The sequence below is a fragment of the Drosophila arizonae genome, chromosome 2 (assembly GCF_054131065.1).
Source record: "Drosophila arizonae isolate 15081-1271.41 chromosome 2, UAZ_ARI_1.0, whole genome shotgun sequence".
Lineage (NCBI taxonomy): Eukaryota > Metazoa > Arthropoda > Insecta > Diptera > Drosophilidae > Drosophila > Drosophila arizonae.
Genome location: NC_142922.1, coordinates 32364279 through 32937413, shown reverse-complemented (window position 1 = coordinate 32937413; position 573135 = coordinate 32364279). Strand labels below are relative to the sequence as shown.

At 38.7% G+C, this 573135-nt stretch overlaps 57 protein-coding genes and 5 long non-coding RNA genes across 150 annotated transcripts in view; 31 read left to right on the top strand and 31 right to left on the bottom strand.

The window, feature by feature from the left end:
- Positions 1 to 4976: 4976 nt before the first annotated feature.
- Positions 4977 to 30664, bottom strand: abd-A (abdominal A). Of its 4 annotated transcripts, none has more exons than XM_018019047.2 (6): positions 30573 to 30664; positions 28886 to 29525; positions 27051 to 27301; positions 23247 to 23294; positions 7956 to 8179; positions 4977 to 7847 (listed from the first exon to the last, which is right to left on the bottom strand). In XM_018019047.2, the coding sequence occupies exons 2-6, from the start codon at positions 28972 to 28974 to the stop codon at positions 7461 to 7463; spliced, it is 999 nt and encodes a 332-aa protein (XP_017874536.1). In that variant the 5' UTR covers positions 28975 to 29525; positions 30573 to 30664; the 3' UTR covers positions 4977 to 7460. The 4 variants fall into 4 exon arrangements, with proteins under 4 accessions (XP_017874536.1, XP_089318857.1, XP_089318856.1 ...); XM_089462731.1 differs by having other exon boundaries at positions 28886 to 29501; XM_089462730.1 differs by having other exon boundaries at positions 28886 to 29504; positions 30573 to 30663.
- A 754-nt stretch (positions 30665 to 31418) lies between these two features.
- LOC108621635 (uncharacterized) lies at positions 31419 to 143969 on the bottom strand. Of its 5 annotated transcripts, XM_089462732.1 has the most exons (7): positions 143831 to 143969; positions 142636 to 142712; positions 116183 to 116645; positions 106218 to 106275; positions 67798 to 67830; positions 37038 to 37076; positions 31419 to 33160 (listed from the first exon to the last, which is right to left on the bottom strand). In XM_089462732.1, exons 3-7 carry the CDS (start codon positions 116438 to 116440, stop codon positions 33123 to 33125), a joined length of 426 nt encoding a protein of 141 aa, XP_089318858.1. In that variant the 5' UTR covers positions 116441 to 116645; positions 142636 to 142712; positions 143831 to 143969; the 3' UTR covers positions 31419 to 33122. The 5 variants fall into 5 exon arrangements, with proteins under 5 accessions (XP_089318858.1, XP_089318860.1, XP_089318859.1 ...); XM_089462734.1 differs by lacking the exons at positions 142636 to 142712; positions 143831 to 143969 and adding an exon at positions 54469 to 54526 and having other exon boundaries at positions 116183 to 116358; XM_089462733.1 differs by lacking the exons at positions 67798 to 67830; positions 106218 to 106275; positions 116183 to 116645; positions 142636 to 142712; positions 143831 to 143969 and adding exons at positions 54469 to 54526; positions 54995 to 58534.
- LOC149270923 (uncharacterized) lies at positions 120309 to 121213 on the top strand. Its single transcript, XR_016268469.1, has 2 exons — positions 120309 to 120372; positions 120433 to 121213. It is a non-coding gene; the product is annotated as an uncharacterized LOC149270923 (long non-coding RNA).
- LOC149270922 (uncharacterized) lies at positions 137542 to 138798 on the top strand. The gene is made up of 2 exons (XR_016271659.1): positions 137542 to 138290; positions 138366 to 138798. It is a non-coding gene; the product is annotated as an uncharacterized LOC149270922 (long non-coding RNA).
- Positions 143970 to 144718: 749 nt separating the features above from the next.
- LOC149270921 (uncharacterized) lies at positions 144719 to 148038 on the top strand. The gene is made up of 2 exons (XR_016268648.1): positions 144719 to 144886; positions 145987 to 148038. It is a non-coding gene; the product is annotated as an uncharacterized LOC149270921 (long non-coding RNA).
- Positions 148039 to 153661: 5623 nt separating this feature from the next.
- Abd-B (Homeobox protein abdominal B) lies at positions 153662 to 161789 on the bottom strand. Its single transcript, XM_018000426.2, has 5 exons — positions 157893 to 161789; positions 156102 to 156298; positions 155746 to 155953; positions 155100 to 155314; positions 153662 to 155024 (listed from the first exon to the last, which is right to left on the bottom strand). Exons 1-5 carry the CDS (start codon positions 158293 to 158295, stop codon positions 154833 to 154835), a joined length of 1215 nt encoding a protein of 404 aa, XP_017855915.2. The 5' UTR covers positions 158296 to 161789; the 3' UTR covers positions 153662 to 154832.
- A 49251-nt stretch (positions 161790 to 211040) lies between these two features.
- On the top strand, positions 211041 to 233497 carry MESK4 (Misexpression suppressor of KSR 4). 7 transcript variants are annotated; one of them, XM_089462631.1, is made up of 4 exons: positions 211041 to 211282; positions 231802 to 231925; positions 231992 to 232258; positions 232321 to 233497. In XM_089462631.1, the coding sequence occupies exons 1-4, from the start codon at positions 211246 to 211248 to the stop codon at positions 232754 to 232756; spliced, it is 864 nt and encodes a 287-aa protein (XP_089318757.1). In that variant the 5' UTR covers positions 211041 to 211245; the 3' UTR covers positions 232757 to 233497. The 7 variants fall into 7 exon arrangements, with proteins under 7 accessions (XP_089318757.1, XP_089318756.1, XP_089318758.1 ...); XM_089462632.1 differs by lacking the exon at positions 211041 to 211282 and adding an exon at positions 231471 to 231754 and having other exon boundaries at positions 231824 to 231925; XM_089462630.1 differs by having other exon boundaries at positions 211045 to 211282; positions 231802 to 232258.
- On the top strand, positions 215707 to 216178 carry VhaM9.7-d (Vacuolar H[+] ATPase M9.7 subunit d). Its single transcript, XM_018000427.2, has one exon. It carries the CDS (start codon positions 215780 to 215782, stop codon positions 216044 to 216046), a length of 267 nt encoding a protein of 88 aa, XP_017855916.1. The 5' UTR covers positions 215707 to 215779; the 3' UTR covers positions 216047 to 216178.
- On the bottom strand, positions 217021 to 220504 carry AhcyL2 (Adenosylhomocysteinase like 2). Of its 2 annotated transcripts, none has more exons than XM_018000424.2 (8): positions 220154 to 220504; positions 219774 to 219841; positions 218822 to 218891; positions 218206 to 218765; positions 218032 to 218138; positions 217417 to 217979; positions 217230 to 217350; positions 217021 to 217172 (listed from the first exon to the last, which is right to left on the bottom strand). In XM_018000424.2, the coding sequence occupies exons 2-8, from the start codon at positions 219822 to 219824 to the stop codon at positions 217166 to 217168; spliced, it is 1479 nt and encodes a 492-aa protein (XP_017855913.1). In that variant the 5' UTR covers positions 219825 to 219841; positions 220154 to 220504; the 3' UTR covers positions 217021 to 217165. The 2 variants fall into 2 exon arrangements, with proteins under 2 accessions (XP_017855913.1, XP_089328980.1); XM_089472854.1 differs by lacking the exon at positions 220154 to 220504 and adding an exon at positions 219989 to 220137.
- Positions 224565 to 229940, bottom strand: LOC108609266 (uncharacterized). 5 transcript variants are annotated; one of them, XM_089462637.1, is made up of 4 exons: positions 229663 to 229940; positions 228629 to 228895; positions 225216 to 225261; positions 224565 to 225053 (listed from the first exon to the last, which is right to left on the bottom strand). In XM_089462637.1, exons 3-4 carry the CDS (start codon positions 225226 to 225228, stop codon positions 224782 to 224784), a joined length of 285 nt encoding a protein of 94 aa, XP_089318763.1. In that variant the 5' UTR covers positions 225229 to 225261; positions 228629 to 228895; positions 229663 to 229940; the 3' UTR covers positions 224565 to 224781. The 5 variants fall into 5 exon arrangements, with proteins under 5 accessions (XP_089318763.1, XP_017856512.1, XP_089318764.1 ...); XM_018001023.2 differs by lacking the exon at positions 228629 to 228895; XM_089462638.1 differs by lacking the exons at positions 228629 to 228895; positions 229663 to 229940 and adding an exon at positions 225855 to 228570.
- On the bottom strand, positions 233482 to 235135 carry EMC2A (ER membrane protein complex subunit 2A). Its single transcript, XM_018017813.2, has 4 exons — positions 234882 to 235135; positions 234322 to 234730; positions 234106 to 234262; positions 233482 to 234044 (listed from the first exon to the last, which is right to left on the bottom strand). The coding sequence occupies exons 1-4, from the start codon at positions 234913 to 234915 to the stop codon at positions 233763 to 233765; spliced, it is 882 nt and encodes a 293-aa protein (XP_017873302.1). The 5' UTR covers positions 234916 to 235135; the 3' UTR covers positions 233482 to 233762.
- A 200-nt stretch (positions 235136 to 235335) lies between these two features.
- LOC108620833 (xylulose kinase) lies at positions 235336 to 238124 on the top strand. The gene is made up of 6 exons (XM_018017809.2): positions 235336 to 235622; positions 236023 to 236144; positions 236208 to 237035; positions 237116 to 237337; positions 237401 to 237590; positions 237650 to 238124. Exons 1-6 carry the CDS (start codon positions 235560 to 235562, stop codon positions 237884 to 237886), a joined length of 1662 nt encoding a protein of 553 aa, XP_017873298.1. The 5' UTR covers positions 235336 to 235559; the 3' UTR covers positions 237887 to 238124.
- On the bottom strand, positions 237115 to 241044 carry Sf3a1 (splicing factor 3a subunit 1). Its single transcript, XM_018017815.2, has 7 exons — positions 240813 to 241044; positions 240544 to 240708; positions 240312 to 240483; positions 238787 to 240255; positions 238549 to 238727; positions 238318 to 238488; positions 237115 to 238249 (listed from the first exon to the last, which is right to left on the bottom strand). The coding sequence occupies exons 1-7, from the start codon at positions 240919 to 240921 to the stop codon at positions 238148 to 238150; spliced, it is 2367 nt and encodes a 788-aa protein (XP_017873304.1). The 5' UTR covers positions 240922 to 241044; the 3' UTR covers positions 237115 to 238147.
- A 1600-nt stretch (positions 241045 to 242644) lies between these two features.
- Irc (Immune-regulated catalase) lies at positions 242645 to 247301 on the top strand. The gene is made up of 12 exons (XM_018017802.2): positions 242645 to 242794; positions 242874 to 243032; positions 243693 to 243801; positions 243974 to 244304; positions 244374 to 244569; positions 244641 to 244819; positions 244885 to 245453; positions 245776 to 245923; positions 246068 to 246235; positions 246555 to 246672; positions 246741 to 246903; positions 247119 to 247301. Exons 2-12 carry the CDS (start codon positions 242933 to 242935, stop codon positions 247150 to 247152), a joined length of 2115 nt encoding a protein of 704 aa, XP_017873291.1. The 5' UTR covers positions 242645 to 242794; positions 242874 to 242932; the 3' UTR covers positions 247153 to 247301.
- Positions 247302 to 248723: 1422 nt separating this feature from the next.
- Positions 248724 to 253756, top strand: LOC108620826 (epidermal growth factor receptor kinase substrate 8). 6 transcript variants are annotated; one of them, XM_018017800.2, is made up of 7 exons: positions 248724 to 248883; positions 250873 to 251275; positions 251331 to 251569; positions 251824 to 252511; positions 252580 to 252964; positions 253033 to 253373; positions 253434 to 253756. In XM_018017800.2, the coding sequence occupies exons 2-7, from the start codon at positions 250877 to 250879 to the stop codon at positions 253527 to 253529; spliced, it is 2148 nt and encodes a 715-aa protein (XP_017873289.1). In that variant the 5' UTR covers positions 248724 to 248883; positions 250873 to 250876; the 3' UTR covers positions 253530 to 253756. The 6 variants fall into 6 exon arrangements, with proteins under 6 accessions (XP_017873289.1, XP_089331702.1, XP_089331691.1 ...); XM_089475576.1 differs by having other exon boundaries at positions 248736 to 248883; positions 250876 to 251275; XM_089475565.1 differs by lacking the exon at positions 248724 to 248883 and adding an exon at positions 248913 to 249341.
- A 2333-nt stretch (positions 253757 to 256089) lies between these two features.
- On the top strand, positions 256090 to 258995 carry LOC149270920 (epidermal growth factor receptor kinase substrate 8-like). Its single transcript, XM_089476302.1, has 6 exons — positions 256090 to 256514; positions 256570 to 256808; positions 257063 to 257750; positions 257819 to 258203; positions 258272 to 258612; positions 258673 to 258995. Exons 1-6 carry the CDS (start codon positions 256116 to 256118, stop codon positions 258766 to 258768), a joined length of 2148 nt encoding a protein of 715 aa, XP_089332428.1. The 5' UTR covers positions 256090 to 256115; the 3' UTR covers positions 258769 to 258995.
- Positions 258996 to 262828: 3833 nt separating this feature from the next.
- Positions 262829 to 274437, top strand: Pxd (Peroxidase). Of its 2 annotated transcripts, none has more exons than XM_089468698.1 (9): positions 262829 to 263259; positions 271736 to 271899; positions 271962 to 272168; positions 272236 to 272447; positions 272509 to 273253; positions 273365 to 273521; positions 273577 to 273946; positions 274011 to 274116; positions 274173 to 274437. In XM_089468698.1, the coding sequence occupies exons 1-9, from the start codon at positions 263257 to 263259 to the stop codon at positions 274279 to 274281; spliced, it is 2073 nt and encodes a 690-aa protein (XP_089324824.1). In that variant the 5' UTR covers positions 262829 to 263256; the 3' UTR covers positions 274282 to 274437. The 2 variants fall into 2 exon arrangements, with proteins under 2 accessions (XP_089324824.1, XP_017873292.1); XM_018017803.2 differs by having other exon boundaries at positions 271724 to 271899.
- A 1466-nt stretch (positions 274438 to 275903) lies between these two features.
- On the bottom strand, positions 275904 to 278854 carry LOC108617534 (uncharacterized). Its single transcript, XM_089474699.1, has 3 exons — positions 277790 to 278854; positions 277496 to 277720; positions 275904 to 277438 (listed from the first exon to the last, which is right to left on the bottom strand). The coding sequence occupies exons 1-3, from the start codon at positions 277821 to 277823 to the stop codon at positions 276180 to 276182; spliced, it is 1518 nt and encodes a 505-aa protein (XP_089330825.1). The 5' UTR covers positions 277824 to 278854; the 3' UTR covers positions 275904 to 276179.
- A 146-nt stretch (positions 278855 to 279000) lies between these two features.
- On the bottom strand, positions 279001 to 281452 carry LOC108620830 (peroxidase). The gene is made up of 5 exons (XM_018017804.2): positions 280122 to 281452; positions 279723 to 280062; positions 279463 to 279661; positions 279295 to 279400; positions 279001 to 279229 (listed from the first exon to the last, which is right to left on the bottom strand). Exons 1-5 carry the CDS (start codon positions 281411 to 281413, stop codon positions 279148 to 279150), a joined length of 2019 nt encoding a protein of 672 aa, XP_017873293.1. The 5' UTR covers positions 281414 to 281452; the 3' UTR covers positions 279001 to 279147.
- Positions 281453 to 283344: 1892 nt separating this feature from the next.
- On the top strand, positions 283345 to 284810 carry bdwf (bedwarfed). 2 transcript variants are annotated; one of them, XM_089462264.1, is made up of 3 exons: positions 283345 to 283898; positions 283966 to 284364; positions 284431 to 284810. In XM_089462264.1, exons 1-3 carry the CDS (start codon positions 283506 to 283508, stop codon positions 284542 to 284544), a joined length of 906 nt encoding a protein of 301 aa, XP_089318390.1. In that variant the 5' UTR covers positions 283345 to 283505; the 3' UTR covers positions 284545 to 284810. The 2 variants fall into 2 exon arrangements, with proteins under 2 accessions (XP_089318390.1, XP_017873299.1); XM_018017810.2 differs by having other exon boundaries at positions 283347 to 283898; positions 283966 to 284810.
- Positions 284811 to 284960: 150 nt separating this feature from the next.
- Patr-1 (Protein associated with topo II related - 1) lies at positions 284961 to 290137 on the top strand. Its single transcript, XM_018017797.2, has 5 exons — positions 284961 to 285117; positions 285304 to 286057; positions 286490 to 288003; positions 288072 to 288317; positions 288405 to 290137. The coding sequence occupies exons 1-5, from the start codon at positions 285073 to 285075 to the stop codon at positions 288681 to 288683; spliced, it is 2838 nt and encodes a 945-aa protein (XP_017873286.1). The 5' UTR covers positions 284961 to 285072; the 3' UTR covers positions 288684 to 290137.
- Positions 290138 to 290253: 116 nt separating this feature from the next.
- On the bottom strand, positions 290254 to 299578 carry LOC149270919 (uncharacterized). Of its 2 annotated transcripts, XR_016268588.1 has the most exons (6): positions 298638 to 299578; positions 298461 to 298560; positions 296447 to 297797; positions 294886 to 295169; positions 294664 to 294823; positions 290254 to 293148 (listed from the first exon to the last, which is right to left on the bottom strand). It is a non-coding gene; the product is annotated as an uncharacterized LOC149270919 (long non-coding RNA). The 2 variants fall into 2 exon arrangements; XR_016268587.1 differs by having other exon boundaries at positions 290254 to 294823.
- Dad (Daughters against dpp) lies at positions 296860 to 316165 on the top strand. 7 transcript variants are annotated; one of them, XM_089462260.1, is made up of 8 exons: positions 296860 to 297001; positions 297897 to 298170; positions 302310 to 303770; positions 308473 to 308526; positions 308591 to 308746; positions 314057 to 314269; positions 314335 to 314485; positions 314550 to 316165. In XM_089462260.1, the coding sequence occupies exons 3-8, from the start codon at positions 302657 to 302659 to the stop codon at positions 314713 to 314715; spliced, it is 1854 nt and encodes a 617-aa protein (XP_089318386.1). In that variant the 5' UTR covers positions 296860 to 297001; positions 297897 to 298170; positions 302310 to 302656; the 3' UTR covers positions 314716 to 316165. The 7 variants fall into 7 exon arrangements, with proteins under 7 accessions (XP_089318386.1, XP_089318387.1, XP_089318388.1 ...); XM_089462261.1 differs by having other exon boundaries at positions 296862 to 297001; positions 297985 to 298170; XM_089462262.1 differs by having other exon boundaries at positions 296913 to 297050; positions 297985 to 298170.
- LOC149270918 (uncharacterized) lies at positions 306069 to 308550 on the bottom strand. The gene is made up of 2 exons (XR_016268589.1): positions 308454 to 308550; positions 306069 to 307668 (listed from the first exon to the last, which is right to left on the bottom strand). It is a non-coding gene; the product is annotated as an uncharacterized LOC149270918 (long non-coding RNA).
- A 1862-nt stretch (positions 316166 to 318027) lies between the features above and the next one.
- On the bottom strand, positions 318028 to 320252 carry Ns1 (Nucleostemin 1). Its single transcript, XM_018017808.2, has 5 exons — positions 320113 to 320252; positions 319161 to 320052; positions 318824 to 319086; positions 318361 to 318759; positions 318028 to 318296 (listed from the first exon to the last, which is right to left on the bottom strand). Exons 1-5 carry the CDS (start codon positions 320132 to 320134, stop codon positions 318121 to 318123), a joined length of 1752 nt encoding a protein of 583 aa, XP_017873297.1. The 5' UTR covers positions 320135 to 320252; the 3' UTR covers positions 318028 to 318120.
- Positions 320253 to 320333: 81 nt separating this feature from the next.
- Positions 320334 to 321290, top strand: mRpS11 (mitochondrial ribosomal protein S11). Its single transcript, XM_018017814.2, has 5 exons — positions 320334 to 320530; positions 320602 to 320732; positions 320801 to 320901; positions 320964 to 321029; positions 321108 to 321290. Exons 1-5 carry the CDS (start codon positions 320334 to 320336, stop codon positions 321213 to 321215), a joined length of 603 nt encoding a protein of 200 aa, XP_017873303.1. The 3' UTR covers positions 321216 to 321290.
- Positions 321291 to 321927: 637 nt separating this feature from the next.
- Positions 321928 to 328879, bottom strand: Keap1 (kelch like ECH associated protein 1). 6 transcript variants are annotated; one of them, XM_018000459.2, is made up of 6 exons: positions 328789 to 328879; positions 324647 to 324963; positions 324318 to 324575; positions 323567 to 324249; positions 323303 to 323508; positions 321928 to 323222 (listed from the first exon to the last, which is right to left on the bottom strand). In XM_018000459.2, exons 2-6 carry the CDS (start codon positions 324953 to 324955, stop codon positions 322456 to 322458), a joined length of 2223 nt encoding a protein of 740 aa, XP_017855948.1. In that variant the 5' UTR covers positions 324956 to 324963; positions 328789 to 328879; the 3' UTR covers positions 321928 to 322455. The 6 variants fall into 6 exon arrangements, with proteins under 6 accessions (XP_017855948.1, XP_017855949.1, XP_089318380.1 ...); XM_018000460.2 differs by having other exon boundaries at positions 328766 to 328874; XM_089462254.1 differs by lacking the exon at positions 328789 to 328879 and adding an exon at positions 327915 to 328143.
- Positions 328880 to 329097: 218 nt separating this feature from the next.
- LOC108608864 (lysophospholipase-like protein 1) lies at positions 329098 to 329973 on the top strand. The gene has a single exon (XM_018000465.2). The coding sequence runs from the start codon at positions 329229 to 329231 to the stop codon at positions 329922 to 329924; it is 696 nt and encodes a 231-aa protein (XP_017855954.1). The 5' UTR covers positions 329098 to 329228; the 3' UTR covers positions 329925 to 329973.
- Positions 329279 to 330955, bottom strand: LOC108608863 (histone-lysine N-methyltransferase SETMAR). Its single transcript, XM_018000462.2, has 2 exons — positions 330194 to 330955; positions 329279 to 330135 (listed from the first exon to the last, which is right to left on the bottom strand). The coding sequence occupies exons 1-2, from the start codon at positions 330861 to 330863 to the stop codon at positions 329987 to 329989; spliced, it is 819 nt and encodes a 272-aa protein (XP_017855951.1). The 5' UTR covers positions 330864 to 330955; the 3' UTR covers positions 329279 to 329986.
- A 1788-nt stretch (positions 330956 to 332743) lies between these two features.
- Positions 332744 to 337803, top strand: LOC108608866 (uncharacterized). 6 transcript variants are annotated; one of them, XM_089462267.1, is made up of 3 exons: positions 332744 to 332959; positions 337212 to 337415; positions 337486 to 337803. In XM_089462267.1, the coding sequence occupies exons 1-2, from the start codon at positions 332925 to 332927 to the stop codon at positions 337402 to 337404; spliced, it is 228 nt and encodes a 75-aa protein (XP_089318393.1). In that variant the 5' UTR covers positions 332744 to 332924; the 3' UTR covers positions 337405 to 337415; positions 337486 to 337803. The 6 variants fall into 6 exon arrangements, with proteins under 6 accessions (XP_089318393.1, XP_089318394.1, XP_017855955.1 ...); XM_089462268.1 differs by having other exon boundaries at positions 337212 to 337427; positions 337525 to 337803; XM_018000466.2 differs by having other exon boundaries at positions 337212 to 337427; positions 337506 to 337803.
- Positions 337804 to 339467: 1664 nt separating this feature from the next.
- Cad86C (Cadherin 86C) lies at positions 339468 to 364238 on the bottom strand. 7 transcript variants are annotated; one of them, XM_089462249.1, is made up of 12 exons: positions 363943 to 364238; positions 348729 to 349441; positions 348478 to 348561; positions 348299 to 348424; positions 348086 to 348235; positions 347914 to 348028; positions 345732 to 345924; positions 343883 to 345209; positions 343668 to 343816; positions 342936 to 343026; positions 342460 to 342662; positions 339468 to 342395 (listed from the first exon to the last, which is right to left on the bottom strand). In XM_089462249.1, the coding sequence occupies exons 2-12, from the start codon at positions 349437 to 349439 to the stop codon at positions 339752 to 339754; spliced, it is 5793 nt and encodes a 1930-aa protein (XP_089318375.1). In that variant the 5' UTR covers positions 349440 to 349441; positions 363943 to 364238; the 3' UTR covers positions 339468 to 339751. The 7 variants fall into 7 exon arrangements, 6 of the variants coding, with proteins under 6 accessions (XP_089318375.1, XP_089318373.1, XP_089318374.1 ...); XM_089462247.1 differs by lacking the exon at positions 363943 to 364238 and adding an exon at positions 361580 to 361728; XM_089462248.1 differs by lacking the exon at positions 363943 to 364238 and adding an exon at positions 361265 to 361440.
- Positions 364239 to 367326: 3088 nt separating this feature from the next.
- Positions 367327 to 369730, bottom strand: TTLL15 (tubulin tyrosine ligase-like 15). 3 transcript variants are annotated; one of them, XM_089476619.1, is made up of 5 exons: positions 369553 to 369730; positions 368305 to 369479; positions 368043 to 368247; positions 367837 to 367970; positions 367327 to 367682 (listed from the first exon to the last, which is right to left on the bottom strand). In XM_089476619.1, exons 1-4 carry the CDS (start codon positions 369604 to 369606, stop codon positions 367854 to 367856), a joined length of 1551 nt encoding a protein of 516 aa, XP_089332745.1. In that variant the 5' UTR covers positions 369607 to 369730; the 3' UTR covers positions 367327 to 367682; positions 367837 to 367853. The 3 variants fall into 3 exon arrangements, with proteins under 3 accessions (XP_089332745.1, XP_089332746.1, XP_017855999.1); XM_089476620.1 differs by having other exon boundaries at positions 367848 to 367970; XM_018000510.2 differs by having other exon boundaries at positions 367327 to 367970.
- Positions 369731 to 369896: 166 nt separating this feature from the next.
- Positions 369897 to 375542, top strand: LOC108608895 (uncharacterized). 2 transcript variants are annotated; one of them, XM_089476614.1, is made up of 9 exons: positions 369897 to 370100; positions 370854 to 370958; positions 371017 to 371160; positions 371212 to 371305; positions 372957 to 373090; positions 373157 to 373297; positions 373363 to 373521; positions 374553 to 374825; positions 374938 to 375542. In XM_089476614.1, exons 1-9 carry the CDS (start codon positions 370026 to 370028, stop codon positions 375304 to 375306), a joined length of 1494 nt encoding a protein of 497 aa, XP_089332740.1. In that variant the 5' UTR covers positions 369897 to 370025; the 3' UTR covers positions 375307 to 375542. The 2 variants fall into 2 exon arrangements, with proteins under 2 accessions (XP_089332740.1, XP_017855997.1); XM_018000508.2 differs by having other exon boundaries at positions 369898 to 370232.
- A 568-nt stretch (positions 375543 to 376110) lies between these two features.
- On the top strand, positions 376111 to 392968 carry LOC108619227 (uncharacterized). Of its 8 annotated transcripts, none has more exons than XM_089476599.1 (15): positions 376111 to 376409; positions 377610 to 377774; positions 378951 to 379255; positions 379318 to 379387; positions 379567 to 380078; positions 380138 to 380207; positions 380464 to 381152; positions 381218 to 381269; positions 381368 to 381532; positions 382291 to 383250; positions 383344 to 383379; positions 383899 to 383945; positions 384004 to 385492; positions 385549 to 386814; positions 387376 to 392968. In XM_089476599.1, exons 2-15 carry the CDS (start codon positions 377714 to 377716, stop codon positions 387420 to 387422), a joined length of 5769 nt encoding a protein of 1922 aa, XP_089332725.1. In that variant the 5' UTR covers positions 376111 to 376409; positions 377610 to 377713; the 3' UTR covers positions 387423 to 392968. The 8 variants fall into 8 exon arrangements, with proteins under 8 accessions (XP_089332725.1, XP_089332723.1, XP_089332722.1 ...); XM_089476601.1 differs by lacking the exon at positions 376111 to 376409 and adding an exon at positions 376481 to 376579; XM_089476600.1 differs by lacking the exon at positions 376111 to 376409 and adding an exon at positions 376546 to 376687.
- Positions 388256 to 388895, bottom strand: LOC108609312 (uncharacterized). The gene has a single exon (XM_018001074.2). The coding sequence runs from the start codon at positions 388893 to 388895 to the stop codon at positions 388443 to 388445; it is 453 nt and encodes a 150-aa protein (XP_017856563.1). The 3' UTR covers positions 388256 to 388442.
- On the bottom strand, positions 390750 to 393237 carry Mcm5 (Minichromosome maintenance 5). Its single transcript, XM_018000454.2, has 4 exons — positions 393083 to 393237; positions 391911 to 393021; positions 391021 to 391842; positions 390750 to 390953 (listed from the first exon to the last, which is right to left on the bottom strand). The coding sequence occupies exons 1-4, from the start codon at positions 393235 to 393237 to the stop codon at positions 390837 to 390839; spliced, it is 2205 nt and encodes a 734-aa protein (XP_017855943.1). The 3' UTR covers positions 390750 to 390836.
- Positions 393238 to 393266: 29 nt separating this feature from the next.
- Positions 393267 to 395725, top strand: Art1 (arginine methyltransferase 1). Its single transcript, XM_018000455.2, has 5 exons — positions 393267 to 393406; positions 393480 to 393904; positions 393967 to 394296; positions 394524 to 394753; positions 394815 to 395725. Exons 2-5 carry the CDS (start codon positions 393902 to 393904, stop codon positions 395434 to 395436), a joined length of 1185 nt encoding a protein of 394 aa, XP_017855944.1. The 5' UTR covers positions 393267 to 393406; positions 393480 to 393901; the 3' UTR covers positions 395437 to 395725.
- A 536-nt stretch (positions 395726 to 396261) lies between these two features.
- On the bottom strand, positions 396262 to 399200 carry Rbp1 (RNA-binding protein 1). Of its 6 annotated transcripts, none has more exons than XM_018018480.2 (3): positions 399040 to 399200; positions 398160 to 398492; positions 396613 to 397503 (listed from the first exon to the last, which is right to left on the bottom strand). In XM_018018480.2, the coding sequence occupies exons 2-3, from the start codon at positions 398486 to 398488 to the stop codon at positions 397413 to 397415; spliced, it is 420 nt and encodes a 139-aa protein (XP_017873969.1). In that variant the 5' UTR covers positions 398489 to 398492; positions 399040 to 399200; the 3' UTR covers positions 396613 to 397412. The 6 variants fall into 6 exon arrangements, with proteins under 6 accessions (XP_089332750.1, XP_017873969.1, XP_017873968.1 ...); XM_018018479.2 differs by having other exon boundaries at positions 399005 to 399194; XM_089476626.1 differs by lacking the exon at positions 399040 to 399200 and adding an exon at positions 398945 to 398968.
- Positions 399201 to 399276: 76 nt separating this feature from the next.
- mRpL37 (mitochondrial ribosomal protein L37) lies at positions 399277 to 401238 on the top strand. The gene is made up of 4 exons (XM_018018470.2): positions 399277 to 399553; positions 399613 to 399960; positions 400413 to 400693; positions 400755 to 401238. Exons 1-4 carry the CDS (start codon positions 399378 to 399380, stop codon positions 401177 to 401179), a joined length of 1230 nt encoding a protein of 409 aa, XP_017873959.1. The 5' UTR covers positions 399277 to 399377; the 3' UTR covers positions 401180 to 401238.
- Positions 401239 to 401390: 152 nt separating this feature from the next.
- LOC108621265 (uncharacterized) lies at positions 401391 to 404411 on the top strand. Its single transcript, XM_089476621.1, has 4 exons — positions 401391 to 401837; positions 402109 to 402264; positions 402333 to 402499; positions 402564 to 404411. Exons 1-4 carry the CDS (start codon positions 401704 to 401706, stop codon positions 403136 to 403138), a joined length of 1032 nt encoding a protein of 343 aa, XP_089332747.1. The 5' UTR covers positions 401391 to 401703; the 3' UTR covers positions 403139 to 404411.
- Positions 404379 to 407732, bottom strand: Desi (DM4/DM12 domain-containing protein Desiccate). Its single transcript, XM_089476622.1, has 5 exons — positions 407071 to 407732; positions 406555 to 406690; positions 406276 to 406429; positions 406017 to 406206; positions 404379 to 404705 (listed from the first exon to the last, which is right to left on the bottom strand). Exons 1-5 carry the CDS (start codon positions 407163 to 407165, stop codon positions 404498 to 404500), a joined length of 783 nt encoding a protein of 260 aa, XP_089332748.1. The 5' UTR covers positions 407166 to 407732; the 3' UTR covers positions 404379 to 404497.
- An 805-nt stretch (positions 407733 to 408537) lies between these two features.
- On the top strand, positions 408538 to 410944 carry LOC108621258 (uncharacterized). Of its 2 annotated transcripts, none has more exons than XM_018018460.2 (4): positions 408538 to 408697; positions 409072 to 409301; positions 409357 to 410575; positions 410635 to 410944. In XM_018018460.2, exons 1-4 carry the CDS (start codon positions 408654 to 408656, stop codon positions 410690 to 410692), a joined length of 1551 nt encoding a protein of 516 aa, XP_017873949.1. In that variant the 5' UTR covers positions 408538 to 408653; the 3' UTR covers positions 410693 to 410944. The 2 variants fall into 2 exon arrangements, with proteins under 2 accessions (XP_017873949.1, XP_017873948.1); XM_018018459.2 differs by having other exon boundaries at positions 409069 to 409301.
- Positions 410945 to 412140: 1196 nt separating this feature from the next.
- On the top strand, positions 412141 to 422222 carry LOC108621263 (protein anoxia up-regulated). Of its 4 annotated transcripts, none has more exons than XM_018018475.2 (7): positions 412141 to 412374; positions 416351 to 416377; positions 417182 to 417652; positions 417773 to 417885; positions 418375 to 418505; positions 420843 to 421047; positions 421118 to 422222. In XM_018018475.2, exons 1-7 carry the CDS (start codon positions 412300 to 412302, stop codon positions 421923 to 421925), a joined length of 1830 nt encoding a protein of 609 aa, XP_017873964.1. In that variant the 5' UTR covers positions 412141 to 412299; the 3' UTR covers positions 421926 to 422222. The 4 variants fall into 4 exon arrangements, with proteins under 4 accessions (XP_017873964.1, XP_017873960.1, XP_017873962.1 ...); XM_018018471.2 differs by lacking the exons at positions 420843 to 421047; positions 421118 to 422222 and adding exons at positions 418677 to 418844; positions 419232 to 419338 and having other exon boundaries at positions 412151 to 412374; XM_018018473.2 differs by lacking the exons at positions 416351 to 416377; positions 417182 to 417652; positions 417773 to 417885; ... (1 more) ...; positions 420843 to 421047; positions 421118 to 422222 and adding an exon at positions 414374 to 415043 and having other exon boundaries at positions 412152 to 412374.
- Positions 422223 to 422610: 388 nt separating this feature from the next.
- LOC108621261 (synaptic vesicle glycoprotein 2C) lies at positions 422611 to 426989 on the bottom strand. Its single transcript, XM_018018469.2, has 9 exons — positions 426820 to 426989; positions 426597 to 426758; positions 426200 to 426362; positions 425914 to 426035; positions 424956 to 425373; positions 424558 to 424690; positions 424221 to 424504; positions 423822 to 423949; positions 422611 to 422808 (listed from the first exon to the last, which is right to left on the bottom strand). The coding sequence occupies exons 1-9, from the start codon at positions 426887 to 426889 to the stop codon at positions 422762 to 422764; spliced, it is 1527 nt and encodes a 508-aa protein (XP_017873958.1). The 5' UTR covers positions 426890 to 426989; the 3' UTR covers positions 422611 to 422761.
- Positions 426990 to 428238: 1249 nt separating this feature from the next.
- Positions 428239 to 440304, bottom strand: LOC108621259 (synaptic vesicle glycoprotein 2C). Of its 5 annotated transcripts, none has more exons than XM_089476616.1 (10): positions 440140 to 440304; positions 437049 to 437454; positions 436815 to 436976; positions 434552 to 434714; positions 434283 to 434404; positions 433922 to 434228; positions 433754 to 433861; positions 433569 to 433701; positions 433097 to 433508; positions 428239 to 428558 (listed from the first exon to the last, which is right to left on the bottom strand). In XM_089476616.1, the coding sequence occupies exons 2-10, from the start codon at positions 437140 to 437142 to the stop codon at positions 428524 to 428526; spliced, it is 1536 nt and encodes a 511-aa protein (XP_089332742.1). In that variant the 5' UTR covers positions 437143 to 437454; positions 440140 to 440304; the 3' UTR covers positions 428239 to 428523. The 5 variants fall into 5 exon arrangements, with proteins under 5 accessions (XP_089332742.1, XP_089332741.1, XP_089332743.1 ...); XM_089476615.1 differs by having other exon boundaries at positions 437049 to 437150; positions 440140 to 440300; XM_089476617.1 differs by having other exon boundaries at positions 437049 to 437284; positions 440140 to 440255.
- A 31-nt stretch (positions 440305 to 440335) lies between these two features.
- On the top strand, positions 440336 to 441175 carry Saysd1 (SAYSVFN motif domain containing 1). The gene is made up of 2 exons (XM_018018476.2): positions 440336 to 440656; positions 440722 to 441175. The coding sequence occupies exons 1-2, from the start codon at positions 440501 to 440503 to the stop codon at positions 441100 to 441102; spliced, it is 537 nt and encodes a 178-aa protein (XP_017873965.1). The 5' UTR covers positions 440336 to 440500; the 3' UTR covers positions 441103 to 441175.
- A 574-nt stretch (positions 441176 to 441749) lies between these two features.
- Positions 441750 to 457478, bottom strand: LOC108621256 (uncharacterized). 9 transcript variants are annotated; one of them, XM_018018455.2, is made up of 7 exons: positions 457129 to 457478; positions 448955 to 449122; positions 446489 to 446864; positions 446314 to 446425; positions 445619 to 445758; positions 444102 to 445491; positions 441750 to 444004 (listed from the first exon to the last, which is right to left on the bottom strand). In XM_018018455.2, the coding sequence occupies exons 3-7, from the start codon at positions 446799 to 446801 to the stop codon at positions 442891 to 442893; spliced, it is 3069 nt and encodes a 1022-aa protein (XP_017873944.1). In that variant the 5' UTR covers positions 446802 to 446864; positions 448955 to 449122; positions 457129 to 457478; the 3' UTR covers positions 441750 to 442890. The 9 variants fall into 9 exon arrangements, with proteins under 9 accessions (XP_017873944.1, XP_089332736.1, XP_089332733.1 ...); XM_089476610.1 differs by having other exon boundaries at positions 448992 to 449122; XM_089476607.1 differs by lacking the exon at positions 457129 to 457478 and adding an exon at positions 456977 to 457115.
- Cad96Ca (tyrosine kinase receptor Cad96Ca) lies at positions 451190 to 459482 on the top strand. Of its 2 annotated transcripts, none has more exons than XM_018018457.2 (11): positions 451190 to 451344; positions 452194 to 452348; positions 454522 to 454784; positions 454990 to 455823; positions 455909 to 456155; positions 456383 to 456471; positions 457853 to 457992; positions 458088 to 458193; positions 458304 to 458443; positions 458810 to 458951; positions 459018 to 459482. In XM_018018457.2, the coding sequence occupies exons 1-11, from the start codon at positions 451262 to 451264 to the stop codon at positions 459240 to 459242; spliced, it is 2424 nt and encodes an 807-aa protein (XP_017873946.1). In that variant the 5' UTR covers positions 451190 to 451261; the 3' UTR covers positions 459243 to 459482. The 2 variants fall into 2 exon arrangements, with proteins under 2 accessions (XP_017873946.1, XP_089332739.1); XM_089476613.1 differs by lacking the exon at positions 451190 to 451344 and adding an exon at positions 451353 to 451937.
- A 1976-nt stretch (positions 459483 to 461458) lies between these two features.
- Positions 461459 to 462751, top strand: LOC108620048 (uncharacterized). The gene is made up of 2 exons (XM_018017275.2): positions 461459 to 461796; positions 461871 to 462751. The coding sequence occupies exons 1-2, from the start codon at positions 461622 to 461624 to the stop codon at positions 462506 to 462508; spliced, it is 813 nt and encodes a 270-aa protein (XP_017872764.1). The 5' UTR covers positions 461459 to 461621; the 3' UTR covers positions 462509 to 462751.
- A 1141-nt stretch (positions 462752 to 463892) lies between these two features.
- On the top strand, positions 463893 to 495645 carry lobo (coiled-coil domain-containing protein lost boys). Its single transcript, XM_018000767.2, has 9 exons — positions 463893 to 464508; positions 464589 to 464717; positions 492980 to 493339; positions 493404 to 494118; positions 494203 to 494384; positions 494444 to 494659; positions 494753 to 494974; positions 495032 to 495226; positions 495288 to 495645. Exons 1-9 carry the CDS (start codon positions 464095 to 464097, stop codon positions 495531 to 495533), a joined length of 2679 nt encoding a protein of 892 aa, XP_017856256.1. The 5' UTR covers positions 463893 to 464094; the 3' UTR covers positions 495534 to 495645.
- dan (protein distal antenna) lies at positions 469651 to 478274 on the bottom strand. Its single transcript, XM_089470963.1, has 2 exons — positions 477360 to 478274; positions 469651 to 472829 (listed from the first exon to the last, which is right to left on the bottom strand). The coding sequence occupies exon 2, from the start codon at positions 472774 to 472776 to the stop codon at positions 470638 to 470640; it is 2139 nt and encodes a 712-aa protein (XP_089327089.1). The 5' UTR covers positions 472777 to 472829; positions 477360 to 478274; the 3' UTR covers positions 469651 to 470637.
- A 42905-nt stretch (positions 495646 to 538550) lies between the features above and the next one.
- Positions 538551 to 540535, bottom strand: danr (distal antenna-related). Its single transcript, XM_018019266.2, has one exon. It carries the CDS (start codon positions 540327 to 540329, stop codon positions 539031 to 539033), a length of 1299 nt encoding a protein of 432 aa, XP_017874755.1. The 5' UTR covers positions 540330 to 540535; the 3' UTR covers positions 538551 to 539030.
- Positions 540536 to 542497: 1962 nt separating this feature from the next.
- Positions 542498 to 543857, top strand: LOC108621770 (U6 snRNA methylphosphate capping enzyme Amus). 3 transcript variants are annotated; one of them, XM_089462173.1, is made up of 3 exons: positions 542498 to 542618; positions 542677 to 543566; positions 543638 to 543857. In XM_089462173.1, the coding sequence occupies exons 2-3, from the start codon at positions 542784 to 542786 to the stop codon at positions 543800 to 543802; spliced, it is 948 nt and encodes a 315-aa protein (XP_089318299.1). In that variant the 5' UTR covers positions 542498 to 542618; positions 542677 to 542783; the 3' UTR covers positions 543803 to 543857. The 3 variants fall into 3 exon arrangements, with proteins under 3 accessions (XP_089318299.1, XP_089318300.1, XP_017874756.1); XM_089462174.1 differs by having other exon boundaries at positions 542526 to 542618; positions 542691 to 543566; XM_018019267.2 differs by having other exon boundaries at positions 542549 to 543566.
- On the bottom strand, positions 543854 to 545494 carry LOC108621766 (CCA tRNA nucleotidyltransferase 1, mitochondrial). The gene is made up of 2 exons (XM_018019264.2): positions 544251 to 545494; positions 543854 to 544193 (listed from the first exon to the last, which is right to left on the bottom strand). The coding sequence occupies exons 1-2, from the start codon at positions 545379 to 545381 to the stop codon at positions 543861 to 543863; spliced, it is 1464 nt and encodes a 487-aa protein (XP_017874753.1). The 5' UTR covers positions 545382 to 545494; the 3' UTR covers positions 543854 to 543860.
- Positions 545495 to 546287: 793 nt separating this feature from the next.
- slmb (beta-transducin repeat containing E3 ubiquitin protein ligase slmb) lies at positions 546288 to 556794 on the bottom strand. 2 transcript variants are annotated; one of them, XM_018019262.2, is made up of 8 exons: positions 556063 to 556794; positions 551556 to 551778; positions 548689 to 548960; positions 548455 to 548634; positions 547938 to 548392; positions 547679 to 547868; positions 547479 to 547614; positions 546288 to 547408 (listed from the first exon to the last, which is right to left on the bottom strand). In XM_018019262.2, the coding sequence occupies exons 1-8, from the start codon at positions 556117 to 556119 to the stop codon at positions 547389 to 547391; spliced, it is 1533 nt and encodes a 510-aa protein (XP_017874751.1). In that variant the 5' UTR covers positions 556120 to 556794; the 3' UTR covers positions 546288 to 547388. The 2 variants fall into 2 exon arrangements, with proteins under 2 accessions (XP_017874751.1, XP_089318297.1); XM_089462171.1 differs by lacking the exon at positions 556063 to 556794 and adding an exon at positions 551864 to 552111.
- Positions 556795 to 557072: 278 nt separating this feature from the next.
- On the top strand, positions 557073 to 558397 carry LOC108621772 (oxaloacetate tautomerase FAHD1, mitochondrial). Of its 3 annotated transcripts, none has more exons than XM_018019269.2 (4): positions 557073 to 557232; positions 557419 to 557521; positions 557576 to 557672; positions 557733 to 558397. In XM_018019269.2, coding segments are annotated over exons 1-4 (696 nt in total). In that variant the 5' UTR covers positions 557073 to 557231; the 3' UTR covers positions 558228 to 558397. The 3 variants fall into 3 exon arrangements, with proteins under 3 accessions (XP_017874758.1, XP_089318301.1, XP_089318302.1); XM_089462175.1 differs by having other exon boundaries at positions 557085 to 557236; XM_089462176.1 differs by lacking the exon at positions 557073 to 557232 and adding an exon at positions 557294 to 557324.
- Obp93a (Odorant-binding protein 93a) lies at positions 558297 to 559580 on the bottom strand. The gene is made up of 4 exons (XM_018019272.2): positions 559122 to 559580; positions 558923 to 559060; positions 558649 to 558805; positions 558297 to 558591 (listed from the first exon to the last, which is right to left on the bottom strand). The coding sequence occupies exons 1-4, from the start codon at positions 559230 to 559232 to the stop codon at positions 558395 to 558397; spliced, it is 603 nt and encodes a 200-aa protein (XP_017874761.2). The 5' UTR covers positions 559233 to 559580; the 3' UTR covers positions 558297 to 558394.
- A 201-nt stretch (positions 559581 to 559781) lies between these two features.
- On the top strand, positions 559782 to 562505 carry Ice2 (interactor of little elongation complex ELL subunit 2). Its single transcript, XM_018019260.2, has one exon. The coding sequence runs from the start codon at positions 559973 to 559975 to the stop codon at positions 561980 to 561982; it is 2010 nt and encodes a 669-aa protein (XP_017874749.1). The 5' UTR covers positions 559782 to 559972; the 3' UTR covers positions 561983 to 562505.
- On the bottom strand, positions 562000 to 563436 carry LOC108621771 (SRR1-like protein). Its single transcript, XM_018019268.2, has 2 exons — positions 563259 to 563436; positions 562000 to 563197 (listed from the first exon to the last, which is right to left on the bottom strand). The coding sequence occupies exons 1-2, from the start codon at positions 563399 to 563401 to the stop codon at positions 562495 to 562497; spliced, it is 846 nt and encodes a 281-aa protein (XP_017874757.1). The 5' UTR covers positions 563402 to 563436; the 3' UTR covers positions 562000 to 562494.
- Positions 563437 to 563587: 151 nt separating this feature from the next.
- Positions 563588 to 565465, top strand: LOC108621764 (coiled-coil domain-containing protein 174). Its single transcript, XM_018019261.2, has one exon. It carries the CDS (start codon positions 563588 to 563590, stop codon positions 565340 to 565342), a length of 1755 nt encoding a protein of 584 aa, XP_017874750.1. The 3' UTR covers positions 565343 to 565465.
- Positions 565466 to 565859: 394 nt separating this feature from the next.
- LOC108621767 (uncharacterized) lies at positions 565860 to 567793 on the bottom strand. Its single transcript, XM_018019265.2, has 5 exons — positions 567383 to 567793; positions 567147 to 567325; positions 566930 to 567063; positions 566214 to 566859; positions 565860 to 566160 (listed from the first exon to the last, which is right to left on the bottom strand). The coding sequence occupies exons 1-5, from the start codon at positions 567539 to 567541 to the stop codon at positions 565932 to 565934; spliced, it is 1347 nt and encodes a 448-aa protein (XP_017874754.1). The 5' UTR covers positions 567542 to 567793; the 3' UTR covers positions 565860 to 565931.
- A 149-nt stretch (positions 567794 to 567942) lies between these two features.
- The window catches only part of LOC108609144 (hexosaminidase D), a 38566-nt gene continuing 33373 nt past the window's right edge, over positions 567943 to 573135 (bottom strand). For all 4 annotated transcript variants that reach the window (XM_018000858.2, XM_089462168.1, XM_089462167.1 and 1 more), the window contains exons 2-3: positions 569855 to 570589; positions 567943 to 569609 (exon numbers count right to left, since the gene is read on the bottom strand). In XM_018000858.2, the coding sequence (XP_017856347.1) occupies positions 568233 to 569609; positions 569855 to 570589 (2112 nt within the window). In that variant the 3' untranslated portion in view covers positions 567943 to 568232. The remainder of the gene's footprint in view (positions 569610 to 569854; positions 570590 to 573135) is intronic.

The following is a 573135-nucleotide window of genomic DNA, read 5'->3' as shown; positions in this document are numbered from 1 at the left end:
ACCATACTAAAATTTCCTTTAAATAGGGATAATGAAGGATCTTCAAATGCTGGAATGAGCCACATCCATTAATTGTCTCTGCTGTTTCTCAGTTTCCCATTTTGTCAGCTCTCAGACATATTGAAAAGTGAAAAGTGGGCGCCTTGGGCTTTCAATGCGCGCGCCTCGAAATCCAAAAATTCATTTCATTGTGTTAATAAATTATGATATAGACATGTTTGTGCAATTTCGCAATATATATATATATATATATATATATATATATATATATATATATATATATATATATATATATTATTTGTTTGTATGTATATGTACGTGTAGCAGGGAAATCGGCCTTCCCCTGGACGTTACACATGCTCTAACGAAACATGAAAAAGTGCCAGGGGATAAAATCAACCTGTGCATTCGCAATGAGCTGTGAGATACATGCGACGCATCGTCGCAGCAAGAGCAGGGGCAGGAGCAGGAGCACCAACAGCAGCAACAGCAGGAGCGCTGGGCACAGGTTGTCATTTGCTAAAAATGGGTGACTGCGACAAGGTTTGGGACTCTTTTTATACTCGTTCACAAAGCTTTCAGGCGGGTATATCACCTCACTCAGTCAGTATGCCGTCAAATTAAAGTCCTTATTAATTATATTGTTTGTTTGTAGAACATCTCTATCTCTATATATTTTATAATATAAATGACATATGATAGTAGTATTGTTGTATTTTTGTCAATATCTCTTTTAAAATAAACAAATAAAATATATGAAGGATCCTGTGCAGGTCTGTGCAGTTATGTATCTTTTTAGACATAGATATAGATATAGATATAGATAAATTGTATAAATAAACATTCGCAGTCTTACAGTCAGTGCATTCAGTCTAGATAAACGTCTGTCATTAACTTATCAACTAAAGTTAATTGGAGTACTAAGTTAAGTTGTTACAGAATTACCCACATAAATTACATTATCCTAGGTACTTAGGGATTATTAGCGTGTATTAGGCAGTCGTTCGCACCCGACTATGACGTACATACATGCTCGTTTTTGCAAATATTGCACATGGAATTGAGCTGGGGAACAAGAGACGAGGAAATGGAGGGCCGACAAAGAGAGACAGAGATAGAGATAGAGATAGAGAGAGAGAGAGAGAGAGAGAGAGAGAGGCAGGGAAAAGGCACAGCCATGGCATGGGGCGTGTTTGTTTGCATTTTTAAAACACCCTTTGTGCGTTAATGGTGGCCACGTTGAGGGCGTCGACTGAGAATCAGGGTAGGGGCGCCATTGGAACAGGGTGTTTTATGCCCGGTTTTATTTATGCAAAATAATGTTTCAATTAAACGGAACGCGCTCTGTAATTGCCAAGTATTACATTTCGCCGAGCGCCGAGCGCCAAGCGTCGAACGCCGAACGCAGAGCGCCGCGGCCATTTCGCACTGCTGTTGCCACTCCCCGGCGGAACGGAGAGGGGAAGGGAGCTTCGCGGCAAAGCGAACATCTGTGGCACGCTGTAATTAGGCCGTGCATATGCCGCAGCAACGTCCCGGCGTCTAAACCATACCTGAATTTAAAGTAGGATCAACGTTCGGCTTTCGCGGCTTTGTAACCGATGTCAAAATATTGTAATTCGGGAACGAATTCAAATACGATAAATTATGATGCACTGATGTGGTTGGGTAGGTATATAGGATACATACATATGTAAGAGTATATATTTCTTGAAATTTGCTCAACAGGACGAAGCCTGGTTGAGCCCATAATGCGTGTATATCCTTCAGCAGGAACAGCAATAGAGTCTCTCTGACTCCGTCCGGCTGTCTACATGGTCGTTTATTCTGCCAGTCCATACATATGCGGACATCGACCTTGAAATTTATGGAGTCAAGAGACTTGACAGGCTATTTTAATTTCTCAAGTACAATTCATTTTTATGATATGTGAAGAGCTGAAAGTATCTGTAGATGCAAGCCAGGCAGGATGCTTGAATACTCACGTGTTGGCCGTGGTTAAGAGTATCTCCTAGTGGGACACTACCTATTCGATTATGGTTATTTTACGACTGATTTGTTTTATCATTTGCGAAAAACACATTTTCAGCATTATGACCTCGGAAGCTGTAAATATTCATAGCACACGTTTTCATCAAAGACGACAGCCCCACTGCAGTAAATCAGATGATTTAGCTAGCCGATAAGTTTTCATCTTGAACTTTGCTTAGTATCCCAAAGTAAATCCGTATATCTCATAAGCATTTCAGTTTATAAAGTGTGTTTTGCATTCGACTGGTCAATTGGGTTCGAAATCATTGCCGTAGGTGCAGCCAAATTCCAAATAGGTAATCAGAAATAATTTCCAGATATTCACATCTGCTGGAGCCCGCCATGCATATAGTATATGCACGTCCGCTTTAATAGCAGTCCTCGTGCTTTGTTTCTGCACTCATATTTACTATGAATGTTATGCTCGGAATGGTGCCTTATCGCATCGATGATCGTCTTTGGGGCCAGTTTAGCGCCGAAACTTTTCTAATAACAGCATCCAAATGTGAACTTATGCCGAGCTACGTGCCTGGCATGCCAACATTTGCGCCCAGCTAAGGAATGGACTCCTGCAGTCCCGCTCTCTGCGCTCCGCCGCCTCCACTCCACTCATCATCAATGGGGCAATCTTTGAAACGCCATTTTGGTATTTTCGAAACTTTCTTTTATTGCATACATGAGCCATTATGCGTGCTTGTGTTTCCGTTTCCGTTTCCGTTTCGTTTGCGCCAAAGACGCAGCTCGTTGACGCAGCCATTACGCTGTCGTTGCTCCACGCGGGACAACGTCTGGCATCTTTACCCCCCGCTCTCTCTCTCTCTCTCCCTCTCTCTTAGTCATTGCCTAGCTACTACTTTGGTCCTTTCAGGACACTTGCACACACACACACACACATCTGCGGCTGTTTGCCGTAAATGGCCTCGTTATATGAAGTCTTATTATCATAATCCGTTGAGTTGTTGCCGCATTAATTAAATTTAATTAAAGACGTTTTGCAAAATTTATCTCGTACGTGGTAAACGTGGCAAATTGGATAGCATAAGCCAAAACATATACATAAATATACGCCGTACCGAGTCCTCGCTGCATACCTCGTTCCGGGCTTATTTCTTTCCCTATTTTCGCACAGGCAGCAGCCAAATCAATTGCCGCAATAAGCCACGCCTTAATTAATATTCGCAGCATCCAAATGGGGCGATGGGAATTGCAATTTGTGCGCAACGTGAAACATAAATTAGCCATTAGCCATTAGACCTAGAGTCCACTGCCTGGCGGCAATATGGGATTTCCGAACTATGCAATCAATGGCAGTCATTTGTTAACCTGGGTGTCGAGTTCTCCAGAAGCTGACGAGCTGCTAATTACAGCGTGATGTCGAGTATAACATAATGATTGGTATTTTGCACAAAACGCCTAAAATACACCATTTACTTGATCATCAAGTGACTTGGTAAACAAGTTAATTGTGGGCTCAATTTTAAATTTCGTCGACTGCATAAGTCCAATCGATCCTACCATAGAGGCGTTACGTTAAGTAGCTACTAAATGCTTTTTTAATTCAAACGACAAACTTAATGATGTTTGTCATCATTCAATTTGGTTCTGTTCATCTCTCCGAATCTATGGAAGACGCCAATCTCTCTCAATTTTTTGTTGTATATCGATGTTTTGTATGATGATGTTGTATTCTCTTATTTTTTCAAATATATATTTTGAGTAACATCTCCAAAATTAGCGATTTTTCCTAAATTAACAAATAGGTCCTATTCTGCTCAAAGTGGAAATATCTGGAAATGGGAAATCAGAGTCTAATGATTTTGTCCATATGCATGTAACAGGCAGAAGGAGGCGTGGTGAACCCAATTCGTTTTCAGAAGAGCAGTCCCTATATATGTACCAAGCCCATTTTGACTTTGTTTCCAGAAATCGACAGCTACTCCCGTTATGGTATCGATTGATGGCCTTATAAAAATTGGTTAGAGAATTACATTTCCTACATTTTAAGAGTTAGAATCTCTAAATGTGCAAGTGGCTCTTGTGTAAGCCAAAAAGAAGCACAGAATTATTGAATTATCAGTTCCTCGGAATATCCAAAGTCTCGTTGTCGAGCAGTCTCGACTAGAGCTTTCTTGCTTGTTTAACAACATAGAGTGCAACTCTATAAACCCCTTACAGTCTAAGATTGTATTATAGGCCTAATAGAACATTATAGTCGCTTTGAATTTCTAGTATTATACAGACCTTTGTAACTAGGAATTTGATGATGATCATGATGAAGTAGAGATGATGCCGAATAACAGACTGTTTTTGTATATGGTTTTATTTGTTATTTATTTTTGGTAATTTTCATTGTTGTTTACTTAAGACTAGATTTGTCATACAGCGTCGTTTATGCTTTGCTTTCAATAGTTCATAAACTCTCATATATGTATGTATGATGCTTGCGTACTTCGAATGACTAAACTCTTTAAAGCGAGCAAAAGCCCATTGAAATGCGATCGTCTCTTATAACATATGCATTGCACTGCCTTTTATTTACAAGAGGTGCTAAATGTCTTGCTGTTGTTGTTGTTGTTTAATAATATTCCTCTGTAATACATATTTGTAAGTCCCTCATTAGGTTTGAATATCATTCAATTACGTATATGTCGGGGTGTCGACATTTTTACCGATGTCGACTTCAAGTTCTCGCTGAGTGAGTAAATTTTGTTTATTTAATTAATATATTTGTTTTTGTGTATGTGTGTGTTTTTTTGTTTAGCTTATTTAGTTGTTTATAACTACGTTTGTTGTTGTTTCTACGTATATAAGTTCTTAGTGTTTTTGTTAGACTAATTGATTCTTGTAAAATTTTGTGACTCTGACAGGTCGGTGTCAATGTCTTGGATGGGCTTTTGTTATTGTTGTTGTTAATTGTCAGATACGTGCGAAATAAGTGAAACAAGTTTTCCAAGGTTTTGTTTTTAATTATTTTCGTATTCATTTGAAATCGCATAAAATCATATAATACACAATTTGTCACAACTAAACTTAAGCTAGAACTAACAGAAATATATCTTAGCATTAAAATTCAAATTCAAACAAAAATATATATATGCAATAGCGTGTGTTAAACAAAATGCGCAACATTTTCTAGGCCATTTAACTAAACAATTACAATGTAGACTTTTATCGAAATCTTCCGAAATTATTTCAAAACAAAAAGTGCGTGGCAAACAAAGTCAATCGAACCCAAAAGATCTCCATTCATCCAGAATGCGAGAGTTGAGAGTTGTCGCAGTGCATAACAAAATTCAATAAGAAATTAACATGTCTATGAAATAGTATAATAATATCACTTGAACCAATTAAGGGGGCGGGGGCGTTGCTACGAAGGCCAAGAAGAAAGAAACTATAAAGTGAAATGAAATTCGAGTGAAGATAGACGTGTGTGCAAAATGTGAATGCAATACTACATACGTATGAATATATACATCATATATATATATGTATGTATATGCATATACATCGTGTACATATATATGATGCATACATATGGCTATATATATGTATAAGTATATATAAGGTAATATTTGTAATATATTTTCGTCGTTAATTTACTTTGCTTTATTTTGTATTTGTAAATATGCGTGTGTGTAAGATTTTCTTCACATCAAGTATGATAAATAAATATATATACTTTTTCGATTACTTTTAACTTGCATTACATTTAATCAACTTGTTTATTATTCTCTTATTGTTTACGCTACGTAAATTTAATTTTGGGAAGTTAAAACTCTACGTATATTGGATTCTGCATCTCTCACTTGGCCTACTCAGTGTTCTCTTTTCGTTTCTTATTTCCTTTTTTTTAATTTTGTTGTATTTTAGATTCATTAGTTAAACTGCAATTATTTTGTAGTAGATGTTGTTGTTGTTGTTGTTGCAACCTTAAGCTAATACGTATTTCAGAATTATTTGTAGTTTAATTATTTAGCGTTCATCACTCAACGCCTTTCACACACCTACAATAAAATTTCAGTTTTTTTTGTATTTTTTTTTTTTTTTTTTTTTTTTTTACATCTTAGTCACTGGCAAAAGGACATCTCTTTTGTTTTGTTTTCTGTTTGTAGTTATTATCGTATTAATATTTTACGTATTTGAAATCATGATATTATGCTTTTGGGTATGTTGCATACCATTCATTACACATTACAGTACAGTACACTTAGTTCTTTCTTTCATATGGGGGAATTGTTTGCGCTTCTTTAGTAATTTTACTTTAGATCTAGTTTAGTTTTGTTCACTTTCTCGTTTTCAAATTCCTAAGCTTACTTGTTATTATAATTAATATTAATATGGCATTGACGGAACTATTGTATTTCGTCTTAGCAAAGTTGAAAAGCATTAAAAGCATACACAACAAATACAGCAAAAACATGCAACACAATCAAACGAATATTGGAAGAGTTTTTCACTTGAAGAACGGAAAGATAAAAAACAAACACAATTTCCAATAAATATTATGTGAGTACAAAAATGTACGTACGTATCTATAAACGCCCGTAAGTACGACGGGCTACTATAATGTAAATATATCTGTAAATTCATACATGTATTTGTAAACATGGCTAAACGTTTCTTTACCATACTATGTAATCCTACAGCAGTCGTAAATAGTTTTACAGTTAAACTCGCTCGCTAAACTCCCTCCAGTGGGCCGACGCCAACGACTGTCTGACCCTTTGACTATAAATATCGCTCATTGCTTGCGCGCTCCTGTGAGCCTGTACGATTCAGCGCTTCCGCCCTCGTCAGCGTTACCTAATAATTTTACTGTTACTTTACTATAGATCAATGGGTTCATTAATATGAAGATGATGTGCACAGTGGAGCAGGGGTGGTAGGAAATTAATCGGATATCTCTGTATAATCTGCAATCGACTGATTGGGATACCAGTCAGACCAGATACGGACAGCAGACGGACATTGCATAAAGCCTATATACTCTATCACAAGGTAAACGTCTACGAATTAGGGAAACTGTGTGAATGGAAATTTTTCTGATATATAAAATGGGGAAAGACTTCAAGTTGCATAGACCAAACTCCTGGAGCAAATCGTCTGCGACCCACTGTGCACATCATTGATCATGCGTGTGTTCTGTATAGATTTACATATGTACTTGGCTTTAAGATTATATACTTCTATGCGCTATATGTAGACTTAGACGACTATTTACTATGTAAAACTTTACGTATTTGAGTTATCAACTTTGTTTTGCTTTGCTTTTCGCATTACACAGAAGAGACGAAAAACGCCAAACTCAAGGCATCAAGCGACGACGACGATGGCGACGATGGCGACGATGGCGATGGCGATGACATAGGTTGTTAGGGGTGGTAATGACGGTAGCGGTAATGATTGTTGAAGGGCGCTCCAGTTGCCGTTTAGGAGTTGACCTTACTGACCGCCTTGAGAAGATCGTGATTGCTCTTGTCAAGGGCGCTCATCATTCCCAGATTTCCGCCAAGGCCGGCTCCCAGTCCCGGCCCGAGGCCAGATCCAACGCCAACGCCAACTCCGACGCCCATGCCCAAGCCAAGTTTGAGATCGTTCTGACCGACAACGGAGTGGTGCAAGTGCCCCGGATTGTGTGAAATGATCGAGTGATGATCCTGCTGCTGTTGCTGCTGCTGCTGGTGCTGCTGTTGCTGCTGCTGCTGCTGCTGTTGCTGCTGCTGTTGCTGTTGCTGCTGCACTTGCTTGTTCTGCTGGGCGGATTTCATAGTTTCCTGAGCCTTCATTTTCTCCTGCTCCTCGCGATCACGGCGTGCCTGCAATGTGGAGAGGACAGTGAGGCGCATTAAAGGATATGCTCTATCATTATAATAGGAGCCAATATGGCGATGGTCGATCAAGTCGACTTGCTCCGGTCAACTTACCTGCTCGTTAATCTCTTTGACAGCGCGCAGCTCCTTCTTCAATTTCATGCGCCGATTCTGAAACCAGATCTTGATCTGGCGCTCGGTCAGGCAAAGCGCGTGCGCAATCTCAATGCGTCGTCGCCGCGTCAAGTAGTGGTTGAAGTGGAACTCTTTCTCCAGCTCCAGCGTCTGGAAGCGTGTGTAAGTCTGGCGGCCTCGGCGTCGGGGGCAACCGTTGGGGCCTGTTCCAATCAGAACAAAAGAACAAAGAACAAAGAAAGTCGCGTTAGTCACGATTGTCAAATGTTGTGCTGTTCGAATACACCAAGACAGTGAGACACGTGTGAGCGAGGCGTGGCTCGGTGGGGCTGGCGATGCGGGGAACAGCAGATTTATCTGCTGATTTGGATATTGCTCGCTTCGCGCCAAGAAGTCGCGAAAGGGTGGTGGGAGCGAGAACAGGAGGCATGGCCATGCGGACGGAAATGTGAGTACACAGCGAATATCTCTGCTGTAAATGACGAGCACAAACAAAATAAATAATTTGTGCTATCCAGGCCAGCTCTGACGTCAGTCCACTGCGAATCGCGGCAGGACATCAGCTCCCTTGGGGGTCGGCTGACGGCTAGCCGGGGTCTGGTTCTGATTCGGATTCTCTGATTCCGATTCCAGTGGCGATTGCACGGCATGTAAAGGGTGAAGCGGCAGCAGAACCAGAAGCAGCTTTTGTAGCACCGACTCCTGCTGGGTTGAGCGAAACGTTTTCCATGGATTTCTGTCTCGATTTTCTTTGTTGCTCTGTATATGACTTTTTTTTTTGTGCTGTGCTGCACGCTACCTGTGCGAATTTTTTACGCGATAGTGCGTGGATGATGCAGCAAAGGGAGATGCAATAGAAAAGCAGAAATGGGAATGCGTTTCGTGTTTATGTTTCGCAAATCAAAAATTTAGCTATCTGCAAATTGCATGCTCAGGCATCACTTTTCCCGCTTGCTGTTTTACGACAGCACCTTTCGATCTGTTGTTTTCGTTTCTTTTTTATAAAAGGTTTTTACGTCAGCGGCATATTTTTTATGGTTGGGCAAGTTGAGAAGTGCCGGCTACAATGCAAGGGACAGATTTTGCGTAATATTTTGAAAGGTGCATTTGTGCAGAGTTCCGCTGCAGTTGTAGGCCATAAATCATAACTCAAACATTTTTTAGCTATTCTAAGGATTGTTTTTATTAACTACAGCAGCATAAGGAACGACGCAAGTAAGCCCAGTCCCAAATCCGAATGCAAAACATCATATATTATAGCCTACTTAAGAAGTTAAGAAGTATTTTTGTGAATTCTTGCGGTGTTTTGTCAATTCAATTGCTTTAATTGCACGTGGAATTCTGAGGAATCAAAATGGGCATAAAACATTCAAGCTTCAATGACAGCAGCACAAACTCAGTCCCCCTCCCCCTCTAAACAACTTGAGCTCTAATCAACCCCCGGCTAGCGGCAGACAGAGCTCGCAAATGGTAAACTAATCTAAATTATTTACACGCTACAGTGAGCAGCTACAATTCGTCCCATAAATCACGACTCCCAGGACACACGCGCCCCTAAAAGAGATTTACGACGCTCGCAGTGGTGGCGCGCAGGTGCGAGCGGGATGGCACCAGTGCGCAAAGGAGTGCTGGAATCCAATATGGCCGCCGCATTGTCTGTGTAGGACAGGTAGACACACGCACACACACACACACACACACACACACACACACACACACACACACACACACACACACACAAACAGACAGAGAGAAACATGAAGAATGCGGGAGCGTCGTCATGGCAACGGCAGTTGTTGTTGTTGTTGGCAGAGAGACGTCGACTTCGGCGCCGCAGTTCAGTGGTGAGTCGGCGCACAGCTGAGCGAGCCAAGCGAAACCGGTATTTGAGAGAGAGAAAGAGAGAGCGGAGTTTGCATCGAGTCGAATGGCAGCCGCATCGATAGAGAGCGCAGGACCAGAAATCTATCTCTTCAAATGTGTGAGACATATTGATTTTTCATTGAAGCTTACGGTACATTTTTGTAATGGCCGTCAATGGGCGACTCGACTCGTCTGCCCCGCAATTTGCACTCAAAGCACTCGTAAAGCAAAACGATCACAATCTTCGCTTAACTGAGTTATCGGTACAAATTGCATAATAATATTTGTGGATTTATTATTTTTGTATTCAAGTCAGTAATTTTGTAAATATTTGGTTCAGTCTTATTAATCTTAAATATCGTTTTACACGTATCTGATAGTTAAAATAAATATTCCCACAATTGTTTTATTAGTTGTAATAACTTTCCACATTAGCAAATATTAATAAAATTTATTTTCTGCCAAATTGTACTTTTTCCCATATATTGAATATCGTTTTAAAGAGACATATTTTTTATATAACTCCGATATTAAATTTATTTTAAATATATTTGTATATATATAAAATCAATTATAAATATTCCCATGATTAATTTAATATTTTGCTGATCATATTTTAAAATAGTTAGCACTAGTTGCAATTTCCAGATTAGAGTTATTGAAATATGCATTCTGCAGGTTTGTCTCTCTCACAGTTTAGTTTAATTGAAACTCGTTTTGATTTAATTGATTTTATTTCATCCGCGGCTTCGAATGACTTACGGCTCAGATGCACAGATAAAAGTCAATGAATTTACAGTGTATTCAATTAGCGGTAACTGGAAAACCAGTTGACGCTTTGCACAGCTAATCCAACTGAACCGGTTCATTGCACAATTCCGTGAAAATCAATTTTCATTTTACAATTGAAAATTAATGGACACAACTCGACGCTGATATTGATTAACGATTCGACGATTCTGTGAGGCGGATTCGAGCTAATCGGAGATTTGCCAATTGCGAATCTGGGAATTGTCATCGGAATCAGAGAATGCAGCCAATAAGTGAGCTAATGCAGGCAGGATGAGAAGATATAGAGTGATTGAGACTGAGATGGAATCATCAAAGACAAAGAAGGACAGCGTTAATAGGTGATAAGATTCCTTAATGGAAAGGCGTCCCAAGACACAGCTGTCTTGCCTCATTTTACTGGGTCGGTCTATAACAATGACATTAACAATTAACAATTAAAAATATTCATAATAATAAAGGTAATTGTTCAATAAACAGAGGCGCTTATTAATAAGCTTCAGCCACATAAAAAAGCTGTCTGAAACTTATGATGACATTAAAATCATAAAAACAATTCAACGCGTACAATAAAGATTCAAGCACACACGCACATGCACATGAACAAACACACACACACATACATACATACATTCATGTGTATATTTATATATGTATGTAGATATATAAACTATAGAGAGAGAGGTAGGTAGACTAAAAGGCGGGCGAGCTGAGCGAATAAGACGCTTATTTGAATGTGTTAGATTTATAAATATGCATGTGAGTGTGTCTATTCATAAAGCAGTGTACAGTGTACACTCAGTATACTCAGTGTGCATATGTATTTATCATGTGTGCCTATATCTGTGCTAGAGTATGTATGTGTGTGTGCAGTGCTGTCCGTGGGGACGGCGACATCAACGAAAGCATTTTTTTGTTTATCAAGCGACACGAAATTGTTTTAAGTATAAACAAACATTTTGTTTCTATTTTCTGTGGTTTGCTTATTGTTTCGATAAATAATAAACATATTTACATATCGTTTGACAAGAACGTTTGAAACATTGTGCTTTGTGTTTCTGTCCGTTTCTGCTGTTGACATTTCTGCTTTCATGCTCATTCGCGCAACTAAAGCGAGTATATTGGCTTTTCTGTCGCATGTCACTTGACACGAATGTAAAGCAGTCGAATTACTGTATTTGTAGCCGCAGGGGGCGTGGCAAATCGAAAGTAACATTATGTTTAAGTAGAGAAGAAGCTAGAGACTTGAACTGAGTATTGTGCAGTCGATCGCCCCATTCAGTGCTTGTTGCGGTTGTTTAGTGTTCATGTTTGATTCGCATATATTTTATATATTTTTTCGCAATTAAGTCGAATGGCTTCCATATTTAGAGACACATTTTCCATAAATTCCCTGACTTTGCGGTTTTGCGGCGGAATTTCCGACAGTCGGAGAAGAATTCTATCAATTTGTTTGTTGTCTTTGCATGAGCCATATTTATGGCAGTTCCCATATTTGTTTTCATTAGACAACAATTTCAGCACCCTGTGTGTTTCAGACTGCTGCTGGCTTTCAGGGCAACCAAAGAGTATCTGTTATATAGAATTAATAGATCTATTAGCTGGAATCGTAGTAGCACTGATATCAATGTTTTCTACTTGACTATATAAGTCTCAAAATGATCTCTTCCCAGTCACATCAGAATTTACGTAGACTAGGGAACTGTTCCATCTACTTTCCAGCTAAAGCATGTATTTGTGTCGGGCTTCGCATGTTTTATGCTGATTTGTTTATATTTGTTATGCATTTTGAAAACGAACTTCCCGGATGGAATGTCGACAGATATATAAACAAACAGCAGGCATTTAACAAGAATTACACACACGCACACATACACACATATATATATATATATATGTATAAAAAAAAAAAAAAATTAACAATGCGCCTTCCAAATTTTGATTTTGATTCCTCAACAATATTCCCCGGTTCCATTGTGCTGCCATGGCAGGGTTCATTGTTTCCACGAGTGTTGAGACGATCTCTTAGGCATTTAGCACAAATTGCTGTGTTTTTTCGTTGAATACGACACAAAATGGTCTCTCCAGAGACTAAATATTTAGCTTTATATTTGTGTATGTGTGTATGTGTGTATATCAGGATATGCAAATACTAATTAAACTTTCAAAGAAGAGCTGCTTAGAGCCTGGCTGGCGCCCTGATGAGGCTGGCGCTGCTACACCTTGGCAACATCTGGCGCCTTTTGTGGCGGCTTTTAGCAGACAGAAAGGACCAAGATGTTGTTGAGTGTGGGCGGGGCAGGTGAGCGACGCCATTTACTTGCCAGTCAAAAGAGGGTGGCAGCAACTGCGGCTGCTGCTGCTGCTACTGCAAATAATTTATGTTTATTAAATTTATTTAAGTTTAATCAGAGCCGTGGCATTCTCGGCTGTAAGCTGCGTCAGGGGGTAGATCGGATGGGCTGTTGCTCCCGAGGGGTGGCAAGGCTGCCAGCGCCGTAATGCTGGAGTCGGGGATGCTTTCTGTGCAATTTATGTGCAACGCGTTGCTAATGTTGTTGTTTTCGTAAGCATTGCCATGGGCTTGTCCCGCCTTCTTCAGTGTCCCCCATCCACATCGCTGGGACCCCCACTCCAGCAGCAGCAGCAGCAGGAGCAGGAACACACAGTGTCTGCATAAATTGCTAATTGTGTACTTAATCTTGGAAAATATATCGCCATCTCTTTAGTTGCGTCTGTGTGCGGAGCAGGAGTCGCTCCTGTTGCAAATATTATCAAGCATTAAGTGCTCCATCCTCGGGGATTAATATATTCTCATCAAATATTTCGCGCCATTATTGCAATTGCTTCTTCGCTGGCGGCCTAATTCAACTGCCAGTTTAAGACAAATAATTCCGGGCGAGTTCTGTACCTCGGAAGATATTCTCAAAGACAAGAACTAAGGGGCAAGTGTGCGGGAAGTGTGTGGGGAAGAGTCTGCTTAGCTCCTGTTTGAATGGTGATTTGAAATGAATTCATTTCATGCTATGTTTCCCACTATAGGGCAGCCAAACTATTACACAATTTTAATGGTATTTCATTGCGGTAAACGAGTCTAAAGTCAAAATATTTATAAGTATCACAGGGGTGTTTTGCAGAATAAAAGGCACGATCATTCAGCGCCATTTGAGTTGATCTAACTCAGGAATAGCTGCATTTGGTTATAGGAATACAATTTCAATGCTGGGAATATTGTTTGTCAGTCGCCTTTTCAGATAATTAGGCATTCAATGTTTGATTATCATAATCTTTGGAGCCTGCCCGCAATATCAGTTTTTAGTTTACAGTTACACTACTAATTCCAATTATCTGGGAGTCTATCGTTTCTTCACATATGGTTGTTCTTTGACTATCTTGGCAGAGATGCTGATAAGAAGTCACACAAGTATGCGTTCATCATTTTCAACGTCAACGGAAATTTCTACTTTCCGGCGGGTTCTGCTGTCTGCCTGAGATGGCTGCGATTGTTTATAAGTGTGCAAATATGCGAATATGGACATGACTGTAAAATTGGCGAGTCATCTGAGAGGGGAAGGTAGCAAGGATGCCGACAACACCAACAACAAAAACAACAACAACAACAACAGCAACGAAAAGAACGTCGCTATGTCTGCCATTAGAGCCATTCACCCTTACTGTCTTTATGGCATTTTTAATCTCGTGGGTGGTTGGCCCAGCTGCCCCAGCAGCCCCAGCAGTAGCAGCAGCACCACCACCACCACCCACCCAGAATGGTCGCCCAATCCACATCACTTGCAAGCCTCGGCGTGCATAAGATGAACAGGAAAGAAGAAGAGGGAAAGGAGCGGGCGGATAACAAGGACGAAGACGAAATATTTTTGCACGCACTGCAAACACGGGGGTGTGATAAGACAAAATACCCGCCATAAATGTGAAAAATATATGGCCAGGAGTCGGAAGGGAAAACGGAAGAAAAGCGTTGCAAAGCAACCACCAAAGAACACTACTCAATGCTGAACGACTATCAGATGCCCTGTAATGCAAGCTTATAAATTTGAGCTCATTTATTTAATACAAATCCTCTAAATGTGAATGAATAGCAAAGCTTTGCATGTGTGTATGATATAAATATATATTGATATCTCTAAGAAAAAAACGATTGTTTAGCATAAACATTATTCCCTTTTCGGCGAATAGAGTACAGGGTATAGGAAAAAAACGTTGCAAAACCTTGGCTAAAGAAGGCGAACAGAAGCAGACTGCGAACCCTTGAAAGTTTCGATAAATTTGTTTTGGCCTGCCCGGGGGGAGTGCGAACTAATTTGGGACAGAGGATGCGGGAGGCAAGGCGGGGAGGTCTGGCCTGGGCCTGTGCCTGGGCCAGGCAATCGGCCAGCTGGAACATTTGTAACGATGGCCAATAAATGGCATTAGGCGTCTAGAATTGGTAATCCGCAAGATTTTTGCCAATGACAGCCTCAGCTTGACAACTGCCGTTACTAGTGTTGTTGTGGTTGTTGTTGTTGTAGCTGTTGTTGTTGCTATTCCTCCAGCTTTCGACCACGCGACGCCAACTGACCGCAAGTTGAACACAATCGTCGACTGTAGTGTGTGTGTGTGTGTGTGTGTGTATGTTTGCAGCAATTTAATTGCAAATGAAAGGCGTTTAATGCGCATCAGCTGCGATTCAAATCGCTGCGAATCGACATGGCAATCAACTGACATTCAATGATGACAGCAAAGTTTTGTCTGTCTATCTGTGTGTGCGTGTGTATGTGTGTGCGTGTGTAGGTGTGGCCGGGTCATCAACACTTTTTGGCGCCTTTGTCTGGCTGTCACAGCCGCAGCAGCATCGACACAAAATCAAAGAAGAAGAATCAGAAGAAGAAGAAGAAGAAGAAGAAGAAGAATACCAATACAATAGGAGCCGAACGACACCGAAAAAAGGTTCAGCAGCAACTGCTGCAATTGGCCTCGTCTCTTGCCCTTTGAACGCCTCATTGGCTTTCGGCAAAGGCGAAGAAATTGAATTGAAATTGATTGCCTTCATTGGGTAGCAGCTCGCAGCCGTTGCCAAGTTCATTTGTGCGCTCTGCGAACCTTGGCAACATTATATCGGCTTTTATTGAAAACACATATCAATTTCGAGTGAGAAAAAAGTGCGCTGCCTCGAGTACTCCCAGTGCGTTTATGGCTCACTGCACACAATGACATCCACATCCACATCCACATCCACACCGACGACGACAATGTCTCCCTATTTGGTAAAAACAAACACGAATTACAAATTTCTATTCCAACGAGCGACAACTCCACAGCCAACAGCAGATGTCGGTCGTAACTTAAGTTGCGTGGGCTGTGCAGTGCCAGCTCGGCATTGGCTTCATGACGATGACGTATTAAAATACTATTTTCAGAGGTTAGCAGGGAGCGGGGGCCTCGCTGCTGTCCCGCGTCTGTCGCTCCCCAGGCCCTGCGATATCGTGACATTTAAATTCATATAAAAAGCATCGATCGGTCGATGCATTTGCTGCGGGTTCTATATTTACCTAGCCGTGCACATAACTCATGCTTAGCCTCTATTCTTATGCCCACTTACACACATTCCAGGATCCACATCCACATCCTCTGCCCCGTTCCCCCTTCCCCGTTACATTGAATTTGCTGCCGTCCCGTGGCGCACAATACTCGTAACTTCATATTGCCGGGGCTTTTCTCCGTCGTAATGCCGAGCATTGGGTTTGAGGTGTGGTCCTTCGGTTGCACACACACACACACACACACACACAGACACATACTCACTCATACACATACACACACCTCTACTCACACACTCTGAGACGCTGTGGCAAAGGCTACGAAATTGATATCTAGCTGATTGGTCTTTAGTTTCTCTCTCCCTCCAGTTCACGCTTTACCTCTTTCTCCTTTTTTACCTCTAGCTCTTTGTGTACTCGTTCAGGAAATGGGATGAGTATATTAGTTTCCTGCGCTCATTTGTCGCTAGTGTCTTCTGATAAAGTTTTAATATTCGTTGTTAATTCAATTACATATTTCATCTCATACAGTCCTTAGATGATATTGATTAAAACCTTATCTGTGTCAGGTGGACAAAACGCCCGATTGTAATATTTCTCCTGGTTTCAGTTTCTTTAGAATCAATCCATCATTGTCTTTGAGATGGCCATTACTATACGTGTGTGTGTGCGTGTTTGTGTTTATGTGAGATCGTATGCATTCTTCTATAAATGGCTGCTTTCGTTTATAAAATGGAGTTGCAACCCTCTAAACCTTTTGTTATGTCGCTCGTAAGGCTATCGTCTCAGTGTCTGGGAGATTAAATGTCATAAATCAGTATGGAACAAGTTATATCGTTGCAATCAGGTACTCCCGATTGCCTAATACACGTTCACGATTAAAAGAAAAATTTATTTAAAATTGGGGCAAGAGTAAAAATATTTTGGAAAATTGAATTCGGACATAGCAAAAAAAAAAAAAAAATACTCCTTTGGCTGGGCTAGCGGGTTTATACATTAATTCAGATATATATATAAAAAAAAATGATTAAAATGACTTCATTACACAAAATTTCGTTAAAAGCAGAAGAAAAGCTGTCGCTCCTTTTTTTTTTTTGTTTTCGGCAATAATCGATTTTCATAATTGGGATACAAAATAAAACAAGCTTGAAGGAGACGTTAAAAAAAAGCACGATGAAACATCGTCAGTTATTTATTTTTAATTCCTGTTGACACTTCTCAAGTGCTTCCTCAATAATTATGCGATCTAACTACGTCTTGCTTATTGACATCATGAAAAATACAAAAATATGTGATGATTCTGGAGAAAAGGATTTTTATCTAAATGGCCAATGGAACGGAACAGTCATCCCTATTTTTAAATTTTTATTAAGAGCGGTAGCACTGCATTTAAAATCGTTTAGATATAAGCCTTGATTCAAAAATAGTGTTGCGAGTGCTCTGCACCGAAGATACATCGTTTTATTATAATCGCTCACAAAGTGAAGAGAGTATATTAGTTTTTATTGTGTTGTTGTTATTGTTTGTCAGTCAGCTTGTTATTGTGGGTGAGTCTGTCTGCCTGTTCACTATTTTCTGATGACATCACAAAGGGCGTGGCGGATCAGGAAATACTCCAATATATATTTTGCTGACCTCCTCTGTCGATGCAGAAAAAAATATAACTGTTATCATATCGAGAATATAGTCTTGGAGCTCTGGTTTAACCCCAAAATATGACAAATATGATATATTTATACTTTTCGGGGTCTATAGAACTATAGCTTCCAAGTTGATTGAACTTTTGGTCGAAAATTGGACAGTAAAGTCAAGAGGAGTACCTGAGGCTACTAAATGTGATTAAACGAGCGAGTATTAAGTAGCCGGTAGGGTCCACTTGACACAATCTTTACTTGTGGAGAAATGTATTCACTTGAACATAAATATACAAGTATAAATATATATATTTTTGTTTATATATTTGTTCACATACAATTCACTTTACATACATATATTGATGCACAAATTATATGTATATATATATAAATAAAAGTGTTTGTGTTTATGTGGCCCATATCGCTAACGATAATGGCATGCAATGCGCGTCTCAGGCACGCATAATAACAATTAATTTCTCAGATTAATGTCGGACAACTAAAACAATTGGCGAGTGCATTGGCCGACGTGCATAATTCTGCAATGATGTTTATACTAACGACTCTTTGCACTATTTAATGTCTGCTCGAAGAGGCCCAACAGCGATTACAAACGCGTTCGAGCGAGGGAAGCGAGTTGAAATGGAGACCGTCACGCAGAGTGCGAATGCGGCAAATGGAAAATGGAAAATGGCAAATGGGAAATGGGAAAAGGGAAATGCCAAATGGCTGGGAAATGCAGTGCAGCACGCAGCACGCGAGGCGTAAAAAACGACTTGAAACAACTAGCACCTAAAACAAATAACTAACTAACAAACAACAACACCAATAACAATAACAAAATAGAGAGGCTTAAGTATATAAAACTTGATAAGATTTAACTAAATTCCAATTATAATTTAAATTAATTAAATCGCAAAAGTTCGCATCGAGGATTTGTGACATGCACGAGAACTCGAATAAATTTCAAATGTGTGCGTGTATGTGTGTGTGTGTGTGTGTGTTTGAGTGTGTAATGTCTGTGGAACGTGTGCGCTTTTAATTTGATTTCGTCTGCAAATTTACATGTCTGCCAGTCTCAAATTGAGCAGAGAGCATCTCTCCAGCATCCAGCATGCAGCATCCAGCATGTAGCATCCCGCATTCCGCCTCCTGGCAGCAGTCTGCGTCAATTTGTCTGTCTGGCGCTCATTTGACACTCTCTGCTGCCCATGGACCACTTAGCCGGGCGGGGAGCGCGGCTCTCGAGCCCGTGCCCTGCCACGCAGCATGTAATTCGAACCCTTTCGCCAATTTGCGCCACTTGGGCATTAAAACCGCAGATTAACAGCCACACGGGGTAGTTAAAACTTTATGTTGGCACAGGGTGTTGCGGGGGGCTTGGCCATTTGCCTTTGACTGGGCTTTAGCTCTGCGTTTGGCTTTGGCTTGGGCTTTGCCTTTGCATCGCACTCGCAAACGTGTCATTTCAAATTTTCTGTAGCTGTGGAGATGGGAAAAAAATACGCCACGAAACGTGCCGATAACACGGTGTCGCACATTTACCCCGTCCTCCGCTTGCGACACGCCCTCCAGCAGTTAAAATGCGAGCGACAGAGAGAGCGCACGCGAGAGACAGAGAGGCAATGATTCAGAGTGTGAGATAGAAAACGTCAAAAGAAAACAAAATTAAACGAGAAAAAACAACAACAGAAAATCGGAAATTAAACAAAACCGAAACGAAATGGAATTCGCTTATCGCGCCTCATAAATTAACCCTTGCACCGTCCGAGCAGACCATGGGTGAACCGCTTTTCCCCACCCGCTCTGCAGGCACTCCACCCACTCGACAAGCAGGCAAGCATGGATAGATGCAGAGACACACAGAGAGAGAGAGAGAGAGAGAGAGAGAGAGCGAGAAAGAGAGATACTGAGGAGCCGACTAAGCGTTAAGTGGTCGACTGGGTCGTGTAGGCCGCGGCCTGAAGCGGCATTTATCTGGCGATGTCGATGCCGATGCCGATGCTGTAGACCCGGAGACGCGTTCGATCCAGTGCTAATGACATTGGCATGGCTAGATCGAAATCCTATTCGTAATCGCAATTGAAAATAAAATTGAAGCAAACGCATTGTGCTGATGCTGTTGCTGTTGCTGTTGCTTGGTCCGCTTTGACAGAGTTACGATTCGAGCCGGGACTTTGTGAGTGAACTGCGGCGATTGTCAGATTGATTCAATGCCGCCTCAGCGCGAGCCCAACCCTGGTGCGAGCTCGTATCATGAGTTATGATTATGGCATGTTTTAATTAATAAAATGAAATTAATGAATATTATTGTTTAGCGCGCTGTTATTCATGTTATCGGCCCAAAGGTGATAAGCCACGCCAAGTGAATCGCTGGGTGTATTCGCAGCAGCACATCATCTCAATCAGCATCACCAACAATCAATCAAGATTTATGTATGTATCTCTTATGGTCAATAGCTATATATAGAGTTATTATAAAGACTTTTCTTGTTTGCATCGAGTTTGTAATTTCAAATTGATGTGATATGTTATACATATACACTTTTGTTTTATACGAAGAGATATGCATAGCAGATAGAAAGAAAGGGAGGGAGAGGGAGAGGGAGATATATATGGGGAGTTTAGGAGAAAAGGCGTATTTAAATGATCTCAATATATATTTATATAATATTTTCTTTTGCTAAGTATTTTTTAGCATTACTAAAATGAAATAAAATTGTTTTCTCCCTCTCTCTTTCTCTCTTCAAAGTAAATGGAATGCTTCATTGGAATGATTCATTGTATCTACAACAAATTAATGAACTGTGTTTTCCCTTCATTTGAATAAAGTAAAAATTAATACGGAAACACTTAATAAATTCGATGTTGATATAGCGAAAACATTCTTCTCATTCCACTTGCCTAATCCCTAAAATAAAACAGTACAAATATTTTTCTCATGCCATTTACGTAATTCAGAATTAAATTAAACCTTAATGAGATTCCTTTTAACTGATTTGTTATTTATCATTTTGATATTTATTTATACCCAGTTAATCAAAAATGTTGATGAAAAATGTATATACATCATTCTCTGTAAGCCATGAATAGAGTTTTTATATCAAATATTTTAGTTTTTTCTTCTTATTACGTCAAGCAACCAGTTTGAGCCACATGAAATCCAAATAGATTATTATCATACTACTATGTAAAACTGGTTTGTTTGAATATCTATGTTTTGGGGGGAACGGAAAATTAACCCATGACGATATAAAATTACTTCCCTTTATGTGGGGTTTGAGAAACTAAGAAAGTGAGACACATTTATGGGACACACTATGAGATACCCTTACATTAATATTCTTGTTTTTGGGGTACTCTGAATTTCATATTACCCTGCTTTCATCCGGCTGATATGCCGACTTTCCAGCAGGCTGCAGGGTATGCGAAAGCGAAACAGTGAAAAGTAATTTAGGCCAAACGCCCAGCAAGAAACGTCTGCGGGCAAATTGGAAGGAGAGCGAGTTAATTACTTGTCAAACGGCCGCTGTTAGTGTTGTAAATTGCGCAAATGACTCCGACAACACTCCCAAAGCACTCGCAGTGATTTATTTACAGAGCAAACAAACGACACCAGCCACGATGGGCGATGGGCGATCGGCGATCGGCAATGGGCGATCCCAAGAGCGTGGATCTGGGGACAGGGCTGGGCAAGTCGAATATCAAACGATCTGTGAAGCTGAAAGCGAAGCTTCGGCACGTACTCAGCGCACTGGGACCGTGGACAGCTTCTTCCTCACGATGCCCCGTCAAAATGAACTTTAAATTGTTCGCAATTCAATTATCATGAAATTGCCATTGCCATGCAGGTAGATGAGCCCAGAGTACGATGGAAGTGATCCACTCTGCGTATACGTAATATGCAATCGACTAGGCACTCGATGATTCCCAATCGAATTAAATACCAATCTAATCTGCTGTCATTGACTGATTGGGAAAAGTGAAGAATGAGCAGGTCGACAGCGTGGAACATAACCTTGAGTGGCTCAAGTAAAATGCCTCTAATTCGAATCGATTCCCGAATTGAAGCTGCTCCACATAGCCCAATTATGGGCTAATTGATGCAATCGGGGCAACAAAACTGTTACGTGTCACATATAAAGCAAATCGAATGGCCGACGCAGTCGTTAATCTTTTTATGACTCCCATTGTGCGCGAACCTGAGCCGGGCTACTCGTGTTCCTCGGCGGTTGATCACGCTCTTTTCTGCCTCTGCCTCCGCTTCTGGTGCATTGAGATACTCGCATTTTTATGGCCAATGTCGTTGAACTAAGTAATTAAGGCGCACGGCAGAGGTAAGCGCTGAATAAAGCCTGGAAGTGGCCGAGATTGCGCCCAGCTCAACATCGGGCAGCATAAGCAACGCCATTATCGGGCATATTAAGTGGCGATCGGGATCGACTCGGTGCTGGTAGTGCGGATCAGAGCCGTAAACGTTGCGGTAGTCAACATCGGCGATCATCGCTATGCGTGGCGCAAGACCATCCGTAAAATCGTAAATAGATCATAAAACGCTCGTAAAATCAATTTAACGACAACAACAACAGCAGCAACAACTGCCGTAACAGAGAACGCAACACGATCCACGTCGACAATTAAATTGATCAATCGCAATAAACGGTGTTCACTCTAGCTCAAGCTCGATTCGATTCGACTTGGCTCGACTTGGCTCGGCTTGAGTTACACTCTTCACTCTTCGCCGAGTGGCTCAGTATTTAGCGCCTGGAGCTTCGTGAATTTGGTTACGTGCCCAATTCAGAGGCGTCCATTATTATGGGCATCACACACGGACTGGGCTGGACTGGCTGGTGCTCTGGGGGGCCTGGGTGGCACCATTTTAATAAGCGGAGAGCGCCGAGCAGTCTATCAAAGTGATTTACGATCTTGCCCGACACTTGACTCGCATGCCATATTGGCACTCGAATTTCTGTATCTGTTTCTGTTTCTGTTTCTGTGTCTGCTGCTGTTTCTGTTTCGATTCCAGCAACTTTCACGATGTCGAAATGGAATGCATTGCCAGTTGCCAAATGCTGGTTGCCGGATGTTTCCATTGTCAGTGAGGGAGAGAAAGATGCTAGCCGGAAAATGACTTCAATAAACAAACGGTCGCCGCATTCAATGGGAGTGAAAAGATTGAGCTCGAGGATTTATGACAGGTCGCTGCAAGAGTCACGGCCAGCAGGAGGCGAGAAGGGTTCAGCTGGCCGCTGGTCACGCAGCAGGTAAGGATATGGATTTCAAGGACGTTTCAGCGTAAAAAAAATGGAAATTATGAAATTATGAAAGGCGATATTCCATACTTTGCAATTACAGAGTATTTAAGCGCCTAACCCATTGCGAATGCCAATGCCAATGCCATTTGCTCAAGGGTTTCGCTCACTTAGGGGTTTACTAGCGGTACTTACCATTAAAATCGCCGCAAACGACGCGTTCAAAGGGACTTCCCATCCAATCTGCAAAAAAAGAAACAAAATAAATGAATGTTTTTTACATTTTATTTTCCTTCAGTATTTTCAAGCATGTTTGCAATTGTGAGCTGCATATGTCGAATTGCGCGTTCAGCCTTGAGCTTAATAAATGACTTTTAGCTACACATGGTTAATGCAGAGAGCGAAAGAGCGGGTGAGGGAGAGGGAGAGGGAGAGAGATGGACAGCCATACAGTAGTTTTTCCTTTCCCTTTTTACATTCCGATGACCTCGCTAATTATGTGCCACTCTTCTTCCGAGCCCCATCTTGCATAACTCGCGCTTGTGCTCTCTTCCATTAGCTGCTGGGGCTTTTTACTCTGGCCCAAGCCACTCAATCAAGCCACTTTAAGCCAAGTTGTCAGCTTCGTTTGCAGAGGGCTGACTGCAGCGCCTCTTCCTGCTCCCAGGCCCAGACCACCAACAAAGTGGCCAATGACCACTGAGCAGTTGCACCGACTCCATCCAAAGTGGACCACAACGACAACGACAACGACAACGACAACGACGACAACGACGACAACGACGACGACGACGTGACGCCTAATTAATAAGCAGATGAAGCTGCTCTGCGTCTAGCCTGGCGCGTTTTTAATTAAAATACACAAATTTCAGTACAGTTGCCCTGTCGCTGTTGGCATTTTATGATGCGAGCAGACAATCTCAAATACATGCACACACATGCATGTATGTACATTCGTCTGTATGTCTGTAATAAATGTGCAGAGTGTTCCGTGTTCTGTTCTCTTCTATTCTGTTGCTTCGTGATTTCTCAATTTATATGTATATTAATTAATTAAAGTAACCAGTTCTCTCTCCCTCTTACTCTCTCTCTCTCTCTCTGTCGCTCTCTGTCTCTCTGCTTTTTGATTCCTTTTACTTGAATGCACATAGTGCACTTGCAAATTCCAATATTCCTAAGACGTCCATTTCTACGCTCTTGTCTTGCTGAGTTCTCTTTTTGCGCTCGCCTCGCTTTTCCAGATAATTAAGAAAAGTTAACCTCTTTCTGCTTTCTTATCGACATAATCAGGCACAACAACAACTTCGCGTACTGCCTGCAATCTGCAACATTGTGGTTCTTGTTGTTGTTGTTATCTGACTGGCTGCTTGCTTGCTTGGTTGGTGCAACGATGTGAAAATGAAAATTCATTCAGACGCCTTGGCGTAAAATATTAAAATTCATTAGTTAAATTGCATTTGGCAAACTATTCTGTAGCTGCGTCCGGGTCTGACTGGCTCTGCTCTGTGTGTGTTATGAGAGAGAAAGAGATATATAGAGAGAGAGGCAGAGACAGAGGGAGAGAAAGTTAATGTGTACGGAGTACGAGTTGGTAAAGAGCCAAGAATGGCAGCCAACATTGCCCATCTCTTGACTGCGCTCTCTCTCTCTCTCTCCCTCTCCCTCTTCAAAATGCAACTGAATCGTTGCTTCCATGTTCGTTGTATCTGTGTGTCTATGTGTGTGTTTGTGTGTGTGACTGCGACGATGTGTCGCGCTGCTGGCTGCCATAATGGCGTCATGCTCATATTTACTTTCATCGCAGCCAGTCTATGATCTCGTTGACAATTTTATGCGCTTGTACTGTGAGCCGAAGATATGCAAAATATTTCAGTGTGCGAAACAGAGTTTATCTCTAAGTCGCAGCCTTTCTCACAGAGTGTTTTCGAATACTCGCTGTGAGTGTCTCGCTTCTGCAAGTGGTTTATAAATGGGATATAATTCTCACTTGATTCGGCTTTGAACTGAGCTATGCCACATTATAAATACTCGGCATTTAATAATGTATAATGAATCGAGTACGATCCGCATTCGATTTGCATTTGAATTCTCTTATTATTCATTATAAATTTTATTATATTATATTCCACATTTATTTTGAGCAAAATGTTTTAAGATATTTTAAGGAAGATTTATAGCTCGGGAATATGTCATCCCAGTGTTTGCTGTTCATATTTTCCCATACAAATTAATTTGCCTAGAATTTTAATAGACTATTTTTGCTCCCCGGATAAATCAGATTAATTATCAGTTTATTCTTCATCTTGTGCACTCACAAGTCATTCAACCACAGCCGTGGCGGGGGAAACTGGCCGGAGGAAATTGTGCTGATACAAATATCAATCAGCCAAGTAACAAATTCGCTGCACAAAGCGAGGCGCGCGTAAATTAAACTGACCCACATAAATTGCGCGCGAATATTGTACGACGTTTAGCGCATAAAAACATTCTCGACAACATTGAACAAAAAAAAAAAGAGAGAAAGAGAGGGAGAGAGAGAGAGAGAGAGAAACAACAACTATAGATGAAAAGCCAAGCATTGACAGGGCAACATCAACAAATTGTATCTGTATCTCTTGCCGAGTATCTGACGCTGAGTGATTGCAAGTTTTGTATGCGCGGGGGCACATCTGAGCATATAAATATCTATGTGTATGTGTGTGTGTGTCTGGCAACCTTGAAGCTATTTAAATTACAAATCGACGAGTCGCTTCACAAAAAAAGAAACAGCAACAACAACAACAGCAGCAACAATAACAAACACCACACACATTTTTCAACTATTTTCATTTTTATTTACTGCCGCCACTTTTTAGCTCTCTGTTCGCTTGCTGGCCGTCCGTCTGTGTGGCCGTCTGTCCGTTAGCCAGTTTGCAGCGTCATTTCATCTATGCGTCCGACAAGCCGTCCGAACTTATTTTGTATACCTCATTTGTTGGACTGAAGACTGATGCGAATCGAACGACTTGCCAATGCCCGCTAAGTGTTTATTATGAATTTTGAATTGGCCCAGAACGAGCGCGTTTATCTATTGTTTATAAGCCCGAATGGCCATAAAGGTATTCATTAAATGGCCGGACTCGAGAGCCAGCTATTCGGCCCCCTCCCAGCGCGCTCAAGCTGCGCCACCTTGATTTATGCGCACTCTAATAGAGCTTTATATCTACACCTATGCTAAATAGATTGCTTTCTAGCAGGCCAACACCCACTGTTCGTTCGCAAAGCATTCGCGTTCTTATTCTTCGCACTGTCATTCCATCTCTGTCTCTCTCTTTCTCTTTGGGCTTGTTGCTGAATCTAGTCAACTCTGTAGCTATCCGTGTCTTCTCCTCTCTGCACAGCTCTCATGGTTCTTCGTCTCTCATTATATCTATGCTTTCTCCCTCCGTTTCTCTGTAGTTCCAAGTTCGTTGCTATCTCTCTGTCTTTCTCTCTAATTGAACATTTTTTTTACCTTCTTTCTCACTCACTCTCACGCGCCCTGTTCTTTTCCCTCTCTCTCTTTCTGCGTTGATCTTTCCCCTTTTCTTCTCTTTTTCTCTGTGTTTGTTCAATCTATTCTTGGTTCTTGTCTCTTTAACCAGTACCTTTATTGTTCGTTTTCCTTTTCTCTCTTTTTTTCATTCAAGAGGGTTTTCTCTCACGCTCCCCCCTAGTCTCCTTCTCACTCACTCTCTCTTTCTCTCAGTTTCTCTCTCTCTCTCTGGTTAGATTTATAACGGGTATTGCTCACTTTCCTCTCCTCTCTCTTTATAAATTTGTTTTCCGCAATTTCGTCCACAACTCTTTTTCCCCTTTTCTTTTTTCCCTTTATTGTTCACTTTCCTCGTCTTTTTCTATATATCTCGCTTTCTGAATTTGTCCACAATTCTTTTTATTCTTTCCATTCTCTCTCTCTCTCTCTATCTCTCTCTCTCTCATTATTTATATTTATTTTTCCCTGTGAACGTAGTGACTCACCTGTGAGCGTCATCCAGGGATAGCGTGGCAGATCCGCTATGCTCTGGCCAGCGCCACCGGCTCCAGGTACGACGCCGGACGAGGGCTGCGTGCAAGCGTTGCCCAGCGAGTCGACGCCGATGGCTCCTGCGCTGGCCGCGGACACCGCCGAGGCTGCCGCCGCGTGCTGGTAGAACTGTGCGAAGCTGGCGGAGGCCGAGGCGGGCACGCTCATCGATTGGTAGCTGTTCATCACGGTGTCTGTGTACCTGCTGGAAGAGCAGAGGAAAAAGCAGCGATAGACGATTAGCATATGCGTGTGTACGTGTGCCCCGGAGTGGGAAACCTCATCTCGCCCATAAAACTCACGTAGCCCGATGCTAATGAGCCACACACACACAAACACATCCAGTAGTCCCATGTTCCGCCTACCAACTGTCAGCTGTGAACTGTCAACTGTGATTTCATCTCATTTTGCACTAATTCCTTAAACGTTACACCCGCGGCGTCGACCCGACTCCTGCTTGCAAGCAAATATGCAAATGGCCCTGCTGGAAGGTCAATGTGCGTGCGAATCTTGTGGCTAGCGACAAATTGCTAGCAGGCACTGTGGCAGCACCACAGCACCACAGCACCGCAGCGCCGTTCTAATTTTCCCAGTGGTCATTCGCACACAAAGGCCCTGAATAGACGCCCTATGAATGGCCAATGGACTTGTCGATAATTAGAGCGCATTTCAAATGGATTTGCGGCTGGCCAATGGGCATTATGGTCTGGCTTCTGGGTCAAGCCGAAGGCTTTCACGTCTAACGACCTGACACCTCATTAATGAAGTCAATATGCCTCGGCAGATGCGTGATGTGATCTCAATTGACAGACCTGAGTGTTTTGTTTCAGTTCCGGACAAGTGACCACGGACAGTGGATTACGGCTGGTAATCCGCAGATAACACGGAAGATGATAACTTCAATTAGAAATATATTCTCAAATTTGGCGATGTCTCGCCTCGAATGTTGTCTAACTGGAAAACCTAGCGAGGTAAATAAATGTGAAATGAAGGCCGAGATGCACTTTCCAATATTATATCTTCAGATTTCGAATGCGTTGCTAACTTAGTATTATGAATATCAAAGAAGAAAACCTGTTGTTTCATTTAAATTGGTTGTAGCTCTTGAAATTATGATATTGCACATCTATTGTGTTGTCCAGATACCAAATGTGAATGGCACGGAATACGAATTAATAATAAATATGTTTTAAAAGCAAATCATACTGCAAAAATACATCTCTGTCAGCAGCGGCAGCAGCTCGTCATCAAATATATTCAGCTGGCGAACTCAGCAGCTTCAACTGATTGAGTGGGTATCAAAATCTATAGGAATTTCTATATAGAAAATCAATAATTACGTCGTTTATATACTAACTCTATTTTTACAAGATGTGAATCAAGTTACTATATTAAGTGTAATATAGTATACTGTATATATGTGTCTGCTATAAAACTAGAGATAATCCCAATTAAGAAAATTAGCTCAAAGCATATGGGTGATTAGATGGCATTTTAATTCATAAGGTCTATGATAATCTGACTTTATGCAATAAATATTTGTATTTTTATACACAATAAACACACGAAGATCATAATAATATATAAGATATCAATGTGTATATACTTATACAGCCATTTGAGAGATATTATAATAAAGTATATATACTGAAACATAATACTTGAAAATACAACTATTTACTTATATAGTATATGTATATATAAGTAGAATAGAACATACGGCGTGTGTGTGTGTGTGAATGGTTTTACAGAGAAGTTACCGTTAGGCTTGAGTTTAAATTGAGCTCACCTGCATGATTTATCTTCGAGTCCAGAGAAGCCCGGCATGCCGGAGAGGCCGCCGTGGCTGGTCGGGTGGTTAGAGACGTATGGGTACATCTTGCTGGTGGGTATGGCAAAGGAGGAGCCGGCCGCAGGAGACGGCGATGAGCTGCTGTCGCCGGTCTGGGAGTTGCCCGCCGAGGGGGGAGTCAGCAGCAGCTGCTGATGGGCGTGGCTCAGCGACTGGTGGCCGCCGAGACTAGAGACGGATCCCTGGGAGCTGACCGCAGCTGCAGCGGCGGCTAACTTGTTGATGTGCTGCTGTTGCTGGAGCTGCAGAGCGGCCGACAGAGACGAGTACTGCGACTGCTGTTGCTGCTGCTGATGCTGCTGCTGCTGTTGCTGCTGCTGTTGCTGCTGCTGTTGCTGCTGCGCAGTCGACGAGGGCGACGACGAGGAGACCGGCGAGTTGGAGGACTGGCTCAAGTGCTGCTGGCTTAGCTGGCTGGCGAGCTGCAGTCCACTGGAGCTGGGCGACAGCGAGGACGACTGCAAATGGCTGCTGCTGGCGCTGCCCGAGTGGATGCCAGGTGAGGAGACGTTCGATGCGGACGCGGCGGCTGCGGCGAGGGCGGCGGCAACTGCTGCTGATGACGAATTTGTGGATGCTGTAGTTAAGTGCGAACTGATAAATGGCTGAAACTGTGGGTACTTTGGCAGCATACTATCGAAAACAAATTTTGACATTGCACATATCTTTTGCTCAGCTCGGGAACTTGTCAAATTTGTCAAGCTTGCCGAATCGCGTCGGGTCGGTTGAGTTGTTATTGCTTTAATGCGCTTAGCGGATGCTGCCTGACTAGCTGGCGATCTGAATCAATGGATGAAAGCTTATTGTTCTTCTCTTCTTACTCTTCTTCTTTGTCCTTTCGCATGTGTTTGTTCTTTGTGTGTTCTTTAACAAATTTTGTTCGAATTCAGCCTACAAATGGTATTCGTCCAACATAACTTTTTGCGAGCTACTGCGTGAATAGCAATATCTGACTTTGTATTACATTTCGAAACATAAACAGGCAATTTAAATTCTATTCTCGCAGTGGAGGGGAAATCGAAATCGATAATATTTAGATCCCAGAAGTCTGAATACCTTTGAAAATAAATTGCAAATATTCATACAGTGGAATATCAAAGTGTAAAGGGGGTTCCCCATCAAAAGAAAAATTACTTATGGTGAAACAATTTCGCAAATCATTCAAAAGCTTTTCAATCAATTTAAATTGATAATTAATTTAGTTAAAATCCACTAAATTATGGGAAAACTAAGGCATATTTCAACTACGTAAATCATGACACAAAAAGCTCTTGAGAATATACTGACTAACATAAAAGACAAACGAAAATTCCTCTAAGAATAACAAAGAAGAAAGAAAAGTGGGAAGCAAAAATATTCAGATGGAAAATAATTGTATTTTTCCTCTCCGATTGGCTGAGTGGGTTTGACAAATCCGAAGCCGACTCTTCAGAAATGGTGCGAGAGGTTAGTAGATTTCTGGCTCTAGAGCTGGGGCAACATTAGTAAGAAGTTAGTAGGGATAGTTAGACTACATATGTAAGTAGATAGTATGCCAGGAGTCAGCGTTGCCATTCGCTCCAATATTTGTAATTCTAGTTCATTTCGGTTAGAAGGGAGAAAAATGGTGAAAACGATTTTTTACCTTTTGATCGAGCCGCTCTCTCTGGCTTTGATTTGTCTAACAGTACTGCGTGCTTTCTGTTTTATCTGCTTTATTTCATTATCAGTTATCTGTTATCTGTTTAGTAATCAGTTTGGCGAATAATTTGTGTGCAACGCGTTTCAATTGAAAATGCTGCAAAGCGAATTCGCAACGAAATTTGTTAAATTTTGTAATGACAGCTCTTCCAATGTATGCATGTGTGTGCGTGTGTGTATGCGTGTGTGTGTGAGCGACGTTTATTTGTTGTAAAAGTAATTAAACTGCGGCCATCAATTACACGGAAAATGCTCGAGGCGCGGTCTGCCGTCGCTTGATTTATAGGCGCGCGATTTTTAATGGCTGCGACGGCACTTGGCACTTGGCACTTGGCACTTGGCTGGTGTCTTGGTCGGGATATTCGGGGGATTGGATCAACTGGGGCGTTATATTTTTATGGCCTTTGGATTTTTCTTGCGATGATTCACAGTCACAGTCAGGCACGGGCACCGGCACGGGAACGGTCACAGTTTTCGGAGCGTGGGTAGAAAGTCCCGACGCGTTTTCTTTCTGGATTTACGACCTTTCGAGTGCGTGTGGCAAGCCGGAGTCGATGGATAGTTGAAGGGGAATCGGATTTTAATTGCTTTGTTTAAAATGGCATAAAACACTTTCCCGGCTCACAGGTAGGTTGAGAACTTTACGACTTTTTAATATTTATGCGCACTCATTGTTGTGACAGTGTTTTTGTTGTATTTTCACGCAGCGATTACGGCCGATTACCACAAGCCGGAGTTGAAGTCAAAGTATGAAGTTTTCTCGATTGATTGCTGTGTGATTGGATTTAATGAGAGTGTGCGTGTATGTGTGCAAATATACTTATGATTCCTGGTCTGGGCTGCTGCCGTGAGTTTTACGCGCGCTTCGTGCTCACTATTAACCGCACTCGAATGCCCGTAGTAAGCGGCAACAGTTTAACACAATAAGAATGCCACAAAATAATAAACAGAGCGATTGCAATGCGAATGTAAACGCGGGGCGAATCGAATCGAGACGAATCGAATCGGAACAGATCGGATCGGATCGTATCGGAGATCGGCCAAGTCAAGCTGAGCTGAGCTGAGTTGAGTTGAGCTGCGAGCGCTGTTCCGCAGACACTACTGCGCGCCACGATAATAAATATTATAATAAAACGAAATTTTTAAAAGAGTATAAAAATTTCGTGTAATTGGTAATTTTTGCTGCCAGCGCTGGCAGAGGCGCGAGCAGCGCAGCAGTTGGCGACTGCGGCGATAGTGGAGACTTGGGTTTGAGTTTGTCTGTCTGCCTGGCTGCCTGGCTGCTTGGCTGCTTGGCTGCGGCTGTGGCTGTCGACGTTTGACTGGGGCTTTGCTGCGTCCGTGTCGTTGGATCGCTGTCTCGGTTTCGTTGCCGGGCACGGGTAGACGAGTAGTCGAGTAGTCGAGTAGCCGAGTAGACGGGCGACGGGTAAGGTTGCGGGCACAAGTGGGTGCGGGTCTTTGCTGCTGGCGCTGTGTCCGCGTCGGCCGTTGTGGCGTTACGAGCAGCGAAACGTTTATGGCGCAATACAAAAGCCATGCGAGGCTGAGGCCGCAGCTTTGGCCACGCAGAGGCAGTGTCGCCGTCGCCCAGTCAGCAGCAATTCATTTCAAGCGCTGCGCTTAGACTCGCACACACACACACACACACACTCAAACACAGGCACACACACACGCACACTTATGCAGGCGCGCATTTACACGCAAATATGCAGTCAATAGTCTCATGTCTCTGCCGACGCCAACGGCACTGCGCGCTGGCAATAAGAAATACAGACTTCATATCTGTTTGTCTCGCTCGCTCTCAGCGAATCGCAATAAACGGCAATAGCAACAGCAACAGCAGCGGCAGCAATAGCGACGGCAGCGCCAGCAGCAGCAGCAGCAGCAGCAGTTGCTCTTCTTTGTCGTGTATACGCTCGCTGTATGTGTGCGTGTACGTGATGTGTGTGTGTGTGTGCGTGCGCTGAGGCATGATGGCCGTTCGTTCGGTTTGAGTCGGAGCGGAGGCAGCCGATTGAGTGAAAGAGCGAGTTTGAGTGATATTTCTGAGTTGTTTCGTGTGGAATTTTCTTATACGATTTCTGGTTTTTTAGTGCGCAGCCAATGGATGCTTAATTTTGATGTTTATAACGTGAGAATGCGAATGCGTATGCGCTGAGCGCCCACATCAGCCAGACACACACACACATACACATGCACTCAGAGCAATAGCAATTGCTACAACAACAACAAATGATGAGCAAAACTATCGCTTGGAGTGCAAGTGCTTAAGCTCAACCCTGGAGAGTGTGCGTGAGGGAGAGAGAGAGAGAGAGAGAACGAGTGAAACGCCTTCTTAAGTGTTTTATGCTTTGTTTGGCAAAATGTTATTGTTGCTTAAATTATTTTGTATTATTCAGGTTGTTTATACCTACAATTATTTGTTGGCTTGCCTCTTGTGTGCGGTGCGCCACATGCGACAAAAGCGCGCCAAAAAGTGTCTTTGAGACATTTAGACAGGCTTTGTCGACGGAAGGTTTAGTGATTTAACTACAACAGATAAAGAGAGAGAGCGTGATTTACATGTACACAAATTAAACTTATGCTGTGCCTGGTATTTTAATATAAATTAGTTCAAATTTTAGACACTACAAATTTTTATAGCAATCTTTTATTATGCTCATAAAAAATCGAATGCCCCTAAGACTCTCTCTTTCCCTCTCTTTCTATCATCGTCTGTAGCTATCTTTCTCTAGTGCTCTCTCTCGCTTATCCTATAGCTCATGATGGAGAGTGTGTGCGTGTGCGGTTTTTACCCTTAAGCGAATATTTGAAAAAATCCATAAATTCGAGTCAAAGTCTGTTTTCATTTTGTTTTGTAGTTGTTATCGTGTTATTACTGTATTCTGTATTCTGTATTCAGCCATTGTTATGACATTTTTATGAAAAACTTCAAATTTACGATCGGACAAGAGAATATAATTTTTGTTGTTGTTGCTTGTTTCTTTTTTTTTTTTTTTTTTTGGCACTTTTGCGGAAATGTAACGAATTCGCAATTTATGAACTTGGCCACTTGCTCGATGTTTCGTATTTTCTATAATCGCAGTTCGCAGCCCGAAGAGAAAGACGGACGGGCAGAGAGACGGATATCACAAAAAGTGAAGTCGAAGAAGAAGAAAGCAAAATATCCTAATTAAAAGTCAATCTAGTCTTTACTTAATCTATTTTCGGAAATTTAAAAATTTGAATGTCCATATCTGATACCGTATTATATTATGCGAGCTGTCAAGAGAATGCTTTAACTATTTCCAAATAAATACGAATATACCATAAAATGGAAATGATGAACAAATATTTCCACAACAATAGAGCTCTTTCTGTATTTACCATTTATAATCAATGGAACTTGATAGCCAAAGAATTGATGCATTTTATTATGATAAGACACTTCTATTTTTATACATATTTATTAATCAGTGCTGATAATTGAGCCTTGCCCCTGTTCTGAAATTCCATAAACTTTTAGCTTGCTTGAGTATTCGTCGAAAGCACTTTAATATTATAATTTTGTTGCCAGAATTATAAACCTGTGTAACCGTTATGTGTGACATCTATAGTAATGCCTCGGATCAAGGGGACGACCTGATATATGAGGCAAAAGCCTATAATGTTAACTAATTTTAATAAATAATAAAGATATTTTCATATATTTTACGTTTGTCTTTTTGTTTTTATTAGTTATCATCTGTGCCACAATTTTATAACAATTTTATAAATAATGCAATATGTTAAAATAATATAAACAACCGCAAATTAACGAGATATATAACACAAAAAGGTACTAGACGTAATATTATAAAATTATATTGTCAGGAGGTAATATTTACTAAATTTATTATTAATATTTAATCTCACAAGAATTATACAATGTGTATGTATAGAATGTAATTTGATATTTCCATCAAAAAAATTATATTAAAATTATATAAGTAATATTCATTTTCTATATTTTACGTCGTCAAGAGAAAGATCATTCTGAGATTCTTTTGGTGTAATTGGGGGATTCAATTACATTAATTAGGGACGGCAATACATAAATCTCGTAGAAGATTGTTTTGAGCTGATTCCAAGACATGCAATGAATTAGCTCTTTGACTCTTTATGAATCGAGTTCCCACCTAGTTGAGAAGTATTAATTAGGGTTTATTGTAAATACGTATAATTGCCAAACACTTTATTGAATTAAGAAATCAGATTTTATTGCAAACTGTTTTTTATTTTTATTTGTTTTTTGTGTTGGCGGCAACAGTTAAATAATTGATCAATCCTTTAGCAATATTCCATGCACTTAACGCCCTGCCAAATTACGTTTTTATGGCTGCCCAGCCAGTTGAATCTGCTGGGGGTCTATACTCAATGCTGTATACTCTATACTCTATGCTCAACAGTTTATAGTTGGCAGTGCTTAAAATTAATTGCTTTATTGGTCATACAAGTCAGTCAGAAGTCGCGCTGCTGCTGCGGGCTCGAATGAGTGCGAGTGAGTGCGGATGAGTGCGAGTGTCGGTTCGGGCTCTATTTTGAGTGGCATTTTGAGTGCAGTGGATTGGTCCGGCATGCCGTGATTTACGGCACCTGCATGAAGCACCGGAACGTGAATGGATCAGCGAGGGCATGGTGAGCAGGGCGAGGGCGAGGGCGAGGGCGAGAGCGAGGGGCGGCCAACGACCGGAAAATGCAAACCGGCAATTTTGATAATCAAAACAAATAATAAAACAACTTCACACGTTATTGCTAAATAACTGGGCATGAAAACAACAACAAAGAGCAAGAGGGACACACACACACGCACTCACACATGTGTATGTAAACTACTCGAGTGTGATATAAAATGAACAACAACAATGCGAGCGGCGAGCGGCGAGCGGCGAGTGGCGGCGCTCGCGCTTCCCATTAAAAGATAATAACCGTAATAAACTAATAAAATTGAAACTGGGTGAGAGAGCACAGCAGCAAATAATAATAAAAAATGAACGAAATCACAATAAAACACTATTCGACGCCTCGACTGGGCCAGAGGCGGCGGCTCACGGCGCATTTTACTAGGATCGTAAACCCCCTTAGGCAAAGTGGAGCAATGTCGTTTGCCTAGTCGGGGATCTGACGATTGTGAATGAATTTCCTTACTTTTAGGGTCTAGAGGACATAACCTCTAACAGATCAGGGTACTTTTATCCATTGAAATACATTTATCTTACAAGATGTCGGAGAGGAAAGGAATGATTGCAAGAGAATGAATAATAGAATGATTTTAAGGGATTTATGGGATTTATGGGATTTATCCATGGACATACATAAATGTATATGTTATACGTATTTGATATATATAACTTATATATTATTGATGAACCAAAAGTATAATTTGAGTTGTATGAAAATACTTTTAATATGCTGGACATTCTGAAATATTGTTCCCATTGTTATATTTCATATTGAGTTCTTTCTGAGTCGGAATCTAACGATGGTATTAGCAGTAAAAGTCTCTCAATCTTTCGTAGTATAAGCAATCAGCCAAATAGAAGCCATAAATGAGCTAAGTGCCGTCGAGCCACCAAAAACTGTGTTCGATTGAGTGAGAATGCGGCAAAGTCGAGTGTTGAGTGTTGAGGGTTGAGGGGCAGGCACTCGCAATCTATTGAGTGAAATGCTGCTCAAGTTAGACTCGACGGCAGCTGAAGCACTCGGAGTCACAGTTGTAAAAAGAAGAACGCGCTGCTGTTGCTGATGCACATGAAATTTATTCCTTAATTTGATACATTTTTATTGCGGCGGTTTATGGCTTGTTTTGGCCCTTGCGGTTCGCCCGAGCCCAAATACGGATCGCTTCACGGCTTCACGGCGGGTCTGAACTCCGACATCGAGTCAGCGGTGGCGGCGATGAATGTGTTTTTAAGTGAATCAGATGACGATTATAAAATGCTTTGTCACGCAGTCATTTTTTAATCCTTCGACGCTGTCGCCCATAGCCGTGTTTTATGACTCCAGTTCCAGTTCCTGGTCCGCTCCCCTCCGCGTAGTTAACATACAGAGCAGGCGAGAGGGCAGCCCCCGCCAGAAATGTGGGTTTATGGGCCAGCCCTCAGCCTTCATGCAGCACTCGACTCGGCTCGACTCGACTCGCCTCGGCGGTGCATTCCCCAGAACGACTTAATAAAAATTATACGAGAGCCAGCCAAGTGGCAGAACGTCTTGTTCTCTCCGTCGTCCGTCCGCGTCCACGTTTACTGCAGTTTAATTGCACCAATGATGTACCGCTTTGTAAATTGCGCAAATGAAAAATATAAATCACAAATCTAATTAAAAGCTGAGCAAAACACTCGTTAAACCGGGGAGCATCTCCGGTGCGAGTCCCGGCATTCCCACTTACCGCAGACGGAGCTTAAATACATCCAATAATCATGTGTGCCTGTAAATAGAACACATTATAAAATATATATTAGGAATATTTGAATAATTTTCATTTGTTCTATTTGCACTTTACGACTGTAATTATGCATTTCAGCAATTATTCTATGAACACGTTTTACTTTGTCGCTGACAGGCGAAAACGATAATTAAAAATTAAGAGACCATTCGCTAATTATTTGTGCTCCTATATGCCCGCAATATTTTATTTACTGTAATATATTGTTATTCATGACCTAATGGAACAATCAGCAAAACTTCCTGCTTATATGCATGCCCAGCCAGAAATGTCAGTTAAATGAACTTGAATATTAGCCAAGCGATTTTCACTTAAGTGAACTATTCACTATTATCTAAGCGATAGGAGTACTTTCTGTACTCCGAATCTCAGAAGGAGTTGGTAGCTCTCATACGGGCTATCCTCTTATCATTTGCTTTTGAAATCAGCGAAGGAATAGGAATAATCTGCTTACTCATAAGGAACATTTGTAATTTCTTGGCAGAGCTACCTGAGAGGCCGGTGTGCCTAACACGTTAGTCTATATGAAAATATTTCAAATATTTGGAATCCAAATTTAACGAATAATCTTACAGACCTTCCTATGTCTTATTATACTTATTCTTATCTATTAGGGACAACCCCTCAAGTTATTCACGCTGACGCTAGTCAATATCAACTCTTTCACAACAATTTTGTCACATTAAGATAGAAAAAATATATATTTGAAATTTCTGACGGCAATCATATAATTAAGTCAGAAGAGGCTACGTGCGAGGTTGACTTATGGACGAACAGCAAGACAGACATTGGACATGGTTAAAATAATATTTTCGTATCGCTTACAAGTTATAAGAATATGAAGAGGCTTAAAAATCTCATATATCATGCAACGTCTCAGAGAGAATACATTAATACATTAACATTGACGTCAAGTTGGGCATTGGAATTTAGCAGGATTATATACATAGTTAAACTGAGTAATATAATTTTTGTCGAATATATATAAAATAGATTTGATATAATATGAATACGGGTTTGTCATTAGCTGCCCAAGACATTGAATAATGTATTAATTGCTCTTTATATTTACTAACTCTGAATTGAGACTCTATATAGTCCATAAATTATAAATAATTTGTCTTTTACAGCGTACTTTGCTGATTGTCTGATTCAACTAGCGTCGAGTTTGTAAAAGTTATTCAATATTTTTCGCTGGAGACTCGCCCCTCGGAGAGCTTGTTTTAGCTCCAACATAAACATCGTTTGGGCAGCGTGGTGACGGAGCGTGTTTTATATGCCTCGACAAGACATTAAAATGCGCACACGCCCCCTTTAGCGTGTGAATGTAACGAAGTGGACTGGAATTCGGGGGGCTAGAGGCGGCTGCCAGCGCGGTACCTGAAGCGGGTTTTTCAGCTTTCCTTTGCCTGCGGTTGGGAAAGCGAATTTCAGCAAAGTGCATGGCGAGCAAAGTCAGGCGAAGCTGCTGGGCCGCAGATGCTCGCCGGCTGCCTCGAGGCATAGTCGATGATGATGGGCTGGCTGCGAAAGGAGATTTCAATATCATAAAAAACCGTATTAAGAGAATCTCATATTGAGAATCGTAAAGTTTTTACGAGCGTTTAATGGACTCTTGCAGTAAGCGTGAGTATTTACGCGCTGCTTAAAAGCGGTAAAATATGGCCAAGTGGTGTCGGGAGACAAACACGGCCCTCTAATACTCCAGCCGACAGCCAACACGTTTCCTGCTCTGCCAAGGGGCAGCCGCCCGAGTTGGACTGCGATCCGAATAAGTGCACCGGAGACAATTTATAAATAATAATGTCAATTCGTACATTGTTCAGCCTCGTCCCTTGAGCATTGGCGGCGACTGCATCGCCATCTGGCGGCGATGTGCCGTACCACAGGTAGCCAGCCATTTGATTGCCTGCAGTCGGTCAAGCAGTGCCCGCAAGCAGTGCAAATGCGTCCTTGCTATCATCTAATGCAGAGTGCGCAGTCAGCGAAGGTGTTTACCGTTTGCCGTTGCAGTGAAATTGATTTTGGCAATGGATAAGCGAGACAGCAATAAACAGCTAAAAGGCCGTGGCTGCGCCTGTGGGAGGGTCTATGGCTGCATTGCTGATTGGTGCATGAGCCGAGCTACCTGCGCTCCTTAATCTCTATCGCAAGGCGCAATGCATCTGAACATAATTTGCACAAATATCCTTGACCCACGCAAAAATGGGCGGACTTTATTGTTGTTGCATTATTATATTCTTTTTAAACGAATGGGTAAATGCTTTCCCAAAGATGCATTTAAGTCAAAGGAAGCATATCCTAATTTATTATTTTATAACTAATACTTAGTAGAATCAAACGGCGGGTAAGCACTGTCAGCGTATCTGTCGGCATGACCTGAATTATAGACTTTCGATAAGTATAATTGTATACATAGCTTGTATTTATCATATTTCTCATATTCAAACTAATTTGTATCTATAAGACAGTAGTATGTCTATTATCTAACTTGTTTTTAGGCATTCTCGCATATGGTACTGCGTTCAGAATATCGAATATTTAAAGAACTCGCTTGGACTGTCAACATTTTTGAACAGCCTATAGTTTATAAGAATACTTAAGGATATAACAAAATATATAATTTACTAAAGCTCTACAGATCTCCAAATTCGGTGCCCCGAGCAAAATTATATATTTTTATGGCATCTGCCACGCCTGTACCTTGAATGACTACCTTCAATGACTTCAGCGTATAACAATAATTGAATTTGAGTGCTGGGTGAGTTGAATCTAAGTAAACATGGACGGATCCCATTCTTAATTTAATCATTTTTTGATTTTTTCTGTCATACAATTTGTACAATATTAAAAGTATGGCATTTAATGTTTGATCATTTTTATAGCATACTCTTTAGAAATTAATTATCATTCATACCAGGGAATCTTTGACTCCCGTAAGAAACGAAAAGACTTCAAATTATTAAATAATCTTATCGAAACCTTCCTTATTTTCAAATGTTTTATAGACATTTTAGTATAGAAAGACATTGAACGTAAGCTTTAAAGTTAACTTAATTAATTATAAATAAATAAATTCGCTTACTACTACCATTTCGAAACAAACGCTAGAGTTCTTCTCTATATACTGGGAGGGACTGTGCTAAATGCGAAGACGAAGGAAAAGCGTGAGTGTCTGCCTGACTTGAGGTAAGAGAGAAATAGCTGCTGGCAGCTAGTTGGCTCAAGACAGTGAAATGGGAAGTGAAACGAGTATATTAGCTTTGTAATACAATATATTCTTGAGTTAAATGACATTTGAAGAAACACAGAGACGAGTCCAAGTCGTAAGAATTCAAGTTCAATTGCTGATCGGTCAAAAGAGAGTGAGCTGCATGGGTAAATACTCCATTTGCTGTTGACAAGCAATTGTACATAATAAATTGTGCATATATAAATTGGTAAGTGCAGGAATGGGTGCTTCAATGGTTGTTTACCTGGAAATCGAGCTATAATGATAATGATTGCTCCTTATAATTTAGCTACAGACTTTGGCATCGACTACCGTGCCGTGCTTCGCTTTGGTACACATTTGGCCCTTGCTCAATTAACACCTTGGCCATTTGGTATTCCGCAGTAGGCGCGCAATGGGCATAGACGTAGAGCCATTATGGGCACTTGGACGCACTTCTCATTGGATGCAATTCGTAGGGAGAGTCACGTAGAACGACAGTTTTCAATCCGGACAAATGGCATATGTCTGGTGACAACGACCTGACGGCTTCATTAGACGCGGACATATATCAGAAATGTGTCGGACTAACGACTCGGCAGAGTTATGTGAGTTGTCAAAAGGATTTCCTATAATTTGAATGCTTCCCAATGTCGTGTTCTCGGTTAAATCGCCGTCTCGAGATGACTTTGTAGACGTGCCTTTGAAATGTGTTGGGCTTGGCGACCCCGGGGCCCCTTGCCCGGCATCTGCTGCCTGCCCGTGGGCAAATAAATCAAAGTCGGAGTCAAGTGAAGACGGCACCAGCAGCTCGTAAAACAAATTTCGCCGATTCGACGAATGTTTGTTAATTATGGTTTTGCGTAACATTCTTATTGCCAATGCACATCCATTCTCTGGCCCGCCACTGGCCCGGCCACAGCCCAGCCACAGGCCCAGCCACTCGTGAGTAATTTGTGTTTGAACTCGTTAAACTGTCGAACGATAATGGGCGAATGCGCAGATACTTGTTGCCCCATATGCAGCGGCACGACCACGTGCCTGCTTCCCGGCTCCGCTTTCACTGCCCCTTCCCCTGCCCCTGCCCCTGCCTCTGCCCCTGCCGCGAGTCGAGTTGGGCGCATCTTCTGAAATGGCACGTCCGGCCGAGAGCTCCAATCGTTCGAATGCAATTTGCAACAATTTAAGATTTCTGTTGCCGTAGCGCCCCATTGAAGCCAAACGCCAGCTCGCATTGCCCAACAGAAGCACACATCGAATCCGCTTCGCACAAATTCCTGCGTTGCACGCTGGAAAGCTGAAAATGCTGCCAGCATCGCAATAGATGGGTTCACAGCCCCACGTCTATGGCGCAGAACACTCGTCTGGCGTCAGCCATATAGTCTTTCCGCCCATCCAAGGGAATGTGGGGAATAGAATAGGGCCGGGATGGTCAGGGTTCGACAGGGCTGGCCTGGGGTTGCCTGTAGAACGATATGGGCTCACGCCGGCGCTTAAATCGAGGTATCCAGTTCGGATGGGTCAGACCTATTCGAAATGGGCCGTTCCTCTATATACATATATGCACATTGTTGGCGCGTGCGAGCGCTACATGAGATATTTCCGTGGCTTCGAATGGAACCAATTATATTTTTGAGCGAAGGAATGCCATCGAATAGAAATTATATCTCCTTGAGCATATAAATCCGTTATAAATCTGCTTATGTGTATAGACTTAGTTGAGCAAATCCAAAAATATAATATATATAAAACTTCAAAAGCTTCAAGCTGCGAACCTAAAAATCCTTTCTTGTATGGAATCCTTTCTTGAATGATATATGAGATGAAAATAGATTCTAGTGAAAATATGGAAGCAAATTAAAGTACGTTTCTTTTTAAAATTCAACTTGAATCAATAGAAACAAAAGTTTAATCTGTGACTCCAAGCCCCTACTTCATAAGAGTAACACATTGAAAAATATGAGTATATTATCATAAGTATATTTGTAGGCTCATTCAATGGGTATAAAGTGCGAGAGACTTGAAATTTTAAATAGAGATCAAAACATAGAGAATTTCTTGATAAGGAAGAAATTTGAACGCATAGATTCTAGAGCTTACAAGAGCTAGGGGCTTAAACAAATTGTTTTCATGCTAAATCACGCGCACGCAGAATCAGTTTTTTTTTTTTTTTTTGAAAAAAGTCGATAAATAACTAGTTGTTTTTTTTTCTTATCTCTTAAAAGTCTTATAAAATAACAAGTAAGAAAGCTCCAGTCGAGACTGCTCGACTAGGAGATACCCTGAACCCTCCAAGCTGATATTCTAATCATTCTGCACTTCTTTTATGCACACATACATACACATGCATCCACACGCACGCATAAGCCTGCGCTCTGCTAACTGCGCAGTAAGCAGCGACTGCGCTTGGGCTGCGCTGCAGTGTGGGCAATATTATGAGAATTTATTTGTTAAATAATTTCTTTTGTAGACATACGATCGTAATGAAACTTTTAGAGCGTAATCATATGGTGAATATGTGTGTATATTCCAAAGCCCAAATCTCTAGTATTTGAAATACGCTTTTTACAAAAGTGAGGGTGAGGGGGTGAATTTAAGGGTGAGGGGTAAATTTTAACAAAATCCGAAATTGTATAAATTGCATATAAGCATACATTAAAAATTTGGAGACTCTAGCAATAAAGGTGTAGAAGATATAATTTTATAACTGGTTTTCGATAAGGTTTTTTATCGATAAAAAAAGATCGGGATGAGTTAGCGATTTTTAATGATAAACTTGATATGCGCGCTGTAATTACGGACATTTTAAAAAAAATTTGAAGTCTCTAGCTCTTATATCTTCTGAAATCGACGCGTTCATACATACGGACGGACGGACGGACGGACGGACAGACAGACGGACAGGGCCAAATCGACTCAGCTCGTCGTCCTGATCAAGAATATATATACTTTGTGGGGTCTGCCACGCCTCCTTCTGCCTGTTACATACTTTTAACAAAACCATTATACCCTGATTTCCCATTTTCAATGGGTTCAGGGTATAATAAAAACAAAAATTATAAAATTATAAATTCAGCTATATAAATTTATCTCGTACGCCATTGGAGGTACAGTCTTATAATTTTGCATATATATTTATGTATGTATTTGATACCTTTTTTATATTGGTTAAATTTTGGCTTCTGGCCCCAAACCCACTCACTTCCTTAGGCATTTGCAAATATATACACAAAACACTAAAAATTTGATAATAATGTGCATATCGGATATATCCACAAGTGGCACTTATAAAGTTGATTAGAAGGTTAAAAGCTCACGAACAAATCTCAATAGATTGTATGTATCTCTCAAACAGAGAGAGATTATCTGTTGCTCCTGATCAAGAATACATATAAATTTGACTCATATATACGGCATATGTATATTTTGGTATTGGTAAGGCTTTTCCTTTGTGTTAAATGCATATTAGCAAATCAAATTGCTATGGACTTGAATTTTATTGGGTTCATGGTATTTAAATGTAGTTCCACAAAAGTAACAAATTGTTGGTACGTATACAGTTTCTAATTGCTGAATAAAGTGTGAGCTAATTGAAATTGTCGATTGAAATTGATTTGCATTTGCATTGGCTATCCGGCGGAGTCAAAGCTGTCAACGCGACAGAACTAAGTGTGCATGCATAATCGGAAAATGTCACTTGGATCAGCGGCACAATTTGTATTCATTGATTTCGATATGCTGGGAGTATTGGGCGAGCGGCTCAGGTGACTTGGGAGCATTTCTTAGCCTGGCCGGAAGCCGCCAGGTGACCCCACATACTCTGACTGCGAATGGAGCCTTCAAGATTCCCCAACGGGCAGTTTCGAGCGCAATGAGTCAAGCATCCAAGCACCGCACAAACTACCGGTCAGGGCACCATAAACCGGATCAACCACTTTGAGTGCGGCGGTATGGCGGCGGCAACAATGGCAGTCACCGCAGTCGCAGTCGCAGTCGCAGCCGCAGCCACAGCCACAGCAGCAGCGGCGACTCGAAATGGCTGTGATAAGAGAGACCGCAGTGGAATGGCTGGCTCTGACGGCCATGCTCTAGTTTGGCACTTTCAGTGTTCATAAATAGATTCAAACGAGAGTTGGCCAAACTGAATTCATCCCCCTTAAATCTGTGCGCTCATCTCTGCGCTCGGCTCGTCGGGCCGAGTCGAGTTGGTCTCAGAGCAACGACTTTTCTTGTTGCCTGCCTTGACTTCCCTGCGGTTGAGCCAGGGCTAGGGGTGAATTTGTGTCTTTAACTCAGAGCCTGCTCAAAATGGGTAAAGGGTATATTGGCTTTTCGCAAATGTATGTAGCACATCATTTGCCCTTTGATCGAAGTGATTCGCTACAGATTGATGAAAGTTTAGATATAAATACAGAAGAATCCGGTTATACAGACTACGCTTATAGCGTCAATCGGTACAGCGACTAAAATTTTACAAGCTGATATTTACAAGCTGATATGCGTAAACTTATGTGGTTATAGCATCCCGGGCATAATCGGATTTTACTGTATATTTTCGTGCATAATTATTCTCGATACTGCATCCGATTTTTCTATAAACGATTTAAATCGATATCTTCCCTGTTTTCTTTAAGCATAATTTGGGAAGTGTTCAGGCTTAATATATAATGTAACTACAACTCTACTATAGATATTTAGATACGTCTTTCTATCATCGTACTCTGCATGTTTCTGCTACTGCATATTTACAAGAGTTGGGGTATTTCCTAGTCGCCTTTTCTTTCATGGCAGTCCTGTCAACGTCGCTTTGGCTGGAGGGAATCGTTTGACTCTTCGTGTGGTCATCCGGGGCAAACTCCTTTCGGTTTGTAGTCGAGCGGAATGAATTGCTTTTGCACTCGCCGAGACACAAAACATTAGATACAAGCTCAGCCATAGCCCTGGGGTCAGGCTCGTCAATTTATCGATTGGCCGAATTATGGTTTGTTAAGGTAGAATGCAAATAATTTAAATAAATCATACTTAAGTACTGTACAGCCAGTAGATTCCCCATAATTTCAGTCATTGAAACTCTACAATTAAACTTTCAATATCCATTCCCTTTATATAATCTTAATCAGGAGGCACTCAAACTTGGTAGATAACAAGTTATAGTGATGATCTTATCGAGGATGTTGGGCTATTAAAAATGAGGTTTAGCACCGGATTAAGTGTTCCGGGTCCATTCTGCGTTCCGCACTGCGCACTTCGCGAACTACACCTGTCTATGCTCGGGCGGACATTGCGTGCTCTGAGTTCGCGTCGCGTCTGCAAGCTGCGGAGGCAGAGCTGCAGCTATGACTTACGATTTCTACGAAAGCAATTGCGAGTAGCGACCACAGCGGTCTGTGGCAGAGTCTGGAGGTGGGCGTGAGCGCACCACTTCAGCACTTCTCTGCATCACAGCGACTCGTAATTATGCGGTGGATAAGCATAACAAAATAAATTGCACTCGCTGCACCATCATTTTGTGCAAATAAAAAGAAGTCTGCCTGCACATTAGACTGTTCCTCCCGCCGACGAGGGGCGGTGCCTTTGGTGAGTGTAGTCGAGTGTAGGCTGCTGAATATTCGTGAGACGAGTGCCTGGGTGGGATGAATCTCAAATAGTTGAGCATGAGAATATAAATGGAGGCAATTGCTTAGAATTATGTTTATCGCAACATTTATCAGGGAGAACAGAGAGCTTTAAACGAGTTATGTACGATTCAGTTTGTCGAATGGTAAGAAGAAGTTAACTCGTATTTCTGCTGCTCGCGCTTGGGTTCCGGTTATTTGGGCTCATAAATCAAAAACGAAGAAAAAGAGTTTTCACTTTTCAGAACACACGACTGTGAAATGTGTTCAGAGATGTTTTGCCTCTTTTTATTCTCGACTTTCAAAAACAACAGACGACCAGATGGACTGGACTGCAGTTGCTGCCGAGAAAACAGACGTTTCCAGTTTTCAGTTTTCAGGCAACTCGAGCGACATCGTCCATTGAAGGGTTAAACTGACCAATTGTTATGCAGGGCCATAAAATGTAGGATTCTGTTTTAAAATGCTTTTGGAAATCCTTTGGCGTAACAATAAAATGGCAAACATAAGTCACGGCGAGGCAGCCGAAGCGTCCATATTGACAACTCACACCCAGCTCTCGCCTTGCCCTCGCCCAAAATATGGATGCAGTGACATCGACAGCAGTAACACTCAATGATATAGGTACACACGTGTTTGTGTGTGTGTGTAGGTACATATGTATATCTACGGAAAAATGTCACACCATGTTGCCGCGTTTTACGACAGCCGCTCACCTTTTGTTTGGCGAGTTTATGGCCGAACGAGGTTCACTCCTGTTTAGCGCTGGGCAGAGCTCCCTGGCAGCCCTTTAAGCTGTGCCTTCCACTTCCTTTCACAAACTGGCTGGCAGAGCAGCGAGTAACCGAGTGTCGAATGGGCCTTGCGAATCGCAGCTCAAAGTTAATCTTTGTTGCTCTTACGTTATCGAATTGAACGGCTTCTCCGTGTGAGTGCAACAAGTTCTTCACCTTGATGGCCATTACTTCTATGAAATTCGCTAAAGGCTGCTTAATTGCCGAGTCGAGTCGCGCCAAGGACGTCGCGCACAAAAAACTCTGTCGGGGAAAGGATGTTCTCTGGAACAGGCGAAAGGTGGAAAGCGAAAGGCTAATCTACCTGTCTTTCAGCTGCTGTAAAAAACGTAATTGCGCAATTCAAGGACTCGACTGGCTACGCCACAGGACTTGTCTCACACCCATAACCCTTAATGCACCTAGTGCCGCATCCTGGCAACGTCCTTGAGTGAAATCCATTTCATTTAACTGTGAATTCCCCGGCAATGAGATATGACAAATTGAAACTTGTTTCTATCAAAATGGCGGAAGGGCAAGAAAAAGAGCTTCAACTTTAGTTTAAAGCTGATCGATTTAAGTTTCACTCACTTTCAATATCTGCCAGACGATTACACAGTTTGATTACCCGAACGGCATTTCATCATTTCCTGTGAATGTGGGCGCGCCCTTATAAGTAAAACCCATTCTATGCACAAAAGAACTTCATAATTCGCATTCCAAAAATAGCTAAGGTGGTTCTACTTTGGCATATTTTACTAAGAAATATTCTGAGCATCGATCAATGTGCGTTTTAAAAGTACTCTTTGTATATATGTATAGCGAAAATCTTCTGCCGGTATCTTAGGAGGCAACTGTAGAACTGAAGGAGAAGCTGAGCACTCCAACTGCGACTTTCCGAATGGATGTACGATTGCAAATATATAGCAAAATCAAACCGAAAGGCCAGTTAGGTTTACTTTTATATTAAGTCTAATGAATATGTATAGCAATATTGAGTATGCTTGGCGTTGCTTGCGTCTTACTTAATATTAAGATTTACTTAACGAAATTCAATGAAATCTTCATCAGATGCTCTAGATATTCCATTAAATATTTATCAATTTAGTAAACCTGCAAACTCGCTCGCATATTAAAAACTTTTGCAACTGAACTACAGTTTTAAGAATTTGCTACAATGTTAAACCAATATCATCTACAATATATAGCAAAAGTTTGAAGTGATGAAAAATTTGGAGACTTTATCATATTAAATATATAATATTCTATTGGGATTTAAATGCATTTCGACTAAGCATTATACGCTGACTTCCCATGAGTTCGCGGTATAAACATCAACATGAAATCGAACATGATAATAATATAATTATTGTAATTATATAGAAATGGCAATAATAATGATAATAACAATAACTAATTATTATAATAAGAAACTAATGAGACCGCGTGAATTCTTCCATAATGTATTTTGAATGTTTCATTTGCATCAATGAAGCGAAATTAAATTAGCATCAAACATATTTGTCGTGACGTTTTGGACTTGACTTAGTGCCAATTTGTTTGTCGTTAACTCGGCATATTTTTTGCTATTCCCATTTAGCGGAAATCCGATGACAACAAGCACTCAATTATTATTTTTTATAGATTTATAAACATATATTTTAACACAGTTTATTTCTCAAATTGCCGCTTAAAATTTTGTTGTGAATATCAAAATTGCAAATGACATATTTTATAGTAATTCTGGTACTTAAAAGCTATTCTATAATCCAGTTATTTAACATTAATTATTCCATAAATGCTCAGCTCTATCTATCTACGATCGTATTTTAATTATCCATATGCCCACAATTTCAGCTCGTTAGGGATATTTTTTTGTTTAGTTTCAAATTAGCTTCAATCTCTCAAACGAAGCCATTTCTAATTAAAAAGGCATGTAGAACTGCGTCTGCAGGTAATTGTAAATATGGAGGCCAATTGAATAATGATTCGTGATACGACAACTGCGTAGTGCATACGAATACACAATTAATTTCATGCCCAAGTGCATGTGGCATTAGTTTGGGTGGGCAAGCATGAGGGCGTGGGTCTGTGGGGGCGTGCGCCGCATACCTACGGCTAGGCGAGCAGCACCACTTGAGCCAGTTGCTCATTACACTTGGCTGAATAATTATTTCAATAAACAACAATCGAGTTCTTGAACTTGGCTCGGGGCTCGATTATGAACTGTGCTTCAACGGCGCGCACATAATACCATATTTCAAATTTCAATTAAGCCCAAGTGCTGAGAGAGCTGCCCCAACCGCCGCCACTTGCCCACTCGCCCCATTTCCATTTCCAGCTGCCAATGGCAGCGTTCTTTGGGGGTTCTGCCAGAGTCGAATAGTACATATTTGACTTTTGACTCTTCGAAGCACAAGACTCTAAAAGGAACTCAAGTGCGGAGCCTTGATCACTTTTCGAATCGATTGGCTCGAGTGTGGAAAGCAACACGATGTTGACCCGGGCGAGTTTTAAATTAAGAACTAGTTTATTCTGAGTCGCTCGATTCAGTCATGGCTAATGATGGAGCAACAATCCATTGCCGGTCGTTGCATATTCATATTATAATGCTAATAAACATTCTTAAAGTGTTGCGCTCAGAGCTTAGCTTGTCACATAAACGTCCGTGCTTGAGCCATGCTCGGCCGATTGGGATCTGGCGAGCGAAAGACAATATGAGACACCAGCTGGCTGCACTGAGTGCTTGGAACGGGTGCTCTGAGATTCCCAAATGCAGATAGCCCTACTACAATATTAGTTTTCAAACGGGAAAGCCAAAAGCGATCTCTGCATTTGCATTTCATTTTAGTTAACCAAAAACGAAACAAAGAAAATGTCAGCTTCAAATTAACATTCACTTGGCCATCCGAAAGAGTTGAGGCCCCGAGAGGATTCTTAATTCGTTGTTGTTTTCGTTGCTGCTATCTGTTGGGTTAGGCGAATCCCATTAGCTATCCGAAACTGAAATTAAAACTGAGACTAAGGCTGTGGTGGAGGTGGAGGTCGAGGTAGAGGCGGAGGTAGAGGCGACGGTAGAGGCGGAGGTAGAGGCTGCGACTGTTGCTGGCTAAATATCCAAACAATATTTTGCATATTCCATCGATTGTCGACTACAAACTAAGTTTGTGCATAATCAATGCGAGAGCGAGACAGGCAATGCCAGTCCGCATTAGAAAGAGAGAGAGAGGGAGAGAAGGAGAGCTCGCTTGGGATGACTGCGAGTTTTCTTTTCTGGGTGTGGCTGCAGGCGCGGAGGAAACGTGTCGCCAAAGAGTCTAATTTATTATCGATTTGCTATCTCGTGGGCCATGCGCCTTCATTATGTTCCATGAGCTCTGATGACGACGGCTCCACAGCCACTGCCACCCACTCCTGTCTGCGGCCCGTTCTGGTGGTTTTCTAGCGAAATCTAAGCGCAGCGGCCGTCGCATAAATCTCGCTAATTTATGTCGGATGCGCGCGAACTGCTAACAAAGAACTAAGTCGCGAGTCGCCGAGGCCTCCATTCGACTCCTGCTTCTCCTTTGGCTGCCATCCAAATAACTGTTGTGCATATCAAATTCACAACATGCAAATGCGAATGCGAATGCGAATGCGAATGGGAGTGCGAGTGCAGGTTGAAGTTGCTCACACAAAAATCGTTGTTGTCGCTCAGCAATTGCAGTTGGAGTCGTTGTCGTTGTTGTCGTTGTCGTTGTCGTTGTCGCTGTCATTGTGACATCTCTCGATTTATTTAATTGTCACTTAAACTAACGATTTTCTAACCAAGTTCGTGTTTCGCTGCCAATTTATGGGACATTAGCCAGCCATATGCCACGCCAAGCCATGCCATGCCATGCCAGAGTGGAGTGAAGTGGAGTGCATTGGCATATTAATATTGTTAAATGGAAATATTGCCAATATCTACTTTAGCTTTAATTGCTCTGCACTTAATTAGTTTCGATTGCTCGATTGCCCAACGCCCGTTCGCCTCAAGAAAACTCAGCAGGGCGAGTATTTTTGGTCTACTCAAGTAACATCGAACCCGTTCGTTGCCAGCATTATTATAATATTGTATCAGACATTTCCTTTGTACTTGGCTCACGAATTTAAAGGAGTATATTGGGCTAGTGCAATTTTCTTATTATATCTTTAAGTCCGTCGGTCCATAAACTCTTTGCGTGGACTTATGTGATTCGATAGAGACTTGAGCTGATTTATATATTTAATTATTTAATAATACTCTATTCAGTACTATTGTATGTTATTATGGATAGGTAGATCGATAGAGACTTGGACTGATTTATAAATAATTTTAATAATATGAATTTATAATTTAATTTTATTATTTTAAACACTATTGTATATTGAGTATTATTAACTTTAATTATAAATATATGCATCTATAGAGACTTGGTCTGATTTACATATAATTATTTTGTATTTCTCTCCTATTCTATTCTATTCTCTTCTATTATTAGTTTGTATTGTTTAATATTATTTGCATCTTAAAAACAACTTTAGTTTCTTCTTCAGATCTTGGAAAGGAAGTCTCGATGTTTACATATAAAAAACTCCCATAATCCATACTCAATATCAACTTTATCTTTATAGATCTGCTCGTTTGTAAAATATGTTTAATTTACATGTTGATTCGGAGTTCTATCATTAATAGAGTGTGATTCCCCTCTCAGATAAAGGAAATAAATATTTTATACACAAAAATCATGGTTTTATATTTCGTTCTACTTGCTTAAGAAGTAAAACGAGAATATTGGTTATATATATAGCACGCCCATTCTGTATTTTCTTCTGCCCTTCTGTTTGCATGCAAAACATTTTGTTATTGATACAAAACAAGTGGATCTTAAAAAATATACGAATTATACACTCGCCTGATAAAGTTTTTTTTTTTTTTTTTTTTTTTTTTTTATTAAGCTTATATAAATTATTCTCACAGTTTCTTCATATCCTTCAATCTTTACCATTTTTCAGACTGATATCTCCAATGCAAATTCAAGTAATGCCTATTACTAGGTTGAAATTGGAGTTGAAATTCAGCATAAATCTGTGTTGCCCTTTGTTGCATCGATAATTTTTTTCTGTTTGATGCTTTTGCATTCCTTTTCTCGTGTACGCTAATGGCGTTTTAATTTCTAAGTATTATCATTTTATTAGATCCCAAGTGAATGATGCCTTGCTATTACCTAATTCTTTTACGTCTACAACGGGTTTTCTTCAAAGTGTTAATGCAGTCCATTTTGATTCGATTCTTGATTCAATTTAGATTAAAATCGAAGATATTTTGATTTGAATGTTAATTTCAATATTAATTTATTTCCAACAGAGAAAACACGTTACAGTTCTTTCTATACGTTAAATATTGCTCATGTCATGGGAACCCATTCATACTTTGTTATATACAGAAATGGAATGAAAAATCATATCGAAAGCACCACAGCTGAATAAACTGAATTTCTTTTATCTGTGTTCGGTATTTAAATATATATATTTAAAATTATCGATTTATGGTTAATTTTGACTATATTTGAGTGTGAGTCATTAAAAGGGAATGAATACATTTTTAAGCAGCAATGGATTCCAATAAGAGGATGTTTGCAGCTCTAGCCGAAACAATTTCAGATGAGCTGGAACATATATGGTATACCTAATGTAAGCCAATCGAGTCTTGCTCCATAATAAGCGATTATTTTATAATTATGGGACTTCATAGGCATCGAGCGAGTGCAAAAGCCGTTGATTGCACATTATTAAATTTTAATGGATTCTTCTTTATTATAATAATTTATTATACATTTTTACTTAGTATTTGTTCATTTTGTTTCGCCTTTACAGAGCTTTTGCCTTTTGCTCTCCGTGGCTGGGTGCTGGGAGAGGAAGGTGAGGGGAAAAGCTGATAATGCAGAGAGCACGAGCTGATCGCAAGGTGTCCCCTAGCGACTGTCAGACGGACATCAGACGGGGGAGAATCAAATTGAAATGAATTGAATTAATAAAGTCATTAAATCTGTATTTAAGTGACAGTAAAAATCATTAGCTGGCGATAAGCGGCTACTGCGAATGCCTGATAATTAGCACCGACTCGGGTCGGACTCGAACTCGGAATCGGACTCGGACTCGGAGATGATAACTATATTTACGATTGCGCCCAGCAATTACAAATTTACAATTGCTGTTTCATTCGAATATTACCCAAAATGGCAGTCGAATATTTCAAGACACTTGCCTCCTGCCAGCAGGGGTACTCAATAATCGGGAAAATAATATTTTCGCAGATGCTGCGCTCTGTCGGCTGGACAGTGGGGAAAGGTGCATCGGCGCATTTAAGTGCTCTCAAACATATTATTGATCTCTTGTTGCATAATAAAAACACCTTATTATGAGGGCATTAAGTGCATCGTATTAATTGCCCTGCCCTGCCCGGCCAGCATCCCTGCCCGCATTCCGCAGCAGATTTAAAACTGGAATAACGTCTCTGTCAGCGACGTCAGCCATGCCACTTGGACTCGGATTCGGATTCGGATTCGGATTGGCATCGGCTCAGCCAATGACGCGCCTCAGCTGCCGGATAAGGCTGCAGGAGAGGGAGAGGGAGAGGGAGAGGGAGAGCGGCCGGGCCGACATTGTGTCACATTTATTCGCCAATTTACGGTCACTAATAGCAATAATGAATGCATTTTATCGGCCCATTCATAATGTGCTGAGACAATCGAAACACGGCGAGAATTACACAAATCGGGTAATTTCTGTGCGGCATCGAGTCAAGCAAAAACAAAAAACAAACTGAAAAACAAAAGCTCAGAGCGTTGCACTCGACCGTAGCCGACTGTGCAATACTCGTTAGCTGCCCACCCAATTATATTACACAAATTTATAGAGAGTCGAGCTGCAAATCCGATCTTGGCTCAAGGGATGTGACAAGATCTTACCAAACTCCAATTGGATAACTACGAGTATATAAATGTAGTTTATATGTTCTAGGGGACTCATGAGTAGGCATACAAAGCTAGTGGCCAGATATTCCCCTTTTGCTGCACGCACGAGCATCAGAACGAAATAAAACCTTCACTTTGAATCGCCTAAATGGACTGTAGCCCCCAGGCTAAAATGGAGCCGCGTCGACCATCTTTGCCGTTGATTACTTAAATGAAATTAGAAATGGTTGCAGCTGCCAAGTGAGCTCATGAAATTGAGAAACTGAGCACGCGGAGCGACTTATGAAAAGCTGGAGCCGAGATGAAATTTGAATAATACTTTTAATGCCTCTTCAAAATCATATTGATCACTCTAAGACGACGAAACTGAACCGCAGACTATAAGAGCGAGAGGGAGAGAGAGAGAGGGAGAGAGACAGAGCAGACCCGACGGAACGTTCGGTCCATTGCTTGTTTTACGGCCATGTTAATGGGGGCTTTAAAGCGGGATATTATTCGAGGATAAGCAAGAGCCCCAAGTCGCATAATTATGATCGATTCATGCGCAAAATGCCGTCGGACGGGATTAAATCATTATCGAATTATGTTTTACTCGCGTTTTTATTGGAGTAGACAAAGGGGTTTATGGGCTTTGGTAACTTGACTTTACACGGCCGTAAACAATGTTCATTTGAAATGCATCAAGGCTTTTATTTCCATCTTTTTGTCAGCAATCGCCCACAGATTTAATGCTAATATTTATGCTAATAAAAGTGTATGCATATATCTTTTATATAGTTAATAAATTTGTGTACCAACCCTGCGTGCTGTGAAGTGTATTTTTATAGTTATAATCCACAAGTTTCATGGGCTTGATCTGCAAACATTATAAAGCACAACACCAAGAAAAATAAAATTATAAATTGATTTAAAAATAGTTTTTCAAATGAAAAGCTGAAACGAGAAGAATGTTTACACTTTAATTAGTCATAGATGAAAGTAAATAAAATTGTTTAGTGCAATAATGCAATGTAAATAATGAGTTTTGTGTACTACAATATACTACACGATTAATAATAAATACTTTGTAAATTTACAATATCGAGGCAAAAGAAAAATCAATTTTTATTCCAAGTACCAATTTGTTTATGGAAGCTCAAGTCGGGAGAACGAGTGAGAGCCTCTGGAATTCATCTCTGGCCACTTGCCATTCTTTCACTCAAAAGTTTTCGCTCAGGCTTCGCGCATACACAGACAGGAACACAGACACAGCCAGAGGCAGCGGATTCTCTAGAGTCGCAGACGTCGAATTCCATTGCTCAGAGTCTTGCTCAGTCGTACGTACGCTTCGAAGTTGCGGCAAGTCTCCAAAGACTGGGCCGCTGACCAGCTGCAGTGGCGAGCGCAGTTGCGGTCGACGGCGACGCTGGCGCTGCCGCTGCCGTCGCGAGGGCGATGGTTGCGTCTTTGTTGTTGTTGCCATTGACTATAGCGGGCCTGCTCCCACCAAAATGGCCGCAGCAGTCGCATCTGTCTCCCTCGCACTCACGCGACGTCGCATCGCGCCGGCTCGCTCGCCTCGCCCGGCTATGGATTTTCAGTGCGGTACGACTAGCTGAGCAACGGCATTTGCTGCCGCACTGCCGTTGGCGCAACAGGGTGCACTATAGTTCTGCTGCTGCTGCTGCTGCTGCCACGCCCACGCTAGACGCTGGCCGACCCACCGGCTGGCTCCAGCTTGTGCAGTCGAGAATCGCGAAGCCGTGGGCCGCGTGCCGCATGCCGCAAGCCGCGAGCCGCTTGCGTCGCTTATCGCCCTTCATTGTTGTTTTTGCTAGCCATTGTTGTTGCTGTAATTGTTGTTGCTGTTGTTTCGCTGAATCTGTTATCAATTCAGCTGCGCACTGAGTCTGTGCTGCTGCTGCTGCTGCTGGGCACTTAACTCGACGCTTGGTAATTTCCAGTTGATTGGGTGCAGTTCTCGAGATTTTCGATATCATGTGCGAGCGAAATTTGCATCTTGACAGTGCCACAAAACGCAGGACGCATCTGACGCCAGGCGGGAGGCGCGAGGCGGGACGCAGGACACTCATTGTATGCACACATAACGGATAACGGCCAACTGGCAGCAGACAGAAACAGATGCTACTTCAGCTTCCATCAACTTGGCCCGATCCCCACTGCCATCTCGCCATCCAGTGCAAATCGTGTTCATTTCTCTGTGGCAAAAGTGAAAATGCAGTTCCGCATAATTTGATGCCGTTGGGGTGTGCACTTCTTCTTCTTCATCTCCTAGTGCTGCTTCTGCGGCTAATGTCTAATCCTTGCAGTCCTGCTGACTGGTGCCTGGTGCCTGGCGGTTCCGGCTCTTCTCTTGCCAGCAATTTCTCCTCTCTCTTGTCGCTCTGAGAGCTCTACTCATTCGTTGTCCTTTGTTTAAATTGCAGTTTTTTATGGCACTGCAATTAGGGGTTAGCCCTGCGAAGTATGCACACTCACACACACGTACACATGCGAGTAGGTAACATTTACTTACACAGTTGCAGTTGCAAGCTGTAAGGGTGGTCCGCACATTTACTTCGGGGTAGTTTATTATTATTATCTCTGCAATACAATTATCTCGAGGATATTATTGAAATGCATGTTCCCCTGCACACATCTATCTATGTATGTAGTTTAAAACAAAATCTTAAAGGAGTTTTTCATTTATTTTTGCTCTTCTATGTACTAAATTCTTAGAAGATACTTTGAAATGAGCATTATTAATAATATAACATATTGTTTAGTAAATAAGATTATAATTATATCTAATATTAATGATCTATCAATCATATACATATGTCCATAAGATATAGCAATCCTTCTTGTCAACCCAATAACAATTTTACAAGCGCCTTATTTTTTAGTATTTTTCTTATTACTATTATTATTATTACTATTATTATTAGTGCTAGAGTCAAGAAGCTCCTCTATTTGGGCACTATTTTCTAGAAATTTAATAAGAGGCTATTGCAAAATTTTATTATTTACAAACGATTTATGAAATTAGAAAGCCTATAATAAAATACCCAATTCTTTTAGCCCGGGCCCGGGCCAACGGTAAATAATTTCACGTTCTGACCGGTTCCCAGGCCGTGGCTGGGTCGGGCTGTTGGTTGGCTGGTTTGTTGGGTGCCTCTGTCCGGGTTTGGGTCTGGGTCTGGGTCTGGGTCTGGGTCCGGGTCAGAATGCTGCTGCGGATGAGCGTTGGGCGTTGCTCCATTGTGAAAGTATTTGCGCATTGTACAGAAAAGTCGTAAAAATTTGTGCTGTCTACGTACAAAGTGAATGGGAAAACTGGATTCTGTGGAAGAGGCTCCATTGGGGAGAGGATGAGTGCCAGGCAAATGCCAGCAAACAATTCTTGTAAATTTTACGAGCACAAATATAATTCAAATGGTCATTAATTGCAACAACTACAACAACAGAAGTCTGTATACATGTGTGCGTGTGTGTGGGAGAGGCCGAGGCATAAGGCAATAAGAGAAACGAAAATCTAAATGGGTCGCAGACGGCCTGAAAGTGCTCCATAAATGAATTGAAGACGCGCCGGCGATTGGCAACAACAACAACAATAAGAAGAACCAGAACAAAATCAACAGTGTCCGCGATGGGGGCAAGGTTATGTTATGTACTAGAGCAGAGCAAAAGCAAAAGCAAAAGGCAAACGAAAACGCAAAGCTGAAAGCTCCACTGCGAAAAAGCACAAAGCCAACGGACCAGCGGGCCAACAACAATAACAACAAAGTCTATGCAATAACAATGCGAGCAAGCACGTGGCCGGGAAATTTCTCAGCAGTTGCCGGCACACAGCAAGGGAAATTTCCCAATTTCGAATTTGCAATGCACGCAAAGTACCAGTTAGAGTAAACGGTTGTTAGTCGTCTAACTGTCATGCAGTTGACTCGAAAAGTACCAAACGTGGGACATTTGCCGAGGCGCTGCGCGCATGGATAGCATAGATACTCGCACACACGCATACACAAACACACGCAGCACGCTCACTACAAACACACATACACACACACATGAGGCGAGGCGGTCTACTACTAGGCACACAGATACACACAGATACTCCGTGCGGCCGTGGGGTAATATCTGTGAGATACGCACAGATACAGAAACGGGCGAAACCTCGGAGTTCGCGTGCGCGTCGCAGCCGGCGATGTCGACGTCGACGTCGTTGGCCGAGGCCGAGACAGAGGCCGTGGCAGAGCCAGAGGCAGAGGCAGAGGCAGAGCGACCAAGCGGCGCACAAGAAATCGTCGGGCGACGGCTTCAAATGAACGCAAAACGTTGAAAAGCAAACATCCGCCAAAAAAATAAACGTCCCAAAATTGCGGCAGCCAAGCATCAACTTCAAGTACTTTCCACTCACAGCTTGCTATATACATACCTACCTACATATATCTATCAATTTAATTGCTATAATGTTTTTCATAAGTAATATGTGTGCATCGAGAATCGAGTTCCCGTTCTGAAACATGTGCTATCTGTGCTGAGTTATTGTGAACTATTGAGTTATTGAGTTGAGAGGTTTGTGCTTTTGTTTACCGTTAAAGGCGTCGCGCAAAAACGAGTTTGCATTGCCAGCTGCAGCGGGAGTGAGAGTGTAAGAGAGCGAATGTGAATGTGTGTATGAGTGTGTATATATACGTATGTGTGTGAGCTTAAATAAGGCAGACATAAGTTACTGGTTCTATGGCGTGGCTTAATATTGCAGCTAATGAGAGTTTTGCTTATCATATATCCGCATTATTATCGATTGTAAATTGTGAATTCTGATTTTTGCACTTTTTCTCTTGCAGATCGAAGCACTTCAAGCGCCGCCCGTAATCATCGCATTGTCAGCTCGTCAGGTGAACGTCGCATGTCAAGGCCCTTTAAAAAATGGAAGCTCTGTTAAAGCACTGCCCCAAAAAAGTTGCGTGCGCTGCGTTGGTGTGTGTGTGAGTGTGTATGCGGGGTCTCGTTTGTCTGTCTGCGTGCCATTGACATTGACTTATGGCTCTCGCTGGGCTGGAGCGGGAGCGGGAGTGGGAGCGGGAGCGGGAAAGCCGGACAGCTGACGACTGGAGACTGACGGCAGACGATGGATGAGGGAAGCGGGACGACGGAGGAAGTACTGGGGTTTCATGTCGACCCTTTGACGAAAACTGTGGTTGAATTTTTTGCTTTATGCTTCGTTTAGTTTCTTGTTTTTCGGTTTCGCTTTCGCCTTCGCATTCGCATTCGCATTCTGGCTGGCTACGCACGTTTATGGTTTGTTTTGCTTCTGTCCGTCAGTTTGCAGCGACGACGTCACGCACACACATATACAAACAGCAAAGCTTCCAAAGTGCCTACGTGTAGCACACAAGAGCGAGGGAGAGCGAGAGAGAGTGCGAGATGGCAAAGACGAAGAAGAGAGAAGCAGAAAGAGAGATAAAAACATAGAGATGTTGATGCCATTTGTTTTCTATGGTAGCTAAGCGCTTTAGGCATTGCGAGCGAACAGAATGAATGTCTATGCGATGTGGGCTGTCGCGAGGAAGGGGAGAGGAGAGAGAGGAGCGTCTGTCTCCAACCGAGAATAGTATGATAATAACAATTATTTTTCATTTCTCTTTACCATTATTTATCTCTGCCTTTTTTCGTTGCGTATTTTATGCATTATTAGATAAGTCTATTTTTTGACATTGGGGCAGGTTAGGTTCTTTCATTGAAGACTGGGTTATTCTGTGGGCCCCTCGCAGATGGTGGAGAGAAACTGTTGATGTAAGCAGATGCCATAATTGGTGAGTTATACCTTGAGATGTCAAAAATCTTAATTAACATTCATAAATTGACTTGACCTACATTATTATATATGAACTCATATATATAGATATATCACTTCATTTCAATCTTACTTCAATAATATTTCATCAACTAGTAGCTCAAGTATTAGCATATAGAGAAATTCATACTTGAGAGGGTGCACCCTCAGCCTTTCCCCCTCCCCTTCCCCCTACGCCTTTTTGAAAACATGTTCGACGGCCAATGGGGCGTATGCGCGCCAAAATATGCGCGTGGCACGTCTACGAGTTGTGGTCTGCCGCCTGGATGCTGGATGCTGGATAATTGATGCTGCGATGTACGCTATGAAATCGCATTCAGCTGTGAGACAACTGGCCATTTGGCCATTCGGGCTGCCGGCAGAGATCGGCGGGTTTTCACACACGCATAAATCAATCGAATGGCAGCGGGTAGAGCGGACAGGGCGGTCAGAGGCAGCGGGACGAGGTCTAATCATGAGGTGCAGCCAGACGTACTTGCCACGGCGGCCATAAAGTTCAGTTTTACGACTGCGAACGCATAATTACGCACTCTCACACCTACGAGAGCGAGCAGGGCGGGTTTGAGCTGGGAAGGTGGATGCTTGGCAGATTTCTGATTTCCGCTTTTTGCAATTTGATTCGTTTCCCCAACCCCTGGGCCAGCGACAGATGCAGGCGTGAAATGTCATACGTGTGTGTCTGTGTGTGTGTATGTATCTCACATACATATGCGCGTAATATGTATATATGTGTATTTATGTATGTCGCCTGCTTCGCAATATGGCGGTGTCTGTCCGTCCCATTTTTCGCAAATTATCAAACGATAGTTCTGCTGCCTTCGGCGTGATTTTTGATGTGGATGGGAGCCGTGAGACTGCTGCCGATGGTGGTTTAGCCATCAGTAGGCAAGCCACAGAATTTGCATTTATGAGCAGCTGCCTGCCCCACGGTGCATTAAACTTAATAGCACGCGCTCGACAGAGCACAATGGGACTTCCAGACGGATGCAAATCTGACTGAATGAATAAATGAGTGGGCAAGTGGGCGAGTGGGCGAGCTAGCCTCTCCTCCCTCCTCCTGCTCTCCCACCCTCGCCCTCACTCACTCGTATGCATTGTTCTGCGAATGTTGCCCACGCGCTGCTTCAAATGGAAAATTGCTCAAAGACGGAGCAGAGACAGGTACGAGGAGGGCGATGTGGGCGTGCCAATGGCAATTCTAATTTGGCCATTCAAATTGCGAGGCAGACAAGACACAACACATTATGCACAAGACACAAGCAGGACAATCATGTCATTGTCTGCTGTCGCTGCTTCTTCTTCTACTTCAGCTGCTGCTGCTGCCGCTTCATGGCGCATAAATTGCACACTAATTGCGTCCATTTCTAAGTTTGCACTTGAAGTTTGCCACAGCTGTCGCTCACAGAGAGTGTCGAGCGACGTCCCCGTCTAACCCATTAAACTGAAATACAAATGCGGTGGCAATGCTCTGGGCACAAGTGTCGACTGCTGTCTCAGATTTAGCCCCAGCTTCGGCTTCTTGAGCTTGGATCGCCTGGCTCCCCCGTTGCCTGCAGTTAGACGCCTCAGTCTCGGCCCGCCCTATGTTTAGTTTGGGTGTGAAATCTAATTTGAAAAGTTTGTGTAGTCATTTTGATGCCGGCGCACACTCAGCAGCATATGCTACCCACCGCTTGCTTGGGTTTTCTTTTCTAATTTTGTTTGCAAGTCGTTGACGCAATATTGGCCAGCATCCGCCCGAATCCCGAATCCCGAATCCCGACTATGGCATCTGCAGCCACTCCCTCTACACACGCAGAGAACCGCAAACACATTCGCCTTGTACCCACTGAAGGCTCCAAAATTTAAATTACTTTGATAGCAAACGAACGAATTTGGACTGCGGTGCAGCTGTACTCGGTTATGAGTGCCACTCAGTGCGGTCCATTGGATTAGATTGGAGGTTGGCGAAATTAAATGACAGATCCTTGGCATGAAATATAAATGTTTCTCCTCTCAATTAAATGGAGCTCAGTTTGAGGCAACGCAAGTTCGGTGAACGCAGTTTGGCATTCGCCATTTGCCGTTTGCCATTTGCCATTTGCCATTTGCATCCAAAGTCAGTCGGAGGTGAAACTAATTTAAAAACTAAATTTAACTTCAATCATCAAGACATAATCCCCAATGAGTGATAAAAAAAGAGAGAAATAAAAAATGTACGCGCAGTCTCCTCGCCCGGGAGGAAGAAGGCGAAATCCAAATGCAGAAAATAATTGAGAGGAGAGAGAAAAAAAAAAGAAAGAAACTCATTTGGAAACTACGCCCCAAAGACAGGAAGACAGCCACAGAGGTAAAAAGTGCAGAATCAAGCAGCAGCGTGACTCTGAGAGGGGCGGGGAGACTTTTGAATCGATTCGAATCGGGCGCAGGGTGTGGCTGCGGTTAAACTGCTCGCCCAGCGAGGAAACAATCAACTGAAAAGCGCTGATGGCCTCCATGGGGTAGCAGGTGGCAAGGGAAGGGCGAGCCAGTTTAATAGAAGCTGGTGCTGGGGGTGGGGTGGTTGGGGTTGGTTGGATGCCCTGTGGTATGCGGCTGCTGCCAACAATGGCGCAATGGCGTCTGTAATTTCGAGCAATTGTTTCCCCCGTTTATGTCGTCTTTGTCTGTCCTCTGTCGTTTGGCATTTGGCGTCTCAGTTTCAGTTTTGCGCACTGGCTGAGCGAAGCGTGCAAATTTCAAAAGCTGTTGCAGCTCCAACACCTCCCAGCGGTTGGCCATAAGTAGCGTTTAGCACACCTTGGCAAGCGTGCCCAGCCATTGCCATAAAGTCACGTTCCATTATGCCGTGCGATTTCCAAGGCAAAAGATTTTCATACAGTGGCCAAAAGATTCCGTTTCTATCTCTATCTCCATTTCCATCTCCTGCTCCAGCTCCTGCTTCGGCTGGGTTATGCTGGGAAGCGTATCCGTGCACGGCTCGTTGCGTTTACAAATTGTCGCACATTCTTAAAGGTGGGCAACGCCAGCCGCAGCCCCACGCCCCAATTCCTTACATTCAGGGATAAAACCGCCCTTGACGCTCATTATGCGGATCCCGCCTGACTATATGTCCATTTGTCAGTCCGTTCCCACAGACATTTTTGGTTTTCGTTTTGTTCCTGCATCGCTTAGACGAGCGTTTTTGCATTGGAATTTGCTTTGCCAAATGCCGCCATTTAGGGTTGTGCCAATAAAAAAATGATATTTATGGCTGTAACGGCCGTTTTGTGTGTGTACGCCTGCCCCACCCTTGCGAGCGACCACCCCTATTATATAGGGGGCGAAAGAAGTCGTGCACACAGACATCCTTACATAGGCCTGGCTACGATGGCTCGAGCTCCTGCTGATGCTAGCAAAAATTACTCCACTTCTCTATTCACCATTACTTGAATTCAGCTATATAGAAGCAGATATAGTGATAGGTGGAAATAATTCATCTACATGGTAAAGCCTGACAGTTAGTCGATTAATATCTAGCGATAGCTGGAATTTATAGCGATGGAATGGGACAGAAATGTGAGCAAAAAAGATCTGTTGCTGTAACTACGAAAGGTGAACCGATTAATAGTGTGGTAAACAATGGATTTATTTAATGAGTTTTCATATTCGTTACGTACTAAGATCTTCCAATAAAACATAGGAATTGTTTAACCGAATTCATCAACAAGAACAAATCTATTTTTATTGAAGAACATTCAAATAGATTTAATACAACAAAAGTAGTCAACAATAAAATTAAAATAAGCTGATATTAAGAAATTAAAATAAATGAAAATAAATAAATAATAAATCAAAATAATAAATTAAAGAATAATACAAATAAATAAAATACATATTAAATATAAATACAGATTAAAATAAAATAGATTTCAAATAATCTTATAATGTGTGTCCCAATAATCCTAATAATCCATTTATATTAGATCCCACTAAAATGAAAAATTAATTAATTTAATACATGTAAATGTCGGGAAAATGGAATAAATTGTACATCGTAGCTCCACACTGAACACTTTCCGTATACATATATATTTATATATGATATTTTTGTAAAATCACTTCACACTCAAACACTCGCAGCGGGTATCTTCTAGTTGTCCTAGCTTTATAGGGAAAGGGAATCGGATCCTATTGTTGGCATTTATAGAACATCTGCGTATCATTCGCCTTTTTTCAGTTGCGCCTTCCTTGCTTTCGCCCACTGTACCTGGGGGTTGGACCTTGTTGCTGAACACACAAATGAAATCTCACAAGCATAACGAGCTCGTGACTCCAAGCCAGCAAGGGTTGGGAGTTAGAAGTGGCTTGCTCTGCTACACACACATACATATGTATACATATATATGTATGTAGAGAAAATATGGCACGTACTCCTCGAGAGCCATAAGTTTACGTTTTATATCGGGCAAACTGTGCAATATTATAAATTTTGAATTTTATCTTAGGCATTAGATTGCCAGAGAGTTTGGCTGGCTGGCTGGCTGGCTGACTGGCTGCTGGCTGGGACACTTGTATCGTCTACATTGGGTGTGTGTTTGCCATCTTGGATTAAATGGAAGGACGTGCGGGCTGCTGGGCATGGCCTCCTCGACTCGGGGCTGTGTGTTGTTTAGTGCCAGTTCCAACAAAGGGTGATTATCGCGATTGGCAAAATAGTTGCGTGGGCGTTAGCTGGGAGTCGAAGCTTACCGCAAGGCAGGCGGCAGTAACTTGCTTAATTTATAGTGTTTAATCTGGAGCTCTCTCGAGTCTCCTTCTGTCTGTGCTGTCTTCTCATTCGCAGGATCCAGGTGAGGCAGTGAGCTGCATATGCAAAGCGATGTCCGCAAGACCGACAAGTGGTAGACGGGTCTTATCTAAATCATATGCTAGACTCTCGCCGGGTGCTTATCAGCAACCACCAAACTGCATCGAAGGACATGTGACGACAGCGACAACAGGCCGGAAACGTTGTCTCTCTTCTATCTTTAATTTAGCTGAGTTCAAGGGGAAAACAGACAGCGATGCACGACACGGCACGACACGGCACGACACGCGAACACGAGGACACGAGCCGGGTACGAAGTAGGAAACGACAATTGCGGAAACTCAACGCTTAGTTTTTCCTGCCGGCAACTCAGTTGCGGCCGTGCAATCGTCGGGTCAACAACGTCGGTAGCTGCCCATGCAGACGGCGATTCGAGATTTTACACTTTTCAGGAGCGATTTGTTGAGCCTGTGCAACTTCGTATACGTATACTGAATGTATCCTGAGTGTATCCTATCCGGTATACCTTCAGTATACGTAACACGAGGAAACACCAGCAACGCGGGATGTGTGAAAACTTCAATAGCCATTTAATCGAAAAGCGACTTTCTTATCATTCACGTGAACTACTTATATTAGTTATATTAATTTTATACACGCTATGACTATTGCACGCTAAATAAATACAACTCTTTTCACTCAAGTGACTTCCAAATGTGTTTTCATTTATTCATTCCCTCTCATCTTGGAGTCGTGGAGCACTTTTCCGGCACTCTTGAGCAACCTGTTGATGGACGCGTCACTTTGATGGCCGAACACAGATGACAAAGCCGGAACAGCTGATTGGAAGCACTGACGGGTACTCGGATGTCGACGCGGATTATAAAATTTGATTGAAGCTGTTATCATAGTCAATTAACATTATGAATGCTTATACCAAAAAGAATAATGTAATATTAGTTAAATTAAAAATATTTGTATTTTCATTTGTTGTAATAAAATTGTAGAAACTGAAAAAAAAACGCAATATAGTTAATATAATAATAAATGAAACATATACGGCCAAAAAAATTCAATTTTATTAATTATCATACAGATGGGTGTAGGTACAGATGGGTGTATGGCTTTAGATAGACTGATAGATATGGATATATGTATGTATGTATACTCTCTATATGTATATATACATACAACAACCCTTCTTAACAACTCGTACGAATGTAACATAAGGAACAGTCCTACCTATTATTTTGAAAATACTTTTATTTTGAAAATACTTTTATCATCGTGAATATGCTGCAATATGGAATGAAATGCCTAGTCCAATTAGATAGAATAGCATAAACGAGGAGCCAATCTGAACTAAGTTGATACTAGAGCTCAGTGTATATGTATATAGATAAAATAAAATAATGCATAAGCCGTAAAAGGCGATCTCGTATCATCTCTATATAGAGATCCCTACAAGTATTACACCAGAATCGTAAACGAATTCTATTTTGTATAGAGGGTAAACTGAAAATGCACCACAGCGCTGTAGGCGACAGTTTCTGTAACATGCATAGCGCCATCTGTTGCGTAAGACGCGTACTTCGGTTTTGTGTGCGTTTTCAGCGTATACGCAAAATCTAATATACGTAAATAGGGGATGGAAACGATTCTTATCAGACCGAATCGAGTAAGGATGATAAATAAAATTGGAAAACTCAATTCTTCGATCGAAGTCAATGGACATGAAACTCTTCAATATCAAAAGATGCATTAACATATGTATATTCATTTTAGAAATTCAACTTCATCCAAATGGCAGGCTGATCGTGCTCAGAAGCCATTGAACTGCAGCAGGGAAGGCACTGGGCAAGGGGGGAGCGCGGTATGAGGAGAACCAAAACCAGCAACCAGGCAGAGACCAGAGATATCGAAAGGCAAACCTACTTGACAACGCCTAAGGCAACAACATCAACAAAGACAACTACAACAACCACAACAAGAACCACAGCAACAACAGCAACAGCAAAAACGCCAAATGAATTTATGAACATGCGGCGTTTCTGTATCGCTCGCCCGGCCCGTCAACTTCCCTATCTCCGTCCTCTTCCCCCTGCCCGACGAAATGCAGTCGGTTGCCATGGCAACAATGGCCGCGGCGAAGGAGCGCACAAAGAGCACGCAAAGAACATTTAATTCGGCCATATTTGATTTTGGAAATGCTCAAATTGTTGTTGCTGTCACTGCCACAGCTACGGCATCTCGTTCCCGTTCACGCTCTCTCGTTCTCTCTCGCTCTGGCCCTCCTTGCTGTGGCTCGGCTCTGCTCAGGGTGGGTTTTTCGACCGGGCATTCACAGTGCGATTGCTCGGCACTTGCTGCTGGGATCTTTCGATTTGGTATCTGTTTTCCATATTCCATTATTGGCGTTGGGCTGGAGCTGCTTTTGTCCGATTGTGCTATACACACAGCACATGATTCGGAAAGTATAAATAGTATGCTTTCCTACAACAAATAATATGCACAAATACATTTTCCACATTTTCTTGAAATGCCTGGGCAGTCTCTTGGCACACAGCTCCCACAGTGCCACAGCCAAACAAACAGCCAAACAAGAGAAACTTCGAGGCGAGTTTTATGATGGTTTAACGATTTGGCAATTAAGAAACTGTGCGCTAAACACGTCTTTAAAAACAAATAAATCACCTCTCTATTGTCCGCTAACCTTTTCAGATTCATATCTTATACGCATAGAATCTGATATGCTTACTCGGGCGGGGGTAATTAATATTCATCGGAGGCTTATGCTCATAAACTGCTATCGATTAACTATTAAATGGACGATTTACAATCGCTGATAATAATATCGTGGTTCCTCAAATTAGAATTCGCACTGGGTTGGGCCAGTCAACAATATGTTCAAACCATGTGCTTGATTGCGTATCCGACCATTGCATACCCTACACATTATGCTATGGTATTGTATTTGTTCAAGTATAAAACATCTAAATTTTAAAACTTGAATCTATTATAATGCTAGACCTCCACTAAAAATTGACAATAATTTTAAAAAGTTATGACGGATATGATAGACTAAAGTGAGCGCGATCAAAGAATGGATATGAAATGTGACTAGCAAGCTTAAACAAGACTATTTAATAACTATTTATGAATTATGTTCATAGATCCAATTGTATTATGGATACTGCCAGACCTGCTTTGGCACATTAAAGCATATTATTATGAATATTTTTTTGGCTATACAATAAACAGCAGAAGCTACTTTACTCAATGAGCCACACTGGGAATCCCTATGAGATTGTTGTACGTTTTTATTCAATTTTATTTGCCATGGCATAGAATAGTTTGTATAATTGTATAATTGTAAAAATAACAAACCTAAAAAAATACAAATTAAGGCAGTTATTTCGGAGTCTGAAACTTGACAGCATACTAAAGCATTCTGAATCAAAACTTCTTTCTATATCTAATATAATCCATAGAATATTTAATCTAAGATTTGAACTTATCTTACTTTTGTTTTTGTTATCCATATGCAAATCCAAATCTGTAAAAAGAGAGAAAAGACATTAAAAATGTTTGGTAAAGAATTGAAAGAGTTTTAATATGATATAATCTCTGTATAATTTGGCTTCTTCAACTTCCACTCAGAATTGAATAAACGCATTACATAAAAAAGCTGAGATATCTCCTTGTATCAAAAGCAAAACATAATATTCAGTCGCGGTAAATTATAAATTAATTTATGTTCGTATACATACATATTTATATATGTGTATATTTGTTTGTCTTATATATTATATTATTTGCTAAATATATATATATGTCGTAAACATAATAATATATTTTATGCTAAACGTGCAGGCAAACGATCAATTGCTCAAGCTCGAGTCTGGGAGACATGGCATCGAGCTGGCCAGCTTTGCAATTGAGTTTTGTTGAATACATTTGTCGACTGCAAATGGGATTTGGTCTCCGGCGCGGGCGCGAGAGAGCCGAGGGCGGAGGCGAGGGTAAGTCAGTGGTCAGATAGCCCCGTCAATCAATTCCCCAGCCCGAAGGCGGAATCGTGTGTGCAACTGCAATAAATTACAGGCCAACTTGACAGGCAACATTTTAAATTCCTGTGGACGACCTCCTGTCAGAAGACATCAGCAGCAAGTGTCTGGATGCGTCACGAATGATATACGATGAATGTATGTGCACGAATATGAAATGTATATTCATTCATACAAATGCACGCATGTGTGTCTGTGTGTGTGTGTGTGCTCGAGTGGGCAAGTATGTGTGTGTGCTACATGTGTGCGACATTCCCGAGTCTCGTCGAAATAGCTTTGTGGGCACAGCCAGAAAAATCTATGTGGCCCATTTGGCGACCTCGAAACCGTAATGCGCCGTTTAATGTTCCCTTAAAGACTATTAAGTCAACTCCTCGGGCAACTATGTGTCTCCTGCGCAGAGGCAGGGGCAGGGGTAGGGGCAGGGCCAGGGACAGCCATTCAATGTGCAATTAAAGCGCACAATTCCAACTCTTTGACGAACGGCGCGCCGAGAGGAAACGAGTGAGCACAAAGCAGCCCAGGATGGTTTTTTATTTTTTAGATTTCAAATATATTTGTCGGACTGCCGCAAAAACAACAACAGCTGACGTAAAACGCGGAACGGCAAGCGGCCATTAAAACTACTTTATGATCTCTCGAAAAGCGAAAGCGAGAGTCGCGCCTACGTCTCCAGAGCAGACAGACAGAACGAAGGCAGTTCATTCTAGAGTCAGGCTGAGTTGCAGCCAACTGCACAATACTTGCTCACGATTGAGAAACAGTTAAGGCCAATTACCAATGCTAGTTCTTAGCCAAATAGTAGAAGAGCGCGAGAGCCTTTAGAGGACTCTAACTGGGATACACACTCGCAGCTGCGGGAATTAATCGGCCTACTTCTCTAGAAGCATTCAGATTGCATGACACTAATATACTCCTTTCACATCGTGAGCAAGTATTCGAAGCAGAAGGATTAATATTTTTATAGGGCACTTTTCTGGTCGATAGCTGAAATTTGCAACAAATTGTTTTACGATCGGACAAGCCCGTAAAATCTGCAGCAGAAGATGTGCGTTTCACTAGAAATGACGTAGACTTCATCAGGAACATGAATAAAGTGTGGTGCACAAGCATGAAGTGAATTTGCAAAGATTTTTATTTTGATTTGAGGCAGTTTGAAGTGAACTATAAACAGCAAACCAATGGAATAAATATTTAGTTTAAATAATATTATTTACAGCAAAACAATAATCAATTTGTCTCAATAAATTTGCATTTAATTAAATAAATTCAGTTAAAACTCGATTTTGTTACACTTTTGCAAAAGAGATCCTCTACAATTGCTTACGAAATAAGAAGAGTATATTGATGCAATGATGGTGAAGTGCATCTGTCTTTTCGTTGGGATTTGAAATTTAAAATCTTTTCTCATGTATTTTTACATCGTATGAGGCGTTTCCATGCTTCGTTTAATAATCTCTACAGTTTAAAGACTTTCATAGATCATAGATCGAAGCTCTGTTTATAGTATCCCCATAAATGCAGATTGACCAGAGTTCGGGTTGATTCCCAGTCGGATACTCTAAACTAGCCTCTTTTTATTAGTATTTGTCGCAGCTTAAGTTTCTTCTTAACATCTTAGATAGATTTACACAGTATGTTGTGTGCTATATTCTGTATATTCAATACGCATAACAGTTTCATAATTTAATTGGAGATTTGCGAAATTTGATCAAAACTTTAAATATTTAACTTGTTGACTTATCAATCAAACGAAATGCATTTTTTATTTAAATATTGTCTGAGCTTGGGAGAGAGAGAGAGAGAGAGAAAGAGAGAGAGAGAGAGAGAAAGAGAGAGAGAGAGAGAAAGAGAGAGAATTGCGACAGTATGTGTGTGTGAAGGAGAGAGAAATCAAATTTATAATTCACTCATTGAAACTTCATACATATTTCCTTATTGCTTAGAATTCGTAAGACAAATTTGAATGGCATTTTTGTTGGTTCACACTAAGACAGGTTCTATTCAATATTAACAATGCCATATTGAATAATAACAATATTAATAATATCATAATATTGAGCGAAGTTCGTCTTATTGTTACCCAACAATTATAAGATCTATAAAACTGCCTTTAGCAGCAATCGACGCCTTTATTGGTTATTCTACTCAAATGTATCTTAGTATATACTATATACATGTACACATATGTATAATATATTGTGTCATATTATATATCCATATATGTTAATTATTAGTAGCTAGTATCTCTGTGTGTTTGTGCATTGAATAGACTTGAAATGTTTCAGGTGAGGCAGGTGTGCACAGGATATCTGTTAGTCAGGCTCGTTTACTCGTGTGGGTATTTTAAAAGCATATGAATATAAAATTAATTATCTTCTGGGCTTGGAGAGCAGACTGGTTTTACAGGTTTAACCAGAAAGAAAAAAAAAGAGAGGACTATAAAAGCTGAAGGCGCGCACCTGATTTACGGCGCCAATGCGCCAATGGGAGCTAGCGAAAGGTGTCAAATGTCCCAAATATGATGCATAAGCATGTTCTATCCATTGTCAAATCGGGTGAATGCATATTAGCGCTAACGCCGATAATAATGCGCTATAACGAATGGGCGTATTCGAGTGGACTCAAGCTGAGATGAGTACGTGCAAAAAACTAATTTCGCATGATTTGTATGCAAAGTGTGGAGCTATCGAAACAAAGGCCTTCAGTGGAGTATATGTGACATAAATGCGAATCGGGTAATGGCCAGATATGTATATACACCTGGCCCAGACTCTGCCGCCTCTGTAGGTGAGTGTTCTTGATGATGTTCTGTGTTCTCAGCTTCAGGCCTTGATCTGGCCCGAAAATCAAACAGCAACAAGTACAAACATAAGTACACGTACGCACACATGTACGCATGCAACTGCAGCTAGACATACTGTGATAAGAGCAGGAGACTTCCCCAGCTCCCATGTGGTAAGTGATCTCCCCCTGCTGGCTGGCAGCCATTTATGAGCGGGCTGCAAGCGTCTAAAGTAAACATTTAATTGCGCCATTAATTGTGCGGTAAGTATGCCAGATGCACATGTGGGGAAAGGAGACAGACCGAGAGGCCGAGAGAGAGAGAGGGAGAGAGAGAGAGGCAGAGAGGAGCAAAGGTGCAACGGACGGGGGACTGGGGAACTGTCTTCGGCTCAGCACTGCCAGCGGGCTGGGCTGTGCTGGGCTGGGCAAAAACAAACAAATTCCATTATTTAAGTGCTCAGCGGTGCATTTAGCAGTTAGCCACAGTCTCGATTCCCATTCCCATTCGCATTCGCATTCCCATTCCCGCTTTGCGCTGCCCTTACCCACTGGCTTTTACGACCATTCATTCGAGTCCTCCATTAAGAAGCGCCGGGCCGGAGCTCTGCCTAGTGCAACTTCCCCGTTGCGCTCGTGGCCGGCGCTTGCGCGGACGACTCCCGAGGCCAAGCCGAGGCCGAGTCCTCCTTGCTCAAGTCCATCCCGTTTCCAGTTTCCAGATGCAACTGCAGCGCTTTGGGCGCATTAACTTTGTGTGGTTTTACGCTCAAGATGATTGCCAATACAATCGACGTTTTACGATACTTTGGTTGACAGTTTTCAGCTGAATTTATTTTGTTGTTGTCGCACTTCTTCTGGCCTCTCTCTCTCCCTGTGTGGGCATAGGGGAATCTAAGTCTGCGTACAGGTGGAATAGAGTTTATTTTCGAATACAGCTAGAACTATTTTAAGAAGTACATCCCGAGCAGCTGGCTATCTTTCTGAGTTTTATCTCGATCAAGGGCTTACGATAAGTGAAAGAGAATCATTTTTCATACGTTCGTCAATTTATTGAATTTATTTATATTGCTCGTCATAATCAAAGTAAATATTATAAAATTAAGAAAACGAAACCTTTTCTATAATTTGCAATTCAATTTTGAGTTAATAGTAATACGATATCATATCGAACAATATAATATGATAAAGTATTCAAGTTTTCCAATTATTATTTATTTACTAATAATAATTTTAGTTTTTAGTTCAATTGTTGTGATTATAGGATCTCTCTTTTCATAAACTAACTTTGATGTGTAGATTTATTGTTTTTAAATGCAAAACAGTTTCCTTTCTCCTTTTTCCCATTTCGTATTGTCTTCTATTAATGCCGTTCCTTGTAAATAATTGATCAAAAGGAAACCCTTACAAAGGCCTTAATTATATTAAACTCTTTGCGAGAGCGTTTCGGGGCGGAGGTCGAATATCTGAGTCTGACCCTCGCTGCTGAGCAGGAGTTGGGCACTCAACGAGCAGCAGAACAAGAGCAACAATAACAAGGAATGGAAGCATGTTGCTTTAATTTAAACACGCTCTCGCACTCGCATTCGCAGTCGCACTCGCATTCGTAGCCGTCTCCCAGAGCTAGAGCCGCATTAAATTTTGCAAAACACAAAATGCCTTTTTCATGCTGGCTGCTGGTTGCTGGTTGGCAAACAGTTTCACATACAATTGCAGTGAAGGGGGCGTCGGGCCAGCTGATGTGCAGGCGGAGGAGTTGGGCCTGAAGTGCCACACCCTCGCCCACGCCCACGCCCACGCCCACACCCACACACACACCCACACCCACAAGCGTAGCCACAGCCACAGTCAAAAAAGTTTTGCTTAGCTCCCATTTCGTTTTGGCAAACACAAAAATGTATTCCAGACACGCATCGGGCCATTTTGCAAACGTGCCACGGAATGAGTCTCGAACTAGGGACAAACTAAAGCATGGGGACGTTTCGCAAATAACAGGATTTCGCATCCGCCCATCCATTCAGGGTTGAGAATTGGTCTGTCAGATGAAATGTTCTGCTGGCAAATCACACGGCAACAGGAAGAGGGCACAGAGCAGAGGGCAGAGGGCAGCAGGGCAAGGCAAACTTTCTGCAAAAAAATAAGTAAAGTTTGAATTTGGCAAACATAAATTATTTGGTTATATTGCGAGGCTCCCATCCACGAGGAGCGAACAGCGAACAGCGAACGACGAATGGAGAACAGCAAATGGTTCCCCACGGCCTCAGGCAGGCTCCTGGCATATTTTCTCTGGCACACTTTATAATCGCTGACAAAAAATATATGAAATAAATAAATAAAAAACACTTGGAGCTTGGGAACTACGCCGTTATTAGTCCCGCTGCCGGCCTACTACAGTCTATCTCTCTCTCACTCTCTCGCCGTGCATCCTTGAGGCCAGCCATTTGGCAGCCTCCTCCCCCCTCCTGCTTGGCCTCACTTGACGTACGCCGGCTTCAATTTTCCTCGTGCTGAAAATGGGGCGAACTTTTGCTGTTATTGCATTTGTTGCTCCTGCGACTGACTCGAGGTACTTTGCGCTTGTAACTTATGGATACGACGGCCGGAGCAGTCGTGCTAGAAGCACCACCAAGGTGTGCAAATTGCCAGAGCAGCAGAACACAGCGCAGGGGACGGGGAGGACGAGGAGGACGGGGAGGACGTCCACCTTGAAAGTTGTGGTGTAATTTGTATCTAATCTAGCCTCATGTTTATATAAAAGCAACGACGACTCGAAGGAAAAACTTCAACAGTAGCACGCCCACCCATACACACACACACACACACACACATACACGCACACAGACACGTGTAGAGGCTATTTGTGCAATATGGCACTGTGAAGTGTGCGCTCATCCTTCCAGTCAAAGTTTCGTCCTGTTTCGTGCTCAACTTGGAACTACATACATATGTATGCATGTATGTAGCTAGTAATAGTAGTAGTATCTATACATATATACATACAATATATACGAGAGAGATATGTATCGTATATTTATGGGCCCTGCTGCGATGCTGCGACTAGTTGGGGTCCCTTCGCCGGCTTTGGAATTTTAATAAAATTGCACCGTTCCTAACTAAAGATAGATATTTCTCGTGTAATTTATGATGATGACAAATGGCACAGTGGGGCAAAAACAGCGAGGAAAGCCCGCAGAATGCAAGGGCAATCAAATCAGAACAGTTTGAGAATGCTATCGGTTCAATTTTGATTAAATTATAAAATGAAATTAGATTTGAAACTACAATTTTATTATACACAATTTGAGATAGCAGGCAAATAGTTGATGCCAGAAGGAAGGCGAAAAGATCGACTAAAATAAATCTCAAACCTCAATAACAGTTCCTCAACATCTAACTATATGCCCAGTAGAGTATAATAATAACCTTTGGTAGGCAGATCTGGGCACTCTTTGCTCACTGTCGCGTATTTTTTTTTCTGTTGGCAATCGCCATCTTTGATGATTAGCCCCTGCCCCGAAATTGGAGCCAGAGGCCAGAGATGGCACTTCAGCAGGACGCAGGACACAGGACATGTCCTGCATGCGCCGGCTTATTTATTGATGAAGTCAACTGCGAGTTGACACGCAACTCCCAGGTTGTGTCATCGAGCAAATGGCGAAGAGTGCCGGCCTAATTTTACCCAATTGATCAATTTGGCGTCATGGGCTACTGCTCGAGCCCACTTCGATTGCATATGCAGATGGAGGAGGCTCTCGTTGATTGGGCCATACAGCGAGGGCTATCAGCCACATATAGACATTCGTATATATTGGCCATTGCGATAATCAGGCAAGTGAAAGTCAGCAGGAGCCGGTGGGACTTAATGTAATTACAAAATGTCTTGCCTCAGCCCCGGGCCGTTAATTGGGAATGGACCGCCCGCATTTCCAATTACGAACTAAATAAATTGTCGATCGCATTGCAGGCGCCCTGAAAGTTTCCTGAGTGTTTTCTGACTAGTTTAATCAAAAATAAATAAAAAGTGAAACTGCATTTTTTACCTACTTTGGCTCGGCTTGAGCTGCGGTCAAAGGGAAAGTTCCTGCGCCGTTCTGCCCGATTACCTGTGCCGCCTCGAGTTGCCGGAAAGGATGCGGCATCAGGTGCCCAGCCGCGAAGGGGTTACGGCTCGCAGGCCCGACCGTAAGATTGTTGTAGCAAAACACGCACAATTTTCACGGCTCAGCAAAAAATTTCATCTTTTTTACGATATGCGGCATAAATGGATTTCTGCTGCTGTCAAACAAGCAGCTGAGGCCCATTGTCTGCGCGTTGACTCGGAGCCCAGGGCCCATAGCTATGGCTATGGCTATGGCTATGCCTGTGCCGATTCCTTCAGTGGCTATCTCAACGATTTCTGCGGAATTGAAACTGCGCGGCAGTCTCCGTTCTTGTCGCGCTTGCCTCTTGTCAGGTTGCAGCGTTTCACAAAGGGTTGCAGGATGTCTCGACGACAATTGTTGCAATTCCATTGCCGACGATCGTAAAACACACACACACACACACACATGCACACCGAGACGGCTGCAAAGCGACAAGGACACGGCAATAAATCAAAGGTGGAAAAAGTGAAAGTGAAGTTACAAACGTTAAGTCTTCTTCTTTTAATTTTTTACTATCTATCGTCCCGCCCAGATTTATTTGAATTTTCATTTTGTTTGCCTCGTCATGAATGTGAATGGAGGCTATAATGTTTTAGCTATTGCATAAGCAGCAGTCGGCAGGAGGCGTATCCAACCCCATTCTCTATATAGGCTCTGTATCTGAGTCTCAGGGTATTTGCAAATCGGGAAGCTCTTGCCTCCGCTTTGTTTGTATTTAATGGCAGCCATGCTGAAATTGCAAAGAGGCGAACCCCATTGCTCAGGTGCAAAGTTTACGAAGGGTTGATTTTGTCTTCTGGCTCTGCTGCTCTGCTGCGCTAAGAGGGGATATACAAATGTCCGCTTTAATTTATTTAATGGCAACATTTGCCCAAACTCAAAGGGAAATTGCTTAGCTCCTCCTCCTGCTGCTGTCCTTCAGGATAAACCACAACTCGAGTTACAATCGCAATGAATTGTTTTCCTTCTCTCCTCCTGCTCGTCTATTTTGAATTGCGTATTATTTCATTATTTCAAGACTGATGGGCGCAGAGCATATTTTATTTTGACAGCCATACTACAATTTCTCAGTCTGTCAAAAGGGGTTCAACGAAAAACAAAAGCAAAAAATACCCCAATCTCGGAAATATCTTATACCTAGAGTGGTATCAACTGGTTGATGGAAATGAGAATACTTTGTAAACTTGAGTAGTTTATAGTTTTAATTGATACATGATATTAAGATTATTAATAAGCTGAACTTCAACAAAATAGTTAACCAAGAGTTAACCAGATTGCCTATGCTTCACTTATATTTTACCCATACATATTCAAGGCCCATTTGATATGGTTAAATAGTTTGAAGTACTACAGCTCTTATGTAGTACATTTTAGCACAATCGACAAATTCAAGTTCTGTCTGTCTGTCTGCGTCAATATTTGTCCGCCTCGATTTCTGGACTAGCAACCTCTTTGAAAGTGCCTTCATTTTAAAAGTTTATGTAGGTTTGTCGGAATTAGTCATCTTCTAATTACACGTTAGAAAGAGCTACAATGAGCAGACTTCCATAAAGTTTTCATTTAAAATTTACAATAAATAATTTCATATTTATTTCCCGAAATATTTGATTTTTAGCATTTCATATTATTGAAATTAAAATTTGTTAAAATTGATTAACAAAATGAATTTCAATATTACACTACTCCAACAACAACATGACTATTAAAAAAAAAAAATCTATAATTCAAAGAATAATATGATATAATATTACAGGGTAAAGAAATAAAAGAATTTTGCTGGGCATTTAATAAAATCACATTTATGGAAAGAGAGTAGAAAAATAAATACAACTATTGTAAATAAATGTTGTTTACTAAATGTTTCATCCAATCGATTGACTTTTAATCCCGATTATCAATCAAACTCTCGATTTTAGAAATGTTTCTCTTTAATTGACCCACCATCCAATCATTGCACTTTAGATCAATAAACCCTAACAATATGGTCAACAAAGAGATTATTTAATCATCATATTTATAAAATTTGAATATGAATGGATTAAATGAAATGGGAAAACAAAGGCAGATCCACTTTTTATTTAACTTATTTGCTTTACCAATAAATTAGTTTTTAGCGGCGGGCGATAACTGAGCTCAATCGATTAATATTAATGGATACAATTCTAAGATACGAGAAGGCATGAGAAGTGTTTCAGATGGCTCCCAAGTGATCTCCCCGAAATGGAGCAGCAAATCTGTTAACGTTAACGGAACATGTGTTAATTTAGCGTCGTAAAAACTGAAATTCAAGCGAGTTGAGTGAACGAAATATTTACCGCATTCTAAATTATGTAAAAATAAAACAAAACAAAACAAAACACCCAAAAGAAGGAGAAAATGTGCAGGACAAGTCGATACCAACTGCATAATACTCGCTCACTTGCAAACACTTGAAATTACACAAAATGATCCATAGATAATACTATAATAATAATATAATAGATTTAACTTTTACTAACATCGTTGGTTGTTTTACCTAATTGTGGATATTTAAAATTGCAAGTCAGAATATGACAGATATTTTTCTAAGCTCTATACAGTCGGCCGGTCGGTCTGTAACTCTCCTAGTGAGGTGAAATTAAAGGATATCGTAGAGCTGAGAGTGTCACGGAATGTCTTGAATCTGCACACACAGACAAACAGAGAGCAATGTTTGAATTATTTGAAGACAGTCAGAAATGAATATACTCAGTTTACATCGTGGACGAGTATGAAAAGGCTCAACTTCAATGGCTAGTCGCTGCACCAACCAGAGATGGGCACAAAACATGATTATTTATTGACATTTTCGGGTTTTTCACCGCTTTCGAATGTAGAAATGGGAAAGATAAGACGTGGGTCAGGCGAAGCGCTGGGACTACGATTTGGGACTGGTGACTGATGTGTCAAGCGACGGTATGGCATTTTGTTGATAAAATACGAGCTGGAAATATGAAAACAAGCAAAGAGACATGGACATGACAGCGAATAGAGAAAGAAAGAAGGAAGGAAAGAAAGAAAGACTGAAAGAAAGAGAAGGAAGAAGCATTTTAAAATATTGAAAACTGGTTTTCGACCGAAATTCCTCCTCTAGGCTTTGGCCGGGCCATTGAAACGGGCATTCCGACGACCGGCACTTGAGTGTCAAGTGCCAAGAGCTGGGATGGGGCTTGGCAATGGATGGGCCAATGGCAATTAGATCAGAGACATTGCTCACTCTGAAGTGGCTCTAACGCGCGCAGGGAAAACATAAATAAAACTGTTTTGAAAGCTATTGAAACATGAAAGAAGACTTGTCCACGACTCACCGATGGCCACATACTCTGACATGATTGAGTTGATATTAATATAGCTTAGTATGTTAGCTATCCTCTATAGAGGAGGTAAACATCGATAGCTCCGCAGCAGAGGCAGAGTAAATGCTAATCCCACTTGATGCGTTGCACACTCCATGGGAAACTCGTGGTATCCGCTGCAAGGGTATTCAGATTGTGGCTATATGAGCCGCATGCACAAGTATCTGTATCTGCATGTGTATCAGTATCAGATTCGACGCCTGTCAAGCAGACAAAGGAGAGCTGCTCCAGCGTGATAAATGCAGCAAATTTGCGCTTTGAATTTCAATGGCGGCCTCATCTCGCTCTAACCAATCTGGCAAGGGGTGCCGAGAGACGTCGGGTCCCATTTCGATTCCACATCGTTCTGTATGATGTACTTATAACTAGAGTCAAGTGCGGGAATATGGATATTCGGAAAATGGATGGAGGTGCAGTTGGGCTGGATATGAGAATGGGCATGGGCATGACGATAGGGATGGGGATGGGGGCACTCTGTCGATAGCCGCAGCGAGTCGCCCATTTTAATGCGTTTCTTCGACAGGCCATGAAAATATGCCTGGTGATTTTTAAAATGCTTTAATTGAAGCCCGACGCTCGTGGCTCTGGGCCCGGGGCCCGGGGCCTCAACTCGAATCTGGGCAGCAGACAAAATGTCTGTTTTCTGCTGTTCTTGAGCAGCCAAAGTGGACGGCCCAATTGAAATTCTGAATGCATTCACTTTGGCTGAAAACTCATTCAACTGCCTCTTCGCAGCAAAATTGTGTCTTATAAAAAATCGTTTCGATTCGGTTACAGAAAATTCACAAAAAAGCAAGCGACGGCAATCCGTAGGAATCTCTTAGGCATTTCCTACGACGATTGAAGCTGGACTAGATACTCGAAACCCCAGCTATCCATGAGAGAAAATGGAACTTGAACTTTTGTTGACAAACATCGTTCCGAAAGAATTGCTGGGCCAATAGAAAAGTCGTAAAGTCCAAGGCAATAAAAACTCAAACGATTTGTTTTCTGCATCTGCTGGAATATTGAACATGAGAAATGGTATAATAAGCCGTAACTATTGCGTATGCCTAAGACGGCCTTAAAGGTCCACTAGGCGCTGCCTCCGCTCCCGAATCTCAAACTCTGCAGTTGCCTAATCGGATTATTATAAAATTTTATAATCGGCTACATGTAAAAAAGAACTTTTGGTTAAACAATAAATTAAAATTAAACTAATATGCGCGTCTATTCTTTGATAATAATTCATGTTCTTTAATATATTCATACAATATCGATTATTACTGTTCCGCATGGAAATAAGAAAATGAATTTTTGTCTTTTTCATTGAATTTATATTATTTACGATTTGTCAACATATTGAACTTGTGATTTCATGCAATGTTTGGCCGCTCCTATAAAGGTTAGAGGCTTGAATCATTAACTGTATATCTGTCTATAAAATCATCCTAAGTTGGTCAATTAGTATCCTCAGGTGGACAGTTTTTCAACATCTAGAAAATTTAGCATTTGTTTTCATTTGAATTATTAACAGTCGGTCATAACGGCAAATTTAAACATTTTATTATTATTTGATCAATCTATTATTAAGTTCTTCCTTTTCAGATTAAAATGTGATTAATAATATTTCATGATTTGATTTTTATCGGTTATAAAATGTATTTTTTTTTTAATATACAATAACAAACAAATATAAAGTGTAAGAAATATTGGTCTTGAATGTGTTAAAATTATAAATGACGCACTTCAACCAATTGAACTTTAAAGTACATTTTAAAATTTACAAATATCCGAATTAAAGCAGTTTATTGGACATTTTGAACTTTGATTCAGACTTTCCTGAGGATAAGTGTCGCCTTAGCCATTTAGCCGAAAGTTTACGACTTGAATGGGCGACCAAAAATAAATATGCGATAATGCAAGGTGCAGTTATCAAGAGACTCCTCCGATTTTCCTGCACTCTATATAGGGCTGACCGTTGGCGTAAAGAGTGCGACTTAAGAAGGCTAATGAGCAAAATGATAAAGGAAAAGATAATAAAAAGGAAACGAGCAGATTGCATTTATTTATACCAGCTGGGCGTGGCAGCTGAAATGCTCAGAAAGAGTGGACTTAAATTGATTTAAAGTTCTGCTCAGGGCGCAGGGCTCTTTGCTCTGGGTTCAGTTGGTATGCAAATTGGAGCTGTGGTCGCGCGTTTCTCGTTTCTCGTTTTATTGCGAATATTAAATGAAATTAATGAAATTTTCTGCACCATAATCCTTTGCAAAACGCATAAATTTGCTCATTAAGTATGGGTCTGAGGGTATGGGTGTGTGTGTGTGCGAATTTCGTGTGTATTCAATTCTAGTATGTACGCACACACAGCGAACGTCAACTCCCTTGCCTACACCGGGGTATGCCAGTATATATCTATTGATTTTTATCTTGCCGGCATCGTGTGGGGGATGTTGGTTTTGTTTGGTCCATGGCAGGACCTGGACCAGTCCCCAAGTGTTGTACATAAGCAAGGTTTTGCCTCATGTTGCTCTCGTCATACCTTCAAAATGCTCGAATCACGCATTATACATAAGATGATTATATATAGAAGCAGTTGAAGCTTTTTGTAGACGTACGACGCCCTAAACGTAAAGCTTTGTGTTTACTTTTTCGAAATTAAGCAGAAAGCGGCTCGAAATTCTGAAGTGCGAACAATAGAAACAGGGAAATTTTGCGAATATTTTACAGCGTAATTTTTATTTATTTCCGTTTTATATACATTAAATATTTACTTATTATTTATCATTTATGCATGCCCACATATTATATGCCGTATTCGTGCTTAATAAATTATATTAAAAATCAATTCTGTTTACATTTGCCTTTCGATTCTCTTGAGAAAAATACCCAAAATGGAACACTTTAGCCAATACTCGAACCATTGAGGCAGTCGCCATCTACTGAAATGTGTGCGCACATACAGCTTCGCACACTTGCCGACAGAGGGCGTTTGGTAGGTGTGCCCCATGCACGCACACATGCAGAGCAGAATGTGTGAATGTGTTGGTCTGGCAGCAGGCAGCGTGTGAGCGAGACTGTAAGAGGGAGACGGCTGCACTGCGCGCAAAACCAACATGGCTGCCACACATTGTCAACGCTTGGAAGTGCGTGTGTGTACGTGCGTGCGTGTGTCGACTTTTGCGTCTGTGTGCCTTTCATCCCTTCTTTGCATGAATACTTTTAAGTCCATGCGCCAACTCACACAAGCCGAAGCCGTTTGGCAGCAGCTGCTTATCTGCCTTCTGCCCAGCACGCGGGGATTATTCGAGTGCAGTTAAAAACTTGGCTGCATAGTTGGAATGCAATTCTTAGCTAAGAGCTCATGCAGGACTCTAGCCTGGCAATAAGCCTCCCTGAAGCCCCTAAACTTTGCTATAGCAGCGGATTAGCTCAATTTCCACACAGAGCACACCTGGCAGATACAAATGCGTGGAGGTGAGCGAGCGCTCACTCACTATTACCTGGCCGAAACAACTTCATCTGGAATGCGTGGCGCGTTCGCATAAATGCTGTCGAAAATTGTCAAATAAATCACTCATATTTATACAAATGCCCCTGATATCCGAGCCAGAGTCTCTAGTCCCCAGTCTCTAGTCTAGCAGCCACTACTCGTCGCATGGAAATATGCAAATTAATAAACCACCGCCGCGCCGTCTACTCTTTGTCCGCGACGGCCAGATAAGCGTCCGCGTAAGCGTGTTTCCGCATAAATTATTTATCGCCCGTCGAGGCGGGCGGTGCACAGCCAAAGGTGGAAGCAGCACCTCAGCTAGCTCAACATGGCCGGCACCACGACAACTATGGTGTCTGTGGTATGCGTCACTTGTGTGCTTCATTTGCCCAGTTGGCAAGCAGTGCGATTAAGCCAGCCTCAACAGAGCGACGAAGGCCCCTGATCGCCTCTGCTGCTGGCAAACGATCGTCGACCGCCAATAGGAAATATTATGTCAGATTGCTCATTCAGCGAGTTGCTATTCAGTTTGCAAATGTTTGAGGGAGCTAAAACAATTAAAAAGTTGAGGCTAATGTCATTGAAGACTAAAATGCCGCTGATGTATTGGCTCAGATTAACAGAAAATTCAATTAAATAGTCTTAATTGATACTACATCCGAAAGGACATGCCTCACCTCTGCCTGACACAAGCCGCTGTAACATAGCACTCAAGACTCATAAAATGAAGAACTGGCACAGTTGCACAGCAAAAGCAATGCCAAGGGCATCGCAGCTTCATTCATGAAAGAAGAACGCACAGCCTCAAGACGCTGTCTACGAACATGAAGTTAACATGTGCATGGCGTGGCATGGGCTGTGCAGCTCACGCTTGTCTAAGTCGCGCACTGCTCCAGCGGACGCCGGACGGAGTCTTCCCACAGCTTCCGACAACGTCTGCCTGAGCACCACTTAACGCTGTCTTCGGTTATCGGTCGCCGCTTAATGGCTGCCATAATAATGCTTAATTTTACTATCGCATGTGGGTTTCGCTCTCACTCTCTCACTCTGCATCTCTTTGTCTCTTTCTGCCTCCCGCTGTACTATTGTACACAGTTGTGGCGTCTGGCGAGCGTCTGCCGTTGACCGTAAAATTTTAATAACCCCTCGTTTCGGTGCGTGCTCGCCTCCGCCCGCGACCAGGAACGGATTCAATTGCCAGCCAATCTGCAACACCTTTATGACCATTTTATGTGTAACATTTTTCACCTTGACATTGACAATTTGACTGAGTGCCAGCAGCGGCAGTGGCGGAGGCAGAGGCGCAGAGGCGGCTGCCTTAATGACCATGTCCACAAGCCGAAGTACGGGCCACAACCTGCCTCAACGTGTCCCACATCGAAAGTGCCATAAAGCACACCAAGTGGATGCGTCTTTTGGAAGGGAGGGGGAGTGAGGGAGAGGGCAGCGGGGAGCGGGAGCGGGGAGCGAGCATAATCCATCATAAACATTTTTATGGTCGCTCGCATTTGGCCCACTGCTCCTCCATCTGCCGCGCCATGCGCCGGCCGGCTTTGTTATTCTTGTTACTGGTGGCAGTAAAATTCGTTAAACGCTAAACAAATTGTTTATTATGGCAATTTGGCAATAAATGCGGCCATTAGCGCATTTTAGGTGTTGCTACCGTACTTCTCTCCTCTTTTTTCCACTTCCCCTCATTTTTATGGCCCCAGCCCCAGCCGAAGAAAGCGGACAAAAGTGCTGCCATCATTGACGGAATTGGCGGAATTTACGGAATTGGCGCTGCTGCTGACACTTCTGGCATATAGTAAGGATTTTAATTTGCTATAGTAATGTGTGGCTAGTGTGGAATGAGCTTTCCTTAAAGCCCTCACATGTTTTTTTTTTTTTTTTTAATTTTATTAGAGGAGAAACAATATAATAAACGTATATCATTATATCATCAGTAAATAGTGACACTAGCAAGCTGCTTCACATAGCTAACATACCCTGTTAAGCTCATTTTCAATACTACGTTTATTGGTTCATTTGCTGGTTTAAGATAATGTATTCAGCCATTTGATAGAAAAATACCTTAAGGCCAGAACTCCACAGATTTAAAGCTCTGCTGCTCCGATAAAAAGCATGTTATTGACATGCATATGTATGTGAATGTGTCAGTTTTTAGACGGAGAACAAAGACGATAAATTCATACGATTCATACTACAAATTAATTGTTTGCATTTGGGAACTTGAAATCGTGAATAATTTACTCTGGAGTATACTCTCATCTGACAAGGTTCTCATATATATTTAAAGTTTGTCGGTGTATATATATAGGTAGTTCTTCAGGGCGGTTCACACTTGGAGGAGGGATCACCTCGCCCACTATCGACACCCACGCCGTCAGAGCTGTAAATGATATGACACCATCGATGGGGTGTGGGCAATCAGAAAAGATAGATTTTGTAATAAATTTCGCTGTTTTCAGTCCATGAGAGAACATTATTACATCTCTTGGTTGCGCCCGAGTGCAACATTCCTTCTTCTTCTTCTTCTTCTTCCATTCCTTCTTTGTCTTGTTTTTTTTTTTTTTTTTGAACTTGCAAGAGATTGGAGAAATTGGATTGGATGAACGACTTTCGCACACGCTACCATGTTCGCATTAAGGGACGCAGTGATTGTCACGAGTAAATGGCCTCAGTCTGTGTCCGCTGGGCGCTGGAAATGTGTGCGAGTTGAGGGCAGGGCAGAGCACGGAGGCCAGCGCAAAGCAGAAAGTTTGAATAGGGCCATTCATATATGGATTCCATAAATGAAGTCGCATGCGTGCGACTCATGTGGCATAAAGATACAAACAATTTGACCTGTGTGTCTCCAAATGAGATGGGCCGACACACACCAGCACATCTCACGGAATGCGAATGCGAAGCTATTTATAAGTAAGTATCTGCTCCGTGCGATGTGTCACAGCGAGCAGGCTGCCTTGCGGCTCACAGCGTGCACAGCTACTCCATTCAATCTGAATCCGAGCACTGACTACGCTTCCAGCCAGCTACCCAGCTTCCATGTCGGACCAAATGTCTTTGACCTACTTCTGTGTGTGGCCGTGTGGATAAATAGATGTACGAGCTGTAGCTGCGTATCAACTTGTTTATGAAGCAGAACAGAAATATAATTGCGTCGTCTAAATTGTCGAACATAATTTCGTAATTAATTCGGCTTTGATTAGACTTAATTAAAACGATCTGTGCAGTCACGTCAGCATCCCAAGCCAAGCCAAGCCAAGCCAACTGAAGTCAAGCCGAGCAACTCAAGGCAGCGGCAGAATATATGATATTGCAGCAATGCCTTAAAAAGACACAAAGCTTGTAATATATGAAGTTATTTACCTGTCAGTAAGCGGTATACAAAAAAAGAAAAAATATTATATTAAAAAAAAAATTTATAAAAATAATGAAATTATACATGTATAAATGAATAAAAATTAATATATAATTTAGTTTTAAAAAATCCTAATCCTTAATTCTTATAATATAATTAAAGGCGGTTGAATTAAAAACAAAAATAAAATAAAATAAATAAAGAGACGTATCTTAAAATTATACATGTTTTTAAAACTATACTTAGTATGTAGTAATACCTATCTTCGGTGTTCCTATAAATAGAAATGATTTAATACCACATTTGCTAAAAATAAAGCTTAGTCCAATGGCTGGCTTTATATATACATATTAATCATTTAAATCAAGCTAATTTGAATGAAAGCTGAATGTTTAATCATTTCTGTTGGCAAATATAAAAAATGTTTGCTTAAACATTTATTGGATCTTAAATTCCATGCTAAAATACCTTTCTTAGATATGCATGTCATAAAACTTTAAGAAGCGATATAAACTAATATATATATATGTCGGGTCTTCGTTCCGACATATACATATATGCACACGTTTATATATAAGTATATATATTCATGCATATATCTGCGTGCATATTCAGTCCAGTTGACGTCAAAATCTCAGCTTGCGTCACTATCTAGAAGGTCTGATAGCATGCGGATGGTTCAGATGTTTCAGGTTTCTCAGACTCTGCAGACTGTGAACCGTCCCGGTGTCCCTTGTCTTCGGCAACGTTAAATATCGAAAAGTCATTTAAATTCAATTCGAATCTGACATTTCTGTGTTATTCTTATTTCCATTTCATTTCAAACCTTTGAGCTGGTGCATATTTGGGTTTGTGATACACACACACACACACACACACACACACGCACACATACACTTGCACAACAAAACAACGTCCCTGTCATTGAACGTTTAATTCGATTTCGGGTTGGATACGAATTTTACCTCAAGATGCTTCTGTTGTTGTTGTTTTTGTTGTTGTTGCTTCTGTTGTTGTTGTTGTGAGTTTTGTTAGGTTCCATTCGTAGCCAAAATGGCTGCATTATTTGTACACACATTTTTTTGTTTTGTATTTTCCCTAAGTTGTTTTTCTTTCAGCTTTCTTTTGTGGGCTTTCCATTGTTGTTGTTGTTGCTGTTGTTGCTGTAGTTGGTGTTCGAGTTGTCGTTGTTTTCTTGAGCTCCAGCTGAAAGTCGAAACGTGATTCATGCGAGTGTTGTAGCCATGGCTTTTGTTGTTGCCATTGCCATTTATATTGATAGGGTGTATTTTATTTTATTATGTTGGGTGTGTGCGACTTCATATGTATTTGTAAACGTACATATGCGCACATACATATGTATGTATGTATGTGTGCTGCTTTGTTTTACAGCAGCCGGCATTGTGCAAAGGCAGCCGTCTTCAATTGCATTCGCCGATTATGGTTTCTGTCTGATTGTTGCCATTTTCATAAACACACTGAATGAAATTGATAGGGCTTTCGCTTATTGTCTACCTTCGGTATTCTGCTCAATATGCAGCACATCGAATCATGATGAATGAAACGCCGCTTTAAACGTTCTCAATGACTGTTTAGACTTACTCAAAGTGGATATTAATTCATGTCAGCTCAGCTTCTTCTAAGTACTAGAAGACAATAAAGACTTGCCTCTTGACCTGCTTCAATTCGATTCAATTCACAGTTGACATTAAGCAGTCCAAATTGTTTTTTTTACGCACAATTATACTGCGAAAATTATAATCAAATGCAAATGCAGTTGCTGCTGTACTCCATGAAGTCCATAAAAAGTCCCGAATGGGAGCTGACGCACCCTTGCCTCGAAAATGTCGCAATTGTAATCATTTTCCACTTTCTTTACCGAATTAAATTCAATAAAAATTACAAAAAATTAAACAAGTTTTCATAATCCGGGCAAATTGAGTTCGCAGCTGCACAGCAATCAAATTTTGAGTCCCAAGCGCAAAATGTGGCCAAGCGTAAAATATCTTCCACTCAGCTCAGTGAAGCAAGGTAAACAAGGAACATTCAGATTCATGCGCTGGGTTAACCGAGTAGGAGTAATTGCAAAATGCTGTTTGCGAGTCAAATGAAATGAATATTATGTAAACTATATTTATAAATCACATGATTAACATATTTATTGTGATAATTCTGAGAGTCACGAAGGTATTTAGCCCCACTTGGTATAAATACTTGCCTCACTGTGCGTATAAGCCTATGAAAATATAGCAATGGGATTGATATATGTAGCTTTTGATCATTCAGGAATATTTGAAATCTCTCCTCATTCGAATTGAAATGTGTGTTTACATTTTAAAATCTTGGTATTTATTTCTATTAATACTTTAAAATAGATCTTTTGGAGTAAAGTGTTGAATCACTGTGGATACACTAAATAAACTAAACTAACTTGTTCTGGCTAAATACAACTTGTACTATTTAATCTTTAAGCCGAGTCAAGGTTCCATTGCTCTTTGCTTAATTTGGAGTAATAATCCTTTGCCAACTGTAGCCCATTAGCTGGACAGTTTAAGGATAATGTGATTCGTTGCACCTTCTGATTAGGAGAAGCACACCAATGGCCAATGACAATGAAAATCAGACATGTGAATGAGTCGAATTAAAATGGCAACAAATTTGCGAGCAAGCACACAAAAGCAACTAAGATGCAAGGAGAAGCAAAAAACTGAGGAGAGAAATAGACAAGAGAAGCCAGACACATTTTATATAAATAATTCATTGTTGTAACGTGCAAAGCTCGCCGAGACCATTTCAGTTAATTAATGAAACGCAGCCCAAACCCAAACTCAGGCCAAAACCAAAACCAACAACATAGACAAAATCCAAAGACGCAATTGGCTCTAAACGGTCTAGAACAAAACGAAGCTAGAATGGATGGATGGATGGATGGATGGATGGACGGTCGGATGGACGGTCGGATGGATGGATGCTAGCGAAAAGAACGAGATGATATTCTAACGTAGCTGTGCGAAAATTAATAAGAGACGCACAGCTCCGCAGGCAGCGCTTCAAATTTGAACAAATGACGCTTTGTTGGGGGCACGATGCTGGGAGCCGGCAAAGAGTTTGGCTCCATCTCCGTCTGGGTGGATGCAGGGCAAAGTGCAAATAATGACGACGCGTCGTCAACGTGTGCTGCGAGCTTGACTCGGGGTGTTGGTGGTGGTGGTGGTTGCAGCGCTTGTTTCCACCACCAAAAGACACACAGACACACACACACGAAGAGATTACGGCGAAGGGTGTACGTGGGCATGACTCCCAGATGAGCTCGGGCGAGTGCTAGGTAGGCGGACTTTGCTCGAATGGCAAGCCAACCTAACAATATTCAAATTTTCTGCACAAAGCTCATGAAGCGCATCGCCAGATGGATGGGGATGGGAGGTGGGATGGGAGTGAGAATGCCGAAGGGGACTGGCATGGGAATGGGGAGTGTGGGCATGGCATTAGCCAAGTTTTTGACTAAAATAAAAGTCGCCCAACTCCAGAATGTGATGCTCATTACACCGAATTTGCATTTAGTGGGAAGCAGCGCGGGGCGAGCAGCAGAGTCGACAGCGAAAAAAGTGCACTTAACCATAACTCGCGCTCGTGACATCGCATCGTCTTGCCTCGGCAAGGTCTTCCATTAGTTGCTGCCACGAAAATCTTGAGCTCCGAGCATATCGGCTGCATACAAAATATGCCATCGAGTAATAATCGCTTTGGCATCAGCAGCGAGTCATGAGTCGCCCATTATCGTCATCATCATCAGCATCGATAAACGGGAATGCCGTTGAACGCGAATGTGGATGCGGAAGGGGGAGGGGCAGGGAGATGGGAATTTAAGTGCTTGTTGCCCGCTAGCCAGCGAATATTCCGCTGCGATGCTTATTTACGAGCCAATCCAACACAGCGCGGCACTGGTGGCTGCGGGGGGCCAATGCATTGCCCGTCGACTAATAAACTCATCGGTGGCCACAATTTATTGCTTGTCAACATTCTGCTTGAGCTTGTACGAGCTCTGCTTGGCAAATGAGATGCAGCCGCAACCTGTGGATCGCTAAGCACAGCCACATCGTGCTCTAATTTCTTACTCCGAATGAATATATCCTACAACAATGACAGTGAAACAATGGTGAATAGATGCATGCAATAATAAACATTTAAAATGTATTAGTTTCTTCTTTCGAATCTCTATTTAGCCTGCCGGCTGGCTCGAGCAGCGGCGCATAAATAAAAGCAAACATTCCTCAATTTCGAGCAACTTTATTTATAATTTTCGCCCATCAAAAAGTATTGCGCTCCAGTGGTGGCGGCAAGAGTCAACCCCGAAACAGCTGCGATTGCAAGAGAAACGGCTCGCACAGGCAGCCAAAGAGAATGCTCGCGTTCTCTTCGGCCTTTGGCTATATTGGATTTTCGTTGCCGGCACAGGGTGACTCTGGCACGGAACTACTGTTTACGCTCTGTTTACAAAGTCAACAATTAGTAAGGCTGCTGTCGAACAGACTCTACTCTAGCTACTGTAGTTTTCAAATGTTTATTTTCGACTGCATCAATTTTAATATTTTATTTGTTGTGTCATTTGCACAATTGGAAACAAAATGTTATATGGAGAGTATCAAAACTAGAGTCTCATGAACTACAATAATTATTAGGGTTTATGTTACACTATCTCTAGAAATTCAACTAGTGTAGGAAGTTGTGTTTGTCCCCTTAAATTTGCGACAAATTGAAAAATCAATAGCTTACATAATTCTTTAAGTGAACGAATAACTAATATGAAGGAGTATTACAGAGTCGGATACAATGGAACGAAGTGCTATATATATCTATAGACATTTCTCTATTTCAAGCTTTACTTTTCCATTTAAATTAAAAAATGTGAGACTGTAACCCCTGCATGATTATTGATTATGCTACGGTTTGCTCAGCTTCCCCCTCTTTGGCAGACAATAATTCCAGACTTGTATAAACATAAAATAAATAATATACATTAAGAGATTAAGTAATTTGTTCATACAAAATACATATATTTTAATGTCCATGAGGTCAACTTTCGCTCAGTTCTTAGTTTGCTAATTTGCGTACTGCACGCCAAACTTTGAGTTTGAGTTAGACTCCAAGCCATTTTATAGTTCAAAGCAATTTTTCGTTTCGATTGCTCCCAATGGCTGTCAGTGCAAAATAAAGAAACGAATATCAAAATTACCAAAAATTCAAAATGCGCAAGTTGGGCGAATCCAGACACATGCTTGATCTCTACACCCGCATAGACATGCCGCGCCCTCGCTTCGCTCTGCTCGCGTTTCACTGTGGAGGTCTCCCATTCTTCGACACGATAAATTGGCCAAGGAATTTGTGAGCTTTGGCCCCCCTTCTTGCTGTTTCACATATTTTATTATTTTATACCCTGCAGCCAATTAGAGCAGAATGAAAGGGTAGACTGATTTCATTCGCATTTATGTGGGGAGATAATCAAAATATGTTTACATGAAATTTAACAAGAGAATCATCTAATTGATGATATGATATATTTCTTATAGTTTTGTAGTCGGATATGAAACTGACTACAGGGTATAGTCTAGTCTTGCACTTTCAGTTGCCTTCGTTTCGATAGACGATGCCAGTTGTCTAGCAACAAAATGTCTGAAACGCTAAATCTATGTAATCACAATGCTTGAACTGGCCGGCATTCGCTCTCTCCGAGAGAAAGGTGTAAAAATATCTCCGAGATGCAGTGCGAGCTACGTGAGCGAAGTTCTTGTCGAGTGCGTTGGCCCCTGCTGGACCCATCCAAGCAGACCTTAATTGCAGTCCGCTTCGCAACGCCCCAGTGTCCCTTCCCATCCCACACCGTCCCTTCCGCCATCCTCCAGAGAAACTAAGCTCAATTGAACGTAATTCGACTCAATCGAGCTGAGACTGCAGCCGAGCGCAGACCAAGTCCACTGAAGTTGCTGTTGCTGACTCTGACTCTGACTCTGACTCTGAGACGTGTTCAATTTGGACTCATGAATGTTTCAGCGTGTTTGTTATGCCAGCTATTGGACTTCGTTTCGGCACTTGCGTCTTACATATTTTTGATGCGATTCGAAGCGTGCACAAAATTGGCAAATAAGCTGAGCAGACCTTCATAATGTAAATGTAGTTTTCAAAATTGACTCTGCCAACTACTGTGAATCCAGAACCTTATCAGGGGACCTTATCAGAGTTTGTATCCGGCTAAAAGAGAAACCAATACGAGAGCAATTTATGCTGATTACAAGTATTTTATTGCATATTCGTATTAGAAGAGCAACAACCTCTTGGCTCACATGCAATGTTTACATATTTGTTCTTTAAGCTGATCAGCAGGTTTAATGTGCAATATAAGAGCCAGAGAATGGTCCATCCAGCTGACACTACACACATTATTAGGACGACATCAATGAAGTGCTGAAGTGCTCAGAGTGTCACTTAAACAAATTGGGTCAGTCGAGAACCTGACAGCAATTGTTGACAGCCGTCTCGGCGATGTCTTGGTGACAAGAGCGCTATAAAAGTGAAATAAAATCCACGCAGACGACCTTGAGAGGCAGTAAAATTTTTAATGACTTTTACTTTTTTACGGCCACCTCTCGTAGACCGTAAAAAGTTGAGCTGGCAAGCGGCACTGCAGAGGCGTGCAAACCAGACCAATGCAGACTCACGCGAGAGAGTCGGGCTCACCTACCGAGCTGATCGGCCACTAGCCGCAAGTAGTGAATGGGCCGACTGTGCGGCTATAATGCGTAGACTTGAACTGGTATCTGGTATATGGTAAGGCATGGCATCTCTTGCATATGGTCTTCAAAAGTAAACAACAACAACAACAACAACCCTTTCCTTACTCGACGTCCTTGTTCGCCTTTCACTTTCGCTCGCTTCGAGCCCTTCTGGTTGTTATTCCCATTTTATTTTTTTACGATGGCCGACTCAGTTAGGAGGACTGCTGCACTGGCATTGAGCTCATCACCAACAATAACATCGGGCCACATTAGGGCGCTCTTATAGCCACGGCCGCGTCGCCTTGAGCCTGAACTCAACCCTTTGCGATACATTGCGGAAACTAACGATAATTGCGCGCAGGTTGTGCCTAATTTGCTTTCAAGGTCTGTTGTTCTTGCAACGACGTGGAACTCGTAAATAATAACCGACCCACTCCCAAACTCATATTTTCCCGAAAAACAAACAACCAACGAAAAATGTGCCAGACAGCAAACTCTTACGGCTATCATTTTAGGAAAGTGTAAATAATTGTAAAATGTGAAATGCAAAATGTAATTAGCCTAATGCTGGCTCAAGGGTTGAACAGAAGAGGCCATCTTTTGTGTACTGGATATATTTAAAACATTATGTGGACTATCATGGAAAATCCAGTAATATAAAAAATATTTTATAAATAATATTATATTAATATTTTGCTCACTCGCCTCTCAAATGAAAACTAGATGAAATGATTTCGAATAAGATATACACAGCTTCCAGTGCTACGTTCAAGTTCTACTTGTCTACTAAAAGATCATTTTGATAATCAAAAATCTCTAGATTGTATATATAACACATTTATATATTTAATATAGTATAATTTATTATTTCTTATAAGTTCTGAATATGCACTAGATATATTTGAATTACATAGGAAGTATAGAATTCGAGCATACTACAGTAGAATCCAATGGATGGTCTATAGTCATATACGTCTAAGAAGCAGAACTTTCTTCGCAATAATCGTACGCACGAATCAATAAATGCGTATATATTTATAGGAATTTCCACAAATACATTGCTTTGATTTGTTTGCTCTCGCTGAATAACATGCCCAATTTTCAATCCGCATCTCAGTGCATTGACACCTGTTTATGTTATAAATGCAGCAATCATTTCCACTACCCTAAATGCGGACCCACTTCTCTCTCTCTCTCTCTCTCTCTCTCTCTCTCTCTTGCTCTTTGGGGCTATTATTAGGATGGCTTTCGTCTGCTGATAAGGATGCTTGTTGGCGACAAGAAACAGCAGAACCTTTTACGAGAAACGTTGCCTGCTGCATGCGGTTCCAATTTTCTCATCGCATTTGCTATGGAATTCGTCGTTGTTCTTATTTTTGTTGTTGTTGTATCCCAACGGCGCTTGGCAAAGTCGACAATTTTCGTTACGAGCGAGCATCTTGCCGAAATGAGAAAACTTCTGGCAGCTGCAAACGTGTCGATGTCGACGGTAGCAGCATTCCGAGACAGAGCCAGACTCGGAGTCAGAGTCGAGGCAGGATTGTTGGCCATAACGCTTGCGAGGCAGGGGCCATAAGTTGCCGAAAGTAAATCTGTTTCAAGTGGCAGTCACTCGGCGAATTGGCTGCCGGCTGTTGTTGGCTCTCCGCTCCCGGTGGACGTGGCCAACGCCATGGACGGCTCTATGCGGTCGCCTTTCATCCAAGGGATTGGAGTGAAGCGCTCATGCCTTCTGTCTGGACAGCGCCAAGCGCTTTCCCTGCAATTATTTGCACAGCAGTTGCAACCATTTGATTGCAGGAGGCGAGCGAGCAGGGAGCCAATGCTCTCTGACTGAGCTGACTGACTGGCTGTCCACCCACGTCCATGCTAGGTTGGCTTTTCTTTTATTTCAGCAAAAGTAACGATGCAGAAGAATGCCTCCGTTCCAGTTTACAAATGCACATATCCTATAAATCCTCGGCTGGCTTTTCTGGTTGGCATACCTGGCATTTGCGACAACTCGAAATGCAGACGAGTTTTAAAAGCGTTACACTGAGAAAAGTCTCAGGCCAACTGGGAGCTCAGTGACAGCTCAAACGACTAAAAGTATATTTTACGAACCAAAATCTGACTCAGTTTACTGCTTAGTTTATATAAAAATATATACTTTTAAATACTTTACACTGCTGCTTACTTGCTTTTCAGCTGTGTAAAATGTAGATTTTTTCGGGCTTAAATTCTCTTAAATAAAGCATTGATACAATTTGTAAATTTTTTAGACTATATGCAATAGAAAGAAGAAGATTCGACAGAGCCCTTGAATGAATATATGGACTTTGAACACATTGAATTTTGGCTATCTGCTAAGCGATAAGGATTCGCTAATAAAAACCTATTCATTACCTGCGTCGTGATTTTATCAACATGCAAGTCGACGTATAAAAGTTATTTACCAATCAAGAACGTATCAAAGAACTTTAGTTTAGGATATCTCATAGTCGGACAGTTCCAGCATTAGCACTAGCATACGAAAATTACTGGAGATCTATGTCTATTTCCTAGTCTAAGCTTCAATAGCCGAAAACAGAACAAAAAGAGAAGAGATAGACCGACATAACTAAATCAGACATTGAACAGATTATTTATGTATAGTAATCTGATTATGTTAACTCATCACCATCAGCATATCTTATTGCATAGTTATTCATTTATGTATACTATACGGATGTATTGAAGAAGTTTACATCTGAATAACAGCTGAAAACCTGTGACTAAGCTTTTTCGTGCAGTGCATAGATAAGCTAATACACTTGTGCACATCTATCTGAGAGCTGGGAATACGTGGCTAGCTCTGCGCTCTCCAGCTCTGCTCATGTTTACGTCTTGTGGTCATAGATGTCGCTGAAATCCCTTGAAGGGAGGCTCACGTTACGCGGGGTAAAGCGCACGGCCCATGGCGCTCTTGGTAGTTGGGGGGGAACACACCTAGATGTACTTATGAAGTAGAGGCAAATAAAACAAGCAGCTAGATATTAGAGAAAACACGGCCAAGTGAATTTTCTTCTACTTCGTTTCAATGTTGATTTTCCCAATTTCATATTTCGATGAATGTCGCAGCGACTGAACCAAAAATATTAATTGAGCCTATGCCTGTTCCGGGTACAAAGCGAAAGCAAATAAACGGCTGTTGACTTGGCTTTTTATACCCTTGTACGGACCCACTAGAACATTGACACAAAATGCGTGTGTATTAGATAAATACTCCTCTATAGAGATATATAGCTGTTACCGGGTTCGTCTGTCTACTTGTCTGTTTCTGCGACAACGCCTATCTCAGTCGGCGAAGGCGATCTGCCCCATATATATACATATATACATATATAATTTATGCAGATATGTTAATACGCTCACATTCACAAGCTGTAGTAGACTGGCGAGATATGTACAAAGGCAACGACGACTAATTAATATTGCAGTGCTGTAGTAGCCCTATTCGGCCAAGTTGACATCGCATTCCATGCTAATATTGGCGGACAAATGGTCTGGTCTCTTCTTCTTTTCAGTTTGGTCACCCAAAGTGCCGGACGAAATATGTTGTCAAAGTTTTTATAGCAACAACAGATTTCTCGCTCGTTGTCAGTGACATTGCGTCAATCTCCTCCGGCTGGGCATCTAATGAAATTTGCCGGCTTCCCCCATGCATCTGCTTACCTCTTGTCACGACAGCTGCACGTCCCTGCTTAATTGTTTCGGCCAATGGAGCTGAGTCTTTAGCAGCTGGTTGCAAAAGATGGGAAAACTTAGATTCATCAGGCCGTCAATCTAGGGGACGTACGTCTACCTTACGCTGGCGCCTTCCCCGAGTTTTTCTCCTCTCTGGTTGCCACAGTTGCGACTAGAACATTCCCATTTGCGATTCCAGCCTGGGCATCATTATAAATCGAACGCTTTATGGATTTACACAAGTCGGCGTCGACCAAGTCGGATAGTTGCGTGCCTCGTGGGCACAAAATAAGTTAAGAACTTTATTCCTGAACTCAACTTAAAATGAATGAATTAACGTGACTAAAATATTAATCTTAGCCCACAGGACTCGCAGTCGCAGCATTTGCATAAACAGTTTCTACGACTCGAACTCCTCGATTCTATATGAGTACTCCGCAAAAGGAAATACATAGTCGAAATAGCTTTCGCTTCACTCTTCTCTCTTCTCGCTTCTCTCATTTCGCTTTTCAGTTTTTGTGTTTTGCTGGCTTCCGTCCAACTTTGAGAAATGGGAAATACGCATGCATATAAAAAGGTGAATTTTATGCAGTGCATGTATTAAAATAATTTCTGCATTCCAGTTATGCAAATTCAGCGCTGCGTCTCTTAAATGGTTTCACAATATATGGCTGTATCTTGGAAACTGACGTTCCAACCGGCATATGGACTTGGCGTAAAAGGGCGTGGGCTTGTGCTTGTGCTTGTGTGTGTATTGATGGAGTGAATCTATCCTTTTCTAAAACTTTATTATTCATAAATACATAATCATAAATTGTGAGACCTTATAGAAAGTGATAGTAAATTTGACAAAAATGACAACAGAGCTATAGCTTTATAATTTGCAATGGAGCATGAGGAGAGCTGTAGTAGTAAGACTGTAGTAAGGCGGGCCTAGTTGATATATATTCCTCAACAATACTATACATAATTACTACATATGAAAAATATGATAAATGAATAGAGTGCATTCCATATATATATTTTTTTTTTTGTTTAAATTCCTTGGAAAAATATATATGAATCTGCAGTCCAAAAAGAAAAGTTTCTGATTCTAATAAGGGATTGCACGATCGGATCTTTGCTTTGCCTCCTTCTGCCAGTTACATACCAGAGCAGTATACCCTGTGCTTTGGATCACGAGGTCAATTGACTGATCAACTGAAACAATTGCCTCAATTAGGCAGCTGTTCAAGAATTCAGTTCATTCAGAGCAGAAAATTGATTCGGACTTTCAAGCCAAAGATCCCATAAGTTACAATTTGCATTCGAACGTTAATTGCTCATTTATTTAAAGATTACTATACTGTAGTCAGAAAAAAAAGAGATATTTCTGATAATTTAACTAATGCTTTTTTTCATTTAAATAAAAACTCGGCTAGAAATGTAGGTCTGAGCGTGTTGAAATGCCGGCGGTAAATGAAAATAGTTAAACGAAGCCAAATGAAACTGGAAACTAGTTTCCTGTCTTACGTGGAAAAGTTAGAAGAAAAAAAAACAAATACTAAATTAATTATAAGCAATTTCATTATTTATGAATGTACAAAATTAATTAACTCAAATTAAGTTTCTATAACATATATAGTTTTTATTGAGATGGTTATTATATTTTGGTAAACTTCGGCTGCTGCTCGAGCAAATATTGATGAAAATCGAGACTGACTTCGATTGAAAATAGAAAACTGTGCTCGGGTGGCTATCCGGGTAACCGTTCCCGGGCCATTGCGCACAGTTTCCATGGCGACGGAGACTCAATAATGGAAGTCACGCGCTTTGGTCAATGGACGCGGCAGCGACAAAGGGGAGGATTCGCTGCCGAGGCAGAGAGAGAAAGAGAGGGAGAGAGAGAGAGAAAAAAAGAGAGAGAGCGAGAGCTGGTTTAGCTGAGACGTGTGCTTGTATTTGTGCGTGCATTGGTCTGAGTGTACCGCTGCTGTTGCTGCTGCCTCTGTCGCTGTCGCTGCCGCTGCCGACGTCGCTGCGATGGCGATGGCACAAACTGGCTGAGCGGGTGAGTTTTTGCCACGCCTGAAGCCGAAGCGAGTCGAGCGCATGTGCGAGAAAAGGACGCACTATGCTTCGTATGAGATACATTCAGTTGGCAGATAAATTCAACATGGCCGAAAGCCAGATAAACTCGACTAGCAGCTCGCCCTCTCAGCGACGGCGCAACAGCGACCTCTAGCGGCGATAAACGCAGCAGCTTATGGACTATATTTATCTATCATTCATGAGACTCTAGAGGCCCAGCCAGAGCTGGTACTGCGCTAGAAGGATGCCAATGCCCAGAACTCATGGCAGAGTTTCCAAATTTCGCCGCTAGGATGATAATCATGCAGATAGGCAAGCAAGATAAGATGAAAAAAAATTGCAAAGAATATACAATTTGTTTGCTGATCTATTTGCATTAACGTAGCTTGCAAAAGATTAAAAAGTACCTTTTAATAGGTCGACTTACTATTGATATTAACATAAATAATAATTATTATATGTAATTAATTACAGCTTTATACCCCTTTATGTAACGATATTATACTGCACATATTTTTCATTCGCAGTTTTGTATTCTAAAAATAAAACGAAAATATACAACAATTTATTATTGCTATAAAAAATAATTACTTTTGTTCAGCATACTCGACTAGCGTATACCCTGTACTACCGCTGTTCGGTATCAATTCTCTTTTTTATGAATATGAGATGGGTGTACTTATGAAGTTGAATTTGCAGGGTATTATTAATTCAATAATTTGGTTTTTAATATACATATATATATATATTTTATGGCTTATATATGTGAACGTTGCTCATATTCACTTGAAAATATACTTGAAAAAAAAAAATTTGTAATTAACATTGGTATTTTATTATAATATAAATAGCTATGGGCGTGAAGATTAGAAAGAACTAGTTTCATAAGTAAGGGTATTCAAATGCTTTGAGTCGTCATTCATATGTATATAAATTGCTTACATAGTTATGTGAGATTTGATTTATGTGAACATTAACTCGAAATCGATCACACATGTTGGTATATGTGTCAAGCTATTCATGAATAACGAATAGACCAAAATTAATATGCATAGCCCAAAACGAGTTAGAAGAATCCAGTCGGGAGTGCTCAAGTATTACACACTCTGAACCTCAACAGATCTCTTCGAACAGAATAGCTTGTCGTATCTATGCATTTACACACGACCGTACAAAGATTACGCACCTAACTACGTCTGTAGCATCCCTGAGAGCTGAGTAAATTATGGCGAAAGTAAATAATTAAGAAGTATAGAGTTGGAAGTTTAGCCACAATTCCGTCATAATTCAGATTTTGTTGAAAAATTAATCTTTGCTTGTAAATATTCATGGAGAAAGTAATTTCAGTGGATTTTGAAGCTAGTAAATCATAAACTCGCAATTGTAAATTGAATAAACTGAGAATAATTCCACATATTTGGTAGACATTGCATTGTTATATTTCGCGCAGCTTTGTTTGAACTTAAAAATATAAAGTGAATGAAAAATTGTAATACATACATAAAACTTGATGATGGAATATGTAAAACGAAGCTATATAAATACTTTTTGTGGTAGGCTAAGCAACCAACTGTCTTTGATATATTTTTACCGTATCAATGCAATATTCCACATTTGCCATAAATTATATAAAATTAGTCTTAGATATAATTGGAGAATAAAAAAAACTTATGCATTCTTACATGCTTACGGAAAATCTCAAGCTTCTGTATAATAAAATTATACATAGCAATATTAATCTTGGTAATCCATTATGCAACTAAATTATTATTATTTTTTCATTAATTTTGAGCATAATTGCTGAAATTCTTTTAAGATGACATATAGATTAGGACAATAATTAATCAATTTTTTTCAATTCGGTTGAATTCATGTCGTTAAAATTACATATGAAGCCAACGAGTTTTTAATTATTTTTTAAATTTTATCAAACCTTTACACATTAGATGAAGTATACGAGATATTTTTTTTTTAAGTAGAAACTTTTAACTACTGTATTTATTTTTGTTCTTCCCTTCGAAACAACCATAATTTGAATAACACATTCGAATAATTCTTATTGCCTTGAAAGTTCAGCCAAACCAATCGGATATCGCGCACGGGTTCGTGTCCTTGTGTCGTGCAGACTTAAGGGCACGGACAATTTGTAATCAGTGCCGTTAACAAAGGGACCCATCAATTTGTATTGACCTATACCCTATACAGGGGATGTCAGAGTGTGTCCAATTGTCTGCTTATGCCCCAACTGAAGTACCCCGTCCGTCTCCGCCCGCCCCAGAAAACCCCGCCACGCAGTGAGTGAATTATGCAAGTGAGGCGATAAAAGCAAAGCCCAGGCAAACTAAATTTATTGATGCCATGCACTCATTAGCATTCAAATTCGAAGACCGCCAACTTGAAGACAGCCCGAGAACGCGAACGAACTCATTAAGAGCCCCAGGCGAAGCCCCAACCATGCCCACAGCTGACAGCCCGGTCAATGGGCGGGCCATGGCGCTGAATAAATAACAAAGTGACAACCACAAAAAACAACCGCGCCGGTGATGGCATAAGGCTACTCGCCAACTGCCAACAGAGCCTGATGAAGAGCCAGCAGCAGCAACAGCAGCAGCATCAACATGGAGAAGAGCAGCCGTAACAACAGCAAGAAAAGCAAGAAAAAGTCAAATAATTGAGCTCACAAATCACACAGGACGGTGGAGCAGGAGGCGCATGGTGTATGGAGCCAGAGGTAAAGCAGCGGCGCACCAATGAACACGAACCAAGTACATTCAGATTCTTTAAATTTATGCACATATATATATATATGTATATATATGTATGTATTTTTCATCCCAACGGCAGCCAGAGACTGTCGAACTCGAATGTTCGTGGAGCCACTTAAGCTCCTCGCTGCCTTGGCCCCATATTCACGTCTGTCTGTGCCCCGAGTCGAGAAACGGCTGGAGCAGAAATCTGCAATCCAACCGACTGACGACTGCCGACAGCCAGCAGTTGCTTAGCTCTGCCTGGTTTGGCCATTTGGGTTTGTTAGCCAGCTGGATGGCAATGCCAATGCCGATGTGGATGTGAATGTGGATGTGGATGTGTGTATGGCACAGCATATTGATGGACCGCAGCAAATTGGCTCCACGGTGCTCATGACCGTGGAACGAACGTGACAAAGGCACTGAGATATATTCTGCAATGGAATCTATATTTATTATTTATGTAGAAGGACTCCGATTGAGAATATTTCTATATAATATTTATAATTATATACATTTTAAATTTTGTTTTGAATAATATGACAAATATTATCCTTAATAAAGAGTTTCTATTTATATATAATGGTATGCATATAGTTGAGCTAGAAAATATATCAATTCACAATAGAATGAATTGAATATTATATATATATATATATATATATATATATATATATATATATATATATATATATATATATATATATATATGTATATTGATGAAGTCAACAACAATAAGTTAATAATTTGTAACATAAACATTCTATACACAAGTTCTTTCGATTTGAAAACCTTTCATTTTTATTCCCCCAACTTATCAATCGTTCAAAGAAAACCATTTGGCAATTTCTGAAGTTTGCATAAATATTTTTCTGGCAACAGCTTTCGAGACATTTCAAGTATATTGAGCAACGTTTCATCACTTGATATCCACTGTGCAACGTTGTTTATAGCTCGCTCAACTTTTTCTATCCGTTATACTCGACAACGAATTGTAAAAAAACAGCATACAAGAAAATGAGAGAAAATAAAACAAATAAAAAACAGCAGCCAGCCAGCACCCAGCCAGTCCGCATACACCAAGAATCATGCTGGATGTCCTGGCTACATCTGAATCTGCCCCAACTGTAGTAGTTGTGGTCGAAGTTGTAGTAGTAGTAGTAGTTGCAGCTTGGCAATCTGCCATCATATGACATAAATCCCCCAATGATAAAACACACGATTGCTCCCCAAAGTTCGTGCCGTTCTCTAAGCTAAGCAATTTTCAGTTACGTCAGGACGAGCGCCAGGAGATCATCTGGGTCTGGGCAGGGCGGTGCGCGCTAGTATTTGCTGAAGTATCCTCTTCAAGTCCCCCAACTAGAAATATTCATTAGGCACATTAAAAAAAGAAAAATATGACGCTGCCCTGACGAGCCACGAAGTTTCGGCCATAAGAAACATCAATCTGGCTTCTTCCGCAAATGCCAATTCCTATGCCAACTGAATGCACATCACCTCAGGACTCGCCGTCAGTTCCTATTCGAATGCGGGTTCAATGCACGCAGCGCCCTTTGACATTCGTCCTTCCCAGCTCCCCTTCGTGGGCTGCCCTTCTGCAATTGCTGTAACTTAATTGGCCCCTTAACACGGACCGCCATTCACTTTTAACTGTCAACTCTAAAGTTGTGTCTTGATCTGGATAAGCATAATCCATGAATAGTGCGGGACTGTGCTTTTAGTTCTATCTGTTGTCAGGCAATATATTGTAGTGGATGTAACAAATTGTTTCAATTTACATTTTTGCTCATCCAAAAATAAATTTTCTTGTTTGTTTCTATTTTTGGGGTGCATTAAAAAATGTTGCTTGTTGGAATAGTCACACACAGACTCACCCATACACCCACACATACGCACACCCAAAAGCAAATGCAAACAAAGTTTTATTTTGCTGTTATGCGGCCGCAGCATTCTCGACCTAGAATACAAATTAAATTCCACAACATCATCAAAAGAATATGGTACAATAACAAGAATTCATCACTGTCCGAATGTCTGCCTGTCTGGCTGTCCATCTGTCCGTCTGTCCGTCTCTCTCTGTCTGTCTGCCACTGATTTGCCCAAATTGTGCTCTGCTCTAATATGAGCCGTTATTTTCTATTGAAATGGGGGTGGGTTTGTGCACGCGGCTAGGCCGGCCGCCTATGCCATATCAATGGCCGCCGCGAGCGAGAGTTGTGCTCTCTCGCTCGCACCCACGGCGAGAGCGAAAAGGATGCACAGAGTGTTACATACACGCAGAGGCCGCAGCGCAGGACAGTGGTTGCTATCACTTCAATTGCAGTCAGTTGAGGTAGCTGCTCGCGATCCATGGCTGCCGCAGAGACATTCGCAGTTCTGGCCACTGTGCATGGTGCAGTGCTCTATTGGTGTACTGTTGTTGGGATTGTTGTAATTTCGGAGGATTCTAAATTAAATGGGTGGGAGCTTTAAGGCGAACAGCTGGAAATTCTTTATTCGACCCTTGTCTGGGGCCAATTAATATTTCATTTTTACGACTGCGCTTCTAAAAATCCACAGCTCGGCCATTCGAAGTTCGAAGCAGAGCAAAAAGCCGAGAGCGGCGAAAGGGTCGAGAACAGGCGCGAATGGCGAATACCTTCTGCTGCTTAATAAGCCAGAGCTCATTCGAGTTTGGAGTTAAGGTGCGCCTTGCCAGCCCCAGATGAAATTTGTTGGTCTTCTAATCTAATTAGGCATCCAATCGGCCTCCAGAGGCTTCTTCAGCATCAACTACTCATGCAAATTTGGCTGCGAAATTAGTAAAATTTAATCAATTTCAAGCAGCCATTCGCAATCCGAGATGTTGATTAAAAACTTTGACTTGCTCATGAGCAAAGAAAGAGATACGCAAAGCAATTAGTGAAATATAAAAACTGAATGTTCTCAAGCCGAATTTCCATTTAACATTTACATACATGTCAACAATTTAATTTTTTAATTACTATACAAATAGTTGACCAAAATGCAATGCAATAAAGTTCCTGATGGCTGAGAAACGTACGGCTATTAGAAGCATATATATGTATATATATATGTATATATAAACTGTGCTCACACTTAGAGCTATATTCACTGCAGACGTAATTTCATTATTTATTCAAAAGATCATCGACATGACAAGCCAAAGCACAACTCCTCCTGCACATGAGAGCTCTGCCAAGTCGTTTCGCCAGCTACCAGAGATGCAGAAACATGTGTTCATATATATATATATATATATATATATTTAAATATATTCCCAAAAATATGTACGTAATTTTTGTTGTTGATCCGAATTTCATCAGCATATTGTGCTCATCATATAAACAAGACGAATTAGGAAACTTGTAAACAAAAATCGATTTGATTAAATTGAGGTGCCTTTGAACTGGATTTGAAAATATTTGTAAAAATAATTGAATCATAGGATTCCGCGATATGAGGCAACAGTAATCACAATAGATTCATAAAAAAAATATCAATATGCATAAAAGCGAAAAGTTTAGACACAATGTAAGTCATTTCGATATATAGGTGGGAATATTGAATGCATAATTGCTTTAAGCTGTAATTAATGTAAAGTTGAGCAATGGCAGAAAGCAGTTTCATTTGTTAGTTGAGCAGTCAAAGAGCTGTGGTAGTAAGATATATAATTTAAGTATTATCTGCAAAGAAATACAATGGCAGAGTGTTTTAATTAAAGGCAAAAGCACTGGCAAATTGCGACCACAAATTAAGCAACCAATTGAAGCGGGTGTGGAAAGAGCTTAATGAAAGAACGAGCGGAAAGAACTCGCAAGTTCAAACCGCACGCAAGCCCAGGCAAGCAAATAAACGAGGTATTTATTTATGTGGTTTCTAAAGACGTCAACCACATACCTGCCAGAGCAAGAGCTAACTGACTTCCTGCCCCTCTGCCCGCCTGCCCGCTAGCACGCCTGCACGCCTTCCTGCCTGCCTGTCTGCCCCCAAGACTCGGCGTAGTTGAGAGCAGCTTACATAATTGACTGTCGGGATAATTTACTTCCGTGCACTTGCGTGTTTATTAAATTTCTGGGGTTGTCTACGGGCATCGATTCAGAAAACGAATACACAGCCTTCCAGTGGAAGAGGGCTGGGGTACGATGGAGCGACAATAGCATTGGCAATACGATAAACGGATCATACGTTGATATTTCGTATCCACGTCTAGTTACACATATTGCTCATTAGTTGCCCCAGTTTGAGCTTGTCACTGACTTAATGAAATGGAAAGGTACAATGGCACAAAATGACAAAATGGCGATGTCTTACCTACTTTACATAGATACTGTGTTTCATTGTGACTGAAATATATGATTAGAATATACTTATACTATATATTGTATATCTTTATTTGAAGTACTTATATATATACATAATTATGACTGAGGTATGTATTTAGAATATACGCAGTATATGTATGTACAATATACACATACATATTCATTATATATTGTATATGTATCTGTATGTAGACTCGATATATTTCTACTAAAATATATACATATATATATATATATATATATATATATGTATATATATATATATATATCAATCAGGATCCCCACACCATTTAGTTTAATTTAAAAAAGAACAGAAATTGAATGAGAATAGATTCCTGTTGGGTTCATTTGTTCGCTTTGTGCTGAGTGGAGGCCATTGTTCGGCTTAAATTGCTCCAATTCTTACCTGGCGAACGAAGCAGGAGCTTGGCGAGGCGCTTTCGAGTCAAAGGCGCTGCAAGTCACGTCTGCAGCCAACCCATTTACTTAGCTAAACGATGGGGGTTGTACCTGCCGCCATCGTAATCCCCACTACTCCCCGCACCGCCCCGCCCCGTCCTAATGGCATCGGCAGGACACCAGCTTGCGCAAGGCTCGCTGAGCAACCACCCCGAACTAGAGTTTCGCACAAGTTGAGACGTGGCCGGTGCTTGATGGGAGGAGATTCGCAGTGGATAGGTGTACCCAATTGATGAAAATCTTTCAGCCGGGCTACATATGAAAACACGTTTCTGGGCTTATCGCCGGGATATGGAAATTTCGCCATTTATTTGATCAACTTTTGCCTTTTTTCATATCGAGACGGCATTTGCCCAAAAATAAATGGCAAAAGGTACAACAGCTTTGGCCGAACTATTTCATATGCCGCACACACGCATTGCCACCGCCTCGAGGATTGTAATTTAGCAAAAATCATGTTGGCAAATAAAAATGGGAAACATCTTAAGCAAGTTGCGAGCCTTAAGGGATGTAGTCCGCCCGCCTCTGCTCTCGTGCTCTCGTGCTCTCGTGCTAGTTGCACCTGTGCCACAGTTTAAATCGAAAGTTCGTTTGCTGCCATTTATGACTACCTCCATTTCAGATATCTACTATATACATATATTCGCATGTGGCATAGACTCACCCGTAGCAGCTGTCGTCGCACATGTTCGCTCCTCAGGAGGGCCGCGCACGATATCCAACTGAAATTCCATGGAGTTATAGTTAATTAAAATATTTACGCAAGCTTATTGAATTTTTTTTTTTTAGTTTTATATTATTTCAATCGAAATGTCCGTCAATAAATTCCGAGAATAATATTATATTCATATAATCCGATAAAGAATCCTTTAATTATAGAATATAAGTTGATTAGTTTTTCTGTTTTTTACAATTTGAAAATTCACAGTTTTTAATATTGGGCAGCTATCTTTGAGGTAGAGAATGTAAATTTGCAGATTCAAAATGAAATATTGAGATATTGTTGGCAATTTCCACTGATACAGACAAGAGTCTTGCAGATATACTCCGACAGATATACTCCGCAGATTAAAAGTTCCCCAATAAGAGAGCTAAATACGGAATTCGGAAAATTGTGAAAAGTTCAATGAGACGAAAAGTCCATGGCAAAAGTAACAACAAAAAGAAATAATATTGACAAATTAAATGTTCAGATTGAAGTCATTAAATACAATGAAATCTGGTAATATCTTCTATTATATTATTTATATATATTTGATTTATTTACATATATTTTATATTTTATTTTTTACGCATCTAAAATGACGGACTTGAACTCAAATTTCAGCTGCATGTGAATACATAATACACAACATTGCGGGACACAGAAATTTACGAGAACGGATCTTTCACATCATTACCTTACGCATGAGCATCTCATTGAATTGTGAGTGTGAGATATATTTTCATAACAGGCTGTTACACAAGGGACTCAAATTGTTGTTTCCATGCGCATATAGGAGAAGAGGAATAGTTATTCCTGCCATTCGCATTCGCTGACAGAAATGCTGTACACTCTCACTATGGAACTGAGACTCTCCCTAAAGAAAAAGTGGGAGATGGGATGCGAACGGAATAAGAAACTTTGAGCTATGCATCAGTATATAGAGGTGTTTTGAAATAGGATGAACGATGAACACCTACCTACAACATACAACAAAAGACATACATAGAATAGAATATGTAAATGGATAACTTCGTATTCGTATATACCCTCTGCAAGGGTATGCATAACCTCAGAATCATCATTGAATTTAAATGTTTGTATATTTGACGCACATGGGCGAGACCCAAGCAGATTTATGCCACAACACGCTCCTCATTATTATTTCACGCTTATCATTTTATTTCAATGTTTCGGAAGCAGGCGCCGTCTTGTGTGCGAAAGCAAGCAGAAAATACATGGAATGCAATAAATTTATAGTTGGTTCTGTGGATGGGTTAGAGGCCGGAGAGATACAAGGAAAAGTTTTTACTTCGATGTGGACCAACAAGGAGCAGCATCAGGGCAGGGCAGGGCAGAGTGCGTCCTCGCTGATGCATTCATATCCCATTGGGCCCAGTTTTGCGCACATGTACTCATGTCCCTGTACTCGCCCTGATGTGCGCTCCATTACTCCACGGTTATTTGATTACGTCTCCGCGACGCAGCGCGCTGCGATGGCCACACTTATCACACCCCCGCCAAACGAGACTCTCAACATGCTTGCGTTACTTTTATAGGTCTTGTGGTATGCCCTCCTCTCCGACTCTCGGCCTCTCTCTCGCAGCTCCCTGCAGCTCTTCAGCCGTTCACCCGTTCCCGACTTACTCTGCCATCTCAGTAGCCCTTGCCGTCGCCCCTGTCGAGTGGCCGCTTGTTTGTCTATTTGCTTGTTTACCACTCGCTGACATAGCCAGCCCACCCGTAAATTCGGTGTTCGCCCATTGACCAGCCCGGGCTTGCCACAGCCTTCGTCTATATGCCACCCACTCCACTTCAGTGGCGTTCAACGACGTCATCATTTTTTTCACCAACGCGCCTGCATATTTTAGACAGGCTTTTCAGTTGTGTTGTTGGCACTAGTCTGCTTATTAGTCAACTACAGAGTATCCCCAATGGAATATGCTCGTGTGCATAAATTCGTGCCGAGTCCATCTACAAGGAGCACTTATCCCATATTACTCCAGCAATTGCAAAAATGAGTCGAATGGCGAAGGCCAAAGTCCGCGCAGATCTCCTTCTACTGCTCCTGCCTCATCTCTCTATATTCATTGCTTTGCTTCACGTCTCTATCTGGCCTCCAAATTGGTTACATTTTCATAATGAGACGGAGCCATCTTCGTATCGAACTCGAGACCGATGGGAACATCATAAAAGCTCTTCAAACGGCATCGCCCCAAGCCGCCAAACTTTTTCTCATTAATATTTTCCGTTTTCAGAAGATTAGCAGCCAAAGAAAAAGTTTCCGAATCGCTGCTTTCCTCGGCGTTGATTTGTTGAATTCACTCTTGTTCAGACATATTTATGAACGTTGCTATCGAAATGGGGGTCACGACTGCGGATAGTATTTGGAATTCCGACGAGTGATGAGCCGAAGAACTATTGGGAGATGCCAATAAACTACGAGATTCAATTACTGCGCCGTTCTTTCTCTTCCCACGATAATTAGTCTTATACATGTATATATATTCTTATAGCTGATCTGGCCAGGATCAGAGAGAAAAGTATCGATACGTACAAATGCTACTCATTATTCTGCGCCTCTACCTAAGGTAGTTTTTTTCGGCACCCGCTGTGGAAGTAGAACTTCGCTGTCGTGCTCAGCTGGGAAAGGGTTCTGTGTGTCTGCGACGCTCCAAATACAATTACCCAAAAGAGGAAAACCGAGAATTTTTCTACAAAAAATGAAGCATGTCTAATGTTCCAGGAACCACGACACCGACACCGACACCGACATTGACATCGGCGTCGGCGTCGTCGTCGTCGTCGGCTTCGCTGCCTCTTTTATTCTCCTGATAGAAAAGTGAAAGTCTCAACCGCGCGATGCCGCTGTTTATGACAACCATAAAAAGTGCAATTTTCTAGCTGCAGTTTTCCCGTTTGCTGTTGCTCGTCTCAATTGGTTTTCAGTGAACGAACGGGTTCAAACTGTGACCTGCGTTCCGCCTGCTTCTGCTGCTGTCTGTCCGCTGCTCTAACTGCGGCTCCGAATATGGACCATGCACCCATGGGCCACATGCTGTCGGACAGCGCAAATATTTGCCATCGACAGCTGCTGCTGTCTCCCAGTGTTTCAGCGAGACGCTTTGTTATGACAATTGACTGCAGTCTATCTGCGAAATGAGTTTTATTGCCCAATCGCCTAAGAGCTCTTGAGCCATGCATGTTGTTTAGTTATTTCGCTCCGTGACTAGCTAGAAGTCTTACATTGCGACGCCCTCCGCTGGATCAACGAACCCAAGAAGACGATGCTGATGCTGATGGCGTTGCCGATGCCGATGCCATTGCAGGAAATATCCAATATTTTCACAATAAGATCGCTAAATATTAAAAAAGCAAAATGAAAATACTTAATACCAAATGGCTCACTGCTGGACGCTGATGGCCCCTGCAATACTTAAATGCATAAATTGCAACTTTTGCAAATCCGATTAAATGGCCGGCCGAGAAGAAACGGGTTTTCTGTTTGAAATTAAAATATGTATTCAACTCGTATAGCCACACCCGTCGCCTGCCCACAGATTCGCACATCCGCATATATACTGGGGCCTGTAACTTAAGACCCTTAAGTATATATTTTATTGGAAGTGTGTGGCCGTAAGAAGCATCTCTGAGTAATGACTTTATTTTATGTATAGGATGTGTATATAGTCGAATCGATAGACATGGCATGCATAAACCATATATTTATTCTCTTCTCGTTGGATAAGTATATAAATATAAATTGTGTATTTATTAAGCAAATAAGTAGGGGAATATGTTAAGCATGTACCCTCCCCTCGGCAGATCTATGTATGCTTCAAGCCTACTACATAACTTTTGTCTCGCACTTGTTTATAAAAATTCATTAACTCTTGCTTATTGAAAATGCTCTGTATTAGTGTGGTATCAGTGTGGTAAATGAAGTCAGAAGTACTTGTAAGCAAATAATAATTAAATTAAATAAAATATAAACGTGATTATTTCCATACCTTAGGTAGTATATCTATAATATTATATCATCATTTATATACAAGTTCTTATTTCCTCAACAATGTTTAATTGACAGTGCAACTAGGCAGAAAAGCGAATAGGATGTAGAAATAAATAATAAATTTAATTAAAACAATAAAAATCAATCAAGTTGAGCTGAAATTCGTTTATAATTTCATATTTATTGAGTAGGACTGCAATCGTTTCGCAAAAGGGTTCGTTTCGTCACACAGCGTTATTCAACTTGCATTGCGCATGGTCGAGCTTTAAAAGATTGTGCTACACACATACACACACACAAACACGCATTTTGGTGGCTGTGTGTGTAACTGTTAAGGTTAAAGTGTAGTTGAACGAAATGGCCACCATATTGTAGCGAAATACTGATGCATCTGCATGGAAAATGAACGAAACATATGTATGTGTGCGCTCATGTGCATGTGTATGTGCATGTACGTGCTGACACGTTGGCCACCGATACAGGAATAAATCCATATGCTGCCCCGTTATGGCATTATGGCAGGCTGCCGCCGTTCGCATGCACATATACATAGGCTAGCGGGCGAGGGAGCGAGACGACGATAGTAATGGCCGATGCAGCGCTGTTGCTGCCTCACTTGCTTTAATGCACTGCTCACTCCACTTCAGATAAGCAGCAGCAACGGCAACGGCAGCAGCAGTAGCAGTTGCTTAGCACTTGGGCCATTAGGACACTCGTTAATTTTATGGTTGTTTGATAGAGCGGCTGGATCCAGCTCAAATCAGTGGCTTTAAATTTTGATAATTTTTAGAAATCAATGGGTCACATATAATTATTAATAATAATGCACTGAGGTAGATCAAGTTGAACTATTGCTTCAAAATTTGATTGTAGTAAATTATACTCTTTGATTCAAATCAATCATCAATGATATTTCAGAATAGAAAAGGGATATATGTATGGACAACAAAGACTGATTCTGATCAGGTACATTAAATATATTTGAAACATTCATTTAAACTTGATTGTATTTAGTCAGTCTGCGCTCCTTAGCAGATTTCCCATTCGTTGCCCTCGTCTGCCCTTTTCAATTCGGCGCGTGCTTTGTTTACAGTACATTTCGGAAATGTGGTAACGGTCCAAACTTAGAATCAACTGCGTGGGAGTTCTGTCAGGGGAGGGGGGTCGGATGGGGTAAGACTGGTAACTGGTAGATGTGAAGCGAGTGGGCCTGGCTAGGAGTCGTTCGGTATTCAGCATTATTATTTATTTTTTGCTTTGTCCCAAGTGAATTCCTTGGAACGTGATTTTCGGCGTTGTTGCTTTTGTTGTCGCTGCACGCAAAAATTATGATGCGAAACGAAAATGCGAGCAAGTCAAGTACGAGCTAAGAATGACTGAGAAGTTCAAGTGTATATAAATACATATATATATAGTATATATATAGTAAATTGCAAGGTGTAGAGGCATACATACATACATAAGCGAGTGTACGTGTCTCATACTTGAACAATAGGATTGGATAGGATAGCTGGGAAGGGGGCGGGCAGGGCTCGGCCAAAATGGAAACAACAACAGAAATTGGCAACCGAAACAACGGACAACAATATCAACAACAATGGAGCATGCCCATGATGATAATGGAATGGTAATGATAGTTTTGCTTTCGTTGCTCTTGTTGTTGTTTCCGCTGGCAATGAACGAAATGGAAACCCAACGAAAGACGAAAATAAAATCGAAATAGAAATGGAAAAATAACAAGAGCAGTAGCAGCAGCAGAAGCAGCAGCAGTTGAGCATAGTACACCGACTCTGTGTCTACCCTGCAGAAGAGAAGCTTTCCTTTGCACTGCCAGAACCTTCAGTTGGGGAATAATTATTGGCCAGCATTTTTTAAATTCTTTTACACCGTTATTATTATCATTTTGGCTAGTTAGTTCTATACCATTATAACTTAACTATCAATATATTTATTTACAGGGTATACAAACTGGACCAGCAACCGAAATGGAAGCTAGCGTAAATCGCTTTTCAACATATCACAAATACATACACACATATACACATATATATACACATGGCACACACACTCACAGACAATCCCAATTCACTTAACAAACATACATATCTGTGTGTGAGTTTTGTGTGTGTATCTGCTGCGGGTCGCATCAAATATATTTTAAGTTTTCCTCTTCTTGTTGGCTCCTTCTTCTTTTTGCTTTTTCTCTTTTCATTCTTCAAAATGTTTAATTTTATCATAGCAAACAAGTAAAAGGAGAACCAAAGAAAAAACATACAAAAAAAAAAAAAAAAAAAAAAAAAAAGCAGAGGAAAAATCATCAGAGAAATTCAAAAGCTTTTAAGTAAATGAAATATTTTTGGCATTTGTTCTTTTCGGTTGGAAAATACGAGAATAGATTCGAGGAAAATGCAGCAGAATTCAGAGAAAAATTGAATCTTAATTTCTTTCTTTAGCTTTCTATCAAACGCATCGAATTGAAGGAAATGAGCAATATGAGCAAGGTTCGCATGGCTAAAGTTGGACCTGGCCTTGGGCACTACGGCGGAATTCTGATTAGAGACAACGGCGACCGCACATACTAAATGGCTGCAGCTCATGTTGACAGCTCGAATGAAATATGGCTGCAGCGGAAATGCCAAATGGAAATCCATTCTCGATTACCATTCTGTCTGTGTGTGTGTGTTCGCTGTGTGTGTGTGCCACCGGATAATATCAATCAGCGGACATTCTTCATTTTTGTTTACTCACTTCACCTGACGCGACCTGCACGTCTTTTGGCGTGGCCAACGGCTGCGCCTCCAATCAGCTCGCTCCTTTAGCTCTGTTTATTTATATTCGACTCGGCTGCACAGTCCAAGTTGAAGTGAAGTCAGAGTTGCTCAAGAGCCCAGCACTCACTGCCACACGCTCCAGACCCAAATACGTTCACAAACAAACATTTCATCCGACTTTGCCTTGGCAATTAGTGGAGCCCATGTCGCCAATCGATTGCGATTGCGATTGCGATTGCGACTGCACTTCGAATCGAGCCCAAGTGCAGCCTGCAAATTGCAATTCGTCTCGTTTCCAGGCAGAAACTAACTTGCGTAGGCTGATTGATTCGCATTGCCTCGAGATAGCAAAGGTCCGATAGAGATAAGTCTACTCTGACAATGTTTTATTAAGATTTGTTTCGTATGCACTCATCGATTGTCCATCAAATATTTTGAAAGCCCTTCAATCACTTTGCACCCACTGTGCTTTGACGGACATAACTCACAAGTCGTTCCAGCATTTGACATTGTGCTTCATAGCAATAAAATTATTCAAGAACGCAGCCATATTGAAGAGGGGCATATTTGCTTGCTTGCCCGCTCACCTGCACGCACCTGCAACGCGGAGACCGCAGGCCGCGACGCCGCGTCTCTTTGCCATAAAAAATAAAAAATTACGAAATTGTCAGCAGTTTTATGGCTCGCCGCTGTTCTCCACATCGGGCAGAGGAACTATGATTGGGATTGCTTGCGTGTCGAGCATTAGGCAGCACCTGTTCGCAGGCCTGCTCCATGCATCTATCAAAACCCAAAAACAAAATGAAGCTACTGGAATTGGAATTGTAATTGGGAGTGGGTGTGGCAGCGGGAGTGGGGGTGGCAGTGGGAGTGAGCCTGAATAATTTGAATGGGCTGTCAAAATGATCATAAAGCAATTAAATGCACCTCGCACTTGCCACTGCCTCTCATCCCTAGACAAGAGTTGAATCGACAACCTGAGTATTAATGTACATAAGTCCCGTTTCACTGCCCCCACCTCTTTGCTTGTACCAATCAAAATGCATTGCCATTGGGCAGCCGCTCTCCGCTCTCCACGCTCGTCTTCGGTTTTTGTCTTCTCCACTGACACTAATTGGCTGCTTTATAGCCCAGTTAAATCGTAAAACTGAAATTTTATGCATTGTCACTGAAACGATTATGACGTCCGTTCGCAACAGTCGGAGAACGGAGAACAGTTCGAAGCCCGCTCTGCTCAAGGGGGAAGTGGATCCATTGGGCTTACGGTAGCTTAACGCTGCTCAGATTTATGTCTTTGCCCACAATATTGTTTGTGTTGCTTGTCAATTTACAATTTGATTTCGGCTTTAAGTTCTCTCGTTCTCTTTATTGATCGCATTTCGCACGCACTTCAGATGCTTATCCGCAGGTAAGCGAAATATGCTTCAATCTTATTTCTATACAGGTATGCTAATAGATATATTTCAATTTCTGAAAATACTTTTACATTTAAATTATTAATTATTCACAGCATTGTATCTGGTTGAAATCGTTATTCGTTGAGTCATTGATAGAAATAAATAAATATATATATATTTATATACATATATAATAGACGCATCGACTATTCAAATTGAGTTTGGCGAAGCCGTGACAAAACGTTCATTTCGCTCGCCTTATCATGAATTATGAATGTTCCATTATGACGTTTTTGCTCTGCTCGCCCCCTATCGATTACATGGTATTGTGTGAAATCGATTATCGATATACAACAAGGTCAAGAGCAGAATGTTTCAGATAATTATAATTTTTTTTGCATGTTTTTTTGATTTTCCAATTTACGATTGGGCATTAGTCGAGACTCAAACCATCAAGCAGATTGAATCTAGTTAGCATTTGCTGCTGCGATGATGGAATGATGGAATGATGGAATGGAGAATGAACTGGTATTGTTCGCTGCTGATGAATTCTCCTTGCTGACGCTATCCTTACTGCAATTGCAGCAATCATTCTTATCCGAATCCACAGTGGCCAGCAGTCAGCAGTCAGAAGAGGCGGATGTGGAGTATTGTTATTAGGATACACAGCCAATCACCCACACAGCAGCGAGTTGCATTGCTAAATTGCATCGACAGCCAAGATTGTTGCCAAATGGGGAAGAGCGCATTATATTTTCCTGCGCAACAAAATCCCTCTACGGGATGCGATAGACAAAGAAGAAGACGGAGACGGGGACGGAGGCGAAAAGTTGTGAAAGCGAACCGAACCGAAAAGAATGCAATGAATGCGGGCAAATCGTAAAAAAAGGAAATTGCATCTACCCAAAGCGCAGAAACTTGCGCAGGACTTTGAGATTCTCATAAATTCTAACAAGATTTCAAGCTGCGCCACGCCATCCCATCGGAATAGGAGTTGCATTGGCTAACTATTCCACGCGGGGGTGGGTTTGTGCAGTGGCAGTCCAAACAACGACGTCCAGTAGGCAAATAGCGCCAGCACTCTCAAAAGAGCGCGGAGCAAAGAGCGCCAGCACGGACCAAAACAATGCGATATTCAAGAGAGCCATACAAGCTTGAACAGGTGCAGCACGTGAAGAGAACTCGTTTAAGAGAGCGACAGAGCCGATGAAGAGCGCAGCACCAATACTAATGCACGCAACCGGTCTTAAGAGCGGATTGCTGCAAAGAGCGCGCACGCACACAAGCGCATCTGAGGGAGAGCAAAGAGCGCGTACACTAACACAAGCGCACTGATAGCTGGGGCTGTATTGGTGAGCGAGCGCCAGCTCTGTTTCATATCAAAAATATTCAACAATGTTTATGAATATTAAACATTTGAAAAATCATACAATTTAATTATGCATTTGCTTTGTACCAATCCATACGAAAAACAAAAAATATTTAATTCTTGTTTGCGTATTCAAAGGGAATAAATCCAACTGGCTATAGTGAATCCCATTGGCATTTATCCAGCCAACGTTGTACTTAGCAAAGACAACATCAAAATGGTTCATGTATTCGATAGCAACCCCCTGAGCAGGACGCAATACAGATGTCTCCTTCCCTCTCATGTGCATGCCCATCACTCGCATCATTTCAACCCCAGCAAATAGCAGCGCAGCATTCGTGTGCGGCCAAACTGTTCCATTTCGTTCCTTTACTTACCTCGAAAACGTCGCTGCCGTCGTCTCTGTTTCCGTCTCCATTCCGTCCTATGTCAGACGAGGTCGCGGTCCGGGCACAACGCAGGCGCACTTGCTTAGCGCTAGCCGCGAGTGTCGCAGCTGCGGCAACGCGGCCTGGCAGAGCCTCAAAAGCACCGCACAAGCAAAAACAACATTTTTCTGGTACCGATATTTCAGTCACGTTACAGAACTTCACAATAGCCGCCGCCGCAGGTGAGTGCCGGTGGCTCGCCAGCATGGCCGCTCCATGGCGGTTCCCTCTCACATCCAAGATGGCTGCCACTGCCTCTGCCTCTGCCGTTGCCGTTGCCGTTGCTATGACAACGCGTTCTCTTCATTCCATTTGATTGCGTCGGCGCTCCATGGCCGTCTGCTCTCACATTCTAAGCAGGTTCTTGGCTCGTCGCCATTGGTTTTATCCGACGGCATTTTGTAGTCTTCAGCTGGAACATGAATTAATATGGAAAAATATCAGAACAAGTATAACAATTTAATATTTTATTCAATCAGAATAATGAAATTGGCAGCTGACAACATTTAAAAACAAACAAAAATAATTGAATTCATTTAATACCTTGTTCAAAACTGAACAATTCCTAATGTGAAGAAAAAAAAATTTATGAGCTCAGTGTCTCATGAATAATACACAAAACTCCAATTGATTTTAAGACTTTTTAAATATTATTTAAAAATTTTATTAAACTATATTCATATTTATAAACTAGCGTAAATATCATTGACTTGAAGACTTTTTAAATATTATTTAAAAAACATATCAAACCTCAATCTTTTTTAAATAAATCATTTATTTATTTATGAGTAATATTTCGCATATTTGTTAAAATGTTTGATCCTTACTTATTATATATTCATACATACATACATATTGGCTTTATTGTTTTCTAAATATGATTTACATAATATATTTATTTTAATATTTATTTATTATAAGTGGTTCGTAAATTTAGTGATCTGTTTGATCTCTACTTATTATATACCCAACATAAATTATAAAACTATATATAAACCACATAAATGTTGACTTTAAGGATTTTTAGATATTATTTTAAAATAATATTCTTCTTCAATTATTTACATTTAATTATTTTTACTATTATATTTATATAGCCAATAAATTTCGCATTCATTAACAAAGTGACTTATTTGGTTTGGTCTACACAAAGTTTTCAAAAATGTTTAATATCAAATGAATGAGATTTTATCATATTTCGTGTCCAATGCTGAAGTACCAATCTTTTAAAGAATATCTTCTGAAATAATCTTTGAAAGAATATCAAGAATATGAAATGTACTCCAGTGTCTTGTTGATGAAGATGAGCTTTGATTGGTGTTAGCAAACTAAATAATAATAGAGTCGGATTTCCATTTGCCGCGCGAATACAAAAAAAGGCAGAGGCAGGTTCAATGCCTGAAACCTATTTTAGCAACGCCTTGTTGACATTTTCCAATAAAAATAAATAAAACAACGTTTGCTCTGGAAACACCTACTGAAGGGAGCTGCCTGAATAAATGCCGACGCTTTAGCTGGCTGCGAAGGCTGCGTTGCCTGTCGCCTGGGAGCATTAGAGACAAGTCTCGGGCGAGGGCGAGGGCGAGGGCAGGGGTAGGGGCGGGTGCTTGTGTGTGTGCGTTACGCATTTTAATACAATTTAATGTCCCATCGAGCTCCATCATCACCGTCCGCTGCCGACTCGCAGGAGCAGCAACAATTGAACTAGATAACATCGCCGCTGCCCAAAAATTCACAAGATTTGCAGGAAGGCAAACAATGGCAATGCTTAGACCGAGGCTAGGGCTAAGGTTAAGCCTAAAGCTAAGGCTACGGCTAAAACTGAAACACTATTTCCGGCGTACGGGCAGTGCCGTATTTTTATTGGAAATCGTTTATCTCAGCTTCAAACGCCTGGCCCAGTGCGAAAACGTGCCCACAGCCAAGAAGCTCCTGCACTGTGGAGAATTGCGTATATATTTTTGTAGTAATCCTAGCCAGCTAAATAAAGGTGAAGTAGATAGAGAATATACTATATTTAATATATATATTTACGATAAGAAAAATAACCTGAACTATATAGATAATATTTATTATATCTGTTTTGCATATTTGATTGATTATCTTTAATAAACTAAAACTGTATACAAACTGTTACACATTTAATATATCAGTTTATATTTCTTTTTCGCTTTAACTAAAATAGTCAAATTATCAAGTTCCATTTATTATTATGAATTATGTGAATAGGCAAATTTACAATTTATAAAATAATGAAATTATATATATTTATTTATTACATTATAAACTCCAACTGCTAAATGTGTATAAAATGTTTGAAAATGGCAACATATTCTATAAGTAATTTGTAATATATTATAAATAAAATTGGAAATATATTTTGTAGTGCATATAATCTAAAAAAAATACATTCTGCCCATGTGCCTCAACCTGACTCATCCACTGTGTGCCCCAGCCTCAACCTCATCCGTAGCCTCAGTTGGCTGTGTTTGCTATTTAACTGACAAACGACGGAATTAGTTGTACGTTTCGTTGGCATTTCAGTTGCCTGGGCATTAATCTGAGCCCAACCTCGCATATCAATGTGACAGTCGCCCCCGCCCCTCGCGGGGCATTAGGAGGCGATGCCTGAGGCGATACGGCTTAGAGCTTTTTAGGGATTTTCTGCTTCATTGCTATGTATTATCGGTGGCCCGCATTGCTCGATGGTAGATGGTAGATGGTAGATGGGGTTAGCTCGTGTTGAATTGCACTAATTTAGTTGGGCTCAAATGCCGCTGCTCCAGCGTTGCGACGCCCTGTGCCATGTTTTATGATGATGAGTTCGAAGTTCAAGCATGTTCAGCATAAATACATGCGTAGATTATCTGAGCAGGGCCCGGGCGAGGACAATCCATTTAGAGCAGCGAGCAGCTCGGATTGCATTGTAAACTAGCGAATGGAAACGTATTTTTATTTTGTTTTCGTAGACTTGTAGATGGCAACAGTAATTATGCTTCATATTTCTTCTCAAGGTTTCATAATCTTTTCTGGCTGTGCAGCACAAATAGAAAAAACACACACAAAAAAAAAGGGATAATGTCGATGTGTTTCACGGAAAAACGAGAGCAGTTTGATAAAAATGTAGTGCAGGCGAATGACCTTCGAGCGATTGTAGGATTCAAATTAAATATTTCATGCGCATATCCATAACTGGAGCGACCTCTAAATACTGAAAGGATTCATCGGCTCCGACAATAAAACTATAAAGACCAGAACAAATGGTCTTTGTGCCGCTGCGGCTGCTTCTTTCTCTCTGCCTCTCCCTCTCCCTCTTCCTCGCACTCGCACTCGCACTCGCCTTGTCCCTATCTGTCCCTCTCTCGCCCGAGGCCATTCCCGCTGCGTATTTAGTCCGCCGACTTTCAGACTTTCAGTTTCCAGTCGACACCAACAAAACAAGCCCATTAGCCGGCCGCATGTGTTCGTGCCTTTTTTATGCCATCGCCTCAATTTCTGTCTTTGGCTCTACGCATTATCGCAGCAGTTGTTGTTGTTGTTGCTGCTGTTGTTGTTGTTTTGAAAGAGGTGACAGCCTATTTGCTTGTTTATCTTTTGAACGGTATCTGCAAATGTATCTATATTTGTGACTTGACATCGCTGAATTATGTATACATCGCCGTTGGCCGCTCTGGCTCTGGTTCTAGCTCTGGAATGGCGCGCCTCAAGACTGCCCCAAGGCTCCCACTTAAGCCCTTCTAATGTAGCAAACAGAAATTCGTTAAGCTAGCCGTATCCATTGGCTCTGGCACAAGCAGCATTCTCGCCACGCCCATTACATGCTCCAAGGATGGTTAGAAATTTTATGCTTAGCTTGCCAGCGCCAACGCCAACGCCAACGCCCTGACCCCATCGCCATTCAGCTGAATAGCGATGACAACTTGCCATGCAACGTGGCCCCAGATCCGAGGCAAAGGCGTGAATTCCTCTTCGGCTCCTTCTAAGTTTTCTTACTGTTGATTTTATACATGCACTGCACTAAACGAAATTCTTCAAAATAATTTTGATTTCAATATTATTCCAGATATATTTTCAATATTATTCCAGATATATTTTCATATGTACCGTATAAAAAAAAAAATTATATCAACATCGATTGAGTAAGAAATAGTTTTAGGTTTTAATATTTTTTCCCCAAAAATCTCCCCGTTTTCGCTCAGTGCAATTGTAATTTGAGCCAAAAGCAAAATGTGAAAACTGAAAAAAAGAAGGAAAAATGTGCGAGGCAAAAATAAAAGCTTCTGCTGCTGCTGCTGCTCGTCAACATAAAACTTGCAAAATAAGTTTCGCATGTTTCAACAAACTCAGGTACGAGGATTTTTGGCACTGGGATACGTCGTGAGTGGGGAAGGAGGGGGCCGCTTGAATATGCAGCAAGTATTCGTCTTCTTCTGCTCTGCTCTCAGCTCTCTGTTTTATATGCTGAAATCGGGGCCCGCCCACCTGAACGACAGCCACGCCAGCCAGAACGAGGGACTGGATGGCAGTCAGCATTGTGCCTCGTAAGCCGCGTGGAGGGGGAAGCACGAAATGTACCCCAATTTAATCAAGAATTCTATTCTGCAAATGACTGGCATGACTGACGAATGCGAGGCACGGCGGCGTGAAGCATGTAAAGGAAGGGGCAGTAGAGGGCAGCACACAGACTGTACGCCAAGAATTTTTATTTCGCGTGTCAAAAAATTGCATGCCAAAACTCAAAGGCTTGAAGGGCGGGAATCTGAGAACTGAGAGCTGCGAAGTGAGAGCTGAGAACTGAGAACTGAGAACTGAAGGCAGCATTTTTGCAATAGCATTCTGGATACATCCCCAAATACAATTTGCTACTATGAACTTGGAAAGACTTGTGTGAGAATGAAGTTGTTCAATTATGGTCGAAATTCGCATGTCACACTAGACCGAAAAATATTTTATAAATTTTATGTTTGGAAAAGAGAAAAACTCGCATTTTCGCTGTATTACGAACATGGCAGAGAAAAGCAAAAGAAAAACATATTATTTTGCTTTTTCAGATTCTTCTGGCTGAAGCATTCTTCGGGTATAACGACGTCGGTCCCTTGGGCGTCGATATAATCGGATTCCACTGTAGTTTCCAAAGGCCAACGAGCCAATGGGATCGTCTATTCCCTTTGGAATACGTACAATGTACGTATGACTGCTCTGCCGGAGACTTTTATTTTCGAAACCCGCTTTTTCTCATTCTGAATTAGATCTGGAAGGAACACACATACATATATGTTATCAGACACTTTTCCTTTATTTATAGAAACAAAATACCCTGTTAAAGCTTTCCCTTGTGTAGAGGGTATACAAATTCATTGTCTGCAAGCATTTTAGGCTTTGTCGCTGCTCAACTGGAGAGAAAAGTCGAATCTCGCTTTTTCCCATTATAGAAACGCATAAATTGATATTCGACTATTTATGCAGTCCCCGGGTGAACAAAGAAACTGTACAAATATTTGAAATGCCATTTGAAGTGGGGGAACGAGAGAAACTGAATAGCGCCGCGATACTTGAGCAAGGGGAAACTGGAGCTAAGTGGAGAGTGGAGTGTGGAGTGTGGAGTGGAGTGGAGCGTTCGACTGGGGCAGCAGCCGGACGGAGCAAAATGGCTGGCGTTGTTATTGAAATAAATTATTGTAAATAAATACGAAAAGCGAATTTATGAAGTCGTTGGTTATGATGGCATGTTATGTTGCTTGTGCCCGTCGACCAAGCCGGCATCCACATTTGCTTGGGCTGTGCCATTATTTGTGTTTGGGTACGTCCAGAAACGAGCGCCGTTAAAACAAACAGCTTATTATGCCAATGACATTTGCGATGGCACAGCCATCAATGCACGTAGGCTTGTCTGTAGGCCTAGAGCATGGAGCTGGATGTGGATGTGGACGCGGACGTGGACGTGGACGTGGATGTGAGTGAGGGGCGCCAGCGATAACTGGGAGAAGCTGGCGACTGGCCTCGCCGGTCGACGAGTCGTCGCGACGTCTGCCAAGTGAAGTCGAAGGTTGCCGCAGCTGAGGAGCGGGCCTCGAAGACTTTTGAATTTGTTTATTTGTTATTTGTTTGTTATTTGTTATTTGTTATTTGTTGTGTGCTGTTTGTTGTTTGTCATGTGCCGGACTCCCTGTCTTCTGCGCGATGGCGTTTGCCAGTTTGTTTGTCTTTGGCTTCGTTTCCTCATTGCTCTTGTAAACATTCCGCTGCCAATTGAATTCGTTTCAATTTATTTACTGCACACGTCGTGCCAGGGGGGATGGGGGCAGCGGAGAGGTTGTTTGCGCGATACGCGGCCAATAACAGCATCGAGGTATATTTTACGACAGTCGCATCTACAGCCGGGCCGTGGCTCTGCCAGCAGAGCCCATTGAGGGTTCAATTGGAAAACGAAATCGTTTTCTCGGCATTTCCAATTGAAATTTTGGACTTTTTACGTTTTCTATCCTCCATTTGAATTTATGAAACGAATGCAGCACGTGCTGCAGGATAGACAAGGGGAAAGGTAGAGTTCTATAAGCCTTAATTATGAGCAGACGCTGGACTCTTTGGCTGATTCAGCTGATTTCTGCGGCGCAGTTGGCTGAAATAGTTTGGACTGTTTCTGCTTTTGTGGCGCTGGCGTTTGTTTTATTTTATTGCAAATTCAAATAGTTTTGAACTTTCTGCTGGCTTAACGCGCGCTGGCATTCAGCTCAAAGGATTCTCGGTGTTCAGCACAAAACTAGAAACTCTCATAAGAAAGTTTACGATACGAGTGCCCTGGCAATGGCACGCACTTGCAGATACACCGGGACAAACGAATGAATACCTCTGCCCACTTCCTTCGGCAGCTTGCGATAAAACAAAGCAATTAAAAAGGCCTTAAGTGCGAGCAGCTCCCAACAGACAGACATCCAGCTCACGACCCAGAGACAGTTTAAACAGCAATTAGAAAGTTCGCTCGGGCCCTTGGCCGAGGACTAAAGTGGAGTTGGTTGCTCCACTCATCGCATGCCACGGTTCAGTTCTTTTATAATTTATTTGCTTTACACAAATAACATGCCTGAGAAACTCGCATTAGAATCACCCATATCATATTTCCCCCGACTCCTAAGCACAATTTCTTGCAGTGCAGCTTCCTGGGGTCGCCTCCTTTGGTTTTCGCTTGTGTATTTCGCTATGGTTTCTTGGCACCCGGAATGAGTTTGCCCAATAACGCGAAACGAAGCGAAATTTCGCTTGGCTCCAGCGCGGACAGCGATCTTTACTTTTTACGACAGCCAGTTTCCTCGCCCTTCTCGTCCTCGTCCTCGTCCTCGTCATCGTCCTCGTCGCAGCTTCAAAAAACTTGAAATGCAACCAGCGAGAAATTGCAGCAGCAGCAGGAGCCGAGCTGAGCTGAGCTGGCTGAGCAGGAGCAGAGGCTGGGCAGAAGGCAAAAGGCAAAAGGCGCCAGTTGGCTAAGCGCATATAAAAAAGTTTTAGATAAATTAAGGTGGAGCCTGTACGAAATCATTTTCGGCTGCATTAAGCGCTATTCAGAAAAACGTAAGCAAAAACTGTGCTCGATTTATATAAAATTCGAGAAACGTAGTACAAGTTTATTTTCGAAAATTCAACTTTGTTTTTACTGTCTTCTGTAAAATCTGTTGAATTTGTTTTATACAAGAGGCAAATGGAATGCAGAGATACGCAGAGGACTCACGGAGAGGAGAGGAGCCTAAGAACGTGGTCGTGGTGTACTCGGTGACTTATTACATCTGCGCTGCTCCTCCTCCCTCCACGCTCATTCGCATTCCCAGCTCTGTCAACCACCAAATGCCAACTGGCAAATGAAGTCGTAAAAAGATTGGCCAAAAGTTTTTGTGTGCTGCGCACAGAAGTACACACATATAAAAATAGCGAAGTTGGGATTAGTTTCATCAAGGATAAGCCAAGTGCTGGACACGCTGCTGGCTGATTCGCATATAAACGAGGCGAGCAATGCAGGACTAGTGCCTTCGGATCTGGCTTCGCTGCCATTTCGCAATTTGAGCCAACAAACTTTTTATGCAGTTGCCTCTGCCTGGCTCTACTCCAGCTAAATAACATTATATGTCCACATATACAACACATATATGTATATGTTTATATATATATATGCCTTGATATAGACAGGGTAAACTTTTTGAATTCATTTTACATGTTACACGTATCACAAGCAATCACACACATACATATGTACGTACATAACATTTATATGCACGTGTGCATGTGCTGTGCGTGTGTGTGTATTTATTTTCGAGCATTCAGCAACGTACGAAGATGTAGAGTATGTTACCTTTATGGTCGCTCCATCTCGAGGAAAATACATCTAAGCACGTATGCAGGATCTGCATAATTTATGCTTTCAGGTGGGCAGAACAAGCTCACAGCATCCCCGCAGCATCCCCACAGCACGGCGCACACATTGGCCTTTTCGCTGCCAAGGATTACCCTAGAAAATTAGGTTTCCATTTTCATGGACCCGGACGCAGTAGCTCGTATAAAAACGGCACGACCTGGCCGCCATCTTCATAACTGAGCGACTGAGGGATACAGACAGCGCAGCGAGTACTTGGGGCGTGGGCGACAGCAGATGGATGAGAGGGAGAGAGAGGGAGCGGGAGCGGGAGAGCTGCATGCTCAAACGAATTTATATATTTGTGTGCTCGTTTTATGACTAATATCTCGGAATATCTCTGGGCATGGCAAATGTCAGTGACGCTCGACAGCCGCACTATCAATCCCCCCCTCCCGTCCCCCTCGGATTCCCACTCACAGTCCCCGCAGCAGCGTACCGCGCACAGTCGCATATTTTGCAGCGCTGTGAAAAATAAAACACAAATATAAACCCGGGCAAAAACAAGTATAAAAATTTGTTTTTCCAACATTTGCCAACGACCAGAAAGACATGATGCCCTTGTTGTTGTTGTTGTTGCTGTTGTTGTTGTCAAATTGGCATTGACGTCGCCTGTGCCGTTGCCGTTGACACGAGATGGAGCTTTGGTCATAGATGTCTCAGGCAACAGGAGCTCCAAGCAATAGCAGTTCCGACGAATTAGAGTCTCCCCTCCCTTATGAGGCATGTAATTTATGTTGTTTGTGTCTCTCGCCTGCTGTTTGGCTTGCTCCACGCGCTCCCTTCATCCCCGAACAGTTGGATTCTAATATTAAGATCATTAATATTCACTTAACAAATAAGAACTGTGATATTCTCTTAGTTGAGGTATATATTTATAGCTTGGCTCAAATCTTATCTTCGCTCGTGGCTCTACGACTACGACTTCTCTATGTTGCTTAATTAATTTTTTGACAAACTGTTTCTGTGGAACTGAAAATATATAAAATAATCCCCCGTTAAACTTTTCCACAAAGAGATAGTCTTTAATATATTGCCTACTTCTTGATCTTTGTCTTCATCTGAAATCCCAATAAATCGAAACCCGACAAATGTAAATGTATAATAAATATATTTTCGCAGCCGAGGGCTCCAGTTGCAAGAGCTTAAGTTTCAGATTAGGCTTAATTTGATATTCATTACAGTCTCTAATTAATTAATTAATATAATTTCCCAATACTCAATAAATCGAATCAAAAGTAATCTGTATTCCAACCATTTTGGAACGAACAGCATTTCCATGTTTTTATCGCATCTAAGGGGCGTATATATGTATATATAAATATATGTATAGTATTTTGAAACTTGATATTTGGGATGAACAATTACTCAGCATAATTTTTGGAAACATATCGCCATAAAAATGTAGATGGGTTTAGTTTTTACAATTTATTGTCCCCCCATAGGCTATAATATAAGTATATACATTACATAAATACTTACGCGCATAACTGAAACTATTGAAGATTTAGTCTTGCCACGCCCCTGTTGATATATATATGATGTATACATTCATAATTACGGTCGGAACAATATAATAAATTAAGTCCGTAGATTTTAGTTAGTTTAGCTTAAGATTTAATCATCTAATAGATATTTTCCTATACAAATCTTCCCGGAAAACAATACTTATAGTCTTTAGTCTTCTGCAGAAAACTGTGCAATAAGCCATGCCCCAAACTATATACATACTCAAGTATGCTAACAATTTCATTTCCTCAAAAGTTTACTTCACTTTTTAGCCTTAGCTCAAGTAGCATATCAAATCGAGTCCGTACTCAAATCGCTGCGATTCAAATCGGTATAAGACTTCTGTTATAGTACAGAAGCAGCCGGAGATCCAAGAGTGCATTTAAAATAGATTTCGGTTGAGCATAAGCAAAGAATGAGTAAACACAGAATACAAATGTATGTATGTGTATAATAGATAGGTGTATATAATTTCTGTGCCTCTGCCAGAGTAGAAACAAACAAATGAGGCAGAAGTTCATAGCTGGATGCCATGTGCCTCAGAGAATCTTTCTCAAGTGTGATACAAAGTTTTCAGAACTTAAATTGAAATTTTCCATCTTCGCGTCAAGCCAGACGAATAGCAGAAGGAGAAAGAGAGAGGCAGATAGTGACTGAGTGAGAAAGAGAGATTCGTCATTAAAGCTTCTGCTTACTTCTTATGCATGTCGCATGGGCAATAACAATAACATATATCTAGCAGTGCAAGTGCTTATTCCTTCGATTCGCTTATTCATTTTGTTTTACGTCTGGCCATTTGCCAGTTCCATCAGTCGCTGGGAGCAGTGGGAAGTTATTGCAAAAAATATAAATATTCCCAGAGAAATGCACGAGAAATCGAGGGACAAAACTCAAAATTTATGCTGAGACTAAGTATACATACATCTCGATTCATATTGCTGCATGTGTGGGAAACATGTTTTATCTAGGCTGGGCGCTTTCGTGCTTTATGCATCCATAACTTCCAGTTGGGCTCTGCTTTCCGTAAATAAAATGCGCGAGACACGTTTCCGCTCGACATTCGACATTCGACATTCGATGTGCGGCGTTGTCTGACACTGCCAATTGCAAATAACTGAAAATCCGCACATATTGAAACTTCGCGCTGTGCCTTGAATATGAAATTGATTTCTCCGCAACGCCCACAATATTATAGACAACACTCAGAGATGTTCCAAAATGGAGCGCGCCCCTTGAGAGCTGTAAAGATTCCTTTGTTTCACGCAAAACGGCACTGGAAGCAACGTCTGCGTTGTACTATAAAATTGAATCCATTCAGAAGACGGCGAATCTCTTTGTGTCCCATTTATTTAAATAAATTAGCAATATCATATATTTAAATTAACTAATTTTATATATTTTTAAAGGCTTTTCGCGTGTAGCAAGAGGTTGAGGTTGTTCCTCAGTATCGTTGGGAACAACCTAACTGCACTACCCTAGCATCTAATGGGCTCAATGCATAATAAACAAAACAAACACAAATAAATTATCGACTTGTATTTACATGAATTTAATAATAAATAAGATATGTCTTATATATATTCCATTATCTGCTTAACTAACTAACGCGATAGAGACTTTTAGTTTACCTAAAAGATATCTTATATATTCCGTGTGATTCCTGGCCACGGTTTGCTTGCAGTTGGAATGAATAAGCTCTGGGACTGACATGGAACCATTTAGGAGCAAGTGCTTTCATAATAGAGCGCTTAAGGCCAATCGCTTTGACGATTGCATTAAGCCTCCATTAAGAGCGTCGACTGGGCAGACGAGCCAGTTGAGCCGCAGTCGGGCATTCGAATTAAAATTAAATCATTATTGAAATTTGTGTAGTATCGCTCGATTCCGTCCGATGACTGGCTCATTAAAATGGATGGCAATAGCATTAAGGCGACAGCATGGAAGCTACGTCCGTCCGTCCGTCCGTCCGTCTGTCAGTCTGACTGAGTGTGCATTTGCATTTGGCAAATTGTAAAATTTTAATTCGCATATCATGCGCGATAATCAGCGGCGTACATTATAAAGCCATAAAAATCGCAAAACGCGGCCATAAACCCAGCGACTCAGGCAGCTGAGTTCAGCAATGGCCGGAACGGGCGACGGGACGGACAATTGTCGCATGCAGTGCCAATAAATATCCGTTTATATGGTAATTGTGTATATGCATATACATTCCCATATGCGCTCCTGTATGTGTGTGGCTGTGTGTGTGTGTGTGTGTGCGAGCTGTGCGGTCGATTAGTTAGCTTTGCTTGTGGGCAGAGGAGGCAGTCGACCGCCCTCTGAGTGAAATTTGCATTCGCATTTGCCTGCGCGAGGATTTCTGCACAGCTGCGAATCGGAAATGGCAGAGAGTGGATATTCAATGAGATCTTAAATAATCATTTAAATACATTCACAGCAAGTCGAGTCCCTTTCACTGCACGGACTCCAAAACAAAATGGCGGCGTCTAAAAGGGGCTTAATTTTCATGTCCATTAACCAAGCAAAATGAATATGGGCATGCGACGCGCGAAAGGATAAGCAACTCCATGGAAGGAGCTGAGTGCCGCCTAGCATTTGAAATTGGAGATGAAGCACAAAATTCGAGCACAAATTCAAATAAAGTTTAACGAAGCCAATCTGTCGAGGGGACCCAGATTGATGCTGGCGGCCATGGGAATGAAAACGAGGCCATGGAGCAGGAGCGGGGGCCGGGGCAGGGGCCGGGACAGGAATTGGGATCAGGAGCGTGCAATAGGCGGCCGGCTATGAGCCATGAAAGTTATCAAAGCGTGTTATTACGAGCAACGATGCGAAACGCCGAGCACCGAGCTGAGCTGAATCGGTTTTTGGTTTTTGTTTTTGGAAGCATTCTCGGTTTTGGTATTCTGGTGCGCTGCGCCGCACGCAGGGCAAGTAATCAAATGAAACGCATCAAATACGTGAAAGGGATAAAACGTAACAAAATGGCTGGCGATTTTAAAAACACAAACTCGACTGTTCGCAGTCGGCCCAGCGATTGCGATTCGCCTCCTTTCCGATTTCGTTGACTCAGCTCCTTTCGACGGAGCGCCAGGCTTCCAATCACAATAGCCGAGCCCAGCTAGTTGATCAGGTTATTTATATTTGTGGCGGCAAATGGCAATTCAATAAATTTAAAATCAATGACGACTGCCACAGTGGAGCACCAAGCAAACATGCTGCACAAAATATGAAAAGTGCAGAGCTCACCTAAATAAGTTTATTTATTATTATTTACTTAGTCACTACTATTTAAATTTCATATTAGTTTACATATTCACTAAAGCTGATGAGGATACATTCCTATATCTGTATATCTGTATATGAAAATAAAAAATAAATTTTATTATAATTATTGTATTTTTTATTGCACAGTAAACAATGAGATAATTTTTCAACTAATATGTTACACTAATTATTTATTATTTATATTACATATATAAATAAATATATGTAAATTGAACTACAAAATATTAAATATATACAAAAATGTTACAACTTTTGAATTCCATATTCCATGTTTACTTTTAAGCCTAATCGTAATAGTAAATTTCACCAACAAAATGTGAACTGGTATTTGTTTAAGTAAAGATTTTTATTGTAGTACAGTGCATAATAATAATCTGTTTGTGAACAATGTTTCTCAGTCAATTTCGCCCACAGTATTCGAACAATGTTGAGCTGAACTTCAACTCCGACTTGGATTCTGGATATTTATAGTTATGTGGATTTCACTTAAAATGCACGCCCATTAATGGGGCAGAACAGAAGTCAGCAGCGTGCAGGATTAACCCTTATCCGTATCCGTATCAGGTTCGTCGACGGCCAACCACATTTTGCCCAAAGGGCCAAAGGGCGGGCCCGTAAGGCGGTCTACGGGCTTCTTGCACTTCGAATTTGCTTGCGTGCGAAATTCGAGCACCTGACGTGAGTGAGGGGCTTGGCTTGGGTTTCAATTTATAGCGCAGAGGCGCACGTGAAATCCAGAGAGCGATTTTTACGGATTTTTAAAAAATAAAATTTACGGATTAAGTTATTGTGCGACGCATGCATTGAGGATTTTCCGCCGGGCTAGACCGGGCAGGCGACCAGCTCAGGCCAGGGAGGAGGTGGGAGCGTTCTCTCAGGTCGATTACGTTTTACAACGCAAGCATAAAAGTTGATTGAAAATGCTTATTAGATGCAAGATTAGATGCGATATGCAGCAAGAGACGGACCATTTTGGAATCAAAGCCAGGAGTCGCAGCATAAAATTTCAACGACGCTGAGACGTGGCCAAATTTGGCTCAGCGCTCGTACCCTGGAGACTGAGGCTGAAGCTGAAGCTGAAGCTGAAACTTAAACCGGGAATGAGACTGTGACTGAGACTGAGGCGAACTTAATTGAAATATCCTACCAGACACCGCAGCGCTTTAAATATTTAAGCCAGGGCCAGCGCAGTGGGAAAATGGGAAGATGGGAAAGCGAAAATGGTATAGGTGCGAACGCGAAAATTAAGACCACAGCAATTTACTGCTGGCAGGTAGTCCCATTTAGTACGGATAATATTGCCACTTGGCGTCTGGTCGGCTGCAAATTGGATTTTTTTGGTCGTTTTCGGGTAGCAGCGCGAACAAAATATTCCTCAGCCCGCTGAGAGAGTCAACAACAAAAAAGTTTTCTTGATAAGAGAGCTCATCAAAACTTCTGTTACAAGAAAAAACTTTTAGGCAAGATTCCAGTTTCAGTTCCGAGAGCCACACACAGAGCACGCGAGCCCAAAGAAACCCCAAACCTAATGTTCATAATTTAAAGTTGGGAAGAATTTTCAGAGCCCATCTAAGATTCATGCTGCCCTTTATATAATAAGTTTGTCTACGAGAGCAGATAAGAATTATTTTGGAAAATATTTTAACCAAGTTTTAATTAATTTCTAAGCCGTATATTTTAGTAATCCCAGTCGAAGTGTGTTTTGCTAATTCCAGGAATTTTCTGCCATCCGACAAAGTTCTATGAGCTACCGAATCTAACGACATTCCAAATGAAACAAAAGCAACTCAGCTGGGATTGCCAGACTTTAAAATACCCTGGACTCTACGCAGAGCGACGGTTTTACCTCGATATTTATCGATATATGATAAGCACACACAACAGCATTCTTATTCACTCATATATTTCGACGATCTTAAAATTTTTTTGAACAGAAATGAGATCTTCATGAGCCTCTACTCACTGAGACAATTTTTTCTTTCTGTGAAACAGTGCACAAGACCAATATACTCCTGATCAAGTGTTAAAAGGAAACAAATGACACTTTTATATTAGATATTTTTGGACCACCGCGTGGAGTCAAAAGTTTAATGAGAAAAGTTCGAGCAAAGTTCGGCATTCCGGCCGACATTGCTGAGAGTGCGTGTTTATTAACCCCGAGTAATTCAAGTCTGTCTGCCAACACTCTGAATCGTTATTCGAGTGCTTTATTTATAACTCTTATAAAGCCAAATCCCTCATGAACTCATAATTTGAAAACTAAAATATTTTATGACAATATATTTAACGTAATTGCAATAAATAATAATTTAATGTAAATAAATAAGTTAAATAACGAATGGAACGGTATTTTATAATTATGATTTGCATGTATTATTCCCATTGCTAACTAACAGTAAATCGTTATACACTTAAAAAATAAACTAAATGAATAAATGAACTCCCCAGATAGATACAAATATAGTAACATAAGGAAGGCCCCTTTTATATATGACATAAATATGTCAACTGTTAAGTTTTTGAAATTTCTGCTATGGCTATGAGCGTTACACTCTAAACAATTTTGGCAACCTACTTCATACCTGATTATACGAATAGATATATATTTACTATACTATTTGTTTTCTTAGAGTATTTCTAAGCTCTAAATTCTACATCCGAAAAATACTAACACAAATTAGAGAATGGATAAACATAGAATATATTATATATAAACTCTTACGCTATTTTCTCAAAGTGTATTTCGTAGCAGAACTGTTTTCACTGTACAAAATTGGGAGCAACTTTACAATAGCAAACTACCCATATGTGATGGGTCTATTTATAAATATGCATCTCGTATAAGCATCGAACGTGTTACTATTTCTTTTTTCCAAGTGTGCGGCATAGCTGCAAAAGCCACCCCTAAAAATTACCACTAGAACCGACTGTGTGTGTGTAGCGATAGAGGCGCATGCATTGGTGTTGGTGGCCCTGGACGTTGTCTTCGTTGTTGCTGTCGTGGCGTGGCAGAGCTCTCTCCCCTCGCGCGTTGCAGCGACCATTGATTCGATGGCTGGCGGTGGTGGCACCACCGTGCGCAGCGGCCATGCGGCCATGCGGCCATGCCTGGACTCGACTGGCAGGCAGCGCGATGCCGGCGGCATTTTCGTTAGACTTGCGGATAGATACACAGACACAGCCCACGCATGCGACGACGAGCGGCTTGGGCGTGGCTCGCATCCAGGGAATATTGTGTGGTATATAAGAAGTGGTATACATGCTCTACGTGCTTGGGCGACGATTGATGATGCGTTTCGGAAGTATCAATCGGAGATATTTTTAATTTCCGACAAACAAATTCAACTATTCAGGGCATTGATTTGTTACAGCCCGAGACTAGGAACGCAACTAAAAGAACAGCAATTAGTGCGAGATCGATGGCACGGCGGCCCACGAGCTGCAGTTCACTATTTGGCTGTAATACGTATCCTGGTCTAATTTATGAGCAGTCCGCCGTATGTTGCGCTGCGAAGAGATTTATGATCGCATCATAAAACAATTAACAAGCCGAAACTCGTGCCACATAAATCGCTGCAGTCTCTCTCACTCTCCCTCTCTCATTCTCTCTCTCCTTTGCTCTCTCTCTTTCTCTGTCTTACTACTCGATTCACAAGTCTCGTCTGGTTATTTCATGTCGCTGTTGTGTTATATTTCACGGCGTTTTATTATTACATACTCTGGGTAAATGGGGATTTGGCTCTGAGCGCGGACTTGACACCAAAATTGTCTCCCAGCTGTGTATCTATGCGTGTGCGTGTGTGTGTGTGTGTGTGTGTATTTTTTTAATTAACCACACAAGATTTCTACTCATTTTCATATCGTAAACGTTTATCCAACTTAATAAGTCGTAAACGCCTCAGCTACGACGACTGCTTCTAACAAAGTTTCATGGCCCTTCCACAACAGCTCTTGCCTCTGGCCTCGCATTCGCATTTGCTGACGGCGCAGGTGAAAGTGTCCACAAGCCCGAGTGCATATACTTGTGCATAAATTCATACCTACTCCAATACAAGTTATGTAACACGCATATGACTGCTCGAACGACTGCTCCCAGTTACCGCCGACAGCATTAATGGAACCTTAAACGTTGAATTACATACAGGGGTCGCTATAAGTATGTGTATTTGGCTGACACAGTAAAACCGAGCAACACATGATACGCATATATCAAAAAAATTATAAATATCGCTTTGATTACCTCAGGACAGGACTAAGATATCTAAATATTATAGAGTTTAGACACTAATAATAAGAGTTTATGAGCGATTTCTGAATTCATATCTCCGATTTATAGTTGAACTCTTCAAATGTGTTTCAATATGTCTTCCAATATATAATAATAAACAATAACCATATATAATAATAGTACTCCCTACTAATGAATTATGGAATCAAGTATAGGTAAACTTGTATCTAGGGGTGATCACAATACGCACAGGAATTGCATGATTGAGCCACTGTGCAGCATCAACTGGTATTCATTTAATTTTGTAACTCTCAAACCGCTAAAAAAAAGGAAAGAAGAAGATGGAGCTCAGGTCCTCAGCTCGCACAGTGCTGACACAGAGTCATTTATCCGACAGGTGCTCCGGCAGCCCTTTTTGTTTCAGCGCCCGACAATATTCTTTTAATGATGGCGATTAACACTGTCAGCCATGTGCAGGCAGCCGAGCCCTGTCGCGCTCCCATTCCCATTCCCCTTCCCCTTCTCATTCTCATTCTCATTCCGTTTCTGGTTCTCGTTTGCCGATTTAATTAAGTCGTCGTCGTCGCTGCTGCCACGCCCCAGCGTGCACCCGAATGGCGGAGCTAAGCTGAACTCTTTGCTAACATTTTTTGCTGATTCCATTGTTTGGTCTAATCTCTGTTTGCGGAGCGACCCCCATAACGGCGTGCTCCGAGCGCCGTCAGCAGCAACGGAAGCAGCACTCGCAGGACCTCAATGGATCTGGGGTCGAGCACACATGCCTGCGGAATGCCATAAAGCTACCCACACACATCTCTGGAAGATACTGTCAACATGTTTGTTAATGTCGTTTTGAAATTTACAAGTTTTGCAGATAAACTTTGCATTTAATTTCAGCGCAGGCTCCCCTCGAAGGGGGACAGCACCTTTGGCGACTCTTCGACTCCCAGCCCCCCTTTATCAGTTCCATAAAGAGCCTAAGTTATGCGGCATTCAGCTTAGGCCTCTCCACTCGAAAATGCTTATATGGAGATCCCGTATACTGCATGAATTTATTTATATTTACATTTATTCCAAGCCCTATTTAAATTTTGAGATCAATGAGAACCCATCGCTGCTTTGATATTGCCTCGATCTTACCCTATCGTTGCTTTTATTTTCTCTTCATTCTTCTTTCTTCTTTCATTTCTCTTTTCTGTTTTATCTTTCGATTTTCGTTTTCATTTGTGTTTGCGCTTCGAGTTAAAAGCCATAAATTTGTTTATGGGCCCATTAAATCATCATGATTGTCTCTGTGACCTTGAGCCATTAGTTGGCCAGCATTGAAGCGCTCCCATTTTTGGGAGACATTCGCTTTCCTTTGCATTTGTTTCGCTCGCCATTTTATTGCGCCCTGCCTTTTAATGCAGCGTTCGCTTTTAAACCGTTTACTCTGCCGCCAGCCTATTCGCATATGGGCAAACGGGCCAAAGATTTATGCATATATATTCATGATCAGCAGCAACTATCGCATCTATATAACCACAACTACCTGACGTGCGTGACTCTACACACATGACTGATCGAGGCATTCATTCAGTTATAACTGTAACTAACGACATTTGATCCTACATATATGATCTCACAAGCGAACTAACCTGGTAAAAGAGTCTGACGTGCCTTAATTTATAAAATCTTGACTGCTAGTAACTAATAAGTTAATAATATTAATAATAATTAGAATAGGAATAATAGCACTATCCCTATTGGCATATGTAGCCAATTAATAAATTAATAATTTATAGTTCATAATTTGTATTTTTTATTTAATCATACAATATTACAGTTTAATAATTCATATCAGCTCTTGTTATCACATTTAAATTAAACAAATGCCATTCTTACTTGATTCCATGTGTTTAATTATATACAGCTCTCTAAATGCATTGCACAGATTTACATTAATCATTAAAATGTTTTGTACAAATGTAAATCATTTAAAATATGAAACTATCAACGGCTTATTGGGGTACTGAACCCGAACTATGACCTGATAATATATATTTTATTTTATATAAAACTAAGGGTAATAATATAACAAATAGTTCTTACACATACCCAAAAGAGAGATATATTTTTCTGCTCGCCGTCGGCACATCTTTTAGATACAACAGTTTTCGTCCTATTCAATTGAAACTGGGACTCTATATAATGCTGTATGCCTTTCCCATGCCCATGCTGTATGCCTTTGCATAATCCATTAGTTAATAGTAATGAGAAATTATGAAATGAATTGTGCTCAAAGAACTCTGCATACTAGAAATATAATATCAGGAAACATCAGTTACAATTCCACTGCCCCAATGTTAATTAATAAATTGCTTGGGACTCGCCGTTAAGTCTACCGGAAGGAGGCATTTAATTTTCATTGCAATTGCGCGAGTTCTTCCGCTAAATGGAGTAGGCCTTGCTTCTCCCGAAGTAAGGGCGGTCGGTGTCTTGTGGCTCGTTTGGTTTTAGTGCGACTCGATTTGTGCGAAATTTCTGGCTGATAAAGCAATGGAATGAATGGCAATGAATGACGCGCACGAGTAAATTTTCGGTTTCTTTATTCTGCCTTGGCATGTTTCCATTTGTCTTCGCTGTGTTTGTGTAAGTTTTCCATTTGGATAATGGAAAAAGACCATTTGAGGCCATTACATGGCTCTGCTCGCCAGCCGGGGGCAATTCGAGCCGCACTATTGTAACAGACCCATCGCGGCATAAGTGGAACTGGGCTCGGCGCCATTGGAGCCACCAGCTCCAAGTGACTGCCACACACATACACAGACACACACACACACAGACAAAGAGACTTTGCTAGTTGTGCGCAATTTTGCTTTTAGCTTATTTCAAGTTTTCCTCTCAACATTTGCAAAATGAATTGTAATGCAATGGGGGAGTGGGGTATGCCAGCAGCGACTGGCGTTGGGCCACGCCCCGACCTAAGACCCTGGATCGACCCTAGAGCAATGGCCTCGGCAATAAAATCATATTCGCCGGGCGCCAGTCAGCTCTCAAATATAATTTTTGTGCCAAAAGTCGTTTACAGTGTCTTTTCTTTAAGTAGGAAAACGGGGAGCGGAGAGTGGGGATGGGAGATGCTCTATGGAGAAGCTACTTCTTTGTTTGGATCTGTGCTTTTATTGGTGTTATTAGGCTGAAAGCACTGAAATTATGGGCGACTTCTGAAGCCCCGGATGTGGGACACTTAATGCTAAATGGGTTTAAGGTCAGCAATCGAATAATGCGAATCACAGCAACAACACATCAAACGGGATTGCCACACGCAAGACTAAGTTCATATTTATATCAAATGGGTCTAGTGGGAAGAGACTGCGGTCTGTTGAGTCGATCATCTTGATCTGTTATTTATTAATAGTTTGTTACTAAGATAAAGTGTCAATTGATGAATTACTGAGTTTCATTATAATCAGACAAATATTATTATGGCTATTTGATTGAGAAAATAATCAGGAGAACTCTCTGAGAGTTCACTGATCACATCAAGCATCCAGCATCCAGTTTGAAGAACAACCGATATTCTCACTCTACACATCAATGATTTTGGAGATGGGGTTTTAATACGATTCTATAAATATATTGACAGCCGAATATGTCAGTATTAACTTGGTTTTCGATGATATCACATAAGCCTGCCTAACACATTTGAGACTCTAAAGTGAATTTAATAAAATATACAAAACTGTTCTTTTGTTTATTCATCATTCGTCGTAAATGAATTCCAGTGTGCTGAGCGGCATGCGTGTGGATTTATAATTATTTGATAGCCCGAGAAATATATTCATTAACGCATCGTTGCTCGAGAGAGCCATTAATTCAAAATTACTTAATTTGGCAGTACGAAGCCTACAAATATTCCCAATATATTCCAACCGATTCTCGTTATGGCACAAGATTTTAAATGTTTTTAGCTGCTCAATCAAGTGCCTGACAATTTCCAATTCACGAAGTTAGTTATGACTTCCCTTTCAACCATATTTTGACAGACGCATAATGGAGGTCTTGATTGTGTATGCATCCTTCTTGTCCTTCCATAAAAGAGCACTTAGGATCTGAGCAATCATTTGTCAAATAATTCTCTCCAGCTATCCACTTGTCAGGCTGCATTGGATTTTGGTTATGATAAGTATTTCCATTTTGTTTTTTTACATTTTCATTAATTTCCCCCACCTTTCAGTTGATATGAAATTCTACTTATCCCTCGCTCAGCACTTGAGATTCATCGGGCATTTTCATTTGTAATCTGCTGGTTTTTGTTTTAAAATTCTAGACTTGTTGCTGCTGCAATTTATGGACTACTTGACTTTTGGGCAGGGCCTATCGGGGCTCAGTCAGAGTTCGTAAATAGTTTCCCATGTCAATTGAAGTTTCTCTATTTTTATTCTGCGATTGAACAAACAAATTTTATTTTAAATTCATTTGTTTCATAGCACGTGTTCGTTGTTCTTGACAGCTTTCAAAATTAGTTTATTGAACATAGCTCGTAATTCATAATCGTAATTCATTCGACAGAGAAAGGAAATAGAAAGACGCTTAATAAATTATGTCAAGTTAAAAGGAAGAGCTAATTGGATACACGATTTTCTAATGTGAAATTTAACAGGCCATACCTACGAAAACATTTTACATATTGTAAAATCTTTCTCATATCAAATCCCATTCAGATTCTGCTCTGTCTATTAGACGTTTTTCTGGAATGTTTCGGAATGCGATCCGGAAAATGGCTCTGCTCAGAATCCCATAGAGACGACTACGACACCACCACAATCGAATCAGAGACACCAACACAGCTGCATTTCAGAATGTTTGCTTGTGTGCGTGAGCCGAAGAGAGTGCAAGAGAGAAGAGAGCGACTGCTAACCGAAAACATGCGCTTGTATTTGTTCTATTGACAGCGACGCCATCTACAGCTCATCGTACCGTGTACAGCGCCAGGCCAACAACACCAGAGGTCGCTCCGCACGGGGGTGTGTGACCTGGCTACTGAACTGTGCTGAACTCCGATAGGACATCGAATTCTTACAGTTACATATATTATCTTGCACATTCGTTGATCAGAACATTTTCATTAAACAATTTGTTGATTTTCTTAACGTAGTTTTGAGCATTAATATTTCTTTCAACCGTCTTTAAATTATATTCGACTGATCGCTTACCCATAATAATTCCAAAAAATATGTATTAATAAGCTTTAATAAGCTGGGTCGGAAATATTTAACTGTCATTGTAAAACGAATCGAAAAAAATTAATGTTGCAGTCAGGGCCTACCGACTACAGAATACTCATTATCAGTCGAAAAATAGCTGAAACTCGTTTGTCTAAGCACTCAGGAAGAAGTCTGCCGTAACTGGACTGTTCCTTTCACTATTTCAATGTTGAATATGCTGTTTCCGTGCTTTAAACAGGTGTGACTATATAATCTTCTGCACCAATTCTTAGAAGGTATCTAAAGTAGCGTTATTTAAGCGTCGGGGTTGATCTAAGGCGTAAACAGACCGAACTGTGCCAGATATTCATTTTCACATTTTCTACGCATTTCATATTTCTGGAAGTAAGAAACGACATATTTTTAGGTGAGCGTTGTATTCTGGATTTATGAATTCCGCATTTCCGTGTTTGGCACTCTAATATATAGATACATAATTCTTTTGTCAACCTATGATGAATTTGTACGTTTGAAAATTAAAAGGTTCAAGCGTGGAAAATATAGTTTATATAAGCATATGGGCATATGAGATACAAGATATATGTACATAAGTGTTTCATCTCGGGCTGTCATGTATATATTTCGGCTAGATATACATGGTAAAATCAGATTTGCTTTACCCATAAATTAGAGTTCTGTAAAAATCATTAAACTGGGTTAACGTATATATACCAAATCGTAACTCTTGAAACTAGAGACTGTGAGTTGGTTTAAATTGTGACGGAAAGGCGGACAGAAAGATGGTCACTGCTTAAAAGTAATTGTCATATTCACTTCGAAAATGAGTATTTACAGCTATGTGTGATTGTCTGATGCTTCCGATTTTACGCTAAAATAATATATTGTAAGGTATTTCTATTGTTTTATTTATTTATATAGAATTTGGCGCACATTTTCACAGCTCTTGAAAATTAATGAATTTAGAAAGCAATTAATATGTATTAATTAATATATAATTTTATTTATTTAGATAACCATATGGAGTTAATTAGACTTTTTTTATCGATTATTTATTACTATTTATTTATTATTTATAGTAGTCGTCCTACTAATTTTTATTATCAGTACTGAAATCAGCAATGCGACTGTGAATCTGTGTGTGCAAACTGTAAATCAGCTGATTATAGAAACGTGTGATTTTCAGAATAATTGTAAATAGAAATCGTAACAACCCGCTAAATTCGCAGCTTTATCAACGCTCCTTGGCGACTATACTCTCAGAGTCACCAGAAAACAAAGGAAAGTGAACTCCGACAGTTTCAATGGTTAAGAACAAACATTAAGATTTTAAAATGTTAGTTATGATTAATATTTACAAAAATTTTTTTTTGTGAAATCGATTGAACATATCTTCCAGTTTTATGTAATTATTTGATAGGTATTATTCTTATTGATTAATAATGAATGGTAATGAACAGAATATAAAACTATAATTTAGTGTCTGATTTTGCCAATACGAGAATCAGAAAATAATTGAATGACTTTACCTACAAATGATTTTATTTCTCCCGTATATTGATTGATCGATGATTGCTTTGAGTAATCAGCTTATGAATCATTCCAGAGTAAACCTAAGGATTATTCTGCAGGAATTCAATATCTTAAAATGAAAACATCTGCTTTGCTCTATGCTTTATATATAATATAATCAAGTGATATATTATTACGATATGAATTAAATAATTTTGCTAAATAGCGAAGAGTTTTCTATTTTATTACAGCTGCTACAATTTAAAAATCTTGTCAGCTCTATAAATTTACAGAGCATACGCAGTCCACTCAGAATATGCACACCTACATATTTATACTCGAATTGATGATGGGAATTGATGTACGTATGTATGTATGAATTTGTACATACATAGATATGCAAGTCCAGCACGTTCCATATTCACCATTGCTCGGCGGACAAGTCTCTGAGGTCGAGACAACCGAATTTTACCACGGCGTCTGTGCGTTGAACCCTTGACTATGGCGACCTTAGCTCCGCCCATTTTTTAATGGCCTCTGCCGCATCGCCAGAGCGACGCATGCGCCTTGCCGGCGAATATGGAAGACAAAGCGCAAGTGGAAAGAAAGCAAGGGACGAGAGGCAAGCAGAGAGCGAGATGGAAATTGTGAATAAAATGAAGTTAGAATGGAGTGGGGCAGCTGCGTGGGTTGGGTTGGGTTTTGGGACTTGCGGCTTGGGTTGGCTCCAGTGGGTTTTCCCGTCGCTGATTAACATTTTTATAAATTTATTCAAATGAGCAGCGCTCAATATGGAAATGACTCTTGGGGCCGACGCTCTAGCAAGGCAATTAAAACTCGAATGGCTTTATGATTTTTCTTGGTGCCGCCAACAACGACGGCGACAGCGCCCTCAGATCGAGATGTCTGGATGTTTTTATGTCGCGGTGCACTGCCAGCGGCCGCTCCCCTTTCGCCCCCTCTCTCCCCCGCCCACACTTTCAACACTCCGCGCCGCGCCGAGTTGCAACATGTGGCATTAATTATGCGGCGATAATGTCTTGCTTTGTTGCCAAGAGTTGGGATTCGTTTTATGAAAGTGTCAGAATAAATTACATGATTCCAAGCCAACTGATACCTACGCCCCGACACCAGCTTGAGCACTGTCCGCGACTCTCAAGGAGGAGCCTCAGCGTATGCCCATGTCGCGCATTAGGATTTCAGCGTCTCACTCTCATCGCCTCTGCCTCAGCCCCAGCCCTGCCCAAGGAGGGGGCACATGTACGCGAGACACGCCCGAAGGGAAGCTCGGCGGCGTATGGGCTCACCCTAAGTCACCCTGCTTGGCTTTTCGTTGAATATTAAGCTTATACACACACTCACGCATTTCAAATGCTGAACTCTCATTTATGACGATTAAGTCTGTGGCCGAGGAGCGGCTGTCTTGGAATGGGAATGGGAATGGGAATGGAAATAAAACTATGGCAGGGACATGATGTTCTACACGCCAGTCAATTGGTTTTTGCTTTTGCATTCAATGGGTGTTCAATTAGTTAGAGAGCGTGACAAATGCATATACGTACGTATGTATGTATATACAATATGTGGCAGTGTTGCATAACCTCCTTCCCTTCTATTTGCATTTTGGCATTTCTCGAATCCTTTTTCCCAAATTCGATGTCCAGCTGTGTGTTTTCTGTGGTTTCTGCTCGGCCTTTGTCCAAATCAAAATATTTGGAAACCGGAGCTGCTGAGGCGGGTGCTTTATGACGTGCCCATAAAAGAGCCCGTCTTCACGCTTTCGCCGGACCACACCGGTCCGAAGAAATCTCGGACCGTCATTAGCCGAAAATATGCCACAACCAAATGCAGTGCCCCGGATCGCATTTTGCGTCATTCGTTCGCTTGAATGCAACGCGAAAGGTCGTTCCTCAGCTCGTAGGATCATAAATCATTCAAAGTGCAACCGAGCTAACCCTTTCCTCACTCTCTGCTACCTGTCTCACATTGAACGGTTCCTGTTTTCCCTATGGAGAGCAGTCACTGCGCGCCTCAACATTTTGCAGCCAGGCCTCAACCTCTGTCATTTTATGAGTTAGCATATGTTAATTTTTCTCTGTAATTTATATACTTATATCTGTTCGTAATTGAATAGGTTCATAGCTCATGGGCAACATAACAGCAAACAGTATTACAAGGGAAACAGAAATGTAAGTAAGTATTTAAATAGTTTTACACTAAATATTCAGTCAAATATTTATTAATGAATACAACTTACCTCATCAGAAATTTGGTTTTTATAGAGCATATTTATCTTCTCGACAAGACGTTGGGAACTTCGTCGAAGATCTACAACTACAAAGAAAATGGTTGACGATTAATCGCAAAACTAGATTATACTCATATCAAATATGTTTTAATGGAATGATAATTCAATTATTCTATATGCAACTCTGTGGAACGAATTGGCCCAAACTTTTCAACATGTACCATTTGTGGAATATGTCTTGACTAACTTATTTCGCAGCAGGATTAGAATAATAATTTGCTATTTTCTCCGACGGCATAGCTTATGTTGATAAATTAAGCAAATATTCGCTCACATCATTTTCTGACTTATTTTTATAATCAGCAACTAAATATTATTTTAATATCAGCAGTTGCAATTTTTTCTAGATTTATATATATTTTGGGGAAGTAAAAAGTCTACATATACTCATGGATATATACATATCTTATGTATATTATATAAAAATAAAATTCAGAAATGACTGAGCAATGCTCAGTGAGTATATAAGATAGGAGAAAAGTGTTGATGAAATGGATTGAATATATAAAAAAAAGCTCTTACTGTAAAAGAAAAATCAATGTACACTGTCATTGGGATTGAAGATGAAAGTTACGTATAACATTCATATTACACTTTTTTTCTAGTTTTCATATAACCATCAATGACGGCTCGCAACTTATCAATTGTACGACTTATTAATGCTCTTTTTTACATTTATTTAATTTAATTCTATCTAAAATGAATGTATCGCAGCTAAGTAATATCTGTATGTTAGTACGTTTACTACAATTGTTCCCGAAATGTCAGATTTACTATCCGTACGTCCGTCCGTCCGTCCATTCATCTGTTACTCTGCTTTGCCATGTATCAAAGTTGAGTGAATATTGTGTGGCATTTGCATGGTTTTATTGGTGTTATTACTGACGGACCATTTATTAGATATGATTAGCTTGTTGTAAAGGCTCTATGACTACAATTGTTTCGGAAATGTCAGCCTTTCTATCCGTCCGTCCGTCCGTCCATTCATCTCTTTCTTTGATTTGCCCTGTGTCAAGAGCCGTGTAGTATTAGAGTAGAATTATTGGGAATGTGCCTAATTCTCATTTTTAAATATCTACAGCCTCACTCAAGTATATATATACCACTACTCTATACATTTACTTACGCACATATTTATAGTCACCTGGAGGAGTCAGCCGAGGCAGTTGGATAGAAGTTACTTGCACGAGAAGCATTGTACGATAAATCAGATCCACTATTAATGTCCGAAATGTCAAAAATGGCGGCAACAAATCAGTATAATTGAATCCACGCCCAGCGCACCAGAGAAACCGACGAACGCGACTCGCTGGACGGACGCAGGTTGGGAGAAGCACAAAGTACGGATGGTCCCGGGAGCCAGCCCAAGAGCAGCGACCGCGAAGCATTACAGAATCGGAAAGCAAAGCACAAACAAGGCAAGCAAACGGCACTTCGAGCCGACCCGAAAGTATTGTTAACGTCAACTTTTAGCTTGGCTTGGAAATCACACGCGAAATTGTAATCCACATTTAGATATGCATGTATGAGTGTGCGGATGTGTATGTGTGTGCGGACACAGTTGGGCGAAGGGCGCTGGAGCAGAGCGTTCCTTTTCTTTCATTGTCGAAATTATAATTAATTCTGTTATTTTGGACAGCACACGAACCGGCTCGAGTTGATTTACAGCGCGTTTTTATTTGCATTTGCGTTTCCATTTTCATTCTCATTTTCTTGTTTTGTTTCATTTTTCTTTCAATTTGCACAATTGGAAGCACAGATAATGGACAATGGCAGCCGTGCAGGCTCCGGGCTACGGGCTCCGGGCTTTGCCTTCTACTGTCTGACTGCGAATGCGACACCTCAGGAAAATTGGAAACCTCGACCCCGATTTGGCTATCGAGCATTCTTGTCCGCTTCTCGAAGCCCGCTTGCTAAGCAGCTATCAATTGTCGGATGGTGTGTGGAGCAGGACGTCTGCTTTACGCGGCGTCGACCTGAGAGCAAAGTGTCCAAAAAATAATATTTGCTGTTCAGTTTGACAGTTCAGTCAATGGCTGCCGCAGCCGCAGCCGCAGCCGCAGCCACTGCCACTGCCGATGTCGATGTCGATGTTGATGCCGAGGCGAAGGCGAAGGCGAAGGTTGTGGAAGCGCAGTCGGCGCACGAAGTGGCGTCGAGACATGAACGAAGCAAAAAGCAACAGCAACGGCAAATGAGAGTGAGTATACGGGGAGACAGAGCCGCCAGTAACAGTAACAGCAGCAACAGCAACAGCCTCAGACAGAGCCACTGCCGCAGCCACGGCACAACGTCAACAGCCAGAGCAATCAGATACTGAGACAGACGAACGGACGCGTTCCGCGAAGGGGAAAAGGTGTCGCTTGACGGTGGTTGAGAGCCAGAGTGAATGCTTCACTTGCCTCACTTGCCAGGGCTGGCCCATGCAGGCATGTATATATGCATGTGTGTGTGCGATATGGATGGGGATGTGGATGATGATGACAGCGTTGCGTTGCTTAGTTAGACAAAAAAAAATGAAAAAGGTCATAAACCCACAGCAGAAGCAGCGGCCGCAACACTTACGCTTGCCAGAACGCCAAAGGACAGAGGACAGAGGACAGAGGACAGAAGACAGAGAGATAGAGTACGAAAACGAAATGAAAATGGAAATAAGAATGAGAACGAACACGAACAGAAAGCTGAGAGCAACCACATGCCAGCAGCAAGCACCACTGCCGTCGCCGGCTGGCGGTGAAAAGATGAAAAGCCAGAGAAGCAGCAGTTCAAGCAAAAAGGCACAGCGATGGGCAATAAAATGCGTTGGCAGCTGCCCTCTTCTTCTGTTGCGCGCACTCGGCTCGCTCCGTCTCGCTCGCGCGCGCACTCACACGCACACACAGCCGCACATGAAAACAACCACCGGAGCACTCACGCTCGCACTCGCACTCGCACGAAGCGACTGACACTCACACACACAGACGCAGGCCCAATCATTTTATATACGCCATTTGCTGTCTGCTGTAGATACATTTGTATCTTTATGTGCGAAACGAGTCAGCGACGCGTCGGCGACGGAGATCTGTATATACTTTGCCTTTCCATGTGTGCGACTATATGTATGTGCATGTGACTGTGTGTGTGTGCGTCTGTAAACTCGCTGCTGACGACATCGGCATCAGCGACGAGTCAATTTTGAGTTTCAGTTTCGCATAGAAGTGGTTGTTGCTGTTTCTGTTGCTGTTGCTGTTGTTTTTTCTCTTCCTGAATTAATTTGATTGTTATTCCTTCGGCATTCCGTTCTGTACCCGAAATTAGCAGAAACGAAAGCAATCTGTCTAGATTCCACCACCACTAGCTCTTATCTTGAATCGGAATTGGGGTTCAGTTCCCAGTGCGCATCCATCACCCGTTTATCTTTTGATTACCACATCGAATCGTATTGAATTTGGGGGGCAAGGCAAACACACACACACACAAATATATAATAAAAACACAAATGAAAATAATAAAATAACATTGACAAGATGGTCGCCTAAAAACATTTTATTTTAACGCCTTCCATGGCTAAAATCGGTTGGATGTAGATAAGCCGAGAACAAATTAGCTCGATATCAATGGCTTTTTAGCCGACACCAAAATTATATATTCAAATGATACACTTTGATGTGAAACATGAACTCCATCGAACATATTTATTGTTATACCCTTCACCTATTCTAAACTCAAGCTTAAGCTGAATATAAGAAACACGAATCGAATCGAATCGAATATCAAATTCATTTTATTATATCAAATGTGTTTCAGGAAAGCGAATAGACTATAGACAATTAATACCACATTTAAACAGGTAAGAAAGCTTCAAGAGCGGCTTCGCGAATAGAAGATATCATAGATATTAGAAACATTTTCGAGCCTGCACTTTCACAATCATATTTGTCAAAAATCAATGTACACTTGATAAAATATCAGAACTCAAGGAGCAGCTGGAAATGAGCAGTTAGGAAAAATGTGACTGCTTGGTCAATTGTCTATTCCTTAAGGAATTTAATCAAATTTTCAATATTTTTTGGAAATTTCAAATGTTTATATGCTGCCTGCCTACATTTGCAAGTGAATTTCTTTTTTTTTTTTTTTTAATTGATCTGCGTCCAGTATATTAAGACTTGTAATAGGTTGGACAGACTCACAGAACTCGGGGCTAAGTCCACTCAGTTGGTCGCTGATGAAGAATATATCCTCTCTCTCTCTCTCTCTCTCTCTCTGACTCCCTCTCTGCATTTCTCCCTCTCTCCCTCCGTATGTATGCACAGAACGAAAAGATTCAATCCGGTTACCTCTTCTCAATAAGTAAAGTGTAAAATTAAAACAGATTTAGAGATATCGATTGAAAGGATAGGGTAGACAGCGTATAGTCCATAACTGTATACTGTCATCGGTTTCCAGGAAGGTGAACCAAAAGTAATAGACACTGAAATGAATTGTGCAAAGAATAATCTGCTTCGAATGCTGGCAGTCAAATATTGGAGGAAAGTGCACAATTGACCTTCCAATAAATATGGATTCCTTCATAATGATGACTAATGGAATAAAGTCGTCTTCTGGCAATGCCGAGCGCAGATAGAATCAAATCAAATCAATGATAACGATAATTTAATGATAACGAAGTCGTAAATCGGTTACACAAATAAGTAACTCAGGTCCAGTCAAGAATAACCGATCAGGAGATACCGCAAACCCTGCAAAGAGCGCTGCTTACTTCGAAGTGGCTCAAGGGAAATTAATGGCTGAATACATTTTTTTTTTACTTAAACTTACTTTTTAACTTAAATTATCCGAACGTAATAATGGCAGCCCAAGCCTCTGGGCTTTGAAATTCGTTTTATTTAAATTGGACGAGAAAAAGGATAAAAAATCCAAGTAATAAAAAATCTGTAAGATCAATACAAAATTCGTTATTTCGAAAGCTTTATGCATTAACTATCCATCCATATATATATTTCTCCTAAATATATACATATATATTTATTAAATTAAATTCATTAAATTAAAATTTTAAGATTTTCAGCTTTTCTGATTTAGTAAGTACAAACGGACAAAGAATGACCATCCGAATCCGGATATATTCAGATATACTTAATAGTGCGAAATGCGCCTTCCTCCTCCATGCCTGTAATATACATGTTTTTGTCCTATTTCCAATTTTCAATGCTCAGTGCAGGGCTAAACAATTGAAGAATCTTTATTAAAATATTTTCTACAGCGCTAAAGGAAGAAACAACGTAGCGGAAGGAAATACCCAGAAACTGAAAAGAATGAAATTGTGGATCATAAGCACTAAAGTAGGTCCAAGTATATTCCAAACTGTTTATTTTTTTTTTAAGCTACTGAAAGGTAGAAATAAAATCCTTACTAATTTATTTAATCCTTTAGTAAGATTAGATATTATCTTTTATTTATCAATAATAATAGGTAAATTTCATTTTTTTTAAATTATTTTATGTATTCATATTTATTTCACAGGACATTAACGCACTTATTTTTTCGGCTTTTTATTTTACATTATACGTTGTATTCAAAACGTTAGTCTATCAAAATAATGCACTCTAAGTGATTAAATAAAATTCCTCATCACAAAAATTTGTTTATATCTGATATGTGCAAAGCTTTAAAACAATATTCATGAGTTTCTTGTTTCCTTTTAAAAATAAATGAAAGCACAACTGCCAATAGTATCCAAATTTTTCTAGCTTGTAAGAAATTGACTATTCCTTATTCCCATTTGAGAATTTGGCGTCTGTACAATGTTTTTCTGAAAGTGAATGGAGTAGGCAGAATAAAGTTATTTGATAACTCCAATCACAGAACGAGTCCACTGCCCCTTGACGATAATAATGTAATTACTTCGGATATTGAAATGGTAAAGATATATGTTCTCTATATACATCCATACAAGTCAGAAAGCATTTATGACCGTTTGTCTGTTCATCTAGGTATATTGGTTAAAGACTTTAATTTATCTCATTTAGATATCACGCATAAATTTAAATTTACCTCAAATAATCGATATCTATCTCATTCGGTCAATTGACTAGTCACATATTGATTAATCGCTATGATTACGCATTGTCTCTTTACATTCACCTAAGCAGATTGTTGTTTTTGTCACACCTAAAAAGCTGCATAATGTTTGCTCTAGCTCTAAAAGTGTAGGAGATATAATTAAATAAGTAGCTTTCGATAAGGTTTTTAATCGATATTTAGAGAAAAGCTCGATATGCGCGTGATATACACGAACCTAGGAAAAATATTAAGTTCTCTAGTTCTTATATCTTCTGAGATCGACGCGACATACGGGCGGACGAACGGTCGGACAGATAGACGGGCAGGGCTAAATCGACTCAGCTCGTCGCCCTGATCAAGAATATATATACTTTGTGGGGTCTGTCACGGTCTGTTACATACTTTTAACAAAACCATTATACCCTGATTTCCCATTGAAAATGGGTTCAGGGTAAAATATCGTCAATTTGAAAAAATGCAACTGAAAATGCCAGCTTGATAAAGTTTCATCGAGCGTACCGGATTGACCTCCGGCCCAGATGGTAGAATACACATTAATAGAATACCGCCAGCTGAAAAACTTTTCAGGATACATATTTTTCGACTTGCCTCATCTCTAAATTGTGACTATAAATAATTTTTGGTAAATCACTAAAGGTCATTATGAATATGGTCGTTAAATTTTGAGCTCTTTAACTGTAACTATAGAGACTACTGTTCTCCTGCATTGCCACGCTCATACCTTTCACTTTCACTTCATGAATGAGTATACAAATATAAATTTAAACACTCCTGCCTACAAAGAAGCAAAGGACATTTTAAGGATACTATGTATACACGTTCACTTTCATTTCAGCATGAGTTGGGGATGGTTGAATGATTTTTGATTTGTATGACATTATAGGATTACAGACTTATGTCCATCTCATGCATATCCATACGATTTCATTATGTCCGACAGCAAGTAAAGAATATCTTGCATATGAAATGTGCGAATTGCTCTCCGCCTGCAATATGTGAAGATAGATAGATTCACATCCAATTGAGGCGGGCCAAAATCAAGTACAAGTTAGAATAGAAATGTAAGATGTTTTTTGGTCGAAAGGTTTTGAAAACTAAAAGTCGATTGGGTTTGTTACATCGGCAAACAAGTCAAGTGGTCGCATTGCTAAAAACAACCCAGAAGTAAATTTCGGCTAGGGGTGCGATAATTGCATTCGACTTCAAAGCAAATATCTGTCATGCGCCACCCTATGAAACCGAATAGAGTTCGATAGACACGCATACGCGCTCCTTGTACATAACATAAAAAACGCATTAAGTCGCAGGGAAACACTTTACTTCACCATCTTTCAAGCTTCACAGAGGGGAATTCCAATGTTTACATAACGGGGTGCATTTTATGGCATTTCCTTTGTGCGCATATTTTGCATCCCTTCAATGCCGATTACTATAACATAATAGTAACATATAACCAAGTGCAAGTATATAAGGCAGAATATGTTTCCTACCCTCAGGCCCTATGAATATAATTGAAGTTCAAATCTTATCATAAGTTAACATTTCATTTTTGAGCCCGTGCATATGTGTTATACGTAGACCTTGCCTTTCTTTCCGGTCTGCTACTCATTCTGTCTCATCTTTTATTAAAGGATAACATATTTTGATGTCACGGGCTCTCATCAAAGCCGAATTCCATAGGCAAAAGTCATACACATCTTGTTTCGTCTCTTTGAAACTAATGCAACGTACGTGTGCCTTCCTTATATTTAGTATATATTTTAAGTATAAAATTTACCATACTGAACAGTAATTTTCACATATTGAATTTCATAGTCCATATATTTATCTTCGTTTAAGAAAAAGCTGAGCTTTTTATGGTGTGCTTAAAACAAGTTAAAGTACTTTAGTCGGCATTTAGCGACATTTCGCCCTGAACCCTGCGGACAACATTCCAAGCATACTTTATACATATATACCATAAAAACACATATACATGCACACCGGCGCATACACGCATAAGCACGCCTTTTGCCCACTGCACAGCGAATGCTTTCGTTTATTGTTGAATAACTCTTGTTTTAAATGGACATTTAATAACATCTAAACACATAACAAAAGAAGTATCGATTTTTATCGATAATAAGAGAATGCGTTTAATTAGTATACAGAAATATACACATTGTAAGCCTCTCGCTGAGCAATTCAAACAATCGATTCAACATATGGAAGGAGTGGCTCAATTCATCGCATTGACTGTTATTAATATTATTTAAGTTTACATGATATTTAATAATTCCATAACTGCATCTATCTTAAAATCAAGTTTAATCGGAATAAAAAGTATCTTCCAGGGGAAATTTTTCATTGTTTACATTTCAGAATATTTTGCATACTCACCGGGCCTCGACTATCGGGAAAAGGTATAAATTTACAATTGGAATCCTAGAACATTGGCTTTAATAACATTTTCATAATTGCACTTACTTTAATTTGTTTGGTCAACTGGTGATGAATTAAAAGGTACGATGAGCTATAATGTATTAACTGCTAAGGTCATTATAATATTATGCTATAAAAGAAATAGCCAATAGGGAGTCCACTGCCTCGATACCTCAAATACTACTTGCTTGCTTTAATGTTTTATGTTAACTTTTATTTCTATTCTATTCTACATAAATATCACTCTAGTAGCAAATTAGATTCTTAAATTACATTTATCAGTGGATGCTCCTCCATAGGTAGGAACTCTCTCTTGCACGGAGACCTCAATATTCCTTACGAGGAAGACTCAGCAGACGGTATCTCCAGGGGCTAGATAACCATGTAAGAGTGCTAGCAATAAATCTACTTGACAATGCACAAACCAGACGTATAAAGAGAAGGCACTCACTGGACTATGGGCCTGACGACTGTCAGTCTCTCTCTATGTAATACAAATTATTTATTGTCTAGTCAAGAGATTATAAGTAAATAAATAAGCGAAAAAGATTTCGTTTGTCTGATGCTGAAGCATATATCCAATAAGCCAAAAGCCATACAGAACAAATTTAAGTGAACCTCTACTATATATATTTAGAATATTAAAACTCTGTCGGGCAGTCAGAGAAACAGGGATGGATTACCAATAACCCTAATTAATATGCATACATTTCATGAAATCAAACATGCGTTGTGTCAGACATCTCTTTTCAGAAGTCACTTGCTGTGTTTCATTTTATGGAAGGAGCTGGTGTGTCTATAATATAGAATCTATCCGCTAAAAATGGATCCGATCTCTAACTTTAATTTGTGACTAGCTGTGTTATCATTATCATTATTATCAGTAGACTATATCTGCATAACTTACAACGGATCGATAGATAGATCATATAAAATTTTACTTTGTGCACATTAGATTAAAAACAACGTGAATGAGTGAATATCCCATGGTTAATTTATTATGTTAGGGGAAAAAATTGTATCGACGCCTTTCACATTTGTAAATAAAACTTCAGACATCACAGTTACGTAATAATTTATTTAACCTTATGACATATTTCAAAACAAGACTATTTCGATCTAGATTTCATTTGTAGAAGCGCTGCATTTTATCTTATATGAAAATATAAACGTTAACGCTAACTCAGAATAGAAATGTAACTCTTAAAAGAAATGTATGCAAATAAATAAACAAAGGAAATAATAATTGACTTGAATTATCTGAACTTGGAGGTAGTAAAAATTAATATTAGCTTTTGTATTTCAAATAGATTGCAAATTTATGTTGTATATGTTTATTTATTCTTTGTATTAGTAACTTCTATGGATGCTTATGAATAAATTCGATGCTGAGAGGTCGTCCTTGAATCGCTTCGATAACCTCTGCGACAAGAGCCTTAATAGTGGCCAGAAGTACTTACCAAAATAAAAATCGAACTCAAAGGAATAAAGAAAGGATATTAAAACTAAGATTGGATAAACCGAACATTAATAGACGAACCAAGAGGGTTTTTGACCGAATTCTCAAGATATTTTGGTAACTCAGTAATGAAATGCAAAGTGACGAATTAGCTAAATGAGTTACATTTGCGTTAGTTTGGAAATTGTGTATATTTGTTGGATTTAATTTTTGCAATTTGTTTATTTTATTCACAATAATTAACTTTTTAAAAAAGAGAATTGCTAATGCTATGTAAAAATTTTCTAAACAAACTATAATCGAACATAAGCATAAACATAACCGACTTTAGACTACAACTTATGCAAAAGGTGTGAAAGAATAATAATACAAGAACTAGGATAAAGCAATTGGCGAAATAATTTCATTAATAATTAAGTATGTATGTATAGTATATATGTGTATGTATACATACTTATATATACATATGTATATAGGCATACGACAATCATGTATGTAGGCATACTTGTACACAATATATTATATAATGTATGAAGCAAAACATTAACAAAAATTCGATAATTACACAACATAACTGAACTTAGATGTAATATCAGGATTAAGCTGAGTTGATATACATAATACATATATAAACATATATATATATATATATGTGTGTGCCTTACTATGTATATATATATGTAGTCTATATATAATTGTAATGTAAGTAACTTTAAGGTATGTATTGTAAATTAATTGTTGCTCAACTCCCTTCGATTCGATTCCACGTGTATTTCTTAAATGTTATTAGTTAAATGAATTTCCTTCTTTAGGGTTTCTTTCATTTGTTTTTAGTTTTAGTTTTAATTTATGTTTTTACGTTAGCGTTCGCTATTTTCTTGTGTCAGATCAAAAGCGCCATTAACTATGAAGTAAATATGCACAGACATCAAATAAATTTCAATAAAATTAATTCGACTTTTGTATTCGAAAATTCTACATTCATAATATTCTTTGTTTTACTTATTTATTTGTGTTTTTACTAATTTCTCGTTTTTCTTTGTTTTTTTTTACTGACAAACCACAAATTGATTTCAGACGGTTCCATTTAAGTTTCAGAGTGCATCCGCTTTTCGTTTGATGCGCTTTATGTCTTAGTTTATATACAGGAACTTAATATTTACCTAAGAAACACGACACAACGAACAATATATGTAATGACAAAATTTATGCTAAAAGTCCGGCTCTGTTTAACTGAATTGCATATTGTGTGGTGTGATCAGATACATATATATATATATATATATTGGGGCTCATATGTGTGTGTGTGTGAATATATATTTTGTGCTGTCTGTAAAAATTGTTAAACAATTTATTTGTTTCGCTTGAAGAACTTGCTGTGGACCTACACTTGGATTTAACCTGCGCTTACATTAAAATCTACTACTTCAATTGTATTTGTATTCATAATTAATATGGATATTATTTCGTATATGCATATAATATTTATAGTTCAAAATTAATTATTAATGCGCTTTAATTTATGAGAGATAGAGCGAGAGAAAGATAGACAGTGGGAGGGAGAGAGATGGAGAGAAAGAAAGCTGAAGGATATATTTAATATACACAAAGTATTTTCAAATATTCAATGTGCATCATTCTACTGCTCCTTCGGCCTCTTCTTCTTCTTCTTCTCCCAGTTTTCATATATTGTTTACATTAAGGTTTCATGCAGCTAACTCTGCAACTGCACGCATCTACTGCACCAAGCCATAATAAACTGGGTGATTTACATTTGTTTGCCTATGACTTTGCTTTTGCTTTTGCTTTTATATAGGGTTACTTCAAGAACGGACTTATCAACTAACTGTACTTCATTAAAGAACATTTCGACACTCTTGTTGGGGTGAGCCAACGGTTTAAACTTTGAATAAAACAGCAACGCCAGCTCTTAGGCTCCTAGCTGCCTCCCTCCTCGTCGTCCGCCACATTCCTGCCCTCAAAATGCTCTCTGGAGTCCGATGTGTTTGGCATACAGGGTTCGGTTGTGGATCTCGTCTCTCAGCTAGCACGTAAAGTCGAGCATCATCTCGTTCTTGACCGGGTTCAACATTGCATTCGAACTGAGATGGGGCTCGAAATGTGGCTGCGACGTCGGATGGGGATTGGCTAAATGCTAGTAGGTGGCAAAGCCCATGGCGCCGGCGTTGCTGTTGTCCAAAGGTCACTGGTGCATCTTCGTAGCATGATGACCCATGCTCAGGCCCAGGTTGAGATGGTGGTTGTTGTGGTGCTGCTGTGCGGCCTGAGCATGATTGTGGTTGCTGCTGGAGTTGTTGTTGTTGTTCTGCTGCGTGGCCTGTCGCTGCGAGTTCTTCTTGTTCTTCATGCGTCGATTTTGAAACCAGATTTTTACCTAAACACACACACCACAGAGTCATGCGAACCAATTACAATCGTTGCACTCATTATCAATCCCATCTCCACTCACCTGACGCTCCGTCAGCTGTAGATTACGCGCCAACTCCCAACGCTTCTGCTTCGAGACGTACGCATTGAAAAGAAACTCCTTCTCCAGCTCCAACGTCTGGAACTTTGAGTACGGCTTGCGCTTTTTTCGCACCGACACCTGTCCGGTCCACTCATGCATCGCATTCGTTGGCGTACAAGGCCCGACAGCGCCTACCGAGAGGCCACCAGAGGTGCCTGGCGACACAAGACAAATATTAAAATATTCACATATTAAATGAATCATACATAATTTACTAATTAATATCAGATACTAACATCAAACCCTGATTGAAACCTGTCTGTCCAATAACATAAAATTTAAAACTATCTATCTATCCCTCATTTCAAATCCTACTTATATTATATGCATTCTTAAATATTAAGTACATATTAAAACTGTTTGTAATCATCTTCCTATACTCTGCTATTTATATCGGAGGGTTGTTTGGGAGTGGCTACTCGAAGGTGGTGTCGGGGTAAATACACATGCATATACATATATGCCTATCGAACAGATATTTTCAATACGCTAATTAAACGGCAAACTCTCTAGTTGCGTCGTTTTCGCTATGGGCAAAATCAAAGTGGAACAGCGATAAAGCGAGTGGAAGGCTGTTGCGACTTACCTGTGCTCGAGTAGGCTTCGGGGAAGGCGCGCAGCCCACCAGGTGAGGAGTAGGTGGGCGTCTCGTAGCTGGACTGCGAGGTGCCCTCCACTGACTGCCGCGCCGCTGCCGCCGCACTAACTGAAGCATGGCGCTCGTCGGTGGCGCTCATGTAGGCTGCCGCTGCAGCGGAGGTTGGCTGATCGCGATAGTTGGGCCAATATGCAGGCTACAGCGAGGGAGGCGCGGGGAAAGGTGGAAAAGCAAAGGTGAGGTTGACATTGAGTTGTTTACGAGACGGCCGAGTCGACTGTGCGGCACGATTTGAGCCGGAGAGCAAGTCAGTGTAGCTGCTGCTGCTGGCCTCGAGCACTCACCTGAAACTGGGTCTCGGGGTAGCCGTAGAACATAGGCTTGCGATCCCTATCGAGATAGTACGGTGAGGCATGGTACTGGTTGAACTCATTCTCGTACGGCCACGGATGCGCGTGCCGCTTAACTGGCGTCGTTGCGTCCGTTTCAAAGCCAGGCCTGATCGCGGGTATATGTATTGGTGCTAATGAGATGGACATGTCTGTAAAATACAATACATCGGGGTTATTGATGACCTGTCATATAACACAGCTCAACGAACATTGTTCGTTCTTAATTAAGCACTTAAATCTAAACACACATATATATACATATATATATACATATATACATACATTAAAGTCTAGAAATAGCGTTGTAATAGAACTGCATTAGTTAAAGCAGTTCTATGAGTAAGCCCATATTATTTTTGAAAATATTAAAATATATAAACATTATAAGTATAATAATAATATAAATATTATATTAAAATATATAAATTGAAATTTTCTTAAATTTGAGTATAGTTACTGTATAGGGAAATAATAAGGGAATTATTATTATAACATTAGTTATAGCTGCGTATTTTTTCAACAAATTTTAAATTTAATATAAACTAAATTTTGATATAATATTTTTTTTCTTTTTTTTTAGGAATTCATTTATTGCGGCTTTTGTCTTTGACTCTATAGCGCAGTCATTATTATATTATTATATTTACTAATTAATAATAATAAAACAAAAAAACCCTACTAGTCTTAAAAAAATACCTGAGCATTAAATATTTATTTATAAAATACATGTAGTATAAAAATAAATAAATAAAAGAATATTTACATTTGGACTATGTACATTTGGATTATCTAAAAATTCTAAACTAATTCATGTGATCAAACTACTTTTATTCAGAAAACAAAACATTATATTTCTATGAAGAGTTTATTGCATGCTAACCAGATAATCTAGTAATTCCTCTTTTCATACCATATATACAGACAACTACCACCTCGAAATTGTAGTTCTACAGAAATAATTATTAATTTATTTTAAATATATGTATTTTATTTTTATAAATTGTATTTATATTTATTTTATTTATTATGTATTTATATTTATATTTTATATTTTTATATATTTCTTTTATTTAATTTGTTATTTTATTATATTGTTTTTCTATTTATTTTGAAATTGTTTTTATGGCCTTATAATTATTGTAAATTAATCAGCATTTTATAAGATTATATAGTTGGTTTTTTTTTTTTTTTTCTTTTTGTATATTTTATTATTGTTGACTACAGCTTCTAGAATTCGGTTAAATTGAGCACCAACGTTTTTAATCACTCTTATTTGGGAACGTTTTATAAAGATTCATAGGCTTATAAATAATATTTCTTATTATTTAGCCATTAGTATTCTAATTGCTATTTCTATTCATATTCCTATTTCATCTTCAATTTATATTATGTAATTTACATATTATACCCAGTAAGACTATTAATGAGAAACTATATTAAATTATAATTAACAATATCTTAAAAAAAAAAAAAAGATTAATCATTATCTAATCGTATGCAATTGTACAAATTGATTTAAAAAAAAAAAAATCGATTGTAAGTGGAATATAAATATAAATTCTTAGAGATCCCAAACAGAATAAAAAATTTCACGTGTTGTGAATAGATCATATATTAAAGAGTCTTTGAATAAGGGAATATAGAATGACTATTTGCATGAGAATTTCAAGCCCAATTGGATTTTCGATTTGCTTGTCTCTGCCGCATTGACAACTCCAATTGGAAGATGCTTTGGGGGCTTACCTGCTTGCTGAGAACTGACACTGGAGGGAGAGACACTCGCTGTTGTTGGCGCAACAATTTGGCTCTGGCCAGATGCCACAACAGAGCTTTGTTGCTGGAGACTTGAGGTGGCGCCACTAGGGGCGCTGTTTGGCGTCTGTTGTTGTTGCTGCTGCTGCTGTTGTTGTTGTTGTTGTTGTTGTTGCTGCTGATGATGAGGTGATGTGAGATGCTGAGTCTGCTGTGGGGCAGTTCCAGTAGGCGTCTGGGCGGGACTAAGGGCACTGCCAACAGGAGTTGTTGTAAGTTGTTGCTGCTGCTGCTGTTGCTGTTGCTGCTGTGGCGGGGGCAGGTGCTGGAGAGGCGGCTGTTGTTGCTGCTGCTGCACGGGCACGATTGGCACAGGTGGGGGATCCTCATACATAGCAGCATGCGTAGGTGTGGAATGTGTTGTAGGCGTCGTCTGCTGCTGCTGCTGCTGCTGCTGCTGCAGCACAGAAGTTGGCGTGGACAATGCAACCGAGGCGGAGGAGACAACCGTATGCTGCAGATGATGATGCAGTGGCTGGGTCTGAGGCAGGTGGTGGTGATGGTGCGGATGGTGATGCAGTTGCTGCAAATGCTGCGCGGACTGTTGCAATTGTTGCTGTTGCTGCTGCTGTTGTTGCTGCTGCAGTTGTTGTTGCTGCTGCTGCTGTTGTTGCTGCTGCTGCTGCTGCTGCTGCTGTTGCTGGTGGTGTTGGAGCACGGCGGACGTCGAGGAGGGGTGGGGATGTGGATGTGGATGAGGATGTGTATGATGCGGCCCCCACCAAGCCCCGGCAGTGGCGTGCGACCCGACTGCCGAGACATCGTGGGGGTCGTAGAGAGCGCACGCCAGCGGGATGGTTGGGGTTTGGGGGAGGGGTGGAATATTTACGGTTATTTTGAATGCGGTTCAGTCAGTCGGCGGGAACAAAAGGATCACTCTCAACACACCAAACACACCAATCGGGACACAGCCCTGGCCCACAGATCAGAGTGATTCGCACTATTCCTTGGTCTTTGTTTCAATTTCGTTTTTGTTTTCCAATTGTTTTCAACAATTTTTACGTTCAGCTGAAACGTATTGCATTCAATTCAAGATTTTCCCAATATTTTCGCTTTGATTTGAATGGATTCGCAGTCATATGAAAACAGTTTCTTACGGTTATTCTAGTCGATTCAGTCGTTGTTTCACTCACGCACACACACACGTACACGTAGACGACACGCACACACGCACACGCCACAAACGCAGGCACCCTGAGCTGAGCTGAGCTGAATGAGATACGCCGTTGCGTGTGAGGGAGAGCGGCAGAGTGAAGAGCGGTTCTGGACGGGCGAAGAGAGCGCGAATTACATAAAACCACCCACAGTTGTTGCTGTCGCTGCTGGGCCGACCTATTCGATCGAAAGCGAGTCAAAGAGAAGAACGAGCACAGGGTGACTACAGTGTTCAGAGCTGGCACAAATGTTTTCAAATTGGGCTTTTCAATTGGCCATCAACCTGATTTAATATTGTTTTTTGGTCAACTTGTTTTATTTATTTATTTATTTATTTTTATTTTTTTTTTTGCTACAACGAGTGTTACTTCTTTTCTTTTTATTTGATTTATTTTTATTTTGTTTAATTTTTTGTACTTTGTATTCACTGTTGAAGTTTAGTAAACATTATAGTTATAGTTTCGTTTGGGGAATTGTGATATTGTTGTTGTTTGTGTTATTATTATTATTATTCTTGTTTTTATTGTTTTTATTGGCCGGCACAATTGGCGCGAGAAAATTCCAATGCGTGAGAGGGAGTATAAAAGTTGTTTGCTTGATTTTTTATTTGCTGTTGCTTTTTTTTTTTTACTGGTCATAAAATTTGATTTTACGATGAAAACAAACAATTAAACTCGGCGCTCGAGCAGTTAACAGATATACTACTAGCACATTATTTGACGCCTTTTCAGTTGTTTTATTCTTGTATATTTTGAAAATTTGTGACTAAATGAAATATTTGAACCGAACGGCCGCAACACTCCAAGCAGAGTGTAATCCGACAACGAATTTGCCTCAAATTTGACTCAAAGTTCTCGACGTAGTGGCTGTCGCTGCTTGGATACCCAAGTCGGTAATGCTGCTGCCGTCGCACGTCTTCAACCGCGCAGAGCGAAGCACAAATTTACACTGACAACAGCAGCGAAAACGACAACAATCAGCAGAGGCAAAGGCAGCAGCGGCAGCAACAGCAACAGCAATAGCACAGCACAAGCGGTGGGGAGTCGTGGTGTCGGACTCTCACTCTCACAAAGCCAACGACTGTCGACAGACGACGGGGACGGTCGACAGACGGCGATGGTGGGAAGAGTCAGGCAGAGTCAGAGTCAAGATGTGAACAAAAGGCATTCGATACGTGTGCCTGACAGCGCGGCGCCTTGTGTCCGTGTGCCCAAGAGAGCCTCGCGCATGCGCATGCTCAGCACAGCGAGCTCGGTCGTCGTCTCACCAGAGCCGAGCGAGCCGAGCGGCGTGTGTGTGTGACGCTGCATCGGTGGTGGGTATTGTTGTCGCGGCTCTCTTCGCGGCGCGCGTTATGCACACGCACAGTGTGTGTGTGTGAATATGAATACGCAGCTCGCTGGTGTGCGTGCACACGTTTACCCATACGCGTACTCACTTGATTGACTTGAAGAGAGAGTTTGGGCGCCAACTCAGAAACTGAACGCTCCATCAGATTTTTTAGTTTTCTGCTTCCTTTTTTTCGTAAAACAGAAAAATAAATATCTACGATCATTTTCTACTACTCAGCAGGTGCACTTACTATATATACTATATATACATTCGTACTAAGAATTCTTGGCATGCCAGTAGACAACATAGCACACTGCATGTAGACACACACATATGCAGCCACATGCCTACACACATACTGTACATGTGCATAGTTAGCCTTTGTTTGCTCTTTTCGTTTTGTTTAGCGTTCTCCTTCTCTATCTCACTGTTTGTATACCTCTCTCTCTGTCCCACTCTCTCTCTTCCACATAACTCTCTCTCTCTCTCCCTCTCTCTCAGTCACACTTTGGCATGCACTCTTTCTGGTGCGTGCCGCAGCAATAACAAAGTCTTTTCTATATGTTTGTTTGGGGCTGATTTAAATATATATTTGTCTGCCGCACCAGAGCGCCATCTATGGCCGAGATTTCAATGCAAAGGGACTGAGCTGACCACCTCGGCATTGACATGGAAGGCATGCGATGTTTTCGGTTTCCTTCTGATTTTCTCTCTTTTCGAAGTCCTGTAAAATAATAAACAGCAAATACAACTAAGCACTGGCATTTGAGGCGCCTTCGTATCGCACTTTATTATGACCCACAGCAAAAGAAAATATATTAAAAGCACCCCTTTCAGGGCGCTAATTAATCAAAATGAGCTGAGTAAATATATACATATATGCACTTATACATACATAAATAGAATAATTTACGACAGACAAATTGATACAATTGCCAGGCCCTAGAAACAATATCTACGGGCCCCTGTACGAACTGTCTCGTTTCCTTCCGCCATGAACCGACCCCGTCCGACCCGAGCCATGCGACAATTGCCGAATTTAACTCGGCGATGGACAATTATGAGCGTTTTACGACAATTTCTATTGGAAGAAAACGGTCCAGGACAAGGGCGGAGAAATGTTGACAATGATTGGAACACGAATTTCCCATACTCTCAGACACACACACACAACCGCGCACACGTTCGCATATTGCATAGTATGTGAGCTGAGGATAGGAATCCTTCAAGGCTGCTATTTATAATATTTGTGTATAATTATTTCAACTTATCCAAATGAATGATACATCGAATAACTTCGATAACATGTAATTTCTTAGAAATAGTTTCTTATAGTAAGCACATAAATTTAATATATGAATATACTTACACTTATACATATATGGAAAAGGAATGTTATTCCTTGCTTACTCTAAGAATTTTTTTGATATATGCTTACCTGGTGGCTGGGAACTGACACTGGAGGGGGAGATACTCGCCGCTATCGGCGCAACAATATGAGTTTGGTTGGCCACTGCTGAAAATGACTCCTCAGGCGGATTAAGGGCGAGTGCAGCAATAACTACTAGAGTTGCTAGAAATAGTTAGAGAATAAGATGAGATATATAGATTATATAAAATTGAAGAGAAAGGGAGAGAGAGAGAGAAAGAGAGAGATATTCAGATATTATTAATATTTGTATCAATTAAAGTTAATTGATTTAATGAATCCAAATTGGTAACATGCTCAAACTGGTAACAATGTGGAAACTATAAATAAATGCGATTAACTGCAGACGCCGCTGTAGGCCCATATTCCCAGCACGCTTAAGGGTTAAGACGAGAACAACAAAAACAACATAGCAGTCGCTACGTTTCCGTCCTTGCGCCTGTCTGGAGAGGTCATCTTACGACTTTATGACTGGCGCAAACGTCTTGTTTGCATTTGACACCAACCAGGCAGACAGGCAGACGGACAGACAGACAGAGCGACAGACACTGAGGCAGTCAGGCAGTCAGGTAATAATGCATTCCTCGCAGACGAATTCGCTACTGCTGTATGACAGCCAACCAGTGAGCAGTGAGCAGTGAGCAGAGAGCGGTGAGCCGTAGGCAGAGGGGTGCATGCTGTCGGGACGGACTGGAGAAGGGCGGAAGTAAGCGCCGAACTAGGCAAATACACGGACAGGCGGACTGCGACAGACGCCAAGACAGAGGGTCAGGCAAACAGACAGCCGTCAAACACGTCGTAAAATTTGTTTCCTCGTTTCGCATTTGCATTGTGCAATAGTTGGCTCACACTTCAACGTCAACTTCCATTTCCCACTGCTGCTCTGCCTCTGCCTCTGCCTCTGCCACTGGCTCTGGCTCTGGCTCTGCTGCTGCCATTGCCATTGGCTTTAGCGGTGTCAGGGTCAAAGTCAAATCTATTTGTACTTTCACGCATACTTCACTTACATATGTACGTATACCCAAGCCCATGCTCATAGCCGTAGACGTAGACACCGACTCAAGGCAAATAAGAATGCCAATGCATAAGTATCAAATTGACATTTACAATTCGGCATTCAAATTGTTAATGAAAACAATAACTGAATAAACAACGGTTTAATATGCCCAGAGTTATTACCCTGAGTAGAACTTGTATAACATATTTCTAGTGATTAATCCTATCTCTGAAAGTAAGTTTCTTAAAAACTTGATAAGCTCTAATTTCATTGTTTTTATCCTTTAAGGATATTTTTCCAAATTCAAATACGTTTAAGGAGTTTTCTAATTCTAAATATTTTTTAAGATTAAGAAATTTATAAATACCGATTATTTTTCAGATTAAGGATTCATAAATAAATAAATTAAATTAAATTAAAACAAATTATTAATATTTTATTTCATTATTTTATATCGTATATTGTATGTTTTATATTTTATATTTTATATTTTATATTTTATATTTTATATTTTATATTATATATTTTATATTTTATATTTTATATTTTATAATTTATATTTTATATTTTATATTTTATATTTTATATTTTATATTTTATATTTTATATTTTATATTTTATATTTTATATTGTAAATTTTAGATCTTATATTTCTAATTCCTTTTCGTATATGATTATTTAAATAAAATATTTGACTATCGTTGGTTCAGCTGTTACAATGCAATATTCCAATTACCAATAGCTACAATACTTTTCAAAAAAAGAGAACAGCTCAGAAAATGGAAAACGAATCGAAAAGGAAAGAATGAAGGAAAAACAATAAAAAGTGTTTCTTTCCATATTTAACGATGCCTCTATTTGAATAAGTTAATTAACAAAATTAATATTCAAATGGGTTTATGGCCGCAATGGCGGCTTATGGCTTCATTATGTGAGCCGTGCTAGCTGGCTCTGGACCCGGTCCATCTGACAAAATTCAAATTCAGACAACTATAAAACGGCGAGTATGATGATCATGATCATTTCGAATTAATTCTCATGCAATATGACGAAAGAGCCTGCAGTTACAGAATTCCCGTGGCTGAAGAAGAAGCGGACGGCAGCCAATAGTTGGGCAGAGACGAGATTTATATTGTGAGAGAAAAGTTCATTGGCTTGGCTACCATAAAAAATATACAAAAAACTGAAGAAGAAGACGAAGGAAAACAGACAGATAGACAGACCGACAAAACTAAAATCAGGTTTTTTTCTTTGGTCGTGTCTAAGATGCTGGCAACGAATTAAATTAGATTTGTGTTATCCAATTAGACACACCTCTAGCTAAGGAGACCCCCTTCATATCGTATCGCTAGACTCGACGATCTTTCTCCCAGCTAATTATGAGACTTTGTCTCTTTGTCTGCCTCAACTGCCCAATGGCAGGCGATGCGTTTTAATTGCTTTAAATTTCTTTATTCCCAGAACTCTTTTCTGGCCCCAAATTATTTTCCATGTAAAAAGAGTTGCCGCATGGAAACCGGAGAATCTAGATAAGCTCCAGGCTATGCAAACACAGCCAAGATCTAGCTGATCAACTCAGGCCGTGGATGAAAAATCTTGTGGTCTTTCCAGTTTCCACTCTAGCCGAGAGCGAAGTCCCAGCTGAATGCACAGTATGAAAAGCAGTCTTAGATTCCGCTGAGCAAGTTTCTGGTATGCGTTTCCATTCCTGTTTTCTTATAAAAATGAAAACTTGTTCGAACCAGGTCTGGGCAATTTGTAGTCGCATGGACGCAGCGAGCATCTTGCCCAACGAAATATTCGACTTCGAGTCAAGAAGTAAATGAAAAGAAAAAATTGAAAAACAGATACACGCATTCCAAATATAAACAAAGCAAAGAACGCACCAAGGCAAAGGGATGGCCCAGAAGATCGAGAGGAATATAAGGAATGTCGTGCTGACAGCCACGACGCCAGGCATTTTGTAAAAAATAAAATATTGTATGCACATACATATGCATACACACATACATATGCAGAGTCGGGGGCACCTTTGAAATGCACAAGATACAATTGAGCATGTGTTGCTACAACTCAGATTCGAATGTTTGACAAGATGCTTTCGAACATGGAAACAGCCCCTAAACAATGCCTCGTCTCTCATTTTCACTTCTCACTTTTCAATGGCGATGTTTCCCTGTCCAATATATTACAATGCATTCGAATCAGTAAACACACTTAGCTCAATAGCTCAATAGCTCAATAGCAATGCATTTCCAGATAATTTTGAAGGCATCTTTGGCTCACCCTCAAAATACACATGGATATCCACAGAGATATACGAGATATATCGGGTGTGTTAAATAAATATTGTTAAGAAAATATTGTATGACATTCTCTATATCTCATATTATAAGTAAAACTATTAAGAACTATATTTATATTTATCTTATAAGGAATGTGAAATATTTTTACATAAATATTTAGATAAATATATATACTACAAATTGTACCCCATTATAATTTACTTATATTCCCAACTACATAATTATCTACGTTTTATGTCAACCCACCTTTAATTTTATTTTTTATGGTGAAGCTAAACTTGGGATCGCTTTAGGCTCAACCTCAGTACATATGATTTTAGAGTGAATAAATAACACAGTGAATAGAATAGAATACTAAATAAATAAGACTGCATATATAATTAGAATATTTGATTTCTTTACCTAGTGTAGTTCCAAAACTAAAATTCAGAAAATGATATATATCTATAAGCAAAGTTTTGCCAAATAATATTTAATATATGTATATATATATATATATATATGTATATTGACACATCTCTCAGTGTGGGTAATCCTGGGTAGGCGAAGGTGGGATACATCCCACTGAGGTGAACTACAGTTAGATATCGCAATAAAAACATTTATGATTACAATTTGACAAAGATTGAGCTACGCTATAAAAGGTGTTCATCGTTATCAAAATATTTATGAATAGAAAAATATTTATATCATTATTATATCAGAATATTTATACAGTCAAATTTCTTTCATAAATTGTTGGCAATGGCAAATGGTTTATCAGTAAACGAAATCAAATAGTAAAATTATGTTTATTTTATGAGGTGTATATATAGTCTTTATTATGTGTTACAATAAAAACAAAGTTGTTAACGTCTATTTATGCAGCATAGCGAACGGCAATTGAGCAATTAGAAAGCCGAGCGAAGCACCTACAAAAGAAGAGTGTGTCCGTCCGTGTCTATCTATTCCTGACTAACTATACCTGGTAGTAATTGCTGAAGTAGCTGTTGCTCTTGTTTACTGTGCACTTAAACAATATTTTAGTACAATAAATCTAGCTAGTTAACTGCTTTTATTGCCAGCAAAGCGTTTTACGACAACCAAACCGACAAAGGGCAAGGAAAGCCTTCCAGACAGCCAGCCAGCCAGCCAGCCAGCCAGAGAGTCAGAGAGTTAGTCAAACTCTTTGAGTGAGTCGCATGCGACAAGTAATTGTATGTAGATTGTATTACACATACACACACACGTATTCGTGTATATTGCAATAAAAATGAAAATACAAATAAAAATAAACAAGCCTTAAATTAAAAGAACACTTTAGCGCTTTATGGCTCAGCAGCAGTTGGCTGATCTGAATGAAATGGTAATAGAAACGGAGTCAAATGTGAGCCAAGGCTCGAGGCTCTAGGCGGAACAGTTCTGAAGCACTCATGGCATAGATCTCTTCCAATTGAATCGCCGCCACGGCTAGTGCCACTCATAGTCACTCGTCTCTCGAACGACCTTCAGGCGTATAAACCGTTTTATTATGGGCCACACGAAGCGGGGGCAGACAGTTATAAAAATGGACGCACTTGTGGCCAATCGCGTTGCTGGGCTCATTTCAATTTCAGTATCAATTTTCGATCGCTCCGCGAAGAATTCCAATTCCACGTACTGTCTCCTCTGTAAGGGGCAAGCGCCATTAATATGCGAGGTCTGTTGAGCTGGATTTACGAGCGATTTTTTAGCACCTATTGGCAAACAAATCTCTATCGAGGTGTGCAGACGGTTCCCACGCTTTTATTAAGTAACGCGCCGCGAATTGCGTAAGTAAATATTATAAAACAATTAGCGGCACAATAAATACAGTTTTACACTTTTACACAAATAGCTAATGGAGCCAACATGAATCCAAATTGACTTCAGACGGACGGACGGAATGATTATTATTGCAATAAGCGGGAACTGCTTTGTAGCTATTTGATTTACAATTTGGGCTGCTGTTAATGCTTTGTTTGTTTCTGCGTTTATGGCCACTGGCTGGCCCGAAGGTGTTAATTACTCTGTGTTCCAAACTAACAAGATGGTAATTTCACCTTTATGGGCATTAAATTGGTCACCAGTTAGGCCCATCATCATCTCGCATCTCGCATCTCGCATCTGCACTCGTATTAATGTGTGATAAATAATGGGAGAGCCAAGTGTGCTAGGCGAAAAAGATGTCATTCAGATTTTATGGCAAATTAATTGCCCTTCAAGCGAGGAGCAGCCTATAAAACGAGTTTATCTTTATATTCGGCGGGCATTGTGCGGTAGTCTGGATCCATATGGAAATCGCTAGATAAATTATCGATTGTTTTTTTTTTTTAGTTAAATTTAATTTAATTTCAAACCAAATGCCCGGGACTTAAATCAAAAATCCTCAGTGAGCCGGAATGGAAACTAAGCAGGAGTCGGCGGAAGACATAAAACTCATTTTGCCAAAATAAGTGAAATCATCAATTTTGTTTTCTTATTTTTTTGCTGTTGTTCTTCCACTTCTCATTTTCTTCTTCTTCAGCTTGTTGTCTATTCTATCTGCCAACTTTCTTTGCATTCTCTTATCTCGCACAGCGGGAGGGGTCGATTGAAACTTTGTTGCTTTAACTTTGTTCTGTACGCTTGGTTTGCTCTGGAAAAGGGAGCCCCAAGGGGAATCTGTTAGCTTCTCTTTTTCCTGTTCCCTTTTCCCTTTTCCCTTTTTAAAGGGAACAGCCAGCACAAAGCGACTAGCTCATTTACATAAGCATAATTTACACATAAAGTAGTTACATAGCCAAAAAGCTTTGAAAGATATACACCCACGCACACGCACACACACAGACACACATCTAGCGAGGCCAACTTGCTCGTTTAGACACGCACAAACACACATACACATAGCCAATATGGCTGCCCCGTTTCGTCAGCAAGAGTAGAATCAACAACAGCAGCCAAAGTCAGCAAAATATTTATTCAAATAACGTGCGTCTCCCTTTTAGCGCTTCCATCCCGGGCTCGTCTCCCTAAAGGTTAATTTCAGCTGTGCTATATCAACGTGGAGGCCACTGCCAAACCGGCCCCTCCCCCAAACTTGTGATGACGCCAACGACGACGACGGCAACGACGGCGACGGCAGCCGCTGCTGGATACTAGCTGAACTGAACAACCCCCAGAAGCGACGGGTAGCCGCGATAAGCAAAGTCAAAAGCATTCAAAGATTTCAGCAAAATGGAAAACGGAAAATGAGGGAAACACACAAAAACGGCATGGCATGGCCGCTGAAATTCAGCCGAGCAGTCCGAACTGAACCGAACCGAGCCAAACCAAACCAAGAACCAAGAGCAACCAACCCCCAGTAGAAAAAAAAGAAGCAAAACCTGTCGAGCTGCCAAACAGCCGACGGTATTCAGCCGAGCTCGAAAACACTTTTTGCTGACGCTGTCGCTTCATGCTTCAGCATACACACACAAACAGATACATACCCGACACAACCCCAATACGACAGATGTTAGAGGGTGGAGGTTGGCGGGTGGAGAGTGGAGAGCGGAGAGCGGAGGATGGAGAATGGAGGGTGGCGCTATTTTGAACGCGTGTGCTGCTAGCCATAATATCGATCCCTCTTGGGTCGTTGCCTTCACTCAATGAGTCCTCAATTTACTGTGGCCTTCCCTCGCCACCCGGCTGCCCCCACTCAGTCCTGGTCCGAGGCCCGCAGCCCGTGGTTCGTGTATAGATTTCGTATCTACAGCTACACGCAAACTTCCACACACACACACTCGTTACAGTTATCGAGATTCGCATATAGTTAGCTTACATATATGTACATATATACAAAGTATACCATACACAGATATGTCTGGATGTATCTGATAACAAATGCATATACTTATAATATGTATTCCTTTTAAGAGGCCAGACAGAAATGCATTCCTGCATGGCGAAAAAATACGAAAGAGTCTTCGATTCTTTCGATTCTTCTTTAAGAGTCAGCGCGTATTTTACGGTGACATTATTAATTGAATTATAAATTTAACATTTTAATATGGTATCTGCCGGCAGTGCTGTTCTTTTCTCTGAATGCGTTGTCCCCTTGCTACGTGATGTGCCTCTAAACGGACAGAAACACCCTTGAGCCCCATCCCAAATATCGTCAGTTCATGGAATTTCAGCTGAGTATGGCGATGAGAGCCTCAAGCTAATTTTAATTTCGACCCTTGTGGAGTTGATAGTATTGAAGAAGTGAAGTACAGTGGAATGAATTGACAGATTTTAAAACTCATTTGCTAACCGTAATCAAAATATGAAAATTGTGAATCTTGATATATACAATAAATTGATTCCAACCAAATAGAATTATATTTTTTTTTTTCAGGATGGTTGATTCATGGTAGGCCATTCAATTCGAATAAACTATGAATATTGTGAATAATAGTAGTATTTCTTGTATTATACAATATTATTTTTTAAAATACGTTAATATTGAAGAAGTGAAGCACAAATATGAGTATGATGTATCTTTATATATCAAATCCACATCACCAGAATTTAATCTATCGAGTGATAAATACAAATATATTTTATGGTCGGTTGCTTTATTTTGATGCCTTCAATTTCAACCAACTGTGATTATTCCGATTGTAATTTTTGACCAAAATTTCTTTAATGTCAGCCACTGTTGCTCCGACGGTCGCCGCTGGAGTGGGGAAACATAGAGAGCCCAGGGTTCTACACCCGAGCCAGTGGTTGTTCGATTAGCCAGCTGAGCGACGAGGCGGGCTGGAGATAACAAGTCGAACCGGTCCGTCGGTCCGTCCGTCCATCGGTTGGTTGGTCCGATGGAGACATGCGAGTAGAAAGCCACAATCAGAAATTTAATAATGGCTGCACAAAAGGCAGCACGAAGCGCGTTGACGTGCACATATTTTACGAGTTTTATACACAGCCAGCGGATTCGTGTTTGTATCTGGCGGATGCACATGTAACCGTCAGAGAGGGTCAACATGTGCCCGGACCAGGGACCAGACGGACGGACAGCGCGGGCAAGCAGCACTCGAGTGGTGCATTCCACTTGCTGCTGCCAAGAGAAAGGCAACGAGAAACGAATGAAGTCATCAAACACAAAAAACAACAAAAAGAAAAGAAGACAAAATGGCCACGTATCGCAGGCTGCTGAGATGAGAGGAGTGAAAGCGTCGACGCTCTCACCTGCCACGTTTGCGTTCGGCTGCACTCAGGACCTACCCCTGAGTGGGTCGATCAACAATTTTGATCGTCAGCTGCGATGGCGGCAGCAGCAGGAGCAGCAGGAGCAGCACCATCACCAGCAGGAGCAGCAGCAGCAGCAGCGAGTGCTGCCCTCGATTTAAGCGACCGATAAAGAACTAGTGGGTCGTTGGCTGCTGCCTGTTATATTTTATTTTTTGTGTGTCCGTTTTATGGCTTCATAAGTGGAACTTGGTTGCGTTTCTTGTTCTTTTTTTCTGTTACTTGCTGTCGCGCATGATTTTCCCTTTGTTCTGGCGAAAGTCGTAAACAATTTCGGCCAGCCACACGCCGAGCGAACGAGCAGGTTCCTCGGCCAGTCGTAGCAGTCTATAATTCTACGTAGTTAATTTACCAAAAAAAAAAAAAAAAAAAAAAAAAAAAAAAAAATAGAGAAAGAAAAACAATGCTCAGACAGTAGTAAATGTCAAGACTTTGAAATTCATCGCTTAATCGAAAGGAGCGGCTGCTGCCGACGCTGTTGCACCTGACCCGAAGCTGAAGTTGGCTCAAGTATTTAGATCGGCTGCCCTTTGAACTTGGAGCGGGCAATCAGGAGTCGACAGTCGACGGTCGACGGTCAACGGTCGGCAATTGGCAATTAGCTCAGTTGTCCAATTTCTCACGGCCGTAAAAATTCACTTAATATATTTTTGAAATGAATTCATGATTGGGCAGCAGCCGAGGGGCGTTCGGCGATATAAATCCACTCATCGGCGACTTTTTCAGCGATTTTGTGATTTTTGGCAATTGATTTAATGTGTCATTCATAGATTTTTATTGCGTCATTTTATTGCCATCTTTAACTTCCGATTTACCACAATTGGACCCGCTTGGACACTGTCCCCAGCCACGCCCCACATCATTGTGATTCGCACTCGCGCGTCGCCTCGTTCTCGTCCTCCTTCTCGTCCTGGGTGGCATCTTAACAGGGAAATCATGTACTCGCCGTACTTTACTTTATTTATTGCCATTTTTAATACCGCCCCGACTCGCCTGCTGGACATTTTAACGCCCTGCACACTGACTGCCATTGCCGTTGCCGTTGCCGTTGCTGTTGGCCGAGTGGATTGCAGAGTGGAGCACGAAGCATGGCCACTTTATGTTACAATAATGTTCCCTGGGCACTGTCGCTGCCTGCAATCGAATTGTTTGGGTCATAAAATCAAAAAGGTAATTCGAGCAGCGCGGCTAGGCCCAAGTCAAGATCTCGCCCAGTTACTATTGCATACGCCCTGCCTTGCCCTGTCCCGCCCTACCCTCTCTATGCCATATAATTTCTATTTCCGTCATTATAGATTCAATTATGACAGAATCACTCGCAATCAATCAAACAAATATCTGGACTCACCGAATCAAATTTTAGACCTCAACTGCTCTTATCTGTGTGCTGGGAACTGTAAGAAAAGAATAGAATATTTGATTTAATAATTCAAATACAGGAGACAATTGACTAATGCAAGTTAAGCAAAGTATTTTAAAGCTTAAAATAAAATGCTTTAAGATTATTCCAGTATGTCATTCGTTCGCCATTTTGGTTCAAGCAGAAGACATACTTTCCTCTCATAAGTCAAAATAGATGAGACATTTCTCTCATTAGGATTCATATTACCCAACCAATCAACAAAATCTAGCAAAATACTAATTCATTGCGTAAATATTTGCATATATTCAAAATATGGATTGTGGATAGATTAAACTGAATGAACTGTTGTCAATGCTTCGTGCTGAAAAGTATTTCAAAATCTTCTTGTAAATTTACATTTAATTGAATTTAGATATACAGAGAAATTATTTATTCATTTTTAAATGCATTTCTCTATTTATTTATCGATTAAAAATTAAATTTTTCTCTGTGTATCTATGTATGTATATGTATAGTATATAATGTATATTATATTATATATATTATATTATATATTATGATCATAAATTATTTCTTTATTTATATCCAATTCTTTTTCATTAATTTTATTTAGGTTATCAAATCATCATTAAAATATAAATAGACATTTTAATAGACAGATTAAAATATAAATCGATTGTACTAAGTGAATACAATCAAACCTAACCACAAAAAAGGAAAATATGATGTTGTGTAATTAAGAGAGCAAAGATTTTATGAGAACTTGAAACGATTTGAATATGCATTGAACTCACCGACTCGGGGCGATGATAAGGTTCCACTATAATTTATACAAATCAATACAAATTATGAGCTGCCAACAGCAACAAAATGTTTATTGAGTTTTTGGGCACTCGTTAAATTGAAAAGAAAACACAGAGAACGTATTTAAAGTCGTAAACTTGTGGTTCAATTAATGCAGTTAATGTTATTGTATTATATGATTAAGTATTAAACATCATAATGCTTGAAGCACTGGCTTTTATTGCCATTAGTCGCACCACCGACCCGGCCAGCGATAATACCTCCGACTGCCGATATCGAGTTGTACGACATTATTTACGAGTCTTTGGCTAGATCACGCACGAGAAGCTCTAGGAGTAATAGCAGCTCAAAGAATGTCCGATCGAAGGTATATGTGTGCGTGTGTGTGCTTGTGTGTAAGGGCGATCGGTTGGATTCGCTGGGACTTCAAATTTGGGATTAATACTGGCGCTCACGCACACATAGACACCAAGTGGCAAGGGCCAACAGAAGACGTGAAACTGAAATTCGAAATCCGCGCGACGCGCATGCGAGATAACGACTCCGAAATTGTTAGAGAGCAACTAACACTAAAAAAATTAAATTCAATATTTTTTTCTGTTTAGACAAAAACTGAACTGAAACGAAAACCGAAAACTGGCGAACCGAATGCGAACGCGAATGCCGCGAGAGCGAGCGCTGAGCGTCGAGCGTCGAGCGTCGAACGTCGAGAGCCAGACCAGAGACGGCCGAGCTCTCACGTCGAGTTATGGCAAAGATCTCACCGGGACGGGCGTAAGGCGGAAGGGGAGGGGAGGCACACAAAACATTTTTACATAGTGTTATTTTGGTTTTTATTGCCCCGCTGATGGACGAGCGAGCGGCAGGGCCATGGGGGCTACAGCAGAGACTGGAACTGGGCCGGGGGCTGGGGCTGGAGCTGTTGCTGTTGCTGTTGCTGTTGCTGTTGCTGGGGCGGAGAGCGACTGAATGACGAGCGAACAAGTGTACATTCAAATGCGAGCGCGCGATCTTGCGATCTCTGCTCTAGACATGCGGGCGGAGTGCCAAGGGATGCCGAATTCGGTTCGTTTTAAGTTAAAGCTCGCCGACAAAGTACACGAAATATACACATACAAGTACACACATACACACAGATATATACATATATACATATATATTTTATATATATACATATATTTTTTTTTCTTCATTTTATTTTATTTAAATTAAAACATTTCACGCATATGTGTTAGCTCGGTGTGCCAATTTTGTGTGTGTGTGTGCAGTAATTCAAAAATACATATAATTTAAGGTCTATATATAATAGAAGTGCTTACTTTTTAAAAATACTACTAAATACACATATATGTGTGTACATATATATATATATATATATATATTTGAATATATGTATATTCCATGTACTCTGCTCCTTCGTAAAAGATCGAGACAACTTCGCATGCCTCAAAACAAACTTTACGGTCGGTTGCTCCGTCCCAGTCGCCATTTTACAAACTGTCGCAAAGCGTAAAATAAAAGTAAAACGAAATTCAAAGAAAATGGTGGAAACATTGCTTGAAATAGTCGCATTCTGGGTCACAGATAAATATCATTGAAAGTGCTCCTGTCAAGCACACTCTCTGATTGTTTGTAATCCATATAGAACAAAAATAAATGTTGCGCAGTTGAGCAGACAAAAGTAGCAAAATTATTATTTTAATTACGATTCAAATATATCCCCATATGTAACTATACTTGACATAATCAAATATGTCTCATTGGAGCTCTACTCTGATACACCGTCTCGAGTATCTATACGACCATCCGATAGTCCTACAATTACATTATAATTAAATACAACCACAATATCGAATAAAGTCAAGTATTACCATTTCGACTTTGCGAACGGGTATCATAAGTCTTATCCAACCAAGAGAGCAATACTGTACAACTCCCTCAAAAGTCTGGAAAATAAACAGCACATGTATCACAATCATTATTTTAATGCATTTCAATTCGTATAAAAAAAAAATATTTTAATGTAAATTAGTTCATTTATTATATATGAATTTGATATTATATATGAATTTGATAGCTGTTTGTTTCAGATATAGGAATACATATCTGAAACAAACAGCTATCAAATTCATATATAATTCATTACCATATTTTTGGTATGCTGCTAATAATATTTATATATTCATCACTTTTAGTTATTTATTATGTTAATTATGCTATAATGTCTATTAATATCATCCGTTGACTGATATTAGCCATAAATAACCGGATAGTTTAAGCTCCAATGAACTGCATATATTTACATACTCTATTAAATTCCAGGACTTGGAATCTCTTTAGGCGCCTTCGCTCAACATTTTCTAGTAGCCCAAACACATTTTCGTGGATATGTTTCTTATTTATGCAGATAGTCGGATCTTATTGAAGAGAAATATAGATATATATTTTGAAATTGGAAAAATCAGGTAAACTACCCAAAAGTGTTGTATTATCCTATCATATTTAAAAGATTTTTCGACTCTCTTAATAACACCGTAATATCGTTACCAAGTCTTTGTTAATTATTTTCAATGGAACACACATATCTAATTTTAGTTGGATTGTAGAAAGCGGACTTCTTCATAAACGGCCTTAAACCAAATTAAAGTTATTTTTATAAGAAACACAAGCTCTGGCTCTGTCTGCGACTCCGGCTCTGGCAATTTTAATCTCAGCAGAAGCCATTAAAAAGCAGCAAATTGTCGTTGTCGTTGTTGTTGTTGCTGTTGGGTTTGTTGTTGTCGTCATTGGCATCCCTATTTGTTTGGAAACCCGTTTAGACTGACACCGCTTTGCTTGCCAATCAAACCTGTTCAGCGTCAAGTGCAAAAAAGTAGCTCTAAAATTGCAACTTAACTGAAAATCAAGTTAAGCTTTAATTAAAAACCTGGAAAACACAATTAAAAGCCAGCCAGGCAGCCAGCCAACAGCAACAACAGCACTTGCAATTAACAGCGACCGAGGCGAGAGAAAAAAATTAAGTTTAGAAAAATCTTGCCAAAGTGTTTGTGAGTAATTGGCCGAAGGGGCAAAGCAGCAAAGCATCAAAGCAGCAAAACAGCAAAGAGGGCAACGAGGAACGGCTGGCTGACTGTTTGCTAATGCTATTGCCGTGGCTAGCGACGGCTGCTGGCCATGAACGAACAAATATATATATATATGCATGTTGGTATGTGTGTGTGTGTGTGCGTGTATGTGTGTATGTGTGCATGTACATACGTTGATCAGCGTTGCGCACATCAACTGCGCCGCCCCGATCCTCGAAGCTCGGCCTTGGGGCTCGATTGCGGCTGCTTTGTTACCTGACGCAAGCAAACGAGTCGAGAGAGACTGGCCCGAGCGTACGTACCCCACCCGCCGTCCTCATTTATTCACTGGGAGGGGAGGCGGAGACTCGAGGCAGGTCGTGGTAAGTAATAAGCGTGTTTCATAAATTGAAAGCTGCCGTGGCGGCAAAAGTTATGAAAAACGAAGGAAAGCAAAAAAAAAAAAACACCATTTAGATGGCAATCTGACGGCCAAACCGGCGAAACGAGCAGTGACCGTCCACTGAACAAACAGCGAACTGGCCACCGGCGAGTGGGAAAAGCGCTCGATTTGAAAAATGGCTGCCAGCAGCAGCAGCAGTAGGGGGCAGCAGGGGGCAGCGGGCGGGCAGTTGGAAATGGTGGGCAAATGTACAAACACGAAACGAAACGAAACGCGGTCATAAAACGCTTCAAATTTGCGGCTTTCGGTAGCAAAACAAAGCAAGAGCAAACGCAAAAGGCAAAGCAGCAGAGCAACAACAAAGAAATCGGGCAATTATTATTATTAAAGAAACAGCAACAAATACAGCGAAACTTAAGCACACGCACAGACACACACTCACATTAAAGTCAGCGCCCTTTACGGCCAAGGCAGAGCAGACCAGCCACGTTTATAAGTGAGTCGAGAATCGACATCCAAACTGTACAAAAATTATCTAAAGTCTCAACTAAAACAATTGTCGGAGAGATATTGCAGAGTTCATTCCGCAAATCATCATCTACTTGAATAATTAAATTTAAAATAAATTAAGTTTAAATAAAAAATAAGATAAATTCACAATATAAATAATGATATAAGCTCAATCAAAAAAAAAAAAAAAACTTATTTATTCAACTGAAAATTCTATACATTTTCGCAATGTTCAGCTGCAAGCTTTCCCAACAATCAACATTAGACCATGTGTTAACTATTCGATTCATTTCGCAGCTCCAGAGATCGATGCCATCCATAGAGCATCCATTAATCCTCGAGATAAACGAAAAGTCATGTTGCTTGAAGTAACAGAATCAATAGCAATTAAGCAAAGGCAGCTAACCACCAATAGCAATGGTGTTGCTCTAATAGAATTGTCAACATTTAATGGCCGAAGAGATTGCAAACTGGTTAACTAAACAACAATAACACCAATAGTATTTGTGTGTGTGTCCGTCAGCGGAAGGAAATTTTTGAAATACACAACTGCGGCAACTGAAAAAGGAAGTTGAAAAGAAAAGAGAGCAAAATAGTAATTTTCCATCGTTCATAAATAATGTTAAGCGCCACGGCTGACGGAAAAACATGCACGGTCCATTAACTTTTTGCAGAGTGCGGAGCAGGAGGAACGCAACGCAACAGCGACGCCAACATCAAGGCGGCCTCGACACAAGACCCACACATGTAAATCTCAAGTCAGCATGAGCGTGTGTGTGTGTGTGTGTGTGTGCGAGACAGATATTTCAAAAGCTGTACATTGAGTCGTGTACCACAGCGAAATACATGATGGAAAAGCAACAAAATCATAGTTGAAAGAAACTTGGCTTGTTAAATGCGATTTGCTGCTCACTTTGCCAGCCTTGTCATGTGTCCATGTGTGCTCGTGTGTGTGTGTGTGTGTGTGTGTGTGTATGTGTGTGTGCATGTGTGTGTGTGCCCGTAGAGGTTAACTTAAAGTTCGGCACTTAATGTTTCTGCTCTGTCGGAGGCTGCTGAGTAATTGCCTTAATTGTTAATAATATTTTAATTTTAATTCTTATTTTATTTATATATATATATATTTTTTTTTCTTGACTGGCACACTCAGATGTCATGCTGAGCTTCACATTTAATTCCTAAGAGCTAATAAATTTAACTGTGCGGCGATTAAGTCGGCGGGAAAATGCATTCAGCTACTAAAGCGCAGCGTCGTTAAAACACACCTCAATCTCTGTTGTGACTCAGTTGGATGCTGATTGAAAGAGCCAAAAATATTAACACGATGCCATACCTTTCAGATGTATGCTGTGGCAGTAAATGCGATTATTTTACTATATCAGAGACATTTTGACTTCCAATTAAAGTTGTAAAACAAATATTTGATAACCCATTATAAATCATCCCTATGAATATGAATAATAACATACATATTGGCTTTTACATTGATTATCATAAATGCATTCGTATACATACACATCTACCTACACACGCATGCATAATTGCTGCATCAGCTGTATCAGCGGCACCAAATACATACGGAAAAACTCATTCCATTGGCTGCGTCTCTGTTGCCGACGCAGTGACAAACTCAACACGACAAGCAAAACTCACCATAGCCGCAGCCGAGAAGCACGCAGGCATGCTGTTGCTGCTCTGCTCTGTTGCGACTGAAAACATTGGTAAGAGCGAGGCGACGATCGTTTGATCGCAACTTCTGTCGGCCATTGAAAAGAGAGAGATGCAAGACTAATGGCTGACGCAGCATGGACTGCCCACTTGAAATGGAAGTGTAAGTGGATGTGGAGGAATAAAAACAGCTGCAGAGAGGCTGCAAAGCAAATGTAGAAAACAAAAAGCAAAATACATTCAGATTGAGCAAATCTTAAAAAATCCATATGCACTACGCAAAGTAAACCAAAACAAAAAACAAAACAAAAAACAAAACAAAAAAAAAACAAACAAACTAGATAGTAAAAATAATCGTTTTTTAATTATTTGGCATGCTTTTGTTGTTTGCCGGCGATGAATCAGTAATAAAATGTCAAAGCAACGCAAGCGACGCTTAAAATGTACAACAAATCAAAGCCACTTTTGTTGCTTTTGTTTGCGCACATTAAGTGGCACGCACCAATCGCCCCACCCCCTCCCTAGCTGTACAATCCCATCCGTGTGTCTAGTGAAATTATTGCTAATATAAAAATATTTTGTAGGCTCATAAAAGGCGGCCACGGCGGCACAGACACCAAAAGTGACGGATAGGAGAGTGGGGCACAGGAACGTTAAGTACCCCAGTCGTGGCTGTGGAAGAGTGCGCGAGCGGGGGGGGTATAGGAGTGAGGCAGTGTAGAGCTGTGGGAGTGGGTCCTGCTGTGCATGTGGTGTTGCTTGCGTTGTGTGTGTGTGGTATCTAGCGCGTGGGCGGGTGGTGTCTATTGATGGAGGCCTGCTTCAGCGCGTCGCCAGCAATCGCCAAACGCAAATCATACAATATTTTAAGGCCTAATTTTTTGACGAGTTTTTAAACGATTGTAAAACTCTTTTCTCGCTCGCCCGTTTTTACGATTGCCGAGGCTATTCAAGTGTTTGAGCGAGTGAATTATGGGCCAGGCCCAAGATACCAAAGCCCGCCGTCATTCTTGTCTCCGTTGTTGCTGTTGTTGTCGCTGCGGTTTATGGGCTGGTACAGTGGGCCATGATTGGTGTGTGACAAAGCCGAGTCAACTGCCAAGCGTTTATTACTTGAGTTATGACACCTTCCATGTGAGCGCCCAACAAGCAATGCACACAAATATTTACAATAGTTAATTAATTCCATAACAATAAAAATCGAATAATTAATAAATTGGATTGATCAATCCAGCGCTAGCGCCCTCGTTAATGTGTTCAGCGTGCAAAAATCACAATTGATCGTAAAACATCTTTAATGGGTCTCAGTTGGCGGCAGCGCTTCTTGTGGCTTCTGTCTAATGGCCCAAATAATAGTATTAATATTCAAATTATTATATATTTAAGTTTTATTGGTGTCCATTCCTATTCGCATCTAGACAACATTATCATTCAAGTCGCAGTCGAGCAGGTAATTTGCCATTTCACTAATAATATGAACGATTGCTTGGCTCTGAATTTTTATACACTTATTAATACACTCTGATAGCATGCCGGCACACACTCGCAGCCACGCATACACATATTGTAAAACAATTATCACTTGTTGCAAATTATTCCGATTTTATGACCGGCGCGTAATATAGGTGGCTGTTCTACCTCGGCTAACACGCGCCGCCTCGTCCCCCGCTCTAGCCGGGCTCATAGCACTCATAAATGCTGCAGAGACATCATAAAAATGTTTGAAGCACCGCCAACACACACACACACACACACTCACCACACCAACCATACAACAACATCATGAACAACATTAACAACAGAAGCAACACCAAACAGCAACAACAACAAAAGCATCCATAAATCCCGATTATGGTTTCTGGATTTATTGCAAACTGCGCCAGAAACACCGACACGCTGACTGTGCGGTCTACTGTCCAAAAATCACGAGTCACGACTCACGGCTCACGAATCACGAGTTCGATGCAGCAGTAAACTGGAGCACAAAGATTTCTTAAGCTGTCAAAAGTCTTGAGATCATTAAATATTCTTAAATAATCTATGCCAAAGTGAATCTATTTACGATCAGCGTAGTTGCCATCATAGAGAATAAATATGAGAATTGTAAGCTCACACTACTTTTGATTGTTATTCACGGCTCTAGTTTAATTCAGAAGTTGACTTGCTATTGTACATGTTTTCCTGATAGACAAACGTAAAATATATAACAAAGTTTATGTTTCCTATCAATTTGGTTGCCCCATATTTAAGGAATATTCGTGATTCAATATATAATTTTGTAACTACCCTAACTGATTATGGAACATGAATTAACTTGTCTTGGTGGAAATGGTACGAAATACACAAAATATCCAAAATATATGTTAAATTAAATAAGTGAAACTATAATAATATAAGAAATGAATTCTAAATTTCTAATTTAATTTTTTTACACCACAAATAAAAATATTGCGAAATTCCCAACGAAGTATATACATATATACAAAAATTATATTATTTAAAAGAAGTCAAACTACATATAACTAATATATGATAGATTGATAATTATTTTTAACTCTCTAGAATTAATATTAAATATTTATTTTTTACTTCAGAAATAATATAAAATAGACTGAATTGTAGGCTGTCAACATACAAAATTAAGAATATTTGTATACGCCAGCAATGCAGTATTTATTGAAGCAAATTCTACATAAATAAACATTTACGAGCCAAACAAAGTCGAACAGAAATGCAAACGATATTTATGGGTTGCGTTGCTTTGGCTGGAGGAGCGAGTTCGTTCGTTCACCTCTGCAATTGGCCAAGCAGTTTGTATAAATAATTAAAGACATGCATCCGCATCTTGGCATGTGGGGAATGTTGCTCCTCCACCTGGGATAGGACAATGGGCGAGTGCTGGGCGAGTATATCTGGCGCACTAATCAGAGGCTGACCATAATGCCAACTCCCTGCTGACCATATAAAATGTGACACTTTTATAGGGCACTTTGAATGGACTCTGTAAGTTCTCGACAATGCCCGAACATGGCCCGCTGATGGCTGGGGAGAAGACAACTGCGACAACGGCCAATGCTGCTGCTGCTGATGCCCATTTGCATACATTCGATTTACATATGCAACAGACACAGCTAAAGACCCAAGCCCCAAGCCCCTTGCGCCATGGCCCATTCTCCATGCCTCATGCCCCATGCTTCTGGCTATACCAGCATCCATTAGCCGAGAAGTGGATCTGCGGACCTCATCGGATCTGCCTGGGCTGCCCGGACTGGAATGCAAATGCGTTTTACGAGTCTCTGACTCCACGCAATCAGGCGAAGGTATCTCTGTACGCTGCCGTATCTCTATTTGTATGCGTATCTTTATCTGCGACTGCATCTGTGCCCGCCAGCTGCCCAGAGTCTAAGAGGGCATGACCTGCACGCGCATCAAATCAAAATATGTACATATAACAAATATGCTACAGTACTCAGTTTTAGTCCACGTCTCACTGTGAGTCTCAGTCTCAGTCTCAGTCTCAGTTGATGTGCCAGAATCAGGAATCAAGAATCAGGCTTGCTCCCGTTTAAGCGGAGTTTCCGCAGTGCCTGTCACTCCTGTCGAGAGTTCTATTTGTGTCCAGTTAACGCAATGGGCCATAAAAGGCAATCAGCCGTTCAGGCGGAGACCTCATACAGTCACAGATTCAAATTTTCTGTTTGTCTTGCCTCGTCCTACTTTGCCTTACACAATTCATTTTATGATTTTATTGCATTTACGCATATTGCCATGCGATGCAATGCGATGCGATGTAGATGTCGATGCCCAACTGATTTATGGATGCGACGGTTAGACGAACCCTTTCCCTCTTTTCCCTTTTCCCTTTCCCCTTTGCCCTTAGCTCTTTGCCGTCATATTTCCTTTCCTGCTTATATACATATACAAATATAGAACTCGGCGTATTCAAAACTCAAACAAAGGGCGAAGAGACCGTGAAGAATGAAATTAGAGCAGAGCGCGTTGAGGGAGGGATGTCGATTTCAGAGTCTGGGATTACTGGCTAAAAGGCCAAAGGGTGAGTCCACAGCGCGTACATATATACACACAAAAGGATTGTTTATGCCCGCTTTCGCTTATGTAACTTCTTGGTGTTAGGCTCGACATCCCTCGGCTCGAACTGATTCGCCACCCAACATTTGACAACTTTTAAAAGCCATGACTTGGAGTGGAAGGACAGAAAAGTCAAAACAAAACGAGGCATTAAAGAGAGACAGATAGATCTGATTGAAGACAGCAAAACTTATTCAAGAATCTCGAATTTTATATCATTTACAAATTATTAATGAAAGAAATAAAGAACTCAAAGTGAAATGAGATTCTTCAACTATTCAGTACTTTGAATGGCTTATCACAATTCATATAGCAATGCTTTGCCACATATCTAATTCACAGCTAAGACACCATCAAAGAGAAACTACTAAGCAATTCATGAAAATATACAAGCAATATGTTAAATAAACCTGCCTGCATGGTAAACAGCTCTTTAAGGTATTAGCGGTCTAAAGGGAGCTCTACCTACCTAGCTACACATGCCCATAGATCCGTCGATATAATGGATCTGATTAGAGGCGTCAATTCAGCTGGGCAGGTGCCTCCACAGAGAAGGGATTCCCGCTTAGATTCATCTGGAATGCGAATCTGAGCAACTGCAGCTGAGGCAGCGCCAAGGCAAGAAACCGCCAACACCGTCGGCAATGGCAGTGGCAGAAAAGTAGTCAACGAATACGGCTGCTGAGCCACTGTAGCCGCACCACCGAAAATCTGTTACCCATGCCCAACTTCAGAGTCACTCCCAATGTAATGGTCGCTGCTGTCGTGGGCTGATCAAAAATTCTATATGCGTTTCAAATTTAATATGTGCATTTAACCCCCCTTACCAGCACGTGTTTGTATGTGTCTGTATGTGTGTGTGGGTGTGTGTTTATTCACGTAATAGTCGCACATGTGAGCACAGCCCAAAAGCTCCACTGATTGTGGCGCGAGCGAAAGGGATGCACTGAATCAGGCAGCAGTTTGATATTTCCTTTATGGGACTTAAATATGTATAAGCCCTGACTTGTTTACGGGCATGTCCCCATGTCCATGTGAATGTGTGCATGTGTATATATATATGTGTGTGTGTGTGTGTGTGTGTGTAATAATTCGACTAAAAATGCCCTGTGTTATTCTATCAACACCTCAGCATTGTCGCTGTGTTCGACCCCGAACCCCCGCCCCCTATCTCAGCCACGCCCTGCTCAAAATGCCAGACGCTGCATACGAAATGAGACTCGGGCCAAGTTAGGATTTTTGTAAAGGGAATCACCTCACACCACCTCGAAGAGAGAGGGTAAGGCAAAAGGCTGTCGTAAACACACACTTTTACCGAAGCTAAGCCGCAGATCGGCTTTTGGTGACTGTACGCCATGACACATTCGTCGGGCCTCTACCCAATGCAGGTGGAGATGCACAGGTGCTCGGGCTGTAAATAATGATTATCTGATTGATCTGATCATTGTTCCTGTTTGCTACTTTTGATCTTTAATCACTAATGCAACATGGCCAGAGTTGTTAACTGAAAATATATTCAGGAGTCTGTCTAAAAATATTTTCATTAATTATCAAAAATTATTTAAGTGCACTATTGAATATTTAGTTTAACTACAAATATTACTTCATCGCATCGTTATTATAGACTACTTGCACTGGCTATTTATATATTTCTCAATTGTATATCTTTTGCCTTATCGAATTTACGATTTAGAAAACCATTCAATATTAATTTAAAAACAATTATTGCTACTAAATTATTTATTAAACTTCTTGCAATATATTAGTATGTTTTTGTTACAAACTCGACCAAATGTATTCTCTTTATTTACTCAGTTCAAGTTCCATTATCTCTTTAGCTGACTCAGTTTGATAAAACTGAAATGCAATGCAACTCAATTAGAGTAACAATTACTTAACAACTCTGCCTAAATCAATAAATATATTACATTCACATCTAAGCAGGATTTCTGCTGAAACACAATTGGCTGATGCCCCATTATCTTCTTGCTGATAAAGAAAACGATGCTGGCTGAATGTAAGAAACATATATTCAAGTGAAAAAATGAATTATATATATATTTTTAAATAAACTCATTGATTAGATCTTCATCAGCATGAGTATATAACATATAACATGAGTATATAGCATATAACATTATATATTACAGTATAAATATAGATATGCATTTTATTATATTCTTAATATTATCTTCTGCTTTCTCTGAATGAACTTTGTTTCACCAATTGCTTTCAGTTATCATGAGGTCGACTTATCCCGCTTCTTTCTGTTGCAGGTAGTCCCAAATTCCAAACTCGAACTTTTGACAACTAGATTCTTATATGCGATTCGAATATCACTGAAATCGACTCGAGAAACTCTGCGTGGGAGCAGAATCTGGAACACGTATATAAATATTTCTTTGTGTTTCGGCATTTGAATATTCTTTTGTTAGGTTTTTTGTATTTCGTTGGTTTTTGGGCAATGGCAGCGCGGAGTTGACATTTGAGTGCCGCGTGTGGTTGGCTTTGTTTTTCTTTCCACAAAATTATAGTTTGTGTAATGAAGTTATTACGAATCTTAATGCTGAAATTTATGCGCGGCCATTAAAAATCGAAAGACACGTTTTTTGAATATTTTAGCTTTTGCCGTCGAATAAATTAGGCGACGTGACTTGCTTGAGCCCGAAGATAACGAGCCGCACTTACAGAGGCTAGTGGCCACTGCCGAAGTAGGGGAGTGGTAGTGGAAGGGGAAGGGGAAGGGGAAGGACTGCCGGCATCGAGCTCCGTTCAGCGGCCAACGCCTATTATCGGGCATTATATCGCAGAATTTACAATGCAAATCGCCAAGCTCTGGCTTAATCGAACTGTGCAAAATGGAGTCGGAAACAAAAAAGAGTCGCCGCTGCACCGCTCGCCTGTGACAGCGCGTATCATGACAATCGCAGTTGCTCTGTTGTTGTTGTTGTTGTTGTTGCTCTTGTTGTTATTCTGCAGCACTGCATGTCGCCTCAGTTGCCTCGCTTAGCTCTGTTTGCTGCGTTTGCCAATCATCGTGAAGTGGTTTGTGCGAGCTTCTCGGCAGAATCGAGAACTTTGTTGCAGGTTGGCGGAACATATTAATTGCATTTTATTGGCCTAGCCCGGCGAATTGGCAGAGAGCAGGCAGGGGCAATGGGACGATGGGGAGATGGCGAGATGGGGCGATGGGGCGATGTGGCCGCAACTGCTTGCAGTTTAATAACGCGCATTAAAATCACAAATTTATAGCTACACGCAATCTGACTTCACGACTACTATTGCCATATTGCCTTAAAAGCAAAAACCGCATTTGCCAGCGGACTGCCACGGGCGTGCATGTATGTGTGTGTGCTGCCTGGTAAAAAAAATAAGCATGGATTGAAATCTTGTGGTCGAACGCATATGAATGAGGCCGTGAATACAAGCTTGGGGCCAAAGGCTTCCTTGGCTGAACGGCCATTGCGATTGCCGTGAAACCCAGCAGTGGAGACAGACGGACGCAGATGGGTGAGGGGCAAAGAGAGAGGTACAGGGAGAAGGAGAGGCAGAGGGAGAGAGAGAGACGGACCGTAAAACCAACGCCAAAATAATTAAAATATCTCCAAGCCTTTCGGAGCAGCGAGCAAGCAAACATTTTGCTAAATTTCATTAAAAACATTTTAATTGCTACCGTTTTGTGACGGGACTTTAGTCACCAAAAATTATTGCATTCCTATTCGGGCCCAAATTAAATACAATTTCATTTGCGCTGCTCAAAAATGTGCACCCACACACACACACACACACACACACACACACACGCTCAGACATACTGAAAGGCCAACCCCAGTCCCATCTCCCTGGGCCTGCGGACTTTGGCACGCAACAGACCCGAGGCTAGAGTCTTCGGCAACCTCACCGCACGCAATTTTAAAACAACAAGCATCATGCGTCACCCGTGCACCCCTTTCACCCTCCAGCTGTCGCCCGACCACGCAACCACACCCTCCTGCGGGAGTGGGCTGAAGTGCGAAATGGCCCAAGGACCCAAAAGGACCTCCATTCGCCATCGCATTCTGATTTCGCGCTGCCTTATTCGATTGCGTAACTTGTGCTGCGTCGCTGCGGCGCTGAGCCGCTGCAAGGGGGTGCGGGCAATTCCTCCCCTAAAGTTCTTGTTTCTGTTCTTCTTCTACTCCATGTAAATACATCCAATTTCCTGCTGAGCTGCCATTGCAGGCTGCCATTGCTGCCATTGCTGCCTAGCCCCAGGCATTCCGTGGCCACAACAGCCGTCGCACTCTAAATTTAGTTAATGAACGTTGCCGTTGCCATTGCCGCCGTCGTTGTCGTTGTCGTTGCCGTTGCCGTTGTCATTCTTGCTGCGAGGCAGCAACCCGGAGAGAGCTGGCGTGCCACTGAGCATTCACATACAGTCACCCACGCGTGTACGCATACCAGCATGCACACACACACCCACACACTTATGTATTTTTGAAAGTAAACAAAATTAGACATGATTATGTTTGTGCCTCAGGACATAAAATAAATTGGCTCCCAACTAATCCCAGTGTACACGTCGAGTTTCGGGTATGCCTCTCCATAACTAAAGGAAGCTTTCCTTGCGCCCCGCCCCATCCACGTTTATTGACTGGCGTCGAAAGCGAGATTCCACATTGCAAATTGCATTTCCAGCTATGGCCCAAATATCTGCTGAAAAGACTTAACAAGCTACTAAATACATATACTTCTGACCCACATAGAAACAATAAACTATAGATAAACAAACTATATGTAACATATTGATAAACTATGATAAATATGATTTATTTGATAAGCCTCAATCTATATTGATCATACTATGATATTATATAATTATTTATTGATTTATTGAACGTATTCATTCATAATAATTTATACCAAAGATACTTAAGCTTAAAACTTCTGATACTTAAAGGGAATATTATACACATATATGTAAATAAAATATTTACTTGTCTGTAAATTTTTATGAAAATATTATATTATTTATTTAAACCTCTATTTGTATTTGATATATTATTATAAATTTTATATGGGATATTATATTATAATATTAGTATTATTTCATTATTTATTGATTTCCTGAAATTATTCGCACATAGTAATTCATATAAAAACACTTTAGCCTAAGAGGTCGCATCTCAAAAGGGAATAATATTATTTATTTAAATATCCATAAAATTATGATATTATGATATGTATTTATAGACAGATATTCAAGCTCAAATGCTCTGATATCAGAAGCAAATAATAAATATATATTTGTATACATAATGTTATTCATTTCAATAAAATCATCTCTAAACTCAAAAATTAATTAATATTCGACGCTAAGCTGACAAGTTCAAGGCAAGACAATCTGCAATATATGCAAAATCATTTAATTATGGCTCTCGGCAAACATTTATTCGAATTCGTTTGCAAACATTTTATTCGAATGACAAATGTGCCGACGGACTTCAGATGAGCCCACACAAGCGTACAAATCTAGAAACAATAAAGAGCGCAGCTGATGCTGTCAAGCATCCAGAGCAATCGCCGTCATCTGTGCGCGCAGCCAGCGGAGCTGCTGCCATGTGTGACCTCGGCGGAAGTCAGCGGCAGCCTCGCCTGGCGAATGTGGAGCACTATTCCACGAAACTGACAGCGGACATTTGAGCATTTCTGTTTCCCTGGGAATCCCATATGCACTGAAAATGTTCGCGACGCTAGCGCAACGTTCTCGGAAGCAAATGCTCATGTGTTGCCAACGCCAACGGCAACGCCAACACCGTGTTCTGTCTCCGCCTCAATGCCCCCACGCTACGAGCAGTATCAGCTGTCTTCAAAGACCACTCGGAGCTCAACTTGGCCATATCGCATCAGCAAGGGCGGACTCTAACTCAACTTCCATTATATATGTGCCCCATGAGAGGTGGAAGCATTCAATCGTCCCGCAGCCTCATATATAGGAGCTTCGTCCCTTTATTTGTTATCTTTACAGTTTTTCGTTTTTATTAATTTTTCGTAACTGCTCAAATTACTTTATTGATTAGCTATTATAATTACAGCCAATCGATATCAATTGAGAGAGAGATAGAGAGAGAGAGGGAGAGAGTTAATCAAATCATTAATTTTATAATATTAATTAGTTTTTGGAATCAAAATCTATTTGTAATTGTGCGAAAATCAATGAAAATCCAGCCACAACGTTTGCTTTGCGAGAACTTACAGTTTCTCATAATCACACAACGTGATAAATAAATATGATTTTAGTACAATTTCTCTTATATTAGCCATAAAGCTAATAACTATTATATCATTAACTTTACAATATCTTAATTGATTTAGAGAGATTTGACTCTTCCACTTGACTGCTTTTACGAAGTTCTTTAGAGCGCGCTCTGTCGTCGAGTCTGCGCACTAAACTCGAAGCGCAGCCTATACACAAACCCATAAGATAGCGTCTCTAGCGGTGAAGAATTGAACTATATAACATTAATTTGTGAGTTAAACTGGAAAATGAGGAGTTAAAAGAGACAGACGCCTAACAGATTTCTGTAAAATGCGTTCAAGCAAATGTTATTTGTGAGCTGGGAACACTCTCAACTTCTGTTTGCGGGCATACTCAAATGAAAAATTATATCAGATACAAACGATGTTCCGTTTAAAATGAATAAAAATTAATCACCACATGACGGGCTTCAGGCAAGTTGATTTTCACGTATTTGAGATTTGAACATAGACAAGTTTTAGCTGAAGAATTCATTAAATTAGCCAAATCGAATTCCAAATTTTATAGTTGTTATAGGAATAATTAGTTAATTAATTGCCACTTATGATCCACAACTGTTATTTATGGGACAAGTCTCATTAATTGTTGAGTAATATGAGGAACTAAAGTTAACTTTGTGAATTTAATGGGTTTATTAATAATAAATTGATTTGTATACGTTCTAACTACCCACCGTATTTCTCTCAGTGTACGCACGCACAGTCGCAATGGCGGCTGAATTATCATGGCTGCCGCAAAAGAGGGCTTGGCCAATGACTCGCTTATGCTGCTAATACGCATGTCGCATACGCATACATACAAGCACTCATTCTCTCACACACACGAGCAATGACACGCACACCCTCACACATATACACATATATATACTTGAGCCCTGCCCCTTTTCAGTCAGCTGCAGGTACCGCAGGAGAAAAACCTTTGCCGGGGAAGGCGCTAAAAAGTTTTCATTTGATTGCGCTTTAATCATGTCGTCCAAGTGCAATCAAAGTTTATGGAGCCAGTGGCTCCAGCTAGCAGCTCTAGCTAAACTGTAAACCGAGCGTATAACGATTAAGAACATTTATGAAATTATTGCCTCAATTGACGCCGCCGAGGTGCAAGCGCAGGTGCGAGTGACCAAGCGCGACACGCAATAGACTGGAAGTGCGACTACAGTAAGAGAGTGGGAGAAAGAGAGAGAGAGAGAATGCGAGCATAACTGGTGCTAATGGTTTTAGTGGGGCCAATAAATCCATTGAAGCGCACTAACTGAGACTCAGCAACGACTGACCGCGTCCTATTACGAGCGACATCAGCGGTCAATTAAGGCGAGAGTCCATCATAAAAGGGAGCACAGGACGCGCCCGGAGTTGTTTACTTCACACCTGATCGTTAATTAACTGACGTGATCTGCAGATCTTGATAATTAATCAGACGACAATGATCCACAATCATTCTTCAGCGTGCCATTATATTGTATATAGTATGTTCCCATTTTAACACACGGATAATATGTAAGTTAGGAGAGAGTGGATGTAAACGAAACTTGACTGGACCAACGATTAAGCTTAGCATTAAAAGTGAATACAGTTGACTGAGGCTTGAGGTATGCAGGAGAACTAACAAGATCAGTCAATAAATTAGTTAGCTGTCTAATCAGCATGCCTTTCGTTTAATTGAAAATAATCTGATAGCACTCAAAAAATGTTTGAAGTCTGTGGACTGAGTTGGAATCATTTAAGCAGCTATTTTAAATTCGATTTCGTTTTCTCGTTCAGCCCATTTGCTTGCAGCTGATAGCGGTTGAGTGTGCGTGTGTGTGTGTCGATCGTCGTGGTGCACAGGTATCCCATTTCACACCTAATTAATGTGCAGTTACGGCAATTGCATAATACAACTCATGCATAAGCATCCCACAGCCGGCATTTGCTGTTGGCAATTGAAATGCCAAATGGCTGCGACGTGAACCCATTAAACGAGAGCAACCTTGAAGTAGGCATTGATGCAGTAGCCTTGTCGCAGCAAGGACCAGGCCCGAACGAGGATGCCATTTTCAGCACGCACTCACTAATTGGCATCTGTTTCTTTTACACCTTAATACTTATTTTACCCACGCCTATTGGGAGTTTACTTACGTAACGTAAGCTTGGTGGGCGCCTGCGGAAATCTCTGCGCCTAGTTAGCTGTCCGTTGGCACTCGGAGGGGGAGCTGCAGTTGCTGCCAGATGCTAGATGCTAGATGCTGATGCCAGATGAGTGCAGCAGCCACGGACTGCACTTTTATTCACTTTGACAACTTTATTTCATTTTCACGCGCGGCACCACACTACTTTACTGCACAATCACGATTTAGGCACTAATTCGCGTAGTTAAAGGTGATAAGCACTCTAAAGTTTGCATTCTAATTGTGCGGATGGCTATTCCTATTCTTATTCTTATTCTTATTCTTATTCTTATTCTTATTGTTTGTGTTTGCCGTTCGCAGTTCGCTTTTGCCGCCTGGACTTTTGATTGTTTTTCTCTGTTTTCCTGCTTTTTTGCTTCGTTTGCTTTCGGTTCGCTGTGCTCGGTTCTCACGCGCTGCGATCCGCTCTACACTAACAAGAAGTTTATGACCAAATGCCATAAAATTCGTTGTAAAAAGTCGACGAGGCTGGAAAATGTTTTTTCCGTTTGCTGCTGCCGCTGCTGCTGCTTCTGCTTCTGCTGCTGCTGCTGCTGCTGCTGCTGCTGGTGCTGGTGCTGCTCCTCTTCGCGCTCTTTGCGTTCTTCGCCTTCTTCCCTTCTTTCCTTCTGCGCCTCTCTGCGTACGTCTTACTCTCGTATTTTGCTCTCGCCTCTGTGTTAGTTTTTAAGTTTGTTTTGCGTTTTGGTTTGCATTCGCCTTTTTCGTATGGCCTCTCCGCAGTCGTTTCGCGCCGCGTCGCGTCGCGTCGTGCTGCATTGCGTTGCGCTGCGTCGCTGCCTCCGTTGAGTCTTTGTGGTCTCGTTGCCAGTTCGTTTTCGGCGCTCTGCCCGCCCCTCACTTGCGCTCTCACTCACTCTCCCACAGTTGGTATCTCACTCGTACACGTGCGCAGGTCCACTTGCTGTCGCACACGCACGCACACTCACTCACACATTCACTCACTCACTCACTCACTTTTGGCCATGTATGTATCATTATATGTATCTATCTGTCAGCGCGCCTGGCATCCCTATCTCGTGACTCTCGGTATCACAACAGAATAAAGACAGAGCGGCCCCTGTGCTGGTTCAGCCGTTGTTCTTCGTCGTCGTTTCTCATTCTCATTCTCATTCGTGGCCATTTTATTGCTCCCTCGTTTGGTGTGCGCGCCTTTGTCTTGTATCCATTTTCTCGGTATTTGTTTGCCTCCGCCGTAAGGCAGTTCCGTTCATTCGCTATCTCAGCGAGTTTCTAATCAGTTGTGAGCAATCCGTTTTAAAACTTTAAGTAAACCTATTCAACGGATATATGTATTTAATGTTTCTATATGTAAATTCCTACTTAATGTCGCTTGAAATGCATACTCTCTTCTACTTACAAGTACATATAAATCATAAATATATAAATATATTTACCAACAAAATTATTTACGACTGCAAGTCGTCTGTTTTCAATATTCAAGCATATTCACATATTCATATGTGTTTTATTTAATGTTTCATTTTAATATTGATTTTTGTATTCCCTCTAGAAAATAATATTGTGTTGATTTAAACACTGTCCACACATATCTTATATTTGAGAATATTTGTAATTATTTTAAGGCCTTAAAACAAGACCAATAATGGAGAACGTAAAGAAAAATATATTCATAAATGCTATTTAATTTTTTGTCTTGTTTCGATAAGACTTCAAAACCTCCTAAAATATAAAATTGACAATGATAACATCATAATGTAATATATATTTATAGTAGTTATTTTGTTTTGTAATTTATATTGTAATATATTATGTTAGTCATATTTTGCAGCTACACTATTATATGTAATTATTATATTAGAAAATGTTTATCAGAATTGTTTAATGTTTTCTGATAATATACTTTTACTACATCAGGAATTGAAAAGCCAAAATGCAATGAAATACAATACTGTTTCCTAATCAAATTGATGAAGGCATATTTAGCCATGGGGAACATAGAATGGAGTCGTAATAAAAAATGTTGCTGATAACCTGACAACCCACGCAGGGCTTCATATATATATATATATATATATATATATATATATATATATATATATATATATATATTTAATCTATATATGTACATATATACTAAAGTGGGCCTGTTGATGGGCAACTTAATTTTGGAAGCATGCTAATGCAGATTCTGTCTACATCCCCTCTGATTCACACACACACACACACACACATACAGGTTGTTGGTGTTGATATTGTTACCGCAATTTTTGGGGGTTGCAAACTTAATGTATTTCCCCCTTTTTACGAGCTCTCCTTCTGGAGGCTTGAGCTCGGCACACGGAAGCACAGGGAAAAGCGGAAGCCTATGTTTGAGCATTTTACGACCTTAATTCCTTTTGCAAGTGGGGCCCAAGGGTAAAAGACGCCATTTGCAAAAGCAAGAGAATATCCATACAAAACGCACAAAATCCCACCCGGACGGATACCGCATCCATTATAATTTTACAAAATCCGAAAGTTAATCCTACGAAATAGCGGCAGGCATGCCGCGTCTCAGGTTCGGTTTCGTTTTCGGGCTTGGGTTCGGTTTCGAATTTGAGCTCGGAGCAGGGCGAAGGCTACACATGTTTTGCACTCGTTAAAAGCATCCACAGCTGCTGACTCCGACTTACATTTCGGTAAGGAAACAACAGATCGCCGAAACTGCCTCTTGTTGCTAAACTTCCAGAACATGTTGCACTTTACTTCCCCTTGTCCAGCTACTGGACTCCAATATTTGGGTGTGAAGCGGTGAGTGGTTCCATGGCCGTCATTATTGTTTATTTTTATCTTTTTATCAATTTGTACGTTTGCTCGCTGATTCAATGCTTCGATTAATTCCGTTTCGATTTCCTTTAACGAGTCCTTAATTTGAGCAAGTGTTTGCTTGGCTGTAAATATTTATTGCAATTGCCAGTTGGCTGTGGTGCCACAGCCTCTGCCACTCGCTCTCTGCCCCTGCCACCGCTGTCATAATTTTTGTCTGTTATTGCTGTAATTATGCATTAATTTTATTGAGATAGTCGTAAATGGCAGCACACAGATCAACAGCACCAAAAATGCCTGCCACAGAAGCCATTTAGGCCATTTGCAATGAGCTTACTTCAGCTTTTCCTCGCTAATTAGCCGCAGCAAGAGCAGAGCAGCGGGTTCCCTATATATCTAATTGGAATTGCTGGTCAGTCCTCTGGGTCAATGATTATGAGAGACAAAGGATCGAGGTCCACTCATCAAAACGATTAATTTCGACGGGCTTAACAGTTAATTGCGAATACTATGGGGACCTAAACTAATATTATTATTTTCCGTTTACCTAAGTATTCCTTCACATTGTTATAATTCATTCTAAAAACGAATAATAATAATTTGCGGCAATTTCAAACCAAATTCTTTAAAATTTAGTCATAATATATATTATTATATTATAATAATATATTAATTGCAAGAAAAACATTGGATGTATTTATAGTTCTGTCATAACTGAAGAATCTGAACAAATCGAAACCGAAAACACTTTGTAGGTCAACGTCCATAATGATACTTAGTAAAATTAAATTAATTATTTTAAACATAACACACAGATTATAAGATCCATAGACTATTCAATGTATGTAAATCTTTCATTTTCAATGCTCACTATTTTAAAATCAATCGGGTGTCCTGCGTACAGGTGCAAATAGAAAAGAGATATCTATATCATTCTAGAACACCAGTCACTTGTGCTGATGCCATATAAATTAAAAACCTAATAAGAACAAAGCTACTCACAATGTAATGAGGCAGATGACGATATATAACTTTATTTACTATCCACTTCTCCTACATACACATATGCATTTTAAAGAATTTCCGATTTGGTTTATTCAATTTATCTTTTATCATCCATCTTACATATTGTCGGAATCTAAACCAAATCGGAAATTATATATATATATATTAACGGATTAATATTAATATTTTAAAAACAAGTAAGAACGTTGCAGTCGGGCGTTACCGACTGCGGAATACTCATTCACATCCCATCAACAATTTAGTAGTTAAGTTTCGTTCTAATACTGTAGAATATACAGGTTTTTCCGATTTGCCACGCCCCAACTGGGCGTAGACACCTCATTTTTGGTCAGTTTTTAGAAAGAGATAACGTTACCCTAACTGCAAAGTTTGAATGCTTACCCTAAAAAAATGTGAAAATTACAGGGTATTTTTCGATATGCCACGCCCCTAAAGAGGCGTAAAAATTATTTTTGGGGAATCGATAGAGGAGGCTACCAGTAACTCAACTATCCAAATTTGAAGCTTCTAGCTATTATACTTTAGGAGATATAAACTTTTGCGGTTTGCCACGCCCCCTGTGGGCGGACATATATCCGACAAAACTTTTTGGTCTTGGGTGATCAGTCCGAGTATATGTACAAAATTTGAGGTCTCTGCCATCAATAGTGTCCAAAATATAGGAGATTTTAAAAAATCACCATATCTTCATGTCCGATTTGCCACGCCCCCAACGGGCGTAGACTTATAATTTATCTTCAGACTTTATAGAATCATACCATTAGCTGACGTGCAAAATTTCAGCATTCTAGGTTTACAGCTTTAGGAGATACAGTTTTATCCGATTTGCCACGCCCCCAATGGGCGTAGATATATCCGCCATAGCTCGTGATCTTGGGTGGTCAACGCGGACCTACATACCAAGTTTCAGCTTTCTAGCTCTTCAACAAACATGATTTCTGGTATATCGGAAAATGCATTTTCCGATTTGCCACGCCCCTAGTGGGCGGATCGGGAAAATTTTAACACTTTATAAATCGGAGATATACACGAGTATGTGTTCCAAATTTCAAGTCTCTAGCTTCAATAGCGCCGAAATAGATTGCGTTCATACGGACAGACGGACAGACGGACGGACGGACAGACGGACAGACGGACGGACGGACAGACGGACAGACGGACGGACAGCAAGACGGACATTGCACAAAACCAATATACTGATTCACTTTCGTGAATGAGTATAATAATATATAAAGAGAATCCTCTTATATTGATTCATTTTGGTGTCATGTCGATTTCATAGAAATAAAAGATACATATACACATTACAACGATATATTTTTAACAAAAACACGCAATAGCTGCGATTGGTCTATAGTAGGCGATTAATTGTATTCTAGATGGACTTTCCTATTCTTAGAGTATTATCATGATAAACCAAGAAGCAGTATTTAGCAATGTAAATCTTTTTAATGTGTTAAGAAGGAGTCTGAAGAAATCAAATGTGATCAATGATACTCAGTAGAAACGCTTATACATTTAGAACATGTATGTATCTCTAAAAAAATACGAAAAATATATAACCTTTACACTATTCACGGTAAATGTATCTTGTACAACACTAACAAGCTGTAAGTGTTTAAGGTTTCACAGACTTTAAATCCATTCTGAACGAGATCCCTCACATATGTTTATAATAAATCTGTATTTTCACTACAGAAATCACCACATCAAATTGGATTTTCCATCTTACATCAAGGAACAATACAAGGGATAACTATTCGAGAAAAACTTAAATATAAGCCCCAATAAGTAGGTATAAAATATGAAAAGATTTAATTTCAAATCTATAGTTTTCGAGTTTTACGAGATCGTACTCTTCGTCCTGATCAAGAATACAGTACGTCTTTCATGCCACCTTCATATATTTTCATAAAGTCGTGGAAGCTACTTGCAATGTGCTCAGAGGAGAATAGATGCCCCAAGGAGTAAATGCAATCATTACCCAGGTCAACAAAGTTATTCGGGCAAATACAAACGTCACAGGTCGTACTTAATTAATTATTGTAATTGCTGCTAATTTACATAGATTAAGTGACACAACAGTTAACAGTTCAGATACTTAGCTGCCCCGCTTACATGGATGCACTATTTGTACAATTACCCCGAACAAATACCCCATGTTTATAGATTAATTTACATCTTGCTGGATATTATTTTATTAAAACATCGCAAGTTTCATTCAGGTGTAAACTGAAGTTTGTAACATTTGTATACATTCATTTTTATATTTAACAACAAATTATATACACGATAACTGTTTGATTGATTGTTTCTATTTCATTAAATAAGATGAGCCCAATATATTTTCTAGCTAGTTATTTCGTATTGTCTTACATACATACCTCTGTGGTTTATTTCATATTATTTCATATAAGTTACTTAATTTCTGCCTGGGCTTTTCCTTCTCAGACTTGCACACTTCTCCAACGCAGCTTCTTCATTGTATCTGAGTTTCTTCTTAAGCACGCACAAACCACTCAATTATAGGCGTAAGTTTTCAATATATGTATGTATAATGTATGTCATTTATGTGTATTAAAAACGAGACGAGTGCTAGCTAGTATTGGCGATTTGGTTGATCGGTTTTTAATGCTCTGTATGGACGAGTCGAACAATTAAATTATTGAAAATGGCTGAACTGGGATTGACGCTGATTATATCGAGCTACGATTGGGTTGATTTAACTGGTTTATGGCTAACACTCCGCGCTTTTAATTTCGACTTTATGCGGCGATGATGACGACGACAATGACGACTCGTGGGTACTAAAACTCCATTGTAAAGTGGTAAATACTCGGGCGGCGCACCGTAAAAAACGCCAAGCGCCAAAACCAGAACAACACCATTAAAGAGCTACACCAACGTACCTACAAACACACTCTCGCAAACACACACGTACAGCCACAGAGAATCAGTACGTGAGTTGGTATATGTGTGTGCGTGCTTATGTGTGTAAGCCAAATACGAAATCACCACTTTGCGAGTTGAAATCTCTGGCTTTCGGTTCGTTCGACTCGCTCTCACACAGCGCTCGCCTCGCGCTCGTGATTTCCTGCAAGCGACAGCAGCTCTCTTCCTCTTCCAGCCTTACCTCTTGATACACACCACACGAAGTGGAAAATTCCAATTGGACTGAGGTCCCTTTAAAAACTGAGCTTACTCGACATTTTGGAGGGAAATTTCTAATGAATGTAATGTATGTGTATATACACATACATACAAACATATATTTACATATAGTACCTTGGCTGACTGTTCGACTGATTAACGCATGGCTCAAGCCTGAGGAGTTATATTGCCGACGAATATTTTATATGTGTATATGTGAACTAAAAATATAAATATATAAATGTAAAAAACAAAAACACAATATATTCGAATTCTGGTGCTGCTTGACCTTCCGGCTTGGAATATGAATTAATAACCAATTGATTAGTCACCTACGAATTCAAACCGTCTGTTAATATTATTAATAATTAAAATATGTTAGATTATTTTCTTGATAGTTTTATTTCCACAAATTAAAAGTTCAAAATTGAAATGAAACAAAGACGATGGAAGGTGAATGCCGTACTATTCATAGAGCTTATTCAAACATAACCAATGCTGGAATATACAAGTTTCATAAGATATTCCTAGTAAATACGTGTATGTTTATCAACTTGTCAAACCGCTAATGATTTCCATTTAGCTACTTATGGTAAATCAATATAACTCTGAGACTTAACATAGAACCAAATTATCTTTTTATTGATTTCTATGCTGCTCTATATTTGATTTACCAGAATAAAAGAAGAAAATCAAATTTGGGATTCAGTTCAATGAGCTTGAAAATATTTTGCAATTTCGTGAAATAGTCGTTTCAATTAGTTGGATATATTTTCGCAAACCAAGCAAGAATATCGGGGCAGCAACCCTTAGCAAGGGAAAGGAAGTCGGCCATCTTAAGCAGACATTTTCCATTTGCCCATTTTCCCTTATTCGCAATGGCTGGCTTGGCCTGACAGCTGTAACTGACTAATAGCGCGATGTGTCGCCACTGAGGGCGCTACTGTTTCGTGTTCTGACTACGAAATTCTGCGACGGCGGGGACGACGGGTACGACGGGGACGACGGGGACGGCGGTTGCTAATCGAATGGCAAGGCGATACATTTGGGAAATTGTCCAGAACAGTTTCGCATTCCATTCGCATTTCGTGCCGTTTTCATCGCCGGGCGCCGTCTAAGGCACAGGAGGCGAAGGAAGGCGAATTTTACGACATATAAGTTATTGTTGTTTTTCTTTTAGTTTTCCTGCTTGCCGCAGGACACACACAAGGGTGCGAGTGGCAGTCTGCTGGCATTGGATTGTGAGCAGAGACCAGAGACCAGAGACCAGCGACCGGAGGCGAGAGACCAGGGATTGGCACTCCTACCCATTGGCATCCGCTGCTAGCTGCTCGCTGCTCGCTGCTGATTGTGGCATAAATTTAGGACAGTCGCCCCATTAAGACAGTGACAGGCGAAATTTATGGCTTCTGCCTCTGGCTCTGCCCCTGCCCCTGCCCCTGCCATTGCCTCTGCCTTTGCCTCTGCTTCTACTTCTGCGGCCGCAAGGCTTGGCTCGCATTTTCTTCACTTATTTATTTGCGCACCCAGATACAAACACACATACACACACACTCATATCCAATAAGTTGGGTTTGGCTGAGCGAACGAGTGGAAAGGCGCAACTCAGCTAGTAAAATGTTTAAGGAGGCAAGGACATCCTCGTCTTGTTTCTTGTGCGCAAGCAGCTAAAAGCTTTTATAAATTCACTTAACTTAACTAACTTCCATTGAAACCGAACCACAAAATATTGGACACCTTCAAGGTATTACAAATCATAGAATGAATTGGTGCGGAGTCAACAGTTTAAACATTCCAATCTACCTGTATTTTCCTTTCGTATCACAATCAACCAGAGTCGATATTAAACCTGCTCTCGAATTTAAGTAAACGAAGCGTATTTCAAGTATACACAAAATGTGCTGACTTATAATTTTCTGCTTCACGCTCTTTTGCGTTTCAGTATTTTAGCAATGTCATTCTCAATATTATTAACAAATATTCTATAAGACTTTGATTATAATATTTGCTTGTAGAAAATACTTAAAAGCTTATACATATAGCTGTAAATTTACCTGTAAATTTATCATTTAAATTTAAAACGGATACTAAGAATCAAATTATAAAATCAACCTATCAGTTGTTGGTAATAATCAATTTTATATTAAGAATATAGAAATCACTATTCAGTCAAATGTCACAATCTCTGTATTTAGTATTTCAACTGGTTAAGGCAAGAGTACGAACATAAAGAAAATGGCGATAGGAAAGTCTGCTGGTAATATATCTGTTAATAGGATTAATTCAACGAAGAATTTACTCATATTGTGTACTGCATTAACAGTTTGATCAACAGAGGTAAACAGAGGTAGCGATGATCCAATAATAATGATAGCTAGCTATAATTGTTTACCTATAGACATTTACACTTTTTCTTTAAAGCCTGCTTTTGAAACGGTTCTATTGGTTGAGGAAATTTGCTTTAAAATTGTGAAGATGCAAAAGAAAGAGATCATAAAATAAGATATGTAAATGACATTTTCGAAAAGTCCCATAAACCCCAGAGATTTTATTATAATTTGTTTCGCCACTCCACGTGCCGGGCAGGCGCTGAGGCTCTTGGCTTTGCAAGGATATTCATCAGTGCAGGAAAAGTTCCTAAGCTCGTGCGATTCTTTTGACATCAGCTGTCTGCGCCCCGTTTTAATGTAGCCGAAAAATGTAATTTCCGTCGTCGTCTACATTTTCGCCACAGAGCCATTAAAATGATGCACACAATCCATCTCCTTCTCCTTCTCCTTCTCCATCTCCATCTCCATCTCCATCTCCATCGACTTCATCAGCGTAAAAATTGAGGCTGGCAACAATGAAGGCAAATGAAACGCAGCCAACGATGCGGAAGCAACGAAGAAGGCGGCTACTGACAACGGCCAACTGCCAACTGGATAACATTAAAATACAATGATCCTGGCATCTCCTTTCGCCCTTGGGCAATACGTATACGCACTGTGTCTTCACGCATATTTCTCTGTATGCGCAAACTTACTATCAAAGCCTTGCCAAGCTATTGATGAGCCGATACATTCAGTACATTTCAGTTTAGCGTCTGAATATGGAGCAACATGAGCGGGAGCAGAAATGCGGAAAAGGCTTTTAAAATCAGTGCAGTCATTCATTATTTTGTTTAATTGCCTATAACAAGTTTTACTATCGAAGTTGTCGTCTCTTGCACTTAAACTCGTCATCGACGCGGCTACTGCTCCAATAGCTCTGCCGTTTGCTTCGTGGTACATGAATGCCAGATGGCGAATGGCGAATGCCGAATAGTGAATACCGAATGCCGAATGCCGAATGTCGAATGTCGAATGGTTCCACCCTTTTATTACGTTTCTAGACAATCGGACTGAGTATATCGATTGGGTGTAAGTTTCACTTGGAATTGTTATGGAAATGAATAGCTGCCGCGTGGCCTGCCGTACTCTGGCCCGCCGTATTCTGGCCTGCCTACTCACGCCGCACAATTTATGATCGAAGGTACCTACTAATTGAGACATAAACCTAATTTAATAGCTGCTTTCATAATGACGCCAATAAGTCATGAAATCAGCGCAGAGCTTCGACGAAAGTGACTTACTTTGTTGCCATTAGCATTGTATATCATCAAAATGTCAATATTCATTTGCATACTCAGGTGTCGAGCGCACGGGATCAAATACACAGTCGACTCCAAATGGTTGTTGGTGTGAAAACATTGGGGAAAACGTCAATTATGTTGGTATTCCACATTACTAACGGCAATCAATGTACAAGATTTACGATTAAATAAACTGATGATTATGCATTTCTTTAATGTATTTATAAGTAGGTTAAATATATATGGGTTTGTATTTTATTTAGATATAAATATAAAAAATTAGTAGATAAAGTATTTTAAGCAATTTTAAGTGAAATTTCATAGATCAAAGTTGCTTCAAGTGTTTGACGCTTCAACCAATGAATAAATAATCGTCAATTCGACCTTTCAACTTAGCATTTTCCAAATTGGGCGAGTCTTTATTAACCAAAATTTAATTTTCCCCCAATTCATTTAAAATCTAAAATGCAACTTGTAATAGCCTCTTAAAGGAAGTATTATTAGACATATATATAGGAATATTTATACATCTCAATAGAAATTATTCAACAGACTCAAAACATTCAAAAATACATTTCGGTTGACATCGCTATGTGTTTTTGAAGTCTAGTGTCTAAAGGTCCAAAAGTTTTATGGCGAATGGCAAATAAACTTACAGAAATTTGACTTGAAAGTGAATTAACAAAGTGTGTGAAAGAGAAAGAAATATTAAATGCCGCTGCCAATGTAATTACAGAACTGGGAACTATCTTAAATGCTCGTTGCAACGACAGAGCTAGAGAATATCTGAAATTGTCCGATTCCTTGTCTGCATCTAGCATATCCCAGCGAGGTTTTATACATTTTTAGCCTAAATTCCGTACAGTAAAGTAACAACAATTGTTGAATATCTCAGGGTTACTTGAAAGCTGCTCGATCGTGGCAAGCTATAGCTGCATTGGCAGTAACTTGCTGTCAGACCCAGACCCAGACCCATGCCATGCCATGCCAGGTAGATAGCAAGGCGAGATTCCCAAAGAGGGTATAATTTATGTTAATACTGTGGTTGCGGCACCAGCATAATGCGGATCATGTGTGAGGCTCCAAGATGGCCGCGTCGGCTGCTGGGATCGGCTTAGTAATGGACCGCTGGCACAGTCGGCGGACGACGGTCTGTCAGGCTGTGGGCTGTTCAGTACACGAATTGGAGATTTGTGGTCCTCCTCTGGACTGCACAGCTCGCGGCATGCGTTCAATTACAAACACATAAATTCCCATTTCCATTTGACACATGACAACCCATAAAACTTGTTAAAAAGTACAGCAACAAAGGCCAGCAACCTCTCGGTGGTCAGAGGCTGGGAATGTGACGGAGTCTGAGACTGAGACTGAGACTTCGACTGCGACTGCGACTGCGACGATGGCCGCTCACAGCAAAAGGGTCCAGAAAACAAAACAACAACAAAAAACTGTATCCAAAATGGTAAAAATCTGCTTCACAATATCAGAGCGAGGCGCATAAAAGACGCGGGTCTCTTTTTAACGGACGCCGAATGATATCAGATTTCTTTTCAGTTGTGTGTTTCGGCTCGATCTGGTGCTGAGCTGGGTCCGGGCTTGTCTTCGGAAAAGGAAAATGGCGCAGCAGCATTAATTTTATGGAGTCCACTACGGGCTCATTATACAAATCCTATTGATCAGCCATAAAAATGTATTCTCAATGGGATCAAGAAGCGTATGCACCGCGCAGTCCCTAGCCACTTTTTATGGCAGACGTCACCTCTGACAAGCTCAGCAGCATCCATCTATGCCTAGGTGCATTTGCATTTTCAGAGCTGATCCGTATCTATTTTATTATGTCTCAGAAATACGCATATTCAAAATAAATGAATGACCGAGACTAAACAAGTTATTGACTCCAATCAAGGCTGATCCTAAACATATTTGTGTATCTATATATGCATATATGAAACAGTATATATGAATCTCGAATCAATTATACTGGAGATTAATCGTCCTGAAAGGAATCTGAGGAATGCTTAACTGGGAGCGGGAGCTATTTAAGACCGTCGACAAAGTAAACAAACTTGAAATCCACTTTGTGACAGCAATCCACATAAGCTTCTCAAACATTTGATGCCATTAAAACGAAATTGACATTTTCGAAAAGTCCGTTGTTGGCAATAAAATCGCTTCTTTTCCTTTTTCCGTCGTTTATTTCCACGCAATTGTGTGCACTTCTTTCTTTCTTTCCTCTTTTTTTTGGGAGTTCGCGCACGAGAGCAGATTCAACATTGTCAGAATTATATTTGTGTGTGTTTTAGACGCGGGGAAATGTCGTGGAGCACATTTTAGTTTAAGACAAGGGCCGAGCCGCGTCCTTTTACGAGTTCACGTAAACGAACTGACCGCCAGACGGGCGATTTGGATTTACGATGTCGGAGCCGCTCTAATTTCGCTTAGATTTCGCAATCGACCGAGCAGAAGCGAACAGTTAAACGCGAAAACCACGCGCAGTTCTTTTTATTGCTGCCATCATCTGGGAGCTGGCAACTGGGAGCTGGGAGCTGGGAGCGTTGTCCTTCGAATATCTAATAACTCTGACTGATTGCGGCAGAACTGCAGTGCGCGTAGATCCAAGCTAAACTCTCACATAATACAGCCATAGGCCGATCTAGAGCCAACACATGTCGAGCACTCCGCATGCCGAAAGTCACACTGATTTGCATCTTGGCCTCATCAGCCGCACAGCCCGAATGTGCCACGGCCACACAAAAAAGAAAGATAATAAAAGAAACTACAGCTCTCGCTGACCTTGAAGCGCCGACACCACTCATTTAATTTCCTATATCCGATAGATGAGCACCCCTTAACTCTTTTCACGTTCCAGAATGGGTTTAGAAATCGCTCCTCGCACACAGAGCCCTATCTCAAGGTCAGGCAGCGCACCTGACGACCGACAGCCGATGCGTGGCCAAATGCAGATATACGCAATATTATTATGTAATGGGTATACTCATTTCTCTCGAGCATGGGTTGGGTCAAGGTCAACAGGCCAACTACTGCAGAGTCTGTGCTCAAAGAGAATTCGTATCATTCAATAAAGAGATATCGATGCACAATTTACTTAAATTATTAACGATGAAATGCAAATCAAATTGTGACTTACCGTCGGCTAGACTCGGACATTAAACTGAATAAATATTATAGAGATCTGTAATACACGTTGAATACATTTTAAGATATCAATTTCTTCTCTTTATATATTATCTATAGGTGAAGCTGTGGATAAGTAAGGGCAAGTTTTTCAGATGTAAAATTTTAACACTTTTACTATAAAACAGTTTTCTCGCCTTGGCAATAAATATACTCCATTAAATATATATTTAAATATGTATGCTTGTATTTTGAGAGATGTTGATATTATACATGTATATATTATATGTATATGTGCACGTATTTTCAAAATTAATTTTAAAATCTTAAAAGTTTATACCGCCTTAGATATGAAAGTTTATGCTTAAATGCAAATTGTCTTTTCTGATTTGTCATATGTCCAGTTGGCGTATCAGCAAAATCTTAGTAACTTGTAAGGCAAGTTTACAAGGTGTCTGTCTTCAATTTGGAAACAAGTTTTGCTCATACAAACATACGGACAGACAACCATACCCAAAGAAACATATAATATATACCTATATTAATTTAGGGAAAGTACATCAGACTAACTTCGCTTTAATCAGTTCATACACCATTATTATTATTACTATTTTCCCTAATGTTCTTCTAATAAGACGTCTTAAGTTTGATTCCACTTCTGTCTGTTCACTAATCACCAATCTAACTATCCCCACAAGAAATCATGATTGTAATTACTTACATAACAGATTAATAGTTCGTCTCAAAAATTGCCTTCAAATCCACTCAAATTATTAAGAAAAGTACCAACTTCTTTAAGTACCTATTTTGGTACATTTGTACCCAATGTGCACACCATATTTACGACTCTTGGCGGCCATTATTGAATTTAGCTCCGCCCACCAATTTTTGTGTGTTATACTCTTATAAAATACTCTCAGCCGGTTCCATAACATAACCTCCCTAACAGTTTTACTCCACAGGCGAGCAAAAGTACTCCACACTTAACGAATTGCGTATTAAAGGCAAATACACAAGTATGAGATTTCGTTCAGAATAAAATGGCGTTCGTGTCAACAGCGCCACCTGTGGTTCATTTACTGTTCGCCACCACACATTACAGACTCTGTTATAACAATGTACATGTGCAGCGTTGTACATTTTATGTATTTTAACATCAGTTCATATTCTTTTTAGGATATTTTACGGAAATGTATTTCTTAGAAGTTAGTAATAAAAAAAAAATAAATAAAAAAAGCAATATTTTTAAGAGTTAGATCCTTTTAATTAAATTTCACATTCATGCATTTAATTGGTTGCAGAAATTATTGTAGCATGTAGAGTGCTGTTTACAATAAGGGCATGCAAATTAAGTTTGGCAAACGATTATTCAACTGAAATCAATTTGAATATGAAGCACTGGAAATATAGTACATGTGCATTTCAGACAGATTTTTTTTTTTACGTAACAAGTTAATTTGGCAGATCAAAATTTTGCATAGGAAAATCAACAAATGTATATTGAAGTAACTAAAGAAACTCTGTTATTTCCCCTTTGCGTTGTTTATTCCATTATTTCGTATTCCAAATAATACATTAATGTAATAATATAAACTACAAATGCTAATTTGTGAGCAATATTGTCAATGTATAAATTCCTGAAATTCCTTAAAGAGCATCAAATGAATATTAAATTAATGGGTATTTATGTGTGTGCTACCTATGCTTACTATGCATACCGTTTTTGCCTGTCTGGCAGCACTGCTGCCTTATCCCCGCCATTTGTCTCTCACACACACACACACGCTCACTCACTTTCCCAAACAACCAAGCCACGCCCACCAACAGTCAAAGTCGCACAAACTGTTATCTGTGCGCTGCAACATTGTTGAAACGTACATATAATGTGTGTGCGTGTGTCTGTGTATGTGTGTGTGCGCAGACAACGGTTTAACGGTGGATGGGATGGGATGGGAGAATAACTGGGAACGAGGGTTGCAATCTCGTGGCTCCATTTTGCAGAGCCGGATTAGGCAGCGGCGGGCCTTAAGTGTCGCCATTGCCTTTTACCGTAAACTGTAACAGTGTGAGAGTGAGTGTGAGTGAGTGCGTGCATGTGTGTGCGTTGCTGTTACGACTGTACGTGATCTATTTAATCATTTCCCGCTGGATACCGTGTGAATATTTATGCCGCGCAAGGCACCCGCTCGCCATTTTACGCCCGCAATAAAGCATAAAGTGAGACGGGGACAGGAAGTGTTTTGTTTCCAGTCACGAGTGGGGCAGCAGGATTGCGAGAATTGTATCACGCGCGCCTGAATAGTGCAATTGACTTAAAAAGTGATAAACAACGAAAACTTTATCTCTTTAATGGTTATGCAGCAGCAGCAGCAGCAGCATACATTCCCTCTACATATTAAACGCCACGTCCTTGCTGTAGGGCTTAAAGGGAGGCACAATCAAGAGCACTGTAGATGGGAATACTCAGACGAAGTCCTTCTGTATAAGGGTAGCGATGCATAGTCACAAGATACAACAATCAAACTGAACTAATTTAAATAGTTTGCCATTTAAGAATTCTATGGTTTATCAATGGGAGCGGGTAAATAGTTTACAAATGTTCAACGGGCGTGGGAGATCAGGTGTAAGCGATCAGTGATTAAATAATGAAAATAAACACGAGTTATTCCCCTTTCAATCTAAACAAAATGATATGGGTATTAATTAATCATATTCTGTCCCGTTTCCGCTTTGAAGGTATTATAATATTAAAGTATTATATTTCATTTCATTTCAATTTTGTTTTGTATTTCTTGAAACTCAAAATTCTTCAAATTTACTTTCAGTTGCACTTTATTAAATATGTGGACGACCGTTGCACTTTGACCGAATTGACAAATGTACAATGGAATATATCATTACAATCCGTTAAGTAGCACAGGAGTTATTGCATTTTCTCAATGCAAGTGCACAAATACATTTAAATATGTGTTTTCATTTCAATTAAGGGAATTCGAAGTTCCAATACCGACTTTACATATGTATATTTAGTTTTATGGGACTTGACAGATGTCGTGTAGGCCGTAGTATGCACATTCGTTAAGCTAACTCTCGGTTATTCCGATGTTTGATTCACTACTTGTTCTTATTGCGATAGAGACGGTGCATCGAGTTAATCAAATTGATTTCAAATTATCTAACTTCAAAGTATGCAACACTCAGCGACCACGTATCGACGGATGTATGATGAACAAAACAAATAAAAGAAATTAATTTAAGTTTACATGCGGAAAATCCTGCAACGAATAGGAAAACCCAAATGAATGAATGCATGATCATCAATATCTATCAGCACACTTAAATGAATTAATATTAATTTCAATATTTAAAAAAATATACATATACATATATCGGTCTTATACCCGTACTCAAATTATTTTCCGCTTGTAAGGAACGGAAACCTTTGAATTACGTACTTTATTAAAATATACTTGGAGTATTTACGTTACTTAACTTTTTTGTATTTAGTAAAAATTCCCTATTCATATAGAAACATTGTTAAATATAATCGTGACAACATATGAAATATCCCCCTCGTGCTGGCCATATTTTTAGATACGTTTCCCTCTGTACTTATGTATATTTGTAGTCATTTGTCAAAATATTTGAACAGTTAAATAATTTAAAATTGACTTTGATTTTTATTTTATTTCCAATAAAAATTTCTAAAGTGAATATATTTTATAATATTTTGTATTATTGTTTTAGTTTCTATTTCTAGTCCGTATCTCTAAGAGAAGCACCAGTTTAAATGTAAGCAGTTTATACCTCACCAAATTTATTTCAATCTATCCAAGTAAATTACAAAATATATGTATAATAAATTATCATAGAATTAACATAGCTGATCCTAGTCACCTTGACATACCTAATATTCTATCTATTCTATTCTATCTTCTTTTAAAAGAAGTGTACTTTCACAATACTCATTGAGCAAAAATTAAGTAATTATAAAGATGCTTACATAGTTTGTGGAATGTTGAAGCCAGTCGACATAATATATATTCAATTTTCTAACTAGCAGGCAGAGTTTTATCAGAATAGCGCAAACTCAAATTAAACCATGATAGTCGAGAGGCAGGCGAACTTTTCCAAACGCACATTTATTCTTAATTTATTTAAGATATTCATTTGTCATATTTCTAATACTTGTTTGTCTATCCTAAGTGCCTCTAGTCAGCCCTGCTCCAATCTATCGATGATATAGGTTTTAGTTGAGTTAGTGAAGTTTTCTTAAATTAAGGCAAAAGACCGAAAGGAAGTCGATCACAGCTCCAAAATATCTGTTTAACATTGCGTTAATTTTTAAATGCTTAAATTTATAGTAGCCCATACAGACAAACCGACGGACAGTGTAAAAATTAATATGCTCATATCACTTCGTCAAAAGGAAATTTTTGATAAGACTTTTATTATATAGTTAGTGCTTAATTTTAGCAAAACATGTTTAATTCTCTTAAAGAAAATGGCCGAAAAGTATCTTAAAATGTGTGTGGGAACGATGTTATGAAAGATGAGAGTATAGACTGCTATGAGATTGACGAAGGAATTGATATGAAATGAAACTATGAGCTATGAACTATAGACGAATGCAAGGATGTCGCAACGGCAGAATGCGGTCTGGCAGGTGTTTAAGTTAGTTACATTATGCACACAATGATTCTGTTTGTATATATGTACTTTCATTGCTCCAGAAAACAGTCTGTCTCATTTTCCATTTATAAATAGACTAAAGTCCAAACTTGTTGGTTAAGCTTTTTATACATTATACATAAAAATCCGTTTGGCCACATTGGAGACTCCATTTATGTAGAAAGCCTTTTTGGTCGGACTTTTATTAATATAAATGTATTATTATTATTATTAGTGGGCAGTTTCTAATTTTGAATATGCACAGAAGCAATACCCAAAGGTCAGCAAGCAATATCTTAGCTCCTCCTAAGCGAACAATATATAGTATTGGCCATCACTTACCGCTATTATTGATTGCCCAATAAGACTATTCGTGGAAATTTCCAATCCGAATGATGACTGTTGCTCTTAGTAAACACTAAATGGGTCACGACTGGTCACTTCACTCAAAGGTCACTTGCCGTCGGCGTTACTCAATATGCAAAGTCTTAGCCAACACGGTGGCATTAGCCAGACAGTTAGTTGTTTATTGGCTATTGGCCACAAACTACGGGATCGGGTTGTTTAATGTCCGCGCGATATTTGCTACCGAAGCCGGCGCAGTCCACTTGCCTCGCGGAGTCGTGCTCGGTTTACAGCTCCAGCGGCGGATGGGCACTCAGTGGCTACTGGATAAATGGCTTTTAAACTGGCGCTAAATATTTATGAGAGTTGTATAATTTGAATAGTTTTTGATTTATTTTTCGGTGCAGTATTCTGTTGGCGAGCGACAGTAAAGGCCGCCTTTATGTTTTAATTGCTGTCACTGCTGTTGCTGTTGGTTTATTATTTTAACACTTTCCACAAAGAGCGCGCCGGCGGCCAAATGCCAAGAGCCAATTGCCAGCTGGAACTGGATTTATAGTTACTGTTGTTGGTGTTGGTATTGGTATTGGTGTTGGTGTCGGTGTTGGAGCTTGGCGATGTGCAGAACGGAACGTCATCGGGAAACGCTCGAACTGTGAATGCGATGTGCGAGTTTTGTGCTGGGTGTGAATAGCTGTTAGATTCCAGGAACTGAATCACAACCACACCACCAACGAGGGAAAACAAAACGAAAACTACGCCGACGCTGACGCTGACACTGGCTCTGACTCTTACTCTGTCTCCGGCTCTGACTTTGACTCCGACGCCAAGAGTCAGCCACAGAGTGAGGGCGACACTGATACCGATACCGATGCCAATACTAATACCAATACCAATACCAATGCCGATGAGTAACAACAACAAAGCGACCGTAACGAACCGAAAGCCGAGAGCATAGCATAGGCAAAGTATTGGCAAGGCGAGTCAAACTAAGGCAGAGGCGGAGGCGGAGGCGGAGGCAGAGGAACGGCTCGAGCGAGAGTCAGACATGGCACACGGGCTCGTAAATAGTAGATAAACAAATAAATAAATGGGCAGGGAAACACGGGCAGACTGCCTAGATATACGACAGTGCTATATATCTTGCATGCCCGCTGACTTATTTACCCACTCCCGTCGGCCGCAGCGCCCCTGCTGTATTGGGCATTCGATGAGGCCGCTTCGGTTGTATATCGGCAATTTGGGGGTTGCAAAGTCGCTCCAGATAGATAAGTTCGCACTCGCGACATCCCCGAAATCCACCCCCGTTCAGGGCGTCCTGCTTCCTTGTGCCTCGCCCCGCTACTCGGCTCGGCTCCTGCGCACTGCGCCATGCTGACTCGAGGATTCGCAGCGCGCGGTGCTGGCAGCCGCTGGCCCGTTGAAAATCAATGCCGATTGATTGGTGCCCTAAACAGTGCGCAAACTCCGCTTCAGTCTGTATGTCTGTATGTGCATTTATACATATATCTATATCTACAACATACTTACTTTGTAACATATTTCTCCCCTGACAACTAAGCCTCACAGAAATAGTATCCGAAAAAAAGTTTTCCTTAAATCCAGGCGCACAAAATTAAATAAATAAGACAAATAATATATTTAATATATATTAGCAATTGGTTCACTTTCACCCCACCAGTTACGAAATGTAATCGTCTCTAAAACACTTATTACCTGTAGTGGCCGAATAATGATATGATATGATTATGAATTGTGTAATCTATTATCAAATGACAAGTAAGTAATAACTTTATCAAATATTAATTGAAGCAACAAAATTTACAATAATGAAGATTCAATGTAAAGTTAATGTTAATGACTGGAGATATTCTTTATCAGACCCAATAAAAATTCTTCTCATTTTAAACTCAATTTAAATAGCAGATTTTAATACCAGGGTCTAGAAGCTCGAAGTGCATGCATAAAACCCATCAAGCTTAATCTTAAAATATGCGTTACTCCAGTATTTTAAGTTCTACGTAACGTAAAAATCAGTTAAGATTTGAGTGCAAGGACAGAGAGTAGTATAGAGAGTATTATGGCAATGCCAGAAATATGCGGATCTGACTAATGCACCGATTGTCTGATTGTTTCATATGGAAAGCTGTATATGATTTTTTACTTAATTCACTAAATTTATACCCATACATATAATAGGTACATATTTCAACACTACTAAATATATTATTGGGAAGTACAGCGACATCATCAAACTCAATCACGAAATAAAACTACAAAAGAACCAAAACAATTATTAAACATGACTCTAATCTGATGCATATCGCTAAAACTGACTTTACTTGCAATTGAATCTAAACACTTCGAATCTGGAATACAGAAAAACGGAATGGATCATCAAAAGTTAGCTAACTTACTGGATCCTCCATTGACTTTGTAATAATTATAGCCCATAGAATTCGTATTCTTATCAGAACACATTGTAGTACATAGATTCTAGGCACATTTAATTTAAGTCGCTCCAGTGAGCATGACCGAAACTATTCCAACAAAGGCCTGGTGTCCAGAGATCTGATATTTGCCCCAGCGCCAGCTGACAGAGCTCCAACTGAGCAAGCGGCAAGGCTGGGCCGAGAGGCTTTCGCTTGACACCTTTACAGACGGCAAAGCGCCATCGACCCAAGCGCGAGCGCTGGCCCCTATTTACCTGTAATCTGTGCTGCTGCCTCTAATAGTGCCGCGCCAAGCACTTCCTTCAGTGGTGCTAACACCGCTAATTGATGTGGCAAACAACGCGTGCTGGCCCATTGTCGCACCGCTAATTCAAACACGCAAAGTCACATTGCATGTGCGCATCTCTACTGCAACAAGAAACAAGAAATGCAGTGTATTCTCCTTTTTGAAAATAATCCACAATATTTATTATCATCGTTTTCTATTAATAAATGTTCTATAAATAAAAGTCAGCGAAAAGTTATATTAATGTGTTTCTGGCGATAGTCGGAATAGAACTAATCTTTGATCTCTTAGATATATTTCAATAAATTGATAAATACACAATAGAATAAGTAGATAATATAATCTGATTAGAGAGTTTATTAATTAAAATATTTCCCAATTGGCAAAAGCACGTGAAAATACTTGTATTCTTCCAGCTGTCCTGTTCACGAATATACATATATATTGAATGTAGTTTACGACGTATCCTTCAGCCTACACTTTTACCCAGCAACCATTGAAAATGAGAATTGAGAAAACAAGTAAGACAGCTGTAGTAGAGGCTGCTCGACTACGAGATCCCCTGAACCCTTCGAGCAACTGATATTTTAATAATTCTTTGCATCTATCTTACACATGAAATACATACACACACACTCACAGACACATATAGGCACGCACGCATAAGCACGCATGGGCTGGGAACTTAATTGTATGATAACCCTTCTTGTGGATGTACTTTCTTCATGAAACTTTTATAGTCTGATTGTATCATTAAAATGCGTGCATTTGCCAAAGCTCAAGGCTCTTTGAAATACGGTTTTTACAAATTTAGTGGTGAAGGGGCGGATGGTGGTTTATAACAAAAATCGAAATTCTATCAAATACATATGAATTTACATATAAAATTTGGCGACTTTAGCTATAAAGATATTGGAGATATAATGAAATAGCTTATTTTCGAAATTGTTTTATTCGATAAAAAAAATACGGAATGAGTTATTTATTTTTAAAGATAAGCTCGATATGCACGCTATATACACGAACATTTGAAAAAAAAATTCTAATCTTTAGCTCTTATATTTTCTGAAATCGACGCGTTCAAACATAAATACAAACAGACGGACGGACAGATAGACTGACAGGACTAAATCGACTCAGCTCATCGCCCTGATGAGGAATATAAATTTGTGGGGTCTGCCACGCCTCCTTCTGCCTGTTACATACATTTCAACAAAACCATTATACATTGATTTACCATTTTCAATGGGTTCAGGATATAAAAGTTATCACAAGAAATATAATAAACTTCGTTAGTTCTGCACAACAGACATTTGGAGTCTTTCGCTATTGTGAATAACAGACAAACCGCAGATAAAGACGAAGACACACAGATCGATCAACTCATCTCGTTCTTTTGACTTAAGCAAATGGTTTTGTTTGATCCTTAATTTCAATCGCCTACCAACTTCTCCTGAGTTGTTCAGGTGTTCATGGGACCTTCAATGGATCATACATTCAGCTATGCATGATCTGTTGAAAAAGTTAAGAACTAAAACTTCAAGCTCTTGGGAAGCTATGAACGGATAAAAACGACCAAATAATAGTCAAAGTCAATTAAACCTGATGATGATACAGGGTGGAGTAAAAGTTATCGCCCGGTTAAGTTTTTCTAATCCACTTAAATTTCTTTTAAATCAAATTGAGAAAATTATGTTGATAGGGTTTAGCATTCCTGGTGAATATTCTCCTCAAGGCCTGCAATACTCGAATATACTCATTGACGAGTTCCCCATAAAAGTCGTCCGATCGAACAGGAACATCAGATTGTTTCTTCTGGATCAGTTGACCTGATTTAAACAGAATATCTGATTCTCACTTTTTAGTATGCAACTTCAATCAAATCACAATCCCCGATTTTGGCATGGTCTAAGAGTCATGGTTTGTCGATTCCTATTCCTCGTTTGTTCAACTCACATTTGCAAAAATTTGCCATAATTATACTTATTTCCACTAGTGTGATTTCTATTGTCCCACCACATATATATGTACATACATATGTCTAAAAGCCGTAGAAGTCTAGATGTGCAATATCTATCATTTTTGGAAGTTAACAAATACCAGTTCCAATAAATGAAGTTTCGCAGGTTCAAGGACCACAAGAGCCGAACTCCTAATTAGGTTAGCTAAAAAGACTTATTTCGAAAAAAGTATTTGCATAAGACTCGAAGCGTGTTTGAGAGATTAACAATAAATGTGGCAATTAGAGTCAAATATTTAGACTCTGTGCCATGTCAAACAAAAGGAGTTTCAAACCAGAACAGATGGGAGTGGCGTTGCCCTGCCTTTGCGTTTGCCTTTCCCGTTGCCGTCGGAATCGGGAGCGACGATTTCCTTTTTTGTTGCCGCCACCAACGGTAATGTTTAAGGCCGAACTCGCACTTCACGCCTGTTTTGCATTTGCTTGCGACTCGAAGAACGTGCGAGGCCTCGTCTTGGCCATGGGAACTGTGATTTATGACAGCCAATCGATCCTAGACGTCAACCCCATCGGATGCCTACAGAGACTGAACTGAGCTGGTGAACTTTAGCTTAGACTATATCGCAAGTGCTGAAAAGTGAATTTGAATTTTCCGCATTGATATTGATTGATTTCTGTGAAGATCTGAGTTGATCAAGGGAACAGCCATACTTCTACATTGAGGGCTGATCCGAAATGGCTTTTAAGATGGCTGCAGCACTTCGAGCACTCCACCATTTGCGAAATGGTTTCTGGCTTTGGGGTTGGAGAGAGGCCTGCACCGGCCGTTCCCGTACTTATGGGGAGAAAATGGAAAATTCGATGTCGCCATAAACATTTATTGCTACTTTGGAAAAACTCGATTACAGACGAAAGCGGACAGCGGACAGACGGCACAGGATAGAGGGTAGAGGGTAGCCAGCAGCCCACACTGGACCGACGGACTTCGACTCTAATGCCAATGCGCAGCCGCCATTTTATGGGCCACGCCTGGGCACTTATGGCATCATCGGAGCGGTGGCAGCACATGGCGCGGCTGGCCTGAATCCTGGACCCATGCTGGCAGCCGACTGTTCATCAGGTTCCCCTGAGCTGAAACGGATTTTGTGCTTAGTCAGGATGTGAAGATGCGAAGATGTGAGGCTGTTAGCCTGTGAGCCTGTAAGCCTGTGAGTATGCCAAAATGATACACAGACGCACACTCGAGCTCGACTGCAGTTTTATTGATGCTGCCACTTGGGAAAATGTATACAATTTTCATTTTTATAACTTTTACGCTCCAACGCACGTCTGCCGTCTTCAGCCCGTCGCGGTCGGCCATAAAACGAATAAATGCTCGCAGCCATAAAACTTTATGGGCCCAAGCACCCAAATTGGGTTTGCGCCATAGCGAAGTTTTAAGCGAATATTTTGGCATCGGAAAGGAGCATTTGATTCGCGCATTCGCTCGGGACGAGAGCGAGAGAGAAAGACAGAGAGAGGGAGAAACTTGTCAAAAACTTTCTCTACTCCAAACACAAAACTCACTCACTGTCGAAATGAACAAATACCTTAGTCTTATAATATTCACCGTATTCTGGGCCCTGTTCGCCATCATTGGGTGCATCGTCGCCATTCGCTTCAAGGAGCGCTCGATCATACGATGCTGCGTTCTGCTGACGGCCGCCTGCTGCTGGATCGTTTGGCTCGTCACCTTCGTAATGCAAATGAATCCCCTGGTCGGCCCGCGCATGCACCAACCCGTTTTAATGGCAATGATGTCCTATTGGAAGAGATCCTATATGCACGACAAGCCTGACCCCTAGTGGCCGATCTATACCCCGGCGCAAAGCTCAGCTGAAGGTGCCTCGAAATTTGTTTTTATCAGTATTATTCACTTACTTTACTTTTTAAATGTATTTGGATAATGTAATTTATAATGCTTTCCTTGCAACACATTGGTACTTTCTCTGACTGCATTGAAAATATTTACTTTAGCAAACAGCAAGTTACTAAGTCTGAGCGGAAATCAATATAAATTATACAAACCACTGTCGGTTTGCATTGTTGGTTTGCTACTACAAGGATTTTGCCTAAAGTGAATATACAATAACTTCGCATATAGTAAATCGTATTATATGGTAAAGGCTATTAGTAGCAAACAGATGGACAGATGCGTAAACCGACAGTCCGGCGTACACCAAAACATCTGTACATAAAACAATTTTTTTCTGAAAGAGTTTCAGGACATTGATGTCTTTTTCCGCATCTAAAGTTTGGATGCTAGGCGCATCAATTTTTGAAAATATGCAACTTTTGACTTCCATTAAAAACATCACATTAAGGGCACGCCGAATCGCAAAAAACTTAATTAATTCAAATAAAGATAACGAAAAATAAAAGAAATAGCATAGTTCAAATAAGTTTTTTAAGCATATAACTTAATAAACACTAGGTGCAAATTTACCTGACATGCGGAACTGTTATTTATAACCTCTTTATGGAGTAAGTTTGTTAGAAACTAAGGACTGATACACTCTGGGCGTGTTTAATTTCCATATAAAGCGCCATCTATGATGTGTTGTGCCAACTTTTACCCAGTACTTGAGCCATCGACTAGTTGCAGTCTGTTAAGAGCTGCCCGCTATGAAACTCTCAATATTGTGGTGAAAACAAAACTCAACAAACTCAAATATTTAATAAATGGCATTTTGGCTAAGCAAAAATCTTTAAACACTATCCGCACTTAAAGATTTATATTTATATATATGTACATATATATATGTTTATACATATCAAATCAAATCAAACAAATAATAACTTTTATTAACTCATAAATAGACTAAGTTGCTTATTAATAACACCAGGTCATCATAAATCCAGTTCATCCAGCAAACGTAATATAAACTTAGATTTCAACCGCCAGCAGAGCGTCAACCACTTGATCAGTATCTATGATCAAAAGAGAGAAACATTATTACAGTTTTCTGTTGTTGGATATGTGCTTACCTGTAATAGTTCGCCTTAAAGGGCCCTGCTTTGCTCAAGCCCAAGAATTTCGCCTGTGAGTCGGTTAACTCCGTCAGATGGGCATCAAAAGTCGACAAATGCAGACTAGCCACATATTCATCTGAGAATGGGCAACACCAAATAGAGATACATCAATTGTTATACAACTATCAAAAGGAATAGTTACCCATTTTTTTTGGCAGTAGGTAGACGTCCGACTTGTATCGCCCGGGCGCTGAATAAAGCTCAATAAGAGCTAATGCCTGTGTGGACGAGGCCACCGAGACGACAAAGGAGGAGATGGTGGAGCAGGACAGATTTACCAAACGTCCTTCGGCCAGGAGAATGATCATCTTGCCATCAGGCCAAATAATGTGATCCACCTGGGAGCGCACTCGCTGCCAGGTCAACTCCGGCGTGTGCAGGCTGCTCACGTCTATTTCGGAGCACGAATGGCCCATGTTGCAGACGATGCACCCGTTCTTCATGCGATTCATGTGATCCCGTGTGACAACATGCTTGTTGCCGGTTGCGGTTATCACCACATCCACCGTCCGTATGACCTCGCCCAAGCGCACCACTCGATAACCGTTCATGGCCGCTTGCAGTGCGCATATCGGATCCACCTCTGTGATGTATACCACACAGCCCTGCCCCCGAAGGGCCTCGGCGCAGCCTTTGCCCACATCCCCGTAGCCGCAGACCACAATCTGCTTTCCGCCAAACATAATGTCCGTCGTACGCTTCAAGCTAATTAGAAATGGGATGGATTAAATGATTTCACAGCCTGTCTACTATTTACCTGTCCAGTATGGAGTCGCGGCATGTGTAGTACGTATCGAACTTGTTTTTCGTTACCGAGTCATTGACATTGATCGCTGGCACAGTCAGCTTGCCCGCCTTCGACATCTGAAACACGGGGGATATCGGGTTCAATAGGTGGGCGAGTATGCGATGTATGGATGGTTACACTCACCTGGTACAGCCTGTGCACACCTGTCAAGCTCTCCTCAACAATGCCCTTGATGGACTTGAAATAGTCCGGGTACTTCTTAAGCATCAGATGCGTAGCATCGCCGCCATCGTCGAGGATCATGTTCGGCTGCCAGCCTTCTTTGTGGATGCACTTGTCCAGGCACCACCAGAACTCCTCTTCAGTCTCGCCGCGCCACGCAAAGATGGGCACCCCGACCTCCGCTAGTGCCGCTGCCACGGCATTTTGGGTCGAGAAGATGTTGCACGCTGCCCAGCGAACGGATGCACCCAGTTGAATCAGAGTCTCGATGAGAACCGCCGTTTGGGCATTGACGTGGGTGCAACCCACAATCTTTGCGTTCTTCAGCGGTTTGTCGTCGGTCGCACGTTTGCGTAATGTCATGATTCCCGGCATCTCCTGCTCAGCGATCTCGATCTCCCGGCGCCCGAAGGATGCCTTGCCAATATTTTTGACGCAGAAGTCAGAGCTGCCGCTTGAGTTACTCTGCTTGGCATCTTTCGGCGAGATCTCGTCCTCATCGGAGCTGCCAGTGAAGCAGGCTAGAAACGGGGAACCACAATTAGATCGCTTCAACCTTTCATTATCTAGAACTCACCTGAACTAAAGGAACACGTGGATACATCGGAAAATCGACGAGCTTCAATCCTCGATTTACTGACTGGTGTCTGGTGGTGGGAAGGGAATCGTTAGTGTTACGTATGCAGTCTTTAATAGGAATTTGATTAAATTTAGTGTAATCTACGGGTACCACAAAAACAAATCGCAGAAAAAGCAGAGCAACAGCTCACAGCTGGTGGTAATTGGCATCGTTTAGAGTATCGATGATAATTCGTAGCGCCAATTGACGCTGTGTAATCGCGTCTTCAAGACATCACATGCCAATATTTAAGTAAACGAACAAATTAATCAATTCAGCAAATGTGTGCTTTGCATTTGTATCCCAGCCCATTTGCTAACTAACTTGTGTACATTTCCATAGCCGACTTCAATAAACATTCGACACATTCGCACTCACATCTAGATCACATATCGACGCACACCTGCACAACTGCTTGTGTCTATAGATATACCATATGTACATACGTGTGTGTGTGCATGTGTTTGTAAATACATCATCAATCCATATACATGTAGAGCTTGTTCTTTATATCATTTAATGCCCTGTTCACAATGGGAAACCTGGCATATTGGCTTCAAGATAATATTCATCCGCACAAAGCGAAGTAAATTATTGCACAGGAAACGAAATGGTTTCTTAGTTTACATATAGAACTGATTAAAGTGTATACAAACATGCACATGCCAATTACAAGTGCCCTCATATAGCGAAAATCTATACAACAGTCTAACACTGGGTATGGTGCAGTCGGATGCACTCGCTCTCACTTGTTTTTTCTATTGCCACTCACACACACACATGCACATTTATACAAATGTGCTATTCGATAGTTTCATTTGCCAAATATTTGATTATCAGGACTTTAAATTTTGCATACTTTAATGGGTTGAGGTGAGGAACCAGCAAATTGGATAGACAATTTACTTACCTTATCGGCCAAGCTCAGGTCGGCAAATGTCGTCTCCGGCATTTTACTCATCTTGCAGACACGTTTGGCTGAAAATTATACAATAAATTCTGAATATTAACATCGCTGGGGCTATCGACCTTCGATCCAATCACACATGGCCAATGAACAAACTGGTTCTATACACAATATATTTTTCAAGTTTGTCAACAATCGCCGTTGTGTTTTGTTTTTACTTTCTGCCTATTCTCAATCAGCTGTTTAAAGCGTGAAACGTAAAGCGCAAAGCATACACGACGAAGCACGTGACCGACCACTCGCTGAGGGAATACCAGCGTCAGTAGCCATAGCGATCGAGCACTGACTAGAATGGCCTGTCACAGCTAAAGCTCTGCACTCACCAGTCCGTTCCTATGAAGATCTCGGCACAGCTGGGCCTAATGCACTACACTCTATCTGTCTCGCCTTCTTCCTAGTCGCGCTCTTCGCACTCGCCTTCACTGTAGTCTACGTCACAGTTACACGGTCTCCTTTTCCTAGTCCTTCTACCTTCTACCTTCTACCTTCGGTTACTGCGTCACAGTTACTGGATGTCCCTCTCCTTGTCAGTCTCCCTCTTCACACTCGTCTTTGTCGTTGTCTACGTCACCGTTACTGGGTCAAGTGCGAATGTGGAATGCCGAGTCTCGCGATGCCTTCGTGTGCTCTTGTCTGCCGCGAACAACAAACTGATTCACATCAACTGGTACTGCTTATGTTTATGGGGAGCAGAGCGATCGTACAGAAATAAGGCAATAATACAAACAAAGAACGCAAAGCGAATGCAGCAACTAACTGGGCAGAGAAATTGCTCATACACATGCACACACACACATGCACATACACACTCACACACAGTGGACCTACAGAAATATACATCTTATCTTACTTAAAGCTATTATCGCTCTTCAATATTGCCTCTCTCTCTCTCTCTCTATCTCTCGCTCCCTCTCCCGCCATCTCCCCTTCTCTATCTCCTCGCTCTATCACTCGGTCTCTCTAACTCTCAGATCGGTTAGATGACAGAGGAATCTTCACAGTACGAATCGCTTGAACCGCGCGCTTATCAAAAACTTGACTCATATTGTGGCTATGCCAATTATGAAAATCAATTGGGCTCTTGACGTACGTAGATATAAAACCAAAATTAACTCGGCGAAAGAGATATATTAGACCAATAGTCTTGAATTGTTCAATAAGAGCATTTAATTTTATTGCGACTACCTGAACACACCAACGTATGTGTAAGTCCTTCAGATTACTGCCAGCCTATATTATGATATTAATATTGAGTTCAATTTATATTCAACAGTATTAAAACTAATATCAGTTTAAACTAGGGGTCTTAGCTTTTTACTCTTGTTCACAAATAAAATAGTATACGGGTTTTTAATCATTTTTTCTTGGCTCTTGAATCTAATGGATTGAATGTATATTTGTGCTACAATTAAAAATTGGGAAGCAAGCATTAACTATAATATTTAAGGTGCCTTTGGAGCTAATAATAAAAAACTCTAGATCGGCATCGATCTGCAATATATATCAAAGTGTCTAGAGATATAGCAATTTATACAAATATAAATATTTTAGTGCTTTAAAACTGACTAACAATTGTATATTAAATTATAAATGCGAATCCAATGCTTTTATCACGATTAACAGTCATCAGAGCCCTAAAATGATAGTTATACGCCTTAGTATTTATATACAATATATACGTCTATTGAATCGGGACCAATCGGGAAAAACTGTATTTCTTCTTCAGTTATACTAATTTCTATTATTTGGGCTTCTACCCAAAACTTGACGTTTGCTATTGGTTTATCAAAACTTGTATATATTATGGTCTATGTCGGTTGTCCGCGTCAAACGGGAATCGGATAAGTGTTTACCTCATACACAGATAGGCAGATAAGATATATGGCCTACCCATAAGGTGTGATAATTCGGAAAATATAGATTTCAGTTATAAATACGATTGTTTTAAACAGTGAGTAGCTGTTAGGTTTTGACTTATTATTGATAGGATACCTTTCGCTTACCCTTCAGAGATATAATAACGAAGCTCAGAGTTACGTGATTTGTTTACTGGCTGCTTTTCAACATTTAATGCATAGTTACATCTATGGTTTTATAGTAAATAATTTTAAAAACACTTATTTATACTTTATATATTCAAATGTTTAATCGTAGTCCATGTTTGCATGTATCGTAATCTACTAATCTTAAATGCATGCTTGCCTCAAATTAAAAAAAAAAAAATGAAAAAAAAAAGAAAAAAACCTTATTTGTTTTTAGCGAATAGTTGTTATCCGATTATCTGGAGCTCGGATTATTTAGGGTTGCTCATTAATTTTATGAACGTCGTGCCGTTCCGCCATTTTAGCTGTTTATGCCCAATGGCTTGACTGCACAAAAATTTAATTAGACGCCCATATACCTTTTAGCATGTTCGTAAAATGGTGGGAATTCAATAAAGAGCCCGAAATGAATCATCCACCATCAAACAACGCTGCGGATGCTGCGCACAACCTATAAGACACATTCCCCCGCTGTGGGGTTGAATGCATTGCAAAATGGCCCAGTCAGTCCGAACGGTCGATCAGAGAGGGATGAAGCAGAGACCAAAAAGACCTAATAACTTATAACGTTTTATTGTGAATTTCCTCGAGAGATTCTATGCACTTTAAGGTGCTACCGTTGATTGTATTTGATAAACATTTATTATGGGAAGAATTGAATTGAATTAGTGCATAGTCGAGATTTTACAAAATAATAGGACGATTTCATAGGGGAATACCACATGGGACAAATATTATTTGATTATTTATCCATCTCTACTAGATTACGGAAAGGGTATATATATCGGTATATCGCACTATTTTCTTCCTAGGATGTTGGATGTTAAGAATCAGAAATTTCGCAATCGCTTTTTAGAGTCTGTCTCATTATTTTATTTTCTAAGTATATTAACCCACTCTCTCTCTCTCTCTCTCTCTACCTTTCTCTCTCAGGCTTTGTTAAATGTATGAAAGGGGCAGAAGGAAGAGTGGCAAGCCCCATAAAATATTTGCATACTCGTATAAATATTCTTGATCAGGGCGAACTGAGTTCATTTAGAAATGTCCGTCTATCCGCCCATGCGTATGTTTGAGTGCGACGATCTTAAAAGAGCTAGAGATTTTAAATTTTTAATAAGGTATATCACGCGCAGACCAAGTTCTTTTCCAAAAATCGAGAACTACTCTTTATCTCTTTACTAAAAGCCTTATCGAAAATCGGTTAGAAAATTCTTTCTCCTAGATCTTTAAAGCTATAGTCTTAAAATTTAAATGAAAATTTATATGTATTTTATAGAATTTCGATGTGCGTTATAACCCCCCATACCCATATCCAACCTCCTATAAAAAATTTGCAAGAGGCGTACTTCAAATATCAGAGACTTTTGCTTTATAATCACGATTTGAAAGTGTCACGAAAATAGTCAATCTACAAAAAAGTTATTAAACAATTAAGCTTCCATAATAAGCCCACACTGCAGCCCATGCTCTTACGAGATCACCACGCCTTCGAGAAATACAATGGCTCACAGCTTATTTTTTGCAGCGATATAGTACAATTTTAAAGCCGTATTCCCACTAAACCAGTAAAGTTATGAAACATATTTAGATGGGGTCATATTTATCAGTCATTTATTATGTATTAACGCACTTAATAATTTTTTCGTTCTAGCAAATAACATTTCAAACTAAAATAACTGCCCTTTTCCATGTCGCATCTTATTTCGTGCACTTCACTTTCAATGATTTTATTGCCCAAAAATTCTTTTCTACTTTTTGTTTAACCACCAGTTTTAAGCATAATACCATCGAGTTTAACAATTTTCGGGTGGCTTCGTTGGAGATTTTTGGCCATTCATCCAATAGGGCCGTTTTGAGGTCATTTTTATTGGATACACCCTTTTCTGAATGGCCCTGCCCAATTTCGACCACAAATTTACAAACAAATCGTTTAGGATCCGCCGCATTTAGACAGTTCCAGATCAACCAGAACTGGACAATACCCCTCTAGACCAAGTTCTTCGGAATTATGGACTGAATTCTCATTTGAAAAGGATAGGTAATATACTTGTTCATATTACCATCTATGGAAACTAAGTTTCCAACTCCCGAGGACGCCATGCAGGCCCAACCATTACACTGCCACCGCCATAGCTCATAGTTGGTTTTAGGTGCTGATCATGAAGCAGGGTAATTGGTGGCCGCCAAACATATTGCATCTAATCCGACCCATATATATGCAGACAGGATAAGATATACCAAAAGATAAGATATACTTAGATCAAGAATATATATATACATACGTATATATTTGACCAGACCAGACAATGCAATAACATTATAGATTGATTTCCATTTTCAATTCACTGAGCTAGATTTAAATCTAGTTGACAAATTTGCAGAGATATTAAATTTATATAGAATTACTTTTGGTTGAACATTGTGACATACGTACACATGCTTACATATATAATAAAATGACAACGAATAGTTTTAATAAATCAGTTCAGACGTCCGTCTGAATTTGCTGAGTTTCGATCAATATATCAAAAGTTTATTCTTATCTCATATACAATTTATCACAGCACCGCAATTTGGCAACAACACCAATTGCGGCGATTAAGTAGGTAAATAGTAATGCTCGACAGATGCGCTTAGTTTATTATTATTGAACATTGCTTGTTTGTACTCATGTAATTAAAAATAGAAAACCTTTTGTTTAATCGAAAACAGTCTGTTTAATTATTCGCCACTAAAGCCTTAGATTTGAGTCTATAAACATATATGCATTATTTACATTCGTATTTACAGATTGTAACATTACTTAAATCTACGCCTTTCTATGTACATAAAGCTACTTAATACCGTCGATGATTTACAATTCACATACATATGACTATGGATACGTAATATATACTAATGATCTGCTCTCAAATCGTGCCGACCTTATCCATGAGGTACCAGGGCAGGAATACGGAGGCAGCTACAACGGCAATACACGTGGCACAGAGAGCAATTGTTGTGGATAGGTTTGTGGCCGAGAAGTTATCGTCTTTGTGATCAAGGTCTTCGTTTGGATGTTTTTCAAATTCCAAAACCTCCACATCGAATCGAAATCGAACCTTTGATGATGGTGACTCCTTACGCCACACCAAATGTCCCGACGATTCGCGTCGCTCCAGGCTCCATTTAGGATCGTGGACTGCAAAAACAATTTGATAGTTGTTTAGTATAAAAGCAAACATTAGGTTCAATCCCTAATATACACAAATCCTGAAGATTAAGAATAAAAACCAAAGTCCATGTCCTGATAACCTTTTATTTATATATTTAATTTACCGTAGGCATGGTAGGGTATACTCACCTGATCCAGTCATTTCACAATTTCAAAATATTTTTGTTTGCTTAATCTGAAAGGAAACACACAATAAAAATCGATTAATACCCAGAGTTTACTATATAACCAGATTATAAACAACTTGTAATTGTTATTCAGTGAATGTATAGTGCAATAACCTTCAATGAATTTGATTTCATGAAAACACAAGTGAAAACTATATGAAGTACGACTGAATCGAATTAGTATTCTGGACTCGTACTGAATCTAATTGAAAAACATGACAACATGCACAGGTCACCTAGATCACCTAGAAATGTTTATATGTAGTGTCGTTCTATATTTAGACTGCAATTATATGTACGTGTAAAATATATAATTTACAAGTACGTGGCGCGTAGCGCGTATAAGGTCCACCCTACTTTACGTTTGGTATCCCGAATTTACATTCACGTGACGCCAGCCCACCATTGATTTTGTTTTGCTTGCTGACGGTAGTCAATAGCTGTGTCAAGGTCTAGGCAACCGTAGAATACTGACAGGTGCAATAATAGGCCAAAAACGAATAATTTATGATGACTCACACCAAAATTCCTCGACGAAAGTCAATAGCTTCCTAGTAAAATATTAAATGAGTTTTAAAGTAAAATTTAATTAATTAATCACCAATTTGTAGAGTCAGTCTAATTTCGACAAAGCGAGCGAATCAAAACTCTAAGGTCTGGCAGTACCGACTACACAATAGTCGACACAACTGGAGATTTTTATGTTACGCAGGTCTATAACAAAATAAATTTTCGTTTTGGAATTTCACTAAACGCTATTAATAATTTACCATTTTCCACACTACTTAATGAGCGTTAATTGCAGATTTGTAGCACATGCTAACAGTAAAGCACCTGCAAGTTCTATAGCTATACAGAGCTAATAGGTTTTAGTGAATTACCACGTTCAATTTTCATCTGCTGATATGTAAATATGTACTCGATGTATCTGTTTCGCTGCAGTAGTAAAATATTGTAAATAACCGCTTAGATTCTAGATAGATCCTTTGGTAGCGACAGGAGACAGCAAGCACATTTTATGTATATGCAAATAGGCCGAATCTAAAAACCAGTCAAGTCAGTAAATCCAGTTTCATTTTTTTTTATTAATGTATTTTTTAATTCAAACAAGTTTTTCTATATTTGGCTAACTGTAGGACTGCAACTCCATTAACTGATCAGCTTATTGCTTAATAGTAGCTTGATAAAGTTTGAAGAAATCCGAAATTTACTTGCTACGAACATTTAATATAGCAAGCAGTCAAACAATAGCTGAATTTCACATGTAAAACAAGTAAGAAGACTCAAGTCGAGACTGCTCGACTAGGAGATACCCTGAACCCTCTAATTTGATATTCTAATCACTGTGCACTTCTTTTCGGCACACATACATACACACGCACGTATTCGAACGCGCTCTCCTAACTGCGCAGTAAGCAGCGATTGCGCTTGGGCTGCGCTGCAGTGTGGGCAACATTATAAGAATTTATTTGTTGAATAATTTAATTTCTAGACGTACAATTTTAATGAAACTTTCAGAGCGTAATCATATGGTGAAAATGTATGTACATTCCAAAGCACAAGTCCCTAGTACTTGAAATACGCCTTTTACAAAGGTGCGGGAGAGGGGGTGGATATAGGGGTGGGGGGTAAATTACAACAAAAACAAAAATAACCAAAAATTATATCAAATTCATATAAGCCTACATTTAAAATTTTCAAGCTCTAGCTCTAAAGGTGTATATATAATATAATTAAATAACTAGCTTTTGATAAGGTTTTTAATCGATAATAAAATATCGGGAGTAGTTATCGATATATAGCGAAAAACTCGATATGCGCGTGATATATCTTATATCTTCTAAGATCGACGCGTTCATACATACGGACGGACGGACGAACAGACAGCCGGACAGGGTCAAATTGACTTAGCTTGTCGCCCTGATCAAGAATATATATACTTTGTGGGGTCTTCCACACCTCCCTCTGCCTGTTACATACATTTCAACAAAAGCAGTATACCCTGATTTCCCATTTTCAGTGGGTTTAGGGTACAATTAGGCGTAACCCTTAGACAAGTCAAGCGATCAGTGACCTGATTCTTCAAATACATTGTCATTATCGCAACAAAATGATGCAGAATGTGATGAACATTGATAATGTACCGAAATTTGATTTATATTGACGTCTAAATTGAAATTGGAACAAAGCGATCAGAAAGCAGATGCTCATTGATAGCCACAATCTCAATGATGTGCATGACGCAAGTCGATCTCAATTGTGGAAGCAAAAGCCTCTTCGTTCAAATACATTTCACAAGCAAATCACAGTGTCGCAGAAGCATTTGTATTGGTTTTAAATTTAATACCTACAGATATCGCATGACAGAACAAAATGCATTATTTTTCTGTTATACATTGACTATACATACATATATGTATATAATAAATACCCTTATATAAAATCAATATAATAGAAATGCCCTTAAGTCATCTAGCTTTAATTTGAATACAATATAACTCATTCTCCTAATAGCGCTAAATAAATAACAATTTACACACATATGTATGTGAGTATATATATTTTTGTGTATAAAATTTGTATACATTTGTATGTATGTATAAGCATGTATGCATGTGTGTGCGTATATATGTTTGTCAGTGTGTCTTTTAGCTTGTCAATGTTACATATTTTAGTCCTTCAGGAGGACATTCTAAATAAATATATATTTATTCAAAATATATACATATACGTATGTATATAACTTGTATTTCTATTTTATACACACACACGGACATACTCATATACATATGTGCATATATGTATATACGTCTCCACACATTGACTTTTGGCACTTGATTTGTTTGTGTTTTTTCTTTGTTTAGCGTAGAACAACGCCGGCTTTATTGTTGTTGTCGTTCTACTCGTTATTTTGGTTTTTGTTTTTGCTATTTTTTTTAGCACATATCGCTCAAAAAACTTTGGCTGATGACAGAACCGTATATAACGCACACATATCCACACACACGCACACACATACATACATGCATATGAGTGCTCCGCAGTTAACGACAAATAACCACGAATCAAATAGTCTCTGGACTTTGAAACGACTGCATGCTCTTGAACACTTACGAATGTGCATGCATCATACATGCATGCATACAGATATGTAAGAGTTCTTTGCACCTTTTTGCCTATTATTTATTACATATAGCAGCTAAAACAGTAACTATTGAAATAACTTTAAAATTTAATATTCCATTAATATAATATGTGCTTAGAACGGATTGTATCGATTCGTTTGCAGCAAACAAATACACACACATACAAGTAGCTATACACATCTCTGTTTGTATATTATATGCGTACATACATACATACATACATACTTACGCGTAGTCATACTTCAAATAGCTTTTGTTGATAACATTCACGAAGAAGGAAACGACGAACGGCAGCTGCAAAACTTTGCTTCAATCAATGAACGCGCTGTCCCCCTCTCCTACTTGTATCAGCTGATCGAGCGTACGGCCGAAGAGCACACAGTGAGGCCTCCAGTAAGCTAACCAAACGTGTGGCGTATTAACTGTCGCCAAAATAAAAGCACACTTCCCTATCAATAGTCACTAGTTTACTATTTTAGGGTATTCATTTAGTATGCTGTGGGTCATAAAAAAGCTGGAATTCAGCACGAAAATACATGGAAGCGAAACACGCGCCAGCCTCATCATTTGATAAGCGTACAAATACCTCTTTACGGTAATTAATCAATGTGCATGTAGTAGTATAGTTTTTTTGCATATTTACACGCGAACGTGGTTTTTGTCTTAAATTGTAGTTTTAAGTATGTTTCCCTTGCATATACATATATATGTATGTATGTATGTACAAGTATGCATGTGTGTACGATTTGCGTACATATACCAAATGTAGATATTCAATGATACATTTGATATTTCGGTCTCTAAATGCTGAGTTTTACTGTTGAACCTCAACAACTTTAGAATCAGTGTTGATATAATTACGCTTACGTATGAAAGTATGTATGTATGTATGTATGTATGTATGTATGTATGTAAGCAAAAAGTTTCTGTTCTGAACACAAGCGCTTATTGTTCCTAAATATAATACTTCGTAATTTTTTTAAGTGTATGCATGTATGTACGTGTGTTGATGTGAGATGTCGTGTATATATAAAAAAAATGGCGCGACCGTCAAATTATGTTAATCACTCTAAAGCACAACACGACATTCAAAATAATATTATTTTTCATATTGTTATTAGTTCAAATGCATTTATGATTATTTACGAGTTGTACATATTTACGTACACATGCACATACATATGTTTTGAATGCATACAAATATTCCTAAGTGCACACACACATCCGCACAAATATGAGCTGATGTTTGTTTTCAGTTATTACCGTTGTGATTTTACAACTCGAAAATCGACGAAGGCCGAAGCAGTATTCAATAATTCGTCAACAGCTGTTTCACGCACACATGCCCACTCTCTCGCCCTCACAGTCAGAGAGTGCAAGGTTTTATTGCAGTTAATTGAAGGGGGCCGAAGTCAGTCGTCGCCGATGAAGTCGATCTTGGAATTTTGTTTGTGCGACCACGTTGACATGCACTACTTGCCGCTCCCAACTATCGAGGTCTAAGCATAGACACAGACTGCCGCTGCCTCGCTCCATTGTATCTATAGCAGCCGGGCTAGAGCGGCCGAGGCCCCAGCGCTAGCTGCGAGCGGACGAGCGAGCAGACGAGCGAGCGCGAGCGAGTAAAAAGAGCGAGGCACCGAAACTAGCTGTTTGGAGGCTCGGCTCCATAATACAATTCTTTCTACGCGAGCTACCCAAACTAGCTGGCTCTGCTCACATACATACATAATTGAAGGTACACGCTTTTAAGTATGTATGCAAACACTATGGTACAATTAGTAGTGAGCTGTACCAATGCTTATATGTATTTTGTCTGCAGAAATAATAAACTATCCATTTGAGTAAATTAAAAAAAGTCTTAGATTTTGAACTTCACGTGATAATTTTGATAATATCATAACAAAAGGGAAAAGAAATGTATTTATTGTCAAAATTATAAAAGCTACTAGAAATTTTATTCCTCATATTAAATATGTTTATATCCATATAAAGCTCTTTCATTTTTTACAGATGTAAATTTCATGAACTAGTGTCATTTGAAAAAATTTCCTTTTATATATACGCCTCACAGACGTAATTAATATTAAAATCTATTAACTAACCTGAATATTTCATTAAGATCAATAAGTAAACACGCAATTAACTCATGTAAGCTATAGAGCTAACGAAAAAGAATAGTCTATGTGGGTATATGAACAGGGTTTGTGTCGCGTAGGCCGTTTTCTGCTTTAAATGTAATCTTAAGCAAATTACACTTAACTAAGGATTCCGAGTTTAAGAAATAGGACCCCAGAAGAAGATCTATTCCATAGGTATGAATGCTAGCTTACAGCCTTATCAAGCTCGAGTGAGTGTTTTTGTATCATATCACGTTTATTTATAAAGAAGACTAACCACAATCAGCCTGCCGAATTGTGGTAGTTTAAGAGTCCACAATAAGCCTAAATTGGGGATTCTAGATAAGATACACTAAATATTTGAGCCTACGCAGAAACCATATAGACAAAGACGAAATGCCCCTAATCAGGTGCTTTCCTCCTATTGCTATGGGTTGTGTTGTGTAAATATGCTTGTGGGAATGTTTTTATGATAATTGTGATTATATTTATACATATGTACATAAGCAGAGGTGTGCATAAATAGCTGCCTGTGCTGCCACCTATGGATCGTAAGACCATTACAGATATATGAATTTTTATAATTTGAAAAATATGTAAGATATATAATTATTATATTTAAGATTTAAGAATATGTTTATACATATTTCAAATTTGTAAAAAAATTTAAGTATTTGAAATTTCTATTGACTAAAATATATGTATATATTTGCGGAAGCAGCTATAAACATATAGAATAGCAGTCATAACTGGATTATACTGTATACTAAAATCCAGGCAAAATATTGGGTTACAAAATAAAAACAAAATTTTAGTTTTAGAGGAAAAAGCTATATTCTCAGCACTGATGCACACATTCGTAATAAGTTTGCATACATGTTTGATTGCGTACACACGTACACACACACACACACACACACACACACATGTTTCTGTGTATATTTACATTTGTATTCTTTCTCTGAAAGACTCGAAAATCTTTTGTCACTTGCTCCGCTATTGTTGTGTCGAGTACGAGTGGTGTGTGATTATTTTTCCAGTCAGCTGCAAGCACTGGACCTGGAGCCCAACGAACTCACAGCCAAGCGAGGCAGTTGATAAATGAGAATCAAATCAGAGGGAAAACAAGTGCCGTATATAAATATAGATTTGCTTTTAGTAATATAAGTTTCAGTTGGCTCAGTAATGTCCGAAACATCGACGTCTGGCCGCTCTCATTCCGAAGATCTTTCTAGGTAGCTATTATCACTTCCATTCGTTGAACTATAATCTCAATTTATAGGTCGTCCCATATGCTCCGCCAGTAACAACTGTCGCCTGCAAGAGATCTTGAAGGCTTGTGCCAACATTCAGTCACTGGAATCGCTGTCTCCGTGCGCTCAGCTGGACAACGACATAAACGACACGTACGCCACGGCAGAGAATATGATTACTCCCGATCCGTACTCATTCAATGGATTTATATCGAATAGCACCTGCGGTAGCGAAGATGGCTTCACCGACATCGTTCTCGAGGAGGACAATCGCGTCTCATTAGCGTACGAAAATCTGTGCACCATTCCACGAAGACTAGCCGATAAGTTTGCTGCACACGTCAAGTTCCTCGATCTCAGCTACAACAACTTCCGGAACCTAAAGTTTCTTATGTTTTTTGAGGAACTGCACACGCTCATACTGGATCGCAATAGTAATTTAGATGTGAATACCTTCCCCTATATGCTCAACTTGAAAATTTTATGGTTAGTGAAGATATTTTTATACACACAAGAATATATGTATATAGATGATATCGATATTCCAGGATAAATAACTGCGATATTTGCAACATAACAGACTGGATTCACCGAATAGAGCGACACTGCCCCGCGCTCGAGCAGCTTTCCTGCATGGGCAATCCAGGTATCCAGACGGCGTTCAAAAATCATGGCCCTGGCTCACCCACCACCTATGCTCGCGAATATATACTCCAAGTTCTACCCAATCTCAAATTCGTGGATGGTATTTCGCGTTATTCATTCAGCAGCCGAGATTCGAAAACAGAGCTTGACAAGCGATATCTTACAGCAGCAGGAGGACCCTCGTCTTCGTGTGTCTCTATGACAGGACAGGGTAACGAAGAGTCGACCAGCGCGTCTGAAAAGCCAAAGAGTACCTCACCCACGCTCAGCTTCAAGGAGCTCTTTCGACTCAAGTCTGCCAAAAAGGCGAAGAGTCCGGGTGGTTCTTCGTCCAACTGATATGCATACAAATATCCACATATATATGTATATATATATATATATATATATATATATAGCTGCTGTATGCAATTGTTGTTGTGTATGTTGTTATAGGCCAGCATTCGTAGCATATGCTTATCAGTTCTCTTATAATGTTGACATAAAAACAGATCTCATGAATCTATTTATATGCTATAATTAACTACGGGGATCTGATTTGTAAAGCAACCATTACATTACATTACATTTGTAGTCTAAGTCTAATCAAATCTAGCCATGCTTAAATTTCCTGAATGAGCTAATTTAATTCGTTTATCAATATAACGAGTTCCCAGTGCCAGTGCGTCTGCCAAGTGTTTCAGAGTCTTGAAAAGTGAATTAGAAATTTATAGATTGCTATGACATGACAGATAAATATCAAATGAAGACAAGTTCTGAAATAATTAATAAATTTCGTACGTCAACTATATATCTCCATAATTTTAGCATTTCAATCACTAAGGACATCGTTTACAGGGTACCGACACGAGATTCTCGCTTTATTTTTGATTATGCATCTCAATTGTTTAGCTAAGAAGAAACTTTGCTTATAAATATTGGCACACTTAACCCTAAATTATAGTTATCAAGTTATAAACTTATTTTTTAAAAACTTACTACACAGTTCTAAATGTATTGTTTTTATCAAATTATGTTTGTCAATATAACATCAAAGTCAGCTTCAATAAACAAATTAATTAAAATTTTATATTTCATATACATTCTTCTAGTTTTATTTACGAGCTTACAAGTTTATAAGGGATCTGTCCAGCTGGTGGGTAACACCATAAGAAAGTATAAAATGAAACTTTGATTCATATTGAACTGCAATCGTAGTATTAAGAGACATGAAAGTGTATTATTTATGTATATATGTTAGTGGTAGGTGCTTCATAAAGTATTCGTCACTTTAAAGCATATTTGGAATAATTTACGTTCTGTCGGGTATTGCACCTATGCTAATCCGATCGGCAGTAGCTATGGATTAGTTCGACTTGATCTCCAGATTGCCAAAAGCTGAATCCAATGATGCAATCCACTTGTCATTATTATCGATCGATGAATGCCTTGCGGTATGCTCCATGGCCTGCTCCAATGCCCATTGTGCCAGTTTTTGAGACTCCTTACGCTTCAAGCTAACTGCCTTAGAGTTTGCCAGATAGCTGCAGCACAAGAACAAACCATAAAGTGCTCGCAAGTTGTGCGGATTAAGCTTGATGGCCTGCGAGTAATACGTGCGAGCTATTTCAATATTTTCAACGCCACCCTGAAGATAATTATAGTGCATTGGTATAACCAGAGAGAGGCGAAAGAGTATGCTCAATTACCATGGTGTATCGGATGTCCGCAAGTCGCTGATGTATTAGATGACTGTGGGGATTATGGAGCAGAACCTCCTCCATACAAAAGGCTGCCTTGCCGAACTCACCCTCGGCCAGATACAAGTTGCAGAGCTCCTGCCACGCTTCCTGATCCGACATGAATCTATGGTAATCATAATATTCATATAAGCCTCATTCATTACAAACATATAGGTGTTATACTTTTTGAGATATGCATTAAGTTCCTTAATTGCATCTAAACGAAGTCCGCGAGCTTTCATTATAGCTATTTTCCTTTTGCGCGGCGCCGCATTTGTCTCATCCTTTTCAATTATGGCATCTAATACTTCGTTGGCGGCGTCGTACTGCTCAAGTGCTTCCAAACGCATCGCCTTGAACTTCATCACACGCAAGCTACCTGGAAACTCGGCACTCAGCTGCTTTGTGCACTTGGTGGCAATGTCAAAGCGTGCGGTGTCCAATGCAGCAACAATCACTTGCTCGAGTATCAAATGTCTTTCGTTGCCCGTTTTGTGGACTTTGTCCTCGAGCACGGCTACCCACAGTTGAACCACATCCTCGCTGTGGCGTCCAGACTCCTCACGCCATTTTCTAAACTGATCCCGCACATCTGAAAGTTCAATTCCACGTAATATTCAATTTAGCTTCGTTAATATTATTGTACATGCAAAATTTATCTTTAGCAACTGGGTCACGCATATTTAATCAATGAAAATAAAGCCAATAAGTTATCTACCAGTTCTGGTACTTGAAATATTTACCTGACCAACTCATTTCTTCATAATTTAGCGACATTTTTATTTAAACCCTTATAATTTATAAATTGTCAATTTATTAAAAAAAAAGTCGAGTCAGAAGGTAATCGATAGGCAGCGATAAGTTTAAACGATGATTTTACTGATGTTACGATAGAGTTTCAATATGCCTTAACGATGAAAATATTACATTTTCAATTTTTAAATTGAATATGTTATTCGTACATAAATATTTGTATAATAATTTCGTTGATTAAAAATAAAAATATTACTAATCTATAAGTTTGCTACACAATATTTTAAGTAGTACAATCAATGGTTATATAAAAAACGTTCAAGGTATTAAAACGCCTGCCATCTAAAAAAAAAAAAATAAATGAATATCTTTGATTTTTTTGTAAGTCTGATTAAAAGAAGACCTCTTAAATTAGTTGATAGAATATCACTAACGCAAAATATATGTGGGCTGTGTTTTTAAACACAAGGTGGCAATCCTAACAGCGAATGAATATGTTAGCTCACGTTAACGCCAGCACTTGATACGTTTGATTTGCTGCTTCAAAACGGTCAATGATAGTTTATTAGCTAAAGCGAAGGTGTTCATAACTGAACGATACAATTTAGTAAATACTAAGTGTGCTGCTGACCTTTCGACAAGTGGATCTAATAAGACACACTCCAAGAATGCCGCAAGAGGAGCAGGATGCTAAACAAACCTTTCTGGGGTTTGACTTGAGCACGCAGAAGGTAACGAGTAAACAATAGTTGATTTATAGCTTACATATTGTTTACTGGCTTGCTTGACTTTGACAAGTCCACCTCAGTTTTAAGGTGATAACGCTGTTCCGTGATGGCCCAAAGACAAAAAGGTTATTGTGAAAGGTCAAATGCCAAACTTGACATTAGTTGTTATCAATAAGAAATCAGGATGTTCTTATCGCTCAATGTGAGCATTCTTTATGCTAAAATGCGTATTTATAAAGTTATTTGCATATTTATGCCAACTCAACATTTTGCCTATATAACTGTTTTGATATGACGCAAGCATTTACAGTTAATTACCCTTCGGGTTGTCTTCTGCCAATGTTTGATCGTTAATTTTGAGGTGTGTCTGCCGCACTGACAATGACAATTTTGCTTGTTTCAGTTAAAGGCCATCCTTTTGAATTCAGAACTCAACGTTGTTGCCACAGCTGAGGTTAAATTCGATAGCGACTTACCGGAGTTTCGAACCACAGGTGGTGCCAACCCAGGCCCCAATAAATTCGAGTAAGTCAAACCCTGATGAACTCAAAGAACTCTCTGTGGCTAACGAAAGTCCAAATGGTTTAGGTACTTTGTTCAGCCGGTGATGTGGGTTAAGGCAATGGACATTGTTTTGGATCGTTTAGTGATGCAGGAGGCAGACTTAAGCACTGTCGTCGCCATTAGTGGATCTGCTCAACAGCACGGCTCTCTTTACTGGTCCAAGCACGGGATTACGGCTCTACAAAACTTAGATGCCGATAAGTTTTTGCATTCGCAAATCGACGACTCAGCGTTTGTCGTTAACCGAACGCCTATATGGATGGATGCGTCTACATTGAAGCAATGCTTTGAAATGGAGACGGCTATTGGTGGGCATACCGAAATGGTTCAGAAGACGGGCTCCAAGTGCTACGCGCGCTTCACGGGACCACAAATTCGCAAAATTTACCAGCAACGCACACATGCATATGAGGACGCACGGCGTATTTCGTTAGTCAGCAGTTTTCTGGCCTCGCTGTTTCTGGGAAAAGTGGCGTCCATTGACTACGCCGACGGCTCCGGTATGAATCTGTTGGATATTCGTAATAAGACGTGGTCAAAAACGTGTCTCAATGCTTGTGCGCCTGATCTGGAGGATCGTCTCGGGGAACCAGTCAGTGGATTTTCCATTCTTGGCAATGTGAGCGACTACTTCGTGCAGCGCTTTTGCTTTCCAGCCACATGCAAAGTGGTTGCGTGTACGGGAGACAATCCGTCTGCTCTGGCCGGAATGCTTGTCGACAAGAACTGGCTGAGTATTTCGCTGGGAACTAGTGATACGCTTATGATGACCTTAGACGAACCCCCCAATCTGGAAGAGGGACATGTCCTATGCCACCCGACTGAATCTCATGAATATATGGGTCTTTTGTGGTAGGTAAACAACAATCGTTTAAAGGCTTATATCAGCCGTACATCAGAGTTTGCACAGATCATCAAAAATTGTTTCATAGTTTTAGAAATGGATCACTCGTTCGCGAAGCGTTTAACAAATCTGAGGCTGATAACAACTGGGAAACATTCAATGAACTGCTAGACTCGACGCCACGAGGCAATTTCGGAAATATGGCACTGCACTTCAATGAGATGGAGATAATACCAAAGGCCAAAGGAACGCTGCGCTGGAACAAGGATATGAACGGCAGTTCGCACGATGCAGCAAAGGGAGTGCTCAAGTGAGTGCAAAGAAGGAAACCATTTGGGTGGCAGAATTGAAGCTTCCATTGGGTCTTTTACAGATTCAGCTCTCCGCAAATTGAAATTCGTGCCTTAGTCGAGGGTCAAATGCTGCACCATCGAGCTATTGCGGAGGATATGGGCTTCCACTTTGGCAGCCAGACTAATATCCTTGTTACTGGCGGTGCATCCGTCAACAAGTCCATATTACAAGTCATTGCCGATGTCTTTAGTGCACCAGTTTACACACAAGTAAATTATAATTCACATTGCTTGAAATCTTTATTTTAAGTTTGCTGCTTTGTTTTCAGAATGAAAGCGAGGCAGCCCTTCTAGGTGCCGCATATCGGGCAGCCTATGCGTACCATCTGCATCACAATAGCAACACGGAGTCTATAAAAAGCTATCGCGACTACATCCTGGGCCAGACCCCAAACCATTTAAAGCTTGTTTGCGAACCTAATAAGGATAGTGGAGCCATCTACACGCCCATGCTGCAGAGGTATAGGGACATGGCTCACATCCTAGAGAGCCAATTAACTCATTAAACCAATTCACAAGAGACGGCGACCACGAACTCAACAAGTGGTCGTCCCCTCTTGGTACTTTGCGTCCCACGATTTAGGTATATGTCAAGTTTCTCAAATCCACATTCCAGTCTTCATTTTTTATAACGGCATATAAGACTAAAGTGCAATTAACAAAAAAATTTCTCTGTGATTAACCATTTTTATATTGATCGATTTAGATTTCACAAAAAATAAAGTTTTACATATGCAAAATGTATTCAAGTATCGGGCGCAATCTGCTTACTTTTTCCGGCCGCCGCGTTCCTTGACCTGCAGATGCACCGTAGTGCCGCTTAGCAAATTGTAGAATGCCATGGTATTGCTATCCTTAAAGAACATACCCTGCAAGATAGAAATGCAAGCTGGGATTACGGCATTTTGTCAGATCTAAACATGCAAATCACGCTTACCTCGTAGAATATTTTTTGTTTTGCAGGTGGCATTCCCGTTTCGTCCTGCAACTTGGATTTAAGATTTGCAATGGGATCAGTAAGCGCAAGTGTAATGGCAATCATCTGCCCATTTAGCTTCCATTCCGATTTGTCCGTGTTCGGCACTTGCACCTGTATGGTCACAGGACTCTGAAAACCGCAGAATTGAAATAAATATCGATCCACAGTGATATATACGCTGTAACTAACCTTGTGCTGGGCTATGAATTCTGCTTCGGGTATTAAATTATCCTCGGAGCGCATCTTCTTAGTAGGCGGCTCCTCCTCAATGGGCATCAATTCCACTGGTGGCGCTGGGGAAATCTGCTGTGGATTGTTGCCGGGTGGCATGCCCATGTACCCACTAGAGCCACCGCCATAAGGTGTCGCTAAAACAAAAAAGGACGTTCAATTAGATTTATCGTTAAATTAAAAATGTATTACATACGTATCATAGGCGGTCTCGGCATCATCATAACTGGATTAGAGGACTGAGACATGCCATGTTGCTGCTGCTGATGGTGTTGATGGAGCGACGGCGGCTGTTGCTGCGATTGATGATGATGGTGCTGAGCGTGGTGGTGCGGCATGCCACCTTGATGATGCTGGGCCTGGCTGTGCTGATGACTGCTGCTGTGCTGGTTTTTAGTAGGTGGCTGCGGTGGTGCAGACAGTGTCGCCTTGTTGCCCACAGGCTTCGGACCGATTTTTTCCTTCTCTTCGTCATGCAGCAGACCTTTGACTTTGTGGATTTGATGTATTTGATCTTCGAGTGTTATATTCGCACGGGCTGCCCGCGTTGCCGCCTCCACACTGGACGTGTGGCCATCCCAAGTAACGCGGTCGTCCTTCTTGGTTTCCTCTTCCCCAAGCTTCTTTCCGATAACGGTTTCCTCGTCACCTACGCCGAAAATGTCGGTACGGCGCTCCGCCAATTGTTTCAAACTGGCCTCGATGGCCGTTCCCGCTGCGAATACATTGTCTTGGTTGATCTTCTCCACGGTGTGCTTGTCCCGTTGCTCGACCCAGCGTGGATCTAAGAGACCAATACGCATATGCTCTGACACCTTGGAAGCCGGAATCTTCTCGCCCGTAATCGGAGATATAAGATACTCGTCTGTCGGCGCTTGCACCGGCTTCGCCTGTGCCGCCTTTGGATCGTATTTCTTGACCACGACCTTGTCGTGGGTAGGGGGCAACATCGGCGCAACTGCCGGCTGCATTTTTGTAGTGGGCGTATCCTCATCACTAGAGGCCTCGTCCATGTCTTGAACCTGAGTGTTGTCGCGGTTTGTGCTCAATGGCTGTCCATAAGCTGTGGCGTTCTTCATTTGTATGCCTACCCGATTTTCCATTTGCGATAGCTTAACACCACTGTCCATATGACTAATCAGTGGAGAGTCTTCCTCTTCATCAGACTCGATTTGCATTTCTATGTCGCCTTCTTCTTCCATTAATCGTTCTTCCATCAGCACACGAGCACCAACTTCGTCGGGATTTGTTGGCGGTGGGAAGTTTCCGCTCTCAAAGGGCTGATAGTCTACCGTTTCCACTACGACGAAATCATGCCAGTCGATCTGCGCGTACGCGACACGTTCACGTTCTACTTTTTCCTCTTCCCGGCGCCGCTGTGCCTCCTGATGTCGCTGCCAATTGGCTCGATATTTTACCTGCTCCAGCACCTGGACCATACTTGCCCGACCGGGAGCACTCTCCGCACGCAACTTGGCCAGTAGATCTTTTGGTGGAATTAGTACTTTAGTGTACTGCTCCAATAGCTTCGTAAAATATTGAAAAAGCGAGTGCTGGGGTCGGAGGAAATCAAATTGAAAATTTCGCTGCTCCCTGCTCATTAGATTGGTGAGAAACTGTCGTCCATTTCGGGCCACAAACTGAGCTGTTAACTTGACGATGTCTCTGCAAGATTGGCATTATAGTATATATATTCAATGATGTATTAAAAATAATCTTACAAGTCTAATGCGGAAATCGATGGAGGATCAGCGATGAATTCGAACTCGGGTGGCGGCTCCTTTGGTACGAACTGCTGTTCTACCACCTGCTTTAAGAGCTCCTGCTGCCGTTGCTGCGCTGCACTCGTCACGGCCAACTGTTTTATGCCGCTTACAGCCGAGCTGCTGTTATCTATTTGAACAGAGATAAATTTACAATAAAAGTATACTTCTATTTAACTTAAATAGTTACCATTGCCCTCTCGAAATTCATTAACCTTGTGCCGGTAATACGCATGGTATGGGTCTCCTCCGTTCAAGAAATTAAATTTCGGATTGCCAAGCTCGTTTTGCCGGATGCGAGCCTCAAACTCCGGTCCATTCCGCGCAACGAAGCTAGCGGTCTTGTCAACAATATCTATTTAGTTAATTATTATTCATTGAGTCTAAAGAAAACCTATTTAAAGTTGCTAAATAATAAATAATAAAAATATATTGATTGAATGCTTTGTAAAAGGATGCTTCTAACTTCCGGCGGCGGGTATATGATGCCAATGATGGGCCCGGACATCGGCTTGGATTGCTCATTGTAGAATTGCTCATTGGCGTTATCCGATTCTAGTAGAGGCATTTTTAATTACTTTTGCCTCAAATTTATTTAATAATTGGAGTTAAAATTGATAACAAACACACAATTTTCACACTGCCGAATTTAAGTATGACCGCAGCAATATACGCCTAAATACCAAAAATGCTAAAAAAAAAAAATACTTAGGTATGAATAGAAAATACTGTTTAATTATAATTATTTTGGTATCATCTATTTATTTTTATTTACATTTAGTTTGATACAAGTTTTATGCTCTGTTTTATTTTTTTTTTATTTTTAATGCGATAGATCATACGATTAAATTACAACAACTACATTACATTACATTGAATGTAATTGATTAATTGATAGATTAATAATTCCTTAGCTCTTACTTCTCAAAGATTGAACTTTATGCGCTTTTATTACTAATGATTGATAAATGGACAAAATTTATAAATTTAAAGACGATATCTCTGTTGAATAATTTAATGATAAGACAAAATGCTCGCGCACTGATTTTGGTAACATTGTTTTATTTATTAATAAGCTGTAATTAACCCACAGTACTTAGAAAAATAAGAAATAATAATAATAATGTGAATAAGTCTACATTTATTTTTATATTGTATAAATATGACAATAAGTCTATAATATACATAATAATTCAAATTTTTAAAATGATGTTTAATATGTTATATTTTTTATTTTTACATGAAAGACTGATAAAACAGCAGTAGCTTAAGAACAAACTCAAATTGCAAATATAAAATTTTCGAAATTCAAATTACCCCGTGAGTGTTGTTACATTGGTAATATCAAAAAGCTGTAAAAAATTTTGAAAATATCAGTTTATGCACTTGATCAATTACACAATTACACAATTGCATTATGTAAATATGTACATATGTATGTATTTTATATGTACATATATGTTTACATGTACGTATATTACTACCTCATGAGTGAAGTCTTTGTTGATCTTTGTTACGCATCTTTTGAAGAAGTAATTTGCATTGCTCACTATATGTATGTATATGCATATGTATGTAAATATGTATATTCAAATGCATGTATGCACGTATACCATATGCTTTACAAGTAAAAAGATGTTCGTATTCCATTCATTTACATATGTATGTACATAGAAGTAAACATGACAGAATATATGTACACATGTATGTATGTTTAACTTTGTAATAGCATGTATGTAAATCGTATAAATATATATTATATGATTTTGATCAGAATTTTAACGTTTGAAAGTCCAAAACAAAGAAGAAGGAACAATCATAATATGAATAATACGAACATATGTATGTAAAGGCGTGTGTATGTGATGAGGAATCAAAACAAAATCGAAACCCTAATATTTTCCGCTTCGACTTATAAATACCCTATTCAGGAAAGTAGAAGATGGATCAATAGATTTCTTACGATAATTCGAAGAGCAAATTGTTAATTTATGGAAAAAGAAAAGCCTTAAATATTGTATTGACTGTATTCATGAGATTTAACATTCAAATTATCTGCTAAATCAGTGTGCTGACACCTTAAATAACCAGTATGTGCCGACCAGCATGTTACTCAGCATGCAATATTTGTTTAGAAATAAGTTTATAAAGTTGATTTATTCAAATATTGATACTTACTAGTATATAGAGTAGAGGGTATTTCAAAATTAGCTTGGAGCTAAACCGTTTTGTGCTCCTCTCCGAGAGGCCACAACACCGACGTTTCAGCTGCGCTCATTCTGATAATGACAAAGCGGAGCTCTACTCAGCTCAGCTCAGCTCAGCTCCGAAGTGTGTTGCGATTTGCATACCAATTCAGTAATGTCCGAATCGTTATAGAGCTGGCACTACTCGACTGTGTGACTACTGCGAAGATTAATAATTTCTTATCAATAACCCGTGTAATGAGTACAATTGCCTATTATATTTTGTTTGTTTGGGCATAGAAATCAATAGATCGAATCTTGTTTACGTATTCAGCTTCTGAGAACGTCGTCACATTGTGAAAACCCCAACATTAAAGCACAAAGAAATTGAAAATGAAGCGAAATGCCTACCTCTGGCTGCTCAATCTCCTAATATTAGCGGCTTCATCCCCCGGGTCCGGCTACAGCGCTAACGTGCTGGCGTTCCAACGATGTAAGTGTAATCTCTTAGCATGATGCAATGGAACATAGTTAGTCAAGTATTAAATAAGCTAAATATAGCAAATGTATTTTTATATCACAGTAAGTTCAACCTACGATTTGTTTATCCTGAGCCCAGAAAATTTTGTTTTTGAAATACCTGACTTACGCGATAAACATGACATTCAAACAGATATATGTACATATATATCTACATACACACATACACACATTGTGTACATGTATTCTTACCCTGAAAATTCCATTGCGAGTCGACGACAATAAGCAATAACAAAATTTCTATTCAGTTCGGGAAGAAGAGGAAGCGCAGTCACAAAGTGATTGCGCGTGTGATTTTCTGTATGAATGTAGATAGGAACTAGAATGTTGGGAAGGTGCTCGTCACTGGGTTGATGGGCTCACTACATATGTATAATTATCGGCTTAATTTACATTTATGTACCAATACTGTATGTAAATATTTCATTTAGCCAAATTTCACAATGAACAATAAATGAAAGGCCATTAGAAATAATATACGATATATAATATATGTGTAGATATATAAGTACAATAATTTGCATTAAAAGAGTTTACCTTACCTGTTTAATTTGCTTGTATTAATAGGACTAATCATAAAAGTAACCAAATGTTTATTTAATTTAACTTTCAGCCGATATTAGTTTACGGAAGGATGTGAGGGATTACCTCAATGCTATATCACCGGCTGAATGGACCGAATTTCTAGCCTCTGGTGTTGATTCAATAAACAGACAAAAAAGGTATTATTATATAACAATCCTTAAGGATCGAAGAAATTATCGGTTTTGTGGAAATAGGATATTTGGCTCTTGAAAGTACCTATGTATATTCATCTGCCTGCGTAGTACAGTCTTACCATTGTGACCTAAAGCTTGAATTAACTAAAGAACTTTCGAAATACATTGTATCCAGGCTGGAGGACACTCTCTTAAACTCCGACATCACAGTTAAAAATGGCACTCTCTCACACACCCAGCTGCTGGACACTCTACCGAATGAACAGTCAAAGCTCGACAGTGAAATCGCCCTTAAAATCCTAAAGGGTAGTCTGTTCATGTACAACAGCAAGTGCCTGCCCAGAGGCATCAGCGGAGACGAGTGCCGGACGTTCCTGGCGACGAAGCCACTGCCCGAAGGAAGCGCCCTGAGCGTCGAGTGCAAGCGGCTACTGAACAGCCCACGCACGGGTCACCACGCCTTTAGGCGCCTGCTCCCACGCCACTACAAGGATGGCTTCCATGAGGCGAGTATTGCAGAAATATATTAAAATGTAAACTGTTGACGATAATTGAAATGTTGTTTGCCTTTGCAGATGTTTGGAGAGGATAAGCTGCCTGGGGCCTGGGCTATAAGCATGGCGCTGTATGATCGGGATAGTGACGCTCGGCCCAGAACTGGTGCAAGAAGAGCCCCTAGCGCTGACGACAGTGAGCACTCCAATTTAGTTCTTGTCCAGTTTGCGCAGTTTGTGGAGCACGACATGAGCAAGCCCGTTTCTCAGTCGATGAGTAAGAAACCCTATTCCGGAGACCGGAGAACAGATTCGCAGTACAAATGCTTATCTCTCTTAACTCTCCAGGCAATGGCTATTCGATTGAATGCTGCAATCGAAACCAGAACAACCTACAGCCCCGCTTCCACCATCCACTGTGCGCGCCGATTCTCTACAATGACAAAAACAACTGGCCCAACTGCCTGAACTATGTGAGAAGCGCGCTTGCTGTGGGCGAGAGGTGCACCTTTGGGGCTGCCGAGCAGGTAGGCGTACTTATTCCCTTAGAGACCCGTGCCTGGACTAATCCGTATCCCCCCAATAAACATAGCTAAACCAAGCTACTGGTAACCTGGACCTGTCTCAGCTCTATGGCATCACTGACGTCGCCGAGCGCAAAATGCGAACGTTGACTAACGGCGCCCTGAAGTCCACCTCGAACGAGAACCTGTTGCCAATGTCGCCGGACGATGAGGATCACAGATTTTGCGCTTGGGACATCAGTGCCAATGCGACGACTTGCTTCATTGCGGGCGACTCACGTGTCAACAGCAGTCCCCTCTCCATTCTGATCTACACGATCTTCATGAGGAACCACAATCGCATCGCTGCGGAGCTGCTGACCCGACACAAGAACTGGAGCGATGAGCAGCTATTCCAGGCAGCCAAGGCCGTAAATATCGACATTTATCGGCGCATCGTTGTGAGGGAGTGGCTAGTCGAGGTACTGGGCAATGAGGCGGCCGCTGAGGTGCTTGCCACGCCCCCAGCATCAGCTGACGAGAGACTCTCGGAGGTGTCCAATGAGTTCGCAGTGGCTGCCATTCGATTCTATTTCTCAATGCTTCCCAATGTACTCCACAACTTGGCCGCCACGAATGAAGTTATCTCATCTAATAAGTAAGACAGTCTAATAAGTTTTGAAAATATTCCTTATAGTTTTATTGTGGTTCGCGGAGTGAATGCTGTACATTGATTTCATATAATATTCAAAAAGATATATGTATGTATATCATTGAATATCATAGAACTTGCAAAATTTTCAATTGAATTGGTACCGAGTTTTTCTTTTCTATTTAACCTTCAAGGTATACATAAGTATACCACAATCCGCAATCACATATCATTTCGAATAAGTTTTGTTTTCTTATAAACCCAATGTTTTTGTTTCGTGAATGAGTATTATCCTATTATAAAGTTCTTATTTGCAATTTTCGTTTAGCAATATTCTTCCGCTTACAAATCTTTTTGAGCTGAAAAATGAAATATACAAACCCCAACTACAATATACTTCCAAGAAACTGAACGAAATATTGCTGAGTCTGCTGCATGAGCGGGCCATGAAAATGGATCCCTTCTACGTGGGCGCTGTAAGTATATCTAACAATCAAAGGTAACGCAAGTAGGACAGTTCCACTCCATCGAAATATCTGCTCTGCAGAGTATATTTGGAGTAGTTATCTTATTTAATTTACCCTTTAACGGAGGATAAACATTATCAATCTTCATTGCAGATTGTGTGGCATGAGCCGACAAAGCCAACGCATGCCGATGTTTTAGCATTTGACATCCAAAGAGGACGGGACCATGGACTACAACCTTATTACAAGTACTTGGAAGCATGCGGCAATAAGAAAACCATTGCGGGTTGGGCAGATTTTGAAGCCGTCATCCCAAAAAAGGCGAGTGAACGACTAAGCTAAGCTAAGAATAGTCTCGGTCATATATGCATTCTCCAATGATGCTTATGGTTTAATCTTCAGGAAACACACACTTTCTCTGCATGCTTACTTTCAAATGCAGGCTTTTTGAATTCAATTAAGATAATTTGTGTTTGAATTTCTAGTTCTGATAATGGAGCAACTATCAAATAGAAGTTCATTACGAAGATACAAACTAGAATCATGTGGGAATGTTATAGATTGTTTTCAAGGGCATGTCCACTATGTTTGCTACCCTCAATAAATTTTTTCATATAAATTTGATTAACCACAATTTTAGATCGTGGATAAACTGCGGAGTGTATACCGAAGCTGGAGAGATGTGGATCTTTTAATTGGCGGAATTTCAGAGCAGACTGTTGACGGAACTGTAGGGCCAACCTTTAAGTGTATTCTGGGTAAAAAAAAGCACTGATAACGATAGCAAATGTACTTTGAAACCATTGACCGAATCCAAATCTTTTAGCTGAGCAATTCTCGAAAATACATCAGCGTCATCAGCAGCGGAAATGGCCAACTGACGACACTCTGCTGAGGGCGTACAGTTCCATAAACGGAACGAAGCTGTTGTGCCTGAACTCTGATATGGTGTCTGTGCCCCAAAATATATTTCGACTGCAGTCCAACAGGTGAGTGCTACCACATCTACAACTCTTGCACAATACCAACGCAAGTCACAACTCACATGTCGGCCAGAAACGCTATCAAAAGTGACAAGACGGAAGGCAGTGAGTCACAGTGCAGTGAAAAAGTTGATTTGCTTTTAATATAAGGTTCAGGACTCGAGCGATAAGCGGTCTATTGTAATTACATTCGTTCAATTGTTGACTACTTGTATTTGCAGCAATTCCCTGGTGAAATGTAACGATATTGTGTGACTGACTGGAGAGGTGCGAGTCCAAATATAAATCCAATTTAAACCAAAACGAATTTCGATGATGTTCCTAAGTACCAGCCATAACTCATCATACTGAACTAATTGTTAAATACTAGATATATATTCAATAAATCTTATAAATCCACAGAAGCCCTTTCGTGTTCATAATACTATATATGTACCTGTAGCTATATTTTAATATGTTATCAATGCTTACTCAAAATTTTTATCTATCTATATACTTCAATTCAAATTTCGCCGCTCGACATGTATGTATGTAAAGTATATCTCTCACATATGTAGTATATCTCTCTTTTTGATTATAATGTATATGCACAAAAAAGAATTTTGGCTTATTCACGAAGTGAAAGAGGGTATTAGTTTTTTATAACTCTGTCTGGCTATCTGTCTGCATGAATCGCTAATTCTATATTTTTAATATAATACAATTGTAAATTCTCTAAAATTATTTAGTATAACTGCATAAATAGATAGTTTGCTAAGATCCTCCATAGATAGCACCGATTTCCATATATATTTTAATCAATATTGATATTAAAATATATATTCCTGAGTGTAAAACCCATCCCAAAATAGGGCAAAGTGCAAACTGTCCGACAGCCTGTTGTTTGCAGTTATCTCAAGGTCATTAAAATAGTATTTCATGTATAGGGTATAAAAGTTAGGATATTATTGAATGAAACACATTTAAGTAAATTGAAAATGTTGTTGTTATTATATTATAATTGTAAGCTATTCAATTTACAATTCTAAGCTATTCAGCTATGCATGTTTAATTAGTAGGATCTAAAATAGCATTTTCTTACTCAAAACACTTGTCTCTTTTAATTAAAAAAATTACCATTTGGGTATCCGACGAATGGATAGCAAAACGAGTATACTCTTTTCCGTCCGCGAACGAGTATAATTGGGACTAGCAAAGAGTTAAAGTCTTATTTAAGCAGCGCTATTAGTTGATCAAATGAAAGACTTCATTGAATTATGAAAGGATTAAGTTGCTTATTCTACAGTGCACTTGAAAGTTATCAATATTTTTAGCTTTCTGACACCCCCCTTGGATATAAAATTATGATAGTTTGAAATGATGATTTATTTGAATAAATGAAATTTGCATTTCTTAAGCAAAAGTTGTCGAAATGCAAAGGGATATACAAATTTTTATACCTTTCGTTTAGCAGGAATTTAAATTGCTGATGTAAATATAAAATTTGATTTGAATAATTTCCATATTTATTTAAACCCTTCCACAACACTAAAAAATGTGTTTTATACAAGTAGTGGGAATGTAATGAGCTGATAAAGTGAGCAAATAGAGCTTTGCTGCTGGTTTTTAGCTGTTCAATGAATTGAAGCGCTCTTATTATATAAGAATATGTATCTGAATATATGTGTATGTGTGTATATACTTCTGTTGATAGCATTTGGACATTCGGCACTGAGAGTACGTAGCAGCACAAACAGAAACAATAATACATGCAATGAAAACAAAAACAAACAGGTAGATAAAAGGTTCTTCCATACAGTGAGATAAGACCCACTGAAACAATTTCGAGCAATCAATTAATAGTCGGTGTGTGTGGAGAGCCAACTGATATCGCTCCATTGGCACATTGGCCCATTGCCATTGGCAGTTAGTTCAAGTTTGATTCGCGGCGTATCGAGAGTGGAAGTTTCTACAAGAGTAGTGCAGTGTCTGAATATCTCGCATAAGGTAACCATTGCTCATCTCGCGTGCATGTAGTTGTTGCATGAGAAATTCGCTAGGCGATTGATAACAAGAAAACATGTCAGATATGCTACATAAATCAAGATCTGAATGATAAAGAAAGTGTGCAGACCACGATTGTGCCCATGATGTCACGAGAATAATCAGTTTTTGAGAAGCTCTAAAAATTAACTGATTCGTAATCAGAGACTAAAATTATATTGATTTGCGTATAATAGCTGGACTTATGTAACGGGCATTAAATAAAAGATTGCTTCATACGACAAGAATTTCCAAACGTATTGCGATAAACGGAAAATTGTGGCATTGTCAAAAAGGTGCAAAAGCAAAGGCAAAGGCAAAACCAAAAGCAAGCGCTCAATTCTGTGTTTATCTAATCAGCACAGCAGTCACCACATTCACGAGTCCGCAGGTGTATTCTGCGAACTATATTGAATGCACATGTATGTGTATTTATATACATTATGCTCACGCAGACAGTGATTTTATATATATCTATATATAATCACATTTATATATATAAGTAATGCCCCTATTGATATTTATAAACTAAAATGTACCTAATTGAAATCTCAGTCGCGCGGTCTTCAATGCACGCATTGCCAAAAAGTTAAAAATCGAATCGCCTCGCAATGGTCAAACCAAGTAACAGGACCCTCAAATATTTTCGACCCATAGTGGTGAGGCGTAGGTGAATATTCCGAAAGACCAAAAACTAACTGATCGATCGAATCGGTTATGATGAATTGCGGAATGCCCCCCTCATGTTAAAAATAAAAACTGCGTTGGACTCGATTGTTGATTTTCTCTAGAAAATTTATATTTTTAATTCTTATAATGATATATGTATGATATATCTTTTAAAATGTCCTGAAGCCTAAAAAGTTTTTAAACCCGGTGCAAAAGGAAAAGTCTACAGTTTTACCAAGAATGATATTAAACTTTAATCAGCGGATGCAAAGCTATCTGTTATTTAAAAACCATGTCTGCACGGGAAGTTAACATTAGTCTATCTATATAAAAGTGTATAAGTTGAAAAACAATGTTCTCAATTGTTTATTTATTGCACTAATTAGTGTGTAATTTAAAAGCATTTCTAAAATAATTAATTTACAACAAACAAGTCCTTTGAATGTATTTTTATACCGTGGCTAAGAATTAGGTTTTTCTAATCAAAAACATATTTTCAACTGATAAAGAAATATACATATAATATATTCAGTTGAAAGTAATCAAGATTATTTATGTCGCATTTAGATTGATTGATAAATACTCCGAGAAAGCTTCTAATTACCTTCAAAAGGTTTGCCTACCATAGGCGGCAATATTCGGCGTGTCAATGCCCTTGCCCTCACACTGCGCTCTACGGCTGTAAATACTATGCCAAATTTTGATATTCAATCAAAAACTCAGAATAGGTCTGACCGATCTGAAAATAGGCATCAGAGTAGCTCTTTGCTTTTTAAGTGTGTGTAACTGGCAGGAGAAGGCTACGATCAGGACGACGAATTAAATCGATCTAGCTATCTCATCATGAACGCCAATGTCTCGTATGTTAAAGATTTCATATTCTAGATTTATATTTATTTATTCAGACTCTATCATTTTTTCTTGATAACGTATTCTATTTCTGCATTATCAATAAGAGTCGATAAGTTAAGTTTTTTTTTTTTTTTAAACATAACTTTAAAAGATTGGAGGCTTCATTGATATGCCTAAAATTTGTATTTATATTAAGTTGGATTTTGAAATCAGTATAAAAACCTCACACCCTAGCTTAGAATATTATTGACTTCGAATGTAGTACGAGTTATGAAATGATGGGTCATATAAGCTATACATTCCTTGATATACTTATCGGAGCCCATGGTACTACATAAATAGCTGCATACCATAAGATCATTAATAGTTTTATGCTTATATGTATACATGTAGGTGTGTGCTTTACATCGCTGTTTCTTTTGCATTTATTAGTAGTATGCTGCGAAACGGGTATGAAAATGGAGCTCATTCCAGTGACAAGTTCACTGAAGGCTACGAGGACGATGATAGCAAGCCGACATATGCCTTGGATCATTTGGTGACCTTTAAATTGAAAAATGAGGCTGAGGTAAAGCAACCCAAGGAGAAAATGAAACTGTTAATTGAGCTGGATAAGACAGGGGGCATTTGGCCCCATAAGATGTACATGTGCTTCAATGGCCAATGGCTGCTGATGCTTAACAAGGACATGAAAGAGATCGAAAACTTTCCGGGCAGCTTAATAACGGAGCCGACAGCCTTCATAAGTGACGATCCACTGGAGACATACAATAATATTTTGATATTCTCAGTTCCGGGAATCTCGCTGGGCAATACTGAAATGCACATATTTCAAGTGAGTTGTCAATTCAGTGAAATAAACGTTGGCTCGATTTAACTGTAACTTGTAGGTAACTGACGTGAGTGCGGTGCACTTGGTGGAAGATCTGCGCAAGCTAAGCAGTGGCTCGCCCGTCACCGTGGACCGCAACAAGACACCAATACGCTTGCCCAAGCCCGAACGTCCCGGCAATCAACAGGCGAAGGATCAGTTCGGCATCGCAGCAGCCGTGGCAGGAATCGCCGCTGAGAAGAATGCTCAGGATCGCGAGCAAACCGATCGCGATGTCCAAGTAATCAATCACTGCTTGTATGTACTCCTGTGCTTAAAATTGGTCGGAAAGCATACAATTTGTTACTTTGCTTGTTTAGTAATAGTTACTACCCATAATCAAAAAGTAGGGCGTTAGCTGATCCTCAGCGGAGGTCATGTCTCGAAAATATCAATTCTAATCGAAAAAATCTTGTTTAGAAATTCTCTGAGTATTCAAAAACTAATATAATTTAACTTACTGAGTTCTCAAACTTGCTTCATCTACTATTTTATTTATTTCTTTAATACAGCGAAGACGTGGAGCGTTTCATAGCGAGATTGCACTATGCAGCTGAGGCACTGCATGAGTTGGAGTCTCGGAAGAATCAGCATAACCCTCATGGGGAAGGCCTGTTGGTCCTACGATCACGTCCGCCCATTGAGACCGAGTTCTATGATATTCTAGCCAAGATCAAGTTGGCACTTAATTTTTCATTCAAACTGCAGAACCATTTTAGTAAGACCGCTGATCCAATTCACAATGTTTTCACATCCCTGCAAACGATTGTGAACGTCTGCAATGATGTATACGCCGGAACTCATCTGCCGGAGAGCGTTGTCAATCCTCTGCTACGCCGAGAAACGATTGGATATTTGAATGCCACACTGGACTCAAATGAGAAGAGTCTCTGGCTTAGTCTGGGCCCGAATTGGACAGTCCCGAAAGATCAATTTAAGGATCACGTAGGGAAATACCACCCCATTTTCTATGACGACTGGTCGCCAGACTGGGTAGTGGATGAGCCAGTAGCGTATTTAGCACCTGTGCTCAAGAAAACGCCAACGTCGTCGCCCGTGGGTGTTCCTCTAAGCCCAACAAGCAATCGCACTTGGCTCAGTCGCCTTCAGAGCCGCAACGTAAATATCGCACAGGTCGCTTATAATAAGACGGCCACCAATGATAAGGAACTAAATGTTGCGAAGGGCGAGTACTTGGAGGTAAGTTGTTATCTTCTTCTATGATTAAGTGTGAAAGAATGTTAAATATTTCTATTTGGCATATGCAGGTAATCGACGACTCTAAAAACTGGTGGAAGGCACGGAACTCTTCAGGGAACATTGGCTACGTACCACACACCGTCTTAATCCCTTACAATTTTGATCCCGTACTTAATAGGAGCATGCGCGACAATGAGTCACTCGCCTCTGAACCTATGGAAAATGGTGATGGGGAGGTAAAGAATCCACTTTACCGCAACACGATGGCAATGTACGTGCCGAATGGAGACCGTGAATCACAGCAACCGGTGGGAAATGCGAAAAACATGCCGCGATCCTACTCCATGCCTAATGTGCCGATTCCTCCACCGATGCCACCGGCAAGTGATAGTCAAACACCGACTCCGAGTGGAACCCTCAAACGAAATATGGCCGCTGCTGGAACCCTTGCAGGTGTGTTCTAAAACAACTTCCCAATTCGTAACTAAATCGTTCAATATAATACCATGGTCTTCAAACAGCAATGCGTGCTCGCAACGACTGCGATGCCGATGATGAGGCCTACCTTATGCAGAGCGATGTTAACGACGAGCTGAAGGTGTTGCTCCAACAGAGACAGCAGCGCAGGGATCTTGAAATCCTGAAGACGCCCGAGATATATATTACCCAGAACTCCACGCCCAAGGAAGTGGAGGAATGGTTGCGCGGCAAAGGCTTTTCCGACAATATTGTCAAGCGACTGCACACGCTAAGCGGCGAGGAAATATTTGCGCTCTCTGCTCACACCATCGAGAGTTACTTTGGGCAGCGCGAAAGTCGTCGACTCATATCACAGATTGTGCTACAGAAGAACTTCTGCGAGGTACAGTTGCTCTCACTATATTTACATATAAACTCTATTTATAGCGCTATTTTGTTTCAGTACAAAACAATTCGATCATCCGAGTTGTCAGCAAAGCTAGCACGTGCCAGGCAAAAGGCTGACCAAGCAAACAGCGATCCTAATGAGGTCTTCTAGGCATTCCTTTGTTACTCTATGTTGACTTTTGCATTGGAGGTTGATTTGAACACTTCGAATCAAATGAACTACGATTATGTGGTACTAAAATATATTTAGTCTGCGTATTCAACAGAAACCTTTAAATTCTTTCATTATTTATAATGTTTTGTTCATTTATTTTAATATATACATACATATCTGTACATACTATACAATATGAAAATAAAAAGTGTAAATTAAATGATTGAATTTCCCGGGGATTATCTAAACGCCATACAAGACTTTATATGCATTAATAAGTAAGTTGATTGCCTATAAAGTGTGTGTGCTTATTTGCAATATTATTTATCAACTACAATTTTGTTTGGTACTTCAGATCTTTGTTGTACTTGTGTACTTTAACATGTCCAACTACATCTATTAGCGGAATCTGGCGAAACCCACATATTAATTACCCCATTGGCGAACTAAATGAGTTTTAGCACTGCTAATGGTCGCAGTTTTCAAAATGTTGTATTCAAGGCCGTATGACAAGATTTTCAAATTGTGAAAATGTGCAAGCATACAACATAAATGCGTCGATCTAACTATGTACGGTATACAGTGGCGGGCGCAGAAATTAATAGCTGGGTACATAAGGGGTACCACAAATTTCAATAACATTATATAGTAGATTAAAAACAAGCAAGAATGGAAATAGTAGAAGTAGTAGAATGGAATATGTAGAATTCCCTATATACAAGATAAACCTTTTATAACTAATACAAATTACTTAATATTAATGAAGTATATTTAATTCAATGCTATAATTCTTAGTCTCAGCCCATTTGTATGCATGAGACAATTTTCTCTTGCGCTTTGAATATAATTTAATTGCGGTACACGAATTTTTGGATGTTTAGACTGAAACCGGAGCATGAAATAAAGATATGGGTACTTCGTACTACAATATAGATAGAGATATATGTAAGATAGAAATGTTCACATGTAGATAGAGAGTTAGATCACATCGTGTATTATATGTTAAGAAACATTTGAATGTTTTAATGAGGTTTTCTAATTAATAAGAAGGGAATATTCTTCAAGATAAGACTTTTATGTAATTTAAATCTAAGGAAAATCAACTCGATTTTTGCAATTTTTGACTTTTGATACATCATCATTGTCATCATTATTATCATCATCATATCAGCTTTATAGTTCCCCACATTTTAATGATAAGAAATATTTATAGCACAGTTATATTTGGAATGTTATAAAATTTTACTTGTTAGCTTCTTCATACAAAATGGGAACATTTACTGCCTAGGCTGAAGTATAACTAATAGAGTATTATTATAAAACACAAACAAAGACATTCAATGTCAAATATATGGGGGATTAAAAGTATCAAGGGAGAGTGGAGAGCAGTCGTCCCTGTTATACTCGTTCACACAGTGGTATATTGGTTTTGTGAAATTTACCAATTTGAATATATACTCGCATTAACACCTTAAAATCAAAAATATATTTTATAAAATATCTATGGCTATTGGAGGCCTCATTAGCGTGCGTGGGTATTCACAGTAGTCCATACTTTCCACAGTTTTTCCTAGTACTATAATATACTATAGAGCGTGGAAGATCGGTATATTGTATATTCTAAAAAAAACAAGTAATAAAATTCTAGTCGAGAGTGCTCGACTAGATACTACCCTGAACCCAACAAATAAAAATGCTCATTTAGTATGGCTGAAATTTCAATTTCGATGTATTTAAAAATATAAATAAAATACCAAACTCATTTAATAAAATATAAAAATATTTTGAAACAATTAGAAAAAATTAACATCAGTTGCATCGATCGGGATTCGAACCGCGACTGCTCGATCGAGCGTCATGCTGCTAACACAAATAGATTCACTGCTGCAGCGCCATCTACCAAAACTAAACGAAACTAACTGCTGATGTGATTCTAAGAATCAGCTAGAATAACCAAGCTATTAAAAACGCACATAAAGTATAGTTCAAATTTCAATTTCGGTGTATTTATAAATATAAATTAAATAGAAAACGCATTTATGAAAATATAAAAATATTTTGAAACAATTAAAAAAAAAATTAACATCACTTGCATCGATCGGGATTCGAACCGCGACTCCTCGTATCGAGCGTCATGCTGCTAACACACTAGGCCACCTCACTCCTGCTAGTGGTGCTGGCAAAACTCAAATAGATTCACTGCTGCTGCGCCATCTACCAAAACTAAACGAAACTAACAGCTGATGTGATTCAACGAATGTTTTTGTTGTAGCTGCTGCACGTGCGTTTGTTAATTGGCCAAATATTTGATTATTTTTTATTAATTTTTGACTGAACGGAATTTAATGAAACTTTCAGCATATGATCTACATATTATATTGAATATTTGAGAAATTTAAAAAAAAGAAAAATCATTCACAATTAGCTATAGTGGCATCTGATTTGAACTTGAATGTTTATACTCGATAAAAATATAACGGGATGATTTATCGAATTTTAAAAGCAAACTCGACGTCCGCGCTGTATAAACGGTCATTTAGGTGTGTGCTTTACATCGCTGTTTCTTTTGCATTTATTAGTAGTATGCTGCGAAACGGGTATGAAAATGGAGCTCATTCCAGTGACAAGTTCACTGAAGGCTACGAGGACGATGATAGCAAGCCGACATATGCCTTGGATCATTTGGTGACCTTTAAATTGAAAAATGAGGCTGAGGTAAAGCAACCCAAGGAGAAAATGAAACTGTTAATTGAGCTGGATAAGACAGGGGGCATTTGGCCCCATAAGATGTACATGTGCTTCAATGGCCAATGGCTGCTGATGCTTAACAAGGACATGAAAGAGATCGAAAACTTTCCGGGCAGCTTAATAACGGAGCCGACAGCCTTCATAAGTGACGATCCACTTGAGACATACAATAATATTTTGATATTCTCAGTTCCGGGAATCTCGCTGGGCAATACTGAAATGCACATATTTCAAGTGAGTTGTCAATTCAGTGAAATAAACGTTGGCTCGATTTAACTGTAACTTGTAGGTAACTGACGTGAGTGCGGTGCACTTGGTGGAAGATCTGCGCAAGCTAAGCAGTGGCTCGCCCGTCACCGTGGACCGCAACAAGACACCAATACGCTTGCCCAAGCCCGAACGTCCCGGCAATCAACAGGCGAAGGATCAGTTCGGCATCGCAGCAGCCGTGGCAGGAATCGCCGCTGAGAAGAATGCTCAGGATCGCGAGCAAACCGATCGCGATGTCCAAGTAATCAATCACTGCTTGTATGTACTCCTGTGCTTAAAATTGGTCGGAAAGCATACAATTTGTTACTTTGCTTGTTTAGTAATAGTTACTACCCATAATCAAAAAGTAGGGCGTTAGCTGATCCTCAGCGGAGGTCATGTCTCGAAAATATCAATTCTAATCGAAAAAATCTTGTTTAGAAATTCTCTGAGTATTCAAAAACTAATATAATTTAACTTACTGAGTTCTCAAACTTGCTTCATCTACTATTTTATTTATTTCTTTAATACAGCGAAGACGTGGAGCGTTTCATAGCGAGATTGCACTATGCAGCTGAGGCACTGCATGAGTTGGAGTCTCGGAAGAATCAGCATAACCCTCATGGGGAAGGCCTGTTGGTCCTACGATCACGTCCGCCCATTGAGACCGAGTTCTATGATATTCTAGCCAAGATCAAGTTGGCACTTAATTTTTCATTCAAACTGCAGAACCATTTTAGTAAGACCGCTGATCCAATTCACAATGTTTTCACATCCCTGCAAACGATTGTGAACGTCTGCAATGATGTATACGCCGGAACTCATCTGCCGGAGAGCGTTGTCAATCCTCTGCTACGCCGAGAAACGATTGGATATTTGAATGCCACACTGGACTCAAATGAGAAGAGTCTCTGGCTTAGTCTGGGCCCGAATTGGACAGTCCCGAAAGATCAATTTAAGGATCACGTAGGGAAATACCACCCCATTTTCTATGACGACTGGTCGCCAGACTGGGTAGTGGATGAGCCAGTAGCGTATTTAGCACCTGTGCTCAAGAAAACGCCAACGTCGTCGCCCGTGGGTGTTCCTCTAAGCCCAACAAGCAATCGCACTTGGCTCAGTCGCCTTCAGAGCCGCAACGTAAATATCGCACAGGTCGCTTATAATAAGACGGCCACCAATGATAAGGAACTAAATGTTGCGAAGGGCGAGTACTTGGAGGTAAGTTGTTATCTTCTTCTATGATTAAGTGTGAAAGAATGTTAAATATTTCTATTTGGCATATGCAGGTAATCGACGACTCTAAAAACTGGTGGAAGGCACGGAACTCTTCAGGGAACATTGGCTACGTACCACACACCGTCTTAATCCCTTACAATTTTGATCCCGTACTTAATAGGAGCATGCGCGACAATGAGTCACTCGCCTCTGAACCTATGGAAAATGGTGATGGGGAGGTAAAGAATCCACTTTACCGCAACACGATGGCAATGTACGTGCCGAATGGAGACCGTGAATCACAGCAACCGGTGGGAAATGCGAAAAACATGCCGCGATCCTACTCCATGCCTAATGTGCCGATTCCTCCACCGATGCCACCGGCAAGTGATAGTCAAACACCGACTCCGAGTGGAACCCTCAAACGAAATATGGCCGCTGCTGGAACCCTTGCAGGTGTGTTCTAAAACAACTTCCCAATTCGTAACTAAATCGTTCAATATAATACCATGGTCTTCAAACAGCAATGCGTGCTCGCAACGACTGCGATGCCGATGATGAGGCCTACCTTATGCAGAGCGATGTTAACGACGAGCTGAAGGTGTTGCTCCAACAGAGACAGCAGCGCAGGGATCTTGAAATCCTGAAGACGCCCGAGATATATATTACCCAGAACTCCACGCCCAAGGAAGTGGAGGAATGGTTGCGCGGCAAAGGCTTTTCCGACAATATTGTCAAGCGACTGCACACGCTAAGCGGCGAGGAAATATTTGCGCTCTCTGCTCACACCATCGAGAGTTACTTTGGGCAGCGCGAAAGTCGTCGACTCATATCACAGATTGTGCTACAGAAGAACTTCTGCGAGGTACAGTTGCTCTCACTATATTTACATATAAACTCTATTTATAGCGCTATTTTGTTTCAGTACAAAACAATTCGATCATCCGAGTTGTCAGCAAAGCTAGCACGTGCCAGGCAAAAGGCTGACCAAGCAAACAGCGATCCTAATGAGGTCTTCTAGGCATTCCTTTGTTACTCTATGTTGACTTTTGCATTGGAGGTTGATTTGAACACTTCGAATCAAATGAACTACGATTATGTGGTACTAAAATATATTTAGTCTGCGTATTCAACAGAAACCTTTAAATTCTTTCATTATTTATAATGTTTTGTTCATTTATTTTAATATATACATACATATCTGTACATACTATACAATATGAAAATAAAAAGTGTAAATTAAATGATTGAATTTCCCGGGGATTATCTAAACGCCATACAAGACTTTATATGCATTAATAAGTAAGTTGATTGCCTATAAAGTGTGTGTGCTTATTTGCAATATTATTTATCAACTACAATTTTGTTTGGTACTTCAGATCTTTGTTGTACTTGTGTACTTTAACATGTCCAACTACATCTATTAGCGGAATCTGGCGAAACCCACATATTAATTACCCCATTGGCGAACTAAATGAGTTTTAGCACTGCTAATGGTCGCAGTTTTCAAAATGTTGTATTCAAGGCCGTATGACAAGATTTTCAAATTGTGAAAATGTGCAAGCATACAACATAAATGCGTCGATCTAACTATGTACGGTATACAGTGGCGGGCGCAGAAATTAATAGCTGGGTACATAAGGGGTACCACAAATTTCAATAACATTATATAGTAGATTAAAAACAAGCAAGAATGGAAATAGTAGAAGTAGTAGAATGGAATATGTAGAATTCCCTATATACAAGATAAACCTTTTATAACTAATACAAATTACTTAATATTAATGAAGTATATTTAATTCAATGCTATAATTCTTAGTCTCAGCCCATTTGTATGCATGAGACAATTTTCTCTTGCGCTTTGAATATAATTTAATTGCGGTACACGAATTTTTGGATGTTTAGACTGAAACCGGAGCATGAAATAAAGATATGGGTACTTCGTACTACAATATAGATAGAGATATATGTAAGATAGAAATGTTCACATGTAGATAGAGAGTTAGATCACATCGTGTATTATATGTTAAGAAACATTTGAATGTTTTAATGAGGTTTTCTAATTAATAAGAAGGGAATATTCTTCAAGATAAGACTTTTATGTAATTTAAATCTAAGGAAAATCAACTCGATTTTTGCAATTTTTGACTTTTGATACATCATCATTGTCATCATTATTATCATCATCATATCAGCTTTATAGTTCCCCACATTTTAATGATAAGAAATATTTATAGCACAGTTATATTTGGAATGTTATAAAATTTTACTTGTTAGCTTCTTCATACAAAATGGGAACATTTACTGCCTAGGCTGAAGTATAACTAATAGAGTATTATTATAAAACACAAACAAAGACATTCAATGTCAAATATATGGGGGATTAAAAGTATCAAGGGAGAGTGGAGAGCAGTCGTCCCTGTTATACTCGTTCACACAGTGGTATATTGGTTTTGTGAAATTTACCAATTTGAATATATACTCGCATTAACACCTTAAAATCAAAAATATATTTTATAAAATATCTATGGCTATTGGAGGCCTCATTAGCGTGCGTGGGTATTCACAGTAGTCCATACTTTCCACAGTTTTTCTCAGTACTATAATATACTATAGAGCGTGGAAGATCGGTATATTGTATATTCTAAAAAAAACCAAGTAATAAAATTCTAGTCGAGAGTGCTCGACTAGATACTACCCTGAACCCAACAAATAAAAATGCTCATTTAGTATGGCTGAAATTTCAATTTCGATGTATTTAAAAATATAAATAAAATACCAAACTCATTTAATAAAATATAAAAATATTTTGAAACAATTAGAAAAAATTAACATCAGTTGCATCGATCGGGATTCGAACCGCGACTGCTCGATCGAGCGTCATGCTGCTAACACACTATGCCACCTCACTCCTGCTAGTGGCGCTGGCAAAACTCAAATAGATTCACTGCTGCAGCGCCATCTACCAAAACTAAACGAAACTAACTGCTGATGTGATTCTAAGAATCAGCTAGAATAACCAAGCTATTAAAAACGCACATAAAGTATAGTTCAAATTTCAATTTCGGTGTATTTATAAATATAAATTAAATAGAAAACGCATTTATGAAAATATAAAAATATTTTGAAACAATTAAAAAAAAAATTAACATCACTTGCATCGATCGGGATTTGAACCGCGACTCCTCGGATCGAGCGTCATGCTGCTAACACACTAGGCCACCTCACTCCTGCTAGTGGTGCTGGCAAAACTCAAATAGATTCACTGCTGCTGCGCCATCTACCAAAACTAAACGAAACTAACAGCTGATGTGATTCAACGAATGTTTTTGTTGTAGCTGCTGCACGTGCGTTTGTTAATTGGCCAAATATTTGATTATTTTTTATTAATTTTTGACTGAACGGAATTTAATGAAACTTTCAGCATATGATCTACATATTATATTGAATATTTGAGAAATTTAAAAAAAAGAAAAATCATTCACAATTAGCTATAGTGGCATCTGATTTGAACTTAAATGTTTATACTCGATAAAAATATAACGGGATGATTTATCGAATTTTAAAAGCAAACTCGACGTCCGCGCTGTATAAACGGTCATTTTAAAAAAAAATTCAAGTCTCTAGCTCTTATATCTTCGGAAATCGACGCGTTCAAACATACGGACAGACGGACAGACGGACAGACAGACAGACGGACAGGGCCAAATCGACTCAGCTCGTCGCCCTGATCAAGAATATATATACTTTGTGGGGTCTGCCACGCCTCGTTCTGCCTGTTACATACATTTCAACAAAACCATTATACCCTGATTTCCCATTTTCAATGGGTTCAGGGTATAAAAATATATGTATATTCCTCTTGGGAAGGGGAAAATCGTAAAGCAACTATATTTTCCAATGCTTTAAGAATAACAGTTTTTTGAGTGTAATTGAATATTCTACAGTCGGTAATGCCCAACTATTCTAATTTGTTTTTTTTTTTTTTTTTTATTGATATATATTAATCTCCATAATATGTTTAGCAATATTTCCTGTATTTTTTGACTGACACGAGGCCCCTGGAGCCCCTGTGCAGTCTACCACTGATGCTGGACTAATCTGTATCGTTATGTTATTTTAAAGCGTACGATAAATTATCATAGTAATTACTAAGCAAAGCGGTAAACGTAGAGCTGCCTTTTTTTGTAAGCTGCGTTCTACTTGTAGAAATGAGATGTGAGTGCGTATACAATTTCTATATCGTCAATCATGTTTCTATACCAGTATGTAAATAATAAGACGTTGTGAAAAGTTGCAATATTATATTGTGCTGAAAATGTTTAATTAATGAAAACAATTGTCCAATCGTCAACGTCACGCAAACGCAACTCCAGTTTGCGTAACATGTTCAAAAGAAAAGCTTTCTAGGTCACAGATGGCGGTGGCGATGCCGATTCCATTCGACATTTGTCGCATTACAACAGTCGCACTCCAAAAAGGTCGATGGGGTTACGTCTGTGTATGTGTATATATGTGTGTGTGTGTGTGTATGTCCAACTTCGTATTTCATATGCGAGCATACCTTAATGCTATACAAATGGCTTTTGGCCCAGATTGTGAAGCACTGCTCTGCGGGTCCTAGCCAAAAAGTGACAACCGGCCAATGGACTGGAATTGCATAGATTGCAAGCATCAAGCATAAAAACCTACTGCTGAATGTATTAAGTAGCGCCAGCAATGTGTGTTGTTGTTCCTCCCGTCCCTGAGCCGCCATCGCCGCGATGTATGGCTATAAATTAGAGCAGAGCGAAAAAATGTGAGCAAGCTTCTTCGCAGTCGACGTCGACGTCGCCTTCTAAGCCTGCGTCTGCGTCTGCGTCTGCGCCTGCACTCGCCTCTTCCATTCAATGCGTCGCGCCTGCGCCTGCGCCTGCAGCACTACCAACTGTAAACTGGCTTTAAGCAAACGCTCAAACACAAGCTCAGGCAGCTTGGTTGGCCTAGACGCTGTGCAGCTCCGTTGCTCAGTTACTCAGTTACTCAGCTGCTGAGTTGCTGCGGCAGTCCATGCCGATTCGTTATAAAAGCCCAAAAATCAACGGCTGGCCAGTTAGTTTGCCGCCGACAGCAACTTGGGTACTTGGTTTTGGTCGAAAGACATTTACCCAACGGATCGTAATCTAATCCAGCTGTCGACTAAGAGCTTGGTGCTCACCTATGAGCAGGTGTTGAGTGGTGTTGTGTGGCCAATTAAGCTGCAAATTTGCTATATCAAATTAAACCAAATCGAATCAAATCAAAATATTTCTTGCCAATATCAATATACGATATCTAATATATGCCCAGCTGAGCGTGCAATTCACGATTCAGGTTTGGCAATTGTCGAATAGCAAATACTGTGTGCTCGTAGACCTATATTTAAGGTATTACATATCGCGAGTAATTAAAAGTGAAAGATAAATAACTGTTTCCAAAAAATAAAAACACATTGCTGAAGAGAGAGAGAGAGAGAGGAGAGAAGTTTAGCATGGTAAGTAGCAGAACTTGAGGCCATCTATACATATTTATAAATAAACAATGTTTATTTAATTTAAATGAATCAATTATCCACATGCTTCAAATATTTCTAAATAAATATAGATTGGCTATAAATTACAGAAATATCGAAATTCTAAATATATTGCAGAAAACTAATATACTCTATTAAGGTTAAGGACTTTGATATATTTTTTAATTTTGAAAAAAAAAAACCTATAATAATTATAAAATTAATTAGACGCATTTGTACTTTTATATATATGTACAATTTTTTTTTTTTTTTTTTCATTTTACTTATTTTCAATAAGCTGCGAACATGTTCCAAAGTATCCAGACTTGAGTAAACTGGCTCCTGTTCATTTTCTGGTTAATACAAAATTTGCAAATAATAAGATAAGAAGGCTTTTATGTCGCCTTGATGCTGACCACATTATGGTCGGACACGTTGCACTTTCGCAAGTGACTTGAACTGCTTTGAGTGTGTAAAATAAATGAAAAATGTGTACTCGTTTGGTGCTTATGCATGTATAATTCGAGATTATTTGTTAATCTGACTCTAACTATGCATACCACTTTATGTTGGCCGCCTTTAATGGCTTATTTAAAAACAAATTACAGACTATTGTTTATGCGATACCAGCCCAAGTCTTAGCCGTACACTAAAAAACACACACACAGCTTTGAAAGTAACATAATAATTGTTATTGTGTTGAAAATTGCATTTGTGTTTTGTTTGTGTTTTTTCCTAACATTAAAGGTAAAGTATTGTAATTAATTTAAGGTAGCAACCGAATGACCTTCATAGTTGAATTCGTTTTCTTTCTTGTGGTGCTTTTGTATGGCTGTCCTGAATTGAGGGGCATGAAACTATCACAAAATGGATCTTCAAATTCCCTTTCATGCTTACTACTGCCCACTCCCCCTGCCGCCCCTGCCCTCCTGCCAACCAGCCACCCTGCCCCTCACACCTCGCACCATCTTTATTAATAGATCAGGCGATTTGGTGCATGGCCGCAAATTGACGCCATCTGATTGAATACGCCCCATTGTTCGGCATCGGCTCTAGGCAAGCCAGTATTGTAAGTATTTTCAATACTAATCAATGCAGACAGTCAACAACTCTTAGCAGCAACCATAAATTATTCACTGCCATTATATACAGGCATATTTGAATTTTTCAAGTGGGGCCAACTGCCGGTAGTGGCCAAAGCAAAAGTTAAATGCCAGTTACACTGCCATTGTTTTGGTTTGGTGTGTGAGCTATTTGCATTGAAGGCGGCTTAATACTCAGTAGAACTCTAAACTGGCTCCAAGGCATGGGGCCTAGCCCGGCGTTAATTTCGGTGGCTGCAGGCCCTGCGGACCGCTCATACACACATACTTTCTCTTGCTCGCCACTTCTCCCTCCCTCTCTCTTTCTCTCTCGGCTGGTGGAGTCTTGGAGCCAGTTACGCAATTTACTCAATTATGACGATTTATGTATATACAAACATTATTATAGCCGTCTTAGGGTGTGTGTGTTTGTTTGTTTACTTATGCGCCAGTATAACCACAATTTGACGACTTGCCATTCACTTGCCGATTACATTCAGTTCAGTTCACTGGCTATATACATACATATATTCGAACCAGCTCCAAAACCAAAACCAAAACCCGAAACCCAGAAGTCAAATATGCAAATGCAGCATAAGCCCATGGACGTGTTAAGTCTTACATCTACACTTGCTCCGAAACTCTTTAGACTAGGTGATTAATAAACAGATGCTCCCATTAGCTACCCACACTCACATGCACCATAAATATTACATGTGATTAGGTCGTTTTTTTTTTTTTTTTTTTCATTTTTCAAATCACGTCACGTCATCTCGGGGCGTAGGAAACAATGGCATTGCTCTGCTATTGGGTAAAACTCCCACAAAGGCGAACCGAAGATTAGAGATTGCTTTCGAAAACTCAGAGTTACATTATTTCTGATGCATTGTTTTTCTGGTATTCAATAATTTGGCTATGCGGTCGGCAATAATTGTTTAAGTACATATCTGTACATATAAATATATATATATATATATATACTTTAATGCTCGCCGACATAAGCCATACGCGTACCTTTCCCATTCCGTCCCACATGTCCACTTATCTCGACATAAACCTTAAATGGATTTATTCGAACACAAATACACATTGTCTGCACAAATGTAATGGCACCGTCACATGACAAATTCGGAAAATCAAAAGTTCATAAAAACAACTAAATGCCCATGACCGACTAGGTAATGCCATAACTCTGCGATATGCAGTTAATCGTGCCAAGCACAGAAATCCATTTCTTACATATTACAATTTGTAATCTATACAGGCAACTAGATAATAAAATAAGTAAATTATGTTACTATATAATATCTATGTCTCAAAATCAAAGTTGAAGGTTAACTTATATAGTGCCTAAACTCAAACAAAAGTATTCCATTTAAGCAATAAACTATATAGTGTATACTCACGTCTACTATAGTATGACAATAGGATACAAATATTTCTTAGGGAGTTCAAATTTGGAATATATTAAAATATGTTAATATTGGCAAGCTAAGATCAAACAGATTTGCTATTTATTTCTATTTCTATTTATTTATTATAGCCGACCTACCGTTAATCTTCTCTATCGAAAATCCCAAAATTTCACTTACGTTACTCTAGAATCGCCAGCCAAAGTAATTCATAAAGTTAATATAATACAACAAATACTTATATAAATAATTTCAAAATTAATTACCCGAGCATGACGTAGAATGTGATTTTAACTATTAAATCTATTAAAAAATGTATATACATATATTTGGTTAGAGTTGAATTGAGGGTGCAAAAATGAAAAAAGAAAATATAAATACAACTTTGAAAAAAAAAATAAAATAAAATAAAATAAAATAGAATAATTTGACAAAGTGAACTCAAAGAATAGAAAAATTGGAAACAAATTTAAAGAGTGCTCAAAATTCAGATTTAAATTGAAAATAATTATAAAACAATTGAACGTTTTAGTTTAATTTTTGAGCTGGAAGAATACATGAGAAATATAAGAAAATATAAACTATTTATAGATACAAAGTAGGCTCTTCCTCTTTGACATCTCTTATCGAATAGAAACAATTATTTCATCAACTCCTTAGTAGGGAGATATTTTTATTTCCCTCTGTCGCTGCTTGAGACAAATATGGAGAAAATCACACGCAATTCGTATTGAAGTAATTATGGATGGCGACAATGACACAATGACGTGATTCAAATCAAAAAGAGTCTAGCGACCTCAAAATTGTGAACGCCGAAAGAAAGCGAGTGACACGTTAATTTAACCAGTTTCGGCTTGGCATTAGCTCTCGGTTTCATTTAAGCTGCGAATCGTTAGTTGATGCAACTACTCAAGCAACTTGTACACTTTCAAAGTCAAGGTCTATGGCAACAGTTATAACAGCAGCAGCTACAACAGCAACAATAACAACAACAACAGCGGCAGCACAGGCGCTTAAGTCAGTGGCAGACATTACGGCTAACAGCCGACGGCTAACGGTTAAAAGCAAACCGCATCTGGCCATAATTTAAGCCAATTACAACTTCATCTTTCAGACGGAGGCTTGTTGTTAGCTTCGCCCGAGGGGCGGCGAGGGGAGGGGCGATGGTGGCGATGGTGGCGGCGGTGGCAGCTGTGGCGAATCGCGTGCGACATTTGAATGGAGTTGTAGAAATTCACACATTGTTTCGCACAATCTGCACACAGACAGCGCATTGCCAGTGTAATTATGACGGTGTCGAGCATGTTGCACAGACTTCGTGCTTTACTCATCACGCAGCTGTTAGCTGTATCTTGCCAACGGGGACAATAATAATCATATCAGTCTTTTAATTCTCTAAGGCTAGAGACAGTTGCCTGTGCATAAACAAGCAACACCCTGTACTACGTTCCTTATGCTAATCGCAATCGTAAATAGTAAGGATTCCATTCCAAGGAAATTTATGGTAGAAATTAGAGCTTTAATTAGGAGAGACGCTACAAAATCAGAAATTTCTAAGTAGGAACGGACTGAATTCATCATTTGTTTTCGTGATAGTAAGGTTTATACCTCTTTCTGCAATGAAGTTCAACCGTCATACATAGGTTAAACAAATTATTTAGAGCTGATTAAACGAATTTTAGGAACGGTTTTTTTTTTATAGTTATATGAATTATCATTTTCGTTATTATATAATTCATTCATTTTCATTATAAAATATTTAATACTCCCCTTCAAAGCTGGTATATTAGACCCTAAATTGATAAATTACCAATCCTCTTGCAAACTATATTATTACTACATATAATATAAGATGAAACAAAGTTGTCTAGTCTCGGTTTCCAGAGGGTCTACACGTGACTTAATATATACCCCTCAATATAAACTGCTTGAAGTAACGGTCGTTAGCGTTTTTACATATCCGCTGACTTTAATCGTCAAACCGTGATTATTATTAAAGTTGTTTTATTTTTTTTTTTTGTTTCTCGCGTGTCTCTTGTTATTGTCGCCTGACAATTTTTTACTCTCTGTCTTCCGTTGTAAATACAACGCTGTTGGATCTGCTCTGGTTGGCATTGTCAGTGCCGTCGCAGTCGTAGGGGCCGGAACCGGGCCGGATACGGCAATTGCGTTAAGAGCATCATAATTACCTTGGTTTTAATTGCCGCTGAAACATGCTACGGCCAAAACTCAACCAAGCAGTAGCTCATGGGAAACACGATTATTATAGCCAAGCAAGGGATTGAACTATGCACCAGTTAGACTGTGTAGAGAGATTGGAACACTAAAGTGATGGGATTGTGATTGTGAAAGGAAAAAGGTTATTATGGCATTTTTGGAATATCAATGTTTAAAGTGAATGCGGCCTATAAATAACTTTCAATTAGACTTTAATAAATTAGCCCATGTGATTACTTTTGCTTTACACATTCATTTGCATATATCTCGTAACAAATAATGTACTAAGAAATATTATAATATGTTTAAGTATATACATATATATATACATATATTAACAGTGACAATCCCCCAATTTACCCAAGCAACGACAATATTGAAACCGGACCGTATTGAAACCGGCTCTTAACAAATGCTGAATACCGATGTTTGTTTATATTTTTAATTTGTTAAATATTTTCAAGTGTGTGTAGAAATTAGGGTGTCATAAAAGAAATGAACATTTTGAATACTTAAATACTTGTTGCAAAAACAAGTATAATACGGTCCAGCAGAGTTGCTGATGCGAAAGCAACTGTAAATTGAACGACAAACAAATAAAAGTATAAAGGATATGCCTAAATTTTTGCTTCCAAAATTTATAGCACCTATTCAAGTTATTAGCTGATTCAAGTGGCTCGACGCTGTCACTAATTAAAAGTGAAGCAGGCGTACTACGGGCCAGCTCTAAAGTCGAAATCGTGATATGTCACTCGGTATGGCGAAAGGCATTGCACTACCTTGGGACTGACGGTAGAACGATAGCCCCTCCATGCAAGCTGGCGATGACTTTTCAGCCAACTACTTATGGGTGGCTTATACTCTTTCTGGCCAACCTGAGAAAATAAAAAATAAATAATTACATACCAGTTTTTGGCGTCTCTGCTTAAAAGCTCTTTGCGAGTTAGCTAACACAATAAAGGAACATTATGATTGACATCAACTCAATCCAAACCTAAAACACGGATGGAAGCATAAATGCTCCATCTATATATTTGAGGCTAACGATTGCAACTGGCCGTATTTCAATTTCCTCTGCAACCAGTTACCACCAACTGCCTAAATTGGCCAAAAAACCGTTAAGAATCAATTTGTTTGCAGCATCTAAATTTACGACGACAAAGGCAACTGATAATTGCATTCGCCATTAATTAATTAATGGATTTTTCGGCCAAAATGCAACCACTCGCGCCCAAAAAGTTCATAAATTGCTAATCACCCCATCGAGTTAGTGTATTATGCTATATACATATACTGCTCGATACACTCAGTGTTTTAAGCTTATGTGACTTTTAGCCAACTGCTGCCAGAGCTCTGGCTGGGTCTGGTTGGTCACAAGACTTTTTCGATACAAAACATGCTCATGCGTGTCTATGTGAATGTAGATGAATATTTTTTGTGCACTATGCACACACACACACACACACACAGTCACAGACATGTACCACACTCACACTGAGAGTTATTATGTTTGTGTGGGCACTCGATGTGCCACTCTACTTATTGGCATCAATTATACGAAAAGCTGTCATGTTGTTGCATAAAATATGTCTGTGCCTTCGATTTCGCTTGCAGAATAGCGCAAATATTTTGTAATTATTTATCGCAGATCTCAGAAGAAGCAAAATACTTACACAACACATAAGCTGACGCTTCGAATACCAGAGCAGATCAGAGCAGAGCTGCGACCCGATCCGCGCTGCCTTAAGGTGCTGTTGGATAGTCTTGGTGCTCCACTGGCTTTGGGACACTTTCACTATAAATGGCAATTTCAATTAGTGCTTGTTACTTACATAGACGATAGACCTATCGGCATGCCTGTCGATTGGTGGGCAGAGCACGTTTACATGCCTCGGACCGCCAGAAAGATGCTGACAGATATGTACGTCTATATATCCATTATGGAGCACTGGCGAGCAGGCGCAACACTGGGGGCCGCTCTATAAGGCTGGGACCAGTCTAGGCCAGTCTGGGCCAGCCATCAATAAATCAATCATTTTGTATCGAATTTCTTTATCGTCTTGCGCTGAGCTATTTTACACTTTAATGATCACCAAATTTCTTTGGCGACGCGAACGACTCCGAGCTCGATTTTAATTAGAAGTCGTTAAAGTTGTAAAAATTTGCTCGCATTTACCCGATATGGACAGAAGTCGTCAGCTATATGTTGGCCCACTTAAAATGCATGTATTCCCAATAAAATATGCGAGAATTTCTGACCCATACACTGGGGAATGTAACTGTAACAGCCAATTCGTTCATTAAAATTCATTACTAACCAATTTGAAATACATACTCGAGTCCATCGCCTACTTACATATATATCTTTTTTTGCCCATAATCTTTTCTACTGTACAAGAAATATCTCAGATATTTATTAATCCTGCTCTAAGCATTTACAGTGGATGTCATATATTCATATGTTTTCAGATTTTAATTTATCATATTTATAAATGAGATTAGCTAGTTTCGGTACACAGCCTCTTCGATATGAACTGGAAGGGTGAGCTGTCGCTAAGCATTTGCGAAAATATCAATGATTAACCTTGAGCAACGACTGTTGCTTGGGTTGTGCTAGTCAACTGCCTTGTTAATCCAGTTTAAATTAGAATTCAAAATCGTGGGTCTACCCGTTTATGTTATTTTTCTAATTTGATATGCCCGATGTTGGAGATTGTTGGGCTACATGGACGACGGAGCGTGCATTGCTGCTGTGAATTGAGGCACGAGGCTGACCCAACTAGGAAGCCGACCCGGCCAGAGCCTGTTACCGTATCCAAGACTCATTGCAGCTTTTCATGTTGAACTGCAGCCGTCTGTTCGATCCCATTGTCTTAGCCATTGTTCTGCTTGGCATGCAATTAAAACATGCTATACTATAGTACTATCTGTTTGTGTTAGCTTTTGTCACGGAACCCGCGGCGGCGCATTGGTGGCTAATATCTGCGCATTTGCATGCAGCTGGCATTTGGCACAAATGTCTGACTTTAGGCTTTGAGTCGTGGTAGCTCGCTTGCCAGATAAATGAGTCTGTAAGCCCGAGGCTAGAGAGCTGCAAAAACAAAGTTCATTGTGATCAAGTAACTAATAGAGACCAGCGATTCAGCTTGCTTACATAAGTAGACTGCAAATTGGTCAAATGAGCATTATCATAATAAAACAATTATGAGACTTTTCACGCTAGCTCAGTTCACAGTACATAGTGGTATATTGTATATAATAAATTATTTACCCAAGTGTATTTATAAGTCCTATGAATACATTCTCGTATGCTCGCTATAAATTCGAGAAATTCACCTCGAAATGTTGGTTTGGTCTCTATGCTCAAATGTCGCAATGCAAATAAATAATACAGAGACAGAACTGAAGCCGAAAAGGTGATGAAACCAGTTCTGACCATAACAGCAGGAGTCTGTCGATCCACTTTGAATGGCTGCAGTCAACTTTTCCCTAGCTGCACTAATACTTGGCTGACATGCAAAGTAGCAGTACATGCCCCGGCTGCTAGTAGATCGAAACGGATTTCACAATGTCAATAGACTGCAGACATCCAAATCCACTAAGAGCTAAAATAAGTGATACTCAAACGAATGTTCAACATGCCCTACTTCCGTTATATATAGACATATGTAAAGTGTTATATCTATAAATTTAATTTAAATAGTTTAATAACACCAATGGTACACTTCATCTCAGCGTTGCTTTCAGCAAATTATGCTCCTACTTGGCCTTTTGGGCCTTGTCTATGAGACAGTTGGCCTAAAGGTGTCCTCTGGCTATCATATCGTACACAACGATCATCTGCAGCCTCGTGGAGGAAACTTCCATGGGTTTGGGTATCTTCAGGGCACACCAAGTCAGTTTTTACTAGGGTAAGAGCCTTGGCCTTCCAACACCCCAACTATGAACACTGACACTGTTTACTTATCTCCAGAAATGCCCTACCCACGGGACTGGCGGATACTTCACCCGCACCTCAAAATCCCTTCCTCTCAATTGTGAACACCCCACGAGCGCCTCCGATGCCAGCGCGAATCACATGCGCGAGTCCTCCAGCTGTGTGTGAGAAGTCGGCCTATCGCACGATGGATGGCTCGTGCAATCACTTGGAACGTCCAGGACTTGGCGTTCCCAATACAAAGTAGGACTTAAACTTACAATACCCTTACATCACTATCAATGCAAACATCGAATTTCTTATTTGTAAGATACGGACGTCTTTTATCGCCCAAGTACGCCGATGGAATCTCAGCACCAACTCGTTCTGTCACTGGCGATGAGCTGCCCAGTGCACGTCTGGTATCCCTGGTGGCGTTTGGCGAACAGGATGTGCCCGATCCCCAGTTCACGCTGCACAATATGCAATGGGGCCAGATAATAACTCACGACATGAGCATGCAAGCTGGTGGAACCCAATCAAGTACGAATCCATTTATATCCCATCATGCCAATTCTCCAATTACCAATGTTCACTTCCATAGAGAAACATCCGACGCGTTGCTGCACCGATGATGGACGCCTGGTTGGCTTAGACGTTGCCCATAAGACCTGCTTTGCTATAATTGTGCCGCCTCACGATCCGGCGTACTCCCAAGTGGGTACGGAATGCCTGAACTTTGTTCGCACACTGACAGACCGTGATTCCAACTGCCAATACACCGGTGGACCGGCCGAACAGCTTACAGTAGTCACTGCCTACATGGACCTGTCGCTGGTCTACGGTAACTCCATACAGCAAAACAGCGACATCCGTGAATTCCAAGGCGGTCGTATGATCGTGGAGGAGCGCAACGGAGCCAAGTGGCTGCCCTTGTCCCGCAACGTCACAGGGGACTGCGACGCTGTTGATCCCAATGAGGTCTGCTACAGAGCTGGCGACGTGCGTGTCAATCAGAACCCAGGACTTGCTATCCTACAAACCGTGCTGCTGCGTGAGCATAACCGCATTGCCGATGCTCTCGCAGCGCTGAATCCGCACTTCGATGATCGCACGCTATTCCAAGAGGCCCGCAAAATTAACATTGCCCAGTACCAACACATCAGCTACTACGAATGGCTCCCCATCTTCCTGGGTGGCGAAAATATGATAAAGAATCGCATAATCTACAAAGCACCCGGCGGTAGCTACGTGAATGACTACGATGCCAACATCGACCCCAGTGTATTAAACGAACACGCCACGGCTGCCTTCAGATATTTCCATTCCCAGATCGAGGGTAGATTAGAGTAAGTACAATTACAGTTAGTTCTACCTTAAAAGCATGAAGAGTATATTTTTGACCTGTAAGGAATTACTACGTGAAAGACTATAATTGTTATAACTGTTTATATTTGTAGTCTTCTGTCCGAGCTACGATCAGTGCTTGGCTCATTGACACTCAGTGATTGGTTTAATCGCCCTGGCATTCTCGAAGTCGGCGACAACTTCGACTCCCTCACCAGAGGTCATGCGACTCAGCCCGAAGAGCTGACGGATATCAATTTTGACAGACAGGTGTGTATAGATATGGATAATACTACCGTACAACTAAGTAATTCCTCTTTCTTAGATTAAGCATTTCTTATTTAGACGTAATATGCCTTTTGGATCCGATCTGCGATCACTGGATATTCAACGCAATCGTGATCACGGACTTGCGTCTTACAATGATATGAGAGAATTTTGTGGCCTAAAACGCGCTAGCTCATGGGAGGACTTCGGCGATCTGATCAGCCCCCAAATAATTGCTACACTCAGGTCTCTCTATGCGAGTCATGAGGACGTGGATCTGACAGTCGGGGCTTCCTTAGAGGCACATGTAGCCGGTGCATTAGCCGGTCCTACGTTCCTCTGCATTCTAACAGAACAATTCTATAGAACTCGTGTCGGCGATCGTTTCTTCTATGAAAATGGCGACAAAATTACCGGTTTTACTCCAGGTACTAAAATATTTAGCAATGATTATACTTATTACACTTATAAATCGTATACTTTTATAATTAGATCAATTAGCGGAGCTGCGCAAGGCAAGCATGGCGCGTTTACTATGCGACAACGGCAATAATATTGCTTCGATGCAACCTGAAGCATTTAAAACGGTTTCTGGATCGTGAGTATAACAAAAGTAAATTGTTAGACAATTATCTGTCATGATTATCTTAACAGAAACCCTGTTGTGCCATGCTCAAGTATCCCGCAAGTTGACCTCACAAAGTGGATCGACCAGAATGTACAGCCCCCATCAGACCATTCTATTCTGTTTGGAAAGAAATGATCACTTTCACTTTCTACAGACGAACCTATCATTAACTAGTTCAAAATATAACATATAGTTTAATCAGGTTAAAAAGTTATAAAATCAACAAACTCTATGTATTATATTTCCCCTTTTTATGTACATATATAAATAAATCATGCCAATGAACAAAAATGCTTTAGTTATAATAGATTACAAGATTTCATATGTTCTCCCAACAAGATAGTTCGTTATTTATTCCCAACGAGAATGCTGAAAATGTGTTACCTTTGTAGATGAAACTATTGTTAGTTTCATCATTCTGTTGTATTATCTGTTGCCAATTTGTATACCCTGAACCATGGGAAATCAGGGTATAATGGTTTTGTGAAAAGTATGTAACAGGCAGAAGAAATCATATTCTTGATCAGGGCGACTAGCTGAGTCGATATAGCCCTGTCCGTCTGTCCGTCTGTCCGCCCGTCGTCTGTATGAGCAAACCGATCTCAGAAGATATAAGAGCTGAGAGCTGGCTTGCATACTCCTGTATACCATAGGCAGTACAAGTTTATCTATTTTTTTCGATAACTCGTCCGATAAATTATTTATCGAGAATAATTGAAAACCCTACTTTGTTTTTTATGCTTAATTTGAACACTTTTAGACCTGGAGACTTCAAATTTGCGTTGTAGCTTTATAGCTAATAGATATAAAGATTTTGTAATTTACAGATTTTGGATTCCACGCCCCCTTCGCCCACAATTTGTAAAAAACGTATTTCAAGTACTAGAGACTTGTGCTATGGAATGTACACACATTTAAGCCATATGATCACTGCGCAGTCAGCAGAACGCGTGATATACGTGCAGTGGGTGCGTGTGTATGCATGTGTGCATAAAAGAAGTGCAGAATGAGTAGAATATCAGCTTAGACGGTTCCGGGTATCTCCCAGTCGAGCAGTCTCACATTTGCATTTGTTTTGTTCGAATTTGCTTGTTCTTTTCATTGTTTTTGTACGCTTTTGCTTACACGAATTTTACGATAACCGTATTATAAAAGGGAAATGAAATAATCAAACAATATTTGTGAGCCCATCCTTTCAACTTTCACTCAAATTTTAAGCTGGCATCTCTTTTTATGCCCTGAACCCATTTTCAATGGGAAATCTGGGTATATTGGTTTTGTTGAAATGTATGTAACAGGCAGAAGGAGGCGTGGCAGACCCCACAAAGTATATATATTCTTGATCAGGGCGACGAGCTGAGTTGATTTGGGACTGTCCGTCTGTCTGTCCGTATGTATGAACGCGTCGATTTCCGAAGATTTAAATGTCCGTAATTACAGCGCGCATATCAAGTTTATCATTAAAAATCGATAACTCATCCCGATCTTTTTTATCGATAAAAAACCTTATCGGAGTTATAAAATTATATCTTCTACACCTTTATTCCTAGAGTCTTCAAATTTTTAATGTATGCTTATATGCAATTTATACAATTTCGGTTTTTGTTAAAATTTACCCCCCACCTCTAAATTCACCCCCTCACCCTCACTTTTGTAAAAAGCGTATTTCAAATACCCACCCCTATATCCACCCCCTCACCCGCACCTTTGTAAAAGGCGTATTTCAAGTACTAGAGACTTGTGCTTTGGAATGTATACACATTTTCACCATATGATTACGCCCTGAAAGTTTCATTAAGATTGTACGTCTAGAAATTAAATTATTCAACAAATAAATTCTTATAATGTTGCCCACATTACAGCGCAGCCCAAGCGCAGTCGCTGCTTACTGCGCAGTTAGCAGAGCGCGTTCTAATACGTGCGTGTGTATGAATGTGTGTCGAAAAGAAGTGCGGACTGATTAGAATATCAGATTAGAGGGTTCAGGGTATCTCCTAGTCGAACAGTCTCGACTAGAGTCTTCTTAATTGTTTTTATTTACTTTTATCGTATGCATACATTTGGAGTGGATTTCGAGGAGTGGAAATAGATAAAATAAGTGGACCTTTCGAACTGCGTTCCTCAACATCGTTATTCTCCAAGGACTGGCTATTGATTACCGGTTGCTGGTCTTCAATACTCTGTTCATTTGTGTTGGGCTTGGTGGCTTCAGAACTGTCTTCAGTGCTCACCGGTGTACTATTCTGATAATTGCTGGATTCACCTTCGTCAAACAAAGTTTGTGTTACATACACGAGTGATTCGTTGATATCGTTGATATCGTTGATATCATTGATATCGTTGATATCGTTGATATCGTTGATATTATTGGTATCGTTGATATCGGTGATATCATTGATATCGTTGATATCGTTTTGATCAGTATGGTCATCGGCTAGACTTTCAAGTGTATCCAATACATTATCCATAGAATCGTCTGTGGGTTGATCTTGTAGGGGTCCCCGGTGGTGCCCTGGATGATGATGGCCAGGATGATGATGCCCAGGATGATGATGGCCAGGATGATGATGCCCAGGATGATGATGGTCAGGATGATGATGCCCAGGATGATGATGGTCAGGATGATGATGGCCAGGATGATGATGGTCAGGATGATGATGTCCTGGATGATGATGCCCAGGATGATGATGCCCAGGATGATGATGGTCAGGATGATGATGCCCAGGATGATGATGCCCAGGATGATGATGCCCAGGATGATGATGGTCAGGATGATGATGCCCAGGATGATGATGCCCAGGATGATGATGCCCAGGATGATGATGGTCAGGATGATGATGTCCTGGATGACCTGGATATCCTGGATGTCCTGGATGTCCTGGATGTCCGGAATGTCCTGTATTACCTGGATGTCCTGGATAACCTGGATGTCCTGGATGTCCTGGATGTCCTGGACGCCCAGGATGATGATGACCTGGGCTAGAGTGAGCTGGGTAACCTGGATAGCCAGGATACCCGGGTTGCCCCGGAAGGCCTGGAAATCCAGGAATTCCGGGAACTACTTTATGGCCATGATCTTTATGCTTTCCCTTGTTTGGCGGTGGAATAGGAATGGGTATTATTATAGGAGGTTGATGAGGATACAGAGGGGGAGGTGCAGGCCAGTGCTTGTCACCAGGATGACCTGGTGGCCCAACTGGACCGCGATGGCCTGGCAACCCAAAGTGACCTTTATCTCCCTTCGATCCTTTGTCTCCCTTTATACCGGGGTAACCTGGTCTTCCCGGCGAGCCTGCATAAAGGTAGAATAGAATAACGCAAATTAAATCACTTTAAAAGCAAAGCTCACCTGAAGGACCTGGAGGTCCCGGCACACCCGGTGGTCCTGGAGGTCCCGGCGGACAAAAACATTGATGTGGCGGATGCGGATAGTGCGGTGAAGATAGTTTGTACACTACATTTGGTTGTGAGGGTGGCGCTGGAACCGGAGACTGAATAGTGGCAACGAATCGTCCCGTTTCTTGCTCAGTATTGTTTGTAGATACCGTGCCGACAATGTTGGCAACGAATATCCCTAAAACAAGAGTTGACTCTATTAATTTTTCTTAATCGTCGTAATCGATTCCTGTTCGCTGTTGCTTACCACAGCAGAAATAGATTAATGTGATCACCGTCATGGCGAATAAACAAATGCTGTCTTTGGCCGATGAATCGAATACTTTTATATTGATCCAAAGAATGTGTGCAAACACATACAATATACAAATGCTAAAATCTTACTTTCAATCATCCAGATTCCATGGGACCGTTATTAATCACATCTACTGAGAAATCTGTCTATTATTTGGGTTTCTTTATTCTCTATATTTTGATGAAATTAATAATGGCTCGAATATAAATCTCATTGACTTTCTATGGCCAGCACCTGTCATGTTCGATATTTTTCTTTCGTCGCGCCATTACGACTACCGTAAAAACTACAAAGAATTTTACAAAACTTGGCGCGCGTCGGCATATGGTTGGTCCACATCCGTGCATATCAGTGGAATTCAAATGCTAAAGAAGCAGCAAGGTCAGAGCGAAAGTTAATAGTTCTTCGGTCTTTGTGTTCCTATTGCGCAATATTCTAATGCATATCAGCTCTTTTTTAGTCCACGCATATTGTTATGACTCTCTGGTATTAATCGGTTAAGCTATTATACTCTTCAACATTATCTCTAAAATCAATTAAACTAGGTCAATTGTTTGGCATAAAATGCCTAATGTCAACTTTCCTCATTTTAGACTCATCCATTTGCTATTAGCATGAATTAGCATCTAGTCTGTAAACAAATATGTTTTCTGGAAATATTTTAGCTAAATGGCTCATTTAGAATCGCAGATTGCTCCGCTAAATCGATAAGAAATATTGAGGTTTATTGATCACTTATGTGGTGTATAATAAATAATTCGAAAGAAAGCCACCATCAATATCTACAAAGTAATTATTTTTGTCTGGGTATATTAAATTTATGAAAATATATGCATCAGACCCTATAAAGTATATATGTATATTCTTGATCAGGGTGAAAAGCTGAGTCGACATTCAGAAGAATTCAAATTTACTGTGTAGGTCTATGTAAATAGTACTCAATTTTGTAATTTATAGATTTTGGATAACACGCCCGCTTTATATCAGGTCTTTGCAGAATTCAAGGGATCTCCCAGTTGAGCAACCTCGACATACATATCTGTCAATCTTTTCAGAAAAACAGGAATCACAGTACTTATAACAGCATTACCGCTCTTATCTCTGCCTAAATTCTGTGTTCATTTCACCTCACATCGAAAACATATTACAATGATTAGCTATAATTACGGGCAAGGCTAAGGAATTTTAACTTTTATTAAAAAAAAAAAAAAAAAAAGAACATTTATTATGAAGCTGGAATTTGATTATCTATCAGCTGGTTATTCAACAAAGTAATATTTAAAGACTTCCCACTAAATTGGCTACCCAGTTTAGTTGACCAGTTGGGGAGTTAGGTCTTGCCATTTAGTAAGATCAAGTTGAGGAATATCATTGCAGCTTATCAAAATATTGCTGAAAATGCACAAGAAATGAGTTTTATTTTCGTATTCAATAGGCATGAGCAGATTGTGACTTACCGAGTATTGGGGAAAATGAAAACATTCGGCTGGATATAATGTAAGCTTTGCACATTGTTGCAGAACAGTGAAGCCAAACTTATTTTCCGTATCTCCGCCAGTTGACCTATGCAAACATGGAATAGTATTAAGGGAGAGTCCGATTATTGCACTTATGTTTACACTCACTGCGCGAGAAGCCACTGAGATGATTTTCGCGTTCAAAGAAGAAGCGATCTCCTCGACGAGTGTTTTGGAACTGTTTTCCGACCACACACAGCAATGTGGGGCCAAACACTGAGCCTGGTACGTGGAACTCGAGAGTACCACCCACACTCAGCTCGACATCGGCTGGGGAGGCATACAGCTTACGTAACAAGTTAATTTTCTGCAAAAAAATGGTTAGGCTTTGGATGACATTAAATTATATTGGGTGCAATGTGCCCAACCTCTCTGGGTATTTCGGTGGCGAATTCCGACCATTCATGGGCTCGCCGCAGACCACAGAACTCACGAAGGTCATTGTAGGATGGAAGTCCGAAATCGCGGGCACGTTGAATATCCAACGACTTGAGGTCGGATCCGAACTCCTCGAACACTTTGCGATTAAAGAAGTGCTTGATCTCGCGATCGATATTGGAGTCGGCTCGCTTCTGCAGTTGCGTAGCCATTCCGCGAACCAAATCAGCGAAATTGTAGTTCGAGGACAGCAAACGGATAGTCTCAGGAGTCTCAAAGAAGTCGCTGAGGCGTAGAGTCTGATTTGCATAGCGATCAGACGAAACCATTCTGCAATTGAGTGGAAAGTCAATCAGTGCCACGTAAATACACAAAATATTATCACTTACGAGAACCAGCCGGATATCTGAGTGTGCGAATAACGGAAGGCAGCAGCAGAAAACTCAGCGTAGGGATTGGGGTTAACGCTCTCGTCATAGTCGTTCACATAGTCAGTTGAGTACTCTGAGTGGGGGTAAGTCAGGCCATTCATATTCGTGTAAGCGCTGCCCAGAACAGCCACCAGGTAGTCGTAGTATGTGATCTTCTGATACTGCGCAATATTGATCTTGCGGGCTTCCTGGTACAAGCGCTCATCGTTGTAGTGGGGATTCAGCAGGGCCAACTGCTCCGCCAGTCGGTTGTGCTCCCGCACCATAATCGTGTGAAGTACGGCAATCGTCGGCGTGAATCGATTGCGTAAGTCGGGCATGGTGTAGCACTCACTATTAATGCCACATTCACCCTCATGGTTCTGCGTCACGGGCAACCACTGCTGCCCGTTGGCGTACACTGTCCGGAGCTGACCGCCCTTGAAGCGGCGCACCCGTTGATTTTGCGCCGGTGAATTGCCGTAGATCGATGACAGATCCAAGTAGGCTGTGACCACAGACAGCTTTTCGCTGTAGGGCAGCCCACTCTTGGGACAGATGCCGTCCGCGTCGGATAGGGCGCGTGCAAAGCTGAGACATGACTTGCCCGTATTGTAGGCGATGGGTCCACCCGCCGCTAGTGTTATGGGCTGACACTGCGGATGGCGTGACTCAGCGCAACAGTCTCTGGGCGCGCCCCTCGTGGTCAACTGGCTGATGTCGTGGGCGACGAACTGGCCGAACTGCATGGAAGCCACCGTGCGAAACTTGTCCATCACTGTCTTCTCGCCGTACAGTGACAGCGAGAGCAGGCGGGCGTTGGGCACCGTCTGCCCATTCTGCACGTACGCAGGCCGCAGAAGACGCTTATACCGGGAGGTGGCGATGCCGAACTCGGGATACAGCAAGTTATTGCACGAGCCGTCAATGCTGCGATAGTGCAGGTTCTTGGTATCATTCAAACAGTTCAGGGGTGGAACGCCGCATTTGATGGGCTGCTGGACTGGCTTATCATGTTCGGCCGAGCTTATCCAACTGCTGAGCCCTGGACTGATGCTGTTCTTGGGCAAAACGCTCTTCAGCAGCTCGTCCAAGCCATCATACAACCCGCTGTTTCGCTTAGGTCTGCCTGCTTTTTCCAGCTCTGCCTTCGAAGAACCCAGGTCCAACGATTCCAAGGGATGAAATGGGCAACCAGCCGGTTGATCCTTCGCCATTGACGGGCTGATCACCAGCAAAAGTAACCCGGCGACCGTAGTAATTACCCTCATTGTTATCGAAGTGAGCTAACTCTGATGCACTTTCATCACTGACACCGCATATATACGCCCGCTAGCGATCAAGATTTTCTTTCTTTTCGCACGATCATTGAGCCGTGACAGTCGTGATTTGATAGAATATTATCTTCCGCATAGCGCAGCATAACACGCACGTGCCAAATTCTTAGTTTGATGCCAAAGATTAAGAAAATGCTTAGCTTTCAGATTTAAAGATAATAAGTACTTGGAAGCTCAGCAACCATTCATTTCGTGTCGCTTACGCTCTGTAATGTCAGCAAAGAAGTATTAATATTCCATAACACTATAATAATGTATATGTATGTACATCATGTATAAAATACGTACATATATATGTATGTATGTGCCTCAAGATTTGCCAACTTTTATTTACATTAATTCACAAATTCACACATACACATAATATACGATATTCAGAACCCATTGAAAGTTTGATTATCAGCGGGGCTCAAGTCGAAATAAATTTTGATAAATCGCAAATATAATTTTAAGACAATAACTAAACTGAGAGAAAGAAACAAGAGTGCTCTAGGGAATGATAAACTAAGAGATACCCTGAACCAACACGACAAACATTAAATATGTACACACATACACACACATTCACGCGCACACATACGCACTTAAAAATTTCAAATTTTAATTTTAAGCTAAAATAAAAATGTAAAGCGTAATAATTTCAGAAGAAGAATTTAATATTCATAAATTAGTGATAATATTCAATACGAATATTTAATTAACAAATTTGTTTTCCTTAGATTTTTGTTTATTATACCCTTAGCCCAATGAAAATATGATATGAGCGTATAGTTGTTCTGTTAATATATATAACAGCAGAAGGATGCGGGGCAGACTCCATAAAGTACAAATATTCCTGATCAGAGCCGTCGTTCACAGCTCGTCAGCTAAGACGGCTAAACCCTGTCTGTCTTTCCGGCGCTCAGAATCCAGAAGAGCTAGAGAATATTTTAAAGTATGTATGTATATTCCAGCGCAGATTGAGTTAGTTTCCCGAAATTAATACTACTCCCGTTTTTACTGTATTTTAAAAATCTTACCGAAAATCAGTTATAAAATTATATCTCTTAATCTTTAAATCCAGAGTTACCAAATTTTAAGTATAGAATTGAATTTCCCTTTCTTTCAAGTATTGGCTCTATAAATTACTTATTCCCCTACATATTGCCTCTAAAAATTGCCACTACATATTTCCTCTAGACATTGCCTCTACATATTGTCTCTACCTAGTACCTCTACGGATTTCTATCAAGTATTTCCTCTACGATTCCACATTTCACTTTACTGCACTGCAGCGAACAAGAAAAAATTAATGAAAATAAAAAAGTAAAATAAAGAAAAACACCCAAAAATAAAAAAATAAAACACTTCACTGCACTGCACGGCTGATCCGCACAGGGTCTGGACGACTAAAGAACTGATACATCTGCTGCCCTTGAGGCTAAATGTTGATATACTAAATAGATTATGTACATTAATATTCATATTTATTAGATGAGATAGACAAAAGTTTCTTCTACTTTACAGTTCTCTTATGGACAAGGATAGCATAGTCTTCCCTAATATCTGGCTATTCCGTCCCAGTCTCATTTTCAATAGGCTAGATCTAGCCTGAAATAGGCTAACACTCACAACACTGATTGCGGTCTCATGCTGGAATTATTGGAACATTAGTTGCTCATAAGTTTCACGAGATCTCGTAGTCGAGCAGTCGATTAGAGATAGCATTTTTCGAACCACCCCTGTCCTTAGCTTTGCATTCAATCTACGTAATTTTTTACCTTTGAAAAAAAACGCGAAGTAGTAGTAGTGTGACCAAATCAAGCGAAATAAATAAATGCCTAAATCTATACGTTTCGTTTATTTAACTCATGCATTCTGCATTGCAGTACAGTAGAGGCTCAATTTAACATCAAATTTTTTCAGAATACCCCATATATTTTCTTTGGCTGTATTGCAACACTATATCAGGTCCTTACCAGCACTGTCGCGATTAATAAAAAAAAAAAATTGTGGAAGACAGTAAATTGCATTAAACAATAACAATATGAAGAGGAAAACAAGTGAAATATGGTGCTTTTTTAGGGCAGTTGATGACACCTTCGCCTTATGTAACATATGCAAAGCCAAGCTATCGTACAAAACTACAACAACAAACTTAAGCAAACACATGAATAGAATGCATCCCAATGCAAACGTTACTGGTTCTCCACAGAATCGAAAGTATAAAATCTTGCCTCGGTCCAATGACCGCCACCGAGGTAAGCCTCGGAATCCGACACAGGAGCTAATAATACTGAAATTTATAAAGAAAAACCCCGTGTTGCTGCAAAATCCATCTTGGGAGACACGTAACTCATATGAATCGCTGTGGGAACAACTCACGTCCGAGCTGAATGCTAGTGGGCCGCCGCAAAAAGACGCCGCTACGTGGAAAAAGGTGAGGTTCCCGCTCTATCAATACGCGCATTGTCCTCTAATTGTTATATATTCTTGGTTATTGACAGGCATTGAAGGACTGGAAGAGATTCATAATCAAGAAAGTGGAGAAAAACGAAATGCATAATATACCCCTAGCCACTGGTCTGAGCTCTGCTGAGGAAACTATAGCCAGCTTATGTCGCTTGAACGACGATGTCAGTCAAATAATAATGAATGCGTCTGAGGACGATTTGCAGGATAATTCGAATGCGACATTCGAAATGGAAGATGTGGAAGATGTTGTGCCCGAAGAAGAGGACCATAGTGCACTGCAAGATGTGTCTGGACTTGCCTATGAGCCTGAAGACACAAAGGCTGAAATTGATATCGACATTGATCCGCTCTTCTTGCAGAGTGGCAAGAGCACCAAATATGGAAGTCAGGCAATTAAAAAGGAACTGGAGGCAATAAGTAAAAGAATAAGTGTAATTAATGATGTTGCTTGTAACACGCAAATTGCGCTAAATGAATTTTGCAATCTTTATAAACAGAAACTAATTGAAAATAAGAGGCACCACTCAGTCATGGAGCAATTAATGACGGAAAAAATAGAATTGAAAAAGAAACTCCTTGAAATCGAGCAACGCAAATTGTCACTTAAATAATAAGTATTATACAAATTACTACTTAACTAATTTGATTAGGATATATATAGTTAGATAAGAGTAAATGTGAATTTTATTATACGCCTTTAAATAATTAGTTTCTAATTGATAAAATTGTAATTATTCACTAAATTTAATACCCATCAATTTATTTGTGTTTTTCGCAAATTGTTCACGGATTCATTTTTTTTTTAACAAATGATGTAAATTTGTAAGATATATAAAATCTAATACATGGATGATTGTATCGTCCGAATTATTAAATACTTGTAAAGAATTTTCATTTGACTTCCCTAACATCAAAATTACAATCATTTGCAAACTCAGTTTATCATCATTGACTTAACAATGCGGAAACATTTTGAACATTCTTATCGATGTGTGTTATCGATAGTTTGAACATCGGTATTTAATGTAGATGTGGCCTGTGGATGATGTGGACTCTATTGAACTTCTTCTTCCCAACTTAGCCATTCATGGTGACTGACAAGTCATGATAATTTTTTATAAAACAAATAGTTATTCGCAATGGACGATTCGTTTTTCGGTTTTGATACAACTACAAGTATACCGGTGAGAATTTAAAGAAGAACAATGTACAATGAAGTACCTAGAAAACAGATATAAAGCGCAGGCTCATTTTTCTTACAAATGCAATCGTCTGGAAAAAGAAAAAAATGCACCTAATTTGCCACCATGCTTTTTTCGCCTAAATAAATTAAAATGTGCTAACAACAATAAATATATTTTATTGTATAGGATGATGATGGCAGCGACGGGCGAATCGCTGAGCCCCCGGAAGAAGAGTACGACGCCCTCAACGACGAGACGTTCGGCTCTGCCATAAACGGCGACTGGGAGGAAGCCCACGAAACGCTTGTGCTACTTGGCGGCAACGGCGAAAAAGCTCGCAAAGACTTTACAGATCATGACTCTAGCGGTAACGGTGCTTTGCTTAATCGGCAACAGCAATTGCCGTTGCGTGGGTTTCAGAGCGGTAGCATCGACGACTTAGACTTGGAATTAAATTTATCATCAATAAAATTAGACGATGTAGATTTAAGTACGTTCGGTGAAAGCGATGGAAGCAATCGCATTAACTTGGACTCTGGCGTTTGGACTACCCAACCCTCCTTCCCCTTGCCCAGCAATCAAAATCTTTTTCGAGACAACTTTCGCAGCGCATTTAAGCCCCAGCCGCAGGCAGACGCATCCGCAGCCGTAATGGCAATCACGCAAATAAAGCCACTGCAGGAGGCGAACGCCAATTTTGGGATACCGCCAATGCCAACAGCGGCGACAGCCAAAATCACAACACTCGAAGACATTGAACGTAATCTGATCATACAACAGGCAGTGCCCAAACAACAACAACAGCAACAACTACATCAGCAGCATTCACAGCCTCTGCCCCAACAGGATTTGAATTTAATCAATCGGCAGCACTTGGTGTCAACGGCAACGTTAGCCCAACACCAACAACAGCTACAAAAGCAACCGCCGCAGCACAAGGGTAAATCACATTTCATAAATAAATCATGCAATCATGCATGCACATATTGTTTAGATGAAGAGGAAAAATTGCACTTAGAGAACTAATATAAATTATATGTATGTATGTGTACAAATGTATTTATATACGCAGTGAGTGTAAACTTCGGCAATATTTAATTATTTTGTATTATATTTCCTGTTTTATATTCACATATTTTATTAATAACATAATGTATTGTCGAAGTTTGGATTTCATATTAGTGTAAAAGTGCAATTTTTATCATTATCAAAACAGTTCTAGGCTATAAACTAGTAAATGTATATTATATCAATATATAAACTAGCAAATGTGTATTATATCAATATTTTCCAATTACAATAACTTTATTAATCAGTTAAAAGCCAAATTGAATCTGAATTGAAATTAAAAAATATCTATTTGCTATTTCAGCACCTCCTGGATTTTTAGCCACGTCTCAAACGCCGCCGCCAAGGCCAAATATAGGTTTTCATGGTCCACATCACATGGGCGGATCCAGCGCAGGGCCGGGTCTAATGCCCACGCCGCAGCCACAGCATCAACAGCTAAATGGAATTAGTGGGAATCGTGCGCCGCCAGGATTTATGTATCCAACTGGCCTAGCTACGAACCTGCCGCAGCATCCCCTATTGCAGCAGCATGTTTTGCCGCCCAATTTTCCTCGTCCACTGCCAAATCCACATCTGCCCACGGCGCTCAACAACTTTGCCATGCATCCCAGCTTCAATGCGATGCGCGCCGTTGGCTTGCATTCAGCGGCCTACATGCCTGTGTTGCCGCCCCGCCTGCCGCCACACAATTTGCTTAATCAGCAACCCAACTCGATGTATAACATGTTTAACATGCGACTGGTTCAGGAAATTCAGCAGAACCATCCGCTGCTGCAGAACGCGGCAGCTGTTCGCCAGCAGCAGCTCAGTCGACCCGGCGATCGCCAAAAGCAGCAGCAGCTGCTTCCGCAGCAGATGCAGCAGCAGCAACAACAGCAGCAGCAGCAAATGAACCGTTACGGCGGCAACCTGCCTCAGGAGGAGTTCGACGAATATGCCAATCTGATGAGTACGCGAGACAAGCATTGGCTGATTGGCATCCAGCTGTCACAGTTGAACACGGACACTCCGTACATTGACGACTACTATTACACGGTGTACAGGGAGCGCAAGAACGGACAGGTTCGTCACAGTCAGGCACACAAGGACAACCAGCTGAATCATCCACTGACGCAGCCGCGAGGTCATGCGCAGCTCATTCTGGTTCAGTTGGGCAACAAAAATGGCTCTCGCAACGGGCAGCAGCATCGCGAAAGACGCAACTCGGACAACACGAGCAGCAGCAACACCAGCGGAATCACAAACAGTGGCAACAACAGCAACATTCTCTCTGGATATGTGTTCTCTCCCCTGAAGTTTGAAAACTCTCTGGGCAAGTTGCAGTACGGAAGTGTGACGGCGCCCCGCAAGATAATTGATGCTGAGATCATGGGCAGCGACAGCGCAACCACGGACAATACTGGGTCAGCATCGTCAGCTACTAGGCAGAGCTCCGATAAAAACAATGAGGGCCAACCCGAGGTGGTGCTTGTGCCGAGCAGCATGCGGAAGTCGCGACATATTTTGCTGCACATAGAGACCCTATATAGGTATCTGCTGAAGTTGGAGGACCTAGAGAGTCCGGAGGTAATGGCAACCATTATATTGAAGAAGAAGAAGGAGAGCGAACGCATTGCCGCCGTGGAGCAACTCGAGATGGCGAATAAAACGCCCGAAGAGCGAGCGGCTGAGGCGAATAATCCACAAAGCATGAATCCAGCGCTTAAGAACAAATTCAACTATGAAATTGAGCCGCGCGATGTTTTAGTGAGTAAGCTGAAAGCCGGCCTCACTTTCAATAAGGTTGTATCGATGATGAACGTGCGCAAGGGCAAGGTATTTGATATGCATGTTTATATTTATGTGTCGCACATTCTTATAGCTTGAATTTCTGCACTCTTCAGATACTATTACGCCGCATAATGCCATTTATTGCTGATCAGCCGATACGTTGGACAGTGTGGAGCGGAGTGTTCTGTTCACTGCAAAATGTCGTTAAGAAAGATCGAGAAGATGTAGACGGTTGTCTCTTTGCGCTTTATCCGGAATTCAAAAATCAAATACATGAAGCGAATTTAGAAACAATTATCAACATTTCAACTGCGTTTACCATGACCGATAAAAAGATGTCGGGCATTTTCTGTAGTCGCGTAAGTTTATGCAATGCTTTGTATGTTTACTGTTTACTGTCATGCAGCCATGCTCAATGATTGCTACATATTTCATCATTCTTTTAGTTTGGCATTCTGTCGCTTGTCGGATTGATACTACGCGTAGAGGCGATCTACGTTTCAAACACCGACTCAACGCTTACCGAGGAGAGCCGACAAAAGTGGCGTGAGTTTCTTGCGCAGGTTGCATCCTGTCTTAATCGCACCATTCAGAATCAAACCATCTCAGCGGCTATTGAGTCAGATGCGATTCAACCAATGATGAATCACTTTGCGCGTTTCAAAGACTTGAAACTAGATGCGCTTCTAGCTTTAATTACGCAAGCTAAACATCAAATTAATTAAACGCAGGCATTATTCCTTTTTTTTAAAACTAATTTTGGGATGAGAAAGTCATAATAGAAAATAAAAAAAACTCCCATGTATGAGGTCTGACATTAATGTCTTATTCAGCAGTTAATATATATGTTTAAAAAATGCATTGTGCTGTATTGTTTGATTTTACACATACATTATGAGAAACGCGCACAATTTGTAAAAGAAATTCATTCACACACACACATACATGTACATATATCACCAGCAGAGCTCATATATATAATGAAACGCGAAACAAAATATAAAAGTACTCGTAAAAATTAGTTAACCATGTAAGCAACTGCAAAAACAACAACAAACACAATTTACGTTCTTTTCATCAAACGTATTTGTTCACTTCAAGAATCCAAATACTTTGTTATGGCATTAAAGATTTTGCTCATTGTATATATGCCATTCTGTATTTAATAGTGAATGATTGTCGACATCTATATTTTATTGAGACCTGTTAAATTGTTTACTTGGCTGATTTGCATAGGTTACATTTGTGAGTAATTCAAAATTGCCTATAATTAAACTATTTCAAATTTAAAATATATATATAAATATACTTATTGTACTTTTGACAATTTAATGAATTCATTTTAATTTGTTCCACTCTTTCATTATTTATGTCAAATTTTTATTAGTAACTTTTTATCTAATTTTGGTACTTTGTAAATAATCAGACTTGAATTGCATTGGAAGATGTATTTTTTTGTTTTTTATTTTATTTTTTTTATGAATTAAATTAAGGTAAAAAACCCCTTTAAACACAATGCAACGTTGTCTCACATGCATACAATTTTATATATATATAATATATACATAAAAGTTTCTATTACAACAAATATTCAAAATTGTGATACATTTTGTGTATTTAAAAGAGCCTAAAATGTAAGCAGAATTGTAACAGCATATAATTGCTCATTTCTGTTTTTTTAGAAATATATACAAAAAGAAAAGCAACAAAAAAAACACGGACTAAATTTGTTTTCAACCTCCGTCATTCTCTTAACTGACAAATCTTTTTATATGATTTATATTTGAATCTATTTCAATAATTTACACAACACGAGTATCGATTTGTATGTGTTTTTCGTGTCATACTTTAAGTTTCATCTACTTTAATTACGTGCTTCTTTATTCATTTTTATAACTCGATATGTTTTTAGAAGAAAGAAAGAAAGAAACCCTTATAGGTCGGCTTTTCACAATTAAATTACAGATTAAGTGGATGATATATTACATATGATACAATAGGTATGATGCATGTTTGCGTATACTGATGTATTTATAGCACCATGATGTTTAAGGAATACATTTTTTAATCTTTATAAAAACAGATCAAAGCAAATAATGTACTTGGCGTGAAATATTATTAAGAAAACAAAAATCTTATCATTTGTCACATTCAATAAATAAATATTTCTAATAAATAATTTCATTACTATTTTGATGGCACAACGAGCATTGAGAAAATTTTATAAATTGTCTTTACAAATACACAATGAATACGTTTGTTATTCTATATTTCAACATTGCTCTGAATTTTAAAGAAGAACTGTACAAAATTAAATGAAATTTGCTATGAAATCCGAAAAGTATTTAGTGGGTATCAACGTATTTTTTGGTTAACAATTTGTGATTTTGTGATTTTTGTTAATAGCATGTGAATTACGCATGCCAAAACAGATTTGTTAAGTGCCATAATTCTGTAATTAATGAGACGTTTTCTTTGGACCGACTGCAACGTTTTTAACTGTAAAAAAGTCATTGTGCTAATCCCCCTACTGTTAGACAGCAGCTATCTACTGTTAATCTGCTTTGTTAGGCGTCGCATCATTCGAAGAGTATCAAGTCTTCTCCACCTTCATCACCCCAAAAATTGAACTCAACTCGTCATCATCGACGCCGCAACTATTTTCGCCTCTAATTGGAGATAACAGCGGCATTTGTCGCGACAATGGTGGCAATAATGGCGCCCAATTCGCGCGCGCCCTGCCGCCAGTTGCTGCTTGGAAATCAAAGTTGTGCATATGAGCATCCGTGTCTGTTTTGCCCTGCTCGTCCTTATAAGTGCGCACACACATACACAGTGTATGTCTCTGGATACTTGGCCAAGCTCTAGGTCGCACTAGTCACTGGCACCCACTGTCGCGCCAGCCGTACAGTGGGACGGGGTGAATCGTCGCCACAAGTGCTAGCCGTATCTAGCTGTGGCTGCTGTATGCTCAGTCTGAGTGTGTCTGTGTATCGTTATGATTCTGTGTGTGTGTGTGGGTATATGTGTGTGCGTGTGTGGCTCACTTCATTGAGAAAAAAGAATATGCCGACAAGTTGTCGTCGCTATGGTCGTCGCTGGCGCTAGCGCTGACGCTTTCGCAGCGGTCCGCAGTCAGCGTCGTCGCGGCGACGTCGTCGATTCCGAGCTTTGAAACAACTTCCGAAGCTGTCGACACTTGTTACGCACTCTGGCGTCTTATAAACCATAAACCGTTAGCAGGACTCCAAATTCGAATCATTGCAAATTGTGGATTGATTTTGGAAATTTGCGATAATCATATCACTCATCAAAATGCTATTTCAGATGAATTTACAATCTCAAAAGCTTAATAGGTCAGGTCACATTCAGACGAATCATTTCCTTACTCCTTTTACTTTGTGAATACATTGGAAAATTACATATGTTTTTAGCCTTGTCATTTTTATGAGATTCCAGCATAATCAGCCCTACAATACTAGGCCATCATTATAAAAGTAGATTAAATTAATGAGCTTAAGGCTAACGAGGCGAGACGCACTTTCACGACGGCTCTTACATTACGGCTATTACATTACGTACAAATAATTTGTTCGATTTGCTAAGTGTGATTTTGTGATCGGTTATTGTTTTGAAATGTTTCCAAAAGTAAGGCGACTATTTGTGGCATGATTAAGTCCCTGACGCGGCGACATTCTTCTTTGTCGCGTCTCACCGAATTGTCGAGCACAGTGGTACGAAGAGGCAAAGGATGATGACCAAACTATCCCTGCATAAGGCATAGAGACTAGCCGTATTTAAGCAGATGGCCGCTTCAATTATACTAGTACATGTATTAGGCAACAACAGCTAATTAGCTTAAAATATGTCCGAGGCTCGGGTCAAGCATCTTAGCACGCACTGCTCCACGGTTAGCAGTTGACACATGGAGCTGCTGGAAGGGCTCTTTGCCAATGCGACGCCAAGGATGGACGCGGGCATTTCTCTCTTTAGGGGGTTTGTCGTTATGACTGTGTTATTGTTGCTGTTATTATGCCCCGAACCCATTAAAAATCCGATGACAGGGTATATTGTTTCTATTAAAATGCACGCAACAGGGACAAAGTGCATATAAATTCTGGATGAGAGAAACAAGTCTGCCTGGATGTTTGTCTGGCCCCCTCAATCTCGGAAAGGTGTTGCTTATATATATTATTAAATACACATCTTATTAGATTGATACTTTTAGTATCCTTGAAGTGGATTGGAAAATGTATGGACATTTGTTATAAACATAGATATGCCTGGGCTATACTGAGATACATATTTCCTTCCACTCGCTATTAAATATGTGCTTTGGCTCATATATATAAATGCATAGGCATGTTCATATTTTTAACATTCAATAAAGTTGGAAATCTTGTATGTAAGTCAATTAATAACGCATTTGTCAAATGGATCCCTGGAATATCTTAAGGGGTGTAAGTATCGTGTGTATGCCAGCCACAATATTTTGAATGACAGCAGTGAGGGTATCTCCGAGTCGGGCAGTCGCGGACACGGCGCTCTTGTTGTTGCTGTTGTTATGGCTGGCGTTGTTTAGTTGACTTCGGCCGCCAGTCGCCGTCTGTGTTACCGTCGCCAACGCGGTTGCCGCCAATGTTGCTGGAGCCGGCAGACCGGCAGACCGGCAGACCGGCAGCCAACATTCGACAACTAAACTGGGCGCAGATACAGATACAGAATAGGTTTAAGATTCAGCGCCATGGGGACCAGAAGCGAAGTGTCGCCAGCTAGCACAAATTTATTTTCTATTGCTCAGCTCAGTTTTTGAGGAGTATCCCATTCTAATACGCTTCCATGCTTTGATTTCAATTTATTTTGCGTGCTGTTCGGTCAACTTTATGACAAACCCCTTGCCTCTCAATGCAGAACCAATTATATATTAAATGTTCACATGCGGACATTCAAACCAATTAACCCAATAATAAATCATATATTATATATATAGTTTATTTAATAAATAATATTCAATAAGAATAAACCAACCGATCGAAGTACCACCTCATAGTTGCATCATGTTTTGTTAATTAATCTAAGGACCGCGTACATTAACGCCCTTAGTTCTCCATCTCAGCATTAAAAGCATCATCGATAAAAAAAATATTCAAAAAAAGTAAAAGGTACGTTGACATAGCAGACAAAACTGTACTGTAAAATAAACAAAAGTACTGTAAATTATGAGAATCATTAAATAATAAATTACTCAACAAATTTTGGAAACTAAACAATTGTAACATTCATGAATTTCAACGAAATTTTATCCTCAAATCTTTTACAACATACATAAAAATAATTCACTCTGTTTAATAAGGAAAATAAAAAATAGGTAAATAAAAAAATAATAATAATAATAATAAATAGAAAAATAAACTTAAAATATCCTGTTTCTGAGTCCGAAATTCGTATTTCTATATATGAAAGATAATAAATAATTATAATAAATGTACTAAATTCAATATTCATAGAATATATTTACTTAATAATATATTTCAATTTTTGGTAAGAAATATCTGTAAAAAAAAGCTTCATATATTAGTATTTCTCTTACATATAAATACATATAAACATTCAGAAGTAAATATGTGACAATGAGTCAGAAATCAGGACGCTTTGGCTACGGCGACGGCGCCTTGTTGAACGGTTCTTTTGACGCCGTCTGCGTCAGTCTGCAGAATGCTTTGCGCAGTGGTCCCAAGTGCGCACTGGCCGAGGCATATAAAAGGATAAACGCGTACACGGCTGGCATTTAGTTCGCAAGGAATCATGCCGCAGGACACATTAGTCCCTTGTGCGCCGACTAAATGATATGTCCCTTCGCTACCAATCGCAATCGCAGTCTAGGCAAACGAGTCTCACTAAACTTTCTGTTGAGCACCTAAAGTTTCAAAATATCGCGGTTCCAAGATGGTGTACGGCAAATAGTACAGTGAAGCATCGAATCGAATGAACGCATTAATTCACATGTTTACAAACTAATCAAATATTTAAAATTCGAAAATTCAAAAGTGTGTTTGGTTAATTTGGTAAGTGAGACTAAGGGCGATGAAACACATATCAGAGTCTAATGAAAGTGCAAACTCATAAATAAATAAATAAAAATATACTCAAATTCCTAATTTACTAGTGTCTATTCCTAACTATAATAATTCTATGATTTTTGTATATCTAAAATATACATATAAATGAACTTTTATATATCACAGTCTTGATAATCTGAGTGATATTACATTCTGTAGAACTTGTTACACTGATTACTGTGAAGCACAAAAGTTAATTATCTGTACATATTTTTTAGATATGCTTACAAGTAATTATTAAGTTTATAGAATATACCTCTTCTATAGGTCATTACATTTCTAAACAATATATTATTCTAATTTACTCGTCCTTAACAGGAGTGCCTTATTAACAGTTCGTGAATCTTATGGAGGAATCTACATTTTTTTTTTTTTTTTTTTTTTTTTTTTTTCTTTGTAAAACTTTGTTGTGAGAAATGCTTATATTACTGACTGATATATCTCAACACTTTATTAGATAAACATGTACAAATATAAATTAGCTTTCTTCCTTCTATGTATGTCTGGTTTTATCTATCCTACGTATTGATGGCCTTTCCACTCGTGGGATATTTTTAAGATCTTTAAGATCTCATTGAATACTTACGGGTCGGATCGATCGACTGATGAAGAAGGCCACTCTGTGTTGATTCATTTTGTGTTCGGCACTTTGCTCATTCGTCTTTATCTCCAAGGTACACGAGTAGAACGTATCCACAATTATGATATCCGAGACGAAGTAGCAGTGTACCCTGTGCAGGAATATGCTAACGATGATAAATATGAATATGATGATAATGACGCTGTGCCAGCTAAAACAGGTTTGTACCTCTTACTCTGACGTGAAATTCTGACTTTGACCGCAATGGATACGGCGACTGTGAATGCAACTGCGAGTGCTTCCCTCCTCCTCTCCTGTCTCTTCTGTGTTGCTCGCCTCTTCTCTTTAATGGGTTTTTAACAAGTTTGCTTTGACTGTAGTGCGCTGATGATATCTTATTAGCTTTAGCCTCCTAATTGCGCTCATCTCAAGGAAGATGCCCAATTGTGCATCATGTGGTTTCGACCACCCATGGAAGTACAAATCGTGTGTGGATATGGAATGCTCCATGTCTACCAAAAGATATATAGGTTATATATAGTTGATCTGCAGAAGATTATGTCCTTTGTTATACACATTCATGATCTTTAAAAATGTCTTTAGTTTCAATATCCAATGGGCAGTCTACCTTTTCACTTCATATCGAAAGAGAAGGAGATGAAATCTCAAATATACTTTTCAGATATATTGATTTGGAATATGTCGGAATAAGTTCCATCGTTTCTAAGTGAACTGTCTATGGATATAATAGTTATAACGACTCTCAAGGGCCCGTCGTTATAACCGGAAAGCGCTAAAACCGTTTAAGTTTCCTTGTAAAAGTTTGTCCGGTGACCAGAATTTTCGTCGCTATAACACAGACGCTATAAGCGGAGTCATTATAGCCGGATTCTTCTGTATTCGTTATGTGACATATTTTTTATCATACAACCCGCAAAGCTGCGATATAATGGATTTTTAAGCGGCTTTGATTGATGTATCCTCTAAATATTTTTATTCTTAATTTTTCAAGTGGATTCTATTTTCAAAATTTCAATTCTCCATAATATATAGTATAAATTGTAATTATGTTTACATATTATTTATATATTGTATATTTAAAAAAAAATCCTACTAAATAAGGTAAGTATAGAAATAGTTACTTATACAAAATGTGTACGTTGTCAATACTCTAATTCATCACCCTAAACAACTTCTTGAAACTCTTAGGTATTATATTCTGTCGTCAGGTGAGTCAGTCTTCGTCTTCCGCTGCCATCCCACAGTCATCGAGACCCTGCGGTTCCGACCTGTTATTATCGTAATGACAGCAGCCTATTTGCTTTTATGTTTTCAAGTCGTCCAAGCCCTAAACAATTATCCCTGCTGGAACTGGCCAGCACGCTCTTCAATACTTTTTGATCTCACTTGAAACTCAACTTTCTCTCTCTCTCTCTCTCTCTCTCTCTCTCTCTCTCTCTCTCTCTCTCTCTGTTTCTTGCTCTCTGTCTCTATTTATGCTTGTGTATGTCTATCTGTGTATAGAGGTGCACTGATCAACGGAAAGACTTAAGCGATACACATTCGTGATCGGATCTATAATTCACATCATGCTGAATATTTTTGCATGGTTCTATATATGTTCACAACGATTGAAAATTACTAATTTTTTCTTTACAGGTATATGTGGTTTATTAATTTTGATTATAGCGATTAAATTAAAAAATAATTATCATTCCTTAAATTATTAAGTTAAATACAAATATGCAATATGAGTTGAATTATATATAATATATTATTATATGTATACATTATTATATTAATTATTTATATTTGTGTTAAGTTAACATTTTAATATCATGTTCAACTGCATCTTGAGCTCAAAATAACGCAACTGAATTTTGCGCGCAGCCAACTTCAAGCGAGTCAAAAATTGCGTACGGCCGACTTCAAGTGAGTGGCAAGTGCGTTTGTGTTAGTGTGGCGAGCGTCGCAGTATGCGAGAGAGAGAGCGTTGACAAACTCACCACACATTCGTCAGATACTAAAACACACATATGCATGTTGTCTCAAATCGCAAGAAACTTTCGTTGTGAGCGGACGTGGTATTTTTCGGTTGCTATCCGAACATTTTTGTTACGCGGGCGTAACCAACAAATAAATGCAAAATACATAGTCCAGCGGCAGTTGCTTCTTCACATCGTTCGCGTTCTATGCTGATCTAGACAATATATTGTTTTGGACATATTTCTTAGTTCTCTCCTATATTCGAGCATTGTGCAAACGAAAAGTGAAATGAAATATTTAGTGTATTAAGTGACGAGCAAACACAAATTCGTCGCCGTCACCGTCACCGTTCACATGTGTAAGCCGAATCAAAATATATATTCAAGTGGAATAACGGCACACAAAAAGTGCGAAGTAAGAAATATTGATCAATAAACAAAAAGAGGTGTGCGTACGTAACTCGCATTTACCATTGAAATATGCGTGACGACTGCTAACGAACGTAACGTAACGCAACATACATAAATACATACGTACATACATAGAAAATACTTACGTACTTCCATTGATTGATCAATGCTTCAAGCAACCGATAATACGTGAATACGTTGTGACCAAAAATACATACATATTTACATTCTATATTAACTACAAATCAACATACAGACATATATATGTATATGTATGTTAAATATTATTGTATATTTATTATTCATGAGTGTTCTATGAACTTCGATACTACTTAGTTCTTTAGATATGGATATTCCGTGCTTCTGATTATATATATATATATATATATATATATATATGTATATGTATATGTGTATATACTGAATATAAAGTATTTATTCAGTGTTAGAATACATTATCTTGTATGCTGCAGAACACGATATATGCCATATATGTGTGTAAACAATCTTATATAACAAGATTTGGAGCATTAATCAAATAGATTGTCTAGTCCGAAACAATATATGTATAATATTAAAAATATGTATTTAGTACTATAATCGCATATTTTGCAAGAAAATTAAAAAATATTCATAACTGTTCGCCTTATCTTTAGCTGACATCCAGTGTAAACCGATCTTCTAAGCCATAAGAATTATTATTTGATTAGCATCATTCCCTCCATCAGATATAAATTCCAGTTCCTTCGAAAACCAAAACAATGCTCTTAATGAGAGAGATATGAGGGTTTATGTGTATATATGTATGCATGCATGTATGTATGTTTGTATTTATGTAAACAGTAGGCCATCAAAAAATGCTGACAACTCGATTAGTGCTTACGAAAAATAATAAATCAATATCGTCACCGCGTGTTTTAAATCGAAACAGTTTTCAGTAGTGAAGAATAATTACGATTTAATATCAATAATCGCAATGTGAATCGTTAAATAAATGTGAATGAAACCCTCATACATATCAACAAATTGCAATACACCAACATAATCAACGTAAAATTGGTGTGATTTATACAATAAGCCTTAAAGGATATATTGGAATAACAACCACATCAATGAAGTAAGTATATACAAATATTTTATGTATTACTATACATTAATACATAGGCATATACATTATTTGGTAATTCTAAAGCTCAAATCGTTATCCGTTCTGAATAAAGGTGACTTGAATGAAAATGGTTTTAAGTAGATCAGTATATACTATGTAATCTGACTAATTAGAGGAAGTTTTTTTTTTTTTTTCTCCCGTGTAATTTTACTTGATTATTATACCAATTCTGCTCCGACGCACTGTAGCACTTGCCGGCGCCATTGCAATTTACTTATAAACAACAATATTTCACCTACTTGAATGGCATCCATCAGCATTGATGATAGCGCCGTCAGCAGGTGTATGCACATATATTTCACAGATGTGCATTGTTATGTGCCAGCGATTTTCCACGAACTAGTGCGGGCATACGTATAAATAATAAAGAAAAATGTATGTATGTATTTAAAAAGCCATTTGCCTATTAATTATACCAATATTCCCGGACATCCTTGCTCCTCCGCTGCTCCACATTGCGCATACTATTCCAATACTAGATTCTTATACTTGTTGAATTTTCAAAAGAATTCGGAAATGTTTTATTTCTTTGCCACCTATAACACACACACATACACACACACGTACATGTATGCATACATCCATACAATATATTTATACACCCATATACATACAGGTACACGCACACACACACACACACACTGAACCGATGCTCTCTTGTGCACTTGCTCTGTGCTCTCGCTCGTTCGAATTCACCTCAGATTTTTGATTCTTCCAACTTGTCAAACCGGCTGACAAAACGACCGAGCGAGCGACCAACCGACCAACTGACGCGTCGGTCTATAGTATCGTTGTTGTGTTGTTGTTGTCGTTTCTGGCGCTGTCGTTGTTTCGTGTCTGTCTGATATAAGTTTATATTGGTGGCGCCATTGCGACGACGCCGCCGCCGACATCGTTACTATTATTTCTTTTATTACGTTTACGTCAGTGGCGCCCACTGTGGCGCCTGTGCCTCATTGAGTCTCGTCTCGTCTCGTCGCGTTGTTACCCTGCCTTTGCCTTTGCTTTTGCTTTTGCCTCTGGCTGGCACGCAAGCGAGCAAGTAAATTTAATACATTTGTGTGCGTGTATGTATGCATATGAACATTTGTACATATGTACATACATACATGTATGCACACATATATGTATGGATGCGTGTGTGTGTGTGTGTGTTCGGCTGAGCGTGTAGTCGTGCCGTCAAGTCGGCGGCGCCACTGTTGTCGTCGCGATAAGGAGCACAAGAAATGCCAGCGAGCCAGTCAACCAGCAACAAAATGGTCGTAGGGGCCACAGTTTTGTATTTGGGTTGTTACTTGCAGCGGTCGCTGCCAGCGCTAGCGCCAGCGCCAGGCAGTGATGCTGCGCAGCCCGACGCCGTCACTGCGATCAGCATATTACTCATGCGCCTTCGATTCGCTAGTTGTGCGGCGCGTTTGTGCTTTTTAAGCTCTGATAAGAGCTAATCACATACACATACAATATTTTATTATGTGTGCATGTATGTATGCATCTCGAGTAGTGTACATGACATAATTTACATATATACACACATCAGGCAACTGTTTATATGTACGCACATGCATTTAAAAAAAAAACAAAAAAAAACAAAAAAAAAAAAAACATGCTCATGCCTATTTCAACAATATGCATATGTATGTATGCTTGTATGCAGGTGGTCAATGCCTTCAATTTAAGGTACTATTCTAGAGTACCTGGCAACGAACCGGAAGCTCTCTGATGGGTATGTATGTATGCCTGTGTGCAAATGAATGTACATATGTACATACATACATTCATACATACAAATGTTTGTAAAGGCAGAGCGCTTAACCCCAGATAAGTTTTTCGTCTATTCATTTTATTTTAGTTTTTATACTCGTTCACGAAATGGAAAAAGTAGATTAGATTTTTTGCAATATCTGATTTGTAAAGTATTTCGCCGCTATGAAAGATTGAGACTTTTATTTGGAAAATGTTTACATATACAGTGCCCCAAAAAGTCTTCTTCCGTAAATGGATGGACTTAATATGTACATATGTATGTAAAAATAACAAAATAAATCAAATTTAAAAACGGTAATATTATTTAATTACTAAACTATATTTTAAAAAGAACTGCGTATTTATTTGTTTCAATATGATATGATAATTTGATATAAATTCGTGAATAAATGTGTGTGTTATGTTTTTTGAATGCGATGATGACATGAGGACTTGTAAATGATTTTTTTTAGAGTTTCAACAATATTTAAATTTTAATTCACAGCATTTTTAATTTGGCAGCTGTAATTCCTAAAAAGAAATATGTAAGATTCAATGTTAATAAAAATATACATATAACCTATAAAAGCTAAAGATTTGTAATTTTTATAAAATCTACGTCCGTTGCAAATATATATGCATACAAACATACATATATATAACTGGGAAGGTGCATGGGCACACATGTACAAATGTATTCAAGTATATTTTAAGAATCTAAGAATCAGAATTGCACTTGAATTGCCGCTACTTTAGTTCTTTATTTGGTAGATTGTATTTGTGGATTTGTAGCTGTTTTATTTATTTATTAGACATTAGAGTAAATGTAGAATTGATAGTGTAATACAGTTGTTTATACTAAACATTTGGTACAATTTTCTTTTATAACTACATAATAATATTTGTAATTAGCAATCGCTCAAACCATCACGGTTATCAATTTTTATACTCATTCACGAAAGTGAAATAAGACTTGAAATTTGGAACACATACTCGGTTAAATCTAGGATTTACCGCCCACTATAGGCGTTGCATATCGGAAAATGCATTTTCCAATATGCCAGAAATCACATTAGCTGAAGAGCTAGAAAACTGAAATTTGGTATATAGATCCGCATTGACCACTTAAGATCATGAGCTGCGGCGGATATATCTACGCCTATTGAGGGCGTGGCAAATCGGATAAAACTGAATATATATTCATGATCAGCACGACGAGCTGAGTCGATATAGCCCTGCCCGTCTGTCCGTATGAATGTGTCCATCTCAGAACTTATAAGAGCTAGGAGCTGAAATTTGGCATGCATACTCGTGTATACCATACGCAGTACGAGTTTGCTTTAATTTTTCGATAACACATCCGATAACTTTTTTATAGAGAATAATCGAAAATTTGATTTTGTTTTTTTAGGCTAATTTGAACACTTTTAGACCTGGAGTCTTAAAATATTGTAATTGTAAAATTATATATAAAGTTAATAGATACAAAGATTTTGTAATTTACAGATTTTGGATACCACGCCACCTTCGCCCCCAATTTGTAAAAAACGCATTTCAAGTACTAGAGACTTGTGCTCTGGAATGTACACACATTTTTACCATATGATTACGCTCTGAAAGTTTAATTAAGATCGTATATCTACAAAAGAAATTATTCAACAAATAAATTCTCATAATATTGCTCACACTGCTGCGCAGCCCAAGCGCAGTCGCTGCTTACTGCGCAGTTTGCAGAGCGCGTTGTTATACGCGCGTCTGGATGCATGTGTATGTATGTGTGCATAGAAGAAATGCAGAATGATAAGAATATCAGCTTAGAGGGTTCAGGGTATCTCCTAGTCGAGCAGTCTCGACTGGAGCCTTCTTGTTATTTTATTGCTTTAATAAAAACAATAAAGTTAGTTTTTTTTATAAAAATTAGACTCACTTAGCTTTCTTAAATATTTGCATCATGAGTATTAATTGGCTAATGTAAAGATTTATTAGAATATACTTTACTGATAGAATATAATTTAACAAAAAACAAAGCTTTGACCCTTATTTTGGTGTAAACATAATTACTTTATAAAAAAAATCATAAATATAGATTGGATTTGATTTGATGATATATTGTATCAACGTATTTCAAGTTCATTATGATCTTGAAGTTGCTCTGTATCCTTAGTTGAAAATTTTAAAAGGACGATGATATAACCAAAATACTGCACAGCGAATAGACACTTAAACATAAGCATACATTAAAAGTATTAAGGATATACTATTCGATAGACCGAAAATATACTGCTTGATTTTGAATTAATGAATATTAATGGAAATATTTTCTCCTTATTTTTTAATTTTTGCAGAGTGCATATCAAAGCAATCGAAACACCACCAAAATCATATCATAGCTAAAATCTCTTGAGTGATACAAAGGAATTCGTCTTTACCGCCAAGCCAAGCCTAGTCAATACGTATAATAATAATTATATGTATTTATTGTACATATACAATCATAGATGCACATGAGTTAACGTTAACTGTAATTGGAAGGAAGTCAGACTCAGCCCGAATACTAGCCCACCGCACATATCACAAAGCAATCGAGTCGTCGACCGAGTCGAGCCCTATGAGTGCGTCTGAATAAAGTTGATTAACTCAAATAATGCACATTCGATAATATCGATGTTACCAAAAGAATTGATGTCCCTCCATGATATTCCAAAGCGAAAAGAAAAAAAAACTATGGCGTTATGCGTCAAGAAACAACCCGGCTACGTGCGATGCGGATGGGATACCGACACCCATGCAGCAACAACAGCCGCTGCACCCTCCACATCAACGCCACCTTCAGAGTTGCGGCAGCTTCTGTTGCTGCTACGCGGATCAGTCTTCGCTGATGATGATGCGGCAGCCGAACAGCCCGTCCCCACCACCGTACAGTTCAATACCCTCCATAGACTGCTCAGGCTCCTATCGCCCCACCCACAAGCAGCCCCAGCTGCAGCTGATGAGCCACCCAAATGGGCAAGAAGACATTTCCGTGTCCGCCTCGGCGACCGAAGAATCGAACTATTCCTATATAAAAGATGGATGCAGTTACGCAAGCTCTGGCGCCGGCATGTTGGTCGACGAAAACAGGTTCTGTCCGGAGTGGGCTCTACCGATGTCGGCGGCTGTGCCGATGCCAATGCCGGCTTGTTCCAATGCACATTCAACGACAGCCGCGGCCACCTTTGCCACGACAGCGGCGAAGATGTTTCGCAATTGCTGTGGCGGCGGCGGAGACAGCAGCAGCAGCAGCAACAGCAGCAGCGGGACGACAACAGACTTCGGAAACAGATTCTTTTCGAAAGCGAACCCGGTGCAGAGCAAACGCCACAGTCAGAGCCGACAGCGCACAGCCTCATTCACACCCACCTGCCCAATGCATACCCAGTCGCCCACGTTGTCCCCAGCTGGGGCCGGGTCAATGTCAGCGACAGCCTTGCGTCTAGAGACGGTGCACCAAAACTTCGATGCATTGCTAAAGAAGCTCAAGAGCAAACAGATAGCCGATCTACTCCAGGCCGTAAGAAGTCGCGTGGATCCGCCTCACAAGCGAGACCCGCCAGACACGTCGAGCTATCTGCAATGCATCCTAATCAAGTGCAGCTTGCCCATCGACAAGGGGCAGCATGTGACCACGTGCCAGCTTTTTCTTTGGTCCGACCTCATGGATGCCGGCGAGCTAAGGCGTCTGCCCACTTGCCCCAGTGCTCGGGACTCCGTCTATATCTGCTGCAATCCACTGCACTGGTATCGGATAAACTATCCAATCGATTCAGGTAGGCCAATAAATCTATATGAAAATATTTATGAATTGTATTCGACTAAAAATCCCGGAAATAAAACAGAATATCAGGAAATAAACTGCTCTTTATATACTAATGCCAGAAGTCCTTACAATAGACGTAAGACTTAGTAAATACTATAGACTAAATCGCCATAATTAATGTGGAATATTATATTACTATATATTTTGAAAATGATATAAGTTTATTGTGAACTGATGGCGTCGCTATATCTATATCATTATAGATTAGTTCAATCTTGGTTTATCTATATCCTATAACATGACGTTAATATTTGATATGAGTCGTGCTGCACAGTACGTGAAATACTCACGAAGTTGATTTTGTAACGAGGTTAAATTTTTTACGCCCTTTGAAGCGAAAGTATTTCTATCTCGAGAGGAAAGACAATTCTCTCTATTTATGCATATACATATGTATGTGCATGTATACATGTGCATATATTATGTGTGCTAGATCAACCGACACAACAGCCTCGAAATTGTTTTGTAAATTTAGAACTTGGCGCCAGGAAATAAAACTATCACGCAAAATGCTACTAATTTTGCGACAAGCCTGAAATAGCACAGTTTTCAGATTCATTGTTTTCTCGTACATAATGATAAACCATTACGCAAACCGGAATATATTTATATAGATTCAGGATTCAGGGGATCTTCTAGTCTGGGTCCATTCTATAATATATATGATTCAATTTTATACACATATGTGTATCTGATATTTTATATACGTATATCTAATATGTGTATGCATCTTGTTTTTATATCTTAAATGTATCTAAAGTTTCTTTAATATTGGACTTTAGATATTAGTTATTTTCAAAAAATGTTGGTTAGTTAGACTACAGACAGATAACTAGATTCAGAGGTCTCTGCTCGTTGAAGATGAATTATTTGATTATTTTTTGTGAGCTGTCTCTCACTGTCTCAATGTTTGGTTTTTCGGAATACCCTATTATTAACCGTTTGTCGATGCAGTGGGTGCATACATACATATTGTATGTATGTATGTATGTGTGTGAATGCATTCATAGCAATGAACGGATATATTCAGATGCATGTACATCGTCTTCGTAACATAAAACCAATTACTGTTAATAGCAAATACTTTTTGTTTCGAGCAACAAGCGTTTGCTTCTTCTTCCAATTGCCTTTAATGTGCATGTTAAAAAAAGCGTGGACCTCCCTGATGCACGACGGCAAAGGTAAACAGGCTCTTGGAGGCACGGCAGAATGGATCGTGCTGTGTTTACCTGTTCGACTCTTCCGAGACTCGCAGCAGCAGCAGCAGCACCGTCAGCGCATTTCGCTTGTGTTTCGTCTGTTGTCGGTGAATCAACTTCCCGATACCAAACGGGGACAGGTTTTTTTTAATGATGGCGCCGAGCACATTGAACAAGACGATAATGTTATTCCCTCCACATCAGAAAACAACGAAAAAGAGAGAACACGATTCCTGGAATTGTAGCGAAAGCGATTCGGCCAGAATAGGGATCGGGATGTATTAAGGAATGTGTATGTATACAGATCGCTGTTCCTTCGTCTTCACAGAGGAGTTCTTATAAAATGAAAACTTATTTTGCAGCAGTTCAAACATGGTAAATGTCCATGTTGCGTTCCTAATTATTTTAAGCAAACACAAATGCTCCATTCGGGAGTATCCGGCTAAGGTTTATGGACTAATCTGAACTAAAAAAAAAAAAAAAAAAAAAAAAAAAAAAAAGTCGACATATGTGCATCCTTTTATTATTATTATTTGAATTTTGATTTCTTACTTAAGTCTTTAAGTGAAAGAATTGTTAAAAGTAAAGAGTCCTAAAGTAGTTGGAGCTACAGCGCCTTTCACATTTTTTATGATAATGCATATTAGTTATGTTATCCCATTTCTTGTGGCTATCAATTTTAAGCCAATTACTCTAAAAACTTGGGTCTGCTTTTACAAAGAACTTAACTTTTGACAATTGTTACCGACTACATAGAATGATCTAATAGTGTGTATGTGCAAATTATTTTATATTATATATTATTATATTATATATAATATTATATTATTATGTTGAACACAATTATTTTGAATGAATAATATTCATTGGAATTATTTTTTAAACCATGCTTGAAAATGAATTGATGCAATGCTTAATGTTAACAAAAATCATTTTCCAATTTATTAACTGAAGTGGACATGCACACCAATAACTTCCCGCTAGAGGTATAACCTCAATTTTACTGTACGCCGAAAATTGTGAATGCTATATCTTCGCTACACCTATATGTATATATACATATTTTATATGTCAGATTTATATACATAAATTAATATATTCACATACATATGCATATAGATATATATTTCGCATGTCTAGGGTGACCATCTGGGCCGGAGCTCATTCCGGGACTGTCAAAAACAAATCAGGGACATTATCTCCAAAAGCGGGACATGTCCCGGAATTCCAGGACGGATGGTCACCCTACGTATGTCATGTCTATTAACATCGGGCTTAAGGATATCTCTTAGCCTGTGAAACCCAAGCGTTAGAATCGATTCAATCAACCAAAAACATGCATACATGTATGTATGTATGTATGTATGTATTGAGGTAAAGTCACTTGATTTTTTGATGGAGCTCGGCGATCGGATACGCTGCGCAGCGTCATTCGGGCGATAAAGGCAACGTTGGAATTTGACTGCTCCCTTTGCTTTAGCTTTGGCTTTGGCTTTGGCGCTGGCTTTGGCGTTTCATAAGGTTTTTAAGAATCTATCGATTCATACGACGGCAACGCCGCGGCGTCAGCGTGGCAGCAGCAGCAGCAGCCAAACGTAATCAGGTTAAACTGGTACTGGGGCTAACTAAGTCGACGGCGCCGTTGCTGTTGCTGTTTCTCTTGCTGTCGCTGCTGCTGCTGCTGCTGCTGCTGGCAGTACTGCTGACGTTTGCAGCGCCAGCTTCCTCCGCTCCCAGCGGTAAGCGCCGCACATCAAACGATTTGTGCGCCAATAAAATGTCCCCCAGTGCTGCTGGCTGATATGCAAACATTATTTATTTTATTTATTTATTTTTATTTCGCCGCGCTGATGTTTGGCCTGGCTGCGCTCAAGTTTGTTGCTGTTTTATACCCTGTACACAGAAGATGCAAAGAGGGCATTCAAGTATGTGCACGCATCTCTTTGCGTAGATTAGCGTATCACTGTGCGAATCACTGAGTTAATATTAAATGGGGAATGTAACACATACATATATTTATAAACGTATATCTATATTTATACTGCTAATGCAGTTCCGCAAACAGGGTATCTCTTAGTGAACACCTCTTGAGCGCTTCCACTTGTTTTCTTTTCTGATCTTGCTTCTTTTTTTTGTTTCGGTCTCGCTTTGCTTTGGCTTTGTTAGATGTGTTGTATGTGTTTATGTGTGTACCAACGTGCATATGTGTGTATGTATTCTCGAATACTAATATTGTACTATTTTTGTGAGGCATGATCTCATCGCACAGCTTGTCTTAAACACGCGCATTTCAACCCGTCGTAGTCTTGGGTAATTCTCCAAACTGCTTACATTTATTAATATATCTATTTCTATATGTACATATTTATTGGTCCTTTATTGATTAATGAAGAAGCTAGACGATTTGTATCTGCGATACCAAGGATCTGTCCGAGATTGACAGGGCTCACATGCATACATAGGCATCAATTGAAGACCTGGGTCTCTGAAGCGATTCTATAGACAAATATCTTATAACAAGCGTTTTGTAACGTCTCTAACATCGTTGATTACTGCTTTGTATTTCTATGTTTTGGTGGTATGGTGTCCTTGGTATGAGTGGGGTTCAACGCTCAACACTCATATGGTTTCGAACACTTATGTATGTATCTTAAAATAGAAGTTTAAAGATTGGTATATCATCCAATAATACTTACAATTAAATATTAATAAAAAAATATAATGCAATAAGATATTATTAGATATCACTCCTTATATGTGTAATTATTTATTATTTATTTATTTTATTTTATGTTTTTATGTAAATAAAAACTAGAGTAGACTACTTTTACTTATTATTAATTTCTCGAAAACTATCCGAGTTTCAGCAGATGGGCCTCTTATAGATTTCTAATAAAGTGGATAATGCATTTGCTTCTAAGTTTTTCCAAAGCCGTGAGTGCCCGGTTCTAAGCTATTACACTGCCCTATACCGACTTATATTTAACGGGTGTAAAAGTAATTCATTATACATACATACATTTCTGTACATATCTCAAAAGGGAGGGTATATGCATATGTATGTATGTATGTATATTTTAAAATAAATGATTTAAGAGATCAGTGTTATACATCACAAAATTTACTATTAATTCTTCATATAATGTATGTATGTATATACTCATAGATATAGATATAGATTATGTACTGTCATTTGTTAACATAAGTTTTACGTTAAAAATCCGAAATTGAAACCCGTAAAATTTATCAGAAAACGTGAAACGTGCATCTTGATCTACACCACATTAATTAAAAAACGAGAAGTTAAGATATTTTAAAGGATATCGATTAAAAATATTAATCAAAAAATTCTACAATCTTCAGTATATAAATACCGAATAGCTAAAAGTATTTAAAAATAATAAATAAATGTACTAATGTACTTAATGATTTACTTGGGTTTTTCACTTTCAGAGTCCGCACCCCCGCCGTATCAGCGATCAAAAATGCTGAGACTGAGAGATCAAGGTATGTAAATGGTTTTTGGTGGCTATGGCACTGAATGGAACTGATCAGAAATCGGCAATTCTAGATACCGAGGAATACACTCAAAACAACAACGAAAGCTCGTCGATGACTGCGTGGGCCGTGCAGAGCAATAGCAACAACAACAGCAACAGCATCATCAAACAATCGGAGTCCCAGTTGTATGTGCCGAGTCTTGAGTCTTTTACTACTGATGGAAAAGGTGAGTTTGCTTGTGGCCATGCCGCAGTCCGAACGTGGTCTCCTTTTCATCTCTTTCTCTCATCTTCGGCGCTGCTTTATTACGAATTCGACTAAACAGCAAGCAGCTCCCGACGTGTGTGTGTGTTTGTAAGACACAACATTCATACATACATGCATACACTCGCAGACTCATGCTTGCTTCTATAGATATAAAGGCATACATACATGCGCGCACATAAATGTGTTTATGTACATACTGTGGGGTGTGTGTGTGAGAGTGCTTGTGTGGTGAGAATGTGCGAGAGAGTACGGCAGCAGTCGCGTGCGTGTGTTTGAGCACGCCGGCCGAGCCAAGTTGTTCGTGGCGCCAGTTTGCCGCGTCAGGTCGTCACTTTCTATATTGATATTAACTTTTAAACGAAAACAGCAAAAACAACACGAAAATAAATAATGAGCGAAAAACAAATACAAACACTGCGAGGCGAATGCGAAAAAGCGAGTCGGCGGCAAGGCTGCCGACGCACAGTGGGGCCTTTGCTCATTTTGCGTTGCCAAATTGATAACTTTGGAACGAGCAATGATATTTAAAAAATTTAAAAAGTATTCGACAACCACTTCTTTAAGCTTAAAATTATTTGCAATAAATATGAATTTTTAAACAAAACCTTGTAAAAAAAAGATAGGAGAAATTTGTTCATCCACACCCAAATTGTTTGATTTCCCGTCGGCATTTCTACCTACCTATGCAGCTACATGCAAATATGACCATTTTTAGTACATTTTGTACGTTTTTAGACACAAAAAAATTTTGATGTTTCGTTTTATTTTTCTAATTTACCCAACTTGAGGGTTTATAACTACCCTTTAATTCTGTCCTTATGGTTAATTTCCAATCTAATGGCATAAAATAATCAATCAACCGGTGTTTATGACTTTACTTATTTTTGCCCGTCTCTGACGGCAGAGGCCCTACTGTGCGACGCCTGCGCCGACTGCGACAGCAGCAGAAAAAATCTTTGGCGCTTGCTTACGAAAGCTTTGTAGAGCAGCGCGGGCGCGGCTAAGCAGTGCAAACACTGTGGAACTGTGGCTATGGCTGGTGGCTGGTGGCTGGTTATCGCCTCTGCCAGCTACTCAGCGGGTAGCGGGTGATCGGCGGCAATGGCGTTATGACTATGATATCATTCATGGCGCTGCCGCCAACGCCGCCGTCGAACTGGACAATATTTATTTCTCTTTTTTTTTTCTTTATGGCATTTTTGAATAAAAGCTTTTGCATTCGAATGAGCCGTTAGCTTAGTAGTGCTAAAAATAGAGCTAGAGCCTGCATTCAGCAAATTGAATCAATTTGGTCTATAGGCATGCGGCGCTCTTTGCATGCGAATGCTTAATTAATTGAAATTCAAAAGCTATGCGGCTCCTTGAAAGCCCCATCAGAAAATCAGATTTGACCCATGTTCATCATTACATCTCTGCATTACATCTATGAGCGTCTGAGTGTACACTTGTATGTAAATATGCACTATGTCTGTATGTGCATTTATAGAATTGCTCACGTGATCGGGACTTGTTGGTAAATTAAGACTTAAAATTTTTTATATTCGCATTTGAAGAACAAATACTGTTAGCAGGGTGTTGAAAACAAAGGAAGAATTCAGAAAAAAACTAACTTTATATAATCTCTTAATAAATTAATGAAAACGTATACAAATTTAAATGCGTGTCAAATTGGTAAAGTCGATTGATTTTGAGATCAAGATGAATCATTACATTACATTAGCCGAAATTTTGTTGCTCACCATTTATTATAATTTTTACTATTTTATGTGTTGGGTCTGAGTTTTTGTATCTTAAATGATTTAGTTGTGGTTCACTTTATTTACAAAAATGAAGACTATTAAATGTAAATTGAAATTTTTATGAATGTACATAATTACATACGTACATATATAAATCCAAAGAAGTCTCCGATATTGTAAAGTTTGTTATCTATTATGACAGATATGAAAGTTAATATGTCAGTCCATTTTCGCTACAATCTCTGATTACATATGTATTTATTAATATACAAATAAAATATAACCTTATAAATTTAATTGCTGTTAAGCTTTTTTTTTAATTTAATAATTTATTACCTTATCGAGTTTTTACATGCAGCATTACTTTTTCTATGAGCTACTCATTTTCAATTATTGACCCAAAAGTCGTCAGATACAGCTTACTTATAGCTAAATATAACTGTATTTTGTAAGAGTTCGGCCGTTACCAATTGCAGAGTACTCATTCACCTCCCATCAGCAATTTAGTAGCAAAGTTTCCGATTCGCCACGCCCCTACTGGGTGTAGACACATCTTTGTTGGCCAGTTCTTAGAGCGAGCTGAAGGTAACGTAACTGCAAAATTTGGATGCTTACGCTCCAAAAAAGTGAAAATTACAGGGTATTTTTCGATGTGTCACGCCCCTAAAGGGGCGTAACAATTATGTTTGGTTCATCGATAGAGGAAATTACCACCATCCAACCAGGAAATTACAACCATCCAAATTTAAAACTTCTAGCCCTTAAACTGTAGAAGATATAAACTTATGTACATATATAAATAATTATAGCCGCCATAGCTCTTTGGACTTGGGTGGTCAAACCGCGTATATATACCAAATTTCAGGTATCTGGCAAAATATAGCAGATTTTGAAAAATCACTATATCTTCAAGTCCGATTTGGCCAACGCGGATCTGCATTTGGAATTTCAGTTTTCTAGCTCTTCAACTAATATGATTTCTGGTATATCCGAAAATGCATTTGAGTATAACGAGTAAAAATATTCCTTTGCGTTAGCTTAAGATTAGTGTAGAATAGCAATACAATTTTCTTGAACACATGTGTTCGTATGTAGATATAAGCTGCAATCTCGAGTCATCGTTAGATAAGTTGCTCCACTCAGGCAATTAACAGCAAGAATGAGCTTGATCTAATCCTAACCGAGGACTGTTGATGCAAGTTATAATCCAATAATAATAAGGGGGAAAGGTATTGCCACCACAGCGTCCATAGATATACTATTGCATATGTATGTGCGTCGGTATGTGTGTGTGCACTTACAACACCGACATGTGTGGCCACTAATAAACTTACACTGCGCGCACACGCACATATATGTAGATACATATGCGTGTGTATGTGTGTATGTATGCACATAGATAGCATTTAAAACAATCTAAATTTAAAGATGATGTAGTAGCCAGTCGGTTCGCACTTCTGTTTGTAATTATGTAGCTATGTACGATTGTGTGCATACATACATACACACATACATACGTACATATGTACATAGCACATTGACTGAAAAATACAAAACAACAACGCCCAGGCGGCGCTAGAGATCCCAAAGAGCCAAAGACAAGAAAAAAATTCCCCTCATCGATGGCGTGTGCCAGAGCAGGCGCCAAAGAAGTGGCAAAATAGCAAAACTGCAAAGGCTATCAATTGTATACCCTGTATTAAGTGAATTCGCAGTGGCTCACAGCACATACATAGCTCATCGAGTTTCAGTTCAAAGTGAGAGCATTTAAATAACTTAATCATATAAATAATTGACGAAATACATTTCAAATTCACAATGTGAGGCATGCTCACCAAATCGTTAGGCAAATTCAATGAGTTTAGAATTGCAAAACTATTTAAAAAAAAGGAAAAAAGCAAATTATATTTGTCTTTGTTTTGCAAATTAAACCAAAGGGTTTATTGATTTTTAATTTAAAATCTCTATGCTTTCGTATTATTTTTAGTGTTATATGTTTAATATTAGGATAACGAAGTCTCATTTTTTCTCTTTTATAGACACATAGACATGTAAATTCAGGGTAGAATATGTAGGCGGCAGTTCACCTAACGAAATCTCTATTCTCTATCTCTATCTCTATCTCTCTATCTCTATTTCCTTTTATCGATTAAAATCGATGTGCTTACAAAGAATACACCAACTTAGTATGTTTCGAACTTATAGTACCGCCTAGCTCTCCAAATGTGTGCATTCCTTAAAGCAAAGTCTATAGTATGACTTTGTTTTAGAGAATGCACACATTTTGATGCCTTTATCAATATTTTGTTTATCAGGAAGGTCAATCTAATAGGAAGGGTTTTCAACAATTCAGTTTAGAAACAGAATTTATAGAACCGAAGCGCTGAAGCCGCATCAATTACGCAGTGAGTACAGCACGTCTGCAGGACCTAGGGTATATAATAGTCGTGCACTTTCGATTAGAGCACGCTTATTTGTTTGCTTTGGCAGTTTGCCTTAGTCGGAAAATACTTTTTAGTGTCAATGACGAGTCAGGTCAGCATAGTCGACATAGCCGGGAGCAAAGACGATACCAGAGCTCTTTGTCCTCCAGCAGACCGCTAATAGGCACAGGCAATAACTATATTCTAGGTTTAACTTGAAATGTATATAGTCGTATATGAAAATTAGAGCTGTGTATAAGTACAGTTTAGGATTAAGATTTTAGATTATCTCTGTATAAAAAACAAGTTCGAAAAGCTACGTCCATAGAAGACGTGACAATCCAAAGTTTTTGAATAATAGATCTCCAGCATGTGCAGATTAAACTACGGCAGTCTTCCACGAGACATGAGGCCGTGAACGAATCTTATGATTTGCTCGGTTGCTTGATATACATTACTTGCTGAGATTCCTTTTTGTACCCTGAACCCCTTGAAAATGGGAAAATTATTATGATGGTATATATATTCTGTCTGTTTGTATGTCCTCAGAAGAAATAACAGCTTGAGACTTGAATTTTTTGTTAATGCCCGTGTTATAGAGTGGATATCGAGTTTATCTCCAATAACTCATCCCGTTATTTTGTTTATCGATTAAAAATCTTCAAAGTCAGACGCACAAAATTTTAAATGTTAATTTATATGATTTATATAAAATTTCGATTTTTGTTATCATTTACCCCTTTATTGTAAAAGACGTATTTGAAATACTAGAGACTTGTGCTTTGGCTAATGCACGCATTTCAATGTTGTAATCACGCTCTGAAAGGTTCATGTAGATCGTCCATCGACAAGGAAAGTTATTAAAAATTAAATTTAAAATTCGCATAGTAAGCCCACACTGCAGACCATGCGTGTTTATATAGGTGCGTCTGTGTGTGTGTTCTTGTATCAGCAGAAAAGAAACGAAATATTATTGAAATATCAGTTCTTCGAAGGGTTAAGGAGGTAGTCAAGCAGTCTCGAGTAGAGCTTTCTTACATGTTTATAATATAATAATAAGTCAGCGAATTTTGCTAATGCATTGATTTCCATTATTTTTAATTTTAGATCACAGCGCGAATAATAATGCTTGGTGCCAGATTGCCTATTGGGAACTATCGCAGCGCGTTGGAGACCTGTTCCACGCCAGAAGGTTGGCAGTTAATATCCACACAGACGGACCAGTGGACTGCACCGGAGAAAATATGTGCCTACGCGAATTTTGTGGGAAGCAAACATCGTCGGATGCAGTCCAAAAGACGCGTCTGAAGATCGGTCTGGGTAAGCTCGAGTTGTGAACTCCTGGCTAGACGAGTGTATTTAGTTGAAAATTGTAATTCTAATAGGTGTGACCCTAAGTTTGGAGTGTGGGGACGTGTGGATCTACAATCGAAGCAATGTGCCGATATTTGTGGACTCGCCAACGCTTGCCGAGCGCTTGGACCGGGTGTGTAAATTGATGCCTGGCTATTGTCTCAAAGCCTTTGAAACACACAGGTACAGTTGGTATATTAACATTTATGTATATTGCGTGCTCTAAACTCTACTTCTTATTTGGCAGGGCTCAATGGCTGGCCGAAAAGCAGATGGAACAGACCCATTTAGGGCCAATCGATCGGTTTAGTATGAAGATCAGTTTCGCCAAGGGCTGGGGTAACATGTATCGTCGACAGGATATTATGTGCTGTCCCTGCTGGCTAGAAGTGCACTTCAGCCATCTGCGGTGACATTGCCAGTCACCAGCTGATGCCCATAGCTTCGTAGCAGCGGCAGCAGCAGAAGTGTTACTTTTACCGGGGACAGCCAGCACTAGCCCGATGGGCAGAAAGCCCTATGTGTACTACCGGTAGCAACAGCAGCTTCAGCTAGTTTAGAAGATGCGCATGAGACTGGGTTATGTAAGCATGTACATTAAGATGACTCCGAGCAGCGATTGGCACGAGGAGATCGAAATTGCAGCAAGCGGGCTAGCAAGCAACTAATCATAAGGGGCAACAATGGACTGCAAATTATATACTTTAAAAAGTTAAACTTAATTACGAAAAGTGTTTCAATTAATTGCTAAATGCCACATCGAAATTAACTTATGTGTAAAGCATGCGCGGCGACGGAGCTAGGAGTGTTAAATTCATATAGTTATTGATTGTTGAACATAGTAAAATTAAAATCCTGTGATTCACTCTACATGTACATTTGCATATGTATTAAGTATGTATGAATGCAATGAGCGAAAATGTCAAATGTATGTACAAACACTAAATACATGTACATATCTTATTTTAAATTGTATATACAGATGTACTTAAGAAAGATAGGCAAACAGCGGATGTAGTCGTTATAGCAATGGCAGCACATACAACTTCAATGATTTCCTTAACAGTCACCCCAAAAATTATGGTTTTAACTTACAAAAGTACAAATTTTGTAGACAGATTTTGTTTGTATTCGTTTGTATAAATTGAGAAAAGGTTCAGTGTGTTTGATCTTTGGTAGTTAGCATACAAAGCCATGCTCAAACTCTCTGATATTTTTATTCAATCCGAATAGTAATTATTTAACTTTCGGCGAATTTTGTAAATGATATAATTCGCGTTTTAGTTTTTTATCCACCCGAACCCAAAACTCAGTTGCCTTTCAATCTGACGGAAATGCAAGTTTGAGTAAGACGAAAGGGTTTTCGCAATATAATAGCCAAAAGAATTGTATGAAGTTGTTGTAATGCAAGGGAAAATGTCTAAATTCGATTACACTGCAGGACACCTGTAAATATTGTTGTGGTACCGACTCCCCCTATAAATTACAAACTATGAACCATCAGAAATTACCTACGCATACATACATACATATGTGAACCTGTACATTTTAATTCCAAAAATTTATTATTATAATAACTATACGCCCTTTTATGAAACCCATAAGTACGTACGTATGAGTACATGAGTAGTAAAAACTAATTTTAAAAACAGCTTGGACTTGGGTCATTTTGAGTGTATTATGTATGTATGCATCTGCTGATGTACGCTCATGCATACATGCTTACGTATGTGTGGCTGTATGTTCGCATGCTCATACTGACAGCATTTTCAAAATGATCAAACATTAATTGAGCGTTAATAGTTGTAGTTGTACTGTTAAGTTTTAAGAAATATTTTGTAATAAAATTTAAACTTATATACAGATTTTGATTTTTCACTGTCATCTTTGTATTTTGCTATCCACTCAATGTTACTCAATGCCATAATTAATATTATAAGAGTTTGTAATTCGTTTTATCTAAATGTATTATTTATATTATTTACTATTTCAATATTTAAGTGCTTGAAAGTATCCTTTTAAGCACAGTCACAAATATTAAAATTATGAAAACAGATATTGCATGTTCAATCTTGCAACCCAAGCTAAAAACATTCACTCTCAATATTTTACGTAGTATATGTATATCTTTCTGCTCGGTTGTCACGCCCCAATGGGTTAGGGATACTACAAAGTTACATCGACGGCAGACACTGTGAACAAATATATGTATGTATACATCTATAGAATGTTCTCACCAAACATCGGAGGCTTTAGCTAATTGTTGATCCAAGTTGATTGAGACCTATAATGAAAAATATTTTACGAGATCACTGTTAAAAGGTTTTGTAGTTGCGCAAAGAGCAGTTCCGTTACTTTTAAACTTAACTTAACAGTTATGTTGGGACGTCACATTTTCGGCTTCTGTTCTGTTCTGTTATATGGCCTGAACCACTAACCATAGAACCATAATGGCTTTACATTACTCGGTTACTTCTATGGTTAGTGCTTGAACCACTACCCATGTATGGAGAAAGTTCACTGTTAAAAGACCCTCAATCGTGGTGTCAGTCTATGTGGTATATGGTTAATTTCAGTTTGGTCTTGCAAAGGCACAATGGTTTTAAAAAGTATGTAACAGGCAGAAGGAATCATCGCAGACCGTAAAGTATATACATATGTACATATATTCTTGATCAGGGCCACGAGCTGACTCGTGTTGATTCCGAAAATGTGACGTCAATGTGTGTCACTGTTATTGTTGAAACTGTTAGTGTCAAGTAAACAGTTCGCTTTGCAGAACCTATTGTTACTATTTGTCGCTCATTCGCGGGTTAGTGGAAACACAATGAAGCTGCCTAAGGACAACGAGTTTCTTCTAGCAGATGCAAATATAAGATAACTACGTCAAACACCAAAGTACGTCAAAAATACATCCTTATAAGTATACACATACATATGCACATATATAATATGTTAGCCTTATTATAGCTAAATATTTTCAATATTCACAAAACGTAAAGCGAAGAATAAAAGTGGAAGTATTAAAACAACGGCATCTTAATAACTACATGTATGTATAAACTCTGCGCAAACATATTTTAATATATATGTAGCATTTGTGTTTGTGTCGAAAAAGCTTATAAATGTATTATTTCACAATTCAACAGGAACTGACGCCGTTTCCCGATTCGCCGTAAACATTAATTACTTAGTGCGCTGGGCGTTAAGTTAGACGAAATAGACCAAATCGCTCATTTACTCTTAATACTTCCGCCTAGCTATGAGAGAATTGCTAGGGAAATAGAGACCCTACCTGACAATTGTTTGACAATAGAAAATGTCAAGACTCGACTTCTTGATCATGAAGCAATGCCGAAAATTGTGAGCCAACGTGCCTGAAGATTCTGTGGGACAGCTTGATAATGTTGCTTTGAATAATGTTTTAGTGTTATTATTATGAAACTGATTGACACATAATAAAATAAAGGATAATATAATAAGAGATATGTATCGCATCATTACATCCCTCTTAAGCAAACTAAACTCTTAGACTATGGAATCGTTCAGAAAAGAAGTTCGTAGTTTATATTAAGAGCATTGCATCCAATTAACAGAAATAATCAATAATTAACTAATATAAATATGTATTAAGTTGAATTGAATTTAATATATTATTTCATTTTTATTTAATCTCCATTTATTCCATCTCTTCATAGCCAAAAATGAGGGGTATTTCTGTCCGCTTAATAAAAATTAAATTTATATGTATTTTATTTATTTCAACAAATAAAATATTATTTGATTATGACTTGTATAAAACAATTCTAATTGTACAATCATTCAATGTTGTAATCCTGGTCAAAATCGTATTTATCTGTATTAGACGATGCTGCACTCAAGCTGAAGTTGTCCAAAACGTCAGTTATTTTTGAAATCTTTTTCTCGTTCCGAACATTTTGTTTCTTTTTCTTCTTCTGTAGCTCTTTTATATTTTTGTTAAGGGATTGATTTTCTGAAAATATTACAACATAATTTTATTAAATAACGGAAAACAATTAGTTGTACAAACTAAATACCCTCAAGTAGTAGCACAGGATCTGGCTTTTCCTTTTTATCATCCTCTAATTTTCTTTTACGACCTTTAGACGGTGGTTCGCTCTCAGTTATTACTGTAGGAGCCACCTCTGTATCTTCACGTGGCACTCTCAACTCAAGTGGTCCTGTAGATGTTATCTCCATAATATCATCCGTCTTCTCGGGACACTGATTTAGTACGTCGGTCTCCATCGATTCAAAGTTGTCTACGTCGAAATCTCGCGCGTCGGCATGCACAATCGAAGCACTTATGTGTACATTCGAATTCTCTTTAACTTCAGGAGGTTGAGTACAGTATTTAATTTTTCCAGTGTTCCAGTCGTTCAGAACACTACGAGCAGCGGCCACAACATCCGGAACACCCTTCTTCAAGAATTTGCCTGTGGATGGTGTGTGGACATTGAAATAAAGCAGCCTTGTAGAAACCTCTCCACATTCACTTACCCATTCTGGCTGCCTTCTTTGCGAAGAACTCCTCGAACGTGTCGTAGTTGGTAATATCGTACATCTTACAGAAGTACTCCTTGCTGGCTCTCTTCAGAACGCTCTCGGCTATGCTAAACGGATCCTTGACGTCGCCCACACGCTGCGCGTTCTTCAACACAGCATGTGCATTTTGATTACCTTCACTGGCAATGCTTGTAAACACAATGCCCGGACAGTCAATCAACTTAATTTTGGAATCCAGTTCAACTTCCTGCATGGCCCTAAACAATTTGTTAATTGTTATTCCAGTTTTACATTAATGTGTATTTGCGATTCAGAGGCGGGGAATACTTACTTAGTGACACCAGGAGTACTTCCAACCATGCACGAACGTCCTCGGGTTAGCGAGTTTATGATGGAACTCTTGCCCACGTTGGGTATTCCAACAACTCCCACGCGAATCGAGGTTTTGATCCCCGCATTGCGACAATAGTTGGCAAGCATAGACATAAGCAATTCTGCTCCAATACAGACACCTCCCTGCATGGACTTTTCTGTCTTCATGTCGCGCAGCTTACGACGTCCCAATCTTGAGGTCTGGTCTTGTGTAGAAGCCTTAAATGCAGTGACGGGTAAGCTCCGTCTAAAGTACTTGATCCAATTGTTCAGATTTTCCCTTGGGACAAGGTCGGCTTTGTTCAAAATTAACACCAGTCGCTTGTTCCCAGGGGCTGCGCGCACCGCTCGCTCAACTTCAGTGCACCGTGTGCCGAGGGGATCACGTGCATCGACCACTTCCAGCACGACGTCGGCATTCTCAATCACTTTTCGAAACTCCTTAAAGTACTGCTTCAACGACTGTTCCTTCGTGGCGGCGTTCTTATATACTTTTTCATTCGAATTGCCCTCAACGGCGCTGTCTTCATGCATTATTCCGTGCACTGTGCCCCGCATATCGGCGTCTTCCACCATCGATTCCAGCGACTTGAATTTGTTCTTTTCGCGCTCAGCTTTTATCATTTCTCGCCGGGCCTGGCGTTCAGCTTCCTGTCGTTGCTTGGCCTCCTCCACTTCTTTGAGGATATCATCTTTGAACGGGCATATGTTTGGAATCTGTATTAGTTTCTGTTTCTTGCTGCCCTTCTTGGTATTCTTTTTCGCCTCACGACGCTCCTTGCGGTTGTGTTCCCGCACCTTTTTATCAATTTTGTGCTTGAGTTTGCCAGTCAAACGCTTTGATTTTTTCGCTAAAAGTATTCGTGATTAATAAGCTGAATGTCATTAGTTATAAATAATTAATAACCAACTTTTTAGTCTTTTAAGTGCCATTTCAAGATATTTATCTGCGTCTCACTGCTGCATTCAAACACGTGAAAATAAATGTGCTTCTTCCATGTCCATATGGAGTTGCCATTCACAAAATAAGCTTGTGATGCTGTCGCATTTTCCAACACTACCAAAGAAGTGTAGTGATGCCAGATTATTTGAACTCTAGTGATGTAATTGTTATTATATTTGTATATTCAAAATGTTTATAAAATCCTCAATTTTGGCTGGAATAAATTGTATTAAACAATGCACAATTTTATCGAAGAGTGCATTAATACACACAAGCGTGATTTTGCGAAAAGCGGAAGACCGCAAGGAAATGCTGGCTTCACTGCCGGCTAAAGATGAGGGTACCGCTGGCGAGAAATCTGTCGACATCGACACGCTGTTCAACCGGTAAGCGAAGACACCACCTGCATAAGTTGATCAAGTCACATGCCAAAACATTGTTATACTTATCGTAATAGACGGGCGAAATCCTTTCCCGATGCGACGACTGCCACCAAGCTCTTCAATGGCATTCCCTTCAACGAGCTGCCCATTTGTAACATACGGGTGTCCCCCAACAACACAATAATATCAGTGACGGACTATAAAGGCGAGTTTCGAATTAATTTTCTAAAAGGAGATATCAAATTTATATTTTCAATGATACCGATACTTTAGGTGTGCCACGCCTGATACGATCTTGTGGAATCGAAGGATTCAAAAATACCAGAAAAGGAACGAATATAGCCGCACAGGCCACTGCGGTTACCATAGGCGCGGTAGGATTAATGATTCGATATTAATTTTCATTTGATTTTAATATTATTGATTATTCTTTCAGAAAGCTGTGGAGCTTGGATGGAAAACAATTCGAGTGAAAGTGCGTGGACTGGGACCCGGAAGAATGGTGAGTAATTCTAATTATATTTATGACATCGAAAGCCTGTCCATTTATGCATATTATTATATTAATTTATTATTATAGTCGGCCATCAAAGGCCTGCAAATGGGCGGCTTAAATATTGTTTCCGTTACTGACAACACACCAGTATCCTGGAATCCACCACGACCTCGCAAGCAAAGAAGTCTTTAATTGCATTGAGATCCCGCTTAAAGTGTACAATACAAATAGATTAAAATAAAAATAATTGTATAAAACAGGTAAAAAGGTTAATTAATTACTCATGAAATGTGCTCTATTTTCCTCTAAGACGGATCAAGAGGAGATGTTATGAGGATTGCGATGCGAAAAATTTACGCTCGGGATTATTTTAGCTGTTTATATTTGAGCATATGCGTAGATTCATGTAAATGTCATTAAGCTTCACTCATGCTTAAAATACAATAGCCTTCATATCATAGATTTGAAAAAAATTGTATGCTCTCCATTTTACAAGTTTATGCTACTAGGCTCGGCAGATGACCTATTGACCTAACATTATTTAACTATAAATCATATGGCCACAGATGCGAGCGTAATAAATTGGAAAAATATAGAGTATTAGAAATGATACACAACGTTTCGCATCAATGTTCCATGTCTATTTGAAACTATTATTGATATTCATGTATAATAAAGGATATATAAATATACATTGATTAATTATTATTATAGCCGATAGTATGTGTTTGATTAGGACCTCGTGCCATGTACGCCGCATTACTGTGGTCTATTCCATATTATTTGATGCTAATATGAATTTTCCTGGTTTCAAATTAGTTTCTATACAACTATATTATACGGTATCTGATCACATTCGATTAGCACTTTGAACATAATGAAGGCAATTTATAACAAAAAATACTTTGTAGTAGTTTATCGATCACTTTGTCGATTAAGTGGCATCTGCCGCTTATTAAAAGTTGTACATATTTATTGCAAAATCATTTAGATATGCATATTTTTGAATTTTTTACATTTTTATCATTATCAGTAAATAACTATTTAAAGCTTACATCATATTAATTACCATAGTAATATATTCTAATAGGTTTGTACAAGCTATTAAAGCACAATATCCTTCATTCGATATTATGATCTTAGTTAATCTACTTAATTAGGCGTTAACTTATAAAAGGCATCTTATTATATTGCATATCCTCGTCTGAATAGATACATCCATACAATCACCTACTATATATTTTGAATACAATGAGTTAAGTCATTAATGGTTCAATTATGAAATTGCACACCTAGGCTACGTTTGTATGTTAACATGTTCGGCTGGAATGGTTAACGAAATGGAATATTAACTATATGTATGTGAATGGTTACACTATAGTAATTGGCTTATTTGGCTTCACAAAAACTCTTTCGGCTATCCAAATAATTGTCATGGCGTTGTTGTGATCTTTTTATAGTGCCATTCCAAGCTCTTATTTATTATATTTTGCATGGCTATACACATTGGGATCAATATGCAGCGTCTCTGTGCATTGACTGCATTTGAGGGCGGACTCTTGCAATGGCTATCCGTAGGATCCCGATTCCTTAGGTTATCGTTAAACTGTCGAATGCTTGACATATAACGAGACTGTTTGGCAATTTCTTCAGCAACATGTCTCATACTTAAGGCCGCCAAATCATTGTTACTCGGTTTCATGTTTGGCTCGCAATTATGGCACCCGCCGGCCCCGTAGGATGCGTGAAACTGCATATTGGATGGAATGCCTGCAAAGGTTGGGCTTCTACCTCCAAAGGGATATTGAGAGGAGTCGTTCTGCCTTTCATCATTGCTGTCATCACGCTTGGGTATTACTGTTTCTTCGTAGTCCATAAATGTGGAGGCGCAGGAGGGCTGGTATATAACTGCGGAGGCGTGGCCAGAGCGACCAGAGTTTAATGGCGTGCCCTGTTCCCAAGTGTTCGAACGCGGATCGTATACTTCTACAATTGACAAAAAGTTGTTGCCATCAAAGCCACCAATCGCGTACAGCTTGCCATCGAGTGAGGTGAGCGAAAGAGCGCTCCGTGCGATTTGTATTGGCGCTACCATATCCCAAGTTTCGTTTTCCGTGTCATATCGCTCTACCGTAGCTAGCTGCCGAGTGCCATCAAATCCACCCACGACGTAGATATACTGATTAATGGCAGCTACACCTGAAATTCACGAATATTTCGTTAATACTCACAGTATAATTTACATTTGTTTTGTTATGTATATTCTAAAGTTATCTTACCTGCTCCACTGCGACCCGTTTGCAGTGGAGGTAAGTAGCTCCATTTGTTGTTTTCCGGATGATAACATTCTACACTGGCCAAGCGCTCGTTGCCATCAAAGCCACCAATGGCGTAAAGCAGACGATTGACAACCACAACGCCAACGCCTAAGCGCTTGGAATGCATGGGCTGGACGAGAGTCCATCGATCTTGGTCAGGATCATAGCTAAAACAAACAAATAAGCATATTAGCTGCTATTTTCTGTGTGCTATAGGCCACATACTATTCAACAGTATTGTGGTACTCCATTCCTGCAGATCCACCAACGGCATACATTAGCTCGTCCATAACTGCCACCCCGACTCGATGACGCGGCACAGACATCGGAGAACAGGGCCGCCACGTCTCACTAATGGCGCTATATCGATCTACCCAGTCGGAGTCGTATGAAGAGCCAATGTTATTGTTTCGTCCGCCCACTGCGTAAAATCTGCCCTTAAGAAACGCCGCTCCCAGACCGGAACGTGGGATGCGCAGATTCGGTAAGGTGGTCCACGTCTTGTCATCTACATTGTACGCTTCCAATATATCCAAGGAATGACGGAAGAATCCGCCAGCGACGAATATCATGCGCGTCGTGTTTGGTGTACGCTCCTTCACGCCTGGGCACTTGTGTAATGTTAAGTCTTTGAAAATCTTGGCTAAATATTCGCGGCAGGCGGGAACCTTACGGAGCACGTCACAGTTTTTCATCTGCTCCTTAAGGAAGTTGGGCGTTAGAAATTGGCATCTCACAGCGCCAAGAATATGCTCCATTTTGGAATGGCGATTGTCCTCGTCGTACTTCACCCATTTCAGGACAGCATTGTATACATCGCGCTCCTCCTGCACGTTCAATTCGTCCCGTCTTATAAGCGCTATTAACTGATAGGCGGACAGCTGCAAAAACTCCTCTTCCTGGCATACCTATGATTCGTAAAAAGAGTATCACGGTTCAATACTTCTAATGGAATCGTTTACCACACGAAACATACTTGCATGAAGTGTCGCTCTATGAAATAGTTTGCTTTCTTCTGCAGCTCGGTGCAGCTGTGTTGTTCGGCGAAATTCGCAATGCCGATGGCATTGGTCGGGTCCAACTGGCGCTCCAGAAACGCACAGCACGCATCAATGACATTCTGCACTTGAAACATGGTTGCAGCAGGCAGAAGTTGACAGACGGTGACTTCTGTGACGCGTATTTGTCCAGTATACATAAAATAGAGAATGCGGGCCATTGCCGTCGGGCATACCTAGGAAAGTAGACCGTGCTGTTCATCCATTATAGTCATAAGCTTTAGCTATGTAGCTAGACTTTACTTACCCCCTGGAGCTGCACACGCGACATCTCGGACTCCTTCAGTCCGCCAGTAAACATGGCTTTAAAGTATGGAGATGCGGCAGACAGAACCACCTTGTGTGCGGGAAAGAGCTCCTTCTTTACCTCGAGCACAACGTCTGTGAGCATCCCATGGGACCGCATCATGAACATCATCTTAAGCGCTTCCTTGGCGTAGTTTGACATGCAGAAGGTCATGTCGTCGTCTGTCGCATCGTGGTCGTCTATTGCCCGAGCAGAGTCGAAACGACCGCATGGTGTTGAGAGGGAACATCTGTCAGAGTCTTCGTTCATCTCTATGTCTGCAAGTAGAGAGGGTAGCCAGAAACATGAGATCGGGTTGTCTCCCACGTATGGTGTGCAATAACATGTATGTGTTCGACGATCACGTGAAGATTCTACAAATTTTGCTATCCCTATTCTAGTTGTATCTGTTATAATACGCCAAATCCGAAAAATACAAATTTAAAAGAAAAGTAGGAAAGCACCTTTAGTCTCTTTCAGACTAAATCTAGATTATTTGTTGTTAATCAAGAATATCCTTGAACAGCAAAATGAGGTCATGCGATTTAGCTATGCGTGTTTGCTTGTCTGTCCGTCTATCTGTCTGTCATCCTGGTTATCTCAGAATTTGTCTCTCTGTTTGTCTATATGAATGCAGCAGTATTCATTTTGAATTTATACTCTAGTAAGCTCAAATTCTTGCAGCATAGAGTGTTCCCATTGCTCATTTAACGATCGACTGGAACGATCCCTCAACATTTGAGCGCAACTCACGCCTTGAGTGAAAGTCGCTCTATATTAAGGGCAGCAGCTGCAGCATTTCTTCAGTCGTCCAGGCCTGGTGGGGGTCATCAATAAAAAAAAAAAAAAAAAAAAAAAAAAAAACCCTTCAAGGAACTTATATTTTAACTCTATAAATTATTATAATAATAAATTGAATTGCTGTTCAGTTTCTCTAGGCCAATAATTTCATGTCCCGTATGCGTATTTGTTGTTAATAAAACCAAAACATATTACGGATCTATATTTTTTTAATTAAGTAAAGAATATGCGATCATGGAATACCCTTTATTAGTAATTGCAGCTAGATTCGACGCCTTTAGTCTTTTACTTCACATTCCAATTTAAACAAGTAAGAAAGCTCTAGTCGAGACTGCTCGACTACGAGATCCCCTGAACCCTTGGAGCAATAGATATTTCAATAATTTTTCGCGTCTTTCAGCTTACGTACACACAGGCATACACATGCACGCATACAGACACACATACACACACACACACACGCATACACCCACAAACGCATACACACACACACATACACACACACATACACATACACACACATACACAAACACATACACAAACACATACACACACAAGCACCCACGCATAAACACGCATGGGCTGCAGTGTGCGCTTACTATGAGAACTTAATTGTTTAATAACTTTTTTATGGACGTACGATCTTCATGAAACTTTCAGATTATGATTATAACATGAATATGCATGTAATTGCCAAAGCACAAGTCTCTAGTATTTGAAATACGCTTTTTACAAAAGTGAGGGTGAGGGGGTGAATTTAGAGGTGGGGGGTTAATTTTAACAAAAACCGAAATTGTATAAATTGCATGTAAACATACATTAAAAATTTGGAGACTCTAGCAATAAAGGTGTAGAAGATATAATTTAATAACTGGTTTTCGATAAGGTTTTTTATCGATAAAAAAAGATCGGGATGAGTTATCGATTTTTAATGATAAACTTGATATGCGCGCTGTAATTACGGACATTTAAAAAAAAATTTGAAGGCTCTAGCTCTTATATCTTCTGAAATCGACGCGTTCATACATACGGACAGACGGACAGACGGACGGACGGACAGACGGACAGACAGACGGACAGGGCCAAATCAACTCAGCTCGTCGCCCTGATCAAGAATATATATACTTTGTGGGGTCTGCCACGCCTCCTTCTCCCTGTTACATACATTTCAACAAAACCATTATACCCTGATTTCCCATTGAAAATGGGTTCAGGGTATAAAAAGCTGCATCCACCCGACTAGATTTTTCTACTTTGTGTATAATTCGGATTTGTAGCAGCGCGACCGCGTTGTCGTTCTAAACAGAAAATTTGGCGATAAGACCAGTCAGCGCTACCCCAGGTGTGCACAAAGTCCAAATACAAGAAAAAAAATACACAAACAAAAATTTTGCTTCTTAGAATGGATTGTTTTTTACATTCTAAGATGTTTCAATTTTAGTTCAAATCCGCGACTCTAGATAGTAGACTCTAAAATATCACTATGATTTCATTTTGACTTTGTACACATTTAATTTACACTATGTATATCTTACGTTGTTTTCAATTTAAATTTAATTTTATAACCTCTTCTGTTTGGGTGTTGCTCAGTGGGTTCATAACTGTAGCTCATAGTTCAGTGCGCAGTAGGGAAATGAAAACTATCACCACACGATTTCAAAGAGATCAGCTTAATGAGCTAGCACCTTCGACATTGACTGATTGTGCGTACGCCGGAATCGAAGTGAACAAATTTCTGCAATGTCATCTTCTCAATACATATCTACACAACTGGTAGCAGGTGACAGGCAGCAATGGAATGGATGGGGTACGTTTACAAGATACCTTCTAACTGTTAAATTTAAGATTATTATCTATTTATCAAATCTGCTAAAACAATTAAAGTTTTTCAAATTTAGATTGGTCTAGAGAGATAATAAAAAAAGAAAGGATTTTCAAGATATTATCTGACAGATTTGAATATATTTTTTGTTGATAAATCGGGATAACTATAGGGTATTAAATGTTCAAGCATATATTAAAAGTAAAATGCAATGTCATGATTCAAAACGAAAAATGAACGTTAAACTTATATAGCAAAAAACCATCATAAGTTGTGAGTCAACAAAATGATTAACAAAGTTGACTCAACTAAAATCTGTTAAATAGTTATGTATTTGTAAACTTGAGAAAAATTTTTAAAGGAACCTACAATATATATATGTACATACGTAAATATTATATACCGACACAAACAAGATATATCATAGCATTCGCAGATTTTTGTTAGGTATATTAGTCTTTGGGATATTCGAATTGTTTTGTTTTATGCGAAATCATTATTTATTTATGAAATCATTATTATTAATGGACTGGTTTATTTAGTATTTATTGCTTAAAGATCTTCAGAATTATGTACAATTAATCAATAGATTTAATAAAGACTAACCAATATTATAGTCCACTAAAGCCGTTTTCATAAATTTTAAAATTTGTATATTTTTATATTCATATATTTATTTAATTTAGCTACGTGCCGGAAATGCGGCCATATGTATTGCAAACGCACATATAACACACATACACACATACTAAAGTGACGCGCTATTAGAATGAGTCTGCATAAAATACGCCTATCTTGAGCGCGAGGAGTTCCCTTCACGTTATCTCAACCAAATGTGCGATAAACACAAATACACACATAGTGGGAATGAAAGAGAGAGAGAAATAGTGTCAAATCATGCTGAGCAGGCACAAATGCACACATGTTCATTTGCATACATACATGTGCGGTATTTACATACACATACGTATGCATAAACAAATGCCTGAGATAAAAATAAATAGTACAGCGGAGAGCGAAACAACATTTGTTATTATTACTGTAAAGACGTTGTAATATGGAAATGTCCATATGAATGTACATTACAGCTGTAATTGCTGCAGGCTTGCCTAACCAACCGCCAACAACTTGTTGATTTTCTCAATTCGTTTGCAGATAATCTTGAACCCGTGAATTACTCTATCTGCCTGTTGTCTGTAATATTGGCGGTATTGTATTAATTTTTAATTATGCTGCCAACATAAATTCTGCGAATGTATTGCTATCACGTGTACAAAAATTGTTTAATTTTGTTATGTGTATCAAACAGCTGATAAATTAGTCAATAAGATGGTAACTTTTGCCTCATTATTTCCAATGATTTAGTGCACATCAAAGATTTTTTATTTTGAATTGATTGTAAAATGTTCAAATAATAAATCACTCTGAAAATAATATACTCTTTTGCATTTAATTACATTTTATTTGTAAATAATAATACCGTTTGTTATTATTCGTCTGCAACACTCACGACCACGACTCGACGCAAGTCTCAACTAACATTTCAGAGTGACCATATAATCCAAAATACCATATGGGTATTCCTCGAATTTTTATTTTATTTTTATAAATGTTTTTAGCTCAAAATTGCGTGTTATTTTTCATATTTGTCATCTAAAGAATATATAAAATATCAAGCAATTATTTTAAAATGCTCCCAAATTCCAAATCACATTTCAATTTCTTGTATCTATTATATATTAATGATAAAATGGCTCAAGATTAAAGGCTCTGCTTTTTCAGTATTTTATTAATACAAATTATAAGCAAATTCGTATTTTATAGAAATAGCCATACCTTATTTTTCCTTGTGATTTTATTAATGTGCATAATACTTTTCAGCGCATAGCATATTAAGATATTTGCATTTACAAGTTGATTATGGCGGCATCTATACGAAAACACAGCGCATCTGTGATATTCTTCCACGGCTCCGGTGATACCGGACCGAATCTAATAGAATGGGTCCGCTTCTTACTTGGCCGAGATTTTGACCTTTCGCACATCAAATTGATATACCCAACAGCTCCAACGCAAAAGTATACTCCGTTAAATGGGCAGCTTTCCACAGTTTGGTTCGATCGACGATCAGTGAATATCGCAGCTCAAGAAAGCCGAAAGAGCATGGCCCAGAGCTATGAGATTGTGAATAAGTTAATCCAGGATGAAGTAGACCTTGGCATACCTCTGAATCGCATAATTGTAGGTGGGTTTTCAATGGGCGGGGCCTTAGCTTTACACGCCGGTTACCATCTTAATACTGGTCTGGCAGGAGTATTTGCGCACTCATCTTTCCTTAATCGCAAGTCGATAGTCTACGAATCTCTGGAAAGCCAAAAACCAACACAAAGTACACTGCCGGAACTTCGTATGTACCACGGTGAGCGCGATACATTGGTTCCTCTGGAATGGGGGCTTGAGACATTTGAGTCCCTACAAAAATTGGGTGTAACTGGCACATTTACACCTCTAAAGAACACACTGCATGAACTGAAAAGAAGCTCCCTTCTCGACCTACAGGAATGGATAGCTAAAAAGCTTCCGCCCTTAAGTACTGAAATCGCCAATAAACTTTGATGAAATGTAGTTCCCATTTATCTGGAATAAATGTTATGAATTGGTATAAGTTGATTTTAATTCTAAATTTGTGTATTTGGAATGAATCCGTTGCAATAGGTGGAACCGCATAGACAAGGTTTTCCATTGAGCATTCCATTATAACTGTCTCCCCCAGCATAGTGAAAACATAATTCTTCATTGGCCAATATATCACGTTTAGCAAAGATCCCTAAAACAGATTCAAGCAAATATTAAAAATTTAATTAGCGGGCAGACTAATCTCTCACCAATTTTTGGTATGGGGCAGTTGGTTCGGACAGGTAAAATCTTGCAATTAGGTTGACAGCTATGGTTCAGATAGCGACCTATATTTCCGCGTTTAGAGGGATCTACAATCGTAATTAACCGTGTCTTAGAATGCTCATAAAGGCATAAAATGTAATTCATTTGACTATTTTCATCAATAATTTGTATGCGCTTTTGAGCTTCAGATAGAGTCAAAAGCTCCCCTGCATATTCACAGATGAAAGCCCCACTAGGGATATATGCGGTAGTACGTAAGCCCTTCGATTTGTATAATGGCGATTCAAAAACCTCTAGTTTTTGGCGTGGGCCGTACTGCACTCGACGATTCAGACATTTGCTAATTTGGCATTCGCAGAGTTCGTTGCATTCAAGGATAGATCGAAATTGTTGACTTTCATTTGGAATGACCACCAATTCGCCCTTCACACGCATGTATTTTAGTCCGCCCTTGTGACAAAAATCAATGTTATTGCAGCAATTGTTGTTTGAGCATTTACATGATAATGTCAGTTGCGAATTGTAGTCATCCTGTAGGTGTCTGAACTCTAGACTCCCATCGTCAGGCATGAGGACATTTTCTAAAATATACTCCACATTTTCCATATGATCGTAATTATCTTCAATTTCAATTAATGTTGGCATCGATTTCATCTGCTGCTTTTGGCTTGATTTCCTCTATTTTCAATACATCAAATACAAAGTTGCATGCGTCGATACATCGATATATCGATATATAAACGAATTAGTTTTAATCATAGCTGCAAGCAAGATGTCTATAAGCGGTTACACAAATCAATTTGGAATTCATTATTTTTTTTTCCTTCACATTATGTTTTGAGTTTGATATAATTGAAGACCGATTTTTAATTATATACTAGATAAAATTTTTTATTAAGATTAAGGAACGGGAACAATTTAATATTTATAAATTCGAAAATCATTTTAGCTGAAATATTTATTGGAAAAAGGAAAACAAAAAAACGTTTACTCAAAAAGTCGAATAAATGTCCTGTACTTCATTTAAAGTTACATCTTTAATCAAGAAAGTCTGTTCTATAAGTAGTACCAGAAAAGGAGTTATTCTGCGAGAAATGCTTAGATATAAAAAGATATTTCTGTTATTTATGACAAATAGACAAATGCACATACCTGGACTCAATTTTGATTGGCTATAAAGTTTAAGTTGAGAAAGAAAGGTTACTTAAATTATTAAGTAATAATAGCCATAAAGGACGAAAATTATACTTATACATAAAATGGAGTGTTTCAAGGTTTTAAACACCGTTAATTTTGTTATGATTCATCTGTCATCAATGAACACAAATTTGTAACCAATTAAATCGATAATAAAAAACTTATTTGTGGCCATCGATTTGCTCAACATCTACCAGGCACGCATAAAGCTGTAGTTGTATGCAAGTACACACAAATAAGGCTCAAAGCATAAACTTCCTATAGCCGTTCCATCGCTCAACGATTCCCACCATTTTCATAGCATTCGCAGGCGCAGCACTTATACCTTACATATACAGAAATATGGGTGTGTGTGTGGTATGTATATACACATATACAAATACACATAGTACCCGATTTGTTAGACTCCTTCGTCTATACAAATTACACTATACAACAGAATTTTGGAGTTAATTGATTTGCAATAAAACACACACGTCCAGCATTTAGTATATTATTCTAATCACAATTTTTATTATTGAACTGTGTAAACTATTTTTAAGGAAAAATTTCAACACTTTTTTCATGTGTCAATCTATTTAAAAAAAATTGAAATAAATACTCAATTTTCAGACATTTGACCATATCGGTAATAAATATCAATTTGAATAAACATGTATTTGAAATAGAAAAAAAATTGAGTTTTTACCATTTGTCGAAATCGGGGTGGTGGTGTCCGAGATGGTAAATAAATTAACTTACCACAGTTGGTACTTCAAGTTTCAAACCCACTTGTGCTTTGTCCTTTATTTCTAGTTGGCGTTCTTTGTTTCATTTGAATCAGTCTGGCAGCACTCACACTGGTAACAAACGCAATACTGTTTATGTACCGAAACACAATCCACATCATTGGGTACATTGTACCCTAATTACGTGGTACTTTTGTGAACGTGGTACTTTTGTCTATTCTCTTAAATTTACTGATCTACTTATGTATGTATATGCTTGGTATTAAATTATAACTTATATATTTTTCTTCATACATATATAGAAAAAAATTGATCTGCATGTGTATAAAATTAACAAACAGATAGGACAATTATACATATATAAATTTATTTTGATATGTACCATATAAATATACTTGCTGTGCATAAATTTGTACAATTAATATACAAAAACAAAACAATTATTTGAGCGTATCTTAAAAGTAAAGTCGCACGAGTCAACCTTCTATTATTATGCCATGCCTCCGATCACTAAACCGTAGTACATATGCGAATATATGTATATATGTATGTATTCAGGTGAGTATGCATACATACCGCCATCTCTCTCACAAAACGCCGAGTAGCTACCAGACAGTTTTCGGTGTCAGTGTCTCCACATCCTCAGGCGTGGTGCGTTGTGTTTTGTTGCGAGAGTGCACGAAGTTGGAATATACATACACGCTTTACGTTTGTACGTTCGCTGAGTTCTTCCGAAAAACGCAGCTGCTAATTTACTTAACTTCAATTAAGATTAAATAAATAACTAAAGATGTGCAAATGCTTAGCCGGAAACGTTGCATGCTGGTAAGTTTAATTTAATACAAATGTTTTGCAAATTAGTCTGTTTAGTATGTATGTACATACAATACGTATGTACGTGCATCCATGAATACAAAACGTCTGCGTACTTGGATATTTGTATGTAACGCATTATTCTAGAGAGCATACACAGACGAATCTCTGCACATGCATAATATACATAAACATACATACATATGTATGTACTTATAATGCAGTAAATAAATACATCATACATGCACAGTAACAAACATATACTTTAATATTTGTAAAATGAATTAAAACCTATGATCGTAGAGTGTGTATTGCGTTTTATTCATTATTAATGATTTAAGTATTTTGTTTAATTGGATTAAACAATCTCTTTCCTGACTATCTTATACATCTGAATATACATACGCGTATAAGAAGAGATTTATAATTTAGATAAGAAAAGTAAACAGATATGTTTTTATATCCAGTTCTTTATTCGGATACATAAACAGAAAAATACCAGTGAGATGGCGAGACAGGGGTATTAAATGTTCACAGAAACCTATACATAGACAAGTATCGTATGAATATTAGTAGCCTACATTTCTTAAGAGTAATGTAATGTAATGTAATGTTACAAGCTGAAATATATAATATATCAGAATTGTATGTATGTATATATTCGAATGGACCGGCGTTATTGGAAGCATTATTGCTATAATACCAGTCAGTGATGGGAACAATTACAGTTTGTAAGTATACAGAGAACGATCAACAATTCAAAGAGTAGGGCTAAATCTTCAAAAATTATACAACTATCGGTGTTAAAATTGGAACATGCATGTATTCTTGAACGGTTGCGATTGCAATGTATTTCTATCATGTATAATTTTCTTAATAATTAAATTCGTAATAGTATTATTCATTACAGTTGTTTTTCTTTCCATATTATCTTGCTTGTTCTATATTTGAATATGAATTATATGTAGAAACTTCATAGGTTAACTACTTGTAATTATGATAAATATTATCAAAAAAAATATATATAGTTGTGTTGAATAAATTAGTTGATTGTTTTTATCAAAGTAAATCTGACATGTTATAAATGAGTATAAATGCTAATGTTATTAGCTTATTAGCCTACTAAACTTTTGATGATCGGCCAATGTTGTAATATTCATACCACGCTAAATTCAAATGGAAATTTGGAACACTGTGGTTATTTATATAATTAAAATAGAAAATTATTCATCGCACAGAAATTGCTAATCCGGTTTCATGACAATGCAACATTATTGCAGGAGAGTAAATATGGGCTAACTATGAATACATACATACATATATTATATATACTAATTGCCAGAGTACTGTCACCCTCGTTTCTCACAGTTATATTTGTATGTATACATACAGTATGCTTTGGTATCTCTATTACAAATGCGTATTGCGTATTCGCTTGGCTCCAGCTCGTCTCGGCTCCACTCAGGCGAGACAGCATAATGATGTTTTACTATTTGTGCTGCTATCCTTCGTGGTAGCACACACCCAGGATAATATTCAGTTGGCCGACAGCTGGGCACCAATTTGACATTTTTATGCATAAGCGCCCAGGAAACAACAAGCTCGCGTGCCCAAGGGTAGAATTTACTGTATATCATTTCTAGTTTTATATCACCCACATTCTTTATTTATTTTATTTTGTTTGCCACAGAGTGCGTAATTTATAGAAGCCCCCGCCTACGACCTCATAAAGTAGATAGATATGTAAATTGCTTATCAGGATCAAAAGTCATCATGGCATGCCCTGTTACTTTATAATCAAAAAATTAAACTTAAAATTTGTCTTTGTAAAATTATAGTAATAATTAAAAAACAGGGGGAATAATTGTTAATTAATTCGTTACTCTCCATAGCAATTATAAATGGGTAAAATTTAATTTATTTTCCCTAATATATAAAAATTGTATATACAATTTAAATCTAACTAAATCTTGCAAAGTGATATAAAAAAAAAAAAAAAAAACAAACAAAAAAAAACCGATTAATTAAAAAAAAAATGCTATATAAAAATATATAAAATATTATTATATTATATATTCATTATAAACGACTAAAATTGAGCATCACTTTCATGGTTTTTGTATTCTTGGTGAACATATATACATTTTTGTACACTGCTGCTTTGCCCCAGATGCATAACTAAGTATAATGGGACGTCATGTAAGAAGTTTCCACTGCGGTTGAAAAAAAAAAAATAAAATAAAATTGATTGAACCTATGTGTAACGAACCTGATCTAATACAAATTTGTTGATTTAGCATACTTTTTTTACGGCTAACTATTATGTTAAGTTCTTTTGAAATTAAGTTATTAATATTCACTTAATATAATATCAACGCTATTGAGGGACCGGGTGAGATAAAAAATCAGTAAACTTTATATAATATGATATTGAAGAACAGACATTGTAAAGCGTTTGACATTAATCATCAATCCGATTGCTATATGTGTAACATTGTATTACTATATGGATATGTATATTCATATTTATATATGTATATAAATAAATTTATATTATATAAATGCTTACAATATTAATTAGTCTAGCTCTTAGATAGCTTAGGGCAAGGATGACTTAATTTAGAACTCGACTAAGCAGGTTATGAATGGATTCACTCATACATATGTATATGTAAATATGAGAGTTATTGTATATATATTGATATACATAATGATGATTACATAATTTTAACATTTACACGGTAATCAAATATATAATATACTAGCTGGCCCGGCAAACGTTGCATTGCCCTCTATATTATTTCTAGGTATTTTGTATTTTTGAGTGTTCGCTAGAAAATGTCGTGATTCTAGTGTTTCGCCATAAAGCAGGGAACGCAATGGCTCTGGTGGCGGGACCACTAATGGCAATGTCACTTTACCACTAAGGCAGCACAAACCGGGTGTTTCACCAGCAAACTTCAATGCGCCACAATGCTGGCAAACAACGTCCATTGGACCAATGCAAACTAAACGATTCAAGCTATAGTCAATGGTGCAATCATATCGAAACGCTTCTCGATTCAAATCAATCCTTGAACCATTTTTTATTGCCATTTCACGGGCTGCCTCTCTTTGAGAAGCACGAATTAAGCCCCTTTGCTGGGTACTAACGCGGCGCCTTTCTCGGGCGATTTGTCGCCCTTCGTCAGATAATTGACTCGCGATATTCCGTTGCCTAATTGCATTATGGGTCCGCCGGGAAATATTAGATCTTCTAGGACGCGGCATTTTTATTAATAGTAATACTGCCCTCGCACAAAACCATATAAAACAATCGAGAAATATAAATATAAATAAATTACACAAATTTATGTTTGAGACAAACAAATACCTGAACTTTCGAGATATTTAGCTTTTGTAAGCCAAAAATACACTTTTTAATTAAAAACTTTTTTTTTTGAATTTCGAATTTTTAATTTTTTATTTATTTTTGATTAGTCAGGTTTTAATCTTTTGATTTTTTTTTTTTAATTTTTGCAGATTTTTGATTTGAAATATTTATAAAGTTTAAAAGTCCAAAAATATAAAGAACCAAAAATACACTTTTTAATAATTAACTTTTTTTTTTTTTAATTTCGAATTTTGAATTTTTTATTTTTGATAAGTCAGGTTTTAATCTTTTGATTTTTTGTTTTAAATTTTTGCAGATTTTTGATTTGAAATATTTATAAAGTTTAAAAGTCCAAAAATATAAAAAGCCAAAAATACACTTTTTAATAATTAACTTTTTTTTTTTTTGAATTTCGAATTTTAAATTTTTTATTTATTTTTTGAACAGTCAGGTTTTAATCTTTTGATTTTTTTTGAATTTTTTGTTGATTTTTTTGGATAGTCTTTTTTTTTTTTTTTTTTTTTTTTTTTTTTTTTTTTTGTTGAATAGTCAGGTCTGCTAGAGGCTGTGCCGTAGACTGACTGACTACATTTGTTTATTTACTTCTATACAGGACCGAAACTGTCACTGTTGTCAAGGCTACTGAGTATAAATGGAAATTTGAATCTTTAGGGAAAAAACCGCGTTTTTCAAGTATTTGTCAAATTTGTTCAGTATTTTAAAGATCTACTGACCTACTCGTGGCGGAGACAAATCCAACAAATCAAAAACCATGAAAATTGGTCCAGCAGATCTCGAGTTATAAGTGCTTGGACACTTTTACACAACTCTCTTATATATATGTAGATTCTCCAGCTGATCGATTGATATTTATCTCCTCCTTACTTTCAGCTGCTTCAGTTGCGCACTTAGTATGCTACTGTCGATAATCAGTGCATTCTTTGTGGTCATTGTTATTGTTGGATTGCTGGTGTATTTCTTTTACTACCATGAGCAGGATGACCATGATGTCAACAAGATTAAAAATGACCTTCAAGACGGGTTTAAAAATACGTACGACAAGATTAAAAATGGCCTAAATTAATAATTTAAGAGGTATTTATGATGGTAATAGTTTTATTTCACCTATTATTTATGATAATGAATTTTCATCATTTATAAATAGATTATATATTTACGTTTCAGAAAACTCTTTTACTTCTAGTGCCAAGCAATTTTAAAAATGGCCTTTAATAATCAAACTTTTACGGAATGTGTTTCCTCTTCAAACCGACCACCATAATGACCTAAAAACGCAGTTCAAACACAACATTACGAGTCGATTGATGCAGTTTTTGCTTTGAAGTCGTCGACAACAAATGAACATTACTTTTAAGCTTTGATAAATATTTATAAAAATATATGAGAAACTCTAATAATTTATTTATTCCATTTAACGTCTATATACAATAAAAACATTTACAATATCTTAAATAAAATTAAATTTTGTGTAATATTTTAACAAAAACTGTTTAAACTCTTAAGTTATTTAATTGTACTATCTATGTCTAGTAATAGATGCGTATTGGAAAATATGGAAGAAAATCGCGTTTACTATGTTTATTTTAAAATGTTACGGTTTCACCATTTTATTATTCGTTATTGTATGCACGGAATTCTTACGCCTCTTGAATCTGGGTCCAATCCTCATAAATAGATAGTTCAGAAAGCCGCCGTAATCTATTTTACCTTTATTCATAATCCGCTCATTAGGACATGGCATATCCAAAATTATTGATTTTTTAAGCGATGGGTCGCATTCGACATAAACGTACTTAATTTTTAAAGATTCTAGAGCAAGCAACCACATAATGTATGTAGTTGGCACGTTGAATGAAAATAGTCAATAATCGGTTATAAAAGTTATATATGGTCTTTATTTTTGTTTAACTCAAACATATTGTGTATTAAATTTAAATATAAATATAATTTATATAGAGTGTTAAGTAAATCGGTGCTTTTATCATAAATGTTTATTCCTACAACGAATATGTACAAAATAATCTGACAGCATGTTTTCCTAGAACTTATTTGTAAATCTGTATATACAAGAATCTGATCTGATCTGATTGTGGTCATTTGATCATATTTATTATGTCAATATGGCAGTTATTACGAAAGTAATTTTCGGCGATTATTTCGGGACTGACACACTAAAGCCAACAACTCCTGATCATATTTTAAGAGTAATCACGAAACATGCATACATTATTCATATACATAAATGCAAAGTGTGAGTGGTCCGGGAATTCTGGTCGCATGGTACTTAAAGTTATTCATGTGTTTTAATTCAAATTTACAATATCTTGAGAGTACTTAAAAAGTGGCTATATGTAGGTCGTAGTCAACGCTCCTTGACGGATTCAGGTGTACACAAAATCTAAGTTATACTAACTTTAAATATCTCACTTCAATTCAAATAACAGTTAAATAATACTTCAATTATTCACAATATAAAAGCAGATAAAAGTGCTTTAAATCTGAAATGATATATGGCTGGAAGAATGTAGATTTTTGTTTATAAATTGGCTTTAATATTTAAGCGTTGATCTTTACAGAAAAGCCAAAGTAAAAGAGTAAAGCATTCGATAATTAGCTCTTACAAAGTGGCAGATTAAAATTAAGCAATTGGCGGTTTCTTGAAGCGAGTCTCAATTTATGGCAAAAGGCATTAAATGCTTGACATTGAAGACCTTTAAACTAAATTGATTTAGCAGTTTTAAAAATATATAAAGCCTTAGTTTATATAGTTTTCAAAACTCCTCTTGTCATTGAATCGGATAAGAATGCCAGCAACATTGAAGCCTTGCTGGTTTTGCTGATGATTTCATGGTGTACGAGAAATAAAAATATAAAGTCCTTAGCTTGTCTGATACTGTATAAAATAGGAACACAATTATTAAGTGAAATAACCTACATATGAGTTTTGGGAAATAAATCTAGTAGGAATAATTTTCACAATGGTAAGATGAAACATTGAGTATGCAAATTAAAATACGTTAATCCTTTCTTAGCACCTGCCGCTCAAGCATTGAGATTAAATCATTAGTGAAAAGTAGTTTGTGCTCTTGCCACATAATATAACTAATAATAAAGAGTCATCGTCGATGTAATTCGAGTATTTATTAGATGCCTTTCGTAAAGTAAAAACTATGTAATAATCCTAAATATCAACAGGTCTGCACGCCCTTATCCATATGCGATGTATGTATTTATAGATATGTATATGTACAGTTCAATACAATTTGTGAGGCGAGCACTTTGGCTCGGTTTGTGTACAAGTGTGTGACGATTTATCGTTTCAAAGATTAAAAGCCTTAGAGGCTATCACATACACATATATATACATATTTACGTTTATGTATATATATTTGTAGACTGAAAATGTCTGTTTATGAATACTGTGGAGACTCTCCGCCTGATGCTATTTTCTTAACGCGGCTCACATCGTCGTAGGCAATCGAAAAGACACTTTTCTTTTCGGCTATAGGATTCCTGCGTCCCATACTATTCATAAGGGAGTTCATGGCGATGCCCGAGTCGTGGTCGTCCTCGAGAGTGGATGCATTCAGTTGCTTTTGAGCATGAGATGGGAGGTGTGCGGTATTGGGGTCTTCCACGTAGAGATTTATTTTTGACTTCGTCAGCTTTACTTCGTTCTCCTTGATGGGAGACGGCTTCGGCTTATGCTTCTGCGAATGCTGATCCTTGTCCGGTGGTGCGGCATGTGGCGGAGTCTCGGGATACATATAGTGTGGCAGCTTGGTGGGTGGTGGTGGCACTTCCGGAGCGTTCTCTCGTTCGAAACGATGCTCCGAATGCTGCAGCAGCGGATGATTCGTATCAGTCTCTGTTTTGGGCTTGTGCTGCTTATTCAAGGCTCTGTCCTCTTTGAGCAGCCGACTGCCCTTTGGTGGAGATCTTCGAGGCGCGGGCTCCGGCTTGAATCTCGCCGCATCATCATTTGCCTGATCTTCGACTTTCGAGTTCATTCTCATTTTTGTCATGCGTTTCTCTGTAGCAGAAGTTTTCTTTTTGACCGACATCTGGGATTTTGACGACTCAGTTGAAGTTCGACCGCTGACAGACGGTTTCTTCTTACTATAATACCACTCCATATATTTGGGTACGTTTCGAGAAGTTGATTCATCGCGGCCAGCCAATTCGGTTTCACTTTGGTACAGTCGATCGTTTAGGGATTGCTTGGATCCAACTATATCAGCTGAATTATGATGCGGCTCTTTGTCATTTTCGGCTCTTTGCATCTCGTACTTTGAAACTGAAATACGGTGGTGCGGTGGTTCCGAAGATGTTTGCTTTCGGGAGTTTTGACTGCGCCTCGAACTGTCCCGACGGGAAAGTCTGGGCCTAGCCTCTGGCTGTGTTTCGTGTGGCTCTGATGGAGAAATGTTTACGGATCTACTTTGGTGGGATGAGTTTTTCGTTTGTGGCTCATGGCGCCTAGAGTCTTGAGACGCCCTGGTGTAGACACTTCGTGTATATGCATAGCTTGATAAGTTTGAGTTGGTTCTAATTACAATCTCATCGTCATCGGAATCAACTGAGTATTCAGTATCATTTTCGTCGACTTCGCCCTCAAAATTATCGTAATACTGTTCACCTCTTCGTGATCTGGGACTTCCGTTTTCATCCAGAGAGTCCGATATTTCCATAAGTACCTCGCGGCTTAGCGCTTCCGACTTGTGCTTGCCATTGGACTCTTTGGCCACATCACTTCTTCGGCTTTCGTCACTCAGCTGCTTCCGCAGAATACTCGTTTTTGTCTCGCGGAGTGGCTTCTTGGGTGGCATTCGCCTCTTCTTCTCGTGCAGTTCCTCCTCCTCCTTTATGGGGGTTCGTATTTTGCGCTTCACCTCTTCGACCATCACGATTCTCTTTCGAGGCTGCAAGCTGCCGCGCAGCCGTAGTCGCCTTTTGGGTTGATGCCGCTTTATCCAATACACACCTTCGGGACTGTTTGGGGGGCTAAAGCGCACGTACTTGTATTCGTCTTCCGACAGCGAGTCGTCATTCTCACTGCGCGCTCGCCGACGAGTGGAGCCGACTTGGGCCTGCGAGTGGACCATTTTCTTGGCACTGAAATTCTCGGTCTGCTCGGTTTGGGTGCCAGCGTCGCAGTCAGTTTGGGTCGCTATCGCCATCGACTGGCCCGGAAGACTTTGTGTTTCTAAGATAATTTCGTGCTGTGTATATCTAGTTTCTAGTTTCTCTTTTTCCAGCAATATCTGACGCAAAAGCGCATTTTGCTGCTTGAGTGAGTGCTCCAGTTCCTGTGTAAGCGACTGATTCGCCGCGACGGGCTGGAGCTGGGATATGTCCTCCGCTCCCTGAACTGACTGCGTGTGTATGACTTTGACTTCAGGCTCGGTTTGGGAGTAGACAATGCTGTTTGGTCCCGATTTGCCCAAGGGAAATGTGTCGCCCTTGAGTGTTGATCCTTGTATTTCGTTTGGCATTGACTGAATATAAGTTGCGCCTGGTACAATATGATAGTGTTCCCGAATTATCTGCTTCCCATCTGGCTGCTCTTCAATAAACCGGCGCATCAGGATCTCTTTGCCCGTATTGTCCACCATCAGCAGTTGTGGATGCGAGAGGTTTGCAGATGATTTAACGGGAACATTGACGTATATATTGTCATCGTCTAGTGCAGTTCCGTCCCGAGTCTTGTCCCGTGTCATAAGCTGCAGGATTTCGACATTTCCGTCCTTTATGAAAAGTTCGCGCTTATTCTTTAGACTATTCTGGGCAGTATTAAAGTCGATGTCGCTTCCTCGGTCTATTTCGTGTCTTCGCATGGAGTCATCGTCGATTTGTCTGGTGTCCGAGTCGTAATTTTTCAAGCGACTGTGCTCCAATGGTCTACTCTGTTTGTTGCGAGAAAACTCCTCCTTGACTTGCACTAAGTTCTGGTCGTCCATTACGTCCTCAATATATACGTCTCGGTCGTTTATTAAATTGGTTCTAGAATTATGAAAACTATGATGTGTGTCTTCTTTGGTTGTAAGACTGTTTCTAGAATAAAAATAATTTTATCTGTGATTGCAATCCAGGAATGATTGGAAGATCTTAACAGTACTTAATGCGGACTCGTCTCTGCTGGTATTCCTGAGACTCTGCGTTCCGGACTACGTCGGCATCGGTGTTGACGCTTGCGTGGTGCATTTCTACGTTTTCAGGCTGTTCACGTCCATCGCGGAACTCCCAGCGGGTAGGTTTTGTACGTGTATCTGATGGCTTATCCGCGGACCAAGCCTCTCGTCTTCCCATCCACTCTGCGACCTGAAAGTTGGTTGGGACATTATTATATGTAAACTAATAGGTTCTATTAAAAAAAAATTAACTGAATACAGTTTAATTTTGAAAATAAAAATTGGATATAAAGGGCAGCTGTTATTGCAAGTACTTTATGAAAGGGTTATTGATGGAAATAAAAAAGGGTGGATATTTAATTGAAAACTAAACAGTGAATTAACTAACAACATTGCCATTTGGAAGTTTTTGATGTTTGCTATATTTCGAAATGCTAAGAATTTGAAATCGGTCAAAATCTACCTGAACAGATTTTGTATGGTTTCCATTTGCCATTTCTCTATGCACTAGATGTACATCGTCTTCAGTTCTACTGATATTAACTATTCTTTTGCTACAAGAAAAGAGTAAACGATTAGATATGAAATGAGTGTTGTTGCGATGGTTAATAATGATATGCACATTAAAGGTATATTTTTATGTATATTTTCCTCACTACTTTGAACTCTGTACTTAGTCTTGGGTACGATACTAGAGTGATTAATTTTTTGGAAAATATACCCAGTGACGGTAAAATGTTTTAGATACTTTCATTGATTATTTTTAAAATATATTGTATGTGTATTAAAAATGATTTCTATAATACAAAATTACTCAATACTCCTATATTGTGGGCTTGAATGGGTTTTTGACATAAATGCTTAAAGTATTCTTATTCCCTCATAATTCGTTCCTTATTAAAAAAAGTTAACGTTCTTAATTTAATATGAATATTATCTTTTATCGTCTTTTTTTTACGTGTACAGAATTCTTAAAGTATTTGAAAAGTCAAACTTTAGTGCACGCGATGTGGAATGCATAACGTCTTTGGTTGCTTCAACAGCGTTTTGGCATTTCGTATGGCTTTGAATGGTATCTTCTCCAGTGTCGAATCAAATACCGAGACTAAGTTACCGATTCAAGGAGCAAGGGGTGAAAGTATAGGATTATCTTTATATTGCCCTTTCAGAGCATTACGATCTACATTTTACTTACGTTGCTGCGCCATACAGAGGACACCAGGAGCATATACAGCAGAGTAAAAGGATCAGTATCGTCAGGGCAACCAGGGTGGCCAGTAGTATGAGAAGCCAAAATAGCACTTTATTTTCGGCCTTATACTGCGTCTGCAAGGGAGTGAGAGTCTATTAACAAACACCAGCTATTAGTCTCTCAGTAATGCGATCTGGATTATAGACAGGAATACTTACGTCGGTCCGCGTTGTGTCCTCCGGCATGATCGCGTACGAGTTATTGTGCTGCGAGAGTCGCTGCTGTATCTGCGAAATGTCAACCACGGATGAGCTGTCGTACAGCACGGTCGCTGTGACTACACTGCGTTCCTTGATGTTCGGATTGTCATTGGGTATATCCTTAGCCCCCGGCTCCTCGGGCCTTAATGGTCGTATTTCATGGATGTAAACCTTTCCGCCCGTTATCGCCGATAGTGTTTCCTCTGTCTTGCGCTTGTCCAGCTTGCTGCCAGGCACCACAAACGTCACAATGCGCTTGCGACTCTCTGGTGGGTAAATGCGTATGGAGGTGGTCGATGAACGCACTGGTACTCCTAAATCGTAAGCTCGAGCGGTCAGTATGAATAAATCGTCTTCATTGCCGATTGGCGGCGTGGAGTCAACATTTCGACGCCTTCGCTGACTGGCGTGCTTTTTAGAGCGCAGATTGATCTTTTCCCGGACCGTTAACTCGCCCGTCACCTTGTCCAGTACAAAATTGTTCTGATAGTTGCCGTTGATCAGCTCGTAACGCACTTCGTTGTTCGGCGCTGTTGCGTCCTTGTCAGTGGCATGAATGAAGGCGCTGGTTGTAAAGCCCATTAGGTCTGTTGCGAGTATGAACTCGTACAGGTCCTTATTGAAGACGGGCACTTCATCGTTTACATCTATGAGCTTGATGATGAGGGGAACTTGGGCTCGATTTCCAGCACCGTCCATATCCCGAGCCTCCACATACAGGTGATACTCGGGCATTAGTTCGCGATCGAATCCATGGCTGTTGGTCGCTACAGTGATCAAGCCAGTCTCCGCATTCAGGTTGAGAGAAGTGTTGAGGTATCCGAGGATTGCTGTATATCGCACCTTTCCACCCAATCCCGTGTCGAGGTCGCTGGCGTGAACCTGCACGACTTTTGTGCCTACCGTCATGTTCTCCGGCAGCTCTACCGTATAGCCCGGTTGATCGAAGACGGGCGTGTTATCGTTTATGTCGTTTATATATACCGTGACGTTAACCATGGCCGAAAGATTTGTGGCTGGCCCCAATTCCTGGGCCAGAATCTTAAACTGAACCGATTGCCTTTGCTCGAAGTCCAGCCACGAATTGTCTCGTACACGAATAAGGAACGAAGCGCTCCGCTCAGCTACATTAGGAGTGATCTCAAACGTTCCATTATTGTTCAGCAACGTAAGCGAAAATACGCCGTTCTTCCCAGTATCGTCGTCATACACTCTGGGCACATATGGGTCCATGAACGTCAGCGCTGTCCCTTGCAAGGCGTTCTCGTCAACCCTTGTGACGTAGCTTAAATATAACAAGAAAGCATATTCAATTGTTAGAGTGAAACTCCATGAACAGTTCCAGACATTTACTTTGGGGTCGGGTTTCCTAAATTAATATTTGCAATCTTTTGGGCTATCTTAGAAGTTGATCGTGAACAGACTCGGTTTGTACCAACTGCATAATGCTAATTCACGCTATAAAATCTTATATATATAAAATATATTTTCAGATTCAAAACCAATACACGTTCACTGTGCTACAGAGTATATCTATATATAATCAAAATATTTATCAGAAAAGAAGAGACGGTGAAAAGCTTGATTATTGTTCTAATTAGGAATATATATAAAATATGTTCTTCAAATACCCTCTGACTTTACATTAAATATCATCCATCATATGACGATCATTGTTCTGAGTCCGAATAATTGATTTTTGTTTAAAGGCTTATAAACATTTTCGCATGAATGTCTATCATAGCAAGAGCTGCAAGTGTGTACGAATATGCGATCACTCTATCCCTTTCAAGCATCGAATACTTACTGATCGTTTTCAAAGTAAGGAGGCGAGTTGGTACGGTCCGGTAGGAAGAACGCCAATTGCACTGTGGAAGCCATCGCTGCGGGTTCGTCACGACCGACTTTAACTTCTTCCGCAATTACAGTGAGTAAGACGGGATCGCCCGCATGCGTGATTGCTGCAATGTCTTCGAGTGGTCTCATTAAAAAAATTTCACCTGCAAAATGACGTAATTGTATTTTAAATTAAAGTGTATATTTGAAAGATGCTCAATTCGTTCTTCAATTTGATTCCATTTTGCAACAGATTCGAGTAGTAAGAATGCTCCAGGAGGGAATGCTTGAACAGGAAAAGCTTCGAATCTGATGCTTACTTTTTTCTTACATATACTAGAAATAATATATATTACTACAAAGACTACATATTGCGTAAAAGACGAACTGAACTGAGTTTTAAAATACTGTTATTATTTACATGATTTAGTTCTCTTCCTACAGAAGTAATCCTATATACTAGCTTTGCCCATAAGTTGACATTTTGAAGAAGATTCAATCGCTTCAATCGATCAAGACGAAACACGCAAAGCCTTTAATGAATTCAAAACCTGACCCAGTGATACATAAAAATCGTATAACTTAATTCATTCAACTTATAAATGTGGCTTGGAGGACAAAGGATTGGCTGTCTCAGACATCAGAATTTACTGCTACAGTAAAAATATGTATATCTTAAGTTCTGTGTTATCAAAATCAGTTTATTGCTCTGCTCTGCCTAGGGAATTGGTCCTAGAAGTGAACAAAAAATTACAAATTTCATCTGTGGGACAGACAGAATTGATGAGTAGATAGGCTTAATGCGGTCGGAGATTCCACCTTCCATTTGCCGCATGTAGTTGCAACCAAGCGCTGTGCCTCTAGCTCATGTATCTGTTCTGCGGAAATGGGAATACTGTTTTTTCTACAGAGTATTTATTGAAGTCAACTCTTTTTCACAACAAGCATAACTCACTTGACAGCCCTGGGAACAGTTTTTTCTTTGGAGGAAAAAACCCCCTGCTCTCATGGTAATTGACTGTTCGATGCAATAACCGAACGATAATGTTAATTCTTACACTCATTTGCGAAGTGAGAAAACTATACTAGTTTTTTCTGTCTGAATAAATGACACACCTCATTTTATATACAATTTATGGTAAAGATGATTTGCAAAAATGCTTGCTTACACTAATTCCCACTGAATTCCGATTGATAAACAATCATGAGCAACAAATATCAATTATGAAATCGCTGAAATACGCAACAACTCAACGAGAATATTGCATATTTTCGCTAAAACGGGGGCGGGGGAGGGCTGTCGACGAAAGTTTATAAGTGCACACATGCACAGAAATGCAGTTGGGCCAAGGCGCAACGTGTTTCGCGGCCTCGTCTGCAGGCAGCGCAATAGCAGGCCGCCATCTAGAGAGCCGACTGAAGAGGTTCCATTGCCTGGGCCAGAGTCATGGCCGTCAAACTGGCAATGAACCAGAGAAGCACGAAACAAGGAAGCTTAACCGCAATCATTGTGACGCGACTGCGACTGCGACTGCGGGAAGGGTGAGGGCGAGGGCGAAGGCGACGGCGACAGCGATGGCGAAGGCAAAGTCGTTGCGGAGCCTAGAGCTAAATTGCAGCTCCAGAACTTGGTCACAGCGCACATTGAAGATGGCTTTGCCATCTAACGAGTTAAGCGATGGACCGGATTGAAGCTGGCCCGTTCGATTGCTGGTGGTTATGTTAATATCTTTTTGATGTCATTGTTTCGCTTTTTTATACCCTACTCTGCGCATAAAAATCTGTATAAAGGGGAACAAATTTGTTTTTTTTTTTTTTTTATTCCTTTCCATTCTATAGCTAGCAAAAAATCTGCGACTGTTTAATGCGCTTGGCCTTTACATAATGTATATATCAGCAGATATGCCTATACTAAAACTACTCAAAACATTTCGAAGCTTCTCCCAGTGAATTTCGTAGTCTCGCATAAATATTTACATACATGAATCAAATCCACCAGATATGTAAGTCGATTCTCAGACTTTATTCATGTAAGTGAATACTCAATTGTTGATATAAAGTATACAGAATATCCTTAAAATAATCTTATCTAAAGAGTAGTTACACTTTGCTCGATCAATAGTGGGTAATATATGTATATGCAATCGACTTACCACTTGTATCGTTGATGTCAAAAAAAGAAGTAAATGGATTATTTTCAGAAACTAGGCCATATCGCACTTCCCGCGGGTTTCCCTTGTCCCCGTCTTCCGCATGGACTTGCAATATCTAGGATTCGAGTATAATATAACATTCTTATTCTTAAGTAACATATCTCTAAATTACCTTATCGCCTGGAAGAATGCCGGATTGCAGCTTTGTAACTGGAGGAGCTATAGTAAATACAGGCGGTTGATCTTGTACATCTTGGACGATAACAACGATTTCAATGCCAGCAATATTGCGCCCATCTTGTCCAGGCTCCGCATATGCATCCTACGTGGGAATTAAACTTATAGTTATGCACCATAAACCCTTTAATAACCGGGAGTTACGTACATTGGCAAGAATTGTTAAGTGGTACATGGCTTGCTTCTCGAAATCCAAGGGACCCAAGAGGAACACGGTTCCTTCCGTCGTTTCCGCTGATATAATTTTTTGTCTTATGGCAAATAAGGGCGAACCCTAAAGTTAAAACATTTGAATATTTATTTTCATGCGCTCCCAATACAACTCACCCATAACTCGAGGTAGACTGGCTTTTGAAAAAGTGGATTCTTTCTGGCAATTACATAATCAAGTTCTGTACCTCTCTTGGCATCCTAGAGTTAGCAATTAAAAATATAATATTCGTAAATTGTGAATATGTTAGTATTTAGAAAATTATAAATATTTTGTAAAGGCCTCGTGACTAATTTAATGAATTGGAATTCTTAGGAAAATTGTTTATAAAATAATTTAAAGACTTAGATCTTTGATCTGCACTCACCTCAGGTATCATGATGATGCCCGGCTTATGTGGAAATATTAGGTCATGCGGTGTACTGAAGTTGGTTGCTGTAATTGAACACAATTGCGTAGCCATGCCACCATTTGTGTCCCTAACCGAGACTTGAAAATCGTAGAAGCGGCCCGACTCAAGGCGTCGTTGCAGCACAACGTTGGCTTGACAGACGGAATTGTACTTGGTACATGGAAGCGATTCCACCTTGAAGGTGGACGAGGATACATCACCCATAAACTCAAAGGTCAATGGATAGTCGAACTCCTCGTCGGTTGCACGCAATCTGTAGATTACAGACCCGACCTGTGCGTCAGCCGGCACCAGAACTAGTCTCATCCGCGTTGAGGGGTCGAATTTGGGATCCACTCCGTGAACGTGATGTAGACACAGAATTCCAATTAGGAGGCTGATTGTCAGCAATCGATAGGCGGTCATTGCGCTCAGCCATGGGCCAAATTGTAAAGTTGGCCGACACTGACGTTGCTGCTGAGGCTGAGGCTGAGTCTGAGGCTGAGTCTGAGGCTGAAGCTGAAGGTGAAGCTGGGAGGTAGGTGGTTGATGATAGTAACATTCTTCTTGCCTTCGCTTGCTAGCATCTGAAATCGTGTTGCTTGCAGCGGTTCTCAGACCACAATATGGCTCATGTGTTAGGCTGTGACTTTTTCTGCGGAAAATGTTGCTACTGCTGGAAGCCATTGCTGCAATGAAAGACGAAGATATATTTCTTAAAATACATGCAATTTTTTACGTTCATTAACTGCGCGGATAGAATATAATAGAACCAAAGTAAAATGCTTTAATTTGCAGTACATTCCTTAAGTACCTTTTTCCTAACAATTGTTCTTTGCACAATCGAAAATTATACTTTTAATATTTTTGTATAATAATTTGATATTCTTCAAGTTTCGCTTTTATTTCGGATCGGCGCTTCCTTACCTTGAAAACATAAATGAGTTTTGTAGTATCGGATAAAAATTGATCTTCTGGATGACAATTGATCTTCTATAAACATTTTTATTTGAACATCTTAAAAGCAATTGCTATTAGGCTCTGTTAATGTTTTTTTATTAGTATTTGTTAAATTTTCTCCTAAAACCTTACTAAACTCATTTTAGATAATCATTTTAAATTCCTTAAATTTAATTAGGATTGTGACCTGCTATCAAGAAATTTATGTTGCAAAATAAATTCATTAAGAAAGAAAAAAAATAAATAAAAGAAAGAAAACACTTATTTTGTTTTAGAAAAAAGTTTGATGTAAGGGGATTTCGAAAGGTTCTAAAAACCTTAAGATATTAGCCCTTGACAATTACATCGCACTCAACACGGAGTTGACAACGTCTTACGACCTAGTTTGAGCAACGGGCTTAAACTACTTTCGAATAAGTAGGTTATGTCGTACGCTGTGCCGCATATGTACTGATATAGATCATCTAGCATGCGGAACAAGAACTTCGAGAACGGTTGCCAGCCAGACAGTTAAATAGTTTTATTGCTTTAATTCGAAATAAACATATACTCTCTGATAAGCTAAGTGCATTACACTGAATATATACATACAAAGATATGTATTTTCTTTCTTGAAAGAGCTCGCAAGTTAATTTGCTTGCTGTGATTAACGCGATTAAAGAAAAATTACACAGCCTAAATACAGATCGAACGAATTCGCATTTGTACTTATCTGTCGGATGAACAAGTTCTACAGAATGCTTGACAAATAACTGAATTCCTCAATAGTTGATGATTATGTATCGATTCGAAACAAAAACGCATTGTGAGACATTAAGTCGAACGGCACAGCACATTAAGTGGTCACGTCTTCCTCTGCTCAGGCCCGACATGTTTCTTAACGTGAAATAATGTGTAACAATTACGACCGGTACTTAAATGTATCTCAGAGTGAACATTTTTTATGAGTAGCACAAGTGGAGCTGCGCTTCGGCTTACTTTAACAAACTTCACACTTCCACATCCAGAAATACAAAACATAATGTAAAGCTGCTTTAGCTAGGGATTTAACTATAATACTGAACAGTAGGAAGAATATTCAATCTTTGTGCAAACTCTAGTTTATTAAGCAAAAATGGGTTTGTCGATGTTTTAGCGTGGTCATTTATGTATAATCAAATACTAGAAATTGGACCATGGGCAACTGGTAACTGGAAAGTTTTGAAGCTCAGATATCGATACTGTACAATATACTCTATCGAAATTCCCATAGTTTATTTATGGCACTGCTTACCGTACAGTAATTGTACAAGACTTAATTAATTAAATTTTTTTATTTGAGAATATAGAATAATATTTCTTGATGCTTAGCTTTAAGGAAATATTATATTTCAAGCAAATAAGAAGCCATTCTAAATGAATTAATTTTTTAATAAAGTCTTGGATTGAAATTAGGGTCAACTAATGCTTTAAAATTTTGCTTTAAGAATAATGAAAATGTAAAAAGTACAGATAAATACATCTGGGATTGCATAGAGGATGGGACCTTAACTCTTATGCAGTACTCTTCGACTCAGAATTTGGGAAATGAGCAACAGTATATACAGGCGCTGCGTCTCCATTTGCGTCTTGTTTAATACTGCTCAAACTGCGAACTCGAACTTATTGTCAATCCGGTTTTGTCCGTCGAAACAACCGTCTGGCTTGTATGCTGGTTGCATTTGCGAATTTCCAGTTTGTGCAGCTGCAGTGCGCTGCACTGTCGTGTCCTTAGCTGCAGCTAGCTACATGCGAATGACCAGTTATGTCAGTCGATTTGGATGGAGTCGACGTGAAGCGAGGCGAGCCAACCAGCCAGCCAGTCAGCCAACCAGCCAGCCAGCCAACAAGCCAGCTTGTGGCCACCCTCGCAACCCTCGCATTTGGCGCTGAGCCGTTTGAATTTACGGCCAAGTATGTTGCAATATTATGTTTTGCCCGCATTTGGATTAGACAGGCTCCAGCATAAGATACATAGGAGTGTAAGTGTTCATTTGTAAGTAAAGCGTCAGTCCCAGTCCCAGTCCCAGTTGCAGTCTCAGTCTCAGTCTTAGTCTCCGTCTCGGTCTTCGTATCGGTCTCAACCTTAGGCTTTGTCTCATTCCCACTTGCAATACATGTCTCCTGTCCCTGCCTGCAACTCTTTCGATTTTACTGGTTTTAAGACCTCGACAATATTGCGCAACAATATTTGTGCCATTTGTTTAATTTCTCCTAACATACATATGAATGGAAATCCCCAGCTAAACTGCTTGATACGATGTGGTTAGGCGAATGCTGGACTGTGTGTGCACTTCACATTTCGGTCGATCCTTAACTTGTATTTTCCTTAAGTTTTAGCGGGTATCAATCAATTTTAAGATTCAGCATTATTTAAATTTGAATGACTTGGGATGAAATAATGCTATCGATATACATATACTTAAATAGAATCTGTACATGAAATGATTTGCGATAGAATGTAAGTACCCATATAAGAGCTGCTGCGTACAGTTTATATGTATATACTGCTGATCAGTGTTAACAGTCGAGTCGTAAATACCAGTGTCTTGTCTATGCTGTTACTATAGCACACCTATTTCAATTAAATTGATTAGGAACTACATCAAGCTTTAGTTTCCTATTTTTTAAATTTTAAGCAAATACTAAACTATTCGTTTTTTTTTTTTAAATTAATGTTTGGGTTTTTAGTTATTTTAAAATTTATGAAAATGTAATATATGTATTTACCAATAATATTTAAATAATGCGTTTAAAAATTCTCCTTTAAATAATTTTTTTCAGCGCTTATCGATAAATGAAATGAAATGATTTTCCTAAATAGATAGATACCGATTAGAGACCTTAGAACAGAAACACCAGATGCTCTAGATACCCTAGATTCTCAATGCCTTAGATTCTAGATTCTTATTTGCTCTAGATACTAAAATGGATGCCATGGAACAGGCAACTTTTACATTATGCATTTGTGGAGGGAAGACTTACATTATTTGGAAGGAAAGCCACAGTTGTTCATTACATCCGGATAAAATACAATTTTGCGTAGTGTTAATCTTACAGCCAGTCAAGAATTATTCTATATATAAATATTTTGAGTTGAGATAAAGATACACCCTATAATTAATGATGTCTATATTTTACTTAGATATACACAATTTATAAAAATTTTTTAATGTTATTTCTCATTCAAATAGACTATACATAAAGAGAGTAAAACATTGATAATCATGTACTCTTATCTCCTCAAGGGTATATGAATTTAGCTATGAGCTTTGCCTTTTGTATTTCGCTCCGATACGATTAATGTCCTTTCTTGTTTTTCGAAGTTAGTCTGGTCTGCTTCGCGACCGCGCCAAAAATCGTGAGTTCAGTCCACAGCAAAACAAGATTTTGGGCGTTGTTCAATTTTTAGGTTGACTTCGCGGTCTGCATGCGGAAAATGCAGCAGCTTCGTGAGCTGAGAGCTGTTAGCTGTGAGCTGTGTTACTTTTGTCTGTTTTTGGATTGCGACTATGGCTATGGCTATGGCTACGGCTACGGCTGCGGCTGCGGCTGCGGCTGCGGTTGCGGCTGCGGCTGCGGCTGCGGCTGCGGCTGCGGCTGTGGCTATGACCGGCTGTGGTTGCACATTCAACTAGAATGAAAATTTGTGTTGCAAATAAAGTTGAACCCGATGGCAAACTAATCTGCTTCACGACAATGCCAGTCATATAACCAGCAAGCTATGCCTGGTAGGCTGGCTGGCTGGCTGCATGGCTGGCAACGAGCCAGCGACGCAGACTCGTAATCAACTTTTATTTAGCTGCTCTCGTACCCTGCTCCCCGTCCCGTGATATGGCCGTCCTTCACCATGCCTGCACAGATGCCTGTCCGTGTTTTCCTGCCTTCACTATGGCTGGGCGATTGTTGGGCGCGTCCGTCTTTGAATTTTGTCTATCCGACTTTCAGTGCGTCTGGGCACTTCGTCAGTGGGCTTATGCCCGTCTACTCTTTCGGTGTGTGTATCTGCATATTTATGTACATATTTATGGCATACATGTGTGCTTAAACATTTTATTGCTGCAGCTGCGGGTGTGTTTTGGGTGTGCCGTGGGTTGCAAATTTCGAAGAATCGACTATGGGATATGCTATTATTTGCTCCAAAAGTTTTTTACATACATCTATCATGCAGTGCAAATTAGAATACTTAAATTTAGTACCCAATTTTGGTTAAATGACTCCAGATATCTTCATAAGTCGTATGTGTGTTGATCAGATCTGGATATAAACATCTACATCTACCATAATTTGAATGTTATATTTCTTTTAAAAAGCTCTATAGTCGCAATAGAAGGCCAATAAATTCGTACACTATACATATGTATTTGGCTGCGTGATAATTTGTTAATCGAATGGTCCTGTTTTCTGGTTCTCAAGTAATCACAGAAGCTAAAATATCTGGAGCTTTTTGAGTATTTTTTTTATGGGGAAGTCCATATTTTTCTGATTTCTGATTCTGATTTCTGATGAGATAAATGTAAAATTTCGTTAAATATTAAATTACTTTCAAAGCATTCTTATATGAAGATGAGCATATGATGAAAGAAATGTCATCTATTAGGAAGCGTTTGATTCTAAGAGATAAAATGTGTTCTTTATTCGCCATGTTTCCATAATGGGGAACAGTCAGCGGTCAACTCGCACCTATTTCTAATCACAATCAAAGTGGATGAGATAAAGTGAATTGTTCATTACAAACATTCTATGCGGAATTTATAATTAACAACGTACAACGCCTAAGACATGGGGCAAGCTGTGCCGTAATTTTCAGTCGATTGTAAATGAAAAGCACAAACACTGCACAAATATGCGCGCTGGGCCTTAAGCCAAGCCATGGGGGCTGGACAAGGGCCAGAAAGTCACTCGATTAGTTGCGGTGCCAAAGTCGACCGTCGACGTCCACGTCGACTTCATCATCGTAGTCATGATAAGCATTAAAAGACTCAAGATCCACGCCGTCATCGCCTTCCTCTTAGTCTGTAGCAGCCAAAAGTTTTGAATAATCCGCGCGTCGTGCTTCCAATACCCTGTAGCAAATGGAAAAGAGTTTCTGGAAAAATATGTAGAGTATCAGAAGCGAATTGTGAACAGGAGTCCAACTCATTCCTGCTTCTAAATTTTCTAATCTCTGTGAATGCATGACGGAATATATTACAGACACATTAGGCTCAATATTTGGTACAGGATGTGTCCCAGTCGGATACTCTCTACTACAAATATGGTTCGTAGCTCTAGGACTGTCATGCTGCTGCTGCTGCTGCTGCTGCTTTGTTTCTCTTTTCAGAGTTGATTCTTAGCATCGGAGGTGGCATACGGAATGGGCACCAAAGCAGCGCCAAGTTTCATTGAAATGCAGAAAAAAGGTGAATAAAAGCCTCGCAAATGAATGCAATAACAACAATAACGACAGCACAAGCTTCAACAAGAGTTATAAAAATGTGCGTGGGACAGCCAAAGAGCCAGTTGGATACCTGGATACCTGGATGGCTGGATGGCTGGATAGCCTTACCTTAACTAAAGTCCCATGCAGTTCGTTACAGACTCTGCTGCCTGGCGATGGTTAGGGACTCCAGTTGCCAAAGTCGACGAGGAAATTCAATCTAAACTTTATTGTTATAGCTGCTTCATTTCCCTGGTCATTGCAAACATGAAAATAATTGATTTAACTAATGCCGTCTTGTGGCTTTCAGGAGACAGGCGAAGGCCGGGAAATGGTTCACGAGCCTATACCAATATACACTGTTATAAATAAGTATAAAAAGCTTTTTCTAGACTTAAATTACGTATGAAATGTTTGAAATTGTGCTCCTTCGGAATGTAAACAAAAAACAAAAAGTACCACAGATTTCAATCTTCCAATTGTACATATATATTCGTGTATATGAAAGCGAGGGTTTTGTGCCAGCTCGAACAATAAACAAGTTTTACAAATTGCCGTCTGCGTCTGCGTCTGCGAGGGAAGGAAACTAAGCAGACGGGCAAACAACCGCTGTTACTGACGAATACGAGAGCACTGAGGGCAGGCGACCTAGAGCAAGAGCCAAAGATTGCCAACGGTCACAGAGGCGGAATTGTGCTAAAAATCTATTTGCTGTCATGACTATGGGCTTGCCGAAGCGCTGTCTTGCCCAATTACTCTGATCAATAGCGTACAAAATCATTTTCACTTAAACCCAGCCAAAGCAGTTGAGCTGCTCTGTGGACAAGACTCGCGGAAGAGCAGGAGAGGACTGCCTGGCGCCGATGATGACGATGGCGTTTGTTGCCGTACAGCAGAGCAGCAGAACAGCGACAATGACGACCATAACATTGTGGGCGTCCGACATTAAGATTTTCGTTGTGTTGAGCTCGTGTTGTTATTATTCTTCTCTGGCTGGTGACTGTGCTCAAAATTTCAAATTTCTGTTTCATTTGAGCAACGTCCGTGAGGCCTCAGAGTGGGTTTTCCATCAGCAATTCATTTGCAGCAAAGAAAACGTTTTTCGTTACATGCAGTAAAACAAAAGACTTAGGCAACAAACTTGGACAAGCATTCTGAATATAATAATAATCTCGAAACAAGAAGGAAGGAGTTATTCACTTTGAATAGTTTTTAAATACGGCATTCAGCGTTTAATACGAGAGCACATCATTAGGACTTTGGGCCTTCCTGACTTCACATTTGAATGCTTAAGTGCTACATAAATCATTATCGACCAACAGAGTGGAGCCCCCTTCGACACTCGCAAGTCTTAAATAAGCACTCTTAAAAGGAAAAAATGCCGCAATAGCGACTCAATGTGTTATTGTTGGCTATTGGCAACGGCGGGCAGCGGTGAGCAGCAGCGGTTGCCTTGTGGCTTGAGGCCCGTACCACATAGATTTCGTTTACCTGGTCTTGGACTTGTACTATCGGCGCTGTTGGCGTTGCCAAATGGAAAAATATTTGCAAAACTCGAAACACGCACGGGTTTCCACATCAAATGATTGCTATATAAATAAGTTTTTAAGCTTCGTACATAAATTTTAAAATACCGCACAGCTGTCAGCCTCAGTACTGCGGCGAACTAAGTAGGTCAGACAAGGTCGTTTTCGAGTTGTTTTTGCCTACCCTAACTCGATGCATTAAGATACATGCATCATAGTAAACGCTCATATCAATATAAGCTCAATTGAGTTCGTGCTTAAGCCGTTTTCTTCAGCTGTTCACTAGTAACTCTGTTATGTTATGAGTATGCACATCTGACAAGAGAGTGTGTCATTCGTGTGCCCCAGCTATTTGCCTTGTTATACTTTGGTCTGTTCGCTCGTTCGAAAACAAAGCTATTACACATTACTCAACTTATCTCCTGGACTTTGAGGGAGAGAGAGGGAGCGAGAGAGAGAGAGAGGTTTTTTATTTAATGAATTAATTACTCCCCAGTATTAGGCTTCAGAATTGCGATGCAGTTTTAAGGAGTGGTGTGGGCACGGCCTCGCCTCAGAAGAAAATCATTAATGGTAGACTACTAAATTTCGTGACTCAAGCTCTACACTGTGTTCAATATTGAATTTCGATGTTGCATACGCATTATTAGCTCTATCGCCAGCGTCAGCTGCGGTATTAGATAATTTAAGTTAATTGTAAAGAGCATTAAGTACCTTTAATGTGTGCGAAAGATGTCAAATATGTTGAGGCTTGAGACAGGTCAGCTCGATTATATAACGTGCATAATATTTATGTAAATTGTGGATTTCATTTGAATAGTCAAATGGCTCAGATGCCTTGGTATTTCACTTTTCATTCCTTATTTATTAGGTTTGTTTGATCTTAGGTTCGCCTCGAACACGGTATATATTTATTTGACTCGTTTATTTAAAATGAAGTATATTTACAAAATAGTGTGCATAGGCATCATGAAGGAATCATGTTGCATTTGTAGCGATTAGTTAACGCGGTTGAGTATAGGCAGCCGTAACACGTTTCTCGGTTCAATAAACCCGAATCGACCTTGTTCGTAGATCAAACAAACTGGATGGCTTTAGAGTCCATCAGATTGGTTCCACATTAACAAGGAAATATTTTGAAACTTGTGTATTTAGTTTGCTAAGCTTGAACATTCTGTAGCAATATTGTGTATAATGTGAAGACCCAGTTTAAATACACTTTCATTCACTGTTCCACACTGAGACACATTTATTAATCAATTCAAACTGCAAGACTAAGTTATACCGATATACAGGTTTGCTTTACACAAAATGGACTACGATCTGATTGTTGTTTTCCGCATCGTTGTTGAAATGGTACTGAAGGTAAAGCGAGCATAAAGACCGAGCTGGAGCTGGGGCTGGGGCTGGGGCTAGAGCTGGAGCTGTAGCTGGAGCTGTAGCTGGAGCTGGAGCTGGAACTGAAACTGAGGTGCAGCTGTTACCGATAGAGCCTCAGTTGAGTCGAGTGGCCCCATAGCCACACACAGACATAGAAAGCCGGTTTTGGTATACTAGTATTTGTGAGAGCAGACGGCATTGCGCTCTTCTTCTTGCGGCTGCCGGCGCTCTTCTCCGATGGCATAATTGCCAGCCAGTTCTATTCTCTTCTCTTTATTTGAGCAACCAAAAAAGGTTCAGATACAGTTTATAGCAGCCAATAATAAACAAACATTTTTATGTACTGCAACATTGTCGACTTCAATAACAATATTGCGTGGTTTGTGTGGGTTTCTATGTATGTATTCATGCACGTTAAATAAACACAGGCGTAGTTAAGAAATAATTAAGAAAAAAAAGCCTCTTCTTTGAGTGCTGTGTACAAAGTATCCAATGTCCCATATACAAATTCAAGCTTCCTTTTAAGCAACCAGTCACCAAGTATATGTATGAAAGCCTGAGCCTGGGATTGAGAAATTGAGCAGCATCTGTCACAGCTTCGGTGTATATTTCAACATTCTTCCATGTATATTCTTATATATGTATGCACAGCTATGTAAAATACTTCACAGATTTAAGGATGCACGGATAATTGCACAAATGATGGCCGTTCTACACAACTTTATAGTATGCGAATCCGAATATGACAATTAGATATATAGAATAATTTAAAAAGAGAGTCGATGATTGTTAAATATTAAATATAAGTAGGTATTAACCAAATTAGTAAATATTTGAAATGAATTCAAACATTTTCAAAGTTTCTCATTCTATTCTTTTAGATGATTATCTAAGATTGATTGATTATCAATTTTGTTTTACATTGACTTTTTACCAGGATATGTTTTTTATTTCGCCTAGAATAATATCGAGTATTATGAATGCAGTTTTAAAGTTAGACACTTGATATGCAGTTGAGTACATCAGACTAATTGGAAAACATGGTATTTCATGTCTCACAGTTCTTTGGCTTATACGTTAAATTATTGAAAAACATTTCAAAGTCTGTATTATTATTAAATTGAGGATCACTTAACTCTAAAGTTCGCCCATTAGGTCGTTGCAAATCCCTAAATAAAGGTAAATAGTCGGTAGTCCTATATTGCAAAGGTGTGAAAAACGTTAAAATAAATAAATAAATAAATAAATTAATATATTAGTATATTAGTATATTATTATATTCCATTGGGTATAGTTTATATGAATCAACATATAAGATATTTTTAGCTATTAGTAATGCAAATACTGCCATCGCCAATAAAAGCCGAAAATCGTTTTATAGTAAATTTATGTGTAGTTCTGATATGAATCTAATTGGTCTGGTTGGTTGGTCTGACCTGACCTTGCCAACACTTCGAGTGGTCATTGCATGGCGACATTTGAAGACATATTATTGTTAATCGATTTTCTATGAGCAGACCTATACATTTCCAAGCTAATTCAATGGATTATTATAGTTTAATCGTAAGACACAATATAATAATAAAACACATTGAGTTGCTTTAATTTCCATTTCCCAATATACAAAGCTGCTTTATGCCGCTCAATTAAAGTATACTCAGATTGAGAGTTTCCCTAAAAGTGTCTCACACAAGCATGCAATATATTTTACAACTTTGTATACTTTCAGTATGTGCACAAATATTAACATGGTTATAGCTGCGGTTTTCCGCTGCAAACTTTTTATATCCGGAAATGGGCATGCATTGGGAACTGGGAACGGCGGGTATTGCGGCCTTGTTTGAATATACATATGTATATATTTAATAGAGAGAATGGAGCCCAATCGACTTTACAAAGTATATACATATATTACTGAGCAGGATAACCAGCTGTGTCTTTGAATTATATTTCGAAATATAATTTAGAGAATAGAGTCAACAAAATTGGTATGTAAAATAAATTAAACATACATCCGTAATGAATATACAGATGATGAATAATACCCATTTTGTATACCACCCATAAAAACTATAGTGAACTCAGATCACATAGTTGAGTTTGGTAACTAAATGCATAATTTGTCATGTTCTTTGTTTATTAATGACCGAAATTTCCTTTAATGAGGTTTGGGGTGAATATGCACATAGGGTTCGATTGGGTGCGTATCCACATACATATATACATACATGTATATATGGATATGTGTATATTACCAAACTAAAATTGATTAGAAGTTGGCCGTGGATATCAGGTATTTCATAGTCGGACACTCCCCATTGTTCCTTGTTAAATATTCTCGATATAATATGTTCAGCATGCAAAATACAGTCTAGTGGCTAAATCACGCGATGCTCTGTTTGGTAGGTTTTTTTTATAATAGAGAATTTTGACACCCTTGCATAATATGGGAATATTCAAATATCTGCACTGACGTAATTCTTGAGTAGGAGAAAGCAACTGTGCATAGACACCAGAAGTTAAACTCAGAGTTCACTTTATCTAAATAAATTACACGCAAACGAATGGTTTATTTGGATTTAGGTTAATTGCATCGACTTTTGGAGGTTCCCACACATACACTTATACAAGCACACACACGCTCACTCACATCTATTGAAAAATTGAGTACGCGGTGCTCGGTAGTTTATGCATTTCAATTTATTGCCTATCTCTGCGTTGACGGAGATAAAAGGCCAACACTCTCAACAAATCTAAGAGACGCGGTGAGTTTATCTCTGGCTTGCGCGTAGTACCTAATTTTATATACTTGAGCTATTATTATATGTATACCGTAAATGAAATGGAGAAAAAAGAAAACATAATTAGGCGTTGACTAGACGAGATGAACTAAGGCGTACTCTGCAGTGCACCTGTGAATACTAACAATTATTCACTGCTAAGATCATTGCTTCCTTTAATTCAAATACTTAAGAGCTGGAAAGCAAAGAACAGGGCCGACGTATCCCATGAATGAAACATGGGAAAACAATATATTCCCTTTTTAATACAAAAAAAAAAATTGTTTAGTTTTTATATTTCAATTGTCGATTTCAAAGGATACTAAAAACGGGGAAGTGAACCAAACTTGATTGGTGTATGCAATATTTCGACCAGTATATATAATTTCCAACACTTATAGATACAGACATTTACGTGTTTTTACTTACGAACAGACGGACGAGCGGACGGGCGGACAATCAGACATGCAGACAGCTGCTAATCCAGACTAAGAATATGGACACTGAATGTGAATGTTTCTTCCTGAATATTAAATACATTTTAACAACAGTAATGTACTCGAAATCATTTTCACTGATTTCGGAATATACCAATATTTATTATTTATTATTATTATTTTATCACTTATTATATCAATCACTAGAGAATTTAGGGAATTAAATATGTTGTAAGGCCTCGCGTACTCTTTTTTGTATTAGGCTCACATTTATTTTGGAGACAACTATCTATAAATTTACGCTTACACAAAATTTCTCTCTCGAATTACGGATGGGTTGATACCATTTTATTATAACGTAGCGACTCTAATAAATAAAAAACTTTTCAAGCACCCGAACGAAGCGCAATTTGACATAGCCTCTTGACCACGTCTAAATGACTGCGGTTTTGATTTGCGATTCAACCTGGGCACGAGAAGCTCGAGCCAGTTCGGTATATTCAATATTTGTGCTCTTGGAAAAAGCACGAATCGTGCCTGCGTCAACCGACCCACTGGACACACTGGAACACTTGGAAGGGCCAGTGGCCATGGCTTTCGTAGTTGGTTGAAATTCAAATGAATTGCTTGTTTATGAATAATTGTCGTCCTTAAGGCAGGAACCGCTCATTCTTGGAATAAGTAACTTTTACTCATATTTATGTGACATTGAATATCATCATCAAACCAATTCGTAATACGTTTTTACGAGCGTTAGGGCAAATACCAAAAAATATTTAAGAAACACCCTAACGCGATTTGCATGCCAGTTCTTGTAATGACCTCTCTGGTACTTGCCGTAAAGTCTACAGCCATGGTTACCAATAGTGGTCATAACAAGCGACTGGACTTTCCATTAATTCGTAGATATTCATGAGTTCGGACGCAAAGGCCGAGAGTAAAGCAAAGGTCTACTTAGAAACCTTGTGGGGACGTCGAAGAGTTGTGGTTTATACTCCACACATTTATTGTGTCCAGCTAAAGCAATGTAGGAATGTTACAATCGGGCATGATCAGCTGTATACTACTTGCCCAAGGATATTATATATTTCCCTATACAAATAAAAATTTACTGTTAGCACATGTTAGCCTCGATATTCTGGCTCGAAATTTGTGTACTGGCTTTTCACGTTGCAAGATATAAATATATCATTTTTGATAAATCAGTAGATAAGATCAACAAGTACAGCAATCTCTCTAAGCGGATGCACAGTGCTCTAAGACATGCACAAACTATTATAATATACCTTCTTAGTTTTCTGAGCGAGTAGATAAGTGAGAAACTATTCATGGATACACATACACACATGCACATATGTACTTTAGCAGTTTTAGTCACAAGCTACCTTGGCGAAGTGTTTGGGTTTCCGGGGTTTTGCCGTGCGCTATATATGTTCAGTAAGGGTTGACTTGTTGAGGTTTCATTTGCATGCCTAAGCTACTTTCACCGAGGGATGAAAAGAGAGAGAGAGAGAGAGAGAGAGAGAGAGAGAGAGAAGGAGAGAGTATGCGGGAATGCCTAATTATTACTTGTTTGCTTCAACTTTATTTGTTTGACCGCCAGTTGGGACAAAAATTCTAATTTGATGACATACATAAGTACTTTCGCTTTGATTTGCGTGCGGTAAATTAATTAAAGCACTTGGCCATATTTTTAAACACAATTGTGGAATGGAATTGGGTCACAAACATTTTTCGGGACTCAAATGAACTCTAGTGAATTTTTATTAAGTTATTCGTTATCCTTTACCCTTTTACTTTCAAAATGACTTTCACTATGACTAATGCACTTCGAAATGAATTTGTTTTTCTGATGCCTTGAGTCATTATATTCAAATTATATTCATATACATTCCATAACTTTTTTCGCTTATTCAAATTGAGTTTGATCTGAATATTTCATATTTTAGTTTTATAAATATAATAATTTCAAGGCTACAAACTTATTTTAAATTTGAGATACAGTAGAATCCGGTTAAACCGACTCCACTTATAGCGTTTTTACGTTTATAGCGACCAAAATTCTGGTCCCCAGACAAACTTGTATGAGCAAACTTATACGGTTATAACGGTTATAGCGTATGATGATAAGTATTATAGTATAGCCCACAAGAGATTGCAATTTGAAGTGTTGGTTTTATTTAGAATATAAATAACATATTCCACCTTCCTTGCGTTTTCCCAAATCAATTTACATTCGTTTAATAGACCTAATGACTGTATTGGTTTTATCTAATGTCCCATGCTATCAAACAACATAAAATCAATACGGCGATTGCCACGCGAGACGTGACAACATAATATTAAATAACTAAAGCATTTGCAAGACTTCAATCTGAAAATTATCCAAAAAGTTTGAGCATTGTCGTAGACCTCAGACATACTTATACATACATAGATTTTTAAGCAATTTAAACTAAACTTATCAATTAAGTGTATACTAACTTAATACATTAGTAATTTCCGATTATGAGTATCTTCAATGGTTTTGAATGTAAATTGAATAGTCTTAGAATTTTTGTCGAGCGTATTACTTTACGTGTTTTATGTATGTATATTTAGACTAATTGAATTGTAGTTTATGGAACTATGATAGTTCCATATGTGCAGACGGTGAAGGTATTTGCTTACAATTTATACGAACTTCTACTGCATATTGATGAAATGTTTGGATTAGCTTCTGGCTAGGAGGGGAACTGGTAACTTGCAACAGTCTTCTTCTGAATCGGTCTGCATATAAGGGCACAATTATCCACGAAAGGACGCGTTATTTCGTAAGAATCTTCGCACTTGGGGCCCGGGGAGAAGTTGAAATTGAAGTTTGTGAATGGCTTCATTGTGTTCTGAATTTTTCAACTTTTGCAACTGGTTTTGTTTACAATTCCTTCGGATAATTTTCACTGAGGTGGATTTTACAAATAGCTTAAATCAACATCCGTTGCTGACCGACTGAGGCTGAATGCCAAACGCAACAAAATTGAATTATGCATCTGCGACGTTGCCCAGCTAAAGTTTAGGCCCGACTCAAAGTTTGCAGCGTTTGCTGTGAGTCTCACGTGCTGACTGTCAAAGCAAATAAAAATAACAAAATGGCTTCACCTGGCACCTGTATCCTGGCAACATTCATTTAAACACCTTGGACGGAGCGTTCAGTTGGAGTTGTTGTTGCTGGCAGCGCACGTTGAGCTCTGCCGAATTTGACGGCGCCACGGCTGGTCCGCCCATTGCCAACACGCTTGGAGCTTCTTAATTTCCATTTGCATTCTTGCATTCTGCACTAGACAAGCTCGCTCTCACTCGCCGGCAAGGCTTAAGCAAGCATGCACTACAAATCGGGTGAAATATTTAATGATCCCGTTTGTTTATTGAATTGCAGTCAAAAGTTTTGGCACGGACGGAAGCCCTGCCCAGCGCCTTCCCGTCCACTACCCCGGCCCCAATCAGCCTTTTGGCCGCAAAGCTTATACGCAGTGCGAGAGTGAGTGTGAAGATGGCGCAATTGCTGCAGTCGCTTACGCCAACAACAAGAACAACAATAACAACAACAACAACGGCAACGGCAACAGTAAAGTCAACAGCATATCCAAAGGTAAAGGCGGCAAACCAGCTGTAACGGGAATATTGCTACGCCGACGTCTATGCCGACGCTGACGCCAACAGCGATGCCGACGTCGACGACCGAAAAGTGAAATAGCTTCTGTCAATATTCTGTCAATGGGCATATTTTTGCCATGCCAAGTGGGCCGATGGGTGAGAACGGACGGATTTCTTTGTAGAAAGTATTTTCGTGAACCGATTTCTGTTGCTGGGTTTTTATTTCGGATACTATTTAATCGATCTATGCGCAGCTGAAATGAAATCTATTTTCCCTATCAAGTCAAATTTTAGAATATTTAACTAGCAATCCGCACATCTTAAATCAATAGAGTCGTAAAAATGAACGAATCAAATGATGATGAATATAAATACGTTGTAGACACTATGGCAAGCAGTTATTTATTATTTATTTTCTTTATTTGGAGAACTTTAAAATACAAATTACATGTAAAATAAAATAAAAACAAGCAGAAACTGCTAACTGTATTACGAAATCGATATTATACCCTAACGGAATTTCATAATTGGATGACAGTCCCCTATGTCTGATAGTTCTAATCAAATTTTTTTTATAATATAATATAATAATAATTAAAATTCATCTACAGATATTCTGTGGTCTTTCAATTGAGAAGAAGTATTATGTAGTCGATCATGGCCCATTGTAACGTTCCTACTTGTTTCCCTGTAGTATGCCAACGCGGCTTAGAGTACAGGGAATGCAGGGTTTGGGAAAGTCTCATTCGTTGGAGCAGTCTTACGTGTTCTGATATGCACAGGTATATGCCTGAGAATCTTATCCGCACTTCTTTTTGCATTTGAGTCAAGCTGTAAAAAATGCGCACAAAATGCAAATGAAATATGCTCTAGCATTAAGAGCGAAATTACAAACTTAAAGGAGTGCAGCGAGCATCCACTGTTGACCATTTCCTGGCGCCTAAACCAGTTTTCTTTGACGGCGGTAACAATTAGCGGCTATTTAAATCGCCGCACATGAGCCACTATTAATTACGGCAAGCAACATAGCTTCACTATTGAACTATGTGCTTGAATGTACCCTGTATTCGGCTATACATACTTCCTTGCCTTAGCAATACATTATTTTTTGATACCAAACGATGCATCTTAGCAATAAAGATATACATGTCATAACATATTTGTCTGATATATTGTTTAAGGTGTTAATATCATCACGTGAAGTTATTAACACCAAATGATCCTGCATTTGAGAAATAACTTGTCGAAGACAATGTCACATAAATGTATAGACCCCTATATACCCTTTTTCATCGATTTGCTGTGGGTATGGCAATGAAGCGACTGACGTCGAATCGAAGAAAAGTTGTTTATTGCAACTATTTGGAGTAGAAGCTTAGTGCGCCGTTAAACGGAAATACAAACATCTTTGAAGTAATTCTGACTTCAAAATAGAACTCTGAGATCTGTGATAATAAAATAAGTTTATTACATACGCTCACAATAAAATAAATAGTAAATAACAGGTAAAGAGAGGCTTACCTAAAATCACTTATTTTTAAGTTCTTTACCGAGTCAATAAGCTGAAGCGTTATATTCCGGTTCGAATAAACTAGTGTATCTATAGAAAATAAACGAGTCATCGAATGTCGACCTACGTATTTATATATGTGAATATAATATGTGAGTCTCTAAAGCTACTCTCACTGTCTTGATTTTCTTTGTTCAGGAAGTGTCTATATTGGTGTTGTGTAATGTCCGCTTTACTGTCCACCTGTTTGAGTGAACAGACTAGGAATTTCGAAAAATTACTCGCGTTTAGGTTAGCTCTTGGGCAAATTCTCTATGCTTGTAGTCTCCAGAGCTGATACCAATATACATATACCTTCACATACATATATCTAGTTAGTTTTAGACTTTGAGTGAGTATTTTGTAGTCAGCTCCGCATGTTTCAGTTGAAGTGGCCTTGTCGAATAAAGAATTTGCACACTAATTTTTCCCATGAACGAATTTCGCTTGTGGAGAATGTATACAAAGGCTATAACAACCTCTAAATGTCGAACGATGTCAGCGATAAATTTATCTTCTTAGGTAGCAGTTAGGGCCATAAATACGTCAATACTTACTTCTAAAAAACAATGACCGAAAAAACGTATTCGTTTTCATTTGGCTTTGGAGATCTATTTGTTTTGTTGACCATTTAGTAGCGAATCAAAAACGTTTGAGAATCTCAGATAAATACAAATGTTTTCTGAATAGTAAAATTGTATCCAATTTATTTCTTGAGTATATTATCTTGATTGTAATCGCCTTAAAAAATTCTCTTTTCACTTGTTTAAGTTCTCTTAGTGATCACATAATTTAAAATGAAAATTATTTTATTATAATGGTTCAGATAAAATCTCTGAAAGACTTTTAATTATAAATATATTATGACAAAATTTTACAAGTTAAAAGTCTTGTTTATTTAGTAACAGTGGTGTGTCATATTAACGCTTTTAACATATGAAATATATGAACATAAAAAGTGCCTTAAATATGTTTTATAAATCATTCTACAAATTAAGATACAAATTAATTTTTGATAATAACCAATACTTCATTATTTTAATAATTTGAGGAGTTTAAGCTTGTTTCATAGGACAAATAATAAAGTTAAGAATAAGAATTAATAGTTGGTTCTGTACCCTGATATGGTATTGTTAACTCTCAATGCAAATCGGCCGACTCGGCCTAGTGTTACATTCAATTAATGTTTTTTAAATCATGGTTTGATAACGCAATTGGCCTTAAAGACCTGAAAAGCAAATTAAATCGTAAGTTGTAATTTTTTAAAATTGCAAAATAAACAACATAAGTCAACTATTTTTGCTCGATACATTTCTAAAATATTTCAGAGCTTCCGTCTAAATATTATGGCGTTTGCCTTTCTCTAATATTATTCAACTTACTAATCACGTACATCTATTTACATACACCACGTCCGGTCATATTGACATTTGTTAAAAAACCAGCGTGTTATCCAAGCGTTTTTGATTGACAAATTTCTAGCTTCCGCATCGATATCAAATGTTTGAATGTCATTCTAAAAAAAAAAAAAAAAAACATATTACTATATTAAGTAAAAACTGTTATTATATTATGTGGATGAATTTACTATTGGCTTGGGAAAAATACGCTTCATGTCAACGCGATGCAAGTGTTCATCATGCGCTCGCTGAAGCCATTCATACTCTGTTCCACTTATACAGGGTAGACATAGGCTACATTCTTCTTTATTGCATGATTTATCGCAGTCATTATATGCACATTTGTTTAAGCCAGTCGCTAAATTTTTATCAGCCGCTATAATTTCAGAGACCCTAGAAGGAACCAAATTTTATAATAAAATTATACCTTAACACCTCTATGATACATACGCATTTCGATTATCTCCTATTTGGCTCACTGGACGAATTCCCACCAGATTGAATACACTATAAAGCACTTGCTCGTACAGTAGTGTGTTTTGCTTGAAGTGGGCAGAGGAAAGGTTTGGTGACATATTGGCTTCCATGAGGTGTACTTCAAGGTTCTCGTCAATGAATAAATCAAAACGCAATAAATCGAAAAAATTGTGCCTCCTATATCTACGAAGTGAATCAATTAAATCTTCTTCTTTACTTAAAATAGTTGTACGAATGATGTTTTCGACTTGTGGCCATATTTTAGATGGGTCCATTGCTTGGTCACGTACATACGCTTCAAAAGAGGCACGCATACTGCCACCGTAGCTATTATAATATTTGCGTAATGACGGAACTTCCCAGGTAGGTAAATAGTTGTCTCCTACAACGTATTTGTCCTCGATTTCAGCATCGAATGGGTAGTATTTTTCGGGACAGTAACGGAACAGAACATCGCCGTGGTATATGTAAACTCGTAACGGGTTTACAGATGTAATCACAACATAGACACCGATATCAAATTTATGACCGTCGACTAAAAATGGGTTCTCAATGAACTCCTGGACAAACGAATCATTCGAGTTCAAGTCGATGTCACTAATTGACCTAACTTTAATGTGACGATGCTCGTTGTGCTTCTGGACAAACAGTGCCTCCGGATGCGCCGATGCGTACTCCAAGAATGCGTCCCTCTGGCTTGGGAGGCGAAACGCACGTGGCAAAAAAGGTAATTTCGTAGTACATAAGTCAACTTTATTTGTTAGGTAACCACAGCCAGGTAAATGATTGACGAATTGATGCGCCTCAAGATTCTTTAGATGCGGAAATACGCGAAACGGATAGTCATGAGCCCACAGCAAGTCCCAATTCTCGTTTAACTCAACTCTTTTATAACCGAAACGGTTCAAGACATCAACTACGTGCACTAAGTGCTCTTCCGTGGGACTAGTGCTATAAATTGAGTAGAACCGCTCATGAGGCGACTTATGCGTTGTGACATTGAATGAGTTTCTTTCACTTATTATTTTGGCGTAGTGCGGTAATAGTTCAATAAGAATTCCAGTGCCTACCGTTGCCGCCAAGAAAAGCATAACGGTTCCCAATGGTATCGTTTTTAGCGATAATAATTTAGTGCAGTTGCCTGATAACTGAAAAAGTGAAAGTTTGAAGAAAAACGCAACTAAATTAAGTTTTTTCTAGGTGATTTTACATAGAGTATACTTTAGTTTCATTGTCCAATTTTTCCGGAGCTTCCGATTCTGAGTTTGACTTCATCGCACTAAAAGCAAAATAAATTAAAACCGAAACAAAATTTAAACAAAACGCCTAAGTCACAATTTGTAGAAACGAAAGATTAAGAGAAACAAGCATTCACGAAATTATCGATATGTGTTTCAATCAGCTGTTGTTACTCCTATATTCATTGAATGGGGAAGAGTATCGATATGTATCGGTAGTTATGAATTCGAGAGTTACAACGCCATCTAGAGGAGTACCGATGAACTACACTACAAAAAACGTAATTAAACGAATTTGAATTACGGTCGTTATGCATGAAATCAGAGGATACATTCACCGAAGTATTTTAATGGGAGGCATTCCCATAGCATGCCTTTAAAATAAAATTTGTCGTACTTACAAATGTTTATTTCTTAATCTTATTTGTTTGTTGTTTGTTAATTAAAGGTAGTGAGATGGTGCTGAAGCGTAACCGAAATGCAGATGATCTTCAAAAGAGGCTATTTCTGAAATATAAATTAAAAAAGGTGGTACGTGAAGTCATTATGAACAGTCAATGGCTTGATGAAAATCAAGATGATCATAAAATGTCGTCAAATGTTAAAAAAAATATCGCTTTCATGATGCGCACAAAGCGAAAATTTGGAGTACTTACATTAAGTGTAAGTAAATGTATATTGTTCAAATCAAATCGGATGATCGAACTCTTTGATCCGCGTCTTCATCGATTTCGTAGCATTACATTATCAATAGTAATTCAAGTGAAAAGCGTCGCGATATGATTTGAACAGACCGCGTACTTATATCAACTTTAATGTGACAGTAAGGGCTTCTATTCTTAGGATGATATCAAAAAGTTATAGTCACAACTTACAACTCTATATTCACAGATTCAACTGAATATAAGATATAATGTTAGAATTACAGTTTTCATATAAAACCATAATGGACGGGTGTAATTACCTAATTATGGAACTGAAATGAAATGATGTCATATTTACAAGTTTTGAGTTTCAATTCTTTTCCATTACCTTATATTCCTCAAAACTTTAACTTTTAGAAATAATATGTATTTAACAAGTACAGTACCTTCTAATCCATAGAATTCATGATTGTCTTAAGTGAAAACCTTTTTTATGTTTATGTAGACATTTTAAAGGATTGAATGTCCCCCAGGGTGGATGATACGACCCAGATAATTTATACTGTACAATAAATAGATTGCAGTTAGAGGAGCTTATATATTCCCAAACTAAATGGTTAATCAATCTCTTTTCTATCAGGAAAAATCTTTAATACGAACTCCACATCATTTAAGAACAGTATCTGATCGGAAGAAACTATGTATTCTTTTTGCTGGATTCAGATGTTTCCTCAGTGTTCCAGCCGTATGTACTTCTTGTTGTCCAAAAATCATGTGTTATTAAATATTTGTATTCATTATAGAAACAGCGTGTCCGTGTAATTCCTGTCGTTAAATTCTTGTCAGTTAGTCCCGGTCGCATTATTATAAGAAAGGGAGACAAGCCGTTTTTAATCTATTTTATTGTAGCGGGAGAAATTGGCATGCCTAAAAGAAATATTTCCGAGGTAAATTTAATTTAAAATTCCAAGTTCAATCACCGAATTTCAAATTTTTAGGTTGAAGACCAATTCATGTTTGGACCTGGTGATTGCATTGGCGATATAGGAATGTTTGAGGACGGCCCACGCTTTCAAACTTGCATTGCTGCATGTAAGTACCTACAACTTAAATGAATTGTGTATCGCACTCAATCGCCATTCAGCTTATTAGTATGCTATCATTATCTATATCAATGTCAACAAAACCGTACATGTGTTATTGCGAGTAGAGTACATTAATGTGTTTAGCCACTACCATTGAAAATGGGGAATCAGGGCTAATGATTTTCTGAAACTGTAATAGGCAGAAGGTGTCGTGGCAGACCCCGTTTTTACGTCCATCCGTCCGTATGAACGCCGAGATCTCAGAAAATATAATAACAGCAGATTTGAAATTTTACATGCATGCACAATATGCAGTACAAGTTTTCTTCGATAGCTCGTGCCGTTTCCGTTTTATCGATAATAATCGATAATAAATTTTGGGTTTTTAAGCGTAATTTTAATACTATTAGGCCTACTTTATACAGTTGTCGAATACAAAGATTTTGTAATTTACTTGTGCTTTGGTAAATACATACACACCTCTACACAAAGTTATTATCACATTCGGCAAGCCTCATATTATTCCACTACAAGAGAATTCATTCAACATATAAGTTCTCAGAGCAGGTGCTTATGCGTGCGTATGTAAGTGTGCGTATGTAAGTGTGCATGTGATTTTATATATGTATGTGTATAACGAAAAACAGAATGATGATGAGATACAATATCAGCTCTTTGTAGGGCTTAGAGGATCCATTAGAGGACTAGAACGCTCTTGCTTGTACTAGATTTATATGCTTTGTATGGCTCATCATAAATCTATCATTAATATTTATTAAACTCCACGTAATTCTACGAAACATTTATCTTAAAAAAAAAATAAGGGACGTATATAAATAATAATTATTTATGAATATGTGTATACTATTCATATGTAGAATTTAAATTTAACAGTTTTGAATATTCATAGTTGAATTATTTAACTTATTCCTAGATCTGTTTATCCCAAAGCTAGGTAATTGACATTTGAAAAAAATACTCACGAACCTATAAGTGGGTCTTAATAGATACACAGTTCAAGACTCTTGTTTAGTATACGCTCAAATCATAAAATTTTTTTTTTAAATTATCTGCTTTGAGATGTGTATACATATATCGCAATGCATCTAAATTGTTCATAAACTTTACCACATATCTATGCATACACATACTTATACATATGTCTATATAAGTATATATTTGGTACATTTAGAGCTCAACACGCGATATCATAAGTACGTTTGTACATGACAAAATTGCTGTTGCTTCGTGACCAAAAGCAAAGGTTTGCACCAGCCAATTTAATCAGCAATAAACAAAGTTAAGTCCTAATTCGATTCAATCAAATTGAATAGCAAAACATAGCCGTTCCCCCATCCAGCCCATCATACCTCCGTTTTTTGCTAAGGAGGTATTTCAAGCCTTGCCTGTTATGTATTGCGAAAATATAGGTTGGCAGCAACAACAGCAGACGCTGAGGACCTCAAACCGATTCCCAATTTAGCTTTCACTTCGTAACGTGGTGTTTATTATTTTTATTTGCTTGTTTTTGACTTTTTTCGTTTTTTCTTTTCGGTCTATCGCATTGGAATCTTCAAACGAATTGATGAACTCCAATTTGTATTCCGTTCTCATTTTGAATTTGCTGTTCTTACCTTTTAAACGTGGCGTCTACTTAGCGCAATGCGAGCTCCTGGTACTACTCGACAATGATTTTAATTCGATCCTCAAGCCCTACATGCAGAAGGTTTGGAACGATAAGAAACGAGCCTTGAAGGCTTTGGACTATTTCGATTTTTTTAGCGATGATCAGGTAAGCGAACTGAATTTCAATCATTAATAATAGTTAGAATCGGCGCCAAACCGAATTGTATTACAGATTCTAAAAGCATGCAAGCTGTGTACGCTTAAGCAATATAATCCCTTGGATACAATTTACAGCCATGATAGAGGAACACTCACAAATGTTCACTTTGTTTTGAGTGGAGAATGTTTAATACTCCAGTGTCTTAATATGAAGGTATTTAGATAGACAATCCGTAGCTAGACAAATTTTATAAGCATTTAACATATTTATTGATAAAGGTTGTAGTAAATAATGGGAAAAAAATGTACCACCTCGTGGACACTTCGGATGGCGGACCTATCTATGTTCCTAGTGAGCAAAGCATCAGAAGCCGTCTTGTCAAAAATTCGTCCATGTTTGATGCCCTTGATGCGGTCCATAAAAACGAAAATAAATCGGTAAGTTACCTAAGGGAAATTAAAAAAAAAAAAAAAAAAATTATAAAATATAAGATACAATGATCTCACAAGTGGCAACAGTTCCATAAATATGTTGGACTCATTCTCAAAATGACTTCAGTTTGTCTGTCAGTTAGTCTGTCCACACTCATTCAAAGCTATAATATTTGTTATCATATTATGTATTCGTTTAGAAAAGGACAATAACCTCATTGGCTGCTTTGCCGACGGATTATATCCAAAGCAGCTAAAATTTAATATTCTCATATTCTCACTCATTCACGAAAGTGAATTATTATATTGGTTTTGTTCAATGTCCGTCTTGTCCGTATGAACTTTATTTTTTCGGCGCTATTGAAGCTACAGACTTGAAATTTGGAACACATACTTGGGTATATCTCCGATTTATAAAGTGCTAAAATTTTTCCGATCCGCCCACTAGGGGCGTGACAAATCGGAAAATCCGACATACCAGAAATCATTTTAGTTGAAGAGCTAGAATGCTGAAATTTGGAATGTAGATCCACGTCGTCCACCCAAGAACACAAGCTATGGCGGATATATCTACGCCTATTGAGGGCGTGGCAAATCGGATAAAACTGTATCTCCAAAAGCTTCGACGGATATATGTCAGCCCACAAACTGCAAAGGTTTATATCTCTTAAAGTATAATAGCTAGAAGCTTCAAATTTGGATAGTTAAGTTACTAGTGACCTTCTATATCGATGAACAAAAAATAATTTTTACACCTCTTTAGGGGGCGCGGCATATCGAAAAATTCAACTTTTGCAGTTAGGGTATCGTTAGCTTGTTCTAAGAACTGACCAAAAATGAGATGCCTACGCACAGTAGGGGCGTGGTAAATCGGGAAAAATTAATTAATTTTCTACAGTATTAGGGATAAACTTAGCTACTAAATTGCTGATGGGATGTGAATGATTATTCCACAGTCGGTTACGTCCGGCTGCAATGTTCTTACTTGTTTTTTCATTGCCTTTATTTTCAAATGCATTTTTTATATGATTGTGCAGCCCGGACAACTTAATACTCTGACGAGTGATTCTGACAATGGAAGCTCAATATCAACGGTAAATTTAATAAAACACTATACTAGTCCAAGTAGCATTAAATATTCCGAATATTATGTGGAGGAAATGACATATGCTGATGAAGCCTACTCAAGCTCTGGAGAATTATTCAAAGATAGAAAACAATTGACCTCTGATATCTATAATGATATCGAATCTGAAAGCGACTTATTTTATGTTTCAAATTTTCTTGGTTCATCAAGCACCTGTCTAAGTGTGAGTCATTTGCTTTTCTTTTAATGACTTTATCTTTTATTGTATACGGAAGTAAACATATTTTTGGTAAATTTATTGATTCTAGAAACTTTTCCATTATATTTAATTTTAGGCGGGCGACATTGAAAACCATTTTATTGACGTTGGATCTCTTACGTTTGGTGGAATATTCGGACTGGGCGAAACGATGCGTCATCGTGTAATTATGGCACGGAGTACCGTGCAATGCTTGTTGCTCCCCAGATTTTTCTTACTCGATAACGACCAAAATCCGGGAAACATTTGGCAACGGAGGCTTTTCTACCTAGAATGTATCATTCCATCTAGAGACGATCTATTCGATAATTTCCTTAAGACTTTGAAGTGGAAAAAATTTAAAATTGATTTTATCAAAAATTTAACAACTAATACAACGAATATCGCCAAGGATGATGACATACCGGTTCTATGTCGCATCGAAGGAGGAATAGATCCTCAATGATATCTTTAAGTTATTGTGCAGAGTAATAGTTAATTAAGTGAGTTGAGCACTGAGAATTAAAAAAAAAAATATTCCTGTAAAGAGAACTGAATAAATAAATGGACCTCCTAAAGCAAACACTTCATAATGCAACATTATATATTATTGTCGATTATTAAATTGACTTACCAATGTTTCATTTATATTCTAAATATTCCACTAAAAATAAGAATAAAATAAATGTAAATGCAAAAAGATGAGATAATTTTATAAATTATGGAATCAAGGGACTACAAATTTAAAATGTATACCATACGCAGTATGAGTTTATAATTTGTTCGATAACTCATATCCATTTATATTAATCGATAATAGTTAATTCGAATTGAGTGTTTACGTTTAAATGTTCTATGCAAATTTAACATGAAATCTAGATAAATAAATTGTTAGTATCATTTTTTGAAAAAGAAGTTATTCCTTTTTTAATTCTATTATAACTGTCCATAGTTCAGGTATCCCAAGCGCTGCTGCTGGGCTAACTTTAAAGGCAGCGAAGTTGGAAGTTGGAAGCGATGCATGGAGCACATAAAAAAAAAAAATAAATAAATAGATGATGTGTGAGCTCGAATCTGATAGAGATTCCATCAACTCTTAGAGGTCGAAGTAAAGACTTTCATCTTGATGTTGAACATCTCTACAGTTTGAATACTTATGATTCATATATGTGTCAAATTAGAGGAATCAAATATTAAAGAGTTCAATTCATGCTCTAATTTTATTCGTGTCATTCATTTTTCTTATCATGCTTATCGAGTGCGTGCTAAATTGGTAATATCGATTTCCTCATTTCTTGAAGCGCTAACGAATAATATATAATTTTATACGGCCGACTGCGAAGACGGCTAAAGAAATTGAGAAAACAACAGGGTATATTGTCGCATTCTCTAATACCTACAAATCGGGTGCTGAATTAACTTATCCACTAATTATACACTTATGTTATTCCATAGTGAGAATTTTCCTTGAATTCAATCAAATAACTAAATGTGTTATATTCTCTATTTTGAAGTGAGTCAGCTCTACTTTCTGACGCAAGAAGTCTTAACTGTTGTGGCTGCCTTTTGGTAAGCATGGAAACGGTGAACGAAGCACTTTAAGGTTTTCAGCTACAAGAGCCGAAATTCTCTCTCAGTATTGATTCAACAACAGTTGTGAACGTTTTGCAAAGTGCGAAGAAATTATTGATATGGCTGTAACTAATTTACCAAGAGTTCCGGACGGTCTTAGAGATCTGGTAAAAACCTATACTAAGGAAGTTTTACGCGAAAAACCCAAAGATCTATACAAATTCTCAGTAGATTATTTTGAGAACCTAGCGGGTACAAGAAAAATTCAGCGAAAGGTGATGAAATACGAATCCCAACAAAGTTACGAAACCATCATGAAAAACCGCATCCGACAGCAAATACCATTGTCCCTTGCATTTCATATAATTCCTGAAAATCTGACCGAAGTAATCAAACAGTTCATCAAAGCCGTCCTGAGAGAGAATCCCCAATATTTAGTTCTATTCGCAATAGATTATTTTAAAAATCTTCAAGCTTCGTCATCGAAACTGGGAAATATTCAGTATACAGCTTATGAAAAGTTTGTGGAAAAAAATGAGAGCAAGTCGCCGGCACGTAAGGTCACTAAATGTGAATGTGGACGTATTCTCAGCTCGACGGGTGGGAGACCAGAAGTGATACAAAACGATACCCCTGATGTGGATCAACAAATCGAAAAGTTCCATAAAAACGACCAGTACATAAAAGCTGTGTACATCATTCAGAAATATTTTCGACAATATTTGAAACAAAAAGCAGAAAAGTCAAGTCAAGTTAAGGTTACTTCAAAATCTGCAGATATTTATGGAAGCCAAGAAGTCTTAAATGCCATTTTAATAATTCAAAGACAATTTCGCCGTTTAATAATCAAAAAACGATCCAAAGTCTCCGCGGAAACGAAACAAACAAATGAAGGACGTTACGCTTCTGTAAAATATATGAAGGCCACACTTATTATACAACGATACATGCGAGAATATTTCAGAAAGAAAAATTCGAAAAAGCAGGCGTTAACCAAATCTAAGGATTCTACTCCTGATAATAATATTTCCATGACAACAGCAGCATTCGTCATTCAAAGAGCATTTCGCAGGATGGTTAGGGCGCGAAGAGGCAAAAGACATATAAATGCTGACCTCGATCAATGCGATGACATGAATGACAATGCTTCCGAAGCAGCATCTTATACGTCCGCCTCTACTGCTCTTCTTTCAACAGAGTCAGCAGGTGAACATGATTTTGGGAGCACTAATGAAGAGGGCGTCCATCAACAAACTATCAAGGAAGATGAAGAAGTTGAGAACGATAACACAAACCGAAAGATGATATTTGGGATAGATTCGATAAAAACAAATACAAAATCAGCAAATCATAGTGGAGAAGGTAAACAATTTTGTTGTTGTTTTATTTTTTTATTTTTATACCCTGAACCCATTTTCAATGGGAAATCAGGGTATAATGGTTTTGTTGAAATGTATGTAACAGGCAGAAGGAGGCGTGGCAGACCCCACAAAGTATATATATTCTTGATCAGGGCGACGAGCTGAGTTGATTTGGCCCTGTCCGTCTGTCTGTCCGTCTGTCCGTCTGTCCGTCTGTCCGTCCGTCCGTCCGTCCGTCTGTCCGTCTGTCCGTCTGTCCGTATGTATGAACGCGTCGATTTCAGAAGATATAAGAGCTAGAGACTTCAAATTTTTTTTTAAATGTCCGTAATTACAGCGCGCATATCAAGTTTATCATTAAAAATCGATAACTCATTCCGATCTTTTTTTATCGATAAAAAACCTTATCGAAAACCAGTTATAAAATTATATCTTCTACACCTTTATTGCTAGAGTCTCCAAATTTTTTATGTATGCTCATATGCAATTTATACAATTTCGGTTTTTGTTAAAATTTACCCCCACCCTTAAATTGACTACCTCACCCTCATTTTTGTAAAAAGCGTATTTCAAATACTAGAGACTTGTGCTTTGGCAATTACATGCATATCCATGTTATAATCATAATCTTAAATTTTCATGAAGATCGTACGTCCACGAAAAATGTTATTAAGCAATTAAGTTCTTATAGTAAGCGCACACTGCAGCCCATGCGTGTTTATGCGTGGGTGCTTGTGTGTATATGTGTTTGTGTATGTGTTTGTGTATGTGTGTGTGTATGTGAGTGTGTGTATGCGTTTGTGTCTGTATGCGTGTGTGTGTATGTATGCCTGTGTGTGCGAACGTGCGTGTGTGTGTGTGCGTGTTTCTTGTGTAAGCTGAAAGACGCGAAAAATTATTAAAATATCTATTGCTCCAAGGGTTCAGGGGATCTCGTAGTCGAGCAGTCTCGACTAGAGCTTTCTTACTTGTTATATTTTATACCCGTTGAAGTGAAAATAATTTGCCTCTACTTTTATCTAATTGTCTGTCTGTTGTTATGAACGTTTATTAATTGGGAATCACCGATTATATATTATGTATTATTTTTGGATGCTTCTATATGGGTCATGGCAAAGAATTATTAATTTACGCCCAATGACAGCGTAAATTAATAATATATAAATATATTTTTCAGCCAAAAATAAAAATGACAACTTTAATGAAACAGAACTGAATGAAACTGAAGACAAACATATAGACAAACATTTTGGGACAAAGACCTGCGATGAGTTGGAAAAATCTACTACAGACGATGATATTTCAAAGAACTTGCAACTTGAAAAAATCGGACATGATGAAAACATTAAAAACATTTCAATAGAAGAAAGTACAAACCCATTAAACATAGATATTTTAGAGCCTGAACAACATCAAGCAAATACAATACAGTTTACAAATGAGATATTATCGTTGGAAACAACAAGTGACCTAGGCAATCAGGTAAAGAGCAAAGCATACAATCTTAGTGAAAAAAATGTAAACACTGAAATTATATTATCCAGAATTCAGCCACTACAACAGCAGTTTCATCATCTGGTAGCAACAGCGAGAATGTCGCCACTACTCATGCAGGTAACATCAATTTGATAAATGTGTCTCTATATCCTTATTTTCAGTTTATAATAAATACTGTGGAGATTTCTATAAGTATAGAACAAGTTCAAATAGCTAAAAGCTGTTTATTTATGGGCCTTACTAATTTCTGAATATTAAGTCGATTTCACCACATGTTTTTATTTGTTTTACTTAAGACCTTTTTGATGACGAGAATAGGAACGAAACCCAATTTTCAGAACATAGTGAGAAGCATTTGCTTAAAACTGACGAATTTAAAAAGAGTTCGATAATAAAAAGTGAAAGCCTCAACGATGACAATCGAATTTTTGAGAGCGCGCAAACTATTGAAATGGATGGAGTTGAGGACCACAATGTAATTACATCCAACAATGTTACAAAAGAATCAATCCCTGAATCAAGTTCCAAAATACAAAGCTTGGAGTCCTTGCCAGAGTCTGAAAAGATCCGCAGTCCCAGTGGGAGCGATATGGAGTTGGTTTCCAAAATTACAACTGAATTGAAAGCTTCATCAGAATCTCTTAAAACAAGCCTTCTGAGCACAGATATTTTAGATCTAGAACAAAACGTTGATCAAAAGCCTTTAGATAGTATAATCACGACATTGGAAGAAAGGTCTGCGGATTTGTCATCAAAAGCCACGAAACATGCTAGCTTGGAGTCCAATTATGATAAATCAGCAAATCAGGTAAAAAATCAAAAACAATTGTAAGATAAAAAACATTAATGGGTAAATATTTGTTTTAGAATCATCCAATTTCGCCTACGCTAAAATCAGTTGAGAAAGACAACGAGAATCTCATAAATCAGATAACAGGTAAATTTCTGAAAAAAAAAAGAAAAATAATTTCAAATGAAGCAAAATACTCGCTCATACATTTGGCACAATACGTTCGTTTTGGATTATACTAGTTTAGGTATTTACTATTAGTTCTTTTGCATTTTCGTTTGATTAGCATTTGTGCATTAGCAATGACTATTAGAAAGGCAATCAGATCGAACATTTTGACTTTTAATTAATAGTTATTTATTGATGTTTAATATTGATGTTAAAATTGATTACTTGTTTTCAGACGATATCATCAATAATAATCCTAGCACTAATCAAGTAAATGATACAGTAGATGAAAATATAAATAAACTTACTACGGTTGCTGAAATTCCAGTGGACTCCCAAATTCTTACTGTTAATAATGAGATTAATTCCGATGCTATTACCAACTCCCAAATTAATAATGGCAGTGATAAAATTAATTCCGATGCTGTTACTGAAAATACTGTAAATGAAAATGAAAAAACCGAGGAAAGTAAAGTCGATCCAGGCAATATAATTGTAGAAGAATCCTTGACCAAATCAAGTTTCCAAGAAAGTTTGGAATCCACAGAATACGAGAATATCAAAACACTCGAGCCTTCAAACTCCTTAAGCCCCATTGATAAGCAAAATTCAGAAATACCAACTGATGCTATAACTCAAAGTACTGTAAAGGAAACCAAGGATATTAAATCCAATCCAAGCAATATCCTGAAAGAAGAGTCTTTGACCAAATCAAGTATCCAAGAAAGATTGGAATCTCAAGAGTACGAGAAGAAAAAATCGGCGTCTACAATTACCACAGATATTGTAGACCAAGAGCAAAGGCTCGATCAAAATAAGATAACTAATATAAGCAGTGCTGCCCCAGACTATTGCCAGAATGAATCGACAGAGACTAAAAATACTCAAAGCCTGGAGAGCGCTAATGACGACATAGGAGATCAGGTAAACTAATCAATCCTCAATACAAAGGAGAAAACTAAACTTATTATACAAATTCACCTCCTTAGAATCCCCAACTAAACGGTGACAACAAAAATTCTATTACCGAAACTGCATCAGGTAAATTGAGAAGAACATATTTGTTTATATACATGTTTAATAATATTGCATTTTTATATATATGTATATAAATATTTTATAAATTTACATAAAAAAAGATAGTGACACGAAAAATATGGATGACGGGAATGACCCCATTTCTCCCAATAAACCAACTTCAGACATCCAGTATTCAATTGAAGTAAATAGCCTCCAGACAGTTTTAAAAAATCTGCATAATCAAGCGAAGAGTACTAACAACGATGCTCTTTCCGAAAATAACAGTACGTAATCAATTATACATTTGATACAGTTAAGTATGTTTTAAAATTAGATAATATTGGTCGTTTTATACCATGAACCCATTGAAAATGGGAAATCAGTTTTGTGAAAAGTATGTAACGGGCAGAAGGAATCATCGCAGACCTCAGAAAGTATATATAGTCTTGATCAGGACGACGAGCTGAGTCGATATACCCCTGTCCGTCTGCCCGTCCGTCTGTCCCTCTGTCCGTCCGTCCGCCCGTCCGTATGAGTGCGTCGATCTCAGAAGCTATAAGAGGTAGAGACTTTAGACTCGTGTATACCATAGGCAGTACAAGTTTATCATATTTTTTCATAAAGATTGTCCGACAACAAACGAAATTATTCAACAAGTAAATTCTCACACTGCATTATTTTTCATTAATTATTTCAACTTTTAATGATAGTTCCTGCTATGAATACGTAGTTTATGAATATTTTACATTTTGTATAAGGCATTTAAAATTACAGAAAAGTGGGCTCTGCTTAAAATTAATATTTGTATGTGATTGGAACAAATTGTTATTGAACCGTAAAGTTGTGTTTTTATTTGAATATGCTTAATAGAAATAGTATAGCATAATAGCTTAATAGAAATAGTAATAGAATAGTATAGCAGTATAGCAATAGTATAGCAGCACAGGAACAAAGTATCTCCTAATTATGCACTTCTGTATTGCGGTAGTACCTTTAGTTGTTATATCTAATGTGCACCATTAAATAATTGGCATCTTTACAGCGTCGGATATCGCGGATACTTTATCTAATTCGGAATTCAATGAAAAACTTTTTGACGATCTTGGAACATCAATTATTATTCATAGTGTCCTTCCTACCGAAGATGATTATGAGTTAAACATTGTGCCGCCAAGTAAAATTGCTTTACTTGAAACCCAGGATGGAAACATAACGGAAAGCTCAGACTTAAATATAATTGAATGTCAAAGTATTACTGAGAGCACTACAAGTGCAGACGACTTAACCGTAATTGAGTTCCAGAAACCTTCAGAGATTGATAACAGTGATAACAAGCCTCCTAAAAAAACAGTAGATGAGATTGTAGAAACATCAAGTTCTGTGAATATGTCAGAAGAACAGAACAGTAATCAAAATGATCATTGTCTAGCACCGAGCACAGAAAAGGATGCGCAGATAACTGTCCCTGATAATATCGTTACCGAGAAAATAGATGAAATAGTTGATAATTTTATTGAAAATGATCAAAAACCAGATACAGAAATCAATCCACCCAGTTCTAATGAAGATTCAAATGAACCCGGAGGAACGAATATTAACATAATACCAAAAGTGGTGAAAAAAGAAAGCTTTGATGAGATCGATTTAAAAACAGAAAATGAAAAGGAAGATTCAATACCATTACAGGAGCCTGAAGATACACAACGAAAGTTAACAGGAATGGACACCGGGATGTTGAATTACAAAGATGTTTCTATGGATAAAAATTCATTAACTCAGTCTGAGGCAGACCCAGTTGTTAACATTTCATCTAAAGACGAGAAAACTGCGCAGAATGCTGTAAACAGCTTACTGGAGCCTGGGGGCATACAAGTTGAGCAAAATATTGCACCGTCTGATGGGGAAATTGAAGCAAATAAGACGGAATCTTTAAAATCTGAGATTGATTCAATAAATCATAATGAGAATGCTGAAAAGATGAACGAAAACCTCAAGAGTTTAGGTAATGCTCATTTAAAGAAACACAATTATATATATATATTCATTATTTTATTTATTTTTTTTTAATGCAATTTGGACCATCGAATTTTTGAAGATAATACAAGCGATAATGGACCTATGAAAGTAATATGTAAGTATATGATAATAACATAATATTATTACATTGCCGCAATTAGTGAATGGTATGTTTGAAAAGGCATATCTGCACTGTAAGGGGAAAACTGTAAATTAAAACAAGAGCTTTATTTGGGGGTTTACAACTACAAAGTACCTTGACTCAATCGACCGATTTGATTATCAGGCTGATCAATAGAGGAATATTGACATTGACTTCGAAAACACTTTACTAAGAAAGCCTGAAAAAAAAAAAAAGATTCAAGCTTCAATACCAACCGTTTATACAACCTCACAGCCAGACATTGCACAAAACAAAGATCTAACTAGATCTAATCGTCTATTCAGGTTTTTAATCTATTGAATATAAGATGTGTCAATTAGATAGTAAATTTAGATGGGCTTATATTTTTACATTTTAAGAAATTAATCTTGCAATCTTTTTTCGATGTTTCAGAATATTAAGTATACGATACATAATTAAGATTTTATGAATACAAGACACACTAATTTGTAACATATTATTTCAAAACAGCTAACGAACCAAGCGATGGATCGAAAAACGAAGATCTTATTTCTGATGTAAATAGTGGTAAGACTAAAGAAAATATATGATTCTATAATTTGTCCTTAACATTAGCAGAACAAATCTTCGTTGCCTTTGAGTAATCAATTAATTGGCTCCCAAATCAGTAAGACGGCATCACAAAAAATTAAAAAAATGTCCAACGTTAAGGATAAACAATTATCAAATCATACATCGAACCGATTAGTGCAGACGCCAATTGCTGAATTACAGCTAAAATCATTTAAGAACTCGACCGACGAAGGCTCGTGGTATGAAGTTTACACTGAACCAAATGAGTTGAATATGAATACAAATGAATCCAGTAATGCTAAAGAGTCTGACCAACAAAATGCGCTCTTAGAAGAAATAAAGTCATCTAAGAATATTGAGCGATCTCCAAGTTACATAAATGGAGCGCAAGATGAAAACAATGACCCAGCCAAGCCGAAACAATCTATTTGCTATTTTATTTCATTCGATGGCAACGATGATAGAACAAGTTTTAAGATACCAAAAAAGTTCTTAAGGCAATCAGAGTATAGTATCAAGAAAAATAGTACAAAATGTAATAATAGCAAGATCTCTTTGGATGAAGAAAACTTAGATGATTCTGTAATTGAACTAAGTTACCAGGAATTTATTACTCCAAAGCTACAAACAATCCAAGAACTGAACGAAAATGAAGTAAGTACTGAGCTGAAAGTGGATACGGATAAATCTGTTGCTAATTTTCAAACTGGCTTCAAAGAAAAAGAAGATATTACAAGTAAGATTAAAAATGAACCAATTCCCGATAGCCATGATAACAATAAACAAAATCAAAATAGACCAAATAAGCTTGACGGTCAAAATCTTTGCTCTACTACTGATAATATACAACTAACGAATAGCGCTAACATTATAAAGAGGGCTTATAGAGCCTACAAAATTCGTAAATCACGAGATGAGTGTGACGAAGTAAACGGCCTTAAAGACAGTAAGACTGAAGATAATGAAATGTTAGCTGATTCGAAAACTACACTTAATCCAATTCATGCAGTTATTAAAATTCAGAAATCATTTCGAATGTTTTTGTCACGAAAAGCTACACAGAAGGCACCCCAGATTGTGACTCAGGAAAGTGCAATATATACGGTATCTGAAATTGTGGCTGCAATTAGAATCCAAAATACTTTCCGTGATTATATTAGACGCAAGAAACGATCGAAACCCGAATGGTTTGTAGGGTCGCAACCTATATCACTATTGTCAAGTGCTTCGAGCGTTCCAGCTGCGGTTGAATCACTCGTTGCTACCACAGATGACAAGATAGAATCACCCACACCTGAGCCCGACCACAATTCACATATCGAATTAAGTAATTTGGATGCTCAAAGCAATGGCTCACTTGAACTGGCTACTGATATCGACAACATTGTTAATGACTTATATTCAAGTAAAGTATTTGAAACTGATAATGGAGATTCTAATAATTTAGCAGGTTTAGCAAATGATGAAGTGTTCGATTTTGTTGAGGATGTAGGGGCTATGAAGAGTTCGTATATTGACCGAGCCTCCACAGGTAATATACGTTCTCTTAACATACTTACATTTAAATTAAAATTTTTAATTTACCAGAGGGTGCCACAATGCGGGAATTGCTGAACGAGTTTATAAGGCAAGAGATCCAATTCTCTTATCATACTGACAACCGAGAGCACAATAGGGGGATTGAAGAAGTACATGAGATTCAATGTGTTAAAAGAACGGTGTCACTCTCTAATCTGGCCGAGGATACATCAGACAACGATGGGTCAGAAAATATAAAAGAAGACAAACTGCAGCATCTCAATGAATCGGAAAGTGAGTTGGATACTCTGGATAGCGCAGCTCTAAAATTATCAAAAGCGGATCAGATCATTGAGAAAATGTCCCGGCGACGATCTTCAGAAATACGAGAGAAACAAGAGAAGGAGAATTGTAATATTAGGGATTCCGTATTTGATGAGCCTCTCGTTCAGCCAATGAGCGATTTGCAAGGCCAGAACTCACTAGATACTGAGGATGGTGATATAATATATAAGCGCCTGCAACGAGATGAAACTCGGGAGAGCTCAGCTCAAAGCGAGTCTGTTATATTTGGAAATGCTGATGAAGACAGGGCTATGGCGAATGATCCGGAAATTGCACGATCCCAGCTATCTCGGCATTACACGATAGCCGGTGACGATCCAAAAGCTATTTTTAAGTCCGTGATAATTAACGATTCAGTTAAATATATTGACGATGAAAATGAGAATGCTATCGATGGCTCCAAGGGCAGCAGCAGTTTCTGTTTGGACGACGAAACGTCTGAAAACATTCGCAAAAAGATGATGGCATATTCCTTGTCGGAAGCGGACTCTGATTACTGTGACCCGAATAAGATCATGAAGGATGACTTTCATATAGACACTGCAATGGCAGATGCCATGGACACATCTACAGAAACCGAATCGACAATTGTTTCCGCTGCTGCTAAGATACAGGCAGGCGCCCGGGGATTTCTAACTAGGCGACGATTGCGACGAGCCAGTGCAGGCACTAAGTCATCTACCCAGGAAACCAAGGCATCTTTCGGGAATGATGCTATAAGCGAATCACTGGAACGCTTCATTGAAGAGGAAGCTGCTAAGAAAATTCAAACAGCATATCGATTGCATACTAAGAAGCCCAAACACCAGCCACTGGGTCTTACAAATGGCTCCAGTCTGGAAAGCACCTTGGCAGCCAAACGGCAAATGCTTCAGCGCGGGGACGCTTTGCAAAATGATTCGAATTCTTCCCCCGAGAATGAAAATACCGATTGCATCTCCGATAACCAGTCAAAGAAACCTATTGAGACGATTCCGTCGCCAAACAAAGGTAAGCCATTAACATTATACCATTAACATTATAATACTTTTGTACATTTTATATTATACTTATGGATGTCAATTGATTAAAGTTATCTAATAGTAGTATCTAATAACAGTAGAAGAATAAATATATACTCAAAACTATAAATGTTGGTTTTTATATAATCGGACCATATTGTTATACGCTGAGCCCATTAGAAATAGAAAAACAGAATATAATGTTTTTGTGAAAACGTATGTAACAAACAGAAAGAGGCGTGACTGACTCTATGAAGTATGCATATTATTGATCAGGACGACGAGCTGAGTCGATTTATCCCTGTACGTGTGTCAGTCAGTCTGTCCGTATATATAAACGCGTCTAAATCAGAAGATATAAGAGCTAGAGACTTAAAATTGTATTTAAATGTCCGTATATATAGCGAGGATATCGAGTTTATCTCCAACAATCCCGTTATTTTTGATCGATAAAATCATTAGTAATAAAATCAGTAATAAAATTGCATCTGCTATATCTTTGGAGCTACAGTCGCCAAATTTTAAATATAGTTTCATATGTATTTTTCAGAACTGGCCTCCACCCGCTTATTCACCCTTACAAACACCAATTTGTAAAACCCATATTTCAAATAATAGAGACTTGTGCTTTGGCATGCATGCATTTCAATGTTATAATCACGATCTGTGTGCGTACGTATGTGCATGTGTTGTTTCTTGTGTTAGCAAAACGACGCGGGGAATTATTGAAATAGCAATTGCTTTCTCACTTGTTAATTTTAATTGTTATTGTATATTATGTATATTATTATATATATTATATGATGTATATTACGTATATTATTAGGGATAAGATCCATTACTACTACTTAATAATTACACATATCAAGAAATTTCGTGAAATGCTTTTATCAAGGATTTGCTATATGAAATATAATTATATCATGATATGTAGATAAATCCAAATCTGAGTTCTATTAAAGTCAAGAAAATAATCCTCGTATTAATAAAAAACCCTGCTTCTATGATAGAGGTTTCTTAAAAAAACATACCTTAACGTTTGGGCACGTATGCAATAACATTCTACTCATACACAAATGCAAATAGATAAATATAAATACCGCACATCATTTCTGTATACAAATTTGCAAATAAACACACATGTACATATATATTATATTATATATATATATATGTATATTGATGTATGTGACTGTGTATGTATGTATTCATATGTTTGATTTTTTAAAACATTAGTTAGATCACTTAACCACACTAACAATAATATTTTGTTGCTTGAAATGGATATAATATATGGACGTACTCTATACTATATAAGGCATGAAAAGTTTCGATAATTAATCTATTTATATTTGCAATAATTGTTTGTGTGACCACCAAACACGTTAAAAGTAGCTGAATGTACTAAGTACATATGAAAGCACTGTTACTTAACGCAAGTATGTTTCTATTTATTTTGTTTAACTCATTACAATAATCTAGTGCTACTTTCTATGTACAAAATGTTATAGCATGCTGCCACACGCAGAACTCGAATGTATGCATTATATAAAGAAATTAATTTACATTACACACGCTACGAGCTATGAGTGTATACGGAAGAGCGTGGTCCAGAATTTACGACTGCTTCATTTTTTCAGCTTCCTTGCGTGCCTTGAATCCACGAAAGCTTGACTGTATTTTGACTGCTGCATCTGTTGCTATTTTCTGCTTCTTTCGCACGAGGAACCCTCGGAATCCTGCTTGAATTTTTATAGCCGAGCGCGCCTCGACTGAGTTGACGTCCGACAGGGCGGAGACGTCATTAACCTTAGGAATCTGTTTCTGATTATCTTCCATGGTATCGTATGTGTGCGAGCACTGCTGACGTTGCTGACGTAGAACACCACTCGATGGCTGATGATGATTGCCGAAGCGTTGGCCGATGTTGCGAGAACTATTCGATTTGGATATACGGTATAGCTGTTTCCTCACACGATAGCCACGAAAACCAGCTTGTATTTTGGTGGCTGCGTTTTCCTCGGATTTCAAAGATGACTCGGATTCGGGCGAGCTCGGATATATGTACATGATCTTTAGCAGCACAACTGAAGCAGAACGGTATTTTGATTTTCCAGGCAATTAAGTTAAGGCGGTGCTCTCATCTACAATCAGAGGAAATACAAAACTTCTATGTGAAGTAGCTGATTCACACAATAGTTCTCTATTTCTCTATTCGTCTGGCATCTGTTTGAACTGACTCTTACGAGAGCTACAAATGTACTGACGTATATATAACGGAATTGGCTGCTGTGCACCGAGAATTTTCATTTAATTTTTCCATTCACAAAACAAAAGGCCCCACTCATCGTTTATGCTCTCGTACCTACCTCACATGCCGCCCCTGCCCCTGATGTGTTACGTATTTGTATCTTTTATATTTGTGTACATTGTATACACAAACCTAAACACATACGTACAATTACGCTTGTGTATATACGCTTGTATGTAAATATTGAATGTACATATGTATATGTGCTCGTCCGTCCAACATTCATATGCATATATGTGCTGAGCATGTTTTCTACATATATGTATTTTATTGTATTCGTGAATTTGCGTATTTGAATCTATGTATGTCCAATAGTACGTAGCCAGATCTCTGTGTATCTTGCTCTTTTGAAAATTGAAAATTGAAAAGTCGCGGATGTTTATGACGTTAATGATTGTACTCTGTTCCCACAGGGAATAAATAGTTTATTGAATTTATATCCGTTGCTTATTTATGTTCGTTCAAGCACATTACGTTTCGGTATTGTGCAGTTGATATCATATATTCTTTGCGTTCTATTCTTTATTTATTCATATTTTAATTGAAAAATGCAATTGAAGATATGTGTTCTATATATCATCAGTTCACGTCTCGTATGCTCTGTATTTTCGACTCATTTCATACCATTTTATTTTTGCTTGTTTGCTTGCTAGAATTCCACATTGTGGACCATTTAAAAGATTCTATTTAAACGTTACTGTATACCGATTTATATCGACCTTAATCGATTTAATGGAAATAGAAAAAGCTACTGGGTATAGGACACAAACTTATCTTTGACTTATATACCTAGTCTAGTCTGTCATGATTCGAATCGTTGATTTATATGAGTACAAAACTAATAATACTTAGAACTCAAATTTTCAGTGAGTTTGGAATTTAAGTAGGGTACCTATGATTTATCATTGTATTTTTCTGAATATCGCTACGTACTAAAGTCATTTTATAAATTGCTAGAATTGTATATGTACATAATATGTACTACATATATATTTTTATTTTATTATTTATTTATGTATTTTTTATGTTCTTAGTATTTGGTAGGTCTGACTCCCGCGTATTATTTATGATCACAAATGAAATATATACACTCGTTTTTTTTCAATGAGATCAGTTCTCTTACCGAAATTCATTACTTTCCTGCTGACCGTTATTACTCATTCATAAACGAAGCAATTGCTCTTTCACTAGCCGGAATCAAAACCCGAGCATAGGTATATAAAATATGCATTTATGACATATACACATGCACAGACATAGATTATTATATTTGCATGAACAAAGTAAATCTCATTTCATCATACCGGAAATTTATATTTTAATACAGTGGCGAATGTATTCTAACAAAGCAGAATAGAAGATATTTTTTTAACCTTGACATTTGCAACTGGCTCTGCCCAATACAAGTACAATTAAAAACCCAAGTCTTTAGCTGTAATAGCCGCTAATATATTAACGGATTATATAATATAAATTGAGAATTTCTCACAGCATTCGTAAAAAACTTTTAATTTTTGGAATAGCTGGTATCTCCATAAACTTTGACCTTTTTGTTGAATTTTTTATTTTAGGTTTAACTGCCTTATGTACGGTGTTTAAGTTTTCTACTTGGATTCAACTTGGAATATTGATCATTTTATTAAAGATTTTCAAAATATATTAAATAGGTTCCATATTAATAAATCAAGACTTGTACTTGTTCAGCAAATTCGATATAGCATCTTCCGTTGCATCCTATGTTGAAGTTCTCCTCGGCGAATCATCGTATGAATAACTTTCATTACAGTTCGTTCCTCATACTTTTGGCGTAAAAAGTCCTAAGGATTACGAAATACATAATATGTTATTTAAATTTTATTGAGACGATCCGCTACGAATTATTACCTGCAAAATATTTTGCTCAGAAACCTGAGATCCGATAGCAAATCGTCGTTTGAGTTGCTTTTCTATACGGTTCAGTGTGTCCTGATCTTCCTCAGTGGTGAATCCCTCCGCTCCAGCTAGGCTACCAGTCATAGCAGCATCAAGCGTAGATACTTGAAATAGTCGAAGTGCTTCATTTACATGCTCATCCGTAGCAAACGGCAACAAACGCATTTTCGCCAATGATTCTGAAATTCGGATGATAGCTTCCAGCTGCCGCACTGTAATTGGAATACAATGCCGTTTATCTGCAGACTTCTCCTGCTGCCCAGCGCCACTTCGCATTAGAACATAACGACTTTTTAGTTTTTCTCCAGCCGCTTCACTTAGTCGCGGGCCGCAATGTGTGCGACAATAATGGATATATTTTTTGAACATGGACAAAGAAATTTCACCTTCTGCAGGATCGGAGGGTGCTGATTTGTTCGAGCTCAGATGCACATTTATTATATGCTTCGCCAAAGTGATGTCTCGAGCCTCGTCGTGTACATCCTTCACAATAAATATCATGTCAAAACGTGACAGAATCGTTGGCATGAAATCAATGTTTTCTTCGCCTTTTGTATCATCCCAACGCCCAAATATTGAGTTGGCAGCCGCAAGCACTGAGCAACGTGAATTGAGTGTGGTTGTAATACCGGCTTTTGCAATCGAAATGGTTTGCTGTTCCATTGCTTCGTGGATAGCAACGCGATCGTCTTCGCGCATTTTGTCGAATTCATCTATACAAACTACGCCACCATCAGCGAGGACCATAGCGCCACCTTCCATAACGAAATTACGCTATGAATCAGACATAGATATAAATAAGTGAAACCTCTTAAGGCAAACCATTCTGATAAGTTTCATACCGTATGCGGATCCTTCATAACCGAAGCTGTGAGACCAGCTGCACTAGACCCCTTACCGGACGTGTAAACTCCAATGGGCGCAACTTTTTCAACGAATTTCAGGAGCTGAGACTTGGCAGTGCCCGGATCTCCCAAGAGTAATACATTTATATCGCCACGGCGGCAAAGACCGTCCGGAAGACGTTTTCGCGATCCACCAAAGAGCATGCACGTAATGGCCTTCTTAATGTCACTGGAACCAAAAATGCTAGGGGCCAAAGATTTCGACAGGCGATCATATATATCTGGCGAAACAGCAAAGCGTCGGAAGTTTTCTTCTTCTTCAGTAGTTATGTTAGTATAACGAGACACTGCACCAGCTCCCTCAGCATCGACAGTTATGCCGACTACGCGCATGTATGGAGCACGAACTCCGAGCACAGCCTTTTCACGACCATCCTGACGCGACGGCTTTCCAACCTTACGTATGGAATAAATACCCTGTATAAGCACTCGATTGCCAGGCACGACTCGTTCGCATAGTGAGCGATCGCAAAACAATTGCAAATGACGTGGAATTTCGCCTTGTGGCACAAAATCTGGCAGCTCTTGCAGTTTAAGCGTTTGAAAATCAACGCACTTACATTTGTCTGGCATTATAAAGAAGGGATCCAATGGACACTTCGGCCTGCCAGCCTGTTCGGTAGTGCATTTGCGTGGCAGTGCATAACCTTCAAGTCCTGGATTCACTTTTAAGTTTGGAATTACGGTACTGCACGACCGACACATAATCGACATCCGGGTTGCCTTTGCCTGAATGCCGGAGGCTGCAACAATTATGCCAGCGATTTTGACCAAACGTGATACGCTGTCTGACTTTAATTCACGAATATTTGTCGGATGGGCACTAGACATCAACAGTATTTGAATGTCATGCATTTGCTCTTCATGTTCGGGTCGAGGTGCTGTTATTTCATCAGCTACCTCACGTGCAGCTTCTTCGAAGATCTGCAAATGTTCAGTTGGCTGCTTGTTCAATTTGTCGGCAAGCGTCTCATCGAAGCCCACCACATCCTCCATTTCAATTTCCAAAAAGTAGCGTCCATTTAGATAGTTTCGCTTTAAATTATCTCTGAATGAATTGAATCGCAAATTAATAGTTTGATACGCATTCTTTGTGAGATGATAGTTACCGATATTTGTAATAAAAATTATCTTCGTTGAATGTACGAATGAATTCTTTATATTTCTTTTTCACAGCTTGTAAATTAATTTGGGCTCCGTCTGGGTTATGATCGTTCCCAAAATTGTCTGAGAAAAACACACCAGCATCGTCGAAGCCTTCCATTGTGAGAATAAACAAGTTTAATGAAAACCAATCAAATTAATTCTGCAAACGCCGCCTTATTCACAACGTGAAGCTGATTATTGCCGCCAAAACAATGCGTATAATCGATATCTAACAATCGTGCTATCAACTGTCCACATCATTGCTATTTCGATTATAATTTTCAAAGGTATTAATGGATTTTAATAATTTTAGCAATTTAATTAATGAAATCTATTCTTCATATTAAATTTTAATTCAAGGTTTTTGGAATTCCTAGGGAAGAAAATTTTTCCAGTTCTCAAAAAATCGTAAATATATCGTGGCTAAGCTTTGTTAGCGCGGTTAAAGGAAAACTTGTATAATAATATTAACAGAAAAATTAGCTCTACCAACCGGAAAATAAACAGAAGAAAATAGATATTGCGATTGCTTGATCGTTTCATTCAAGATTGTAAATCAGGCAGTTCTATATCTATTTTAATTCATTTATATCGATATACCAAACACATACCACATGTGTATCGCTTTTGTATGAAAATATCGATAAGCATTCAACATCCCTAAAATTAAGCTGCTTGGTAGCACTTTTTCGCGTGTGTTTGGAGGGAAGTAGTCCGGTGTCTGATACATTGCTTAATTTCGATTAACTTACACAAATCAGGCTAAATAAAGCTTTAAAAAAATGGTAAGTAGAATATACTGAGTAGCAAAATGATGACTGAACTGATTTTATTGTATTACTTACAGTCCTCAACAGATATAGCAATGGAGTCAAGCGCTGAGCTTGAGAGCGCGCCCGGTGCAAGTCTCGCAACTGTCGGAATTGCCAACACGAACAATGTATTAAAGAAACTTGCCCACAGCACCGCCGGCAGTGGCGGTGGTGCTGGTGGTGTAGGTAAAGGATCTCCTGGCGATGGCGAAGCGACTGGCAACGCAGATGAGATGACTTCAAGAGACTATTACTTTGACTCATATGCCCATTTCGGAATCCACGAGGAAATGCTTAAAGATGAGGTCAGGACTGTCACATACCGCAACGCAATGTACCACAACAAACATCTTTTCCAAGGAAAGGTAAAGTATTAAAATTGCTGTATGCATCATGAAATAGTTACTTGGATTTCAGAAAAAAAACAAACATATATATATATATATATATATATATATATATATATATATATATATATATATATATATATATATATATATATATATATGTATATATATATATATATGTATATATATGGTGGAAACTTGAATATGTGCACTTCTTAGCCGCTTAAACATAAAATTATTTGCAGACTGTTTTGGATGTTGGATGTGGTACTGGCATACTCTCCATGTTTGCTGCTAAGGCTGGCGCTGCCAATGTCATTGCCGTAGACTGTTCCAACATTATAGAGTTCGCTCGACAAGTGATAATCGACAACAATTTACAAGATATTATTACTGTAGTCAAGGGTAAAATCGAGGAAATCGAGCTTCCGAATGGAATCGAAAAAGTTGACATTATTATTTCGGAATGGATGGGGTATGTTTAATGGTAAACTCATATGAACTGTTATTTATAATGGCTCTATTGTCAACTACAGGTACTGCCTCTTTTATGAGTCCATGCTGGATACGGTGTTGTATGCTCGCGATAAATGGTTAAAGCCCAATGGCATGATGTTCCCAGATAGGGGTACACTTTACATCACAGCTATCGAAGATCGCCAGTATAAAGACGAGAAGATCAATTGGTGGGACGATGTGTATGGCTTTGATATGAGCTGTATACGGAAGGTGGCTGTTACCGAACCACTTGTTGATGTTGTCGATCCAAAGCAAGTAGTTTCTACTGCGTGCATGGTGAAAGAGGTTGATTTGTACACAGTGCAAAAATCCGATTTGAACTTTTCTTCGAAATTCAACCTTACCATCAAGCGCAATGATTTTGTCCAAGCTTTGGTCACATACTTCAATATTGAGTTTACCAAATGTCACAAACGACTTGGGTTCAGCACATCCCCTGATTCCACATATACACATTGGAAGCAGACTGTCTTCTATTTGGATGATCACATAACTGCCAAAAAAAATGAAGAGATCAATGGAACGTTTCAAATGAAACCAAACGAACGGAACAATCGGGACTTGGACTTTGTCATCGACATCAACTTCAAGGGCGAGCTATCTGAAATCCAGGAGTCAAATACATACCGTATGCGTTAAATTCACGCCATGTTATTTATGCGGACTTAGAGCTGCTGCCTTCTTAAGCCAGAGGGAATTAAAACAAGATGACTAGACGTAAGATATAATCCAGTGCGAAATGTGCAACGAATTTGTGTTGCGTCTTCTACTAAGTTTAAAGTGTACCTTTTTAGTATACATTATATTTTTACAAGTGCGCCTGTTTAAATTATGATTCAAGAATACTTCTAAGACATTTGTACAGTGGCACATTAGGTCTCACACGAAAACAAAATAAAGTGTGCGGTATCCACACAATTTTACTGGACTTTTTCTAGTTTTATTTATCAACAATTTTGTATATGCATTTACAAAATGAAATAAGGTTCTGAGTAGTTTCTTTCTGCATTAAATGTTAGCATTTCAATTCACTGTTGAAGCTGAAGAATGATAATTTGGATTACATATTCATGTAAATCATGAGCTAAAACATATCACGTTTAGCATACATGTGTCTCTTATCTTATAGTTGGATATTACAAATTATACGATATCGTTACGCCATCCTTAAGCGTAATATCCTCTTATAGGTTCAACCATTATAGGTGTAAAAAATTATGATACCCGATAGGATTTAAGGTTTATACTACCCAAATTATAGAAGTTACTCGAAAATAGCTTTGTGTTGAATTTTTGTATTTAAAAAAATCAGTTTTCCCATAAAAAATATTATGCTAGTACGTTTTTTTTTTTTTTCATATTAAAAATATTTATTGCAATCATTTAAGTGTCGTTTTTGGGGACAAGGATAAAAATGACCATAATTTAAATTTAGAAAGGTACAATTTTACGGAATATATGTAATTATGTGAATGTATTATTTAAAATAATTTATTTCATCATTTTCAATATCGTTCACGTGATTCTGAGCGAGTTCTCCTGTCTCTAGAAAAACTTCGAGGTGTCCGGGAACGCCTTGGTGAACGAGATCTGAAAAATGCCCACATATAGTTAGTTTATAAAACATTGAATAAGTTTCAATGTACTCGACGGCAAGCCGAATAATCAAGACATTTCAATTTCTCAAAATCTTTTTCATACTTTTAACCAGATCTAAGCAATATGTGTATATTTGCAAAACTAGGTCACCTACATTTTTGAACCATTGCGATGTGTAGATTTGATAATTTTTAAATTCCATATCTGAGTAGTGGATTATTTTAAAACAATTGCCAAAATATTATTTACATATGGGTCTATTACATATTTACAAATGTAAGATGTGTTAATATTGATATTTGGATAGAATCGTCATTGTGGCACATATCTGCCGATTTCTTTGTGTTTTAAGGCTTCCTCAAATTAAATAAACTAGCTAAAAAGATTTTATGCATATATATGAACTGAGCAAGCAGACGATTTTTAATAGATTGAACTATACCCATTCAAGAATTTTATGCTAAAAAGCCGCACTTCTTAGGTCTATATTACGAGAGATACCTTACAGAAAAATATAATTAAAATTATATTATGAATCTGTAATACTTTCCTATCTCTAAGTTACTTAGCGTATCTATCCTTATTAACATCATTGCAAACTAACGTATATGTCATAAGTAATCCAATTTAGTTAAGATTTTCAAATATCATTACCGATATCATTTTTTATTTTCAATACCTAATTTAAGTAAATGTATACACTTAGTAATTATAATTTACCACAGTTATAGATATATATCACATTGTCCTAAGCTTCGTCTTAGACTTCTTAATCCCTAACTATTGATAATTTATGATAAAAAGGCTTTTTTACGTTAAAATAATGCTAATAAATCGTCTAATGTGGCAGATGAATGAAAAGCAATTAGAATTAATAATTGAAGTATCATCTATTATGGGTAGCGTGTTTCTGTTGTTGTGCTGATATACTGATGATTTCAAAAATTTTGTTTTATATAGACATCGGAAGTTCTGGATCGGCGATCATTTGTTGGTTGATTTTGTGCTTGTGAACATTATGGTAGAGAAGATTTGAAGAATCGCAAAGATGTTTTTGTTGTTCTTGTTGCTGAAGGAGGAGGTAGTTGAAGAGTAGAAGGATTGAGCCTGTAAGAATGTCGACTTTAGCAATATTTTAACAACTACTCGACGTCATAACAATACAAAATCAAACTAATTATTTAAGTGCACTAGTCGGAAGTACCGAGCTAGGGTATACCCCGAACCTTCCGCAAATCTTCTGTTTAAACTTTAAAGCATGATCGGCTTTCTATGCAACTATGTATATAAAAATTCAGATAAACGTGGTCACTGCGATGCAAGGTTGAAAATTAGGAAATTTATGAAACATGTATATATCAAATAGCAAGGGATATCAATTTTAAATTCATATGAATATTGGAAACAGATATTAAAATGTGAAACTAGTCAGTCTGAGTACTTTTGTTTTGCTTAAACATTTGTCATCGTTCAAAGCCCACGTTAAAAAGCTAAGTGATTTATATTATTAGAAACATTAATAATTTCAATTGAGCTCGACTTCGCGATTAAAAATTTATATACATATCATGCTTATTAATATAAGTATTTGCACAAAATGTTCATAATTATATAGGATGTAATGAGTTCAATACTTTTTGTTCAAGTAATTTTATAAAGATATATACTTTGATAGCATCTTGAACAAAAATATTTAATAGGCAGATTGATATTAATAGGACTATTATTTGTGTCCTATTAAATACAATTTGACAATAATTTACCTAAGTCGTCCTCCACTGCGTCCTCGACTACTGGAACTACCTTCAGCAGCGCCACGCCGAGATCGATCACGGGAACGTCCGGAAGACATTTCTACACGGATTCGAGTGCCACAACAACGCGTTCCATCTAGTGCTCGGGTAGCATCCTCCGCGTCCCTTCGATCTTCGAACTCAACGAATGCAAAGCCAGGAGGATTGCGTGCTATCCATACGTTTTTCAATGGACCATATTTGCTAAAGGCATTCTCGATCTCATATTTTGATGCCGATGATCCTAAGTTTCCAACATACACTTTACAGGCCAAATCCCATTCACGATAACGCGTCATATTGCTTGATTAAAAAAAAATATAAATGCAAATAGTTAAATTAGCAACAGCAAAAAGTACTTATCACACATAGGGTACTAGATCAATTCATAATATGCCTAATTTAGAGAAATTCAGTACTCAATTTGATATGTATGTCAAAATAATTGATGCCTTCGAGCACATATGTACATATGTATCTATATGTACATATTTTAAAATTATTTAAAGACAAGAATAAGACCATATAGGTACTTGTAACACACTGCAGTAGTTTTATAGATATACATTTGAATTAGGTAATATAAAACAAGATAAAATAATAATAATCACAAAAACGAACTACATAGGTCCATAAACACAATATATGTACATGTACATATGTACATATATGTAGTTTACAAAAGAATGGCTACCAAGTGTAGCAGATAAGGTTTTTATTTTAAATGGGATATCTGTATACATATGTATATGTACAGTATTGTAATTAGACTAAGTAAATGTGTTTTAATCACGATACTATGGTAAGTTTCTCACCAATCAACAATTAAAAATCACGAAAAATAACATACAATTTTCAGCCAAGATGCCAGACTGTCACTATTAGTGTGACCGTAGATAATAATAAAAAATTTACTAATTTTGCAATATTATAAAATAGTTTTTACTGTGTGTTTTAAATATATAAGCAACTTCGTTTTTTCTTTTACGTAAGTATTCTTATAGAGAATTGTAATTGTTATATGAATTTCACATGAAGATCATGTATAATTGCAGCCCTCGTTAAAAAAATATCGAATGTACTTCGATATATATATATAGCAAACCTAATGAAGAATCAGCTGGGAAAATTTCATAACCTGGCATCGTGAGGTCTGTGCTTGTTTAAATTGAAAAACCTAAAAGAAAAATGAGGCTTACAAATAAGCTATATGCACAGCATATTGGATGGCATTTCAAAAAGCACTGGCAGGTGCAAGGCAGACGCGTGCCCAGGGAAACAGGTGCTGCTGCTGAGCTTTTAAAGATGGGAATTCAAGTTAAAACGCCTGACGAACTGTTGAATGATAAAAAAGAGTTCCGGCTGTAAGTAGAATTGATTCATGGAATTGATACCTATTATTAAAAAACGTATATGCGCGTAGGGTTGATATTGTTGAAACAGTACCGAAGCCAATCGTAGAGGACGAAACTCATCCAAATTGGCATACAACTGCGTGTCATATGTTTAAGGATAACAACGTTCTACTTGGAGGATTGCCACAAGCGCAGGTTCTTACAAATACCATAGAGATAAATAGCTTCCCACAACAAATAGAGGACGCTATTTCAAATGGCCAGTATTCCAAGGTCGTGGATCGTAATGTTCAAAATGCAATTTTCTCATCCCATTTGCTGGATGCGCAGCAAGTAAAATTGCCAAAGGTAAAACTGATTGACAGACCGGCATATAACCTACCTCGCCTCTACGGGATCTCTCACGAAAGACGAAAGTACGTACCACACATTTGTGAAATATTTAAATTTATGTATTTTCTCAATATGTAAGCAAGGAAGAAACCGTACTTTCAGTTATTTCACCCGTGTTAAGACTTCATATATTACATACATACAAGCACCTTAGCTCTTCACTTGTTTCTTCATAACCAAAGCACACTTTTCCTTGCCATTTTATATGGGTTTTCGATTAAAAACGCATAATCAAAAACCAATTTGCAGTACTTAAACAAGTATCTATATGTATTATATGTAAGCCTGTCGGAATTCACCTACAACTGTACTGTATACCATAGGAAATTTTTTATTTTTCCACTTAGTTCTTAAAACGATTATCTGCGATGCCGAAGCTTATGAGCTATAAGTTCTGTGTGAAAAGTCTCAAAATTGAAGACCGATTTTTAAATCTTTTAGTAGTTTGATATAATATGAATTCTTTCTTCTGCAGTCGCCTCATTATAAACAAGCTTTTGTTTGAAATCGAGAAATTAGCTGGAAGATCTGTAACTGTTCGACGAAAGCTAATGGATAATGTAACATTTCAAACATTAATATCCAAAGATAATGATTTGCTAAGCTTTATACTTAGCGGAGATAAATTAATAAGCTCTTCTCGCGCATTGGACGCTGTCAAGGGGAAATTCAACGGGGAATTGCCCGATTTATATCCTATGAAATGTGTAGTTTCAATCCCGAAGCGGCATATTTATACGGAAAACAACTTCTATCGTAAGTGAATTTGATGTATTTCAATGAATGATTATGTAACAATATTCTTTTTTAAACATAGCTATTCGATCTGAAATAAGCTGCTCACATCCCCATACAATTGTGTCTTTCTTTGATAAAACAATTGTGGGCAACATACACGGATCCGATGTATCAAAAACTCAATTCTATGGACGTTCTATGCTTAAAGCTTTTGTGGCAGCTGCTGCTCGTGCTAAACAAATTAACGGAGTCACTTTCTGCTCGGATCTACAAAAACCTATTGTTATACAATGCGTTCATACCGACGGACGAGAATTTCATTTTGGAGTATTTCAACTTAACACGCTTAATTTAGACTCGAATAATACAACGAAAAACTATTGGTTCCATCGAGGCAGTATAGAAATGTTTAATGATTGTTCTTATAAAACTGGTAGACCATACATCGATGGGTATAACAGCGAACCTTTTCGTATTTTAAATGCGTTTTATAATAGTTCTTAATAAGTACAATTTTTCATTCAATCAAATAAAGTTTGTTATACTAAGATTGTATCAAGTTATATATATTTCAATCCTATTTATTTTATTTTTATTTTGCTTACATTTAAATGGGAGTGATAATTAGTTGGCGGAAATAAATGTTCGTTAGTTTGTATGCAACTTTTACCTATCTTTTTTTGTAAACTAATCTATTTCTTCCCTGTACATTGAAAATTGGAATTCAGTGTATAATGAAATTGCATGACATGAAGTATATTCATATGTGTATTTTTGGTTTTTAGGTCATCTGAGATAATAATACGAACAGTGCACTTTAAGTTGGCATAGATAGTTGTGCGTTTCCGACAAGTACTCCCACATGCTAGCCTACAGTATAATAAAAATTACCAATACTATCCGCATACTTTGAAAGCTGGTTCCATGGCAACGGGAAATTGTTTTTCATCGATATTGGTGGTGATAAGGTCAGCACCCAATTTATTTGGGGTTGTAAAAGGCTTTGCAAAAAATAAAAAGTCTGCAATATGAGAAACTTACAGATACAAGCGCAAACTAGCATCAACAACAGTGCAACATCGTCCGCAAATAGTGAGACTCAAAGTGTAGAGGACCATCAATCGGTTTTGCCACCAGTCAATCGAAGTGCTGCTCTAATCAGGTGAGCTGTGAATGTAAGCCACGGCATAGCAAGGTTTCAACTACATTGATCTAAGAAGACATCTTATTATTAAAAAATATTAAAAGCGGAAGAGATTTGTTAAAGTGTTAAAGTAATTCTGAACTATTATCTTAAAAGATTAAGGAGCAAGAAAAGGTATCTGTAAAAGAATAATAGTCTCTATAAACGAGCCAGTGAGCTTTGTCTACTTTTATTTGTATTTGTCTTTTAATAACATATTACAAGGATTGCTTCTATTCCATTCATTTAGAGCGAAAACTAGCTGGAAACGAATGAAAGATCTTGCCTCAGAGAAAGAAAAAGAAAATGAAGCCAAGCGACCTCCTTGGCGTGCCGTTAGCGTATCAACTCTTCCAAAACCGGATAAGAATGCATTACTTCGTGCTAAATTACTCGATGCGTCCAGGTTTGCATGAAAGACACTTCTATTACCTTTTAAACTTGATTTCGATTTTGTGCAAACTGGACATGTAGGCGTTTAAGGGCCGGCAAATCAAATGTGTCCGTTCAAACCGATTTCATTCCCGTCAAGTTGATGAAGGAAGCCACAACAAGTGCGCAAGATGATTTGATCTTACTGAGAGACATTGGTATATTAACGGATGGCCAATATTCGATTAAAAAGGATGGGTATCAGCAATGTAAGCTTGAAAGTGTATTACCAATTTACTTTACGTAGCATTGAAAGGTTTTTTTGTGTTGCAGATGTACTAACATATTCTGTGTCCCAGATGACCGACTGCATTAGGAAAGCAAATGTCTCAACACAAACGCTTTTGCCAAAAGCATTCCAGAGAAGCGTCAGTAATCCGTGTCTATTAGAATTTGACAGTAATGAATCTCATCGTAAACAACCGCATCAAATTAACCATATGCTGCGCGACTCTACCTTAGCCTCGTGGCATTTTGATGACGACGCTCTTGAAATGGATGTCACGCAGCATTTTATTCCGTATACTATTGAGCCTCTTAAGCCATGGCGCAGTTTCGTACCAATTCCATTTTATTTAAGAGGCAACAGCATGGTCGGCAGGCAGAAGGTCGATTGGTATTTTCTTCTTCAGTCCATTGATGATCTCATTCGAGAATCAAATAATTTACTGGATGGGCTGCAAAAAGTAATACAAAATAATATAAATATTCAACATCAGCGGGTGCATAAAACTTTGGATGAGATAAGAAAGTTTCATCCAAGTGAATTCCAATTCCCTTCTGATTATTGGTTGCCCATAATTCAGAAACAAGAAGTGCAGCTACAATTACTTCTCAACTCAAAATAAAGCAACAATTTATACTTAAATAAAAGGAGAATTAGTCTCTCTGAGTAAACAAATTAGAAACACTACACTCAAATACGGTCTTTTGGAAAGCCGGTTACAATTAGAATCAGTTACTTTACTATTTCTATAGATTCGCTAAATGTAAAGTGACAAATTTGTTTGATGCACTTGTTGTTTCATATATGTTAGAATATATTTTTCTTCGAATTCATTTTTATACTCATTCACGAAAATGAATTATTATACTCATTCACAAAAGTGAATTAATATATTGGTTTTGTGCAATGTTCGTTTTGCTGTCCGTCCGTCTGTCTGTCTGTCCGTATGAACGCAATCTATTGCGGCGCTATTGAAGCTAGAGACTTGAAATTTGGAACACATACTCGTGTATATTTCCGATTTATAAAGTGTTAAAACTAGGGGCGTGGCAAATCGGAAAATGCATTTTCCGATATACCAGAAATCATGTTTGTTGAAGAGCTAGAAAGCTGAAATTTGGTATGTAGATCCGCGCCGACCACCCAAGATCACAAGCTATGGCGGATATATCTCCGCGGCAAATTGGATAAAACTGTTTCTTCAAGAGTTTTACAGCTAGAGCGCTGAAATTTTGCACGTCAGCTTTTGTTATGATTCTATAAAGTCTTAATTATAAGTCTACGCCCATTAGGGGCGTGGCAAATCGGACCTGAAGATATAGTGATTTTTTAAACTCTGCTATATTTTAGACACTATTGATGCCAGAGACCTCAAATTTTGTATATATACTCGGACTGATTACCCAAGACCAAAAAATTTTGTCGGATATATTTAGATAGTTAAGTTACCAGTAACCTCCTCTATCGATAACCCAAAAATAATTTTTACGCCTAAAGAGGGGCGTGGCATATCGAAAAATACCCTGTAATTTTCACATTCAAGCTTTGCAGTTAGGGTACTGTTATCACGTTCTAAGAACTGACCAAAAATGGGGTGTCTACGTATTTCATACAGTATTAGAGCGAAACTTAACTACTAAATTGTTGATGGGATTTGAATGAGTATTCCGCAGTCGGTAACGCCCGACAGCAACGTTCTTACTTGTTTGTTGATGTTTTATAAAATATTTACAGATTAGTTTCTTGTAACCTTTAGGAAATTTAAGTTGGGTCGCAAGCCAGACGGCTTAAGGGATGCGAATGTCTGCTTTACATTATTTTAGGATTCGGATTGTATGCACTTAAAATATAAGGAAAATATATAAGAAATAAAATACTTTATTTTATTAAGAGAATATTTTGTAACATATGAAGCTTTCTTTTTAAAGTCCATTGAATATTTGTAATAACTTCCTTATAATATATTTATGAACTTTTGCATTTAAGATTCGTCCCCATTTCCTGCAGACTTTAATTTTGTAGGTTTTTGTTTCTTGGGTAAGAGTTTCATTAGAATGTTGGTGGCCGATTTACTATTTAATGGACACGAGACGTAAAGCTCTTCGCAGCTCCTATCGTTTGTTTCCTTTCCGTGCTCCAACGCTTCCTTTATTGCAGTACCGTCCAATAGGTAGTCCACAAGAGAATTCCTTCAAATAAAATATTGATAATATATTGATAATTGCTATCGGATATTCTTGTAGATAGTATTCGATTCGATTCGACAAGTAAACAGAAGCTCCCCAATTTCAAATTTGTCACTCTCTTACATAAATGATATATATAAATTTATCTACATATTTTCATAAATATTAGTAGTTTTCATATTTACAACAAGAACAAGTAAGAAAGCTCTAGTCGAGACTGCTCGACTACGAGATCCCCTGAACCCTTGGAGCAATAGATATTTCAATAATTTTTCGCGTCTTTCAGCTTACACAAGAAACACGCACACACACACGCACGTACGCACACACAGGCATACATACACACGCACGCATACAGACACAAAAGCATACACACACTCACATACACACACACATACACATACACAAACACATACACACACATACACAAACACATACACACACAAGCACCCACGCATAAACACGCATGGGCTGCAGTGTGCGCTTACTATGAGAACTTAAAATGTTTAATAACTTTTTTGTGGACGTACGATCTTCATGAAACTTTCAGATTATGATTATAACATGAATATGCATGTAATTGCCAAAGCACAAGTCTCTAGTATTTGAAATACGCGTTTTACAAAAGTGAGGGTAAGGGGGTGAATTTAGAGGTGGGGAGTAAATTTTAACAAAAACCGAAATTGTATAAATTGCATATAAGCATACATTAAAAATTTGGAGACTCTAGCAATAAAGGTGTAGAAGATATAATTTTATAACTGGTTTTCGATAAGGTTTTTTATCGATAAAAAAAGATCGGGATGAGTTATCGATTTTTAATGATAAACTCGATATCCGCGCTGTAATTACGAACATTTTACAAAAAATTTGAAGTCTCTAGCTCTTATATCTTCGGAAATCGACGCGTTCGAACATACGGACAGACGGACAGACGGACAGACAGACAGACGGACTGGGCCAAATCAACTCAGCTCGTCACCCTGATCAAGAATATATATACTTTGTGGGGTCTGCCACGCCTCCTTCTGCCTGTTACATACATTTCAACAAAACCATTATACCCTGATTTCCCATTTTCAATGGGTTCAGGGTATAAAAATATGAAATGTAGAAAATCTTATCATTAAATATGTAACATATTTACTAAACAAAAATATGTTACCTTCTGTAAGGCTAAAAATAGCTCTAACATCAATCCGTTTGAATCGTACTATGGTCGTATTATAAACAATTTATATTTAGATATATGTTTCACTCTTTCTGTACGCAAACTAATAAACAAATACTTATGTATAACATTCTTTAGCTTACCCGGACAGCATGTGAATGAATTCATCCATCTGATCGGAGACTCCGGACTTTATATTATTCTCTGTCGACCGAATATAGCCACAGACAGCACGTTGCATGCAACTAGTTGAGTCGATATTGTTTTGACCAAGCACATTGTCAATTTTGTTTATCATACTGCTGAGAGACGCTAAGTCATTGTCGTCCTCGCCTACATGAATATGAAGAATGCGAATATTCTAGATGAGTAGAATGCTTAAAATAAATATTTTTCACTTACTACGTCCATAGCCGCCGTAGCCTCCGTGAAAGGCGGATAGTATTTTAGGTATGAGAATTATTGCACCGATGCCAACAAGTGTTCCCAGCACGACTCCGCCAAGATCCAGTTTAATTGGATTATATGCTGAAAGTCCAGAGCTACTTGGATATCCCTATGTTTTAAATAATAATATAATATATAAATGTTAAGTATAAGTAAAGTCTTAAGGTTTCTAGTCCATAAAATTATACAATAAAGTGTGTGAAAGTAAGAATGAGAGAGACATGATAGACATACATTTAAGCTTCCATATCCAGTGGTGTAGCCTAGGCGCTCTAGCCTGTCTTTTGTTGATGCAGTCTCCGGTTCTTTTAGCTGAGTTCTATTTTCATTTGGGTATGCTCGACTCCATTGCGCATTGTCGGAGTAAGGTCTGGAGACAAAAAACACTGACAATTAGATTACATTTCAAGAGATGCACATTTCCCATAGGAGGATAATATGTTATTGGCGTTGTAGTTCAAAGCTTTTCTATCTGTAAACACTGAAGACATTTATTCCATTTGAGGACCAAATGCATTTAGTTGATATTTTGCGGCTCAATTTTATTATAAGTTATCGATGACTAGAAGTAAGCTTCATTTCATCAGAAAGGAGATTTTATAAAACAGTCAACAAGCACTTTTTTAATTCCTTGGGTTTTAATTTTCATAGGTGCAGATAAATAAAAATTAAATTCCGCCACTATTAATTGAATATCTTTGAGCTAACGTTTATTAGCTGTAAATGTTTTCACTCCTATTAAAAGCTTACTTTGGTTTATTATCCAGCTTAGGGATCGCTTCAGCAAGGCTTAGTACGAGCAATATGCAAGTAAGCTTCAGTGGAGCTTGGTATTTGGTATCCATTTGAATTCCTTTAAAGAGTCCTTATTTGATGACTTGGCGTTTAAGTTTGAACACAACTCTGCGACTTGAATATTCAAACTAATAACTTTTAATATATCCACGCGTTATTTATATATTTAGATGTGCACAGAGAAACCAAACTAACTATGTTTCATGCGTTACTTAACGAGTCCCGCAATTTGTCCAATTTATAAAACTTCAGACAGGTGCTTACTATTACACGGTTTGTGCATGTGTTAAGCATGCCTATGCATATGCGTGTATGAGTGTAGCTGGTTGACGCGCTTAAAAGGCACCAAGTTAAAGAGGAAGCCAGCGTAGCACAACGACAAGTTATTACATCCAAGTGAGAGTGCTCGATTCAGGGAGGACCGACTAAGATTTACTCTTCAATTGCGATAATCATTTGCTTTCAAATTTCCAAGTTGGCGGAGCTACTAACAAAAAATCCCGATGAACAATAGTATTCTAGGTACAATACGTACATATATAGTTGTGCCGAGTCGGTGAGGGATATTTTGATATATACCAAACTTATAAAAATAAAAAAAGAAGAGAAATAGAGAGTACAAAAGTTACACCTACTCATATGAATACACTTACTGCTAACTTTGTAAGCAAGCCATACTCAATTTTGTTTTCAAAATCATTACAACAGCCTAACGCAAAGAAGTTACACATAAATATATACATATGTATATGTATATTTGGTTTGTATGTATGCGACAATACAATTTTTAGCGACACTAAATTACAAGATAGTTAGGTATGGCTTTGGGTATGTCTTTGGCTTTAGTTGCAATATGTGGAAGCTTTTGCACTTGTAACTCGCACAATCTTTGGGTGCAGTAGACCAAGAAATTTCTGGTATTGAGTCACTGACTCTTGCGCTACGCGACTTCCTATTAAGTACTTATATGACTGTTTTCATTTTCATCAAAGTACCCAGTCCAGTACCTCTCTGTCCTCGAAAACTTGCCTAGCTTTGTTAATGCCATCATTTAACATGATCACATTAATGCCATGGCATCATCGTTGCTTTTCATTGGCTTCTCCTTAATGCTTATTATTTTATAATAAATAATTTCAAAAATTTCAAATTGCTTCAGCAATAAGCTTCTCTATCTATCTCTATAATATGTGCAAGATGAAGTTCTAGTATAAATGCGATCGACGGAAACATTTTGATTAATTATTAAAATCGAAATATACAAATATTTTAAGAAACTAATTTGCGCATTCACAATTCCTTAATGAAAGGTTCCCTAATATTACCATTTCAAATCAGATTTTGCTTATATGTCGTGCGATCTATTTTAGAACGACAAACTGTTCGAAAAATTCGCTTTTCTTTATTGCCCTAATATAAATTCATCAAATTTTTTAATCGTCAACGCGTTTTACGTCACATTTCACAATAATTTAGTAGATCAAATTTTGAAAATTAGTTTTTTACACTAAATTCCAATTTAAAATGTATATAATAAAATGGGTTTTGACTTAGAGCGCATTTGTTGTCTACCACCATCTAGGTATGTATCATATGTATTATATAGATGCTATTGACTAAAATCATTAGATAAATGTGTGAAATTCTTCGTGGTTTTGCAAAGATAGCTATGAAAGTACGACAACATTATATTATTTCTAGTGGTGCCGATCTAATATCTACATCGTCATCTTGTATCAACGCGTGGATCCCGGTAACTGCAAAAGTTGTAGATTTCAAACTTATAGGTGTTATTTGCCCAATCAGCTTTTACCATTATCATCTCCATAATTTCATAAAACTGTGCATATTTAGTCTGCAGTATACCATTTTATAAAAAACGAGAGTGTGCATATTTATTACAATCCTTTAATTTGTTTGTTTTTTCTTTATCATTAATATTCTACTTTAAAGCAGTTCGTCTAGTACAACCAAAATTTTTTGCAACGATAATTACAACAAATGCAGTCAATGCTGTTGCTATCCGTGCTGTAGACAATCCCTATTGAATGATCATACCTATTCACTACTAAAACGGATTTGCCATAAGATAATAAAAAGTTATAACCGACAGCAGTGCCGTGAAAAGTATAGCGTATTTAATGGAGGTAACAGCATCAATGGTCGATGCTCTGACAGTCAAAAATGTATGTCATGAAATAAGTAACTAGCGAGCTTTTAATAAATTTCAAATTTTTGCAGACGATCCTTATTCTAAAAACCAGTATGGTGACGGTGAAGGGGGCTACGGCAGGGATTCACAATCAGGAAGAGGAAGAGGAAGAGGAAGCTTTGATTTGAAGGCACAAGGTAGGAATCCATCTAATAAGAAGGGCGGCAAGGGTGATGAATTCGGATCTCAAAATGCATCCAAGAACGGAGATCCAAAAGGGGAAGGAAAAGTGAACTTGGCTGCAATGTCAAGGGGGGATAAAGATTCAAAAGGTAAAAGAGGAGATGCTGATGACAGTGACTCTGCAAAAAAGTCGAAAAAGGATGGCAAAGGAGGTGATGGTAAAGGTGGCGGAAAAGACGCCGATGACAGTGATCCTTCAAAGAAATCGAAAAAGGATGGTAAAGGTGGTGGAAAAGATGCCGATGAAAAAGATACTTCAAATAAATCAAAAAGGGCAAGCAAAGGAGCTGATGGTAAAGGTGGCGGAAAAAATGTCGACGACAGCGATCCCTCAAATAAATCCAAGAAGGATGGCAAAGGAACTAATGGTAAGAGTGGTGGAAAAGATGCCGATGATAGCGATCCTTCGAAGAAATCTAAGAAGGATGGCAAAGGAGCTGATGGTAAAGGCGGTGGAAAAGATGCCGATGGCAGCGATCCTTCAAAGAAATCTGCAAAGGATGGCAAAGGGGGTGATGGTAAAGGTGGCGGAAAAGATGCCGATGACAGCGATCCTTCAAAAACATCAAAACATCAACAAGGTAGTAGTGGAAAAGACGATAAACTTAACGAATCTGGAAAAGGAGGCAAGACTAAAGGAGATACGAAAAGTTCAATAACAGCGGATGGTATTACAAATAAAGAGAAGAAAGGTAAAGATAGTTCAAGAGATAGTACAATGAAGAAAGGAAAAGGAACGTCAGCAGACGAACAGGACATTAGTTCAAAATCTGAAAAAGGTAAAAAGGGAAAGTATGAAACTGGGCGACCATCTCAAGCTGATAAAAGAGAGAGCAGAGATGGAAATGAACGTGGTCGAGGATCAAGGAGATCGGGGGATAAATCCAAATTGTCTAGGAATGGCAGCAGATTGAGACTCCGAAAAGGTAACATGGGATCGAAATTCACGCACAAGGGCGGAAGATTTGGTAAGCCAGACTATTCTCATAGACAAAGTCGCTATGATGAAGTTCGAGCCTGTGATTTCCTTCGTGTACATTTGGAAAAGCGTGACCTCTCAAGATGGTATTGTCTCACAATATTCTTTTATCCGTACATATTCACCTATCTAAAACCTCTTTCAGTTTCACATGCAATCGGAATGCTTGTTGCGATTCGTGTTCACCATGCATGCCGTGCTAACCTATTATGTATTGAGGAATATTGGATAGGGATTGGTGCCTAAGAGCCGAAGACGTGTTCTACGTACATAGCTGAAAAAAACCTTTAATCAATTCCTAATAATTTTGTTAGCTTTAAGGATTTTTGGACTTTTTATTATTTTTTGAGGGTATTATCCATAAGTGTTTTGACTCAGCACAAATATTCAGCATCATAAAATAAACTAAAGTATCAACTATTGGGTTGGTACTGACCCATCCGTGTGTTTCCCTATGCAACTTCTGAATTATTTAAGCATTCAAAACTTCATATTTTCCGCTGCATGCTTGTGTCTATGCGAAAAAGGATATTTGTAAGCTCCACACTTCTTTCAACGCCATATAAGAATATATAGCCCGCAGCTTCTGTATAGACTGCTGTATAGAAAGTGATTTAAAAATATCTAGACCTAGTCAAGTTTCTAGAAAATCTGAATACGAAGTTTATCTTTCCAGATTTTTCATATAACAAACAATAATAAATCCTATTTCTAAAACTGTGGAAGATATAGTCGTTTTCGTTTATTAATTAATTCTATTAGTTGTAGTAACATAATATTGATATTTTATCTGGTGAGTATTTATTTTAGTCTGTGAACGTATATATTAAATTACTTTGGCCGTGAAAAGGCTAGTAATAGCCCGAATGTCTCATAATGACATCTCAAACAAAGCAAAACAAAAGTATTAAAAATGTGTAAGGCTAAATTCTTAATTTATTTATGGAATCTGATTAAGGTTAATGTCATTAATATATTGTCCTTGCTATTTATTTATAAATCTGTTTGATTTTGGATATAAATATTAAAATATAAATAACATACATACAAATGGAGTATGAATTCTATTATACATCTGAGAGCCTTGATTGAATGTATTTCTATGTCATTCGGTGTGTGTGAATACACCTACTATGTAAACAAATGTACTCGACTAGATGTTACCACGTCTTCAATAATGAAATTATACTTTAAAAAATGTATATTCAATTTGAAATATATATATATATTTGCGGTTATAAATTAATGGCGCGAGTAATCATCCCAAGGTTATTCTCATATGAAATTAATTATAAGAAATGCATGTGTTTATTCACCTGATTTACATACCGTCATACTTAATACTGTATTCCAATTTTTCCACATTTCATTTCCAATCGTATGTAGAATATTCTTACTCACGTTTATACTTAGTATGTATACATGTATATACACCTTAAACATTTAGGTGTTTGTATACTTATGTACGATCTTATAAATATGTGTGCGTGTGCAAAACGAAAAATATTAGAGCTTTACATATGCTAAAAAAAATTGTACGCTCTTCAGTGACATGAGAGATTGAAATTTTTGTTATTCCAAAAATAAATGTATAAAAGCCAACGAAAGAGAGCAAGAAAGAGCGAGAGCTATTCAGATACATATTTGTAATAGAAAAATTATAAGAAACCATTCCATCTAGTTCTCTAGCAGAACAACTCGAACGGGCATCAAGTTAAGAACACGAAAAGACGAGAACTTGAATCGAAATTAAAACGAATAAGTGATTCTTTCTGATTTTTACATTTTATTTGAAAAATACATATTCAAAATGGTTTACGAAAGTGGATTTACAACCCGTAGAACTTACAGCTCCAGACCGGTGACAACGTCGTATGCTGTAACGGTAAGTTTCAAATATGCTAGTCACGCGAATAGGATATCTCGTAGTCTGGGAGAAAGTTTGTAGTGAGGTTCTCAATTCATAAAATCTGTGAAATGCATCTGTGCGGACAAATATATTTATTTATCGGGACTTGTGCAAAAGAATGAGTTATTAAAATACCCCTGGCAATGAAACAGATAAATTGAACATTTTATGAAATGAGTTTCATTACAACCTCTCAATCAAACTCCTCCTCAAAGTACTTCGAATTATTAAGGCTTACCTCCCACTTGCTGAGTTCCGCAATTTCATTAAAAAAGTGCAGCTAGTAAAGAAATTGAAACACGTTTGAGCACAAAAGTAACTTATAATCTAGTCTTAATACATGTCTCACATATGAATATCGTATCAGGATTAAAAAGTCAAAGTGTGTATAAGAGAAGAGTGCATGCCTGAAGCTTATATAAGTAAATAAATATTCATTTATATTCGTATATCATATATACGTACAGACTATATGTGTCTTCCTATGGATTTTCGAAATAAAAAATACTATATAAAATTAATCAGTTTACACCAATTACATTTATGCAGCTGTGGCCATATAAACCCTTAATAAGCTACACTATCCGAAGACTTTCGATAATTTTTTGTATAACATAGACATAGACAACTAACAAACCTTTCACTGAATATAATCAAATTGTTAAACGGTAAAATATATGAAAGAACATATTTGAAAAACAAACAAAAAAATTAAATAACGCAAATGCCCTTATTTTTACATCACCTTGGATCGAATTTATTGAGTATATTTCAAGGTTGTGTCTATTTTCTCTATCGTTATAATATCTAAAAATTTTGTGATTTGTCATAGACTCAGCCAACATCATTGGCGATCGTGCAAATAAAAAAGCTCTTCTGCTCTCAAATTCCAAATTTAGCTCTGTGTGTATATACACCCATGTTTAAATTCACATAATTCTGTATGTACATCGTGACCGACAATTATTGTATATACACATATTTGAAAGTGGATTACTGACTTAATTCGCAGCTGCTAAGTTTTTGAAAATTAAAAAATATTCTCTTTGCGCCTGTGTATACGGCGATATATTTCACAACTCAACAGTTGATGTTTTTCTTGTTTGTTTTCTATTCGTATTTCGTTTATCCTTCAAATGTTTATGCATCTTACATATGGAGGCAGACACATAGACACATCTTTCTTTATGTACATAGGAAAGTACACACATTGTATCTACACAAACATGTGTGTAATATAAGCTGTTTGCGCATTTCAGTTTCGGGCTGATCTAAAAATATATTTTTTGATTTCCAAAATACATTTAAATCAATGACGGCAAAATGGGCAGACAGACTGTAGTAGGCGTTAAGAAAACCAGATAAACAGAGAGAAAAATATGAATTAAAAAAAATTTAATCTAGCTAAGACGAAACACTGCAAATACAAACATAACTGAACTAATTATCCACTTATAAATATAATGTGTATTTTTGTACAAAATATTTGTTATTAAAATGAACACCTTACGATTGTTAACAAAAATAAAACATATTAACATCAATTTCATGTATATATTCCATTATCAGACACCCTGCAAATTAAGTTTTGTGGGAAGAACATTTTGTGAGTTCCTCAAATGCAAATAAACCCAATGTAAATAGATCATAGAACTGGTACTACAATTAATTTTTTAACCATCCATGGACCACCTATGCCTGTACATAAGCTGAGCATTGATATATCTCTATACCTTCACTCCCACATGACTCATGTACACATGCACATGTGTACATGTTTACATGTGTACGTACACCTGCATGTCGAGTTAATGGATAAATGCTTGCATGGAACATGGATTGCGAGTGTCGCCGATGAATGTGGTGTCCCAGCCGCGCAAGCACGTCGCACAACAATTCTGCACTGCATATGCTAATAACGTAAACTTGGCTTTCGAAATTTAAACCCACCTGTGTGACATTCTGGGCATTGCAGAAAACAAACAGACCACCAATTGACTGGGAGAAAGTTCCTTTCGTGCCACGGCCTTCACTCATCTCTGATCCGGTGACTGCTTTTGGAATGCGTCGGTCGGACTATGAGCAGCGCAAGCGATCAATACTCGATCCAATAAACAGGGCCGCTATAAAACCTAACTATAAGATTGTCTATCAGCCCATTGAGCCGTATGTGCCGACGCGCGATAAGAATCGCTCGCGTATCCTGAGCATGGTGCGCCAGCACATCGACACTGTGGAAGCCGGTGGCAACACAGCAGCTCGCACCTCTCGCGATTCCCTCGATAGTCAACTTCCGCGCCTGCATCGAGCTGTTTCCGAAGGTCTGCCGGTGCGCCGAGAGACCTATCGCAATGAAAAGTCGGGTGCAATGGTCACAAAGTACTCTTACTAATTAACCGATAGCGAAAGAAAACTCTTCAGCGAAAACTGATCAAACCGAAATCGAATTGCACGAATTGACTAAACAGTCTCTACTATTACAATTAGGATACACCACGCACATGACCATGTATACATACCTTCAAATGTAAATTCAAATATATATATACTACAGTTCACATACAACCAAACAAAAGATCTGACACTCTGTTCGTTTTGTATCTAATATTGCCAATAATACATCTTTCATAATACATGCCACTCGAGTTTCTATTTTTGTTATTATTGTGTTAAAATCAATAGAATCAAAGTATGATAAGATACGAACCTGTTTCAATTTCCTTTGATAGAGACTAGGACTAGATTGACTATCTATATATGAAAGAAATTATAATGGTATTCAAGTAACTGTCATTTTTTCATACATTCATGTTTTTTTTTTTTTTCTTGAGGCTGGTCCGCTAAATATTTACACATGCCTTAATTTGATCAAATCTGAATTGACTTCCTTTTTCGGAAGTCTATTTTATTTCATTATCAAACGTTGATTTTTGGCGGGCCAGCCTTCATTAAGAATGCCCTTCACTTAAGAGAATAGTCGTTATGGAACAGCAAGTTAGCTTATAGTTGCATAACTGTTTTATGCTGATTGCCAATTTTTCACAATTTACAATTCTCACCTAAATGCATAAATCGGAATTTGTAGACTCCACGCTTAGACCTGTGCACGGACAGGCCTGGCTCGCATCGCAGCCGCGCCTCCTCGGACTACTCGTACACCTCAAAGTCGAGTGTTGAGAAAAGCAGTTATGACTCAAGCAACCCGTACGCCAGGCCTGAGCGTTCCACGTACTCCTCCACTGTCGAGAGAACATCGCGTAGCGGTCCCGGCGGTGCCTACAATTATAGCACCGAGCGGACCAGCACAACTGGCGCTGGACCCGGTGGCTACAGCTACTCGTCGACCACGACTGGAAACTTGCCTGGCGGCACCAAATACCGTCACTTTTCGTACCATGTCTAAAAGTGATGATTTTACGAAATCAATAGCATAAATGGTTTATGTGGCTACAACTTATTACACTAATCGTTCCGCTAAAATTGTTTTGTTATTTGTAATGCAAGTTGTAATACCTAACCAGATACATACGTATGTACATGATATGTTTATATTATATACCGGAATTGTGTAAAATATTCGAGTTGACTAACATAACTAATAGTTTCTTTGATTGTTAATGAGATAGACAGACAACCCGTCTATGATGTATTTACCCATCACCTAAATCATTTATAGTTTCAAAGTATTTGTGATACAATAAAATGAAATCGCGTTCACCCAAAACAAACATAAAATAAACTTTTTTGCATATGTACAAATCTACTGCATTATGTTATTTCAAATACGATATTCATATGAACAAGAAAGGATGATGCCATCGATTAGACACTCTTTGGAACATAAATTCATAGTTTGCCAATATTATATAATGTGGAGTTCAGATCTCAGGGAGTGGGCTCTCACACAAAATGAACACTAAACTATTCTCAATGTTGTACAATTCTTTTTCAGTATCCGTCTGTTCAGAGTGTGACGCGTGTAAGTACTTCCAATCATTGGTTTCATTGCTCATGAGTTGCTTGTCATCCACATCTTTAATGTTTTTCAATTATTTCAATTAAATTTTACTATCACTCTGCTCATACTTCAATCACTTCATCGTCACCAGGATTCATAAGTGGTTAGTATAACACATCATAAATACATATAAACTGCAGCCTGTTACCATTTTGTGTTCCACATAAAAGGAATATGAAATTTAAAGAAATATCTGGCATTAGCTACGTTAGTTAATTTAATACTTAAAATTAAATGTATAGGATGCATTTGTATTTGTATGGGGCTCGCAACAGTATCGATAGATTTATTTTTTATTTATATTCTTGAGTATCGATTGAAATAATAATTTATGCTATATTTTATATCCTAATGTATCATAGAGATAGGATGAAAGCAGTTTGAACCATTAATAGGAATAAAGCATCTGTATTTTATCACTCCGCGATCTACGAATTCCACGATTTAATATAGTAAGGATCTGTAATAGTTAAACGTATCATCACCAACAGTCAAACATGGAGTCTAGTGACTCCAGTGGGAGGTGCACTAGGAGAAACCCGTGCACCCGTGTAATCTTTTAGAAATACCTACATCTAGTTTCTCTTTACGCATTATTGTTTGTTTTTACCACTGCTACTTTCTATTATTTATGTTTCTTGTTATTTGATCTTTTCTTGTACTATTATCACTCTCTCTACTTCGCTCTCATATATCCTCTTGCACAGTCGATGTTATTTGATTATTTAATATTCTACTAACTGATGAAATTGCTAAATATACTAGGTATACAAATCGAGCTATCCAATCTACTCGAGTTATTCCATCCCAAGACGTGTCATCAGTGGAACACGCGTTATTACATCGCCTGTTCGGGTTGTTACCTCTCCCACCCGAGTTTATTCGCGCATTGTACACTCTCCGTCGCCTGTACGTGTTGTGCGTACTACAACACGTGTAGTTACATCCCCGGAGAGAACGTCTTCCTACACCTATACCACGCCATCGACATACTATAGTCCGACCTATTTGCCATCAACATACTACTCTTCTGCCTATATCCCGACATCGTATACAACATACACGCCATCGTACCATTACACCCCAACAACTGTTACACGTGTTTATGCTCGATCGGGATCCCCGATAAGGATCACCACATCTCCGATACGTTCAACACCTTCCTATCTGAAGAGACTTCCTCCTGGATATGGCGCACGGGCCTTAACTAATTATCTCAATACCGAACCTTTCACCGTAAGTTTTGGGAGGTTAATATCAAAGTGTTCGCTTCTTTTACTCAATTGAACTTAGCACAAAAGCTTAAGATGGCAGTTACCTGAAAAGTTTTTTGAATTCATAATCATTTAAATATAGACCTTTTCGGAGGAAACGGGAAGGATACGTAATCGCGCGCAATCATTGATGCGGGACTTGCACACTCCCGTCGTTCGCCGTGCACGAAGCTGTACTCCGTTTCCAGTGACTGGGTAAGTTCGCCTTGTTCAGTTGGTTGTTATTTTATATGTGAGCGACGTTTTGAAAATTGATAAAAATGAATTAGATTATGCATAAGATGTTTCATTAAATATTAGCCAGAGTAATAACTATATTTGTATATTTGAATTCTGGCAGAATTTTACCATTTATAAACATTGCATTTAGTTACTATTGAAGCTTTAGAAATCTCAAACATGATGCATATTCTGTTTAGAGTAAAGAGTTTTTAATAGCTTACATTATTACAAAATATACCATATTATTTGCAACTTTTTTACTTCTATCTATGTATGTACTCGTTGCAGTGCTTTAATAATTAATTTTTGATCAAAGCTTTTTTGAAATATTTAGCTTATTTTATATGGTTGAACATTCCTCAAATTGGCAACTCTGATAGTTTTATTTAGAAAGATATAGAAGGAGTGAATCAGATAATGGAATTTATAAGTGAAATTACCAAAGATAATTAACATTTTTAGGTATTCTTACGAGCCGACTTCTCAATTGGCCTTAGACGCCTATGTTGCTCGAGTTACGAATCCCGTGCGTCATGTTGCTAAGGAAGTTCGCAATATATCGCACTATCCAAAGCCAGCAGTAAAATATGTTGGTGAGTAATTGAATGGAACTGTTTGTGTAAATAAATAAAATTTAAATGTTGCCTCTAATACACTTGGATTACTATTGTGGTATTAAATATAGTGTAATAGCAATTTAGTTGCAACCTGCATTGTTTTTAAAATCGTTATTAAATGCCGTTCTCTAAATATTAAATAATAAGGTCAAAGTCATCTAGCCTCTGTAAGGATATGTGGCGATAAGGCTTATAATATTAGAAGACCTATGTACGATTCGGACAAAGTTCGAAACGATATTAACCTTTTGTCCTGGTACCTTAGACACCCGACTTGGAAGAACGAGAAAGAAAGCAATATTGCTCGTCAGGAAGGTAAGTTCCGTTTTAAACGGATTTTATGTACTACTGGCTTGTGAGTGGCATCTGTATAAAGCGACAATGAACTAGTGATTCCTCCACTCATGATCATCTAACTAAATCATTTTTATTTGGAACTTCCAACTAAAGTAGCGATCTCTTAAATGCATCTCGAGTATTCATTTCTCTTCCAAATAATAAGAAAAAATTAATTTGTATTCATTTAAAGTTTGCATAATTCTCAAAATATATATAAAAATTTGCCATTTCCTTGTTTATATATAGGAGCGAACGCAATTCGAATAATTTGTAACTAATGCATATGTTTCTCGCATCCTGACTAGTTCTGTTCCGTGTACTTGACTAACCTAATATGTTTTATGATTGATTGATTCTTTCCAGTTGAAGCTGTTGAAGTTGAGGCCTAAAAGATAACATGCCTGACTTTATAAAATATGGACATACACATTATTATACTTTAAATAAATAAAAAAAAAAAAAATGAAAAACCAACTTATGTTTGCCTGTTAGTATATAAAGCCGATATCAAAAATATAAACTCGCGATATCAGCAGAATCACATGCTTTGAATCCAGACTAACGTGGAAACTAATACAAACTTCTTCATTGAAAGATTCATTATGAAGCTCTGATGAATCAAAATCTATACTAATATTTCGAAAAACCTAACCACAATTTAAATTATATTGTTACACTTTGAAATAGCCCATTGCATATTATATTCGTGTAACATATGTATATTTCAAATCTAAGCAATGACCTCTGTGTTTCTCTTACTGATTGAAGGCATTTAGAAAATACACTCAACATTTACTTAATTTATGTATCAGGTCTATCTCAATGTATATGAGCGTCTATATTGGAATTGTGCAGTGTATTTTATATTGAATGCCATATGCTCAATGATACTGTTATATGTATATACACATATACACATATTTATGTAACACAGACATAAAAATGTAAATTGAAATATTAAAATATAAATGGTTTGACAAGCGATAAGCGATGGACACTAAATACTATTTGAAGATGGTTTCAGTCTCATTTATATATCCTCCTTTGCTCTCTATAGATACTTGTATATACATGTGTATATCATATGGCCAATGGCCAATAACTGACTAACAAATCTCGTGAGGACGTTGATGACCTTGACCTACATTCTCAATAATTGGATCGATTGAATCACCCTTGTAGCAGCCCACGTTGCTACAAAAGCAATATTACCGTTTTCATTTTTTACAATTGAGATTTCATATAGAGACAATTTGAAGAGCGTTGAAGATAAGTTTTATCAACCATTCCATAGTTAAAGTTCTTCCTTCAAATATACCTACACATATACGTATTCGGTATTTATACAATTGATAATAATATATATATTTTAGATTTTGAGACAGGCATGAAATTGACTTGGCCTTAATCGAATTTACCTTTAAGGCAAGCTTTTAAGGCATATGAATGATAGTTACATATAAATCATAGGTATTATTATTTAGGAAAACAACAGTACACTCTCTGCCTGACTAAGGATCAGAGAGATCATAGCATAACATTTGCACTTACAGTCTATGCACGAGTTATCATTGCGGGTCTTTTGTACATACATACATTGTTCGTTTTATATTTAGCTAACATACGCAATAATCTCAGCTCTAACTACTGGCATATACACAAATATTTCTTTTGTACATTCAAATCAAGTAAAAAACAATTACTCTATTACTGGAGTCTTTTTATCTGAAAATCTCCACTATTTGAAGTATAGGCCACTATCCCAGCAATTACAATGAGTAAGTACATTTGAATATTGAATATTGAATATTTTAAATTTCATGAACAAATATAAATGTTTATATATAGATTTATATTTATATATAAATGCGTGACTAACACAATTAATATTTCTCATTTTTATTGGGTTGAAGTAGTTGGGTTCTACTCAAAATAGCATGTCTGACATATGTTATAACCAGATTTGGCTTTCAGATCCCGATTTGGATCCGAATCGCCCATCAAGAAAATTTTCTGCTCCCAGACCCCTGGAAGATGCTATTGATCTGGAATCGAAGGAGAAGCAACGTCTACGCCAGGAGCGTCTGCTGACTGTAAACGAAGAGGCTGTGGATAAGCTTGAAGTGGAGAAAAAACGAGCTCAACGGGCTGCTGATGAAGCAAAGCGTCTTGAAGAGAAGTAATCGAAGCATACTTTAATAATAGTCAAAGATGGTTCTAATAATTGATGATTGATTATAACCCCTTAGGACGAAAAAAGAACGTGAGGCTGCTGCGAAAAAGGCCTTAGAAGAAGAAGAAGCCAAAAAACAGCGGGCTGCTGAAAAATTGGCCGAAGAGCAACGATTAATTCATGAAGCCCGTCTTGCTGAGGAAGCTCGTCTAGCCGAGGAAGCAGCCCAAAGGGCGGCAGCAGAGGAAGCAAAACTGGCCGAGGAAGCGGCTGCACGTAAAGCTGAGGAAGAACGATTGGCTGAAGAGGCCCGTCTTGCTGAAGAGGCTCGATTGGCGGAAATAGCTGCTCAGAAAGCAGCTGAAGAAGCCAAAGCTGCCGAAGAGGCTGCAGCACGTAAGCTTGAAGAGGAGAAGCACCTAGCCGAAGAAGCTGCCCGAAAAGAAGCCGAAGAAGCTGCCCAAAGAGAAGCCGAAGAAGCTGCTCGTAAAGCTGAAGAAGACCGTCTCGCTGAGGAAGCTCGGCTAGAGGAAGAAAAGCGTGTGCGGGAGCAAGAGCTGAGCCGCCTGGAAGAAATTGAAAAACAGGCCGAGGAAGAGCGTGAGGGCGAGTTGGCACGCCAAGCAGCCGAACTGGCCGAAATCGCACGCCAGGAGGCTGAGCTCGTTGCCCAAGAGCTTCAATCCATTCAAAAGGAAGACAGAGCTGTTGATGAGTCCGTCGCCGATGAGCCCATCGTTGATGAGCCCGAGACTCCTGTCGCCGAAACTGAACACGAGCCAATTATTGAATTGAATTCAAAGAGTGGAGAAACTGCTTTCGTATTGGAGAACGCTGCCGGCGAAGCTTACGTGGAAGATGCTGAATACGAAGAAGAAGAATAATCTCTTCTAACAATAGCCATTAATTGCGAACATACTCCCTATTCAACCCTCGAAATCAATTAAAATTCTCATTTTCGACTAAACCGAAACTAAGCCCAAAACAAAACTGCTTTTAGCAAGTACTAATGCTGTTAGGTACATACAATGTTTATAAAATTAAACGTCCCCTATTGAATAAAATTTAAAAAATCATTTTAGAATCCTATATATAATATCTATCCCATCTGTTATAACTATATACATGACTGTATATATGCAGTTTTATAGTTATTATTAAATAAAGTTCACTTCATAAAATGGCCGAGTTTAGACATCACTAACTTACGAAGACGAAATCTTTATTTTTTTACCGACCGTTTCTGAACAACAACAGTCTTCTGGTCTGATTGATATCTTATTTATTTACATGTATATTTACATACAGATTTAAAAATTTCGAAGGTAATGTATTTAGTATTAAGAATACATATTATTTGCAATCGAATACCAAAAGTCAAAGCTATGTTCGTCAGTCCAATTTACCAATTTGGAAGAATAATTTTAATCCTCAAAGTGATTAACTCTTCTAATGATAGATAGAAACATGTAGGCTTCAATAATGTTGTTTATAATGTACTGTTTGTTTATGATTCTAACGGTAAGAGGACATAACTTACTTGGTATACACTTACCCATCCAAAAGCTATGCAGGTTTAATAAAATTTATTTAGAATTATACATATGTGGTTTTACAAGGTTTTAAACAATTAAAGAAGTATTTTAATATGTCCAAAATCAATAAAACTCGTACCTTTAACATATGCTTATGAATCGAATTCGCAATCTACACAATTTGATTAAGCCGAATTCCGAATTGGAAGATAATAAACAACTACAAAACACACTGTAAAGAAAAATAAAGTTAGAATTAGATAAATGGTAGCTAATTGATAGAATGTTGTTCTTTATTGTCGGTTAGAAATAAAGGTGAATTGCCGTTGACATTTCTGAATAAATTCTATCATATTTGAGAATTGATCATTTTAGTTTGGGGCCCCGAAATTTGATAAGTATTATTAAAAAACTAGTAAGAACGTTGCAGTCGGGCGTTACCGAGTGCGAAATTCTCATTCACATCCCATCAGCAATTTGGCAGCTAAGTTTAGCTCTAATACTGTAGAAAATGCAACTAGCTAACTGTAATCTAACTGCTAAATTTGAATGCTTACGGTCAAAAAATGTGAAAATTACGCGTCCCTAAAGAGGCGCAAAAATTATTTTTGGAGCATCGGTAGAGGAGGTTACTAGTAACTTAACTATCCAAATTATAGCTTCTAGCTTTTATACTTTAGGAGATTTAAACTTTGACACTACCCCTGTGGGCGGACATATATCCGTCGAAGCTTCTTGGTCTTGGGTGGTGTCCAAAGTATAGCAGAATTTAAAAAATCACTATATCTTCAGGTCCGTCGATATATAATTTTGCCATTAGACTTTACAGAATCATAGCATTAGCTTACGCGCAAAATATCATTCTAGATGTAAAACTTTTGGAGATACAGTTTTATCCGATTTGCCACGCGCTAATGGGCGTTGATATATCCACCATAGCTTGTTGATCTTGGGTGGTCGACGCGGATCTACATTCCAATTTTCAGCTTTCTTGCTCTTCAACTAATATGAGTTTTGGTATATCGGAAAATGCATTTTCTAACACTTTTTAAATCGGAGATATACACGACGTATGTCTTCCAATTACGTTCATACGGACAGACGGACAGACGGACGGACAAGACAGACATTCCACAAAACCAATATACTAATTCACTTTCATGAATGAGTATAATTATAAATAATATAGATATTATTACAACTAGTGTTGATCTATGGTGAGTTAAACATTTCACTATTACTTACCTATTAGAATTACAGAAAGCAATGCAAATGTCATAGTGCAGTATTGGATTAATATAATACCCATCAGATTTGTTGCTGCAATAATTCCAAGTCGCCCCAAAGACATGCACAAGCTAACAGCTTTTCCTCTGAAATTGCAGAAATTACATTAGAAAAGAATGTATGTATGTATGTATGTCTGTGTGTGTAAGTTGGAATTACTTGATTATGTTTATATATTCAAATTATATCAATATATTTAGAATTAAGAATGTTGAGCCGCGAAATTATAATATTTTGTATGTAGTGTAACAAATAATAAATGCTATTATGTGATTATTAAATATACATAGTCCCGATTTTGTTCGTTTGATAGTTTGGTATTCACATATGAAAATATAACGGCATGTAATTTATTACCTCAAATTTGTTGGGACCAGGTCGACAATGGCACCCAGCATAATAGATATTGATAGTCCAGGCAGAAGGATGACCAAGCAGAATAAGATCAGCACCACGATGGGATTTGAAACGAAATGTAGTAAGAGTCCGCTGAATATTGACAAGGTGAGGGCAGCCATCAAAACGTTCTTACGACCAATAGGGTTTAATATGACGCCTTGTATTAAGAAACCCACCAAAAAGGCCACACCCACTATCATATTGTCAATATAAGTATTGGTTGAAATTGCATCAGAGCAGATCTGAAAATAAAGAATGCTAAATTAATTTATCCAGAGTATGGTTGATATCTTACATTGGTGCTATTCATGGATTTGATTTGGCCTTGCTCGGGGCTGCTCAGTATTTCACAAACTGTAGAGCTTTGATTTCCTTCATTGGATGATCGGTTGACAATCTCTGGAAACCAAAGCTGTATTCCATTAGAGCTGAAAATGAATCAATGTTACAAATTTAAATTACATTTTACCAAGTCATGATGTATGTATTTAAAAGCTCTTACAAATTTACATAAAGCTCACAAATTCATTGATGATATATTAAATGATATTCAAAGTCTTGCATCGATTTGTTTTGTGAAAATTTACCAATTGCAGTTGGTTACGTTTAGCTATTTAATTTAAAGGTTTTTTCTTTTTTATTGTGATTTGATGTGATTTAAAAAATGAAAGTATTTTTCTTATTCATACACACCTGAAGAACATACAGAAGACAGCAACGTTACATAGCACAAAATTAAATCCATGCGGCTTATGAAACAAAGGTTTTGTGGCACGAGCGATGTTTGTGATTATATGCCAGCCTTTGGAATTTGATAGTATGTTTTCTTCAGTCTGTATCTCTGGTTTTAATCTGATTTCATTACAACTCAGAACTTGAGTAATGGGTAATCCTCGATTGAATTTGCTGATCCAATTTACAGCGTTTATTGCCTGATCCTCTTTATCTTGAGACAGCAGATACTTGGGACTTTCGGGATAATGTAGTAGTACCAGTCCCCCAATAACTCCGGGTAAAAGCGTTAATAACATTAATAAACGCCATGGACGAAACACAAAGTCACCAACAATGGGAACACTCCAATCATAAGATAATACTGCCCAAGCCGTTGCTGTGAATATATTAAAATGTAATATCTAACGTATGTAATAATAAATTAAGTGATAATAACAATAATAACAATAATAGTATGTATATGTGAACCTTAAAAGTTATTTCAGTCAGCTAATATGAATATTTCATTTTTGGCAATCTAGGAAATTTCTTGACTTCTGATCATCTAAATATTTCAAACAGCGCACTATTTAAAATTTTGGAGAAGAAAAACACGTATATATGTTATATACTTATTCATATATATATATACATTTGAGGCATATTTAAAATATAGCAAACATATATAAACTATTATAAGTAGTGTTAGGGAAATTTGTTTATCAAACTCTTGTTTCAGAATAGAATATATGATTCATAACCTACTCATGCGATTAATTCTCGAACTCCCTATTTTCATAGGCTCATAGGACAATAATAATTGAGTACAAAATAATTGGAATTTCTACTCTAGTGAGAATATGAAAATGCGAGACACATTCTCTAGATGGGAATTGAATAAAATATATTCATAAAGTACTGAGAGATGTTATAGTACCTGGGACATATATGGCAGTGACACTGACAAACATTGTTGAATAATTGATCGCAACGGCTCGGTGGCGAGGTATGTTGAATTCGCTCAAATATGCATAGAGTGCTGCTGAGACACCGCCGAGACTGTAAGAAATTAATCCATCAGTATATTCAATACATTTTATAAAAACAAAAATAAATAAACAGTCGACATCACTCGAGACAAGCTATGTTAGCTAGCTTATCCATTGTATTGTAATTTTTCCATTGTAAATGAATTTAAGTTAATTTACATAGATGATTCTTACCTGATACCAGAAAGCAAGTTAATAATGTTAAATAGCCAAACGCTCGTCACAAACATGAGAATAAATAGAAGGCCGCAGCTTGAAAATGTTCCGTAAAGCAAAACCTTACGACGACCTATTGCATCGCAGACATATCCCCATATATAGGTTGAGAGAAAAACCCCTACAAAAATGCAAATCAAATAATCGTTGATTCATAATATATATGTGTACAAAGACATGAATAGATGAATATGTAAACATATGTATATATCTATATATGACAGTTTTCGTATGTTGAATTTAAATATATATGATCTAATACTTTCTATATATATATAATATACATATTTCTATATATATGCCACAGATGTTTAATTAACAACTGCGTTTGAGTTGTTTGCAGCCCATGACTTACCTGCTACATATGCCGCCATCATGACACCCATCTCGGCTTCCGTTGTGTCGAACTCGCAGCGGGATGCGATTACAACAATACTCATTGTTTGCTGTGCGGCCACAGATGTGATTGTCAGAAGGCCGCTTATTAGAAGTAGTATCCATTGGGTCTTGCCATAGCCTGTTACAATGCGTAGCGGAATAGCTCAACTATCTGTATTTGTGGGTGGGCAACTGCTTACCTATCTTCTCCAAGATTTCATCGTACTCCAACATATTTGGAGGGAACGTGTCTCCACGAAGGTATTGCATTTTCACTTTCAAAGGCAAACATCCAACTGGCGTTGTTTACAAACTAGCCACACCTTATATGTTAAGTATTTCAATAGAATATATAACATTTAAGACACACAGCTCAAAGCTGTGATATTCCTACTACAAACCAATTCAACAACTTTTAATGCTTGAGAGCGCAAAAACTTGTTCTGAGATTAAAATAACTTAGAATTTTATATCTTACTGTCATTTAAGAGAAAGAGTGAGTAATAAAGAGAGATAGAGACATGTCATGGGGACAGTTAGAGAGAATGATTGCAAGGTTTGATACATATATTATTGCTATAAATACAATTAATAGACGAATCTTTATAGTCTTCGACAGATCTGCATATTTCGAGTTTAAATTATTAAATAAATTTAAACAAAAAGTTGTGATTATACAGACACGCATACATACATCTCGTTTAAAATAACTTATTCAAAAATATTTTTTAATAATAGGTTTAATCGCTTCCGTTTACTCTAATAAGAATAGAGAGAGTAAGAATAGAGAGAGAGAATAGAGACGCGAATGGAAGATTATGTATGTGATTAAAGCCATAGGGCTTTGATATTTAATTCATTGGCAAAGTGTTTTAAGCTGTCAAGATACTAGCAGAATGAAATTTACAATATATAATTTCCAACCCATCGGAAATATTTATTTATTTTAATTATATATATATATATATATATATATATATATATATATATATATATATATAAAATTAAAATAAATAAATAAATTTATATATAATTTTTTTTCTATTATTTTAATTATAAGTAGAATGTATTGAGTTTGAACTTCTTACAAAACTCCTAGTCGAACAGTTTCGTTTAGAGCTATCATAATTGTTGACATTAGTTTGTCAAAGCCAGTAAGTCTCTATCATTTCCATTTAGAGACTTCTTACATATATGTTTTCAACTTTGTTATATTGTTATCTACAGTATATCATTTTACTATTATTGAATAGTTTATTTATTTATTTATCCAATATTACGGCTTTTAGTTTAATTGGTCCTGCTTAACGTCTACATCAACGTCTGCACATAAACCAGATGAACACTGAAGTAAACGACATTGTAAGTAGCCAGGCCAAATTTTTATTTAAGGTCTACGGTGGTCAGTGAACATAACTTGTTTGTAGGTGTCTTAGCAAATTCTCATCACACAAAGTTGTTTGCCAACTTACGACTAATTACTTAATCAAAAGTGATAGAATTTGTTTGCCAAGTTGCTTATTTCTAAAAATTTGTGTATGTATTAAAATTCATTTGATTTCTTAACCGCAGTAAGTTCAGTCGTAGTCATAGTATAGATATTTAGTAGTTTACGGGGCTTTGCTTGTTCATAATTTTTATTATTGTGGATTATTAATATATATATAAATTTTTTTTCGCACCTTCTGCATAAAGAAAGCAGGAAGTATCCATATGTGTGTATTTGCTTTTGTGAATAGATGTATAGGGATGTTCGTCCGATCAGAAAATTTTGTTAGTTTAGACTAAACTAATCCTCTTTATTATCATTTTAATTTAATTTAATACTCAAATTTGAACATACATATTTCTTAAATTAATTTCATTTCCTCAGCATTCCATGGTCATTCATACTGTTGCATTTTTTACATTGGTAGAAGAAAAGCCAACAACGCACAAACTATAAATAAAAGATATTCAACATTAATTAAATGAAAAATATATAATACACGTTTGAGATAATTAGGGTTGTCTTGTTTTGTTTAAAAAATATATTTATATCGGGATATGTTTTTGTCCAAATATTTTTCGATATAATTGAGTTGGTCATTCTTGTAATAAGTGAGCCAAGCGCAAAAGTAAATAAAATGAATATAATGTATAAACGAATTATTTGGTCTTAAAAAGTGGAACAGCCAAATGTAATTTGTGCCTTAAAATAACAAAAACAAGTTATAAGATTGCGTAGGTACCAGAAATTATTAAGTAAAAAAAAAAAAAAAAAAAAAAAAAATAATAATAAAAAAAAAATAATAATAAAAAAAAAAAAAAATAATAAAAAAAAATAATAAAAAAAAAATAAAAAATAAAAAAATAATAAAAAAAAATAATAAAAAAAAATTAAAAATTAACAAAAATAATAATAAAAAAATAAATTAATAAAAAATAAAATAAGAAAAAAAAAATTAAATTAAAAAAATAAAAAACATAATAAAAAAAATAGTAACAAAAAAATAATAAGAAAAAACATAATAAAACAAGTAAGAAAGCTCCAGTCGAGACTGCTCGACTAGGAGATACCCTGAACCGTCTAAGCTGATATTCTAATCATTCTGCACTTCTTTTATGCACACATACATACACATTCATCCACACGCACGCATAAGCCTGCGCTCTGCTAACTGCGCAGTAAGCAGCGACTGCGATTGGGCTGCGCTGCAGTGTGGGCAATATTATGAGAATTTATTTGTTAAATAATTTCTTTTGTAGACATACGATCTTAATGAAACTTTTAGAGCGTAATCATATGGTGAATATGTGTGTATATTCCAATGCCCAAGTCTCTAGTATTTGAAATACGCTTTTTACAAAAGTGAGGGTGAGGGGGTGAATTTAAGGGTGGGGGGTAAATTTTAACAAAAACCGAAATTGTATAAATTGCATATAAGCATACATTAAAAATTTGGAGACTCTAGCAATAAGGGTGTAGAAGATATAATTTTATAACTGGTTTTCGATAAGGGTTTTTATCGATAAAAAAGATCGGGATGAGTTATCGATTTTTAATGATAAACTTGATATGCGCGCTGTAATTACGGACATTTTAAAAAAAATTTGAAGTCTCTAGCTCTTATATCTTCAGAAATCGACGCGTTCATACATACGGACGGACGGACGGACGGACGGACGGACGGACGGACGGACGGACGGACAGACAGACAGACGGACAGGGCCAAATCAACTCAGCTCGTCGCCCTGATCAAGAATATATATACTTTGTGGGGTCTGCCACGCCTCCTTCTGCCTGTTACATACTTTTAACAAAACCATTATACCCTGATTTCCCATTTTCAATGGGTTCAGGGTATAAAAATAATAACAAAAAAAATAATAAGAAAAAATACTACAGAAAAAATTAATTTATAATAAAAATACAAAAAAAAAAAAAACAAAAAAAAAAAAATAGTTTCGGAAAATATAATAATATCAAAAAAAAAAAAAAACAAGTAAGAAAGCTCCAGTCGAGACTGCTCGACTAGGAGATACCCTGAACCCTCCAAGCTGATATTCTAATCATTCTGCACTTCTTTTATGCACACATACATACACATGCATCCACACGCTCGCATAAGCCTGCGCTCTGGGCTTGGGCTGCGCTGCAGTGTGGGCAATATTATGAGAATTTATTTGTCAAATAATTTCTTTTGTAGACGTACGATCTTAATGAAACTTTTAGAGCGTAATCATATGGTGAATATGTGTGTATATTCCAAAGCTAAAGTCTCTAGTATTTGAAATACGCTTTTTACAAAAGTGAGGGTGAGGGGGTGAATTTAAGGGTGGGGGGTAAATTTTAACAAAAACCGAAATTGTATAAATTGCATATAAGCATACATTAAAAATTTGGAGACTCTAGCAATAAGGGTGTAGAAGATATAATTTTATAACTGGTTTTCGATAAGGTTTTTTATCGATAAAAAAAGATCGGGATGAGTTAGCGATTTTTAATGATAAACTTGATATGCGCGCTGTAATTACGAACATTTTAAAAAAAATTTGAAGTCTCTAGCTCTTATATCTTCTGAAATCGACGCGTTCATACATACGGACGGACGGACGGACGGACGGACGGACGGACGGACGGACGGACGGACAGACAGACGGACAGGGCCAAATCGACTCAGCTCGTCGCCCTGATCAAGAATATATATACTTTGTGGGGTCTGCCACGCCTCCTTCTGCCTGTTACATACTTTTAACAAAACCATTATACCCTGATTTCCCATTTTCAATGGTTTCAGGGTATAAAAAAAAAATCCACCGTACTGCTGACCCCGACCGAGCCTGGACGACTGAAGAAATGCTGCAACTGCTGCCCTTTATATAGGGCAACATTCACTCAAAGTCTGAGTTTCGCTCAAATGTTGAGCCTGGCGCTAGGTTGGTATCGTTGCTTGTTGAGCTTTAAATGACCAATGGGAACACTCTCTTCTGCTGCAAGCATTCTAGCTTCGTTTTACTCATATATGAATACCAAACTAGTGATGCCGCATACATATAGACAAATTAAATGATCTGTAGTTCTTCTTTATTCCTAGCTTCTCTTCAGTAGGCAGACAGAGAGACTGACGGAGAAACAGACTGTGATATTGATAAGGAGTCTGACAGAGTGACATGCGAAACAAACACGCTTAGTTAAATTACCTCTTCAAACTGTTCAGGAATATATACAGCTGCGAAAAATAAAATAGCACCACTTGCAAATGCAAAGTTTAAGAAGTTCTCTTAGGTACATTTATCAATGTATTGATCTACTTTTGTACGTATGGCGTTTGCAAGGGAAACATAGAAATTGATCTACGCTGGAATGGAGAAACATACTTTTGTCTGATGAAAGTAAGATGCTAATTTTTAGGGGAAAAGGATCGCGGTCCTTCGTGAGACATCCACAGAATTTAGTATTCAATCCTAGATATACAAGAAATCCCTTAATATAGCAGATCAAGTGCAATAGTATGAGGCTGCTTTTTTGCAAACGCCATTCGTTTGGAAATGTGTTTTATATTCATATATGGTACTTTTCTTGAACAGAAAGTGTTCAAATCGTGATGTCTTAAATATTTCCGTACTGTTTGGTCCATTGCTGATATGTTTAGGTCCTTTTGCAAATTTTAAATGTAGACTTATATGTATTTTATATAATTTCGATTTTCGTTGTAATTTACCCTCCACCCCTATATCCACCCTGTCACCATCACCTTTGTAAAAGGTATTTCAAGTACTAGAGACGTGTGCTTAGGAATGTACATACATTTTCACCATACGATTACGATCTGAAAGTTTCAATAATTAAATTATTAAACAAATAAATTTTTATAATGTTGCCCACACTGCAGCGCAGCCCAATCGCAGTCGCTGCTTACTGCGCAGTTAGCAGAGCGCGTTCTAATACGTACGTGTGTATGTATGTATGTCGAAAAGAAGTGCAGAGTGATTAGAATATCAGATTAGAGGGTTCAGGGTATATCCTAGTCGAGCAGTCTCGACTACTCTTCTTACTTGTTATACCCTGAACCCATTGAAAATGGGAAATCAGGGTATAATGGTTTTCTTAAAAGTATGTAACAGGCAGAAGGAGGCGTGGCAGATCCCACAAAGTATATATATTCTTGATCAGGGCGACGAGCTAAGTCGATTTTGCCCTGTCCGTCTGTCCGTCCGTCCGTATGTATGAACGCGTCGATCTCTGAATATATAAGAGCTAGAGACTTGAAATTTTTTTCCTAGGTCCGTGTATATCACGCGTATATCAAGTTTTTCTCTATATATCGATATATACCCACGATATTTTAGTATCGATTAAAAACCTTATCGAAAGCTAGTTATTTAAATATATCTCCTACACCTTTAGAGCTAGAGCTTCAAAATTTTAAATGTAGACTTATATGTATTTTATATAATTTCGATTTTTGTTGTAATTTACCCCCATCCTTATATCCACCTCCTCACCCTCACCTTTGTAAAATGCGTATTTCAAGTACTAGAGACTTGTGCTTGCTGCTGTGGAATGTACATACATTTGAACATTATGATTATGTTCTGAATGTTGTATGTATGTGTGCATTCAAGAAGTGCAGAGTGATTAAAATATCAGATTAGAGGGTTCAGGGTATCCTAGTCGGGCAGGCTCGACTAGAGTCTTCTTACTTGTTTTTTTTTTTTTTTTGTATTCCTGCAGATCTCTAATACATATGTACATACATATACTCTGATTTTGTTGCAGTGCTCGAGCAAATACCAAGTATTTTATCCCTTTTGCTGTACTGAATTTATTATTTATACATACATTGAATTATTGGACATTTTCCATTACTGGTTTCTGTAAGGCTAGTATCAAATCATAAATATTTTTACTAAATGCTTTTACTTATCATGAAAACTCATGCATGCATTCAACACTGTTTTAATTGCGTGATTTAATTGCTTGATTGAACTCACACAAAACAAATCCAGAAAATAATCCAAATGTTATGTGGCAATACGATTCGAGAAGTATTCCAATGATGTTGCTGCCAAAAACACTTCCCGTGCGCCCCAGCATGAGGCAGATGCAAACTGCCTTGCCCCTTAGATTTGTGGGGACGAGATCCACGACGACTCCGCTTAGTACTGATACACACAGGCCCGGTAGTACCAGGTACAAGCAAAAGCAGACTATAATGACTGCTTCATTTTTGATCCATACTAACGACAGAGCGCATCCAGCAGCTATGGCTAAGCCCACTGTGATGGATGCCTTGCGCCCGATTTGATTGATAACAAAGCCCATTACAATATAACCTGTAATTAAAGCTGATCCGTATGTAATCGTGTCGATATAACTCTTTGTATTGATTTGATCATTGCAAATCTGTAAAGAATTAAACAAGTCCTTAAGTTGCTCAACTCAATCTTAAACCCAAGTTCATACATCTGTCGTTATGTTAGCTTGCCACTGATCAACTGAAGCCTCGATCACATCACAAACGGTCATTGCGTCCTCGGCAACGGATGATCCCAGGCGATTGAGTATTTCTGGATACCATAAGCCCATGCCCGACGAGCTGAAAATAAATTCATCTGTAAGAACTGAAGTTCATTCGAGTTTTATCTCACCTGAAGAAGAGACCACACATAACAATGCAGCTTATGCAGAAGTTTTTCAAATGCGGCCTTTTTAGCAATGGCGCAGTTTCTGCCCACATTTTTCTGAAGCTCACCGTTCTAGAGTATGATAACAATATACTATACCTATTAAAACATATTTTTGGCTTTAAGACTCACGGTGATTTCGATACACTAAGTATATTTTCTCTGTCTGAAAATGCATCACTTTTTAGTGCCTCAACTTTCAGGTCATGGAGATGTTTGCCAATATTTTTTAAGGCGATCCACTCTACGGCGGCGTACGCCTCATCGGTTCTACCCATCGACAATAAAATCTTTGGACTTTCTGGCATTTTAATCAGCATCATTGCTCCGATCAGTCCAGGAACAAAATAAAATACAGTGAGCAAACGCCAGGGACGGAACGTAAAGCTTTCAGTCACATCCAGACTCCAATCCATAGACATAACAAACCAAGCAACCGCTTTAATAAGAAATTCAGTTTAACTGATTATTTCCAATATTGTCAAATCTTTACCTGGCACATAAATTGTAGAAATGCCGACAAATAAACTTGCATAGTTAATAACTATCGGTCGATGACGGGGAATGAAAAATTCCCCAAGATATGCATATGTCGTGGAAGAAGCACCTGCTATGCTGTGAATCAAAGTATACGAATAATTAAGCAAACTAACATACATACATACATAGTATATACCGATTATAAATATGCTTATATACTCACCTATACAACTTTAAAAATCGAAACGAACTAATCGTTTTTGAAAATAGCTATATACTTACAAGAATCCCACTAAAAATCTTGCGACCACAAAAATCCAGAAATTCGGAATAATGATTGATATTAGGGAGAGTAGATTTCCGCACAATGTCGTATATATTAGAACTGGCTTACGTCCAATGGCATCACTTAGATAACCCCAGAAATATGAAGAGCAGAAAATTCCTGAATAATAAGAAAATGTTTTTGAAAGCGAAAGAATGTTCAGCGCGAAAAAAGGCTATCCCCCTGTACTTCCATACAAATATGAACAAGTAAGAAGACTCTAGTCGATACTACTCGACTAGGAGATACCCTGAAACCTCTAAGCTGATATTCCACTCATTCTGCACTTCTTTTATGAACACATGCATACACACGCATACATACGCATCCATCACGCGCTCTGCTAACTGCGCAGTTAGCATCGACTGCGCTTGGGCTGCACTGCGGTGTGGGCAATAGCATAAGAATTTATTAGTTGAATAATTTCTCTTGTAGAGATGCAATCTTAATGAAACATTCAGAAATACGTTTTTTACAAATTAGTGGCGAAGGGGGCGTGGTATTCAAAATCTGTAAATTACAAAATCTTCGTATCGATCAACTGTATATACACAGTAAATCGGAAGTCTCTAGGTCTAAAAGTGTTCAAACACTGTGGTTAGGTTAGGCTAAAAAACAAAATCAATTTTTCGATTATTCTCGATAAAAAGTTATCGGATGAGTTATATGATAAACTTTTACTGCGTATGGTACACACGAGTATGCATGTAAAATTGTAGCTCTCTAGCTCTTATAACTTCTGAGATCATGCGGACGGACGGACGGACAGCTCGTCATGCTGATCAAGAATATATATATATGTACTTCTGCAATGATTCCTTCTGGCCGTTACATACTTTTCACAAAACTATTATTCCTTGATTTCCCTGATACTGAAAACATGATAGAAGAATTCATCTTAGCCCCGTACGCACAATAACAATACAGACACTACAGTTAGTGTTGAATATTTAAACAAATAAGAAGGCTCTAGTCGAGACTGCTCGACTAGGAAATACCCTGAACCCTCAAAGCTGATATTCTAATCATTCTGCACTTCTTCTATGTACACATGCACATGCATCTACACGCACGTATAAGCACGCGATCTGCTTACTGCGCAGTAAGCAGCGACTGCACTTGGACTCAGTGTGGCAATATTATGAGAATTTACTTATATATTAAATAATTTCACTTATAGTACGACTATCCTCATGCAACTTTCAGAACGTGATCATAATCAAATGGGGAATCCGGGTGTATTAGTTTTGTTGAAATTAATGTAATAGGCATAAGGAGGCGTGGTAGACCTCAAAAAGACCCCCCTGTCCATCTATCTCTCTGTCCGTCTGTTTAAAATGTCCGTATATGTAGAGTGATAAAGAGTATCTCACAAAAAATCGATAACTCATCCAGTTATTTTGTTATCGATTAAACGCCCTATCGAAAATCTGTAATATTCACCCCTCACTCTTAAGTTTATAAAAGAAGTATTTCAAATACTAGAGATTTGAGCTTTGGCAATGTTATAATCACGATCTGAAAGTTTCATCAAGATAGTCCATCCCCAAGAAAAGTTATTAAACAATTAAGTTCCCATAGTAAGCCTACACTGCAGCCAATGCATGATTGTGCGTGAATACATATATGTTTCTGTGGAAGTTTCATATGTGAGCAGAAAAGAAACGATTAATTATTAAATTATCAGATCTTCGAAGGGCTCAAGGGATTTCGTAGTCGAGCAGTCTCGACGAAAGCTTTACGACTTGTTATACCATGAACCCATTTTCATTTTTTAGATAAAGTTAAATTATTTTCAGTATCACCCCTATGAGCGCTTCGACTTATTATCTTGTGGGAGATGTCTGACTACGGCACTTTTACGTCATTTGAATTCCTTCCAACTGTAACAATCTCTTGGCTATTATTAACAATACAAAAGCTAATGTGATGAAATTAGTATTTTAAATTCACTTGCATATCTTTTCGCTGCTTAATTACTAATCATTTTAATTAGATTTGCACCAAATTCCAAGAGACTAAATGCAGATACTACTGCTAACTAGTCCATAGTGTTAGAGTGTATCAAAATTCTTAAACCATTGTAAAAATTGTTACAAATACTCGCACACATGCCTATCTATGTATATATAATAATTAGTTTTAATATACAGATTACATAAGAGTTAAGTTTTCGGAATCAAATTTGTAAGCTTATCATATTTAAGGACGAATACTTACCGACAAAACTAGCAGCACTCATGACAGCCTTGTACACTGAATTTGTTTGAAAATCGCACTGGGAGACAATAGTTATGTATGACATACCCATTGTCTCGTTTATGACCATCATTAGTAGGAGTCCTGATGCAATTAGAATTACCCACTGCACGCATCCAAATCCTTTAGCAAACAGTTATTTAATAGCAGGGTATTTTTATCACAGTTGTACATCTTTTTAAAAGTTTGCCCTACCAATCAATTCGAGAACTTCTTCATATTCATGACCATCACTCATGGATTTTTGGGATGGCTTCGATTCTGCATCTTGCTGGCTCACATTCGTCATTTTAAGAGCTGTATTAATATTGGGAGACGTTAACGATCCTTACCGAAGCGTCTTTGAAATGTGACTGACGAGGCACAATGTGCTCTCTAACATATAAAGATAGCCAAGATTGTTTGATATGGTTTCCAATGGCCGAGGGTTTCTTCAAGAATAATAGTAGTCTTAACTTAGAAGCTACTAATCATTTTGAGAAATGTATATAAACTTCGCGATTTTTAAATACATATTTGGATATTATAGCACTATCCGCGAGATCGGTGTCTAGCTCGTTCACACTTGACTATACGCTATTGACTATACATTTTCACGAGACTGTTGTGCGCAATACGAACGAGTTTTTGCGCCATTTTGTAACCATTTAAACATGGAATTATCACATCAAATCCGATAGCAAGGAAAATGAAATAAAATAAAAAGAAGCAAAAACCGGGTTTCGTTGAGTGAACGTGAATCAAAGAAGGCCAAGGTGGGTCTGTCCACTGGCAAGGCTATGATCCCAGTATTTTGGGACTCACTTGGTGTCATTCACATCAATTACCTTGATATTAGAACGAAAGCCGGCGAATACTATTTTAATACAGCTGTTAGTAAAATATGTACTCGAAGCAAAAGCGGAGAGTCAGAATATTCACTTAGTGTTAAACAGAAGCAAATGCCTATCAGTCAGCGACTTGCCAACCACCCCTCGAATAATCATTGAAAATTCAGTTATCAGTGCACAACACAGATAAATAAGTTCGGAGATGACATTGGGCTAATTTATTAATTTATTAAATATGTTCTACTTCGGTAAAGGGAGGCAGGGAAAACTCTTACCGTCAAGATTAATGCTTTTGTTTATTGAAGTTGAATTTCCAATTGAATGAGATGATTGCTATTAAAAAATTATATACAATTAATATTCTTTTAAAAGCTGTTTTTCCTTTGGTTTATGCGAAAATATGAGTATACTTTATAAGCAAAGGTGAAAAAGGTGAAGGCTAGTGTCTACACATAATGTGATGCGATAGCAGACTCGTTTCATTCTTAGGTGCGAGTGAGGCATATGAAGGCGTTGCTAGGAGGCTGCACTTGTCACTCGTATATGCAGCTATAAAGATCTTTATAACTTTTATGACACCTCGCAGTTGAATGTGTGAAAAACAAAAGTAACACCCATTTAAGTTGTTACACATTAACAATAATACTTGTAAACAACGTTGGTTTATTGGGACACGGTACTAGTATGTGGTATCTGCTTCCGTTTGTTTACCTAGTGAAGATGATACTTTATGGCCAGTGAAACTGCTACTGTTGAAATGCTTTTTAGTGGACATTTTTACGTTGCTAAAAATTATTATTTTGAGGAATATACTCCCATTTTCATATTTAGCGCTTTTGAGAAGATATATCTAATACTAGTGGGGAGCTGAAGAATATAATATCAATAGACTAACAGAAAGTGTAAGAAATAATAGGATGTTATAAGGCATGGCTAAATTCATTCCCGTAATATTATATAAAATAAATTATATAACCAGTAAGTGTGCCCTAGTCGAGACTCCTCGACTAGGAGATATCCGGGACCCTACAAGCTGATACTCTAATCATTCTGCACTACTTTTATGAACGCATGCATCCACACGCACGCATTAGCACGCACTCTGCTAACTGCACAGTAAGCAGCGACTGTGCGTGGACTGCAGTCTGGGTAATAGTATGATAATTTATTTCCTTCAATCATTTCTCTTGTAGCACGATTATTCTTATGAAACATTATTAACTTTAAAATGTGTCTACATTCCAAAGCACAAATCTCTACCACTTAAAAATTATTTCTTACGAATTGAGTGCGAAGGGGTGTAATATGTTAATTACAAAATCTTCGAATTTGTCAAAAGTACATAAATACATATTAAATCTGAAGTATCCAGGTATAATAGTGTTCAAATTACGCTAAAGAAAACGAAATTAATTCATCGTCGATCAGACTAGACTAGGGTACTCTTACCTGTTTTTGCAATATGAATTCCACAAAAGGGAATATCGGAGAACAATATCAACTATATCGAAAGTTATTCTCAGTGTACGTTATATTGTTTGTCGCCATATTTGTATTAAGTAATATACAATATTTTTCTCTTCTCTACAGTTAAAAATAGTTGTAAAGTCAACTATGTGTAACATAAACAAAAACTATTCACAAACTAAAAATTATTAAAAAATAAAACAAAACGAGTAAGAAAGCTCTAGTTGAGACTGCTCGACTACGAAATCCCCTGAACCTTTCGAAGAATTGATATTTCACTCTTCGAGTCTTTCTGCTTGTAACATTTAAGTGCGTGTATGTATGTGCCAAGTTTCTTGTATTTCAAATAAGCCCTTTACAAATATAGGAGTGAGGGGGTGAATATAGGGTTGGGGGTAAATTATAAAAAAATCGAAATTCTATATCATATATATGAATCTACATATATTTAAAATTTGTAGACTCTACATCTAAGGACATGAGATATAATTAAATAACTAGTTTTCGATTCGGTTTTTAATCGATAACTAACTATCCGCCTCCTTCTGCCTGTTACATACTTTTAACAAAACCATTATACCCTGATTTCCCTAATGGGTTCAGGGTATAAAAATAATAAGTTGTCAACAATTGTCTACACGAGTTGTTAAATACTTAATTTATACAGATTATATTATTGATTTCCAAATAGACTTTAAATATTAAACGCTGTCAGCTACCAAAATAGCATTAAAAATTTTAGAGTTTGAAATCGGTCAAAAATAAATATTCTCGTTTACGTAGAGGAGAGATTATATTAGTTTTCGTCAATGACCATTTATTCATAAGTATGTACACAAATCATTTTGCTTCTATTGGAATATACATATGTTGGAAGCAGTTGGATGAGTTAGATTTAAATTCTTTAACGTTACTGAGCTTTAGATACAAATTTCACAATTCTGTAGGCCCCGTGAGATTGACAAAAGTAATATGTGTATATTGTATACTTTTCCGCCTAAACATTCCAAACTCGCGGCATGAATAAACAGTTTCGCAGTATCGATAACTATACGCGATGAATTTCTATTGTGGCTATCGTTTTAAATAGATAAGTAACAGCTGTGCACAAACAAAAACGCGTATTTTAATTAATTCACTCAGCACGTGTAATATGGTTAGTGGTTGTAATACACGTAATACCGATTTGTAAACAGCGGAAACTGATATATGTATTTTTAAAATCGTAACTGTGACTTTTACCGCATCCCTGGTATTCACTGTGCTAGTCAAAAGTGGCATCTCTAAATTTCTAAAATGTTTCATCTCTAATTAATTTACATCTTAAGTTTTAATAATACATATTACTTTATGGCTGATTTTCAAGAGCAATTGAAAAATTATCGTCAGCAAAAGCAAAAGGAAAAATTGTTAAACAGCTTCAAATTAAAACTTAAACGTTTTTGGATGCTGGGCACTGGCGCGGACGCAACTCAGGGAAAATGTCAAACCACAATCGAAGTTAAGGTATGAAAGGTCATATGTGGCAACTGAAAGCTGAAACGTTAACATTTTTTCTCTTCTTATTTTAGCCAGCCTCTGATAAGTCTTCCGACATTAATGATACACCAGAGGAATATGTGTCTTCGGACGATGAAATTGAAGCGTCACATAGAGTCGTCAATGCTAGCGAAGATAAGGATAATAAGTGTTTAAAATATACTCTGTGGGCGGTCTACTTCCTGTTTTGGGTAACGTTGTATGTGATAGCAATTGAGCTGAAGTTCGGGTTGGTCTTCTTGATGTTCTCCGCGTTATTTGGAATATATTTCAACACCAGAACTGGCCCAAAGGACCCCAATGAAATAAGTGCTTACAGTATATTTAATAAGAACTGTGAAAGTATAGACGGCACTTTAAAGGCGGAGCAATTCGAGCGAGAAATCCGCTACGGCTCTGGTAGCGTGCGATAAGTGCAATTTATAAATATTGAAATATGTATATGTAAAATAGTTGGCATAAACTCGTGATTGGAATTTTTCCCAAGATCTGTACTTTAAAATTTACTTAAAGCGCAATATGCGACTGATAAAAAATGTTGATGCAATATACTTTTATATAAATTTGATGCATCAACGTGTTTATGATACAAGAAAAAAAAGAAAATAATAATAATAATCGTCATTAAATTATACACGATGAAATTGTAGAAATGTACTATATACCTTTGGATGATTCTTGCATGGCACAATTAGTATTCGTATATATATAAATTAGTTTACGTAAACGCTTCTATGCTTTAAGTTTTTGTACATACTCATTGACGTTTAATTACAGATTATTTGAAATTTAGTTATTCTAGTAGAATGTTTGTTTATAAGACAGTACATTTTCAGGAATGATAACTATTAAGATTAATAAGGCTTCATCAATAGGCTAATACATACATATCTAAAATAACAACGGCTTCTCTTAATATTATATTTCTATATCTATACGCCTTTATCAAAGTAGGTATGCAGTATTTATACAGATATTCAATATTCCCTTTAAATGTCTAGTATTTTTAACTCGATAGCCAAGGTAAACGTTGTCTTATAAAATTTATTGGCAGGCTTAATTTAACAGAAACAATGCACATAAACATGTATGCAAATAGTATTCACATTTGTTTGAATTCATTTATACAATCTTAGAATATATTAATATCTTATATATATATGTAGGTAGTTGCACAAGCAAAAAAAAGTAGATAAAGTTTTTTAATCCAGAATTTGAATCGACTTTTCTGCAGGTTTTTGACGAGGTGAATCCCAAAGTGATGTTGGAAAAGCCGGAGCTCTACCAGAAAACCATGACAAATTTCACTCCTAAACAAGTAAAGCTCTAATCAAGACTGCTCTACTACGAGATCCCCTGAGCCCGTTGAGAAAGTGACATTTAATAAATCTCCGCGTTTTTCTGCTTACACAAGAAACAACACATGCACACACGTACATACGCAGTGTGGGCTTACTATAGGAAATGAATTGTTTAATAACTTGTGGTTCTCGTGTTTGGACTATTTTCATGAAAATTAGATCGTTATTATATCATTGAAATGCGTGCATTTGCCAAAGCAGAAGTTTCTATTATTTGAAAAACGCCTTTTACAAATTTATGGCTGAGAGGTTGGATATAAGGGCTGTGGTAAATTATAACAAAAATCGATATTCTATTAAATACATATAAATCTACATTCAAAGTCTTAAGATGTAGCAGATATAAATTTATTACCGATTTTCGATAATGTTTTATTCGATAACAAATCGGGATGTGTTATCGATTTTTGGAGATATTCTCGATATTTGCGTTATATACGGACATTTAAAAAAAAATATCTTCTGAGATCGACGCGTTCATACATACGGACAGACGGACGGACAGACAGACGGACAAGGCTAAATTGACTCAGCTCGTCGCCCTAATCAAAAGTATACATATATACTTTTGTACTAAATCGTATACCTTGATTCGATAATAATTTGTTGAGTTTTATAAACACCATACTCTCAAGAGACTACGTTAAAAACCATTAGAAAAGTTCCTCCTTTCTTTTGCCCGTTTTGTATGTCTAATTTATGAGAAATATTTCTATTTTTAATGCTACATCTGAATTCCATGATTCCACAGCGGATGCGAGGTTTGGAATCGGCAGTATCTTATCAAGTTAAGCTGAGCTCCTGTTTTGCAAGGTAAAACTCAAAGCAGAATTCGGAGTGCTAGGATTTCGGTATGAACGACTTCTGCGAGGGTAAGAGGCACATTATACTAAGCGCCATGACCATATGCCAGATAGAGTGGACAATGTGATAGTTCTGCTTGGTTTGGAGGAACGCGTAGCAGACCAGGCCAATCATCACCAGTACCAAGCCGAGCGGCATGAAGATGGTGAGGTAGCGTCGAGCAGGGAACCACTTACGTGTTTTGGCGCAGCGCAAGCCCCAGCTGGCGGAAATGAGGCAAATGCCCGTTAAAGCTGGAGCCAGGAATACCCAGAGGCTCTGCTTGTTGAGCTCTGTGCCGAATGCAAGCAGAATCGCCCCGAACATGTTCAGCAGGGAAACGAACTGCTGAGGCATGTGGGCCATTGCAATAAGTGTGACCCAAATGGCTAACAGGCCGCAATAGAAATCGCAAAACTGAAGCACGCTGATCTTCACCAAGCAGAAGCTGTATTCGTCTTCTCCTGAGTCACACGCGTGATAGAAGATCGAGAAGAACATGGCAAAGAAGTATATGACGCTTTCGGTGTAGTAGCGGCGTCGAAAGGCCAAGTAAATGCTCGGAATGAAGAGCAGGTTGCTCAGCGTCAGCAGTAACGAGGCCATGAGGATTGACATGCTAGATGGCACCTGCGAGTCCTCGGTGCAGTCCCAGCCGCGGTAGCCCTTCATGCAAACGCAAGTGGAAAACACAAAGCCTCCCGACATATAATGGTAGCACCTCCCAAAGCGACCACAGCGCCCAGCGACACAGGGACTCGAAGATATAGAGAACACCACTGAAGTGTTGCAGTTCTCTAACGCAAAACGCTGCTCCGTTGCCGACCTGTGGTGCACATCAAAGAGACGTGTCATTTCCGAGTAGTTGTCGGTGCACTTTGAGTCCATCATACACTCTTTTACTTTGAGGGTTTCAGTTTCGTTCATGGAGGCCAGGCAATCCTTCGATCCAATACAATTCTCATAGATTGTGGCATTGCCAGCGCAGGCACATGGACTCCGCATCTCTTGCAGCAAATCCCGGTGCTGCCGAACGAACTCCTTGACGCTGTCGATGATGGTAACCCGCGCGGTCTCGGCTCCATGGCAAAACAAGCCCATTGTGACGAACCTGTATATTTATTATTATACTTATGGTTAAAAACAGAAATCGCCTCAGATAAGATTATATCTGAAATATCAAAGGTATTGTTGCTGTTTACACTTACCAGAGGCCACTTTCCGGAAAGGGTACATGTGTCAGACCCATTATTTCGGTGTTATTTACGATGCTGGAGGCGGGCAACAAGCGCTGGCCATAGCGGCATTTGTCGGGCCAGGTCGGAACGCCTGGAACGCCCAGGTGCATGCATACAATGATTTGCATACTTTGGTTATTGCTGGGCTGCTGCTCCTGACCCATCAGGACTTCGACGTCATCTAAATTACCCACTAATTTCTCAGCCAGAATGCCACCTCTTTCTGAGGGCGGCGTCATTGTGGGTGAAGCCAGCTTCAGCTCACTGATGATGCGAACTTCCGGCTTCATGGAGACGGCAAAGGTGAGCGTACCGCCAATATCGTGTACCTCGCCTAGCTCGAACGCAAAAGCGGCAGGAGACAGTGCCGTTAGGTTAAGTAGTGCCGGAACTGTTCCGTTTATATCGGGTTGCAAGTCGAAATCGAACATAAAAAACTCATGATAGCTCTGTCGCAGCAAGGGATAGAAATCCATTCCGCGACGGTGAACCGGTTGCCAATTAGATTTATCCTCAGTCTTAGAGTGAAACTGAGTTCCATTGGATTCGCTGGCCGACTCTGACTCCACTGGATCGAAGTCTATTTGGATTTCATAGGAAATTTCATGCACTTCCTGTCCTGCTTCCTCTTTCGCAGTCGAAAAATATTCAGTTTTTGAAAAAGCTTTGCCTTGACCTATGTGGGGATTCAACAGAAACTTGTCCGCTGCGCTTGCAAACCTGAGTAGGGCGTAGTGCCATGTGTTGGGTTGAACATTGAACTTAATTGAGATTTCTTCAGTTTGATTTGGTCTGATAATTGTACTGTGTAAGTAGTTGTACTCGTTGCCGGCCAGGCTTGGCGGCCCACTACCGATTAGTGGAAATGCGTTTGCCTGAATATGGAAACCGATATCTGGACAGTCCATACAGATCTCGCCAAACGTTAGCCGCGCCGTAGCCACATCCGTGTCGGAGGGCACATAAAACTTGTAAATTATTTCATTGTTGGTTTCCAAATTTCCATCCTTCTTGTTAGTGTTATTTTTGATACTGTCTGTATTTCTATCTTCGACTGTGTCTGGCTCAGTATGAGTAATATTTTCACTTGTAGCATCTGGTTCCTTTCTTTCTTTCTGAAGTTTCTTGGCATGCTCCGTCGTCAAAATTGACTCTTGTAGTAGTTTGGAGTTTCCAGAATTATGTTCGGTAACCATTCCGTTGCTCGAGCTCCTATTGGAGCTTATATTGAGCTGCTTGTTGTTGACAGGCATACTCGTTATATTGCCTATAGCAACCTGTTGATTGCTTATAATGATCGAGTGGAAACTTGATACGGACAATTCTGCCAATAGCAATGTCTCGCATGATGCTGATAGTCCTACAAAAATAACAAAAGAAAAGTCATTTATTTAATCAAATGTAATAAATATGAATAAAAAGTAACTCTTGGAAATCCAGATAACTCATCACTAAGCATTAAGAGATTAAAATAAGAAAGGTTTTACCTTGTTGCTCGATGCGATCATTATTTGGATCTGTCCAGCTGACGAAAGCAATAGCAAACCAACTTCCCAATTGAGGACCCGGTATATCAATACGGTGTCGCTTTTGATCAGACTGAAACTGTAGACTATATACCTTATATCTAAAATTAATTTTGGAATATTAATTAATCAAGAAGATATGTTATCAACACTTAAAGTATATTTCCCATTGAAGTTTTCTCTTCTATTCTATTCTACGAATTCATCTAGTCTAGCAATTAAATCAGGCTGTTAGGAATTCCTGTAGAGCACCGTTTAAAAAAATCTAAGTCCGAAATATTTTATATTTTAGTAGTTATTATTTTCTTAATTTACTATTATTTTGGAGCATTTTTAAAGGAGTGAATCGTTTTTCTTTAAGTTGTTTTTATGTTACATTCATTGACTGGGAGATAATGTGCAGATTAGTAGTCATTGAGTACCATTCACTCTAAGTAACCTCTAATGCAATTTCAATTCACGTCCAGAAACAACAAATAAAACTTTTACTAATACTTAAATTTAAGGAAAAAAAAAAGTGAAATATAATATCGTACCGTAACTCAATTATTTTAATGAATCTAACATTTTAGTAACTGTTACAATCTTTGGATTTATCCCAACACATAAAGATCACTTATAAATAAATAGAATAGCGTTGAGGTGGAAAAACTTACCTTTCATCCGAGGACAAAAAATATTTGGGAAAAGTAATATTTTCAGGACTAATCACTGGGAAGCTCTTTGCCTTTAAGTGTAGTGATACATCTTTAACTTTGCATTTTCTTTCTGCAAACGAGATTTCATTATTATTATTGTTAATATCTGTATGGATTAAATTTCGGTACTTACGAAAGGCACTCTTGGATTCTTCAAAAGCTTTAAAACTAAAGTACGCAACTCGTGTATCCAATGGAACTCGAAAGTGAAGTATCGAAACGTCCTTATAGGCGCCGTACTTAAGGAGTGTATTCGATGGCAATCGCACGGTGAGCTTTTGGTCCTTTGGTGTTTCTATTTGCTCAATTTGCTCGCCAAGGTTATATTTGTTTTCATGTGACTCGTGATGAAATTGCACACTTGCATCACTGCTCCTCATTTTTTGACCAATATACAAAAGTATTAATAGTACAATGGCATTGCATCGCAATCGTTTTTGGGTCATCTTTTCTCTTTACCCTTATTTCAATGGGCATCAAACAGCATTACTAATGGTCAGATCCCACAGCTATGGTATATATGAAATAAAAGATACATGCAAGGCGCACATAAATAAGGAATAAAATGCAAGGATTACTATGCTACTTTTCGTCATAGAATTATCAAGAATTATAAAGTTGTAAGCAATGCAATACTTTAATTGGAAATAAATGGTTAGATCGCAAGAATTATTTTCTAAGATATTACCTTATCTTAATTATTTAAAACACGTTTTTTAAACCAGAAATGCTGTGAATTCCCCAGAGTAAATTTGATTTGATAATTTGTATTTTATTTTTTATCGAATCCAGATGCCGCTCGGATTAGAGCCCAAATTCTTATTAGCTTATGCTCAGCCTACTCAGTATGTATAATTATTGGCAATAAGTTCACTAGGTCATGAAAACCCATAACCCACATCTTTATCTCTCTTTCTATGATTCACTTTAAACTTTTTACACATACAAAAAACTTGCGAAATGAGTCGCTGTATATGAAAAATATACATATGAGTACATATTCTCTCCTTAAGTGTATATATTTTGTCTTATAAATTAATACAAATTATTTAGTTCGAAGTTAAAATTTTGATATTTAGTTACACGTGTTGCTTTTACTTAGTATATAAGAATATAATCACGTCAGCTATATGTATTACTCATCAATTTGAGTTGATCATAATTTATTGATTTACTAATAGACTAAAACAAATTTCAAATAAATAATGTAACTTAATTTAGGTCGATAATCGATAGAAACAAACGTTTACCACACAAACATTTAACCGAAGCACACACAGCGAGTTATACGATTGAAATGGAAACTCCGTCAATATTCCAGCACTGCTCTTTTGGCTTTCTTCTTATCAGCTTATTTGTAAACAAATCTTATCGCACTCTAACAACCATCGAATGCACGACTCGAAAATACCGTAACGATAATAATAAACAATAACAATGCCATAGCCAAACAAGTACATGAAATAAATTATAATAATTATATAATAAGAGATTGAATTTATAATTGAATCGTACGCTATACACGTAAAGTAAATTTGATTTTGAATTAACGAATATGTGGTATTTATAGTATTTAAAATATTATAAGTAAATTTGTTTAAATTTAAATAAAAACTACATCCAATAGCTTTAAGGAACTACCAAATTATACAAGTGAGCCATCGATTCTGCCGACTAATATAATCTTCGGTTAAATAAAATATATGTATAGTGTATCTGTTTTGAGATCATTGACCGAGTCGTTTTCTACCAGCTACGTTATTTTTTTGCTATAGAGCTAACTCTCGCAAGAGAATGTTTTCAAAATTAAAAATAAAAATGGTATACTTTCATTGTGCTCGTCTAAATAGCTCAGCTGAGCTATGATCCAATTCATTCAATTTTGAATACCATTTTCTATAATGTACGATTGTTTTTCTGTATACATTTGATTTATTTTGATTTAATAAATAAATTGTATATACAATATAAAATTATTGTTTCCCTTTTATTCTTTATCTTTATAGTTAAGTAAATTTTATATTAGCATTTTTACATTTCACATGAGTATTACGAAGTCGTTCACACCCCATTGCCGTGCCCCACCCATACGCCGACTAAATAAGGGAACATGATCTGCGGATCTGGAAGACTACAGTTTCGGTTTGTGGTATTGTAGGAAGTACAGACATACATACGACGTATATAGGTGTATTTACTTCTATCAGTTAGTTACTATTATGTTATAGCGTGTCTATTATTAGAATACAGCGCTGTACGCTTATCACTCATGAAACAAACTGAATGCTTTTGGTAATGTACACCATTAAAAGCACAAATGTATCATGGCTGTTTCAAAATAGCCTTAGTTAAAATAGGGTTGATTACTCGGAAATGCATATTGATTTTATCACATATCTATAAATAATAAATGCATGTCGTCCACAGAGTGGCCTTGAATCGAGCCATTATTGATATTTCAATACATGAATGTGTTCAATTCATATTGAATGTTATTCCAGTTTCATTGGTATTCGCCTCACTTAAACTGATTGTAGTTCTACTGATATTCCGCACATTAAATATAACTGTTCGAGCAAAAGGAAATGGAACACATTACAGTAAGCCGCTCATGAGTGCCCCAATCCGTTGTCTACCTTACGTCACAACAACATTTATTAGACTGTCAGCTACTCGCTGGCATTGTTTCCATGCTGCACAATGTGGTGCTCTATGGGCTGCTCTACAGCTGTCTGGGTGTCACTGCACTATGGGTCAGACAGATGCACTATAAAACAAGAGATTGAAATTGTAATTTAATTGAATTCTATTTGCGTAAAGTGAATTTTATTATCAATGAAATGAATGTGTACTATTTATAGTATTTAAACTAAATTATTGTTTTATATATTTATTAGGACATATAGACTTTTGCAGTTGGCCATAACCCCAATGGGTGTTATATTTCGACGTCGATATATATATTTTTTTTAGCATAATACACGTGCCGAATTTTAGCTTCCCAGCTCTAAAGCTGTAGCAGATACAGTTTGACAAGTTTTTCCACGCTCCAAACCGCGTTGATTTATCTGTCATAAATTGAACTTGTATAGTAAAACTGTTCATCTCGTGAGTGCTACTTCAACTACCTTGGCTTCTGAGATATCGGAAAAGGCTTTTTCCGAAATGCTTCGCACCTAGTATGCGGATCGTAGCAATTTTTACCCTTATAATTATAATCTAAATTTCGAGTCGTTAGCTTCAATAGCAGCGAAATAGATTGCATTCGTGCGGACAGACGGATAGTATAAAACGAAGACACTCAATTTACGTTAGTGAATGAGTATAATGATGGGGGAATGTACGTACTGAAACAGTACGAGTGTTACACGCTTTACGCCAACTTGCTAATTAAGAAGATTAGGGGTTCGATAATTCATTGCACAGTGGACAGTAAATGCTCCTATAAAACTAATAGAAAAGGAGAATGTACGTATTGTGCATTGAAGATTGCTTCTAGGTTATTACAGCAAGATGATATTAATAATAAATTTTTTCGATTATTCATTTAGATTTTATACTTATTCACGAAAGTGAATTAGTATATTGGTTTTATGCAATGTCTGTCTTGTTCGTCTGTCCTTATGAACGCAATTTTTTTGAAATTTGGAACACATGCTCGTGTATATCTCCGATTTATAAAGTGTTAAAATTTACCCGATCCGCCCACTAGGGGCGTGGCAAATCGGAGAATGCATTTTCCAAAATACCAGAAATCATATTAGTTGAAGAGCTAGAATTCTGAAATTTGGAATGTGGATCCGCGTCACCACCCAAGACCAAAGAGCTAAGGCAGATATATGTTTGTATCTACTAAAGTATAAGAGCTAGAAGCTTCAAATATTTGAGTTACTGGTAACCTTCTCTATCGATGACCCAAAATATATTTTTACGCCTCTTTAGGGGCGTGTCATATCGAAAAATACCTTGTAATTTTCACATTTTTTGATCGAAAGCATTCAAATTGCACTTAGGGTACCGTTAGCTGGTTCTAAAAAGTGTCCAAAAATGAGGTGTCTACGCCCAGTAAGGGCGTGGCAAATCTGTAAAAACTGAATTTTCTACAGTATCAGAGCCAAACTAAGCTACTAAGTTGCTAATGGGATGTGAATGAGAATTTCCCTGTCGGTAACGCCCGGTGTTTTTACTTGTTAAGAATTGATATGTGTAGACAAGAAGAATATAAAGGTTTAAAAATATCTTAATACATATATGATATGAGACGCGCTATTATACAATGTAATAGGAACTGAGCTTACTACTTAGAAACTATGCAAACACCTCCATTATGTCATACATTTGATACCATGAACCATAGAAGAGCCAGCATTAATTCATTATACGCATATTTTTAAAATGAAGTAGACAGAGAGACAGTAATTTAAATTCTTGTTCCGAAATGCGCTCTTTAATTTGGTATAAACGTTATCGACGAGTTAAATTACTGCAAAAATATTAAATATGGATAGCGAGATAAATGCAAAATATGTACATAAAATGAGATATCCAAAGGTCTTTCCCCCATTACCCAGCTGTAGGCATAGTCCACAGTAAGCCTTATATATATAAGAATATGAATGGCGAGTAATTCAAAATACGCATGGCAATGTTTCGGTATTTTACAGTTCCACCGAGAGCCGATCAAACATTGAGAGAGTCAGCTAGGGAGGGACAGAGCACAAAAGAAAGAGAGAGAGAGCCAGAGATGGCGAGAATGGCAGTTAAAGTATGTTGTTTTTTGTGGCTAAACAAGTTTTTCGTTTGTGTTTCGCTCAAGAGACCGAAGAAAAGCTCCATCTAGTGAACTTGATTTAGTAGTATATACACCGTGCTCATATTCGCAACGTCGCGTCTGCGCGCGTGTTTCATGTCCGCTGAAACGCAAATTGAGAAAGTTTTTTCAAGCAAATTGTCTATAATTTCGTATTCGAAACATTCACATGTGATTTTGTAAGAATGTGTACTCAATATATATGTGAAATAGGCCTATGTACATGAATATGCATAAGATTTAAATAAATATCCAATACAAGTGAATCTCGCACGTTAGCAATAAATACAAAACATAACAAAATGCGAATGGAAGCCATTCAATATTTTCGTTTCTGTTGTTCAATTGTTGCCTCTGTATATATTCGTCCGATCCGTATGTGAACATCTGACGCCATCGTTAAATTGATTTACAGAATACGATTTAAGCTCTGCACAGGCCTTACATAACACACCTGCCATTTTTAAAGGCTGAAGTTTCGACAGAGCTTGTTTTAAATATCTTCACGAAATTCAGCGTGTCTGACGCTCTCTCTCTCTCTATCTGTCTTCCTCTTTCTCCCTTACACCTTCGCTTTACTCATTGGATATGCCCAGCGATTGCACCATGCACCCGTATATGAGCAAAAGAGAAATCAGCTTCACTCTTGCTGCTTTAGCTTTACCCAGGTGCTCACAGCACAGCGCGCATCAGGCTGCATGGTCAACAGGATTTTGAACTAATCTGATGAACTATCAACGCCCAACTAGGCATTGATCTATTGTAGTCTCAGGTTTGAGTGCGTCATTCATTGAGTTTTCAGCTAAACTATAAAACAGCTGAGTCTCTGCTCGGATAGCAACAAATAAACTTTAAAAACTCCCACAAAAGCAAATTCACAAATATGTTTGCAGGTGCCTAAGAAACCAGTTTTGTGTACGCTGATTCTCATTAGTTTTACTCTTGGGCATTCAGAGTGATAGTAACAATAATAGTGCTTAATATTTCCGTTATCAAAAAGTTTGTTTTCTTCATGATTTCGCCAACAGGCTTACCGCCTTGGCGGTGTACAACGCAATGGATTATCAAGATGAGCGACATTTCAGCTGCAAGCCTAGAATGTCGGGGAGCTCATCTCACAGGGTTGTAAACTTCATCGTTTTGGTATTCATATTTACCATCGATATAACATTTGTTTCTGAAGGTAAGTTCACCAAGCCTTATAAGTCCTTATAAGTATCTAAAACTTAACAGTTAGATCAGGACATGTTGCTTTGAAACACTTTCAAGTCAAGAAGCCAAACTCTAAATGGGTTGAGGAAGTGATTTAAATTATTTGTTATGACAACTGATCGTGCCAACGACCGATCATTATAGAAGCAATATACTGACAACAAGAGTTCAATAGCTGACTAAGAAACCTCAGCTGGGGACGACTAATAACGAGAAATTGTCACGGTCAAGGTAAAATATGTCACTTCCACCACGCAGTTAAAGCAATTTCGCTGAAAGCATCGTTCAGTGTGGGCTTTAAGATAATAATCGCACGCGGTTTGAATAAAGTAGCAAAGAGCTGAACTTCATATTACGACAATGCCCAATGGATAATGAGATTTACTTCCCACGAGACTGAATATCAAGCCATCTTTTGGTTTAGTAAATATTTAAATAGATTATAAATATATAATCATAAATGAAATGGTAGCTTGATTTGAAGTAGATATCTATCGAAATAGTTTTATTATTTATTTTATGATGATAAAAACGCATAAAGAGTTTAGATTTCATATCACTTATACTAAAAGAAATATTACTTGTTGCACTACACGATTTATAAATTAATAATAAAGCCAACAATATGATTTGATAAAATGTGAGAGTAGTCGAAATGCAATATTTCTTTTCGCTCTATATAATCTGTTTATTAATAATGTGATTTGATGAACAGAAAGAGTGGTCGAAAATTGTGTTATTGACTCTTGAATTGGTTGGGATGTTAATTACTGCAATGACCTGGACTGACGCCTAGGTGGATATCGATTTTCTCAACAATTTGTTGGCGTATATAACAATTAATGGCTTACATAGAAGAATAAATGATATAATAGTACCGTTAATTCATATAGATTCTTGATTAATTTGAAGAATTGAGGTTAATATATATTTATATATGTATGTATATAATTTTTACTTTATTTGCTTGAAACGAATGCGTACATTATTCAGTATCTGAACATATTGTGCGGATTAGTGTACTCCTAGTCGGTGCCTCTAACCTGGAGCAGAGTTGCTTCTTTTATTGAATAGTAAATAGTTGGCCTTAAATTGTCGCGGCCTCAGCTAAAGAAGACTGGGATAAAAAAGCTTTTATGACTTTCAAAATTTTAAGTATATATATATATATATATATATATATATATATATATATATATATATATATATATATATATATATATATATATATGAGTGAATAAAAAGGTAACCAGTTTGTTTGACGTACAGAGATACATTGTAGATACGTGCATGAAATAGAAGTCGTAGGTCTCTGGCTTAGGCATTGACAAGACGGATATTGGGCAAAAGCAATATAATCGTGTTCGCTTACTGAAAACAGTATACAAATACAATCTAAACCGGTTATGTTAACACTCTCGGTCGCCGGCAGAGCGCACTTTTATTTTTCAACTGGAAATCCCTCTCTAAATATGCATGCCAAGACGCTCAAATTTTTTTTTGTTTTTTTTTTTTTTATATTTCTATATACATATATCTGAGTGAACTCTCCCTGAGTAGCTGAAGGTCGTGCCGCAAGCGATACAGCAAATGAAGTAAATTTACATTTATGAACAGCGACTGTCTGGACTTATCGAAAACAGTCAATGCAATACAATTCAGTTCGATATAATACAAGAACAGGTTACGCACGCCAGTTTAGGGAATTACCAAACTCCGTCAATTGTATGAGTTCATTGGTGCTTTTATGAAAGAAAACATCAATTATTGATTATATACATTGTTACAATTGATGCATCAGACTAAAATGAAACTCAGGCAGCCCATCGAAGATATACTTTCTTTTATTTTGACGAGATGACTTTATCAATTTCATCACACTTTGTAAAGAACCAACTTCATGCTCTTTAAATCTATCAGCAGCAAATAAACAAGAATTGAATCAATATTATGATACTATTTCAATTTGTTATATAAATATATTTATTAATAGAATCGACAATCGAGTTTTTCTGTGGGTATAATTTTTCACATACCCGAAAGAGAAAAGCTTTTTATTAGTTTTAATAGGTTGAAGTTACTTTCATTTTCTCTAATTTATACATTTAGCTTTACTACAACTATACATTTTTTCATATTTTCAGCCATTTCACAGGAGCAGAATGCGCCGCCAATATTATACGTTAGAGAACGAAATTGGCGTATTTCAGAATCGGAAGAGGTGGGTCAGATTATTGATCGCGTTCGTGCCGAAGACGCTGACGGAGATGATCTCGTATTCGGAATTGAGCCGCGCTTCCTCCCGCTCATCGGCTCGAGTCAACAGACGAATACACAGGGCAAACTGCCCTTCCGTATAGATCGCAATACAGGTGTCGTCTATCTGAACGAGAGCTTATCTGGACGGGTAGGTGATACGCATAGCATAATAAATGTGTAAATTGAGCACTTACTGAGACAAATTCAATGTGAATAAAGGTTTTGTATTTTTGAAATATACATAGCAGCATCAGCAAGACTCAATTTCCCTTTTATAATTATTATCATTCATTCATAATTAAAAAACCCTTTTCAATAATAATCTATTTATGATAATATGATTTTTCTTTTAGGCCGGTGAAAATTTTCTGATATATATAACTGTGTCGGATGGACGCTACACAGCCAAAAATGAAGTGTTTATTAACATATTGGGAAGTCACGAAAGTGGAGGGTATCAGGGGTTTGGATCTCGTTCACCACCCTCGATATCGAACGTGGTAAAGAATATCTCCCAGTTCCTGCCATCATTTGATCAACTGCCCGGCGTGCAGTCCATTCGAAATGGCTTGCCAAACCGGAGGCCGACGTTGAATTTACCTCAAGGTTTTCCGACAAGCAACGCTGGCAACTTCGTACCACCTCCCTTTAAAAAGCTGTATCCTCCAATAACAGCTCCGGACTTGAGCCAAGACGAAGACAATAAAGTAGTTGACACAGAGCCGACACAGACGCCCGCCTCGGTCCAATCCACAAATAGCACTACTGCATCTACCCCGCGTAGTCGCACCAAGCTGACACCAATAGCTAATCACACCTCAGACAACTCTCTGCCCTCTGAGGCAGACTCTAAACCTGATCACAAGGACGACAGCGGTCAGAGCAAGCTGACTGATTTCAACTTAAAGTCCTTCGCAAGTCCAATTATTATTGGGCTTTGTTGCATTTTTGCAATATCTTTGACTATTCTCGCCTATGTGTGTCGCAGTCGCTTGTGCGCTATCAGCAAAACGATGAAGAAGTCCAAGGAGAAGGAAGAACTCTCCAAGAAGTCCAACCCTAGTCATCTCAGCAACACGCTAACCGACGACAGTCGCAATTCGATGGTCATGCAACAGTGGCAAGGACCTTCCGCCTTCGGGAACCGCTACGTGCCCTGGGAGCGGGATCAACAGCTACCAATAACGGTAACTCAATCAGGATAAATGGTTTCATCAATGTCTAATGTCTAATTCTAATTCTCATCGTATTGTATTGAATTGAATGTTTCAGTCATCATATCAACCACCAATGAATGCAGCGAACAGCATGGATGCTTCAATGTCAGCCTCCGCTGTAGGATCAACCGGGCTGACTAACGGTACGCCTAACGGACGTGCCACTCTATCCGAAGGTGGCCTCGGCACTGATCCCAACACAGATCATTGGGAGTTCCCAAGGCATCGACTGAAGTTCTTTAATATACTGGGTGAAGGTGCCTTCGGCCAAGTTTGGCGCTGCGAAGCAACTGGCTTGGCCGGTAAGTATTCAAATTTCAAATTACAAACAAATTTGCGAAAAAGGACAAATTCATCAAAATATATTGACTATCTGAAAACTTTTAAACTCTGTAGCAATGCGCACTTGTTACTCCATACTCAGATAGGTTATTGTATAGAAAGGAAAAGGTCAATGACTTTTTCATTTGCTTTAATTTCAACTTAATTTCAATATTTTAAGGTTTTAATCGAAGTTTTATATTAACAGGCTCCACGGAGGTCACTACGGTTGCAGTGAAAACTTTGAAGGAGAGTGCAGATGAAATCGAAAAAAAGGATTTGCTCTCCGAATTAGAGGTAAGCGCCTTAAATATCTAACCGACAAAAAAAATATAATTCCTGTTATACGTGTTGACGAATCCCTGACTGAATCCATGATCACAAAATCCAGTATTCATAACGGAACAAATGCACAAGCAGAAGCACGTGCATCGACATCCCCTACGGTGGCAATCCCGCATAGAGGACATAGAGAGTTCATTCATGATTTGACAGGGTTCAACTTCGCTGCTTCAGCGGTACTAGACTGAGTAATTTAATGGCCACATGGAGAGAAAAATCAGATGTTCTTAAAGTCCAGCATTGCTCCAATATACAGCTGTAATACTGGGGAAGTCTTGACTGGTTCTTCGCTATCCGAGTTTTTAGCTTAGAGTTGTAAACAAAATTCTCCTCCCTGTGTACTACTCCTTAAAAGCAAGAGCATATTTATATTTACACTTTGGTCTGGAGCACGTTTTCCGTTTTCAGATGTTCAGCTAATAAATAATTAAATAGATGTTTCGATTCAGTCTCGACTTACTTGAATATTTTTTTTGGCAGAGCCTTCTGACAGAAACTAATTTCTGCCCATTTACATATGATTAACATTATTTTTAGCCATACGCATCTGTGTGCATGCATATGCATCTATATATGTATTTAATTGAATTTGACTTGTATTGGTTTATTCACCTTTTTGCATCATTTAAACTTATTATTAGTGTGTGAGGAGCGCACGTTATCTGCATTTCATATGCACTTGTCAAATTATTTATTACACTCATGCTGACAATTTTCTTATGCTATGGAAGCCCATTGAACCGCACTACAACGATGATTCGGTCGGGAATAGAGAACAGTATCAGGAAACACTTTTGCGGACTGTCGTCCGCCCGCAGACATTACGAACTAGGCACAAGGTTTTGTTATCGCATTAAACATTTTGCATATGAATCAGTGGAAACCCGGGGTACACAACGAAGCAAAGACGTGAGCCAAAAGCTTCCGCTCTGACGCCTGGGCACAAACTAATTCCTGTTGCTGCGTACAATAATTAGTGTGACTGAGTGCGCTGGGATGTACAATTGTGATTGACTCTCTCTAACTCTGCGACTCTCTGATACTCCGACAATGCGGCAGACCTGCGCACTGAAGCTCTTCGGAGTCCTGCCCAGCTGGTCGAAGAGGCTGTAGATAATTCGGAAAGCTCGTTAGACGTTCATTGAGTCGGATATCAGCATTCGATAGCATTGATTTGCCGGCTATCTTGAGTTGTTCATGATACAATGCTCATTATTCGTTTCGACATTAACAACAGGTGATAGATATGTATACATATGTATCGCCTAATGGGAAAAAATGTTAATATTAGCTTTATTTTATACCTGTGAACTTATGTTTTGCTTTACTATTACAGGTGATGAAAAGTCTGGAGCCTCACGTAAATGTCGTTCAGCTTTTGGGTTGCTGCACAGAAAAGGATCCAACCTTTGTAATACTCGAGTACGTTAGTCGAGGAAAACTGCAAACATATTTGAGAAACTCACGAGCAGAAAGGTGAGCTAATTTAATAATTACTAATTAATTTAGTAGACTATCGCTATAATTGTTTTTTTTTTTTTTTTTTTTTTTTGGAATATATTATATTACAGGCATTATGGAAATACTCACGGAAAATCAAATGTGTTGACATCAGGCGACTTAACTTCGTTCATGTATCAAGTTGCCAGAGGAATGGATTATTTAACGTCGCGCGGGGTAAGTAATTCAGCATTTACTTCAATTCAGTTGAAATTACTTATGGTAAAGACGAGCTCCTACCCCATATTTTATTATAAGTCTATATAATTAATACAAATTTGTTACAGATCATCCATCGTGACCTTGCTGCGCGCAATATTTTGATCACTGATGATCATACATGCAAAGTCGCTGATTTTGGATTTGCGAGAGATATCGTCACATCTAAGATATACGAGCGAAAGAGCGAAGGAAAACTTCCAATTAGGTAAATAATATTCATTTGACATAAGTTTTCCAAATAGCCCCTAACCACAGTATCAATAAGAATCAATTCCTGACTGCTGAATAGGTTCTGTGGCTGGGACTAGGGCCAATTGTCACTTCTATGTAGAACACAGTAACTAAGTTAATTAACGTAAGGGACAATAATTTGTTATTGAAATATTTACATACGTTTTGCACAAGCAGAAAAATAATTATCAGTACGCCCAAAATGATTACGAAACTTCTTTGCAGTACATATTAGTGATATATTTTTTTATATATTTCGACACTTAAGCTAAACTTACAAACTGATTAATTAGTACTACTGAAATTGTGAATGTATACCAATATTTTTGGTTCGTTTTAGATGGATGGCTACAGAATCACTTTATGATAACATATTTTCAATAAAATCGGATATCTGGAGCTTTGGTATATTAATGTGGGAGATCGTTACATTGGGATCCACACCTTATCCAGGTATATCCGCTGCCGATGTAATGCGCAAGGTAAATTAAAACATCACACTTTGCTGTATATCCAAAGCGATATTCATTTACCTTTCCCTTTTTCAGGTTCGAGACGGATATCGTCTTGAAAAACCAGAGCATTGTCGAAGGGAGCTCTACAATATTATGTACTACTGTTGGTCCCAAGATGCCAATGAGCGACCAACGTTTGCAGAGATAATAAAGATGCTCGACAAATTACTGCACACTGAAATGGACTATATCGAATTGGAACGTTTTCCAGACCATAACTATTATAATATTGTGAATCTCAGTGGGGAAAAATTATAAGTCACAATGTTTTATTTACAAAAAAAAGAAAGAAAAGGAAAATGGAGGGTTCGATCACGCACTGCCACGAAGAGCTTTATTTATGTAAACTAAGTAGGAAAGTATAGTGCCTTCACTATATTTTTGCTAGAATATTTATTGTATAAACTTTTTATTTTTATAATTATTATATTTATTATTATCATTCAATGTAAAATAACAATCTGGTTATCGTTAATAAAAAAATTATATAATACAGAATTTCTGCCCTAATGGTTGGATGTGTAAGACAATTTTCCTATCGAATATTTTACTTTCAAATTAAAAATTTTTATTTTATTTTATAGTTTCTGCTTGGATCATGAACATTCGCTGATATTAATAATATATCATTTGTATCCAATTTTGCGTACTATGAATAGAGAAATAGTATGCATAACTATCAAAGCCTAAGCCCAATAACTTAAGCAATAATGGAAAATGGGCACGAGAGATCGTTATATAGCTTGACACTCAAAAGTTCATAATTATTTTATGCGAAAATCGTCTATAATGTAAATCAAGTCAATCGGAAACCTTAGAGTTTAAAATAATTACAAATAATACATTCAGGGCACTTGGACACTGAAAGAGTCACATGATAAATGTACTATAATTTATGAACTAAAAAAAGTTCGACTTCGACTTTTCTTAGACACTCTGGCTAAAACTGAGACAGGTATACATACGTATATATTCTTGATGAAGATGACGAGCTTATACATATTAGCCGTACGTAGAATTCTATAAAATATATACATATATAATAATACATATTTTATTTAGCTCTTATGCTATATGATTAGAGATAGACTCTTGTATCTCGGATAATAAGACCTTCGTATATATTTTACGTATGTCGAACTATTAAAATTATGATATACAGAAGAATCCGGTTACAACGACTCCGCTTATAGCGTTCATAAGGTTAATGCGATAAAATTCTGGTCCCTGGACAAGCTTATACCTTTACGGCGGTCCATTGAGCGTCGTTAAAACCGGATTCTACTTTATACACATTAATATATAAAATATATCTCATATTTAAATATTATATTTATAATTTATATGACTATAGCCTATATACGTCCTCTAATCCTATATCCAACAAATTCACAGTCGCGACATATTAAGTGCTTAGCAAACACAGGAACAGGAACCGGCACGGGCGCAGGCGCAGGCGCAGGCTGGCAATGTTGGCTGAAAAGTCAGACGTTAAAGTTGCCGTCGCAATAACATGCGGATGTCTCTGTGTTTGTATATCAGCAAGAGAACCACGTTCCCATTCTCTGATCATCAGCTGAGGGCAGTCAGTCGGCTCCGATCTTAAGTCTTGTCCTAGTAATGTTTGCTGATTGTCTGCCTAATTCGGTTGAGAGAATGTTTAACCATTCATTCATTATTCATTTTAACTTATATTTAGTTTGCCCAACAAAGATAAGATTTGCCCAGATGAAGACGAGTAATATATATTCGAATAGATTAATAAATATTCGTATACTCGCCACCACCTTGAAAACGACAGCTATTACAACGCCAGTTGCTATTACCACACATGGGTTTGATTAGAGACTTTCATTAGAGGTGCGGATGAGCATTGTGTTGGGCGCCGGCTAATTGCATACTGGCCTCGCGTGTCGCCCTGCACCGCAAATCGCATTTACATTATTTATATTACATCTATAAAACCCAGATTCAACCATAATTAGCGACACATTTGTCGACAGAGATCAAGACAAAGATCGGCGCAGTTGATCCTTTTATGGCTGGCGCTAGGATTTATATGCACTTCCTTTCACATTTAAAGGGCGAACAACTACCTGTATGACCCACTTACATTCATGAAACGGTGCATTCCGACGCATTCCGGCGCACCGATGTCGCCCACCAGTGATCAGCCTCGTCATCGTCCGCGTCCGCGTCCGAGTCCGAGTTCGAGTCCGAGTACGCGTAAGCCCGGGGCTGTTGAATTGCGTTTTGATTCTCGCTCGCGCAGCCGTCGCCGACTGTTGTGCGGCGGTTGGGCTACCTGAGTTTGGTCTGTGTTTGGAGTGGAAAAGCGCTAATTCAACTGATGTATGGGTTGTCCTTTAATTGCCAGTGCATGCATTAAGTGTTACTAGGAAAGACAAGGACGGCAGCAGTCGATCACCACTCTCTCCCGATCGCCGATAGCCGCTCTGACTCGATCGGCTGCGGCCTTTGTTTATATGCCCGAGTAGTATCCGTAGGTATTTAAATGACATTATGTGATGTGACCCGATGACTTCTACCGCAACAGAATGGTATTTAAGCAAGCTGCGGACAGAATTCTGAGTCATTTGGAATTGGACATCGTAAGAAACAAGACGTGCACCAAAGATGAATACGAGCATACAATTTCTAGTGCTTCTGGTGGTAGTGCCTCTGAACATATCCAACGGACTTTACATTCGAAATAACAAAGCTGCCCCAGCAAAGGCCGATGCTTTAGCCGACAGTCGCAACGACGAATGGGGAGTTTTTCAAAATCGACTCGGATTATCCCAAGAAAAAGGTAATATAGAGCTAACTCCTATCCTAATGCACAACAATTGAATAACACTGTCCTCCTTTTGTTTCAATTTATAGTTGAGCTTTTGAAGTCACAAAAGGATCAGCTGGGAACAAAGCAACTGCTGCACCGTTTTATTTTGGAAAACCCAAAATATTTAAGTGCTAAGACGACGAATAGCAGAAAGAAGTCAAAGTCAAGTAAATTGGCTTTCAACCGTCTCTTTCGAGCTTTGGCAAAGAACATGAAGAGTGCAAAGAGCACGTTCAAGACATCCTTACAATTCGAGATGTCGGATAGACCTACGAAGCCCCTAAAGCGGACTCGCCGAAAGATTTCTGTGAAGATGATGACGGACTTGTCCACGGAACGGGTGGACCAACTGCTGAAAATGTTCTACCAGAAACACAACATCGAAGAGCCCAACTTTGACAGCGATGCAGCGGATCAGCATACTGATACCGATAATGGGGATTACAGCGACATAGCTTCGGATATATCGCCGCACACATCTATGGATAGGGAGAACGACTCTGACTACGAGTATGATCTGTTCGATGATGAGGGCAACGCAGATCTCATTGCCAAGTCCCATCAAAACTCGGAATACGGTTCTTTCCAAGACCTCATCCTTCAGGCGAAGCAAAAGCAGTGGGAGCTGGAAAGCGAGGAGAACAAGTTGCATAGTCCTCCGGACAATGACCATTTTATATAATTGAATGGGAAAATTAATTCAAATTACCTTCAACTGAGTGGTCTGAGGGCTGTGCAATCGCTGTTCATATGCAGGCATAGAACACAAACTTAATTTAATAATAATATATTATAGGTCTATTTATATACATAAATTGATGTTCAAGAAGGAAGTCCATCTTTGTCAACAGCTTTACAGACTTACAGCTTTAAGTGTAGCTCTCCAAGTATTTAAGTAAACTTTTTTTGTGTATAAGCATAAATATAAAATATTATGAAAACTTATAAAATAATAAAAAGTTACATCTTATTGAAACCATTTGTATTTCATATTGAAAACATACTCATAATCTCATAACATATTCTAATATGCACCATGATATTGCCGTACATTCTAAATTAGCGCCATCTAGCGCATGACAGCGGAAAAACTTGCAAACACATTTATTGCAATTTAACGAATCTAAGGTTGATCAACGTCACAGACCGGTTACAAGAAATCCTAGAAACAAAATAAATGTACCTTTTCAAAAACAAAATTATTTATGATATTTACATATTCCAAATTGATTATTATTAGTTATATTAATCAAAAATATACATATATACAAAACTTAAGCTACTCTTGAATGCTCTCCTTAAGCAATCGAATATTGAATATCGTTTACCGATTGAGATTTAACACAGTTTCGACTTTTTATCGCGCCCTCTATGGCCAATTTCACAACCCTTCAATCTCTCTAATTCGACAACGAACTAAATCATCAAAAACTGTTGCGGCTCATGGTCAACACGTTGTAGTTTTGGTTAAGTTGGTTTCTAATCATTTTAATCTTATATTTTCGAGGGTAACATTATCAAGTAGTGTATTTTCAAACATAAATATATCACCCACACTAGGACATTTTCGCAAAATCCTGTTTTAAACATCTATGCTAATTTGATATATCAGCGAGTTTGAAAACTAATTCCAAAAGCGCCCTCTAGTAGTCACATATATATTCTGTTTGTTCTGAAATTAAGTCATTTGTCTAATGCCTCTAAAACTGTTTCAGTGCTGCCAATGTGAGGAATAATCGTTTGCCACAAATTTGTGTAGATGGCGCCAATTGTAGTTTGTAAGATTAATCCGTAGAGCGCCACCTATTGTATGTTTGTAAAGCTATCAAAATTTCAGTGCTGCCAATATTGATTAAATAGTTGACGTTTCTTTACTTAAAATTATTACTACCATTCTTCAAATTATATGCGCTCTGAATCTTTGAACTGAAAAATGGACCGAGTTAAATGTTTTGCAGTTTCTATTTTTGTTTAATTATTATAAGCACGGATATCCGCCAAACTATCCGCCAAAATATTCCAGTAGTTTGAAAACTTCAGTTCTGTTATTTCTATTTAGAAACGCCAGTGCTTGAAATGTTTCTGTTGTAGGGAGTACATTAATATTACTTTGCGAGAACAGTCAAAATAGTGTGAAAACAAAATTTATTCATTCCACTCTTAGGTCGTATCAACATTTTGAAAGGGAAAACGTTGTTATAGCAACAGAGCAAAAATTTATTGCGAACAGAAAACACAAAACGGAACAGGAATAAAAACAAGTTAAATATGCCGAAGCCAGCAAGTTCTAAGTACAAGAAATTCTCGGCGGTCATAGACCCAAACAAACACGCGGCCAAGTTAAAAGAAATCGAAGACCGGCACGCGGAAGAGTTGGACATGTTCTTTGGATACGAAGAAGAGGGCGAAGAGGAATGCAGTGAATTCGAAAATGTAGAGAGCGAATTCAGTTTATCCGAAGGCGACCCCGCCCTACAAATCGGAAGGATTGATCTCTCGTTTCCCGAGACAAGGGAAGAGTTCCAGGACAGTCCCCAATGCTACCCGCCATCTTACTACACCCTGTCCCCGAAAGAAAGACTCCTCCTGCTCTATGCCGAAAACTTCCGCAAGCAGTTTGTACTAAACTATCCCCGCCGTCGTGCTTTGGTGCTTGCCCTGCCTAACGAATGCAAAGTACAGGTAATTGCGAGTCCCTAATAGCTCACTGATCAGACGTAATACTGTTTATTGAGAGCATCCATTCATCCATTCGAATACAGAAATTCGTATGTACCACAATAAGGCCGACTGCGTTCGCCTACCCAGAGCTGATATCAAGTGTTGAGGAAATTTCAAAGTTTGTTGCTGACTTTGTTCAATATGAGCCAATGGACGATGAAACTAATTTGGTAAGCTTACTCCACTCACTACTAAGCTGTGTTTCAGTTCTAATAGAAAAGACGATCAATCTGCATAGCTGTAGAACTAGGTTAGTAATCCTAACGGTGAACACATAAAGGTTCACATGTATCCTCTAAACTACCAGAAAGGGCAAAATCCTTATTATCAACAGTTTTAGAAGGGATAAGTAAAGCACATACCTTTAATATATGCCTGTTAAAGACCACAAAATAGAAGTTACCTCTCCGTTTCGATTCCATGTATCTCAGAACAAATGAAGCAAGACGGAGCCTGAAGGATAATTTTCTAAGAGTTTATAATGAAAATATATACCGTTTAGAATACCATATAGGATCAGTTTATTATGCTGAAGACCCAGCCTAAAAACACGATTTAAACTCAGTAAACTGGATAAGGGAAACTGAGTTCATTCGATACGCAGAAGGAAGAGGATTTCAATTTATTTTTAATACTCATTCATTGTTGAATGTTTGGCCGACTATATATATATTTTATAGATCAGCTGCTGCAAGTAGGGCAAAATATTTCAGCGTTTAAATTGGATTTTAAGTCTACATCACATAAACCCATAGTAGACATCGATTGAATCAATTTGATTTATTCTTATATTTATATCAGGAATTCTTTGCGAATGTTTTTTCTAGACTTCGAATCTTTTCAAATAGTAAATGACTGAAATAACCTTTCAACACTATTAGTGATTCGGCTTTATCCGTAAATAGTCTCTATTGACGATGTACTATTTTAGCGATTTTGACTCGTAATTAATCCATTTAAGGCCAAGTCCCGATTTAATTTTGAATGAATGAATCTTTCGATATGTTAAATTCTCAGCATTTCAGCATTTCAAAGCAAGGTCTTGACAGCCTTCTTCAAACAGTTTATAGCAATCAAATATCAAATAAATCTGTTGCTATGGGACTAGCAGATACTCCGAACGATCTGTGTGTTTTATACACCTTCAAGAAAGGGAAATAGAAGATTTGTTTTGACCGTCAATATGAATGCAAACCACTTCGCCGCTTTTTAAGTAGAGACTTCAAATTTGAAACACATTCTCGAGAGATTAAACATTTTTCCGACCACTAGGGGCGTGATTAATCTCAAAATGTATTTGGCAACAGTACGAGAGTCACTGTAAAGATCCTCTGTGGGCGTGCCAAATTGGATCTGATTATAAAGTGATTTTTACCCGTATATGTTTTGGCCACAATTGATGGCAAAAACTTTTGTTTGTCAATGCAAGGCCAACTAGATAAGGTGGATATATGTGTCTAGGCCCGTTGGAGGCGTGGCAAACCGCAAAAATGTATATCTCTTCAGGTATTATACCTAGAAAGTTTGACATTTTTAATGAAACTTTGTTTTTTTCTTGCTACAGTCGACTCTCGTTATTTCGAAATTGAAGAGACTCTTGAAATACTACGAATTATCGAATTTTTGAAATATTAAATGGTTCGAAATTTCAAGAATTTTAATTTAGCTACTGATATTTTACATATTAGTAATGTATGTTCAAATTAATTAATATTTGAAAACAACTCATTTATACGGGCTTGCTTCGAAGCACATCAATCATTTTTTAAAGGAGAAAAAGTGCCTGATATGCAGTGTCATCAGTGTCATTATTATGGGTAGGAGAGTACTGAGTGGAATCTTAAATTCTTTTGCGACATCGCTTTTCTTCCCACCTCAACTCCACTACTTTTTCTACAACTACTTTTTCTTCTTTTCAGCAATCGTCAAACTTTTAGGAGTAATATTTAATAAAAAATGGTAATCTTTATACTAACAAAGCTATTCGTATGGAAGCGAGCATCAAAATGTGCCTATTTTATGCATAACACGCAACCATGCACAGTAAAGGTAGTTTTAAAAGAGTTCCAAAATTCAAATTCAGAGCTTTTATTATTGGATTGTTGAGTGTTTGACCTAGGAGTACGAATTACCGCGTCTTAGCAATAAGTTTTTAGTTCGAATTACTGAGTGCATAAAAATGTATGGACATAATTCGAAATATAAAGAGATTTTGTAGGGGACTCATGCTAACTTTGAATTAATGAGAGGCTCAAAATATTATCGCATATTAATATAACGAGAGTCGACTGTTTATACCCTGAACCCATTGAAAATGGGAAATCAGGGTATAATGGTTTTGTGAAAAAGTATGTAACGGGCAGAAGGAGGCGTGGCAGACCCCACAAAGTATATATATTCTTGATCAGCGTGACGAGCTGAGTCGATATAGCCCTGTCCGTCTGTCCGTCCGTCCGTCCGTCCGTCCGTCCGTCCGTCCGTATGAGTGCGTCGATCTCAGAAGTTATAAGAGCTAGAGAGCTGAAATTTGGCATGCATACTCGTGTGTACCATACGCAGTACGAGTTTGCTTTATTTTTTCGATAAATCGTCCGATAACTGTTTTATCGAGAATAATCGAAAAATTGATTTTGTTTTTTTAGCCTAATTTGAACATTTAGACCTGGAGTCTTCAAATTTGCGTTGTATATAAAGTTATTCGATACAAAGATTTTGTAATCTACAGATTTTGGATACCACGCCCCCTTCTCCCCCAATTTGAAAGTACTAGAAGTACTTTAGTACTTTGAAGTACTAGAGACTTGTGCTTTGGAATGTACACACATATTCACCATATGATTACGCTCTGAAAGTTTCATTAAGATCGTTGGTCTACAAAAGAAATTATTCAACAAATAAATTCTCATAATATTGTCCACACTGCAGCGCAGCCCAATCGCAGTCGCTGCTTACTGCGCAGTTAGCAGAGCGCAGGCTTATGCGTGCGTGTGGATACATATGTATGTATGTGTGCATAAAAGAAGTGCAGAATGATTAGAATATCAGCTTGGAGGGTTCAGGGTATCTCCTAGTCGAGCAGTCTCGACTGGAGCTTTCTTACTTGTTTTTGTTTGTGATTTGTAGACATCGAACCCATTGAAAATGGGAAATCAGGGTATAATTGTTTTGTTATAAGTATGTAACAGGCAGAAGGAGGCGTGGCAGACCCCTTAAAAAATAGTGTATATAGGAGCTAGAGACTTGACATTTTTTTCCTAGGTCCGTGTACATCACGCGCATATCGAGTTTTTCTTCAAAAATCGGGAACTTATCCCGTTATTTTGTTACCGATTAAAACACTTTCAAAAATCAGTAATAAATTTAAATCTGCTACTTCTTTAGTGCTAGAGTCGCCAAATTTTAAATGTCGATTCATATGCACTGTATAGAAATTTGATTTTTGTTATAACTCACCCGCACCTTTATATCCACTCCATCACCCCTAAACTTGTAAAAGGCGTATTTCAAATTCTAGAGACTTGTGTTTTGGCACATGCACGCATTTTAATGTTATAATTACCACATGCGTGCGTGTGTGTGCATATGTTGTTGCTTGTGTAAGCAGAAAGTCGCGAAAAGTTATCGAAATATCACTTTGTCGAAGGGTTCAGGGGATCCGTAGTCGAGTAGTCTTGCACAAGCAACAATATTACATGGATCTGTCTACACAGAGAATCTGAAAACTCTAGCTCTTTCGGTATTCAAGGTAAGCTTAAAAACTAGATTAAGCAATCCGTTCTTATCGATAATAAGGACAGATGTTGAGGTATGAAAAATAAAATTATGATCTGCTTCGGCGTATAAGTATACATTTGAAACTTCAAGTCTATCTTCTATTTCTATCAGTTGTCCTAATTGAAAACTGATTTTCCTTTATGCGGTCTGTCACACTTCCTTCTGCTTCTTACAAATATTTGTATTAATACAATAGTATTGTGATTTCGAAACTTAATACTTAACCTTAAGCTGCTCAGCATGAATACATATTGATTTGATGTATATTATTGTTATACCCTAAACTCATTGAAAATAAAAAATCAGAATATAATGTTTTTGTGAAAACGTATGTAACAAACAGAAATAAGCGTGACTGACTCCATGGAAAATATATTCTCCTGATTAGAGCCATGAGCTGAACCAATATAGCCATGTTCGTCTGTCAGTCTGTCCGTTCATATGAACGCTGAAATTTTAGAAGATATAACAGCTAGAGACTTTAAATTTTGCATGCATACTCGTATATATCAAAATTTCAATTTTCTTTATTCTATATTAGGCTTCTGTAATTTAGATACAAAAATATATTCATTAATATGCGAAATTTAAGCCATATGGACAGATATAAATTATATATTATTAATCTTAAGCCATCAACCCATGTACATTTATAAAAATTACATTTTCTAATTTTTAGTATAAATTTTGAATCCCGCTACATAGTTATATTCTATTTGCCACGCCCTCAGTACGCGCATATTCTTTGTGGATATATAGGACATATAGGACATGTCTGTACAGTTTCATCCGATTAACCACTCCCAATCGGGTGTTAATATATTCGCCGTATCTCTGCGATCAGCGCGAGTATGCATTAAAAATTCTATATCACTTCAAAAAGCAAGGTTTCTTCTGAATGCATTTTCCAATTTGCCACACTCCTCGTAGGTGTACTCATTTGAACTCATTAATGAATATAAGTTTAGACCGGTTTATTATTTCAAAGTTGATCTGCATTTATAGATTAATACATATAGATATATACAAAGTGTGTATTTATACAAATTGAGCTTTCATTATTAATTCGAAGGAACAACTCCTATGGCGAGGAACAACTGCTATACTGCTACTGCAGGTATGACTATTAAGAAGATTTCGAATTGGAAACGTCTTCATATCCCATAAACAATAAATATTGAACCTACCTTATAGTGGACATAAAACTTTTTATTGATCAGAGCATACATACCATATTGAATCCTCATTGCAGTTTCTATAGTTGATATAAGAATACCGTCTCTTTATTGCGAGTAGGGCTTTGTTGTTCTTCAAGAAAAAGTCAAATGGTTTCATAAAAATTGTCTAATGCGAATGATTTATTAAACAAGGTTTTCAAATAAAAACTTCTACATTTATAAATTTATTTTATAGTTTATATTTTACGGATTTTAAGTTGATAAAATTCTTATTAGCAAGTATTTGCATTTATTATTTGCATGAGTATTTGTGTTAATAAGAAAGAGTAACTAATATCAAATCCATGTGATTGACTGTCTCCACCTTTAGTTGTTTTAAATTTATTATTGTGAGATGCTCAGATTCAACTGAAGACTGAAGGAATCCAATATTATTCTAGTATGTATAAAAACATTCAAAAGTGTTTGAGAAGGCAAATAAACAATTAAACGAGGTTCAATTAAAAACTTTTCAATATTTACATATTTTATAGCTTATTATAAATATTATATAATATCATGATTTATTAGGTTAGAAAGGAATTGCAAATCGTAAACGAAAACAGTATATTCCTTAATCTTATCTAATCAAATGGTAAAATTCACAAAAATGAGTTTCGCGAAGCAAGATCTGACGTGACTCTATGATTTAAACATTGTACGTAAACATTGATATATATAATGAATGGGTCGGAAGAAATCGAATTAGTTATTCTAGGTCATTCTGTACATTTTCGTCGCTACTGCTGCTGGAGCTGAACTCGTCGGACTGCTGGTACTCGCCCGTTATTTGACAGTCGTCGGGGTCATCATCGAGGTCACAGTGTACAAATTCGTAAGGGGGGAAGATCAGCGAGCTGAGCAGCGTTGCTGACGACTGGTAAACAGCCGGAGCGAACTGCTGGCACCTGCTCGATAGGGAGTTGAGGGGCTCGACGCCAACTGAAGAGCTCAGATCTTCAGGTGGTCTCGAGTCCACAGCTCTCAAGCTACAGCTCTGTCCTTCGGCATCGATTTCGGTCGCATTCTCGTGCTGCTGCCCAATCGCCGTTGACGCAATATCCGTGGCTGGCCCCAGAGGTGCCAACTTCGGCTTATCCTATTTGCGGCGACGGGACTTGTTTCTACTGGTGTCCTCATGGGAGTTGTCTTCGTTCTCGTTGTGGCAGTTGTCAGCGGACTTCGAGGCGCCTTGCGCATCACTGCTCGACTTGATGGCTGCGATCAGGAATCTGAGCTGCATCAGCTGGACCGCTGTGACCCGCGGATTGCTGCAGTTCTCGAGCCACTGCAGGAACTTTTCGCCGTGCCTAATGGCGACAACTTCTTCGATTTCGGCTGCGTAATCCGCGTACTTGGCCCGCTCCTCCTCGTCGGTCTTGTTGGAGTTGTTGTTATTGTTGCTCGCACTGACGTCGTTATTGTTGTGGGGATGCGTATCACTGTTGAAGCTCGTCTCCGATTCGCAGCCCAGCTCGGGGCTTACGGGCGTGGGGGGCTGTTCTGAGGGATCTGTGCCTACAATGTTGCCAATTTTGTAGATTATATTGCTGAGGACGTTCTTGCAGTCCTCGCCCACACTACACGAGGTGCTGTTCAGCTCGGCGCTTGGATTTGTCGCGGATTGACCGGTGACTGCCGTGCACGGCTCGGGAGTCTGATCACGGCTGTTGGCAACGACGTGCGGAGAAGGCATGGTCGGGGTTGTGGATGAGCTCGCTGATTTCGCAGACTTGGCCGACAGGTCCTCTGGTTTTCCCGAGACTTCGGGCTCACCTTCAGGCCCTGCCTCCAGGTCCGTGGCTGCGTCATTCTGTTCTGTTTGATTCTGCTCATTAGACGAGACGCTTCGCACCGATGGCGATCCGGTTTCCTTTGTCAACTGCGAGTATAAAATATTGTCAAACTGCTGCTGCTGCTGCTGCTGCTGTTGCTGCTGCTGCTGCTGTTGCTGTTTGCCAATATCATCGACATTCGTGGTCTCCGCCGTAGTCGACGACGCCTGATGGTGCAGTGAGTTTGCTTGCAGTGCTGCCAGCGTGGCAGAGTTCGGGTTGAGGGAGTGCAGACTGGCGCCGAAGGCCTTGCACCAGTTGTACCAGGCCGAGTTCTTGTCGTCCAAGCCCCCGAGAGCTGGCGATGATGGAGCCATTGGGGTCGATGGAACTGGCGGAGTGTTGGGATATTGATTCATCTGCTGCGGCGTCGAGGATCGGATTGGAGGACTTGTCACGCCCAATGCTGCTGGCGGGGGATACAGGCTGTTGAGTCCCAGCATTGCCTGCTGTGACTTGAGCCAGTATAGCAAAGGATCGTCGGGGAGTCCTGACAGCGGCGCAACACAGCCAACAAGTGAAGGAGCGAGCTTTGGACTCGGACTCTTCATGTTTCCGTTCTTCATGTCACACTCTCCGGCAGCCGAGCTGGTCCCTGATGGCTTCTGCTTGGCCCAGTTCTTGACGGACAACGCGGGGGTACGTTCCCGGTCTCCGTTGTCGCTTTGAGGACTCTGTACTTGTTGCTGCTGCGCCTGCACATTAGCCTTTGGGTTGCGCAATGTGTTGGCTGTGGCTGCAAAGTTATTTAATCCCGACATCGCTGCCAGGCCGGGGTTTAGCTGAGCCAGCAGATTAAGATTTGAGGTGAGCTCATTGAAGCTGATTGCTAGCGGGGATTGCGATATGCCAGTGAGGCCAGACAGATGTGTGAGACTCGAGAGAGGGCTTATGGCGTTTAGCGAGGGATCAGAGGGCCCGGACCGGGAAATATCTGCACCAAACACCTTGTTTTTGATCGCTCCGTTGAATCCCACATAATCAACTGGTAGTCCGTTGTAGTTCATTTCTGATAGACTCTTATTTGTACTATAATCCAAGCCATTCAGGGGCGATCGCTTGAACGCAAGCTCGTCAAAGTTCATTTTATTTGAGAAATTCAGAGGCAGGGTGTTTTCGAGACGTTGGCGCTTCTCAGGCGGCCCCAGCAAGCCGGCAGAGCCGTCCAGCTTATCCACCAGCGAATCGGCGCACATCTTGTCGGCTGCCGATTGGCGGGACATAAACCGGAGCTTGTCTTCGTTCTTGCACCAGCCGCGCAGAGTCGATTCGGGCACACCTATGTCCCGGGCCACAGAGGCTTTGGATTCACCATCATGGATACGCTGAATCGCATGAATCTTGTCGCGGGGGGTCAAGCTACGCAACGGCCGCTTGCCCTTCGTGCCTATCCGTATGTTCATGTGGGTATAGCTGGAAATATCCAACTTCAAGCCGTTATCAAACAGTTTGGATTCTGCAAGAGAGAACGAGAAGACGAAGAAAAACATTTAAATTAATTACTGTAGCTGTGACACACTTAAGACGCACACGCAGCCACAGCACGCATATAATGAATGCAGCACATAGCCGAAAATAATGCGTTTCCATTCGCCAAGAGCCACTACATGCCATGTACATATGTAGAGCGAATGCTCAGTGCGCGCGCCATGTACTTTCCACTGGGGTTGTTGTGGCGCTCAGCTGAACGGCAAGGGCGAGTCGCACATTCGCACGAAGCTCCAATAAAATCGCGTCGCGTTTTAAAGTTTTACGGACAGCTCGCGAGGTAGATGTAAATAAACTGGACTCATACCCACGAGTATACCATATACATACACACGCACACGCACACACACATACAAAGCTGGGCGCTCGCAGATACCAATACAGACATCAAATATTCTGCTGCCGCTGCTGCTGCTCTATCTTCACGGCGAAAAGAGCTGTGGCACGCCCCCATGCCACTAAAAAGCCATAACACGACGGTGACGACGACGACGACGATGACGACGACGGCGACAGCGACGGCGACGACGAGGTCGCAGCAATGCCAAAAATGAAAAGGCCTGGGATGTACAAATACGTACACACACACACACACAGAGACACATACAAACACACTCAGGCACACATACACACACACACACATAGAGACAATGGAATATGCTAATTGGTGCGTTGAGTTCGCGCCTGCTCCAAATTGCAGCACACAGACACAGTGCCGCGAGAATCTACGAATAAGCAACAAGAATAAACCATTCGCCAACATCACCGTCGTCATCGGGAGTTTCACGAATGGGAGCCGAGCACACGAGGCGCACGATTTATAACTTGTTTACCTGCCTTCGTGCATGCGGAGTACGACAACGACAACGGCCACGACAACATCATGTTTGTCGTGGGCAGCTCTCGCTTGCCAGCCAGCAAGCAAAAACATCCCCATCCAGCAGCAGCCGCAGTAGCAGTGACCCCATCCATGCTCAGCGCAATCAGTTACAGCCTGTTGCGTGGCCCCCTGCCACAGGGAGGTGGCACTGGCAGCAGCAGCAGCAGCAGCAGCAGCAGCAGGTGTAAGCTGAGAATGGGAACTGCTGGTCCAAGCCAGGTCTGAAGCCTGAGCTCGAAATTCGGGCCTTAAGTGGGTTAGACTCGAGATGATGGCTGGCCTGGCCGACGGTATCTTGGAAGCCAAGCGAATGGCCGTATGCTCCGCCTCCGTCTCGGCTAACAAGTGCGAGGCATGCAAAGGAGCTCGTCCACTAGCCGTTGCCATTTGAAGGAGCGGGACACGCGATTTTAAAATGAAAAACACGTTTTGCGCATGACTGACACATGATTTCTTTCTTCTGTATGAATGTATACAAAGCCACACAGCACACAACATACGTGAAAAAGCAAAAGTCTGAGGAGCAAGACGCAACTGGACCTGTTCGACTGGTGTGTGTGTGTTGCTGTGTGTGTGTGGGTATGAAAGCAATAAGAGTCGACAAAGAGTGTGCGACTAAAGAGAGCAGTGCTTAAGAGCGGGACAAGCAGTCAAAGAGTAAGAACAAGAAGTCTGCTCGCTAGAGGCTGCAGTCCGTGTTTCTCGTGGGCGTCTTAGCTAATTACACACATGTGTTTACGTACGTATGTGTGTTTATGTGTGTGTGAATGAGGGAATAAGCTAAGGTTGCATAGTATTTATTAGTTTGTGTATGAATATACCTTACATACACATAAGTTGTGAGTTAATTAAATGACTGTGCGATCTTTGTAATTAAATAGACTCAACTAAATCATTAATTATACGCCAATTCGCATTTTATTTAAATTGAATACCTTACATTAGCATATATTACGATTATTGCACATACTCATACAGACATATGTATGCAAACACTGTGACAATCCGATGCGCAAAGCTGATTCATCTTTAAACAAAATTAATAACTTATTACCGACTAATGTGGGGCGTTGGGGTGGGACGTATACTTGGTCATGTCCTTAACCTTCATTTCAACTATATACACATATAGAGACACACGCACACACATGCACCCATTCATAGCATAAACATGTACGTATGTAGGTGCATAATTGTGCGAATCGTGCGCCCAGACATGGACACTCATATCCAATGGAGTGGTAAATAACTGTGGCTCTGCCGCTGCCAGTGCCACTGCCACTGCCATAGCCAGTGCTAGTGGCTGAGGCTGTGGCTGTGGGCTGCCTACTGCCCCCAGACGCCGCCAAACACACATATCGAATAAAACTTTTACAGCTGTATAAAAATTGCAAGGTCTTCTACCATTCAGTGGCCATAGCCAAAGCCAAAGGCAAACCCAAAGCGAAAGAATTCTTACTTTCTCTTTCGAAAAGTCCACACTCCCAACGTGCCATTAAACTTTTCATGAACCGAACTGGGACAGTGCATGAAAAAAATCTGGTAACAACAGAAAAAGATGAAAGAAATATATGTGTATATAAAAGAATTACAGTAAGTTTGTCTATGGCTTGTCTGTATTAGTGAGAGCCAGAGCTCGTCTGTGGATGTGTCTGACTACACACACACACACACACACACATACCCATACGTAAACACTAAACTTTCTTACATACTCCTTGCTGCAGACGAATATATAAAAATAATGGCCGGCCGGCAGCCTGCTTATTTATTATATACATATGCTCCTCTCTCTGTGTGTGTATGTGTGTTTGTGTTAAAGCATGTAATTTTCCTATATACAATTATAATTTTTATTGTATTTACTATTTTTATCGTCGCTTTGGCCTCGTATCGAACTCATTCAGACACAAACACAGACTCTGACTGTGTGGGATTGCAGGAGGTGGGAGACAGGACACACAGGATATGGCAGCACAGTCTGCTGAATGCAGGTCAACGACAGAACTACTCAGAGTGTACTAATACATTTGTGGATAAGTATGTGCAAATTGTGGGAACAATACTCAATGATATGAACGATTTTTTCGAGTGTGCGTTTGTGTGTATATGTGTATGTGTCTGTGTATGTGTGTGTGTGTATGTGTGTGCTAGCGTGTGTTGGTCTATGTCTGTTTGGGTTAACACAAAAAAGAATGAAATGGCTTAAAGAGTAATATAAAAAAAAGTTTGTTGTGTCTGTTACCCACCAAGTGCAGATTTATATATTATGTATTAATGTGTGCGGGAATCACCTGTTGGTGAAATTGGACAACATCAAAACTCTTGGCTGTGCGAGTGTCAGGAATATGACTATTGTAATATACATACATATATCGTGTATCTTAAATACTTCTCTCAGTCAGTACAGATTCAATATATAAACTGGAGCTAATGCAGAAATAATTAATAATGCGATTACACCACGTTTTGTTTTCGTTTGAGATCCTGAGGTTAGGTATCCTATCGAAACTAGTAATTGGATATTCAAATACATATACATATATACTTGTTTTTAACTGAATACAATTCGTTTTTCGTTTTATGTCCCTTGTAAATAATATATTCAGTTTATCACATGTATTACTGCTATTCATTGCTGAATAATTATTATCGATATGCGATTTCGTTTTCACAGTATGAATAAAGTAATTATTATTATCTCGAATCTATATTCATATATATATATATATATATGTATATATAACAACAAAAGCCTGGTTTAATTAGGACAATTTTAGGTAGTTTCAATCAAACTAGGTATTATCCTTGAGCACTAAATTTAGTCTCAAACATAGACATATATCTTATTTTGAATATATAGCTATAAATAAATAATTTTTATTATTTTATTGAATGAAATAATAAAAGCCAATTTTCAGATATTTTTCCAAATTTTGCTATTTCGACTGCGTCTTTTGCCCGAAAAAATATATATATTTATATACATATACATATATACATGTATAAATTGTTTGTATATTATATAAATATAAATTATGTGACTATTTTTTGAGAATTAAATTAGTTTAATTTATAAAGAACTAAAAATGATTGAAAACAAAAAATGGTATTTACTATATTATAACAAATATTAATCCCAGAAATTAAATTGTAAAAAAATATATAAAATGAAAACTTTTTTAAAAATTTATAATAATCTTGAAATGAAATTTATTGAAATATAAATATAAATTTCCTATATATTGTACAATATACATACATATATAATTATCTACCTGAATCCCGAAAAGCCCAAATTTTTCCCGCACGTTTAGGTCTTTATTGATTCGCCCTAAGAATTAAACATAACAAACGCATTGACAATTGATAACACAATCTGTAAAATGCAGTTAGATTAATTTTTGATTGATTTTGAATTTGACAGATATATCCTTAACACAACACGTAATATGCCTTTGTCATTAATGGTTTTTGGAATTTTAAGCCTACTTAGTTAACTCCTTTGCACAACTCTGCTAGTCAGGTCGATTCTATTTGTTATATACCCACTAGTATCTCTGATTAGCACTAAGTTTTCAATTGAAAAAAAAAAAAAAAATGGGTTATAATACAAACCTTTTTTGAGGACCTCAGCAGAAAATGTTTATAGAATCAACCGACTATATTCGGCGGTAAACAATATATTATCTAGTTTGCGGGCTAAAACACGGTCACTAATATTTATCCTTTCACTATTGTGTATAATTCAAAAGTACGAATGTGATTTGTTAGGTTTATATTTTCATATTTTTGCAATATTGTCACAAAAAATCCTTTATATTTTGTTGTTAATTTGTATATAATATTTTTAATAAATGGAAGCACAACACAGTTTGTAAAACTAATTAATTTTGCGCACTTGCTGAAAACTATTTCGATATTCTTCAATTAGCTGGGAATAAGTGGATAGAGTCGCGAAAATAAGCCGCGACAGCGCACACCGTGTTTGAGTGACCGGCTATCGAAAGGATGTGACCGCTACGCCGTCCAACAGTGTCCTGCGAACCTGAACAGCAAGCGTCCGACGACAAACTACCGCGAGACGGCGAGCGCAGAAATCGTGAGCGAATTTTGATTTTAGCGCGGCGAATTTCCGTACCACGAGTATTTTCTCCTGAGCGCGGCGGCTCTTTACGTTTGTGTACGTGTGTTCGTGTATATGTGTGTGCGTGCGTACAGCTGTGTGAGTGTGTGAGTGAGTGAGCGAATGAGTCCACATGTGAGTTTGTTTACACTCGTATGGTCAGTTTTGTTGTCGTTCTTCTGTTCCTTTGCTCTAAACTTTGTATGTGCGCTTGTGTGTGTGAGTGAGCGTGCGTGCGTGTGTGTCTGTTTGCGTCGCTGCCGTTGAGAGTGCTCTCGCTCTCTACCCGTTGTCGCTGTTGGCGTATTCGCGGCCGTTTTCGGTGACAGCCCAATGTACAATGATTAATAACGGCCAAGACGGCAGAGAAGACGTAGCGTGCTCTCGCTGCGGCTTACGCTGGCATCGTCCAGCCGTACAACAGGCACTGGCCGTGCTCAGGGACAGGCTGGACAATAACACACACACACACTCATACATATTTATATTTATATATATTTGTATATGTATATATGTGTATGTATGTATAAACATATATTTGCACGCAATTCAGACACATAGACATTGACGACGACGACGACGACGACGACGCAATGTTCGTGCGGTTGGTTAGTCGAGCGTTCGGGCGGTCGGCTGTGCGGGGAGCACATCCTTCTTGGCAGCAACAGCAGCAGGCCTACTTTCTTTTGGTCATATATTCAAATCTTGCTCTATGCGGACATGTATGTGTGTGTGTGTGTGTGTGCATATATGCAGATACCTATGTAAAAGTAGATGTATCCATGTATGCATTTAGTTTTATTTGTGTGTGTTTGTGTGTGTATTTGAAGTTTTTTGTTTCGGCCGAATGGATGGATGGATGGATGGATGAATGCATGCGTTGCGAAAGCAAAACCTAACCACCGCAAATACAAGCGAGATCGAATGCTGTATACAATTTTGACAAAGTGCGAGGCTGTGTACATGTTTAAAACTGTGGGCGAGGAGCGGGATTAGTGAATAGAAGCTATAGGCAACATCTTGATCCTTAGATCTCGGCTAGACGGTTGATATGAACTCCTTGATCTTGGGTACGATGTAAGGTGGAAACCCCATTGAAGATACGGTATAATATCACGAAATGCGCATTATTTATGGGGGGTTGTATTGTATTGGTTCGGTTTTATCCCTGATATTATCGTTATCAGGAAGTCACTTTTGTTATGTGTAGGAATTGTAGATGAGTATTAATTGTTTTTTGAAAGTATTCAGCAAAATTATGAGATATTCTAATCCCTAGCTCCATTACTTTTACATTCAGAATAGTTGAACAAATAAACAAAATCCAAATTGTATATTTGAGTTTTAATAAGACATAATATTTCTCGATTTTCCACGCCCCAATTGGGCAAAACCAACGAGTATATCCTTTAAGTTTTTAATTATATAGGCTTCTATTGACTTTCATGAACTGAAAGGCATATTTGTCTTCAATAAAGTCTAGCGGACCGTTTATTTGACATTATATTAACATTTATTAAGTTGGGCTTAACGCTGTTCCTGCGTATTTCCAATATATAGACTTCGAGCTTGTTCAATTATTCTTAACAATCATAAGCTTTTGACTTTTTATCAGATTTTTTAAAATAGTTCATTATTGTTTCGGACAGCCCCCGTTTAAGGGAATATAGAGCTTTTTATTTTCACTACGCGCTGATTTTATTATACCTTGAACCTATTGAAAATGGGAAATCAAGGTATAATGGTTTTGTTAAAAGTATGTAACAGGCAGAAGGAGGTGTGGCAGACCCCACAAAGTATATAAATGCTTGATCAGGGCGACGAGCTAGGTCGATTTGGCCCTGTCCGTCTGTCTGTCCGTCTGTCCGTCCATATGTATGAACGCGTCGATCTTAGAGTCTAGAAATTTATTTTCTTAAGTCCGTGTATATCACGCGCATATCGAGTTTTTCTCTAAATATCGATAGCTACTCCCGATATTTCACTATCGATTAAAAACCTTATCGAAAGCTAGTTATTTAATTTTATTTCCTACACCATTAGAGCTAGAGCTTGCAAATTTTAAATGTAGACTTATAAGTATTTTATATAATTTCGATTTTTGTTGTAATTTACCCCCCACCCCTATATGCACCTCCTCACCCTCACCTTTGTAAAAGGCGTATTTCAAGTACTAGACACTTGTGCTTTGGAATGTACATACATTTTCACCATATGATTACGCTCTGAAAGCTTCATTAAGATTGTACGCAGCCCAAGCGCAGTCGCTGCTCATTGCGCAGTTAGCAGAGCGCGTTCTAATGCGTGCGTGTGTATGCATGTGTGCCGAAAAGAAGTGCAGTGATTAGAATATATGATTAGAGGGTTCAGTATATCTCCTAGTCGAGCAGTCTCGACTAGAGTCTTCTTACTTGTTTTAATTTTACTATTCTTTTAGTTTTTAATATGTCGTGACATATTTTTTAACAATAATTATAATTATTTTTTTTAAATATGTAAGCTGTTAAAATATATTATATAACATACAATGAAAAAAATAGAGCAAGCTATAAATTCTAATTAAATAATCCTATAATAAATGTTTACTACTTTATTTGTCGACAAAAGTCGTCAATATTAATTTTATTAGTAAATAATTTTGTGTTTTGTTTGTCAATATCATAAATAAAGAGTAACTTTAACTTGATAAACTTTTTCAGTCTCATATAGCAAGACAATATGAAAACATAGCAAACCTTCTAGTTGGTAAATTTGCTTACCTGTCATATTTTAGTCGCAACCTGTAGCAATATTTTTTTTTTTTTTCATTATTGTTTATAAAATGGGCGGATGTACATATAATCCTTAATAAAGTAGAAAAAAAAGAACTAAACTAAAAAAATGAGCTTAAGCAACAATTTTCTTGATTAAATTCATATTAATCATCAATATTCATTTGTTCTAGATATTATATTCATTTCATTATTTACTTTACCAGAAATTAGTCTACAAATTACATAGTTTATACCGCATTGAAAACAGTTTCTTTATATTTAGATATACTTTTTATTTAATATAATATACAAAATAAGTAAGAAAGCTCGACTACGAGATCCCCTGAACCCTTCGAGTAATAGCTATTTCAATAATTTTTCGAGTCTTTCTGCTTACACAAGAAACACGCACGCACGCACACACACACACACGCACGTGTGTGCGTGAAGGAAATATAATTTTATAACTGATTTTCGATAAGGGTTTTATCGATAAAAAATAACGGAATGAGTTATCGATTTTTAGTGATAAGCTCGATATCCGCGCTGTAAATACGGACATTTAAAAAATTTTAAGCGCTCTAGCTCTTATATCTTCTGAAATCGACGCGTTCATACGGACAGACGGACGGACAGACAGACGGACAGGGCCAAATCGACTCAGCTCGTCACCTTGATCAAGAATATATATACTTTGCGGGGTCTGCCACGCCTCCTTCTGACTGTTACATACATTTCAACAAAACCATTATACCCTGATTTCCAATAAAAAAATATTAAAAATCCGGAAGAAAGCTAATTATTTAAATTTTCGAATTTCCGAACTTGCAATTTTCGATTTTTCCTGCACCGGGGCTGAAAATAAAACTGGATCAGGATAAATGCTAAAATTACAGCACTTTTCCTGGTCGATCTTCCCATCGAAAAAACTCAGCGTTTTATGTGAAAGACGAGTTTTGGTTGCTGCAAAATATATCTCGATGTATCTTAACTTTCTTAGGAAATACCAATTGCCGATATGCAAATATAAGCTAAAATATGTGACACCTTGGTGTAATTTTCTTAAGAAACATATGATCACATCGATATACAAGAACAAATCCATTTAGACTTGCATTAGGAATGAAAAGGCTGAAAAGCATCAGGCAAACACATAGCTGACATTATCATATAAGCTTCGTGGACAAGACGTTCATATTCGCATTGCTAAAAAGCCAGACGCAGCTTCCATGTGGCGAAGTTGACTCTGCTTACCCGTAGGCATAACACACACACACACACACACACACACGTACGCATTTGAACATCCTTGGCGCAAATTTCGTTGCAGCGTAAATTTAAAGTTGCTTTATCGCAAGGCATATAATATAAATATATATGTATATATAAATATACAAATATATATATATTATAGATATTATATACTGCATGCATGTACACATCTGATTTTGAGCGCCGATGCTGCCGTCCAGCGGATGGAGTGGAGCCCAGAAATGAATTCCTATCGCCCAACACACCCAACACAACCAACTGACCAGGCGAGCAGCCTACCAAGCAACAATAGCTACCAAACGTACTGACTAAACCGAGAGGCCATTGTCCACCAAGGCGAAATTTTCCATTTTCATTCGCCCGCACTCCGTGTCGTACTTTCTCTTATGTCTCCGGCTCCTTGCCAGCTGCTGCAGTAAACGTTCTTCGACCATGGTCCACACATCGGCCGATATGTCGCTGAGGCTGGCCAGCCAGCTACCAAAACGCCCTTTTCCCTCCTCCATCCGCCAACGCCTTTCTAAAATCACTTGTGTGTGAGTGTGTGTGTGTGTGTGTGAGCGCGTGTCCATGTGTGTGTGAGCACAATTACGAATTCGTCGTCGTCGTCGTCGTCGTTGTCCTCAACTAAACTCGATTCGCCTGCCTCTACCCACCACACTTGACGCCTGCCCGCTGTCACTAGCAACCACTTCTGCTCACACCCAAGAGCGCAATATCGGCGAAGGAAATTTTCGCGTGAATTGAAAGATGAAGGCACACGGGCAGGACGCTGGCCACACTATTTACTCCGTCCATTCTGAGCGTTTGTATGTGCCTGTGTGTGCTCTTGTGTGTATGTGTGCGGCTGTGTGTCCGACCAGACATACAGTTATACTTTTCGACATGTGCGTGTGTGTGTGTGCATTATGTGTATGATTTTTAGCACATAACACCGCCCCCTGACGGAGGCTCTACAACTTTTCGCATTGTCTTTATAAGTATAACAGTTTAAAAACAAAAATTTTCAGTTTACCACCTAAAAAGCAAATGCTTGTGTGCTTCTATACTTGTATAGGTCTTAATTCGGATACATACATATGTATATACGAACATACATATTTACATCTGTATGCATATATTCTCACAGTATATAGAAGAACAAAAATAAGAAATGTCCGGCCATATACGCATGTCAGATGGTTTCTGTATTTTCTTCGCATTTTCATCAACTTCAAGCTGAAACGCAGTTTTTATAATCAGGTTGCTTGCGGGCTAAGATTTTTCGGTCCACTCTTGAGCATGTGATTTGAAAATGCACTTGCTACGATCTCAGCCAAGATCCGGATCTGCCCATTACGCCCATCGCCCATTTCCCAAGCGAGAGTTGCGTCGATGCCAGCATACAGAGAAGACAATTTCGCAGCACTGCGACAAACTGAGGCAGCATCATAATCCTTTCCTTGCAACGCGTATAGCGTGTAGCATGGTGTTCAGTCTAGGCAGGACTCTCTCTTAGTTAGTCGCTACCTGCTAAGCACCCTACTCCCCGGTAACCCTACGGCCGTCCTTTTTTGGCCGTGGTCTTGTGTAAGCTAAGGCGATTTGTGCAGACGAAAGCCGCAGCTCTCGAAAGTTGTTATATTCAGGACGTCCTCGTCGAAATCCTTTTTCTTACGATTCGTTTTATTCCATTTTCTGCTACGGGTGTACATGTTGGTCTGCTCATTGCTCATTGCTGTTGCTATGATTTGCATATCGTAGTTCGTAGCTTGCTTTGTTTTAATGCGTCTGCTTGTGCCTCTTCCTCTGCCTCTGCCTCTACCGCTGCTCTTGCCGCTACCTCTACCTCTACCTCTGACTCTGCCTCAGCCTTAGCCCCTGCCACCTCATCTACCACCATTTCCGACGCTAGCCGACGTCCGAGCTCTTTGTCAGCTGCCGTTACCTGAGCCCGTGTGAGTGTGTGTGTACGTGTACGTGTACGTGTACATGTGTGTGTGTGTGTGTGTGTGCGTGGTTATGTGTTTGTTATGTCGGACTGGACAGGCTGCCGCGTAAGAAGAAGGCAAACGTGCAGGCCGACTCTGGCATTTGTCCTTCCAATCTAAGCTAAATGCTCCCACAGCCGTTGTCGTTGCCATCGTTGCAGCAGTCGAGAAAACACAGAATTTGAAACAATTGAGGCGCCAGCGGAGGGACGCAGCGTGGTGGACGCAGCATTTTCGACCACCAACTACTGACCACTGACTGACTCGTAGTGCATCTACGTCGCCCTTACGCTTGCTATTGCTGCCGATGCTGATGCTGATGCTGCTGATGCTGCTGATGCTGCTGGCCAACGCGTCGGACAGAGAACGACTCTGGCCAAGGATGCGGCGCGAGCGAGCCAGCACTACATGTGAGACAGAGACAAAGCTGACTTTGGCAAAAGCTCTTAGCAACGTGCGGCTGAATCCTTCTCGAAATTAAACTATATGCAGCAAGGCAAGACATGCACACGGGGTCCACTGCGCTCTGGCTCGAAACCATTTCGGTCCGAGCCACATGCAAATAACGCAGACACATGCAGTTTTTCTTGTATCCTTTGCTTGCTCCCGCTTCTTATGTATTCGCTCGAGCTTTGTTAAGATATTCTTTGCTACTAAGACGAACGATGGATGATGCGAGCAGGAGCTAGGTGCTAGAAGCATATATGCAAGTGCAATCAGTTGCTAATTGTAGTACGTTCAAGATAGTACATACACATGTATGTGCAGATATGTGCACGTTGGTATGTAAAATCCGCATGAGTGTGTGTGTGTGTGTGTGTGTGTGAGTGTGAGTGCGAGTGCGAGTGTGAGGGTGAAACTGCAACCGCATCTGCAGTGTATATACAGAATGTATATGCACCACAGCTCGAGGCACACAGACAACTGAGTATGGCTGAGTCCATAGTATAGTTCATAGCTTTATAGCATGTTCAAGATCCGGTCATAATCTATTGATCATACAGCTACCATTATTCAATCAAATCTCGAGAATATCGATTATATACATATATTTATTTATTCATTTATATTCAAATTACAAACTCATAATTAAATGGCTTTTGCTTCCATGTATATGAGAAGTGCCATAGGTGATTTTAGATCAATTAGAGCCTTAGACCTCCAGCACCTTACACATTTCTAATGATCAACAGAAGTATTTCAACTTTTCTATTGACATAGTACATAAATATATATATATATATATATATATATATATATATATATATATATATATATATATATATATATATATATATATATATATATATTTATATATATATATATATATTTCTGAGTCATCCTCTTTGAAAGGGACATTTCAAAGCTGTATGCTGCGATATTAATTACTCAACATATCCAGCATTCAGATTTAAAGACTTTGCCTGCGAATTCGTAAGATTCCGTCAACTAACGGCAGCGGAAAGAAGCGACGCGATTTTGCATTTTTGCTTTGGCGTGCTCAAGAACGAGAATGCCGATAAGTCAAGGTGCAAAAGTATCAAGAGTACTACGACAGGCACAAAAATTCCTCTTTGTATTCTCATTCACACATAGACTTGGCCCGGCATTATTGTTGTTTCATTATCCACGCTGCAGTAGAGGGGCGGGGCGAGGACTGCGACACTGTGCGGCTGTGTCTGCTGGTAAGGACGAAGCCTGTTCAAGTGTCATGTCCTTTGCGGCCTACTTGTAAACAATAAAAGTGCAAGAAAATTCTACGTTGGCGATGTAGAACACAAAAACGCGATTTGGCGCGCAATTTCGCAGGTGGCAATGTGTGGCGCTCCAACGGAACCAATAGGTCTTCAACTAGCCGCGTCACTCATGAGAATGCCCTACTGTACATTGCGTCCTGCGGCCTTTAATGTATGCGCGGATAAATGCCAGTCACACTTTCGATTGTAGCTTTGGAGAGTCGCATTTATATTAAATCAGTATCTGACAGCGAATTCACGGACTTTGGCTCACACTGCACAGGTAACGCAGCCGGGTAGCTGACCAAACAGCGCGTCACGATGCCACAATGCGTCTTTCCCAAGCGGGCGAGCGGGGGTAAATCTGTCCGTTCCGGTTGAACGTACACAATCGCGAATTTTCATCAAAATAGAAAGCAGCATGTCGCGCGGTCAGCATCGTTACCGTCGTCTGCGACAAACGTTGTCGTCTATGGCAAAGGACAGGCAAGACAAGGACACAAGGAGACAAGGCGACAAGGAGAGTCGAGCCACTCTGCTCCCTACATCAATCAGAGCGCAACCCCGCGCCAATTCAGCTAAAATCTGCAGTCGCCACCCTGCGGCAAAGCCATAGCGATGGTGACGGCACCAGCCGCAGCCCATCCCATCCCAGCCCAGCCCATCCATCCCTTCTCATCCCATTCCATCGCACATCCCCCCACCGAGTTGCCTTTCCTATAGGCATCGCGACTTTCAGCGTATGTAGAATTGACACTGACTGACGGACCTTAGAGTGTGCGGATGCAAAGGGAACAAATACATATGCACACACACACACATATTCACTCGTACATACATAACACTCTCTTTATGTGTGTGCGAAGGTATAACAGCCTGTTTCCACCTCATGCTTTGCTTACCTGCATAAACAGAACAATGCATAGCAGCCCACTTGAGATCAGAGCAAGTGGCAGACGGTGGTGCTGGGTAACCTAGCCAAGTCAAACCTAGCCACCGTGCCACCGAACCAACCAGCCACCGGGCCAACGAGCCAACGAGCCACCGAGCCACCGAGCCACCGAGCCACCGAGTGGCCGAGCGGCGTAATTTTGCGTCAAGCCCCATCGCATTCCCCAGCCCTCCGCCCGGCGTCGCATTGGCACAAAGAAAGACCTCGCGCTGACTGGCAACTGGCAACTGGCAGGAACGACTTCTCTCACCGCCTCCCAGACAAAAAACTTGGCCACATATAGACAGACAGACGAGTAAACGATGCTTCTGCGGCTATGAGGCGATGGCTCTGCTCTGCTCCGGCCGCGCCTCTGGCACTTGCTGCCGTTCGCCATGCCACATTCAGTTTAAATCGCAGAACGTCGCGCACCCTGCGATATACGATGAGCAACAGCTATAACATTACTCGTGGCCACCAAGCGAACTAGTCGACTAGTCGACTAGCCGACTGTCGACAGGCGCAGCGGCCGTTTCTGTGCGCATAACTGGCCAGTTCCCCGCTCCACTTCCCCCGCTCGCTGAGCCTTTGATGGGTGCTCTTCTTTGAGCACACACTCTGGCGAACAGTCAGACTTTTCATCAATTTCAGTCTGGACCTCAGCGACAACTCTTTCACTTGCAGCAAGACTCGGTCCTGTCTTCTTCTTAGAGACTTACGCAATCTAGCTGGGATGATATTGGATAAGAAAGTCATATCAGAAAAATAGAAAAATATAATTATTATCATCAAACCTGGGATATTCGATACATCCTCTCAATATACTTTTGCCTTGACTTTGCCTAATGTTGTCCGAGTTGATTTTTAAAGCAACAACCACCATCGCCTTCTGTACCGCCTCAGTGCTCGAGTCCCATTCACGTCTAGTGCTGAGGTCAAAAAATCATATGTGTGATCCCTTTAAATCGCGACGTCTCTGAGCGAGCACGACTGTTCCCACCCATCGATGCCGATGCCTACGTTTCATCCCCTAAAGGCTACCCCCATGGTGCTGACGTGGTCATGCACGCGGACACAGTAGGTAATGCGAAACGATGCACGGCGTGTGAGTGTGTCGCGCTAAAATGCGCGACTCCCATCAATATGCACTAGACGTGAGTCCTTATTTTAGCAGAACTTTGACGTGCCGCGCCTCCACAGCATTCGCGTTGCCAGAGCTGCGAGAATTATGTATACCCTCTGCTGGTGTAGTTTAATGGGATATATGTTAGTGGAGCTGGCTAATTAACCGTTACGTGACAGATGACTGTGACTGTTTACAATTCCCAGTAAATAACTAAATGGCATAGAAGACGTAATACCGTATAGGTTGTGTGACTCCGCTCTGTCATATATTGTTATTTATTTTTGAATCACATATACTCTAAAATATCTATTAGGGAAAGTAACGAACAATAATAAATGATCAATTATTATCTGTCTAAAACATTCCACTGTCAGAGATTCGGTCTCCAATAAACCAAGAAACCAATGTAACTAATGTAACTCGAGTTAAATGAGCAAAACCTAAAATAAATTCGATCTATATTAAGTTTATATTATTTTATAAAAAAAACACATCTCGTACGATATTATGAAATATATGTATATACTTAATCTTCTAAATACTCCTTGTTCTTATTATCCAACTCTAAATATCTAACTAACTAACGCTATATCATTCAAAGATTTATTTTATGCATAGGTGGCGTGGCTATTTAGCATACATATCCACCTTATATAAAGGATTTAGACAGCTAGGCTGGGAGAGCCACGGACATCCTTTTCTGTGGCATCAAACCTATGCCTCCAAATATGTCTATGACATTATTAAGAAAGCACACAGACGGCGGACAAAGGCTTGGGGTTTACTTCCGTGGCCGTTGATAACTATGTATCATCATTGACTGCGACTACGCCGGTTCTGCGCCAATGATGATGGCTGGCGGGATGGCGGGGTAGCGGGCTAGCGGGATGGCGGAGTGGCTGGGTGGCTACTGTTTATGGTGTGCGTCCCTTTGTCCTGAGGACAATAACACTTCCGTGCGGAACATTATCATAAAGGGGTTAAGTCGCTGATTTTCATCGTGTGTGCTCATTTAAGAACTCGCATGCGGCCCCGCCATATTGCCCACATTGACTTGGGACGCGCAACACTCCCGCAAGTGCTTAAGGAATCGCGCTGAATTTCACCGCTTTGTTTCTGTGCTCTTATGACAAAGATGGCAGCGGCTCATTATGCGCCCCGATAAGCGATGTGCCTCCCACGTGCGTTTTTCGCCTCGGGTTACTACAAGCCATGTACCGGGATTATGTGGGTGGATGTCTTAAGTAGCGCTGCAACACCATTTGATGGCGGTCCGTTGCCTGCTTGTGTTATCTTCAACTCCTGCACAGCCAGGCGAGTCTACGGTTTCGCACCCCGCAGTCCGCAGTTCGCAGTTCGCAGTTCGCAGTTCGCTGTTCGCTGTTCGCAACTCGCAGCTCGCAGCGTAAAGTGTTCTTGTCAGTCTTTCATTTGCCACCCTTTTTTATATTTGCAAAAAATTTTGCATTTGGTTAAATTTTGTTCCCCGAAACTCAGATGGACGTTGGCATTGGTGTAATTCGAGCTATGCCTCCTGGTTAAGTAACAGGGCGCCTGTGTCTCGAATATGTTAGCGTGCCTTCGCTCCTTTGTTTTTGTCATGTTTTTCCACGATTGTTTCGTTTGCGCATTGAAGGCTGATCCTAATTTAACACGTTCGAATAACCTTGAAGCGTTTCTTATTTCGCGCCACGCAAAGAGTGCCTGATGTCAGCGGGTAAACAGAACAGAACAGAACAGAGCAGAACAACAACAAGCCGCTGTCGCACGCAGAAGGGGGAGCTCGCCCCGAGAGCCAACTGAGCCAACTTTGCTGTTGCGGATTCAATTAGACGCTGTCGGCTAACTGGTGGCTGCCAGCGAATGGTTTTGACCTCGACTGCCGCGCTGTCGCTCTTCCTGCTGCTCGGCGATGTCTTTGTGCAGCCACGGAACGCTTCATTGTGATTCTTACGGCTTCACGGGGATTTTGCATTTCACTAATCTGTTCGAAACGGCGGGACACGTTCGCAAGGTTTTCGAAAAAGGCTATTAAACCAGAATAGGGAACAATGCGTCGCTCGAGCCAAAAAATAACTATATACATTTTACTCTGTATACTCGCTCACGCAGCGATTCAAGTATATTCGTTTTGTGCAATGACCGCTCGCCTGTTTGTATGAGCTTTGCGTGTTATTATTGCCAAGTCGAATAATTTAGGATTATTCTGATTCGTCCACGTAATTGCACTACGAAGAAGAACCCAAATAAATACACCCCCATAGGGGGTACCATTAGGTTGACACTAGTTTTGTCAATATCCTATTGCTAAAAGTATTTATATGAAACAGAAATTCATTCATTGTCTGCGTGGCAAATCGAATAACCCTCTTCATTCATATATGTTATAGTTGGAAACTATCTTTATGAGTAGGTTACCCTTGAGTTTCTCCATTCATAAATGTTGTATATGCATGACTAGGATCGTGGTGAATCAAATAGAGCTTTATGACATGGAGTTTTTGAAGTAGAAGTAAGGAACTGCAGACGCTCTTTTAAGGTAAATAAAAATGTATTCTGCGCCCGACTCCACTATTCCTACTGGATTTTTTATTTTTTACTGTTATTTTAAAATCTGATGTGGCGCAATTTTTCTAAGCAAACTAATTGTCTGCAAAGATCATGCTATTCACTATTATAAATAATTTCCTGTCTTTTGGAATTCTTCGTTAAAATTAAGGGTTTTTTAACGTGAACAGTGAGGGACTTAAAGCGACATTCTATTAAATCGGGTCCAAAAGTTGTTTGAACACCTATGGTGGCATTATACATGTGGGTGGGTGTTACAGTACAGTAACATCCCGTTTTCATATATTTGATGTACAAGGCTGACATACGAAAAAATCGCACACATAGCAGAAGGAAGAGCAAGAAAGAAACGTGAACAGTTGCGGACAGTTGAGGGAAAGAGGACAAACTAAGTTCGGCTCGACATTCAGTTACGCGCCGCAGTTTCGGTCATTCTTGAGCTATATGTGCATAATGAGGGCATGAATATACATACATATGTACATAGACATGTATGTATTTGTATGCCTATTTTTCTCGCAAATTACAGAATCGTCCCCTTGGCCATTGTCTCAAGAAAAACGTGATGTGTAGGACACGGTATGTGCCACATGCGCATACACCTATAGGATAATTGCAGCTGCGCAGGTAAACAGCCAGCTTAAAGATAAGAAAACATTGGGCGGATTATGTAGGGGTGCGATTTTCGTCTTTGTCGCAGCTTGAGACGGCAACGAACTGACGTCTGTTCCGATTCCAATAAAACTCGCGCCGCAGGACATCCGCCAGCGTATATATGAGTTTGCGCTGGGATATTTGTAAAACGCATCTCTGTATATAGATACGTGTACATATATATAGACCTTATCACAAGCGTCAATGTAATGTTCAATACTGAGATTTGCGTGAAAACGCTGAAAAAGTGTGTCCAGAACTCATTTTAATAACAAAAGAATTCACTGACGCGATCCTCTCAATATTGATTCACCTGTATTGAGATTTAAAGTAGACTAGGAGATAAATAATTAGGCTACACATGCGTATACGAGTTTTCAAGTATAGCAAGCCCCAATTCAAATGGCAAGAGTATGCTGATGAATAAAGAGTAGAGAGCGTAGTGAGTAACCTTTGCCATTTTATTTGCAGCATTCGCAGTAGGAAATTTAACAAGTTGTTTTCCTCACTTCCTGCTGCGTCAGCAATTTTGAACTAATCTGAAAAAGGGTCGTTTACTTATAGCAGTAAGAAGGTGCATCTTCGTCCCATGCTGAGCGACAGTGTTCACAGCAATTCGTGGAAGTTGTGTCCAGTTTGTCGAGGTATTATTTTACGAAATCGCGACATTTACGTTGAACCTATTTTAGTTACCTAAGTAAAAATTTCCCTAATTGGAGTCATGCGAGAAAATATGTAGTCGAATATTAGTATATCTCATAGCTGTGTTGGTCTGAGGATCATTTTATATTTATTTATTCTGGAGCCTCTATAATAATTATCATTTTCTCTATCTAAAATAAAGCTAAGCCAACATCATATATTAAATTTTACAATTCACTCAGGTTTCAATTGAACTTTATTTGCCTTTGATACATTTTCTCCTATACTCATCCTATACTCACTCCATTGTTTAATAACTTTTCTTATGGATGGACTATTTACAAGAAACTTTCAGATCGTAATTATAATATTGAAATGCATGCAAATGCCAAAGCACAGTCTCTAGTATTATTGTATTTTTGTTATTATTTACAAATTTATGGGTGAGGGGGTGGATATAAGGGTGGCGACTCTAGCTTCAAAAATGTAGCATTAGGAGTTATCGGTTTTTCGAGATAAACTCTATATCCGCGCTATGTATACGAACATTAAAAAAACAGAATTCTAGTCTCTCGCTTTTTTATCTTCTGAGATCTACGTATTCACACATACGGACAGACAGACAGAGCTAAATCGACTCAGCTCGTCGCCCTGATAAATAATATTACTTCATTATTGGGTCTGCGATGATTCCTTTCGCCTGTTATATACTTTTCAAAAAACTATTATACCCTGATTTCCCATGAAAATGTTTAGGGTACGTTATCAGAGAAAAATCTTGTTTAAAACTGACAGAGTATTGACCGTGAATGAAGCAACGCCAAACTGAAAACTTCTTGCTTGAAGTAGTTGAATAGTTTTAAAAGTCTTTGCGCCGAATGACTTTCGTTTGGTCTTTTGACATACGAATTTTCGTAAAATTAAGGTCACCATGTCAGAAACCTTTTAATTATAATGAAAACTAAAGCCAAAGTTAAAGCCTAATAGAAACTGATTTTGGTTACTTATCTGAAAGTGCTATGAAGAAATAACCAAATTTATTGAATATAGAAAAGATGATTATCATAATTAATTCAATTTTGATATGTATGTAATTAGGTTTTCGAACATAACATGATTTCTTGAATAGTAAAGTCTGCCTCTTCACTGTGTATGTCAATGAGCTCAATACTCGGTGTTATTTAAGCTGCTATTAAATAAAAACGGGGTAAGGCTCTATACATATTTCCAAAAATTCCCATTATTCCTTAAATAGGAAATTAAATGAGATTATTAATTCACATAAAATTTGGAATGCTTCATTTCTCTATGATCTCTATGCATTTAAATAAACGGTAAACGATATACACATACAAAACACATGCCATAGAACATTTTCATTTAGCTAATCAGTTTAAGATTCAATATTGAAAAATATCAAATTGAGTAATTCATAAGACTACTTCGATATTGTAATTAAGCCAACTCGCCTCATATCCCCGGATACGTTGCTTCGAAAACGCCGTGGAAACTCGTACGAGATGGCAACGCTGTTGGCCAGCATGCTCATTGGTGCTGGCCATCCAGCTATGGTCGTGTCTGGGGTAGCACGTCAAGAAACTGTTCACAACGATCAACGCAACGTGCCGTATCCATATCCCATCGTCACTGAAGACGATGTTGAGCAGGAAGAGGCCAAGGAAGAGAAGCCCGCCAAGTACAAGCTGCGCGCTTTACCGGACTTGGAGAGCCATCTGGAGGAGGAAATGGCCGAGATCCACAGACGCAGGGCCGAAGAGCACAGTCGAATAGAAAATGAGCTCTTGCGAAAGCAAATGGCGGTAATATTTGCGATCAGGTTTCTTTTATTCGGAATCTATATATTATGTTGAATTATTATTTTAGGAGCTTGAACTTCTAGCAGTCGATCGATATCACTATCGTCGATCTCACGCTTGGGTCGCAGTTATTAATAACGCGCCCTGGAGTATAAAGCCGAAAATCACTTATACGGACGTGAATGGAGATGTTGTGGAAGCCCCACCCACTGCCATATTCATAGAGCCCTCCACGGGATTCATGTGTGAGTCGGGCTGTAAGCAGTACATTCTGATCGACAGCGTCTGGAATCAATATAATTACTATGTCAATAAGCAAACTTATCAGCGAGTCAGTGAGTTGCGCTGGGACCTTCGGGAAATCGCTGATTGGGGACACATGCTGCCAGGAGAGCCGCCGGAAATGCGCACCTACAAAGTGTCTTCAGATGAAAACATCGCGGACGGCGACACCGATATAAATGAGGAAAAGCATTTAGACGCTATTTGCAGCTGGGTGAATCGACTTCACATCGGCTACGCGGACTACGAGCACCGTTTCCCAAAGTCGGAGAAAAAGGTGCAGTATTATGGGGCCATTCACGAACGGTTCTCGCCGTACTCGCAACGGGACGGCAAGGTGATGCAGCTGACACTCTTTAATGACAAAATGTGCACCGATCCAAAAGTCCGCTACGAATACTATAAGAACCGATTTGACCTAATGGAACAGTTGGTGTATACGTATGAAAATGATCACTATGAGGAGCGCTTTGCCAAAGGCCGCACTGACAGTTTGAAATGTGAGCTCAGTTTTCGTTCTCATAACCATTTCAATATAATCAATAATTAATATAAAATTCATTGCTTTACATTTTCTATTATAGCCATTGAGTATTTCTCGGATTCATCATTGCCCCGAAAACTAAAGTTTATCTCCAGCTCTAGACTAGATACACTGGAAACTATAGACTTGACTCCGGGATTGATCATTCTAAATTATACGGGCCAAGGTGACAGGTGTTGCTACAGGGAGTATCTATACAAACCCAACGGCGTAGTGCTTAAAGTAAGTAATGTCCGACAAAGCAAGTTCTGCTTACAATACCCTTACCTTTACCTTTCCAGAAAGTGGTTGAAAAATTCCATCGAGCCGAGAAGGACGACATTGTAGCAAACGACATTGCGAGCAGAACGTTTTTGTTTCAGCAAAACAAAATTATTATCAAATTCCACTACACCTTCGGAGCTCTTACTGCTACCACAGTAGAGTTCACAAAGCCCCCGAAACCAGATTACGGGACGGAATTGGTATACGATGAGAAGTTAACCAAGATATACAGGGTATAACATTAACATATTTAATAGATAACAGAAATAATACATACATACATACATATCAGCGATGAATGATTTCAATATTCTAAAAATTCCTAGGCAAATCCATTGGATCCGATACGGACTAATCTGGAGTTGTACAAATTGCTATTAGAGCAACTGCAGTCAGAGGATCGAATAAAAAAGACTTTCATTGCCGTTCAGGACGATATCAGCAATATTTTCGATCAGCGCAATAGGGAAAAGACGGACCCCAAACTGAAGTTTAGCTTGTTCGACCCATTACGCAATGGAGCTGCTCGTGCACTCCGAATGCAACAGGTATACTCCGCCTCTGAATTCTCCAGTGTTTACCTATCGCATCTGTTTTATTTTCAGTTTAAAGAAGAACAGGAGAAGAAGCGCGAACTGTCCAGTAAGCCAGCGGACTTCTTGGCTCCGTATTTGGTACCATTCAAAGATCAGGATGAACTAACTCAGGAGCAATCTGTGGCTGCATACAATGCCTGCCTGAATGATCTTAAGTCCCTATTTGTCACTTTGCTCAACAATTTACAAAGGCAATACGAAGACGTAAGAATAATGAAGATTACCAAAAAGTTATGGAACATAAATTATTTTTTTACATCTGCAGCTCACGAGCGAGGCGAAATCTTTAAACCGTTTCTTAAACAAGTTCGAGAATCAATTTGACAATTTCGACTATAATCGTCTGGTACAGCAGGCCAAGGATCTAGAACTCAGAAAGCGAATGGTCCAGCAGCGCCTAACTCTAACTCACCAGGAGTCTCAGAAGAAGTATGAATGGGTGAAGGCTTCACTGCAAAAAGATCCTCGATTAAATTTGAAAATGGAGGAAGAAAAGGAATCCGACGAATAAAATTTGTAATGAAAACGGAATTAAAAAACAAACAACCCGAAAACATATTTAAAAAGTGTTATACGAATGTTTGGAAAAATTAAATGAATAAATTGTTTGAATTAATTAAGAAGGTTTGAGGTTTGAGATTGGAGTTTGACCCCCCAAGTACGAGTCAATTGAACCTTAACACTTGAAGCCATAATACTATATCAATTTGACCAAGGCTATCGCCTTGAAATGAAATGTTTCCAAAAAATAATTTCCGTTTTTATTGACTGATTTAATTAAAAGTTTAGCATTATTAAAAAACAGAATATATTTGATTTGAGTACGTTTTCGTTAATGTACCACGGAACATGACAAGCACATATGTTAAAATACATGTAACTTGAACACGAAAAGAAAATATCTATGATTTCAAACAATAATCACAACCTTGATTAGGCGAGCCTTATGTTGCCTTAAGCACTCATGCTTAAAAGGAGACGTACGTAAAGGAGAGCAAACAGAAGACAGGGGTCGATTCGAGTGACTTATTATTGATTCGGATGAATACATTTATGGGGTTATCCATACCTTCTGCCTATTAAATATGCGCTAAAAAACATAAACTTCAACAATCAAATTTTTAATGAATTCCCAACATTAATAAGTTCACAGTATACATATATATATATTGGTAAACATTCGACTTACTAAAGTAAAATACATATTACAATACTATAACATATTACTCAATACAGAACTTTCGATGGTGTATACAAAAAGGACTCTGAACTAATTTAATTAAATTTTGAAAGCCGATTCTTAAAATTGGGGATATTAAACGATTGAAAGAATTGAAACTTGTTTCTTGATAATTTTGGCAAATGGTTAAACTATTGATCAAAAAGCGGAACGGAGTTGAATAAAATTATACAAAAGCTTTACATGGAAAGAAAGTCAACGCCGCGACAGAAGGTCATTTATATATGTGCGCGAGCGGACGCCGAATGCGAATGGTGCACGGCTGCGATTACTTAAGCATTCCGTTAGTGGGGGTTGAAGAAAGTATGTTTAAGTGGATTCTAAAATGCGAATGCCAATTTCATGGTCTTGCATCACAACAGCAACGCGGGTAGCGTCAGGCCATAGCCGGGAGTGGGCCAAATTCGTTTCAAAAGTGACCGTCTGAAAATTGGACAAAGTGGATGCCGCGGCCGATGCCGTGTGTGGGTTCAAGGCATACAATAAGGCATACAAACATAGCCGGAGGCAGTAACAACAACATCATATACCTCCACACTCACACTCCCACCCACACACACACACACACACATACACACTCAAGCCCGTCACATAAGCACATGTGTGAGCGACCACCCGAGCCGGACTCCTGTCCGTTTTGGCGCTATACCCAAACCACCCACCGTCTGCCGCCCTCACACAATCACAAGCACACACCCACAAACACACACACACAGCACATACACATACACCGTCATCTACGTCCTACGCACACTTTCAAGCCAACTTACTTACATATATGATGCCAGTGTGTCCGTCCATCCCCCATCGGCGTCCTCTAAATTGCGTTTGTCCCTTGAAAGAATCGTCCTAAGATGAAAGTGCTGTCCCTTGTCCGCCAACCGTCCGTTAGCATCGCTGAAAATTTGCTCGTGGCATGAACACATGTGGCGTAATTTCGTCGCAGATTTTTGTTCGCTAACTGGACAAGGATATTCGTACACTGCAACACATTTCTTGGCACTGACTACAAAATAGAAGCATCTGATTTCTAGACCCTATAGAACTGCCAGCATTATTTGAGAAGGGTTTCCCCAAACATATATATTATCTTTACTGTGGGTGTATAAGATTATAGTTATTATAGCACTTATTAAAAATGTTCTAATAAAATATATTAGTACACATATCATATTTCGATCAGAGTTTACATTATTCAGCTTTAATTTAAGATCAATAAATTTGATTGATTTGATTAGTTTCGTTTGGCCAATGAATGAGTATAGAATATATTAATAAATAAATTGTCTTAGTAATATAAAAATAGTCCTAATAAATAGGCGAAATATGCGAATAGAAGTTTAAATTTCAAAGGAATTGCTCTCGTTTCGTTCAGTGCGACTCGGAATCACTCACTCCACACGTCTCCCAGAGCGGCAGATATTCGTGCTTCCTTTGGCGAGCCGTGGGCCACGGTGAGGCCTTTGTCGTTTTTGCTACCACGGTCCTGGCAGTGTCCAGCTTGCCGTAAGTACAGTTGTGCAAATACACTTCTAGCGGACAGCATCGCGGCCCAAGAATTTGTATTTTATCAGCATCGTGCGCGTCGCGTAGTCAAGGACTTCCAATATTTACGCGAAATACACACACACACACACACACACACATGTATATACATACATACAGCAGTGTAGATACACACATACATGTGTGTGCGATGTGTGGCTGTGCATGTGTTTGTTGAAGCAAATGGGATATGTGACGCTGGGGGAGGGGAGGGTTTCGCCGGCCTCTTTGGGTATGATGTGCATGTGTGCGTGTTTTTCTGTATGGGGGAGTGTGGGAGTGAGAGTGGGGTGGACGGCAAGGCTGAGGGTTATTGTACGATCCTTTCATTTCAGTCCTAAATGTCCTTCTTCCAATATTTCAAACGTGCTCCGTGACGCGTCCGTTTTGTAGGATGAGCGGCTCGAAGGCGGCCCTTTGTGGACACGGACTTTGTCACCAATGCCGCCGTCGTCGTCGTCGTCGTCGTCGTCGCCGTCGTCCGCTCTGCTGCTGCTGCTGTTGCTGCTGCTGCTGCTGCTGTTTCTGTTTCTGTTCTTGTTATTGTTTGCTGCTGCTGTCGCAGCTGACGTGTTGTCCTCGCGTCACGACGCGCAGTTTAGCGGTGGACAGGCGAGAGCTCACGAGGGCTTATGGGCGCTGTGGCCTGTCGTGGGCATGCGGGGCTGGCTGGAGCTGGGGACAGCTTTTATCACGGCGCATTTATTTTTCTATTCCACTTATAATATATGCCAGAAACAGGATACACACCCACATGGGCATATATTGGATATTTATTTTGTATTCGAATGCGCGGCATCGAGCACCGAACGTGGCGGTGTTGTTTGGCCGCTGAGCCGCTGGACGGTGTTAGCCGAGGGTTATCCAGGGTGTATATTTTCATGTGTGTGTGTGTGTGTGAGTTTTTTGTAAGTATTGGGCTTTCACTTCGTTTGGGCAAACGGACGGACACTGAAAAATGGCGAGAATTCGCTTGGGTGATTTGCGCGATGCAGACATACTTACACACACACACACACACACACACACACACACATAATCGTACTTGGTCCCAAACTTACATATGTACATCTGGTATATAGTGTGATGATAAAAACATGTCTTGTTTTCCTTCAATTTTTCGTTTTTTTGCTCTATCGCTTTCGCTTAGCTTTTATCCCAAATATACACGTGCATACGTTAATACAGTTATTGTACTTATTTAATACCTGGTATATGATATTTAAAAAAAAAAAAACGTTAGAAAATAGTTTTTGTAGAGTTGAAGTACATTCAATAGTCTCCCATAGCATTTCTGTAACTTGAATCAAAGTCTTAAGTAATTGAAACAGTTAAGGAATAGAAGAAGGTCTGAAAGTCATTAATAATGTCACATATGTAATTATTGTATTTACCACAATATGTGAATAACTAAATGCCTACTAAAAGTGGGTGTCGATAATTATTGATGCACTGTGCTATAAATCTATAGTTATATTTTGATGTCTTTATTAATTTTAAATTTCAAATATGTATTTTAGGAGAAAACATCATCATCAGCCTATTTCTCGCTGAAAAACACCAATACTTCGGAATAGAAAGGTATGTATATTGATTTTGACTAATTTCCATCCTCTCCAGCCTTCTATTCAACTGTCTTCATAAACTAATTTAATTGGTGCTATTTAAAATGTTCAAAATAAAATCAAATATTTATGCAACACATGTAAGAAGTATCGATTGCTACAACTATTTCTAGAATATTTACTGTTTCACCCTGCTGGCGGCATAGACAAATTGAGATTAGAGTAAAGACAGAAGCTATTTATTCACTTACAGATTTTCACCTTGTCAATGGGGTCAATATTAACGTAACTCTTAACTTTGACATTATCGCATTGACTGAGCTGGCCCCGCCTTCTTGCTGAGTCGGCTCTCGACGCCTCTTTCGCGTTCGAAATCGCTGTTTATTGCCCTAATTGCCCCCATCTTGGCCACTTGTGATGCTGGTAACTGCTTATCTGTGCACAGTTGATATGTTGATGATGTGTTTACTGCAGCTTAAAGTTCCTTTTACGACTTCTTTTATTTATATTTTAGCACAGTGCCTGCGCCTCAGTCTCAGCCAGTGCCAGGCCTTAGCCTGGGCCTGGGCCTGGGCCTGGGCCTGTCCTGGCGTCAATAAATTTTTATGAGCAATGATGTGGTTGCTCACGATGCTGCCGTCCAAATAAACTGATTTCAATGTTTTATGGGCAATATTGTGGCCATTCTTTGTATGTAATTCACGTTACAGTCTCACGCAAGCAAATTAGTTTTCAATTTGTCCAGCAGCTCACGGCTACTTTCCTCCGATGGTTAATTGAAAACCCTCCAAGTATAGTTCTTCTTTCTGCACTTAAGAAGCAGTAAATAGAAGATTTCAGATAAAGTCAGTGCTTAACTTTCACTTACTCAACTTAATTTACTCATTCTACTTTTTATTTACTTCTTTGTGTGACGATTTACTTACTATCTTCATTTTCTTATCATTATCATTGTCTTATCACTGATAATCAGAACACAGCTGGACGTGTCAAGTCACTGACACTTCAAAAAATAGATAAATAAGTAGAATTCATTTTATTGAGTTTGTTTCACTCCATATAATGTAATTGTAATTCCTTGATTTTAATTCCTATAGAGGACCCAATTTGAATTTAAATTTATTGGTTTTAGTATATTATTTAAAAAGTAATTTCCCCTTTCTCTACATTATAGACAGCATAACTAGAAAATTGGATTCGTATACATAAAGGTATATGTAAGGTACATATATGTATTGTAATGTACATATAAGTATATGTAATGGAATTCAGACTCTGGGAATATGAGCAACAGGATGTCGAGGATAAATTTAGAGCATGTTAGTCGGGCATTACTTAATGGAAAACATTTTTTTTAATTTTATTTAAAAAATGGTTCTTTTATTCTTTATCATATTTGAAGAAGTCAGCTGCAGCTTTTAGCTACGCTTTAACTACGCTTTAATGATGCTGCTATAATGCGAAAAAGACATGACAAATGTAACATAAATAACCCTAATTTACTCATTATATTCACCAGTAAATAAATACATATGTACATCGTGATGTGTATTGTGTCTGAGTGGTAATTAACCTCTCAATTGCAGCTATATACACATACACTCATACATATGTGTACATGTACATAGCTTTCACATGTACAACATTGACATTGACTTTCATCTCATTATATTTGTTAACACATATGCATATATACAAATGCTTATTTATGACTGCACCGGCACACATACACACACAGTCTGTGGGGAGCATGTGTCCGCATTAGTGAATGTGTGTGTGTGTGTGTGCATGTATACTAAGCAAATGCCAACCGAATTGCCTGAAGCATTGCTTCAAACAACTTGTTTTCCTAATTTAATGATAATGAGCTATTTATGGGTAAATACATTGGTTTATGTCGCTGAGCGTTAGTTGGTCAGTGATGGTGACAGGGAAAGTGTTCTTAATCGGCCGTCAGTAACCGAGTAGGTCTCTGTCTGTAGTTGTGTCTTTATCTGTGTTTGTCTGCGTGTCTGTGAATGTGCCTGTGCCAGTGTGTGTTCATTTGAACTTTAAGTAGGTTCATTAAACTGGCTGAGGAGCAGTCCAATTAACAACAGCTTCGACACATAACATCTATTCTGTTCTACTTTAAAATATTGCGGGAATGCTTGCTGAATTCAAATTATTAAACTGTGTATTTGGGAACAAATAAATATAGAGGGTAGCTTATTCTGTCACTCAGATGTCAAGTGTAACGGACTGCCATCGGTCAAGAAAAAACCATATGACCTGTTTAATCTTGGCGTTTCAAATGTACGAAATGAAGGAGTATATTAGTTTTGTGCAAATGTGTGTGGCCGTATTAAACTAAGGAATTATAAAATATACATAATGATAAAATATACTGATTCAAACAGTTAAAGAATGATATAAGAATTTATTTTTGTATGTATGTATAATATAATTAAGATATAATTAATATGAACTTGTATGCATACCTTAGAGGACTAACTTTCAAATTGTAAATTGAAATATTCCAAGTTATTTGCTAGCTATATAAATTAAGATTAAATTTAAAATGAAATACGATAACGCATGCTTGTTCCTTCAAATTGATAATAAAAGATATAATTGTATGATACACTTTCTATATAAACTTATAATATACTCATTAACTTTTAAAAAATAGTCCTTGATTACTCATACATCATTTTTCCAAATATTATACTCATTCAAAAATGTTCTGAGTATATTGACTTTGTGCAAAATGAGCTATCCCTCTTCCAGTATGAACGCAAACCACTTCACCGCTATTGAAACTAAAGTGAATGAGTTATTATACCCTGAACCCACTGAAAATGGGAAATCAGGGTAGAATGGTTTTGTGAAAAGTTTGTAACAGGTTGAAGGAATCATCGCAGACCCCATAAAGTATATATATGCTTGATCAGGACGACGAGCTGAGTCGATATAGCCCTGTCCGTCTGTCCGTCCGTCCGTCCGTATGAGCAAAAGGATCTCAGAAGATATAAAAGCTAGAGAAATTTGGCATGCATACTCGTGTATACCATAGGCAGTACAAGTTTATCATATTTTTTCTATAACTCATCCGATAACTTTTTTATAGAGAATAATCGAAAAATTGATTTTGTTTTTTTCAGCTTAATTTGAACACTTTTAGACCTTGTATATAAAGTTAATCGATACAAAGATTTTGTAATTTACAGATTTTGGATACCACGCCCCATTCGCCCCCAATTTGTAAAAAAGTGCATAGTACATTTCAAGTACTAGAGACTTGTGCTTTGGAATGTACACACATTTTAACCATATAATTACGCTCTGAAAGTTTCATTAAGATTGTATGCCTACAAAAGAAATTATTCAACAAATAAATTCTTATAATATTGCCCACACTGCAGCGCAGCTCAAGCGCAGTCGCAGTCGCGAGGGCTCAGGGTATCTCCTAGTCGAGCAGTCTCGACTGGAGCCTTCTTACTTGTTGAATTTATAATAGAAAATATATTCCTTCACCTTATAAAGAGTTACGATTATCCTGATGATACCATATATGGGATTCCGGAAACGCTATTATTTCAAGTCAGTTAATTTTCTTTTTAACAAGTAAGAACTCTCCAGTCGAGACTGCTCGAATGGGAGATACCCTGATATTCTACTCATTCTGCACTTGTTTTAAGCACACATGCATACACACGCATGTATATCACGCGCTCTGCTGACTGCGCAGCAAGCAGCGACTGCGCTTGGGCTGCGTTGCAGTGTGGGCAATATATAAGAAAGAGAGAGACTCTAAAAGTGTTCAAACTAGGCTGAAAAAACAAAGTCGATTTTTCGAATTTTCTCGATATCAAAGTTATCGGATGAGTTATTGAAAAAATGAGATAAATTTGTACTGCCTATGGTATACACGAGTATGCATGCCAAATTTCAGCTTTCTAGCTCTTATATCTTCTAAGATCGGTTTGCTGATCAAGAATATATGTATATACTTTACGGGGCCTGCGATGATTCCTTCTGTCTGTTACATACTTTTCACAAAACCATTATACCCTGATTTCCCATTTTCAATGGGTTTCGGGTATAAAAATAAATATCTGTATATATAAATATAAAAATAAGTATCTTTTGCTTTGACACACCCGTATGGATATACCACATAATTAATTTATAATTGTATATTCTTATAGCACATATTATGTTTCAAAGGTTTTATGTTTGCAGAACAATACACTTCTAAAACTTCATTGCACAATTCGTTTATTAATTTTATGTTTGTTAATAAATATATATTTCAATAAATATATAGATGCACAAATCGGAACGGTCCGCAAAAAATATAGTCATATTATATAATAATAAAATGTGTTTAATATCAGTTGAATATCAATTATTTAAAAATCAATTATTAAATAAAATAAAAAATGCTTGTTTGCTTTTTTATATCTCTTTTCTTATGAATATAGTTATTCTATACGACGAGATACGCGATATTTTTTTTTTTCACTATTTCCTACAATATTGAGTAAAGTTTGATTTGGTTAGAGACAACGGAAAAACTTAAAAAATATATATGTATATTTATAATGACCTTAGACATTCAAACATATAAACCTTTGGATTATTCAATTGTATTCCATTTCTCCGAAATCACTTAAATCTTAAAATAAAACCTTAGCTACAATTAAATGTATACATGAAGCTTCCCCGATTTTTAATTTATATTATGTTTCAAAATTTCTAAATATAAAACATTTTCATTTCTATATCGTGCCTATATCGTGCTCTTCTGATTACCTCGCATGATTTCCAAGGGTCTCTGTATTAAATGTCTCAGATCTTACAAAGCATATTTAATTTAAAATGTACAGCATACACCTGAGTTGCTTGAACTAATAGCACAATCACAGCGCGTAATTGTAAGTGTATATGAAAATACTAGTCAAAATAAAATATATGTATCAATTATATATGTATGTACATATGTATATAGAAAATAGTTCTCCAAATAGTATATATTATGCTCTATAGAAATATTTGAGAATTTTCTGTGGAGCCATATGTACATAGTGTGAGCGTGCATGTGTGGGTGTGCGTGTGTGTGTGTGTGCCTGGATTTTAATTTGTCTACAGCTGCGTTGATAACCAACGTCTAATACATGCATCTAGCTCACACTGCGTAGGCGGATGTGTTGTTTCTTATAAGACAGCGTGTATATAATGGAATAAGTACACACATTCGTATACGAATTTTCATGTGCACTTGCGAATTTTCATATTGCCACTCGATACATATTTACAGACTTGCACAAACACACTTATGATGCATGTGGGCATGCATGTAGTGGTCGTATATTCTTACGCATTTATGTGTCTATTTGAGTCTTGCAATATTGTCTCCAATGTGCAATGTTGCATTTGCCTTGCCTTGCCTTGCCTTGCCTTACCTTGCATTGCTGCTCTCAAGTAAAATTACTTAAGGGCAGAGGCTGTAACAAAAATAATCATTTCGGAATTTGTAGCTGCAGACTGCTGCAGGAGGAGTTCGGCTGTGCTTTGGAAAGGCGTTTTTAATACCTAAATACGCACTTAGGTTTTCATGTATCTGGAGCCTTGCCTCTCACCCCGAATTAATGTCGCAGTGTATCACAATAAACACACACCCACGTACAATATATACCCACACACATGTAAGCTACGTATCTGTACATGCGTGCATAATACATGTGCATATGTATATATATATTTTTCTATGTACGCACATGCAGTTATGCAAATGCATCTGAAGCGAACACACTCATGATTTCTTAAATTCCTTTATGTATCTGTATAGTTATATGCGTGCAAGTAGACTTTTTGAAAATTTATATACGAAACGCATGTTCGGCTTGGCGAATGCGTATATCCTTTGTCGCTGTGCGCGGTCCAATGTCCAATGGCTGCAATTGGAAGACTTACGTTGCCATGGACCAAGCAGCCAGTTGTGGGCAGCTGCTGCCTTGGTATGGAAGATCAGCAGATCGATGGCATCTAATCCTGAATGAATATTGCCTAATAATGAATCGTCTCAAACTGTTTGTTTAATTTCCTGATCCTTAATTATCATCATGCATAAAGTCATATTCACGGAAATCCGACTGCTCCACAGATTTAGGTCGTTCTTTTAAATTCTTCATGTACTTCTCGACGCGACAATATTTCTGCTCCAATGTGTCCCACGCTAAGGCCAATGTATTGTATTTAGAGTTTACTGTGTTATCATTAAGATCTTCTTTACAAATAAAAAGACACTAGTAAACTAACTTTTAGGTGACACTTGAGATTTAATAAATGCAATGCCTCTTCTTCTGCCTTATCCGATATACACTGAATCACTTTCTGAATTCGTATCACCATTAAAATCTAATATAGCCAATGCAAATAGCAGAGAAATTTTTGAGGGATATTTTCAGTCCTCATAAAGTATATTATGGTAGCTAGTTCAGCCGATTTAGTAAAGTAAGGGTTCAGGGGACCTCGTAGTCGAGCAGTCTCGACTAGAGCTTTCTTACCTGTTATTTTGTTATTTTGAGTTTTTTTAATGAAATTTTATCCTATACCCTGAACACAAGGGCAATCGGACTGCAGAGTGTATTGGTTTTATGGAACTGTATGCAACATGCGACGAGCTACACCAGAAGCTAAAAGAACAGTTATATATATATATTCGTGTATACCATACGCATACGACACAATTACGTCTTCGACATTTGTCACTTGAATATGAGATCCCCTGAACCCATGGACTGCAGTGCGGGCTTACTATGGGAATTTAATTCTTTAATAACTTTTCTTGTGAATGGACTAACTTCATGAAACATTCAAATCGTGATTATAACATTAAAATACATGCATTTGAAGAAGCACATATGTATATATTGGTGGGGGATGAATTTTAACATAAATCGAAGCTCTATAAAGTACATAGTAATTTACATTTAAAATTTGCCAACTCTAGCTTCAATGATATAGAAAACATAATTATATTACTGATTTTCGATAACTGTTTTAGATATCGGTAAAAATAAAGGGAGAAGCTATCGTTTTTTGGTGATAAACTCGATAAACTGATACTTTATGGGGTCTGCCACGCCTCTTTCTGCCTGTTACATACACTTCCACAAAATCATTATTCTCTGCTTCCCAGTTTCAATGGGTTCTGGGTATAAAAATATTTCGTTGAATGGAAACTAATAGCTAAATGGAGATATGATCGAGTAAATAAAGTACTAGTTCTGGGCCGAGCTGAGTCTATTCGCTCATATTCCTCTTTCGTTCTAGATTCTATAGTAATAAAAGCCGTAGCTTAAAATTTACAGTATATATTCTTGTTACCTTACGCAAGGCACACCCATACATATTTATCGATATCTTATTCCATTTTGCACATATCGGTCAAGTGCTTTTTTGAATGCCCTATTCTAGTATTATGTTATACTCTAAGGTATATAGATTCATATCTTTTATTAATTGCCCCATTAATTTATGCAAACCGTTATTCAGCTGCTGATTAGCGAACTGTGAAATTGACACCATACTGGTACCGCCTGTAGCTATACCCGATTATTGTATTAGGGAAAATAGACTTTATGAAGTATTTAAAACGGAGAGGAAAGAAAACTTAGTAATTAAGAATTTGAGTCCATAGACTTTAAAATGTATTGCCAAATGGATTCTTACCACGCCCCCACTCACTTTATTATAGTATACATAAATTTACATGCACTGCCATCTACCCCACATTTACGCAATCCGTGAAACTTAAAGTGGGAATGAGTTAGTAGACATCCAGGCCTGCTCACTCTTTTATGTTGCTGGTCAACTGCTGTGTTGGCTTTGGCTTTGGCGTTGGCGTTGGCGTTGGCGGCAACGTGAAATAGCCAACTATTTTACTTATATACAGCCGTATATTTTTGTTGTTGCCCGCCCTCTGCGTCTTTCGTTGCCTCCTGCCCGCTGCCTGCTGCCTGCTGCCTGTGCCCTTCCCCTCATTTGTATATACGTTTGTGTATTAATTTACCCTCCTACTCTCTCACGCACACGCTTACGACGAACCACTGCGGCCAAGCTGGCCGTTCTAACTTGAAAATTCGAATTTTCGCAGCTTCCATCTCTTCGACTTGCGCTAGTACCTCAGCCGCTGCTGCTGCTGTTTCTGTTGGTGGCCCCAGCCACTGCCGTAGCCTCTGCTCTTGCCAAAGCCTCTGCCTCAACTTCAACTTCAGCTACGATGATGGCAGCAGCGGCAGCGGCAGCGGCAGCGGCAGCAGCAGCAGCAGGAGCAACTACGACCAGCAATAGCGATGCCGACGCAACGAAACGTGACCTAGCCGGTTAGTACGCAGCCCACATAGCCCCTTCTTCATATCCATTACATGTCGCACTGGACCACTGGCAGGTCTTCACTCTCACCCCCTCCGATTCGGCCCCCATCCAGCGCCAGACGCCGATGTAGCAAGCAATCGCAAGCCGTATGCAAACAACATTTTCCAAAGCTACTGGAGGTTCTTGTTGGTCGCCTTCGTCGGGCTTCCTTCGTGCGTTTTCCTATGTCAGTGCCTTCTTTCTGCTGGTCCTTTTGCTTCTTCTTGCGTCCTGTGTGATGTCCGAGCTTACTCACACACATACGTGCATATGTACACGTAAGTGCACACACACACACACATATCCACACATACACACATCGATATATATACATATATATATATATATATATATTGTAGATGTGTGTGTGCTGAGATATTTGTGTTTGTGTAAATGTTCGCATTTCTAAATTCGCATATATAGCAGTGGTCAACTATGGAAATTATCGATCGACTTGCTTTTGGTGTCAGGTGGTTGGGCGATGGATGCGGTGGCAGCAAAGGCAGCAGCATGATGGACACGCAGCCGGAGTGGAAATGGAGCGCCAGCTCTTGTATGGCGACGGGCTGCTGCTGCTACTGCTGCTGCTCCAACGGTTTTTGGGGGCGGCATCACCCAAGGCGGACATGGGCGTACTGGCAACGCGGTGATGTTGATGAGGATGAGACAGGGTTAGGGATAGATTTTGGAATAGGGTCTGTGACGAAGGCAAGAGCTTGTTCGAGCAGAGCCTGCGACAGCGACAACATACTGTATAGGACGTTTGCAACAAGCGCTTGGCCGTCGGTCGTCGGTCGTTGGTCGTTGGTCGTTGGTCGTTGGTCGCCTGCTTGGTTGCCAAGGCAAAAGCAATGGGACTCCGGGCTGGCCGTCCTGTGTCGTTGCCTGTGTTTGTGTGCAGCTCTCGAGTTTGAGAATAAGTTGGCATCAACGTTAGCGACAACAAAATGCCACTGCCTGCACACATGAATCACCCCTATCCAATTCTCAGCACGACGAATCTAACGACCAAGAGATGATGTGCACGAGATGACGATGACCAAAAGGAATAGAAGCTGCACAGCTCTGCTGCGAAGCATTTGGCGAAGCATTCGGCGGAAATATTCAGCCCAGCTCGCCTTTTCAGCCACTCCGTACTTAGGCCCTCTCCCCCTGCTGCCTTACCCATTCGCATTCACCGGCCATGGCCGGTGGCACATCAAAAGGCTAAAGGCCCCGTCCGCCCATTCAAATTGGTGTGGGATGGCAAGCCGTTTTGAACAACCTGCGTGGAGTCGCAGGGTCTGCTCCAGAGGCCAGAAATTGCTTATGCGACATCTAGCTCTTGCCTCTGCCTCCTGTTCTGGTCCAGTCGGCAGACTCCAGATCCAATGCAAGAAAATACACACACTCGGACACGAAATACGAAACTTTTGTGCTGGTGCAAGCACACATACCTACATATGTATATGTACCTATACTTTTTGCTACAACTCACATTCAAACTCTCAAATAGGAGTTGCTAATTAGAAATCTATGTACGATTCCATGGAATCACATCTATCAGGAGATACCTTTACCATATCTAACATCTCTCATGGCGAACATCGTTGCTGGATTTCGCAGAAATGCTTTTCGGGCGAAATACGAAAATACTTAACGGGACTATAATACCTTGACCTTTCGAGTAGTAATTTAGAAGAAGAAGGGAATATTACTGAATGCTTCGCTGACCATTTGATAAATAAATGCCATGCTACTTTCGACACATACAAAACATACTTCCATGAATAGAATCTTCATATGGTTATAAATTAGGTTATAGAATTGATTTGATTTCATGTTAATAGTGCCACAATAAGAATTTTGTTCCCAATGGGTGTTATAGCTTTCGACTCTTTGACTTAATTATTTTCGAGTAGTGTAAAAGCAGAATCAATAGATCTGGCGGTTATATAAGTTTTAATTAGGGTCTGAGACTACATCTCAGTTGATGATCTGGTAAAATCATTATACATATAAGCTGGAGATAGGAAATTAGGAAATTAGGAAGGAAGTATGAAATCGAATCATTTTCTAATGAACTTATTATAATATTGAAGGTTCGGTAAATTATTTTTTCATCTTGAAGTAATAGAATTATATAAGTTATCATTTAATTAAAGTAATAATAATAACAATAATAAATTATAATAATAGTAAATAATAATAATAATAATAATTTATAATATAAATAACTGTATTCAAGGTTATTACTTCATAACAGTTATAACGGCTCTTCTTCTTTAAATAGCGCCAATAATAGCATCTTGGCAATATTGTGTGAATAATTGTAGCATTTATAGAACTGTCCATACGAGAAATGATAGTAGACTTTAATATCGCGTCAGAAACATTTCCAATTAAAGTTATGTATATTGGGCTTCATTTAAGTACCATAAATGTTAAGTAGAGTGTTTACTGTTAATAAATGATGATGATTACACACAAATGAAATTGATTTTTGTGCGGCATTAACTTTTCTGTTAACCGAAAACAGTGCACAGAGAACTGTGTGAATGTCTAGCCGTCTTATTGGGCTTAACCTAGTCTTCTGTACTGTCCAACAAGTGGCCCATAAAAATGCGAGCGAACATACGGATGGGCGTAATAATTTATGCGCGATGCTCCACTTTCAGATTACGAGTGAGAGTACAGTAGCAGTTTTATTTTTATTTTATTATTTTTCTTTTATGTTTTCCGTTTGCTGGCGCATCTACGACGTGTTTACATTTTCTTTGTGCGACTCATCCAAGTGCTAAGCCTGAGACTGGGCCACAGACTGAGACTAAGGCCGGGGCAAGTTCAAGCGGTGACAGCGTCACAGAGAAAAAGAGAAAAAAAAAAACACTTTCCACATACTAAGCCGAAGAGCAGAAAAAATCAATGCTTAAAGGCAAAGAATAAAATATTTATTCATCCATTCTAGATTTCATTCATGAACGTTTACTACATACACAGATACACACTCACACAAATACAGGCACACACACTTGTATGTATGACTACTCACACATGTGCCGAGTACCATCCCGCGGCAAACTTTTTTATGGTCTCACACTTTTTCTATCCTTTTCTACCCCAGTTCCCCAAAGCTTCTGTTACTTCTTGCTCTCTTGCATCGGTGCCTGCGTTTGCAATTGCTGATGCCGGGTTCAAATACCCTGTGCGTCGTTGAATGTGTGTGTGTACTCGGCACAAGGAGTTATTATTATAAGATTATAATGTGACCGATTCAAAGAACAACTAAATCGGTACTTAACATCTAATCAGTGCGAACGATCATTTCAGAAATGAAAGAATGAAGAATGAGTAATTATTAACTGAACAGAAAGTTTATAACTGGAAGAGGTAGAGAAGATCAGTCCCCATTTAAATCGGAAACATGGGAATAATACAAGCATGTGATATATGCATGTGAATATACAAGTAGGTATTTGGATTACCACTATGCAACGACTCGATATGGATTACTGGGTATCACACTGTCGTCCCTTTTTATGTAGAGCCCTCTTACTTGTTTTATTCTGTACTCTACTCAAAGTTACAACTTAACTGTTATTTTATTACAACATTTAATAAAAATCAACAAGTGCATGAGTCTGCTAGAAAGGAGTGCCCTCCGCTCCTGACTCTGCTGCCAACTGGCAGACTCTGGACTGTGGACTGTGTACTGCGTGCCTTGCCTTGCCGCAGTAGCTGGAGCAGGAGCTGGAGCTGGAACTGGAGCAAGAGCAGGAGCTGGCGCTTGAGCAAATGGAGCGTGATTTTGTGGCTCTATCAAGTTTATATTAAGTGTTGGTATTAAAATAAAAATGCTTGTTATTTTTCTTGCCTTTTTATTTAGTTGCCATTACCCATCATTTTTATTGCATCCGACACAAAGCAGGTTAGAGATAAACTTATGTCCAGGGTGCGGAGTCTATACGGGAGCGCTAAGATCAAATCAAGCGTAATCTAATTACCCATCGGCGACCAGATTGCCCAGGAAAGACAAAATATCGAGTTACAATTAATACCAGCATGCTTCTTAATTTTTAGCGGAATTTGTTGCTGAATAACACCAGACCCTAACGGTACCGACTCCTGTACTACTGCCGTGCTTCTTTCGTGTTTCAGAAACTGACCTCATGTGCACATCTTCTCCTCTTGCTGCTCTTCTTCTTCTTCTTCATTGGGGCTCATAGTAAGTATTTAGTTACAGGTCGAAGCTTGGAGTATATGTATGTAATTCTGAATAAGGAGGCGCTGCTTTGTTGACGTCGAAGCGCGCAATCAAACCAGATAATAAGTTGAATAATCATTAAAAATCAAGTATCAAAACCTGACTAGTAATTCAGTGAAAATACCATTTCAGATCTATCACAATTTCTTGCCCCACAAAGCCCATAGCATTCTGCGAATATTTTTTATCTCATTTATAGATCAATATGCCAACAAGGTATATTTTTTATTTTCTTTTTCTTTTAACTTCTGTTTGCCACCGTCTGAGTAATTACATTAACTTGTTTTTCCGCTTCTTCAATTTTTCTATTTCGTTCATAAATTCGCAACGTGAGTTGGTATATACGAAGTGATACCAACTGTCGATGTGTAACAAGTAAGAAGGCTCTAGTCGAGACTGCTCGACTAGGAGATACCCTGAACCCTCTAAGCTGATATTCTAATCATTCTGCACTTCTTTTATGCACACATGCATACACAAGCATCCACACGCACGCATAAGCTTGCGCTCTGCTAACTGCGCAGTAAGCAGCGACAAGCGCAGTCGCTGCAATGTGGGCAATATTATGAGAATTTATTTGTCGAATAATTTCTTTTGTAGACATCCGATCTTAATGAAACTTTTAGAGTGTAATTATATGGTGAATATGTGTGTACATTCCAAAGCACAAGTCTCTAGTACTTGAAATGCATTAACAAATTGATGGAGAAGGGGGCGTGGTATCCAAAATCTGTAAATTACAAAATCTTTGTAACTTTAACGAATTTGAAGACTCTAAAAATGTTCAAATTAGGCCAAAAAAAACCAAATCAATTTTTCGATTATTCTCGATAAAAAAGTTATCGGAAAAATAAAATAAACTCGTACTGCGCATGGTACTCATGCATGCCAAATTTCAGCACTCTAGCTCTTATAACTTCTGAGATCGACGCACTCATACGGACGGACAGGGCTATATCGACTCAGTTCGTCGCGCTGATCAGGAATATATATACTTTGTCGGGTCTGCCACGCCTCCTTCTGCCCGTTACATACTTTTTCACAAAACCATTATACCCTGATTCCCATTTTCAATGGGTTCAGGGTATAAAAATATCTATAAGGCACAGATATGCCGAAGACTATTGCATATTACGGCAATGTATTGCCAAAAAAACAACAATAGATTTTCAAATTAAAATTCAAATTGATTTCGGAAAGTCTTTTTAGAAAGAGGAGTAATTCATATTTCAAATAAGATATTTGTTACTATTCAAGCTTCCTTCAGACTATTTGAATTTACCAGCGTTTAATTAGTTACGTTCGATTTTCAGAGTTTCACAATATAATATATAATATAATAAATCCTATGACGGCTAAACAAGTTGTATTCTTCCTAGAATCAGTTTTTCATTTAAAAATTTAATTATTTTTTCAAATAACATTATGCATTCCAGATAACAGCTAAATAACATAATGTATACGAATCCTATAATCAACCAAGTATGTTCCAACAAACATAATACACTAAACTCATTGACTGGCCTAGCAACATATATAAAGTATAAAATAAACATATTTAAAATAATAAACGTATTTAATATTTATTTAAGGGTCCCCAATGATTCACTTTGAATCAATAAAAATGTATACATTTGCATCCATTCAGTTGTTGCTTGAGTTTTGCTCTTTAAGTTATGTATCTACGATTGCCAAAGTTTTACCCAATTCCAATAAAGCGCACAAAAAAACTAAGTAAGTAGTCTGACACTGACCTAGCCCAATGACGTTCATGTTATTAAGCTTAGAAAAAATAAAATAAAAGTTCCGAATGTGCCTCCACATCCCTGCACACACACACACACACACACACACACACACACACACAGTCAGACACATTTACATCACACAAAAACAGGTTCCATTATGTACAGCCTCACACATACACACACAGACATACGGCCATACATTCATTTGTATCTATGTGGTGCGTAGATAGCATTAAATGCGCGCCATCGTTATGATAATGCATAAAAATTTAATAAGCATGTATAAATGTGGGAATGTCTACTTGTATATACATACATGAAGGCAGAGGACACACTCTATTGATTCCAGGAAGTTCCCAACTCATATTAGTCAGCCAGGCTCGTAAAAGTAAATGCACTAGTGTGGATTATGAATCAAATGATCCGAGTGTGCCTTAACTGGAAGGGAAAGCAAGGACAGACAGACAAAAACCGATAAACACATGGCCCACTAGTTATTATATTCAACAGTTTGCATGTACATAAGACTCGTGTTTGGGAAGCAGAGAGCAGAGAGAAAGTTACTTATAAATTGAAAATAAAAACAAACATAAAAGTTTAATGCGCTCCCCTTCTGCATCCCATCCAACCATAATATTGGTCGATATGTCATTATTTGTTTACCTATCAAATATCTTAATATGTATATGCCATGTACACATTTATATGTATATGTATTTCGATGTGTGTGCATACATTCACACATGCATATAAAAGTAAGTATTTATTCCTTCCTTTGAGTCACCTAAAAAAAATGAAAAAGAGAAAAAATAAAGACCGGCCATAGAAGCTCCACGCAGTGACCAGTCTGAGCCCCAACTCCAACCGACCTCGACCTCGACACCAGTCTGGCGTTGAGTAGACCAACGACTAAGGAACACATAGCACACGACATGCAATATATATTTTTATGTAGACAAAGTCTGCTCGAAAAAGTGCAAACAGAAAAAAGAGAAAAATAAAAAGAAATGCTTACATACATACATATGTATATAGACAGAAAAGAAGTGGAAAAATTGGTTTTATGATTCAAGGACAGGAATCACATTATTCTTACAACAGGATAGAAACCCACAAATACACTAGGTTATGGGGCAGGCTCCCCGCCCCAGTCCCAGCACCAGCCCCGACCCGGATCCCGCCTCCGTTTAGTCGTGTCTTTGTGGTCGGTCGGTTGTACACTGCTCGCTTTTGGCTCAATTCGTAGCAATAATTTAAGTCCAACATTTTTATTGCTACACATGCACTCTTAAGTACGTTTGGATGTATGTACATACATACATGAGCTTATACGTGTATGTTTGTGTGTCCGTGTCCCTAATGTGTATGTATGTACTATTTACACAAAGTGAAAGTACTCTCGATTTCGTTCAATTGGACTTTGAACTTTTAAAAGAATATAAAAATACTAAATACATAGCAGAAGTGAAAACTTGAAAAGAATGCACTCTTCTTTGCTTTATCTCTCCCTGTTGCTTCTCTTATGTATAAATTCCTTTTGCGTGATTAAAGTGTTGCCCCTATATATGTATCCACATTATTAAGGGACAAACTGCCGTTCATAGAGGACATAAACAAAGTTACTTTAAGTATTTACGAACAAGTGAAATTAAGTTGGCAAATCAAATTATTAAAATCAATGAAGATAAATTTAATTCTAATTAATTAGTAATACTTATAAATTGCTTTGTCATATTAGTAGAAATATTTAGCTAGTAGATTATAAAGCTATGCAATAGTACCAAAATTGGGTTGCCATCCATACATTTTTTAAAATTATTAGATGGTTTTTATAAATTATAAATATAAATAAATATAAGAATAATAATAATCTGATAATCTGGGATTGGATAATCTGCGACAATTTAGCCCGAACTGCTTATTTGGTTGTCAGCTTATCGTCTGTATTTACGTGTGATCAGTCAATCTCGATACATGAATGATTGAGAAAATTGAGTAATTATATAAATTAAATTGTAAATTATATGTATTTAATTTTACAAAATTGATTTATATATTTTCAAACACATCGAGTCTTGATGAAGGTGGATTATGTTTTAAAGAGATACTCACAAAGCAATTTGCCGGTACCGCGCCTCTATTGTTAGGAGCCCCTCGATACGACCAGTATGATATATTTATAATTCATGTATTATGTATATTCCTGATCAAGACACCGAACTACGACCATCTCTCCCTATCCGCCTGTCCATCCGACAATATCAGAACCAATATTTTGTAGCACGAACAAATAATTAAACACCATTGCAGTTTCTATATAATCGATAAACCCTACATCAATCTTATATAAGTCTTTGTAACCAAATTTAGCAAATATTATATTATGAATAAAATTAAAACTAGTTTCATGTACATATTAAATGCAATTTTAGCTTTTGGATTATATTTTAATAGTACAATCAAATTTTATAAAATTATTTAATCAAAATTAATTTTCCAATGATTGCATAAATACTTAACTGGCACATAGTTATCAGAATATGTGCATAGATCACGGCTAAATACTTCATTTAAATCCGTTAAATCGCTTGAACCATCTGCAAAAGCAGGTGACAAACAGCTCCTCTATATGTGTACACACATTCATTCAAATGCGAGCATTATAATCTATTAAACGAATCGAAATTGCGATAAAGTTTAATTAATCAAGTTCGGATTTGCCCTTATAAAGCGGGAAATGACGAGTCGGCGTCGTCCGGGGATATTTGCGTTGTTTAGAAAATGTTAGATGCCTGAAATTGTTAAAAAGTTTCCTTTTAAGAATGTTACTCCAGGATTTCGAAGGTAATATCTATCTATGTATCTATGTATCTATGTATCTATGTATCTATGTATCTATGTATCTATGTATCTATGTATCTATGTATCTATATATCTATGTATCTATATATCTATGTATCTATATATCTATATATATATGTATCTATGTATCTATGTATCTATGTATCTATGTATCTATGTATCTATGTATCTATGTATCTATGTATCTATGTATCTATGTATCTATGTATCTATGTATCTATGTATCTATGTATCTATGTATCTATGTATCTATGTATCTATGTATCTATGTATCTATGTATCTATGTATCTATGTATCTATGTATCTATGTATCTATGTATCTATATATCTATGTATCTATATATCTATGTATCTATGTATCTATGTATCAATGTATCTATGTATCTGTCTATCTATGTATCTGTCTATCTATGTATCTGTCTATCTGTCTATCTATGTATCTATGTATCTATGTATCTATGTATCTATGTATCTATGTATCTATGTATCTATGTATCGTATCTATGTATCTATGTATCTATGTATCTATGTATCTATGTATCTATGTATCTATGTATCTATGTATCTATGTATCTATGTATCTATGTATCTATGTATCTATGTATCTATGTATCTATGTATCTATGTATCTATGTATCTATGTATCTATGTATCTATGTATCTATGTATCTATGTATCTATGTATCTATGTATCTATGTATCTATGTATCTATGTATCTATGTATCTATGTATCTATGTATCTATGTATCTATGTATCTATGTATCTATGTATCTATGTATCTATGTATCTATGTATCTATGTATCTATGTATATATGTATCTATGTATCTATGTATCTATGTATCTATGTATCTATGTATCTATGTATCTATGTATCAATTTATCTATTTATCTATGTATCTATGTATCTATGTATCTATGAATCTATGTATCTATGTATCTATGTATCTATGTATCTATGTATCTATGTATCTATGTATTTATGTATCTATGTATCTATGTATCTATGTATCTATGTATCTATGTATCTATGTATCTATGTATCTATGTATCTATGTATCTATGTATCTATGAATCTATGTATCTATGTATTTATGTATCTATATATTTAGGTATCTATGTATCTATGTATCTATGTATATATGTATCTATGTATCTATGTATCTATGTATCTATGTATCTATGTATCTATGTATCTGTCTATCTATGTATCTGTCTATGTATCTATTTATCTATTTATCTATGTATCTATGTATCTATGTATCTATGAATCTATGTATCTATGTATCTATGTATCTATGTATCTATGTATCTATGTATCTATGTATTTATGTATCTATGTATCTATGTATCTATGTATCTATGTATCTATGTATCTATGTATCTATGTATCTATGTATCTATGAATCTATGTATCTATGTATTTATGTATCTATATATTTAGGTATCTATGTATCTAAATAAATATATTAGGGAACGTTAATAATGAAATGGATATACACAGTTATATGCAAGCCCGAATGCCAGGTTAAGCTTGCTATTCACTAAATAAAAATGAAAATGCCATAGTACTTATAATACTTTTTTTAATGAAATCAATTTTGAGCTGTAGACTTCTTCTACATATTTATATCTACTTAAGATCTTGACCTTCTATACTTCTACCTCCCGATATGTAGCTTTATGCCTGTCAGTTTCATTAGCGCTTTCAATGGGTTTACTTGACCTTCTCCACACTGAATAGACGATAATCTGAATGTTTTGACATTGACCTTTGTGAACTTTGAACACATCGAAATCAAACACCTTAACGCCAGTCGCACCATCACAGTCCCAGATTGGGGCACTCACATTTACATATCCATGTAAACACATAATATAAACCCATTAGTATCGGCGAGTACATACATATACTTCAAACGTATATATAGGGCAAGCGCATAAATATGTGTAGGCTCGAATACATGGATGCGCCTGTCTGTAAATAGCATAATGAGCCATTTCACTAGACGTTATAATGTGTATATCATTATAATAATAATAATTGTGATAATTATTATGCGTGCTCGTACATAGTTGCACACACACACATCCATCTGTGTTTGTTTTATGTTATGTTATATGTTATGTATTAATGCGTTCGTGTCGCCGGGCTCTGATTCATAAATACATTCAGCCAAACCCAAACATTCACATTTCAACAAATTAGGGCAGCGTCAACCAATCGCCTATTTAATTATAATGAGCAGCGTCCGATTGCACATAGCATGAGTGTGCGTATGTAAGTGCATATGAATTGAAATTAGGTACATTAGGCCAATATACACATATGTGCGTATGTGTGTGCAGATGTGGCTCCTTACACACAATGTGTTTGTACATTATGTACACTTGAGATATTAAACATACTTAGCATATAATAAACATAACCTTGAACTTGAGCGTGTGTCCCTAGGTGGATATATAATGAGGTGAGCAGTACATAATGTTTATGTCTGAGTGCATGCAGTTCACTATAAGACTATTTACTATAAGCTTACTATGAGAGTGAAGTGTATATTATATACAATGTGTCAAACAACATGAAAAAAGTATATCCCATTTATTAAAGGAAATAATTCTTTCTAATAATATTCAATGAATGCAAACGTTTCGGAATGTTTAGCAACGTAGCAATGTAGCAATTAGCCATTGATTTTTCTAGCACTTTTATAGACAACTGTTAGTCAAATATATCAAAAACAACCGCTGGTTTCCAGTCTCAAGTCTGTCCAGCTTGTTCATGGATGAAAATATCTCAAAACTACAAATTTAGTAAAGGAGAATACAAATTGTTTGTTTGTTTGTCGACTACAGCACTATACGAATGTTACAAATACATATGTACCTAAAATCAAAAGTTTTAACTATTCTCAATAGGCTCTAGGTAGTAGTAAAAAAATTATATACATTTTTGTTCTACTCAAATATTTTGGAATTTATTCCCTAACAGTGGACCTTGAATAATTATAATATTTTAAAATACGTTTTAATGTATTTTCCTTGTTTAATATTTTTTGGGTTGTAACTCCCTTTTGGTTAACAGTTTACTCCTGCCAGTGTGTTCAAAATGTACATTTAAATATTATTTGACATTGATTTAAAAAACTGGCAAAAGTCAATCGATTAGGTCGATTTGGGTATCAAGTCGACCATTAAAGTTTGTATGACTCGCCGTTGGCAGACAATGCAATTTTCAATTGAGGATAGCACAGTAATATGCTACATATACGTAGGTATATAATTATATTATTTCTATCGGTCTTTATAATCCCGAAATTAAATTTAAAATGGCAAGTCTTTAGGTTATATTTAAACTAATATATTTATGTATACTGCATACTACCCGATTTTCAACGCCCCTATAGGTCGTTTCGATATGAATCTGAACCATCTCAAGAGACCTTGGTATACCCTAGAAAAAACTCAATATACTTTTTGGCTTAGCTAACGAATACAAACAGTGAGATGAAAACGTTCTTTTTCTTATTACTAATTATACAATTTCAAGAGACAATTTCAAAATATATGTATTTTAGTATATGATTTTATATTTTAAAAACATATCCTAATAAATCGCAATATGAAGTCCTCCGAAAACTATCTGAATTTTGCGTATAAATTAACTGCTACGACTTAAACGATTACAGATAAACACACAACGGCAAAATTTGCCTATGTACCGAATTTTATCTTGCGCGCGTACATACATACAAAATGTATAAGGGTATATATACACGGATCCAGATACTACACTTATACACATCCTTCGCTTGTATAAAGTAGTCACATAACTATACACATCTGCGTGTGAGTGTGTGAGTACAATCTGTGGATGGCAAGCCGTTTGTATATATATGTATACGTATAAGTGTGTGTGTGTGTGTGTGTGTGTGTGTGTGTGTGTGTGTGTGTGTGTACGTCTGTTTCGAGAAAACGTCTAATTCTCTAAAATGTGAAATTTTACAATCGCCTAGCGCACATCTTACCCTCCATCTACCAGTCGCTCCCACGACGCAGCATCAACTCGAGAGATGTTGCCGTTGCCCGGACAATCCACCATGCTCCCACCAAACTCTAGCCATCAAGTCGTCTGTCCCGTCTCAGTCTCCGTCCCAGGCAACAGCAACAGCAACAGCAGCAGCAACGGCAACGGCAACGGCAACAACAACGGCGCGTTGCTTGACCAGAGCCCATTCTCAGTCCACGCTCCATTCAGTCCGTGGCAACTACCCACAGCGAGTCCGGCGGTCCCCAATCGCGCCGAACTCCCACTCACGTACTATTTGCGGCATCGTCCGCTATATGGCACTCACACAGTCGAACTGCCCACACACACACACACACACACACACGCACACACATAGATCCGCTTACACGTACACACACATTCATACAACCCCACTCTTATCCTTTTCACATGTCGCAAGTAGTATGCAAACAACATTTTGCAGAAACAGTTCGTTCCTTGGTCTTCGTTTTATCTTCATGGCAGACCCTTACCTATTGTGGGACTGACCAGTGTTGTTGCCATCGCCATCACACCCGTACCGTTATATAAGTATATGGATGTAGATGTGGATGCTACTGCTTTCGAAGCTTGATTTAGCTTTAGCCTCAGCCATAGCTACGGCAACGGCAGTGGCGGCAGTGGCGGCAGCAACGGCTTCGTGTGTGTCCCCGGTGCTTCTAAGAGTAAATGCTTAGTGGGTTCATATGTATGTACAGATGAGTGTGCGTGTGTGTGTGTGCTCATGTGTGTGTTACTTGTTGGAGGGTGATTCCGTACTTTTGCTTGTGTTTGTGCAGATGTCCGCTTCAAAATTCGCATACACAGCAGTGGTCAGCTATGGAAATTATCGATCGACTCGCCTCTAGCGCCAGGTGGTTGGGTGCTATGATGGAAACGTGGTGATGGCGGCAGCGACGACGGCAGAAGCAGGAGCAGAAGCAGAAGCAATCTGCACTGCGCCGCAAGTTGCTGTGCCATGTGTGGATCCTTCGTCGTACACTTGTACTCGCAGTGGTAAGGCGCACGATGGGACGAAGGGACTCACATTCAAGCTAAATGGCAAGAACGTTGACGGCGGCAGCAGCAGCAGCAGCATCAGCATCAGCAGCAGCAGCAGCATCAGCATCAGCAGCAGCAGCAGCTAAGAGATGCCCAAAAAGAAATTGCGGACATTTACATTATGTGTCCATGTGTGACTACCTAGTACGTCGGGCATCGCTAGCTATGGCTAAGTGTGCATGAGCCTGACCGTATGTGCTTCTATATACACTGGCATACAGTGAAATATACGTGGGTCGACGTCTGCTAGCGATGTGTCCTCTTGTACTAGTCCAGAAGTCTAGTCGTCCCGATGTCCGAACGTCGCTTGCCTGCCTGCCTGCCTGCCCAGGCAGGCATGCTTGCTTGGTTGCTTGGCTGCTTGGCTGCTTGGTCGTACGGTCCGGTCTAGGCATTGAACTCAGAGGTCCCCACATCTACATCAAAGTAGAAAGACCAACGGAACAGGACTCCGTTCGTAGATGGACGGTGCGAGCCATAACAACAAGGCAGACGAAGGAAACGAATGACTAACGAAGGAAATTGCTGATATTGTATGGAGCAAAAGTTGTGCATGTCTGTCTCTGGCAACGGCGCGCTTTAGTTTTGACAGGACCTAGAAAATCTCACTACCAGACCACATCACATACACACACACACAAACACGCACACAGTGACACACAATTACAAACATGAATATACACATACATACATATGTGTGTATGTATGTATTTGTACATACGGAGCTTGCAAATTTCAAATACACATGCAAATAGGCGCGGACATTGCAAGCCATCGTGGTACAGCTGTGTCCGGCATCTTGCCTTAGCTCGGCTCTGCTCGGTGCTCCTTTTTATGTAGCAAGTAGTTTTCCACGTCTTCTGCCACATCAAAGCGTATGCAATTATACAGCGACAACTGACCAAAATGAAGCTTCGTATATAACATAACTATGGCCAGCGGACTCATCTGCACTGAGCAAGATTGAATTTGCACTACTTCCATCCACATATAAATTTATCTCGATAAGATACGTTTCCAGTTCGTTTTTACTATTTTTCTCAAATGGCATTTATTAGAAGGGTAGTCGTTATATACGTTATTGTTAGTTTTCACTGTTTTGCTCAAATAAAAAATATTAGTAGGTTACTTAAATATTGAATAATTTATGAGAATCCTTTTCCTGTAGCTGGCTGAGTTAACAAGATGAAGGTATATTAAGAGGTTTGTGTAACATTTTGTTTGCGATTTTGTTTAATTATTTGAGTGATAAGCGAACCAAGCGACAAGTTCAAAAATTAAATATGGTGAAAACGAAATATTCGGACTTCAAAAATGGAGCAAAGCAGTATCATAGTTATGAGTACAGAATGCTGAAGACCGCTAAAGGTCTTCATTATTTAAATAAAAATACTTATTCTTATTTGTTTTTTTTAGGACGGATTATAAATTTATTGTAAGAAAGGAGATTTTAAAAGATCTATAAAAAAAATGTTGATATATTGATATTTTTCAAGTTTCGTATCAAATATCATCTTGATATTTTTTCAAAACTTAGAATGTCATCGATACGCTAGTTACATTCTCTAATAAGAAGGGTCCCCTCCGAGGCGACTAGTTGAACAATCCTCATTTAATATATATTTATACAGTTTTTTCCAAATTATGTTATGTTCCATTGGACAAAATAGATTGTATGCACTTTTAACATTCGAGTTTTCCCAGTCACATTAAACTATGAACTATTTTTAATCATTAGAAATATGCATATATGCAAATTAATAATTTTATCTACTTTTAAATTTCACTATAGATATGAATTGCTATAATTATTTAAATTATTTTTCAACTTGGCAATTTAATTTAAATTTCCTCATAATTTTACTTGTTAAGTAAAAAGTGCATATTTTGTATATCTGCACTTCAAAATAGAAAACATTTTTTTTTTTCTTTTCTTTAAATTTATTCAGAGTAAATTGAAAGAAAATAAATTAGTAAAAACAAAATAAATATGTTTGACTCTCCAGTACTCTAGACTAACTTCGAACAAAAGCAAGTAAAAAGTAATTTCTGCACTATAATAATATTTTTGTAAATATATTTAAAATAAAAACAATTTTGTGTAGCTCCAAGCATAATAAATATTTCAATAGGTGACGCATTATTCACTAAACACCTTGAAATTGACTGTAGGACAATGCTCCCCAATTAAACTGTTAGGCTTTGCAAAATAGAAACATGCCGAGAGCTAGGCGTGGAATGGGGGACTAACTGCATTCAAAAATTGCAGCCGGAAAAAAGCGAGGTTTTTTCGCCAGCGAGTGCCGTGTCAAAAACCAACAAACATTCGAAACACACATCACAAGCACTTTGCACGTCTATACAAGCCTAATCGGCGACAGTATCACATGACGGCCAAAAGGCCACATCTACATCCACCACATGTCGCTCGAGCTGCACGCGAAGACGGTGGAGGCAGCGGCAGCGACAGCAGAGAGGGAGATGCCGGGGCAGAGCAAAGGCAGAACCAGAGCCAGAGCCAGAGCAAGAGCCAGACAGGATGCTGTTACTGCAGCAGAAAAAACACAGTCAAGTGCATCAAGCTGCATGCCACTGGGCAAACAAGCGGTTTCCAACTGACTGCCTAATCCCCTTAAATAGCGCGGCCGGCCAGCTCCAGCTCCAGCTCCGGCTTCAGCTTCAGCTTCAGCTTCAGCTCCACGTCCGACGTCCGATTTTTTTCCCTCGCTGTGCCTCGCAGCGCTTAGTGAGCTGTGTGACGACCGCAGTTTTTGTTTTTACCGCAATTTTGGCGCATTGGCGAAAGGCAGTTGGCACACGAAAAAAGTCACTTGGGTGACCTTCGCATACGGCTGCAGTTTTTTCTCCGTTGGCGTCAACAATATCACGGCAGTTGCCAACTAAATTTCCATATGGTGCAATTTTGATGCGTGCTAACGCAGAAATGACGTTATTCATGGCCAGCTATCCGAATTTCTTCTTTTTTTTTCTCCGCCAACATAGTGTGCACTCCTTCTGCATCGCGTTTCGCTCGAAAAGTGAATTCTTGGGTTTTGTTTTATTTTTTCTTTTTTCTTCGCTTTGCACTGCTGCCATTTAAGTGCAACACCTTTTGCGACGGCCATGGAAGTGGCAGAAGCTCGTATTCAATTTGCCCACGCCGGGAAAAATGGTGGGCATTCAACAGCTGCCAGTAGCACTGTAACAGATACGGCACGGCGCCAACAGCAGTCAATAAATGGTAATACCAAAAGCAGAACTATCAAGAATCAACTGGACGAATGCTGCTGGGGTAATTTGAAATGCTTATTAGTTAATTGTCATTATATGATTGCTATAAATTTACTTAATACTGAATTCGGCCAAGTCTTCTGCTTTCGTTAGATGGATCTCTCTTGATATGGCAGAATAACCTAGTTATGTGAAACAAATATAGTTTTACTCGATTGTGATATACTATTTCAATCATGATGATTCATCAACATATTGGCATATTCCGAAAATAAGGAAAGTTTTTGGAGAGAAATTATAAATTCGTATGGTAAATATATGTATTTAAAATTTCAATTCTTTATTTTCTTTAATTTTCATTTACTTCATAAAACAGATTTGATTATACATAGTAGAGTTAGGTAGAACTTAAATTACTTGTGAGTTTTAGTGGATACAACTGTGATTGGAGATCTAAATAACTAAATCATATTGTGTTAGTAGAACTAGAACTTTTTTGCTAGAAATTAATATTACAGTTAAGTTTTATAGCTTTTAGAATGTAATCTTCGTTAAGCCGATGGCTATTCTTGCCAATGTCAATAAAGAAGAGTAAGCTAATAGTTTATTGTTACTAATAACATTAGAAATAACAATAACTTGATAACTAATCACATTTGATATACATGTGCTATATATACCGGGCTGGAGGATATTATATACTTCAATAAACATTTACTTAATTCAATGCGATTTGCGTTCAATAGTAGGAAACTTATTACAAACATATTTTATGCCCCTTTCGTTTCAGTAGAAAACTTTACAAGGTCAAGTAAACTTTGCAGTCGCTCCTTAAGTTTTAGAAGTTAGTTGCGAATGCAGACAGAGCACGAGGAGGCGAAGCCACACAGCTAAATGGCAAACCCAGTATGAGAGCTTCTGTTGGGTGTTCCCGACTAGCTGTTAAGCTACCTTGAATTCTGAGTTAAGTTGGCATTTTTTCTACGCTTCTTTATTCCTATATAATTCCTGTTCATTTTGGAAAAAATAGTTGTTGAATAAATTCTGTTTTATTTGCAGTCCTTTAAGAAATGTAAGATTATCATATGGATACTTACTTAAAGTTACAATGTTTGAATGATTCCGTGTATTGACCACCGAAACTAATGTGGTATATATGAGCTTTGGGTATGAAATCTGAGTCAATAAACCAAAATCTAATAATTAATTAGTATCAATAATAAGAAAATCCGTTTAGCTATTGCATATGGCATACGAAATATGTATTTATTCAGCCTCTAGTTTTTTGAAAATACGAATGGACAAAGAGGTCTGTCTGCTTATATATATGCGTTATCTAGCGGAATAACTGTTACTTTTAAAACCCAAAATGCCGTCGGTGTTTCAACAAAAATGAGAATGTTACATTTGAGATACATTTCACACTTCTAATAGAAAATCCAACTATTTTCGGTCGAAAATATACTACACTGCAAAGAAAATAATAAAAACAATAACCGTACAAACGCTCTAGCGGAGTCGCTATAACCTGATTCTACTTTATTAAAAATTATTAATTTAGAATATAATAAAGTAAATTTGCAACATCATTGATGATTGGAAAACAGAGTGCGACATCATCAACAATTCGTCCCGTTGAGGTTTTCAGCATGAAAGTTGATGCGGGAAAGGTCCTAGATCCAGTTATATATTAAGACGGTGACGGTAGTTTTACCAACCTCGAAAAAAAAAAAACAATAAATAAAACAAGTAAGAAAACTCTAGTCGAGACTGCTCGACTACGAGATCCCCTAAACCCTTCGAGCAACCGCTATTTCTATCATTTTCGCTTCTTTCTGTTTGCGCAAGAAACACACACACACGCACACACAGGTACTCACGCATAAACACGCATGGTCGCAGTGTGCGCAGTGTGTGACTGACTATCTTCATGAAGCTTTTAGATCGTGATTATAACAATGAAATGCGTGCATTTGCCAAAGCACAAGTCTCTAGTATTTGAAAGACGCTCTTTACAAATTTAGGGGTGAGGGGTGAATTATAACAAAAATCAAAATTCTATAAAGTACATATGAATCTTGAAGTTTGGCCACTCTAAAGATGTAGGAGATATAATATTATAGCTGATTTTCGATAAGGGTTTTTATCGATAAAAATAACGGGAAGAGTTATCGATTTTTGGTGATAAACTCGATATCTGCGCTATATATACGGACATTAAGAAAATTTGTCTCTTATATCTTCTGAGATCGAGGCGTTCATACATACAGACAGACGGACAGACGGACGCACGGACGGACAGACTGATCAAGAATATATATACTTTGTGGGGTCTACCACGCCTCCTTCTGCCTGTTACATACATTTCAACGAAACTATTATTATTATATTATTATATTAGTAATTATTCTCATACTGAGCCAACGGATAACAATGCCAATATATATGTACATAGCTAGTAGGAATGAGTACATAAACTCGCATCGCAAAGAACTTTGGAATGTATATTGAAATTTTACCACAACCACGATGAAGCGAGTATATATTCCAATTTCTAGCGTCTGACTTCAATATCAGAATCATATATACAGGTAGAAGGACAGACCAGATCAGAAGTTGGAGTATTTTCGTTGGGAATACCCGAATACTCAACACGCGACATGATATTGAAATCGAAACTTATAAAAATAAAGAACTTAAAAGACAGAACCTAAAAATAACAATAAAATGTGTGTATTTACCGAAGACTCGTCTATAGTACTAGAAAAACGTTTTATTTTCTAATTTGGTATCCAAACCTTCGTATTCATCGAATGAATCTACACAATAAATCTGAAATGTTTAGCTTCAACAATATTCAAACTACACTTTAAAACGCTGTCTTATTATTGACTGTTATCGATCAAATGAATTGAGATGAGTTAAAAATATGCGTATGGTATACTCGAAGCCCGTACAATTTTAAGTGTATAGCTTGTATTGCTTAAGAGAGAAATACGATAAGGATGTTGCTAAATCGACTCAGCTAAATTATGTTACATACTGTTTACCAAAACCATTATACCCTGATTTTGAATTTTCAATGGGTGCCCCCTTGCAATGTGTCCTGCGCAAACCCTAAATTTTGTACATTTATCTTCTAAATCATGAAGGCTAGGTTTTAGAAAATTTGATTATTGAGTTACAGTTAACCTCGTCTATTGATATAAATGTTACTAGTATAGTATATGGTATAGTATAGTATGGTAAAACAGAGTAGAGCTGTATCTTCTAAAGCTGACGACCTCTGCTAGGATTATCTACAGATCAACCAATTTGTGGGCTCTATGTATAGATTCTGATATATTTTGCTGCTGTACATTTTATGTTTGAAATCAATATTAGATTTGACAACAATCAATATCGAAATTAATAGGGATTCTCATCATATATATATTATATTGACTCCTCGCAAGTTACACGTAGAGCAATAGCATCAATGCCTGATAGATACTACTGTTGATCAAGAATTTGCTAGTTTATAAAAATATATCTATGTATATAGTATGAAGAACAAATCTTTTACTTTAAGATTAAGTAACATCACCGATATGCTTAGGTAAACTTAATGGCACATACATCCGAGTACAGAGCGTGGATGATGAGACGGTGTTGTCCAGCGGGACTCACCTCAGCATCAATCGCCGCCACGTGTGAGCTGTAAAATTTATGTCAAATTTTACTACTGCACTGTGGCGTTTTGATTACACTACTAACCCTATTTCAAAAAGTTAGGTATAACTAAACATAATATTGTAACAAGGGTAAGAGAACTCGCATCCACCAACGCCACTCATTGTGCTGCTCACAATAACCTTCGCTCAGGACATTCGTGGGCTTAACGAACCTTTGCCAATCTGTTGACCACTACCACAGTTAAAGTTTTATAAGCTGACCAAATTTGTATGTATGTACATGCACATGAACCTTTATAAATACTTTCATCTAAAGATACATACAACTAAATATGCATACATACACTCACACATAATGTACTTTTATATAAAACAACAACACCTACGGCACATTTATGCTCGTGTATGTTTAAGCCATAATGCTACATACAAAGCGAGCTATAGATGTACATATATTTATCTATGTAAATATATATATATGTGTGTATATACATAACGAAAGTGTGGGTAGTGTTAGTATATGTCATAGAATATATACATACACATATATAAACATATATATATATATATATGGACACACGTATATATTTGTATATGTATACGCATAATATATTTGTAATAACATTTTCCAAACCTAGTCGTAAGCATTTTTCAGCCGTTTCATCCCTTTTCTGGACACTTTTGGGTCACTACAGGAGGAGGGGTATGGTGTGCGTGTGCACAACACCTCGCGCGCTTAGGTCCAGCATCTGCAAACCGCATCTATCAAATTTTAGCTGTTGGCAAATGGCGTAGTCCGCTCTGAGCCGGTCCTGTCCGGTCCACTCCGGTCCGGTCCGGTCCGGCCCAACCCGTTAAGGTCCGGTTTGGGGCGGCCTGACAGGCCTAACGACACGCTTGATGGTCCAGCGACACAGTACCGCGCAAACACAAATCGCACCGCACTCTGAGCAATTATTAAACGAGTCGGTGGCACGTTAAATTTTGTCTACTATAGACCCGGGCCAAAGCCATCTATGTTACCAAATTGTATGTAAGGCTGTGTGTGAGTTTTGTGAGTGTGTGTGTGTGTGTAGTGTGGGGTTGTAGTGCTGAAATAGACATCGCAAGTTTGTATAACGACAAGTAAAAGGGTTTGCTGTTAATGCGACCTCCGCACAGGCAAAATGTGGACCTACATATTTCTCAGCCATTTGTTAGTATCACTAATACATATGTATAAAATATATAAATATATATATACATACCTATGGCAGTATATATGTATGCATACAGCTGTTATTAATGACGGCGACTTCCCAATTTCAACGCAGGTCGTAAACAAAAATTAGAAAACGAGAATACATCAGTATTCAGAGTATTCGCTGAAGATAGGCAAACGAATGCACAATACGTGAAAAATAATAAGTCCATGTATTACGATAAAGGCGAGAATTTTCCAACTTCGTTCAGTTCCTACTAGAGTGAACTAGTTTTATTGTCATATAGCATAAATATAATATTTCAATTGTATATTCCAGAAAGCGAAATTATGTATTTTACTTTGACCCGTTGGAAAATGAATATATATTTAAATCAAAAATTTCTTATATAGTTTATATTCATTCTTTGAAAACGCTTTTAATATCATTATTATTGATATTTAATATCAAATATGTCTTAATACCTTAATAACAAATATAAGATTGTCAGGTTTACTTTTAAAACCTTAAACATCACAAAAGATTGAAACATATTTCTAGTACCAGAGAGAGACTTGTGTTTTCATAAGAAAAATTTGTTGATATTGTTTTTCAAAGTTAGCGAGATCGACGATCACTTAGTACGATATCAATTCGATACCAACTATACAATTCTAGCACTGATCTCTATTATTTTAAAAAGTCCGTTGGTCCACTCAGTATTCGTCTAAAGAATGGACAAGTTGTTTATTTCCCTACATATAATGGATGTCGGACAATACGAAGATGAAGTTTTTTCTGCTTCCCTTGTTAAAGCAGTAAAAAGGGTCTTTAGCCATTGAAAGTAAGCCTTAATATGTATTTGTCAGATTGCCAATAGCTAAGACGACGTTGAGTCATTTATTAAGATTAAACGGATGAGGAGGCAAATGAGTTCTTAAAAATGGGTGTTTTATTATTGGGATGTTTCCCTTCTTTGTATTCAAATGTATCCGAATTGACAGTGCTATGTACATATAAAAAACAAAAACAAACAGACACCCAACCGGTATTTGTCCTTAATTTTGTGTTCGTCATATAAATATTTATTTCGCTATTCTCTAACCGGACAGACAACAACGATGATTGGGACAAAATATGTATTTTCTCACGAAACGTTTTGTCTTGGGACACCCTATAATGGATTTGCAGTCCGGCCACAAGAAATGCATCAACTCTTTGCTGACCGTTGATGAAATCTACATCAACTTCTAGGCTCGAATATGATTGACCTCGCTTGCATTATTTGTGATCTCGAGGTAACTCCTAATTCAACAGGAAAATAGGAAAATCACCCTACAAACAGGGGTTACACACATACTACATCAACACAAAAGCATGAGAATTCATGCTATCGCAGTTAAGGCTTACCGTGTTGATTTGACCGTGCTTAACTCATTATTAATTTGAAATTCATACGATGCTCCAATTCGGACGTACCTTCATATTCCTGTACGATGCCGAACAGAGTCTGGGTCTCAAGAGATAAGTAATTATGAAACTATAAGTGTAGGCTGCAAATTGTGACGGATACATTATCTGAACAAATACTATGATGGCGTTTAGTTTCGTATTGATCTTTATTCTTCTGAGTCCGGGTTTATATAGCCAGAATCATTCATATTTTCAACCCTTAAATCTAGTGGGTCTATAGCCGAGTGTGTAAGGCTCAGTGTGGGTCTATTAGTTATTCTTGATAAAATGATCATGCTTGCTATCCTTATGTTCGTGCCTGAACATAATCATAATTCAAATCATTTCACCTGAGAATATTCAGGAATAGTACTCTCTAATAACTATGGACTTTTAACACTTTGATCAATGTAAACTCAATAGAATACATATTATAAAAGGAATTTTATTTACTTATAATTATAATTATTAATTATTTATTATAATTATAACCTTTTTGGTCAAAATTAGTACAGTTGGTGCACGGTATAGTTAAATAAAATTGTTAAAAAGGGAAATTACAAAATATGTCGAAGCATCAAATAAATTAAAAAAACTTTCATTTTGTTTTCAATATAGTCGCTGCTTATACAAAGTTTTTGACCTTTGAACAGAAATCTAAAAGTCTGCTAATTGGAGCAGTTACAAAGCTTTAGCAAACAATTGAATTCTGAGAACATCAAGGAATATTATTTATATTTTGATCATAACCCATTAAAAAAAAAAAAAAAACACACACACACACACACAGTGAGGCCATTCGCAATCAGCAAGGAAATTTGGATTTCTATTCTATCGTCGAGATCAAATTTGTTGTATGGAGATGCCAATAACAGCTTGTTAAATATCTGTCAGTCCAATCAGCTGTGTCTAAGAAAAACTGTAATACAATTTTGGAATTTACCAATTGCTTACCCATCATCTTGCTCAACCTGCGCGACAAACGTAAAAGTTAAGTCGGCAAGATTATATTCATATAATAGCAGTATTAAAAAATACAAGGTCAAGCGTGCTAATTTGAAACAATTCTTGAGATTCATTACATTAAGCAGACACCATCCCTTGACATATCTCTAATTGTTCCAGTGCTAACTTCGTAGCACTGTATCTCCATCATAAGAAATTAAATTTGCTACGATTCTGAAAAATGTAGTTGAATATAGTTGGCTAAAATATTGCCTAACAGAACTAAAAAATTTCAATGTTAATCTTTTAGCAGCTAAATGGAATACCATTCTTAATAAAAAATACAGCGCATCTCTTAAATACTTTATCAGGCGCAAAAATATTCACCGACGAAACTGGCAGACACAACCTGCTGAGGCCCAATTATTTATAAAGGATTATTTACCTAGTAACTTGGCTTGGACAAATAGGTTATATGAAGGTTAAAAAAAAAAATTAAATTTAACAGAAATCAATAAACAATGAACAATGATCTTGGGTGGTCACCTCGAGTATTCACGGGTATGAGTTCCAAATTTAAAATCTCTAGTTTCAGTAGGATCGAAATGGTTTGTACTCATACGCACAGATGGACACACGAACATTAACAATAACAATAATTAATAAAATTGCTGCACAACAGCAATTCAATGTATTTACCAGGATGGCTAACATCACTCGAAAAACAACCTATACAATTGTTAACAACAATTATTAAGTGTTTACGCCATCTTAAGAATCCCAAATTCATAGCCATCCGAAAATCAATCGAATCATTGAAGGTTCTATCTGCTCCTTCGCCTGACAAGCCCAGCTCCTAGGCAAGACACATCGACTCGACCAACACCTCTACTTCACTTGTCTTGTCCCTTGTCTGTTAAGTAGGAAATCTAAGCTAAAGTAGCAGCTGACAATTCAAAAACAATTTAAGGTGTACAAAAGTAAAGCGGACGTTTGGCGCAGCTTTCTGCACTCCTGCTCAGAGACGAAAAGATGCTTTTATATGTATATATGTATATCTTTATATTATTTTATACATTTAAATTTAGAGTTTTCAATAAAGAACTATTGCAGATACGCTTAGATCCGATTCTTTGAAAAAGCTTAGAGTAGGGTAACTATTTGAAGTCAGACATTGATCAACTGCAATGACATTTCTGGAGTAAAAACAATTATAACAAGTAAGAACGTTGCTGTCGAGCGTTACCGACTGCGGAATACTCATTCACATCCCATCAGCAATTTAGCAGCTAGGTTTAGCTCTAATACTGTATAAAATGTAGTTTTTCCCGATTTGCCACGCCCCTACTGGGCGTAGACACCTCATTTTTGGTCAGTTTTTAGAACGAGCTAACGGTACCCAGATTTCAAGCTTCTAGCTATTGTACTTTAGGAGATATAAACTTTTGCGGCTTGCCACGCTTCTGTGGGCGGACAAAGCTTTTTGGTCTTGGATGGTCAGCCCAGGTATCTAGCATCAATACTGTCCAAAATATAGCAGAATTTAAAAAATCACTATATCTTCAGGTCCGATTTGCCACGCCCCTAGTGGGCGTAGAGATAAATTTTGTCATTAGACTTTAAGAATCATTGCATTAGCTTACGTGAAAAATTTCAGCGTTTTAGTTGTAAAACTCTTGTAGATACAGTGTTACCCGATTTACCACGCCTCCAATGGACGTAGATATATCCACCATAGCTCGTGGTCTTGTGTGGTCGACGCGGATCTATATTCCAAATTTCAGCTTTCTAGCTCTTCAAATAATATGATTTCTGGCATTTCGGAAAATGCATTTTCCGATTTGCCACGCCCTTTGTGGGCTGATCGGGAAAGTTCTAACACTTTATAAATCGGAGATATACGCGAGTATGTGTACCAAATTTCTCTAGCTTCAATAGCGCCCAGATAACTGCGTTCATACGGATAGACGAACGGACAGCAAGACGGACATTTTGAATGAGTAAATACTTTCAGGTAAGATAGTGTATACTATATATATAGTAAGATAGTATACTATATTCTTTTGACCTCGCTAACAAGTATTAAATTAGTTGTTATTAAATTAATTAGTTTATAAGCATTTATTCAAATCTTATAGGTAAATAAAAGTACTTTACTTAGTTGGAATATCGCTAATTTAATGCTGGTATTAAAAATAGATTCATTTTTATTAAACAGCTGCCGTGATAGTCAAATGAATTATTTCGCAAAGTATTTTCCAAGTCACATTCGTGTAAAGCTTTCAGATTAAGATTAAGATATTATGTGCAGTATTTTTTTATATCTACTATGTCTTGCTAAAATATATACTCGGGTACTTAAATCCCAGATAGTTAAGGGAGCCAGGGAGGAAAAAATTCTCTTTTACAATGTTGTGGATAGAATGCAAATGTTTTGTACGTACATTATTGATAGTCTATATATATTAGTCTATATATATATATATATATAGACTATCAATAATATATATATATATATATATATATATATATATATATATATATATCCTAATGATGATAAGTAAATGAATACTAGCTCACCCATTATATTATAATTAATAATTTTTTGGTTTGACAAATTTGTATAGTTCCTAAGCTTTGCAGGTAACACGAAGCTGGCCATCCTACAAAAAAAAAAAAAAATAGTTATTTATAATGACGTGTAAATGAATTTTGCGCCTTGGTGTCGCTATCCTGATGACGAGATGCTATTGAAGCGCTTTGCCCTGTTTTGCTGTATCTACAGGTTCGTATTAAAATCTAGGCTAGTCTTATGTCCTTTCATCGCAACAGCAATATTTACAATTTAAATTTAGACAAAGACAATGGCCGCACAAAAAACTTTTCCAAACAGACACAGAGTCTTTCTCGTCTATTGACATGGAAATAGAAGCCAGAATCTTTAGCAAAAAAAAAAAAAAAAAAAAAACAGTTTTTGTCTTTCGGCGAAATTGCGGTTTTGTTTCCGTATTTCTTTTTATAGTCATACTTTGTATTGCTCTGATATTTCTTTGTGCCAACAAACATCAAAGTATATCTGTAGACCTTTTTCATTATGCTATTTTTACATCCTGCGCCAGGCGACAAAAGGGTATGCTGCACTTGTGCCTAGTTCACGTTGTCCTCTTTTATTCAGTATATCATACGTTTGTAACCGATGCATGAATGTCTTGAACTTCACTAGTCATATCATAATTTCTACTCAAATCTTCCTGCAGATTATAATATAAAGAGATTCCAGCCAAAGAAATATCTCTTCAAATGCAAACAGGGAAAGTTTGTCTCTCAAATATATTATGATTGCAGCAGACGAAGTGGTAAGTGAATAGGAATTGAAATGAACTTATTTATATAAATTTCAATGAAACTTCCAACTGTTACACAAACTACACATATACAACCATTAATCGGGAGAGATTAAGTAGTTACTAGTTGAACTGGGTATTTTATACAAATTATTTGACCATACACGTATTGTGATTCATAAGTCTCACTTCTGGCTATGGTTACCGTACGGATCTTATGGGGTAAATTTATAAGGAACGCGTAACTTGTTTGTGTACTATATATACTCCTGATATGCGTACATATCATTTTGAAGCTAATTTGATCACGATTCAATATCGATCGCGTTTGAATAATTGCCTGACTAAGATACTGGCTCCCACTCGATCAAAGCCTTCTTAGTTTTGCGTGTTAAGTGGTTTTTGTTCTCTAGCATGCGGCAATTACAATCCGATTAGTTGCATGGGTCCTTGGGTTCCTAAAGCAAATGCAATCGAATTTGGGTTCGTCGCCGCGGTGAAACATGTTTATACTCGTTCGCAAAGTGAATTGACGAGAGCATATTGGCTTTGCATCAGGTTTATTTTGCTGTCCCCATGCTTAATAGTTTCAACTCCTCATTTACAAATTTACAATTTACAATTTACAAATTAAATAGTATGAGAAAGTAATATTCTAGGTACGACTTTCTTACCTTGTCTATAGAACCTGACGGCCCAAGATATCTGTCGCTATTGCTGGCAGACTATCACAGTTTTTAGCAGCATATTTCTACTTTAGGCGAATAAGTTACTGTCCCTCAAACCGAAATATACATTGACCACTTAAAGAATATTCCTTACTCACTAAATTACTTTTTATTAGACAATGAAGCTCTAGACATTATCTACTCGGTTTAAAATTCAATGAAACTATATTAAAAGCAGAGTTTTTTTTTCTACTTTTATTATTTTGACATAACAGTGAATATCTATTGAACACAATTATAGCCACAGTCAGTATATGCTTAACATATACTTTTTTAAATTAAAATTGACTCTCGTTTTCGTCAATAGCTTTAAGAAATTAATAAATAAATAAATAAAAATGCCACATTATGGTATTTAATATTAGTGTTTATCAGAAGACAATCAAAATCCAAGTAGGATATCAGAGCCCAATCCGAAACTGATGTTCAGCCAGTGATCGACGTGATAGAGAGTCGCTCATTGGTAACTGTAACATACATATGTGTGTATGTATGTGTGTATGTATGTATATATGTGTGTCTGTATGTGTGTATGTATGTGTGTATGTATGTATATATGTATGTATATATGTATGTATGTGTGTATGTATGTATGTATATATGTATGTATATATGTATGTATGTATATGGATGCACTAGTAGGAGACTCGAAACTTTAATCCAATGATCATGCACACAAAGTTTTATATGCACACATATTCAGTATTCATTCACATACATTTATGTATATGTGTGGCATATGTGTGTGTATGTGTATGTCGATCGTTTTGGCGATCTGTTATGACCATGCGGGTTACGAGGCGTCACAATATTGACAGCGGTTGTATGCCAATTCTGTGGATATGCCCAGAGGATTGCTTTTAAGTAATTTTATCCTCATCCAGAATGCCACGAAGATGTCCACAAGCAGAGCGGCGCACATGCAACGTGAGCGCATACAGGGAAAGATTGGCTGGAAGGAAGGCCGGATGGATGACATGAATGCATGAAAACTTTGTCAGTCGCGTAATCATCGTAATAATTCGCTTCAACTTCAACAGTTGGCAGCAGCAACGAGAAGCCAAGCGGAAATTACCAACACGCGATATTTAATTTTACCAAAAGGTAAACCAATCATTCGTCTGCTGCGGCTGCGGCTGCGGCTCGGCTCGGCCGCTTTTGCTCTTCAACATTGTTTAGTAGAGATAATTCCCTTGCCGAAGCTTCTGGGCATTCTTTTGAGCAACCTATTCAGAATGTATCCAAAATGTTTTATAAACTTTTAGTCATTTCTCTCAGCAGTGGAAACTCATCCGAATTGCAATTCATATATGTATATATAAATATATCTTAAGTTTCGTCAATCTTTACACAATAAGAAGAAATCCGTTGAAGGTAATAATATGATCATCTATATGATCATCGATCTGCATCAACATCTAATTTTTCTATTTCTAACATTTTTGTTAGTCTTATAGCTTAACCATATTCAAGCCAATGGCTTCTGGACTCAACATTTTAAACAATTGCCTTGCCCCAGTCTGCCAGTCCCAAAGACTTTTCAATATCAGTTTGAAAGCAGGAAAGACAATTTGAGATGTGTGGCGTCGGCAAAATTATATATAATTGGCCAATCACCAAGTAAACAAAAATTTAGTGGAATTTGAAACAAGTATTATAAATATATATGTATTATAAATATAACTGATGGCATTTTAGATCTTTCTTTGAACTCTTTTATTTTTGTTTATTTATCTATATTTATTAAACTCTTACTATAAAGTTTTGGGATTGCAAAATGAAGCAACTCTGCTTATAGTTTTAAATTTTGATATCAAGTGTAGTAAATTTTGATATCCCATGCGTCGATGTTTCCATTTGACTGAATTCATTTAATTTAAAAGAAATAAAACGCAAACAGTTTTATAATTATTTTCACTCATTCCGTCAAACAAAAAGATAGATCGAATATGTATATATTTTTGTTTCACTATAGAATATATTTCAAATTGAAAGCCACAAGTATGGTTATTATTAAATATTAAAGAAGAACCTAAAATGATTGTTTTTAATCAACTGATGAACTTGATCATCTTCACTATTTCTTCATAGTGGAATTTTCACTCCCGTCCATCCCAATGCAAAGAGAAGCGCACACCATTCGCTTTTTGAAATAATTCAACTATTATCTAGATTATTAAAATATTTTCATTTTTTCGGATATTATTACATATATGAAATACGATTCCCAGAAGCTGAGAGAGAGATCAGCAGAATAAAAGACATCAAAATTTTTGAGGAATAGTTAATGCACTTTATAATTAGGTTTGTATATGATATAAACACAAATCACAAATTCGCTTGTATTTAATATTTTATTTCGTTGTTCTTACAAATAGAAATTTTATTTAATTCTTATGAGAAAAAGAAACAAACATAATAAATTAATTTAATAGTTAAATATATGCCAAAAGATTTAAGCTATTTAATACATCTAAAACTCGTTAGTTCTATAGACTTATTGCATTTGGTTTTTATACACAGTCAATGATGGTTGTGTTGCGACATTAAAACTAATTAGAAGTTGTAATAATTTCATAGGTATTATTGCTTGAGTACAATTTGAAGATTAAACTTGCAATTGTTATCAAATCTTGCCCGGTTAACGTAATTCAAGGGATGGGACTCGCTTTTTAAGGACGATCTAAGAACTAGAAGTACTTTAAAATTATCTACAGTGGTAGTTCCGGAATTGACTATTGATCCGCATCGCTATGGACCGAGGTGCTGGCCGTACTGCTCTTATCGGGACTGTGGGATCTGCTGTTAGCCGGACTAGAGACTTTGGAAGCACACGACCGCACCGACAGGTCTTCTGGCTCGCTGTCGTAAAAACTTTCTTTGGAAGACTCACTATGAACGGAAGGACTTAGCCTCTTCAACAGATCATTCGCTCCGCTTGCTCCAGGCTCCATTGCTCCAGGTAGGCCATAGCCCTCGACCGTAGGATGCATGGACGCAGCAGCGGCTGCGGCGAATGCAAAGAAATTCAAACTCGCGCTGAACATTTTACACCAATCCAGGAGAGCTCCCTGCCCCTGGCCATCGCCATCAGCCATAGGAATTTGTGTAGAGTTCACAGCTGCTTGGCTGGGCTGAGCCTCGAAGATTGGCTGCAGCATAGAAGGAAGCGCCGCCTGGCTGTTGTTGTTGTTGTTGTTGTTGGTGCTGTTGCTGCTGACAATTGGAGTTGCTGTTGTTGTGGTTGTTGTTGTTGTGGGTGTAAAAGCACAGTCAATGTCATTGTTGTTATTATCGTTGATGTATTGTGTTTGGGTGGGCGATGGACTGTGCTTGGCTGGATCCTTTGCCCAGTTCTTCACGCTTAGCAAGGGACTATTCAACTTCTTGGCTTCGTCCAGCGTGGTGGTGCAGTCCGGTTTCGGATTCGGTATGCTGCTCGGCTCCGTGAAGTTAACTTTGGGTGACAGCTTGGAGTTGAAGAGGGCCAATAAGTTCAGCTGATGCACCATGTTGTTGGTTGAGTAGCCCGGCAGTGATGAAACCGAATCTTTGCTGGCGGCGTGAGCATCCGTTATCTGCTGTATGGCCTCGGGGTGCAAGCTCTTCTGTTTGATAAACTCGACCAAGGCGAACTTCTCCAGCAACGCCTCGTTGTGAGTTGTGTAGGCCATCGCCTGGCAGGGCAAACCGCCGATGCCGAGATCGTCATAACTGGGAATTGTTGCGAATTTCGGGGGCAGCAATTGTAGCTCAAATTTGGCGCGTTTTTCCGGAGGTGTGTCCAGGCTCGCCAGACCCAGGTTGTCCGATCCCAACTGACGGCACATGAATCTTAACTTTTGCTCATTCTTACACCAACCACGAAGCGTTGATTCCGGAACTCCTATGTCCCTCGAAACACTGGCTTTTGTCTCGCCATTATGAATTCTTTGAATTGCCCGCACTTTATCGTTCGGCGTTAAGTTTCGCAGTGGCCGCTTGCCCCGTGTACTCATACGAATATTCATATGCTGGTAGGCTGATATGTCCATTTTGAAATTTCAATTTCAATTTCAATTTCAATTTCAATTGACCGCAAACGGTAGCGATGAATTCTGTGCGCGCTGCTTTTGATTTTACACGAATAAACTGGCAACTGCGATTGCTGCGACAATTGGTGTTCACTCTTCGGATTAACAGAAGGATGTGATTTTAATTCGGCAAGCGTTGTCCTGTCGAAGCCGTGCGTGCTCCAAAGCGAGTTCAACACGTTTGCGGCGAAGAGCGCAAAAACATGCACACGCCTGTGAATGAGTGTGTGTGTAAGTGTGTGTATGTGTATGTACGTGTGCGTGTGTGTACATAAACGGATGACCATTTACCAACACACTCTCAGGCCCACGTGCTCATGCTCTCTCTCGGAGAACAGGCGCGAGAGAAGCGCAGCAACAAGAACAACGAAAGAGCAGTTTACCACCTCAACAACTTGTTACTCTGTCGAGCAGAGTTCGCCTCGCGCACGCTCTGTGCGGCACGTCAGAATGGGAACAGAGGCGACAAATAAGACAAAGGTAGTAAAACTCTTGATTTGGGTACGGTTTGCGTTACCCCTCTCTCAGCTGATTTGTCTTAAGAGCCAAGATTCTTTTGTCCATTCGCCGACAAAATGTATATGAATATGCATATATTTATATATCTATATGTATATATACATATGTGCATATATTAAAATATATATATATATAATAAATAAATAAATAAAACGTTTTTCCAGCTAATAATAAATCAAATGTTTAGTTAAAGTATTTGTTTTCATATAATTAATATAAATGCATTTTAAAAGCCAATAACCTTTCATTTATATGTAGCCAAACAACGGTATCAGAAAAAAAACTATAAATATATAAATCAATTTTTTTATGTACAAAATATAACCTTAAATTTTATTTTTTTTTTTTTTTAATATTTTTCGCCGATTAACAGTTGAATCAATTTTTCTTAAATGACTCGTTAAAAAAAAAAAAAAAAAAAAAAAGAAAAAAAAATAAAAAAAAAAATGCGATCACATATTCACAGTACTACATTTTAAACTTAGCACTGTATTTAAATCTTTGCTTCTGATATGAAAGACTCTAATGTGATTTTGCAGAGCTCTAATATTCCTTCTGATATAATTTATATTTAATAAAAAAAAAATCATATATGATGCCTATATGCAATAAGTATATAATACTTTATAATAGAATATTTTTTGGTATTTACTTCACTATCTTTGAAAGATTAAATTGTAGTTTAATATGAACCACATTAAGAAATTTGGGAATAATTGTAAAAATACAAACTGGTAAAATATTACAATTAGAAATGCCTGAATATTTATTTATGTCAACTTATGGAAAGTCTTCTTTCCCATATCTGAGAACGATCTTACATTATTTTACCCAAATAAATAACTCCATATATCCTTCTTTCTGTCTTAAATGAAATATATAGAAATACATAAATTTTCAAAGTGAGCCACCGATGCTTTTGACTATTTACTTATCTGCTATTTTACAAGCATTCTTTCAAATAATATTATTATTTTCTTGAAGAACTTATTCATTAATTAATGAATAATTTGACTAATAAAGCACAAATGGAAAGTGGTTGGCACTATATGAATTTCTGCTGTTCGTCGTCGATAATGGGGATGATCCTCATTCCCTACCTCTACCGTACCTCGTGCTGCTAGTACATAAGATGCTATCAATTCTTCATCTTCAAGATTTATTATATTAAAGTATTTCGATTGACTGGATTCAACAATTCAATATGTCTATAAAACCACCATTTCAAATACCACAGAGATCTGTATTTTTCATTTTTTAGTTTGAATTGAATGCAAATGTTCATAAATAACTTATTATTTGTATCTGTTAGGCATTCAATAGACACGCCATTTAAAATGCGCGCCCCGAAAGAAACCTTGATTTTGATATCAATAGCAGAACTGTTTGTTAACATTAACAGTAACGGAATTGGTCTTTGCCACTATCCATTTGGTTGTAAAGTGAGTCTATTTATCAAACGTACCGATTCATTTAAAATTAAAAAAATCTGGTGAACTTCTTCCTTTAATATTTTTATCCTCATATCATATCAAGATTTAAAATTGATATCGCACGTATAAAGTCATTCCAATATACGATAGCTTGATAAATAAATCGATAGTCAAAGTCTATCGCATTTACTCATTTTGCACTGTAAGCCAATACTTTAATTTATAATGCTCAAATATATATTTTTTTTTCTACCTTTGCTTTATTATATATATAGTTTTCTACCTTTGCTTACAAATTGTAAGTAATTCTATCTCTAACAGAACCACCACAAAGAAATTCATAAAACAAGATATAGTTTTTGCCTTTTAGCACACTGTTTCGCACAGAACATGTTAATCCCGCTAAATATTTTGTTATTGAGTTCCGCAAAATTTAAACGTTTTAAAACGTTTCAAATTCATAATGGATTTGGAAAATAATAACAATACAGTGGTACCTGACTTCAAAAAGGAAGACGTTGATAAAAAACGCTCAGCGCCCGACGAAGATAATGATGGCGTTGCGAATATCAAGAGATTGAAACTCAGCGGCAAGGCTACAAAAGTGGATAACGCACATGTGCCTGAGAATAACAAAAAAACTGTGGCGCAGAGTCCAAAAAAGCGTATAGAACTGAGTAATAGCAAGCCCAGGATCAATAAAAATGAGGCGTTTATCTTTGGCAACTATAGGCATTATTATGGCAAGCGCATTCTGGACACAGACTTCCATGATATACGCTTAGATGTGCTGGCCATGCAGCCGGAGTTGTTTCGAGGCAAACAGCTGCTCGACATTGGCTGTAACTCCGGTCACTTCTCTCTGGAAATAGCCAAGAAATTTGAGGTGAGGAGCCTGGTTGGCCTGGACATCGATCGCGCCCTGACATCTGAGGCCCAACTATCCGTCAATCTGCTCAAGCGTTCCAGTAATATTTCAGCAGCGACGGCTGCTGGCAAATTTCCATACAATGTAAAATTTGTGCATGGCAACTTTGTGCTAGCCGACGATGTCCTACTTGAGATCGAGCGACCACAATTCGATGTCATACTCTGCCTCTCTGTCACCAAGTGGATACACCTCAACTTCTGTGATGCGGGGCTGAAGCAGGCCTTTCGACGGATGTACCTGCTTCTGCATCCAGGTGGCAAGCTGATACTAGAGCCGCAGGCATTCGATACCTACAAGCGACGCAAAAAGCTAACGGTTAGTGAAACAGATATACGAGTCTATAGCTAATTCTGAGAATAAACGTTGCCATTTCGTTCGTTTTGCAGGAGAGCATAAGGAAGAACTACGAGGCCATTCAATTCAAGCCTGATCAGTTCACAAGCTACCTACTCAGCCAGGAAGTTGGATTTGCCGACATGCAGCTGATGGGCGTTCCAGCGCACTGCCAAGCAGGCTTCAAGCGCCCCATACTGATATTTAGTAAAGTCTAATCTAGTCTATCCACTTTAGCATTTAAGTAAGGAATTAAAACAATTGAATGCTCAATTTTCACTCCGTGCGTTGCTTTTTATTGGGCGATGGCAACTGCTCCAGTATGGCGGGCATCTTCTCCAGCAGCTGTTCAGCACTTAATGTAAAGTCGCTGTCTGCCCACAGCAAACGCAGTTCATTTAGAACCACGCCCACTTGTTTACCCGCCAGGCCGTACGGCTTCAGTGTGTTGCCATTTATGGGTAAGCTAGGCATCTGCCACTCCTTCAACTGCGCAAACAGCTCCAGTTTGTTTGCGTATTTTAGTAACTGCTCAACGTAATCCCGCTTAGCATAGGGCTGAAGACACAATTTTTGATAGTCCCGTAGACAAACATATTCGGAGTTCACCTGAAACGGAAAAATTATATTATTTTCAATCGTTGTCATTTTTATTGTATGTATTACTCTCTCCCGCTGCTGAGTGATGAACAAAGCAAGATCCCGTTCATAGGCGCTCAGCTTCAGGCGCTCGTGCAGCTTCATGGCCTGCTCGCTGCTATGCAACAGCCCAATCAAATATAAGATTGGGTAATGTGGCTCATGAAAGTGCTTGAGATCGACGCACACTCGCTCGAATTCTTCAAGATTCGGATGAATAGGGAGACCGCATTGCTGAAGCAGTCCGCAATTGTTCATTTCTAGTATCAGCTCGCGATTAAAGTTGCCAACTACAATCTTCTGCAGCTCTGCCCAAATGCGTTCTCCACTGATCCGGGCCAGACCCTCGGCATTGGCCTTGATAGCCGCCAGCGTTGCCTTGTCATGACAGTCCGGTCTCTCAGCGATGCGACCATAGAATCGAAAGTAGCGAAGAATGCGTAGGTAATCCTCCTTGATACGCACATCGGCATCGCCTACGAAAACGACGCGACGTTGCTGCAAATCCTCGTAGCCGTAAAAGTAATCGTAGACTGTCCCATCGAAGCCGAGGAACATAGAATTGATGGTCAAGTCACGACGATTGGCATCCAGTTGCCAGTCGGTGGTAAAGACAACGTCCGCATGACGTCCATCTGTGCGCACATCAATGCGCAGCGTTGTAACCTCGAAATTCTCTTTGTTGTGGATGCGTGGCGTGATTGTGCCATGCTTTTCGCCCTTGGCATTGATCAGTCGCACCTCCTCCTTGCCGAACATCTCCTTCATCTGCTCTGGAGTGGCAGTTGTCGCAAAGTCAATGTCTTTCGGCTTTATGTTCATTAAAATGTCCCGGACGGCGCCGCCTGCAATGCGCAGTTCGTAGTCATATTTCTTGAACATAGCCACAAGAGCCTCCAGCTCTGGTGTGAATATGCTATGAAACTCAGCGCTGTCCACCTTCTTAATTGCGGGATTCTCACGCATCTTGGGCGGCTTGCCAAGCTGTGATATTATCTCCGACGAAATTTTCGTTGTCTTATTAGCAACTCCGGCTGGCGACGCCATGCGGCACCCAGATGTTGTGTAGTAACAAGAACACTGCCGCAAGCGGGCGGAAACCAATGCAGTGGAACGTGGAAGGGTCAGCAACTTGGCAATCAAACATGTACCATGCATTTAAAAGCTTTGAAGCCCGAATCACAAATTAATAAACTTCAAACGAACTACAAATATCCAAGTGAGCAACGGTATTATGTTAAAGCAGCTGATTACGAATATGTTAAAACAGCTGAAACTCATATTTGATTAACATACATGTTATCCGCTCAACAGCAACAGCTGGCTGTGTTAGTAACGACTGCATCAATAATCGTTATCGAAATAGGATCATTTAAAATCAATTAACTTTTAGGCTTAATCACTAACCATACAAATGGTTTGTGGCTTAATAGATTCACATTCTGTTCGCAATATATATACATAAAGGCATTTTTAAAAATACCGACTTTATAGCGAACATCTACCATTCTCATAAAAATAACTCGCACAATAGTATTTATACACAATTTTTTATTTCTAATATATAATATAATATACATATATATATATATATACATATATATATATATATATATATATATATATATATATATATATATTACCAATTTGCGCAAGTTGCAGTTCCTTTTGCCAATTTCAACAAGCATTTCCACTAAACAGGTTTACATATTGGGTATGCATATACATACATATGGTATTTCAATTTTTGCCTTATTTTAAAACATTATATACATAAATTACGCGCGCGGAAGTAGCAATTCTTAAAAATAACTTTTAAACTTAAATTTACATAATAAAAAGAATTCTCAATCGGTTACAATCTGTGAATTATTTAGACAACATGAAATTTAGCTAATTTCCGTATATATATTTATTTATATATATTTCTCTTTATGTGGGGTTCAGTGTATAACATCTACCAATGTTTAATTATAGAAATCCTTTATTTATTGCAGTATATATGTTTATTAATATAGTTTTGCCCCACTGCTAAAATTCTGGCTCAGTAAAAACAAGCACGAATTTCCATGTATTTTTTCTTATATATAATTAATATTTTCAATTTGTTTCAATATGTATCTTCACGTATGTTAGCTTGAATTTTCAATTTGAACATAATTAAACATCAGAGATGAAAATTAATTTAAAATAGTATGCAATATGATAGAAGCGAATCGTAATGTTGAGAAAACCGACAGAATTATATATGGTCGCCAAATAGATGAAGCTTTCAACTAACATTTAAAATATAGACTATGCTCTGACAGATCTGACAGTTTTTACTCTTTTAGTATATAGCCTAACACACATCAGGAATATATAACGTACCAGAAAGTTCAAATTTATTTTAAAATCGCACTCAGCCCAATGCGATCTTTAGTTATTTGAGCTAAATATTAGTTACATACTTTGTATCGATACTGCCGCAGCAAGCAGTAGCAGTCGATTCAACGATTTACACTGACATTAATTATTTGTAGAATGTCTAATTACTAATATATAATTCTGTGTATATTGTAAAGCATATATATTAGGTATATATTATATATGATTTTCTCTTTTCGTATATTTTTCAAACCTAACAGCCAGTTTATGCAAAAATATTTTTGATGCTCTTCTCGTATTTATTATTGGGTTTTCTTTTTTGTATTATTCAATTAATTCATTTATTCATAGTACGCGTGTGTTTCTATTTAATCCTAATGTTTTTATGTTCTGATTTCTTTTTGTTTTATTTTGTTTTTTTGTTTTTTGTTTTTTTTTTTTTTTTGTTTTTTTAATTTTTTTTTAATATAGTTGCTATTATTTTTTTGTTTTGTTTTTGTAATGTTCTTCTTTTTTTTTTAGTGCATTTCAGTAAAATCGGAGATCGCAGTATCTTGGGTTCAACATAATTTAATGGACGAGTCTCAATGCTATCTGCTGGCTTAGTATTACTCATTAGTTTTCTTGAACAGCATTATAAAGATTATCAACATTATAACCAAATGACTCGAGCTCAATATTCTCATGTTCTGCATTTACACGGCCCTCGTTGTCGTCGTCATCGTCGTCGCCCTCTTGCCCCTCCTCATCACTCGAGGAATAGAGCTGAAGTGCCCGCAGCTGCATTTGCACAAAATGTTAATGTTCCATAAGGGCCGCTAGAATCACAAAATAAACAAAAACTTAACTTTGTACTAGATATTTTGATAAAGAAAAGTGTGAACTTACGCGATGGAGTTCGGCCGGTCTTATTCTCATTGGGCGTGAAATTTAGAAAGTCCCATATCAAAATAGTATCATCATGTGAGCTGCTGACAATTTGAAACTCATCGAATTGAAGACGAAAAACTCTACCAGTATGTTCCTAAATACAATCAACATAAAATCAGTTATGTATATCAATTGCAACAGTCTAGAGGAGTACTTACCACGAGGGTGTTGAGGCACAGTGTATTGGAGGCGGCGCGTGGATCCAGCGCTGCAACCAAATCCCAGACCTTAATTTTACCATCGTAGGCACCACTGACAATGCGCTTCGTATCGAAGCGGATGCAGCGCACCAACTCTTCGTGACCTTCCAGTACGCGCAGGCAAGCTCCGCACTCAATATCCCACAGCCTGTCGAAATGCATATTCAAAATATAAGTACAAATTATTTCAAAATTAACTAGAGCTTTTTCATGCTACCTAATTGAATTGTCGGAGCTGCCGCTAACCACTAGCCGATCCCTGTATTGCAGGCAAGCGATGCCACGCTTGTGGCCATTCAGTGTACGCACAAATTCACAGCTCGATGTCGACCACACTTTGATGGTGCGATCCCCACTGGCAGACACAATATACTTCTCATCAAAGTCCACTACATTTACGGCGGCACGATGGCCGACTAGGACGCGACGCAACGTAATTTCGCTGGGCGAGGTCATGTCCCAGACCGCAATGGAGCGATCTTTAGAACATGTGACCATCATGCCATTGTTAAAACGTAAATGTAGCACCGCCTCACAGTGATGAATCAGCGTATTCACCATATCCCCGGAGTTGACGTCCCATACACGCACCGTGGAATCGCTGGAGCCACTAATGATCACCTTGTCATCATATTGTAAGCACAGAACTGAGCCAGTGTGTCCCATTAGTGTCTGCAGCAATCAGAGATTAAGCGTTAATCGAAGATATTCCAAAATTTAATTGAAAATCGTACCTTGACGCACTGCAAATCCGTCCGATCCCATATCTTAATGGTATTATCCCTTAGGCCGGACACAATCTTTCCATCATCGTACTGCAAGCAATAGACACCTTTTGAGTTCTCGGATCGACAATTAATTCGGCGCAACATGTGCCGTCCAGTCCGCCAGTTGTTCTCTATGCTGTCAATATCCTGAAAATAGCATTAATTAATTAATTTGTCGCTTACATTTTACTTTGTGCTCACATTCATGATTTTGGGGAATAGTTCCCGGTGGAATGAGTGCGGTCTTTGTGTTTGGCCGGGTCGTGGCTTGAACAGATGTTGCATCCAATTGCGACGCTCGGCCAGGCCGCGCCACAGCGAATCAGTGCGCACCTTGCGCTCAATCAGCTTCTTCCACAACATGCCCTCGGAGATGACGCGAAGCCATTCCTTGCACACCAGCTCGGCAGACTTAAGGGACTCGGCATCCAGATACGATAAAATATTCTCGGCAATGTGATCGAGACCCTTTTCTGTTAAGAAATAAGAGACGCAAATATAAATTAGAAAAAGTTTTAAGCTGATATTAAACGGAGCATCATGTGGAAAGATCGACGTGTCATACTTTCAAGTCCTATATCTTTAATAGGCTCTGAAATTTTAAAAAAGATTTTAAGCTATAAGAGTTATATTTTACTGACCCCGCTGAGGAATTTTTGAAAGTTATCTAATCCAGATGATGAATGTACTCGAATGAACATGTTTGTAAGAGATACGTGCAGCTAATGATAGTCGATGACTCATGAAAACTTTCCGTTTGTTCAGCTTGAGTGAGTCTTGCGCTTCTTGAGCACATCCAAGCAAATCAAACAAAAGCAAATGACTAACCTACATATACACATGTCTATATTAAGGTCAACAAGCAGTAATTAGTTTAAGATCCAAGGCATGATTCATTGATGCAACAATATCCAAAGTTACGCTCAAGAACTGCTCTAGACCCACGCGCCACCTACGAGCGCAAGTGAAACGGACGCACCTAACGGCAAGTTAGCAATGGGAAAGGAGATAAAGAGAACTGACAGGGAGCAATCGTCAGATGTCGCATGAGATTTCTGAGCACAGCTATCGGCGGGCAGGAAGGAGAGGAGGAAGGAGAGCCGACCCCGTTGGGTCTGCCGTGAATTGCATAAAGTGCTGCATTTTCCAAACACAATTAAGAATGTGGATAACTCGCAAAGTGACTTTGCAACAGCGACAACGTTGCAAATGCTGAGCTGATGTAGTTCAAGTTGTCGTTGTTATTGTTGCTTCAACGTCGCCTGCCTAACGGCTCGAGTCGCCTGCCTATCCTCAGTCCGGTCGCTCTTACTCTCGCTCTCAAGGTTCATAGTAAGTGTATGAGTACGCCGCCTTCACTGTGCATTACATTGTAAACTGTGGAAGCGCTGCTTGCTCCCGCTCTCTTTCCCATTCCCTCATCCTGCCTAAACATACACAAGCAAAGAAGTCCGACGAGAATTAGTTTCTTACTCTCCTTTGCCTTGCTCTGTCCTAGCTGGGTGTCTTAACTATGTCATAAAATGTGTAACGCCTTGGCAACATGAATTCGGATACTCGCCTAACATGCTTCGCCTGTAATATGTCTCCAAAAATAACCTAAGGACCTCTCAACTCTTAATCTTTTTTCCAAAATAAATAACAATACAATATTCAGATTTAATTTATAAAAAAAACTCAAATATCTTATCATTACGCAACTTCTTTAAAAACAAACATATTTGGGTTTTATTATTTTTGCTCAGTTCATCGATTCAAATACTTAATGTATGACGTTTTGTTTTGTGCGGCTTTTGCTTGTTTTATTTTCATTCTGTTCCGGCAAAGCGCGTTTAATGGAAGCAATGACCTTTCAGTCAACAACATAAGCAGCAGAATCACAGACAGAGGCAGAGGCAGAGGCAGAGGCAGCAACATAGAGCGTCACCTGCGCTGCCCTCCCCCGTTCCGCTGCTCGTACTCTCTAACAGTTGCACGGCAACGGCTGGGGACGAGGATAGACACGGGAAAGGGGAAAAGCAGATTCCATTCGTTCGGTTACCTTCACGTTTCGCAGTTCAACTCTGTTCCTACGCGCTTTTGTGTTTGTTTGTTTCTATTGTTGCCTTTACTTCAGTTGCACTTTTAATCGTCTATCAGTTAGTTATAATCCTCTAGTTTTCAGCTTACAATTTATTTTTAGATAATATATCAATGTACGAAGAAAAAAACATATCAAATATCTATCCTAATAATTTTATGTTGTATATGCTAACATTTACTTAATACATATTTCATACTACAATCGGAAAGGTCAAGATAAGTTTAGTCAATTGTGACTAATTCTACCAATTCATAAGTCTAGTTCTCCAGATTCAAGTAAACTGTTTGTTAATATAAGAACATATGTTTATCTACATTATGAGAAAACAAGAAGAGACTATATATCAGGCTACTTACTTTTTCAGTCTTACTTAATCTCCATTGCTATTCAATATCCAACACATACTATATACTTGGCTCCACTTAAACTGATAAGAAAGGGAATACTGTATTTCTGCTCTTTTTTTAATAAATCGGTGTAACACGCAAAATCAGACAATGTCATATACGTAACTGTAAAATGATTATATATTCCTAACAGAGCGACGAGAGATGAGTGCATTTAGTGTGTATGAACGTAGCAACATGAAAAAGTAAGAGTGCTGCAGTGAAGACTGCTCGACTAGAAGATACTTTGATCCGTTGGAGAGCCAATCAAACTCAAACTTTTAAGAAATGATAATAGCATTAATAAATCTAGTTTTTACAGAAAAATACTAAATTATATTGAAGTTTCTAGCTTTTGTGAGTGCACTCTCTTCGGACAGACGTACTGGTCAGATCAAGACTATTATATATATATGGGGTCTGACTTCCCCTATCTATCATATTCTGATTTCCCATTTTCAAAGGGTTCAAGATATAGAGTGTATGTACGTATAATATATGAATACGTGCACAAGGAGCTATGATCGGTTGGAACGAGAGGCTCTCTCCCAGTCTCGATTAGAGCACTCTTACCTTACTCTATTCAATTTACTACTTACTTGGCAGCAGTGTGATAAAGTCGCGCTGTAGCATCGGCTTCAAGTAGGCATTGATCTGTCCGTGCTGATAGTGACACATGCGCGATAGCAGCTGCTCGACAAAGTCCACCTGTCCGGCTTCGCTCCACTGTGTGAAGTACTGAAAGCAAACATCCCGCTCTGTTTGATATGTGGGTGATGAATCTTTCTTGCGCACCGGATCGTACAGCATTGTGGTTGTGAACTATATACGGAACAAAGGGAAAGAAAACAGAGCAAAAAGTTATCATAAAGTCGAGGTTACAGCTTAGGCAATACGCATAACACACATATGTAACTCTACCCAGGTCAGCGGACAGCGACGTCGGTTGGGAACTGGAATGTAGGTAACCCTTGCACTTGGCAGTGATATTACCAAATGCCGACTTAAGCTAAGTGGAAGTTGAAGTTGAAGTTGCGCAACTCGAAGATGAAATAACGAAGGCTTTTGTGTTTCAATTACCCTATAAGCTGAACTCGAAATCTTGGCTTCATTGTTCTAGTACTACTGAAAGACATTCACAATTACAGGTGAGGACAAGCTCAAGACCTACCTGGTCAACAAAAATTATAACAATTTTATTTTTCTTATGTATTCCCAATATTACAAATTGTTACTTGAAAAACAATGAAGAGCAGATAAACTTGTTCTCTTTCTGAATTATTCTGCTTTGCTAGTGGATCTACCCAACCTTCTTTCAATTTGTAAAACTCGTTTACTTATTCCATTTACTTTGTATGTTACTGATTTGAAATTAAATTTTTGTCGTAACAATTCCCTTTTTATCGATTATAAATCTTATTCAAATTCACGAATAAAAATATATATCTCGTACATCTTTAGCCTCCTAATCTTACCATATTCCAATTTGTAATTTAAAATAAAGCCATCAATGAATGTGTGAACTATATTTTGCAGATCATATGCTGAAAGTTTCATTAAAAGCCGTTGGCTAAGCGCGTTTTCGATACCTGTACATACATTTATACATACATACATTTAAACACCTTCAGGTGTTTTTCCGGTGAAAGAATACACAAATGTTAATTGCGAATCACAATTGCCGATGAATCGGTTTGTACTTTCAGCCGCTTCTTTAGCTTATGCCATATAGATCTGCATGGCGCTATAGCAGTGGCGTAGTCTCCGATTTGCAGCTGATTGCTCGAGCAGTGAAAAGGTGTTGATCGCATTGAGTTAAGTGTTTTTCATCTCATTTTACAAATATGACATTTCATTGAGAAACTGCAAGCTCGAATGACGGTAATTCTCTTATTTTATTTTCCAACGAAAATGTTTATCAACTTTAAATTTCAATCTACCTTAATATTTATTGAAAATCATATATTTATTAGAACACATATATTTATGTATATTAAAGAGTTTTCTTCTCACTATTTATTTAATTTAATTATTTTTAATTTTATATAAGGGGGAAGAAACTGAAAGCGATGTGATTCGTGTATATATTTATAAAAATATAATATAAACCTTTTAGTGCATGATCAGTGTTCATTTAGTCGAAATGTAGTAATATTAATACATTGACTATATAGACCCTGTCTATACAGGTGTGTATTTGTGTGACTAAACAATTGTTTGCATTTGCTTTAATGTGAGCATAAGACTTGTGACTGTGTGGTCGTGTGGCCGTGTGGGCGTGGCCAACGGCTTTAATTAACAGCATATTGTATTTGCCGTAGTTTGCATTAAAAGTAAAGTTAAAATCACTTATTAGGTTAGTTTGCTTATGACTTTTGGAGCGTTTGGCCTGAAGTTGCTGTTTGACTGAAGTTGCTAGTGAAGCTAACAATTATTTTTCGACTTGCAAACAAACAAAGAACTTTTTGGTTTTCTTATGTGGGTCAAGAAACTGCTTGAGTATGTGGACTCACTAAGCCACATACGTTGTAGACAAGGAAGACTTAACTAGAGGTGGGGAGAGATATTGGATATGTAACTTTCATCTGTTTCGTTAGGGTCTTAGTTAAATATTCATATTACATCTAATGCTCCAGGCTGCCCCTGGGACAGAATTGATAAATACTGCACAACTGATACGGCTGACATCAAAGACGAAAAACTATTTCTATAACTATGCACCGTTATTTATTGTTCTTTTTATACCCTGAGAACCCATTGAAAATGGGAAATCAGGGTATAATGGTTTTCTTAAAAGTATGTAACGGGCAGAAGGAGGCGTGGTAGATCCCACAAAGTATATATATTCTTGATCAGGGCGACGAGCTGAGTCGATTTAGCCCTGTCCGTCTGTCTGTCCATCCGTCCGTCCGTATGTATGAACGCGTCGATCTCAGAAGATAAGAGCTAGAGGTAGAGATTTTTTCCTAGGTACGTGTATATCACGCGCATGTCGAGCGTTTCTCTAAATATCTAACTAGTCCCGATATTTTATTATCGATTAAAATCCTTATCGAAAAGTAGTTTTATAATTATATCTCCTACACCTTTATAGATACAAACTTTGAATGTAGACTTATATGTATTTTATATAATTTCGGTTTTTGTCAAAATGTAACCCCCACCCCAAAAGACGTATTTTAAATACTAGAGACTTGTACTTTGGCACATACATGCATTTTATCATTCTGATTAAGATCTAATAGTCTCATGGAGATAGTCCATCGAAAAGTAAAGTTATTAAACAATTAATGCAGTCCATGCGTGTTTATGCGTGCATGCCTATGTGTGTGTTTCTTGTGTATGCAGAGAGGCGCGAATAATTATTGAAATATAAATTCTTATAAGGGTTCAGGAGATTTCGTAGTCGAGCAGTCTCGACTAGAACTTTCTCACTTGTTAATCAATGTTTTTACATTAAAAATAACGATAAGTAGGTAAGAAAAAATGGCTAGGCTAACTCAGTAAGGATATATAGACGAAAAATATTTGTGAATGCTGATTTTTATTATTTCATTTAATAATTTTTTTTTAGTTGATTAAACCAAATGAGATATAAACTGATGTTTTTATATATTTTTAAGTTATCTAAAGCCGGCATTAATCGATTCCATAGATATCAAAGGATCTTACTCTCAAACCTAATGACTATGCCAAACTTATATAGATAATACAGCGAAAGCTTGCACGATCAAAAGTTCAATGTCTCATTTAATTATTCTTTTAGCTTAATATATGTATATAGAGTAAAGTATACTATATATTTATACAATTTCTTTATGTATAAATAAAAACTAGCAAAATAGTTTTTTAATGAAGCACTGGCTGGGCGACATTGATATGTATGTATATTTGTATGTATATTTCAATAGAAAGCAGAAGTACCTGCAGAAGCTTGAAAACAAATCAAGTCATCTATTAATTACAAAAACCCCCACATATATAACTATGACTTCACTGAAAATAGACCGAGCAACAAAAAGTATAAAAGCAAAAGTCAACGATTTACTTTTTTTTATACCAAAATAAAGATAATAAATAGTAAGTAAATTATAAAAAGAACTGGTTTAGCCTTGTATATACACATGTGTGTATTTATCTTTTTAGTGTAGCGAAGAAAAAATAGCTTATGCGCAATTTGGACGCCATCTCACCTTGATGGCAGCTTTCGGGCTTACAACAACAACAACAACAAAGATGACTCAAATGTAACTTAATTGCTGAACGCGTAGATTTTAAGCAAAAATCAACTTTTGACCCAGAAACAGCAACAGCAACAGAAGCAAATAAATTTTTGAAACTCCTATTGACTGCTTCTTAACGTAGGACCGACCTCGCATCTCAATATGTGCACAGATATGTATAATCTGGATTGATGGGATTGAAATACACACTAAATAAAAACAAATGTATAAATATATATATATATATATATATATATATAATTTGTGTACATAAACAAAACTTGAAAGTATCGAAGGCCAATTAACTGCTAATTACAAATATAAGCAGGTGAGCTAAAGCAAATAGCTATCAGGGTCTGCGATACCCTATACGGGCCTCCGATTTAATAAATTAACCTCAGATTGCGAATAAAGTAATTTAATGTGTGTATATATAACTACGATTTACCAAAAAATTGTTAGAGAAATTTACAAATATAAATTGTTGTTGTTCTATTGATTTAAAATTTAAAAACTTGTGCTAACACCTGCTTAGATTGCGATTGCTCCGTCATACCCACTTATCAATATTTAATGGGTACACAAAAAAGTATGAATAACTGCGAAATGCTTAAGGTTAAGCATAAAAGAAGAAAAGCTAACAGCAATTTTAATAGAGTGCACGAGTGCAAAATACGTATATGTATATATGTATATATGTATATAGCTATATGTGTGTGTATACAAAAATAAAACACAAATACTCATGCACAGAAATTGTATGAATGTGTATGCATGCATATGCGACACCTTGAACATGATGTATGTATGAATGTATCTATGTATTCATATTGACAAATATACAAACGTATACCTGAAGAATATAAGTTAACGATGTACTTACTGCTTGTGCATTGGAGTTAGTCTCGTCCATTATTTTGTCAGTCTCCATTTTTATCATTGTGTTGTTGTTTTCGCTGTTGTTTTTTGTTGTTGTGTTTGTTAAATGTATGTAGCTGCTTTGACTGCTGATCTGTGAATCACGCACACACGTACTCAGGAATTTTTTTTCGCAATTAAATCAAATAATGTGAGTATATTTAGCACAGAGGTTTTGGACTATAATTTATAATTGGGCATTATTGGTAAGTTTCAAGAAAATTACAAAATTTTGTTTGAGGTTGTCCCTCTACAACAACTCTCTTCTCGGGTGGTGACTTTAGCGCTTTCTCGTTTTTACTCACTTAAAATTTTCATTGCTTATTCGTTCGCGCTTTATATATGTACATGCATATTCACCACGCCGCGCGTTACTGCCTACAACAAATTCATGTTATTCTCTTTGACAAGTCATTCTTTTGTTTGCCAGTTGCAAACCTGCCTTCTCTGTTTGTTTAACACGCTAAAATATTTTTTATCACACCGTGCAGTCGCCCGCAAATGCACGTATTTTTGTGTGACACTAATAAACATAAATTTTTTAATATTTTTTACAATTTTTCTTCACAATTAATCAGCGACGGCACGTAGATGTTAGAGTTGTACCAAATGTTCGCAGATATTCGGACGAACGTCTTTCCGAACTAAATGAGCAAACAAGCTCTAGTTTATTGGTTCCAACTGTTTGTCTAGTTCACCCTATCGATATTATACACTCGTTCATTTCACTTGTTATTTCAGCCTAATTTTAATAGTTACACATTTGATTTAATTAAATATAATTTTTTTATTTAAATATGAAAGATATAGTATGAATAAAACTCAAATTCCATCATTTTATTAAATGTTCATTCAACAGTGATACAGTTGGTTCTTTTCGATAACAGTGAAATACTACCACTGACCAAACAGTGATACTACCCTACTATTGACCGTATGTTGCTCAATTTTGCGTCACGGAACTCAACGTTGCGCATTTACTGATCGACCGACGGTCACATTGCATGCGATCTAGTTCACTGTTGAACATTTGAGTTTTATGTTATTTAATTTATATTGATAAACTATTTATATTTAGGCAGAGGGGCACGTCTCCAGATAACCTTGACGCTTAATATATATAGCGTTGACGCAAGTAAGTGAGTTTTATTAATTAAGATCATTCCATACATTTACATTCGCTCAACCGTAGCGGTCGTTTGATTCTTCACACTTTGCTTCCAAATTGTAAGCATTTTTTAAATAGACAGTTATTTCTATCAACTTTGTTTTACAAAATTCTTATGAATTTGTTATACTTTTTGATTTTATAACTGCTTAGTGGTTCTGCTCGCTCGCTGTTTAATGGCCTGCCAACGCGGTCAGGATGTGGCCAATTTCGTGTCTGAGGGCAAAAAGATCATAGGCGTTGCTTTGAATTATATGTAAACGACGTGGGTCTTGAATCTATCAGTGAATAATTTTTGCTTCCTATGCAGGTGTGCGGTCAAGGCGAGAAATGTTCCGGTGCCAACAGTACCGATCGTTTTCATAAAGCCCACAACATCTTATCTGAAAGAAGGTCGTCCCATTATCGTGAGCACGCTGATCTTTACCCTCTATTATTTATTCGAATCGAATTTGTTTTACTGCTAGTTGCCTAAAGTTTTTACCAAAGTGGCCTATGAGGTGGAGCTAGGCGTTGTGATTGGAACTCGATGTAAGAATGTATCCAAGGAGAAGGCTATGGACTATGTGGGTGGCTATTGTCTGGCCCTGGATCTTACTGCCCAATGTAATTTAACGGCAGCACGAGCCACGGGCGGCTCCTGGACACTTGGAAAAGGATTCGACACAGCGACTCCAGTTTCCCGTTTTATACCCTTGGATGCTGTAGGCGATCCGCATGCGTTGCCGCTCTGGTTGAAGGTCAATGGCGAATTGAAGCAGAAAGGCTGCACGGCAGATTTGGTATTTAAAGTGCCCGACATCATTTCCTATGTATCCAAGTATATGACCTTGGAGCCCAATGATTTGATACTGACGGGAACACCCCATGGCTCGGAACCCTTCAAATCCGGAGATCTGATTGAGTGCGGTCTGGCCGACTTGGCCACCATGAAGTTCGACGTGTGTGACGAGCAGAACTAATAAATCTTCAATGACTTACATCTGACAAATACTAATTAATATATAAAATTTAAGTCGCTTTGAAGCATATATGGTCCTGTTATGTTATTTTATATTCTTTTTAATGATTTTCGAATATATTCAGGACTCTACTAAATTAAATTTCTGATTTACGTAAAATATACAATTTACTTTCTGGTCTTTTTTACGTCATCGCAGGCAATCAGGAACTTCTTCATAGCCGCACAGTCCTCCGTATTTTTCCACAAAGAAGCTGGACAATTTTGGTACACTTGTTCCATTATGCATGCCAACAAAGTAGCTGGATAATAATCACAATTGTCCTTTGCGTGCAGCCATTCGAATTGCTTTGTGCGGATCTTAGCTGTTTTTTGTGTGTTTAATTAAATTATTTCGTTGCATACTTAAAATGCAAATTTACCGTAATCTGCGCAGCTATTCAAGCTCTTGGCAACAAGTTTTGCTAAAGCAGCATCCTTTTTGTAGCGCTGTTCGAGGCTCCTTTGCATAACAGAGAGGTTAACAGTGCCATTGGAGTAGAGGAAGCCGTTCTTTTTAAAAACGCACTCTGCCATACACTGGATAAATAGAGCATATTAATAAAAATACCTAATGCAAATATGAAATTAAAGGCGTTCAAAAACGCGAATTCATATTCATAAAAATAATAAACGCGTTTGCGAGTTTTTACTTACTGCATGCAAGGCAACTTTATCCGACTTTAAATTTCGCGTCTCGGCATTATTTGTGGTACGATTGGTCTTACTCAGCAGAGATTGGCGACAAGCTTTGCTGTATTGATCGTTTCTGGGTACATTACAACAGCTGCCTAACTAAAAACAAAAAAAAACTATTAGTATTACATTATATATTTGTATGCTAAATAAGACTTACGAGTTTTGTATGCTTGGTTGTATCGCAGCTATTTAACTTATTTGAAGTACTGTCAATTTTAAAAATTGAAAGAAAAAGCATGAAATAAAATAATATCCAATTGCAATTCATGTTTATGCAAAGTTTTAGAAACTTCGAGCTTAAATAACTTTAAAAAAGCTTGCCGAGCGACAGCAAAGTTAATGTTGCATATAAAAACAAATTTACTTTTAAATTAACAATAATGATTCGTTTGAAATAGGTAGGAAAGTAATAGAAGCGTTTCTAATATAAACCTCAATTTTAGATTTTTGCTCTTGTAATATGGCCGGGTAATTTAAAGGAAATGAGAGCTATAATAGCTTTGCCATATACATATGTTATTAAATAATAATTCGATTACCGAACTTGTTCAAATGGAAATATGGAAACGAATTTTAAGTTTAGTTCCCACATATAATGGAATGCCAAAAAAGTCGGTGCTTGAGTGGCATTGATTGAGATAAAATGTTAACATGCTAAGGCTGATGATTTTAGATGTGAAAGAATGATATTTTTGTGTATATAATACATGACGATAAAAAAAAACTAATACTTTTACAACAAAGCAAAGCAAAAAGAATATCAATATTTTTTTTTTTTTTTATAACTCTGCTATTACATTTATATTAGTGATATTAGCCAACAGTTTATTTAAATTAACGGTATTTTGATCAGTAACAGCAGTAATGCTCACTGTTAAGATTGTTCAAGAAATTTTAGTTAACAGAGCACCAAAGAACACGAGTCGGAATCACTACAAGACGAATTAGTTGAACTTCAACCTAAATTATTTATAAACAGTAAACAACAAGTTAACCCTTAATGCACAAATGGAAACAAATGTATATAAGGGAAATGAAACTACATTTCTGAACCAACCTTCCTACAGGGCATTTAACAAGTCGATTGAGCACTCCGACGACTCACTTTTTACTTTCCTAAACGATGTCGATTCCGAGTTGTTGAAGGACGAACAAGTCTCGCAATCGCAGGTTTTTACATCATATATCTCCAGGTTTACAGCAAAAGATCCACGCACTCAGCAATTGATAAGTTTCGCCATCTATGATCACACAACGAATCGGTTGCCATATGATTTTCCCAATCCGCAGGAGCGATATTCTTCGTTAACTGCCCCACAGCAGGCCGCCTGTTTACGCTTGCTCCTTGCCTGGCAGCAAAACTTGGCAGAGAGCGAGGATGACTTTATCGTATGGCGTGTCACGAATGGCAAGCGGTTAAGCGAGCAGCAATTGGTACAAAAGCACATCTTTGACTATGCCAATGCGCAGAAAGAACGAATCTACGCGCCGATGAAACCGCTGGTTGTGCTCTATGGCAAATGGTTCATGAGGAGAATGCAACATCTGCTCCGGAGACTACCCAATCGTAGCTACTCAACTCATTCGGGTCTGCCACAGCTTTCACAATGCAAAGCTCTCCATGCACAGGTGGCCAGCATGGAGGACATCCACATGATCTGTCACCGGGGCCAGGTCAGACTGTGGCCAGAGGTGCGGATACCAGAGCAGGAGCTGAGCAATCTACGCGTCCGATTGGAGCGCTATGCATATGCAGGATCAGCTGATGAGCCCGCTTCCCATCTGGTTGCAGCCGATCTGGAGCAGCAGCTGCAACAAGCATGCAACGATGTGTATGTGTTGCCCTTGGAATCGTTGCTGTTGCTGTTGATACCCGGCGCATATGCTGACTTGCCCACAGAGGTACTAGTGAGCATTCGTGAGATGCCAGACAGTGGACACAAATGCATTCAATTCGAGGAGCCTATGCCAGCGCGCAGCTGCGGCTGGCACACGAGTAGCCGCCTCTTGACGACTGCCTATGCAGCCTATGGAGCAGCTCAGTGGCTACAGCTGCCCAGTGATGAGTACCAAAGAAAAAAGCATACGGTCTCACAGAACTCAGATACGTTGCACCATCGTGAGGATAAAGCTATAACGGAGTATAAACTCCTGCCAATCGATGAGGAAGCTCCAGTTGTGACTGAGGTGAAAACCAACTGTGCACTAGTCAGCTGGAGGCTACGAGCTGCAGAGTCAACGAAGAGTTTGTCGATCTATAGCAGCCTCTCAGTTGCAGCTGTACGCGATGCTGCGGCCAAACAACTCCTTGGCTGCCACCTCATCAAGCTGGAGAGTAAGCCCGAGTGTGGCTGCGAAATTATGACGAAATACGAGATGCTCAGCGTCTGGCTGCAGCTTCAACTTCTCCAAAGCAACGTGGGGCATTGCTCACGCATTTCTTTGCAAGACATGCAGCCGCTGTTGGAACAGAAGGTAACGCTGAGTACATTGGCACAGCAGCTCTACGAATGCTATAACATGAACGTCGCGCAGCTGCTTAGTCAGCTAGCAGAGTTCCTTAAGATGCTGTCTAGCATATCGCCCGGGGAATACCTTCTACGCTATACCAGCAAGTACAAGGATATGTTTTTGCTCTGTCAAACCACTGCGGACGACACATCCATGAGCTTCAAGCTACATGATCTGCTGATGGGCACCTCCTCACCCAACAACATCGACTTCCTCACACAGAGCAGCACCTATTTGCCCATTACGCCGCTGCTCTGCAGTCGACTCCACGAGCAGCTTCAGCTTCTGCCCTGTGCCTTTCCCGCCAAAGTGAATCCCAAGAGGGGAAGGCCTCGCAAATTTCCTAACAGGAAGCTCGAGGAACCGCGCCCGCTAATCCAACGCGTACGCATGAAAGAGCCAAAAAAAAAGAGAACTAATCGCAAAAGATGCCGCCAACGCAAAAAGGATGCAGCCAAGTTGCAGAAGACGCTAGACAATGAGCTGGAAAAATTCATGTGCCTTTAAAGAATACTTTAACTGCATTTATTTCATTTGCTGTTTATTGAAAAGTATAATACTTGGACTTAGCCCGCTTTTCTACAGATACATCTCTTTTAAGTAGTACTTATCATTTTACAGGCACTCACAATAAACGAATCATTCGATATGCATATAAATGCGTATTTAGGTATTAATCTATAAGCATTTGGACATTTGGGCATTTGGTCAAAATATATTTTCAGTTTACAAATCCATAATGCCTTTAATTCGTATTATTAATAGACGATTAAAGGCATTATGATATAGATATATTTTAATGCATATTAAATTTATATATATACTTTTAAATCCTATTTAGTGCCAGGATTTAAAAGTACAAAACTATAATTTGTATATAATGTACGATAGTTCTCGGTTGCTCCTAAAAAGTACAATTTGTATTACATATTTATAGTTGCACATGATTCGCAAAACTAACCTCTCCTATTATACATTTACATATAAATACTCTATATATACATACTCTATAAAGTCATCTATGATCTTATGCTTAACGCGGTAAATTCGTCTTCAATATTTTGGTCAGTTCGCAGCTCGTCTTCATTCACCTTTAAGGGCGCGCAACGTGTCCAGAATATTGTATTATCTGTTCCTGGTAGTTTCTCTCTGGGAAAACAGTGTAATGACAGATCATTAAATACATTCTGCTGCTCGTAATCATCCTCTAAGGGAGACTCCGTGCAATAGCTTATTATGCGGGCAATATGATCGTTGGGATTACTTCTAGCTAGAGTTCTGTTGAGCGTTAACATTTCAAAGCTGTTCGAGATTAAAAAGACGTTTGGCAAGGTCTCGTTGCTCCAGTTGCACAACAGCAGGTTGTGCATTAAGGCGTACGGACAATGTGGCAGATAATATAGAGTTGGCACTTGGGCTACATGCCTGCCTGCCCTATCCTCGTTGATGATGGTGCCATTTAAACGTTTGATTAGCTCCTTTTCAGTTTCTCGGAATACAGGATCATAGTAGAGTGTTTCTTTAATTTTATGAAATTGCTGTGTGCTTATTATAAACGCCGCTTGATGCAGCGCCTGGTAGGTTCGAGTAAAGGGTCCCAAGCCGAGGCAAACAATTCGTTCTAATGGCCTTTTGAGCGCTTCCAATTGCTGTTGCAAAGTTTCCATGGTCACGATGAAATAGTCACTCTGACTCATTTCTCCACAAAGTCGCTCCAGGCGTCTGCAAGTCATCATAAATAATCATAGAAGAATATAACCAACAGATAAATCAATGCAATTACGCTTGAAAGATATCCACATTCACATCGGGGCAATCATTTAAGTAATCGCTTTCAGACTTATGGCGATTGCGTCGACTAAGGCATTTACGTGCCATCCATTTCTTACGGGTGACAACCTGAAATTCTTCACCTCCGCCAGACATTTGGTTTGTAAATATGTTGTGCGTGCTAAAATCACTTTTAGCGATGATTCCACAGGCGCAGCTATCGAGTACTTGCCCACGCTTTCACACTTATCGATTTTCGATTATCGAGTAGCCGTACACTCGCACTTGGAACAGCTGACTCTGGTTTTGCTCTCTCCTTTCATTTTCGATTTATGCTTTAAAATGAACGACCCAAACAAAGCAATCTCCGTTAATTTATCATCACTGCTTAGTTTAAAAGCAGAACTACAGCGCAAGCAGCATGAAGTCAAAATGGCCAAAGAATCAAGCGCGGTGGCCAATAAATTCCGGCCAAGCAAGATTCACAGCAAAAGTGAGAAGTCATCCAGAAGCAGCAATAAGGATGGAAAATATGTGGAGATTAGCCGTAACGATGACGTTAAAGTGTATGAATCGGAAGACTTTGGACAGTTGGACAAATCTCGCCGTGTACTGGAGGCCAAGAGCAAATATTACGACCAGATGACACGCAGTGGCGGCAGCCTAAATTCTGATGATAATTGTCTGGTCATGTTCAATCGTAAACGCCAGGAGCAGCACCGAGACGAAAGACAACAACACCCAAGCTCACCGCCACATAGAAAAATAAGTAGGAGCAGCAGCGAAAACGAGGATGAAGGAAATTCGGAAGCTGGAAACGATGATGACGAAGTGGAGTACACGGATTGCCTAGGAAGGACCCGTACGTGCTTGCGCAAAGACCTAAAAGAAGCCCTGCGACGGGACAAGCAGTTGGCAGACAGTATGCCCGAGCGGTTGGATCAAACGAAAGCTAATTGGTTGATCAATACGAAAGGCACCCACGACAGCGACCCTGAAGCAGACGATGATGAGCCCAGCTTTGGCCCAAAGCCTACAGAGAGTGTCTACAGCGAGGCGCTGTCTACGATGACAAAGCACGATGAGCAGCGCGCCAACTGGGAGCGCAAAGAGCAGGAAAATATCGACAAGCCCAATGTACATTACCAAGATGTGTTCTTTGATGAAGCGCGCACGCATGGCGTGGGCTACTATGCATTTTCCACGGACGAGGAAGAGCGAATGCAGCAACAGCGGGAGTTGGAAAAAGCCCGCCAAGAAACGCAAGCAGAGCAGAAGCGACACGACGATTTGCGTGCAGAAAGAGATCGAATCATTGCGGCACGCGTGTTGGCTGCGAAGAATCGCATCAGAGCACGCAACGGTCTGCCGGAGATCAGCAAGGAGGAATACGAGAAGGAGCTGCAGCTCAAGGCATCTAAGGCCGAGATCGAGGCGCGAGAACTTGAACGTGAGCAGACTGAGGAGGAAGCAGCACTGGCCAAGCAAAAGGCCGCCGATGAAGCTGAACGTGAGAAGCTGCGCAGAGCCCATGTGCGTGACTGGGACAAGGACAAGGGCAAGAGCGGCATTGCAAAAAATACAGACGACAATGAACAGTTAGCAGCGCCGGTAGAGTGGCAATACAAGCCCGAACGATTACCCATGTCGCAGGAGGAGTGGAATGAGCAACAGCGTGCGGTGCGTGCTCCAGAATTTGCGCCCATGCCAGAATTGGAGGTAGCTCCAAAGCGCCTGAACTTCAGCAGCGTGCCACCAACGTTATCCACGTGGAACGGCGACGAGCAGGAATTTAGCAGTTATCATTCCACCCAGCGCGAAAAACATTTCCAGCGGCGCAACTATACTAAATCTAATGATGATCTTGATGCTGAAGAGCCAATAGCAAGTACGTCCAGTCTTAAGAATCATGGCACTGCCATTCCTCCTCCTGATTGTCTCGTGGAAGGCTTCACTGGACCGTCCGCAGCAAAGCGAGTGAAATCCCAAGCTGAGCTGGAGCGCTCCATTGAGGCGGGCTTGAGGTTTCTGCGCGAGAACTGCGATAAGGGAGTACTGGGTAGCAAAACAACCTGGACCTCCAAAGCGGATTATTAGCTATTAAATACTCTTTCTATTATTATTAGTTATATTATTAATTAAATAATATGAAACATTAGTTGTTATTGCTTTGTGTAAACACACGATTATTATAAAGGACAATGTGTTTGCACCGTCAAATGGCCTGATTTTTACCTAGTTTAATTTTAACGCATACTATTCACATTTCCGCTAGTTGGCAGCCTTGTTAAGTTGGCTGCTTACAAAATGTAACAGTAAATAATACATAGTGCTGCGAAGTAGATTATTTCTAAGCTAACCTAAGTTTTGGCATATCCGTCATGAACGTAAGTAATTATACTATATCGTAGGCTACATAGTCCAATGAATCATACTAATTGAGCTTAACAAATAATTCAAATAGTTCTCATATTAGAAATGAGCTAATCGGTTTAAATAACAGCCATTTCAGTTGGCTGCTATAAAATTTGACCGGAAAGTAAATAATTATGAAATTCAGATCAGGGTATAAAACACCTTTCTATTGAAAGTACTAAAACAAAACAAAGAAAAATTAATCTGAAGTATTCTTGCACTGCAAAAAATCAACGAGTTTTCGTTATGCTTTTACTATTTAGACAATACTCTAGAGCATGTCACTGTCGACCATATCAATCAAAATTTCAGACATCTTTTGTCGGCACAAGTCGTTAGGTGGAAAATTTAAAGCAGGCGCACCCACATCCTCGTCGGGGTCATCATTGCGATTCAAATACATGTCGGGGGCATCCTCCGATGAGCATGTGCTAATGGGTATTATATCCATGGCAAGGCCAAGAGCAAATCGTCCATAGGTTTTTAATTCCTGAGCAAATCTGTAAGAAAACAATTTATTGAACTGATTTACAGTTTAACAAAGTAATCTTACAGTTCCTGAAGCTTTTGCAGGTTATTGCAGTGGTCGGGCAATACGGTACAGAGCAGCTCCAACCATTTATACAGCTCTTCCGTATATCCCTTGAGCAATGTGTCCTTCTGGGCGTCTCGCATTTTCTTCGTAGTGCAACAGTACATCAGATTGGCAATGTCCAGTGCAATGGAGCTGTAGCGCACCAGCTGAAAGTCAATCAGCGCCACCTCCAGCACACGCTGTCGATCCGCAGGATCGTATCTATACAAAAAATTATTGACCCAACAGTCGCCATGACAAATGGCCGACAAAGGCGACTCAGCACTGGCCAACTCCACCATCTGGGAAAAGAACGAAGAGCTCTTTGCAAAGTTGTGCATTGCCTGCATGTACTTGGAATCCGCGGGCAAAACATCGGATACCATTTTAATGGCATTCTTCGTAAGGCGTTCGTAATAATTTTTATACCAGTTCGCGTTGGCTGTGCAGAAGATTCCTTCGCTAATCAGGCTACACATTTTTCTAAACTCTAGCGGATGCTCGAACTTGTAGGCCAAACTAAGGGCATGGAGCTGAGCGACCTGCAGCAGTACCGATTGGGTTTCCTCCTTACTCAGACCCTTATGTCGATCAGACATCTCAAAGCCGCGAACACGCAGATCCTCTGATAACCAAAACCAACAATGAAAATTACAGAAATTTAACTCTGATTAAATTCTTATTATTGAACTTACCCATAATGAGCAGGTCTTGCCTTGCTGTATAACACTTTGGTATTGACTTGAATAACTGCGACTCTAAACCCGTTCTGCTAGCCTGGAATTTTAACAGCTCCGGCATTATTCTGGTATAAAACTCTACCTCATTGCTGCAAGAAGGTGTTCACAAAAGACGAAATATATACATATGTATTGTGTATCATAACTGTGTATATTATTCCTTCATACTAACCGAAAAAGCTTATCGCTCTTATAGGCTTCCCGCTGGACCACGCTCTCTGGCAACACTTTGCATATAACGTTCTGCTGCCATTTGTGCGTGCTGCCATCTAGGTGTAGGCGTTGCCCACTCAGGCAGATGCGGTACAGGGCTGCCGTATAATTGTCGCCGCGGTCTGAGCCTTGCGCTAGCTAACCAAGTAAAACATAATGCACAAAAAAAGAAGTCATATACACATTTACACATACCTCAAATGCTTCAATGCGCACTTCCGGTTCCACGTGTTTAAAAATGTCTTGGAACGTGGCTAACGTTAAAACTTTTTTGCTTTCATTAGCCGCTTCTGTGCTTGCCGTGGTTGTTGTTGTTGTTGTTGTTGCTGTTTTCGGCGTTTCTGTAATGCCCATTTTCTACCCAATTAGTTTTTTATATAAATATGTATGTACAGTTATGCAGCCACTGCGATAATAAGCTGTAGAATCTATAACGTTTCGTCTTTTCTTCGGCAATTTAATAATCAATAAATGTTAACTTAAGTTACACCACACAGCTCTTTCGTGTATAAAAAAGCCTCTTCACATTTGCTTTCGGGCGTTTATTCATCGATTTTGCGCGAACACATGTTTTTCGCCATTGCAGTTTCTCGTCCTTTTTGTCGACAAAAAATACATATGGTACTAAAAAATACCAAACAAGTTCAATCCTTTGTGCGCCGTTAGGCTGGCAGCTCTGTATTTTAAGCTTTCACAACATTATATGTATATGCCGCGAAAAATTAATATTTTCAAAATATTAATACGAATACGAATACGGTTTATAGCATATATGCAAAAATGTTTTATTTCTTTTATACAATAAAATAGTACGTTCGATTATTTGCGCTTATAGAGTGATATTTTGACAGAATGAACAATGAACATTTTATGTTTACTACGTTAATTGGTATTGAAAAATGCCGCAGTGTTAACATTACAAATTTAACCGTTATTATCCATTGGCTTAGGGCGTTTCGAACGCCTTGACTACAAAATATTAACATATATCTATGTGTATATGTGCGTGTGCTCCCAGCAGTAAACAGTCAGTTAGCACGTCTGTTCAATGCTCCTGCTGCTGATCCATTGTGGTTACCATTCCCATGTCCTGCTGCAGCTCTAGGCTCAATGGCAGCGGCCGTTGCTGCCAGGTACGCCGCTGCAACAGCGTCTGCCCACTGGCAAGTTGTTGATGCAGCGCATTGATGCTAGGATAAATGTGCTGCTCCACGAACTCCGCCACCGTGTGCTCATCATACACTTCCCACAGCAGCTGCTGAGCCTCGCGTGCCATAGCGCGCAGCTCTTCCACCAGCTGGGGCGTGCGTACCGTCAGTTCCTGCACCCGCAGCGGTGAACTAAAGTTGTGCCTCACATTGTAGTCCGAGAGCCAGGCACTGTGCTCCCGTGTCTGCTGCAAGTAGTTGCGCACCTCGGCCAGTTTGTCGTACAGGCGAAGCGCATACTTGAAGACCAGGTGACCTGGATAGCTGCACACGGCAAACAATTGACTATAATGGGCATTCGGGTGCAGCTCTAGCCAGGGATGTCCTGAGCGCCGGCTGTCCGGCTGAAAGACGCAACGCAGCACATGCAGCAGCTCGTTGTCCCGGGGATTGATGCTGAAATAGCCCTTTGCGACTGTGGACAGGGATGTCATCAGACTGGGCATGCCCACAGGCAGCAGCTCACAGAGTACGGCAAAATGGTCGTAGCGCTGCCAGCCGGTGAGTGCCAACCCCCGCAGACCTTTGGCAAAGCGCCCACCCTCCTTAGCTATGACCGCCAGCCAGCGTATGTTGTTCTCCAGATGCTGCTGCAGGGGCGGCACCAGCAGACTCTCCCCAAAGGCGCCTTTGTAGGCGGATGCCGCCCATGCGCTGGGGAACACCTTGGCATAGGTATTCCATAGCTGGGGCTGTATAAAGTGGTATATATCGCTGGCATATACCCACACCATGGGCTCCACATAGCTGCCGATCTGAGAGTTCTGCAGCTCGCTGAGACTTATGTCACGCAGCTGATCATCCCAGATGACGACGTTCAGCTGTGGCCAACGACGCCGCACAAAGTGAGCCAGGCTAATCACGTGGGACAGGAACAGTTCACTGCGCAGGCGCTGGCGACAGAGTGAACACTCCCCCATGCGCTGCACCTCATCGCATCCAATATGCAAATGTGTGAACTTGATGGGCAGCTGAGTAGTCGAGGACGTGGCATTGTCGGAGGGTCGCATATGCAGCTCAATCACCTGGGTGAGCATCTGTTCCAGCAGCGCCATGCTCTGCGGTTGGCTGGGGCAAATGGATTGCGGGCTCTCGGGCAGCTCACGCAACTGCTCGAATTCGGCCAGCTTCAGTGCATACTCCATGTGTCCAAATGTTTGCACAAGCGGCATAATACTAAGTCCATACTCTACCCACGCGGACTCCAGAAAGTCCTACGAAATACATAAAAAACATAAATTTAATATTCTTATTTGCCAGCGTAGCTTAAGTTAAGTCACTGACCAGAGAACACGTAGACGAAACTAAGCGTTCAGCAACGAAGGCAGAATTTCACATGCGTAACGTGATAATTGTTTAAATGAATTTAAATTTTCATGATATATGTATGTGTAAGGAAAATAAAACTTAGTTACATATACCTCTAGCATATATAAAAGCAAATACAAATTATACCCACCTTTAGTTCAGCTTCTTTATATGCGTTGCGCGCGGCCAGCGGCTGCAGATTGCCGCTGTAGGGAAACATGTCCTCGTACTCAATGAGCAGCCCAGTGGCGCCCAAGGCCCGCAGCACGGGCAGGAGTTGCTTCAGAAAGCTCAGCTTGGGTGGGGCACCCTTGAGATCCAGGTGCACCAGTCGCTCAGCCGGAGCACGTGGCCCATCCGGACCAATGCCAGCCACCACGGGCACACCCATGCGCTGCAGCTCGTGCTCGTATTGCGTCTGACGCTCTGCTGAGCTCATCATGCGATCGTCCTCCGCGTTGGCATTGAGTTCGTCCATGCCTGCGTTGCGCTGCCGCTGCTGCTGCTCCAGAATCTTCAGGCGCTCCTGCTCGAACAGATAGCTGTCGGCGACGGGCAGCGGCGCCTTCTTCGCCTGAGTTGGACGCACGAAGCGAACGTTGCCAAGCAGACGCTGCACCGGAGAGGGACGCTCCGCGTTGTCCTTTTGGCGCTCGGCACGCAAAACCCGATTCGCTTGGGCTATCAGCTTCTGGATGATATGAACGTGCTGATAGTTGGCCTCATCAGCGGCCTGTTGCGAAGTCTGTTGTGCGAACGCTGGCAGGGTCTTGGTGGTATCATCCAGTATGGCCCATGTCCAGAGTCCAAGCAAAACAACAGCTGATGCCAGCAGCAGTACTGAAAGTTTGCGGCGCCAAATAAATATCAGCAAATTTGAGTGCATCTGCATTAAAGAGAGACGGGAATATGTTAGAGCAGGCGGCGAACAACGTACAAAAGGCAGCCCTCTGCTATACGTATAAATATTTGAGTAGCCCCCGAAGCTATGCTATATAATTTTTTTTACTCGGTCGTTACTCATACGCCGTGTTGCGGCTGCTCATTGAGGTTAAGAGTTGTTGATGCTGGTTTGTTTTGTGTGGGCGCTGAGTGAGTGCGCACACAAACAAACATGCCTGTACATACACACACTTACACATATACATATACATATACTTATACACTTGCGAGGTGTTTGCTTTAGCTGCCGCTCGTTCAATGGGAGCAGCAGCAGCACAACTGGCAGCTCATTTAAATGGAATGAATGAATGAAACGCAGCACGCAGATAAAACTTTCGCTTTACATGCAACGGCGGAAGACAAAAGACGCCACGACCCAAGTTTGGCAGCCGACAAATGTAAGTATTGGAATGGAGCAATGAAGCAGTGGAGCAGTGGAGTAGTGGGGAACTGGAACAGAGCAGTACATACATCTGTGTGCCGGAAATTGCATTGCGTTTTTCTCGTTTCTCGTTTCTCTTTTCTCGTTCACTGCCTAAGCTGCTCGCTGCTTGCTGCTTGTTGCTGAGCTACCAAAGCACATTCTCCCCCAAGTTTCTGCAACTGCGTTTCGCTTCGCAGCGTGAACTGCAAAGTAAAACTTGAACAGTTTCGAGTATTTGGATAACGTCATCTAACCACACACTGTTCGCTTTTCATTGTCGGAATGCTCCAGAGCGCGTGCATCGTGTTCTTCCGCAGTGTTGGCTAATATCCTAACTACTGGTAAGCTGCGTTTGTAATTGGAAATGACAACACAGATAATACATAATGCACCCGTTCACAAGGCGCGAATGGTCTTTTGGTTTGGTACAATCTTCATTCTGCTGGAGTCCGTATTTATTGATAGCGGTGTTCGTGATAAAGATATCGTAAAGCATTACTATGTGCTCATGGAGTCAGATTGGCGTCAAATGAACTCCATTATACTCTTTCAGTAATATCTATAATAAATATATTTTAACATTCATTCAACTTTGTTATTTAACATACTCTACAAATTTACTTCGAAAACTAGAATATAATCGACCATGGAACACGTGCATATAAAGTTTGGTAGAGTAAAGGGCCTCAACAGAAACCTAGTTCAAATTAATTCATACAATTTGGAATCTTATTTGCCATCAATTAACATTGATAAATTTACCATACATCTTCAGCTACATATTATCAAGAGAATATAGTCAATGCAGTACAATAATATGTTAACAATATTCGACTTTCCACACGCATAAAAACTTTTTTTTTTCCCTAGAAAATAAGATAAGACTTCAGGGACAAATCATATGAGCTCCGACTTATAAAGAAAAAGTCAAAACGATCCACAAAGGGTAATTTTTGTACATATTTGTAAGTCATTTTCAAGTCTCTATTAATAAACACACAATGCGTAGCAGCTGTCAGGCTCTTAATAAGAATAGATTAAGAACTCAACTTATAACAGTATATTTTTCAATTACTATTTTACGGCTATTTTGTAGGCACTTTCACATTTGTTGATTCCGGCTTCCCTCACAATTTTGAGACAAGCAGTAAGAAGTAATTGGATTCAACTTGTTGAGGCAATTCAAGCATTCAGATTATGTAAATTCATGGCAATCAACGAGTATTATGTTGCCTTTATCGAATTTCACCTGTGCCAAGTGCTGATGGCGCACAATTTGCACATAACAAGCCAAATTGTATTTGCAAACAAGAGAGTTTTCGATTGTTGACCGACTTGGCTGGCAATTCAATGTCACATCCTGCCCGCTTAGACCCGACCCTAATCTGTACGGTTCCCTCTTGGCTTCGCCCGTGCTGCATGCAAATGCAGCCCACACAAAGAGAGCAGTAGGACATGCCAAAATAATGTGGCCCCAGCTCGGGCGCCACACAGTCTGCCACGCCTCTGACTCTGCCCTCGTCCGCCTCTTTCGTGTCGATGCTCGTACATTTGATGCTTTTCTATCATGTTTCTGTTGGCTCCAGAGCTTCGTCCAAGTGCTAATTGCTCACGCTGTGTGCAGCTTCAACGATTTGCTGGCCAGTTTATAAAATGAAATTTAATTGCTCCGGCAAATTGTTGCTGGAGCTGGTCCATGGTGTCTATATGGGACTTGCCCGTGCCCGTGCCCGTGCCCGTGTCCGTGTCCGTGTCCGTGTCCGTGTCCGTGTCCGTGTCCGTGTCCCTGCTCATGTTTGTTGCAATTTATGCAGCGTGTTTTCTACAGCAGCATTTGAAAGCAATGAAGACCTCTGCATTTTGGACCAGCTGTAAGCTGTAAGCTGTAAGCTGTCACGCCCCTTCCCAATCTCTCGGCCTGGCAACCACCCACGCCCAAACCGCGCAATTTGGCTGCTTGCCAGATGCAAAAAAAAAGAAAATAGTAAAAAGCGAGAACGTAAAAGTCAATGGAGCTGAACGAATACAAAATACCCATGCCATTATAAATTAACTTTAGGCTTTGC

Coding starts and splice junctions, on each gene's coding strand:
- abd-A (XM_018019047.2), bottom strand. CDS start 28,974: ATGTACCCATACGTCTCTAACCACCCGACCAGCCACGGCGGCCTCTCC. Junction 27,302..28,885: donor CTCGAAGATAAATCATGCAG/GTGAGCTCAATT, acceptor CTGCTCTTCCAG/CAGGTACACAGACACCGTGA. Junction 7,848..7,955: donor TCAAAGAGATTAACGAGCAG/GTAAGTTGACCG, acceptor TCCACATTGCAG/GCACGCCGTGATCGCGAGGA.
- LOC108621635 (XM_089462732.1), bottom strand. CDS start 116,440: ATGCTGGCGAGCCACCGGCACTCACCTGCGGCGGCGGCTATTGTGAAG. Junction 37,077..67,797: donor TATGGATAACAAAAACAAAA/GTAAGATAAGTT, acceptor TTCTATTTACAG/GCACACATGATTATTGGATG. Junction 33,161..37,037: donor GTATTTAAGCTCCGTCTGCG/GTAAGTGGGAAT, acceptor TATCTGTTGTAG/TTAAATCACTAAACCTTCCG.
- Abd-B (XM_018000426.2), bottom strand. CDS start 158,295: ATGTATGAGGATCCCCCACCTGTGCCAATCGTGCCCGTGCAGCAGCAG. Junction 155,315..155,745: donor CGAAGCCTACTCGAGCACAG/GTAAGTCGCAAC, acceptor TTGTGTCGCCAG/GCACCTCTGGTGGCCTCTCG. Junction 155,025..155,099: donor TACAGCTGACGGAGCGTCAG/GTGAGTGGAGAT, acceptor GTGTGTGTTTAG/GTAAAAATCTGGTTTCAAAA.
- MESK4 (XM_089462630.1), top strand. CDS start 211,246: ATGATTATGAATTGTGTAATCTATTATCAAATGACAA. Junction 211,283..231,801: donor AATCTATTATCAAATGACAA/GTAAGTAATAAC, acceptor CTCAATTTATAG/GTCGTCCCATATGCTCCGCC. Junction 232,259..232,320: donor CTCAACTTGAAAATTTTATG/GTTAGTGAAGAT, acceptor TCGATATTCCAG/GATAAATAACTGCGATATTT.
- VhaM9.7-d (XM_018000427.2), top strand. CDS start 215,780: ATGAACAAATACCTTAGTCTTATAATATTCACCGTATTCTGGGCCCTG.
- AhcyL2 (XM_018000424.2), bottom strand. CDS start 219,824: ATGAGTAAAATGCCGGAGACGACATTTGCCGACCTGAGCTTGGCCGAT. Junction 218,766..218,821: donor CACGTGTTCCTTTAGTTCAG/GTGAGTTCTAGA, acceptor CCCCGTTTCTAG/CCTGCTTCACTGGCAGCTCC. Junction 217,980..218,031: donor CGCGACTCCATACTGGACAG/GTAAATAGTAGA, acceptor ATTTCTAATTAG/CTTGAAGCGTACGACGGACA.
- EMC2A (XM_018017813.2), bottom strand. CDS start 234,915: ATGTCGCTAAATTATGAAGAAATGAGTTGGTCAG. Junction 234,731..234,881: donor TGAAGAAATGAGTTGGTCAG/GTAAATATTTCA, acceptor TTGAACTTTCAG/ATGTGCGGGATCAGTTTAGA. Junction 234,045..234,105: donor CGGACATCCGATACACCATG/GTAATTGAGCAT, acceptor AATTATCTTCAG/GGTGGCGTTGAAAATATTGA.
- LOC108620833 (XM_018017809.2), top strand. CDS start 235,560: ATGCCGCAAGAGGAGCAGGATGCTAAACAAACCTTTCTGGGGTTTGAC. Junction 237,036..237,115: donor GAATATATGGGTCTTTTGTG/GTAGGTAAACAA, acceptor ATTGTTTCATAG/TTTTAGAAATGGATCACTCG. Junction 237,338..237,400: donor GCAGCAAAGGGAGTGCTCAA/GTGAGTGCAAAG, acceptor GGTCTTTTACAG/ATTCAGCTCTCCGCAAATTG.
- Sf3a1 (XM_018017815.2), bottom strand. CDS start 240,921: ATGCCTCTACTAGAATCGGATAACGCCAATGAGCAATTCTACAATGAG. Junction 240,709..240,812: donor CCCGCCGCCGGAAGTTAGAA/GCATCCTTTTAC, acceptor TTAACTAAATAG/ATATTGTTGACAAGACCGCT. Junction 238,489..238,548: donor AATTCATAGCCCAGCACAAG/GTTAGTTACAGC, acceptor TGCGGTTTTCAG/AGTCCTGTGACCATACAGGT.
- Irc (XM_018017802.2), top strand. CDS start 242,933: ATGAAGCGAAATGCCTACCTCTGGCTGCTCAATCTCCTAATATTAGCG. Junction 245,454..245,775: donor GAAGTTATCTCATCTAATAA/GTAAGACAGTCT, acceptor ATTTTCGTTTAG/CAATATTCTTCCGCTTACAA. Junction 246,673..246,740: donor AACCTTTAAGTGTATTCTGG/GTAAAAAAAAGC, acceptor CAAATCTTTTAG/CTGAGCAATTCTCGAAAATA.
- LOC108620826 (XM_018017798.2), top strand. CDS start 249,531: ATGGTCAAACCAAGTAACAGGACCCTCAAATATTTTCGACCCATAGTG. Junction 249,590..250,872: donor CCCATAGTGGTGAGGCGTAG/GTGAATATTCCG, acceptor TGCATTTATTAG/TAGTATGCTGCGAAACGGGT. Junction 252,512..252,579: donor CGAAGGGCGAGTACTTGGAG/GTAAGTTGTTAT, acceptor TGGCATATGCAG/GTAATCGACGACTCTAAAAA.
- LOC149270920 (XM_089476302.1), top strand. CDS start 256,116: ATGCTGCGAAACGGGTATGAAAATGGAGCTCATTCCAGTGACAAGTTC. Junction 256,515..256,569: donor CTGAAATGCACATATTTCAA/GTGAGTTGTCAA, acceptor TGTAACTTGTAG/GTAACTGACGTGAGTGCGGT. Junction 256,809..257,062: donor CAAGTAATCAATCACTGCTT/GTATGTACTCCT, acceptor TCTTTAATACAG/CGAAGACGTGGAGCGTTTCA.
- Pxd (XM_018017803.2), top strand. Junction 272,448..272,508: donor AGCTGGTGGAACCCAATCAA/GTACGAATCCAT, acceptor TCACTTCCATAG/AGAAACATCCGACGCGTTGC. Junction 273,522..273,576: donor ATATCAATTTTGACAGACAG/GTGTGTATAGAT, acceptor CCTCTTTCTTAG/ATTAAGCATTTCTTATTTAG.
- LOC108617534 (XM_089474699.1), bottom strand. CDS start 277,823: ATGACGGTGATCACATTAATCTATTTCTGCTGTG. Junction 277,721..277,789: donor ATTAATCTATTTCTGCTGTG/GTAAGCAACAGC, acceptor CTCTTGTTTTAG/GGATATTCGTTGCCAACATT. Junction 277,439..277,495: donor GGGACCTCCAGGTCCTTCAG/GTGAGCTTTGCT, acceptor ACCTTTATGCAG/GCTCGCCGGGAAGACCAGGT.
- LOC108620830 (XM_018017804.2), bottom strand. CDS start 281,413: ATGAGGGTAATTACTACGGTCGCCGGGTTACTTTTGCTGGTGATCAGC. Junction 279,662..279,722: donor CCACCGAAATACCCAGAGAG/GTTGGGCACATT, acceptor ATTTTTTTGCAG/AAAATTAACTTGTTACGTAA. Junction 279,230..279,294: donor TTCATTTTCCCCAATACTCG/GTAAGTCACAAT, acceptor GTGCATTTTCAG/CAATATTTTGATAAGCTGCA.
- bdwf (XM_018017810.2), top strand. CDS start 283,506: ATGAAGAGGAAAACAAGTGAAATATGGTGCTTTTTTAGGGCAGTTGAT. Junction 283,899..283,965: donor ACGCCGCTACGTGGAAAAAG/GTGAGGTTCCCG, acceptor GGTTATTGACAG/GCATTGAAGGACTGGAAGAG.
- Patr-1 (XM_018017797.2), top strand. CDS start 285,073: ATGGACGATTCGTTTTTCGGTTTTGATACAACTACAAGTATACCG. Junction 286,058..286,489: donor GCAACCGCCGCAGCACAAGG/GTAAATCACATT, acceptor TTGCTATTTCAG/CACCTCCTGGATTTTTAGCC. Junction 288,318..288,404: donor CGGGCATTTTCTGTAGTCGC/GTAAGTTTATGC, acceptor TCATTCTTTTAG/TTTGGCATTCTGTCGCTTGT.
- Dad (XM_089462260.1), top strand. CDS start 302,657: ATGATATTCCAAAGCGAAAAGAAAAAAAAACTATGGCGTTATGCGTCA. Junction 308,527..308,590: donor GCTGAGACTGAGAGATCAAG/GTATGTAAATGG, acceptor CGGCAATTCTAG/ATACCGAGGAATACACTCAA. Junction 314,270..314,334: donor GCGTCTGAAGATCGGTCTGG/GTAAGCTCGAGT, acceptor TAATTCTAATAG/GTGTGACCCTAAGTTTGGAG.
- Ns1 (XM_018017808.2), bottom strand. CDS start 320,134: ATGGCACTTAAAAGACTAAAAA. Junction 320,053..320,112: donor GGCACTTAAAAGACTAAAAA/GTTGGTTATTAA, acceptor GAATACTTTTAG/CGAAAAAATCAAAGCGTTTG. Junction 319,087..319,160: donor AGTACTCCTGGTGTCACTAA/GTAAGTATTCCC, acceptor CAAATTGTTTAG/GGCCATGCAGGAAGTTGAAC.
- mRpS11 (XM_018017814.2), top strand. CDS start 320,334: ATGTTTATAAAATCCTCAATTTTGGCTGGAATAAATTGTATTAAACAA. Junction 320,531..320,601: donor ATCGACACGCTGTTCAACCG/GTAAGCGAAGAC, acceptor TTATCGTAATAG/ACGGGCGAAATCCTTTCCCG. Junction 321,030..321,107: donor GACTGGGACCCGGAAGAATG/GTGAGTAATTCT, acceptor TTATTATTATAG/TCGGCCATCAAAGGCCTGCA.
- Keap1 (XM_089462253.1), bottom strand. CDS start 327,098: ATGAGCTACAGTTATGAACCCACTGAGCAACACCCAAACAGAAGAG. Junction 324,576..324,646: donor CGCGTGTGCAGCTCCAGGGG/GTAAGTAAAGTC, acceptor CTACTTTCCTAG/GTATGCCCGACGGCAATGGC. Junction 324,250..324,317: donor TAGAGCGACACTTCATGCAA/GTATGTTTCGTG, acceptor TACGAATCATAG/GTATGCCAGGAAGAGGAGTT.
- LOC108608864 (XM_018000465.2), top strand. CDS start 329,229: ATGGCGGCATCTATACGAAAACACAGCGCATCTGTGATATTCTTCCAC.
- LOC108608863 (XM_018000462.2), bottom strand. CDS start 330,863: ATGAAATCGATGCCAACATTAATTGAAATTGAAGATAATTACGATCAT. Junction 330,136..330,193: donor CTGCCCCATACCAAAAATTG/GTGAGAGATTAG, acceptor AATCTGTTTTAG/GGATCTTTGCTAAACGTGAT.
- LOC108608866 (XM_089462267.1), top strand. CDS start 332,925: ATGTGCAAATGCTTAGCCGGAAACGTTGCATGCTG. Junction 332,960..337,211: donor GCCGGAAACGTTGCATGCTG/GTAAGTTTAATT, acceptor CCTTACTTTCAG/CTGCTTCAGTTGCGCACTTA.
- Cad86C (XM_089462249.1), bottom strand. CDS start 349,439: ATGGCTTCCAGCAGTAGCAACATTTTCCGCAGAAAAAGTCACAGCCTA. Junction 348,029..348,085: donor GCATTCTTCCAGGCGATAAG/GTAATTTAGAGA, acceptor CTCGAATCCTAG/ATATTGCAAGTCCATGCGGA. Junction 345,210..345,731: donor CCTTACTTTGAAAACGATCA/GTAAGTATTCGA, acceptor GTTATATTTAAG/CTACGTCACAAGGGTTGACG.
- TTLL15 (XM_018000510.2), bottom strand. CDS start 369,606: ATGAAGTCAAACTCAGAATCGGAAGCTCCGGAAAAATTGGACAATGAA. Junction 369,480..369,552: donor AATTGGACAATGAAACTAAA/GTATACTCTATG, acceptor TCACTTTTTCAG/TTATCAGGCAACTGCACTAA. Junction 368,248..368,304: donor ATAGGAGATAATCGAAATGC/GTATGTATCATA, acceptor GGTTCCTTCTAG/GGTCTCTGAAATTATAGCGG.
- LOC108608895 (XM_018000508.2), top strand. CDS start 370,026: ATGGTGCTGAAGCGTAACCGAAATGCAGATGATCTTCAAAAGAGGCTA. Junction 370,233..370,853: donor TTGGAGTACTTACATTAAGT/GTAAGTAAATGT, acceptor CTTTTCTATCAG/GAAAAATCTTTAATACGAAC. Junction 371,306..372,956: donor TCAAACTTGCATTGCTGCAT/GTAAGTACCTAC, acceptor GCGTCTACTTAG/CGCAATGCGAGCTCCTGGTA.
- LOC108619227 (XM_089476596.1), top strand. CDS start 376,532: ATGGCTGTAACTAATTTACCAAGAGTTCCGGACGGTCTTAGAGATCTG. Junction 379,256..379,317: donor CAAGTGACCTAGGCAATCAG/GTAAAGAGCAAA, acceptor TATATTATCCAG/AATTCAGCCACTACAACAGC. Junction 383,946..384,003: donor ACGAAGATCTTATTTCTGAT/GTAAATAGTGGT, acceptor CCTTAACATTAG/CAGAACAAATCTTCGTTGCC.
- LOC108609312 (XM_018001074.2), bottom strand. CDS start 388,895: ATGTACATATATCCGAGCTCGCCCGAATCCGAGTCATCTTTGAAATCC.
- Mcm5 (XM_018000454.2), bottom strand. CDS start 393,237: ATGGAAGGCTTCGACGATGCTGGTGTGTTTTTCTCAGACAATTTTGGG. Junction 393,022..393,082: donor AATTTTTATTACAAATATCG/GTAACTATCATC, acceptor CAATTCATTCAG/AGATAATTTAAAGCGAAACT. Junction 391,843..391,910: donor TTATGAAGGATCCGCATACG/GTATGAAACTTA, acceptor TCTGATTCATAG/CGTAATTTCGTTATGGAAGG.
- Art1 (XM_018000455.2), top strand. Junction 394,297..394,523: donor AACATCTTTTCCAAGGAAAG/GTAAAGTATTAA, acceptor AATTATTTGCAG/ACTGTTTTGGATGTTGGATG. Junction 394,754..394,814: donor ATTATTTCGGAATGGATGGG/GTATGTTTAATG, acceptor TGTCAACTACAG/GTACTGCCTCTTTTATGAGT.
- Rbp1 (XM_089476625.1), bottom strand. Junction 397,504..398,159: donor CGCAGTGGAGGACGACTTAG/GTAAATTATTGT, acceptor ACATTCTTACAG/GCTCAATCCTTCTACTCTTC.
- mRpL37 (XM_018018470.2), top strand. CDS start 399,378: ATGAGGCTTACAAATAAGCTATATGCACAGCATATTGGATGGCATTTC. Junction 399,961..400,412: donor ATCTCTCACGAAAGACGAAA/GTACGTACCACA, acceptor TTTCTTCTGCAG/TCGCCTCATTATAAACAAGC. Junction 400,694..400,754: donor TACGGAAAACAACTTCTATC/GTAAGTGAATTT, acceptor TTTTAAACATAG/CTATTCGATCTGAAATAAGC.
- LOC108621265 (XM_089476621.1), top strand. CDS start 401,704: ATGAGAAACTTACAGATACAAGCGCAAACTAGCATCAACAACAGTGCA. Junction 402,265..402,332: donor AAATTACTCGATGCGTCCAG/GTTTGCATGAAA, acceptor CTGGACATGTAG/GCGTTTAAGGGCCGGCAAAT. Junction 402,500..402,563: donor AAAGGATGGGTATCAGCAAT/GTAAGCTTGAAA, acceptor TTTGTGTTGCAG/ATGTACTAACATATTCTGTG.
- Desi (XM_089476622.1), bottom strand. CDS start 407,165: ATGGATACCAAATACCAAGCTCCACTGAAGCTTACTTGCATATTGCTC. Junction 406,691..407,070: donor AAGCTGGATAATAAACCAAA/GTAAGCTTTTAA, acceptor TTTTGTCTCCAG/ACCTTACTCCGACAATGCGC. Junction 406,430..406,554: donor CTGGATATGGAAGCTTAAAT/GTATGTCTATCA, acceptor TTTAAAACATAG/GGATATCCAAGTAGCTCTGG.
- LOC108621258 (XM_018018459.2), top strand. CDS start 408,654: ATGGGTTTTGACTTAGAGCGCATTTGTTGTCTACCACCATCTAG. Junction 408,698..409,068: donor TGTTGTCTACCACCATCTAG/GTATGTATCATA, acceptor TCTACTTTAAAG/CAGTTCGTCTAGTACAACCA. Junction 409,302..409,356: donor ATGCTCTGACAGTCAAAAAT/GTATGTCATGAA, acceptor AAATTTTTGCAG/ACGATCCTTATTCTAAAAAC.
- LOC108621263 (XM_018018475.2), top strand. CDS start 412,300: ATGGTTTACGAAAGTGGATTTACAACCCGTAGAACTTACAGCTCCAGA. Junction 417,653..417,772: donor TCAATACCGAACCTTTCACC/GTAAGTTTTGGG, acceptor ATTTAAATATAG/ACCTTTTCGGAGGAAACGGG. Junction 417,886..418,374: donor ACTCCGTTTCCAGTGACTGG/GTAAGTTCGCCT, acceptor TAACATTTTTAG/GTATTCTTACGAGCCGACTT.
- LOC108621261 (XM_018018469.2), bottom strand. CDS start 426,889: ATGCAATACCTTCGTGGAGACACGTTCCCTCCAAATATGTTGGAGTAC. Junction 426,363..426,596: donor GATGGCGGCATATGTAGCAG/GTAAGTCATGGG, acceptor GCATTTTTGTAG/GGGTTTTTCTCTCAACCTAT. Junction 426,036..426,199: donor AACTTGCTTTCTGGTATCAG/GTAAGAATCATC, acceptor AATTTCTTACAG/TCTCGGCGGTGTCTCAGCAG.
- LOC108621259 (XM_089476615.1), bottom strand. Junction 434,715..436,814: donor GAGTGCTGCTAGTTTTGTCG/GTAAGTATTCGT, acceptor CTTATTATTCAG/GAATTTTCTGCTCTTCATAT. Junction 433,862..433,921: donor CTTAGTGTATCGAAATCACC/GTGAGTCTTAAA, acceptor ATCATACTCTAG/AACGGTGAGCTTCAGAAAAA.
- Saysd1 (XM_018018476.2), top strand. CDS start 440,501: ATGGCTGATTTTCAAGAGCAATTGAAAAATTATCGTCAGCAAAAGCAA. Junction 440,657..440,721: donor AAACCACAATCGAAGTTAAG/GTATGAAAGGTC, acceptor TTCTTATTTTAG/CCAGCCTCTGATAAGTCTTC.
- LOC108621256 (XM_018018455.2), bottom strand. CDS start 446,801: ATGACCCAAAAACGATTGCGATGCAATGCCATTGTACTATTAATACTT. Junction 445,759..446,313: donor TTTTTGTCCTCGGATGAAAG/GTAAGTTTTTCC, acceptor AATTAATTTTAG/ATATAAGGTATATAGTCTAC. Junction 445,492..445,618: donor TGATCGCATCGAGCAACAAG/GTAAAACCTTTC, acceptor TTATTTTTGTAG/GACTATCAGCATCATGCGAG.
- Cad96Ca (XM_018018457.2), top strand. CDS start 451,262: ATGTCCGCTGAAACGCAAATTGAGAAAGTTTTTTCAAGCAAATTGTCT. Junction 456,156..456,382: donor CGAAGCAACTGGCTTGGCCG/GTAAGTATTCAA, acceptor TTATATTAACAG/GCTCCACGGAGGTCACTACG. Junction 457,993..458,087: donor AGAAACTCACGAGCAGAAAG/GTGAGCTAATTT, acceptor ATTATATTACAG/GCATTATGGAAATACTCACG.
- LOC108620048 (XM_018017275.2), top strand. CDS start 461,622: ATGAATACGAGCATACAATTTCTAGTGCTTCTGGTGGTAGTGCCTCTG. Junction 461,797..461,870: donor CGGATTATCCCAAGAAAAAG/GTAATATAGAGC, acceptor TTCAATTTATAG/TTGAGCTTTTGAAGTCACAA.
- lobo (XM_018000767.2), top strand. CDS start 464,095: ATGCCGAAGCCAGCAAGTTCTAAGTACAAGAAATTCTCGGCGGTCATA. Junction 464,718..492,979: donor TGGACGATGAAACTAATTTG/GTAAGCTTACTC, acceptor ATTGTAATTAAG/CCAACTCGCCTCATATCCCC. Junction 494,660..494,752: donor AGTTAACCAAGATATACAGG/GTATAACATTAA, acceptor AAAAATTCCTAG/GCAAATCCATTGGATCCGAT.
- dan (XM_089470963.1), bottom strand. CDS start 472,776: ATGAACATACGGATAGGCACGAAGGGCAAGCGGCCGTTGCGTAGCTTG.
- danr (XM_018019266.2), bottom strand. CDS start 540,329: ATGGACATATCAGCCTACCAGCATATGAATATTCGTATGAGTACACGG.
- LOC108621770 (XM_089462173.1), top strand. CDS start 542,784: ATGGATTTGGAAAATAATAACAATACAGTGGTACCTGACTTCAAAAAG. Junction 543,567..543,637: donor AGCGACGCAAAAAGCTAACG/GTTAGTGAAACA, acceptor TTCGTTTTGCAG/GAGAGCATAAGGAAGAACTA.
- LOC108621766 (XM_018019264.2), bottom strand. CDS start 545,381: ATGCATGGTACATGTTTGATTGCCAAGTTGCTGACCCTTCCACGTTCC. Junction 544,194..544,250: donor TCACTCAGCAGCGGGAGAGA/GTAATACATACA, acceptor TTTCCGTTTCAG/GTGAACTCCGAATATGTTTG.
- slmb (XM_018019262.2), bottom strand. CDS start 556,119: ATGATAAAAATGGAGACTGACAAAATAATGGACGAGACTAACTCCAAT. Junction 548,961..551,555: donor CTTTATCACACTGCTGCCAA/GTAAGTAGTAAA, acceptor ATTTCTTAACAG/AAAAGGGTCTCGATCACATT. Junction 547,869..547,937: donor AGCTCCGACAATTCAATTAG/GTAGCATGAAAA, acceptor GCATTTCGACAG/GCTGTGGGATATTGAGTGCG.
- LOC108621772 (XM_018019269.2), top strand. Junction 557,522..557,575: donor GGCGTTGCTTTGAATTATAT/GTAAACGACGTG, acceptor CTTCCTATGCAG/GTGTGCGGTCAAGGCGAGAA. Junction 557,673..557,732: donor AAGAAGGTCGTCCCATTATC/GTGAGCACGCTG, acceptor TTTTACTGCTAG/TTGCCTAAAGTTTTTACCAA.
- Obp93a (XM_018019272.2), bottom strand. CDS start 559,232: ATGAATTGCAATTGGATATTATTTTATTTCATGCTTTTTCTTTCAATT. Junction 559,061..559,121: donor CAACCAAGCATACAAAACTC/GTAAGTCTTATT, acceptor TTTTGTTTTTAG/TTAGGCAGCTGTTGTAATGT. Junction 558,806..558,922: donor ATAAAGTTGCCTTGCATGCA/GTAAGTAAAAAC, acceptor CTATTTATCCAG/TGTATGGCAGAGTGCGTTTT.
- Ice2 (XM_018019260.2), top strand. CDS start 559,973: ATGGAAACAAATGTATATAAGGGAAATGAAACTACATTTCTGAACCAA.
- LOC108621771 (XM_018019268.2), bottom strand. CDS start 563,401: ATGTCTGGCGGAGGTGAAGAATTTCAGGTTGTCACCCGTAAGAAATGG. Junction 563,198..563,258: donor AATGTGGATATCTTTCAAGC/GTAATTGCATTG, acceptor GATGACTTGCAG/ACGCCTGGAGCGACTTTGTG.
- LOC108621764 (XM_018019261.2), top strand. CDS start 563,588: ATGAACGACCCAAACAAAGCAATCTCCGTTAATTTATCATCACTGCTT.
- LOC108621767 (XM_018019265.2), bottom strand. CDS start 567,541: ATGGGCATTACAGAAACGCCGAAAACAGCAACAACAACAACAACAACA. Junction 567,326..567,382: donor TGCGCATTGAAGCATTTGAG/GTATGTGTAAAT, acceptor TTACTTGGTTAG/CTAGCGCAAGGCTCAGACCG. Junction 566,161..566,213: donor CTGCAAAAGCTTCAGGAACT/GTAAGATTACTT, acceptor GTTTTCTTACAG/ATTTGCTCAGGAATTAAAAA.